At 45.5% G+C, this 489,861-nt stretch overlaps 4 protein-coding genes and 2 non-coding genes across 12 annotated transcripts; 4 read left to right on the plus strand and 2 right to left on the minus strand.

The window, feature by feature from the left end:
* Window positions 1–11,689: 11,689 nt before the first annotated feature.
* TNFRSF1B (TNF receptor superfamily member 1B) lies at window positions 11,690–46,475 on the plus strand. 2 transcript variants are annotated; one of them, XM_040263467.1, is made up of 10 exons: window positions 11,690–11,827; window positions 29,088–29,187; window positions 31,303–31,431; window positions 31,853–32,002; window positions 32,434–32,527; window positions 32,937–33,166; window positions 34,340–34,417; window positions 35,018–35,052; window positions 40,465–40,672; window positions 43,680–46,475. In XM_040263467.1, the coding sequence occupies exons 1-10, from the start codon at window positions 11,750–11,752 to the stop codon at window positions 43,958–43,960; spliced, it is 1,383 nt and encodes a 460-aa protein (XP_040119401.1). In that variant the 5' UTR covers window positions 11,690–11,749; the 3' UTR covers window positions 43,961–46,475. The 2 variants fall into 2 exon arrangements, with proteins under 2 accessions (XP_040119401.1, XP_040119402.1); XM_040263468.1 differs by having other exon boundaries at window positions 11,692–11,827; window positions 43,683–46,475.
* A 21,294-nt stretch (window positions 46,476–67,769) lies between these two features.
* VPS13D (vacuolar protein sorting 13 homolog D) lies at window positions 67,770–333,944 on the plus strand. Of its 5 annotated transcripts, none has more exons than XM_040263469.1 (70): window positions 67,770–67,857; window positions 72,397–72,569; window positions 81,355–81,432; window positions 83,785–83,975; window positions 84,069–84,149; window positions 86,935–87,051; window positions 90,039–90,143; window positions 91,284–91,454; window positions 91,846–91,946; window positions 93,049–93,217; window positions 95,638–95,739; window positions 95,872–96,073; window positions 97,082–97,282; window positions 98,464–98,594; window positions 99,424–99,499; window positions 99,939–100,109; window positions 101,290–101,420; window positions 104,529–104,661; window positions 106,180–108,393; window positions 109,497–109,648; window positions 110,874–111,905; window positions 114,259–114,349; window positions 116,464–116,590; window positions 118,088–118,268; window positions 123,547–123,729; window positions 129,626–129,848; window positions 134,600–134,810; window positions 137,383–137,554; window positions 137,737–137,849; window positions 139,515–139,727; window positions 145,437–145,702; window positions 146,866–146,999; window positions 149,482–149,637; window positions 150,832–151,042; window positions 151,550–151,624; window positions 154,873–155,079; window positions 157,210–157,299; window positions 159,889–160,029; window positions 162,228–162,350; window positions 164,721–164,795; window positions 168,160–168,262; window positions 169,321–169,473; window positions 171,602–171,737; window positions 173,061–173,108; window positions 175,259–175,409; window positions 175,497–175,707; window positions 179,088–179,335; window positions 181,046–181,237; window positions 181,543–181,669; window positions 183,401–183,543; window positions 189,086–189,216; window positions 192,006–192,181; window positions 197,257–197,380; window positions 198,177–198,412; window positions 201,729–201,837; window positions 208,858–209,021; window positions 210,223–210,331; window positions 212,451–212,630; window positions 214,765–214,881; window positions 216,018–216,167; window positions 219,040–219,189; window positions 220,149–220,245; window positions 222,427–222,575; window positions 235,515–235,649; window positions 236,785–236,952; window positions 274,148–274,280; window positions 277,260–277,455; window positions 318,712–318,843; window positions 329,031–329,271; window positions 330,859–333,944. In XM_040263469.1, the coding sequence occupies exons 2-70, from the start codon at window positions 72,473–72,475 to the stop codon at window positions 330,988–330,990; spliced, it is 13,188 nt and encodes a 4,395-aa protein (XP_040119403.1). In that variant the 5' UTR covers window positions 67,770–67,857; window positions 72,397–72,472; the 3' UTR covers window positions 330,991–333,944. The 5 variants fall into 5 exon arrangements, with proteins under 5 accessions (XP_040119403.1, XP_040119404.1, XP_040119406.1 ...); XM_040263470.1 differs by having other exon boundaries at window positions 97,103–97,282; XM_040263472.1 differs by lacking the exon at window positions 164,721–164,795 and having other exon boundaries at window positions 168,157–168,262.
* On the minus strand, window positions 136,528–136,600 carry TRNAG-CCC. The gene has a single exon. It is a non-coding gene; the product is annotated as a tRNA-Gly (tRNA).
* Window positions 329,417–329,556, plus strand: LOC120880691. Its single transcript, XR_005725097.1, has one exon. It is a non-coding gene; the product is annotated as a small nucleolar RNA ACA59 (small nucleolar RNA).
* Window positions 333,945–374,785: 40,841 nt separating the features above from the next.
* Window positions 374,786–425,229, minus strand: DHRS3 (dehydrogenase/reductase 3). Of its 2 annotated transcripts, none has more exons than XM_040263475.1 (6): window positions 423,978–425,229; window positions 386,100–386,243; window positions 385,320–385,439; window positions 384,726–384,964; window positions 378,914–379,039; window positions 374,786–375,302 (listed from the first exon to the last, which is right to left on the minus strand). In XM_040263475.1, exons 1-6 carry the CDS (start codon window positions 424,170–424,172, stop codon window positions 375,218–375,220), a joined length of 909 nt encoding a protein of 302 aa, XP_040119409.1. In that variant the 5' UTR covers window positions 424,173–425,229; the 3' UTR covers window positions 374,786–375,217. The 2 variants fall into 2 exon arrangements, with proteins under 2 accessions (XP_040119409.1, XP_040119410.1); XM_040263476.1 differs by lacking the exon at window positions 423,978–425,229 and adding an exon at window positions 408,787–408,803.
* Window positions 425,230–451,112: 25,883 nt separating this feature from the next.
* Window positions 451,113–480,228, plus strand: AADACL4 (arylacetamide deacetylase like 4). The gene is given in 8 exon segments (XM_040262838.1): window positions 451,113–451,125; window positions 459,682–459,704; window positions 459,706–459,822; window positions 469,095–469,286; window positions 469,288–469,312; window positions 474,126–474,189; window positions 479,468–479,998; window positions 480,000–480,228. Coding segments are annotated over 8 exon segments (1,194 nt in total).
* Window positions 480,229–489,861: the final 9,633 nt, after the last annotated feature.

Consider the following 489,861-nt stretch of genomic DNA (forward strand, 5'->3'; position numbering starts at 1 on the left):
CTAGGAATCACTTACCCAAAGGGGGAGGGGCTGGAGGAGGGGCTGGTGGAGGGGCTCGGGTTCCTGCCCAGGCTGGGGGTGGCCCCATTTGTAATGGGTGGAGAACTCAAGAGGAGGCAGGGAAACTGAGGCCAGAGTGCGTCTGGCAGACATTCTTTGTCTCTTGAGTCTTTTTTTTTTTTTGGCTGCGCTGGGTCTTCCTTTCCGTGCTCAGGCTCTTCCTTGCGCATGCGGGCTTTCTCTAGTTGTGGCTCGAGGGCTTAATCGCCCTGGGACATGTGGGATCTTAGTCCCCCAATCCGGGATCGAACCGGCGTCCCCTGCATTGGAAGGTGGATTCTTAACCACTGGACTACCAGGGAAGTCCTTTTCTTTCTTTCTTTATCACTGTGCTGGGTCTTCATTGCTGCACATGGGCTTTCTCTAGTTGCAGCGATTGGGGGCTATTCTTCGTTGTGCTCGGGCTTCTCACTGAGGTGGCTTCTCTCGTTGCGGAGCATGGACTCTAGGCACGTGGCTTCAGTAGTTGTGGTTCAGGGGCTTAGGCGCCTGCAGCATGTGGAATCTTCCCAGACCAGGGATTGAATCCACATTGCCTGTACTGGTAGGCGAATTCCTTACCACTGGATCACCAGGGAAGTCCTTGTCTTTGCTTCTTTAACTAGAAAGTGGGGATCTCTGCTTCTTGACTCCTCCAGGCCCTGAAGGAGAGATAGTGAGGTTTTGGAGAGTGGGGTGGGTGGGTGGGTGGCAGTTGGGAGAGTGGAGAGGGTGGATGGGAAGCAGGAATGAAGGTAGAGGGTAGTGGGGTGAAGGTTGGGGGTTGGGAAGGAGAGACTCATCCTTCAAAGGAAAGGAATATGGGTAGTGCCTTGATGAGGCTGAAAGGAGGTAGGAGAATTGAAAGCTTTTTGAAAACACAAAGGGCTGTAAAAAGAAACCTGCTGACAAGATGAAAAGAACTGGGCACGCGGAAGGGAGTCTCCTCTCGCTGCTGGTGGGAGTGTAAACGGTAAGGCCTCTTGGTCAGGACCTAGCAAAAACGAACATGTGTAAACCCCACTGCCTGGCAGTGCTATGGTACTTTTTGGGTTTACCACCCAGAGAAACCCTCGATCCAATGCTTCAGGAAACAGGCTCCAGGATGTGCCTTGGGCCAGAAGTGCCAACACCTGACAGTTCAAGGGCAGCAGGTAAACAGATGGGGGAGGGCAGGAGGGCAGGGGGGCAGGCGGGTGTGCGGGGCAGCACCAGGTCGGAACTCAACAACACGGAAAGTTCTCAGAAACATGCCCGAGGGGCGGTGGGGGGGGAAAACCAAGGGGCAGAAGAGCATGTGCCTGGTAGATTGGTATAAACACAGAAACACGCATTTAATAATCCTCCCCATCATCCAGTCACATGAAAAGGCAGAAAAAAGATTTGTGAGCAACATGGCAGACTCCGAGGCATCTGAGCTGTCCCCCAGTAGCTGCCTTTGCAGGGAAAGAGAAGGGACTAGACCAGGGGCTGGGGGTCAAGATGGACTTTGGTTTTAATTACCAAAGAATTTGAAGCAAAAAAATAATTCAACAAAAATGTACTGAGAGACTACGATTAGGAAAAAAAAAAAAATAAAACCAAAACAATTGAATCATTGCCAGTGCTGCTTGCTTAGTAGTGGTTGGAGAGCTAGGAGAGAACAAAAGTGACATGGTTCCTGCCATCACAGGAGAGACAGACAAACAAATAGAGAACTTATACCAGTCGCTATGAAGAAAAGTAACTTTAGGGGACTTCCCTGGTGGTCCAGTGGCTAGAAATCCACACTCCCAATGCTGGGGGCCCCAGGTTCTATTCCTAGTCAGTGAACTAGATCCCACATGCTACAGTTAAGAGTTTGTATGCCTCAACTAATGATCCCACATGCTACAACCAAAGATCCTGCATGGCGCGATGAAGAGGGATGATCCCTTGCGCCATAACTAAGACCAGGCACTGTCAAATAGATAAGTAAACATTAAAGAAAGAAAAACAAGCAGTTTTAGCTAGGAGGGTCAGAGAAGAATCTCTAATGAGGTGGTGTTTGAGCAGACTGGACCAGAGTGAGGGCATGGTCACGCAGGCATCTGGAGGAAAGGTGATCTGGGTGTTTCGCATGTTAAGGATCAACCAGGAAGACAGAGGGTCAAGTGTTAGGATAGAAGGTCAGTGAGGAAGGAGGGCAGACCTGGTTGTTAACATTGGTCAATCCTGGGTAGTGGGAGTATGGGTGATTTTTATAATACACTCCGAGATTTTTTTTTAATTAAAAAAATCAAAACAAAGACATTGTAAGGTTAAAAGACAGATAGATGTAAAATGCAGCAGCTTGGTTGGCAGAAGGATGAAAGGGAGACCTACCCATTGTGGAAGGCCCTGTGTGGGATCAAGGTGGTTATTCCTGCAGGACAGTTATGTCCCCTCTATACAGTTGAAGGCAGGGGGTTAGAATCCAGCCAACATCTCATGGAAGTCAGAGTACTTGAATCAGAGTCAGAATCAGGACCGGAGGGCTGCTAGGACCTAGTCCAGAGATGGCAGGTGACCCGCTGAGGCTGCCCCTCCCCACCCAGTGCACACCTGGCTACTTGGTCAAGCATCCTTTCATGCAGAGTCCACATGCAGGCTCCAAATCCTTTTCAGGAACTTCCCCGGTGGTCCAGTGGCTAAGACTCCACACTGCCAATGCTGAGGGCCTAGGTTTGATTCCTGGTCAGGGAACTAGGTCCCACACACTGCAACTAAAAGATCCTGCATGCCACAACCAAGACTTGGTGCAGCCAAGTTAATTAATTAATTTGAAAGAATCCTTTTCAACATGAAGCCCTAGGCAGCTATCACCAAGCTGAGTTGGCACTTAGGCTAAAAGCAGTCTGCCTCCCATGCCCTGATCTAATCCAGCCCACTCATGTTCGAAATGTTCTAGGCCCTCACACAGGGTGGGGGCTAGGATGGGAATTCCCCTGAGTCTGAGCTGGCCTCCACCTGCTGGGCTTAGAAACTCAGGGTCTTTAGAAGGTTTGGGGTCAATCTGGGGATCAATTACTGGGAAGAGGCCATCCAGAACAGGGAGGTTGTGGTGGAGCAGGGGGAGGAGGAGGCCTGCAGTCTCCCTTCTCCAAATTGCCTGGGGTCTTCTTTGAGGGTCATGGGGAGGGACAGCTGCCCTCCTCTTCTTCAGGAGGACATGGGGAGGGGAGCAGTGTCCCCAGCCTCCAGCTTGGTCTGGCCAGCTTCACCCCTTTCCCCGCCAAGATGCGGCCCTAAGGTAGGCGGGAAGGCAGGTGGGAGGCCTCGACAGAGAGAGGAGGCAGTTGCAGAGCTGTGGCTCACCCCAGTGCTACTTCCTTTTTGAGATTTTGGGACATGAGTCATCAAGGGGCTGGCCCTGAGCATCCAGGGCACTGAGACATGCAGGACAGTGGGATAAGAGAAAAGGTCGCCTGCTCAGTCTGTGGGCCAAACTGGGTGAGGCTGGCAGTGGGGTCCTGCTAAGACAAGATCCCAGTGGAACTCGCCCCAGACCAAGTCCCGCTGAAGGCCAGTTCTGAGAACTCCCCCGTAGTGTAAACCACCCCTCCAAGCCTACCCTCAGCAATGTCTTCTGAAACACCTGACCACCTATGCCTTCTAATAGCACCTCTTGCTGCTGGCTGAAGCTGCAGAGCTGTTCCTCCAAATATGAACACCCAGTACACAGTAGGTGCTTAATAAATATTGGTGGACAGGCTGGCTGTTCTCATGCATGATGCCTGCTGGGCTGAGCCTTCCTCTACACAGGCATCGGCTTGCTGGGGTGGTGTGTGCAAGATGGCTGGGGGTTTTCCGAGAGCTACTGGCTGCACTGGGAAGTGGGGGAAGCTCCAGGGAGCCCCAGGGTTCAGACACTGTACATGCTGCCCCTGATTTGGGGACCAGAGGGCCATGGTTCTGTGTCCTGGAAACCAGCCTGCCACCCTTTACCGAGGAGCAAGTGGGGTTTTTCTGCCTTGTGGCGCTAGGGGTCTCTGAGGTACATGGTCTGGTAGACCTGGTTGGGTGCACAGGGCCTAGGAGTGATTGGACTGGACAGGATTCTGGGGCATCGACCCTGACAATCATTCAACCATTCATTTGCTGACTCACTTCTTCACCCCTCTCTTGTCTCCTGCACACACTCATCCTGTTTACAGCCTTCACCCACTTCAACTGTACTGAGCCTCCACTCCAGGTATCACCTGGCCACTGGGGAAATAGAGGGGACTGTGACCAAGTTCCTCTGCCTTTTCTAAAACCAGCTTGAACATCAGGAAGCAAGCTGGTTTTAGAAAAGGCAGAGGAACCAGAGATCAAATTGCCAACATCCGCTGGATCATGGAAAAAGCAAGAGAATTCTAGAAAAACATCTATTTCTGCATTATTGACTATGCCAAAGCCTTTGACTGTGTGGATCACAATAAACTGTGGAAAATTCTGAAAGAGATGGGAATACCAGACCACTTGACTTGCCTCTTGAGAAATCTGTATGCAGGTCAGGAAGCAACAGTTAGAACTGGACATGGAACAACAGACTGGTTCCAAATAGGAAAAGGAGTACGTCAAGGGTGTATATTGTCACCCTGCTTATTTAACTTCTATGCAGAGTACATCATGAGAAACGCTGGACTGGAAGAAACACAAGCTGGAATCAAGATTGCCGGGAAAAATATCAATAACCTCAGATATGCAGATGACACCACCCTTATGGCAGAAAGTGAAGAGGAACTAAAAAGCTTCTTGATGAAATTGAAAGAGAAGAGTGAAAAAGTTGGCTTAAAGCTCAACGTTTGGAAAACGAAGATCATGGCATCTGGTCCCATTACTTCATGGGAAATAGATGGAGAAACAGTAGAAACAGTGTCAGACTTTATTTTTGGGGGCTCCAAAATCACTGCAGATGGTGACTGCAGCCATGAAATTAAAAGACGCTTACTCCTTGGAAGAAAAGTTATGACCAACCTAGATAGCATATTCAAAAGCAGAGACATTACTTTGCCGACTAAGGTCTGTCTAGTCAAGACTGTGGTTTTTCCAGTAGTCATGTATGGATGTGAGAGTTGGACTGTGAAGAAAGCTGAGCACCGAAAAATTGATGCTTTTGAACTGTGGTGTTGGAGAAGACTCTTGAGAGTCCCTTGGACTGCAAGGAAATCCAACCAGTCCATTCTGAAGGAGATCAGCCCTGGGATTTCTTTGGAAGGAGTGATGCTGAAGCTGAAACTACAGTACTTTGGCCACCTCATGTGAAGAGTTGACTCATTGGAAAAAACTCTGATGCTGGGAGGGACTGGGGGCAGGGGGAGAAGGGGACGACAGAGGATGAGATGGCTGGATGGCATCACGGACTCGATGGACATGAGTTGGAATGAACTCCGGGAGTTGGTGATGGACAGGGAGGCCTGGCGTGCTGCAATTCATTGGGTCGCAAAGAGTCGGACATGACTGAGCGACTGAACTGAACTGAACTGTAACCAAGTTGCTCCGCCCTTGAGGATCACACAGTCCAGCAGCGAGAGGCAAGTCAGCTGAGCAGAGCTCCTTGGCTACGTGTTTCAATCCCCTTGCTTGACATGGCAGGCGATTAGGGACCACAAGACTGATGGAGACGCTCATCTGCTTCCACTTTCAGTGCCCAGCTCCCCAGGGCTGCACACAGTAGGTGCTTCATAAAAATCACAACTTGAATTGGAGCCTATGGCTGGATGTGTCTGAGGTAGTAGAGCTGGAGTGAGCCAGGGTGCATGCGTATGAGCTGGGCTGCTTCAGGTATAGGGTGAAGGGCAACCGTGGGCTCCTAGGAGGAAGCCAGTCTTGGGTCCTCTCTGATCCATAGTGCTTGTTAAAGGGAGCAAGCACTGGGTGGAAGGCAGGAGGCCACCACTCATGTAGGAGACTGAGAGATACAGAAAGTACCCCTTACTGGCCATATAAGCTGGACCTCTCTGTTGCAAAACAACATGTGTAATTCATCTGGCCCAGAGAAGACTTCTAATAACTACTAGTATCACAATTACTAAGAAAGGAGAGGAGACATGTAAGCGACTAACCATACCCAAGTGAGTGTCATGCTAAAGGTCTGTGGAAGGACCAAACCCTGCTTAGGTTGGTGGGATGTGGTTAAGGGCAAGTCTCACCAAGAAGAGAAAGTTGTGCTTTGACTTGAAGGACAAATAGGTGATCATCCAGCAAACAGGAGGGAAAAACATCCCAGGCAGAGGGACCCAGGTGGACAAAGGCATGGAGGTGGGAACTCAGGATGCTTTAGGGAGTCCAGGGTGGTTAGAGTGTGGAGGTAGGGGTCATGGTGCAAGAGATCCACCCAGTAGGCAGGCTGGACCAGGATATGAAGGTCTCCAGCATCTCACCAAGGAGGCTGAGCTCAATTCTGCTGCGGGGAGCCATGGGTTAGGGCGCTGGTTCTCAGCTTCACCACTATCAACATTTGGGCCTGGAAAACTCTCTGGAAAACACCATTGCAGGGGGCTCTGCTGTGCACAGTAGGTATTTAGTAGCTCCTCTTTGGTCTCTAGCCACAAGATACAAGTAGTCCCTGCACCCTGCAATGGTGAGAAACCAAAATGTCTCCAGGCATTGCCAAATGTCCTCTGCAGGAGGGGGCAAAATCACTCCTTGGTTGAGAATGACTAGACTAGAGGGAATTATATGCTTTTGAGAGCTGACCCTGGCCACACCCTGGCTAACTGAAGAGAGGAACAGAGCCTGAAGGCCAGGGGACTGGTTTGGAGGCCATCAGAGCATCACAAGTGAAAAATGGCCAAAGTCAAAGCCAGGGCCAGGCTGTGGGGCAGGAGAAGAGGGGCCAAGTGATCCAGTTGGCAGGGTGTTCCAGGCGCCTCCCATGTTGTCATGGATGTACCAATGGCCTGTACAATATGCTGGGTTCTAAGACCAAAACCCCATCTGGAAAAGAGAGTCCTGGGCCACCGATACAGGTCATGCTAAGAGACTGAATGTCAAATGCAGAAATCGGCCATTGCCTACCCAGTGCTGAAACAAGATGTCAGGTTGGAGAAGCCAAGAGAAAAGATTGGGGAGGGGGTGAAAGGAGTCACCATTGTGATGAGCGCCCCCTGCTGCCTCGCAAGGGAGAGGCAAGGGTGCTTCCCCTTACCTCCGGGCAAGCAGGAGGGGTACCAGGCCCACTCTGAGAGCTTGACATTGCTGGCATTTAGGGACCACAAGAGTGATGGGAGACTGTTTTATTTATTTATTTTTGGCGGTGATGAGTCTTCATTGCTGGGAGGGTTTTTCTCTAGTTGTGGCGAGTGGGGACTATTCTCTAGTAGGATTGTGCAAGCTTATTGTGGTAGTTTCTCTTGTTGCAGAGCAGGGGCTGCAGGGCATGTGGGCTTCAGAAGTTGCAGCACATGGACTCAGTAGTTACAGCTCCCAGGCTCTGGTGCACAGGCTCAGTAGTTGTGGCGCATAAGCTTAGTTGCTCCGTGGTATGTGGGATCTTCCCGAACTAGAGATTGAACCCCATGTCTCCTGTGTCGGCAGGCAGATTCTTTATCATTGAGCCACCAGGGAAGCCCCTGATGGGAGACTCTTATTGTTTGTGTACTACTAAGCGCCCAGCACCCCAGGTCTGGCACACAGCAGATGCCTGATCAAGATGGTGATGTGAGTTGGAGCCTGTGGCTGGAAGGGCCTAAAGTGGCAGAGTTGGGATGAGACAGGGGGGGTGGGAGCCAGGTTGCTCCAGTGTAGGGCGAAGGGGCAACAACCATGGGCTCCAGGAAGAAAACTACCTTTGGGTTATCTCTGACCCATAGCACTTCCTGTGGGGAGCAGCCTTGGGCAGGAGAAGCCTGGAGACCACCACTCATGTAGGGGACAAGGGGAATATGGTAAGCTGTGGTCAGCAGGAGACTCAAGCATCTGGGGAGCTCAAGCATCTGGGGTGCTGGGGAGCTATGGCCAGAGCAATCAGTAAACAGGTCTCCTAGAAACCTGTAAGAGGGCCCCGAGAGAGAATGAGCCAGAAACTGCCTCCCAGAGGCCCCAGTGTGTTTGTGTGTGGGGTGGTGGTGGTGGTGGTGGTGGTGGTGGTGGTGGTGGTGACAACTCTAGCTGCCATGAAACACTGTGCTCTTTGCTTCCAAAACCTTTCTACACAACACATTTGGCAGGGTCAAGAGAGAAGTCGTTGGGTCCTCCCACTCCTAGGCAGGTTCCTGCCAGGGTTCAGTTGGACAAAGGGAGAAGCTCTACCCTGGATAAGAGACTGCAGCTCTGTCGAGTCCCCAGGGCAGGATTGGACTCTTATCTGGTGACTTGCCTGGAAGTGCCTGGAAAAGCTCCAAGACTTGCCCAGGATTTCATGCAGAAAGAACAGGTCCCCAGAACAAACCCAATAAGGAGTGAGACTTTCTCCTTAGACTCTCACCGGTTATCCGCCTCTGCTCAGCTCCAGGCTCTGCTATCAAGCCCCTACTCCCACCCCACCCCCATTGTAATGTTGTTGTTGTTCAGTTGCTAAGTTGTGTCCAACTCTTTGTGATCCCATGGACTGTAGGATGCCAGGCTTCCCTGTCCTTCAGAATCTCCTGAAGTTTGCCCAGATTCCTGTCCATTGAGTCAGTGATGCTATCTAACCATCTCATCCTCTGCTGCCCCCTTCTCCTTTTCCCTCAATCTTTCCCAGCATCAGAGTCTTTTCCAAAGAGTTGACTCTTCACATCAGGTGGCCAAAGTATTGGAGCAACAGTATTTCCAATGAGTATTCAGGATTAATTTCCTTGAGGTTTGACTGGTTCATTCTTACAGTCCAAGAGACTCTCAAGGGTCTTCTCCAGCACCACAATTTGAAAGCATTAATTCTTCAGCACTCAGTCTTCTTTAAGGTTCAACTGTCATGTCTGACATGACTACTAGAAAAACCACAGCTTTGACTATATGGACTTTTGTTGGCAAAATGATGTCTGTGCTTTTTAATATGCTGCCATGGCACCCCACTCCAGTACTCTTGCCTGGAAAATTCCATGGATGGAGGAGCCTGGTGGGCTGCAGTCCATGGGGTTGCTAAGAGTTGGACACGACTGAGCGACTTCACTTTCACGCATTGGAGAAGGAAATGGCAACCCACTCCAGTGTTCTTGCCTGGAGAATCCCAGGGACGAGGGAGCCTGGTGGGCTGCCGTCTATGGGGTTGCATAGAGTCGGACACGACTGAAGCGACTTAGCAGCAGCAGCAGCAGGTTTGTCATAGCTTTCTTTCCAAGGAGCAAGCATCTTTTAATTTCCATTGCAGTGGGATGATCTCAACAAACTACATCTCTCAGATTCCTTTCCTAAATGGCTCCTATTTTAGATTTGGCCAGTGGGAGTCACTGATGGGCGACTGGAGGGTGAGAGGACAGGGGAAGCCAGGACCCTCTGCTCATGCCCTGTCTCTAACAGTGACTCTGTCTCCTCCATGTTTCCAGATGACTCTAGATGCCCCAGCTCCTGGCTTTGGTAATGCCACTTCCGGCCCCAGAGATGGTGGTGGCTTCTTGTAGTTGCTAAACTTGGAATAGTAGCCCTTTCCCCTAATTCTTCTTTTAATTTCTCTAATATCTTTATAACCAATTCCTCTGTATTAAGTACCTTGTATAGCCCAGCCTTAAGTTTCTTGGTGGCTCAGGTGGCAAAGAACCCACCTGCAATGCAGGAGGCCTAGGTTCGATCCCTGGATCAGGAAGATCCCCTGGAGAAGAGAATGGCAACCTACTCCAGTATTCTTGCCTGGAGAATTCCATGGACAGAGGAGTATGGCGAGCTACAGTCCATGGGGTCACAAAGAGTCGGACACGAAGGAGCGACTAACACTTTCACTTTCATAGGATCACTAGATAGAGGGTTTGCTTTCCTGTTGGGTTGGCTGTCACCCACCTCTTGGAGTCCAGCTGGTGGAATTGAGTTGGAAGGTGGGACCCCTGGAGGATACCCATGGTTGGGGTGGTGGTGGTGGTGCTGCTCCCTGGCATGGGGAGCTGTTGGAGGGAATGAGTCAGCAGGACCACTGGGTTTGGGGTGTGCAGGGGACATCCATGGAGGTGTCACTCTGCTCCTGGTCTTGGCTCTCTCTCAGGGATAAGGAAGTCCTTCAAACTGCTCCCAGACAAGACTTGTAAGGGCCAGAAGAAATCTTCATGCCAATTTTAGAGGCTGACTCTCTCTACAGAGTTAATGTTGTGGGCTATGCTAGCCTCGCCCTCAGCATGGCCCATGTCTCAGAAATGTGTGGGAACCAGGTAATTTCCCAGTCTCCTGACCAGGAGGTGGGATTTTCCATCCCCCAAGGGTCACTTCCCAGTTTCTCACTCGGTGCTTAGAAGCATCATCCTTACCATCCTTGGGGTTGGTGGCCAGAGCAGGGGGTCCCCTGTCTTGGGGCAGTGAGGGAAGAGAATAAAGTCCTGCCCACCCTGCCCCCCACCGAAATACCCTGTGTACTAGGGGCAAGGACGTCTGGGGCTGGTGGAACGTTTTGGTCACTCAGGGCTGGTCCTGGTATTAGAAGCCCTGGCACTCAGAGTGGCAGCTAGAATGGGTGCTCAGATGTAAACTCCAGGGAAACCAGCCTTTGTGGCCCCTGGCCTTGGCCAGGCCCCTCTGGGCCCCCACATGTTCCTGGACAGTTTCCTGTCCCAGTCTCTGTTTACTTGTTTGCTACCAGGACTGGGGACTCAAGAAGGTCAGGGCAGGGCCAGGCTCACTCTGAGGAGGGTATGAAGAATGTTTAAGGATAAATGAGCAGATGAAGAATAGAAGTAACAGCTAATATGCACACAGAGCTTACTAAGTTACTTAGATACTTACATTATAAGTTTACCTGCATATATAATATTATATTGTTGTTTAGTCGCTCAGTCCTGAGGGACTGTATGCAACCCCCTGGACTGTAGCCTGCCAGGGTCCTTCTGTCCATGGGACAAAAACACTGCAAGAATACTGGAGGGGGTTGCCATTTCCTCTCTAGGGGATCTTCCCGACTCAGGGATTGAACCTGTGTCTCTTGCATCTCCTGCATTGCCAGGCAGATTCTTTACCGCTGAGCCACCAGGGAAGTCCAATATATACTATAGTACGTTTACTCCATAACTTTCAATCTTCAGACTCTCTTTGAGGTTAATGCAGAGATTCAGACTCAGGTGGGCCGGCTCTAAAGTCTAAATGAGCGAATAATCTAGGACCACCCCCCCCAGCTGAGTTTGTGTCAGTTTTGTGCGATATTTTCCCCAAATTGTGCCCCGCTCCTCCCCGAGAGTGGAGAGCCTGACGCGGGTGGGAGGGGTAGGTGGACGAGGGCAGGTCGGCAGGCAAAGCCTCGGGGCAAACACAAGCTTGGTAGGGAGCCTTTCCCCCGTGAGGGTTTCCCGCGCCACCTCTGGGAAGCTTGATTCTAACAGGAGGGGATGTTAGAAGGAGGTTGCAGGGTCTCGGCGGGCCGGGAGTGGCTGACGCTGGAGGTCCGGACCCAGAGCCGAGGCGGACAGACTCCGGTGAGAGTCCCGGCGGTGGTGCAGGGCGGCCGGCGCGGGGCGGGTGCAGGAGGAGGCAAGGAGGTGTGTCCGCGCCCGGTCCCGCCCCCCGGCCTGTCTCCGGCCTCGCACCGGCTTTCGCTTTCAGTCGCAGGCGCGGAGGCAGCGGAGCCGGAGTGGACGCTCAAGAGCGCGAGGGGTTGGCCAACCCGCCCGCACCTATGGCGCCCACCGCCTTCTGGGCCGCGCTGGTGGTCGGTCTGCAGTTCTGGGCCGCGGGCCGCGCCGTGCCCGCCCAGGTAGGTGACTCTCGCGGCCCCGCTGGGGGCGCCATCCCACCCACCCCCGGGTTGGCGCGCGTCCCCCGCCCCCGGGGCGCCTTGACATGGGAGCTGGACTCCGGCCCATGGAAACAGGATCAGACACGCGCGCCTTTGGAGACCTTAAGGGGACCTCGGGTTTGGCACACGTGCGCCCGAGGTCCGAGTTCTGGAACTCTGGACACCGCGGTCGGGGGTCGCACGCTGGTCCCTCAGTCAGCGCAGCCCAGGGCGTTGGTGGCCAGCCAGCGGGCTCTGGACAGATCCCACCCAGACTCTGGACCCCAGCTCCCGTTACCCCTGCCCTCCCCAGGGTGGCTTTGGGGTGAGGGTAGGTGGTGAACTGTACTGGGGCGCTGTCCCCACTGCAGATGCCCGGCACCTTCTTCAGAAGACTTCCTCCTCTTCTGGGCAATGCTTTTCTTCTTTCTTAGAAATACTGGGGCTGCGCCTCTAAAAGAATAGGGCAGGTGTGCAGTAAGTGCCTAATAAGGGCACATTCAGACTATGGGCTGTCTTCCGAGACCTTTGCCCAGACCCCACTTCAGAGTCTGCCCTGTCAGGACTCTGGGGGTGATGGGGAGGAAGATACGGTCCTAGAGTTCCCCTGGTCTGACCTCCCTGAGGATCTGGGGACAAGGCTGAGGGCAGACTTCTGGGCTGGTTGTCAAGACTGACATGATCTCTAAGGGGCTCCAGGAAAATAGAGAGAGCAGAGACCCCAGAGCTGTTATTCAGTACTGACTGCAGTCACTAGACAGCAAGGGAAAGTGTGCAGAGGACTGCTCCTCCTTTGCCCTTTGTGGCTGGTAAGACTGAATGGTCCCATTTTGCAGAGAAGGAAAACTGAGGCTCCGCAAACTTGTATTTCATAGAAGGGCATGGGAGGGTGCTCTGCCCTTAAAGAGGACATCTCTTCCTTTCCTTTCTTGGCAAATGAGGAGGTGTGCCTTCATTCCTTCTCATGATCTTATGGATGGGTGTGTACTGACCCGTCTGGACATCTTGACCAGGGAAGAAAGTAGGAGGTGGCATTGACTCATGTGAGGTGACTCACAGGCTAAGGCTAAAGATACCTTAGAGTCCAGTTCTCCAGGGCGGAGGATGGCGGCTGTCAGATCAGAACTGACTCATTCACATTTGGTGTGGGGGCGGGTCGCTGCCCCAGGGATCGTTGTGTAAACAGAAGAGTCCCAACTCTGAGACCTGAGTATAGATGCCCATGGCTGTGGTCCCCAGCCTGCCTGCAGGGTACCAAGACTAGGGGCATTGTCTGCCTCGGCAAACCTGGGTCATGGGAGCTCCTGGGGGGAAGAGGCATGAGGCTTCTCTTCTGGACAGTGGCCCCTCGTCCTGGAGTTGGAAGAGGGCTTTGCCTGAGTCTCTTGCTTCCCTCCCCTGTGACCTGCTCCCATATCAGCTTGTTCCCTCCTTCCCAGGATTGTCTCATCGCTGGGGCAACCATCCTCAAAGTAGAGCCCCTCTCTCCTTGCCTGAGAAGCAAAAGGCCCCCAGTGACCAAGGGAGAAACTGCTCTCCCCTCCACCCCACCTGCTGCCCCTGCTGCCTCGCTCTCAGGCCAGAGCGAGTGAGGCATCTGGGTGTTTCATGGACGTTGTGTATCTTCACACTCCATGCTGCCCCCTCTCCATGGTAACCCCTCCTCCATCCTTTAGGGTCTTTTACACATTTCCCCCTTATCCCTACCCCAAAGCCTTTCCTCAGTTTCCCAGTTGAATTTGATGAACTGCTTTTAGAACTCCCAGCCCTTCATCTCCCTTGCGGAGAGATGTCATTCTATTTTCTAATCTGGTGTTTTATCCACTTCAGTAGATGGAATGTTCCTTGAGGACAGGTTCTGTGCAATCTTCCTCCTTATTAGCACCACCACAACACCTTTTTTTTGAATACCCACTGCATGCCAGGTACTAGGCATTGAATTTAATTGCAGAGTCTTGCTGAAACCTTCCTTATAGCAGCTCCTAAAAGGTGGTCTTCCCATTTAGAGATGTGGAAACCGAGTCTCTGAGAGGTTACGACATTTCCCAGGATTGTAGAACTGGAGGGTAGTGGGTAAGGAGATTTGAATACAGGTCTGCCTGATTCCAAAGCCCTTCTCACTCTACTCTCCCCGTGCCTGTGTCTCCCTCCTGCCCCCAGCCGGGTCCCTGGCACTCAGTGATGTCCAGTTATATTGGGTGTAACAGAGCTGGTTGCAGAAAAAGCCCCAAGGAGACTTGGAACTGACTACAGGTGCAGGAGAATCACTTTGCCAGCTGGGTTTTTGCTTCCTTTAAAAGCTGTATATGCCAGCTGGTGTGAAATGCATCATTCATTCATCTAGTCATTCATTCATTCAACAAAGAAATGCCAGTAAAGCTGACAGGTTAAGTGGGTGATTGGTGCCGACCGATGGGGGTGGGCAGGACCCCAGCTGTCTAGCTTTCTGTTGTTGCTGGGAGGGGGCTGAGGGGACCTCTACCTGCTGGGTGACCTACCTTCCCCTGGAAGTCTTGAGGCTGAGGGACCTCTGTTTGCCTTATTATTATCATTATTTGCTTGGGGCCAGCTTGAATTAGGGGAGAGGTGGGGGGCCTCCAGTTTGGCCTAGAGATATTGGCCTTTGGTGGAGATGGGTGATCCAGGGCACCTACTGTCCTGGGATGTCCCTTTGCCTGCTTGCTGAACCTGCTTGCTGGCTGAGGATGTGGCCCTCACTGGTTTTGGGGTCTGGCCCAATGGCTCCTGGAGCACTCTTCTCTTCCAGGGCTGGGAGACATTTACGGTCTTGACCATCAGTGCTTCCTGGAGGAGTAACCAAGAAGGATGGAGGGGGAGAGTTTTACTGCCATCGTGGGGTGTTTGTGTGTGTGTTACCTTCAGCTCTAAACATCAACTTAGTTCTTAGCTTTATACAATGCTGGCTGCTTTTCTGTTGTTCAAACATGTGACACACACACACACCTGCCTCAGGCCCTTTGCACTTGCTTCCCCTTTACCTTGAATGCTTCCAATGCTCTCCTCTGGTCTCATTCCTGTACTTCCTTCTGCGCAAATGAATTCTTCTTAGGGGTGCCTTTTCTGGCCAACTTACATACAAACTTCCCCTCCAGATACTCTCACTCCCATAATCTGCTTTGTTTTTTTATATAATACTCCTGGCCTATTAAATTTCTTTCACTTGCATTGTGTCTTTCTACTCGAATGTTAAGTCAGGTGTTGGCAGGGACTTGTTCACTACTGTAGACTCAGCCTAGAAGAGTATTTCTCATTCTCAGTGCTCTTGACATTTGGGCTAGGTGGTTCTATGGGAGTTGTCCTCTGAGTTGTAGGATGTTTAGCAACGTCCTTGACCTCTACCCACTAGATGCCAGCAGTACTCGTCCTTCAGTTGTGACAGTTGGAAATATCCCCTGATAGGGTTTCCCTGGTGGTCCAGTGGTTAAGACTTGGTGCTTAAACTGCAGGAGGTGCAGGTCTGATCCCTGGTGGGGTGACTTTTGCATGCTGTGAGGCTCAGCCAAAAAAAGAAAAAAAAAAAAGTCTCCAGATACTACAAAATGTCCCCTGGGGGAAAAATTACCCCAGTTGAGAACCGCTGGCTTAGAACACTGCCTAACATGTAATTAGTGCTAAAAAATATTGAATTAATGTCCGAAAATATTCATCTGACCTTTGTAATGACCCTGCTTATTGGATAAGATAGCTGAGTTTGAAGAGCCAATGGTGGCAGGCGGGGCTGGGCTCCAGTTTGTCTCCTCTCTGGGGTGATTCTCTGGGCTCTTCCTCTGCTCTGCTAGGTCTGCTGAGGCTAGCAGTGCTCTCCCCAAAGTGCTCACCCGCCCACATCCCCCTCTCGGCTCGTGACAGGGCCACCCACTGGCAGTGACTCAGGAACCCAGGAAGCATGTGATTTGCCCGGAAGCAGGCAGGGAGGGAAGCCAGGGGTTTAGGACAGAGAGAGGGGTGCTACCAAGGGAAACAGGAATGAAGCAGAGATGCTGTGACTCTCGCTTAGGGACATCCCATCAGGCCCCACGAAAGCAATATTGATGACTTAGAAGAAGGGCCCCGGCCTCAGAGGTGGACAGACCTTGGCTCACCTGTTACTTTGCTATTTATAGACTGTGTGACCTTGACATATCTGTCCATCTATGGACGCCTGCCTTTGTGTTCCCATCTGTAAAATGGGAATGATCCCCCACCTCTCTGGCTGGTTGTCAGGATTAAAAAGTGCTTTCTAACTTGTGCAGCCCATTGGCAGTTGTTAGAGCATCTGTGGCTTTGCTGGACCTGGGAGTCCCCGTGGAGTCAGATTCCCAGGGCCCGGTGGTAGGGGTGGCAGATCTCCATGTGCCCAGAGCTCCTGCCCAGAAAGAACAGTTTCCCTCCTGTCTGCCTTCTAGCTGTGCTTCCTGCTCAAGACCCCCTTCCTGGGGCTCCTCACACCACCTGCCCAACTGCCTGGCCTCAGGAGCCCAGTGTGTGGCAAAAGCTATCAGAAAATCCTCCCCTCCCCCTACTCCTTTCAGTGAGTGACAGGTGCTGGATCTCATTTGAGGGTGAACAGGGGGACATGGGGAATAGAATAGGGGAGTCTCATAACCTTGCTGCGGAGAGGATGCAGAAGGCCTCGAGTTTCTCACCATTAGCAAGATGGGCATGGGATGACTCCAGATTGCCTTTAAAATCTCTTCCATCTCTGACCTCTGCAATCTGGAAGATTCTCTTTACTTGTAACCCTGAGAATGGGAAGCCCTGTGAAGGCTCTTCTACGGTCATGCTGTCCATGACTGCCATTCTCCAAGTAGTCTCTGAGATAGCAGGGGCCTGATAAAGGAGCACTGGCCTGGGGGCCAGAAGACCAGAGTTTCCATCTGTGCACTGAAGTACCGGCTCACTGTGTGACCTTGATCAGGTTACTTAACCTCTCTGGGCCTAAGCACCCCTATCTCTATAAAACCTAACAGCACTGATCCTAACATACTCTTGGAGTGCTGGAGAAGCATCAGCTTTGTTTGTGCTTGACACAGGCCACAGACTGGGGGCGAGGGGGTTTAAGAATTTTCCCAGGAAGGAGAGTCCTTCCCTCCCCACCATTAATATCTCTGCTTCTCAATCTCTCTTCTTGCTGACCTCAATCCCACTTGCTTTGGCTGGAATGATTTCCCTAACAGGCCGCAGTAGCATCAAGGCTGTTGGTCAGCTTGCAGCCAAGATGCACAACCCTCAGGCAGAGTAGGCTTCACGGGTTTCTCACCTCTCTACCCCTTACGACCTAGTTAGCCCCTCTTAATGTTCAGGCACTTCGGGGCTGAAAGTCTGTGCTGTGGGCATCACTGTGGACCTGCTGCCTGGGATCCCGCAGGTAAAGGGAAGCCTTGAGTGGGGAGAGGGCATTCCTTGCAGAAGCCTTTGTGCCTGCGATGCCTCTGCACAGCCAGCCCCCGGCTCTGAGTCCCCGGGCTTTGGGCATGAGTGCCCCTCTGCTGAGATGCTGACTGGGGGGTTGGGACTCTGGAACCCACAGTTTCCACTGTGTCGCGTCGTGAGGTCACAGGTGGTGGTGACATCACTGTGGTTTGGGGCTCTCGAGGTGCATGCACAGGAAGAGGAAGTGTCTGTTCACGGAGAGGGGTTTGCAGGAGTTGATTTCCAACTGCCCCAAGTTTGAGCAATGCTGGGGGAGGTGGTGGGGGGCAGGGCAGCTGTCCAGGAGGCCCCAGCTCTGTCTCTGCCCTGGTGTCCTGTTGATCATGTCAGATCGCCTTACCTCTCAGCTTCTGTGTCCTCTTTGCAGGGGAGGAGGGCTTGGAACAGGCTGCATCTTGGTCGTTGCCTGTGGAAGTTGAGGATCACGATACTACCTTGTGCTACTAGAACAAGACCTATTAGCTAGCCCATGAGGCTGCAGAGCCCACCTCCCTGGCCCCGGGCAGGCCAGCTACCCTCCTACTCTTAGGAGCAGACACTGAGTGGGCACGTGTGGGAACAGTTGGCAGCCCAGGGTGACTTCAAGGGACACGGGTGGATCCCTTTGGCCAGCAAACTGCTGGTCCATCCCTGGCTTTGGAACCGGGACCCTAGGTTGATTCAGTGCTCTGACCGAAGATGGGACAGAAATCCCCAGGGGCTTTTGTTTTCCTCTGCCGTCCAGACAGCAGCCCACCTGTCTGTTTCCATCTGAGCCTGGCCCTGTGGTGGGTATGGCTGATGTGGCCACAGGTTCAGGGAATTGAGTGGGCCGGAGGGTGAGAGTGGCTCGGGGAGTGAGTTGGGGCAGGGAGGCTGTGGACGGACATCTTCCAGGCATTCACAGAAAACCTTCTACAGTGCTGTTCAGGAGAGATGCCCGAGACTGCGGAAGTGAGCAGAGCGTGGAGCCAGGAGTGGGGGTCCTGGGCCCAGCCGTGGCATGGCCTCCAGTTTCAGAGGGCTTGGCCAGTTCCCTTCTCCTCTCTGACCCTCAGCGGAGACCAGCACACCTGGCTCACTCCCTCTCTAGAGTCCTTCAGTGCTGACTGTTAGATGGGGAAGAGGGGAGATGGTGGGGACGGTCGGTGACTTTGGGCAGGAGGTGGCCTGCTACTCTGGCTTCTGTGAGGCTCCAGCTCAAAGCCGAGGTCTGGACTTGACAGTGACTCTTGAGGAAAGGCCCCAGCACGTGGCTTCAGTTAGCGGGACCCCCGCTAGCATGCAGGACACCCCTCCCTGCCCTATCCTGCCGACCCAGAGTCCTGCTTCTGTCTGTCACGCATGCACAGAGGCTCCAGGTTCATTCAGGTTGTCCCTGGTGAGCCTGTCCCCTCCTGCTCTGCATTCACAAGCCCCCAGCCCTGCTGCTTCCTGCCCTGTCCTCCCAGCTCTCTCAAGCCCCCGTCTCCCACCTCATGTCCTGATCCCCTATCCTCTCTCCCCCTCCTCCATTACCCCAGGTCTTCACTCTCTTCCTGACCTGGCCCCTTGGTCCCCCCCATCTTTTCTTGCCACCTTCCTGACTCTGTCCCCCACATTCTTCTTCCTGCAGTGACCACATGGGATCTTTCTAAAAGCTGAGCCCTGGAGTGTGGGCAAGATTGGGCTGAGTGGATAGTTGGAGGATGGATAGCAGGGAACAGTGGCTAGACCATCATCAATTAAGCAACAGCCTAATTGTTAGACTCAGTGATGGTACTTGAGGCTATAAGCTGGTGGTGGTTTAGTCACTTAGTCATGTCCAACTCTTGTGACTCCCATGAACTATAACCCACCAGGCTCCTCTGTCCATGAGATTTCCCAAGCAAGAATACTGGAGTGGGTTGCCATTTCCTTCTTCAGGGGATCTTCCTGACCCAGGGATCAAACCTGCATCTCCTTTCTTGAAGGCAAATGGTTTATTGCCGAGCCACTAGGGAAGCCCGAGGCTATAGGCTATTCAGGATCAATTGTACAAAATTTAAAAATTAAGACATTGTATCAGCTATAATTTTTGGAGTATTTACTAAGCACTTTACGTGTGTTACCTCATTTAATTCTCACAGATGTCCCTTGAGGTATATATTGAGGTTTTCAAGCCTCATTTATTGGGAAAAAAAAAAAAAAGGCAAAACACCTTTGATGCTTCCCTCCAGTAAGAAAGGAGTCTGGATTCAAAGTCAGGCATCCTTATCCCAGCATCCATACTTTCAGCTACCACATTCACTTTGAATCAGGAGCTGAGGCAACCAGGAGCCACCAAGAGTTTTTGGGTAAGGGAGTGACCAGAGCAGAGGGTGTGTTAGGAAGATCACTCAGGCCTCAATGGGAAGGACAGGCTGTTACTATAGTTTAGGCAAGAACTCTGGGCTGATGGAGTGGCAGCAGAATAGGAAGGAAGAATCGAAGGCTTCAGGGAGGAGGTGGGCTTTGGGTTAGACTAAGACCTAGGGTGGGGGCAGAGGACTGGGGAGGAAGGAGGAGCTGGCCCTCCCCACCCCATCCTGCAACATGAGGCCTCTCTGGCCTTTACCGTGCCCCTGCAGCCTGACTGTGCACCATGTCAGCCCCCTGTGTTCCTGGAGCTCTTGTGGTCAGCCCCAGCTGAGCCTGGCTTCAGTCACCCTGGCCGCTGCTGGGGTGGCCCTAAGGCTGGCCAGGGCTGCCCTGAGCATCTCCGGTGTGAAGTATGATGAGCCCCACCACGGGCAGAGGGGCAGGACTTCTGGGGGCCTGCTTGCCTCTGCTGCCAGGACCTCAGGACCTTCTCCCTGGTTTGGTTTTCCTCTCTGTGGTGAGGTGGGGAGAAAAGGGACCCTCCCCGTCACTTCCCTTTGAGGACTGGGAGAGTACAGTGAGCCCTGAGCTAGGACTGATGGCCAGTGGGTGCTTCATTGGTGCCAGGCAAGGGTCTAGTGCGTCATTTGCCCCCAGTGACATCTGTCCTTGAGGCCACCAGGGGAGGGGTCACCAGTATCATCCCCATTTGATAGGAGAGTCAGTCGAGGCACAGAGGTTAAGCTCTGGGCTCAGGCTCTCAGCTCACTAGAGGCAGAGCCAAGAGTCCACCCGAGATGGCTCCCTCCAAGCTCCTGCTTAAACTACCACGTGGATGTCACAGTGGTTGCAGCAGCCGTGAGGGGCTCTGCCAGCCTGAGGACACCACCCTCTCTCTCTACATATATGCCCATTTCCTGCCCAGTTCTCATGCTGTAGCCCCAGCTCATTTCAGCTAATTGGAAATGAAAACTTTTGCTTCTGTTAAACAATTCAGCATCTATTAGGTCCACCTCTCCCCACCCCGCCGCTGTGGGCTGTGCACTGGGCTGGGCGTAGAGACATGAGTAATAAAAACCTAACGAGTAATGCTCAGTTTTTACTGCTGCTGGGCACGGTGCCGAGCACTCCACACGCCTTGGCCCAGTGAATCATAACAGTCCCATCAGGTGGGCTCTGCTTTTGTCCCCATTTCAGAGACGGTGAAACTGAGGCTGGTGAGTGACAGGGCTGGGACGGAAACCTGATGTCTTGCTCAGAGCTCACGCTAGAGGGTGCAGACACAGTGGGAAGATACAGGGAAACAAATAATTTAACCAAGAAGTGGTCTGGGCAGTAGAGAGATAAACCCAGGTTGTCGCTGGAGCCCTCAGGGGAATCTCTGACCTCCAGGGAAGGTTTCCTTGAGATGATAGTGCAGAGGACTCTTATTTTTTTCTGGAGTGTCAATTTTACTTTACAATTTTGAGGAAAAGCATTATTTTCACATTAAAACTAATGTATAGCTAACACTGCTGTAAATCAACTGTGCTCCAATAAAAATTTTAAAAAACCAAAAAACAAATGTATATATTATGGCATGACATAGAAAAGTTTCATGGCAAAACATAAGACTTAAAAAATTTCATGTTGTTAGAGCCAGCATATTTGAACTCCTTCCTTAGATTACTTTTCTTTCTTTTCCATCAAGATATCCTTTGGTGGAAAAGTCTGAGTAGTATTGATATAGTAGGCTTAGCAGTTAAAGAGACCCGATTTCTAGGCCTGACTAGTGGAGACGACTCTTGAAAGAAGCCCAAGAGTTGGCCTTGTGATGAGGGTCCCAAGAGTTGGCCCTGCGATGAGGGTGGGCAGGATCCTGGGGCAGAGGGAGCAGCAGGAGGGGGCATGGAAGACGGGGAGGGAGTCAGAGGGGACAGTGTGGGGTGAAGATGGGGTGGGAGATGTTGGCATGACCCAGGCAGTGACCCCCAGACACCAGGCTGAGAACACTGAGCTCAGGCCAGACTTGGTGTAGGAAGGTGACATCGGGTCTGTCTGGAAAGCCTGGGGACCAAGAAAGAGTAAGGAGGTTGTAGGTGGCAGAGAGATGCTGAAGGTGGGACCGAGAGAGATTGAGGAGGTGATATAGCCTGTCCTGGGGGGTGTGTGCTGGGGGGATGGAAAGGGTTGAGGGTGCTTTCTGCAACTAGACTGAGGGTTCCTTAGAGGCAGGGACCACACCCTGGTATCTTTCTACCCTGATGCTTAGCACAAAGCGTGGCCCCAAGAACCGGATACCAGCCTGGGCTTCCTGTCTGCCCCCAGCTCACTTCTAACGCGACATCACAGGCAGTGGGCCAGGAGTGGGATGTGTCACCCAGGGCCGCCGCCTGTGATGTGGTCGGTCCTCCTGACGCAGGTGCCCCGCATCTCCGTGACGGCAGACGAGCCTCCACTGCCTGGCTCCGGCGTCACCACCCTGTAGGCTGCACCCCGAAGTCTGTGGGGCTCCTGAGAATCCCCTAAGATCTGGGCCCAAATGGCTCTGCTGTGTCTCACTGTGCGTCGAGGTCCCCAGGGACCTGCCATGGAAATGATATGGTTTCTTTATTGGTTGAAACCAGTTTCCATCTGTGCGCAGATCCTTGGGTCCTTGGGCGGATGCTTCTGCCCTTCCCCAGGCTGTGCTGTCTGCCTTGGGATCCTGGAGACTCTTTTGCCTTGCTCACTGTGTATTCTCCAGGGAGTCACTCTCCCTCTCTGGGCCCCTTCTCTGTAAAATGAGGCAGCAAGAGAAGATGCCGGGGCTGAGACTATCTCAGGACACTGAGGGAGATGTGGCTGAGACTAGCTCCTGTCTGCTTCTTGTTGGCTACGTGGTCCCAGACACGGTATCGAATCTCTGGAAGCCTCTGTTTCTGCATCTCTACAGTGGGGTGATGCTGACCTCATTGTGTTGGTTCAGAGACTAAACAGTGCCTGGGAATGTCCCCAGCACCGTCTGCACACAGTAGGTGCTTCTCCTAGGTCTGAACAGCCTCTCTGTTCCTCCTGCTCTGTGAAAAAGAGAAGTTTTGAGGGACATGTGCTACTCTGCAAGCCTGAAGCTTCCTCCGTGGCTTCCTCCCCATCACGTCCTCTTCCTGGTCTCACTGTGCCCAGGGATGCTCCCGGGGCAGGCTGGGAGTCGGATCCCTTCCCAAGGGTACTGGCATCTAGGGTGTGGCCGGGGGGGGGGTCTCCAGAAAATCAAGAAACCCTGGAGACCCCCACAATGCTGCATCAGTATCCTCGCAGGAAGGGCCGAGGGTCTGTAGATTCTGTGCTTTCAGATGACACAGTCTTGGTGGCAGCCTCTTCTTCCTCCTCTCCAAGGCCTGTCCTTCTCTGCCTTCCCCTCTCACAGTCTATTTATAAATAGGAGAAGGGGCTGGGGGCCCCCACCTTGGGGTGCCTACAGAGTCTTGTTCGGGGAGCAGAGAGGCAGGAAGTCAGCTGATGCAGGGTTGCCCAGTTCCCCAAAAGAGCGCGCTGACTCAGGCTCCAGATTCAGAGGGACCTGCCTGGTGCCCTGGCCCTGATGTTGCTGGGTGGGCCACAGTGCAGTGCCCATCTTGCCCTGGTCTCCCTCCTCAGGCCCAGCTAGCTGCCATTTCTGGTCCTCCAGGGTTAGAGTAGGGAGCAGTGGGGAGGGGAGGAAACAGAGTGGAGAGAATTCATGCCTCACTCACCAGGTAAGTCTGGTCCTTCTCTAGCTTCGCTCTCCTGCACACCTCTGTGGCTCACTTCCTTTCAAGGACTCACAGCACATCCCTATCCCTTAGCCTGGACACTGTGTCCTCTGGCCACTTAATAGACCCCTGGCCCCTGGGCTTTGGCCACTTGCCCAAACTCTTTATTTTGGGGTCCCCTCACTGTTCCAGGTGAGGTCCTCTTGAGTCATGGCCCTTGGAGACCACCTACATCTAGCCTGCCATCTCCTCTCTCTGCCCCAAGGAGGCTCACTCCACTGTCCACAGCTGACCTGCCATGGTCTCCTGATCTTAGGTTTCTTGAGGAATGGGCCGGGGCCAGCCTGAGGGTGACCACAAAATTCCAAGGGTCACAGGTCTGCTTCCCCAGACTTCCCTTCTAGGAGGGAATGAAGCCCTCATGGGCTGCCCAGCACTTCACCAGAACTGGGTAGCCTGCTTCCAACAACTTGTCCTTGCCTTGCCTGATCTCAGCTGAGACCAAGGGAGAGAGTGCCCAGTTCCAATATGCCATCTGACACAAGTCCACACTGTGTGTAGACCCTTAGAGTTTCCCCTGGGTCTCCTGGTAGTCTGGGAGAAGATGATGGACCCCAGTTAAGACACCTCCGGCCTGTATGCCTACAATAACCCAGGGAAGAGTAGACAGGCAAGGTGTTATGTCACCATTTTACAGATGACAGTGTTGAGGCTCAGAGAGAGTAAGTGATGCCCCTAGGACCAGCTCCTGCACCCAGACCCTCTGAACTAAGGCCAGTGTTACTCCTGTGGCTCTAGGTGTCTGTGTACCTGGGAGGATGGACATCTCCAACTCACCTCCTTCCAGAGGCCACATGCTCAGGTTGTCCTCACCTGGGAGAGGGTTTGAGGGACAGAGCTGGGCTGGGAAGGCCGCCTCCCAGCCCTCAGTCTTGCCTGATATCCCAGCCCCTGCATCCCAGGTCGTTCAGTTTTTGCATCTCTCACATGGGTGGCCCACCCACCCACCCCATCCTCCTGAGGTCTTGGGAAGAGGCTGAGCTTTTCGACCCCCATCTTTAAGAAGGCAGAGCCAGGGCTTCCCTGGTGGCTCAGTGGTAAAGAATCCACCTGCCAGTGCAGGAGACATGGGCTCGATCCCTGGTCCAGGAAGATCCCACATGCCTCAGAGCAGCTAAGCTGTGTGTCACAACTAGTGAGCCTGTGCTCTAGAGTCCGGGAGCCGCAACTGCTGAGCCCACATGCCGCATCTGCTGAAGCCCGAGGGCCCTCGAACCCGTAATCTGCAACAAGAGAAGCCACTGCAATAAGAAGCCCACACACCACCTCTTGAGAGTAGTCCCTGCTTGCCACAACTAGAGGAAAAAGCCTGTGTAGCAACAAAGACCCTGCATAGCCAAAAATAAATAAAAAGTTTAAAAAATAAAAGCCAGAGCTGGAAAGAGCGTAGAACCTCAACTAGGCCACACAGCCGTTTTATAGATGAGGAAACTGAGGCACAGAGAAATCTGTTACCACCCAGAGTAGGGGAGCTGCCTGAGTGGGGGAGGGAATACCTTTGGGGTGGGCCCTGTGGCGAGGGGGGAGGGTTAAGATCCAGTCTTCCTGGGATGGGGAAGAAACACATGGCTGGAAGTGAAGAGACCTCTTTGAGGCTCAGTTTTCTCATCCGTGGCTTGGGAATAATAATAGTACTGACCTCACAGCACTGGGCTGAGGAGTCAGAGAGACAGTAATGCATGTGAACAGCTCTGCACGAGGCAAACTTTCAGGACCAGGTGCTGCTGTATCTGTCTCCTAGTGCCCTCTCCCCGCCCACCGTAGTCTCGCCACCTGACCTCTTGGCTGTGCATGGAACACGCGGAGCACATCCTTGCTGGAGCCCCTCATCTCGCCTTGCTTTTCCCTTCTTCTTAGCCCCTGCTACCACTTCCCATTTTCCACCATGCATATCTGTGTCTCCCCCAGTAGAGCCCAACTTCCTGGGGCAGGAACTTGCATGTGTTTGATGCTGAGTGCCCGCCACCTAGAACCACCTGCGTGCCGTGTGTTTGTTGAACGAGTGAACGTTTCCTCCTTGCCCCATGTCTTTCTCCACCACTAAATGGGAGGTTGTCTGAGATGATCTCTAAGGTTCCAGCTCAGCCCATCCTGAGCTGCCGTGCCTCCATCCTGCCCCCACTTCTGGGTCCTTTTCTCCTTATCATCAGCTCCCATGCACCCCTCCAGCACCTGGCACAACTGTGGATTAGCTGGGCCAACCCTCCCTGCTCACAGACTCTTACCTTTGAGCGTTTGGTGGCCTCGCTCCTTCTTGCTCCTGAGAGGTCAGAAGCCCGGTGACTCAGGCAGGTCTGAGCAGTGCCCAGTCTCAGATGCTGGAGGTCCCTGCCTGCTGCCGGAGACTGGCTCGTCTGAGGTTCCTGCGTGGTCACCTGGGAAACCAGCTCAGAGCTGAAGTCAGAGGATGTTGGCCTGAAGCTAAGGGAGGTCCCCTGCACTGGTGTGTGTGTGAGAGAGAGAGAAAGAGAGGGACTGAGAAAGAGAGAGAGAGCGCCCATGTGAGCCAGCGCCCACATGAGCCAGCGCCCACATGAGCCAGCGCCCCAGGCTTTGCTCAGCATGAAGGTGGATGAACAGGAGCTGGTGGCACAGTGGTGACTCAGGGCAGAGGGCAGATCCCAGGAGCTGGCCCCTTCAGCTGTCCTGAGGAGGGGACCAGAGATTTCTCCAGTGGGACCAGAGCAAGGGTCACATCGCATCTCCACCTCTCCCCTCCCAGACCTCAGACACATGACTGCATCTCCCTGAGCTGTGAAATGGGCACATACCTGCTAAGGGGTGGGAGTGGGATCTTAAAAAGTGCCTGCAGCCAGGCCTGACAGTTAGTGCCTAATGAGTATCCAGTTTTTTCACGTCCTTCTTGAAGGGCCAAAGCTGAGAACCTGGAGGAATGATGGAGGCACAGTGTGGGAGCGGGTTTGGGTGTGCTTGGGGTCCTGGGTCTGTGTCCAGGGAAGGGGAGCTTGGGCCCCCCAAGAGGAGGGAGGCAGGTTAGGGGCGGCAGGCATGTGGCCTTGGGTGCCTCACTCACCTCTGGAGCATCTGTGAAGTGTTGGGGAGGAGTCTCTCTGTGGGTGGAGCATGTACAGTTGCTCCTGGGACGCAGAGGAGATGGAGCTGCAGACCCCGATGTGAAGCTGCTCTGAGGCCTGAGGTGGATGGAGTGTGGGCCCTAAGGGCCCCTTGTGCACAGTCCTGTCACCAGCCAGGCCCTGGCATTTCCTTTGGGAAACCCCGGAAGGTGGGTTTGCTTCTTTCTGTCTCCATTTTCCCATCTGTGAAATGAGTAAAATCAGATGTGCCTTACACATTGGATGTTAGATTCATCCTTCTTGTCTTCCTTCTCGTTCTCCTTCCTCCTTCCCTCTATCATCATCTCTCCCTCTCTTATCTATCTATCCATCCATCATCCTGCCATCCATCATCCATTCATCATCTGTCTTCTCCAATCTCCCCCTAAACACACACACGCACGGTCACAGGTCACCCACTGTTAAATGGGTGGTTGATGCTCATCAGTGAGGTCCAAGTTTTGACTCGGCGACACAACATTTTGAAAGGTCAGTTTTGGGGAGGGTCTCAGTGTGTGTGGGTTGAGAAGAAAAAAAGAGAAAAAAAAAAGAAAGGTCAGTTTTGCTAAGCATGCTGAGTGAATTCAGTACTAGCCAATTCATTTCCTCATTTTAAAATGTCAATCAGGCTCGCCTATGGGTGGATGTTGTGTGGCTCTGAGCCTCCCCAGTCCCAGACAAAAGAACTGGAAGCTTACATAGCCCTAAGTTTCCCAGAGGCTGCTCACCATGTTCTGGGGTTCTCCAAGGACCCTCAGCTTTTACAGCTGCTTTGCTGACCTGAGGCCCAACTTACAGGGCTGTGCTTTGGCCTGGCCTCTGCTCTAGAGCAGGGCAATGGAGGGAGTGACCTTTTGTCCCGCTCTGCAAGGGGCTTTCTGTTCCTCATTGTTTAGTCATGACATGGCAGTATTTTTTTTTCTTTTAGTCCAAGAGGATAAACAGGCGTCAAGATGACTTAAAGGAGAGCTGACCTCCTCTGCCCGCTCAGGCTGGAGTCAGAGAGGCAAGAGGAAGTGCAGGGAAAATCTTTCATAGCAAGATTCAGACAGGAAAAGACCTGGGATGGGAGGCCTCAGGGAGGCCACCCCGGGCAGTGACCTGGGGGCCCCGGGGGTCCAGCTGCCTGCCTTTGTCCCGGAACCCTTGCCCTGTGGGTGGAGAGAGAGACCAGACTTGGCCACAGCAGGGCCTTTTCCCGTCAGATCCTCTGGGCCCTGACAGGAAATCCTCCCCCAGGGAGGGCAGGCCTCCCTGGGCTGCATCTTGGGGAGGAGTCCTTCCCCGCCAGAAGCTGCGGGGCCTGTGGCTCTCAGGGCCTGCAGGGGTGAGGGGTTCCCCTAGTCACACTGAAGGGGCTTGTAGGGAGGAAGCCCACTGTGTTCAGGGTCCTTGAGACCTAGGAGGCTGCTGTCTGGGGTGTTCAGTCTGAGCCCAAGGAACAGCAGGCTGCAGCAAGGGGTATGGCGGGGACAGACCAGCCCTCCCGTTCCATGCAGTGAATGCACAGGTGAATGTTGGAGTGAAGGGGGCTGCGGGCAGCACAGTTCTGTGGTTTTGGGGCTCCCGCAGCTTTTGATCACTGCTCTCCGCCCTGACCCACCCCCAGGTCATCTTGCTCTAGCCTGTGTGCTGGTCAGGTTTGCTCAGCAGCGGAGCATCAGAATCACTTGGGCAGGTTTTCTTTTTTTTTTTTCACAGTACACCTTTCTGGGTCCACCCCTGGGCTCCTGACCCTTTTTTGGGGAGGGAGTTATCATTATAATAGACTCTTCCAAGGTGCTTTGGAAACATGCAGTGCCACACAGTACCCCCAGCCACCTCCAGTAAGTGGGAGGAGCCCTGAGAAGGGGCTTTGCTTCAGGACCAAACAGGAAAGGGAGAAGCACCAGGACTCTGTGTGTGTGTGTGTGTGTGTGTGTGTGTGTGTGTGTGTGTGCATGGGTATACACACCTGTGTATGCACAGGCATCAGAGCAGGCTGGGAGGACAAGAAGGTACCTCATTTCAGCCCGATGAGATGATTGCTAGAAGGGGGCATATTCGGTGTTTAAAGAGAGCCCAGAGCAGGAGGAACCTGAATCAGCCTGGGGGAGTCAGGGAAGGCTTCCCGGAGGAGGCAGCACTCAGCTGGAAGGACGAAGGGGTGATTACCAGGTGCAGGAGGAAAGAGGGCAGAACCTAGGCATGGGTGCTTTGTGCTGAGCTCTGTGATCCCCTGGAGAAGGAAGTGGCAACCCACTCCAGTATTCTTGCCTGGAGAATCCCACAGACAGGGGAGCCTGGTGGGCTACAGTCCATGCGGTTGCTGAAGAGTGGGACACGGCTGGGCGACTGAGCACTGTGGTTCTCTGTGACCGAGGCTGCCACCTTCTGGGAGGCTTCCGGGCCTCACATCTGCCAAGTGTAGGGTTAGGAGCCGGCCCCACCCTCTGGCCAGGTGCCTTGGTGTCTCTGCCTGCAGATGTGAGTGTGCTACACTGAGGGGGGTGAAGAGGGGGTTAAAGAAGGGATCTCTTTTACCTCTGTCTGCCCCCCTCACCAAAGGGAGGAGTCCCCACATGGACAGAACTCCAGGAGGGAGAAAGCCAAACACTTGCCGGGCACAGATGGGGATGTGGGAGTCCATGCTGATGGCTGTCCTTCCCTTTCCCCTTCCAGGCTGTGTTTACCCCCTACATCCCGGAGCCTGGAAGCTTATGCCGGCAGCAAGAATTCTACAACCAAAAGATCCAGATGTGCTGCAGCAAATGTCCACCAGGTAAGGGGTGGCCTCTGGGGCCCTCGCCCTCAGCCTGGCTGGGTCCCTGGGTGCTGGTGCCCTGAAGAGAGTCAGTGTGTGCGGCGGTTAGGGGGTCAGGGTCATGGCCCTAGACTCTTGTGGAGCTCCCTCTGGTTCCATGAATTGACCCCCACAGTCGCTCTTGCTTCTGGGCCATCGCACATGTCATTCTCTCTGCCTTCCTGGGGTGCCCTCCCATTGATCCTTTAGACCTCTGATGGCCCCCTCCTCCAGGAAGCCGGTCCACACTGCCTGGCCAGATTGGGCTCTACCTTTGAGCTCCCACTGGCCCTTGGCAGCCCCCATGGCAGCAGCTCTTTTTACACTGTAATCATGGCCTGGATCTCCTCTATAGCCCCCACTGTGTGCAGCTTAGAACAGGGACTGTGTGGCTTGTTCTTTGCTGAATCCCCAGCACCTGGCGCAACACCTGGCACATAGAGGTGCTCAGTGCATATTTGATTGAATCAGTGACTGCGGCCCATTTCACAGGTGGTGGGCCTGAGGCCTAATCCCAGTTGGGAGAGTCAGGCAGCCCAACTCCCAGGGCTGTCCATCCACTCGTTTGTTTATATATGCATCCCTGTAATGTTTATAAAGCATCTGCTAAGTGTCAGGCACCAAATGCTGGGAACACGACAGAGAGCAGGGCAGGCAAAGTCCTCGCCCTCATGGATTTTGCATCCTAACAAGGGCATAAGACAGATAAACCAATAGAGGAGATAGATGTGTGGCCTGTGAAGGAAACAAGAGAGGGGAGGGCAGATGGAGGCAGAGTGGGACATGCTGGTCATGGAAGACCTTTCCGAGGAACTGACTCATGGGCAGAGATGTGCAGGAGGTGAGTCATGCAGGTATTCAGGGGGACAGCACTGCAAAGGCCCTGAGGTGTTAAGCTTGTTTGGTGCACTTAGCGAACAGGCAGGCCAGTGTGTGACCCCAAGTGAGTTAGCAGGGACCCTGGTAAGGAGTTTAGATTTTATTCTGCAGGATCTAGAAAGCCACTGGAGAGCTCTGAGCCACTAGCTTGAGACATGGGCAGGCACAAATGCACCTGCTACCATGGCCATTTTAAGAGATCCCAGGGAAGAGACTCTTCTTTCTTCTCTTAACTGGCAGGGTCTCTGTAAGAAGGCACTCGAATAGCACAGCAGTGAAGGTGCAGGATAGGAATGGGGCTCAGAAGAGAAACTTCTTCAAGGTTTGCCTGGGTGTTCTCAATCCCCAGGCACATCTTCTTTGAGGCCCCCAGGAGTCCCATGGCCTCATCCTTGATAGAATACCAGGGATGACTGCTGCTGCCTTTTTTTTTTTTTTAACCTTTCTCAGATGAAGAATTTCTGCCAATTATAAAGAAGAAAGGATAAGACTTCCCTGGTGGTCCAGTGGTTAAGACTTTGCCTTCTAGTGCAGGGGTTGTGAGTTCCATCCCTGGTCAGGAAGCTAAGATCCCACATGTCTTGTGGCCAAAAAGCAAAGCATGAAACAGAAGCAATATTGAACAAATTCAATAAAGACTTTAAAAATGGTCCACATTAAAAAAAAATTTTTTTTTTACTAAGAACTGGTAAGCCAGTTCTTACTCAAGTGTTATTGACTGATAATCGGCAGTTCCAATGGTAGAATTCTAGGCACCTGAAAAGAGCAGAAAAGGAAAGGTTAGTTACTTAGTCGTGTTCAACTCTTTACAACCCCATGGACTATAGCTCACCAGGCTCCTCTGTCTATGGAATTCTCCAGGCAAAAATACTGGAGTGAGTAGCCATTGCCTTCTCCAGGGAATCTTCCCAACCCAGGAATTGAACCTGGGTTTTCTGCATTGCAGGCAGACTCTTTACCATCTAAGCCACCAGGCAAGCCCTAAAAAAGAGCAGAGGGGAAGATATTTTAGGAGCACTTCAGGGTTCAGAGATGGAGTGATGGCTGGTACACGCTAGATGGGAGAGGATGCAGGAGTTGAAACTATCAGAGAGCCTCCCAACTAGGCCTCAGAACTCTGGGGCTCTGGAGGACAGAGGATGAGCCTGGGTCCTGCCAGAAGCCACCTCCTGCCCCATTGCCCTCCACTGAGACACCTGGCCTTCACTTTTTCAGGCTACCGTGTACAGTCTTTATGCAACACGACCTCAGACACCGTATGTACCTCCTGTGAGAGCAGCACATACACCCAGCTCTGGAACTTGGTCACCGCATGCTTTAGCTGTAACTCGCGCTGCAGCTCTGGTGAGTTGGCTCAGAGTGAGGGGTGGTCCCGGGCATCCTCTCCTGGCCCCCATGAACTCCAGCCCCTTTGCCCTTGAGCTGGCTGGGCTTATTCTAGACCTTTGTTTTCGTGCCTGAGGGCACATGTGCAGTACAGCACCTCACCGTTTATCATCCTCTTCAGTAGCCCCTTGGGGCAGGCAGGCCAAGAGCAGCAGTGGGGAAACAGTGCCTGTTGTTAGAGTTGAGGATGTTGTGCCTGGGAAAGTAGGTGTGCTTGTTCATACTGTGATGGAGACTCTGTGGCCAGCAGTCTTTAAGCCCCATCCTGAGGCCGGTGCAGAGGTCTGCTGTCTGTGGGTGGTGGGGCTGGGTGGGAAAACAGAGTGCGCGTGGCCAGTGAAGGGAGGCGTGACCCTCGGCCGTCTTCTCCTTTCTCTAGACCAGGTGGAAACTCAAGCCTGCACAACGAAACAGAATCGCATCTGCACCTGCAAGCCAGGCTGGTACTGCACCCTGGGGAGGCAGGAGGGCTGCCGGCTGTGCGTGGCGCTGCGCAAATGCGTCCCCGGCTTCGGCGTGTCCAAACCAGGTATGGGGCCAGGGCTAGAGGGCCTTGGGGTACCCCCTTGGGTTTCTTCTTCCTAGGAACATCATCAGGGCAGCCAGGTGCCGGTTACCCATCTGTCCACTTGTCCCGATTCATTCTTCCCTCAAGCCCTCCTGATCAGGCTCCTCCTGTGTGCTAGGCCCTGGGGATCCAGAAAAGATCAAATTCCCAAGCTACTGGAAAGTCAGGTGGTGCCTCAGGAAGACAAAGTCACTAGAATTAGTTAAGGACAGACCGCCCAGGGCTGTGTGTGTGTGTGTGTGTGTGTGTGTGTGTGTGGTATGAAGGGTTAGAGGTGCAGACAGAATCTCTTGCCTCCTCAAACCTCCCCAGGGCTCCATTTCCCTTAGGGCCAAGGCCCACCTTTTCCATGGCATATCTGAATTGGTGACACTTTCCAATTTTTTGTGAAGGAACTGCAACAACAAATGTGATATGTGCTCCCTGTGGCCCGGGGACGTTCTCGGACACAACATCATACACGGATACCTGCAAGCCCCACCGGAAGTGAGTGGCTGCATCCTCTGGTTCTGGAGGAGCAGGGAGGGGCTGTTCCCCGAGTGATCCTGAGGCTTCCAGCACAGATCAGCTGGCTCACAGTGCCTGGGATCTCCCCAGTTAATTCCTTGGGCAGAGGCATTGCCGAGCCTGCTCCAATGTTAGAACTGGTTTATCTGACAGTGGGCGGGTGGGTCCCCGAACAGCCTGATGAACAGAAGTTTTGTCCTGGAAGTCAGGGGTGGGAAGCATGGGGATAGGTCGGGTGGAGACAGGAAGGGACAGTCTTGAAAGAGGGCGTGGCATGCAAACTCCCTCCCCTATCCCAGTTGCTGCGCCCCTTGCATGTCAGCCTGGCTCCCACGGGTGAACCCAGCTACCCTGAGTCATTCAGTCTCAATCTTGCCTTCTCCCGCAGCTGTAGTTTCGTGGCCATTCCTGGTACCGCATCGACAGATGCAGTCTGCACCTCTGTGCTCCCCACCCGGAAGGTGGCCCGGGGCCCAGCCACCACAAGATCCCAGCACATGGAGCCGACTCTGAGGCCCAGCACAGCTCCAAGCACCTTCTTCCTCCTCCCAAAAGTCCCAAGTCCTCCAAGTTCCCCAGTGGAACAGCCCAACACAGGGAACATCTCTCTTCCCATTGGTAAGTCTCAAGAGGTCCCATTTATCCTTGCTCCCTCCCTTCTGTCTTAACATATGTGTGCTAAGTTGCTTCAGTCGTGTCTGACTCTTTGCAACCCCAAGGGCTATATAGCCTGCCAAGCTCCTCTGTGGGATTTCCCAGGCAAGAATACTGGAATGGGTTGCCATTTCCTCCTCCAGGGGATCTTCCCAACCCAGGGACTGAACCCACATCTCTTATGTCTCCTGCATTGGCAGCCGGGTTCTTTACCACTAGTGCCACCTGGGAAGCCCTCTTAAGAGGGCTTAAGCCCTCTTGCCGAGAGCTTGTATGGGCTGGACCCTGTGCTCCATCCTGGGATGCAGGTAGCATTGAGACTTGCTTTCTTCCAAGATTTAGTGATGCCACTAAGAATTCCTGAGTGGGGAGACATAGGGTCCCCGTTTTATCTCAAAGTGGAGATAGTCTTCTGGCTGCCATTTCTGATGAAATTCTAGGCTTTGACAGTGGGCTGAGCCAGGTCGCCGTGTTGTGGGTTTCCCTTCTGGACTATACCAGAGGGCTCAAACTCATGGTCCTCAGGCTGAGTGTGGCCCACAGGCATGTTTTCTTTGGTGCATGGATTTTGGTTTGTTTTGTGATCAAATTTCAGAGTCTCTGCCCTGGGCTTGTCCCTTGCCTGCGACAGCCCCAGTCATCTTTGGTCATTGACCTGGTACATTTGAGTTTCCTTAAAAAAAAAATTTAATTGATTGATTGATTTGGCTGCGGCTTCCCAGGTGGCGCTAGTGGTAAAGAACCCACTTGCCAATGCAAGAGACATAAGAGATGCTGGTTTGTTCCGTGGATCAGGAAGATTCCCTGGAGAAGCGCATAGCAATCCACTCCAGTGTTCTTGCCTGGAAAATCCCATGGAGAGAGGAGCCTGGCAGGCTATAGTCCATAGGGTTGCACAGAGTCGGACACCACTGAAGTGACTTACTTCACACGCATTGGGTCGTAGTGGCAGCCCTTAGGGCTCTCTAGCTGTGGCACGCTGCCTTAGTTGCTCCAAGCCATGTGAGATCTTAGTTCCCCAACTGGGGATCCAGTCCACATCCCCTGCTTTACAAAGTAGGTTCTTAACCACTGGACCCCCAGGGAAGTCCCAACTTTACTTTTTGCAGCTGTTTTGAACTTCTCTTTTCCTTCTAGGACTGATTGTGGGTATGACAGCATTGGGTCTGCTACTGATAGTCGTCGTGAACTGTGTCATCATGACCCAGAAAAAAAGTAAGATTCCATCCTTCCTTCCTTCCTTCATCCGTTTATTCCCTCATTTGTTCAGGAAGTTTTTCTGGGGGGTCTCCTCTAAGTCCAGCACTGGGCACAGCTTTATGGGTCAGACAGAGCTGGGTCTGGTACACCCTGTTCTTAGGAGCTTAGAGCCTGGGGCAGAGGGCATTTCCACTAACTCATCTAGTAAGAGGTGAGATGCTATCAGGGCTACCCAAGAGGTGGGAGTCCAAGATTCTTGTCTAGGAATTCTGGGGGATTCAGCCCTTATGGAGCAGGTGGCATCTGAACTGGGCAAGATTTTGATGGAGACATAAGTACAGGAAAGAAAGGGCATGCAGAGCAGTGGGGTGTGGTATGGACAAAGTAGGGCAGGCTGAAGAATGGTGGGTGTGGGGGAGGGGAGGGGAGCAATGTCAGGCCGGCTGGAGGGTTGGGTATGGGGGTTTCTGTGTACCTTGTCTGGTAGGTAATTGCTACCCCCAGGACTGAGCCTAATCTGAAACCTTCTGCTTGGGTCCCATGCTACCTCTTAGTTAAAAAAGATGTGATCTAAAGAAGTTGCTTACTGACTGGTCCCTTTTCTCCTCTCTGCAGAGAAGCCCTTCTGCCTGCAAGGAGATGCCAAGGTGGTGAGTGCCCCTCTGCCTGCCCCCTCTGCCTCCATGGTATCCTTCCTGCTGGACCAGGTTGTCCCATAGGAAGTGATGAATTCTCTAGGTTGGTCTGTCCAGCCTCAGGCAGGATGCAGAGCCCCAGGAGGCTGCAGAAAGACCGGCTTAAGGGTGACTTCAAAGGGCTGTATTTTCTGTCAGGGTGTTGGTGATTGCTGGAATGATTCAGTTGCATCCTTCTGTGAGGCCAGCAGGACCCCAGGCTCTGCCATCTTTAGTGTGTTGGCTTTTATTCTCTTGCCTTTGGCCTATGTCATAAGATGGTGATCACCACTGCGCATGTGACCTCCAGTCTGAGGCAGGAAAAAGAGGGGAAACAGCCAGATGCCATTTTACAGGAAATCAGACCCTTTCCTAGAAGCCCTGGGTACATTTCTTCTTTTGTCTTATTGGCCAAATGGTATCACGTGACCACCTCTAGCTGCAAGGGAGGCTGGAAAAGGTGGTGTTTTGCTTTTCTAGCCTTTATGGTGGAGGAGAACTAGGGAGAGGGCTTGGAAATGGGTGTGGGGTGAGCCAGTACACAGTATGTACTGCAACCCCATGCCAGGTAGGCAGGGCAGGTTTTGTGTTTTTTTTGCTTATTTGTTTGTTTTGGATGTGCTGGATTTTAGTTGTGGCCTGCAGTGTTCGTTGTGGCATGCAAGATCTTTTGCTGCAGCACGTGGGATCCAGTTCCCTGACTAGGGATTGAACCTGGGCTCCCTGCATTGGGAGCACAGAATATTAATTACTGGACTGCCAGGGAAGTCCCTAGGGCAGGTTTTTTACCCAAATTTACAGATGAGGAAACAAGACTCCGTAGTTCCCTCCATGTCCCCTGTCCTGCTGGGGCAGGGCTTCTCAAACCTGCCTGCTAATTCTTTGTTACAAGGGGCTATCCTATGTATTATAGCTTTTTCAGTGAAATCGTTGGCTTCTCCCTACTCGATGCCAGTAGCACTGCCTCCAAGGAGTGAGAACCAAAGCGTCTCCAGACATTGCAGAATGTTCCCTGGAGGACAGATACCCTCCACTGGGAACCACTGTGCTAGAGGACAGCTCAGCCCTGAGGTTTACACAGGGTTTTGGACCTGGTAGGGACCAGACTGCTTTCATCTCCTGATTGTCCCAACAAGAAAAGAAGCACAGAGAGGGAAACTGACTTGCCCAAGGTCATACAGCATTATATCTCTGGATGCCTGGCTAGTGCTTTTTGACATGCCCTACAGTGAAAGTGAAAGTCTCTCAGTCATGTCTGGCTCTTTGTGATCCCACAGACTATATAGTCCATGGAATTCTCCAGGCCAGAATACTGGAGTGGGTAGCCATTCACTCCCTTCTCCAGGGATCTTCCCAATCCAGGTCCCCCACATTTCAGGTGGATTCCAGCTGAGCCACAAGGGAAGCCAGACAGAAACACTGGTTTGGAGGTACAAACCATTTCTCATTCCTCCAGTGTGCCAATGCCATGCCCTCCTTTTTCTAGCTTCAATTCAGTGACTCTGCAAGCTGAGACCTGGTGGCCCATAGAATAAGTATGTCCTCTAAGCTCCATCCCAGCACCCAACTGCCAACTTCTCTTTCCTGGACTGAGTATTTCCCAATCTTTGATGCAATAAAGCTGCCTCAGGTGTGGCCCAGAGCCCCCACTTCCCCTTTCTGTTTGCTCAGTTTTGTGTTTACCAAGTGTGAACAACTCCACTGCTGTTTGTTGAGTGCTATTGCCAGTGGAGCCCAGGGGTGTACTGGTAATTGGCCCTCTGGGTCGGGGAGGACCCAAACCCTGATTTATAGAGTTTGCTCATTTCTGTGTTATAAACACTCCCACTGTGACTGATTTCAGGAAGCTACTTACTGAATGTAAAGTCGGGAAGAAACACACATAGGTCTGGGCTGGTTCCAGCACCCCACTGGCTGAGCCCCAGGCCAGGCCCTGCATCCTCACACACAGCCCTGTGAGGTACAGGATGTCATCACCCCACTTCACAGATGAAGAAACTGAGATTCAGGGAACTTCAGGTATCCACATGAGGTTAGACCACTAGCTGACTGGCAGAGCCCAGGTTTGAAACTCATTCTGAATCTGCAGGGCTTGTATTTACCCACCCTCCTGTTTGCCCAGAGCAGACATTCAGAATTGTTCCAGGCATCCCTATCCCCAGCAGGGACTGCCCTTAGAGGCTGATCTTCAGTCCCTTCAGTCCCCGGGCTTACACCTCTGCCCTGACCCCTGTGCTCAGCCTGCACTCCACTCCGTTTCTCCGCCTCCTGGCAGTGGTCCTGTTAACGGCTACCTAGTAACTCTCCTGGCCAGACCAATGGGGTTGAGAGCACGATGACTCAGCACTGCCCTGCCCCTCCTGGTAACACCAATGCGTGGTGAGACGGTAGCTTCCCTTTGTTCAGAAAAGACCAGCATAACCACATGTATGAGCTCAGTCACCCCCACAGACATGCTCATCCATAGGCTCTTGTTTCATAAAGAGGGTGATGTTTATGAGGTGCTAAGCATGGGCCAGGAACAGTACTGAGCATTGCTTAGCCTCACAGCTGTGCTGCGACCCAGGCAGTGTGGTTATTGCCCCGATTTTACAGCCCAGGAATCTCGGGCTCAGAGAAGTTAAGTAACTTTCCCAAGGTGACACAGCAAATGAGTGGCCTGAGACACAGACCCAGGAGTGCCTCTTTTCATCACCTCCAGCACACACGCTAGTTGCACCACTCACAGTCATGCACACGTGCTCCCCACACATGGACACACACATGTGAGCATGCTTCAGACATTTTCTCACCTATACTTACAGGCACGGGAGCTTCAGGGACACACTCTCACACATACAGACACAGGCCAGCCAGCAGCTCTGCCAGGGTCTCTGCTCCTGCCCATGGTAGGGCCAGGCTGGGACATGATGGGGAGGCTAACTGGGACCCTGTTTGTTGAATGACCCACCTCAGTACCCACCCCCCATCCCTCCCTGGGGTGCCAACCCGGGACTCAGAATGTATCCGCTCCACTCAGAGCCTGCCTGAACTTTTGCATCTCGTGGCTTTGTGGGGAGGGAGGCAGGCTGTGACCTTTGGGGGTTTCTGTTCTGCCTGGCCCTTACCACCAACAGAAAGGCAGGACGCAGGCTGAAAAGCGCCTTCTCTGGGTGATGTGAGGGATGACCTTTGGATGTTTCTTCTCTCGTTCCTGCTCCCCTGCCTGTCCACGCTCAGACTAGGGTCAGGGGTGGGGACCAATACCAAGGTCAGACCATCTGAGCAAAGAAAGGTTCAAGATGAACTTGAAACGCCCTCCCTTCCTCCACAGTCGAGGGCAGTGAGCCAGGGAGGCAGGACTCAGTCGGAAGCACGCAGCTGTGGTACACCAAGAGGGGCTGCCCCTGCCCCTGCCATGGACCCGCTGCGGGATACTAAGAAAGGACTCACCCATTCTGGGCCTCCGTGGCCTCATGGGGACTGCTTTCAAAGGATCCTCCCAGCCTGAGAGTCTGTGGGCCGGCCCTCGGATATGTAGGGCTCAGGGGGACTGGGGGCCTGGGGCCTGCAGAGATCGGCACCTGAGTCCTTCCTGTGTTCTCCACCTCTGTCTGACCCCACCTCCCCGACCCTGCCTGGCTGCATCCTTCCAGCACTCATTCACCTCAGTTCTCAATCTACCTTGGACCCTCTCATCCTGGACAGGGGGTGAGAATGTGGCCCCTCGGTCTTTTTCTTTCTAGAATCCAGTGATCGCCCAGAACCCTAAGGCAAGGGCTTGTGCACCTGGTCAGTTGTAGACAGGTGGCCAGTCACCTCGGAGTGACATTTCTAGCACAGGTGTCTGAAAATGGGGCACCTTGTCTTGAGCTTCCAGGGACAGAACCCCAAACACCCAAGAACGATGTTGTAGGTTTTAGCGCAGAGGCACCATGTCCTAACTGTGTGACCTTGGGCGAGTAATTCAACCTCTCTGGGCCTCGGCTTCTATATCTGCAAAGCGAGGATAACATTGGGCTGTATAGATAATGTCTGGAAGGGCTTTAGCACAGTGCTTGGCATTGGATGGATTCAAGTGTCAGCTAATATTTTATTATGGTTGTTGTTGTGACTTGTGTTTTAAGAGAAAAAGATGGAGAATCACAGAACAGCTTGGGAAATAGAATCTGCAAAGTGTCACTGAGATTGCAAGACTGAGAGCCCTAAATGAGAGGACTGTCTACACTGGATTGAGGGCCAGCAGACTTTTTCTGTAAAGGTCCAGACAGTCAATATTGTAGGCTTTTTGAATCCTCTGGCCTCTGTTATCGCTTCTCAGTTCTGACATTGCAGTGGGAAAGTAGCCACAGACATGACATTAACAAATGGGGATGGCTGTGTGCCAAGAAAACGATTATTTATGGACACCAGTGTTTGAACTTCATGTAACTTCATATCATGAAATATTGTTCCTTAAATATTTTTTAAACCATTTAAAAATGTAAAAACCATTCTTAGCTCACAGCCTGTACAGAAACAGCAGCGGACCAGACTTGGCCCATGGCAGTAGTTTGCTAAGCCCTTGTTTTTTTTACGACTATGCTGGTCTTCGTTGCTATGCATGGGCTTTCTCTAGTTTCGGAGAGTAAGGGATGCTCTCTGGCTGTGGTGCTCTGGCTTCTTGTTTTGGTAACTTCTCTTATTGTGGAGCATGGGCTCTAGGCACGTGGGCTTCGGTAGTTGTGGCTTGTTGCTCTGTGGCATGTGGAATATTCCTGGACCAGGGATCAAACCTGTGTTCCGTGCATTGGCAGGTGGATTCTCAACCACCGGACCACCAGGGAAGTACAGAGCCCTGATTTAACAAACCCTTGATGGGTGCTTAATATGGAACAGGCACTATTGTTAGTGCTTTACAAAACTTCAGTCATTTAATCTTCCCAATAACCCTGGGAGGTAGCTTTATTATTCTTTCATTTCTAGAGTAAAAAAAACAGAGGAACAGAGAGGTTAAGTAACTTGTTCAAGGTTGCAGAGCTAGTCAGTGATGGAGTCATGGTTTGCACACTTATGGTCTCGTTCCAGGGTCCGTGCCCTTGGCTGCTAGGCTGAGCCACATCACCCCATGACCTTAGGAGAGTCATTTTCCTTATCTGGGCCTCTGCTTCTTTATGCAAAATGAGGATGAAAACCTGCCTCACCTCTCAGATTGTTCAGTAAACAGGGCCATGTGGCCCCTGCCCTCCTAGGGCTCATACTCCAGAGGTTAATCATAGAAGCCACAGAGAATCACACGTCCTAAAAGTGCTGTGCATGGAGAGAAGGTGCAGAAGTGCCGTGTAAACTGTGAAGTGCTGATGGTGGTGAGAGGGATGAGGGGGTGAGGAGCCAGCTGATGGGTTCCCCAACTCCCTTCTCCCCATGCAGCCACACCTGCCCGCCAGCAAGGCCCAAGGTGCCCCAGGCCCTGAGCAACAGCACCTGCTGACCACGGCGCCAAGCTCCAGCAGCAGTTCCCTGGAGAGCTCGACCAGCAACACGGACAAGAGGGCCCCCACCAGGTCCCAGCTGCAGTCGCCAGGCATGGAGAAGGCCAGCACATCGGGGGAGGCTCGGACCAGCTGCAGTAGCTCAGGTAGGAGGCAGGAGCTCCCCCCCGCCCCTGCCCCCGGCTGCATCCCCTGCGGGCACACCACCCCCACACCTGCCACTCCTCCACCCCCTCTCCCCATCCCCATGCTTCTTCCTGGTTTCTGTCTGAGCCAATGAGTCCTGGGCTGCCCCTGCAGGACACTGGATGCCCTGCACCACCAGCCTGGGCTCCCCTCCAGCCTCCCTTCCACCACCCTCTCAGGTGCTACTGAACCACAGGCTTCTTTCTGTTTTTGGAGCCCACCAAGTACCTCCAACTCTTGCCCTGTGTGTTCTCCCACACACAGAAGAAGCACCCTTCCTTCTAAACCATTTCAGATCGTTCTTTGAGTCCCTGGTATCCAGGCAAGGAGTCTTTTTATAGAATACATATAATATGTAAAATGGCATATAACAATATTATATTTCAATGCTATGTTCTGTAAATATTGCATATCATATATTAAGAAAATATTGATCTATATTAATGTTATATAAAATATATTATATATAACATATAATATAATATTATGGCTTCCCAGGTGGCTCAGTGGTAAAGAACCCTCCTGCAAAGCAGGAGACACAGGTTCAATCCCTTGGTTGGGAAGATCCTCCTGGAGAAGGAAATGGCAACTCACTCCAAGTATTCTTGCCTGGGAGATCCCATAGACAGAGGAGCCTGGTGGGCTATAGTCCATGGGGTCACAAAGAGTTAGACATGACTTAGTGACTAAACAATAACAACAACAATAATATGATATTACATATAGATATTATATTTATATGAGGGTTAATCATTATATTAATATTCTAAATTAATGCTATATATAATATATAGCATATAGCATAAATTACTATATTAATATTATAATGTCTCAATTATATAATATTTGTTGTGTATTTGTTATATTGTATTTTATATAGGGTATTACTATATATGATATATAATATATTTATTAATACACAATATTAATATTGCATTTTAATATGTCATTATATTATGTGTGCTAAGCCACTTCAGCCATGTCTGACTCTTTGCCACTCCATGAACTGTAGCCTGCCAGGCTCCTCTGTCCATGGGATTTCCCAAGCAAGATTACTGGAGTGGGTTACCATTTCCTCCTCCAGGGGATCTTCCTGATCCAGGGATCAAACCTGAGTCTCCCTTGGCAGGCAGATTGTTTACCACTGAGTCACCTGGGAAGCCCCTATTATATGTTATGGTTATATTATTACTATACAGTACATTCTATTTCCTCATCTTATTAGATGAGGAAACTGAGGCCCAGAGATTAAACAACTTATTCAAGGGCACACCCAATAAACAGAAGAGCCAGAAGTCACCCCTGGGCTCTTGGGGGACAGGGTTGGGCTGAATGAGTAAATGATACCCCTGGTCTCCACCTTCTATGCCTGTTGTCTGATCCCTTTGGGACTGAGGCATCAGGACTGTGGAGCCTGTGTGGGGTCTGGAGAAGCCTGTGCCCTGCTTACAGTCTGCCTTTTGCCCTGGGCCTGGTGTGTGACTACTGTCATCCCTGGTGGGCACTGGCAGTGCCCACATTGGACAAGGCCCCTGGGTGGAGTCCTGCAGAAAGCTTGGGGCTTCCTTGGGCATGTTTTGTACTGAGAGGCCAAGCCCACTGGCCTGCATCTCCCCCTCTCACCTGGCAGTGCTGGCTGGCAGGTCAAGGAATGACCTTGAACTTGGGTCATTCCTAGATGCCTTCCCAGCAGTTCTGGTGCTGTGAGACTCTGAGCAGGTTCCTTAACCCACTGAGCCTCAGTTTCCTGGTCTAGAGGTGAGCATGGCATCTCCTGGGCAGGACTGCGACAGCCTTCCCTCCCTGCTACCTGACTTGGGGACATTTCCCATCATAGCCCGCCCTCGTCAGTGTGAGGTCTCACCAGTGCCCCCACCGCAGCCTGAGAACTCCCCAGTGAGGGACGGGTCAGTGCCTGCAACATAGCCGGTGGCCCTAAACGTTTGTCAATGAATAAATGAGATCCAAACATAAACTCCTGGTCTTTGCCCACCTCTTAGATTCATCTTCCTGCATTCTTAGCGACACCTCTTCCGTACCCAGTGTGCTGTGGCTTCCTCTTTGGAGACCTGGGTCTCTGTCTGCCCACCCCATCTACCCTCTGTCTCTCCTCCGTTCCCTGCCTGAGTCTCTGGCCTCTGCACCCCACTTCTCTCCCTCTCACCCAGCACCTCTCCCCACTGTGGGAGTGGGTAAACCTCAGGTCTCTGCCCCCTCCTGCTTCCCTGTCTGCCCCCGCGGTGTCTCATTCACGGTATGCAAAGGCCATGGTGACGCTGGGTGACATTTGGGTGCCATGAAGGCACGGTGTGGAAATTTCCTTCCACCCTGTGATTTCAGCTCCCCATCCCCACCCTTGCTTCTTTGGGGCTGCACTTTTTTCTTTTTTTTGGTTTTGTTTCGTTAATGCTTTTTATTTGATATTTTTATTGTTTTAAGTCTTTTTTTTGGCAGTGAATTAAAAAAATTTTTTTAATTTAAACTTTTTATTTTCTATTGGGGATATATCAGTATGGATACTTTTTCATTTCTATTGGGGTATCACAATGTCATGATAGTTTCAGGTGAACAGTGAAGGGACTCAGCCATACATATGCATGGGTCCATTCTCCCCCAAAGTCCCCTCCCATCCAGGCCGCCACAAGTTCAGAATCTCTGATTCTTTGTGGGGAGTGTGTTTTGTTCTTCAAACACCTTCGCTTGCCTTATGTGATTGGCGCCTTCTGTCTATGGGCTAAATCGGGCAGGATATTCTTATTTGACAAATGAAGAAACTGAGGCACATGAAGCTTCAAGTGGCTTGTCCACAAGTACACAGCAAAGCTGGGCTGGCACAGGGGCCTATGCTCCTGGCCCGGTGCTCTTTCCCATGTGTCTGAATCTGCCTCTTGGGCAGGAGACAGGCTGTGAAGACACTCCTCTCTCTAAGAATCCTCCACCAACTGCCTTCTCCTGTCTTGTGTTTAGCAGAGGCATCTTCTGGTGGCCACGGGACCCAGGTCAACGTCACCTGCATTGTCAATGTTTGCAGCAGCCCTGATCACAGCTCGCAGTGCCCCTCCCAGGCCGGCTCCACGAGGGACACAGATGCCAGCACCCCCAACTCCCCGAAAGAGGAGCAGGTCCCCTTCTCCAAGGAGGAACGCCCCTTTCAGTCCCAGCTGGGGGCTCCAGAGACTCTGCCGCAGGGCCTGGAGGAGAAGCCCCTGCCACTCGGTGTGCCTGATGCAGGAATGAAACCCAGTTAACCCAGCTGGCTGTGGGCTGTGTCACCGCTGAGCGGAGCCCAACCTCTGGTGCTTCTCTGCCCCTCCCCTCCCCCAGGACTCTGGCTCTTTCTGGGCCAAATTCCTTTGTGCACAGCCTCAGCCTTCCTCTCACCTGCAGGCAGAAGAATGGGGCAGAGAGAGTTATGATGGGTCCTGTCTTGGTGTGTGTCTAACTTGGAAGCCTGGCGGACACAAATGTGCTGGGCAGCCTGGAACAAGCCCTTGCCTCTCTGAGAGCTGCCCCCCAGCCGGTCCTGCAGTCTTGGCTTCTGGAGCCCTTGTTGTTTCGGGGTTTTATTAATATTGTTTTTAAATCCCTGGACTCTACTCCGCTCTGGCTTCTTGTCAGGGAGGAAGGTGCTGTGTGTATCAGTGGAGAGAGATAGTGGAGAAAGAACAGCCCTTTAGCCTGAATGGGAGACTGCAGGATGGTCCCAGTGAGGGTGGCCATGTGCCATTAAGTCAAATGGTTCTATGCGGGGAGAGGGTGGCGACCCCTATAAGGGTCCCCCAGGTTAGCTCAGGACCTTGGGCAGCACCACCTCCAAATCCACTCCTGCTATCTCCATCTCATACCATGGGCTAAAAACTGGATGCCCAGAGGGCCGGGGCAGGCAGCCTTTTGAATGAGTGCTGTGACCCGGCTAAGATGTCAAACCTCTAACCGGAAATCTTCCAGTTTAAACTTGTGGCAATAAAAAAAAAAAAAAAAAAGGCACCATGGTGCAGACAAACAAGCCACAGTGAAACAAAGCCAGACTCAGAGTTTGCATCCTCTGCCTTTGACCTTCACTCCCATTTACCCACAGTGCCAGCTTCCCCTCCCCCACTGTCTAGTGTGGGCTCCAAGGCCACACCTTTTCCTATCAGGGAATTTCAGGAACTGGAGATGATTGAGGCCCCGAAGCCATCTCCTCCTACCTCAGCCTGGACCTTCCTCTTTTGCCTCCCGAAGGGGTGTACCTATTTCTCTCGATGCCCTCTCCTGCTGTGCCTGAAGTCCCAGGTCCCAGTGGAGCCTCAGAGCCGCTTTGGTGCTGGGCCCGCTGAGATCCTGGGTGGACATGAGATGCTGAGAGCAGGTCCTGTGTCTGCATGTCTGTGTTGTATGTTGTGGTTCTGTGACCCGTGTTGTCAGGTCAAATGGCCTTCCCGGAACTGAAGTGCTGAAGCCAACACTTGGGCGGATGGATTCTTCCCCATTAAGGAGTCCCCCCACTCCCCAAAATATATGCCCAGGCCCTGCAGACAATGGACAAGTGAGGCCTTAGCCACATTCTGGAAGGAAGGGGGATGGGGGCCTCCTTGAGAAGACAGCTGGATCCCATATACTTGGATCCCTTGTTGAAAAATTCCACTGAACTTGAACTTGGCAGCTGAACTTTTAGAGGGTAGGAGAAGCCCAACCATTACCCTGCAGTGAAGAAAGGCTTCCCGCTCTGGGATCAAGATGTCCCCGTGCCTGGACTGGCCAGTCTCCAACCGCGTTGGACCTTTTGCAGCCGTGGAGCACTTCTGCCCTCTAGTGGACTATTCTGGGAGGACCTCAGGCTTCCTTGCTGTCACCTTGCTGTGGAGGACCTCACCTTGCTGTCAGAGCGGGGATGAATTAGGAGACTCTGGGTGTGGCCTCATTTTGTTACCAGAGTAGCCACTAGACCCTTGGTCAAAACCCATCGACCCCCTCCCTTGAACAGGAACTCACATATACCTTTAAGTCACAGGGTTGGGACATGAAGAAAGAAATTATAGGAAGAGAAAAATAGAACGAGCTGAAAGGATAGAACCAGCTGAAACCAAGATGGAGATGCATCTGACCTCCAGCAGGCCCCGAGTCTCAGTTGACACTGAGTGACGGCCGGGAGTTGGTGATGGACGGGGAGGCCTGGTGTGCTGCGATTCATGGGGTCGCAAAGAGTCAGACACAACTGAGCGACTGAACTGAACTGAACTTACTACATTAGCTACTAAATGACATACCTACTGGTTGCCGTGACCAGGAATCACTGACCAAAAAAGGACAGAAAAGAGGTGGCACCCCAAGAGGTGGCACCCCATTTCTAGGAAAACCCTGCCTCTTTCCCAGAAAACGAGAGCATTTGCCTCCCCATCATTCCTCACACTCTTCCCCCCATTGTTTTTAACAGCAAATCTGGCTCCCCATTAAGGCGAGAAGTTTGTTTATGAACAGTTAATAAGTTCCCACTTCTCCATTCTCTGACCAATGAATAAAGCTTGTGCTGCTCTAATCTCAGCTTCCATTTTGGGTTTGGTTGTGTATACCCAAACAGAAAAAGAACCTTCTCTGCCAAGGAAGGGGGCCTTGGCCAGTCTAGGGCCCAAGTGCTGGGGGGAGTCCATTTGACCTAACTGATAACAATTTTGCCAGCTTGTGGGCTTGTGTTGATCCTAAGGACAAGGAGAGTTTGCACTGTATGTATTCTGGACAGCATTCCTGCTTATGAATAAACCTTTTATTTGTTTTTTACTTTGACTGCTGGCTTTGTCTTCAGGTCTGAGCTGGGGTGTGTCCTTGGTCCTGGTGCCTGTCACCAAGGTAAGGGGGAGAATGGGTCTTGGCCATTGGAGTCTGATAAGTCCATTCTGTGCCAGACCCCAGAAGCACCCACATTACAGTTGCCCTTGCCGAGAGCCTGGCCACTTCCTGAGGCATGGAATGGACAATGCTTTTTGTCCAGAACCACCCAGCTGGCCTCCAAATAGGCCCTCAGCACACATCCCATCCATCGCCTTGGTCTCTCAGCCTGCCCTTGGGGTTGGGGTGGTCTCTGCAGATCTGCTCATGCATGAGCAGCCCCGTACTCACTCAGGGGAACAAGACTCTGGCCTCCAGGAGGCCCCAGTCACTGGGTACTCCAATTGTAAGCAGATAAGTTAAGGCTCCTTGGAGAAAGAGAAGGCATGGCTTTCTTGACAGAAGAGAAACCATTTTGTGAGCTTAAGTCTAGCCACAATGCTTGTGCTTGAACCGACCTCAGTAACTACTGATCTTAAGGGAATAGAAGAATGGAGAAGCAAAGGACTGTTGTAGGGCAAGAGAAGTGACAATAGCAAAGATGATGTACCAGTTCTAAAGACCCCCAGTTCTGTTTCACTGGTAAAGATCAGCCTGAAATGCTCAACCACCAGATCAAACAGAACCTGAGGGATGATGATGTTGACCTTTTCTGACCATTGTAACTTCAATCAACTTAGAGTCAACTTAAAAACTTAGACTCTGCCTACAGCTCAGGTCCCTTCATGACTATACATGTGACTTTAGCTTAAAACTTCCCCAAGTTTTCTATTCAGGGGGACATTACTTGTGGAAAGATCTCCGGTGTTCTCCTTACTTACTGCAAATAATCATAAATCCTTCCTGAGACTTTTCTGGTGGCCCAGTGATTAAGACTTCTAACTCCCAATGCAAGAGGCGCAGGTTCGATCCCCAGTTGAGGAACTCAGATACTGTATGTCACTCAGCACAGCCAAAAATGAATAAATAAAAATAAAAATGTAAATACATAAAAATAAAAGGGAGAAATTGAAGTAATAATAAATACTTCCTTCTCCTGATCTTTGACTTGGTTGTGTCTTTTGGTTCAATACTCACCAAGAGGCAAACTCAGTTTTTGGGTAACAAGCAGAGCACAGGGGCTGGAAGCAGAGGAGGGCCCTGGCCACAGCCAGGGGCTCAGGGGAAGGGCTCCTAAGACATAAGCAGGAGTTTTCCAGAATAGAGGATTCGGAGGTGGTTGCCAGCAAAAGGGTTTCCTTATGTCAGGGCCTGAAGGGGAGAGAGACTCTGGCCCATGAATTCATTCAGCCTCCTTCCCTGCTCTCTGACACTCCCTCACCAGACCCGTTTTTATCGGTGATTTCTTCGACTTCCTGCTGCTGCTGCTGCTAAGTTGCTTCAGTCGTGTCCGAATCTGTGTGACCCCATAGACGGTAGCCCACCAGGCAACCCCATCCCTGGGATTCTCCAGGCACGAGCACTAGAGTGGGTTGCCATTTCCTTCTCCAATGCATGAAAGTGAAAAGTGAAAGTGAAGTCACTCAGTCGTGTCCGACTCTTAGCGACCCCATGGACTGCAGCCCACCAGGCTCCTCCGTCCATGGAATTTTCCAGGCAAGAGTACTGGAGTGGGGTGCCATGCCTTCTCCGTTGGACTTCCTACTGATGCCAAAAACTCAGCCTCTGTGCACCAGTGCCAAATCAAATCTCAGAGTTTTGGTTGAAGTAGAAAACAATAGTTTTATTGCTTAGCCAGGCAAAGGGGAACACAGCCAGCTTGTGCCCTCAAAACTGTGTGTCCCTATGGTGTGGGAGGGATTTGGTGAGGAGTTTATAGCAAAGGTTCAAGTGTGGGGTTGCTGATAAGGTCCAGGGTATGTGAAGGGCCTACATTCCTTTAATCTGGCCTTTGGTGGTCTCCTGATAAACTTCTCTGATTCTCAAGGTTATCAGACTGTGACCTCTGAAATGAAGAATGCTTCATCAAGTGAAAAGTGAAAGTATTAGTTGCTCAGTTGTGTTCGACTCTTTGTAACTCCATAGACTGGAGCCTGCCAGGCTCCTCTGTCCATAGAGTTCTTCAGGCAAGAATACTGGAGTGGGTAGCCATTTCCTTCTCCAGGGAATATTCCCAATCCAGGAATAGAACCTGAGTCTCTGGGATTAAAGGCAGATTCTTTATCATTTGAGCCACCAGGGAAGCCCTCATCAAGTAGTTAACATCTTCCTTTTGGGGGAGTTTTAGTTCTGTAGAAGGGCTCAAAATATTGTTCTGTGTGTCCCTTGAGGTGGAACCAGGACTCTGCTCCAAGGCTGCACTAGTGTTTCTTGGCTACTCCTCCCTTGTCTCTGCATCCTCTCCCTTCCTTGATCAAAAACTGAACCTGCCCTTTGGAACTGAGGGAAGGTCGTGGAGGCTGAAGCATGTTCCCTATAAATAGGAAACAGGCGACACAGAAAGGTTTCTGTGCCCGGGAGCCGCATAGGTTTCTGCTCAGCTGGGATCTGTGGCCAGGTCCCACTCTGTCTCAGAAACTCATACCCCAGAACAGGGCTAGGCCAACTTTTCTTATAAAGCACCACATGGTAAATATTTCAGGCTTGGGGAGGGGGTGGGCTTATGGTTTCTATCACGATTGCTCAATTCTGCTGTTAAAGCATGGAAACAGTCACAGAAGTTACATCAAAGAATGGATGTGTGGAGTGTTCTCTGTTACTGAGTCCAAGCTCACTCTGCTCACTGCATATGCGCACACTCAGTTGTGTCTGACTCTTTGCAACCCCATGGACTGTAGCCCACCAGGCTCCTCTGTCTATGGGATTCTCCAGACAAAAATACTGGAGTGGGTTGCCATGCCTTCCTCCAAGGGATCTTCCTCATCCAGGGATCAAACCCATGTCTCTTGTGTCTCCTTCATTGGCAGGCAGGTTCTTTACCATTAGTGCCACTGGAAAGCTCCTGCTAACCAGGCAACAGACCCGTTAACTGAGAAAAGAGGTGTTGAGGCAAGGAGTAAGACTCCATTTGGAAAGCTTGCTGATTAGGAAGATGGCAGACTAATGTCCCAAAATAACCATCTTCTCAGGGTCTGGATGCCAGATCTTTTATAGAATAGAGATGACGGTGGGGAGGTGAGGAAGTAAAGAGTAAAGTAAAAAGGCTGTTAATCTTGCAATCTTGCAAGTATCTTCTGGAATGGCCAGCCCTAGGGAAAGAATGCAGAGAAGGCAGTGGCACCCCACTCCAGCACTCTTGCCTGGAAAATCCCATGGATGGAGGAGCCTGGTGGGCCGCAGTCCATGGGGTCGCTAAGAGTCAGACACGACTGAGTGACTTCACTTTCACTTTTCACTTTCATGCATTGCAGAAGGAAATGGCAACCCACTCCAGTGCTCTTGCCTGGAGAATCCCAGGGACGGGGGAGCCTGGTGGGCTGCCATCTATGGGGTTGCACAGAGTCGGACATGACTGAAGCGACTTAGCAGCAGCAGGGAAAGAATGTGTTATTCTCTTCCTTCCTATAGCCATCAACAGGTGGACAGGGTCCTGAACAAAGGCAGTTATTTTCGTATTCAGGCAGAGGGTCAGGTTTCCCTGAAGCAGGCCATTGTGTATAAACATTATCCTTATAGTGAACAAAAGCAACCAGAAGCAAAGGTTAAAGTGAAAGAAACAGATCCAACATGGAATCAGTTCTTCCCTATAACATTTCCACACCACCAAGCAGCTCCCCAGTTCTCAGTGGATCAATGAGGTGTTCTACAAATTGAGCTCAATTCTGACACTCTCTGCCTGGAGGTAGTTCAGACCCCACAAGGTTAAGAGCTCAGTCGCATTAGATGCCCCCACTTCAAATGCCAATCTCAAGTCCAGATAGTCACCTGTGCTTCTGTCTATCGGCTCTAAGTCACAGGTTTCTGCAATTTCCTCTTTGGGTTCAATCATTTGTTAGCATAGCTCACAAAGCTCAGGGACCATTTTTCCTATGTTTCCCAGCTTATTATAAAGGACACAGATGCACAACCAGATGAAGAGGTACACTGGGTGAAGTCCAAGGGGTCCTGACCCAGGAGCTTTTGTCACCTTGGAACTGGGGACCCATCGCCCTCCTGCCTGGGTACCAACTTGGAAGCTTATCAAGTCTCATTTTTCAAGAGCTTTTATGGAGCTTAATCTGTAGACCTCTCTTCATTTCCAGAGGTCAGTGGGTGGGGCTGAAAGTTCCAAGCCTCTGGTCACTTGGTCTTTCTGGTGAAAGCCCCAACCTGAGGCTGTCTAGGGACCCCACTGTGAGTCACCTCATTAGCATAAACTCAGGTGTGCTCAAAAGGAGATCCTTGGGACTGTTGGCTTAAACAATAGTCACAACCTAGAAGTTGAGAGTTTTGTTTTATTTGACAGAAATTGTTAGGACTTAAGCCCTGAGGGCAGCATCTCAAGTAACACTGAGCAAATTGCTCTGAGGAGATGAGGGGAGGAGCCAGATTATACAGAAGCTTTGCAATAAGGGGCAGGTAGTCTGAACATCAAACAATTATTGTTAACTAAAGAAAACCAGATATCCCAAGTTAAGGAATTTAGTGATTTTCTAGGTAAGGAAAGGTGAGAGTCTGGGCTCCCTGAAATCATTCCTTTCATATGCATCTCAGCTATCTGGGGTCAGTATTCGGCATTTTTCACGTCCTGAGTTCCTCAGTGCTCACTGCAGGGAGTGGCTGCCGCCTGGTGGCTGCCAGATCCCGCAAGTATTCTTCTCCTTCCTGGGGGCCCTTAGGGCTAAGGAATTCACACTTGGAGCACTGGAATTGCTGATGACTGTGACATCCTTGTTTACAGGTATAGCAGGAAGTATTCCAGTATTTCTCAGGACTTCCCTGGGGATTCAGTGGTTAAGATTCCCTGCATCCAATGCAGACGGCACAAGTTCAACACCTGGTAAGGGAAGATCCCACACGCTGTGCAGCCAAAAAAATAAATGAATAAATGCCTTTTTAAAAGGTGAGGGAGGCTCCTTATGAGTAAATAAAGATGCTTCTATCATTCAAGAAATTCCAAGGGTTTTAGGAGCTCTGTGCCAGGAATCAAAGACCAAATGTATTTCTTTTTATATCACAAGTGTGACTATATTCCAATAAAACCTTATACTATTTGACCTGTGGTTTGTGGTTTGCTAACCCTGCCCCAGACCTTGTCATTATGGATAGCCACAGCCACAATCCCAGTTTCAAGCATCCCACTCTCCCTTGCCTCCACCCCCACCCCCACCACTGTTCTCTGTCTTTTTCCCTCCTGGAACCTCCATTAATCCCACCACCCCTCATCCCCTCCTGTCTTATTCAGCATAAGCACTATGGTCAATTATTTAGTCCTTTGTATGCAACCTTGTTACCCAAAAACTGGGTTTGCCTCTTAGCTTTTGACACCCATCCAGCCAAAAGACACAATCAAGCCAAAGATAAGGCGAAGGAAGGATTTATGACAACTTGCAGTAAGGAGAACATCAAGGATCTGTCCCAGAGCAATGTCTCCTTGAATAGCAAAATTGGGGGAAGTTTAAGCTAAAGGTACATGCATATCAGGCAGTAGGCAGAGTCCAAGCTTTAACTGATTGAAGTCACAAGTGTCAGAAAAGGTCAACATCATCATCACTCAGGTCCTTGTTGATCTGGTGGTTGCACGCTTCTGGCTAATCTTTGCCACTGAAACAGAACTGGGGGGTCTTTAAAACTGATACATTATCTTTGCTATTGCCATTCTCTTGCTGACTGTTTGTTTCTGCATTTCTTTGTTCTTTTAAGATCATTAATTACTGAGACAAGGCAAGAAATACTGGAGTAGGGTGGCATTTCCTACTCCAAGGAATCTTCCTTCCTGGGTACAGAATTCTCAGTTTTGTAAGATGAAAAGAGTTGGGGAGATGGGTGGTGGTAGTAGTTGCCCAACCAGGTGATGCTTTTGAATTGTGGTGCTGGAGAAGACTCAAGAGTTCCTTGGACTTTGAGGAGATCAAACCAGTCAGTCCTAAAGGTAATTAACCCTGAATGTTCATTGGACTGATACCGAAGCTGAAACTCCAATACTTTGGCCACCTAATGCAAAGAGCCAACTCATTTGAAAAGACCCTGAAGCTGGAAAAGATTGAGGGAAGGAGGAGAGGGGGATGACAGAGGATGAGATGGTTGGATGGCATTACTGACTCATTGGACGTAAGTTTGGGCAGACTCTGGGAGATAGTGAAGAACAGGAAAGTTTGGCATGCTGTAGTCCATGGGGTCGCAGAGTTGGACATGACTGAGCAGCTGAACAAAATGACATTAGTGGCTTAAAACAACATAAATTCATTCTCATAAAGTCTAAAATCAAGGAGTTGCCAGGAAGGCTAGGCTCTAGGGCAGAATCTGTTTCTGGAGGCATGAGGGGAGAATTCATTTCTTTGCCTTCTCCTTCTAGAGGCACCTTCATTCCTTGGATTGTGGCTCCTTCCTCAATTTTCAAAGCCAGCAGTGTAAACCTTCTGTAGTCATATCTCCTGCCTCCCACACGTGATTACTTTGGGCCCACAGGGATAGTTCAGCATAATCTCCCCATCTCAAGATCCTGCCAGGTGATTCATAGATTTCAGGGATGCAGATGTCGAGGACTTTGTGGGAGCCATTATGGAGTCTCCCAACCACCATCCACACACTTTTTTAGATAGACTATTTCACACCGTCTTCTCAAACCTGTGACCTCACCCCATCATTACCATCAGTTGGTTACCTGGATGCCCATTTCAGTAAGGGGATAAAATAAAGACAAGAGAGCATCCTCAGGCTCTCCCACCACATCGAGCTGCCTACCTGCCCAGGGTCTCAGCCTTCTCCCCTGTGACTGTATAAACTCCCAGGCTGCCGGCTAAGGGCATCCTCCTCTCTGCTCTGGATCTCAACATCTCTCCCAACTCAGGGACATTACTCCAGCACCTCTCCCCTCTCCCTCCTTTAGCATCAGCTTCCTGGTCTCCTGGATCTTTTTTTGACTACATACAAACATACCAGTGATCCTCCCACTTAAAAAACAACTGACTCCCCTATACCCATTAGAAGGGCAAATTTTAAAAGAAAGAAAGAAAGGAAAGAACGAAGAAAGAAAAAAGAAAGGGAAGAAGAAAGAAAGAAGGGAAGGAGAAAGAAAGAAGAAAGGAAGGAAGGAGGGAAGCAAGTATAGGGGAGGATGTGGAGAAATTGGAACCCCTTTGCACTGCTCGTGGGAACTTAAAATGGTACGGTGCTAGGAAATACAGTATGGAAGTTTCTCAAAAAACCCCAACAACATAGAATTGCCATATGATCCAGTAGTTCCAATTCTGGTTATACATCCAAAAGAACTGAAAACAGACACACACATACTCATATGCCAGCGTTCATTGCAGCATTACTCACAATAGCCAAAAGGTGGCAGCAGAGCAAGTGTCCACAGGTGGATGAGATATGATGGAGTAGTATTCAGCATTAAAAAGAAAAGGAATTCTGACACATGCTCCAACATGGATGGACCTTGCAGAAATTATGCTAAGTGAAAGAAGTCTGTCACAAAAAGACAAATACCGTACGTAGGATTCCACTTATATGAGATACCTGTGTGTGTCTAAGTCGCTTCAGTCATGTCAGACTCTTTGTGACCCTATGGACTGTAGCCTGCCAGGCTCCTCTGTCTGTGGGGATTCTCCAGATGAGAATACTGAAGTGGGTTGCCCTTCCCTCCTCTAGGGGATCTTCCCCACCCAGGAATTGAACCCATGTTTCCTGCGGCTCCTGCTTTCCAGGCAGATTATTTACCGCTGAGCCACCAGGGTGGAGAAGGCAACGGCCCCCCACCCCAGTACTCTTGCCTGGAAAATCCCATGGACGGAGGAGCCCGGTAGGCTGCAGTCCATGGGGTCGCAAAGAGTCAGACACGACTGAGCAACTTCACTTTCACTTTTCACTTTCATGCATTGGAGAAGGAAATGGCAACCCACTCCAGTGTTCTTGCTTGGAGAATCCCAGGGACGGGGAAGCCTGGTGGGCTGCCATCTACAGGGTCACACAGAGTCGGACATGACTGAAGCAACTTAGCAGCAGCAGCAGAGCGACCAGGGAAGCCCATGAGGTACCTAGCATAGTCCAGTTCATAGGGACTGAAGTGTGATGATGGTTGCCAGGGGCTAGAGGGAGAGGGGTATGGGAAATTGATGTTTACTGGGTACGTGTGTGCGTGTGTGCTCAGTTGTGTCTGACTTTTTGCAGCCCCATGGACTGTAGCCCACCAGGCTCCTCTGTCCATTGAATTTTTCAGGCAAGAAATACTGGAGTGGGTGGCCATTTCCTACTCCAGGGTCTCTTCCTTCCTGGGTACAGAATTTTCAGTTTTGTAAGATGAAAAGAGTTAGGGAGGTGGATGGTGGTGATTGTTGCCCAACAAGGTGAATGGGCAGGCATACCTTGGAGACAGTGTAGATTTGTTTCCAGATCACCATGATAAATGAGTCACATGAATTTTTTGGTTTCCTAGAGTATATAAAAGTTGTATTTGCTCTATACTGTAGTTTATTAAGTGTACAATAGCATTATGCCTAAAAAAACAATGTACACACCTTAATTAAAAAATACTTTATTGCTGGGACTTCCCTTGTGGCCTAGTGGCTAAGACCCTGCACTCCCAATTTGCTCCCTCAAATACGGGATTCAATCTCTGGTCGGGAAACTAGATTCCACATGTTGCAACTAAAGATCCTGTGTGCCCAATGAAGATGGAAGATCCCATGTACTACAACTAAGATGCAGCACAGCCAAATAAACAAATATTTAAAAAAATACTCTATTGCTAAAAAATACTCTATTGACAAAAATTTGAGCCTTTAGGGAGTTCTAATGTTTTTGCTGGTGGAAGGTCTTGCCTTGAGGTTGATGGCTGCTGACTGATCTGGATGGTGGTTGCCTAAGGTTGAGTAGGCAATTTAAAAAAAGAAGATGATAATGGAGTTTGCTGCATTGATTGACTCTTCCTTTCACAGTCAGTTTCTCTCTAGCATACAAAACTGTTTGATAGCATTTTAGCCACAGTAGAAATTCTTTAAAAATTGGAGTCAATCTTATCAGACCCTACAGCTGCTCTATCAACTATGGTTATGTAAGATTCTAAGCCCTTTGCTGTCATTTCAGTAATCTTCATATCATCTTCACCAGGAGTAGATTCCATCTCAAAAGACCACTTATTTGGCTCATCCGTAAGAAGCAAGTCTTCATCCATTCAGGTTTCATCATGAGATTGCAGAAATTCACTCACATCTTCAGGCTCCGCTTCTAATTCTAGTTCTTCTGTTACTTCTACCACATCTGCAGTTATTCCTCCATAGAAGCCTCAGATCCCTTGAAGTCATCTATGAGCACTGGAATCAGCTTCTTCCAAATTCCTGTTAATGTTGATATCTTGACCTCTTCTTATGAATCATGAAGGGTCTTAACGGCCTCTAGAATGGTGAATCCTTTCAAGATGGTTTCTTAGCTTATTTTGCCCAGATCCATCAGTGGACTTATTATCTATGGCAGCTAGAGCCACACTTATTTCCTAAATAATAAGACTTGATTTTAAGCGTCTGCCTCCAATGCAGGAGACCCAGGTTTGAGCCCTGAGTCGGGAAGATCCCCTGGAGAAGGAAATGACAACCCACTCCAGTATTCTTGCCTGGAGAATCTCATGGACGGAGGAGCCTGGTAGGCTACACTCCACGGGGTCGCAAAGAGTCGGACACGACTGAGCGACTTCACTTTCACGTTTAAATTTAATTAATCAATTTAAATTAATTAATTTTATTTAATTAATTTAAATAATAAGTTGAAATTACTCCTTGATCAGCAGGCCACAGAATGGGTGTTCTGTTAGCAGTCACGAAGACATTAATCTTCACCAGGGCTCGTGGGTGACCAGCTGCATTGTCAATGAGCAGTAATATCTGAAAGGAATCTTTGTTTCTGAGCAAGAGACCTCAACATTGGGCTTAAAATATTCATAAACAATGTTTAAACAGATGTGCTCTCTCCAAGCTTTGTTGATATATTTATAGAACACAGGCAGAGTAGATTTGGCATAATTCTCATTGACTTTAGCCTAAAGTCATCAGTTATGTTAGCTCCTAACAAGACAATCAGCTTCTCCTTTGAAGCTTTGAAGCCAGGCACTGACTTTTCCTCTCTAGCTGTGAAAGTCCTACATGGCATCTTCTTTTAGTCCATCCATCCATCCATCCATCCTTCACATGTTCAGTCGTGTCTGACTCTTTTGCGATCCCATGGACTGCAGCCAACTAGGCTCCTCTTTCCACGGGATTTTCCAGGCAAGAATACTGGAATGGGCTGCATTTCCTCCTCCAGCTGTTTCCTCCTCCAGGGGATCTTCCCGACCCAGGGACTGAACCTGCGTCTCTTGTGTCTCCTGCATGGCAGGCACATTCTTTACCGACTGAGCCATCAGGGAAGCCCCCTCTTTCAATAGAAGGTTTTTGCACCTGTGCTGATAATCTGTTGTCTAGTGTAGCCATCTTCATTTATTATCTTAGTTATATCCTCTGGGTAATTTGCTGCTTCACCTTGAACTTTTATGGTATAGCAATGGCTTCTTTCCTTCAACTTCATGGACCAGGCTTTGCTGCCTTAAACGTTTTTTCTGCAGTTTCCTCACCTCTCTCAGCCTTCCTAGAACTGATGAGAGTTGGGGCCATGCTCTGGGTTAGGCTTTGGCTTAAGGGAATGTTGTGGCTGGTTTGATCTTCTGTCTAGACCACCAGAACTTTCTCCATTTCAGCAATAAAGCTGTTTCACTTTCTCCTCCTTCGTGTGTTCACTAGAGTAGCGCTTTTCATTTCCTGTAAGTATGTTCCTTTGCATTCACAACTTGGCTAACTGTTTGGCACAGGAGGCCTACCTGCCTGTCTCAGCATTTGACATGACTTCTTCACTAAGCTTCATCATTTCTAGGTTCTGTTTTATAACAGAAGTGTGGGGCTTCCCCGATGGCTCACCGACCTGCCAATGCGGGAGATGCTGGAGATGCCAGTTCAATCCCTGTGTCAGAAAGATCCCCTGGAGGAGGAAATGGCAACCTACTCCAATATTCTTGCCTGGAAAATCCCATGGACAGAGGAGCCTGGCGGGCTGTAGTCCATGGGGCTGCAAAAGAGTCAGACACGACTGAGGAACTAAACATGGAGCACCAAGAGACGTGTGACTCCTCCTTTCACTTGAACACTTAGAGGTCACTGTAAGGTTATTAACTGGCATGATTTCAATATTGTGTCTTAAGGAATAGGGAGGCCCAGGGAGAGGGAGAGAGACTGGGGGTATATATATCTGGTCAGTGGAGCAGTCAGAACACACACAACATTAAGTTTGCCATCTATACAGGCACGGCTTGTGATGCCCCCTAAGAACTACAACAGTAACATCAAAAATCACTAATCACATTTCACCATTACAAACATAATAATAATGAAAATATTTGAAATATTTAAAGAATTTTATTTTATATTTTTAGCTGTGCTCTGTGGCTTGTGGGATCTCAGTTCCCCAACCAGAGTTTGAACCCAGGCCTTTGACAGTGAAAGCATGGAGTCCTAACCACTGGACTGCCAGGGAATTCCCAAAGTATTTCAAGAATTATCCAAATGTGACACAGAGACATAAAGTAAGCAAATGCTGTTGGGAAAATGGTATGGATAGACTTGTTGGACACACAAGGTTGCCACAAATCTTCAATTTGTAAAAAATTCAGTATCTGTGAAGTGCAATAAAGTGAAGTGCAATAAAACAAGGTGTGCCTGTACTTAATGCCACTGAGCTGTTCACTTAGAAATGATTAAAATGGCAGATTTTATGTAATGTGCATTTCATTACAATTACAAACAGTAAAAACCTTCTTGAAAACAATTCTCTCTCCAGTTACTGTCAGATTTCCCAGTTACTTCTTCTTCTTTTTTTAAAAAACCCTTTTGTTTTGTACTGGAGTATAGCTGATTAACAATGCTGTGAGTTTCAGTTGGACAGCAAAGGACTCAGCCATACACGTACATATATCCATTCTCCCCCAAATTGTCCTCCCATCCAGGCTGCCACATAACATCGAGCAGAGTTCCCTGTGCTATACAATAGGTCCTTGTTGGTTATCCACTTTAAATATTTCAGAGTGTACATGTCCATCCCAAACTCCCTAACTATCCTTTCTCCCTATCCTTTCCGTTGGCAACCGTAAGCTCTCTAAGTCTGTGAGTCTCCTTCTGTTTTGTAAATTCATTTGTATTATTTCTTTTTAGATTCCACATATAAGAGATATCATATGATATTTCTCCTTCTCTGTCTGACTTACTTTACTCAGTATGACAATCTCTAGGTCCATCCACATTGCTACAAGTGGCATTATTTCATTCTTTTTAATGGCTGAGTAATATTCCATTATATACATGTACCACATCTTCTTTATCCGTTCCTCTGTCGATGGATATTTAGGTTGCTTCCATGTCTTCGCTATCATAAACAGTTCCCAGTTACTCTTAACAGCAAGACATTGTTTATTGACAATATCGAAAATGTCTATTGACATTCACTGTCTCCAGTTTATCTTCTCCCATTTTCTGTTGAGCTTATTCCATTGAAGCTGTGTCCATCTCATCACTAGAACTCTTAATGGCCAGGTCGTTGCTGACACTAACCCTGATGCTCAATTCACAGAGACTCTCAGGGCTCCTTTCACTTCCTCTGCGGGCAGTGTTTGATCCAAGTGAGCAGTTCCCTCCATGAAACATGCTCCTTGCCTGCTTCCAGGAGCACACACTCCCTGAGCTTTCCTGTTATCTCAGGGGCTCCTTCTGCCTCCTTCACTGCTCCCCCCTCATCTCAACTCTTTGTATTTCCTCCATCTCCCACTCCTTCCCCCTGCAAGCCCCACACATCTTCACGGCTTTAAGTACCACAAATGCATCCTGCCAGCTCCCAGAGTTTGAATGGATAGGTGTTTCCTGGCTCCTACTTCATGGCAGGCTGAACATGCTCTAGGTGCTGGGATACAGCAACTGCTAAAGCAAAAGGTTGGGAAGAGAGACAATAAGAAAACACACACACAACACTCCTACAAAGATTAGGGGTGTTAGAGTATTAGATGTTTCTTAAGAGCATCTAATCTACTTTCTCTTTGCACCAGTCAGCATTCCAGGATAGAGCTCTTATTCCTACTCATGTTTTTTTGAGTACTGCTCTTAAGTATAGTACACCCAGCTCATTAACTGTGGCTGGGCCATAATTAATGGGTAGTAGTGTTTTCTAAAACTGGATTCATGCACACATCCAAGCCACATTAAAATTTCAACTGAGAGAGGACTTCCTTGTGGTCTAGTGGTTGAGACTCAGTGTTTTCAGTGTGGGTGGTTTGGGTTCAACCCCTGGTTGGGGAACTAAGATCCCACGTGCTATGTGGTACGGCCAAAATAATATAAAATAAAATAGCCTATTCCCAAACTTTCTTTAAAAATTTCAACTTAAAATCTCTATAAAGTCTCTTTCCTTTCTATCTGAAAAAAAATGAAGCTGGTCACAGAGAATAGACAGATGGGGGGTTTCCACTCTCCTGCTAAGGTGGGCAACGGGCAAAGGGACTCATGAAAACTCATAGTCAGTACAGAGACAGGGCCAGACCTGTCTTTTGGAAAGATGTCTGCAGGTGTTGGGGGTGGGGGTGAGTGGAAAGTGGGGCTTTCAGGACTGGGATGCTAATCCTGTCCATGGCTTTCATGCCCTTTGGTTACTGGGAGGTGGGCTGATCCCTCCTAAAGCCCCCTGGTTCTGGCTATGTTGGGAAGATGACTAGGGAAAGGAAGATTGGAAGCAAAGACACCAAGGATATGCTTGTTGTGTAACAGGGAAGAACAAATCTGATTCCTTAATTGTATCTGTTTCTTTAACTTGGTATTTTATTGCTTTTGCTATAAGTTGAGAATGTTGCCTACTGAAATATACATGATAGCCCATCTCAGGGCTCTCATCTTTAATGGTATAACTCTTTTCCATTCATTTAGAGATTAAAAAGTTGCAGAAGATAAAATAACGTTTGTCTTGTTGGAGGTTTATAGGAACATTGTGACAAGACCTACATGGACAGCTGCAAGAACAAGGATTCCCAGGAGGTTTGCAACAACCAACCATACTCCCTCCCCTTTTAGTATAAAGGAGGCCTGAGCCTTAACTTGGGGAAGATGGTTCTGGGACACTAGTCCACCATCTTCTCCGTCTGCTGGCTTTCTGAATAAAGTTGCTATTCCTTGCCCCAACAACTCGTCTCTCAATTTATTGGCTTGTTGTGCAATGACCACTATGAGCTTAGTCTGGGTAACTGTTGTTCTCCACCCTCTCCTCCAGTCCTCTTTCCACCTAGCTTTGTATCCTCTTCAGACTGAATCGCCAGACCCCTGCCTTCCAGCTTCCAGCAGGGTTTGCCCTTGGGAAGGCAGTAGCAGGAGCAGAGTGGGAGGAGAGCCCTGGCCGGCTGTATTTCCTCCTCCACACAACTTTCCAGTGGCTTCTAACCGTATCCACTCTCTCAGCTTGCTTTACTTTGCCACTCCCTCTCTGTCCCCACAGCTCCTCCCCGTGTACTTAGCCCGCTCCCTGGATTTTCTTACTGCTGCCCTCTGCTCTGCCAACTTCCCTTCCCTTAGTTTGCCCATGCCCTGTTTGCTTCCAAGGGGCACCACAGCCCTGACAGCTCTCACTGTACTTTTCCCAGGCCTCTGCTGCCGAGGAGCCTCCTAAGTTCCCATCCCGGGTTCAGTTTCACTCTCTACACAATGGGGGTAATAACAGGTGATGTGGTGTGAAAGGCATAAAGGAAAACTCTTCCCACATGTTGCGTCTACTCTCAATACTCCTGATACAGTCACCAAATGTGGGTTTTTTCCCCCTCCTCCACACCAAAAAGTTCAGCGACACCAGCTGGGTGTGCTACAGTTTAACTCAATTCCGACATTGTCTACATGGAAGTTGTACTAGAGCTCACAGGGTAAGGGCTCCCTCCTACAAGACTGCCTTAATTTCACACACCAGTCACAGGTTCAGGTGTTACCTGTGCTTTAAAACAATTTTTTAAAAATTATTTACTTATTTTTATTTTTGGCTGCGCTGTCTTCGTTGCTGCGTGTGGGCTTTTCTCTAGTTGTGGTGCGTGGGGTTCTTGTTTCACTGGCTTCTCTCGTTGCAGAGCATGAATTCTAGGTACACAGGCTTCAGTAGCTGTGGCACACAGGCTTAGTTGCCCCAAGGCACGTGGAAATCTTCCTGGACCAAGGACTGAACTGGTGTCCCCTGCACTGACAGGCAAATTCTTAACCGCTGGACCACTAGGGAAGTTCCCCTGGAAGCTTTCTGAACCTCATCCTTTTGAGGTTTTATGGAGACTTCCTTAACAGGCATGCTTGACTGAATCATTGGTCGCTGGTGATTGATTCAACCTCTAGCCCCTCTTCCCAACCCAGAGGTAAGTGGTTGGAACTGAAAGTTCCAACCCTCTAATCACATGGTTCATTCCCCTGGAAACCAGCCCCCATTCTTGCGGTTCTTTCCAAAAGCCACCTACTGACAGAAATTTAGGTGTGACTGAAAGGGATTTGATATGAATAATAAGACACAGATTTTGCCTTTATGGCTCTGGAGCTTTTTCAGAAATGAGAACACAAGAACAGTTATTTGAACAAAAGATGCTCCATCGGAAATTTCAAAGATTTTCGGAGTTATAAGCTGAGGATGGAGGAATGACGATCAAATGTATATTTCTTATTATAAATCACAACATCACAGTGGGGAAATTTGAAGCAACTGAAGGCAGCCACCAGCCTGATGAGTTAACTGATCAAAATGGGCCATGTGAAGCCCCTCCTGCCTCTTTATTTTCTTTAACCCAGATGGAATAAGTGGTTTCACTAAAGTAGGGCCAGCGTGGATGGGAGGAAGAAACTTTTGGATTCCTCTCCATCTAGTTTGCATTCAGTCATCGTTGTTAGGGAGCACCTTGATGGACTAGCACAGAAGTCAAGAAGTCCAGAGTTGTAGGTGCTAGAAGTCCACCTTTCCAGGTGTGAATCTTGGTTCCGCCACTTCCTGTTTTTGTAACCTCAAGCAAATTAATAACCTTCTCTGTGCCTCACTCTCCTTACCTGTAAAATGGCGTTAAAATATCTGCGTCAGAATAAGGGATTACATGAACTACTATCTATAAAATACATGGGACTATGCCTGGCACATAGTAAGTGCTCAATAAATATTAGTTGTTATGTGTGTGTGTGTGTGCTGGGGATGCAACAGAATGCAAGGCAAGGAAGGTTTCTGCTGGAGCTGCCATGCTAGGTGGGGCTATGTGTAGAAATATGTGAGTGCTACGCCACTGGTGAGTTTAAGAAGAAAAATAAAACAACATGGGAAACAGACAGAAGTGGGGGTGCTGCTAGTTTGCAAGGCTAGCTCAGGAAGGCTTCTCTGAGGAGCTGGTATTTGAGCTGAGGCTTTGGTGAAGGGAGGGACAGCGGCTGCTCCAAGTTCACACAGCAGGTTATAGGTGAAGCTAGGGTGCAATCCCTGGAGAAGGCAATGGCAACCCACTCCAGTACTCCTGCCTGGAAAATCCCATGGAGGGAGGAGCCTGGTAGGCTGCAGTCCATGCTGTCATGAAGAGTCGGACACAACTGAGTGACTTCACTTTCACTTTTCACTCTCATGCATTGGAGAAGGAAATGGCAACCCACTCCAGTGTTCTTGCCTGGAGAATCCCAGGGATGGTGGAGTCTGGTGGGCTGCCATCTATGGGGTTGTACAGCGTCAGACACGACTGAAGCGACTTAGCAGCAGCAGCAGCAGCAGGGTGCAATCCCAGGACTCTTTTTGTTTTTTAATTACAATATTGTGATGGTTTTTGTTATACATCAATATAAATCAGCCATACATAGGTATACCTATGTCCCCTCCCTCTTGAACCCCCTCCTACCTCCCTCCCTGCCCTACCCCTCTAGGTTGTCACAGAGGCTTTGTGTTCCCTGCATCAAACAGCGAACTCCCACTGGCTATCTATATTACATATAGACTCTTAACCTTTAGGTTTGCCCCAAGCAGCCTCCTGGCTTTCCAGACGCTACTCTTCTTTCTGAATATGGAGCTCCAGGCGGGACAGAGAAGTCTCTGGAGAGAGAGGAAATTCTAAAGAGCTGGTTATCAGGAGCCCCCTACAGGAAACAAACTGTCCACCCAACTCAACTCCTCAGATGAGTATCAAGCCCAGCCGGCTTAGTGCCTCTTCTGCATGGCACAGATAATGGGTACCTTGCCTATCTCCCAAGGCAATTATGGAGATAAAATAACTGAAGCTCAGTTTCCCAACTCTCAGGCCAGGCCACACTCAGACCCTTGCCATCATTCAGGAAACAAACCCCAACATCTTCCCCTGGCTCCTGAAGCCACCCTCACTTAGGAGTGAGTCAGCCCACAAGCGCCTCATGTCTTGTCCCTGGGGCCCCAAAACTGTCCCACCCTCCTTGTCTGCACCCGATCTGGTCTAGATGATCTGGAGGCCAGGTGGAGAGGGGCTTTTATTGGGATGTACTGAGCAGGGCCTCTCAAATCTGCCTGCCCCAGAAAACCTGCCCCCTTGGACCAATATGCACCCCAGGGTCTAGCCTGGATGGTGATTAGAAGGGATCCCCCATCTCCTGCAGTCCTTCACCTGTCACGTATCTGAAACTTGCAGCTTTGGGGGCCACAGCATGGGTGAGGGACCACGGGAGGTCCTTCCCTGTGGCCAACACAACCCTTTCCCCTCTGCCAGCCCAACCTTTGACCGACCTCTCTGTTCCCTGGTTCCCCCATAACAAGCAGTGGGTGGGTGAGGGTGAGCTGCAGTCATCATGCAGAAGGTTTCAGGCTGGCAGCAGAGTCCTGCATTGTCCTGTGGTCTCTCTGTGTGATCGTAAGTTCCTTCCCCTTCCTAATCCTCAGTTTCCTCTTCTGTACAATGTGGGCTTTGGACTAGCTCTACATTTCCAAACTCATCACTTGGGGAGCTGGGTCCTCCTCCAGACCCCCTGAATTTGTATCCCTGGGGGCCAGTTCTTTCCACTAAGACCTCCAGCTAAAACTGTACACCCCTCGATTCCACCTTGCTTCCCTGCATTCTTTCTTTACTACCTATCACCATCCCACTCCCTGCATGCTTTATGCTGACTTTGCTTTTCGTCTGTGTCTCTTCACCCTGCTGGTATGTAATCTCCAGGAGGGCAGGGATATTTATCTACTTATTTGGTTGTGCCGGGTCTGTCACTGCGCTCGGGCTTTCTCTAGTAGTGGTGAGTGGGGGCTACTCTTCATCGCGGCCGAGGGCTTCTCAATGCGGTGGCTTTTCTTGTTGTGGGGTATGGGTTCTAGGGCTCCTGGGCTTCAGTAGTTGTGGCATGTGGGCTGAGTTGCCCAAGGTACGTGGAATCTTCCCTGACCAGGGATCGAACCTCACGTCCTCTGCATTGGCAGGCAGATCGTTAACTACTGGGCCACCGGGGAGTCCCCACACGTGCTTTGATTTTCTCTTGTGTAAACACCCAGGAATGGGATGGCTGTGTGATGGATGACTCTCAGTGACACTGGCTGAAGAACAGTGTCCTGGCACAAACTCCTCGGGTACAGCCAGGTGTCTCTGGGCTGGAATATCTGGATCCTGAGATAAGGCCTGAGGGGTGCCTTCCTTTATGCCTTCTGTGGAGTCTGGGGTTTTACACCCAAACCTCAGCCTCTGAGGACACCCAGGGTTGAGATTCTGATGGGTTGACCGCCCCCCCCCACAGGAACCCAGGCTTTCCTTAGGAGTGAGTCAGTCCACAAGCACCTTCATTAGCTTAGCGTCCTGAAGGTTGATAATTATTATGCTGAACAGATACCTGCAAACTTGCAGATGCCTGCGTCCTGCATCTTCTGACTTTTTATGAACCTGAGGTGTTCTTCCTGTCCTTCTGATGATAATCCAAGATGAGTTGTTCATTTGTTCATTCATTCACAGCCCCTTCATTGAATCCTTCCTGTGTTAGGCCAAATCTAGGTACTGAAGAAATGTTTGTGAAAAAGACACAATTTCTGCTGTCAGGGAACATTTAGGGTGAGGGGAGAAAAGATGTAGGTCAGTCAGTTCAGTGGCTCAACTCTTTGCGACCCCATGGACTGCAGCATACCAGGCTTCCCTGTCCATCACCAATTTCCAGAGCTTGCTCAAACTCATGTTCATGGAGTTGGTGATGCCATCCAACCATTTCATCCTCTGTCACCCCCTTGTCCTCCCACCTTCAATCTTTCCTAGTATCAGGATCTTCGGCTAGAGTATTGAAGATTCAGTTTCAGCATCAGTCCTTCCAATGATATTCAGGACTGATTTCCTTTAAGTATAAACAAGTAAATAAACTAATCTCATTTCAGGCAGCATTAAATTTTGTGAAGCTAATGTAACAGGATAATGAATGAGGGGAACTTAAGATAGGGCAGCAGGGAAATCCTCTGAGATGAAATGTTTGAAGCAGAGAGTGGGCTATATGATTATTCAGAGTTGCCCTGTACCATATACATCTCTTGAGCACTTGAAAAGCAGCATTTATATTGTGATGTGCCATAGTGTAAAATGCACACAAGATTTAAAATACAAATGTCTTTTTTTTGACAGTGTTTTTTTTTTAATATTTATTTATTTTGTTTTACCAGGTCTCAGTTGCAGCACGTGGGATTTTTAGTTGTGGCATGTGAACTTAGTGTGGCATGTGAGATCTAGTTCCCTGACAAGAAATTGAACCCAGGGCCCGTGCACTGGGAGAGCAGCCTTAGCCACTGGACCACCAGGGAAGTACCCCAAATATCTTAATAATACTTTTCCTGTTAGTTATAGGTTGATCAGTCCTGAATATTCATTGGAAGGACTGATGTTGAGGCTGAAACTCCAATACTTTGGCCACCTGATGCGAAGAACTGACTCATTTTGAAAAGATCCTGATACTGGGAAAGATTGAAGGTGGGAGGAGAAGGAAACGATAGAGGATGAGGTGGTTGGATGGTATCACCGGCTCAAAGGACATGAGTTTGAGTAAACTCTGGGAACTGGTAATGGACAAGGAGGCCTGGAGTGTTGCAGTCCATGGGGTCGCAAAGAGTCGGACATGACTAAGCAAATGAACTGAACCGAACAGGTTGAAATGATAACATTTAGAACATGTTGGATTAAATAAAATATATTATTTCACCTTTTAGTTTTCCCTTTAAAAAAATGTACCAACTAAGTAAATTTAGTATGCAGCTTAGCGCCGAAGAATTGATGCTTTCGAATTGTGGTGCTAGAGAAGACTCTTGAGAGTCCCTTGGACTGCAAGGAGATCAAACGAGTCAATCCTAAAGGAAATCAACCCTGAATACTCACTGGAAGGACTGATGCTGAAGCTAAAGCTCCAATACTTTGGAGCTGATGCGAAGAGCCAACTCATTAGCAAAGACCTGGATACCCGGAAAGATTGAAGGCCAAAGGAGAAGAGGGGTGGCAGAGGATGAGATGGTTGGATGGCATCACTGACTCAATGGACATGAGTTTGAGCAAGCTCTGGGAGATAGTGGAGGTCAGAGGTGCCTGGCATTCTGCAGTCCATGGGGCCGCAAAGAAGTGGACATGACTTCACGACTGAACAACAACAACAACTGCATCATACTCCCACTGGACAGCAATGGTTTCTGTAAAAGCATCCTAAGCAGAGAGATGTGAAAGCAAAGGTCCTAAGGTAGGAACTGGAGGATGCTGGAGCAGAGCGGCCCCAGGAAAGAGTAGCAAAAATCGGAGTGGAACAAATTCAGTAGGATCTTGGTTTCAGCTCTCTGAGGAATGGGTTTTAATTTAAGTGTAGTGGGGAAGCAGTTTTAAGCAGGCAAGTGGCAAAGTCTGAATTATGTTTTAACAGACCCCTGGACTGCTAAGTGCCGAACCGACTGCAGGCCAGTCTGTCCTAAATATTATCATCTCAACCTGTAGCCTTCCCCCGGACTCGGTTTACCCACATGCTATAACATGAGGCTGTTAGGGCCTTTCTCCCCATTCTGCTCCAGCCCCTGCAAACTCTGAAGTGGGCGGCCGGCGGCGCCTCCTCGATGACTCGGCGCTCGGCTGGCCAGGCGCCGGCGAGTCGCTCGCTCGATTGGTCGGGTCGGGGCAGGCCTGAGTGCGACCGGCCAGCGCCATTGAGGAGCCGCGGAGAGGAAGCGCCGCGCAGTGCCGGGCTGGGGCGGGCCGTCCGGACACCGACAGGTACGGGCCGAGGCGGGGCCGCGCCGGGCGGCGAGCTGGGCCGGGGGACTCAGGGCGGGCGTGGACCCGCGGTCGGCTGCTCGGGATCTGCTTCAGACCTAGAGGCCCGGGCCCGCCCGCGGGGAGCGCGGCGCGGGGAGCCCGGGGACCCCACCGTCGGGCCCTCCGAGCTGCTCGGTGAAGTCCTGGGGCGTCCGAACCCCCGACATCCCCGAGCGCCTCGCCCTCACCGAGACCCCCGCGTCCGAGCCTCTGCGAGCACCCTAGCCAGACGCTCGGCAGTCCTGAGCCTCTCGGGACTCCGGCGTCCGTGTCCTGTGGAGTGCGAGCCTCCACCCCCCCCGCCCCGACCCCGCCAGACCCCGCATCCTCTCCAGGGTCTGGGCAGCTTGGTTCCCGGGGATGAAGGGGGTGTCAACCCGCGTCTCCCCGCCGGAGCCTTGGTCTCCACACTAGAGCCCAGTGTATGAGCCTCGCTACCTGTTCCCAAGAAGGATCTCCAGTCAGGGTTCTAGAGGGTCTTAACCACCCCCTTCTCCAGCCTTTGGAGTCACGGTCTGGGCTGCGGACATCAGGCCTCAAACCTCTTTGCCCCTCGCCCTCCCGGGTCATGCCCTGGCTGAGCCCCTCCTTCTTGGTGCTTGGGGACTCCTGGGACCTGTTCCCTCCTGGCTCTATCTGGTAGGTGGGGTCTCCGTCTCCCAGAGCTGGGCGTAGGTTTTGAGCAGAGGGCAGGCGCACGGCCTGTGGGGAGCCTCGCCTCCTGGGCTGTTTCCTTCCTGCGGGGCCCCGGGCCTGGCTCCCGCCCCTCTCCAGCAGCTGATCTCCGAGCTCCTTGTGCCGGCAACCCTCCGCCCCGCCGCCTCCGCTCCTGTCGCCAGCCCTTCCTACTTAGGACTCCAGCCGCCCCTCGAGGGAGGGGCCTGGCTCAAGGTCATGGCCAGCTGTCTGCCCGCCGGTGGGCTGAGCACTGATCTCCAGTGTCACCTGCCCCACCAATTAGGGGAGGCCAGGTGGGGGTTAGTGCCAGGCAGCTGCGGAGAAGTCCTGATGGACAGGACTTTGGGATTCTGGCCAGCCTGGGGGCCCTTCCTGACACCGGCTTCCTTAAGGGAATCCTTGAAGTGGCCTCAAGCCTGGTTTAGATGCTTAGCAGAGTTAATGGATGCCGTCTGGCTTGGGCTTTAACCTATTGCCCAGGGCATTTTATAGTGCCTCTCACCCCGTCTTCTTTTAATCTGGTCTTTGCCTTCCTCCATCTTCAGGGGAAGTAGATCTTGTGTACAAACTGATAGTTGTTTCCCTTTATTCCTACTCAGAGAGCACTCGTAGTTGGCACTTCAGAGTTTGTTGGCATTTAGGGCGAGAATCAATGGCAGTTACTTCAAAAATAAAAGAGTACTCCGACTTTGGCTCTTTGTTTAAGTGTGTTTGGAGTTTGCATAGTAAGAATAGATTAGTCAGATTCATGTTTTGTTTTCAAAGATTTACTCGTTTAAAGTTATAAGTGTTTCCTTTATTCTAATTTTAAGAAACTTGTTCTTGTAATCTCTTCTTTTAAATAAATGTACCCAATAATTTTTAGCAGGTTCGTAATTTTACATAAAATGTGCTTTACAAAAGATCTTTGGGAAGAAATTAGTGTTCCCAGGTGGATCAGTAGTAAAGAATCTCCCTGCCAGTGAAGGAGACTAGAGAGACTCTGCTTTGATCCCTGTATCAGGAAGATCCCCTGAAGTAGGAAATGGCAGCCCACTCCAGTATTCTTGCCTGGGAAATCTCATGGACAGAGGGGCCTGGTGGGGCTGCCGTCCATGGGGTCACAAAAGAGTCAGACGTGACTTAGCAACTAAACAACAACAAAGCACTTATTTTCTTATATGTTTTTACTGTCACTGTTGACAAATAAGAGTTAATTTAATCTGGAAATGCAGAACATTGTTGACGAATAAAAAACAATTTTTCCTGCAGGTAAACTCTTAAAGAGCTTTGTGTTTGGGGGGTTTTGGTGGGTGGAGGCCTCTCAGTTGGCCTAAGAGTGTCTTCTGGCACTAAGATGAAGCACTGGAGGTGGGGCAAAGTGCTTGGAAAGGATCCAGAAAGGGCCAGTTCCAAGTGGGATACCTGCCCCAGCAAACCTGGAGCGTCAGGCTTGGTGGGTTGGTGTCCCACATGCTTGGCTCAGAGCAAGATGTGGAGCCCACATCTAACTAACTGGGATCTACTAGCTGAGAAATCTTGATACCGTTTAAACTTTTGTGTCTCAAGTTCCCTATGTTAATTTTATGGAATACTAAAAATAATTTATTTTTTGTAATGCTAACGGACACCAGTTATTATGGTGGACAGTAATAAATCAGTACTGGATGTGAATACTATTCCTGGAACCAGAAGATTTCTGGTGTTTGTAGTTACTGAGTAAAGTATTGTATCAGCATCAGCTGGTGTCCAAATACCAGTAATACAGTTCTAGGACATTTGAGAACAGTGATAAACCACTGCTGTCTCTCTTCCATTTATATCATTTTATAAATGATCCTGATAAACAAATTTGCAAAACTGATTTCAGGAAGGGTTTAAGAGAATCATTGCAGAATATGAAGTTCACTGATACAATCTCTTAGGCCATTTTTCTTTTATTTTGACTGTGTTGGGTCTTCATTGAACTTCTCAGGTAGCACTAGTGGTCAAGAACCCACCTGCCAATGCAGGAGAGATAAGAGACTTGGGTTCGATCCCTGGGTGAGGAAGATCCCCTGGAGGAGGAAATGACAATCCAGTCCGGTATTCTTGCCTGGAGAATCCTATGGACAGAGGAGCCTGGCAGGCTACAGTCCATGGGGTTGCAAAGAGTTGGACAGGACTGAAGCAACTTAACACTCGCGGGTCTTCATTGCTTTTCTTGGGCTTTCTCTAGTTGCGGGGAGTTGGGGGCTACGCTTCATTACAGTGTGAGGGCTCCTCCTTGCGGTGGCTTCAGTTGTTGAGGAGCACAGATTCTAGGGCTTGGCAGTTCAGTAGTTGTAAGCGCACGGGCTTAGTTGCCCTGAGGCATGTGGGATCTTCCTGGACCGAGGTTTGAATCTGTGTCTTCTGCATTGGCAGGCAGACTCCCATCCAGTGCGCCACCTGGGAAGTCCCTCTTGAGCCATTTTTGACAGGGTTTCTCATCCTTGGTACTGTTGGTATATTGGGCTGGATAATTCTTTGCTGTGAAGGGCTATCTTGTGCATTGTAGGGAGTTCAGCAACTTCCATGTCCTGTCTCCTCTCACAAGGTACCAGTGGCAAAATTCCAGCCGCACCCCCCTCGCCCCCTGCCCCAGCCCCCAGTCATAATATTCAAAAATATCTCTAGATGTTGCCAGGTCACATATGGATAGAACAGGACAGCCTAATGCCCAGGTCAGTCACCAAAAGCAATCAGTTTAATGATCAGTTACATCAAAAAGATGCACAACTTTGAGTTGTAGGTAATTTTTGGTTAATTTATAAGTGACCGTTCTTTGCAGCTGCATCAGTATGTAATGTGTTGGTTTGGCCCTCCATTTACTAGTGGTGGCATCTTAACAGTGTTTCCCATCCATCATTCTTTTTTTTTTTTTTATATTGAAGTTAGTCTCAGGTATGCAGCAAAGTGATTCAGTTCTAAATATATATATTTCAGGTTTATTTTCCATTATACGTTATTTACAATATTGAATATTGTTCCCTATGTTACACAGTAGACCATTGTTACTTAAATCTATTTTATGTATAGTAGTGTGTGTCTGCTAATCCCATACTCTGAATTTATCCCTCCCTTCTTCCCCCTTTAGTAACTGTAAGTTTATTTTCTATGTCTGAGAGTCTGTTTCTGTTGTATATATAGATTCATTTGCATTATTTTTTTAGATTTCACATATAAATGATATCATATAGTATTTGTCTTTGTTTGTCTGTCTTCACTTAGTTTGATATTCTCTAGGTCCATGCATGTTGCTGCAAATAGCAATATTTTCCTTCTTTTTAAAAAATACTTATTCATTTGGCTTCATCATGTTTCACGGCACGTGGCTTCTCCGTTAGGTTGTTGGGGATCTCTTGTTGAGATATGTAGACGTTCCAGTTGTGGTGTATGGGCTCAGTAGTTGTGGCCTGGGGACTCCAGAGCACGTGGGCTTCAGCAGTTGTAGCACGTGGGCTTAGTTGCTCCAAGGAATGTGGGGTTTTAGTTCCCCAACCAGGAATTGAACCTGTGTCCCCTGCATTGCTTAACCTCTAGACCACCAGAGAAGTCCCTTTCCTTCTTTTCCTTATGGCTGAGTAGTATTCCATTGTATATGTAAACCATACCTTTATCCAGTCATCTGTTGACGATACTTGCGTAGCTTTCATCTCTTGGCTATTGTAAATGGTGGTGCTGTGAACATTCACACCCCGTCTTTTTTTTAAATCTGTGGTTTGTATCCATCTACTTTCAGGACAGATAGAGTAGGAGATCATCTTGGAAAAATTGTTTGGTTTTTCTGCTCATTTTCTTGTTTTTCTTCTTCCATAGATTCTTCTGTGACCATGAGAGAGAGAAATAAAGAATAATCCATGAGTTTTAAACACCTTGTCTTGAGGATATAGTCATGTTGGAAGGTCTTGTAGCCTGGGTTCTTAATACCTACCTGGGGAAATATGTCAATAACCTGAACACAGACCAGCTCTCCGTCGCGCTTTTGAAAGGTGAGTATGTGTGTCTCTTTTTGGTGAACTGTGCTTTGCAGATTGGATATCTATTTTTTATATTCTTTTTATTGTATTGAGAATAGTAAACCTTAATGGCCAGATGGCTTTGTTCCAAATATGTGCAAAAGAAAATAATGTTCCCCCATAGGACACTGATTATTATTATTATAGGGTAACTTAAGTAGGTAGCTATATTGTCATAGAGTTTAGGGAAGTATTACATAAGAATAATAATAATTTTAAAAAGACCATACTGCTGGTGACTGTGCTTTGCCCCAGTTAAGGTTCTCAGTTTTATAGGGCTTTATGGAAGCAGCCAGGATGTAGTGACATTAGCTTCTGCTTCAAATCCTGCTGTAACTTGTTAGCTATATGAACAAGTCATTGCAATTCTGAGCCTCAATTTCTTACGATTAGAGGGCAGTGCACCTCTATGGGTTGCTGTAAGGATCAAGTGGAGTGGCCTTTGAAGCTCCTTACCTGCTGGTGTGTAATAGATACCCGCATATTACTGTAGGGTCTTCTAACAGAGTTTATGGGATCTTGTCTTGCTGACTAGTAAAATACCTAAAGCTTGAGACATTTTCACCTTGACAAGGCTATACTTCCTAAATGCAGCCCAGTGGTTTGATGAGGGGATTGTAAAAGTGTTTTCTTCTCCTTCCTTGCTTTAAGTTCTCTTTGCTCAACTCAAAACGGAACGCTTTAACACATCTAGGAAAAGAAAGAAGATCAAGTCAGTTTGCAAACATGTAGAATCATAGAAAGAGGAAAGGGGGCCTCAAACATAGTGGAAATCTCCTGGGCTTCCTTGGGAGTGTGAGTTTTGGCAAGTGTACTGGGGCAGGTTAGGGGGGCTGGCCATGAAGCAGATGTGTGGACAGCCTGAGCACAGGTGCAGTGATTTACTGTTCCCAGAAGCCTTATTCTGTGCGGTTTCCTGACCCACCCCAAGCCAGGGGAAGGATCACGGCAGCGATAGGTCACAGGGAGCTTGCAGGGTTGCACCCCCCTGCTCCCTTCCTTTCATTGGAAACAGCAGTGGCTTCTTTCCTATTCTTTTTCTTCCTCTGCACTTTCCTGGACGGGAGCTTCTTGATGGGAAGTGAAAGTGACCGGTTGCCCGGGAAAGGGCTGTGTTTAAAGTATAATAGTACTGTCTCTTTGTTCACGTGTTGAAGTTCTTGGACACAGTGTGAAGCTAACGGGATGAACAGGGCAGGTTACTGGGCCCAGAAGGAGCCTGCAAACCACAGCATTGCTGACAACAGAGCTGGCTTTCTCAAGAGGGATGTGGTAGGAAGGATGTTTGCTAAAGAAATTAACGAGTAGCAATTGGTATCTGATCAGTTACGGCGTCTCCACTGATAATAGACTTTGAACCTCAGCAATTTTATTTATTTATTTTTTAAAGTTATGATTCCTTATTTATTTTGGCTGCACCAGGTATTAGTTGCAGCATATGAGCTCTTAGTTGTGGCATGTGGGATCTAGTTCCCTGACTAGGAATTGAACCCGGGCCCCCTGCATTGGGAACGTGGAGTCTTAGCCCCTGGACCACCAGGCAAGTCCCTGAAAAGGATTCAGCCTGCATGTGGACTCTGCATGAAAGGATACTTGACCAAGTAGCCAGGTGTGCACTGGGTGGGGAGGGGGGCAGCCTCAGTGGATCACCTGGTCTCTGTGATCTCTGGACTAGGTCCTAGCACCCCTCCATCCTGATTCTGACTCTGATTCAAGGACTCTGACTTCCATGAGATGGGGATGGGATGGAACTGGGCTGGGCTGGACTCTAACCCCCTGCCTTCTAGTATACAGAGTGGATATACTTGTCCTACAGGAATGACCAACTTGATCCCACACAGGGTCTTCCACAATGGGTAGATCTCCCATTTATCCTTTTGCCAAGCAAGCTGCTACATTTTACATCTGTCTGTCTTTGTTTCAGGTTTTTTTTTTTTTATTAAAAAAAATCCAGAACATAAGACACACCCACTACCCAGAATTGACTGGTGTTAACAACCAGGTCCACCCTCCTTCCTCCCTGACCTTTGATCCTAACATTTGACCTTCTGTTCTCCTGGTTGGTCCTGAACATGCAAAACACCCAGATCACTTTTCCTCCAGATGCCTGCGTGACTGTGTCCTTACTCTGGTCCAGTCTGCTCAAACGTCACCACCTCAGAGATGCTTCTCTGACCCTCCTAGCTAAAGCTGCTTTTTTTAAAGAAATTTTTTAATTTGCTTATTTGGCTGTGCTGGGTCTTGGTTGTGTCATGCAGGATGTTCTATCCTCATTGCGCCAGGCAAAATCTTTAGTCGCGGTATGTGGGATCTAGTTCCCAGACCAAGGATTGAGTGCGGGCCCCCTGCATTGGAAACTCGGAGTCTCAGCCACAGATCACCAGGGAAGTCCCTGTAATCTCAGCAATTTCAGACAGAATATATCTTGTAAGGACAACTGTCGGTATCTCTGAAGCTTTCTACCCCTTTTCTGTGCCTATCTTTTCTTAAAGAGTATTCTCTATGGCTTTTAACAAGCCTACGGAGTTTGAGGAATGTGTCTCTGCAGAATAGAAACATGCTTTTTCTTTCGTAACTGATGTAGTTACTCTACGTTTATGGATCTGGAGCACGCCATGGTGTTTGGCCAAAAAAGTTTTAGAGCATCACAGTGTACTGAGAGAATGGCTTTGTAAAGGAGTTGAAAACTTTTTTGTTGATCTTGATGACATGATTAAGGAGGGTTTGGGGGCAGAGGATACGAGAGAAGAATGAGAATGTTATTTCAGTTTGTCTAGAGATATTTACTTGACCAGTAATGCTGAAGATCATGATCATCAGATCATGAACTCCTTATTGCCAAATTCAGACTTAAATTGAAGAAAGTGGGGAAAACCACTAGACCATTCAGGTATGACCTAAATCAAATCCCTTATAATTATATAGTAGAAGTGAGAAATAAATTTCAGGGACTAGACTGATAGAGTGCCTGATGAACTATGGATGGAGGTTCGTGACATTGTACAGGAGACAGGGATCAGGACCATCCCCAAGAAAAAGAAATGCAAAAAAGCAAAATGGCTTTCTGAGGAGGCCTTACAAACAGCATGAAAAGAAGAGAAGTGAAAAGCAAAGGAGAAAAGGAAAATACCCATTTGAATGCAGAGTTCCAAAGAATAGCAAGGAGAGATAAGAAAGCCTTCCTCAGCAATCAATGCAAAGAAATAGAGGAAAACAACAGAATGGGAAAGACTAGAGATCTCTTCAAGAAAATTAGAGATACCAAGGGAACATTTCATGCAAAGATGGGCTCAATAAAGGACAGAAATGGTATGGACCTAACAGAAGCAGAAGATATTAAGAAGAGGTGGCAAGAATACACTCAAGAACTGTACAAAAAAGATCTTCGCAACCCAGATAATCACAATGGTGTGATCACTCACCTAGAGCCAGACGTCCTGGAATGTGAAGTCCAGTGGGCCTTAGGAAACTTCACTACGAACAAAGCTAGTGGAGGTGATGGAATCCCAGTTGAGCTATTTCAAATCCTGAAAGATGATGCTGTGAAAGTGCTGCACTCAATATGCCAGCAAATTTGGAAAACTCAGCAGTGGCCACAGGACTGGAAAAGGTCAGTTTTCATTCCAGTCCCAAAGAAAGGCAATGCCAAAGAATGCTCAAACTATTGCTACTATTGCACTTGTCTCACATGCTAGTAAAGTAATGCTCAAAATTCTTCAGGCCAGGCTTTAGTAATACGTGAACCGTGAATTTCCAGATGTTCAAGCTGGATTTAGAAAAGACAGAGGAACCAGAGATCAAATTGCCAATATCCGCTGGATCATGGAAAAAGCAAGAGAGTTCCAGAAAAACATCTCTATTTCTGCTTTATTGACTATGTCAAAGTCTTTGTGTGGATCACAACAAACTGGAAAATTCTGAGAGATGGGAATACCAGACCACTTGACCTGCTTCTTTAGAAATCTGTATGCAGGTCAGGAAGCAACAGTTAGAACTGGACATGGAACAACAGACTGGTTCCAAATAGGAAAAGCAGTATGTTAAGGCTGTGTATTGTCACCCTGTTTATTTAACTTAAATGCAGAGTACATCGTGAGAAATGCTGGGCTGGATGAAGCACAGGCTGGAATCAAGGTTGCCAGGAGAAATGTCAGTAACCTCGGATATGCAGATGACACCACCGTTATGGCAGAAAGCAAAGAACTAAAGAGCCTCTTGATGAAAGTGAAAGAGGAGAGTAAAAAAGTTGGCTTAAAGCTCAACATTCAGAGAACTAAGGTCCCATCAGTTCATGAAAAATAGATGGGGAAACAGTGGCAGACTTTATATTTTGGAGCTCCAAAATCACTGCAGATGGTGATTGCAGCCATGAAATTAAAAGATGCTTATTCCTTGGAAGGAAAGTTATGACCAACCTAGACAGCATATTAAAAAGCAGAGACATTATTTTGCTGACAAAGGTCCATCTAGTCAAGGCTATGGTTTTTCCAGTGGTCATGTATGGATGGGAGACTTGGACTATAAAGAAAGCTGAGTGCTGAAGAATTGATGCTTTTGAACTGTAGTGTTGGAGAAGACTCTTGAGAGTCCCTTGGACTGCAAGGAGATCCAACCAGTCCATTCTAAAGGAGATCAGCCCTGGGATTTCTTTGGAAGGAATGATGTTGAAGCTGAAACTCTGGCCACCTGATGTGAAGAACTGACTCATTTGAAAAGATCCTGATGTCGGGAAAGATTGAAGGCAGGAGGAGAAGGGGACGACAGAGGATGAGATGGTTGGATGGCATCACCAACTCAATGGACATGAGTTTGAGTAAACTCCAGGAGTTGGTGATGGACAGGGAGGCCTGGCATGCTGCAGACCATGGGGTTGCAAAGAGTTAGACACGACTGAGTGACTGAACTGAACTGAGAGATATTTACAGATACTTTGGGAGATGCAAAGGAGACTGAAATAGTTGTCAAGTGTATGAATTTTGTAGTCAGATTGGATTTGAATCCCAGTTCCTTCACTTAGACCAATAACTTGGGCAAATTACTCAAATTCTTTTTTTCTTCTTCCACTTTTACTGAGATATAATTGATACAGAGTCCTGTATAAGGTTAAGGTGTACAGTATAATGATTTGAGTTACATACATCATGAAATGATCATCAGTAAGTTTAGTGAACATGCATCATCTCATTTAGATACAAAATTAAAGAAATAAACCTTTTTTCTTATGATAGCTCCTAGGATTCAATTTTGATATACAACATATACATTAACTCTACTTACTGTGTTGTACCTTACATCCCTTGCACTAAGTTACTCAAATTCTTAATGCTTCAGTCTCCCTTTCTGCAAATTGGAGAGAATATTCCCTGTCTCATGCAGTTCTAAGGACTGAACCCATTAATGTGGGTCAAAGAGCTAGAACTACTCTTGGCATTCAGTGGGCCCTCAGTCAGTGTTAGTTATCATCACCATTTGAGCATCAGCATTATGACTGGCTGGTGCATTGGACTTCAAGGATAGACTGTGCACACATGCTCAAAGCAATAAAAATGCAAAATAGCATAGGAGTAGTTGAAGGACAGAGACAGCACCTGTATAATATTTCATTTGTTCAGTCATTCAACAAACACTGAGCACCTGCTTTGGGTAGGACTCTATATTATGGAATGACACAAAAAGGGGAGACAATAGAAAATACTTGGAGCTCAGGCATAGGGTCTAACCCTAGTTCCACTACTTTAGGGTTGTTTGTGACTGTGAGCAAGTTACATAAAAGCCTCCTCTTCACCAGCAACTGCCCCCCCCATGCTCCGCCCCCCGCCACCTCCAGCCTTTTCTTTTGCTGTAACATGAGGCATGTGGAATTTTAGTTTCCTTACCAGGGATTGGACGTGGGCCCTCAGCAGTGAGAATGCGGAGTCCTAATCACTGGACCACCAGGGAATTCCCACCCCCTCTCCCTCTTGCCACCAGAGATTGGCCAGGCCTGGTATGAACTCTGGCACTACCACTGACCAGCTCTGTTATTTGTAAGCAACTGCTTATCCTCTAAGTCTCACTTTTCTTATTTTAAAAGTGAAGAAAGTAATACTTCATTATATTTTTGTGAGGATCAAATTAAGAAATGCATATAAAGTGCTTGGTACATAGTAGTATCTCAGGGTACTATCATCATCATCATTATGAATATCATTATCCCAGCTCCCTCCTTTGTAGTCCCTCTTCTAAGAGAACTGTTAACCTATCAGGGAGGCAGAAATGAGTGTACAGTAATAGAAGCGGTATGTATTATGTTGTTACACTAGAGATCCAACTGTAATGCAGTGGAAGGAGGATCATTCATCCTGTCTGGAGGACTCAGAGAGAGCTATTCTGGAGGTAGCTTTTGAGTGGGTCTTGCAGGGTTTTGGTAGATGGCCCGGACTGGGTGACCACCTTCCAGCAGAATGAGGCTTGTGAGTAGAGGCAGAAGGTGGACCCCTGCAGGGCATGTTCAGATGGTTTGAGGCCAGAAGGTAGCAGCTGCCAGTGCTGAGTCAAGGAGTTTGAACTGTGGGTTGTGGGCATACGTTTAGATTCCCCCTCCTTTTCTGTTTTATAAGCTCTGAACCTCAGATTGGCCCTTTAAATGAGGTTGACTTTCCTAGAGCCCAGGAAGGGAGGATTCAGTAGTCATTAGGTATTTACTCTAAATTCACCCTAGTTCTGGCTTCCCAGGTGGCCCAGCGGTAAAGAATCCGCCTGCCAATGCAGGAGACCTGGGTTCGATCCCTGAGTTGGGAAGATCCCCTTGAGTAGGAAATGGCAACTCACTCCAGTATTCTTGCCTGGGAGATTTCATGAACAGTCCTCTGTAGCCTGGTGGGCTATAGTCCCTGGGGTTGCAAAGAGTTGGACACAACTGAGTGCACACGCACTACACACTAGTGAGTAGATTTCTTATTAATCTAAGCTGAGGAATTTTGGCATGAGAGAGCCATCCATAAGTAAGTCTGTAGACTTTCTGCCTGGAAATCAACGAACATTGTCATCTCTAAGGCGTTCACCTCTGCTGGGTGCTTTGTGGCCTGGTTCCTTGGAGGGACCTTTCCCGGCAGGGCTGGTTGTGGGTAGGGAAGTAGGAAGCCTTCGATCTGTGTTTTGTCTGATTCCCTTGTTTTGGGCTCTTTAGGCTGCCTTTTTCTTCATTTTTGCCTCTGTGTCTTCTTTCGAGACCACCTCCTTTGCTCTCTTTGGTTCAGCTTCTTTAATTGTTAACGTTGCATGGATTGCCTGCAAGTCCAGTTCTCCATGTGGCACAGCAGCCATGGAAACCTGGGGCTGTCTGCCTTTGTGACAGATTTGGGTGTTGAAAAATAGGGCAAGTGAGTCAAATTGCAAATGTTGCTCTTTAAAAGAAGAAACTGTATGGTTTCCTCCCTTTAAGTCAGTTTCAACTGATAAGGGATGTGTTTCACATTTTTTTCCCCTAATGATTATTTTCTCCCCAAATGTGGATATAGAGTTGTTTCTGGGCTCTCTGAGACAATTAACTTCTCTTTTTGGTTCGTCTTAAGGTGTGTGGAATGCTATGTGGACAAGTGTTACTCCAAACATCTGAAAAATAAGTTGGGTCCTTTTGCTCAGAATCTACCTAGATGCTAGCTTTGAATACTTCTTTAGATGCCAGTAAGGCACATCTTAATCATTCAAAGGGGGAAGTAATCAGGTTTCTTGTATTAGTTTGTCTTTGGAGGAAAAGACTTGCTTTCCTTTCTTCTGAGTTCTCTTGCCAGCTAATGGTTGCTAGTTGTTGTCTGTACTTTCTGTTCTTGAAAATATATTTCAGACAGATTTATATGACTCAGAAATCAACTTTGTTGCTCAAACAAGTTTATAAAACGATGCCTGTGTCCCCAGCTTTTTGAGGGTGGGGACCCTGCCTGCCTTTGTTTATAATCCCAGGGGCCAGCACCGTGCCTTAGGCACAGGGGAGGGTCACTTCCGTAGCTTCGGGAGTGAGTGTCACCCCCATGACTGTCCCGTCAGTCTGCTTCGGAGACATCTAGTACTTTTGGGTTTAAGTGATGGTAAAAGCTGGGACTGAAAAGGACCTTGAGCAGTGGTCCAGTTCATGCCTTTGCTCATTACTCTGCAAGTGAGGGTGGGAAGGAGAACCTGTTTAGGCTGGCTTTCCAGAAGAGAGAATGTACTTGCTTCTGATGACCAACTTTACTGAACTCACAGGAGCTCTTAGACATGGTGTGGAATATATCATTTTAGGAGGGCGGGCGGTGGATGAGGAGAGCTTGTTAAAAAGGGCAAATTTCTGTTTCAATTTCAGAGATATCTGGGTGGGGAAACCAGGATCTGTGTTTCATCCCAGGTGATCCAAATGTTAATGGTCCTTGGGTGAATATTAGCCTAAACTTGGGGCATGTAAACTGGCCACCTGGCCAGATCCTCTGCTAGCTGAGAATGGCTTTTCCATTTTTAAAGACTTGTAGAGAAAAAAAAGAGAGAATGTACAATAGACCCTGTAAGGACTGAAATATTTACTCCCTGGCTCGTTAAGAGTCTGATCCCTGCCCTAAACCCTTCATCTGCTGGCAGGCTTACATGTCAGAGTGGGCAGGTCAGGACATCAGTACAGATAAAGCACAGTAGTAGGTACAGCCTGGGCCTCCATGGGAAACTCTCCCTTTACTCGTCACTGATTTACATACGGTAGGCACCTACTGCATCTGTTGGATGAACATGTTATGGTGTTTCTATTTTTTAGGTGCTGTTGAATTAGAAAACTTGCCTTTAAAGAAAGATGCCTTGAAAGAACTGGAATTACCATTCGAGGTCAAAGCTGGTATGTGAAACAAGGGCGAGGGAGGCAGTATTACATCGTTTGGGACGTGGAAACTGAGAACCCTTGCGTCTGGCTCTGTTGGACCAGGCAGAATAGGAGTTTTGATCAGTCTTTAAGTGTGGTCCCTAGGCTGCTAGTGTCAGGATGCTCTTGGGGTGGTTGTAGCCCCCAGACTTACTGAATTAGAGTTTCTGAAGAAGTGTCATTGAACCTGCATCATTTTTTATTTAGTTTTTAAACCTGCACCTTTACTAAGCTCCCCAGGTGATTTTTAAAGGTCTGGGAACTTCTGTCTTAGACCCAGGAGATTCTTATTTTTAGAGAATTCATTATACATTTTGGGCTTCCCCAGTGGCTTAGTGGTAAAGAGCCTGCCTGCAATAGAGGAGGCACAGGAGACTCGAGTTCGATCCCTGGGTTGGTAAGATCCCTGGAGGAGGGAATGGCTACCCACTCCAGCGGAGGATCCCATAGACAGAGGAGCCTGGTGGGGTGCAGTCCATGGGGTCACAAAGAGTCAGACATGCCTGAAGTGACTGAGCACAGCACACAGGTTTTACATATTACTGAGAGACAGTTGACTCTCTTGAATGAAAGGTGGGCTCGGGAACAGTATGCTTGGGTTTCTATTCCATGTCTGCCATTTTCTGGCTGTGTGACTTTGGGGCAGTTCCCTCACAACTCTGTGTGTGCTTCCTTGTCATTAAGATGGGACGATCATAGTTACGTCGTAGGGTGGTTGAGAGGAATACCTGAGTTAATGCATTAAAATTACTCAGTACAGTGCCCAGCACACTCAGTTAACGTTTGCAAGTATTATTGGAGTTTTGCAGTTACTAGATTTGGTAAAGAAACAAGAATTGTCACAGAATAAAAATATTCTCTATTAAGTGACCATGCATAAAATTAGTCCCTCTTTAGACACTGCTTGTCGTTGACCAGTAGCCTGTTGATGTCAGTCAGTCTTTCCCTTATTTTGAGGGTACATATATTACAATAAAGTGTATGTACAATGTAAATCAGTTGCTAGGTGAAATAAAATGGAAAATTTGCAAGAGATTTAGGCTTTCTTGACATTAACTCAAGTCATGGGTGAACTGCCAGAGTCAGAAGCCAAGGCAGTGACAAGTTAGAATCTGAAAGAAACTCTCAAGAATGATGACATGGTCGATACTGCCAAAGAGTTCTTAATTGAATATCAAAGGATTAAGAGAGGCTTTTAGGGAAAATTGATGTTTTCTAATGTTTTGGCAAAAATGACCCTTGTTATGCTTGCTCTGCCAAAATGGAATGTAGCAGAAGTCATATTTTGCTGTCATATAATTGTCCTCCCAACTAGTTAAGATTAGAATTGCAACTGTGCACTAATTATTGTTAGAATTCTTTGTTGTGAACATTGGTGTATGGTTTCAGGTTATAATATAAATTTTATTAAATGTAAGAGCTGACTTTGATTTTTCTAGATAAAGCCAAAATTATTTTTTCATTATTTGTTGTGACATATATCTTCATTTGTTACTGGATTATACAGCTGATCACTTGGTGTCAATGATACTCTTTTATCTTAAATATAACAGTTTGCTTGTGCTCAAATTCTAGATCTTAGGCAGGCACGATTACACTCTGCTAACGTTCTACTTTCCGAGGTAGACTGTTAGTTGGGCTGTGTGGATCTCTGAGAGATCCCTTAGGTCAGACAGTTCACATGCTCTCATGCTTTACTCCTTGGTGGTGACTTGCCTGTTATTAATTGAAGCTAAAGAAGCTTTGTGTTCTGGGAGGCTTGGCTAGAAATGGTAGAACTCGGGAAATATGTGTCACGGTTCTCCCAGGCCATTTAGCTTTCCTATCAGTCCAAGGTCTCATGAAGAGTCAGAATTCCTTCTCGATAGAATTCCATCGCAACATGACCAATGTTTCAGTCGCTGTGTTCGAAATTGGGTGTATTGTAAGTCTGTTAACTCCTAGTAAGTACCTATCAGCCAACTAATTAATAATGAAAAAGAAATGAGTTGTGTGCCCACAGGCTTGTGCAAGTGCCATGGGGAGAAAGAAACCCCAGGGAAATTTATGATGTAGTCCCATTGGGGAAGAGGTAATTTCCAGAGTAGAGATGTTGCATTTGATATGAAAAAGTTACACTGACCTTGTTCCAGCTTCTACTTTTTATGCCTTTGTTCTTACAGCTTTCAGCCTAGTAGCGTTTGTTTCACATGTGGGAAAACTGACTGCTTGTCTTCTTAAAAAGTAAATGGTAAAAATAATAATACTCCATAAAGGACACTAGAAGAATACAGAAAAATAGAATTTAAAACACGTGTCAGACATTTAACAAGACTTTCCTTTTCCCAGGCTTAATTGGGAAAGTGACCCTTCAGATTCCCTTCTACCGCCCCCATGTGGACCCTTGGGTGATCTCCATCTCCAGCCTTCATTTAATTGGAGCCCCTGAAAAAATACAGGATTTCAATGATGAAAAGGAGAAGCTATTGGAAAGGGAGCGCAAGAAAGCTCTCCTTCAGGCCCTGGAGGAAAAATGGAAGGCAAGGCAGAAATCCTCTTGGCCTGAGAGCGGTGGTGGTGAGACTCGAAATCAGCAAAGCCCTGGATTCTAACACCAGCTCTTTCCTTTGTAGAACGAACGCCAGCAGAAAGGGGAGTCTTACTGGTATTCAGTCACTGCCTCAGTAGTTACGAGGATTGTGGAGAACATTGAAGTAAGTCCTAATGGCTTTTTATAAAGTATGAACACGAAAGGGGACTGCTCTGGCTTAAATGTTTTCATGTCATGGTTGCTGGATTCTCGTGGGTGTAACTGATCACAGAGTGTCTGCAGAGAATGCTGACTGTGCAGGTGTGCCTTTTCCTAGGTGGTATTGGAGGGAGAACCTGAAAAGTGAGTCACACACAAGTTTTTCTTGCTTCAGTTAGTGTGAGTAGGCGTTTTAATATCACTGACATTTCACTTCATTTTCTTTTTGAATATGGGAACGCCACTTGCTGAAGGATATACCTCCTAAGAAGACAAATCCTATCTGGTTGCAGGGCAAATCACTTAATCTCTCTGGTCTCAGTTTCTTCCTGTGGACAAGAAGAGCTGTTGGATATGGTTTCCAGTTGATTATACAGTGTGTTGTGAACAACTCTCTGACCGCCGAGTCTGGGGCCGTGTGATGAGTTACAGTGCTTGGGCCGCTGGCCATATTTTCTGCTTTAATTACCATTTTGTTTTGTCCTCAAAACCGAGAATAGGGTTCACACTAATTTTCAGGAGCGTCATAAGAATCAGCCCATAGGTACCAACTCCAGGGTTTTCATGCAATGCCATGTGACAGGCCACATTTTTTTTTAAGGTGTCCCACTCCTCCCCAGAATACAGTCTGAGGTTGCTGAATTCATAACTTTGGTAACATTGGTAAAAAGATCAGTACATTTGAGGTGACTGCTTTGAATTCTTTTTCAGGCAGTTATTTATCTCATTGATTTTTTAGATATTGTCATTATTTTAACTTTATTTTTAATAGTAACTTTGAGATTTAGCTCACATACCATAAAGTTTACAATTTTAAAGTGTACAAACTAGTGTTTTTTGATATATTTGCAAAGTTGAGCATTGATCACCACTGTCTAATTCCAGAATATTTTCATTATTCCTCAAAGATGCTCTATACCCAACTAGCAACCACTTCAAATTCCCCTCTCCTCCAGCCCCCTGCAACCACTAATGTACTTTATGGATTTTTGCAATCTGGACATTTCATATCAGTGGAGGTGTACACTACGTGGCCTTTTGCATCTGGCTTTTTAGCATAATGCTCCCAAGGTTCATCCATGTTGTGGCATGTATCAGTACTTTTATTCCCTTTATGACTGAATAATATATTCCATTGTATGGATTGCCAAAGATGAACAAAGCTGGAGTGAAGTTAAAGTGGTGAAAACAGACTTTATTCAGTGACTCCTGACAGTAGGGGAAAGAGCAGAGCTCCATTCCAACTTGTACAGAGGTGACCAGGTGTTTTAAAGGGAGAATGAGGGTGTGTATGTGTGTGTTGGTGGGGGTGGGGTGGGCAGGGCTCAGGAGGAAAATTACAAAGGGTTGGTCAGTGTGGATGTGATTAGGTCAGCTGTATCTGCTAGCTGGACTTCTCTTCTTCCATAGAGATGGGCGACAGGAACCCCTTTCTTCCTGATGATTGCATTTCAAGGGAATGGCTTTTAGGTCCTTGAGTTGTAGGAGATACATCACATAGGGACAGCGAAAGGATTCACAGCTGTAAGCCCTTTTTGATAAATGCTCTAAGAAATCGGGGGGTGGTGTACGCTATTGTCAGATGTTGGCTGGAGCAGATAGCCCTGAGCTTTTCCACATAGGAACTCAGGAAGGGGATGGAATGTCTGTTCCAGGGACACAGCCTGAGGCTGCTAGGAGCCTTCATTAAAGTTTCAAGTCTTTTAGTGGAGGTGTTTGAATGGAACGTTCATACCTAGAGTTTTTGCAGTTCTCAGGGTGGGCCACATTTTATCATTTGGGTTGTCTCCACTGTTTGGCTCTTAGGAATATTGCTGTTGTAAACATTCACGTATCTGGTTTTGTGTGAACATGTTTTCATTTCTCTTGAGCACACACCTGAAGTGGAGCTGTTGCATCATATGGTAACTATATGTCAAATTTTTTGAGGAACAGTTTTATAGTTTCACTGGTAATGTGTGAACATTTCAGTTTTTCCACATCCTGACAAGCACTTGTTATTGTCTGTTTTTTAATAATAGCCATATTAGTGGGCACGAAGTGATACCTCAGTGTGATTTAGATTTGCATTTCCTTAATGGTTAATGTTGTTGAGTATCTTTTCAGGTGCTTATCGGCTTTTTGTTTATCTTTTGGAGAAGCGTCTATTCAAACTCCTTTTCCATTTATAAAAATGAATTCTTTACTATTGAGTTGTAAGAGTTCTTTATATATCCTGGATTCTCACCCCTATGAGATACCCATGACTTGCAAGTGTTTTCTCCCATTCTATGAGTGATCTTTTCACGGTTATTTTTTAATTCATTGAAGCAGAGTGCTTTTTTAGTAGCTCTGCTGTAGAGGCACAGGGAAGTAAATAAGGTCAGAGTGGAAATGCCCTGCTCGTATTCCTGTGTCTAGGTTTGAGGGCACAGGGGCCAGATGAAGATATCATAAGAGAGGGCGGGCCATTTGTCTAGATACAGTGGGTACTACTTTAGTTCAGTGTTTAAGGTGTTTTCTGAAATGATTCCATGGAAGTACCATTAACTCTCTTCTTGAGATGGCACTAATCAAAAGAAATGTCATTCATGTCCAGTTTGTGATTATAACTCTTAGGAACTTAGAGTATTGGGTGTATTTACCCAATATTGGGTGTGTTTGTGTAAAATACCTGCTGTGGTTTACTTAAGTGGCTCAAGCACAGTTTGACCCCTGCTTATAGTACTCTACCTGCTGCAGTTGTCTAATTGTTTTTTTCCCTCTTGCAGTTAAAAATTCAAGATGTCCATTTGCGCTTTGAAGATGGTGTTACCAACCCTTCCCATCCTTTTGCATTTGGCATCTGCATTAAGAATGTATCCATGCAAAATGCCATGAATGAGCCTGTGAGTATGAAATACACCTGCAAACCAGGAAGAAAGCACCAGGTCTGGGGCATTTGGGACTGTCCCTTGAGTCCTTTTGTGTTCTGTGAGATCACCATCTTTTTCTCCATGTTCTTTGGCAGGTGTGATGTCTTTTGTGTTAATTTCCTCTGACCTGTCATTATTTCATTCATCCATCAATGTTGGCACGTTTTACACGTGAAGAAACTGAGGTGCAGAATGGATCTCATTTTTTATTTTCTTCTGTCCTTACGTGCACTCTCGGGGTACACTTACTCTGTTTCAGGGTTTTTTCAGCCACCTGGGAATATGTGCCGACGGCATCCACATCTTGAAAGCCATTCTCCACTCCTCTTCCGGTCTTCAGATTCAGGGTCTATTCCTATGGGATGCCTTTGTGGTATTTTGTTTAGTCACTCAGTCATGTCCAACTCTTTTGCAACCCCATGGACTATAGCCCACCAGGCTCCTCTGTCCATGGGGTTCTTCAGGCAAGAATACTGGAGTGGTTTGCCATGCCCTGCTCCAGGGGATCTTCCCAACCCAGACATCGAATCTGTGTCTCCTGCATTGGCAGGAGGGTTCTTTACCGCTGGTCCATCATGGAAGCCTGTGGTATTTTAGGCTTGTTATCAAAATGATCCCATTATATTCCAGCTGCTCATTTTGCTTCCCTGAAACCAACTTTTTTCCTTTTTTTCTCTGACATGTTACTGCATGTTACAAACAGACACATGAAAACTGGCTTTTGAGCCCTTTCTTGTGCCAGGCACTATTCTTAGTGCTTTACTTGATTTTCCTCATTGAATTCTCGTTACTCTTCATTACCACTGTTATCCTGTACTACAGCCGAGGACACTGGGGAGCCCTTTACAGAACAAGTTTGCCTCTCTTGCTTCAGACCGCATGTTCTCACCCATGACACTCGGCTTTAGACGCCTGTGCTCATTTCTTCACTTCTTATTCTTCAGCTTCTGTATCCATTGGTCACAGCATCCTGCCAGTTTTCCCTGCAAGGTATCTCAAACATGGCTCTTCCACTCCCCCTCACTTCGACTGTCTGACTTAGGATCCTGTCAGCTTCTGCCTGAGTCAGTAAGCTCCTGACTTCCGACCCTGCCTCACTTCTGTCCCAGGCTCTTGATTCGCCCTGTGCCAGGGCTTCTCAGCCTTTCCCACGTCCTGGCATCCAGAGGAGAGTGATGGTGTTTGTACGGGACACAGGGGCAAGTGGAAGTGGCTGCTTGGGGCTGGAGGTGCCCTGCTCAGAGCAACCAGGTGCAGTGGATCCTCCAACAAGATGGGCTTGAATACTGCGGGTCCACTTGTCCACAGACTTCTTTTTAAAAACATAACCACAGTATCACATGATCCTCCAGCGCAGAACCATGAATAGGAGGGCTGAGCAGAAAGTTATATGAGGATTTTTGACTGCCAGGAGGGTTGACACCCATAACTCCCAAGTTGTTCAAGGGTTGCTGTATTCCTGAACTGTAGCTTGATTTTGCAGACTTGCTTGTTATCTTGACAAACTCTTGACTCCATTTGGGGTAGAGGGGAGCTCCACCTTGCACTGTTGCCAGGGTTCTCTTTCTAAAACACATAGCTGGTCCTTGCACATGTCTACAGCAAAGCCCTCAGTGGTTTTGTGTCCCTTCAGGTGTGACATCCAAACTCCTTGGTGTGACAGACTTCTTATTTTATCAGTTTCCTAGGGCTAGATAACAAATTAACTACAAACTAGATGGTTTCTTCAGTGCTGGAGGCCAGAGTCCAAGGTCAAGGTGCTGGCAGAGTTGGTTCCTCCTAGAGACTCTGAGGGAGAAACTGTCCCCTGCGTCTCTCCTTGCTTCCCATAGTTGCCTTGGCTATGGGTACATCACTCCAGTCTGCCTCTGTTTTCTTTTTTTTTTTCTCTGCCTCTGTTTTCACATGGCCTTCTCCCCGTGTGTGTCTGTTTCCTCTTCTTTTAAGGACACCAGTGATTAGATTAGGGCCCACCCCAATCCTCTATGACCTTTTTTTTTCCCACAAAGAATTCGACAGTTTTAATCATATAAAATAAAATACAATGAAAAAACATATTGTTCAGGGTCTATCCCAATATAGATGACCTTATTTTTTTTCACAAAAAGTTCAGTTTTAATCATATAAAATACAATAAAAGCCATATTGATCTTTTTTCTCTAATTGTTTTAGGTGTGAGGTTAGGTTGTTTATTGAGACTTTTCTTGTTTCTTGAGGTGAGATTGTATTGCTATAAACTTCCCTCTTAGAACTGCTTTTGCTTCATCTTGTAGGTTTTGGATTGTTGTGCTTGCATTTTCTCTAGGTATTTTTTGTTTTCCTCTCTGATCAGTATGACCTTATTTTAATCTGATTACATCTGCAATGACCCTATTTCCGGGTAAGTTCCCCCACTCACAGGTTCTGGGACAACACGAATTTTGTGGGGTGCAGGGGGAGCTTTCAGCCTAGTACACCTAGTAACACTGCAACCTACTTTTCTCAGTACTCAAGAACCTCTCCACTCCTTGTGTGTGTTGGTACACGTGCCCAGTGCTGCCCCACCCCTGAATGCAGCGCTTCAGTTATGCAGATGTGTTCTCTGTCCTTTGAGGCAGTGGAGCCTAGTGTGTCATTGGCCCCATTCCTTGCCATGTGTCCCAAACCTTCCCTTCCACCCTCTGTCTGAAACATACACAGCTTTGGATACTGATCTGCCCAGTGGTATTTTTTTAGTTGTTTGCTTGTAGCATCTTATATATTCTTCCTCTGCTTTCCTCTGCTTAATTACATTTGTTCACATCTTTGTGTTTCCATTCAGCTAGATTCTGAACTCTTTAAGAGCAGAACCATGTTTTCATTGTTTTGTAACCTCAGCACCTTGCAAAGTGTCCTATGTGTGATTCGTCACTAATGGCCTGTTGAATGAATGAATAGATTCATGAATAAAGAATCATGCTTTCTTCCCTGTCTTCCCTCAGGTACAGAAATTAATGCGGAAAAAGCAATTAGACGTGGCAGAGTTTAGCATCTATTGGGATGTCGATTGCACTTTATTGGGGGATTTGCCTCAGGTGGAGTTACAGGTATGATTCTGGCAGGGCTCTCTTATAACACAGCACAGCAATAAAGTGTGTAGGGTCATGGCCATGTAGGGTTTTGTTCTCTGGGTCTCTGCTCCTGTTCCCACCTGCTTTCCCTCCTTGGCATCCACTGTTGAGTATGTATGAGTATGTTTTCTTGAGGTACTTGCTATGTCTGTAACTCTAAAAAATATATAGGGATTTGTGTATGTTTTACATTCATAGTGTATTATAGATTTGTTTTCTTTTTTTCATTTAAAGCTCCGTTTTTGAGATTTATCAGTGTTGCTGCGTATACTTCTGTTGGATGGTGTTCAGCTGCGTGCACCTAACGTCCTAGTGTTCTCTGCTCTCTTGGCAGTGACTCTTAAGAAGAGATTTCTTACTATGCTTTATGTTGAAATTTCACCTTTGGTGGCATTCCTTTAAGAATACTTAGAATGTCATTGTAAATCATTGGATGTAAAATATTACCATTTGTGAAGGATATTTAGAAAAAAATCTCAGTTTAATCTTTTTGTGAAGAAATTGTAGGTGGTTTTAAGTGAAATGGAGAGAAAGTTCTCATATTTCCCTCAACCACGATTATCCTTGTATTCTGTTGTACAGAATGGTTTTTGTTTTGCCAGTTTGATTAAATAAATGCTGTGCATTCATACAGTAGAAGAGTATGCAGCTATGAAAAATAAAGGGCAGAGATCTTTATAATGAATACATAATAGTCTCTAAGACACAGTATTAAGTTTCAAAAACTAGGGTAAAAAAGCAAGTGTACCTTCTGTGTAAGACTGGTTTTAAAAATCAAAAAGTTACGCATTTGCCTGAATCTGTACAGAATGCTTCTGGTGGAATATGTAAGAAACTGGTGTCATTGGTTGCTGCAGAATAGGGTAACTGGGTGACTGAAAGAAGGAGTAGGAAGGAGAGATTTCACTTTTTTTGCCTTGAAAATTGTAAACTGTGTGAATGTATTACCTGTAAGAAATATAAATACAAATTTAAAAATGCTGAAGAGCTTTAGATTCCCAGTTTTCTCCTGCTTTTGGATTCTGATGTCATATGCTGTAGATTAGACAACCTTGCCCCGGGTGACTCAATCTGGGAAACATCTGCTGTAATGACAGCCATTCTTGTGACACTCAGGAGGCCATGGACAGGAGCATGGAGAGTCGTGACCATCACTACATCTTGGAGCCCGTGTGTGCATCTGCTCTTCTGAAGAGAAACTGCTCCAAAGAGCCTCTGCGCTCTCGGCACACTCCCCGAATTGAATGTGATATTCACCTGGAGACCATTCCCTTGAAACTCTCTCAGGTACCCTCCTGCTTCCTGTTACTGTCTGCTGCTAACTGGGGTGTTCATGAAGGGTCCCCTCGTGGGAAAGGAAATGCTCATGAGACCAAGCTATGGTGGATGCAGAACCCACTGTCTTTATATGTTTGGGTTGGGTGTGTCTCAGGTTAGTTTGATTTGATGTTTTTAAGTGCTGAACGAAGAGCATAAGAGAGACAGTGGATCTGTGTACTTAGCTGATAGTGTTCAGAGAGACATGCTGCATAGTGCTGGAGTTTGGTCTTGCAGTTGGCACTGGATTTCAGCTCACTGGGTTGACTAGTATGACTTGTCCCTGTGATGTGTAATGTCTTTACTGAGCAAAAGAAATAAACCAGTTCTAACCTTGTACTGCTTAATTTCTAATAAAAAGCTGCAGTACCGGCAAATCATGGAATTCCTCAAGGAGCTGGAGCGAAAGGAGAGGCAGGTGAAGTTCCGAAAATGGAAACCCAAAGTGGCCGTGTCTGAGAAGTAAGGATTGTCAATTAAGTGTTGTGTGTGGAATGCATTTTCTAGCATGTTCTTTTTTGTCTAGAGATCAGAAATGTGCCTCACTGTCTTTTTCACATGGTTGAAGATGAAAGTATAGTCGATTTTTCTGGTTTTTAAAATGCCATTTCTGTTATCATTGTTATCATGCTATTGTGTATCTCTGGTGTCACGGGTTTACTCTTAGGTCAAGCATAGTGGAATTTAGAAGGTCCTCTCAGTCTCAGGTAGGTTTCCTTGGTGGTTCAGTGGTAAAAAATCTGCCAGCCCAGTGCAGGAGACACAGGAGACTTGGGTTCGATCGCTGGTCTGGGAGAAGGAAATGGCAACCCTGTCTAGTATTTTTGCATGGAGAACTGGATGGACAGAGGAGCCTGGTGGGTTACAGTCCATGGGGGTGCAAAGAGTGGGATACAACTTAGCAGCTGAACAGCAGCAACAACTCAGTCTCATGTAGCAAGGAGACTAGCCTTGCTCTGGTGGGATCTGACTGTGTGGTAAATAATTTGTAGCACTCTTGAACCTACTCCCTTGTATCTTTTCTCCTAACCGGTTTGGTCAGCATTTATGTAATACACTTGATGACATCTAGAGCATAAATGTCCAAAGCATCACAAAGAGTCAGACATGGTTGAAGTGACTTACCAAGCACATAGGATAAATAAATGTTTTCATGTAGATGTGCTCAACTTGACCAGTCAATATATTAAACCTTTTTTAAAGATCTTGTGTATTTCCAGTCTTCCCTGAAGTCTTCCATTTAACAGTCAAATCCTTGCTGAGTATCTTACAATGGTATTTACTGTAAAGTCATCACTTGATTGTCTGTCAGTGGGAGAGGCTGATGTCATGGGTCATTCAGACCAATTGAGTAATGTACTATTATTGGTGTATCCATTGAGGATGTAGTGGATTAGCTTTCCCCACAGGTTAAAGTTAGCCTAATATTATTTGAATTTGAAGCATAAAGTGATGGCCAACAAGAGATGTCCAGAATGGGAGTAGTGTGCTGTGGATCACCCTGGGTTGATAGCATTTTCATTGCTTTTGCTGTAACTAACTAGATGGCTATGAAATGTTTCAGCTGCCGAGAGTGGTGGTATTTCGCTTTGAATGCCAACCTGCATGAGATCCGGGAGCAGAGGAAGCGCTGCACATGGGGCTTCTTGTTGGGCCGTGCCCGTGACGCTGTGTCTTATACCGACAAGTACTTCACCACGTTGAGAGGAGGCTTGCTGTCTGCAGATGACAAGGTAAGGGGTGTTGTCTCGCGTTTCTCGTCTCCACTCAGAGGGTAAGAATGTCTCTTCAAGACTGAAGAAAATGGAGTCTGTGAAGAAATAAAAGTCTTTGTTCGGGATCGTAGTTTTTTAGGATAAAGTTGGCCTTACTAGGGTGAGAGCTACTTAGAAGGCTGGGTTTTTGCCTTTGCAGGAAGCTTTCTCTACCTTCTGTTGCTAGAGGGGAGCTGGCCCATGGGCTGGGAGGAAGGAAAAGGGGCCGTGGTCCCGCCAGGTCTCCTGGCTCTCTGTGCAAGGCCCGGAGAGACTCTGCATCTAGTCACTTGTATCAAATACCTGATCCTAACTCTTTTCTTCACATTTTCCCTAATCCCGACTGACTCGATGGACTCTGGAGTTTTGGGGGTAGAGCCTAGGCCGAGGGTGTGCAGCGAGGGGAAGGCCAGCTCCAGTTTCAGTATCTGCAGGACCAGAGACCTGCAGGAAGCTCCATGCCTGGAGCTTCCTCTCATTCTAGTCTGTCTCCTCTGTCTCCCCAGGAGGGGCAGTGGGGAGTGTTTTCCTCCTTGATTTGTTTCGGTTTTGTGAGCATCAGTTTTTGTAATAGCAATTTAGACTAATTTAGGCGGGGGATTGTCTCAATTAACTCTCTTTAGTAAACACTTCTAAGCGTCCCTTTAGCACCTGTCTTTGGAGAAGGCAATGGCATCCCACTCAAGTACTCTTGCCTGGCAAATCCCATGGGTGGAGGAGCCTGGTAGGCTGCAGTCCATGGGGTCGCCAAGAGTCAGACACAACTGAGCGACTTCACTTTCAGTTTTCACTTTCATGCATTGGAGAAGGAAATGGCAACCCACTCCAGAGTTCTTGCCTGGAGAATCCCAGGGACGGGGGAGCCTGGTGGGCTGCCGTCTCTGGGGTCGCACAGAGTCGGACATGACTGAAGCGACTTAGCAGTAGCAGCAGCACCTTTCTTAGCTTGGGCTGCTGTAACAACATTCCACAGGGTGGGGTGCTTTAAACGGTGGATGTTTACTTCTCACAGTTCTGGAGGCTGAAATTCCATGATCGAGGTGCCAGTAGATTTGGTTCTTGGGGAAGACCATCTTCCTGGTTTATGGGCAGCTGCCTTCTCCCTGTGTGCTCATGTGGCTTTTCCTGGGCAGAGAGAGAGCTGTTTGTCTTTCCCTTCCTACAAGGGAACTAGTCCCATAATGATAGTCCTGTCCTCATCACCTCATCTAAACCTGTTCACCTCCCATGGGCTCCACTTTCAGATCCTGTCACATTGAGGGTTAAGGCCTCAACATGCACATATTGGGGGAACAGATTCATCCTGTGAGAGCACCCCATTGTGGTAACCAGTGGCAATGGTGCATCCTTGGGTGTTCTCACCTATCTTGCCAGCACCCTGAGGTATGACCCACTCTGCTAGTGCTTCTTTCATGAGTGTCAGGTATGGTTACTGACATAGAAGCCTTAATAAAAGGATGGAATAAACCAGACCTTTTGTTTCGGATAGTTTTCTTAAAGGCATAGGGAAAGACAGGGAGCAAGGGAAGAATCTGAATTACAACTGAGGTGAGCAAGTAAACATGTATAATCTCCTTTTCCTTAATGCAGGGTGTAAGGCTTCCCTGGTGGCTCAGATGGTAAAGAATCCACGTGCAGTGCAGAAGACCCAGGTTCCATCCCTGGGTCGGGACAATCCGCTGGAGCAGGGAATGACAACCCAGTCCAGTCAGTATTCTTGCCAGGAGAATCCCATAGACAGAGGGGCCTGGTGGGCTATAGTCCATAGGGACGCAGAGTCCGATACCGCTAAGTGACTAACAGCTTTCATTTTCAAGAAACAGCTTAGGAGAGCTGATCCGCTTTCCTCCACATCTTTGTGTGTCGCTGCCCGCTGTTGTTCTTTCCTAATTAGCATGAAACGAATGAAAACGACCACTTCCTTGCTAATGTCCCACATGAAACATAAAGAAGCTGGAGGCCTGCACACTTATTCTGTAAACTAGGTCCTCAGTTTCCTCCTCTGACTCGGGAAGATTAACAACCAGCCACCAACTTGAATCAGTTGAGGTAACGCATGTGAAAGCACTTTGTAAACTGCCTTTGCTGAGCAAAGATGGGCTAGTCCAGCAACACTTGTCCTTCACGTACCTGTTAACAACTCAATACCACTCTGTTCTCTCTGCACTTCCCGTTAGTCTCAGAGTACAGGTAGGATCTACCGGGGTTATACGGAAAAGCTGTTTGAACCAGAAGCTTAGCAGTTATGGAACTCACTGTCTATCTTCATAGTTTCTGGGCCTTGGAAGCATTGGAAACACTGGGGGCCAGGTGGGTTCCTTTAGTACTGGACGGGTTCATGATGGTGTCCACTTTCTCTGCAGCCCTGACACCTGTTTTTTCTGTCTTCACCTGAACAGGAGGAAATGTATCGGATTGAAGAGGAGCAGAGCTTTGAGGAACTAAAGATTTTGCGTGAACTGGTGCATGAACGGTTTCACAAGCAGGAAGAACTGGCAGAGGTAGGAGACCCTCCGAGAGAAGCTGTGTCACACACAGCGTGCTGAGTGCCTCTGGGGGCACAGAGAGCGAGGAGTGGCACCTCATGCCCTGTCTCTTTGGTCCTCATGTGTGCTCATTTCTGATTGACACAGAGCCTACGGGAGCCTCAGCTGGATACTCTGGGAGACTCTCCTGGAGACCCAGGCCCCGGAGGAGGCAGCGGGATGCTGCAGTACCTTCAGTCCTGGTTTCCCGGCTGGGGTGGCTGGTACGGGCAGCAGAGCCCTGAAGGGAAGCCAGTGGAGGGCCTGATGGCGGAGCCGCAGGAGCAGTGGACTCCGGAGGAGATCCTGGGTAAGGCGGGAGCTGGCTTTCATGTGCCCTTCTTGATTACAGTGAAGCGAGACACTTGGTTCATGGTTCACCTATTATTTGTGAAACTGGCCCATGGTATATTTCAAATTAAAAAAAAAAAGGTAGACATTTGTAACAGTTTGTCTCATGTTTATAGAGGCAGAGAGAGGTTTTTTAAAAAAGAATTTTCTTTCTTTATATTTGGCTGTGCTGAACCTTTGTTGCTGTGATGGGCTTTTCTCTAGTTTCGGCTTGTGGGCTGCAGTAGTTGTGGCACGTGGGCCCGGTAGTTCCGGTTCCTGGGCTCTAGAGCACAGGCTCAATAGTTGTGGCCCATGGGCTTAGTGGCTCTGCAGCATGTGGGATCTTCCCGGACCAGGGCTCAAACCTGTGTCTCTTGCATTGGCAGGCAGATTCTTTACTACTGGACCCCAGTGAAGCCTGAGAGTAGGTTTTAAGAGATATTTCTTTTACAACTCCATTACTGAATTTGAATATTTACATGGTTTCAAACAGATCTGAGTGGCAGTGATTGTAAGAGAATTAAGTCTGATCCAGTAAAAAAAGTTTGAAACCCTGAGGGCTTGAATACCAGTCCAGAGTCACCCTTTAGACCCAGGCTGTCTAGTATGGTAGCCGCAGTCACAAATGGCTATTTAAATTTATTCAGATAAAATAAAAAATACACTTCCTCAGGTGACTAGCCACATGAGCCACAGTGCTCAGAGCCTCCTGTGGTTAGTGGCCGCCATGTGGACAGTGCAGTGTATAGAGCATTGCGCCGTGTTGGGCAGTGCTGCCTTATGCTGTAGTTTATCATGAATTTGACATTGCCCCTCGTTTGACAGTAAGTTGATCAGAGCCCTTATAAGGCAGTTAGAGTCGTTTCATGGTGGTGAATAAAAGTCACCCATGACTTTGGAGTTCTTTCCTAAAAGGGAGATGTTATGTCATATCATTGAGACTGCCACCAGTGCTTTTTAATCTTTCCCATGTGTTTTCTTAAAGCCTCTTCTCCCTCATGTTCAGGCTCCGAGGAGTTTTTTGACCCTACTGCGGATGCCTCTTGTATGAACACGTACACAAAGCGAGACCACGTCTTTGCAAAACTGAACTTGCAGCTGCAGCGAGGGACTGTGACTCTGCTGCACCAGGAGCAAGGGGCTCCCCAGATGAACCAGAGTGCTTTCATGCAGCTTGAGTTTTCAGGTGCTGCCCCCAAGCTGCTTCCTGATGCTCTCTCTCCCCAGACAACAGTGTCCACTTGAGTCTCGGTATTTGCGGTAGTTCTGCTGTAGGAAGTTGCCATGAGTACTGAGTCATGGCCCCTGGGGGAAACGGAAGGTTAGGTTGTCTGTAAGCATTCGGTGGTCACATTCATCAGTGGATCAATACATAATGTTGCTCTCTGTGTGTGTGTTTAATGACACCTTATTTACTACATGTTGTTGATCTGTTAATGGATCTCATGGCCAGCGACACTGACACTATAACTGATGGCTGAGTGAAGGTTATCTACTATATGTATTTCCTCTGTAAGACACAGTGCTCCTGCACTGTGCTTGGGGGCCCTTTTACACAGTGAAATCACCAAAACAAAAAGCACAAAAATGCCGGAAGTTGGCACTAATTAGATCATGATAAGGGCACTGGTATGAGCTGAAACAAGAAGGCAGAGTGTTGCCTTGTTCAACTTTAGCTAGAAACACACACTTCAGGTGACTTGAATTTTTTGCTGCTCTGCACATGTCTGCAGAGCACTGTGAATGTATTATTTTGGGGGTTACAGTAAATTTTAGTAGGTGAATTTGCAAATATGGAATCTGCAAATAATGAAAAATTTTTGACTTCTTTTTGTGGATTTGAATTGAAAGTACGTAAATAAATGCCCAGATGTTAGTTATGTCTTCTCACAAATAGATTTATTGTAGTTCATAAAATAGGCACTTATCTGAGGTCTGTGAGTAGTTTAAAGGCAGGTGACCAAAAACAAAAGCCAGTTTTTGACTGGCTTTGACTTTGTAATCTTGAGAGCTGAGAAGTCATAAACTTAGTGTGAACTGGCAGATTGTTTGAACTAAATTTAGAAGTGCTCTGTTTAAAATTCATTGTGTTGGAAAGCTTCTGATATTCCTTACAAATTTATGTCAGTGGACGGGAAAGCCTGGCATGCTGCAGTCCAAGGGGTCGCAAAGAGTCAGACACGACTGAGCAACTGAACTGAACAAAAGTAGACATATAGATATGTAGATAGGGTTATTTTGTTCCAATTCGAAGGAGAAATAGTTCATTATATCTGATAGTTCACTATAAAATATTATATCTAATACTTTGAAAATACTTAAGGCTGTGATGGCATAGTATCAGCTCTTAACATTTATCTTCTGTAGGTGTAAAACTTCTAGCAGAATCTCTTCCTCGAAGAAACTCCTCCTTGCTCTTAGTCCGGTTGGGTGGACTCTTTCTACGAGACCTGGCTACAGAAGGAACCATGTTTCCTCTTCTGGTCTTCCCTAATCCAGTACGTATAGCTGTATGATTCATCCAGGGTGTTGGTGAATTGCCATCTGTTTTAGGCAAGTGATTAGTAGTATTAACTTGATTCGTTCTGACATTTGATCATTTTGAGAGAGACACGCTGATCAGAATATAACTCGAGTTAGATAAGTTTTTTGATTTTCTTACCATGTGTTGGTGGGATTTATGACAGTGGCTTCCCCCCACCTGGTGTTGTAGCCACCTTAGAATAGTTGCCTGGATTTGGAAGAAAATGCTATCCGCATGACTATTTCCTGTATTTCAGGGTCAGTGTTTGAATTTCCTCTATATCTTGACAGTGATTTTCATGCATTCTGATCCTTAATCACTGATAGGACTTGTCTCTCTAGAGTTACAGAAGAACCACTTCAAGTTTTCTCTATATGTGTACTTTTTAATATACAATATTCTTCTTAGACAAGAAGATCTTTGATCTTACTGAGTTGGCAAAGATATAATCAGAAGAGTTGAATCTTTAGCTCCTTATTATGCTTCCCGTAACTTTTCGGCTTGAGGGGTTGGTGATAGGGTGGGAGGGCAGAATAAAAGTGTGAAAAGCCGTGCACGTCCAGTCCTCGTTGAGCAGTAGTTCACGTAGTGCCGAGTGCAGGGCAGCACGCTGCCTGTACAGGCTGGGGAAGGCACAGACTGGAGGGCTCGGCCTCCAGGTCTGCATCCCCTGGTGTCACATGAGTTTCGATTCGGCTGTGCTAAGTGAGAGTGATGTCAAAGGGGAAGATGGGAGAGAATGTGTGCATGGTGAATTGGCCCCTCTCACCCTGACCCTTGTGTGTTTTGTGTGTGTTCATCAGCAAAAGGAAGTTGGCAGAGTCTCCCAGTCTTTTGGACTCCAAACAGCATCTGCAGACAGAAGCCATCATTATCCTGGTAAACTGTCACATGTACTTAAATTCATCCTTAAAAATGCAATAATTACAGATCAGTAGTCTTGATCAGAGGTCAGAGAGGGAGTGAGTCCTGTTTTGTGCCCAAGGGTTTGCTGTGTGGATACTTACCTGACTTAGAGACCCCCCTGTGCTCTCCCTTGACTGGTGAGTGACTGGGGCAACTCACAGGGCCTCCAGGTCTCGGGTTCCATGATGGGAGTGAATACAACAACCCAGCCTTGAGGAGTCCTGTTGATACATAGAGGCAGTCCTTATTAGGCTCTCTATTTTATAAAGTTTTTGAAAATGAGACTTAATTGGAAAATAATTGAGGAAATGTCTTTTTTTTCCTCAGAATTCTTTGCCAGTTATAAAGAATAAGGTGATTGTTTTGCTGTGTTCTATTTATTCTTTTTTCCCCTCTGGTTCTTTTCCTCTAGCTGCAGACCCAGATGACCCGGTTTTTGAGATGCTGTATGAGAGAAATCCAGTGCACAGCCATTTTGAGAGGCGGCTGAATGTCAGCACGAGGCCCTTGAACATCATATATAATCCCCAGGCTATTAAAAAAGTAGCAGACTTTTTCTACAAGGGAAAGGTTCATACCTCAGGTTAACTTTTCTGTTTGATTATGTTACTTTCTAATGACCTCTTTGTTGTCACTTTCGGGACAAGGGTTATTATTCTGGTGACCTGGTAGTGGCAGAAAAGGCCTGAGAGTAAGTGGAAGGTTGTCCTTAGATATTGAATCAAAGTGAATATCCTTGGAAAGTTGCTCTTCCAAGAGGAATCAATGACTTAATATTTTTTCTTTCTTTGTCTTCATTTAGCACGCATTTAAAATACTTTCCATCTATTACGACAGTGGTTTCCTTGGCTACCCAGGATATTTTTTTAGGCCAGAGAATTTAGGAGGAATGTTCAAGAATTTTCTCCTAGATGACAGGATCAGTGGTCTGTTTTACTTGTTTGGTGCAGCAATAAATACTGCAGAGGTCGTCATTGGACTCTTCTGTGTCATCACTGTTTTACATATGTCTGCCTTAGTCTCCCAAAGAGATTTGAGACAGTATGTGCAAAAAAAGCAATTCTGTTGATAGAGAAATTGATAAAACAGTAGTGCTTTCCTAAATCTATCTGTCACTCCCCTTTCATAAGAGTTGTTTTAGTTTTTGATCCAGTTTTTGAGTCTTTTCATGTACATGAATGTGCGTGCAGGCTTAGTTGCTCTTTGCTATCCCATGGACCGCAGCCCACCAGGCTCCTCTGTCCGTGGAACTTTCTAAGCAAGGATACTGGAGTGGGTTGCCATTTCTTCCTCTAGGGGATCTTCCCCTTCCTGGGATTGAACCCATGTCTCCTTCATTGGCAGGTGGGTCCTTTACTACTGAGCCCTCTGGGAAGCCCCTTTCATGTAGACGGTGACCATAAATGTCTTGGCTTCATTGCTCTGACACTGATAGAATATAGAAGGCAAATCCTCCTAGATTCCCTTTCAGTAATGATCATGCTTTTAAGGTTTTTGAAATATAATAGTTTAGAATCTTTCAGAAAATGATTCTAGAAATTCTAATAACTTAGATACCCATCTCTTATGTACTTAACCTTTCTCTGCATGGCTGTCCCTCACCGTCTTGGCCACATTCCTGTAACCCCAGCTCAGGCTGGAATAAGGAACTCTTGTTGTACAGACTGTTTTTTAGCTTTGGTGAATTCCTGGTAAGAGTAGATGTTGCAGTGGTTTCTTTCATCCAACCATAAGAAGACTCTTGGATATTTCCAATCTTGCAGGTTTTGGTTATCAATCTGAACTTGAGTTGAGAGTGGCTGAAGCTGCGCGAAGACAGTACAACAGACTGAAGATGCAGACCAAGGCGGAAATCCGACAGACTCTTGACCGATTGCTAGTGGGTGATTTCATTGTAAGTGGACATAACAAATGCTCCTTTTGGAGAGTGGGGAAGAGGAAGGCATTCTTTCTGGGAAGTTCTTTATCTACAGTGGAGAGTCATGCTTGTATCAGTTACACTGATAAGTAAATGGAATCTATGAAATACTTATTAGCTAGCAAAAAATGAAATCCCATGTCTTTTACAGTTAGGTTGTAATAAATAAAAACAAATGACTGAGACTAGATCATATATTATATCTTCCTTGTTTCTGTCTTAGAACATTCCCAAGACTTGTCTTTGTTCCATTTTCTAGACCTGACATTTTGTAAATATTTCAATTAAGAACATCCCCTTTTACTTACTATTATCAGAAGAAAAACAATTGGAATGATGCCCCAGTAGTTTTTTGTTTTAAGGATTTGTTTGTTTACTTTTTTGGCTGTGGTGGCTCTTTGTTGCTGCATGTGGGTTTTTTTCCAGTTGAGGCGAGCAGGGTCTGCTCTTTGTTGTGGTGCACGGGCTTCTCATTGCACTGGTTTCTCTTGTTGTGGAGCATGGGTTCTAGGTGTGTGGGCTCAGTAGCTGTGGCTCGCGGGCTTAGTTGCTCCGCTGCATGTGGGATCTTCCCGGACCAGGGATTGAAACAGTGTCCCTTGAATTGCAAGGAGGATTCTTAACCACTGGTTCACCAGGGAAGCCCGATATCCCAGTTTTGATTCCTGGGAGTGATAATCACTTTGTGATGCTGAGTGCCCAGCTGACATAAGGATGCTTGTGCACAGGGAGAGCCAAGAAACATTTCAACAGTCCAGCTAAACTGAGTTTCTGACCCTGTGGCCTGGGGATGTGCTGCTCAGAGGCAGCAGTAGGTGTACCACTCAGAGGGTGGCTTGTAGTTGGTGCAGAGGCAGCTGGGAGTGTAAGGGATGGCAGAAATGTTCGGGGGAAACACTTAGGGGTTTGTAGTATGGGATGCAGAATTTGTCCTGTGTTTTTGTTTTTGGATGTATTTCAACACAAATAACAATATTTAGTACTTCTGATTATCTTAGACCAAGAGGTTTCTCTTTCATGGCATTTATATAAATTAGCTTTTACTACTACATATAATTACCAAATGTTACTATTACAACATGTAATTGTATAAATTATATTATATTATATATTTATATAGTGTATATAAAATGTATAAATTATATATTTACAATAACTAGGACATGGAAGCAACCTAGATGTCCTTTGACAGAAAAATGGATAAAGAAGTTATGGTGCATACACACAATGGAATATTACTCAACTATGGAAAGAAATGCATTTGAGTCAGTTCTAATGAGGTGGATGAACCTAGAGCCTATTATACAGAATGAAGTAAGTCAGAAAGAGAAAGATAAATACTGTATATTAAGGCATACCTATGGAATCTGGTATGTAGATGACACCACTCTTATGGCAGAAAGTGAAGAGGAACTAAAAAGCCTGTTGATGAAAGTGAAAGAGGAGAGTGAAAAACTTGGCTTAAAGCTCAACATTCAGAAAATGAAGATCAGGGCATCTGGTCCCATCACTTCATGGGAAATAGATGGGGAAACAGTGCAAACAGTGTCAGACTTTATTTTTTGGGGGGCTCCAAAATCACTGCAGATGGTGATTGCAGCCATGAAATTAAAAGACACTTACTCCTTGGAAGGAAAGTTATGACCAACCTAGATAGCATATTGAAAAGCAGAGACATTACTTTGCCAACAAAGGTCCGTCTAGTCAAGGCTGTGGTTTTTCCAGTGGTCATGTATGGATGCGAAAGCTGAGTGCCGAAGAATTGATGCTTTTGAACTGTGGTGTTGGAGAAGACTCTTGAAAGTCCCTTGGACTGCAAGGAGATCCAACCAGTCCATTCTAAAGGAGATCAGCCCTGGGTGTTCTTTGGAAGGACTGATGCAGAAGCTGAAACTCCAGTACTTTGGCCACCTCATGCGAAGAGTTGACTCATTGGAAAAGACTCTGATGCTGAGAGGGATTGGGGGCAGAAGGAGAAGGGGACGACAGAGGATGAGATGGCCGGATGGTATCACTGACTCGATGGACGTGAGTCTGAGTGAACTCTGGGAGATGGTGATGGACAGGGAGGCCTGGCGTGCTGCAATTCATTGGGTCACAAAGAGTCGGACACGACTGAGCGACTGAACTGAACTCAACTGACGGAATCTGGAAACATGGTACTGACAGTTGTACGTTCAGGGCAGCAAAAGAGACACAGACATAAAGGACAGACTTTTGGACTCAGTGGGAGATGGTGAGGTAGGATGATTTGAGAGAATAATATTGAAACATACACATTACCATATGTAAAATAGATAACCAGTGCAAGTTTGTTGTATGACTCAGGGCACCCAAAGCTGTTGCTCTGTGACAACCTGGAGGGATGGGGTGAGGACGGCGGTGGGAGGGAGTTCAGGAAGGAGGGGACACATATATACCTATGGCTGATTCACATTGATATATGGCAAAAACCATCACAGTATTGTAATTGTCCTCCAATTAAAATAAATAAATTGAAAAAAATACATAAATTGTTAATTTTTTATTGTGTATAATCTTCTTTGATAGTATTTCTATAAATTAGCTAATTTATATAACAAATTCATGGGAAGAGCCATTAACAAATTAATGAATTGGTCTATTTTTTTATATTTCAAATGTCCAAGCTTATGTTTTTCTGTAAGATATTTTGGTCTGAAAGTTTGTGCTTAGCAATGTCCATGAATAAATAAAAATATTTGGATTTCTCATTTATTTGAATTCTATAATTTCTACAATACTTTTAAAGTATTAAGTCTTTAGAAATAAGACCTTTCTTAAATTGTTGATCATCAGAATCAAAGAGCAAGCAACCCCCAAACCAGTAATTTGCACATTTTTCTCTCCCACTTCAGCCATTTGCCTGTGGTAATATCTCATATCCTTAAGCATTTGGATCCACTTTTGTCTTAAATGTTTTTTTGCTTTAATACCATAGACATTAGGTCATCCTGTGAGCCTAGTGTGACCTTCAGGGAGGCTTGAGCTCCAGCTGATAAAGCTGCCCTCTCTTAGCTGTTGTAGTTCAAGGCTATTTAATTGTGCTTAATTCTATTTTTATAGGAGGAGAGTAAACGGTGGACTGTGCGACTGGACATTTCTGCCCCTCAAGTGATATTTCCTGATGACTTTAAGTTCAAGAATCCTGTGTTGGTTGTTGTGGATCTAGGAAGAATGCTGTTGACCAACACCCAAGGTACAGTGTGAATGTGGAGTAATAAAGGCATATCTTGGCAGATTGATCTCTCTCTCTCTCACTGAACCACGTAAAGCTTAAAAAGAAGTTTATTTAACATTTCTAGGCTCCAAAGTTAACTTGTTACTTTTTAATGTAATAGTTTTATTGAGATCCATTTGAAAATATACAATTCAGTTGTTTTTGGTATATTCATAAAATGGTACAGCTCTCACTGTTATCTAATTCCAGAACATTTTCATTGTCCCAAGAAGACATTCTAGACCCATATCTATATTACCACCTCTCCTGGCCCTTGCTAACCACTAATCTTTCTATCTCTGTTTATTTGCCTGTTCTGAACAGTTCATGTGAATAGAATCATGTAATATGAGACCTTTTATGTATGACTTCTTTCACTTAGCTCAGTGTTTTCAAGGTTTATCCATTTTGTGAAAGAAGGGAAAATGAAAGTGTTAGTTGCTTAGTTGTGTCCGACTCTTTGACCCCTTGGACTGTAGCCCTCCAGGCTCCTCTGTCTATGGAATTCTCCAGGCGAGAATACTGGAGAGGATAGCCATTCCGTTCTCCAAGGGATCTTCCCAACCCAGGGACTGAACCCTGGTCTCCTGCATCATCTGAGCCACCAGGGAAGCCCTGTAGCATGTTATCAATACTTCATTTCTGTTTGCGGCTAAATGATGTTCCCTTGTATTGATATACTACATTTTATAATATTTATCCACTCATCAGTTGGTGGACATTTGGTTGTTTCTACTCTTTGGCTGGTATGAGCTTGGCCCTAAGCAGGTGTGAAAGGGAATTACATCCGAAGAAAAGGATCACACAACTGCAGAGAGTACCTACTTGGATTTATAAAACACTAACGTGGTAGAGACACAGGTGACCAAACCCAGGGATGTGTTTTTGTAGTTGTTGCGACACTGCTCAGGCGCAGAAGAGAGGGGTTGAGTGAATTTGGGGCTGGAAACTTGACATATTAAGCAATTACTGCTCGCCAAGTGCGGATCTAACACTCGGGTATTGTGTTGAGGAAGGCAGAGGAAACCTCTGTTCTTTTGGAACCTCCTAGTTGGGGGAATAAAACGAACACATAGGTGAATACAAGAAAAGGTAAACAAATAAGGAGGGTTGGTGATGGCAGCTCCTGCAGTACAGCTCTGATGTTGGGGGGTGGGGGGTACAGTGTCCAGAGGGCATTGCTGGTTTCTGCACCCTGACATGTGTTCCTATGTTAGCAGGTCTCCATCTTTCCTCATGTTCCATGAACTTTTACTCTTTGTGTTTTGATTTCCAAATCAGTAGATAAGTTCATTCTGAATACATGGGAAATACAGAATACTATGCTTAGAGTTTCCATCCATTTGTTTTTTAAATCAGGGCTGTTGCTTCTTTCTGGTTGTTGTTCAGTCTCTTAAGTTGTGTCCGACTCTTCTCTACTTTTCTTAATTATTACATTAAATGGGGGAGGAAGGCAAGAGCCGACATGTACTTTAAATCTTCTGTTTTCATCTGCAGATGACTCCAAGAGGAAGAATGGGGATGGGTCAGCATTGGAAGAGAATCAGTTCAGTGATGATGAATATAAGACCCCTCTTGCCACACCTCCTAATACCCCACCTCCCGAGACTAGCAGCAGTAATGGGGAGAAAACACCTCCATTTTCCGGAGTCAAGTTCAGTGAAGAGCAGCTTCAAGCACATCTAATGAGCACGAAGATGTACGAGAGGTACTCGCTGTCCTTTCTCGACCTGCAGATCATGGTTGGACGTGTGAAGGACAACTGGAAGCATGTCCAGGATATTGATGTGGGACCGACCCACGTGGTGGAGAAATTCAACGTTCACCTCCAGTTAGAACGTCGATTGATTTATACGTCAGATCCCAAGTACCCTGGAGCCGTCCTCTCAGGCAACCTACCAGACCTGAAGATCCACATCAATGAAGATAAAATATCTGCTCTGAAGAATTGTTTTGCTCTCCTGACCACCCCAGAAACGAAGACTTTTGACTCTCAGATGAAGGAGAAGATTTTTCCCCAAGGGGGACAGCGGGGAAGTTTGCAAGACTCCGTGATGAACTTGACCCAGAGCATTGTGATGTTGGAGCAGCATACTCGGGAGGTCTTGGTGGAGTCACAGCTCCTCCTGGCGGAGTTTAAGGTGAATTGCATGCAGCTTGGTGTTGAGAGCAATGGCCGGTACATCTCTGTGCTCAAGGTGTTTGGCACCAATGCTCACTTTGTGAAGAGGCCTTATGACGCTGAGGTCTCCCTCACTGTTCATGGTTTGCTCCTGGTGGACACCATGCAGACATATGGCGCTGATTTTGACCTTTTGATGGCCTCCCACAAGAACTTGAGCTTTGATATCCCAACAGGAAGCCTCCGGGACAGCAGGGCCCAGTCTCCCGTCTCTGGGTCCAACGTGGCCCACCTCACGAGTGCTGCCACACAGAACAACCAGTCAGCCACTAGTATTTCTCTGGACAGAGTTCTCACCAAAGAACAAGAGTCCCTCATAAAACTGGAATATCAGTTTGTGAGTTCAGAGTGCCCGTCCATGAATTTGGACAGCACCCTTCAGGTGATTTCATTGCAGGTGAATAATTTGGATATCATCCTAAATCCAGAGACAATTGTGGAGCTGATTGGTTTTCTTCAGAAATCTTTTCCCAAGGAAAAAGATGAGTTGAGTCCTCAACCTTTAATGACTGATTTTGAAAGAAGCTTTAGGGAACAGGGAACTTACCAATCTACATATGAACAAAACACGGAGGTTGCGGTGGAAATCCACAGACTTAACCTGCTGCTCCTTCGGACGGTAGGAATGGCTAATGGAGAGAAGTATGGCAGAAAGATTGCAACAGCGAGTATAGGTGGCACCAAAGTTAATGTCTCCATGGGCAACACATTTGATATGAATGGTTCTCTCGGCTGTTTGCAGCTTATGGATTTGACACAGGAGAATGTTAAGAACCAATATGTTGTCAGCATTGGAAATTGCGTAGGCTATGAAAATATCATCAGTGATATTGGCTTCTATGAATCTGTATTTGTCAGAATGGAAGACGCAGCCCTCACTGATGCTCTGAGTTTCACCTTTGTTGAGAAATCTAAACAGGAATGTTTTCTCAACCTCAAGATGGCCTCCTTGCATTACAACCACTCCGCTAAATTCTTGAAGGAGCTGACGTTGTCCATGGATGAGCTGGAGGAAAATTTTCGAAGTATGCTGAAAAGCGCAGCCACCAAAGTCACCACGGTCCTAGCCACTAAGACAGCCGAGTACAGTGAGATGGTGTCGCTCTTTGAAACTCCCAGGAAGGCCCGGGACTCCTTTTTCTTAGAAGAAAATGAACCATATGGGTTTGGCCTAGGAGCATCTCATTCTGACACTGTAAAGCTCATCTTGAACATAAACATTGAATCACCAGTGGTTTCGATCCCTCGGAAGCCTGGCAGTCCCGAGTTGCTGGTAGGACACTTGGGACAGATTTTCATCCAGAATTTTGTGGCAGGAGATGATGAATCCAGAAGTGACCGTCTGCAAGTGGAAATCAAAGACATTAAATTTTATTCTTTGAACTGCACTCAGTTGACAGGCAGAGAGGGCCCTGGGCTGGAAATGAGCCGGGCATTCTGCCCTCTGTCTGGGTCTGCCAATGCCAATAGTCAGGAGGAAGCTCACTTCACCCGACATGATTTCTTTGAATCTTTGCATAGAGGTCAAGGTGAGACCTGGGTATCTTTTGTCTCATTTTGTTTAGATTCTAGACCCAGCCATGAAGGTAGTACCTGGCTTAAAATAACAACAAAAACCTTTCTTTTAGAATTACCCTAAGTGAATATTTAAGAAGTTAAAATAGAATTTTAATAGAATGCTTTCATATTATGTTTGAATGTTTGCACCTTTTCCCACTGAATACCATTTTTGGCAAAATAAGGATTTTTTAAGTGGCCCCCTTGGGTGAGTGTTCATTCACTGGGATTCAGTGGGTGGATTCTGTTAGAGTATTATGTAATTTAGTCAGTGCCTCTGACTTTTTCATTCTTAAGCTGTAGATCTTTCCTAGTTAGATATTGTAGTCTAAGACAGTTGGAGGGATTGACAGAAATAGAATGTGAAATTTAGTCTGTGGATGTTATGGTCTCTGTTGACTATCCTGCCATCTTCTGTAATGGTTTGGTGTAGGGTTCTAGGAATAAAGTGCTTGTATTTATGTATTCTCGATCTGATCTGCTAAAACCAAGCAGTTCAATCTATTAGTCTTGGCATCTATAGAAATCAGGTAAGCTATATTGATTGGTGAAGATATTAATGCCTTTGAGAACTCCTATATACACTGATTCATTTTTACATAGTTACCAAAAGTTTGCTTTCTCCGCTTGGGTTAAAAGTTGTTCACTTATAATTTTGTGTTGTCCTTGATTCTGAGTTAGGCCCAATAAGAGGGATCAGTCTAAAGCTGGGCATGGATGAGCAGTTTTGTTTGGAAAATGCCAGCTTGGGAAGTTAAGAGAAGCTTACTGAGGACCCTTGCCTGGGTTAATGTTCACTGCATCATATTTTGAAACCATCAAATGGAGCCTGTTATGAAAATAGCTATAGCATGCTCTTTATGTGTAAATTTATCTTATACCCTTGGTTGCTGTGAGTTTTGGTCTTGGAATAGTTGCCAAGGTCTGTACTCAATTGTAGACCCTCGGTGCCAGGCTAACCTGCCTTCCTGGTCTAAGAGCAACTCCTGGGCTTGTTTATATACCCTCACTTAATCAGCAAGGACGCAGTCAGTCTTAGTGTTTCTAGTTGGTCATTTCTTTTCTCTTACTCCAGCTTTTCACATCCTCAACAACACAACCATTCAGTTTAAACTGGAGAAGATCCCTATAGAGAGAGAATCTGAACTGACTTTCTCACTTAGTCCAGATGACCTGGGAGCTTCTAGCATCATGAAGATTGAAGGAAAATTTGTCAATCCGGTTCAAGTAAGCATGCTATTGATTTTTTTGTCAGGACAGTTGAAGTCATGTAATGATTTTATATTTGTTATATACATGTGTTATGTTTATGTCTTGTTATATTTTGTATATATAAAATGTTGGAAGGAAAATATAAATTCAAAGAGATATTGTTCATGCACATTATTGTCAATAACTTGTTCCAGTAAGTATGGTATCCTTTTATCATGTCCTTCTATCACTGAATCAGTCTTTGTTAGCTTCTTCATGTGGAGGGGTGAATTATAGAGTGGAAGAGGGCAAATCGTTAATTCTGTTGCCATTAAGAAATGAGGAAAATTATTGCTTAAAAAGTCAGGATCTCTCTTTCCCAGAGTATTACAATTCTTGTCACACTTTTGGCATATGTGGCCCACCTATAAAACAGTCTGATTATCTGAGCTGTTGACAGATCCTTTCAAGGGAGAATTAGTCTTGCCCTCATTGAAATGAAATGGTCCAGGAGGTGTGTGTGGTATGTGTGTATACATCTTTCATCCTTTTTCCTTCAAAAGTGTCATTTTCCCTGCTTTCACAGGCAAGAGAGCAAAAAGCATAGCATTAGAAAACAGCAAGGATAGGCAGGACAGTCTTAGGACAGTGCACAGGATCTAGAGCAGTGACTGGCCGTTAGTTTGGCAGCTGCTCTGCAGTAACCCAGGGGTGCTGTTAACAGAACGTGTGTAGCTTTTGACATCAGTGGTTTCTGGATATGGGTCTCGGGTTGAGAGAACTTTCCCTGGATTTTTTCCTTTTGGCTTTTAAGCTTTTTCTCTTAAACTTTTCCTTCAATTTCTGTAGTTGTTTTGTGGGGTTAGAAAGAATGATTGTGCAGATTCAGGCCTACCTTTACCAGCACTTATTGAACATTTATTGTGTGAAGGTTACTCCATGAGGTACTCGGGGACGGCCTTGTCAATGGATATAGGTCAGAGAGAGGCAGAGGTGTAAGGATGAAAAAGAAATAAAGAGGGGATCCTTGCTGTCAACGAATTTAAAATGTCTTGGAGAGTTGATATATAGCAGAAACCAACGCGATATTGTAAAGGAGTTATCCTCCAATTAAAAATAAATAAATTGAAATAAAATATATCCTATAAGTTACATTTTTAAAAAAACCACTTGGGTAAAGTCATACAAAATTTGTGGGCAGTGCATATGAATGCATTTGACAGTAGTAGTGGAATAACCGAATTTTTCCCTTCGAATGCAGGTGGTGTTAGCAAAGCATGTATATGAGCAGGTTTTGCAAACGTTGGACAATCTGGTGTATAGTGAAGATCTGAATAAGTTTCCAGCCAGTGCAGCATCCGCACCCTGCCCTAACTCTCCTCTGCCTCCCCTCAGTATCGGTGGAGAACCTTCCGCTGAAAGGAAGGAGAACGGATTGTTCAGCCACTCCAGCCTTTCTAACTCTTCTCAAAAGTCCTTGTCTATGAAGGGAGTCAAATCCTTTACCCAGATTCAAGCCAACTTTTGTATATCAGAGCTTCAAGTTCAGCTAAGTGGAGATCTGACTTTGGGGGCCCAGGGTCTTGTGAGCTTAAAATTTCAGGATTTTGAGGTGGAATTCAGTAAAGACCACCCCCAGACTTTATCCATTCAGATTGCCCTGCGCTCTCTGCTGATGGAGGACTTACTGGAGAAAAATCCAGATTCCAAATATAAGAACCTGATGGTGTCTCGGGGAGCCCCAAAGCCATCTAGTTTAGCACAAAAAGAGTATCTCTCTCAGTCCTGCCCTTCTGTGTCCAACGTGGAGTATCCAGACATGCCTCGGTCTCTCCCTTCTCACATGGAGGAAGCTCCCAATGTGTTTCAGCTGTATCAGAGACCCACCTCGGCCTCCCGGAAGAAGCAAAAGGAAGTCCAAGACAAGGACTATCCCTTGACCCCACCTCCTTCTCCAACGGTAGATGAGCCCCAGATACTTGCAGGAAAGAATAAATTTGATGATTCCTTGGTCCATATCAATGTATTCCTGGTGGATAAGAAACATCCAGAATTCTCTTCCAGTTACAATCGAGTTAACCGGAGCATTGATGTTGATTTTAACTGCTTGGATGTGCTGATCACGCTGCAGACCTGGGTCGTGATCCTAGATTTTTTTGGAATTGGCTCCACTGCAGACAACCATGCGATGAAGGTGCCGCCTGAGGATGTCCTACAAAACGTGAAGTCAGAATCAAGCGCGTTAGCAGAGTCTGAACTTCAGGATCCAGTTAACACCAAACTGGATCTCAAGGTATCAGTTCCCTTAGGCTCTTGTTAAGTTCTGAGTATGAATGTGGGCTTGTTTACTTAGATGCTGTCACTGTGCATTTATGCCAGAAAATCGAGACCTCACAGAGGAGGTATGTGGTCTTTTGGATGTCTTTTCCTAAAGGGTAGACGTTAATATCTCAGAAAAGGTTTTAGCATTAATCTCATCTGGAGGCAGGGGAAATAAATGGTTTCAGTAACTTCTTGTCTTTCCTTTGGGCTGTAAAATTCAGTGGAATTATTTAGTTTCTTTATGCCTGTTTCCTTATCTTCCACCGTCTGATTATGGTAACTAAATGAGGAAATTACATGAAGCACCTGGCAATATGTCTAGCACATAGTAACCATGTTACTATTTAACTAGCAACTAGTACAGAGTAGCTATTTTTAAATGTGCCTTTTATTTTCATCTCCCTCTCACTCAGAACATTGTTGGCTTTACTGAGAGCAAGAGTACAGGTGTCTTAAATGTCAGCCTGCGTGGATTTGAAAGCTGGCATTTTTGTTGTAACCATACAGCTGTTTGGCTGTGGACAAACCATTTAACCTCTTTCTCCCGCAAGTTTTTCATCAGTAAACAGAAGTTGTTTAATGGTCCCTGTGGCATAGGATTGTGGAAGTTCAATGAGATGACCTAGGTATGGCCCTCCTCACGTGTGTGGCAGAAATGATCATTCAGTGAATGGTACCTTCCCCACTTCTTCCTCTCATGCAGTTGTCTATAGAAGCTGGGTTAGTGTCTCCTAGAGTGTTCCACATTCTGGATTTGTCTGTTTCTTTATGGTACATTTGATTCCTCTCATCCTCTAATTTTAGAAATGGAAGTTAGCTCTAAAGACTTGATCAGATCCAGGTCCGACACTTCATAGGTGGTGCCGAGTGCTTCCTGTTGCGTTATACCAGGAGGTCTACAACACCCAGTTGTCCCACTTTCAGTGATGCTAAGATCCATGCTGAGAGTGGGCTCAGGTGGTGACAGCTGGATTCCTCCAAACAAAGCATATTTAGACTCATTATTTGCATTCTTTTGGTGATGAAGTGGCTAGAGTTTTTTTTTTTTTTCACTTCCCCCTTCATAATAACTGCTTCCCTTGAGATCCTTCTGTCATCCATGTCCAGAAGCCACTGCAAGGGGGCCCCCCGTGCCATTGGAGTGGCCCCCATGGTCACTGCTTCATCTGTAATAATTCCCTGCTTTTTTCTCCTCCTTCCTCTAAGAATGTTCTTTCTTCTTCCTTTTCTCCTGCTATTTTCTTTCTTTTTCCATTTTTTTTTCATTTATCAGACATATGCTGAACACTTACTTTGTTGTTGTTCAGTTGCTAAGTCATGACCAACTCTTTGTGACCTCCCATGGACTGCAACACATCAGGCTTCCCTGTCCTTCACTGTCTCCCAGAGTTTGGTCAAACTCAAGTTCATTGAGTTGGTGATGCCATCCAACCATGTCGTGGTAGGCATTAAAGATAAGGGGTGCATGTCACCAGCTCTGCCACTTGGGAGCAGAGAAGTGAACTGGGATGTAAGCTTCTCTCCGTCTCCTCTTTCCTCCTTTCTTCTCTTCAACCGATGCCTTACCCCGTGATGGCGCTCAGGGGTATCCGCCTCCCTAAATCGTAGATACAGAGTCCTTTTTGTAGCTAAAATGACAGAATTATGTTACTGGATTTATTTGTTTCCAAGAATGCTTTTCCTAAAACAGGTTTTCTTCTATTGGTGGTTGTCTCTGGGGAAGAAAATCTTTGATTGTGCTTCTAAGTGAAGTCCCAGTTGGTCACCAGGGGCTTCTATTAAATATTAGTCTGAAGACATTAAACATTAAGTGTATTTATCACTTCGCCTTGACAAATTCTTAGGGTGCACTTAATGAATCTGTATGAGTGATTACAGAATAGTGCAATATTAGAGATAAATGCTGAAAGGGGAAAAATTGTTTTATAATGTAAAACATTTCACTGACAAACAATAGATGAAGCCCAAAGAAAGCATCCCCCTAAAAAAACCAAAAAGCCAACCAACCAACATACCAAAAAAAAAAAAGAGAAGAAAGAAAGAAGAAAAAAAAAATTTAAAAGAGAACAGACGAGGTGACCACAGAGAAGACACCACAGAACCTGGGTTTTAGATTGCCCAGTCAAGTTCTTTTCCTATCGGCTCTCTCCTCTTACTGTGGTTTGACTGGCTAAGAAAAGTTGAAATGAATTTGGTATCAGTTGGACAAAAAGGTTTCTCTTCAGCTTTCCTGAGACTTGTAGCATCTTTCTCGATGCCATTTGTCTGAAAGGGACCTTTTCCTCCGAGTAACATTCGCCTTGCCTTTCCTCCTGTGTTCTTAGGTGCATTCGCTTTCTCTCGTGCTGAATAAGACCACCAGTGAGCTTGCCAAGGCGAATGTGTCCAAATTAGTGGCACACCTGGAAATGATTGGTAAGTGGAAAAAATCAGACTTGGGGAATCTGGGAAGAATTTGAACATCCTGCTCACAAATCTAATTGTCTTTACAGGTGCTAAGTAAGGTGTGGCTCAGTGGCTGGGTTGTGGTTACTGGTCTGGCCAGGACTGGTGGTGGTGGCTTCCAGATACTGGTTTATGGATCAGAATCATCTGTTAGAAATGCAGCTATCTGGCACAGCTCCCTTCCCATCCCAAGACTCTGATTCTGTGGGTTGGATGGGACCCTGTGATCTATCTGAGTTTTAAAAAAGCTCTCTGGATGAGTATATAATTTCTTTGTCTAAAGTTTGGACATGTTGGAGTGTGAAAGGGAGCATTATTAATAATTACAACTGGGAAAATGGCATATAACAGGGGCTGCCTCTGGGAAATCAGGGCATATGTTCACTCTGTTGCCATAATTAGGGGGAACCCCTACGAGGGGGTGGGCTTCCCTGGTAGCTCAGTTTGTAAAGAATTCGCCTGCAATACAGGAGACCCCGGTTTGATTGCTGGGTCAGGAAGATATGCTAGAGAAGGGATAGGCTACCCACTCCAGGATTCTTGGGCTTCCCTTGCGGCTCAGCTGGTAAAGTATGCACCTGCAATGCAGGAGACCGGGGTTCAACCCCTGGATTAGGAACATCCCCTGGAGAAGGGAACAGCTACCCACTCCAGTATTCTGGCCTGGAGAATTCCATGGGCTGTATAGTCCATGGGGTCCCCAAGAGTCAGACACGATTGAGCGACTTTCACTTTAGAGGGGGTGGTTTAAGCAGGGAGATACTGTAGCAAAGCTGGCATTCTTCCTAATGGGAGGCAATAGGCTGTAATCCTTAGGAGAACAGAAGTGAAGATCTACATTGAGCTCTAAAGTGGAGGAATTTACAAAGTGAGCATAAAATACTGCTCCTTCCTTAGGCAACTGGTGATAAAATAAGACTACAAAGCTCAAATGTTGACTCTGTAGTAAAATAAGAATGTCTTTTGGGGAAAGGATGAACTAAAATTGGTTTCATTCCTGGTATAAATTAATTTATAAAACGTTCCTAGAAGAGATGAGTCCTTAGAATTTGGAGAAGCTTGGGTAGGATAAGTTTCCCTGGTGGCTCAGAGGGTAAAGCGTCTGCCTGCAATGTAGGAGACCCAGGTTCGATCCCTGGGTTGGAAAGATCCCCTGGAGAAGGAAATGGCAACCCACTCTGGTACTCTTGCCTGGAAAATCCCATGGATGGAGAAGCCTGGTAGGCTACAGTCCATGGAGTCACAAAGAATCGGACACAAATTCACTTTTCTGAGTGACTTCACTTCTTTTGAGGGGGGGTATTTTTGTTAGAGGACATTTGGAACCAAAAATAAGTATGTGTCTTCATTGGGAGCAGAGCTAGCCTGCCAAAAACATACACCTCAGTCATTGTTTTGTTGTTAATTATGATGACAAAATTTGTTTTACCTAAGCAACAGTTCAGAATATTCCTTTTCAGTATCTACCCCATGTTAAGAATGATTCATATAGGTTCATAGCCCAGGGGTGCATGTTTTAACATTTCCTCTTTCTTCTGTCTACCTTCCAGGAGCTTCACTTGTGTAATATTGGAGTAGTTTCAAATCTGTGTCTTCAGTGTCTTACTTTATTAATGTCACCTTTTAATTAAATAGCACTAAAACTCATTTAATACTGCCTGATTAATACATCTCTGACATTTTTCCCTTTATTCCTTTATCTATAGTATAAAATAGACCTTATGCTATTTTGCTAATTCTAATTAGTGGTCTGATCTCAGAAGAGAGCATGTTTCTATCTGTATTTGTAAATATTTTATCCTTTAATTTATGTTTACCCTTAATTTCTTCCCTCTTGTAAGTGTTAAAGTGTGATGCTGTGGTATTATTTCAATCCCTTTGGACTTCTGCATTGAGGCTATTTGAAATAGTGCATAAAATACTGTTCTGGGTGTATTAGAATATGAATAGTCACTTTTGACATTTCGTTTTATTAAATGATGTAAAGCCTGAGGCATGTGTGTATCAATGTTTATTTCAGGCAGAGTTAGGGTGTGTGACAGAGAAAAGAGCATAAGAATGCATTCTGATTTTCCTCTTCCTAGAGGGAGACCTGGCCTTACAGGGGAGCATTGGGAGTCTGTCTCTGAGCGACCTTACCTCGCATGGAGAGTTCTACCGAGAACGCTTCACTACGAGTGGAGAAGAGGCCCTCATCTTCCAGACTTTCAAGTAAGAACATCAAGCTTTTCTATCGTGATTGTTTCCTGTTTCAGATTCTTGTCGGCTAAGCAGTAAGGAAAAGTTTAAAAAAAACATAGCCTCTTACGTAGAATCAATTTGATCTAGTTGTGAGGAATCTCGATTTATATTAAAATGGATCTGCATTGAAGTGGGCTACTCAGGCTTTAACAAATAAAGAGGGTATGGTTGAAATAACTGGTCATAATTATAGTCTGGTTTCACAGCAATGTGTTGTGTGACTTGAAGAAGTCACTTGATTTCCTTGTGTCCGTTTTTCTATTGAAATAGTGAGGAGACTATGTTAGATCAATTTCCATTTAGCTCTGAATGATCTGGGATGATTTCAGCCTGAGAAAGTTGTTGAAGATAATGGGTTTTAAGTTGCATTAGGCATTTCTCTCAGTATAAATACAATCTGTGTTCAGTTTTAGAACTTAGAGGCATTTTTAGGCCTATGTAGTTATTAAAGAATAGTTTTCTCAGAAAACAGAAATTTTAAAAGGTGGTTTTTCAGCCTTTTGGAGAGCTGTCAGAATATGGATATCCATCTCTGCCCCCAAGTATTCTGGTCTGTGTAGTGTTGTGTTCTTTTTTTTTTTTTAATTATCCAAAGTGATTTTAATGTTCAACCAGAGTTGAGAAAAATGGTCCCTAAAGATGTCCAAGAAGTTTTTCTTTCATTTCCAGAGGGAGTATATCATACTCCTCTGAGAAGTTAGATAGATTTATTTGTATGGTTACCTACCACAGAGGCATGGTTCTTTAACAAATGAGATAATTAATGTAAAACTCTTAACTCTCTGCCTGGCAAAATAATAGTTGCTCAGCTAATATGAATTCCTTTCCCCAGTGACTATGTCCTGTATGATAATTTTTATTGTGGCATTGTGTCCCATTAAAACCATTTGTAGAAGTTTTCTAATTTATCAGTGAATGTGGATACTAAAAGTCTTTGGCCTGCATTTCACTGAAGCAAAAAGACTTCTTTCAGCTTCCAGAGATAGATTGCCTCAGGAACATTGGTTCTGTTGCCTGATTTTCTTTACCAGTTGTTTCACAGTGTAGTTTTTATTACCCCGAGTTGTCATAGTCTTTGCTAGAAGAGTGAGCAGGAATATTCACTTTTCCTTAAAGGCAGGGACAGAGAGGCTCAGGTAAAAGGTCTGAACCATGGTGGCTTCTGAGTGAGGTCTGGAATCAGGAGTGACGCAGCCCCAGATCTGTCCCCGTGTTTATAGCCCTTGCCGTCACACCAGACTTTTACTTAACATCCTCGACATGTGGTGGAAGCTTAGAAAGGAGGTAGTTATTGGAATTTGCTTTCTAAAACCTGGTTGTGGATTTCCTTTTTTTTTTTTTCTGGGTTTCCATTTTAACAGTTAAAGCTGTTTCCTGGGGAAGCCCCTAAGTGAACCCGAGTTTTCTTCAGATACTCATTTGCATCCTGCCACTGTCTCTGAGTCACATTGTTGCCCTTACTCCTAGGTATGGCCGACCTGACCCTCTCCTCCGGCGGGAGCACGACATCCGAGTGAGCCTCCAGATGGCGTCTGTGCAGTACGTGCACACCCAGCGCTTCCAGGCGGAGGTGGTGGCCTTCATCCAGCACTTCACTCAGCTGCAGGATGTGTTAGGGCGCCAGCGAGCTGCCATTGAGGGGCAGACGGTAGGTAGTGCCTGGATCCAAGACACTTTTCCAGTTTGACTCATCAGCAGAACTTTTAAATCTCTAGGGATAAATCTGGAACGTGTCACTGAGAAAAGTGAAGATAATCAAGAAATCTTAAGCTTTGCTAATGTCCTCCATGTAGCTCATTAGCTACAGAAATCTTACTGTAATCGGAGAGCTTATATTCTTGTTTCTTGCATCGTGTTTTAATTTCATAATCAAGAAATCTTAAGCTTTGCTAATGTCCTCCATGTAGCTGATTAGCTATAGAAATCTTACTGTAATCGGAGAGCTTATATTCTTGTTTCTTGCATTGTGTTTTAATTTCCTTTTCAAGTTTAGCTTTGGCTTGCTCTTGGAGAAGGAAATGGCAACCCACTCCAGTATTCTTGCCTGGAGAATCCCATGGATGGAGGAGCTTGGTGGGCTACAGTCCATGGGTTGCAAAGAGTCGGACACGACTGAGTGACTTCACTTTCACTTGGCTTGCTCTAAAAAAGATAAACAAGTTACTTCAGTGGTGATGCTTCTCCTGGAAAGTGGTTCCAAAGACAGTATCTTGTTATAAAAAGAGGGTTTCTTTCAAATGTAGTTCTCAAACTTCTTAGCTCATGGCTCCCTTCTTGTCTTGGAAGTTTTTCCGAGACACATCTGAGGCCAAAAGAAACACCTAATGGTCTTTCCATTTCCAAAGTAATTAAGTCCAAACAACTTCATAATTACGTTTGTCCAACAATTTAGTAGCTGTTTGAAAATGTAAAAACATAAGTGAAAGATGATATTTTTATTTCATTCTTAAATCACCGTAATTGCTTCCTAGTAGGATGTATGTGCCTCTTGGGCACTGAACAGCTCCTGAGACTTGGAATCGGGTTGAACGTCACAGCCCTCATTTCCTTTTCCACATTTATTTTCTCATGGTACTTGTTTTCTATCTCAGTAAGTGCTTAAGACCCAGCTTTGCAAAGATGTGACATCACCAGAAGGAATGTAGCATGACCTCACATTGAGTGTAGACCACCTCAAGCTGGTGGTGTGTGCTGTGTCTAGGTGACATCACTGGAAGGAATGTAGCATGATCTAACATTGGGTGTAGACCACCTCGAGCTGGTGGCGTGTGCAGTGTCCAGCCGATGATGTGTTTACGTGAAGGATTTAAGATGCCCTGGCAGCGCACCTCTGAGTGTGAGGCAGCCTCCAATGTTGTCTTGGAACCACAGGAAGCAGTTACAGTGTGGTTCTTTGTAAAACGTGTTGGTTATTTATTTTTAAGTTTTATTAGGTAAAAGATTGTAATTTAAGTTCTTTGTAGTAGCAACGTTTAAAAATTTTGTTTTAATCTAAATAAAAAAATTTTTGAGTAAGTTGTATATTGTTTTAGTACAGAATCAAAGCCAAAAAGAGCATTTGGAGAAAAGTCTCTTTCTCAGCTACTTTTCCTCAGCCACCCAGTTTCTGTCCTTGGCAGCAGCCAGTATTACTGGTTTCCTGTGTACATTATAGAGAATTTATTTATTTTTTAAATATAAAAGTAGTACAATCAAATGACAGGGAATCTAGAAAAAAAAACTTAGTTTTCTAGCACCATAGGTATATTTTATTTTTTAATTTTTTTCCCCATACATGTTTCCATGGATATATGTAACCTTTTTTTCTCTCTTTAGAAACGACAGTTTAGTATTTGATACATATGAAAGAATATTTGTAACATGTATATAAACTTAAAAGTGTGGTAATAGAAGGAACATCCATGAAACCACCACGAAAATAAAAATTAAAACATTACTAAGATGTGTGGCATGTAGTCCTTCCCTATCTCATTCTGTTGATGTCTCAAGAAACCACTCTCCTGACTAATCTCTAGTCCCTTTAAGATTAAAAGAAAACTTCATATACCATATCTTTTGCTCAGCTCATTTGCACATTATAAAAAGGGTATGAAGTTTGTGTCCTTTTGCTAATGGTCTCCTAGCCCTAATCCCTGCTTCTTGGTAGCCACTGGCTAGCTTGTTGTTATAGCAGAATGCAGCCACATTCATTCATTTCCTTATTGTCTGGATGCCTTTACAGTTTTCTTAATTTGCTGTGATATTTTAGGGATTTTTGTATCTAAGCTCCTGAGCGTTACTAGTTTATAGTTTTCCTTTCTTGAAAAGAAAAATGCCTATTTTGGTTTTGGTAACTGGGCCATGCTGTCCTTGTAGGATGAATTGGGAAGTGTTCCCTCTTCTATTTTCAGAACAGTTTGTGTAGAATTAACATCAATATTTCTTCCTTTATATCTTCCTTAATATATTCTGGATAGAAGACCTTTGATATATTTATTGTGAATATTTTTTTCTAGTCTATGGCTACCCCCTCCCCCATTTTCTTAATACTAATTTTTTAAAAGCAGAAGTCTTTCATTTTAATGAAGTTCAATTTTTAAATTTTACGGTTAGTGCTATTGTTTTGTCAAGGAAATCTGCCTACCATCAGGTGGCAATAAATCTCTCCTATTTTCCTTTTTTAGAAGTGTTATAATTTTAGATCTCTTCCATTTTGAGTTAATTTTTGCATATTTTGTAAAGTGAGACTTGAGGTTTTTTTTCCCAAATACCTATCCAGACTGTTCTTTTCCCACTGAATTACCTTGACACTTATGTTGAGAATCCACTGATCATATATGTATGTGTATTTCTTTATTCTCTGTTCTATTTCCTTGATTTATATTTAGTTGTACACCCCGTGGTCTTTTCTAAAAAATACTATTTATTTATTTCTTGGCTGTGTCGAGTCTTTGTTGTGCTGTGTGCAGGCTTTCTCTAGCCGCAGCAAGTGGGGGCTCCTCTTGTGGAGCAGGGGCTCTAGGTGTTGGGGGCTTCAGTGGTTGTGGCTTACCAGCTTAGTTGCCCTCTGGTAGGTAGGATCTTCTTGGACCAGGGGATTGAACCTGTGTCCTCTGCATTGGCAGGTGGATTCTTAACCACTTGACCATCAGGGAATACCTTCCCCCCATGTCTTTTTTTTTTTTTTCTTTTTAAACTTATTTTTTAAAAATTTATTTAGCTGCCCCAGGTCTTAGTTGTAGCATGTGGGTTCTTCCATCTTCGTTGCAGGACATGAACTCTTCAGTTGTGGAATGTGGGATCTAGTCCCTGACCAGAGATCAAACCCATGCCCCCTGCGTTGAGAGTGCAGGGTCTTAGCCACTGGACCACAAGGAAGTCCCCCCTCTCCCTTGCCTTGAGAGCTGTTGCTTTATAGTATGTCTTGAAATCAGATATTCTAAGTCTTCCAACTTCTTTTTCAAAGATGTATTGGCTCTTCTAGGTCCTTTGTTTTTCCTCTATAAATTTTAGAATCAGCTTGTCTGTTTCTACAGTAAAGTCAGCTAGGATTTTGATTGGGATTGTCTTTAGTCCATATATCTGGAGAATTGACATCTTAATAATACTGAGTCTGTGGATCCTTGAGTATGGTATATCTTCCATTGAAGTAGGTGTTTAGTTTCTCTCAGCACTGTTTCGTAGTTTTAGGTATACTGTTCTTACACATTTTTTGTTAAACTTATCACTAGGTATTTCAGCATTTTGATGCTATTCTAAATTGTATCAATGAAAAAAATTCACTGTCTACTTGTTTATTGAAAGTTTGAGATATAATTGACTTTTGTTTACATAGATGTTGAGCTCATATCCTGTAATCTTGCTAAACTTACCTATTCTGAAGTGAAGTGAAAGTCGCTCGTCATGTCCGACTCTGCGACCCCATGCTATACAGTCCATGGAATTCTCCAGGCCAGAATACTGGAGTGGGTAGCAGTTTCCTTCTCCAGGGGATCTTCCCAATCCAGGGATTGAACCCAAGTCTCCTGCATTGCAGGTGTATTCTTTACCAGCTGAACCACAAGGGAAGCCCAAGAATACTGGAGTGGGTAGCCTATCCCTTTTCTAGCGTATCTTCCCAACCCAGGAATCGAACCGGGGTCTTCTGCATTGCAGGCGGATTCTTTACCAACTGAGCTATCAGGGAAGCCCTCAGTTACTTATTCTAGCTCCTTTAGATTCTTAAGGGTTTTCTACATAGATGATTATGTTGTCTGTGAATAAGAAAGTTTTCTTTTTTCCTTCCCAACCTATATACCCTTTGTTTGGACTAGGAGTTTAGCTACAGTGTTGAATAGAAATGGTGAGAGTGGGTATCCATGCTTTATTCCTTATCTTAGAGGGAAAGCATTGTCTTCTGCAGATGTTAACTAATATGATGTTAGCTGTAGATAGTTTGTGTTTGTTTTTAAGGAATCTGGCTACTTCATCTGAATTGTCAGTTTGTTGGCCTGAACTTGTTCATAGGTTTCCATGTCCCTTAATATCTTTTAAGTTCTGTAGCAATGTCCCTGATTCTTCTGGTAGTGGTGATTTTTGTTTTCTTCCTTTTTTCTTCATTCATATAGGTAGAGGTTTTATCACATTCATTTATCTCTTTAAATAATCAACTTATTGAGGGCTATGTCAGGCCTGTGCATATTCTTAATAAGCATGTGTGCACTTGTAAAGAATGTAAAGTGGTAGTTGGGTAGAGGGTTCTATAAATGTTCAATTAATTTTTTTCTCTTATCTGTTTTCTAAATAACTGGTTTCTGCTCTTTATTATTTTCTTCCTTCTCCTTACTTAGATTTATTTTGCTTTTCTAGCTTCTTAAGGTGGAAGCTTTATTGATTTTAGATCTTTTATATAAAGTAAGCATTTAATGCTAAACATTTTTCTTCAAGTACCTCTCCCCTCCCCTTTTTTCCTTCTTTCTTTTCTCTAGTTAATTTTTATTGAAGTGTAGTTGCTTTACTATGTTAATTTCTTCTGTACAGCAAAATGAATCAGCTATACATATACATATATCCCTACCTTTTTTGACTTATATCCCATTCAGGGTCATCGAAGTCTTTAAGTACCTTTTTAAGTGCTTTAAAATTCATTCCATGAATTTTTGATGTGCTGTGTTTTTTTAATCAGTAAAGTCAAGATATATATTTTTTAACTTCCCTAGTGATTTCTTCTGTGACCCATGGGTTATTTAGAAGTTTGTAGTTTAATTTCCAGATACTTGGGAGTTTTCCATTATCTTCTTGTTACTGTTTTCTAATTTAACTCCTTGGTTCATAGAATGTATGTACTCTGTGTGATTTTAGTTGTTTTAGATTTATAAATTCATGGAACTTTTGGGAACTTGAGGTTATTTGATTGTAAAATGAGGGAATGAACTGAATGTCTTACTCAATTTTCCTCCTTCTTTCAGGTGAGAGATCAAGCACAGCGCTATTCCCGGGTTCTCCTGGATATTGAGGCTGGTGCTCCTGTTCTTCTTATCCCAGAAAGTTCCAGATCAAATAATCTGATTGTAGCAAATTTGGGAAAGTTGAAAGTCAAGAACAAATTTCTCTTTGCTGGTTTTCCTGGGACCTTTACCTTACAAGATAAGGTGAGCAGTCATCACCCTTGCCTTCTCAGTTTACCTGGCGTTGGAATACCAATCGAAAAATTCAGATGCTACCATAAGATTATTCCTGTACTTTTGTAGTATACGTGGCTTGAAAAATATATTTTTTCAACATTTTATTAGCACTTCAATTAACCCTTAATAGAGGTAGTAATAAATTATAACTTTTAGTCACTGTGTGTAGTAGCTTATTTTAGCAAACAAATCAACAGAACCATCTTTATAATGTTCTCCTCCCAGGCTGAATTCATATTTATCAACTTTTTACACTGTGTAGCTTTTTTTCAAGAGACTTTGGCTCAAGGCTTGTCTGAAGCCATTTGAAAATATCTTATGGAGTATATCTCTTTACAGTATAAAACTGCATTAGCACTTATTTCTTATGTTTGGAGGTAATTGGGATGAAGACTGCTTTTTTCATTTTACATTTAGAAAAGCTAGAATTCATTGAGAATAAATGATGAAAATGGGAAACGTTTGTGAATCACAGACTTAGCAGGACCTTGGAGGTGGTCCCACCATTTTTGCAGTTGAGGAGACTGAGTAACATTGCTGGAATTAAGAGGAGATGCTCTTGGGTTCTAGGTGTGTGCTTTAATGAAACTCTGCTGGTTTCCATGGCAGCTGACAAAAATAGCAATGGAAATAGTCAGTGTTTGTTGAATGCCTAGTATACAGCAACCTGTGCTAAACTCTTTTTGTATTTGTTCATCTTGTCCACTTGTCCTTATTAGCAAGCTGAGAGGTATTATTTACACCATTTTTCCCTATAAAGAAATTGACGCTTAGATAAATTAGGTAATCTCTTTCAGATTAAATGTCTAGTGAAGAGTACAGTGTGGACCTCAGGCTTTGGTGGTGTTCATTCACTAAGTCGTGTCCAACTCTTTGCGACCCCATGGACTGCAGCATGTCAGGCTTCCCCATCCTTTACTGTCTCCTGGAGTTTGCTCAGACTCATGTCCATTGAGTTGGTGATGTTATCCAAATATCTCATCCTCTGTTGCCCCCTTTTCTTCCTGCTCTCAATCTTTCCCAGCATCAGGATCTTTTCCAATGATTTAGCTCTTCATATCAGGTGGCCAAAGTATTGGAACTTCAGCTTCAACATCTGTCCTTCCAATGAATATTCAGGGTTGATTTCCTTTGGGATTGACTGGTTTGATCTCCTTGCGGTCCAAGGGACTCTTAAAAGTCTTCTCCAGCACCACAGTTTGAAACCATCAATTCTTTGGCATTCAGCCTTGTTCATGGTCCGACTCTCACATCCATACATGACTACTGGAAAAACCATAGCTTTGACTGTACGGACCTCTGTAGGCAAAGTAATGTCTCTGCTTTTTAATATGCTGTCTAGGTTTGTCATAATTAGACTTTGGTATATCTGCCTTTAGTACTCCACGCTCTTAACTGTGGTATTATTTTACCTCCCAGCATTGGTGGCGGTAGTTTAGTCACTAAGTCAGGTCTGACTCTTTGTGACCCCCTGGACGGTAGCCTACCAGGCTCCTCTGTCCTTGGGCTTTCCCAGGCAAGAGTACTGGTGTGGGTTGCCGTTTCCTTCTCCAGGAGATTGTCGCGACCCAGGGATCAAACCCACATCTCTTGCATTGGCAGGTGGATTCTTTACCAGTGAGGCACCTGGGAAGTCCCTCCCAGCATTAGGATTTGGTTTATGTAGGGTAGGGGAGAACACACTGACAAAAGTTGTTCCTGTCTTAGTATCCCTTTCCCAGATAACTCTGCTGCTGCTGCTGCTGCTGCTAAGTCGCTTCAGTCATGTCCGACTCTGTGTGACCCCATAGACGGTAGCCTACCAGGCTCCCCTGTCTCTGGGATTCTCCAGGCAAGAACTCTGGAGTGGGTTGCCATTTCCTTCTCCAATGCATGAAAGTGAAAAGAGAAAGTGAAGTCGCTCAGTCGTGTCAGACTCTTAGCGACCCCATGGACTGCAGCCTACCAGGCTCCTCCGCCTATGGGATTTTCCAGGCAAGAGTACTGGAGTGGGGTGCCATTGCCTTCTCCGCCAGATAACTCTGGTTCTTTGAAATTTTCTAAAGGATGTGGCAATGAGTTCATTAAAATAACTTCAATGGAAGAACTCCAGAGTTTTTCACAGAAAAGATACAGATTTGAGCAGCTGCTGCTTGCCTCTTTAGGTGTAGGAAGCAAAGAGAATGGAAGAGAGTGATTAGGGAACTAGTCTTGCCAGGCCTTTGCCAAGGACCTCAAGTCGAGTTGAAAGTAACAGGAAGACTGCATTTATTGTTTATGTGTAGACTCAAATAGTGTTGCTCTTTTCAAATGATTGTCTCTATAGTTTTCTTCATTGTTTTACTTCTTACTTGTCCAGTTACTCACTACTACTAACCCATCACCCTGAACTGAAAATACTTGATTCATTGAGTGGGAATAACTGGAGTGAGGAGAGTGGAGATGAGACAGTGAGAACCATGGGAACCATGTTCAAGTGTTATGACCTTGGGCTCAGGGCCCAGAGTAGGGGTGTTTGGATGATGGGTTAGAGGGCAGGTTGTCCATATCTTATCTCACTGCAGCTGCTGAGACAAACCAGATTTAGCAGTCAGAGCACAGGGTGAAGCCAGCACAGAATAGTAGTGATAAGCAGCGCAGATGGAAGTGTGGCACAGGTTTACTCATCTGCATGCCCCACATTCAGACAGCTGATGGTTGAGGACTTGCTGGTTCACCTTGCTGTTGGAAGTCCCTCCTGTTGGAATAATAGGGCTTCTTTCCAGATGGGGCTTCCCTGGTGGCTTAGCTGGTAAAGTATCCACCTGCAGTGCTGGAGATCTGGGTTCAGTTCCTGGGTTGGGAAGATCCCCTGGAGAAGGGAATGGCTACCCACTCCAGTATTCTGATGTGGAGAATTCCATGGCCTGTATAGTCCATGGGGTCACAAAGAGTTGAACATGACTGAGCGACTTTCACTTTTTCCAGAGTGAGGAATAGGCCTCCACGTACGTATATTTTTTAAGACAGTAAAAAAACAACAAAATCACCATTGACTTTTCATAGTAGGCCTAGTAGAAAACTAGTAACCTTGGTGTTAATGAGGAAAATCTCTTCATATTTGAGTCGTAGGCATTTTGATGTTTACTGGCTCGAGCCTTAAAGAAAATAAAGAAAAATCCATTTATGAAAAGAAAGATTGATAACTGCATCTAAAATTTCTTTTTTTTTTTTTAAACTGTGCGATGCTTATAATTAATGCAACTGGATATTGAACAAATGTATCAGAGCTGGTGTTGGCATATGACTGTTGTCCCCACGGTTACCTCAGGGCATTTGCCTCTGTTATCCACCTCTGCTGCCTTTTCTTGCTGCCCTAGGGAGAGCTGAATTCTTCCTCAGAAACTGTCTTCTGCGACTTTAGTTAGTTCTTTGAAATATATTTGTTTGTGGGAAATTGTTGTTTTGAGGCCCAAGTTTTTAGGAAGAGATCCATTAGAGCCAGAATGGGTGATCAAGTTCAATGATTACCATTTTTTTCCTCTCTCCTCCTGAAAAGATAAAGGGCTTATTTTTCTGTGTCAGATATATCTGTATATGGGCTTATGAGCTGACTCTGAAGTTAGCTTCTAAAGAAGAATTGCCAAAGTATCTCAAGAAAGTTTTGCAGAAGGGTTTCTGTTTTGTTAAGTACACCAAATAACAAGTGCATAGTTTGTAGCATTTTAATGAAAAAATTTCCCTGTATTTTGTTTTCGAGGATTTGATTTTAAGTGGCAGCACATACAAGGACCCCGTTTCCTTCAAGGTACAATATGCTTTTTTTGCCTCCTGGTTATTCGGAAAAACCTTATGGGATTCAGCAGTCAACTCTCATTCATTTGCTTAAAAAAGAAAATCTTGAAAACCAATCCTTTAAAATATTTCATTACTTGGGAAAGCCTGCTTATCACCCCCCCACCCCCGCCCCCAACTTTGACGAATCACTTTCCACCTGTGTAGAGGAATCCTTCTTAAGGATCATTAAAAGTAATTCCTTCTTCCCTGCCTCCCTCCTTCCTTCCTTCCTTCCTTTCTCCTTTCCTTCCCTAGGTAATAACTTTCTTGATGACCTTATTTTATTTCCTTCAATTCTAAAAGACTGTCTTGTTACGTGCCAGTGGGTTGTTCTGTGAAATTCCATAAGATTTGCTTGGAGTGTGTTTCTTGTTAAAGTATTTAATCCAATTAATTCATCTGTGAAACTTACTCTCCACATGTACAGTCAAGCTCCATGATCTAGGCCTACGTGAAGTGAGTAATTACTTTTCTTCTCCAAAAAATCACTTTGCATTTACATTTGCTCCTTAGTGCATCTGCCCATGTGAGGTTTGTCTAGTATGCATTCCAGTGGTTAAAGAACAGGAAATAGTCCTAGAATTAAAGCTTGCAGAGGGGTCATTTGCCTTTGAGTTCAGCGACTCCCGTGTGTTTGGAATTGTTTTACATAAGTCCATGTCTTAATGAGGGCAGGTTTGAATTTTTTGCATATGCTTTTTCTTTCATTTTTTTCAAACATAGTTTGTGCTTAAACTTAATTTCTAAGTATTTCAAAAGCTTTGAGTTAATCCCCTCAAGCCACCGATTTATTTATACCAACTCAGAGAGGATGGAGAGATGAATATAATGAAAGAGCAACAAATACTCTCAGGCGTTTAAATAAACTAAGCAAGAGGGAAGGTTTTTAATGTTGAAATACTTAAATGATAGCATTTAGCTAGTCATTTGCCTTGCAAAAAGGAATTGCAAAAAAATAACTGGTTTCTTTCACCGTTACATGTAATTACTACTCAAGATAACTGTGAAGGTGAATAGTACTATCATCTCCCTTTCGAATGGTGAGAGGAATATACATATAAAGCAGTCCTTGGGAGTCTTCCTTTCCTTCCAGCTTGCTAGTGAGAATGGATAGATGAGAACAAACTGATGCTGCAGAAACTATAATAATATGTAACTCTGAGTCTTGAGGGAAGGAACCATGCAAAGTTTAAATGTCAGTTATTGAACCATTCTGGTGAAAAAGATTTGCCCTGTTAGCAATTAACTGAAGGTACTAGATATGTAGGAAAAGCATGTGATATTTTCATTAGAGTTACAGAATTAATTTTATTCTGTATTTGCCCTTAATTTTTATGCCCTTGAACAGAAACGTAAAAGGAATGGCTTGCCTGTGTTTTCCATTTACAGTTACTTAGATGAGAAATGTAAACCTGAGAGGGGAGACTTCTAGAATGTACAAACACATTAGAGGGGCTTCATTCCATATTGCTGTTAGATGCATTTTCTTAGGAAAAAAGAGTCCCTCCCCTCCAGCAAATCAACAGTATATTGTATAGCTGAGAGATTTGCCTTTGTTGTATTGACCTAGATTAAACCACCAGTAATTAGTATCTTGACATTTACTCTTAAGCCAAAAGATAACATGTTCCAGTTGCCAAGTCATTGCTGACTCTTTGCAACCCCATGGTCTGTAGCCTGCCAGGCTCCTCTGTCCATGGGATTTTCCAGGCAAGAAGATTGGAGTGGGTTGCCATTTCCTTCTCCAGGGTCTTCCCAACCCAGGGATTGAACCTGTGTCTCCTTCATTGGCAGGCAGATTCTTTACCTTTGAGCCACTAGGGAAGCGCAAAAGATAAAATATGTTCCTGAAAAATTGGCAGAGTTTTCAACGGGTACTGAATTATATGTAATGTCTCTGCAGAGAATTACATGTGGAAGAAAGAATCATGACCCTGTGGCCCTTTTGTTTATGAGATCTGGTGGCATACAGTCTTTGAAGAGTCCAGGACTGGGAAGGAACTTCTAGGATAGTAGATAGAGTTACCACCCCCATTCCTGCTGCTAGTTTTCTTTTCTTTCCTCCCAGGAGTCTGTGCCTTCATCTTCCCCAACTGGTACTCCCAAGCACAGTGTGAGGAAAATGACAAGCATGGACGACCTGAAGGGGACCCACTCCGAGGGGCTGATCATGACGCCTCCTGCTGGAATGAGTCCAGGCAGCTTGAAGAGCGAGTCTGTGCCGAGCACGTCGACCAAACAGCAAGGGCAGCCAGCCACACCCTCTGTCGGCCGAGCTTCCAGCAGTCCAGGTAAAGGAGGAGAGAGGAGCTGCATGAGGAAGGAGGGGAAATTCATGAGACCATTGCAGGATCCTAAGGGGTGTTGCATCCCATTCAAGTAGATGCTAACAAAGTGGTAGCGTGTCTTTAGTAATCATCTGATTCTGATACTGATTTAGAAGGCTTTAGAGTTTTAGGATGTAGATTAGGATTGGGTGACTTCTAAAGTAGGATTGTTGTTGTTCAGTTGCTCAGTCATGTCTGACTCTGTGCGACCCTGTGGACTGCAGGACGCCAGGTTTCGCTGTCCATCACCAACTCCCGGAGCTTGCTCAAACTCGTGCCCATTGAGTCAATGATGCCATCCAGCCGTCTTATCCTCTGTCATGCCCTTCTCCTCCTGCCTTCAGTCTTTCCCAGCATCAGGGTCTTTTCCAGTGAGTCGGCTCTTCACATCAGGTGGCCAAAGTATTGGAACTTCAGCTTCAGCATCAGTCTTTCCAGTGAGTATTCAGGGTTGATTTCCTTTCAGGTTGACTGGTTTGATCTCCTTGCATTCCAAGGGACTCTCAAGAGTCTTCTCCAGCACCACAGTTCGAAGGCATCAGTTCTTTGGTGCTCAGCCTTTTTTATTGGCCAGCTCTCACATCTGTACATGACTACTGGAAAAACCATAGCTTTGACTATATGGACCACTGTAGGCCAAGTAATGTCTCTGCTTTTCAATATGCTGCCTAGGTTGGTCATAGCTTTTCTTCCAAGGAGCAAGCGTCTTTTAATTTCATGGCTGCAGTCACCATCTGCAGTGCTTTTGGAGTCCAAGAAAATAAAACCTGTCACTGTTAACAGTGTTTCCCCATCTATTTGCCATGAAGTGGTGGGACCGGATGCTTTGTTTTTTGAATGTTGAGTTTTAAGGCCGCTTTTTCACTCTCCTCTCTTTCACCTTCATCAAGAAGCTCTTTAGTTTCTCTTCGCTTTCTGCCATAAGCATGGTGTCATCTGCATATCTGAGGTTATTGATATTTCTCCTGGCAATCTTGATTCCAGCTTGTGCTTTATCCAGTCTGGCATTTCGCATGATGTACTCTGCGTACAAGTTATAAGCAGGGTGTCAATATATAGCCTTGACATACCCCTTTTCCAATTTTGAACCAGTCTGTTGTTCCATGTCTGGTTCTAACTGTTGCTTCTTGACCTGCATACAGATTTCTCAGGAGGCCAGTAAGGTGGTCTGGTATTCCCATCTCTTTAAGAATTTTCCAGTTTGTTGTGAACTACTCAGTCAAAGGCTTTAGCATAATCAATGAAGCAGAAGTAGATGTAAGATTAAATCAGTAAAATATAGGGACTTCCCTGATGGGCCAGTGGTTAAGAATCTTCTTTGCAATGCAGGGGATGTGGCTTTGATCCTTGGACAGGGAACTAAGATCCCACATGCCTGGAATCAACTAAGCCCACATGCAAGTACTCAGCCCATAGGCTTTGGAGCCCAAGCACCACAATGAGACAGACCTGGAGCAGCAATTAAAGCTCTCACATGATGCAACAAAAGATTCTGTGTGATGCAATGAAGATCCTGCATGCTGCTAAGACTCGACACAGCCAAATAAATAAATTAAAAAAAAAAGAGTTTAAGAACAAACCAACTAGTAAAATGCAGTATAAATAAAGAGATTTAGGTAGTCTCTAAGGGCTTGTCAAGATAGTTGCCACCAGATGGTGGTAGTATACCTAGAGTAATTCTTGCATCCTTTGACATGTCCTTGCGAGTGACCTTTTAGACACTATCCCTTCAAGTGACTGGTTAATTCTGGAGAAATAAAAACCCTGAAAAATAGGTAACAGCAGAAATACCATAAGTAACAATTTTTGAAAGACATGAACCACTCAGTTATTGGTGTGCTTCTCTTGAATTTGACAGTTAGCCATTCCAGATGAGAGTCTTGGTTTTGACCTTTTGGTTTTTCCAGATAGTGTGGGTTGGATAAGTGAGGTGTTGCTCCAGGAAATTTGGGAAGCAGAATATGATTTACCACCAGATTCCATTGATGAAGTCAGTCCAGTGTGGTTGAACTTTGAGAGATGTGGGATGTTAACTGAGGGATATGTTGGATGGATATAAAGAATAGTTAATCCCTTGTGGTACCTTGTTGTCCCAGAGGGGACAGCAAAAGGGTTTATGGTTACATTGATGATTCAAGGAGATTATTGTAATCCTCATCAGAAGATTGGGTACTGAACATTTACTACATGCCAGACATCGTGGCACATTTTTTCATAAATGTTTGCAGTTTATCCTCATTGATACTCCTATAGGGTTTTATTTTTATCCCCGTGTTATAGATGAAGAGACCCAGAATTTTTGAACCAGTAACCAAGAGACCCAGAGAGATTGAGTAACTTGCCCATAGTCATGTCAATGTACGTGGTAAACAGTACTATGAATCTAGGCAGTCTATCTCCAGAGCTTGAAGTCTTAACCTGTATGATATCAACCAATCTATATACATAGTAGACACTCACAGCATGGGGTAGGGGGGTGGGGCAAGCTGGGTGCATACATAAGGCCAGTCAATACATGAATCTTCTGTTGTTGTTCTGATAATAGTGATGATTAGGAATTGAGGCCAAAGGTAGGTGGGCCAGCAGTAAAGAATCCACTGCAATGCAAGAGACGTGGGTTAGATCTCTGGGTCAGGAAGATCCCCTGGAGAAGGAAATGGCAACCAACTCCAATAATCTTGCCTGAGAAATCCCATGGACAGAGGAGCCTGGCAGGCTACAGTCTATGGGATTGTGAAAGAATCAGATATGACTTAGCGACTGAACAACAACAGTACATATATTTGGAAGCCTATTAGGAAGCGATTTGGGATTTTTCTTTAAATTAATTTCTAGTTGAGTATAGTTGCTTTACAATGTTGTATTAGTTTCCACTGTACATCAGAGTGAATCATCTCTATGTTTACATATATCCCCTCTCTTTTGGATTTCCCTCCCATTTAGGTCACCACAGAGCACTGAGTAGAGTTTCCTTAGCTATACTGTAGGCTCTTACTGGGGTGTTTTATAGAAAGATCTCTTTCCTGACCATATTTTGCCTCCCAAATTGCTGTTTGTTTCTGGAATTCTGTCTGTGATTAAGATGGGGTTAAGGCAGTGGTTTTCATATTGCTTCTATATCCCTAGGATTCCATGACAACCCTTGGGAATTATGAAGCCCTTTGTTCCTGTCCCTTATCCCCTTCTAAGAGATCAGCTCTACTTTTGTCTCTTTCACTTATTTATCCATACAGTAACGAGGCAAGAGCTAATTTAATTAGTGCCTGCCTAATCTAGGTGTTCAGTGTTTTGTTCTCCTATATAGTAACAAGCTATTAGACATAGTTCCTGCCACCTTGTGAATGATTTGAGGAAGCCAGTAAGCATCTAAATAAGGACAGATTAAGATAAATTAAAATTAGAGACATTACTTTGTTAACAAAGGTCCATCTAGTCAAGGCTGTGGTTTTTCCAGTGGTGATGTCTGGATGTGAGAGTTGGACTATAAAGAAAGCTGAGCGCCAAAGAATTGATGCTTTTGAACTGTGGTGTTGGAGAAGACTCTTGAGAGTCCCTTGGACTGCAAGGAGATCCAACCAGTCCATCCTAAAGGAGATCAGTCCTGGGTGTTCATTGGAAGGACTGATGTTGAAGCTGAAACTCCAATACTTTGGCCATGTGATGCGAAGAGCTGACTCATTTGAAAAGACCCTGATGCTGGGAAAGGTTGAGGGCAGGAGGAGAAGGGGATGACAGAGGATGAGATGGTTGGATGGCATCACCGACTCGATGGACATGGGTTTGGGTGGAGTTAGTGATGGACAGGGAGGCCTGCCTGGCGTGCTGCGGTTCATGGAGTTGCAGAGTCGGACATGACTGAGCAACTGAACTGAAGATAAATGTCATGGGAAAGACAGAATGGTAAGAGGGAAAGAACAGAGAAGGAGAGAGGAGGGTGTTGCTGTGGGCAAGACTTCAGACAGTGAAGAGCCTGGCACGTGGGGGAAAACAAAGACCAGTGAGCTGGCAGCTTCATGGGCAAGGTGGAGAATGGGTTAAAATGAGGTTGGAAAAGTAGGCAGTGGGCTTTTTATGCAGGGCTTTCAAGGGATTTAGGAGAGTTTCACAGAAAGAACTGTGGATTAAACTCAGTCATCAAAGCATATAAAGGAAGGGAATGTTTTGGTCTCAGTCATTTTTTTAAGGATTACTGAGGTATTTTGTGAGCAGAATGGTTTTGTGAGGCAGACTGGAATGGAATGGGTATATTGGAGGGGAGTTCATGGTGGTCTAGGCAAGAATGGTGGTGGTTTGGGTTAGATGGCGCTAGTGGAAATGGTTACGTGTGATATTTGTTTGGAAAAAGCACTTTGCTGTGGAAAATTTTGTAAACCTTTGGGTAACATCATCTCTACACAAGACCCCTGTGGGATATCCCTGGGAGGGATGCATGTTAAGTCCTTTTAGTCATAAGCCGTTTAGCCTCTGTTAGTGTCTTGGGATCTCAGTGAAACACTGGGAGGATGTGGTCTGGTTTGTGCCTATGTGCAGGGGGCAGGTAGGCAATGTCCAGCACATGGAGCGTTGAGGAGGGAGGTCTTGGTGCCAGAGTCGAGACTGATCTAAACATTTTCCAAAGACAGAATGAACATTTTGGGGCTGTTTAGTTTTTTTCTGGACCAGCCCCTTCTGAGTCCCATCTTCTTCATTGTCTCCCTTTCCTTGGTTCCATGTAGAAGACCATGTGTGTCTGCTGGATTGCATTGTTGTCGATCTCCAAGACATGGACATCTTTGCTGCAGAGAGACACCCACGAGAGTATTCCAGGGTCTCAGAAAACAGCAGCGGAGACCTGATCTTCCCCTCCTATTTCGTGCGACAGACAGGAGGAAGCCTCTTGACCGAGCCCTGTAGGCTGAAATTGCAGGTGGAAAGGAATTTGGACAAGTGAGTGGTTTATTTTCAAATAACTACCTATTGTAAGTAGAACTGTGATAGCTTGGAAATCAGTGCTGTTACGTCTGGAAGGGCATGGGAATTCACTTACATTTTCGTCTATGTAACAAATACATGTTGAGTCCCTACCATCTGCTAGACATGAGGGCTCCTATGATCAAAGAAAAAACTTCTGCCTATATGGAGCTCGCATTTCGTTGAGGGATATAGGAAGGTAAGTATATGATTCTAATTTCGTGTTTGATTCAATTTTAAACTGTATTGTAGGATGACAGTAGGTGCCTTAGAAACAAAGAGTAAGGGACCTAAATTTAGCATGGATTTCGATGGCAGAAGGGAGGTAGTGATGGCACGGAAGAAGTATTTGGAAGAAGTGACATTTGGATTCTGTGTTTCAAATGCAATAGATTCTGGACCTGCTATTGATATTTACCCTGGAGCTCCACTGAATCAGAGTAACTGTTTAGATGCTATTTTGCCCATTTTACTCCAATTAGCCAGCTGAAAATGCTCCATAAAGACCATTGAACTGACTGTAATTTCCTTCTTAATTGGCTTCAAAGCACAGGATGCTTAATTTCTGTAGTTTGGAGCATGGCCTCAGTTAGTTCTATATCTGACTGGGAGACTTACTGAAAAGGAATGCACTCAGACCCTATCTGAGACCGGCAGAAGCTGACTCTCAGGACCAAGCCTCAGGTGCATATTAACAAGGTCCTCTGGTAGTGCTTACGCTCTCCTGGCCCCAGCAGTGGACTGGGACTGCTGGTTACAGTGTGTGATGCCTGTTCAGTTTGGGGCATTAATTTTGGAGAAAGCAGCAACACTCAGATCTTAACTTCAGGGAGAGATGAGGCGTGGCTGTGAAGTAATGAAAGCAAATGATATTCATTTGCAGCATTTGAAAAACGGTGTCACTCCTTTTCCAGAGTGTGATTTTAATCCCTCTTGGGCCACTCCCTTTGCAGTTCATCGGTTTGGGCAAGTCATTTAGTGTCACTGTTTTGTTTCTCTCTGGATTAATGATACAGCATAGCCACTCTCACTGGGATTTTTGTGTTTCATTCTTACTTGTTATTCAAGTGCTCTCTGGCTGGTGTTCAGTTATGGTTGGCATGGGCTGTATTTGATTTTACTGGCTTAGACGTCTTAAGAGGAGCTTCATTATTTAGAAATCAAACATTTTGTTTTCTTTTCAAGTAATGCTTTCCAAAAAAAAAATGTGCTTTACTGCTCTGCTTATCTAAACTTCACCCACTTCCATCAGTGTTTATGTGCGGGTAATTATGACTTGTTAGCCCAGATAGAAGGGGATGACTAAACACAGGGTATCTGATCAGCTTCTCCTGCCCTGGACCTGGCAACCCAGGGGGTTCTTGGTAATCCTTTCCAGCTTTTCTTTGTTAATTGCATGACTGGTCTTTTTCTACCTGGTTGTATGAAGGTTTTTCTCCATAGACCAAGTAGTTTTTAGTATTTCTCTTCAACTGCAGATCCTGGCCCTCTGGTTTATATACTGGGAGTATAGCATCTATAGGATCCATGATATCTACTTCACCTTTAGGAAAGGAGAGAAAAAGCTCTTCAGTGTTGGGATGAAGTATATTCCCCCTTCCCGGGGCTTTTTTTTCTTTTTAAGATTATTTTTTTGGCTGCATTGAGGTCTTTGTGGTATGAGGGATCTTTAGTTGTGGCAGGCAGGATGTAGTTCCCTGAGCAGGGATTGAACCTGGGCCCCCTGCATTGGGAGCGCAGAGTCTTAGCCACTGGACCACCAGGGAAGACCTCCTTGACCTGGGCATTTTCAACATCATTCCTGCCTGCCCATCTCAGCTTGCAATGAGTGACCGAGTCAGGTTTTATCCTAGTGTCCCATCTTGGCTCATTATGAAACACTGGTTCCTTTCTTTTGTTACCACTAAATGGATAAAGAGCTTGTCATTTTTCCTTTTTTATTGAAATATAGTTGTCGTACAATAATGTGTTAGTCTCAGCTACATGGTAATCTGACATTTGCACACATTATGAAATGATCTCTGCTATGAGCCTCGTAACCATCTGTTTCCACACAAAGGTATTGCAGTTATCATTGGCCATATTGCTCATGCTGTATAGTATATCCCCATGGCTTGTTTATTTTATGGCTGGAGGTTTGTACCTCTTAATTCCCTTCACCTATTTTTGTACCACGCCCCACTCCTCTGTTCTCTGTACCTGTATCTTTCTCTTTTGTCTTTTTTTCTTTTTCATTGCTCTCCCAACTATAATGTGTAAGTTATTTCTGAGTCTTATGAAATTTTTCTTTATTTATTAGTTAGGTCAGATTTGGGGACTTTATAAGTGTATATTTGGGGAGAAAAATGGCCTTTTGTAGCTGAAAGATGACACTGAGTTGTACTAACTTGCTTCACTTGGACTCATGAAATTTTTGTCATTGAAGGTTAGAAATTAATTGGTTGATAAAGGAGGTGGGTACATGTTAGCACTTATATTTGGGTGTGAGCTGTGTCAGTGTTAAGTTCGTGATTTTTTTGTGGAAGTGACCTTTTATCTTTTTTCATAGAGAAATAAGTCATACGGTGCCAGACATATCTATCCATGGCAATCTCTCCTCAGTCCACTGTTCTCTGGATTTGTGCAAGTACAAGCTGATCCGGGGTTTACTGGAGAACAACCTTGGAGAGCCCATAGAGGAATTCATGCGGCCTTATGATTTGCAAGACCCAAGGATTCACGTGAGTGTGACGTTAGGTTCTTCTGTAACTCTCGTGGTCTCATGATCATCATCCTGTGTATCTGTTCCTCAGAGTCAGCTGGGGAAAGAAGATGGAGCCACAAGCAAATTAGATTTCATGACATTAACTCCCATTTTTAGATTGACATCAACTATGAATTGATTGACATTTTCCTTTTCCAGACTGTTCTGAGTGGAGAAGTATACACGTGCATGTGTTTCCTCATTGATATGGTAAATGTAAGTCTGGAGCTGAAAGATCCAAAAGGAAAAGAAGGTGCTGGGTCCCTAGCCAGGTATGGCTGTGATTATATGGTTTTACTATTAGTAATGGTAATAGAAATCCTGTACACCTTGTGCTATCGTGTAGAGCAGAGTGGCAGAGTGGTGGTTCACAGCTGATTTCAGTGGTCTGCCTGCAAGATGCTTTTTGGTTGGTCTGCACAATGCTTTTTAAATGTTTAAATTCATCTATCACTCAGGACAGCTGAGGTTATGCTGTGATAACAGGCACTCCAAAATACCAGTGAGTTAGAAGAGTAACAATGTTTTTCTCCTCGTGTTTCGTGTCCATTATGGGTCTTGGACTGCTCTGCTCACTGCAGTTACCCTGGCTGACAGAGCAGCTTCCTGTGCCAGTGAGAAGAGCCCTTGAGTGGTCTTGAATGGCAGTGGGATCCTGGTAAGCCCCGTGGGGCTAGAACATGGTCACACGTGAGTGCAGAGTCAGGAAGTAGTCTCCCTGTGTGTCTGTGTCGAGGGAGTCCAGAGCTATCTGGTGAACACTGGTGTTGATGGCCTCACTGGCCAGAATTAGTGAATTGTACATGAAAAAGTTTGGATTTCAGCTTCCTTTGAAGAATTGTAAGTTTTGGCAGCAGAGGGCCAGTGTTCTCAGTTAGAAGCATCTGGGAGCTGAGTGGAAGCTTGGGCGGCCTTTAGATAAGGCATGTGCTCACCCAGCAGTTCACTAACTGATGTCTTCTTGGTTACTGTAGACCAGGAATTTGTAATTACTGGTATAGAACCCTCAAGAATGCATTGTGTTTTCACACTTGACGACATTTTCATCTCTTGACAGTCAAGTAAAGTTGAGCAGATATATTACTTCTGTTCTCCAGATAGTTTTTGACAAGTGTAAGATCACGTGACTGGAAAAGTGGTTCCGTATTCGAAAATAGGACTTGAAGGCTAGTAATTTTTCTATGGGACACGCTCTGTCTTCTGTTTTGTTTTTCTCTTAAAAACTCATCCAGGTATCTAACTCAACTAATGAGAACACGATGTGATGGAGTTGGGGTCCCAGATTGATTATCTTGTGAACCTACAGTTTTTTCTGATGACTGGTTATGCCCTTACTTTCTTCCAATATGGGGTTATTCTGTCTGGATTGTCATGATGGTACTGAGTAGTTAAGAGCTGCCCATTGCAGCTCTACCTGTTATTTAAAAAATGGCAGTTGCAGATGCATTTTCTGTTGGTAGATGAGCTGCATTACTGCTCTCTATGAAAAGTGTTATTGTTGTGGTGGTTCCCAGGAACTTCTTGCATAAAAATTCAGCAGACTGTGGAGAGAGACTCTTCCAAGCGGACCAGGAGTTGACAGATGAAGGACTAAAGGGACCCTCACCCTTGGGGATTATTACAAATATATAGTCTTACTAAACTTAGGTGAGAAATGAGAATGCTAACGAACCAAGCATGCAACAAATACGTGGTATTATTATTCCCCATGAAGTTCCCATGGACAAGAGTATCTCCTTAGAAATGGAGAAGAAGGTACAAGGCAAAGTGACACTTCGATCCATTTTGTAGAGACTGTTAAAATCAGTGACAGATCTCAGAGTGAAGTTTTCTCCTTCATAGAACTTAGGCATATTTATGGTTTTGTTCTTTTATCTTAAACATATGTAATTTTGTAAAATGGAAGCGTTCAACGTCTTGACTGCTTTCTCCCATAGATTTGACTTCAAGAAGTGTAAACTGCTCTATGAGAGCTTTTCCAACCAAACCAAGTCTGTTAACTTGGTTTCCCATTCCATGATGGCTTTTGACACCCGCTCTGCTGGGCAGAAGACCAGTCCTGGTGTGACCAACGTGTTTACCTGCATCTTTCAGCCCTCTAAAAGCAGCAGCACCACCCAAGGCTCCATTCAGATAGAACTGCACTTCAGGTGGGAGATCCAGACCCTGACCTTGCCTTTCTTTATCATGACATATGCCCTTTAGTGGCCTGTGGGCCAACACCATGTAGGCTTTAGAGCATCAAAGGACTGAGCAATCTTTGAGAAAAAATAATGGCTTATTAGTGCAGTGTACTGTATATTAGTGTTCCTGCAACCATGCAGTTTCGCTGACTGGCCAAAAGATGTCTCTATTGCCTTAAGGAAAGTAGTTAGGATTAAACCAGATTCTTAAAATCAGTCTCCCTGTCAGATGTGTGTGCACGTGCATGCCCAGTCCCTAAGTTGTGTCCAGCTCTTTGCGACCCCGTGGACTGTACCCTGCCAGGCTCCCCTCTCCATGGGATTCTCTTGGCAAGAATACTGGAGTGGGTTGCCATTTTCTCCTCCAGGAGATCTTCCCCACCCAGGAATTGAACCTGTGTCTCCTGCATTGGTAGGTGGATTCTTTAGCACTGTGCCACCTCGGAAGCCCCCCCCCCCCCCCATCAGCTGTAGACTTTTAATATGTAAAGTGACTTGGGGAAGGAAGGAATTATACTCACGTAAGGGGGAAAAGTCTTTTGGTCTATAGAAATAATAGAAGGGAAGTGGTGTTGACTTACATTATCGAGTTATCTGTGCAGGTCTTAATGACTGACTTCTCCTTGTAAAACGAGCTTTAGACTCCTTGAACTAGATTTTGTTTTTCTTCTTGGTATTATGGGAGGCACTGTTGTGTGTGAAAAGAGCATCGGTTTTGGGATCACATAGATCTGGGCTCAAAACCTTCATCTACCACTTCCTAGTAATGTGTCCAAGGACAAGTTTTTTTTATCTCCTTCACCTGCATTTTCATCTACTATAAAATAGGAAAGAGTTACTGTACCTACCTCATAGGAAGGAGGTGATAATTAGGAGGCAGAGTACCAAAGAATTGATACCTTCAAACTGTGGTGTTGGAGAAGACTGTTGAAAGTCCCTTGGACAGCAAGGTGATCAAACCAGTCCATTTTAAGGGAAATCAACCCTGAATACTCGTTGGAAGGACTGAAGCTGAAGCTCCAGTATTTTGGTCATCTAATGTGAACAACTGACTGATTAGCACAGACCCTGATGCTGGGAAAGATTGAGGGCAGGAGGAGAAGTGGGTAACAGAGGATGAGATGGTTGGATGACATCACTGACTCAGTGGACATGAATTTGGGCAAACTCTGGGAGATAGTGGTGGACAGAGGAGCCTGGTATGTTACAGTCCATGGGGTCACAAAGAGTTGGACATGATTGGGCGAGTGAACAACAACAATAATTAAACATTACTTTGCCGACAAAAATCCGTGTAGTCAGAGCTATGGTTTTTCCAGTAGTCATGTATGGATGTGAGAGTTGGACCCTAAAGAAGGCTGGGCAACAAAGAATTGGTGCTTTTGAATTGTGATGCTGGAGAAGACTCTTGAGAGCCTCCTGGACATCAAGGAGATTAAACTAGTCAATCCTAAAGGGAATCAGCCCTAAATATTCATTGAAAGGACTGATGCTGAAACTGGAGCTCCAGTATACTTTGGCTATCTGATGCCAAGCGGCAACTCACTGGAAAAGATCCTGATGCTGGGAAAGATTGAAGGCAAAAGATGAAGGGGGAGGCAGAGGATAAGATGGTTAGATAGCATCATGACTCAGTGGACATGAATTTGAGCAAACTCTGGGAGACAGTGAAGGACAGAGGAGCCTGGAGTGCTTAGTCCATGGGGTTGAAAAGAGTTGGATATGACTTAGCAACTGAACAATACCAACATATAATTAAACAAGATATTCTGGCTACTGCTTGGCATAGATGGGAGCTGTTATGATTATTCCTGATGTAGCTTATGTTATTTTATGATACACTACTGTAAAATTTTTTGACTAAGTGGGCATAGACCTGAAAACTGAAAAGTTAGGTACGATCGATAGAAATTCAAAAGGCGACCTTTGGAACTGGTGTCAGTTTCATTCTATTAGTGCTTAATGTCATCAGATAAGTTGTAATTATATAAACCAGTAAGTAAAAAGGCTGGGAAAAGCTTCTTGGTTAGGCAAGAGAGGAAAAAAAAAACTTACCAAAATTGTACTTTTATTTGTATATGTGTGACATTTCAGTGTGCTGTTCAGTGAATTCCTCAGGGTTGAGTTTTCCTAGGGAGGGGTCGTGATCTCCATATATGTTTAGGAATTCTGCCTAATTAGATATTTAAACTTTTGCATGAGCTTTTAAAACACTGTATTAATTTTTTATTTTTGGCTGCACTGGGTCTGCCTTGCTGTGTATGGGCTTTCTCTAGCTGCCACTGGGGCTGGTAGTTGCTCTAGGGCTAGCTGCTGTTGACGGCAGTGAGCGGGCTTCTCACTGTGGTGGCTTCTCTTGTTGTGGAACACGGGCTGGAGGCGTATGGGCTTCTGTAGTTGCAGCACAGGGCTTCAGGAGTTGTGGCTCGCCAGCTCTAGGGCATGAGCTCAGTAGTTGTGGTGCACAAGCTTCGTTGTCACGTGTCATGTAGAACCTTTCTGGATCAGGGATCGAACTGTGTACCCTGCATTGGCAGGTGGATTCTTCTTCACTGTACTGTCAGGGAAGTCCTTGCATGAACTTTAAAACAGTTTAGTAATGGGAATGCTAGTTGCCTCTTACTGAGCGTTACCAAGGGCCAGGCACTTTACTGGCCTTTAACTTAATCCTCACAAGTTTGTCCAGTGGGCGATTTTTTCCCCATTTTACAGATAAAGGCATAGAAGCTTGGAGGGGGTTAAGTAACTCTTCTGAGGATACACAGCCAGTAAGTGAAGTAGTCAGAACTCAAGCTTGGGCCTCTGATTTTAAAGCCTGTGTCTTGTCTAACAATTGTCAAGCCCACCACATTTTAGTGACTGGACTGATTGCAGTCAGATGATAAGCTGGCTGTGATTTGCAGTGCCTTTGTTGGAAGATGATGTTTATTTGAACAGGAGGCTTGCATACACTTGGTCCATCTGCTGAAACAGTTTCTTTTTTTGGTTTACTTTGTTATTGAACTGGCTTCCTCAATGTCGACTAGTTGTCCCACCTATTATATTTTTAATATACAAGAAGCCTTAAAATATTAATAAATTTATATACTAAAGATGTGTGATTTCTCAGAGGCTAATAATAAAGTCATCCACCTTGGTTCTTGCTAACAGAAATACTGTTGTTAGTGAGAGGGTTAAAATGTTCTCTTGATTGGAACTTTTGAACGCTCTCTGTGTCTCAAGAAGAATTGCTCTTCTGTTGGGATTTTGTGTGTCAAATATAAATCACTTTACAGTGTTTAAAGGCTTGAAATATTTTCCAGAAAAGGGATCAGACATACTTTGACTTTCCAGTTAGTTCATAGCGCTGACGATCTGTGTTCAAAATGGGGTGGAAAAATTTTACTGAGGGCGACATTTTTTCTCTATTACAAAAGGGTAAAGTGTTTCTGTGAAAAATGCTGTGTCTGTATGAAGGAGACATGCACCACAGTGCCCTTTTTCTAGGGGCAGTGAGCCAGGTTTAGGAGAAACAAGAGGCTAGAGAAGCCAGCCTTAAAAAATCTCTGAAGCAGCTTTTCCTGAATAGAAGCCCCTTTTAGGGCCGTGAAGCAGGTATGTGTAGTAGTCAGAGCCCCAGAATTGATTTTGGGCTCACAGAACAAGGTTCAACCCTGAAAATTATAGGGGCATCCCTGCCCACTTTTCTTGTCTTGCCCATCTCTGCCCACTAATATACTGACAGTGCCTGGCCCTGACCACACCTTGGCTTGAAGCCAGGCCTGGAGTCCTTCTAGGGTTTTCACCTCAAATATAGAATTGAGGGTAATGATGGCAAAAAAACCAGTACCCCCTCCCCTCTCCTGCAGCTCTACTTCTAGGGTGCTTGGGGTGTCAGCCACAGTAAACATCATCTTATTTGTCCTCCCTCTTTGGCTAAAAGATCTGGCTTCTCAGGCTAGTTCCAGCTAGAGAAACCATCATGTACTAGTATGTAAATTTGATGTTTATAAAGAAGTGATCTTAACGTTGAAAAAAGAGTGCCTGCCTCACTGATCTTTTAGAAACAGCATGTAATGGAGGGAACTGACATTTATCAGACCTGTTACATGCCTGGTGCTTTCTCTCTTACTGTTTTATTATTGCTCGGTTTATAAATGAGAAAACAGAAAGATAAATATATGATATTTATATGTGGAATCTGAAAAAAATGGTACAAATGAACCTATTTGCAAAACAAAAATAGAGTCACAGATGTAGAAAACAATCATCTCATTACCAGGGTAAAGGGGAAGGAGTGGTAAATTGGGAGATTGAGATTGACAGGTACACACTGCTGTATATAAAATAGGTAACTAGTGAGGACTTAGTATATAGCACAGGGAACTCTACTCAATACCTTGTAATGACCTATATGGGAAAAGAATCTTAAAAGAGAGTGGATATATGTATATGTAGAACTGATTCACTTTGTTCTACAGCAGAAACTAACATAATGTAAATCAACTATTTTGTTATTGTTCTTTAGTTGCTAAGTCATGTCCCACTAAGTCAGGTCTGACTCTTTTGCCCCATGGACTGTAGCCCTCCATGCTTCTCTGTCTATGGTATTTTCCAGAGAAGCATACTAAAGCGGATTGCTGTTTACTTCTCCGGGAGATCTTCCTGACCCAAGGGTTGACCTGCTGATGACTCAATGGTAAAGAATCTGTCTACTGATGCAGGAGATACAGGTTCAATCCCTGGGACAGGAAGATCCCCTGGATAAGGAAATCAGCCATACTCCAATAAAAAAAACTTTTTTTGAAGTAAGGAAGGAGGCTCAGAGAAGCTAGACAACTTACCCAAGATAACACAGCTTTTAAATGACCCGATTTAAGTCCATCCTTTTTCTACCACACCAGGATTTCTCATACTCAGCACTGGTGACATTGTAGGTTAGATCATTCCGTGTTGTGAAGGCTATCCTGTACATTATGGGTTGTTTAGCCGCATCCCTGATTTCTACCCACAAGATGCCTACAGGAACCCCTTCCCTTGTGACGAAAATGTCTCCAGACATTGCCAGATGATTCCCAGGGGATGGAAACACCTGAGATGGGGATGTCTGAGAACTTCAGGATGACATACTTGCTACTGCTTTCTTATAATACATTCCTTCTTATTTAAAAATATGATTGACTTTTGAAAACATATTGGAGTTTATTGATATTCAAATCTTAGTTTAGAAGATGCCGGAGGGCTTCCCTAGTGGCTCAGTGGTAAAGAATCCACTTGCCAATGCAGGAGACATGAGTTCGATCCCTGATCTGGGAAGATCATACATGGTGTGGAGCAGTTAAGCCCGTGTAGCACAGCTATCGAGTCTGTGCTCTAGAGCCCAGAAGCAGCAACTACTGAGCCCACCTGTTGCAACTGTGGAAGCCTGTGTACCCTAGAGCCCATGCTCCACAGCATGAGAAACCCCCACAATGAGAAACCCAAGCACTGCAACTAGAGAGTAGCCCCTGCTTGCCGCGACTAGAGAAAAGCCCACACAACAGCAAACGCCCAGTACAGCCATAAATAAATAAATAAAATTTAAAAAAAGGAAAATGCTAGAGTATCACCTGCCCAAATTGAGTAATATATTTGCAGGTTAGTGAAATGTCATGTTCCTCTCTTCCTATTTTATTTTTATGATCTTCTTTCTTGTAGGTCTACAAAGGATTCCTCCTGTTTCACAGTCGTTCTCAACAATCTCCGTGTGTTTCTCATATTTGACTGGCTGCTATTGGTGCATGATTTTCTCCATACCCCCAGTGATATTAAGAAGTCAACTAAAGTTACTCCTTTTCGCCACCGTAACTCGAGTAGCGAATCTGCTATAATTCCCAAAACTGTGAAAAGTGGAGTAGTCACCAAGCGGTCTTCCCTTCCTGTGTCCACCGAAAGGCACCTGGAGGTCAAGGTCAACGTAACAGGTAAGTGTATGTAGATGTGAGTCACCTATTCTTGGTTTGGATTTTAGGCTAATTTTGTGTCTTACAGTATGACTTTTCTGTTGCCTCTGCATTTTGACAGGAACACTTATGTGTTTCTACGTTTTGCAGACTAACAACTGTTGACATTCTTGACCTCTGTTTTCAGATGGGAATTGCCTGGCCCACAGTGAAGGCTGTAAGATCTAGTCCCTCTCCTCTGACCTCCCCTAATGCATGTGCCTGGCCTGAGTATCCACCTAGGCAATGATCTTTTTTTCCCAGTGTTAAATCTGGCTTCAATTTTCTGTTTGATCTCCAGGGCCCCAACAAATGTGCCTTACTGAGTTTAGGCAAAAGTGGCATGTGAAAAATTTCAGTTTAGAAGATAAATAAATGAGGGGATTGGTGCTGGCTTTACAAAAAGAATATTTTCCTTTATAAACAGATTTACCATGTGTTTTTTTTTAACTAGCAGACTCTCGTAGCACATCTGTACATATATGTGTATTTATTGTTATGTTTGTGATATATCCTATCTCCTGCACAGTGATTTGAAAGAAGCTGGATAGCTCATGGCATTTAAAATAGATTTAGTTTCAAAAGTTCAGTTTTTAGTTTCAAAAGTTCAGTTTATACATGTTTTTTGATGAAAACAAAAAGTAAATTTGCCATGTCCATGTCCAGATGAATAGAAAACTGTCTGTGTCTATCAGTTTAAAAAGCAAAAAAAGTGGTCCACATTCTTTGTAAACAACCCAGAACATATACACAGATGACCCGGTGCTCTTTGTTGCCTGACCAACATCAGTATCTGAATCTGCTTCCTGGGAACTTAAAACAGATCGTCGCTTGGAGAAGGGGTGGTTTCCCGAGCTTCTTAGTGTCTGTTCTGCCTCCCAGGCGACCTAGCGTACAACTACATTGTAAAGAGAGAAAGTGCATCCCGGTCTTAGGCCTGTGCAGTGCTCTGTTGGCTCAGCTGCGCCTGGCCAGATCTGCAGGACCTGCTCAGGGTGTCGGCAGAATGTCGACAGACATCCTGGACATCCGATCTTTCTGGCTGACCTGTCGGCCCCCCACCCAGTAAATGTGCTGCCTGGCTTACGACACCTGCTGCTTTCACTTCCCAGCTTTGGCCTAGTTGACAATACTGTCCTTTCCAGGCACGGAGTTTGTGGTCGTTGAAGATGTATCCTGCTTCGATACCAATGCCATCATTCTCAAAGGCACCACTGTGCTCACCTACAAGCCCCGATTTGTCGATCGGCCCTTTTCAGGAAGTTTGTTTGGCATTGAGGTAAGAAGTCTTTGTGTTGATTGAAGCACTCAATATTTGGCTTAAGAGAAAAGCATCTGGAGAATAATTTTACCTCCTAAACTTTCCTTCAGGGTGATAATTAATGGGACCAAAGGACCCTTGCCCTCTTCTCTTCATTTTCTCCTCACATCTACCAGGTTATTCTAATGTGTGAATTCAGGCCCCCAGGGTCAGGCTGTGAATGTGTGGAGGGACTGTACCTCTTAGACCCAGCCTTCCTCAGAATCTTCAAGGAAGCTCTTCCAATCCCCCTTCCCCAACAGGCCCCTTGTCATGCCCTCCTGGTTCTGTGGGTCTAGGCCCTGGCTAATCTGTGAGGGTGAGGAAGGGGTCCTTGTTACTCCTGCAGCGCTTTCTGCACATTGAGTGCTTGTCCTCACGAAGACCTAGAGCTTTCTGGTTATCGAAACGTGATACTAAAGTGTTAGGGACTTTCCATGCTCTCCTTCCAGGAATATCTGATCTATTAAAGGGCACCTCTGGAGAGTCGGCCCTGACCTCAAGGGCTGAATCTCTAACTGTGATGCTCATGGCTCTGATTCAGTCTCATGAAGGAGATAATTTGCATTGGGATGGCTTTTGTAGCCAGAAGATTACATTCTACAATATTACGCAAAAACTGCTCTGTCTCTTCTTAAGCCAGGATGTGTGGAGACAGAAGGAGAAAGGAGACAGAAGGAGAAATGAGGCAGATGATTATCTCCTCTGGCAAATATTCTTAAGTCACTGATCTCCGTAGAATACTAGAATATTTGGTCAGAGTTACTCATCATTTGCTTCCCATTTATGGTTAAACTTTTTCATGCTCAGTTCTTTCCAGTGGTATTTCAAAAGCTGAGGGAGCAAAAATTGCTTCCACCCTCAGCAGCAGATAGTACTTTTTTTCTGGTCAGAAATAGCTGAATAAAACCTGTGGAGATTTTGCTTCCCTACCACTTGTATCTCTCATGTAAAGAAACCTCAGTGTGAGAGGAAGGATTTGCCTGCTAGCGTGATGTGACTTGGTCCTGAAATTGCAGTTCGTTTGCTTTCCAAGCCTCCACAGTACCAGCTTTGAACGGGAAAGTTTGGTGATTGATTAATGAACTGTCAGGTACAGTTGGGTTTTGTGTAGCAGACGCCCGGGAAGAAAAAAGGAAAATGGAACTTTCCTGCTCCAGAATCTTAGAAAAACTCCATGGCAAAATATTCGAGCTTCCTGGAAACTCCTTTCAGTCTTGTTCTTAAGGTGGCACAGTTGGATCTGAATTTTAAGACTACCCTAATACATCTTTGGGGGGAGGAATTTGTAAAGAAGGCAAAATGAGCTAATGTTGAATACAGCAGAGGACCTTGGTGTCATATGCTTTTCAATAGCTCTAGAAAATTCCAGGCTTCCCTGGTGGCTCAGATGGTAAAGAGTCTGTCTGCAGTACAGGAGACCTAGGTTTGATCCCTGGTCGGGAAGATCCCCTCGAGAAGGAAATGACAACCCACTCCAGTATTCTTGCCTGGAAAATCCCATGGATCAAGGAACCCGGTAGGCTACAGTCCATGGGGTCGCAAAGAGCTGGACATGACTGAGCGACTCACTTTCTTTTTCTTTCTTTAGAAAATGCCGGAAAAGAGGAAGGAGCAAGGGAGACTAAAGCAATGCTTTCTTCTTCCTCCTCTACTCTTGCTGAGCATGCAGCATAATATGGTCCTGGAATGGGCATCCTCCGTCCCTATTCTCTCCCCATAAATATGTTTTATTTTTATTAAAACATCTCAAACATACAGAAAGTAAACAGAATAGTATAATGAACCCCTATGTACCTTTCACATAGCTTCAGTGATTAATGTATTTATTTTCACTTAGGATGGTAACAACTATATTACATGAAATTAGGGAAGGGGTGGGAAAAACCACTTATCGCCACCTGTCTCACCTACATAATCTCTCGACATTTTGATGTATTTCTTCCCTTATAGTTTTGGCGTAATGTTATTTTGATTGGGCTGCTTTTTCACAACCAGTATTGTAACTGTTTTCCTGCCTTTCTAGGTAGTCTTTTAAACTGTTACTTTTAAATGGCTACAAAATACTCTGCTGAGTAGATGGGGAATATCTTGAAAACATTGATTCTCTTAATTTTATTTTTTAATTTAGCATTAAATGATGTTTCAGTGAATTTTTCTGTGTTTTGACTACTTCTTTGGACTAGTTCCCATCAAGAATAGGATTATTGGATCAAAGGGTGTGAAATTTTTAAGTCTCTTGTTATGTATTGCGAAACTGCCTTTCCCACGGGTGAAGCGCTGTGCTGCTGGCAGTGGGTGAGGCCACCAGCCTCACTCTTCACAGTGTTCATTTCAGTGGTTGTTACAGGTCTTTTATAGGAGAGGACTGATGCTTCTGAGATGGCCCCCTTTTCTCCTGGTGGTGGGACTCTTCCTAAACCAGACATTAATTCACGCCATATTGCATTTCATCTTCTAGGTGTTTTCGTGCCGACTGGGGAATGAGCACGACACAGCTCTTTCAATCGTCGATCCAGTACAAATTCATGTGGAGCTGGTGGGAAATTCTTCTTACCAGAATAGTTCAGGATTGATGGATGCATTCAATAGCGAAGATTTTCCTCCCATCTTAGAGGTAATGATGACAAGTCTGGATAACACACTGAGGCTCTCCCAAACACTTCCCTTTACTTGAACTACTTATTTACTCTGCCAGACTCAACAACAGTTCCATTACTTCAGCAAATACAAAATACATATGACATTGTCTCTGCCCTAGAAGATCTTTCAGTCTTGTGGAGGATGAAAGACCTTTTGATTGGTATGACCTTGAAGTTCTATGAAAGTTTACAGAAAGTGGAGTTCAACATAGTTAGGGATATTGACTGTGAGTGAAACAAAAGAAGAGTCTATCAGGAGGGTAGGATGTAAATAGACTCAGAAGGAGAGCAGTTCTGAATTAGGAAGCAGCAAAGTCAGGGGTAGAAGTGGCCCAGCAGAGCTGAGACTGAGGGAGGTCTCACTGTGAGAAGTCTGGGGACGTGAGGAGGAGGGAGAGGAGAAGCAGAGCAGGGGAAGCCAGGGCAGGACCAGTTAAGACTTGGATGTTTTATTTCTTTGGTAGAGAGGGAGTAATTAATTCATAATCTATTTGAACTATAGGAGATTTGAAAGAGAAAAGCCATTCTGATTTTTGGGCTTCAAAAAGAAAAAAAAAAAAGGTAAACGTAATAAATAAAGCACTATACCCAGACTTCAAGCAGACATCTCATTTTAAAGTGGTCTTATGTTGGTGTCTGTACAGCTTTTTCCACTGGTAGCTGAATTGCTAATGACTGAGGAACACCAGATTTTTAGGAATATTAATATAGAACTTGACTCATTTAAGGCTCTGTTTGAATAAAGGAGAGAGAAATTTTGTAGGGGGCTCAGTTGGCTTCAGAAATTTAAAAAAGTAAATAGAGCAAAGCAAAATGGATTAACAGAGTGTTACTAATTGGCTCTGGAGGAGGCAAGATCGCCTTCCTCTGATTCTCTGCTTTGATGATTATATATACTTGTAAGAAAATCATTCTACCGAATTATTAAGTGCTCTAGTAATTTGCCCCATGTAGTATTTTTTGTTTGGTACAGTTTTGTGACATTGGACCTCACATCTGAGACATCTTACCTTGTGGCTGTTAGTGCTTGATTTCAAGATCTCCCCAGTCTTTAAAATGAGGAAGTGTCTGTTGTATTTCTAGAACTAGAGTTAGAGTGGTACCTCTGAGAGGTGTGGACACAGAAGCCACTGCCGCTTTAAAAACTACCACCTTTTAAATCTTGTTAGATTCAGTTACAGGCCCTGGATATCAGACTCTCCTATAATGATGTTCAGCTGTTTCTTGCCATTGCAAAATCCATCCCAGAGCAAGCTAACGCTGCGGTGCCAGACGCGGCGGCCTTGGAGGCCAGCTCCGTTCACAGCTACCTTCCCGGTGCTTCTCGAGGGGGAGAGGAAGTCAGAGAAGGGACAAGACACACCTTAGACCCTGTCTTGGGTAGGTATTTAACCATAAAACCCGTTCAGCCTTCTCCCAAACTCCCCTTCTTCTTGTTTAAGATTTTCTTTTGCACAATTAGATTATTCAGGGTATAATTGTCTGTCATTAAGTATAATTGTTAAGTCATAAGTATGACTAATTCTTATTTTTAAAATAAAGAAAACACCCCAACCAACTATTCTAACCCACAGTATTTTTCCTTTTACCATTTCTTCTAGCGATACAGGTAATGCTAAGGTTTAGTTTTAAACTTTGTTTATAAACTTTTGTATATGGATAATAATACTGAGTTTCAGTTTTAAGCTTTTAAAACATAGCCAATATAGGGAAAAGACTTAAAAACTTCAGGGTATACTTGATAACTTCCAATTAGGAGCTTATTTTTGCCTATAGAAGTGAAATGACTGAGTCACCAGTTTCTGATTTCTTTTTTTGCTTCAGTTAGTCTGTGGGTTAATTTACATTAAATTACTTATAAAAATATATATACCATTTCCCCCATAGAATTACAGCTGGCTAGACTGCAGGAGCTGGGGTTTAGCATGGACGACTGCCGCAAAGCTCTCTTGGTGTGTCAAGGTAATTTGAATAAGGCTTTTCCCTTTATCTATTATCTTGATAAACAATAATGTTTGATAATGTTTATCTTTCCATTTCCTCCCCTATTCCCATGGATGCCTTAGTGAGCTGGAGTGTGTTTTGAAAGCCCTCTGTGGTTTTCTGTGGGCTGAATATAATCTTGGGCCAGTAATGATGGGATGCAGTATTTTATGGTGGATGTAAATGTGGGCTCTGGAGCCGACTGCTTGCCTTCAGATCCTTGCGCTGTCCCCTACTGGCTCCTTGTTTGTGACCTGGGCAAGTTTGACCTCTGTTCCAGTGCTTCCTTATCTGTACAAGGGAGGATTAGAGGACCTCCCTTGGTCCTTTGTTGCTGAGAAGCACTCTGTGCAAAACACACAGCATGTGCCCTGTAGACTGTTAGCACTGTTGCTGCTGGGAGTAGTCATGGTCGTGACACTGATCAGCTTGGCCATTGTTCGAGCTCCTCTGGGCCTAGTCATGTTTCTTGTCGAATCCTCATTCCCTTGGTGGTGGCATTCTTAACCTCACTTCAGATGGGGAAACCGGCTCAGATGGTTTGGTAAGGCTATGGTTTAGTAAGATGGTTTCATCTCAGGCTATGTCTTAGCGTGGGACTGGGATGGGTTTAAAGCCAGGTGTGTCCCTCTTCTTTCCACTGTTTCGCACCACCTGTCCACCTCCCTCTGTGCTCTCCTTGTCTTTAAATCAGAGATACAACAAAAGCTGTATTTTTTTCCTAGTCTTGATACTTGGATGTATATCCTCCCTTTTTATTTCTCTGTGTGGTGGCTCAGTGGTTAAAGCGTCTGTCTGCAATGCAGGAGACCTGGGTTCGATCCCTGGGTCAGAAAGATCCCCTGGAGGAGGAAATACTGGATCCACTCCAGTATTCTTGCCTGGAGAATCCCATGGATGGAGGACCCTGGTGGGCTACAGTCCATGGGGTTGCAAAGAGTCGGACATGAGTGAGCGAATTCAGCCAGTTCAGCCAGCCATGTACTATATACAGGCGTACCTTGGAGATTTTAGGGGGTTGGTTCCAGACCACCACAATAAAGAAAATACTGCAGTCAAGCGAGTCACACACAGTTTTTGATTTCTCAGTGCGAGTAAAAGTTGCTTTTACACTCTATTGTAGTCTGTTGGGTGTGCAGTACCATTATGTCTATAAGAACAATGTATGTATCTTTATTAAGTAATACTGTTGGGAAAATGGTGCTGATAGACTTGTCAACACAGGGTTGTCACAGATCTTCAATGTGTAAAAACTGCAGTATCAGCAAAGTGCAACAAAAGGAAGTATGCTCATGTATCCAACACACACACACACACGCGCGCGCGCGCGCGCATGTGGTATTTATACATGTTGGTAAATTGTATTGTAAATACTTTATAGAATTAGTTACAATTTTATTATATTAGCAGCAGCATCCCTTGTCATTAAAATTATTTGTAAACTATTCTTTTACATTGATCTGAGGACATTATAATTTAGTCTTCAGTTGTTTTTCATTCTTTCATTATTATACACAATTCTGTTATTAATATTTTTGTGTATGCACTTTTGTCTACATCTTTCAGTTTCTTTGGTAGTGAGACTTTTAAAAAAAATGTGTCTGTTTATTTGACTGCACCAGGTCTTCATTGTGGTACAAAGGGTCTTCGATGTTTGATGTGGCATTTGGGACTTTTTAGTTGTCACATGTGGGATCTTTAGTTGCAAACTCTTAGTTGTGGCATAAGGGGTCTTAGTTGCAGCATGCAGGATCTAGTTCCTTCACTAGGAATTGAACCTGGGCCCTCAGCATTGGGCACTTGGAGTCTTAGCCAATAAAGCACCAAGGAAGTCCCCCTTTGGTAGTGAGACTTGAAAGTGAAAGTCTCTCTGTTGTGTCCGACTATACAGTCCATGGAATTCTCCAGGCCAGAATACTGGAGTGAGTAGCTGTTCCCTTCTCCAGGGGATCTTCTCAACCCAGGGATCGAACCCAGGTTTCTCTCATTGGTGGTAGATTCTTTACCAGCTGAGCCCACCAGTGAGACTTAGTATTGTAAAAACTGGATCAGAGGATATAGATACTTTTTGAGGCTCTTTACTTGAATCAACAAATCTTTTTCTGAAAGGATTGTACCAGGTTAAACTTTGACCACTTGTGTGGTCTTATTACGTGATTGTTTGCATTACCTATCCTTTACCTCTGAAAACAATTGGAAGGTAGGCCTAATTATCTTGTGTGCCTTAATTTCTTTTTTTCCTAATCATCATTGCTTTTGTTTTAGTTAATTTCATATCCCGTAATGTTTACATTTCATTTTTTTTTTTTTACTCTTTAGCAATTCAAACACATTAAAAAATTTTCTAAGAGCCTTTTGGATTTTTGTTACTCGTTATTTCTTTAGTAACTGAGGTTTAGTTCCACCAATAATAAAGATGATAATACCAACTAATGTTTATAGAGCCTCTGTTATATGCCAGGCTCTGATCTGAGAACCTCCCAGTTGCTCACTTGTTTCCTCCTCATGTTAGTCCTGTAAGTGCCTGCTGTTGGGCAGAGAGAGACCAAGCAACTTGCCCAAGAGCCAGTATCTAGTCAGTGCAGGATCAGAAGCCAGGCCATCTTGCTCCAAAGCCTATGCCCTGAACCACCCACCACTGTTACATGCACTGGCCTCTGGTAATTTCTAAGCATAGGGTTGCATTGCTTTGCATTTCGGTTCTGTTCTTTTTTAGCTTTGGCAATCTGGTTGTGTTCAGGGGGCTGTTGTTTAACAGTTTTACAGTACACACATGGTTGAGAAGACCAAGTATGTACAACCTAAGACCTTTGAGAACAGTTACAAAGCAGCACATCAGAATATGCAGAACTACATAGTGAAGATTAAATGCTTGAGTACCGAGTGGCACCTGGAAGAATGGAGTCTCTCCATTCTTCTTTTCTCCTCCCCTTCAGTAGATGTCACTGTAGAGGAAGGATGGCTTCCTGCAAGCATTTTGAGCCAGGTCATGTGGTAAACTTGAGTAGAGGTGTGTAGTAAAGAGGGCCTTGTTCTGTTTGCTAAAAAAGCAGGATTCCTATTATTGTGCTTCGTTTTCCTTGTTCTGTGTGAGACTACAATCTGGCGTCAAGGTTCTCTTGGGCTGTCTAGTAGGTCCCTATCAAATGTATTTCTCTGTTTCCCCATGAGTTGCTTGAGTAGCAGTGGGAAGAGGTCCATCTGATCACCTTTCGATTTCTTCGCAGGTCAGCTAAAAAAAGCAGCCAGTTGGTTGTTCAAGAATGCTGAACCCCGGACATCCCTTTCCCTGGCCTCCAACAGCCAGCAGAGCCAGGGGGCGGCACCAGCCTGGTTGATCTCCGGCGTGGAGATGAAAGCCGAGAGTGTGTGTATCTGCTTTATCGATGACTGCATGGACTGTGATGTGCCTCTAGCCGAGCTCACCTTCTCCCGTGAGTGCTCGCCCAACCCTTAGGTTCATCTCCAAGATCGGCAGCAACTGCTGTCTTTTCTTCATGTTACTCATGCTCTTCCATTTCTAATAGCATGGGAGAGATTTAGATAATGGTTTTACATGTGTTTTCCATTATTTGTATTTAAAGACATGTATTTATTTGCTATATGTGGCCTTCAGACCCTGGGTTGGGAATAATAGAAATTGTCGTTGATGAAATTTCTGTTCTGTTAACATGTGTGCATGCTCAATCACTAAGTCGTGTCTGATTCCTTGTGACCCCATGGAGTGTAGCCCACTAGGCTCCTCTGTCCATGGAATTTTCCAGGCACGAATACTGGAGTGGATTGCCATTTCTTCCTCCAGGGTATCTTCCTGACCCAGGGGTCAAACACGTCTCTTATGACTCCTGCATTGACAGGTGGATTCTTCACCACTGTGCCACGTGGGATGTGCCACATGGGAAGCCATTGTTCTATAAATAGCCCTAGTTAAATAATTCCTGATCTCTCCACTTTATGTTTTCATGTATCTTAAGATTGTAGTTATTGTTGTTTAGTTGCTAAGTTGTGTCCAACTCTTTGCGACCCTCTGGCTGTAAGCCGCCAGGTTCCTTTGTCCATGTGATTTCCTGGTCAAGAATACTAGAGTGAATTGCCATTTTCTTCTCCAGGAAGAAACCCACCAGGGGTTGCCGTCTTCCCTGAGCCAGGGATCAAACCCATGTCTCCTGCATTGACAGGTGGATTTTGTACTTCTGAGCCACCTCTGGCTTCAGGGAAGCCCAAAGATTATAGGGAGTACTGTTATTAAAGGGATTTAAAAGATAAGCGTAGAAAATAGGGTTTACATGCTATATAGACAATTAAAAAACACAGAGGCTTCTTAAAATGCTCACCCCATTGTCTCCTCCATAGGGCCAGATAGGAGGAGAAACCTTGGTCATCTGAGAGCTGTCCCTCAGCAGAGTGGGGATGACTGTAAAAGGGCTTTATCCTCAATCACATCATTGTAAGCCATGTTAGATGCAGCTACTAAAGAGAGTAAAGGAAAATCTCACTTCTGAGTTTACTTTTAATTTTCCATCATTTTGATCTTGTAAGTCACTTTTCCCTTCAAGGAAAATTCAGTTCTGGGGATTTAGTTCAGCCTTTTACACACTGGGAGTTTTCCTTTTCTCTGTGTTTCTAGGCACCAAAAGGCCACTTGATTAAAATTAACAATGGGAATTTTGACTGTTTGCGTGAGTGTCTTTTCTGCAGAAAATAATACTTATTTTTCTATGGTAATCTTAACATTTTGAGCTAATATTTATGAGGGTATGACTGTTCTCATTACACTACCTTCTTTTCAGATATTCAGGAAAAAATGTGTTTTTTATGTTCCCTGGTTGCTGGGGCTGGGATTGGTGGGGAGGCAAAAGAGGCATTTACCTCATTCACAACATTTAAAGGGCAACCACGAAAATCAGTGATTAAGATAAATGATATTTTAATGCAATATTTTTAAAAATCAGAATTTATTAAATAAAAATCCCATGATGAGCAAAATATCAAATTTTTGTATGTTCTCTTATAAGATCATTAGTATTAATTATAACTAATAGCTCTTTGGGCTTCTCAGGTGGTGCTAGTCATAGAGAACCGCCTGCCAATGCAAGAGATTTAAGAGACGCAGGTTAATCCCTGGGTCAGGAAGATCCCCTGGAGGAGGAAATGATAACCCACTCCAGTTTTCTTGCCTGGAGAATCCCATGGACAGAGGAGCCTGGTGGCTGACAGTCCGTGGGGTTGCAAAGAGTTGGACACAACTGAAGCGACGGGGCACAATAGGTCCTTATTTTTATTAAGATAACATCAATTTATAACATACAACTTTCTTGTGTACAGCCTTATATTTCCACTTCTGTATACCCTACAGCTCACTACCAAAAATTTAGTTTCTCTCCATCACCATACAATCAATCACCCTTGCTCCCACCCCCATCCCTGCCCCTCTGGGAGCCCTAACTCTGTTCTCTGTATCTTTGTGTTTGTTTTTCTAACATCTCTTTAGTATGCTGTGTCAGCAACAGAAAGTTTTGGTTGTTTCCGCCCCACCACTGCAATAAGATTTGCTTTCATTGCAGGTCTGAATTTTCTGCAGCATGTAAGAACTAGCCCTGAAGGCTACGCCCACTTCACCCTTTCTGGAGATTATTATAACCGTGCTCTGTCAGGTCAGTATAATTATCATGGGATTTAAAACATACACTTTAGCATTTGCCTGGGCCTATCTCTACGTAAATCTTACATGAAGCAAAGGAGTAGGACAGGACAGGGAAAGATGAAAAATAAGGCACAAGCACAAAAGATACAGATTTTTTTCATATTTCTAAAAATATATTTAGTATATCACAACGGAATTATTTAAAGTTTTCATAGTTAATTCTTTTTGATCCTGGAGTTTGGCTCATTTCAGAACATGAAATTGCTCAGTAGTGAAGGATCACTCGTCTGGCCCTGAGAGCAGCTAACTTTCAAGTGAGATTTAAGCCCACACACATACTAAACTTAAGGCCTCCTTACTTCCTACTGGGCTTGTCTCATTAGAAGAGCACTGAGTCAGTGACAGCAAATAGCCTGCCTTGCATGCGTACGTACTGTTGCTTCAGTTGTGTCTGACTGTGTGAAGCTATGGACTGTAGCCTGCCAGGTGCCTCTGTCCTTAGGATTCTGGCTAGAATCCTAGAATAGCTAGAATCCTAGAATACTGGAGTGGATTGCCATGCCCTCCTCCAGGGGATCTTCCCTGCCCAGGAATTAAACCTGAATCTCTTATGTCACCTGCATTGGCAGGCAGGTTCTTTACCATTAGTGCCATCTGGGAAGCTGGTAAATGAGTATAACTAGCCTTATTTATTCCCTAAAGTAGAACGTGGTTGCTCAGGGCAGGCTGTTCTTCCAGAGACATAAACCTGGATAAAGTGCAAGTCATTTTCATATGTCTTTCCTTCCATTGGAAAGACCAGGGTAAGGATCTATACAGATGGACATTCAAGAACAATCCGGTAACAGGGCTGAACAGTTTGAGCTGTGACATTCTTTACCTTAAAGAGAGTTCTTTGTAGGTATGGACAGAGTAAACCAAGTAGTGTTGAAGAGCAGTTGCTCCCTTTGAAGTCAGTGGAAAATTAAGCTTCCAGTGTGTTTTGCTGCCTGCTAATTGTTCTAGAGTACGTGTCACATTCAATTTTATATGTTAGTTAACATTCTCCCTTCTCTGTTCTGGATTCACTTAAAGGCAACACTCTTTTTTTCCTAATTGTTCAAAATGTTTAACTTCAGAATAATGGTCCCAGTCCTGCTAGTTGAGAGAAAGTTTTACAGGGCATATGGTAGCTATTTTTTTGAGAATCATTTATTTTCCCAGAGCAAATATTGCTTACTTTTACAGTTGCAGGAACACATTCAGGTCACTAAGCACTAAATGGCGTGAGGAGATGAACGTACCAATGTTAAGCTACATGTTAGATTGGGTTTGTATTAGTAAATCACCTCATCTATGGCCGGTGGATTGTGTTTAGGGAAAAATTAACTGGCCTTGAAAAGTTGTCTTTAAAACCACAGGAAGATACCATTTTTCTCATCCAACAGATGGGCAAAAAGGAAGTGTGACAGACCTAAGTATGGTGAAGATATGAGCCATAGAAGTGTCATTTCCTATGGTCAGAATTGTAAATGGGGACAACCACTTTTGAAAACAATTTGACGTGACCTATAAGCATACTTGGCAACCCTTCAACATACTTCTTCTAGATCTGTGCCCTTGAGATTCTCCTATGTGTCCTAGGAAACAAGTGAAAAAAGACCGCTTCTAGTAGTGGTTTTCCAAATAGCAGCAAAGCTGGAATCAAATGCAGTGTCTCTTAGCAGTAGAATAGATAAACAGAGTGGTATGTTCATAAGTGGATTGGAACTCAGTGGTGAAAATAATGTACCACAGATATATGGCATCAATGTGAGTGGATCTCAAAGACATGTTATTGATCAAAAATAGAAACTTGCAAAAGAATACACACAGTTGGATTCTATTTATGTGAAGACCCCCTACATTAGCAGGACACACTAATGTATTTATCTTCAGAATGTATACATGGATGGTAAAACTACAAAGAAGAACACAGGAATTATTAAAAATTCAAGCTAATGGAATTGAGTGGGAGAGGTTTGGTGGGGAGTGTTATTCAGGAGCTTCAAATGCATGTCTAATGTTCTGTTTCATAAGCTGAGTAGAGGGTACATGAGCGTTTGCAGTGATTTTATTCTTTAAACCGTACATAAATGTTGTTTAAATATACCTTTTGTACATATGACACATTTTAAGATGAAAATTTCAAAAAAACTTAATGAATTGCTGAATATACCTATTTATTCAACCAATGGTTCTTGATGTAAGAGGGTAAATTTAGTAGTTACTTCAGCCACTGACACTATTTTTCCAACCTGAGTCTGAGACACTTTTTTCCATCTTGAGTGTATCAAAAACAGGGCTTGCCTGGTCTTTAATAGAAGAGGGCATGTCCCGCCTGCCTGCCTTCCTCCCACCTCTGGAAGACCATGGTTGGGGTGCATGTATGCTTCCCTTGAGACAGCACAGACATCTGTAGGATAACCTGAAGCTAGAGAGGGTGCCTTCCGTGTAAAATCAAGTTGGAAATAAAAAGCTGTTATCCATAGTATGTCCTTGCTGAGCATTTGTGAATGGTGTTCCCCTGTAAACTCTTGGTATCTGCTGAGCAGATGTCTTATTTCCTGTGTTCTGCTAGGCTGGGAGCCATTTATTGAGCCCTGGCCATGCTCTGTATCCTGGCAACAACAGGCTGCTAGTCGTCTCCATCCTTCTCGACTGAAGCTGGAAGCCAAGGCCAAACAGCGCTTGGATGTCAACATCACCTCTGTGCTAATTGGTGAGTGGAAAGTTGTCTTTCGGACACTGGTACCCTTCTGTGCATACGTCCCTTGTCTGGAAGGCTGTTAATTCTGGTTTAACAATTGCTTGGGCCTGTACCAGACATCACTTACTCCTCACAGCTGCTTTCCTGATAAACCCTAACTTGGCTTCATGGTGCTCCTTACCCCATTGCTCCAGCAATGCTGGTGCTCTTGGTGCTTAAGCAAGAGCTTAGACCATGTGGGAAATACCCATGTCCATGATGAAGTTTCTCCCCATGATGCTTGGTCACTGGGGTTTATTAAATGTCCTAGAAGTGAGTTCAGATTCATTTCTCTCATACTATTCACAGAATAATTCTTGAAATGTATGATTTTGATTATCTTTAGAGCAATGTCAGTTGTCTGTGCTGTTTCTCATCAATTACCATGTTCATATAACTCTAAAAATCACCGGGTTAATGGGTTGTCAAGCTAATGGCATAAGCTCTGAAAGTGTCTTTGACAATACTGAAATGTACACTCCTGGATTCAATGTAGTGAGTCAGACTCTTGTCCCTATACTTGTCCATATATCAGAAGAATAGTAACATTATCACACAGTGAGATAGTGCCTTTGTTCGCCATGAAACTTACACTCACTGTTTGAATTACTGATCTGTAGGCTGATTTTTGGTAACACTGTAGTGTCTGAGTGATAGTAACACATGCTACAGTTGTGCCTCAGTATCCAAAGGGATTGGTTCCAGCACCACACTCCCTACCCCTCACCTCCCCCGCCCCATCCACATCTGTGACTGCGCAAGTCCTTTGTGTAAAATGGCCTAGTGCAGTGAATATGGTTGGCCCTCCGTATCTGCCTGCAGAGCCCACAGATATGGAGGGCAGACTGTTCTGCACATCTGTGAACTTTGTCCAGGGTATGTGTTAGGTTGAGTCTTGTACAATATCCATTGTCTTATTCCATGTCAGAGTTAAGAGAATGTGTAGTGAAACGAGACCAGAAGTTTATTGATTCCTAAATTTTAAAAACAGTTTTACATTTGTAGGTTTCATTAATATCAGCAATGTAATGGTAAATAGATCTCATGATTCTTCTATATTATTTTGGCTTCTCTGTTATTTCTTATATAATCTGTTCATCTGGAAGTTTAGATAAAGTTTGGGACAGTGTTTTGAAAAGCCATGGTAAATAAGAGCTTACCTCAAACAAAAGAGTTCTATTGATATATTTCTTATGATTATCTAATTAAAAATATCCTCTAAAAAGCATTCTTGTCATTGGTAAAGCTGTTTTATTTTTTTAACCTTTAATTCCTTATTTCTAAAATTGTGCTGAAACCCAGAAACATTGCTGTGACCTCTTAGTGTTTAAAGAAATACAATTTCTGTAGCCAAATACTGGAGCTGAAAACCAGAAACTAATCATCCTTGTTTAAAAAGTGTGATATTTTAATTAGGAAAGAAGGTCTTTATCCAAGTGTGGTGTGTAGTAACTTTGTTAACCTGCTCTTCCTGTTATAATTATCCTGTTGAAAAAGTAAAGCCACTTCTGGAGAACTGTCAGCTGGATTTCAGCCTCCTGAGTTTGGTGGCCTCCTAGCTGGTCTTTCTGCCTCCAAACCCTGCCCCTTAGCATTACATGCCGTGCTCTTCACAAAGCAAGTTGTTCTCTTTCCTAGACTTCTTTGCTATGTCCCTTATACCCCAGCATGTTATACCAGAGTCACACCACAGTATTCTGTGTTCCCTAAGTGTGACGTGTGCTTTCATGTCTTAAAGTCTTTACATGTGCTCTTCTTTCTGCCTGGAGTATCCTGTCTAGTCCTATTGGTAACCCTCCCTGCTTTAAGACCCATAACAAAGGTCCTCACGTCTCTGGTGATTGCCATGCACTTGGCTGTGTTGTTCCTCCACTTGTCCCAACGCAGAATAAACCTTCCCCTGTTACATGCTCCCATAGCACTTTGTATTTTTCTTTTAGCTCCTTTCACATTATGGGATAGTCTTGTGGTGACGGTTGTTTTTGTAATGTTCATTTCTTCCAGTGGAGCATGAGGTTCTTTAGGGAACCAGTTTTCTCAGAGTCTAGCATAGGGCCCCCCATTTAGGCAGGCATTCGATAAAAGCTTGTTTGGCTGAATTGAACTGATCTGACTTGAACTCTCAATCTTTACCATTTGTGTTCTCAATATCTTTGGGGAATTTTTCCTAGACCAATACAGAAGTACCAAGGAATCGTGGATGGCAGATTACTGCAAACAGGATGAGGAAATAGGCCCCACCCCATCTGAAGACTGGATGGGCTCGTCAGTGGATCCGCCATGCTTTGGACAAAGTAAGGTTTTCCTCCGCACATGTCTAAATCACCTTTGACCTACACAGCCATGTTTCCGTGAGAAATTCAAATAGAACCATCATTTTCCATGGAAAAACACTACAGGAAATTCCGATTGCCTTCTACAACTGTTTTATTCTGTGGAAGGGACATTTTTTTTTTTCTGGCATGACATGCTGAACTTTTCCTCTCCCCTCTCATTCCACCATTGTGGGAGGAGAAGGACGTGCCATTCCTGAATTCCGGTCACGTGCCACATGAACTGGGGCACCTGGAAATGCACTGGGGCGGCCATTGGTCAGTTTGTGTTTTGCTCAGCAGAACAGTTTAATTGACTGGACTTTGGGCCTGGATTTTGAAGAACATCTTTTCAGGTGTCTAAATCTAAAGATTAGAGAGTTTGGATATATTCTTGAAGAGAGGGAGGGCAGGCTCCCACGTGGAAGCAATTGTTTCACAGGGGGGCCTGTACTATAAAGAAGAGAATTGAATGCCCAGCCTCTGAAAGATAGAGAAGTCAGTGTGTTCTCTGTTAACAATGTTTTCTTTCCTTATTTAACGCTTCACCATGGAGCTCTGATTTCCTCCGAGCTGGGGAGGTTGTGATGGCCAACGGCATGGTCCTTAGTTGTTCCACAAGCCATTGTCATCCAAATTCAACTCAGCCCTGGCTCTTTCAGTGTGGTTTCTTTGGGGAGTCTTGGCCGGACTTCACATAGCTCATGAATACTTAACTATTCCATCTGGTCTGCAAACGTGTCACGGGAAGATGGATTTTCTCAGTGTACGAAGTATTTGAACTGGTTCGTCTCTCCTCAGGGTGTATAAATGGATTTTCTATATGCCTTGTACTTCTTGAAGGAGGAACAAGGCCACGTCAGCTCTGTTTGCTCTGTGTGTTCCCAGGCTGTTGCTTCTGAGTCTCAAGGCCATTGCTTGGAAGCCAGGGCTTCTCAGATATCATCAGTTTCAATTCTAGCTCCTCCTCTGACCTTCCCCATTTGTGTGTTGAGAGAATGTAATGGAGTCTACCCAGAAGGCTCTAAATAATCTTTGTAATATGTAATGTGTCCTAAAGAGTGTGTTTCTAAAAACATTCATGCAGAGGGATCTTAAATCCAGACTCAGTGCAAACACTAAGAAGGCTGAATCTTGAGGATTTTGATGAAGGACTTTCTTTTGTCCCTCTCTCACCGCTCCCTTCCCCTTTTATTTTAACATCTCCTCTTTCTTTATAGTTAATAAGCTACCGTATGTATGGTAAATGCCTGTGCTAAATTAAAGCTAGATTTTTACTTACGGATTTTTGTGGTTACTTAGGCTTATAAAGTTTTAATGTATCTTTTTAATTAGGCATGAGTGAACATACCTAAATTTCCAAACTCTCTTCTTATTTAGACTTCTTGGATGATAGAATAGCAGGTGGGATTGTATGCTTCTACTAGGCCTGCTAAAGTAATTGTTGGGCATTTGTTTCCAAGGTCAGTCGGTTTGGATCTTGTTGAACCAATCACAAACCTTCAGCTCTTACTCTGGAATATTTACTAACGACCCCCCCAGATTTGTGCATTTTATTCAGGCCAGCTTCAAAATAAGCCGTTGAACTAGAGGTTCTTAATATGAAGTCCAGCCTAAGGGAGCCACTGATTTCTTACTGTTTCTTTGGCTGGGAAAGAAAATAACGGCCTCTTTTTTGACATTATCATTGGTTTGTTCAGTAAGGGCTGAGATTCCGTAGATAAACCTGGATGGCATGGCACCTTAATTCATTAGTTTTGTAATCAGGGACCTTTTATGGAAATGATAAAAAAAAAAATGTTCTAGAAATGTTCATGGTTAACATGTAATGTAAATAAGACCATGACATAACTCCTCAGCTGAGACTATAGCCTTGGAACACAGGCTGATTATTCCTCTTGAATTTTTGAGACCCATGGGGGGCTAGCATTCTACTGCTACTGCCGTTTCCAATTGAAGTGGAGCAGCTCCCACTAAAATCTGTACTGCTTGTTCTTGGTAACTTTTCTATGCCATGTGAGAACAAGCATGCTTTAAATTAAAAATCCTCAAAAGGCTGGTCATTCTGTTCCAAGTGAATGTGAGTACATTTTCTTTCCCCAACAGAAAAAAAAAAGGAGCATGCTCTGTTGACACAGGCTCCACAGTAAAAGCCAGGATTAAAGCTGTCTGGTTCACCTCATCAAGTACCTTGTGAGCGCCTAGTGATCGATCACCAAAGGAATGAGCCAATAAGTGCATGATGCTTGCTGTGTTTGTAATGTACACTGTTTGCGCTAATGTTTCGGAGACGAATCTTCTTTTTCGCTGTATTGATTCTCACCCTCTAACTTTGTCTCTCCTGTCTACCAGGCCTCCCCCTTGTCTACCTTAGAACTAGGAGTACAGCCAGTCTGACTAACCTAGAGCACCAGATCTATGCTAGAGGTACAGTACAGCCAAGCGAGGGCTTGCTTTATTTTCCTGTTTTAAGAACTGCCTTGTACATCTTATTTTCTGTGAACACGGGAGCCAAATGAGGGTATACCCAGTTATGAGTACTTTGTTTTAGTAACAGGAAAGATCATTTCCAACTAATGGACAAAGTGCCGTCTTGTATTAGAAGAAGTGACATGCTGATTCTTATTTTGTCTCTTGCATCTGCTTTTTAACCTTTAGTGGAAATGAAATCAACTCCACAGTGTATGATGCAGAAACATCCAGTGTCATTTAGAGGTGATGTCTGTCCTGAAAATCAGGAAAACCGTCCTCCATCGAGCCCTGCAGCAAGTCTTTGTTTATAGACTACTCTGTGAATGTTTATTCTCATGGTAATGCAAAGGGCGGTGTGGAGTAGGAGCTATGGTGATCAGGAATGGAGCTCAGAAAAAAATTTCCAGTAAATCATTGTTTAGACAAAAATCTTAATTGCCTTAGAAATGAATTGAGGTTCTTAGGAGGTAGCAAAAAGAATGTTCTTTGTTTCTATCTCTGATCCTTTAAGGGTTCTTGAGAATTTGACTGGTAAGTAAATATGAGAGGCAGACATCATAAACTTCAAGGAATTAGAATCCCAAAATGTTCAGTTCTTTTGTTTGAAGGAGTGCAGTTTAATGTGAATGATTTATATTTGTCCTTGGCTACCACCACCAGATCCTGGGTCATAGTGTATTTTGTAAAAATATACCTTTTGAGCTTCATCTACTAGGAGTTCAGAACAGGGATATTAGTAAATGAGGGCAGTACTATGATTTTTTCCTGAAAGGTTTTGTTAGGATTGATGTTCGTGAGGAGGGCTCCCAAAGCCCAGGCTTGATTCTTCATTGTTTCATGAATTTATACTTCTAAGTTTTTCTTTATCTGTTATTTCATCTTTTGGGCTAAGCAGAACATTATTCCTGTGTAGTCCATGGGGACAAAAGCTCAGAGAGACTAAGTAATTTGCCTCCATTCACATGAGAGGCCTGGGACTTTATTTCTCATGATTTACAAGCCAGGTCCTTTCTCATAGGCTGAGCTGCTTACAGAGCATTAGAACCCGCACTGTGTATAATGGTCACATTTCTCTGGGGATCGGGTCCACAGGACAGACATTTCCTCAGCTGGAGCTATTTAAACTAAACGTGGATGTGAGGAGCTTGGGGTTCTTTCAGCCTGTGAACCGATTAGGTCTGGTCACCAAAGGAGGTTTCTGAGGCCACCAGGGAATCCTGTTCTCTTTGGTGAGCTTGGGGCTTTTGTCCTCTGGCGCAATGCCCAAGCCAGGTACACAGCTGATCTGGACTCTAAGTGTGGAAGATGTCCGCTCCTTCCCCTGTGAGTTTAGACTTGTGAGCCTCTCCACGTATTTTTATCCTCAGTGAGGCAGACTGTTGGAAGTCTCTGCAGGTATGTGCAATCCACACAATCAGCTTGGGGACCTTAGCAGTGTGCCTACCTAGGCTATTTAACTTCACAGCCATATACTCGTGAATACCTTTATATGGGTTCCTAGCACTTTATTCCATGTTACAGTGTGATCAAAGCTATTTGCCACCTGTTCTTTTTAAATCTAATTTGCAAATGGAAACTTAGCGTCTGGCTCACAGTGGGATATGAAAGCACATCTGGCTTCTTTTCCTCCTGGGCCCTTTATCTCCTTCAGTAAAGCTGCTCTCTGGCTCAAGGAGAGGGAGGTTCCTTTCAAGGTGCCACAGTGAGTACTGTTTACCCTGCTGACAGCTCTTAAATTTTTTACTCCCCCTCTGCTCTTGTCAGCAGCCTCACAGCTACTCCTTAATTTTCAACTTGTTGAACACTGATTTTTTTTTTTTAATCAAGCCTTGGGAACCAAGTGAGGCCATTGGGATGAGAAATGAGCATATTCTAGGTGGAGATTATATTTAGATGCATTTGGGGTGTCTCTAAAAAGCTAACCACTAAGTTGTGGGAACACGCTGGAGCCTACTCACTTAACTTAGACTCCCCTGAGCCGTTCTTACCAAAACAGAACTTGTCTTAACCTGAAATGGCTTGTTGTGGCCTGTGTAGAGCACTAACTTCTGAAAACTTGAGAGGCTACAAAGGGAAAAGGAAACAATAGTTACTTTTCAGGAGATGTGACACTGACTTAACCCTGTTGCCCCTGTGCTGTATGCGAGAGGTGGGAGAGGCGGGCTTTGGTGGGGTTGGGCTTCTTGGTTTTGCTGGCAGGAAACACATGGTCCTAGAAGATGAATTGAATTTTGCTGTAGTCTCCTCAGCCGGCAACTGCAGGCACCTCCAGCTGTCATTTTCTCCACAGCTGCAGACCACTTGGATCCTGGTCTTCCGAGGGCTGTCTTTGTGCTTTAAAGCCAGACACAGAGTAAGACTGGGCCTTGCCGGTTTTTGTAGGCCGGGTGTGTGTTGCTGAGCACATCAGCCTGGAGGCTTCTGCTCCCACCTCGCTCTTTCTTCGTGCGGCCAGTAGAGGGAGCACAGACCCTGGTAGGAGCCAGGGCCTCTGCTCCCAGGAGTGCGCTGCAGGCCGCACGGGAGAGCCTTCCTCAGTCTGTTTCCAGTGTTCGTCGTCAGGTCCAGCTCCCCCTAGAATTGGCTCATATGGATCAGTGTTTCTCTCCAGTTTCCCCGATTAGAAGCTGCTTGTGAAGGAAACCATATTTTGTGTTCCTCTTGGCATTTCCATAGAACCTGCCTAATACAGATGGTGAGGATATCTGTGCAAGAAAAATGAGCTAAAAACTTCACTTAAATAGCTTTGGGATAGTTATCTTTTTGAACTTCCAGAGAGGAAAACCCACAACTGCATATGTAAGAGAACAGGAAAGGATGTTTTTATTTTTTTATAAATGTGCTTAGTATGACTCAAGGGTAACTGTTATACAAAAGAGAGCTTCCTGAAAGTATAAGTGTTTTGGACAAAATGATACAAGTACACGTGTTCTGTCTTGCTGCAGTTCAGGTTATCCATTTAGAATGGCTTTCTTGGAAGCAGTGGAGGTTCATGTCTGTCTGTCTTGATGCCAGCCATTTTAGGTCTAATGCCTTCTTCTGAGTTAAGGCCCATAAGAATCACGGGAGAATTGTGAGGTGAGACTTGTCAACCATCACAGTCAGTTGTTGGGGGACTGAGTCATCTCATAGTAGGTGGCAGAGTACATGGAGATGTCCTGCTTGGCCTGTCAGTACACCTGTGGTGCTTCGTTCTTTTTTCTCTCCACTATCTGCCTCTGCACAAGAGGCCATGGTGGGCACTGCCTCCAGGTGTGGGGAGGGTCTCTGCTGCACAGGTCAGGGCATGCGCTAACGGCCTTCTGTTTGCTCACAGCAGAGATGAAAGCCCCTAAGCGCCGGCAGCCATTTGTCCCTTTTGCTCTGAGGAATCATACAGGCTGCACTTTGTGGTTTGCCACCCTGACCACCACGCCCACCAGGTAAGGAACACCCGATCTGTCACCCGGTGCCGTCTCTATCACCGCAGGCTGTCTACCAACCCGGCAGAGCAAGGCGGGCCCTGCGTGAGGCTCTTAGGATCCATTGCATTTGAATCAATAATGTGCTGTCTTGCTGACACTTATGATGGAGGTTCTGGTTCTACGTAGAGTCTGTAGTCAGAGAAGTAGATCTTGAGTCTGAAATATCCAAACTGTGATCTTGATCCTGGCATCCATTGTTTTTAAAGTAAAAGTTGAGCAGTTTAAGGATGTGAAAGAAAAGTCACTCCATCCTTTCTCCTTGGTCTTCATTTCTACTTCCCCCTTTAAGAGACGCTGTATGCTATTATGAAATCAAATGTTTTGCCCATTTTTCTTCCAAAACTGCTTGAAAATACCTCTCATATCCCTCACCTCTACCCCAAATTATCTTCCAAACCTGCAGCACACTTGGGTCCAGGTGGAACTGGGTGGAGTTGGGAGAAGAAGTGAGTTCATCTAAACCAAGTGAGAAGGCTCTCTAACAACTTTCTGCCGATTTAGACCTTGGTTCAGCTCTCCAAATGCAGGTCTATCTTCCCAATTTAGTAGTGAAGTGTATGAAATGAGGACCAGAATCAGTTGATTTGAGAATGTATTTCTCCTGCCTCCACCAAGTATGAAACTTTTTTTTTTAAGTCACTTTTTAGTTAATAGTCACTTAAAAAAAAAAGTCACTTAAATATTGGGTTGGCCAAGAAATTCATTCAGGTTTTCTAATACTATAGTTAAAAGTCACAACTAGCTTACATAACCCCTTGGGTACCGGACTCTACTGCTAGCAGCAGGTGGTTCTGCAGTGATTGCTTTCCAGCTATTTGTAAAGTTCCAGATGTTGTGATTGGTCATGAAGTTAACTTGAGTTATTGACCTTTCAGGTCCTCTTTTGCAGCCAGGTTACATGGCCTTATTGCTGCAAATTCCGTCCTGAGAGGGTTTCTGCTTCCAGCCCTGAGTTCTGGGTGAGAGGGAGGTGGAGAGAAAGAGAGACCAGCTGATACTGTCTGCTTTGGTTCCAGGGCTGCACTGTCTCACAGCGGGAGTCCAGGGGTGGTTCCGGAAGGGAACGGGACACTTCTTGATGATGCTCACAATGTTAGCGAGTGGCGAGAAGTCCTGACGGGTGAAGAGATTCCCTTTGAATTTGAAGCGAGAGGAAAGCTAAGACACAGGTAAAACGTGGTTTTCTTTTTGCCTCAAAGAAAGGCGGGGGGAATATATATATATATATATATATATATATATATATATATTTATATAAATAATTGTCCCTAGTGTTTTGCCTCTTCACTTTCCTTTGTTAATGACTTTAATGTTTTATTTTTAAAAGGCATTTAGAAAACCAGTGTTTCCTTTTTTAAAAAATATAATGACTATTTGGGAATACATTTCTTTCCATCAGTTATCCCTTTATTTGACATGTGAGGTAACCGGTATGTTCCATATAACTACGTTGGTTGAAGCATAGACAGATCATAGCTCTCCAGTTGATTGCATCCTAGCTGGTTTTCATGATGGAGTGGTGACATGGTCTTATGAAAAACATTATCAAAGCACAGTGAGTTTTAAGCTACACATGTACCCTTTCAGCAAGCAGATGGTTTTAGGAAGCAAAGCCGATAAGATGCTCTCATTCTTTTTTTTCTTTATATTTATTTATTTGGCTGTGTCAAACCTTAGCTGTGGCACAAGGGATCCTCACTGTGTCATGTGAGATCTTGCGTTATGGTGCACGGACTCTCTAGTTGCGAGGCTCAGGCTCTTGAGTGTGTGGGCTCAGTCGTTGAGGCTTATGGGTTTAGTTGCTCCATAGCATAAGGGCTGTTAGTTCCAAGACCAGGGGTCAGACGCATGTCCCCTGCATTGGAAGGATTCTTAACCAGTGGACCCCCAGGGAAGCTGCATAAGATACTCTCATTCTAAGAATAACTAACTCACTTAGGGAGACCACTTGCTGATGCACTCAAAGCCACCAGCCGTAGGCTGGGAATAAATGCGAAAGAACATTGTGCCTGGTAACCGACAGGGTGTAAAATGTGTAATAAAATGTTCTTTTACTTGCCAACGTTTTTAAGTAGAAGGGCTGTCTGGTGGATACTGAATAGTTAAGATTTTAGCGTTTGCGCCTCAACATCTAAAACTTCAGAGATTGGCTTCAGCCTTCTGTGGTCACATGTGTTCTTGGTGCGTTGATTCTTTGTATGCAGACGTGCTGCTCAAACACTTCTTCCTTCCGTATAGTTCTGCGCCTGTGCACATTACTCCCTAATGGCAAGAGTTCTGAACTTGGGTGCCTCCAGTGATTTTTAGGGAAAAAACAGTTTATAAAAAAAAATCTCTGCGCTGGGCACATGTACCTGGAAACCATGTTAGAATTTCCAGGGAAGAGTGGTGAGCATTTTTCTGTTCCACAGAGTTCCTGGAGAAGCTAATTATAGAACCATTCGCTGTATTTCTTAATAAGCACTGCCTCTGTTGTAGGAGCGGTTTGGCTTTTTTGTCATTTCCGTTTCCATGTTTTGAAACTCATTTCAAGTCCCACCTTTCTGCTTGAATTCATCGAAATAAATGCCTTCTCTGGCGTTTCCCCCTTTGGCATCCTGTCCCCCACTCCCTGCCTCCCTCCCCTCTTCCCTTCCTGTCAGCCTCAAGTCCAATTCCTCATTTCAGGCTTCTGGCTTGAATTAGGCAGAATCTAAAATAGAATTAAATGTGCAATTTCCTCCCGTTCCTCCTGTTCTGCCCACTGCCTTCTACTGCAGTTTCAGCAGAGCACTTTAGCCCTAAAACCCTGCAGGCTCTGTGTCTCATTACCCTGTCTGTAAGCTTCTAGGACTGAAGCCCAGTGACTGAGTGTGGTTCTGAGAGAAGCTGGAGATTCCACAAAAGAACCAAGGAGAAAATGTCGTTTTAGGCATTTCCAAGAGTGTGGTTATGTGATTACATTGCTAGTGCAGCATTTTCACTACCCCACTGTCCCACTTTTAGCTGATGTTATCATTTCATGAAGGTTCAGGTGTAGGGGTGGGTGGCAGACAGACCTGAGCTAGTTCACCTGGTTTGTACAGAGGGAGGGCAGTTGCCACTGTTACTCAAGCTCTGTACATCTTGCAGTTTTGTTTTAAGCATGAGACACAGTTAAAAATATCCTCTTGATTTCCCTTGCATTAGGTAATCACCAAAAAGTTTGGCCAGCTGGGTTTTTATGTCATTATGCAGTAAATCCGATTTCAGGCTTTGCTTCTACTCCTCCCTTGATAGGATTGTGCTTAATGTCTTTTTCCGTGTTCTGCCTGACAGACACACCCATGACCTCCGGATCCATCAACTGCAAGTAAGAGTGAATGGCTGGGAGCAAGTGAGCCCAGTGTCTGTGGACAAAGTCGGGACCTTTTTCCGATACGCTGCACCAGATAAGAATTCCTCGTCCTCTACGGTGTGTGGCTGTGGCAAGGGTGTTCATTGGCAGGGTTGTTGTGCCTTGGCCACACACCCTCAAAGCCAGGCAGTCAGACAGGCCTGTAGTAGCCTTGCTCTAGTGAAATCTTTTTTTTTTTTTAACTTTTTATTTTATATTGGAGTATAGCCTGATTGACAATGTTGTAATAGTTTTAGGTGACAGCAGAATGACTCAGCCATACATGTCCATTCTCCCCCAAACTCCCCTCCTATCGAGGCTGTCATATACCACTGAGCAGAGTTCCCTGTGCTGTACAGTGGGGTCCTTGTTGGCTATCCATTGTAAATGAAATTTTCTCATTCTTCATTTTTCCTAGCGCTGGGAAGAATACCCAAGATTATTTTGGGTCAGTCATAGGTGCTGATAATCAACATATAGATAAGCCAGCCAGTGGTTAGTTTAGGTAGAAAAACAGGACCTAAAATTGGCATCAACACAAATTACCCTACCTGTGCAACTCCATTTTATCCTCACCTAGACTAACTGGCAGTTTACAAGCTTGCCAAACATACATTGGCTTTATTCCACATATCATTATGCTTCCTTTATATTCTACCTTCACTACACTTTTATGAGGCTACTCCTTGATCCTTCTAGCTTTGTGTCTCCAAATTCTCCTCTCTGGCATAAAGACGAACATCCGCTGTTGTTTATTTTCTGGTCATGCATCCTCTTACATACCCTGGCCCTGATTTTACCCAGCTATAGTTCTAGAGGTTGGAGGCCAGCCTGGAGAATGCAGCATTCCTGACCAGAATGTGCAGGTGGAGGCTGGCATCCCAGCTGATACGGCCGCCGTGGGTGCTCTTGCCAGACAGTCACACTTCGAGGGGTAATGGTGTTCCTTGTTGAGTAGCCAGTGGTGACTAGGAAAGCACAGATTTGCAGAGATGTGGGAGCTTTCCTCATGCTCGCTTGCTTTATGAAATATGTTCTTGGAAGACACTGATGTTTTCATAGTCCGTCTCATGCCCCAAGTTTCTTAGAAAAAGAAGCTTTCTTTCAAGATTACTTTTTTCTGCCCAAGTTCACATCCAGGAACAAAAAGACCAATTCCCCCGAGAGACACCTTTCTATCGTCTTGATGCATCCTGGAGAATTTTGTGTATATTGAATGATTGTAAAAGGAATATTGCTTTTCCCATATCTTCCAAGATGCTTTTTCTTCATAGTAGACCATACTTTACCTAAGAGTATTTATAAACATCGCCCTTGCAAACAACTTAAGTTGTCATTGAATTTAACGATGCTTGTGTCTTAGCTCTGTACTGATTCTTTGACTTTGGGGATCTTTCTTAGATCGGCAGCCCGAGCAGCAGGACAAATATTATCCATCCCCAAGTTTATGTGAGTATGATTTTTCTGTGTCTCTGTGTTCACTGAGTGCACACATAGCTCCTGATGACCACTGGACTGTGTGGTTGGAATTTATCTTTTTCATTTTCTGTTAATGATTTCCTTCCTTTTAAAAGAACTTGCAAGGAAATGTTTTCACCTAACTTGGTATGTGAGACTGAATATTATAGGGAAGGAGGGAAAAAAGGGCAAATGTTTTGGTCCAAGGTCTCTTTTTCTAAGTTAAATATAAATTAACCTTTGTACAGCTGTATATATTTTACAGGTTTCCCCCCCAAAGGTCAACATGAAAGTAACTCAGAATGAAAAATAGTAAGATTCCCTCTCCCATTTGATTTTTGAAACATCACCACAGGATGACATTAAAAGGCTGTTTTGTGGGTTTTGCTTATAATTTCTTCTCACTGAGGATAGTAAGTTTTAAAATGTGAAATTTCAGATAAGCATAGAGGCAACAAGATCGAGACTTAAGACAGTTGTTACTGGGCCCTCGTTCTCCGGGGCTTTGCTGGAGAGGTGGAGGCTTTCATGATGATTGTGTCCTTCTGATAACGCTCTAGGAGGCTGTACTCCACCTTAACATTTTTTTTTTCTTTTTTAATTTAAGAAATTTATTTGTTTTTAATTGGAGGATGATTGCTTTACAATATTGTGTTGGTTTCTGCCATATCTCAACGTGAATCAGCCATAGGTATATGTATGTCCCCTCCCTCTTGAACCTCCTTCCAACCCGCATCCCATCCCACCTCCCTCAGTCATCACAGACACCAGGTTGAACTCCCAGTGTTACATAGCTCCTTCCCATTAGCTGTGTATTTATACATGGTAATGTACCTGTTTCAGTGCTAATCTCTCCCTCTCCTGCCCTTACTGTGTCATAAGTCTGCTCTCTGTGTCTGAGTCTCTATTCCTGCCCTGCGAATAGGTTCATCATATTAGGTTCTAGATATAATATGTGTTAATATACAATATTTGTTTTTCTTTCTGACTTACCTTACTCTGTATAACAGAGTCTAGGTTGATCCACCTCACTAAAACTGACTCAAATGCAATCCTTTTTATGGCTGAGTAGTATTGCATTATATATGTACTCCAGCTTCTTTATCCATCCCTCTGTCAACTAACATCTAGGTTGCTTCCACGTCCTGGCTATTGTAAATAGTGCTGCAGTAAACATGAGGGTACGTTTATCTGTACTCTTCCTTTGCATTGGAACTACCTGGAAGTTTTGGTTTAAAACATGGATCTTTTCCTTTGGTTGTTTCTTAGGTTGGTTTTCACATACTGTTTGTTTTAATGAAAAAACTAGCAGTATGGAAAGCTTAGATGTCCGTGTCATTTGTTTCTCCAATTAAAAAAAAAAGCAGTATCAATATATTCTGAGTACTCAGAGTAATAGTTTTAAAAACCTTCTATTTTACCTAACGTGAAATTTTATATATATTAAAAAAAAACACCCTAAATTCTTGGCACATGGTAGCGGCACAAAGTGTGTGTTAAATGTGTGCATGGACACATGAACACAAATAGGAAACAGTGGCTGCACCTATAAGATCGGAAATAAATCAGTTTCCTCTAGTATCTTGGATGGCATCATTGACTCAATGGACACTGAGCAAATCCTGGGTTTTAGTGAAGGACAGGAGACCTGGCATGCTGCAGTCCGTGGGGTCTCAGAGTCGGACACGACTGAGTGAGTGAACAACTAGTACCTTGAGTTTTATGACCCTTGGTGTCCTGTTAAAAAAAAGAGTAATTATTGAGCAGAACTTAGACAGTTATCATTGTGAAGTTTTTTTTTTTAAGTTTCTTTGAAATCCAAATGTTGGCTTTTTATAGGCATGTCAACAAACAGTGTATGGGCATATTGAGTAAATTTCATCACATTTAGGAAAAAAAGTTATTCTTCCTAGGAAAGGCATGCCACTACAAACAGCTCTTCAGAATTGGCTGTTATAATAGTGGGTATTAAAGGATATTCACTCCTATTAAAGCAGAGTGGTTTTAGAGCTTAATGACTCATTTCACTGAAGATATATAGTCATAGTAAGATGCTTTATGTAGGCCTTCTGACCAGTATTATTATACTTGGCGTGATTTTCAAAAGCCACGCTTTTTTATTATTTCTCTCTTTTCCATAGTTCTCTTCACTCCCACCCGTCCGGGTCGTCTTTGCAGTGACAATGGAAGGCAGTGCTCGGAAGGTGATCACTGTCCGATCAGCCCTCATTGTGAAGAACAGACTTGAGACGCCGATGGAACTGAGACTGGACAGCCCGTCAGCTCCAGATAGTGAGTTCTGACACTGCCTCCTTGTACCCTGAGCTGGACTTTGGGGTGGGAGACATGCCTGAGTGCTGACATGTGTTTCTGTGGCAGAGCCCGTGGTCCTTCCTGCCATCATGCCAGGAGACTCTTTTGCTGTGCCTTTACACCTTACTTCTTGGCGACTGCAGGCCCGGCCCAAAGGCCTGGGTGTGTTTTTCTGTAAAGCTCCTATTCACTGGACCAATGTAGTGAAGACTGCTGAAGTTAGTAGCAGCAAACGAGAATGCCATTCCATGGACACGGAGAAAAGCCGGTTCTTCAGGTAAGCATGGCACAGTAGTGCCATGTAGATTTTGCCATTTTTTTTTCCCTTTATGCTTTCTCTGAGGACCCTTAGTGATTCATTTGTGCTTATTGAAAACCCTAAAGTTCTTACTCCTTGAGTGTTAGAGTTCATAAGAATTCAAGAGTTAACCCTGGGCAGGAGAATGGCTGTTACTTACCACCTAATATTCATGGGAGAAACAACCACAAACCCAATCAATATTCACACATATGCGATTAGAAAGTCGTCTGTCTGCATCAGCTTAAAGAGAAGACACGGAAAGGGACTTCCCTTGTGGTTCAGTGGTTAAGAGTCCACCTTGCAATGGAGGGGATGCAGGTTTGATCCCTGGTCCAGGAACTAAGATCCCACATGCCACAGAGCAACTAAGCCCAAGTGTCCCAACTAAGACCTGATGTAGATAATAGATATACAAGCATATGTGTATATATATGTGTGTGTATATATATATATATATTTATTTATTTTAAAAAGAGTACATATCTGGAGAGGGAAGAAAAAACAATGACAAGTTCTGATTCCTACACTGGGGAGCAAAATCCTAGAGGTGGGAAATTTTCAAATGACAGATTTCAAAGGAATGTGGGTAAAGGTACATCTAATACTGACTTTTCTTGGGGACTTTGACAAAATTGTCATGTAGACTCCTCATTTCCTTTTCTGAAGAGTACCAATAATATGATACTAGAGTCAATGTTAGAAAAAACACTGGATTGCTATTGTGAGATCTTTCTAAACTTAGACTTTAAACTTGTTTAAATGAGAGATGATCAGCTTTAGTTTCCTTTATAGTAAAGACAGGCATATACTTGTTTAAGCAGATGATAAAGGAGAACAAGGAGAATATAAAGAATGCCAGTATACCCTTTATCCAGATTTACCAGTTGTTAACAGACTACTCTTTTGGTGACTTATAAAATGAAAAAACAATAAAGATATAAATGGTTTTGAACAGTGCTGTTAGGCAGCTTGTCACAATTGGCATTTATGAAACATTTTAACCATCAATTCCAATTGCATTTTTATTTCAAGTATCTGCAGACATTCATCAGAAGAGACCATCTCCTGGGCCATAAAACAAAGATCAACAAATATTAAAGAATTGAAACGCCTCACAATGTATTTCATTATTATGACAGTTATTAAGTTAGACACCAATGACAATAAGGTGCTTACAAAACCCCAAATATTTGCAAATTAAGCAATACATTTCTAATAACCTGTGGGTTCAAAAGACATCACAAAGAAAACAATATTTTTAAATGAATACTAATGAAAACCAGACATATTAAAATATGGGGGATGCAGCAAAGGCAGTCCTAAAGGGAAATGTGTAGCTTTTAATGCTCACATTAGGAAGTCAGGAAGACATAAAATCACTGCTCTAAACTTCTTCCTTAACATAGAAGAGCAAACTAAACACAGAGAAATAGGAAAAGAAAAGAAGTATGAGAATCAACAAAGTAGAAAATAAACAAAAGGAAAAATCAACAGTGTCAAAATTGGCTTTTTGAAAAGATTCACAAGCTTGATAAACCTCTAATAAGACCAATCATGTTGCGAGGCAAGAAAACCCAAATTGCCCATATAAGGAGTAGAGAAAAAGGAGAACTGCTCTAGACCCTACAGATATTAAAAGATTTGTTATAAACAATTTTATGTAAATAAATTCCACACTGGAAGGATAAATTTCTTGAAAGATACAGATTGCCAAAACTAACACAAAAAAGAAATAGGAAATTCAAATAACCCAATATCTATTAAAGAAATTTAATTTATAATACAAAGGCTTCACACAAAGAACATTTAGGACCATAAAACTTCACTAGTGAATTCTACAGACATTTAGGGAAGAAATCAGACAAGCTCTTTGCAGACTCTTTCAGAAAGTAGGGGAGGAAGGAATAGTTTTAATTCATTTTAAGAGGCCAGCATTCCTGATAACAAAAATGATATAGTTATTATTAAAAAAAGAAAACTACAAACTAGTATTCCACCATGAAGAGACGCAAAAATTCTTAACAGAATACTCCCGAATAGAATCCAGGGAGTGAAGTTTATCCCAGTAATATAATAAGCTTAACATTCAAAATTGATAAATTTTTTTTTTTTTTTAAAGCATGTGTGTGTTAATTGCTTAGTCATGTCCAACTCTTTGTGACCCTGTGGACTATACAGCTCACCAGGCTCCTTTGTCCATTGGATTCTCTAGGCAAGAATACTGGAGTGGGTTGCTGTTCCCTTCTCTATGGGATCTTCCCCATCCAGGGATTGAACCCAGGTCTCTTGCATTACAGGTAGATTCTTTACCAGCTGAGCTGTCAGGGAAGCCCTTTAAAAAGTATGAGACTTTATTTTATCAAGACTTCAGAATTCCGGATCAACCTATGGAAATCAATTATATGCTTATATTTTAGCCGTGAACAAATGGAAAATGTGATTTTAAGAAATACTGTTTACAGTAGCACCAAAATTTTTTATTATTTAGGAATCAGTCTAGGGAATGATATACCAGTCTTTTACCCTAAGAATTACAAAGCTTTGCTGAGGGATAGTAAAGAATCTGCCTGCCTGTGCAGGAGATGGGCAAGATCCCTTGGAGAAGGAAATGGCAACCCACTCCAGTATTCTTGCCTGAAAAATCCCATGGCTGGAGGAGCCTGGTAGGCCCTAGTCCATGAGGTCGCAAAAGAGTCAGACATGATTTAGTGACTAAACAGCAACAAAATTAATGAAAACCTATAAACTAAGTGGAAAAACAATCAGGTTCATGAATTGGATTGTTAGGATTTCCATTCTCACTAAATTGATCAGGAGATACAACCCGGTTGGTTATCAATAAAATGAGTTTTTTAAAAAATGGCATATGAACCAAATATGGACACATACAACAACATGGCTGAATCTGGTTAAAACTTAATGCAAAAAAAAAAAAAACCCAGACACAAAGAGTAAATACATCCTGTATCATTCCATTTATGCCATTCAAGAATAGATACAGCTAACTTATAATGATGACTATCAGAAACTGGTTGCTTGAATGATGGGGGAGGATATTGATTGGAAAGGGATATGAGGGGACTTTCTGGGACGAGAGAAATGTTCTGTAATTGGTTTTGGGTGGTGCTTATCGAGGTGTGTATAATTGTCAGAATTCATCAAACTGAACATGTAAAATCCATACATTCTACTGTGATTTGATTATGCCTCAGTAAATGTGTTTGGATTGAAAATTGCAAATATCTTACCAAATTATTGAACCATTTAAATGTTATCCTGTCTCAGACTCATCTAAGGAGAAAAAATTCAAGCTCTTCATTCAAACTGATGATTTTTACACCATTTTGTCATCACAGGTTTTGTGTGGCCATAAAGAAGGAGAATTACCCAGATTACATGCCCTCCAACATATTTTCTGACAGTGCAAAACAGATTTTCAGACAGCCTGGGCATACCATATACCTCCTGCCGACAGTGGTCATCTGCAACTTGCTCCCTTGTGAACTTGATTTTTATGTTAAAGGAATGCCCATTAATGGGACACTGAAACCTGGCAAGGAGGTGGCTCTCCACACAGCTGATACCTCCCAGAACATTGAACTGGGTAAGGGTTTAGTCAAATAATGATTTGTAATTATTCTGTGAAAGTGTCAGTGGATATCTTATGACTATTTGGCATACATTTTGGAGAAATCGTAGCACATATAATACTGCAGTAAGTTGGCTCGGGGACTTCCTTGGTGGTCCAGTGGTTAAGACGTCACGTTCCAACGCAGGGGGTATGAGTTTGATCCCTGGTCGAACAGTTAAGATCCGACGTGCTTCTAGGCCAAAAATCCAAAACATAAAACAGGAAAATATTGTAACAAATTCAATAAAGACTTTAAACAATGATCCACATCAAAAGGAAAAAAATGCGCCAGCTCAGAGGATTTGTGCAGTTAAAAAAGCAAAACTTCTAACATAGAAAATCGTTGAAACAAAAAAACTGAACAAAACTAAAAGATCTCAAGGCAAGCACTCAACATAACCTTTTTTCTTGTGTTGCTCACTTGATGTGTGACTAAAGGAAGTCATTTTGTCTTTTCAGACCATGCTTTTTACCAGCTGTAGAATGAACAAAATCATATATCTCTCCCCTTTCAGGAAAGGGGAAAACATTTGCCAAGCACGCTCAGAACCCCAGGCAGTATGTCAAATACTTTGCCACACATGTTTTCGTGTAATCCTTACAGCAGTAGTTATGAGTCCCATTTTACTGATGAAGACATTGAGGTTTGGAGTAGTTAATACATCAAGTCATTTTCAGTTGTAGGGATGGATGAAGTGACGGTAGAGAGAGTCACTGTGATAATCTGTAGCTCTTGTAGCAAGAGGGTCCTTCCGGATTTGGGACAGAAAGAATGTTTCTTTAAGGCTGCTGTAGACATGTTGAATAATAAGGATGTAGATATTTACCTTTTTTACAGTTTTGTAAGTGATTTCATTCTGTCATCTCATTTGATCTTCACAACAATGGATGTCTTAGGCAGAGAGACAGCTGTGGCCCCCATTTTACTGATAAGGAACCTGAAACTCATTGAACTTCAGCAGTGTGTCCCACAGGGACAAGCTTACATTTTTGAATACGTAAATCCTTGAGCTTAATCTCGAAAAGAAGAAATACTGCAACCCTACTTGTCTGTTTAAAGAAAAAATAGGTCTTTGCTCCGATATTTAAATGTTTCTTCAACAAATATTTACTGAGCCTCTGTATAGAATGGAAATGCCCTCCCACCCTCCATCACTATGTGCTCTTTGAGCACTCCTTGTCTTCACTCCCATTGTTTTAGGGAGCATCACTTTTAATAAGAAGCTCTTGAAGTAGATACTGCTGTTACCCTTTGCGGCAGATGGACACAGTGAAGTTAAATAGCTTGTCCCATGTCACACAGCTGTGAGGACAGACTTGGAATTTGAAGCCAGGCAGTGAGGCTGCAGAAAACCTTAACTCTTATCCTATACTTGGCGTTTATTGGGTTTCAGACACCCAGCTGAGGGCCTGTATAGTCAACTCTTGAATAACCAGAGCTGTGACTGATAACTTTCATTCTTCTAATTATTACACGATTCAGACTCTCTAGTGTGACTTCTAGACCATATTTATTCTCACCCCAGCTAAAGGGAGATGGCCATTCTAATAAGGTTTCTGCCAGTTGAATGAATACTGTAGTTACTGACTTTTCCAAGAGGAATCAAATTTAGTTTGGCTATGGGCTATTTTGACAAACTATAAAGTGAAACTCAGAAAGATAGTGGTTTTATCTTTCTTTAGGAGTGTCCCTGGAGAATTTTCCACTCTGCAAAGAATTGCTCATTCCACCCGGAACCCAAAACTATATGGTAAGAATGAGGCTCTATGACACCAACCGGCGGCAGCTGAACCTCACCATCCGGATTGTGTGTCGAGCAGAAGGATCTTTGAAGATCTTCATTTCAGCTCCGTATTGGTTGATTAACAAAACTGGTATGTACAGAGGCTGCTCCAGTCAGCCTTTGGAGTCGGTCATGGGAATTCAGATTTATTTGCTCCACACGCTAAATGGAGCCAATGCAAACAGATTACCTCAACAGTGTAAGCTGCTGAACCTTTCTCACTCCGTAGAAGTGCTTTAATCATGGTCAAGACTGGCCTTTTGGACGACTGAGTCCATTGAATAAATTCAGTCATCACTTTTTTCCCCCTTGATGATATTTTTTCCTTTTATTATTTGCATCTGTCTTGGATACACTGGGTGGGATTGATATAAACATTTCCCCTCTTTCCTAAAGGGCTACCACTGATCTTCAGACAGGACAATGCAAAGACGGATGCTGCAGGCCAGTTCGAAGAACACGAGCTGGCCCGGAGCCTGAGCCCTCTCTTATTCTGCTATGCTGACAAAGAGCAGCCAAACCTGTGAGTACAGTTATTTATGGGAAGGGGAAATAAGCTCCCAGGGAAGGGGAAAATTAGCAAAGGCTATAGTATATCTGTGTAAGTAGAAATAGACTGTAGATAACCATCCTGACTTGGCAGGGGGACAGCACCATGACTTAATGGGATTTTTTTCGGATCTAATTTCTGTGTTATTTGATATGGAAAATAAACCATTTGGTTTTGGTGTATAATGAAAGCCAGTTTTACTTTCCATGTATTGAAGTGGTTCTATTCATAACTCTGCTGATGGTGAGAGACCCACATGCTCTCTTTTCTGCGTGGTTTCTCTCTCCTGGAAGCACTCAGCGCAAGCAGAGGAGCTGGCTTCAGAGGGAAGACAGGTTGGCCTGTTGGTAGAGAGCCTGCACCCCATTAATCCAATCTAGGCCATCTTGTATTAGATTCTGAAATCCATCTCTTTCTGTTGAAATAAAGTGTGCCATTTCAAGATCTCAAAGCACTCATTACCTGTTTAAACACAGGAAAAAGCAACAATTGTGAGGATTAGCAGACATGTCCTTCTTAATGTATGGTAGGGCATTAAGGAAATGACAACCCACTCCAGTATTCTTGCCTGGGAAATTCTGTGGAGGAGCCTGGTGGGCTGCAGTCCAGTGGGTCACAAAGAGTCAGACATGGCTGAGTGACTAAGCACAGGGCATTAATTCACTTTATTTATTTTTTCTTGAATTTGACATTCTGCTTTTTACAGTGGTCTTCTGATATTTAGCCTTAACCCAAAAATATGTAGGTGAATCTGACACTGCTAAAATGCCATACCCCATTATCTATGGAAGGATGCTGCAAACTTAGAGGAGGGCCACTCCAGTAGATATAGATGCATCTATCTACCTAGAGGTTGGGCTGGAGTCAGGAGAGGACTGACCAGGGTGCTGGCCAGTAGGAGACACAAAACAGCCGCTTGACATGGTCAGCAGGCCCAGGCTCACTGTTTCCCTGAATGGATCTTGACAGTTTTAGATCCAGCACTTGGAATTCAAAACACAGTTTGTTTTGTCCATCAAATTCACAGTTTCCAAAGCCTTTCCACGTAGATGATCTCATTTGATTCTCTCAACATTTGAGTGGATTAGGCAGCACAGTAAAGGAATGAGAAAACTGAGGAAGATGAGGAAACTGAGACCCAGGGAGAGTTATGTGCCCAAAGTTACATTGCTTGTTAGTGGTCAAGCTGGAACACACATCTGGGAATTATGTTTCCAGGATCCATGACAGGATGCTGGCCAGCTGCATGGTGCTTTGCCGTTATAATAGCACCAGGCCCTTGAATGAATGTACCATTAGCTGCATCTTCTGTACATACTTTTCTCGTATGTTCAGGGTATTTCGTGAACCCTTGAAACAACGGAGTCCGAAAAGTATCAGTTTGCTTTGAATCTTTGTTTTTCAGATATTGTAGCATTTTCCTCATGCCTTATGTTCCCAGAATTTATGTTTTCCCCTAAAATGTCTAGTTGTGGAGGTCAATACATGTCACACGTTGTTGAAGTGTGACTACCTCTCAGATTTAGTTTTGACCACTGATTAATTGCCTCTCTGTGTTTGGGAATAACATGAAAGTGAGGGAGAGTCAGTGTTAGAGTTCTAATTTTGGCCGACAGCCACAGCAAGGCTTCCTGATTAGAACAGGTAGAAAAGACTTTCTCATGGATGAATGTCTATATACGTCTTTGCTTTTCTGCCCCACAGCTGCACGATGAGAATCGGAAGGGGGATTCACCCTGAAGGCATGCCAGGCTGGTGTCAGGGCTTCTCCCTGGATGGTGGTAGTGGCGTCCGAGCTCTCAGAGTCATCCAGCAAGGAAACCGCCCAGGGCTGATCTATAACATTGGTGGGTTACATTTGGGGGAGGGGGAGAATTTAAACCATGGGCCGACAACTTCAGGCTTGGAGGGATAAGCTGGCCCTACATTTTGGTCTGTCTGCAAGTGCTGCTTTTCTCATTTGCCATTGGGTCAGGTATCCATTCTCTGAATGCTAGATTGATATAATCACAGACCTAGTCTAGGGATCCAAGGAGCTACCTAAACACTGCCCCTTTGAGGTCTGAGGCTGTTTAGTTTCAGACTCACTTGTGTCAGGAAAGTATCAGTTTGGCTTGAATCCTTATTTTCATGGCAGTAATAGGAACACTTAGAATGCTTTTCATCCTCCATTTCCCACGCGTTCATTGAAACTGCAAACCACAAGAGGGTAAGAAGCACTGTTTTCTTGAAACTGAAGCTGAGGGGTTAAGTGACTTGTCCAGATATAAAGGGAACGTCTGGGTTGGAATTAGGATTATGACTGAGGTGTGCACATTTGAGGCAAAAAATATAAAATGCACTTGGTGGTTATGGATAATTAGAAATCCCTAAGCTAGCTTAGAGGGCTTCCCAGGTGACTCAGTGCATCTGCAATGCAGGAGATACAGGTTTGATCCCTGGATTGGGAAGATCCCCTGGAGAAGGAAATGGCAACCCATTCCAGTATTCTTCCCTGGGAAATCTCATGGACAGAGGAGCTTGGCAGGCAATAGTTCATGCAGTCACAAAGAGCTGGTCACAACTGAGCACACACGACTAATCTAGATTGGTGCTTTAACACTTTACACACACAAGCTTGCTTAGATTCTAGAGGTGGGGAGCACCAAGGGAAGATGTGCCTATGCCTGTGTGCCTCCAAAGATGGCGCAAAAGATTAAGACAAACTTGATTTAATTATGTTCCAGATTTGAAGTGTTAGCAGTGCATCCTTCCTTTCCTATATAACTTCTGGGCTTTCAAAGCATTGTTTACTCTTGAATATTGGGAAACCATTGAGCTCTCTGTGGTAGTGGAAATGTTCTATCTTGTACTGTCCAATTTGGAGGCACTAGCCACACATGGCTGCTGAGCACTTGAGAGTACATTACTAAGAAATGTGGTGAGTGTGACAAAGAAACTGAATTTTTTTTTTTTTTTTTAATTTTGGTGCATACGAGTGGTCATGTATGACTAGTGGCTACTGTTTTGGACAGTGCTGATGTAGAGAGTCATGTTACAGAAGGAGAAATTGAGATGGTATTACTTAGCTGTTTGCCTTGACTCCCATGGAGTCAGTGCTTTGTTTAAGTGTTAGAGGGTTTATTAGTGAAAGACTCTGTTCCAAGTATAGTTTGCTTTTTTGTTTTTTAAAAACATGAATTTGCATGCATTCTTCCTTGACATGGAAGCTGTCTCCTTTAGAGTTGACATGAAGACTTTTAGTAGAAAAGATGAGCTTTTATCTGATCCTCCAGCTGAGGATCACAATTTCCATGTTTGTTCACTCCATCCCTTTAGGCAGAGTCCGCTTCATGCTGAGTTTGGCTTTCTGCTGGGGTGTCTGGTCCTTGATAGAGTTTCCAAAGCAAGCCCCTGCAGGTTGGCCGGAAGCCATAGTTGGGACAGATTGGAGGAAACATGGTGGTGCCTGTGCCTTTTCAAGCAGCTGGTGCTAAGGAAGCACACAGAGTGCTGGCTGCAAGGCACGGCGAGCTGTCCAGTGGAGCTATGCATTGAGTGCGCACACAAACTTAGATGCTGAATGCATTCATTAGAGCATGTCACTTATGTTTTTAGGGACAAGACTCTGTTTCACATTTCATTGTTACACTGAAGAAAGGAAGAGAGAGTTTGAGCTAAGATGAGATTTTATATAAGATCTTGGCATGTATTAAGAGAATTTGTAGAATCTCTTATATGACTATTTTTGAAGGATTGGATAGATAACTAGCTTCCTATCAGGAAAGTTGAAAGCACAGACACAAGTGGAAAAGTCAGGCAGGGCCTGACCAGGTAACCTTAACATGTACCTCCAAAAAGGATGATTTTGTATATTTTGATCTTATCAGCTATTCATTTGTTAAGGGTTTTCCAGGGCAATCTGAGATAAAAGGGAAACAAAAAAAATTTTTTAATTGAGTCTTGATGCTATAGACTCTTTCTGTGATACCAAATATACCTTTTATAGGTATATTAGTTGAGATCAGGCATCTGGTCCCATCACTTCATGGCAAATAGATGAGGAAACAATGGAAACAGTGGCTGGCTTTATTTTTGGGGGCTCCAAAATCACTGCAGATGGTGACTGCACCCATGAAATTAAAAGACACTTGCTCCTTGGAAGGAAAGTTGTGACCAACCTAGTTCAGTTTAGTTCAGTTCAGTCGCTCAGTCGTGTCCGACTCTTTGTGACCCCATGAATCGCAGCATGCCAGGCCTCCCTGTCCATCACCATCTCCTGGAGTTCACTCAAATGCACGTCCATCGAGTCGGTGATGCCATCCAGCCATCTCATCCTAGACAGCATATTAAAAAGCAGAGATATTACTTTACCAACAAAGGTCTGTCTAGTCAAGGCTATGGTTTTTCCAGTAGTCATGTATGGATGTGAGAGTTGGTCTGTAAATAAAGCTGAGTGCAGAAGAATTGATGCTTTTGAACTGTGGTGTTGGAGAAGACTCTTGTCCCTTGGACTGCAAGGAGATCCAACCAGTCCATCCTAAAGGAGATCAGTCCTGGGTATTCATTGAAAGGACTGATGCTGAAGCTGAAACTCCAATACTTTGGCCACTTGATGCAAAGAACTGACTCATTTGAAAAGACCCTGATGCTAGGAAAGATTGAAGGCAGGAGGAGGAGACGACAGAGGATAAGATGGTTGGATGGCATCACCGACTCAATGGATGTGAGTTTGGGTAAACTCCAGGAGTTGGTGATGGACAAAGAGGCCTGGCGTGCTGCTGTTCATGGGGTCGCAAAGAGTCAGACATGACTGAGCAACTGAACTGAACTGAACTATTACATGATAAAGTTGATTTCTGACAATTAATGCTTTTCTGTATGTCATAGAAAAGTGATGGGGGTATATCTCCCTACCCCAGTATTACTGAACGTTTCTTAGATACAGAGTTTTAGTGTTGAAAATATGTTACTCAGTCGTGTCTGACTCTTTGTGACCCCATGCACCATTGCCTGCCAAACTCCTCTGTCCATGGAATCCTCCAGGCAATAATACTGTAGTGGGTAGCCATTCCCTTCTCCAGAGGATCTTCCCGACTGTTCCAGTATTACTGAGCATTTCTTAGATACAGAGTTTTAAGGACTGATTTTGTTTCTGTGATTTGCTCAGTTTTTCAGCTATTTTTGAGATTTACAATAAAGACAAGTGAATTAGGGAGTTAACAGATCAAAATATTTATAATTGAAAGTATGTTGTGACATCTAGTTGTCATATCCTAAATTCACTTCTCTTTTTATGGTCTCTCAATACTTGTCTTTAAGTTCAGTTCAGTTCAGTTCAGTTGCTCAGTCGCGTCCGACTCTTTGCGACCCCTTCTGACTCTTTGCGACCCCATGAATCGCAGCACGCCAGGCCTCCCTGTCCATCACCAACTCCTGGACTTCACTCAGACTCACGTGCATCAAGTCAGTCATGCTATCCAGCCATCTCATCCTCTGTCGTCCCCTTCTCCTCCTGCCCCCAATCCCTCCCAGCATCAGAGTCTTTTCCAGTGAGTCAACTCTTCGCATGAGGTGGCCAAAGTACTGGAGTTTCAGCTTTAGCATCATTCCTTCCAAAGAAATCCCAGGGCTGATCTCCTTCAGAATGGACTGGTTGGATCTCCTTGCAGTCCAAGGGACTCTCAAGAGTCTTCTCCAACACCACAGTTCAAACCCATCAACTCTTCGGCGCTCAGCCTTCTTCACAGTCCAACTCTCGCATCCATACATGACTACTGGAAAAACCATAGCCTTGACTAGATGGACCTTTGTTGGCAAAGTAATGTCTCTGCTTTTGAATATGATATCTAGGTTGGTCATAACTTTTCTTCCAAGGAGTAAACGTCTTTTAATTTCATGGCTGCAGTCACCATCTGCAGTGATTTTGAAGACCCAAAAAATAAAGTCTGACACTGTTTCCACTGTTTCCCCATCTATTTCCCATGAAGTGATGGGACCGGATGCCATGATCTTCGTTGTCTGAATGTTGAGCTTTAAGCCAACTTTTTCGCTCTCCTCTTTCACTTTCATCAAGAGGCTTTTTAGTTCCTCTTCACTTTCTGCCATAAGCATGGTGTCATCTGCATATCTGAGGTTATTGATTTTTCTCCTGGCAATCTTGATTCCAGCTTGTGTTTCTTCCAGTCCAGCGTTTCTCATGATGTACTCTGCATATAAATTAAATAAGCAGGGTGGCAATATACAGCCATGATGTACTTCTTTTCCTATTTGGAACCAGTTTGTTGTTCCATGTCCAGTTCTAACTGTTGCTTCCTGACCTGCATACAGATTTCTCAAGAGTAGGGTCCTTTGTGTATGTCTCTGAGGCAGGCTCCCTGGGTTTAATTCAGCTACGCCACCTACTGGCTGTGTCACTTAAGAACAAATCACTTATCTTTTCCTGCCTTGGTTTCCTTATCTGCAAAAATGAAGGAATGAAAATATCTAACTCATAAGGTTGTTAAAAGAATTAAATGTTGAGCCTTTGGAAGAGGGTATAATGTGTACTAAGAGTTCAATAAATATTATTATTTTTTGTTATTTTTTACCATAAATATTATCATTGTATAACCAGAGTTCAACCCAAGGCCTTGAATATAGTTACTTTATTCATTGTCTAAATGAATGAATGAACTCATCCATTGAATTTTGGATTTTTAAAAGTTATTATCAGAGTTTTTAAGATAATAATGGTGTTGTTTCATTTTTCTTTCTTTGGAACTTGGTGCTTTGAGATTTCCTTTTGATTGACTATGACTTTCTTTCCTTAGTATGTTTTTTATTTGTCTTTTTTTCCCCACACTACCTATTAGGTGCCGAAAACATTTATTTTATGAAGGAATAAATTCAGTAGTATTTAGCATTATATTTGAGCTGGATTCTTGTGCTGACAGAAAATACTAAGAGTCAATTGAGTTTAGGGCAGTTGCGGAATGCAGTTAAGTAATACACACATTCTCCTCTATGTTGTAAAAGGGGCATGTTCTTTAGGAGGAAATTTTGTGTCCCATATGTAAGGAGAAATGTGTCACATAAACCATCTTAGTAGTCAGCTTCATAAACGGAAACCAAGCTAAACACCTGTTTGTTTTAGTTGCTGTTACAATTGTACACACTTTATGAAGAAGCTGGGAATTATGGGGATATTGATGTTGCCAAGGAGACTTTTTAAGGTCTAAATGGGAATAAAGAATAATACTTTGAAGGTTGTTGCTGTTTTCGTTCTATTCTTAGGAAACCTCACAGCCTCTCTGGGTGCTACAATCATTATCTCAGAGAAACTAAGTAACTGTGAAAGCTATTTAATTCTTTTAGACCATTCTTTTTTCCTTCTGATTAATTCATGGAACTGGTTCTTGTTATTCATAGGTATTGATGTCAAGAAAGGCCGAGGCCGATATATTGACACCTGTATGGTCATCTTTGCCCCTCGTTACCTGTTAGATAATAAGTCATCCCACAAGCTTGCATTTGCACAGAGAGAATTTGCCAGGGGACAGGTAAGCAGCTTGCTTTTGAAGAATGATGAGTGCCTATTTAATAGCACAGTGAATTTTAATGTCATTTAAATTTGAATGTCACATTTCATTTTAATGACTTATCTCCCCATCAACACTAAGTTTTTTGATGTGAGTAAACAACAGAATGATCTCTATTTGCTTCCAAGGCAAACCGTTCAATATCATGGTAATCCAAGTCTATGCCCCAACCAGTAATGCTGAAGAAGCTGAAGTTGAACGGTTCTATGAAGACCTACAAGACCTTTTAGAACTAACACCCAAAAAAGATATCCTTTTCATTATAGGAGACTGGAATGCAAAAGTAGGAAGTCAAGAAACACCTGGAGTAACAGGCAAATTTGGCCTTGGAGTACAGAATGAAGCAGGGCAAAGGCTCATAGAGTTTTGCCAAGAGAACGAATTGATCATAGCAACACCCTCTTCCAACAACACAAGAGAAGACTTTACACATGCAGACTGATTATATTCTTTGCAGCCAAAATGCAAAAGCTCTATGCAGTCAGCAAAAACAAGACCAGGAGCTGACTGTGGCTCAGATCATGAACTCCTGATTGCCAATTTCAGACTTAAATTGAAGAAAGTAGGGAAAACCACTAGACCATTCATGTATGACCTAAATCAAATCCCTTATGATTATACAGTAGAAGTGGGAAATAGATTTAAAGGACTAGATCTGATAGAGTGCCTGATGAACTATGGATGGAGGTTCCTGACATTGTACAGGAGGCAGTGATCAAGACCATCCCCAAGAAAAAGAAATGCAAAAAATCAAAATGGCTGTCTGAGGAGGCCTTCCAAATGGCTGTCTGAAGAGAAGAGAAATGAAAAACAAAGGAGAAAAGGAAAGATATAAGCATCTGAATGCAGAGTTCCAAAGAATAGCAAGGAGAGATAAGAAAGCCTTCCTCAATGTAAAAGCCTTCCTCAATACACTTTCTTTGCAAAAGTGCAAAGAAATAGAGGAAAACAATAGAATAGGAAAGACTAGTGATCTCTTGAAGAAAATTAGATACACCAAGAGAACATTTCATACAAAGGTGGGCTCAATAAAGGCCAGAAATGGTATGGACCTAACAGAAGCAGAAGATATTAAGAAAAGGTGGCAAGAATACACAGAAGAATGATACAAAAAAGATCTTCACAACCCAGATGATCACGATGGTGTGATCACTCACCTGGAGCCAGACATCCTGGAATGTGAAGTCAGGTGGGCCTTAGAAAGCATCACTATGAACAAAGCTAGTGGAGATGATGGACTTCCAGTTGAGCTCTTTCAAATTTTGGAAAACTCAGCAGTGGCCACGGGACTGAAAAAAGTCGGTTTTCATTCTAGTCTCAAAGAAAGGCAATGCCAAAGAATGTTCAAACTACCACATAGCTTCACTCATCTCACACGCTAGTAAAGTAATACTCAAAATTCTCTAAGCCAGGCTTTAACAATACGTGAACTGTGAACTTTTGGATGTTCAAGCTGGATTTAGAAAAGGCAGAGGAACCAGAGATCAAATTGCCAACATCCGCTGGATCATGAAAAAAGCAAGAGAGTTCCAGAAAAACATCTATTTCTGCTTTATTGACTATGCCAAAGCCTTTGACTATGTGAACCCCGCAATAAACTGTGGAAATTTTTTCAAGAGTTGGGAATACCAGACTACCTGACCTGCCTCTTGAGAAATGCAGGTCAGGAAGCAACAGTTAGAACTGGACATGGAACAACAGACTGGTTCCAAATAGGAAAAGGAGTACGTCATGGCTGTATCTTGTCACCCTGCTTATTTAACTTCTATGCAGAGTACATCATGAGAAACGCTGGGCTGGAAGAAGCACAAGCTGGATTCAAGATTGCCGGGAGAAATATCAATAACCTCAGATATGCAGATGACACCACCTTTATGGCAGAAAGTGAAGAACTAAAGAGCCTCTTGATGGAAGTGAAAGAGGAGAGTGAACAAGTTGGCTTGAAGCTCAGCATTCAGAAAACTAAGATCATGGCATCTGGTCCCATCCCTTCATGGCAAATAGATGGGGAAACAGTGGAAACAGTGTCAGACTTTATATTTTGGGTCTCCAAAATCGCTGCAGATGGTGACTGCAGCCATGAAATTAAAAGACGCTTACTCCTTGGAAGGAAAGTTATGACCAACCTAGATATCATATTCAAAAGCAGAGACATTACTTTGCCATCAAAGGTCTGTCTAGTCAAAGCTGTGGTTTTTCCAATAGTCATATATGGATGTGAGAGTTGGATTGCAAATAAAGCTGAGCACCGAAGAATTGATGGATTTGAACTGTGGTGTTGGAGAAGACTTTTCAAAGTCCCTTGGAGTGCAAGGAGATCCAACCAGTCCATCCTAAAGGAGATCAGTGTTCTTTGGAAGGACTGATATTGAAGTTGAAACTCCAATACTTTGGCCACCTGATGCAAAGAACTGACTCATTTGAAAAGACCCTGATGCTGGGAAAGATTGAAGGCTGGAGGAGAAGGGGATAACAGAGGATGAGATGGTTGGATGGCATCACCGACTCAATGGACATGAGTTTGAGTGAACTCGGGAATTGGTGGTGGACAGGGAGGCCTGGTGTGCTGCAATCCATGGGGTTGCAAAGAGTCAGACATGACTGAGCAACTGAACTGAACTGAACCATTTTGTGCCTTTGGTGCCCTGAACAGCTCCTGGTGATGGGCAAGGCTCAGGGTAGACAGATTTTCAGTAAACATTTACGTCTTGACTTGACTTTTGACTAAAGCCAGTGATACCATGTTTTAGGGAACAGCCAATCCTGAAGGTTACATTTCCACGCTTCCTGGTTCCAGTGTGGTGTTCCATTGGCCTCGGAATGACTACGATCAGCTGTTATGTGTCCGGCTGATGGATGTTCCCAATTGTATTTGGTCTGGAGGCTTCGAAGTCAACAAGAATAATTCCTTCCATATCAACATGAGGTGAGTGCAGAGACTATATTTAGTCAAAAAGTAGTCTTGTTTGAGGTACGGCAATATAAATAGTAAGCTGTAAATACCATATAAATATCAAATATTTATAAAGTCGTAAATAGCAAGTAGTTACTTTTGGTAAGACTACTCTTGATGAAATGGGCACATATGTTTCTGACTCAAAGGTCTTAAAACTGCAAAGACTAGGCAGATAGGAATGAACCTTTTGATCGAATGAGCTAAAAGGGGGTGTTGACAGTTTTGACCATTGTGCAGTTGCTGTCATCTGAGGTCACATGTCCAAGGAGTAGCACTGAGCTCATGGTCGTGCGCAACTCTTGTCAGCATTCAGATGGCAGCTTTGATGATGTTTTTGTCTATTCTTGCACACTATACAAGCTCTTCTCTCATTAGATGCCATTACAGTAAATCCCCTAGTCTTCTTTGCCCAACCCAGTGACCCTTAGATACTTATTAAGAAAAATCAACAAAAGCCAGGGTCAGTTAGTACAAGAGGACTCTTTTTTCTTTCATCCAATGCTTTTTTTTAAAATGTATTAAACTTTAAAAAGATTGTGGTAAAATGCACATACCATATGAGAAAGATAGCATAACATAAAGACCCAGACACTATTTCCTGTGCCTCAGGCACATAAAGTAAAATTTACCATCTTAGCCATTTTTAGCTTTACTGGTGTTAGGTACATTCATGTTGTGCAGTCTCCTAAACTCTTTTCATCTTGCAAAACAGAAACTCTGTATCCATTAAACAACATTCCTCATTTTCCCTTTCTTAACCCCTGGCAACCTCTGTTCTCCTTTCTCTATGAATTTGACTACTCTAGGTACCTCAGATAAGTGAAATCATACAATATTTGTCTTTTTGTGACTGGCTTGTTTCACTTAGCATAATGTCCTCAATGTCATCCACATTGTAACACGTGTCAGAACTCCTTTTTGTGTGTGTGGCAACATGTAGTTTATTACATTTCTCTCTAATGCAGTGAAATTCTGTTTCATTCTTTCTTCTTTTTAATTTATTCAAGTATAGCTGATTTACAATGTGGTGTCAATTTCTGCTATACTGCACAGTGATTCAGTTATATAAACAAGATATATATGTTCTTTTTCATATTCCTTTCCATTATGGTTTATCATAGGATACTGAATATGGTTCATTGTGCTATACAGTGGGACCATTTTACATTCACCATTTATATTTCACCATTTTACATTCTTGCAAGGAGCACACAAGGGTCCAGTTTCTCCACATCTTTACTAATGCTTGTTATTTTTTCTTTTTTGATAGTAGCCATCCTCGTGGGTGTGAGGTGGTATCTCATGGTTTTGATTCTCATTTCCTTAATGATTAACAATGCTGAGCTTCTTTTCATGTGCTTTTAGGCCATTTGTACATCTTTTTTGACATGTCTGTTCAAGTCCTTTGCCTGCTTTTGAGTTGGATTTTTGTTGTTGAGTTGTAGGAATCCTTTATATATTCTGGATACTAACCCCTTATGAGATATATACATGCATGCATTCTAAGTGTCCGACTCTCTGCAACCCTAGAGTCTGATATAAGAGATATATAATTTACATATATTCTCTCCCATTCATATGTTGCATTTTCACTCTGTTGATTGTATTCTTTGATGTATAGTTTTTAATTTTGATATAGTCCAGCTTGCCTATTTTAACTTTAGTTTTCTGTGCTTTTTGTGTTGAATGCAAGATCATTGCCGAGTCCAGTGTCTTAAAGCTTTTCCCCTATGTTTTCTTCTGAGAGTTTTATAGTTTTAGCTTTTCTATATAGGTCTTTGATCCATTTGTATTCATATAAGGTTAAGAGTCCAATAGAGACAACAGTTTGCCAACAAAGGTCCATATAATCAAAGCTATGATTTTTCCAGTAGTCATGTATAGATGTGAGAGTTAGCCTGTAAAGAAGGTTGAATGCTGAAGAACTGATGCTTTCAAACTGTGGTGCTAGAGGAGGCTCTTGAGAGCCCCTTGGACTGCAGGGAGATCAAACCAGTCAGTCCTAAAGGAAATCAACCGTGAGTACTCATTGGAAGGACAGATGCTGAAGCTGAAGTTCCAATACTTTGGCCACCAGATGCGAAGAGCTGATTCAGAAAAGATCCTGATTCTGGGGAAAATTGAGGGCAAGAAAAGAAGGGAGTGACAAAGGATCAGATAGTTGGATGGCATCACTGACTCAATTGACATGAGTTTGAGCAAACTCAGAGAGATAGTGAAGGGCAGAGAAGCCTGGCGGGCTACAGTTCATGGGGTCACAAAAGAGTCAGACACAACTTAGCGACTGAACAACAAGAGTCCAGCTCTGTTCTTTTGTTTGTGGATATCCAGTTTTCCCAATATTATTTGTTGAAAAAACTTTCTTTTCCCTATGGAATGGTCTCTACACCCTTGTCAAGAATTATTTGACCCTATATGTGAGGGTTTATTTCTGGGCTTTCTATTCTGTTCCTTCATATTCTGTCTTTTTGCCAGTGTCAGACTGTTTTGATTATAGTAGCTTTGTAATAGGTTTTGAAATTAGGATGTGTGAGACCTCCATCTTTGTTCTTTTTCAAGATTATTTTGGCTACATGGAGTCCCTAGAGATTCCATCTTATTTTATTTTATTTTATTTTATTTTACAATTCTGTATTGGTTTTGCCATACATTGACATGAATCCACCACGGGTGTACATGTGTTCCCAAACATGAACCCCCCTCCCACTCCCCTCCCCACAACATCTCTCTGGGTCATCCCTGTGTACCAGCCCCAAGTGTGCCGTATCCTGCATCAGACATAGACTGGCAATTCGATTCTTACATGATATTATACATGTTCCATCTTAATTTTAGGATAAATTTTTCTATTTCTGGAGGAAAAAAACAGTTGGAATTTTGATGAGCATTGATTAAATCTCTAGATCCACTTTGCGTAGCATTGATATCTTGACAATATTAAGTCTTCTAAATCCATGAAGGTGGGATGTCTTTCTGTCTTAATGTTTTGCATCAAATGCTTTTGAAGCCAAAGAGCCTGAAATCAGTGGTAATTCAACACATTTAGAAGCAAAATTTAATTATTTATACCTTATGGTGAGTTCTCTTTGGAGAACACTACTGTAAGAAAATAGAAAAATGTCTAATTTATTAATAGATGATTCAAAATAATATTTATATTTGACTTTTAAAAAAATGCATTATCTGAGGTTTTTCTTTGATTTTGTTTTTGTTGATGATGTGCCTTTCTTACTTATCTTTTGCCCTGATCCTTGTTAGAGTTAATTGCATCTGGTATAGTGGTTTTCAAGCTGTGTTCCTAGAATTCATAGGGGTCTAAGGAGGTGGCTTTATAGGCCAAGTGAGTGAAGTGGACAGGGCCCCAGTGCCCTCATCCTGACTTCAACCAGAACTCCTGTCTCATAGTGGCATATGTTCCCCACAAGGTTGGGGTGGGGACAGGCAAGGTGAGGAATTTGCAGCTGAAACCACCACTGATTTATACGCTGCTTTGGTGGAGGCAGCCCAGGTCTGTTGTGTGGTATGAAGCCAATTCAGAATTAAACAGAAAAGTTACTCATGATTACTTAAAAGAAGAAAAGAAAGGTGTGGAGTGTGGGGGTGGATGATACCTTTGTTAATCCTTTTGAAATAGTTTCAGTGTGTGGCCCTAAACTACTGAGCAGGGACCTGGGCCAGATGTTTCCTTTACTTTCCTCACGTTTTCATTTTGAAACAATTTACACGCACAGAGAACTTGTGGGAGTAGTACAAAGACACCCCTTCTTTACCTGCATTTCCTGCTTTTCAGCATTTGCTCTGCTCTTGTTCTCTCTCCACATGTACTCATATGCATAGGTTTTTTCCTGAACCATTTGAAAGTAAAATGAAGTCATCATAATACTTCAGACATAAAAAATTTGTCACCTATCGCTACACACTGAAGAAATTTAATATTATGTTTTTAAATGTATAAAATGTCCTTTAAAGTGTTTTTCACAGTAACCCTGCTCCCCAGATCTGGGGTCCAGTGAAGGATCATGCATTTTATTTGGCTGGTGTTTCTCATCTGCTTTAATCTAGAATGGTCATTGTCTCAGTTTTCCTTTTTTGTGTTTATTAACATTGACGTTTTTGGAGTCCAAGCCAGTTTCATATAGAATGTTTTCTTTTCTGGACTTTTCTGATGGTTTTCTACATTTAAGTTTGGGCCTGACATTTTTGGTAAGAACATTACTTCTGTGGTGGTGTATGTTTCCCATTGCATCATGTCAAGAGGCTTATGATGTCTGTTGGTTCCATTATTGATGTTGTTAAATTCGATCATCATTTGGTTTAGGTGCTGTTTCTTTGTAAACAACACTAGCTCATGGTAGGGATAATTTGAACTTTTTATATGTTCACTTTTCACAAAACCTTTCAGTCACAAAACACAAAAAAGGAAAGGTTTGGTGGTTCTCACCTGAATCAGTTATTACATTAGTTTTTATTACATTAGTTATGTAATTAGTTATTACATTAGTTATTGCAAAATGGTAATTTCTGGTTCTTATATGTCTTCTACGTTTATTAGCTGATATTCTTCCATAAAGAAGTGGTTTGTCTATATTGAAATACACACACACACACACACACACACACACACACAACACAGAGAGATTGCATCTGGTACCTCCGTTCCACAGGATTCTTCCTCATCTTCCCTTATCCTACAGTGTGAACCCTGTTCATCAATAACATCAACATATTAGTTTGAACCATATGAAATTCCTCTTTTCTAGGTCAAAAGTAGTCTAGTATCAACAATTTTATGTAGTTCTTTGTTGCACTGACACTATGACCCAAAACAAACCCAAAGTAAAATTTGTGGATATCATATAGTTATGGCATGCTGTTCAATGTTGCTTGAATGATTTCTTTTTTACTGTGTGATTGTACTGTCAGTTTCTACTTTTTAAATATGGTCAAAGAACACACAGTGGTAATTGTGAGAAGTATGAGAAGAAAGTGAGTTGGGAACTTGTTCCCTACATTTTATGCAGCCTCATGATTTTCTTTTGCTGCAGAGATACTCTGGGAAAATGCTTCTTCCTGCGTGTAGAAATTACTCTCCGAGGAGCTACCTACAGGATCTCCTTCAGTGATACAGATCAGTTACCCCCTCCTTTCCGAATTGACAACTTTTCTAAGGTACCAAGGGGAGCTGAGAGCCAGTTTGGCTCTTTCATATGTGGGAAAGTGGAGTATATACTGCACTTAAGATAATGATAAAAAACATTGTAAACTTGGGTTTAAAAGAAGCTGCACAGGGGTCTCAGAAATCCTTACCATTGGGAGGTGGTTTCTGCTGGTCATTTTGATTGCTGGGTAGCCTTGTCCAGAAGTGACTTCTCAGCTCCCAAAAGTTACTTTGACCAGATGGTTTGGTTAGCATGGGGCCCTATGCAGACATTCCATATAAAGAGAAATCAGAATCAGATTGACAAATGCCCAGTAGAATGGGCAGTTCTATTGTTGCTTAGTAACAGTGAGCTCCTTTCTGAATCTTCCAAGTGCAGCCATGATGGAGGTTGTTATATTCTATTTTAAATTATGCCTTATATCTTATAATTTGTAACTTTCCATAGCTGAATTCCAAGATTTTTGTTCCTTTCTTTGTTCATAGTGTATCCTGGGCATGGTGGGGTGAGACTAGATGCCACTGAAAGAACAGAGTTGCTTTCTCTAGGTATTTGGTATGGCAAACCTTCTCAAAACCTTTTACCCAACAGACAACAGGCCCATGTCCTCTAACTGGTGGGCTTTTTGCAATTTTGAAGATGATTAGAAAGGCATTTGAAGAGGCCAGCTGTTGAGCCTTACTTGTGGTTTTGTACCCTGTATAGCATTCATTTGGGAAAGATCTGGAACCTAAGAGGCACTGAATCACTTTTCCAGCATCACCCCTCTGAATGAAGGTTCTCCTTATTCTCTGCCGTTCCTGTAGGTCCCAGTTGTCTTCACTCAGCATGGCGTCGCTGAACCCAGGCTCCGCACTGAAGTGAAGCCCATGACTTCCTTGGATTATGCCTGGGATGAACCCACCCTGCCACCTTTTATCACTCTGACTGTTAAAGGAGCAGGTTCCTCTGAGATCAGCTGCAACATGAATGATTTCCAGGATAACCAGCAGCTTTATTATGAAAATTTCATTTACATTGCTGCTACATACACGTTCTCTGGGTAAGTCTGGGTTAAATTACTATTCTTGTAAAGCAGAAAGCTCTAATTATTAACTGGTTTTAAATTTTAATCAGTTCTCAGAAGGCTGAGGGATGAAGGAAGATTCCTTCCATTCTTTACCAAATCCTAGGCTCAGATTTTATCTTGATAGGTCTTTTGTCTAAGCCCTTGTCTTCTGGCTAGAGTAAAATTTATCCAAAGAGGCAAGACTCCTCTTTTTAAAGAGCTTCCCAATAATCCATTCTAGTATTTAACAACTCTTTTGGGGCATTGTTATTGTAATAGCTTCAATTTCTCTTGCTTTATGGTGATATTTCTTATGCATTTTTTAAACTTCTTGCTGCTATTTTTTATTTGTTTTACCTCTTTCCTTATTTGAAACTGACTAATCTTCATCCATAATTACTCGAATCACTGTTCTGACCCTCCTCTCCCATTGAGAACACTGATTAAGCAGACACTTCAGGGTCTTCTTAATAGTCACCTAAAGACAAGCAGAGGAGTTTAACTTGACAGTAATTATAGTTACCTCAGAATTATAATCTTATGATCTTCATTGTTTGTCTGGTTAGTTAGTTGTATTTAGAAAAAAAAAAAAGCAAGGAGTAGTCAACTTGTTAGATTGGTACATTGATAGGTACATAGAGATTCAGAATATTAGGCTTTTAAGAGTAGTCATTCCACCAACACATAAATACAGTTGTTTCTGTGCTGATCACAGGGCCAATTTTAAAGCTGATTCATGAAGAAACTGGGAAAATAGCCGAATCTTTAGCATTCCAAATATAAGTCACCTGGTGAACAGTACATTTAAAGTCGTATTATTTCCAAAATGTCCTGAATAGTTTTGCTTATGAAATATTTTTAAAGGTGCCTGAGGCCCCCAAGAAAATGTCTGAGTCTGTGCAACATCTCTCTCATCTGCTTAGACCCCAGATTTCACTAATAATGATATGAATGTGCATGTTTGCTTGGATAAGGTTTTAGTGCCTGAAAAACCAGTCCTTAATCTGGTTGCTATGCATGTTTTTCTCTATACTTTCTTATGTTCCAGTAGTTACTAAGGTCTTTAACTGAAGAATCCTAGTGGAGACTTAGGAGTGTCACAGGTTGAGCAGATATGAATAGATAAAAAGAGAAGTTTCTGGGAATCTAGACTTAGGAGTGTCACAGGTTGAGCAGATATGAATAGATAAAAAGAGAAGTTTCTGGGAATCTAGTGTGCTAAGAGGCTGAACTGTATTTTGGAGTGTAGTGGATCCTATTTCTTTGCATCTTTGATGAGAACTAATGATGAGGAAAGAGACTAGGATTTTTTTTTGAATTGAGGTGAAGTTCATAAACTGTAAAATTAACCATTTGTTAAAGTGATGAGTTTGGTGGCATTTAATGTATTCATGATGTACAGCTACCACCTCTAGTTCCAAGACAGTTCCGTCACTCCAAACCCTAAGTAATTACTGCCCAGTAAACCTTTTCTTTTCTCACCAGGGACTTCCCTGGTGGCTCAGATGGTAAAGCGTCTGTCTACAATGCAGGAGACCTGGGTTCGATCCCTGGGTCAGGAAGATTCCCTGGAGAAGGAAATGGCAACCCACTCCAGTACCCTTGCCTAGAAAATCCCATGGACGGAGGAGCCTGGTGTCCATGGGGTCTCAAAGAGTCGGACATGACTGAGCGACTTCACTTTCACTTTCAAACCTTTTCTTCCAGTCCCTGGAAATCACAGATCTGTGTTCTTGTCTCTAAGGATTTACCCATTCCAGATATTTCACATAAATTATCATAAAATGTCTGACCTTCTGTGACTGGCTTATTTCACTTGGCGTGGTGTTTTTAAGGTTCACCCACATTGTAGCATGTGTCACTTTTTCATTCCTGTTATGGCTGAGTAATGTTCCATTGTACGGCTATACCACATTCTCTGTGTCCATTCTTCCTTTGATGGGCATTTGTGTTGTCCCTACTTTTTGGCTATTATGAACAGTGCTGCAATCAACATGCCTGTACATGTATTTAAGTACTTGTTTTAATTCTTTTGTGTGTATACCTTGGGGTGGAATTGCTGGGTTCTATGGTAATTCTTTGATGACCTTTTTGAGGAACTGCTGTACTGTTTTCCACAGCAGCTGAATCATTTTATATTCTGCCAGCAATGTGTAAGGGTTTCGTTTCTTCTACATTTTCTGCAATGCTTGTTGTTTTCCACTTTTTTTTATTGTAACAATTCTACTAAGTAAGTAGTGGTATCTCAGTGTGGTTTTCACTTGCATTTCTATTCTAGCTAATGATATTGAAGATCTTACCATGTGCTTATTGGTCAGTTGTATATCTTTTTTTTTTTTTTTCCCATGCTACATAGCTTGCAAATCTTAGTTCCCCAACTAGGGATTGAACCCTGGCCACTTGGGCCATGGCAGTGAAAGATCTGTGTCCTAACTGCTGGACTACCAGGGAATTCCTCATTTGTATATCTTTGGGGAAATGTCTGTTCAAATCCATGGCCCATTTTTACATTTGATTTTTTTTTTTGCCTTTTTATTGCTGAATTTTACAGCTCCTTATGTAATATGGGTGCAGATCCCATATCAGATACATGATTTGCAACTATCTTCTATTCTATGGGTTGTGTTTTTACTTTCTTGGTAATGTCTTTTGGAAGAATAAAAGTTTTTAATTTTGTTTAAGTCAATTTTTTTTTAATTTACTTGTGCTTTTGATATCATGAAAGCTAATTTTTAACTCTGAATTTTTCAGTCCCTTTTTAATGATAGAGATTAATGGAAATAGGAGAATAATCTAAATAAAATCTCATCAAAATACCCTAAAGTATAGTTAAGGCTGCAGCAATTCCGTAAAACTTAGGATTCTTACGCCCAGAGAAACACAACAGGGTAGAATTGGAGAGGTGATTATGAACCCTTTGTTTTCTTTTCATCCTAAAGGAACTTCTGATTTCTTGCTAAGATGTGAGGATGCAGTAACGCTGATCATCTTCCTGGCAAACAGTAGAGCCAATTCTTGGACCTTTGGAATGTCTGGATTGGTTTTTTCCCTCTAAAAATATATAGTCATCCTTTTATGTCAGAATTTCACTTTTATGTATATCTTCTGACAAATGAATCTTTGAACTATGCAGGAGAACAACACGACCTTGATCTTTCTGCAGCTTGAGTCAGACTTTTTCTTCCATGATTAAAAAAAAAGTTTTCTATATAGTGGAGGTTTAGGCATCTGCTTATGAATACTTGAATACATGTGTGTGGGGTGGGGAGGGTGTGTGTGTATGTGACTGTTACTGTTTTTTCAATTCTAGTTTACAGGAGGGGACAGGACGGCCTGTGACTTCCAACAAAGCCATTACTTGTGCAGAGCTCGTTTTGGATGTCTCACCGAAGACACAGAGAGTCATTTTAAAGAAGAAGGTAAGAGAGCCTAGAACCTTGAGTTTAGAATAAAAGATTTAGAATAAAAGTTAGAATAAGAGTCAGGCCGCCTGGCCCATCCCCTTCTTTTGCAGACGAGCAGGTGGAGACCGAGGCCTGGACTCAGGGTGGAACTTGGGTATCCTGACAGCTCCAGTTGGGGTTCTCCCGTCCATCCTGTGATGCCTACTCTACGAATCCTAAGTCCCTCTCATCTTTGATACCCTTCTTGGAGAACGCAGTTCTTGAAAGTCGTTTTCCTTACTTTTTTTCTGTTGTAACACTCCCCTAATCTACTTTTCCCTGAACTCAATGGAAAAATGATCACAATGACAGTTTTTTCCCTATTTATGGCAACATTCTTTTCCAGTTTAGGAAAATGTTTATGCTAGTAGATCTAGATATTGAAAGAAAGAGTAAATTCTGACCAGAAATACTGTGGCTGACAGAAGGACTAGAAAGAAATAGTTGAGGCTTCAAAATGAACGTTGTTTGAGAATAGAGGGGCAGAAAATCACTGTAAGAGGAAGGAGATCACTAACTAATTTGTTGAAACACACTCACCGGAGGAGTGTGTTCTAGAAAATTTTGCATAATGTAAGTTATATGATCCAGAAATAACCCTGACAGAGGAAGCGTGTTCACTGTGTAAGTGGCCCTCATTCTGACGGAGAGTGCGCCTTTATCACCTGAAGTGCCGTCAGTTGTGGCAGGAGGGAGTGCAGGTGGTTGCTGACTCAGTTGGCTCGGAGGTTGTATAGCTCTTCTCACATCTTTAATGGCGGGGAGAGGGGGGAGAGATTCAAGTTATTTCACGTTTTGCACATCAAATGAAACTTTAATACGTGGATTTTTAATTTAGTTTTATATTTTTTAACAACTTCAGTGATACATAATTCATACACCATACAAATCACCCACTTAAAATATATAGTTCAGTGTGTTTTAATATATCCACAGTATGTACAACTATAACCACACTCAATTTTAGAACATTTTCATCACTCGGGAAAGAACTCTATATCCTTTAGCTATCACATGCACATTCCCTTTATTTCCCAGCCCTAGGCAATCATTAATCCACTTTCTCTCACTGTAGACCCCCCTCTTCTGGACTTCCATGTGAGTGGTCTTTAATGAGGAACTTCTTTCACTTATCCTGATGTTTCTAAGGTTCATTCATCTATCAGTCTAACAGTACTTCTCAGATTCCTTACCTATCTAAGCCACTAGGGAAGCCCAGTACTTCTACATGTATTTCTATACCACACCATTTGAATGTCACATAATTCAAATTTGCTTAAAATGTTATCACACTCTTTTATATAAGACTGTGTTAGATACATTTTAGAAATAAGACTTGGGAATGGTGATGAGTAAACAGAGCATGTGCCAGAGGATGTTTAGTCTGCTGTCCAGTTGTGCTCATTTCACATGCTAGTAAGGTAATACTCAAAATCTTTCAAGCTAGGCTTCAGGACTATGTGAATCAAGAACTTCCAGATGTACAAGCTGGGTTTAGAAAAGTCAGAGGAACCAGAGATCAAATTGCCAACATTCACTGGATCATAGAGAAAGCAAGGTAATTCCAGAAAAACATCTACTTCTGCTTCATTGACTACATGAAAGTCTTTGACTGTATGTGCTGTGTGCTTAGTCGCTCAGTCGTGTTCCACTCTTCACAACCCCATGGACTGTAGCCCACCAGGTTCTTCTGTCCATGGGGATTCTCCAGGCAAGAATACTGAAATGGGTTGCCATGCCCTCCTCCAGGGGATCTTCCCAACCCAGGGATTGAACCCAGGTCTCCTCATTGCAGGCTGATTCTTTACCGTCTGAACCACCAGGGATCACAACAAGCTGCGGAAAAGTCTTAGAAAATGGGAATACCAGACCACCTTACCTGTGTCTTGAGAAACCTGTATGTGAGTTAAGAAGCAACAGTTAGAACCTTATATGGAAAAACAGACTGGTTCCAAATTGGGAATGGAGTAAGACAAGGCTGTGTACTGTCACTCTGTTTATCTATGTACTCATGCAGAGTACATCATGTGAAATGCCAGGCTGGATGAATCACAAACTGGAATCAAGATTGCCAGGAGAAATATCAACAACTTTAGATATGCAAATGCTACTACTCTAATGGTAGAAAGTGAAGAGGAACTAAAGAGACTCCTGATGAGGGTGAAAGAGGAGAGTGGAAAAGCTGGCTTAAAACTCAGCATTCAAAAAATTAAGATACTGTGTCCAGTCCCATCACTTCATGGCAAATAGAAGGGGAAAAAGTGGAAGCAGTGGAGATTTTCTTTTTGTGGGCTCCAAAATCACTGTAGACAGTGACTGCAACCATCAAATTAAAAGATGCTTGCTCCTTGAACTGGAGAAGGAAATGGCAATCCACTCCAGAACTATTGCCTGGAAAATCCCATGGACAGAGGAGCCTGGTAGGCTACACCCCATGGGGTCACAAAGAGCTGGACCCAACTGAGCGACTTCACTGCTTCTTGAAAGGAAAGCTATGACAAACCTAGACAGAGCCTTAAAAAGCACAGACATCACTTTGGTGACAAAGGTTCATATAGTCAAAACTATGGTTTTTCCAGTAGTCATGTATGGATATGAGTGTCGGGCCATAAAGGAGGCTGAGTGTTGAAGAATTGATGCTTTCAAATTTTGGTGCTAGAGAAGACTCTTGAGAGTCCCTCGAACTTTAAGGAGATCAAACCAGTCAATCCTAAAGGAAATCAACCCTGAATATTCACTGGAAGGACTGATGCTGAAGCTGAAGCTCCAATACTTTGGCCACTGGATGCGAAGAACTGATTCATTTGAAAAGACCCAGATGCTGGGAAAGATTGAAGACAAAGGAGAAAAGGGTGACAGAGGATGAAATGGTTAGATAGCATCACTGACTCAATGGACATAAATTTAAGCAAACTCTGGGAGATAGTGAAGGACAGGGAAGCCTGGCGTGTTGCAGTCCATGGCATCACAAAGAGTCAGACACGACTTGGTGACTGAACAACAACAACAAAAAGAGACCGTGAGATGTAGTAATTGAAAGTAAATAATTTTCTTCTATTGAAAATTTTGAAAAAGGAAATTTTGAAAGGTAGTAGTTTAAAAATAAAAGTCTGACAGAAATCAAGGAATTGGGGGGAAAAATGGGGAAGAGTCCTTGGAGGTGATTCAGATGACCTTCAAAGAAGTGTTGACATTGATGAGGATGATAGAGTGAATGAAAGTCAACTCAGGAGAAAGATGATTTATCAAGTGGGATATGATCACAGATATGATCAGAAAACACGAATCATGAATATACTGGTGATTTCCAAGGCCTATGTGACTGTTAAGTAAACAAAACCAAAATTTTTAAATTAAATAGCAGAAGCATTTTAAATCAAAATTGTAATTTATACACTTTCACTTTTGTTATATTACTTGATGAAGATGAAAACTGGTAAATGAGAGGGCAGGTGATAAGTGAGTTACATTGACATCTAAGACTAGACAGTTCTTTGAATAGGTGCTAGGAAATGTATCTGTGCATTTAAATTAGAAACCAGGAGTAGGAGGTCAACGTCTTAGATTTTTGTTTTTTTACTTTTTATTTTAAAAGTATCTCAGATTTGCAGGAATCTTGGCAGAAATTCTGTAGAAGTGGAGTTCTGTTGCTGGTGATTTTAATGTTAGCACTTGCTCAAGGTGATGTCTTGGAGAAGGCAATGGCACCCCACTCCAGTACTCTTGCCTGGAAAATCCATGGATGGAGGAGCCTGGTAGGCTGCAGTCTATGGGGTCGCTAGGAGTCGGACATGACTGAGCGACTTCACTTTCACTTTTCTCTTTCATGCATTGGAGAAGGAAATGGCAACCCACTCCAGTACTCTTGCCTGGAGAATCCCAGGGACGGCGGAGCCTGGTGGGCTGCTGTCTGTGGAGTCGCACAGAGTCGGACACGACTGAAGCAACTAAGCAGCAGCAGCAATAGCAGCAAGGTGGTGTCTGCCAGGCTTCTCAACTGTGAACGAAGTTTTTCTTTTTCCTTGTATTTAGTAAATATAAATACCTTCGAGAGGTACTTTGAGACTCTGTAAATATACTGTTCCTCATCAGGTTTCCTATGTATGTATGCTTGCATACATGTGTATTAGCTTGATCTTCCAAACAGGACACTATAAATGATGGGAATTGATTTCTCACAGTTCTGGAGGCTGGGAGGTCTGAGATCACGGTGCTGGGCAGTTCGGTTCCTGTAGAGGGCTCTCTTCCTGGTTTGTAGACTGCTGCCTTCTCACTGTATCCTCAAATGGCAGAGAAGTGCCGGGCAGGGGCGAGAGGGGAAAGCAAGCCCTTTGGTGTGTAAGGGCACTGATCTTGACAGGAGACCCCCACCCTCATGACCTCATCTAAATTTGATTATTACCCAGAGGCCCCATTTTCATTACAGCTGAGGGTTAGGTCTTCAGCATAAGGGATTTGCAAGGAGTTTGCAGGGCACAGTTTGGTCTCCAGCTTTATGTGTGTCTCCGTGGCTTCCTGTCTTATTCAGTTTGTTTTCTGTTAGTGTCAGGATTTATTTTTGCCCTCAGTTCTCCTGTTTGGCCACTGGGAGTGCCTTTAACCTTCTGTGTCCTTTGACACAGTGCCCCCCTTGTTCCTTGAGCACTCTCATGCTTTGTGACACAGCAAGTTATTTTGGGCTCATATTATACTTTCCCTGCAGCATTCCTGGAATTTGCTACTTCTTTAAGGAACCCTGATTCCTTTTATCAGAGAATGGAATTTAGAAACTTAAGATACATCCACTGGTGCCCTTGTTGCTGTTGTGTCACTGATCCCAGGCCCTCTCAAGGGACAGACCTAGGGGTTGTATGTATACATGATATGTATATATATGCACACACAGGCACATAAGCATCTTGGTATATACATAACATATGTGCATATGCACCACAATACACCATCACGCGTCCCCCAGCCTTCTCCTTTCCTCTAAAACCTAAAAGGTTTTAGGACTCAATTGTGTGGGAAGGGGTCAGGGGAAGGGAACTGGAAGGAGAATGATGCACCTCAGATTTTTAAATGAAGTTTTGGGTAGTTTCCAGCGATGATGAGCCTGTTCATATGGGCAGGCAATAGCAGAATCCATATATGAAAACTTGACTCCACCTGGGCATTTGGGCTTTGATTCCCAATCTGGAACAGCTCCAGGAAAACTGAGATGCTCCATGCGGTTTTGGTGCTCGGGATCGATGTGTTTCCTTACTGTAAACAGAGAAGTAAGCATGTGGGGACTGCGGGTGGAGACATGCAGCTGAGTTCTGTCTGTGTTCACGGTTGCAGGAGGCAGTAGCACACAGTAGAAAGAATGCCATATCTTCTAGATTTGAGTTCTGGCCTTGCCACGTAAAGATGATATCTGCCTTCTCACATTCCTTCCTGAGCCTCATTTTCCCATTGATCTCCTGGGTTTAAGATACTATACATAGTGTGCTGTGTAAAGAGATGTAATCATGATAACATTGCCAACATTTATTGAGACATTACCCTGTGCCAGGCATGTACACTTATCACAAGAACCCTCAGAGGTAGCTTAATATCCCTGTTTGAAAAATCAGGAAAGACCAGCTCTGAGAAATTTAGTAACTGAGCCACGGTCAGTTAGCTAGTAATGAGGCAGCTGGGTTTCAAATCCTGGCGTTCAACTCCAGCATTCATATTTCTCAGCTTTTACTTTGGAGAATGTAATGGAAAAGCTGTTTTTCCAGTGTGAGGCAGCATGTGGATGCATATGTGGAACCCAGAATATGATCCTGACAGGTCTAGCTGGAGTATTCATTCCCATAGAAAGAGTCTTCTCAATGGTTTGGTATTACTGAAATGAAATTATATGGATTGTTAGAAAGGTAGTGTGGTAGAGTGGTTAAGTGTGTCATCCCTCCACTCACGCGGTGGGAATTCAGACCTTCAATCCACCACTTACTAGTTATGTGACCAAGCTGGAGTTTCTTTATCTCACTGAGACTTAGCTTCTTCATTTGTAAGTCAGGGTAATAATAGTATATACTTCCCTGGATTATTTTGAGGTTTAGATGAACTACTGTGTGTAAATCACAGTGATCAATCAATGGCTGACACACAGTAAATATTCAGTAGATGTTATTACTATTATTATTGCTTCTCATGGATTGGCCTGGAAGTCCAAGTGCTGTTTATAAAATATTGCTATTAAATATATTTAGAATTGTTAGCAACAATTTAGTATAATTTCTGAATATAATCAGCTTAATACTGAACACAGTTGACTTGAGAATTGGAAAATGTCAGTGTAGTAGGTATCACTTAGTAGCTCAGTCTTGTCTGACTCTTTGCCACCCCATGTACTGTAACCCACCAGGCTCCTCTGTCCATGGGGAATCTCCAGGCAAGAATACTGAAGTGGGTTGCCATGCCCTCCTCCGGGGAATCTTCCTAACCCAGGGGTTGAACCCAGGTCTCACACACTGCAGGTGGATTCTTTACCATCTGATCTACCAGAGAAGCCCTCAATGTAGTATGCATCCCTGATAAACATGGGATGAGGGAGAGCCCTGGTAAATTCTTGTTGTCTGCCAGTCACGAGTATCACAAAAGACCAAGTACTGAGAATACTGTATATACTTTATATAAGTGGATCTCTCTTCCACGTAAGGACATGGAGGGTTACTATCAGGAAGAGCAGTTAACAGCTACTGGAGGGAAATTAGATTGAACCTCGACTCACTAGTTTGCTCAGAAAGTAAAATTTTAAAGTTTACATTATTAGGGCTTTTTTTTGTTTGTTTTGTTTCAAAGAGTTTAGCAGATTTCATCCAAACTGTAACTAGGGGTTGACAATAATGAAAGTTTGAATTAAGCATCTGTTAGTATCTAATGTGGAAAATGTCCTTTTTAGTACAGTTCCTCCTTGAGAACTCATCCAGCCCTTGTATGGAGCTGTGTCTGCACATGATGGCTCTTTCTGTCTCTGCCCGACAGGAACCAGGGAAGCGCTCTCAGCTGTGGAGGATGACTGGAACAGGCATGCTGGCCCACGAGGGCTCTTCCGTGCCTCACAACCCCAGTGAGCCCTCGGCCACCCGCTCCGCCGAGGGCTCTGCCATCTTGGATATAGCTGGTCTCGCTGCAGTCACTGACAACAGGTAACTTCCTAGGCAGCTTCTGATTCAAGTTCACCGCTTTCAAATTCAGACTCAGAGGAAATGTATACCCAAAAGCTATAGTTTAGAAGTGAAATAAGAATTTGCTTTTTCTTCCACAATAGAATTTTATTTCCAAATATAAGTATTGGGTTTTTCGTTTTTAAAAGTTATTATGGAAATGCCCATGGAGACGTTAAAAAAAAAATCAAACAAGAAGGATATGTTATGAAAAGTGAATTTGTTTTCAGCCAAACGTCTATCTGCCATTGCTCCCTAGAAGTGAACGTGCTCAGTCACTTCAGTCATGTCCGACTCTGCAGTCCCATTGACTGTAGCCCGCCAGGTTCCTCTGTCCATGGAGTTTTCCCAGCAAGAATATTGGAGTGGGTTGCCATGCCCTCCTCCAGGGGATATTCCTCACCCAGGGATTGAACCCACATCTCTTGCATTGCAGGTGAATTCTTTACTGCTGAGCCACCAGGGAGGCCCCAGATGCCCTTGGCAAGCACCAATTTGTAGTTGACAGGGTCTCCTGATGGTCATAAATTCAGCCATACTTTGGGAGGCGTTTCATGACCAGAGCTCCCTAGAAGGGAAAAGTTTGGTTTTTAATCTAAGAATTTTGTTAAATCTTTTGAAAGTAGAAATAAATTATTAAGAAAATAATCAAATGTGTTTTTATGACTTAACTCCTTGAATTCAAATCAGCTCTTCAACTTTGAATAAGTTATTAGCCTATACCTCAGTTTGCCCATGTAGTTAGTGTCTGTTTTCAGGTAATACCTTGTTTACTTCCAAAATCACTTTATAGGACTTACAAGTTAAAACTCAATATAAAATAAAAGCATTTGGAAATAAAACAGAAAAGATTTTTGAAAATATTTTTAAAACCCTTTGCATACTGCATGAGACTGCATGACAACTTGTCATTGTGAGAAAGCAAGAAAACCCATATTGCATTTATTAAATTATGAATCCCTAAGTATTTGTATTTGTTGACCTCACTGCTTTCCATTTTATTTTATTCTTCTTTCCTCATCGAGAGATAACCTAATTGCCATAGGAGTCAAGCAAACTGTCTGTTAGATTTCCAGGGCAGAAGATATTAGAAGCTAGAAGAGTAAAACCATTATCCTGATATTCTCTTCAGACCTGAAGTGTTTATGACTCACAGGACTCGTTGCTTTTTCCTTTCTTCCAGATACGAGCCACTAATGCTTAGGAAGCCTGACCGTAGGCGGAGCACAACCCAGACTTGGAGTTTCCGAGAAGGGAAGCTGACCTGTGGGCTACATGGGCTGGTGGTCCAGGTCAGTAGGTTTTGGCATCCTCAGTTGGAACAAGCAGTGGTTGAGCCTTTTTTTCCAAAACAGAGTCTCATTTAGGATATACATGAGATGTTGTTGAATGGGGAGAAAAAAACTATAGAGCAAATATGTATTATTTCATTTTAGTCAGGAAAACCATGAAGCTTAGTGTATCTGTGTGTATTTACCCAGGAAATGTTCTTGAAGGTGACATATAAGAAATGTTTTGGGAATGGTTGCCTCTGAGTGGTTTCCCCACCCCCACCCCCCACCCCACCCCCCCACCCCCCCCCGCCTTGGCTTATCTGGATTTTTTTTTTCCTTTGATGAGATAAATTACCTATGAAGTTTTAAAAAGAGAGAGAGAAAAATGTCACCTAAAAGCTCACCATAAGTTAGATGGGTTTGTTTTATACCTGTGAAGTTAAAACTGCCTTTTAGAAAGTGTTCTATGAGATGGTGAATAATTTTCAAGTGCTCTGCAGGCTCTAGATTCTCTAAGAATTGTGCATTCTTAGTAGTGCCCAAATAAACATTTAATTGTAACAAATGTCAAAATTAAGATTACTGGTCAAATCTCCCCTGCCTTCAACTCAGCCAGTTCACCGCATGCAAAACTCCTGGGTACTTTATAAGCAAATATATGTTTGGAAAATTACCAGGAATTTGGATTTTCTCTCCTTCTGGCTTCAGGCCAAGAATGGTACCATGGCTCTGAGATGGGTAACTGGGAAGATATATGAGAGGTTTGGGCATAGAACTTCTGCCTCAGTTTTACCCAAAAGGCAAACGCTAGAACATCAGGCCCAGGCTAGGTCTTAGTGTGTTTGACCTGGGGGAAACCTGGCTGTCCTTCCATAATGGGAGCTGTTCTCCAGGGCAGCAAGCAAAACTGTAAGGAGCCTCTGACTGCTGTTTGGTGAGATTTATTTTCTTTATCTCTATTGCCCTGAGCTTTTTTCATCAAAGACAAGCTCCTTATATGAAACACACATCTGGAATGGATTTGTGATTTTCAATTAGCAGTACAATTCAGACTTCTAGAGGCAAAAGAGGGCTTGTTATAATTGTTGGGTTCTGTGTCTGACCCCGACTTTACTTCTGGTTTGTTTCTAAAGCCCTTGTAATTCCAGTTCTTTTAGAGGATCCCCTCGCCCTGCAAATCCCTTTCTGGTGTTTGTTGTTTCTTGAATCTATTTCATCATTTTTCTGGTTGTGAGTGACCCTGTAACAACAGTATTCAACAAAGCAAAATGTGTTTTGGTTAGGGAAATAAGCTTGTTTCAATCTTATTATTCTGAATAAAGTAATTGAAGGCATTAAAACATTTTCTGACACTACCCTTATAAGGTTGTATGCACGTTCTTCTAAACCTGAAACAGTCATAAAATGTTTCTCAATGTTGAAATCTGTCCTATAAACCCAGCCTAGATTTTCCTTCTCATTACTCACTGTTTAAAAACTAACAAGGGGGAATCTAGACACTTTTGCTATCATTTTCTCTAGCCCTGTGTGCACTCTCCCAAAGGCATCCTATAGACTTTCCGTTTTTACTTGTGGCATGTAGCAAGAAGGTGTTTTTCTCCAAAGGCCCAAATATCAGTGACATTCATAATTCCCTGTTTTATTTTAGAAGAGGCATCATCTTTGATATTTGATGGTCCAGCCATATGCATGTTGGGGAGGTTTTCAATTCAGAATTTGCTTTTTATTGGAAAGCTGAGTGATGATGATAATTTTTAAATTTTCAAAATGTTTCAGATTTTTAAGCCAGCCCTAGGGAGAACACTCAAAGAAACAGAACTTTTGGTACTTTTTTATTTTTTATGCTCATCTTAATGACTAGAAGTTATCACTAAACTAATATACTGCTGTATTTGTGGAATTATCTTACCCAGAATTTCCTAAATTCATGCAGTATAAGTTTCCATCTTGACCTAGTAAGTCTACTGTTTTTTTTTTTATCAACTCTAAGGCTGAAAAAACAGTACAAGTTTTGCTGTATGTTGACCTTCACCCTTCAGAAGTGAGTTTAAATTTGGTGACTTGTTTCAAATGACATGTTAAATTGTCAAAGTTAGTGCCTTTGCCTTTTCTCAGATATCTTTCCTCTGTCCTTTAGGCCAAAGGAGGGCTTTCTGGTTTGTTTGATGGAGCTGAAGTTGTTCTTGGTCCGGACACTTCCATGGAGCTTCTGGGGCCAGTTCCACCTGAGCAACAATTTATTAACCAAAAAATGAGGCCTGGTTCTGGAATGCTGTCCATTAGAGTTGTTCCAGATGGACCAACTAGAGCACTCCAGGTGATACTTTATTGTAAGAACTGACATGAAACTCAGTGTTCTCCCTGTGAGTCATTCAATGAATATTTATTGAAATATCTATGCTGAACATGAGGATATCGTGTCTTTATTTATAAAATGGGGATAAGACCTGCCTTACAAAGTTGTTATAAGAATTAAAGTATAAGTAAGATACAAGATGGTATTTTAAAAAGTATAAGAATTAATTTATTGTAACTTATAAGGAAATGTGGGAGACCTCAGTTTCATCCCTGGGTTGGGAAGATCCCCTAGAGGAGGGCATGGCAACCCAGTCCAGTATTCTTGCCTGGAGAATCCCCATGGACTGAGGAGTCCATTGGGTTGCAAAGAGTCAGACATGACTGAGTGACTAAGCACAGCACAAGGAAAAATAATCTGAAAAAAAAAGATAAATATATATGTATAACTGAATTTCATGCTATACACATGAAACTAACACAACATTGTAAATCAGCTATTTATGTCATTTAAAAAAAAAGGATGAGTAAAAACAAAGTATGAGAATTAAAGAAGATATATCAAGAATAGTGCATATTATTATCCATCATTATATATGTTTGCTATATATTTAAATAATTGATATATTAATAACAGTAACAAGAAGATCTATGAGGTCTGTAATCAGACAGTTTAAAATGTTATGGTTTGAAAGTAGGAGTGGAAGGTGTTATGAGTAGTATCTAGAAAGGATTTGTACGCCCAGATTTGGAGAGGGGCTTTCTAAGCTAAGTGATACTTAAGGTGAGATCTAAAGGTTAACTGGAAGGAGTTAGCCAAATCAAGAAGGAAAGACAAGGGACTCCCTAGCTGTCCAGTGGTTAAGACTGGGCACTTCCAATGCAAGGCGAGGGTCTGATCCCTTTCAAGGGAACTAAGATCCCATATGCCTTGTGGTGTGGCCAAAAAAAGAAGAAGGAAAGGCAGGGGCGCTGTGCCCTAAGAATGAGAGTGTTAGCTCAGCACTTATTTACGGAGCACCTGTTAGAGCCAGGCACAGTTTTACGTACTGAACCTAGACTAGTGAACAAACTCAAAGTTCCCTGCTGTGTTGGAGCTTACACTGTAGTGGAGAAGATAAACCATAAACAATAAACAAAGTAAGTACATTATATATATTTGGGAGGTTGATAAGTGAAGGCCTGGAGATAGAAAAGAATGATCTGACTGGGCCATAGAATGTGCTAAGAAAGAGGCAGGAGACAGTAGAAGGGGCCAGAACATTAAAAAAGCCTGACACATGCTTTGTGTTTTTTCTATGGCAACAAAGAGTCAAGAGGGTGCCATGATCAGAAATTTATTTTGACTTGCTCACTTTGGCTGCAGTGTGGAGAGTTGGAATGGAATGAGATTGGAAACGGAGAAAAAGCCAGTTAGGAAAGACCTGGATGAGAGGTGGTGATTCAAACCAGAATACACAGCAAGAGATAGACATGAGGAGACTGAAAATGAAAGCTTATTAAGGAGTAGAGTTGGTCAGATTGACTGTGGGGATGAGAGAGAGGAAGTAGTCAAGAGTGGCCTTCAAAATTTCAATTTGGGCATTTAAGAGGATGATAATCTACATCACAAAGAGATGTATATAGAGTAGACTTCTGAGGGAAAACGAGGAGTTAAGTTTTGAACTTATTAAGTATATGATATCTACATGAAAATGTCCAGAAGTCAGTACAAGTATGGGTCTGTAGCTCAGGGAGAGGTCTGTGCTGGAAACAGGGATTTACCAGGGCTTGATGAATTCGAGTTAAGGAAAAAGAAAAGATGTTGATGATACATAACAGTGAACTCTCTGAGACAGTATACCCTAATCCACAACACTTCTTTAAAAAGCACCAAACGAATGCTGTGATCCTGAGCTTTGCATATTTTGACCTGAGCTATAATTCTGGATCACCTACAGATGCCTATCCCACACTGTATGAAACTCTCAAGGTCCACCAAAACCAAGTTTGTTTCATTATTACATAAATCTTACCTTAGCAGTGCTTTGGAAGCCATTAACTTCATAGGATTATTGAGTGCATTGTGACTTTTGACTCATACAATTGGTGTGGAGTGTGTTTTGCAGTGGAAGTGTGAGCCCTCTTAATAAGTACAGTGTTTTATTTGACCTCAGATAACAGATTTCTCCCAACGGAAAAGTGACCGTTCATCATATGAAGTGGATGAACTTCCTGTTACTGAACGAGAGCTGCAGAAATTAAAGAATCCAGACACAGAGCAGGAATTGGAAGTACGTTTGAACTCTTGCAAGGTCACATCTTCATTATAAATTTGTTTGGAATTTTGCTGTTTGATTTTCTCAGTTGAGACCTTCTTTTTTTGTGTTTTTTTTTTTCTTTCTGTCCTCTATGACTTCTAAGTATCCTTGTTACTTCATAGTACTTAATGTTATCACAACATGACTGTGTGAATATGTTAGTTAAATAACAGCTCAGGTCAAATCAGAATGTAACAAACATTGCTGCTGCTGCTGCTGCTGCTAAGTCACTTCAGTCGTTTCCGACTCTGTGTGACCCCATAGATGGCAGCCTAGTAGGCTCCTCCTTCCCTGGGATTCTCCAGGCAAGAATACTGGAGTGGGTTGCCATTTCCTTCTCCAATGAGTGAAAGTGAAAAGGGAAAGTGAAGTCGCTCAGTCGTGCCCGACTCTCAGCGACCCCATCGACTGCAGCCCGCCAGGCTCCTCCATCCATGGGGTTTTCCAGGCAAGAGTACTGGAGTGGGGTGCCATTGCCTTCCTTCTCCGAACAAACATTGCTAGAGTAAGGTGAAAAAATAAAGAATTTAAACAGGACCGAAGACTGAGAATAAGCAAACTAGATCTTATCTTTTTTGGGCTCCAGCTGACTCTGACATCTTCCTTCCCCTGTCCCTGTTTGGGCATTGGAAAGAAAGTGACAAGTTTGGAAAGGAACATGAGATGAGTATGATAAAGCACACTTATTCCTCATTTATTCAGTAACCTTCTGAAAAAACATAAATGCCTATATGTACAGCACTAGATTGGATGTTATGGATGTTCAATGAATGACTTAAGGAGAGCTTGCCTCCCAAATTGGGAGAAAGATTCTCAAACAATTATTTTCCTGTAATAAAATGCAAAATGTCATCAGTGCTCCAGCAGAGATTTTATCATATGACTGCTGAGTTCTGGTTGGGGTGAGGAGTATGCCTGGAGAGGAAGGCTTCTAGTGAGATGATGAAATTTGAGCCATCTAGGTGAGAATTACAACTCTCCTTTAAGTGGTATTCATTGGCTCAGAGGCAGAATAGAGGGACTTAAAGCCATGTGTTCTCTTGTACTCTCCTGGCTACCTTAAGCTCTGATTTAAATTGCCAGTGTGTCATATTTTGGTTTTCTTTCAGGTGCTTGTGAAGTTAGAAGGTGGAATTGGGTTGTCTTTAATTAATAAAGTCCCAGAAGAACTGGTCTTTGCAAGTCTTACGGGAATCAACGTGCACTACACACAGCTGGCCACCAGTCACATGCTTGAACTCAGCATACAGGATGTACAGGTGAGTGGGGGAGGCTCCGAACTTGTTTTTTTTTTTTTTTTTTTCCTTCCTGCTGAACAGCTGACCAGATCAGCCTTTAATGTTCTAGGAACTTCAGTGCTCTGATGCAAATTTCTTGTGGCTGTCAAAAAATGGTCCTATGAAAAGAATCATTTTTACCTATATCTGTCTTTACTGATTTTTCCAGACAGCAGAATTCTGAATATAGTAGCTAGTCTATCAGTAACTTGGAGAACTTAGTCACGGTGGCACAGAGGAAGGTGACTGCTGGTTCCCCATCTTGCAAACAGAAAACAATGAAAATCGATCTAACCATCATTTAGAGGAACTGAAGTTCACCACAGGGAGAAAAGAAAAAAGCTAGGGAAGTGAATTTGTGCTTCTGACCAAGATGGAGTACAGGGATCTGATTTACTGTTCTACCTGAAACACCCCCCAAATCCAGATGAAATAAAGAGACAACAGATTCAAGACGCTAGACATCAGGCGACAAAGGACAGTGACCTCCAAAAGGTGGGGAACAAAAGATGTGAGCCCTGCAGTCATTCCAGCTTTGTTGTTCTTGTTTGGTTGCTAAGTCGTGTCTGACTCTTTGCAACCCTGTGGACTGTAGTCCCCCTGGCTCCTCTGTCCTTAGGATTTCCAGGTAAGAATATTGGGGTAGGTTACCATTTCCTTCTCCATCACTCCAGCTTGCTGCCTTGAAAAAGTTTTCAGGCCCTGCACCAGGTGGACAGGCTGAGACAGAGCCCGTAGAGTAGATGAGCTGAACAGAACTGAGAGTCCTAGGACCAAGGCAGCCAGAGTTCATAGGACAGCAGACCTGGGAGGGGCATGCTGCACGGAAGGAAATCTCCGGAGATCAGCAGAGGACAGAACAGATCAGAGGTGTACATGAGGAGACTACCTTCTGAAAAGCTCACAGGAACAGTGCCTGCAGCTCAACCCCAGCTGCAATGGGAAAACTGATAATTATGGGACACTGGGAAGAGCCTTCCAGAAAGTCTTGGGCCTCCATGGTGCATGTTGAGGCCTGAGCTGAGCACTGCTCCAGACCTACCTAACAAATCAGTCGTATAAAAGGAGGCTCTGAAAGGATCAAGCTGTTTCCAAGTAAATTAACCGTATCCCTGAACAAAGCTCCAGATTCAGTGGAATACAGAAACATCCAACACCCAGCAGAATGAAAACCGCAGTGTCTGACGTCCTGTCAGAAATCATCAGGTGTGCCAAGGGGCAAGGAAAGACAATACATAATGAGAACAGTGATCATTCCAAACCAACCCAGAGTTAACACAGACATTAGAATATTCAAAGAAGGACATTAAAACTTACTATAACTGTATTCTATTCCACATGTTCAAAAAGTTAAGTGGAGACCTGGAAGATAGTCAAATCTCAAATCAAACTTCTAGAAATTAAAATGAAATGGAAAAAACACTGGATTTGATCAGAAGCAGATGACACAGTGAAGAAAAAAAACGATGAGTGAACTTATAACAAGAGAAACTATTGAAATAGAAATACCCAGAAAAAAATAATCCAAGGAATCAAAACCTAGAAACCCACAAAAAGACCAGCATCAGTGACCTATGATAAAATTTCAATCAACCTAATATCAATACTGTGTAGATAATTGGAATCCCCAGAAGAGAGAGAGAGGAGAGGACAGAAAAAAATATTTGAAGAAATTTTGACCATAAGATTTTCAAACTTAGTGAAAACTATAAACTCATAGAAGCAGCTCAAACACAAAGCCACGTTCACACCACCCCCCTTGCCACACACACACATAATGGAAGCTATACCGAAGTACATTATAATCAGTTACTCAAAACCAGTGATAAAACATCCAGACTAAAAAAGCATGTTCCTTCCAAGGAACAAAGGTGAGAATGACAGTCAGTTTCTCATTGTGAACAATACAAGTGAGAAGATAGTCAGCAATGTTTTTAAAGTTGCTCAAACTCATGTCCATTGAGTTTTGATGCTGTCTAACCATCTCATCCTCTATCGCCCCTTCTCCTCTTGCCCTCAGTCTTTCCCAGCATCAGGGTCTTTTCCAGTGAGTCAGCTCTTCGCATCAGATGGCTAATGTATTGGCGTTTCAGCTTCAGCATCAGTCCTTCCAGTGAATATTCAGGATTGATTTCTTTTAGGATTGACCTGTTTGAGTTCTTCTTATTAAGGGAATTTGGAACGAGAGAGGCATCAGTAACCTGTTGGCTGAGAGTGTACGCTTTGGGGACAGAGAATTGGAGTCCAGTTCTCGTTCTGTCAGTGACTAGGTGTACAGCCTCCAACAGGGGTGTCTCTTCTCGGTGTCTTCATCCGTGACGTGAGGACAGAGATGGTCCCCAGGAGGTTGTGGTGAGGATGCAGCTTTAATAACTCGGACAGCCTGGCAGTCATGGGTCTTGCTGAGATGATCCTTGTGCGGGGACTAGCTCAGTGCTTGGCACATGATGTTGTTGACTTGCTCAGTCATGTCTGACTCTTTTTCGACCCCATAGACTGTAGCCCACTAGGCTCCTCTGTCCCAGGGATTTCCCAGGCAGGAATAGTGGAATGGGTTGCCATTTTCTTCTCCAGGGGATCTTCCCGACTTGGGGATCAAACCTGTGTCTCTTGCCTTGGCCAGCAGATTCTTTACCACTGAGCCACCAGGAAAGCACCCTTGACACACAGTACTCACCAAATAAAGTATAGCTCCTGTTACTGTTACTATTACCATTATTGTTGCTGGGTTTAGTAGAGATATGTTTTTCCAAAGGTACTTTCTGAGTGACCTACATATTTTAAAACCCAGTTAAAGGTAAAAATGAAAACTGAGAAACTTGTCTGTTTTTGTCACTGCCTTTTCATGTCCCAGGTGGACAACCAGCTCATTGGCACCACTCAGCCCTTCATGCTCTACGTGACCCCTCTGAGCACCGAGAATGAGGTCATTGAGACAGGCCCAGCCGTGCAGGTGAATGCAGTGAAGTTCCCCAGTAAGAGCTCGCTGACCAACATCTACAAGGTAGGCTGGTGGACTCACTTTGTCCTCTCACAGCCCAGGCTCTGAGCCGCAGTGCAGGCTGCAAATGGAGATAGTCCAAGGGGGTTAAGGCACAAGGAACTCAACACGTTGTGTAGCTGGATTGATGGAAGCTTCTCTTTAAACTTTATATTCTCGGTTGTGTTATTGATGATTCTGAGGTGATAGGACTGAATCCATCAGAGTGTATGTTTTTCACTATGAAGTCTCTGCAGGAAAGTATAGCATCTTCTAGACTGATCATGACCGGGCATGGTCTAGATATATTATTAATATTAAAATTCATAAATTAACACACAGCATTGTAAAACAGCTATACTTCAACAAAATAAATTAAAAAAAAAAAAAATCTCAGGCTACAGGACAAGGGGTAGGAGGGGTCTGACTTGGGACAGACCCCTTGAGCTGCCACGGTATTTACTAAAAGCAGATCATACTAAAAGTGGATCATTCAAAAAATGATACGCTTTCTTTCCTGGAGAAGTCTTCATGTACAGCTAGTGTTGCAGTGCTAGCTTGTCTGGAAAAATGGGAGTAAGACGTTGCTCCTCATATTTCTGGTCGTTTGTTACCAGGGCCAGTGGGGGCCATGTCTGCATGTGGCCCTGACATTCACAAGTCCAGTGCTACTCCCTGAACTAGATGCCATCCACGTGAACTCAGTAGCATGGTGCACCTGAAAACGTTATCCTGACTAACTGACAGGTAAATTGTCAGTTAAACATGGTGGATCGTGAGTTCACCATGGTGAATCGTCTGTTAAACGTCTTCTGGAATTTTGGGTTCATTATAACAATGGAGAGAGATGAGGCAGAAGAAAATTGGCAATATGATTATGAAATCACATTAAGAGACCATGCTATACCACTGGGGCCTTCTTAGGTTGCAGATGAAAGTTCCTCTGACGTTCACACTATAAATCAGAATTTCTTTCTCTCTAGCACCTGATGGTCACGGCTCAGAGATTCACGGTACAAATTGAGGAGAAACTGCTCCTCAAGCTGCTGAGTTTCTTTGGCTATGATCAAGCCGAATCAGGTAATGTCCAGTGTTCCAGGTTTGTATCTGGGAATTGGCCCCAGGGTGGCGTTTTTTAGTCTGCTTGTGAAAATAGGTAGCCTCTAGATGCCTGGCAAGCTCCCTTCCCAATTCACGGTCTGAGTGGGGAAGCTAAGGTTTGGGGTCCAGTTCTCTTTCTCAGTGTTGCCCGTTGACAGGCAGTGAGGTATACCTGCATATGGAGGGCCTTCCAGAACCCAAGCATACCCAGGGCAAGCCTTTGGGAAGCAGTCTTTTGTTCCTCTTTGTTTCTTGTTTTTTTTTTTTTTTTTTTTTGACACATCTGCTTTAGGATGGCAGAAATGATATTATTCATTTAGCAGAGCACTTTGTTTCCTAACCTCTGTTTATTAAACAGACTCAGGGCCAAGAATCAGAAATCCCTTCAGCAGTTCCTTTGGTTTAGCTGAGGAAGAAAATTGGCCAGCCTCAACCCCTTAACTTTATATTTTTCACATCTATACCCTTATGCCTTAACTTAATTACAGAGGTTTCCAGTTATTTTACTATTTTTGGAGAGGGGAGTAAGGTAAGCTATTGAAAAACCTAAATTTTCCAGTGATGCTCCAGAAATTATTTAGCTGTCGTCTCTTTGTTTAGATCCTCATCATGGCCTTCCAAGACTGTTTATACAGCTTAGAAAGAAGTCAGTAATGCTTAATCTTTTGAAGACTAAATATTAAGCCTAAAGAAGTGATAAGATTGAGACTTTTAATGTTTATATGCCCATGTTGGCTAGGGGGAAGAAAATTCCTGGGGATCTGTGAAATAGGAACATACATGCACACAGCGCAAGAAGAATGTTTTTGCTCTTTTTATCCCAGACTTAGAATTTAAGCTTTAAGCGTATTTGGGGTCAAGAGCGAAATCCTGTCTGTCTAATGCTGCGTTCTCCACTTTGGGTGGAAACGCCAGTGTGTGTTTGTATTCAGAAAGCCACTTGAGCCTGCTGCCAGGTATCTGCTCTCTTTGGGTAACTTCCTGGGAAGTTTTACTTTAAATTTGATTGGACATGCTCTTCTTGTAAGCTGCTCTAAATAAATTTCTCCCCATGCATTGTTTAGTGGATTTAGACTTTTATAAAATCCTTGCCTGCCTTTCACTGAGGAATCTTCTCCACTTTCTATAACTATTCCTATTCCCTGAATACAGATAAGCCTGTCTTTGTTGTGCTACCTTTTTTTTTTTTTTTTGTTAAACCTATTCCTCTCTTTCTATAAATAGAACCATAAAAGCTTCCAGTGTAAATTTGTTTGATATGTAGCTATGTATAGTCCCTTTGGTTTTATTTCTAAGGTACATAAATCCAAGTGCAAATGAGCTGCCCACACAGATGTGGGGACCAGCATCAAGCTGAAGAGCACACTGCTGTGTGTTAGCTCACGTTTGTCCCTTTTACTTCATGAGATAACAAGTGACTAATCTGCTTCCATGTGCTATTTAAGTGATGTCCAATGGGAATTCTCTGGCAGTCCAGTAGTTAGGACTCTACACTCTTGCTACCAAGGGCCCAGGTTTGATCCCTGTTTGAGGCAGTAAGATCCCATAGGCTTCACAGTGTGACAAAAAATAAATAAATAGATAAATAAATAAATAATGTCAACTGTTTGGGAGAGAGAGCATCCCTTGTCCTGATGTCGGTTCTTTATAGCCTGCAGCCTGTTTCTTTTTAAGACATTATGTTTTGCTCAGATTCATCATTTAATTGGTCATGTTCATTATGAGGAATGAAACTACGATCCAAGTACTTATTTTGATATCATTTTCTGAAATAAATTTATAAATCTGGGTCATTTATAGTAATAATAATGATGATAAGGACAGGGTTTCTAGAAAGTGTGTTGCCCCATGACCTTTGACTTTCCCACCTGGATTGTTTTTTCCAGAGATTATATCTGCCAGGTGGTGCAGAGTCGCAAATCAGTAGTTTAAGCTATTGTACTTTTTTGATAAACAATGTGAACCAGATCTGCTTTTATATAGAAGTGATATCAGGACGCTGTATGTATTACTGAACCCTGAAAAGCTAAATTTAAAGAAATAAATGTTTTCATCTTCCTATGAATTTCTTTTCAATGTGCCTGAAGTATTTGAATCATGAGACTTTTTAAGGAGACTTATTTAAAAAAAAAAACAAAAACAATTCTACCTTTGTGCCAGAGGTGGAAAAATATGATGAAAACCTTCACGAAAAGACAGCTGAGCAAGGCGGGACGCCAATCCGATACTACTTTGAGAATCTCAAAATCAGTATTCCCCAGATCAAGCTGAGCGTGTTCACCGCCAACAAGCTTCCGCTGGACCTCAAGGTGAGCTGCTCACCGGGGAAATTGTGAAAACCACTTTTCCTGGGAAAAGAATGGATGTGCTTACTACCTGCCTTTTCCTGTCCAGCCTCACCATTTGTAGCAGATATTTTTACAGGTTTCCCTTTTTGAGACAGTTTATCAACTCATACGTGTATGTATAGTTGACCCTTGAGCAGCACGGGGGTTAGGAGCACCCATCCTCCTTGAACTTGAGAATCTGCATAGAAGTTATCATTGGCCTTCTGCATGTGCGGTTCTGCAGCCAAGTGCATACCACTGAAAAAAACCCACGTGTAAGTGGATGACGCAGGTCAAACCCATGTTGTTCAAAGGTCAGCTGTATCTTTCTTTCTTTTTTTTTAATGTTGAAGTATAACTTTACTGAAGATTAAAGAGTAACAAAAGAATAAACACAGAATTACATAAAAACCCATCTGCCCTCTGCTTAGCCCTTGGCTTATCTCAGTGAGGCAAAAGCCCATTTTCTGGACCACCCCTAGACTCGAGAGAAAAGCTGCAGCCCAGACAGTATCTTCTTTTCGTGCCCAAGACAGACAGTATCTTCTTTTCATGCCCAAGACGCACCTGTCCTCCTTCTCTCCTCCTCTCTAAGTATTCGTCCCTTCTTGAATGGTTGACAGCAGAAATGTCTACCACCTTCAGGGACGACATGGTCACATACCCCCTGAGATGTGGGGCCGCCACCCCACTGTACCACCATGTGACCCTCCTACAGAGCATCTGGATGTGCACTGGACAGATGCAGTCGGAATACTGTCTTTATTTTCTGCAGTAAAATCTATTAAAAATTAAGGGGTGTTCCTCAAATTCTGATACAGTATTTGACTCAAGAGTCCATATACATTTTCCCCCTATACTGAGCCGCCCGTTAGTGTATAAGAAAGCAGAAATTTTAGAGATCCATGTGTCCTTAATGATCCCCTGCTTGTAAACAAGAATTTCCGAGTTCACAGGGCTTTGTCATTGAAGATAATATAGATAGGTAATGTAGAAATAGATAGGGAATGGTAGGAGTAGGAGAACTGGGTGAATGTTGAAAAGCGTTTCCTTGGGTGGAGTCTCCATCTGCCTCCCTGCAGCTGGCATCCATTACTTCTGGTTCTTTGCTCTATTGCTCTTAAAGATATGATGGTGTCTACCTCCTCACTAACCACCAGTCTAAGACTCCCGCTGCCGCCTGCTGCCTCGTTGAAGATGCTGCAAGGTGGTCTCTCTCTCTGAGTGGAAGGAGATAGTGACATGAACTAATAAGTAGTAAAACTGGAGTCATAAATATACATACCTCTGGGTCTGCCCACGTCACAAGCAAGTGAAGCAGCCCAAGGGGGACGTGGTCCTCGGCGTGTACACAGCCCTCAGTGTGTGCACAGCCCTAAGCGTGTGCACACTCCATCTGAAATGGACAGTGCAGCTCAGCTCCAGCCCGTTGTCATGGGGTAACGTGAACCCAGAGCTGCCAGATCTTCGGAATTCTTAAAGTGAAGCCGGAAATCTGGACTTTTATGTGGAATCTCCTGGTCTTTAAGTGTTGGCAACCCATTTGAATTTTTTTGTTTTTGTTTTTCAACATTGTGGGCCTAACAACACATGTGCGGACCTCATGTGCCCCACAATTTGCCTGCTCACAACTTCCAAAATAGACTTATAGGTAATAGGACAGTAGCCTGGTCCACATCAGGTCCTATTTGGATCAGGACAGGGCGTGATAGTTTCATTAAGGCAGCAAGTGGGGTGAGTGGTTGGGAATGCTGGTCGGGAACCAGGAGCTCCTGCAACCATCCTGAGAACAGCGCCTTCTCGATGGACTGTCCTGTTGGCTTAATTTGCTTTAACTTCATGTTCCCCAGGAGACTGAAGATACTTATAATCAGCATGGGAGTGGGGGAAAAACCGTGGGAAAACCACTATCTTGCTCATATTCACAAGTATCCACTTGACTTATGTGACCCTTCGGAATGGGTTTGTTTGATAAAGTATATATTCCCCCAGAACACTTGGCACTCACCCAGCAAACCAATGTCAAGCATTTCCTGAGAGTTAAGGACTTCTTGTTTTTTAAATCATCTTACTAAGAAACACAGACACCTAACTGTTCCCTTTCAGATGCCTCCTAGTAGAAGACGTCCCCCCAGACTGACAAATGCCGTGTGATTTTCTCCAGTTGAAGTGACTCCAGACCCCCAGTTCCAGGGTATTGACGCTTGCCAGTTTGCTTTGCATGCAATAAACTAGGAATCATCGAGGTCTAATGTTTCATTTGGCACTATACTGAAGGCCAAAGTTATGAGGTGTGGGCAGGGGGCACCCTGAATGTGGTACGTTAATGTTTCACACCAGGTGGTGGGAATTGGGACATCAATATTAAATCCTCAGCTTGTGGAAGTCACCATTTCATTGTGTCTTGAGTTCTCCTCATGGAGTCTGGGACCCATAAAATAATGTCATTTATTCAAAGAGTTTTCTAACAGAGTAATATCCCTTGATGAGCAGTTCTTGGGAAGTGCAATCCTCTCTTTGAGATGAATAGATAACGGCTAAAAGAATAGAGTACCGTCCCAGAGCAGGAATCATGAGAGTCTGACTAAAAGGTAACTGCGTCTTTGGTATTGAAGGAATAATTATCTTGATTCTCTTGACTCCAGACCAGAAATGAGGCTGTCAGAAGTCTCAGAGGGAAGTCTCTCCAGGTTTACAGTGAGGGTACATTATTGCCAGATAGAGTGTCTGTTCAGAGGACTCAGAGCAGTCTCACAGGTGCTATCTCAATTGGATTCCTTGCTCTGCGATGGAAGAAGGGGGAGATAATAGCTCCATCTCACAAATGCAGAAAGGAGAGCAGGGCATTCCCCACCCCCGCCCACCCCACCCCCATTCTCCATTATTCTTCCAAGTTTGCATGTTAGAGGGCAGCAGAGTGATATGGAAAATGCCAGGTAGTTTATGTGTTCTTTTGCCTTTTTTTTTAAAAAGATCAAAAGAGTCCAGGAACCTTTAAAAGGTTTCACAAGGTGGCCTACAGCAGTCCTTTTCCCATTTAAAGCATTGGGGTATTACAAAAGAAGGGCTTTAATTGAGCAATCTAGTTTGGAAGAAAACCCACATTTTAATGGTCAGAGAGCAAGAGGGTGGGGGTAAGGGGGAATTTCAAACAAAGACACTATTTAAAAAGCCTAAAACTGTCTTCTCAAAGGCTTGAAATAATTTGTTGGGAAACTTCAGACCCTTTACTTTTTTCCTCCCCTCCCTAAATAAAAACCAGATTTGTTAAAAGGAAAAAAGATCCAGTATTGTTAATTGTATTTCAGAAAGTGCCAGAGAGGGAAATATCCCTGTAGTTTTAAACACTGTCCCAAGAGGAAAATGGGCAAATACCCTGCTTCACATAAACAGTCTCTGTGTACCATAAATAAACCTTTAAAGAATGAATTCCAGACAGTTTTGTTTAGTGCAGGATAAACTGAGAAAGGAAAGGACGTGGCCCAGGGACTTGCTTGTCATCTGAGACCTTATGGCATATGGACAGGTATTTCTTCTTTAACTCTAAAGTTTCTGCAAGACTTCAGCAGGTTTTTTTGTTTTTGTTTTTTTTTTTGGTCTGGCGGAGGTAGGAATGGACAGTTTCCTATTTTTATGAGGAACTTTTGAGCACAGATTGCCTTCTCCAGTGTCCATTTTATAACAGGAAACTGTCTGCTACTTGAGTAAATAAGCATCAACTTTGTACACTACTGTATTTGATTAGTCATTTAGTTACTGCAAGAAAAAGCCCTGATGGGCTCTTGCCCTCCTGTCTCCTGTGCTTTGACTCGCCAGAGTGACCTGAAGGTGGCAGCGTAACTCATACCAGTGTGCCGTAAGCAGCTTTTTCCACTGTGGGGGGCCCCACAGCAGTACCAGATAAAGATTACATTTTACTGAAAGGCCAGAATATTTCCTTGGTTCAGACAAAGTGCATTAGCCACTCAGAAAGGGGATAGTGTCTCTAGGGTTTTGACAACTTAGTAGAGGTATTAAAGTCTTTTTGTATCAATATCATCTGTGGTTCTTCAGTGTTTGGCTGCAGTGAGGAAGTTGGGGTACAAAGCTTTTTGCCATCTCCTTTGTTTTGATCCCATTTCCTGTTCTCTGAGAAGAAAGTAAGGCTCAGAGTTGTATTATCAAAACAGACTGCTGAACTGTTGTTGGTACCTGGCTTTCCCAGCATATTTATTGTTTGGTTCCGAGCAAAATGGTGAAGCCTGCTGGGCCTCAGTTTCTTCATCAGTGAAACGGGGAAAATAGGGCCTGCTCACTTCATCATCACTCACCATGTGTGTGCATGAATGAGGAGCAGAAAGTTTTTCAGCAGGAATAAAATAATCCTCTATTCTGGTCTTCATGCTTTCCACCAGATAGTCACAGTTGTGAAAATGAGCATGCTCTTATCTACGATTGGCTACGGGAGTTTAGGCCACCCACTTAATGTTTCTTTGGGGTTTTTTTGTTGTTGTTGTTGTTTAAAGAAATGAGAGTGTTAGGCTGAATTAAAACTTGAGGATTCTCTTAATCTCTGAAATGTTTTGTTCTGAAATTTTTTAGTAGGCTACTAGTGACTCCCCAAGGCACCAAGTGCAGTGATACTCTTTCCTGTCCTATCTTTGTAAGGCCCTTTGCCATGTTCGATACTGTTGACTGCCCTGTTCTTGACCATGTCCTTTCTGGTTCTCCTCTGACTCTTCTGTCTGTTTCATCTCTTCTCCTAACCCTATGTTTATCGAAAAGGGTCATTTTTTACCTAGTGGACTAAACTCTCTGGTCATATCTCTTGTCCATTTAAAAAATAATTTTATTAGTCTTTTATCGCTAGTAATTTTAGAAGCTCTTTATAGAAGTTTTGTTTTTGATGTAAGTTGCAAATATTCTTTCTCCGGTTTTTCACTTGTCTTTTTTCTTTGCTTTTGGTGTGCCTATTGTTTTTTAATCAAACAAAAGCTTTTTACTTTATGTTGTTGAATTTGTCAGTCTTTTTTCTTTTTGAGTCTGAATTTCAACTCACTCTCTGGTTTTAAAAAATTGCATCTCGTTTTTCTTCAATTATATCATTTTAGTTCAACATGCTCCTATTCCAAAAGAATTTAAGACAGACTCTGAAGATACAGGCTGAAGGATTAAAAAATAAGAGAAAGTGAAGTAGAAAGTCCATGAAATTGCATATGAGATTTTAATATAAAGCCATTTTAATTCAATGGGGAATATATAGGTGTTCTAAAATGGTATTAGACTATCCAGATAGCGATATGGAAAAATATGAAGTTAAATTTGTTATCACACTCTACATAAGAATAAATTCCAAACGGATCAGAGATTTACTGACATTATTAGCATAAATGAAAAAGTGTTTTTATATTAAAAAAGGAGAGCACTTGGCATGCTCTCTAAAATCCTTAAATGTCAATCATGTTAAATAAAAATATAACTGGAAAACAGACTATATCCAGAAATTGTTAATAGGCTTATAGCAGACCCAAATCAGTTGAGAACTACAAGAAAGCTAGACTGAAAAAAGCCCGAAAGTCTGTTGAAGGTATTGGAAAGTTACCAAGTCAGTACTTGGGTCCACAGCTTATGAGAGGAGAGAAATTCAATCAGGTGAGCCAAACATTAACTCTGGTTTTATTTTTGAGACAATTCTAATTGAGAAAGGTAGAGAAGTCAAGCAGAAAGCAGCTCTCAAAAGTCAGAGAATTGGAGTAAAGCTTTAGACAGTCTCATGGGGCTAGTCAAGCAAAAGCGAGACTCTGTTGCTACCAAGAGAGTGGGTAATTGAGGGCCTTGTATCTTTTTTTTTTAATTGACGTATAGTTGATTTACAATGCTATGTTAGTTTCACGTGTAAAGCAAAGTCATTCAGTTATACATATATGTATTCTTTTTCATCTTCTTTTCCGTTATAGGTTATTATGGGATATTGAATAGAATTCCTTGTGCTATGTAGTAGAAACTTCTTTATTTGTTTCATATGTAGTAGTTTGTTTGCATCTGCTAATCCCAAACTCCTAATTTATCCTCCCCCAAGCACTTTCCCCTTTGGGAACCACAAGTTTGTTTTCTATGCCTTTGAGTCTGTTTCTGTTTCGGAAGTAAGTTCATTTGTATCATGTTTTAGATTCTGTGTGTAAGTGATATCATATGATATTTGTCTTTCTCTAATTTACTTCACTTAGTATGATAAGCTCTAGGTCCATCTATGTTGCTGCAAATGGCATTTCATTCATCTTCTATTTTTGTATTGTTGCTGTTCAGTCACTCAGCTATGTCTGACTCTTTGCGACCCCATGTGCTGCAGCACGCCAGGGTTCCCTGACCATCACCAACTTCTGGAGCTTGCTCAAACTCATGTCCATTGAGTCAGTGATGCCATCCAGCCATCTTGTCCTCTGTCGTCTTTTTTTTATAGCTGAGTAGTATTCCATTGTGTATATATATCTTTATCAATTCATCTGTCAGTGGATATTTAGGTTGACTATTGTAAATAGTGCTGCTGTGAACATCGGTGTGCATGTATCCTTTTCAATGAGTTTTCTCTGGATATATGCCCACGAGTATGATAGCTGGATCATTTGGATCAAAAAACTAAAACTCTATCTTTAGTTTTTTAAAGAACCTCCATGTACTCTTCTCCATAGTGGCTGCACACATTTGCATTCCCACCAACAGTGCAAGAGGGTTCCCTTTTCTCTACACCCTCCCTAGCATTTATTATTTATCGACTTTTTAATGATTGCCATTATGACTGGTGTGAGGTGGTATCTCATTATAGTTTGGATTTGCGTTTCTCTAATAATTAGTGATGTTGAGCATCTTTTCATGTGCCTGTTGCCCATCTGTATGTCTTCTCTGGATAAATGTCTGTTTAGGTCTTCTGCCCATTTTCTGATTGGGTTGCTTTTTTGTTATTGAGTTGTATGAGCTGTTTGAATATTTTGGAAATTAAGCCCTGTTGGTCTCATTGTTTGCACGTATTTTCTCCCAGCCCATAGGTTGTCTTTTCATTTTATTGATGGTTTATTTTGCTGTGCTAAAGCCTGCAAGTTTGATTAGGTCCCATTTATTTATTTTTGCTTTTATTTCTATTGCCTTGGGAGACTGACCTAAGAAAACATCGCTACGATTTATGTCAGAGAATGTTTTGCCTATGTTCTCTTCTAGGAGTTTTATGGTGACATGTCTTATATTTAAGTCTCTAAGCCACTTTGAGTTTATTTTTGTGGATGGTGTGAGGGAGTGTTCTAACTTCATTGATTTACATGCGGCTGTCCAGCTTTCCCAACACCACTTGCTGAGGAGACTGTCTTTTTTTCCATTGTATATTCTTGCCTTCTTTGTTGAAGATTAATTGACCATAGGTGTGGAGGGGCTCATATCTTACACAGAAGGGACAGGCAGAACAAGGACCCCGATAGTCTTGAGCTGTTTATTTCTTGAAGCAGATGCCAATTTCTAAGTAGTCTAGGAGAAGCTAAGCAAAAAACAGCAGTCAAGAGGCTAACTAAATAGATCTTTTAGCAGTTTTATGGTGCTGGGGAGATTAAAAGTGGAGGGATGGAATTGGTTTTCAGTTGAGACTGCTGAAGGACTATACCAAACCTTATAAAGATGGAAACAGACCAAGATTATCTTTATTGTTGTTGCTCAGTTGCTCGGTCGTGTCTTTGCGACCCCATGGACTGCAGCATGCCAGGTTTCCCTGTCCTTCACCATCTTTACAAAGACTGAAAGCCAGCCTTGAAAACACTGGTTGGATTAACCCCCTTTAACTGCCTTGTTCAGTTGCTAAGTCGTGCCCTGCTCTTTGCAACCTCATGGACTGCAGCACACCAGGCTTCCCTGTTCTTCACTATCTCCTGGAGTTTGCTCAAACTCATGTCCATTGAGTCAGTGGTGCTACTTAACCATCTCATCCTTTAACTGCCTGCCAAAGCTAAAGACTCATTTAAAATCTACACGTTTTTATACAAAAAGCATTCAGTCACAAGTTTCCAGGCCTACCAAGAGGGAAAACAGACACTAGAAACAGATAAATCAGATATTGACATGATCGGACACATGACTTAAATATTAATAATTATAAATGTGTTCAAGATGCATTGGACAAAATATCATCAAATTAAATATAGCACTGTATAAGAAGAAAAATACAGGTGACCCTTGAATAACATGGGTTTGATCTATGTGGGCCAATAACATACTGATTTTTCCCAATAAATGTAGCACTACACGATCATGGTTGGTCAAGTCTGTGATTGTAAAACTGTGGATGTGGAAAGCTGACTATAAAGCTGTATGAGGCTTTTTAACTGTGTAGGGGATTGGCAGTCTTAACCCCCACATAGTTCAAGGACTAATTGTATGAATATATTATAACCAAATCATATTTATTCCAGGAGTGTAAGTTAATCCATCTGCCAGTGCAGATGCAAGAGATGCGAGTTGGATCCCTGGGTCAGGAAGATTCTTTAGAGGAGAAAATGGCAATCTACTCCAGTATTCTTGCCAAGAGAATCCCATGGACAGAGGAGCCTGGTGGGCTATAGTCCATGGGGTCACAAAGAGTTGGGCATGATTGAGCAACTGAGCACATGTGCTCACAAGTTTACATTTCCAAATAAATCATGTCATTCACTACAGCAGCAAAATGAAAGAATTAAAAAATGGGCTTATCTCAATAGTTGCACCAAAATCTTTTGACAAAATTCAACATCCATTTATGAGAAGTCAGCAAGCAAAAAGTAGACAGGAACTGCCTTGATCTGACAGTGTGTCTCCATGAGAAATCTACCCCAGATATACTATATACTCAGTGGTGGTCTATTGAAAGCATGAAGGGATGGCTATTATCCCCACTTCTGCTCACTGTTTTGCTGGACATTCTAGCCAGGAAGATAAATAAATAATAGGTACAAACAGTGGACAGGAAGATGAAAACTTTAATTATTTGTAGAGAACATAATTACCTAGAAAATCTAAAAGAATGTACAATTAAGTTATGAGAATGGATAAGTAAATTTAACAAGGTCCCTAAAGAAATTGTATAAAAGTCAATTGTATTTCTAGTCAGCAGCAATTAAAGAGAAAAGGAAAATTTGAAGGATGCTTTTACAACACCATTTAAGAAAACCTCAAATACAATATCATCTATTAACTGTGTAATGAATCACGCCAAAACTGAGTAGTTTGAAACAACGATTTTATTTGTTCTCAAGTCTGTGAGTCAACAATTTGGACTGGACTTAGCTAGGTGCTGTGTTTGCTGGGCTCACCTGTAGTTATCGATGTAACTGCAGTCACCTGCCAGTCAACTGAGACCAAACAGTGTAAGATGACCTTATGACCATGTCAGGCACTTGTTGTTGGCTGTCGACAGAACCCCCTTCCACGTGGTCTCTGGTTTTCAAGGAAGCTAGTCTTGGCCTCCTCACATTGTGGAAACATCAAAATGGATGAAGGAGATGCTCCAAGATTTCTTGAGGCCAAAGCTCAGACATTGCTCAGTGTTACTTAGGTGGCATTTTATTGTTTAAAGTCAATGCAGATTCAGGTGAAGGGGAAATAGACGTCACTAATGGTAGAAGATGCAAAGAATTTGTGGCCATTTTTACTGTACCACTTGATGCCTAGGAATAAATCCAACAGTGTGTACAAGACCTCTGCACAGAAAGCAATGAAATATTACTGAGAAAAAAATTTTAAATGAACAGATAAAGGGATGCACCTTGTTAATACACTGGAAGATTGAATATTGTAAAGTTGTCATTTCTCAAACTGATGTATAGATTCAATACAATCATGAAAATTCTAGCAATTTTTTTTTGTGTGTGTGGTGGATTGACAGGCTGATTCTGAAATTTACCTGGAAAGTGTAAAATGTAGCCAAAAATTCTGAAGAAAAAAGAACAGAGTTGAAGAGCTTACTATTAGACTTCAAAATTATTATAAAATTACAGTAATTAAGATAGTGTGGTATTGGCAGAAGACAGGGCAAAATGAGAATCCAGAAACAGACACATGAGTCCAGTCACTTGACTTATGACAAAATTGCACTGTACTACAATAAGGGCAAGAATGACCCTTCAATAAATATTATTAAGATGATAAGATACCTCCCTGAAAAGAATACTTCTTGATCTCTGCTTTCAATATATATATATATTGTCATGTTCAAGTAGGTTGTAGATTTGATGTGAAGAGTAAAACAATAAAAATTCTACAAGTAAATATATGCAAATATCTCTATGACCTTAGTGTAGATAATTTCTTAACTACAACATAGAACGTTCCTATCATAAAGGGAAAGATTGTTAAGTTGGATTTTATTAAAACTAACCAAGGTCCATGTAGTCAAGGCTATGGTTTTTCCAGTGGTCATGTATGGATGTGAGAGTTGGACTGTGAAGAATGCTGAGTGCTGAAGAATTGATGCTTTTGAACTGTGGTGTTGGAGAAGACTCTTGAGAGTCCCTTGGACTGCAAGGAGGTCCAACCAGTCCATCCTGAAGGAGATCAGTCCTGGGTGTTCATTGGAAGGACTGAGCTGAAGCTGAAACTCCAATACTTTGGCCACCTGATGGGAAGAGTTGACTCATTAGAAAAGACCCTGATGCTGGGAGGGATTGGGGGCAGAAGGAGAAGGGGACGACAGAGGATGAGATGGCTGGATGGTATCACCGACTCGATGGACGTGAGTCTGAGTGAACTCCGGGAGTTGGTGATGGACAGGGAGGCCTGGCGTGCTGCGATTCATGGGGTCGCAAAGAGTTGGACACAACTGAGCAACTGAACTGAAGAATATTTGCTGTCAAAAAGCACCAAAGAGTGGTAAGACAAGTCATGGAATGGGAGAGGATATTTGCAATGCATTCATGAAACAGACTTGTATACAGAATGTATAAGAAAAACACCTACAAAACTATAAGGAAAAAACAGACAATCCACTGTGCAAATGAGAAAAAGCCTTGAGTAGGCACTTAACAAAAAAGTATATCTACAAGGCTGATGTGTATATTATCAGGTGCTTAATCTCATCCTTGAACAAGAAAATGGAAGTTAAAACCACACAGAGTTAGCATTACACACCCATCAGAACATTTGTTTTTTAAAAAGCTTTCTATACCAAGTGTTGGCGAGGATGTCGCCTAACAGGAAATTTCATAGGCTGCTTCAGGGGAGCCAAACCAGTTCAGCTGCTTTGGAAAACTGTTTGGCAGCATAGGCTAAGGTTGAACATGTATATTCTTTATGACCTAGCAGTTCCACTCCCAGGTAGATATTAAAAAAAAAAAAAGATGTGTACAAATGTGCCCCAAAAGACACATCCAAAAATGTTCATAACAGCACTATTCATAAAAAAAAGTTGGAAACAGCACAACTGTTCATCAACAGCAGTGGTTAAATAAATTGTGTTTTATTCATATGTTGGAATACTGCATAGCACTGACAGTTATATTTAAACTGCAGCTGTGTGCAACAACCTAGTGACTCTCACAGACTTAATGTTGATGTCAGAAACCACATGCAACCAAGTCCATACTGATGATTGCATTTAGGTAAAATTCAAAGCAGGAAAAACTCATCCGTAATGATAGAAGTCAAGACACAGTTGACCTTAGGAAACGAAGGAGTCGTGACAAAGAGTTCACAAGGGGGTGGGTGCTTCCAAGATGGGGATAATAACCACCTTTCTGGTCCAGGTGGCGGTTACTCGGTTGTGTTTTCCGTTCAGTCGCTCAGTCGTGTCTGACACTTTGTGACCCCATGGACTGCGGCACACCAGGCTTCCCTGTCCATCACGAACTCCCAGAGCCTACTCAGACTCATGTCCATTGAGTCAGTGATGCCATCTAACTATCTTGTCCTCTGTTCCTCTTCTCCTCCTGCCTTCAATCTTTACCAGCATTGGGGTCTTTTTAATGAGTCAGCGCTGTGCATCAGGTGGCCAAGTATTGGAGCTTCAGCTTCAGCATCAGTCCTTCTAATGAATGTTCAGGATTGATTTCCTTTAGGATTGACTGGTTTGATCTCCTTGCAGTCCACGGGACTCTGAAGAGTCTTCTCCAGCACCACAGCTCAAAAGCATCAATTCTTTGTTCAGCCTTCTTTATGGTCCAGCTCTCACATCTATACATGACTACTGGGAAAACCATAGATTCGACTATACTGACCTTTGTCGGCAAAGTAACATCTCTGCTTTTTAATACGCTGTTTGGAACTGTCATAGCTTTTCTTTCAAGGAGCAAGCGTCTTTTACTTTCATGGCTGCAGTCATCATCTGCAGTGATTTTGGAGTCGAAGAAAATAAAGTCTGTCACTGTGGTTGTGTCTACTTGGAGAAAAATTATTGAACCATTCATTTGATGAGTACACCTTTTCATATGAGTGGTATATATCAGTCAAAAAGTAAAACATGGGACTTCCCTGGTGGTCCAGTGGTTGAGAATCTGCCTTCCAGTACAGGGGCACAGGGGTCGATCCTTGGTCGGGAAGCTGGGATCCCAGATGCCTCATGGCCAAAACACCACAACATAAAATCAATATTGTAATAAATTCAATGAAGACTTTAAAAATGGTCTACATTAAAAAATCTGGACAACAAAGTAAAACATGACAAACATATAGATCCAAAACAGATCATAAAGAATTATGCTGTGAAGCTAAAGTATTTATTTTTATGTGATAATATGTTACTTTGGATGATACTTGTGTGTGTGTGTGTATGTGTATCTTCCTAATGTTTACCTGGAAAATCCTTATTTATGAATACCATAACCTTGACTCCCATTGGAAAGTTGACATGACTCGTAGCTTTCATGGAATCCAGAGTTACAGTACCGTGGAAGGCCATCGTATGGCTGAAATGTGTTGTTGCCTTTCTTCCCTAACTAGGCCCTGAAAAGCACCCTGGGATTTCCATTGATTCGATTTGAAGATGCCGTGATCAATCTGGATCCATTCACTCGAGTGCATCCCTATGAGACCAAGGACTTCATCATCAATGATATCCTCAAACATTTCCAGGAGGTGAGCTTTGGAGTGGTACTCGGTGGCTGGAGCACGAGCAGAATGCTTCTTTTAGTAGTTTGGGAATTCTGGTTACTGAGACATTACTGGCAACAGCCCAGCTGAACATTTCAGCCCTGACCATTGTGTTATGGGGTCAGGTCACAGCCCATGAAGTCCATGCACATCATGAAAATACTCAGACAGTGCCTCTGACTTACAAGCTGTTAGTCTTGTTTCTTAGAACTAGTCTCAGGACCTTCCACTAGATCAGTCACAACTCTTACCAAGAGTTTAATTGATGCTTTCATGATAACACAAGACTGTGAACTGTTTACCGGGCATGGTCTTACTTTGAACAACCACACCAGTATTCTTGGAACATAGGAAATTCTGCCCTAGAGTTGAACGTTTTTAAAATCAAGTTGGGCATTTTCCATTTTGTATTTATTATCCTGACTGCAAAGAACAAAATGCAAAGCCAACACATACATACTCTTTGATGACTAGATAGGTCAAGATCATATCAAACTTACTAGCTATCAGAGGTGAAGTATGTCCTGTTCTTGTTGCCGTCTCTCCCTCTCCCTCCTTCCTTCTTTCCTTCCTTGACCTCGCTCACTGGTGATGTTTCTACTGCACTGTGAGGAGGATGGGATAGTGGATGTCATTGGACAGTGGAGTCAGCTGTGGAGGTCCAGGAGGTTGGGAGGTGCGGGGTAGGTCTGAGCTTGCCTGTTCTATGTATACCGCCTGCTCCACAGACTCCAAGGGGCTCCACATCCCTCCCTCACTTTCCTTTTAAAATTCTCTCTGCTGCTTGTTGATTCCATATTTATAGAATGATGGAAAGGAGAATGTGATGTGTGTACTAATAAATATTTGTAGAGTCTTTCCTGTTTCATAGCTTTTTTCTTCTAAATGGCTTTGAAGAGTACATATGAGAGTATTGAGGATAACCTCTGGGATATGTGGATTGGTACAGATTTAGGGTGGAGCTTAGGAAGGGCAGGAGCTCACAGTTGATGAGAAATAAAGGGCAGTTGGTGGTGGAAATGGAGGACAAGACTGATTTATAACCTTTTTGCTTGGGACCCTCAACCTGCAGATATAAAAAGAGGCTGGTCTTTTCTTCTCTCCCTGCTCCATTTGACAGGAACTCCTCAGTCAGGCAGCCCGGATCTTGGGGTCGGTGGACTTCCTTGGCAACCCCATGGGGCTTTTGAATGACGTTTCTGAAGGGGTGACTGGACTGATAAAGTATGGAAACGTTGGGGGCCTTATCAGAAATGTTACCCATGGAGTATCAAATTCTGCTGCCAAGGTAAGGAAATGGAGGTGTAGTTCCACTGGAATCAGCCTCAAGAGTCCTCTCCATTACTGTAGTTCTTTTATAATGAATAGGTTGTGAAAGTTGCATGCATGGTCTGGGCGTCACTGCCCCCATGCCCTGTCTTCCCCTCACCTCCTATAACCAGGCCCCGGCCCACCAAGCGCACCTCTGCACTGCCTCTGCTTCCTCCTCTCCGTCCCCACTGCCTCTGTCCATGTGCTGGTTGTCTGTTTCCGGGGCCACTGTCGTAGCCTCCTGGCCCCGGACTTCACCACAGCTTTCACAGTGCTGCCAGCATGAACTCGGTTCTTATTTTATTTTATTTATGTAAGGACTTTTTGATGTGCACCATTTTTAAAGCCTTTATGGAATTTGTTGCAATATTGCTTTTGTTTTGGATTTTTGACCTCGAGGCATGTGGGATCCTAGCTTCCCAATGAGGATCAAACCCTTGCCCCCTGTGTTGCAAGGTGAAGCCTTAAACACTGGACCATCAGGGACGTCACTGAACTCTCTTTTTAAAACACAGTTTGATTGTGCTATTCTTCTACCTAAAATCTACCAGTTATTCTGCACAGCTCACCCGATAAAATCCAAACTGAGGTACAGCCTTCCAGAGTGAAGCAAGCCTCTAAGTCACCTGCAGGATGGCAACAATGTGATTCTCCTGTGTCTTGTGCTCCAGTTGGCTTTTCTGTGCATTGGCCTCCTGTTTGGTGGCCATTTCGTTATTCCACAGTTTAATTTTTGGCGGAAGCTGCCTTTCATGTGAAGCTGGAAAAGGTGAAGGTAGTTGAAGGTGGTGGGGAGGGGGGTTGCCATTTCATAACATACAAAACGCATCTAAAGACTCTGCTTTCCTCCCCTTCCTGTCAGCTCACTGTAGAGTCCTTTTAGAGACTGTCCTTTTCATGAATGAACAAGCGTTGGGAAAGCACCCGTACTCCCCACTTGTTTACTGTAGTGCATTGCCATGGCAAAGTCACAGGCCCATTTGTGTCATGACCATGAGGATGGTGGCTTCAGTGTAGAGAGCCTTTCAGGTGCCACGTGGGAATTCGTGATGACAAGCAGGGAAGGACATGGAATTAAGGAGATGGAATTGAACAGCCAACATTTCTGTATTGTGAAATACTCTTGGTAACAGTGTACGCAAGTTGGGAATTTATTCCTGTTTCCACACTCTTTCCTAGAGATGATGGTCCTTTAATCAGATCAGTTTCTTCAATACCAGCAGATCTCTTTTCATTGCGCCTCACAGATTGTTTACAGTTGTTTACAAATTGAAGGCTTGTGGCAGGCCTGCATGTCCAGCAAGTCTGTCAACACCATTTTGCCAACACCATCTGCTCCCTTTGTGTCTCTGTCACATTTGGTAATTCTTGAACTATTTCAGTCTTCTTCATTATGATTATATTTGTTATGGTGATAAGTGATCTTTGATGTTAATTTTGCAAACAGATTATGATTCACTGAAGACTTGGATGGTAGTTAGCATTTTTTAGCAATAAGGTATTTTAAAAATTAAGATAGGTGCCTTATATTTTTAGACACAATGCTGTTGTGCACTTGATCAACTGCACTGTAGTATAAACATGACTTTATGTTCATTGGGAAATCAAAAAATCTGCGCAACTCACTTTATTGCAATATTTGCTTTATTGTGGTGGTCCAGATTGAAACCCACAGTCTCTCTGAGGTATGCCTGTACTGGACTTAGAGTTAAACCAGAACAAAATGTACTGTTTGACTTGTGGGTCAAAACAGGCAGTACTCTTACTTTTAGAGAAAGGGTGGAATGTAGAGAAGCAAGAGACTTTCTAAATCATGGTTTAGAAACACACTCAGGGTCAAAGTCTGAATGAGTCTGCACATTTCTGCCTTGAATCATTGCCTCTGCTGCCCTTGGACCTTCACCCCTGACAGCAGCATAAAAGTGGGACAGGTTCCTCAGGGTTCTCTTAGCTACTGAACTGGTTATAAACATATGCACTTAACATATTTACTTCTGTGCACCTGTAGCTTATGTAACTTTATGCATCAGCTATACTTCAAAAAAAATTTAAATGTAAATGCTTGGTTTAAGGATCTTACTTAATTTTTAAAAACTAATTAAAATAGGACAGTGTCTTTGTTTTTATACTTCATTTTTTATTTTTATTCCTCTGGGCTTTGTTTTCACTTGAAAAATACAAGACACATCATTTATTTAGAGGTCTTCCTTAACCTGGAATATGCCCTGACCTTTTAGCTCACTGTGAAAATAAAGTGAGGTATGACATTACAAAAATTTTGAAAAACACAGTCTGAGCAAGAGAAAGGGGTTTTCATTTTGACTCTTTGGTTTGCATCAGTGTAAAATCTTTAGACTTTGGTCACCGGGAAACCATTGTGCTGTGCTAAGTTGCTTTAGTCATGTCTGACTCTGTGTGACCATAGCCCATGAGGCTCCTCTGTCGTGGGATTCTCCAGGAAATATTACTGGAGTGGGTTGCCATGCCCTCCTCCACAGGATCTTCCCAACCCAGGGACTGAACCCGTTGTCTCTTAATGTCTCTTGCATTGGTAGGTGGGTTCTTTACTACTAGCACCACCTGGGAAACCATTGCCCTTGAAATGAAAACCAGTGTCTTATGGTCTACAGGGGGTGGGTCTCAGGCTTGGGGAGTGGGAGAGCCACACTCCGTTGGGCCAGTTTGGCCGCTAGGACTCTCTGGCTACCTTGTGGTTGAGAATGAAGATGTGAGGAATTTGCCCAAACTCTCCACAGGTGAGACCATGGGTGCATTTCTCCAGAGTTTCTCTGCAACATCCCCCTGGAAAGGGCCAGCCCTTTCTTTAATTCTCTCTCATTCAGGGGCATCTCATTCATCTCCTGGTTCTTCTGTTTCCTCTGGCAAAACTATTTTTGAAGCTTGAGGGTCAGCGTGAGAATATAACTTGAGCAGAAGGGAAGGCAGAATATTTCTTGCCTCCATTCTCACCCCTAAGTCCATCCAAAGGCCTGGGTGGCAGTGTGCCTGTGTTTGTTGGATATCATGCTTTATCTTGTTGTTGGATTTGCATAAGGGTACTTGAGTGGGAGCCCTGCCTCCCATAGGGTTGGTGGTGTTCTTCATGTTTTTTCTTGCCTTTAGTGAGCTAGTCAGAATGGGTGTCACAGACTGCTACTCAGAGGAATAGCTGTGTAATTTATTTTGATACCCCAAACCCTGGATGTGCTATAGCAATTAGTCCACATTATCTATCATGAGAAAGCAAAGAAACTTAAAATTACCACTTCCTTTTGGAAATGGTAGCGTCAAAGACCAGGTCTCTCTGCTGAATGCCCATTCAGGTCATCTGTGATTCTGCATGTATGCAATTTGGCTGCAGATCTCTGTTTTCTTGTAGTTTTGTGGGTTGCAATCAGACCTTTCATGTTGCTTTGGGGGAATGTTTTGTTTGCTTTTCTGTGTATACAAGAAGAGTTTAAGGAAGTGCAAATGACCACAGTAATCAACTGTTGGCCTGTGGGAAGTATTCCTTTAAAGAGCGCCTGAATTCCAGTGATTAAAGAATGGGGTCAGACAAGGCACAACTGCACCTCACCAAGCCCCCTCCCGCCAGCCCCTCTTGGCTGCAGCGTCCAAAGGGCTTGGTTTAGTAGGCTTTGGATGGAGTGGAATAGCCCCATAAACCTCTTAAAAATTAATTATAAATAGTGTGTTTGTGTGTGTGTGTGTGTGTGTATTTTCCTGGAACAAAGATCTGAAGTTTTTATTGGATTGTCAGAGAGCTTCATGACTCTTGAGATCATAAGTCACTATTGCAGACATGGAGTTGAGCGCTGAAGGCACCTAGTAGTCAGAAAACCTGGGTTCTGCCCATTCCTGCCTTTAAATAACCTTTCTCTCTGTCTCAAGAGATTTTAGTTTTTTTGTTTTTGTTTTGTTTAACCTGTAAGAAGGTGTTGGTACTTTCCCTTGTCCCCACTGACCTGAGGAGCAAAGGAGATGAAGAGGTAACAACCCTCTCCATCAAGTTAAAAGGAAAAACATTCTATCATAAGAAGGTAATAGATCTGCAGGTCTTAGTTGTCTGTGGGTAGATATGAATTCTTCACAGGACATTTTAAATTTCCAGTCTATGATGTCCACTTCTGGAATTTCTCATTATATTTTAAACTGTTGTTTACCTTATTTACTGTTAGTATCAAGGAGCTACAACCAGGAGGTAATCTCTACCTTTTATTCCCTTTATTTCTCTTAGCCTCTTCTTCTGGTCTCCCAACTCCCAGAAATCACCTATGGATTCCATATCAAAGGTGATATGATTTAGGGTTAGCCACCAAGCTGTGAGCATCTGTCCATGATCCCTTTGCCTGGATCTTGGCTAAAGAACTCACACCCTTTGAGTAGAACCTCAGAGATCTGATCCTGTTCCTAAGGCCATGACAAGATGGTTGCTCCTGGTATCCTTTCTAGGAATATAATCTATTTAAGAAAAGCACAGCATTTCAGATTCTAAAACCTTGTCAGAGGAGCAGGTTTCTCTCTGCAACATGAATGAAAAAAGCATACTTTTCCCGTGTTGGGTGTCATTTGAATATAAGACACTCTAACCTCTCTGAAAGCCAGAGAATTCATGGCAGGGGGATAGCCATTAACAAATTTCCTCTCTTAGGCTCTTATTCCCTTCTCTCTGTAATTATTTTGTGATTATTTTCATTACTTATAGGAAAATTGCATAGTTATTCTTAAAAAAATTTTTTTAAGTTCTTTGTAAACTAAGAAAGTCTCAGATGTTAACAGTAGAACAAATGATTCCATTCTCTTTTCTGCCCCTGTAGAAACTCAGTGTTTTCTCCTGCACAGCTGTCATCTGGTCTTCCTAAGGGAAGAAAGCCAATAGCATAATTTCTTCCAGCAAAGGAGTGGAGTACTTTTGATCATCATCATCTGCTCTGTCCTACTTTCCATCCCTTTCTCTGTGTCCTCATCAGGCAATATAAGATGCTTTTCATCTTGGGTACTTTTCTGATCCCAGTAATGTTTTGACTCTACACTCATGAATGCAAATATTTTAATAATTCTCTCTGTAAAAAAATTAATTTATACGTTTTTAATTGGAGGATAATTTCTTTACAATTTTGTGTTGGTTTCTGTCATACATCAACATGAATCAGCCATAGGCATACATATGTCCCCTCCCTCTTGAACCTCCCTCCCACCTCCCACCCCATCCCACCCCGCTAGGTTGTCACAGAGCACTGCGCTGAGCTCCCTGTGTCATGCATCAAATTCCCACTGACTATCTGTTTTCACATAGGGTGATCCATATGTTTCAATGCAACTTCTGTTTGTCCCACCCTCTCCTTCCCCGACAGTCGGTTCTCTATGCCTGCATCTCTATTGCTACCCTGCAGATAGGTTCATCAGTACATCTTTCTAGATTCCATATATATGCGTTAATATAGAATATTTGTTTTTCTTTCTCTGACTTCTTACTCAGTCGCTAGTCATGTCCGACTCTTTGTGACCCCATGGACCGCAGTACACCAGGCTTCCCTGTCCTTCACTGTCTCTCAGAGTTTGCTCAATTCATGTACATTGTGTCAGTGATGCTATATAACCATCTCATCCTCTACTGCCCCCTTCTCTTCTGGCCCTCAATCTTTCCCAGCATCAGGGTCTTTTCCAACGAGTCAGCTTTTTGCATCAGTTGGCCAGAGTATTGGAACTTCAGCATCAGTCCTTCCAATGAATATTCAGGGTTGATTTACCTTAGGATGGACTGCTTTGGTCTGTTTTCTGTCCAAGAGACTCTCGAGAGTCTTCTCTGGCACCACAATTCAAAAGCATCCATTTTTCAGCACTCAGCCTTCTTTATGGTCCAACTGTCACATTTGTCCATGACTACTAGAAAAACCATAACTTTGACTACATGGACCTGTGTCAGCAAAGTCATGTCTCTGCTTTTTGAGTCACTGTGTAGGTCTGTCATAGCTTTCCTTGTTCAAGGAGCAAGAGTCTTTTAATTTCATGGCTGCAGTCACTGTTCACTGTGATTTTGGAGCCTAAGAAGAGAAAATCTGTCACTGCTTCTACTTTTTCCCCTTCTATTTGCCACGAAGTGATGAGACTGGGTGCCACAGTCTTAGTTTTTTGAATGTTGGGTTTTAAACCAGCTTTTCCACTCTCCTCTTTCACTCTCATCAATAGTTCTTCCTCAGTTAGTTCTTCTTCACTTTCGGCCATTAGAATGGTGTCATCTGCATATCTGAGGTTGTTGATATTTCTCCTGGCAATTTTGATTCCAGCTTGTGATTCATCCAGCCCTACATTTCACATGATGTACTCTGCATGTACTTTCTGACTTACTTCACTCCATAATAGGCTCTAGGTTCATCTACCTCATTAGAACTCACTCAAATGCATTCCTGTATATGGCTGAGTAATATTCCATTGTATATATGTAACACAACTTCTTTATCCATTCATCTGTCAATGGACATCTAAGTTGCTTGCATCTCCTTGCTTTGGTAAATAGTGCTGCAGTGAACAATGGGGTACCTGTGTCTTTTTCAGTTATAGTTTTTGCCTGTTTTTGACAAAGAGTTTTTTTATCAGTCAGTTGGTATTCATGGAATTTAAATTTTTGTTCCGTATTCACTAAAGGTTAGTTTTACTGATAACTTTTACAGTTGTGTGATGGGTTTATTTCTCTCTTTGACTTTGGAGCATTTAATTTTTACCAAGCTCAGACTTCCCAGCTCAAATTCTACAGATCTAAATTTTTGTCAAGGAGATATGAATTTTATGTTAGTTTTAGTTAATAACATCTTATTCTATATAGCTTTAGCTATTGTTTTATTGTTTTAAATCAGTTTTGTTTGTTGTGAATTGGATAAAGACCTAATAGTTTTATATGTTTCTTGGTACAGGCAGCATTAGTAGGAAAAAGAGGCAGGAACAGGATTGAAACTCCCTGTCTCTTTATGGAGAACATACTCACTTATAAACATTAATTGAACGTCTTCTCTTTGTCAGGCCTTCTTCTAGGCTCCTTACATACATTGTCTTGTATATGTTAAGCTCTATTCTTCAAATCAGAAAACTGAGACTTAAAGAGATTTTTTCAAGGTCGTGCAACTAGAAATGACAGGAATGATATGAAACCAAGTCCAGCTAATTCTAAAGACCTTGTTTTTTCCCCTGTATGTTGTTTCTTCTTTGTGTGTATGAGGCTTTCTTCCGGTACTAGAGAGAACATGAAAAATGAATTACTGTTAGTTTTCCACCAGAAGCTTATTATTTGACATCACTTGGTTAGCTTGTAAGATGACCGCTGTCACATCACCTCTGTCACAAAGCAGGCTCTCAGGAAATGGTGCTGGTTGTGGCCGTTCTTGGGGCTACCCTGATGGCTCAGTGGTAAAGAATCCGCCTGCCAGTGCAAGAGATGCAAGTTTGATCCCTGGGTTGGGAATATCCCCTGGAGGAGGAAATGGCAGCTGATTCTAGTATTCTTGCCTGGGAAACAGCAGTGATCCAGTGGAAACCGGCTCATGTCCCTGCACCAAGAGATTCTCAGCTAGCCCCTGCCACTAGCCAGCCTTCTATCATACATACTGTGACCTAATTGAGGGCAGAGAGGTCCATCTGCCTTTTGTTTAAGATAAACAGCATTTGTTTGTATTTGTTTTGTAGGCAGTCTATTTATAAGGCTCAACTGAGACTAAGCCACTGTTTATTCAAGGCAAAAGTTTTATCTTTGCACAAAAGAATGTACTGGAGTGCCTGCCTGCGTGGATTCTGAAGGGGAAAAGACAATTTATGACTTGTATCTGTTTTTGTCATTATGTATGACTGCTCCATTTTATAGTTGAGCTGATTATCCCCATAATAGCTTTTCCATGTACCTATAAGCAAGGAAGAGGTGAATGCCTTCTTATAAGCATTGGGGCTTTTGTGTGTTTAAGTTGGCATAAAACTTTAGGTTAAATGAAATTCACTTCAGACAGTGATCTATCCCTTTGAGAATGTAGAGTTTTCTATTTTCAAAACGACTTTGATCCGAAATAAGTCACCCAAGGGATTTCTTTTCCAGCCAAGAGGAGGTGCCTTGAAGTTGTTGTATGTAGAGAAATGACTCAAATTCTTGGCAACAGAGCTTTTGTTTTATTTTCCTGTGATAACCTTGAATACTAAAATGATTCCCTTAGTCTGAGCTCTTTTTGGTTAGAGGCAAATAATTTTAGATGCTGAATGACCCAGCAGTGACCTATCCTAACTTGGTCAAACCTCAAATATTTGTGGGAACTGGAAGTGTGTTGGGCGGGGATGGGCAGGTCTGGTGGAGGCATGAGGATCCCATGAGTGGCCAGAATTCCCAGGCCATCCCCACCTGCCCCATTGAGCACCCTTGCTCCTGAAGGAGCCTGGTGAGTGGGGCTTAGCCTTCCTCTCGGTCCACCCTCATCAAGCAGCTCAGCCAGAAGTAGGAGGGAGTGACACCACCACTGATGCTCTGTTTTTGAAACAGGAAGATTGGAAGAGTTTAAAACTTGTCTTCATTTCTTGGTCGTAGTTCAGTTAAGAGTCAGGTCGTTAGTTATCTTCTTAGACCAAACATCTCATGTTTCAGAGGAATTCACTCTGTCTTCCAACACTGTAGTCTATGGTGGTGGAAAAGTCTGCTCAGTTGCTAAATTGAAAAGAGAGGAAATATTTGTGGCCCCCAAAGAGTAGTGGTTTTCTACCCTCGTGTAAACATGGTGAGTAAAAGAATAATATGTTCAGGCTTTTCTTAGGTTGACCGGTTACCCCCAGAGAGGTGGTAATTCATCTCTTTTCTGTATTTCAATCAGTATTTGGCCCCTCTTGAAAAATTGTGACAAACTGAAGATGAGACAAACTATAACCCTTTTTTTTTTTTTTATAAACACATGACCATAGAACAAATCAAATTCTAATTCTTGGCAGTAAAAATCTGAACACTCACTCCGTTTGGAAGTTCCCTTCGGTTTTCTTTCCCTCCTTCTCCCTTGTAATTGTTATGTCTCTCTCCATTTTTGAAGAAAAGCTAAATCAAAGTGTTTTCTTAAGGAGAAAGAGAGGATACTTTGGAATGCCATCCTTAAGAGTCAGAAAAGGATGTGGATAATGGAGCCATCATTTATTGGGTGGCCCCAGTATGTCAGGTAAGGAGGGGCTAGGAGCTTTGCAGATGGTATCTCATTTAATTTTCACATGTACCCTCTAAGAAGGCAGGGTTATCTCTGCTTTACAGATAAGAAAAAGTAAGGTAAAGTCAGTTACCTTAATTAAAGTTTAATAATTAAGGAGCCATCAGTTTTAGGAAAAAGTGATTTGGGAGTCCATACATTTTTTCTCCACATGATGCAGCTTCTCAGATATAACCCTCAACCAAACCCGACCATCATAGAAGCTAAAACACCAGCAGTCGAAATAGCATTTTAAAGTAAAGCTCAAACAGTTCTCCATTCATTCTCAACTTTTCCCCTCTGTGTTGGACTTTGAGATTTTTTCAACTGTGATTTCCAGGCTTTCTGAATTAATCTTTATTATTGAGGAATCCCTATTCTCGAGTAAAAGGATTGAAATGGGACAAAAAGATTGAAAGGGTTTTCCGTAACCAAACAGAAAATGACTTAAAAGCATTTGCGGAAGCTGACTTTTACTGTCTGGCATACTCGATGTGCTTCATGTAAGATTTATTCAGATTTAAATAATTCAGTTTACACACATAGGCCTTTCCTCTGATTTGCTAGGGGAGCAGACTTTCAGGTCACCTCAGCGTGTGCTCCAATAGCCAGTTTCCTTTAAATGTATATGTGAAATTGTACTTTTGTTAAGCCATTTACTATACTTTACTACTGTAAGTATTTGTAAACAAGTAGGATGTCACTTTAAGATATTTTCAGCATAGAGGTCATGAAAATAGGGAGATTTGTGCTTTCCCACTATCAATTGAGGTCTTCCCTAGCAGCTCAGTGGTAAAGAATCTGCCTGTCAATGCAGGAGACACAGGTTTGATCCCTGGGTTGGGAAGATTCCTTGGAGGAGGAAAGAGCAATCCACTCCAGTTTTCTTGGCTGAGCAAAGCCCATGAACCAGAGGAGCCTGGCGGGCTATACAGTCCATGGGTCACAAAAGAGTCGGATACGACTTAGCGACTAAACAACTATCAACTGAAGGCAGAAAATAAACTCACTGTCTCCAACAGTCCTTTTCTTTCTTTGCTCACTTCCCTTTACTCCAAAGTACAGCTTTTCACGTTTTGTAGAGGTGTTTATGTCTCTGAATTCTGCTGGCACACTGGTTTTCAGATGCTTAGTGATAAACCATTGCTGCAGTTTAGAAGCCAATGGAGAATACTTGGGGTGGTATGTTGTCCTGAGAGTTTTACGGTTGGCTAGTTCTACTGACCTGATCTGAGCTTTGCTTCTTGGAGGAAAGGAGAAGTAAGGTTGCTTACTGGAATAATAATAATACCACATTGTATTTGTCATGATTTTTAATTGTTGATGAAGGATGTATAGATATCTTATCCCATCTCTGGGCTTCCCTGGTGGCTCAGATGGTAAATAATCGCCTGCAATGCTGGAGACCTAGGTTTGATCCTTGGGTTGGGAAGATCCCCTGGAGGAGGGCATGGCAACCCACTCCAGTATTCTTGCCTGGAGAATGCCATGGACAGAGGAGCCTGGCAGGCTGTAGTCTGCAAAGAGTCGGATACAACTGAGCAACTAAGCACAGCACAGCACAGCCCATCTCTGAGCCTGAAAGCAAGCAGGTGATGTTTCCTTACCACTTCCACCACAGCCTCCACCATCACCACCACCATGAAGAAACTGAGACTCAGCAAAAGAAAATGGCTTTCCCAAGATGGCCAGAAAGAAAGTGGTAGAGCTCTGGGCTTCTTCCCTGATCTCTGACTTCTAGAACATTGCTGGGCAGTTATTTCTGGAATCTTACCAGACACCGTAGTAACCAATATCTCCTTTTGAGACTTGGGTGTTCAGTCATCAGTGTTGTTGAGCGTTGGTAGACTGCCTCCCCTGCAGAAGGGGTTTCAGATGAGGGGAGGGAAATGTATCTTTCCCTAAAGAGGCTTGTTGACTCATTCATTAACCATGTGCCATGTGTGTGAAATATGTGGGAGCTCACAAACAGAAAGTGTGATGAGAGCAATTCTTTAAAGCACAGTGTTTTGTGGAGCGGAGACAGTAGAGAGAAAATTTTCAGCTTCTGTCAGGAACAGAAATTACTTACATCATGAAGTAATTTCTGCATTGTTGGAGGTGAGTGGAGATAAGAGAGACCATGAAGAATACATGATGGCACTTCCAGAAGGGGAGAGAGTCTGGCTGTGCCTTGGCTTTGCTCAGAACCAGATGACGATGTGTGCAGGCCCGACTCTTCAGGGAGGCTCAGCATGCCCTCCAGTGGCAGCTCGGAGGCCCAGGTGGTCAGTAAAGAGTAGCAGAGACACGCTGCATGCAGGTCACGGGCAGATGGCAGGGACGGCCTCTCGTTCCTTTTTTGTTAAATGCCGGCAGGGATGCCCTTCTATTCAGTTTGTAAGAACAAGAACATTTCCTAGTTGGGCATGTGAGGAAGATGGAGATAAGGTCTGAAACTCAGAGCCAGCTGGGGATGTCAAGCAATGTGAAGAGAAAGCTGGTCCCTCGGGTCATTTTCTGTCCTCCCACTCCTACGTGTGCACGCCTCATCTCTGCGCTGTTGCTGTTCCTGGCTCTTCTGTGTGGAATGCCCTTCTCCCCAGCCTCTGGCCAAATGGCTCTGAGGGTGAAAGGCCCAGTCCAGATGCCCTGTTAGGGCCTCTCTGCCCTGAATTCCCAGGGCACTTTGTGCTTCCATGAAGGCAATGGCTGTATTTTTTCTTGGAAAAACTAACCGTTTGTGCACGTCTCAAACATCCATTTAACATTTATCATTGTCAATTAGGTGCTCGGTCCTGTGGCAAATACTTAGGAAAGTAAGATTAAAATTTTTTTTTTAATGGATATGAAGCAGGTAAGGCAGATAAGAAGTCAGTAAGCATAATACAGAGGGAATAGGTTTTGCAACTGGGATCCAGGTAAAACATTGGCAGTTTTGTGAGATAAGTGCTCTGGAGGTGAAGGGAAAAGAACACTTTATTCTGAACCTCAAGGATGAGATTGGCTTGAGATGAAGTGTTTGACGCAGTTGCATGTTTATTCATTTGCCTCCCACAACAGACGTAAAGCTCCCAGAAGGCAAAGGTCTTACTGTCGTCAACTGTTGCCAGTATCCCTGAGACTAGCCTTAAATATTTATCATAAGAGGGTTGAGGTGATCCCGGTGGTAACCATGTGGGCTCTCCTTTATCTGGCATGGCATTTTCACATGGTATACTTTCAACAAATGAACTTCTCCGGTGGCTCAGCAGTAAAGAATCCACCTGCCAGTGCAGGAGATGCAGGTTCTATCCCTGGTCCAGGAAGATCCCTTGGAAAAGGAAATGGCAACCCACTCCAGTATTCTTGCCCGGCAGATCCCATGGACAGGGGAGCCTGAAGGGCTACAGTTCATGGACTCACAAAAGAGTCGAACACATCTTAGTGACTAAACAACAACACTTTCAACAAATAGTTATGAAAATAAGTGAAACACCTGCTGGATTTTTAAATACCTAACTATTTTATGCTTTTCATGTGGAGTAAACAGAAACTTTGGAAACGTTTGTATATGACTTTCCTCTCAAACATGCCTGTAAGCTAACTGAGATGCATGGTGATGCTCTATGTATAGAAATATAGGTAGAAAAAGGCTGCTGACTTTCAGGATCCTGTTTCTTCTCCTCCATTCCCCATCACTCAGGCCTGGGATACAACCTGGATGGAAGGAGGCCAGGCTTGTGTTATTGGATCAGGCCCAGTCTCCACAAGGTAGCAGGAAGCCTTGGAAAACTTACTGGGGAAGAGGGGAAACCCCAGTTCCTCTTAATCTAATGAATTAAAATATTTATGGAAATATCTGTTTGCTTTATTAGAGGAAAATGTTTAAACATTTCCTGCGAGATCTTGAATTTATATAACAACACATTGGTTTTGGAAACGATGGTTTTCAGTATTTTCACTGAAATGAAAATTCAGCAGAGCATGCTTCCCAAAACAGCCCACTGTTTCAACTTTGGTGCCTTTGTCATGTTTCAGAGCAGGATATTTTGGCCAGTTGGGGTATTTTCTCTTTATCGGTAACTTGGAAATTGGCATGGATGATGTCAAAGTTAGTTATAAAAAGGCTCCTGACTTTCAGGATCCTGTTACTAATAGCTCCTGGTAGTTTTATAGAAATGTAACCTTTGTAGCATACTCCTGTTATTGTTTGATCTTCACAAACATAGTGTAAAAAAAACAACTATTATTATTGCCACGTGAGTCACAGCAAGGGTAGTTAACTCCTAGGGCTCAGCAGGGAGCTTGTGGAAGAGGACACGACTCCGAGCGCCTCTGTGGCCCCAGGCTCTTTCCCATAGACCACTTTGCTGCTCTAGAAAGCACCCTTTCCCTCTCATGAATGAAAGTGCTTTCATGTCAGTGAGAAAAACTTAACCTTGCAACATCCCTAGGGGGCCAACGGGGCAGGTGATGGGAAATTCAGCCACACAGGTTGAATGATTTTGCTAGAATCATACAATCAGCTTTGGCACCAGTAGCTGATGCTCAGGCCTCACAGCGCCAAGCTCACTGCTTTTCCCAGCAGAATAAGTCTCCTGAGCAGAGGGCCAGAGGAGCTTTCTGACATGAGGAAAGTGAAAGTGAAGTCGTGTCCGACTCTGCAAGCCGGGGACTGTAGCCCACGAAGCTCTTCTGTCCATGGGATTCTCCAGGCAAGAATACTGGAGTGGGTTGCCATTTCCTTCTCCAGACATGGGGAAAGTCTGTGGGAAAGTCTTACTTCCAAGAGAGGGCCTCACTGTGCTGGCTGGGTTGTGTGAATGTTTGGTTCTAAAATCTCAGATGGACATGCAAATCTCTAGTCACAGAATCACTGAGAAACAAAGCAAAAGGGGCAAAGCCAGGTAGGTTTTTTTCAGCCTGATTCTGGAAATGCTTCCTACCTCTTTGGAATTTGTGTCCATTATTGTTAGCAAGGAGCCTGGTGTGCTGCAATCCAAGGAGTTGCAAAAAGTCAGACATGACTTAGCGACGGAACAACAACAATTGTTAGCAAGGAGAGTTTTGTAGGATTGCTATAGTGTGGCTGTTTAGAAATCAATTGGCAAGAGAAATAGAGGTGCCTCAGTGGATATTATATATAGTGAGAGAAAAATTCTTAGGACTGAACACAATGAATTTGCCATTTGTTTCTCTTTAAAAGTTAAAACACAACAATGAAAATGTCTAACCTCAGTTTTTTGGTTTTTTTAATTGAATTCTTTGAGAAGCCTTGTTTGAGTAACATTTCATGTGGTAACAACTCTAGCCACTCCTTTTCCATCGAAGCCCAGCTGCTATTCTTCCTAAGAGAGATCTCAAATCGAAAAATCCTCACACTCTTTGCAGATCAACGCGGCAAAGCTGGCTTTTCCTGGGTTTGGACCCTCCACACACCCTCTGATACTCTTGTAGAAAGCCTCAGGACACAGATCTGGGAAGGGATGTGACAGTCAGCTTCTTGCCCTCTCAGATTACAGCGGGAGTGATCTGGAGTAGTCTGTGAGGCCCTCTCAGCTAACTAGCTTCTGGGCCAGCTCTAACACTCTGGCCACCAGGCTACAAGTCTGGCCTTGTCTCCGAGACAGGGTATGCAGCTGTGGGTATCTGCTTCTTGTCCTGCTGAGAACGAGGGAGAGAGAAGTAGTAGTGGGGTGTCCTTTTCTCAGCATCCTTTATGTTGATTTCATCTCTGTATGTCTTTCTCCATACTGGACTGAGCTCTTTGAGGACAGGGGACTAAGTCATAGTCACCTTGGTATTTTTAAACCCAAGCACTGTGCCTGGTATGAAGAAAGTCCCTGAGGGCTTGTTGAGCTGAAGGATCTGTTTTGTGTAAAGGTCACCTCACCTGAATAGGGGGGAAGGGTGGCCCCTTTGAACACATCACTTTACTAGTCCTTCACGTGTCTCATCCAGCAAGTAAACCCCTGCAAAACTGTATCTCATCTGAAGATGAAACAAGACCTGCCCCTCCAAAAGAAAACCCAAATAGGGGAATCCCTCTGTAACTAGATTGAGAGAGCAACCTTTGAGATGAGATAGAGATAAAACTTTGATAGACACATTGTCTTTGGTTAATGCCAAAATTAACATAACTTTGTTGGTTAAAATGAATTTTTTAAAGTTTCCCGTATGTTTATCTGCATGTTAGTAATTATGATTGTTGTCATTGGGTTTCCTCTAAAGTTGTATGTAAGAGAAAAAATAAAAGAAAAACGGGGAACCCTCCAGTACTGGGTCTTAACCTAGGGAAGGCCGCCTGTCAAGTGAGCCCTACAGATGCCTGGTTCCCTGGCCACTGGCCATCAGGCCCAGAAGAACTTGATGTCAGGACGCTCTAGTTTGAACTTGTGCCTCTTCTTATTCCTCCTCCAGAAAGGCTCTAACTGTGGAGCCTCTGGCAGCTGTTGGTGCAGTGGCTTGCATGCTGGCCTTGGTGGGTGACCAAGTTTGCCTGGCCGGCCCCCCTGCCCTCTCCTGTGTGCCTGAGTGGGGTGCGGGCCAGGGGACAGGCCTGCCTGGTGCAGGCTGGCTCCGTCCTTTCTAGAATAGGTGCCTGGAACCTTCGCTCTGTGCTCTTTTACTTTAATCTGGGACACTTTAACAAGACAGCCGACCAAATGGTGCCTGAGTTCTGACCCCTTGGCCAGGCTGGATGAAACCACTCTCTTTCTATCTCCAGATGTTCACTCAGGTCCAAGCCCTCAGTCACACAGTGCAGCCCCTCCATTCGCCCATTGGAGCTGGAGCGAGATCGCAAAGAGTTAACACTTGTGCTTTTTCGGAAAGTTATCTGTGAAGAGTATTAGTTGTTTAATAAAGCGTGCCTGCCCTCCGGATGAACCCGCCAGTGACTCTGCAGCTGGGGTCATTCCAAGTTCACGCGGTGGACTTTTGACTGCCTTCTGTGTCTGTGAAAACAGTCGGCAGCTCCTGCGGGGATCATTCATTCAGGCCTGTAACACAAAACTATTGCCAATGGGCACCTGCTGGGGCGGCTTCCCAGGAGGCCTGGGAGGGAAGATACCAGACTCTTCAGGCTTCTGCGGAGATAAGAGCTGTGGGGGCTCCCAGGGAGCCTGCTAATCGGGCTGCGCTCAGACCCCACTGCCCGGCCCGCAGGCTGGTGTCAGGATGTATTAGGGAGCCCTGGTCCGATAGGATGTGAGCTAATTAAAGGCCTTCTACAAAGAGGAGGGGAGAGGGAGAGTGTGTGAAGAGGAGGAGGAGGAAAGGAGGAGGCTTGGAGCACATTCCCCAGATTTCTAGCACATTCTTTATTCCCTTCTTTTGTCCCTCAGAACAGAAGAAAACAAAACTGGAGAGTCTGAACATTTGGTTACTTCTAATCATAAATTGTCATTCATTCTACCTGATCTTGTTTTGGTTTTAGTTGTTGTTTCTATGGAATGACATGTGCCATCAAAGATATTTTGCCATATTTTCCCTGGAGACATTCTGCCCTTGAAATATTCTACGTGGTTAGCTTGAATTTTGCCCCTTGCCCTGAGCTGATTCCTCTGGGCAGTAAGTACCTATTGTGACATGTCCTAGGTTTTTTCCACTTTTCCTTGTCAAATCCACTTGCCAACTGTAGGGGGTACTGTTGGGAGAGTTATATAAATTAATACACAGTAAATGCTCTGATTGAATTTTAGTTGGTGAGATGGTGGTGATGTGGTGTTATGGTTTGCATTGTCAGAGCAAACATCATCTCAAAAAATACTAGCATAATTGTTGTCAATAATTATGTATTTTAGAGTCATATTATGTATGGACTCAATTATGTATTAGAGTACATAATTATCTAGTCATAATTATGTACTAGGATAGTAATTCATTTTATACTCACACTCGCCTCAGGAAAAAAAATCACCTCAAAATGTTTGATTTACTTGCACTTTTATTTATTTAGCCTATATATCCCTCCTCCCTCCAGCAAACAGTAAACTAATTTTATTCAAGTATGGTTGATTTACAGTGTTGTGTTAGTTTTCGTCTCAGGTATACAACAAGGTGATTCAGTTACATATATTCTTTTTCATATTCTTTTCCATTATAAACTAACTTATTTATCCACCGGAGGGTACCTTCAAGTCTGTGTTATTTTCTTAATCGGCCTGGTGATGATACATTTCTTGAAAGCACTTTTGTTCACATACAAACCCAAGCCTTTATTCTGTCACTTCTGATACATTTCACATAAGCTTGACTGTGTGCAAAGAAACATTTAGATTAAGTTTGTACTACATGGTAACAATCCGAGGAAATTCCAATCAAAAGCCAGCAACCTGTTTCCTTCGTTCTGGGCCCTTGCCTTATCTGCTTTGTCTGTGTTCCGATAAGCAGTAACCACAATGTTAATTTTGTATTTCCTTGCCTTTTGTCTCATGTAATCTGTTCTCAAAGCTGACCAGGGGCTTGTTCACCGTCATGTGATTAGTGAAATAGTTAGTGGGATAATGAGCTTGATTGTGTGGACTATGTTAGTGTATTATGTATAAGTGCTTTTTTGTTTGCTTTTAAATGATGAATAGATTTATTTAAACAATAGTACATACCATCATCATCTCCAAACTTAAATTCTGTAGTCGCTAAATCGTGTCCAACTTTTTTTGCAACCCCCATGGACTGCAGCCCACCAGGCTTCTCTGTCCATGGGATTTCCCAGGCAAGAATACTGGAGTGGGTTGCCGTTTCCTTCTCCAGGGGATTTGCCTGACCCAGGGATGGAACCCATGTCTCCTGCATTGGCAGGCGCATTCTTTACCACTGAGCCACCAGGGAAGCCCTTTAGAAGTGCTACTAGCTCATATTAACTGACTGCTTCACTAAGTAGCAGGTACTATTGTAAGTCTTCACACGAATGGACTCCTTTAATCCTCACAATGACCCTGTGAAATGCTGGTCCCCATTGAAACAAGAGGACACTGAGGCTCAGAGAAATTAAGTAACTTGCCCAAGGCTATGCAGAGAGCTGGGCTGGGACCCAGGTTCTCTGACTCAGAGCCTACACTCCTGGCCCTGCCCAGTCCAAAAGTCACACCTGTCTGGTGGACTTCATTCACGGACACGTCTGCAGTGTCAGATCTGTAGGAATTAACCATGTAAGGCTGCATTCTCAAGGAGGTGCCGAGAACCTGAGTCACCGCTTAAAGTCTGTAGTACCCTTTGTCATACGGTTAGCTCTTGGTAGGTGCTACACTGTCCAAGCCAAAGTGTGTGACTGAGAACAAGGAAATGCTCTAACCCTGTCCGAGATACTTAGTGAAGGCATTTCAACTTCAGTCTAGCTCCACACCCAGAGCTGACTAAATGGATTTATGTTCAAAAAGCATAACCTCCTATTAACGAATCTGTTATTTATTGTGTCTACACAGTAGGTTCACAGTGTCTTTGAACAGCTTAAAAACGCATGTGTGTGAGGCACAGAGGAAACAAACGTGTCCCCCCTGCCCCACCACCACCCCAGGTCACAGTCCAGCACAGGAGACTAGAGGAGGAATTGTGTGCCTGCAAGCGTTCAGGTGCCAGGACAGAAGTCTGGGCGGGGGTGGTGGGGCACCAACAGGGCAGGGAAGCTGGCCTGTGCTGAATCTTGAAGTCAAGGAGATATTGGCCATGTGGACAGGAGGTGGCAGGCACAGGAGCAGCCAGTCAGGAGGGACCCAGGAACGCCAAGCAGCTGCACCAGTCCCAGGGCGGCGGGCCCCTGGGACCTGAGAGTGTGTGCTTCATCAGCCTCTATTCCGGGAAGGCTGCCCTGCCATTTTACTTCTTCTCTTTTCCCTCCTCTCCTCTTGCTGATTATAGATGAATTTAAAGGGGAAGAGACCTAACTGAATTTTTCATTCTTTAAGCCTCGTATTGTTGTCATGATATGACTGTAATTTGCATGCACAAAACATTAGCTATTAACTTTTTGCAAGTATTTTTATATGCGTAAATAGAATCTTTATGCCTTTGGCAGGGGGGCAAGAACAAAATCAACATCCTCACCCCTTCCAGAAAAAAACAAAAAATGTTACTTATTTTTTATATAATTCGAGCTAAAACCAAATCATGGCCCATTCACAGCAGGTAGATTGCAAATCCAGCCAAAGCTGTTCTTTCTGGCCCAACTGACTCCGTCCAGGGCTAAGTCATGGACTGCCTCTGGCCTTTCCAGTTACCCTAATATCTCCACCTAGATGTAGCAGAAAATCAGCCTCCCCAAAGCCCAAACAACTCAGGGTCCTTGTTAAAGGACCTCACTTAAAACAACTGGGCTAGAAAGGCAGGGAGGCAGTGGGCTCGTTTTTAAGCTGTGTTTTGGGAAATTAACTTCTCTGACCCCATTTGATCAGTCCATTAAACTGCTTCACCTTTTTTTTTTTATGAAAAAGCTAAACAGGCATGATCTTAATTTGTGATGTGAGAGCACATTATACACAGGAGTGTGTACCCTCAACCTTCTGCTGCCTCCATCCACTCCAGTCAGTAGGCCTCGCTCTGGAAATCCCTCCTCTTTTGCTTCCAGTCAGGGCAAATGACAGTGTCCACATTTTGACTTGGAATGTTTTGGTTTTCATGTGGGATTCAAAGGGGACTTTTATCCTGAGGTAGGAACGGCTGCTGTTTCTGCCCCACTCTTCAGACTAAGGCTGATGCGTGCGTGCGTCCGTGTGCACGCACTTGTGTCCCACTCTTTGTGACCCATGCACTGTAGCCTGCCAGACTCCTCTGTAATGGACTCTCCAGGCAAGGACAGAGGGGTGGGCTGCCGTTCCCTTCTCCAGGGGACCTTCCTGGCTGGGGATTGAGCCCGAGCCCCCTGCACCTCCTGCACCTCTTGCCCTGGCAGGCGGGTTCTCTACCAGCTGGGCCGCAGGTGGATAGGTCTCCCCGTGACTTCTTGGAACTCTGGGCCTTAGGGTTCTCCCTGCTGCTGCAGAATTGTGGTACTGGATGGCATCTGCCAAGCTCTCGGGGTGGGAGACTGATTGGGTCTTTGACTCTCGAGGTTGAACTCAGGTTAAGCTGCCTGGCATAAATGATCAAGGAAAAATTCCTTGAGTAAGCCTGACAAAATGTCCATCAAGAATGGACTCTCCTGTCTTTCCTGGTTCACCTTGGTGCCTGTTCTGTGGTTGTTTTACTGCCCTCATCACTCAGAGCTCGAGCACTTGTGAGTTGCCACTTGTACCCTTGGACTGGGTGGACTGGATCACTTTCCATGGAGTTGCAGAAATTTACACATAACAAAATGCTGCTCTTTGTTGCTCTTTTCCATGAAATCTTTGTGTAGTGGGGACACTTGGTGCTGCATCCAGCACTCACTGCCCACGTGAGAGTCCACATCTCACCCCCTCCTCTCTGACAGACAGATGACTAGAGCATGAGACACATTCCGCCTTTTGATGGAAGTTAACCAGTCGACCTTGAATATTCATTGGAAGGACTGATGCTGAAGCTCCAATACTTTGGTCACCTGATGCCAAACTCATTGGAAAAGATCCTGAGGCTGGGAAAGATTGAAGGCAAAAGGACAAGGGGATGGCAGAGGATGAAGTGGTTAGATATCATCACTGCCTCAATGGGCATGAGTTTGAGCAAACTCTGGGAGATAATGAAAGATAAGAAACCTGTCATGCTGCAGTCCATGGGGTCACCAAGAGTTGGACATGACTTAGTGACTGAGCAACAACACTTGGGGTGTTAGCACTGCAGAGCCAACTGCTGAGTATATTCTCATTTGACTCTTCTTTCTACAAACATTTCCTAGCTTTCACATGGCCTACTAACCCCATCTTGGGTGCCTGGGCTCTGAACCAGCACCGAAAGTTTTAAATGTAAAGAACTAATATTTGGTCATTTTGCATGAGCCCAGCGCAGGGCTTGGTGCTTCATGGCGTTTTGACCTTTCTTCTCCATCCTCCTCTCCTTCAGTGGCTCACGTACCTTGGGGTCGTCCTTGACTCAGAGCATCCTATCAGCTATACTGCCCCTTTTGCCTGCTGCTTCCCTGCTGTTGATCTCAGCACACAGCACTGCCCCATCTACTGAGGTAGCTGCCGCGTCCTCCCTTCCTCCCGCCTTCTCACCATGGCTCTCAGTACTTCAGTACAGCAGACGGAACACAGATTGGGTCCTTCCTCCACTCAGCCCCTCCAGTGGCTTCCCATTTCACTCTGCAGAGAAGATGAAAGGCTGTGCCATGATTTATAAGGGACACGTGGTCGGCCTCCCCTGTACTTTTCTAACCTCGCATTTCACCCGCTCATCACTTCCCACCCCACTCAACTGCATCGTGCTGACCTGCCTGCTGTTGCTCAGCTGTCCCCCAGAACTCCTGCCTCAAGGTCTCTGCACCAGCAGTTCTCAGCCTGGAATGTTCTATAATCCCGTGGTCTTCACCTACATTTTCTTTATCCAAATGCCACTTTGTCAGTGAAGCTCTTCCTGGCGCCCCTTCTCCATCTAAAATTGCATCCCCCTCTGTCAACACTCCCTGTCCTTCCCTGCTTAATTTTCCACTTACCATTGATTAGCGCTTTCATTTTGTATAGTTATAATGTTTATTGTCTATGCAACTAGATTATAAATCCCAAGAGGGCCACAAATTTTATCTGTTTTCTTCACTGCCACATCCCCAACCCTTAGAACAGTGCCTGGCACATAGTTGATGCAAAATAAGTTTTTTGTAGATAAGAGGGAAGAAATGAAAGGAGGAAGTGAACAAAGGGACCCTAGAAGTTAAATGTTATCTCAGCTTACAGATAGGGTACTGAGAAGCCAATAAATGAAGCCAAAATTGACCCAGACGTGTGACTCTAGAACGTCTCTGGTTCCCTTTACATGTCTCAGCCTCACCTGTGACTGCTGTAAGCGTAGACTCTGAATTGCTTGCACAGGTGCAGCTATATGAGGCACTATAGGGCACTCTTTAAAGTGCCTTAAAGAGAATGGTTGGCCAGGATACCCTAGTCTTATCATACCCTGGCATTCAATATAGAGAACAGATTAAAAACTTATCAGCAAAGTTTGAAACCAGGTGCCCCTCAACATAAGAAAAGTGATTAGCACGTAGAGCTTAAAGAGTTGAAAAAGAACACATTTTTGAAAACAGACTTTCAAGTCACACCAATGAGCAGTCTTTCTGGTCGTTTATTCCCAGAGCTCCTGTGGGTTCATTCCGGGTTCACTGGGGAAGCAGCACTTGTCTGTCCCCGAGTGACTCTGTTGTGTGTGTGTCCATGCCCAGTGCCTGGCCCTGTCCTGCACCTCAGGGACACAGGCAGACCAGACGTTCATGGGATTGAATGTGTCTTCAGCAAACATCTCTCCCCTCTCTCCTTTGAGCTTAAAGGGCTCCTTTCAGTGAATTCCTCAAATTAGTTTTTTTCTTTTAAGGGAACAGTCTCCCAATTTTATTTTATCATCTTGTTCCATGACTTCAGGTGTTAACATCTTAAGTCTACTTGGAGCTCTTCTTTTGCTAACATAGGAAGTTGAGGCACTTATCTGAAGATTAAGACACATCCAAGGCAATGAAGCCCTGTTTTCCTGTCTCTCTGACCCTATGGTAGATTTGACAGCAGTCCTTGGGGGTTATGGTTAGAGATTCAAGATTCTCTAAGAGCCCTACTTCCTGTCCATCAGCAAGGCCACAGGCACCCTCTGAAAAAACATGGTAGGGGTTCCATCCGTCTCAGGGAGTTGTTTCTGTCCTGTTTCCCACCTTGTGTCTTGGACTCCAGACAGTGTTTCTTTTCTTCCTTAGATGATGCCTCGTGGGTTTTACACCTGCAGTCCAGGAACACGCCTGGGCTCCCACTTACCTAGGAGAAACACTGAGGAAACTCAGTAACTGTGACAAGACATGCTCCCTTATGTTTCCAGCTATGGCCAGACTTACGGGTATTGAGGGGCACCGTTATGTGTTTTGACCCCTGTTTGGTATTATTTTCTGTAGATACATGCCTTTACAACCTTCATTTAATAGAAAAAGAGGCAGTAGCTCCATATCTTTAAGAGAGATGGCCACAAAGGGAAGCAAATGGGTGAATAATAACTTGGAGGGAAAGCTAAAGGAAGGCATTTATAAGATGGAGCAGATTCAATCGTATTTGTCATTCTGAGAAGAGGCCAGAAAAGACTGAAGATAGGAAAGAGAATTGGCCGAGCACTGTCCAGGATAGGGTCTTCTAGAAGCACAGAGCAAGAGCCTAGGTTTAGGAAACAGTCAACCCGCTTACCCAGTTTAAGGTGGCAGGATGGTGGGGGCGGGGGGAGGAAGAGATTTTTTTTTTTTTCTGTCTTAGTGAAGTAGAACGTTTCTGTGAAGTGGGACTGGAGTGAGGCCTAATGAGTTGAAAAGGAACAGAAAGCATGTCTTTATTTTGCTCCAGCAATGTTCCAGGGCACTGTCTGAGTGGTATGACACAAAGATGACCAAACCTTCTTGGCTTCCTGTCATTGGAGCACCACTCCAAGCCTTTCAGCATTGGTGCTGCAGCCCGTGTAGCCTTGTGAGAAAAACAGATACAGCATGTTTACCTGACAGTTCAGATACTCATAAAACAAAGCTACAAAGGAATACAGGAGTGGTAACACTGAAGGTTTGTATGCAAGGAGAGGCCACACAAAGGCATCCATGGCGGCTGACCTGGAGTTGAAAACTCAGTCTTGGAGCCATTCCTGCAGAGCAGCGGAACGATTAGAGAAGTAATTGATGGGGATATGTCCCCGTGGTTAACTTTCTGCCACCTTCCCACTAGATATTTCCATGTTGAGTAACAGAGGCCTTACTTCCTAAATGCAAACCAGTGCCTTCCATCTGTTATTTTCTGCTCAAGTGAATAGCAGCTATTTGCAACACATTATTGATTATTGAGGAATTTATTGAAGTTTAAGACTTGATTATCTTTTGAATTTAGTTTTAATTTCGTAAGCTGTGTCCTTAAACATTTTGAGAGTCAGACGTCTAAACCAGCACCCTCTGACTGAAATATGTGAGCCTCACTTGTAATTAAACTGTTCTCGTAGTCACATTAAAAAAGTAAAACAAACAGATGAAGCTATTTTTAATATTTTTACTCAGCCCATTATATCCAAAATATTATCATTTCAGTTTGTAATATGCTTGGTTGTTCAGTCATGTTCTACTTTTGGCGACCCCATGGACTGTAGCCCACCAGGCTCCTCTGTCTGTGGGATTTTCCAGGCAAGAATACTAGAGTGGCTTGCCATTTCCTTTTCCAGGGGATCTTTATTTCACCTATCTCTTTGGAAGATATTTTCACTGAATTTAGGATTGAGGATTGTCAAGTTTCTTTCAGCCTCTGAATAGTATCATTCCATGATGCTCCATCATTTCTGTTGAAACAGCTGCCAGTATTACTGCTGCTCTTGTGAAGGTGATATATCTTTTATCCTGTGACTCTTTCTCTTTGTGATGATGTGCCTAGATCTGGTTTTCCTGCCTGGGATTTGTAGAACAGACTGAATTTGTGGAGATCTGGGGAAATTCCTGCATCACTTCGGGTAGCGCTTCTGCTCCTTTCTCACTCTGTCCTTCTGTGACTTCAGTTAAATGGAAGTTGGACTTTTACAAGCATATCCCACATGCATCTGTGCTCGCATTTTTCTTCGTGCTTTGATCTGGCTATTTTCCGCTGACTTATTTTCTAGCTCACTAATCTCTTTTGGTCCTCTGTCTACTCTCCTGGTTTCATTCATCTATTAACATCATAATTTGAGTTCTCTGGTAAAATTCTCCATTGTTCTATGAATTTTTTGAAGATTACTATCATTCTATTTTAAACTTAAACTATTAAACTATTTTAAAGTTATTAGTGTGTCTAATAACTCTCATACCCAGATTACTACTGAGTGATCTTGTCTGGGATTTTTTTCTTAGTTTTCAGTCATTTTGTTTGACTTCCATATCTGGTAATTTTTATTGAATGCTGGGTGTCATGTCAGAAAAGTTTTAGAGGCTCTGTCTGATGTTATTTTTCTCCAAAGAGGGTTTATATTTCGTCTTCCTTCTACTTTCAAGTGCCCAGTGCTTTGATTTTCCCGCTTGTGTACCTCCCTGTGGAACTTATGTTCTGAGCTTTTCATTTGCAGTGAGGGATATGTAACAGAAGAATTTTCCAGTGGGACTTATATTTCAGCACAGATCAGAGCCTGATGCCCCAGAGTAGAAGCGTGGGGGAGGACGGACAGTGGAAGGGAATGTGTGTTGAGGGGTAGAGACCCTATCAGCCGTAACTCCTGAAATAACAGAGACCCTTAAGGAAGCTTAGTCCTCAAGAGTAAGTTGAGGACTTACTTACCCAAGAAAATGGGTGAAACTTCCTTTACAAACAAGGGTTAATTAGCTCTCTTCCATGTTGAAAGTATAGTGGACCATAGCCTCTATTTTTCTATCTTTCTCGTAATTGAAGGTTTTCTTCTAAAAGCAACAGAAGACATCAGAGTAGGCCCATTAGTCACCTTTGAAAGGGCAGCTTTTGGGTTAAGTGGATTGTGTTTTCTTCCTCATTCCAGGATTTGTTTTTTAGACCTGAAATTTGTTAACCTGGGAATGTCTCATTCAGCAGGCTTTAAACACGCCAGATCTGCAGGAAGTAGATGGGTGTGAATGCTGAGTGTCCTCTCCCGGGTTGTCTTTTGTGTGTGGGGATAGTAAAGTTAGGAATGCCTCCTAAAAGGCCACTGAGGAATCCAAGGGACATCCCAGGCAAATACCAGAGGTTTCTGAGGAACCAGACTGCAGTTTTTAAATTTTAGTCCTTCTGAAGGGTGGGAATCTTTGCTTCTTTTGTAAAAGGAACCTTATTGTGGACTTTCATTCGAGCCTGGGATCAAGCCAGGTCTCAGGAGAAGTCAGCTAGGACTTAAGTACCTTGGAGCTGAGCTGCTTGCATCCACCTCCTCCCCTCCCCAGAGGCTCACTTCCCTATGTTCTCCTAGATGCTGACGCCTGGTTCATCATCCGTGGTCTTCTCTCGCATCCATCACACTTGCTGTTGAAGGACCTCCCTGACGAGTGAAGAGTCAGCCTCTGTATCTCTGGCTCCATCCCTCCACTACCCCCATACAGTGTAGTTAATTGGAAGAATAAGTCCACTGTGAATGCTGGGTTAGGTCGGGGGACATGGGCCTGGAGAGGAGCCAAGCAAAGATGGAGAGGCATGAAGCCTGAGCTGGATGGAGCCTTCTTACCCTAGAGCATGGCTGGGCTTTGCTGCTTCTCTCCCCATGGCCCCTTTTGTCTTTGCACCCCCATCATCCACCTCCACGTGACAGTTACTGATAAACAAAACAGTCCTTGCCTGAGCGATAACCTCTCTGCGGTTAGATCTGCTTGACCAGACTGGCTCTGATGGAGCAAATCTCTTAGCTTTAGCACTCTACCTTCAGTATATCCTTCTGTGAGCAGATGGGTGGAAGAGCAGGCCTCTCCAGAAGTCAGGAACTCTTGCGGTCAGTGGTCCCAGCCCCCATCCCAGCTTGGCTTCCGTTTTTCCTTAAAGCTGTAAATGGTGCACAAGCATTGTGACCTTGGTGTAATGTGATCCACACAGTGGACATCCACTGAACCTCCTCTTTATCTGGGGCTTGTTTCAGATGTCTGAGTGAGAGCATTGGGGAAATGAGGGGCTGGGCAAAGTGTGGGTGATAGAAAAGGATAGGGTATCAGAGTTGGGGTTGGATCACAAAAGGGGAGTGAAGCCTGAACTTCTTGCACATCCAGGGATTTACATGTCATTTTTGGGAAACTTTTACACTTCCTTCCTTTGTCACCAGCACTGCTTGGAAAAGAAAAGATACCTATCTGGTGTGTATAAGATTTTCCCTAGCGTTCAGAGAGAAATTTCCCATAGAGACAATAACAGAAATCAAAGTTGGGTTTTCTCCATAGATCATCAAGTTTCAGATATATGTGGATACCTGGCGGCTTCTCAGGCTATTGTTGAAGGTGATCATGTTCTTTCCAGTTTCTTTCTTTTTTTATTTCCAGTTTTATTGAGATATAATTGACAAGCAGCACTATGTAAATTTAAGGTATACAACATAATGATTTCACTTAAATATTACATGCATCATGAAATGATTACCAGGTAAATTTAGTGCACATCTCTTATCTCATATAGATTCAAAATGAAATAAAAAATATTTTTTCCTTGTGATGAAAACTCTTGAGATTTACTTTCTCAGCAACTTTCGTATTTCTTGGCTGCAGTCACTGTCTGCAGTGATTTTGGAACCCAAGAAGAGAAAATCCGTCACTGCTTCCACTTTTTCCCTTCTATTTGCCATGAAGTGATGGGACCGGATGCCTCGATCAGGTTTTTTTGAATGTTGAGTTTTAAGCCAAACTTTTTACTGTACTCTTTCACCCTCATCAAGAGGCTCTTTAGTTCCTCTTCACTTTCTGCCATTAGAATGGTATTATCTGCATATCTGAGGTTGTTGGTATTACTCCCAGCAGTCTTGATTCCAGCCTGTGATTCATCCAGCCTGGCATTTCGCATGACGTACTCTGCATATAAGTTAAATAAAAGGGTGACAATATACAGCTTTGTTTTACTCTTTTCCCAGTTTTGAACCAGTCAGTTGTCTGGTATTCCCATCTCTTTTAAGAGTTTTCTACAGTTTGTTGTGTTACATACAAAGGCTTTCACATAGTCAGTGAAGCAGAAGTAGATGTTTTTCTAGAATTCTTTTGCTTTCTCTATGATCCAACAAATGTCAGCAATTTGATCTCTGGTTCATATATATATATCCTCCAACAAATGTTGGCAGTTTGATCTCTGTTTCATATGTATATCTTCCAGCAGTATTAAATATATTAATCCTGTTGTACTTTACATCTCTGTTACTTATGTATCTTATAATTGAAGCTTTGTATTTTTTGACCACCTTTGTCCAGTTCCTTCTCTCCCTCCCCTCTGCTTCTGGTAAACACACATCTAATCTCTTTTCCCACAAATTTGCTTGTTTGTTTTTTTGTTGTTGACGTATAATTGACTCACAGTTCCTGGTATACAACATAGGGACTTGATATTTCTGTATATTTCAAAATGATCACATTCAAGTCTAGTTATCATCTGTCACTATTCAAAGATATTACATTATCACCAACTGTATCCCCCAAGCTGTACATTTTATTCCTGTGACTCATTTATTTTGTAACCGGAAGCTTGTACCTCTGAATTACCATATCCTATTTCACTCATTCCCCCATCCAGGGTCTTTCCAGTTTCCTCTGTAAAACTGGATAATAACAGAGTCTGCTTCATGGGGTTATTGTGAGGATTAAACCAATAAATGATTTCATAGATGTCAAACCTTTAGAACAGTGCCTGATATGCAGTTAACATTGCTGGCCAGTGTTTACATTTCTAAAAGTTACACTATGCTCTTTAGCAGTTGGAAGCTCTCCTTTACCTATTCTGCTCATTCTCATTTAAAACTTAATTTATTTGAAGAAACCAGTAGGAGACTAATTGCTTTCTTAAAAAAAAAAAAAAATCTCAAGATGTTTCAAACCCTTGAAACACACCTGACTTTTTCAGTGAGAAGCTTAGCTTTTACTGGTGCCTAGCATCTGGTATCGGAGAAGGCAATGGCAACCCACTCCAGTACTCTTGCCTGGAGAATCCTATGGACGGAGGAGCCTGGTAGGCTACAGTCCATGGGGTCACTAAGAGTCAGACGCGACTGAGTGACTTCACTTTCACTTTTCACTTTCATGCATTGGAAAAGGAAATGGCCACCCATTCCAGTGTTCTTGCCTGGAGAATACCAGGGACAGAGGAGCCTGGTGGGCTGCCATCTATGGGGTCCCGCAGAGTCGGACACGACTGAAACGACTTAACAGCAGCAGCATCTGGTATTGTCCTCAATGATGTCACCCAACTCCTTTCTTCCCAAGCTTTTGGCTTTAAAGAGAATATATCTATTCATTTGAAATACAAAGTACTTTACAAGAATGAAGTCCTTGTGACTGAGAATGAGATAAGCTCGAGCTTCTTTTCTATTATGAAATGTTCTGTTTCTAACTTTGTGCATTTTGAGGTTTTAGTCTATTTATAATTGACTTCTTGATGCTTTCCATTGTTCCATAACGGGTATAAGGTGACTTCTATATCACACGATGAGACATGCAGGTTTCAGCTGGGGAGGAAGGGGGAGTGGAGTGTGCATTAGAAGAAAGAATTGGATTTGCAGTAATAATCCTTGCCATTTACACATTGCTTTGTGTTTCTTCCCACTACCGCACCCCACCCCACCCACCATGTACTTTTAAAACTAAGGTATCTTTGGATTAACCCAGCAACCTCGTGGGTAGTGTCCTCCCTGTTTTATTGATGAAGACACTGATCCATAAAGAGAGTGTGTGTATTGCTCATACTCACCCAACTGACACTAGTGACAGAGTTGGGGTCCTTGCTACCCAAAACCTGTGTGCTTTCCTAGTGTTGAAATAATTGATCTGCCAAGCCAGGTATTATGGCATGCCCACCTTGGAGAGATTTTTTTTCCCCTACGTCACAGTCTCTCTCTTGGTTCAGTACTGAGGTGTGGGCCATTTATGCAGATTGAAAAACCTTGTCGGCATGGTAGATGGAGGCCTCATGGCCCATTCCAAGGTGTATTCCCCTTGACTAGTACTAACTGTAGGGAAACCCAGCCCTGGCTTCCCTCCATGTGTACTTCAAGCGGTTTTCAGCAGTAGATGAGCTGATGCCTGGCTCCTCAGCATAGTCTTCCACCCCTTCTCAGAGGAAGCCTGTGATAAGGCCTGGCTGATGGAGGGCTAAAGCTGTGATGCCATCCCACCCACAGCTGGGTTTAGAGATTCATCCTGCCGACATGATTGATGTAGGAAAAACCAGAGAAAGTTGGACTTGACAGACATAATATTTGTCTGTTATTGAAAATCAGTTTTCCTGATGCTACCTGTGGTATTCTTATTTCTCTGCTTTAGCCTTGTAATAAACTCTCTTGATCCTTTTTAAAGAAAAAGCAAAATCCTATTATATGAGAGTGCTCCAATCCACTCCAACCATCTAGATTAATCTGAAACAGCCTCTGAGTTCACAACTGGGTCAGAGTTGCGGAAGAGCAGGAAAAGACTTGCCAGTTCAGCAGGCGTGTGTCTTGGGCCAGTTAAGAACCAGGACAGTCTTGAGGTCTGACTTTGTTGCTTATGTTTAGGCCTTGTGTGCTGAGATAATTCTGGGTGGCTTTGGATAACTCTGTTTCTTAACTGAAAAGGAGTATCTGTTGCCTGATAAGTGTTTACCCGTGAAATAGCAACATGGTGTATGTCTTAGGGTAGGAGGGCTTTTAGATCTCCAGAGCTTGGGCCCGTCCCCACCTCCACCCGCCCTGCCCCCAAAACCCAAGGTCATTGACTTAAGCATGTTAACTGGAGTAGAATGCCAGCCCCAACTTTAAAATGTCTTTCTTATTCAGGGTCTCTTTTCTAGATTCTTTCCCCTTTCTCTTTTTGCCTCAAGGGCTATACATAATCATAACCCAATAGAACTGAAAGTAGACAAAGCTGCCCCACTTTTAGTAGATAGAGATCTGGGGTCCAGAAAAACCTCTTTCTTGCTAAACCTCAGCTTTGCTGATGCCTTTTTTTTTTTTTTTTAATGCCAGTCCCCAGTCCCAGCCCACCCTCTCCACTGTTTGGCCAAGTGAGGGCTGGCTCTTACCCTGTGTCAGTGACAGACACCCACTGCTTGTTGGATCACGTTCTCCTTTACTTTTGCCCTGTTCACAAGTCTCACAAAAGGGTTTTTCAATGTCAAGGAAAAACTCACGCCAAGAGTCATTTTTAACTGTGGATATTTTAACAGTATGAGTGAAGTATGTGAAGACCTTAGTTTTGAAGTGACTTGGAATCTTACATGACTTGAGGGAGGTTTTCCTGCTAGCATTCTGGCAGAGTTAAAAATGACTCTGAAGTTTAAGCCTCCAGGTCGCTTGTAAGAAACTTGTAAAAAGTGATGACCTCCTGTGTGCCAGACTCCATGCCAAACACTTTGCATTATCTCCTTAACCCTTCAAAGTTGCCCTTTAGACTAGCTTTTTGCAGAACCAAGCTGAGGTTCCAGAAAGCTTTGCACCAACATGTATGTTTAGTAAGTGGCAGAGTAAGAAGTTGACTTGTTTGCCCCTGCCTTGTGACCATGTCATGGCAGCCTTCCTCCAGGCATGATATACTGGGCTCTAGATTTCCATGTTCCAGCCTAACTTGTGGCAGGCGAGGCTGATCAGAGTTGCAGCGGTAATGGTGGCTGAGACCTGTGGCTGTACAACCTGATGCTGAAAGAAGGCCAAACCCTCACTCAGACACAAACTCTTGTCACTTCTCTCCCCTTTCCTATTATACAGGGTTGCATTGGCCCTGATGACAAGAAAGGTGTTGTTACCAGCAATTACTCAGTGGAGCAAGGATACTAAAGAGGAAATTTCCATTAGGTAAATAACTGAAAGAAAAACCCTGGAGCAGGGAGAGAAATTCAAGCCCTGGCTCCTGTTACACTGGCCAAATATCCCTGGCATCCCCTGCTTGCTGAGCTTCCTGAAAGGGACAGGAACGCTGATAGGACAAAACAGAGGGACACAGTGTGAATTTGTTCTCTTGCATCATTCCAGCATCTACTTGAATTTCAGTTTTATAAAATCAACTATTCTGAGCCCGGCCCCAAACCCAGGCTAATTTGTAGTGGCTCCATTGCTGGAGACAGTGGGGTTATTTTTGGAAGGTGGGATATGGATGTGCAGTGTGTGTGCGTCAGCTCCTCTATAGAACTGGCATCTTGAAGTGCTTCTGAGATTTTTACCCGCCCTGGTGAAAATATGGCTTTGTAGAAATGAGTGATTTGGGGCTGTGGTCAGAATTCACAGGTGTGGCTTTGTGCTGGAGCATCCTTCAGTGAAAGATGGGAGGAATCACTGTTGTCTTTGCAAGGATCATAGCAGCTTTTCTCAAGGACATCCTATTCGTTCGGAATCTTTCATTTTAGCTAGGACAGTATCCTGGTAGCTCAACTGGTAAAGAATCCACCTGCAACATGGGAGACCTGGGTTCAATCCCTGGGTTGGGAAGATCCCCTGGAGGAGGGTATGGCAACCCACTCAAGTATTCTTGCCTAGAGAATTCCCATGGACAGAGGAGCCTGGCAAGGCTACAGTCCATGGAGTCGCAAAGAGTCAGTTATGACTGAATGACTAAGCACAGCACAACAGAGCAACAGGACAGTGTTCGCTTGCAGCCTTAAGTTTTTTGTGGACTTGAAATTGCTACCAAATGAGCTACACTGGCCTCTTGTTTAGTCACATCTGTCTTATCTGACTCCTTTGCAACCCCATGGACTGTAGCCTTCCAGGCTCCTCTGTCCATGAGATTTTCTAGGTTGGACAGAATACTGGAGTGGTTACCATTTCCTTCTCCTGGGGATCTTCCCAACCTAGGGACTGAACCCACTTCTCCTGCATTGCAGGCAGATTCTTTACCTCTGAGTCCTTGCAAATGGCCCTTCTGCTGTTGTGGTGTAGTTTATACTGAGTGGAGTTAAAGTGCGTGCACAGTCTCATTTAATCCTTACAACAGCCCTGTAGAATCTGATTATACCCATTTTGCATAGGAAGAAATTGAAGTTCAGATAACTCAGTACTGTTTTTATTGAGTGTTCCATGTATTAGGCTCTGTGCTAAGTGCTTTACATGTTTTATCTAATCCTTCCGGCATCCTCGTAGATGGCTATTCTCATTCCCATTTGAAGATGAGGAGACAGAGAGGCTCACAGAGGTGAAGCTACTCATCCATGGTCTCCCAGCTATTAAATGTCACAGAATTCAAACTCAGGTGTGAATGTCCTGTTTTTATGCCATATACTTGCCTCCTTGAAGTTTTCCTTTGTCTGAGTGTCTGCCACCAAGACTTCATTTCCGTTTGAAGCATCATCAATGAAAAAGTTTCGGTGTAAATTCGATTTTCAATGAGTCTGGCTTTTCTTTTTAAAATGTGGAGGCAGAGCTGGGGCAGGCAGTGAAGGATTTCCTACACCAGTCACTGCTACGTTATGTTGTAGCTCTCATGGGCATCTCTGCTCTGTTTGAATGGTCATTTTCAAAGTCAAGGACATGGGTGAAACAGTACTTCCCAGCCTCAGAAAAGACAGTTCCAGAGGGCACCCATAAAGAGTGCTTACTGCAGTTACCTCCCTCTCCAGCCCATGTATACTCACCCTGTCTTTTAGGGAGAAATGAGATATAGGGTGTGATTTACTTTCCCACTGAGGTGGGGAATGAGAGATGGAATTAAGAGTGACTCAGTGCTCCCACAGTGGGAGAAGGCCGCAAGCTTTGTGATGCTGTGGATTCGACTCTCAGAAGACCAGTGGACTGGCTCAAAGCCCAGCCTTTGACCCTTCATCTGGCTGGCTTCAGTTTAGTTCCTATAAATGTTTCTCCCTGCAAAGTCTTATTAACCTCTCATCAGTATGGGTTTGGTCAGATCATGGATTCCTACAATGGCACAAGTTTTCTGAGTTCTCAACATCATATTTCTAGGGGTGAAGATTCTGGTAGTCGTTTTCTGTTAATAAAATATCTTTGTATCCTTTCCATCCATTCACAAGTGACAAAGGACAAGCCCAGCTGGCCTGCACAGTGATTTTTTAATAGAGAGATGGACATTCAGATGGAAGCCCTGGAGTGTGCAGAGTGGGTATAGGCACCTTTCCATGGCAGCAGTAAGGCCCCTGAGAAGCACAGGGAAGAATCCAGCATTTAGAGGGAGGAGAGGATCTCTTAGGTCATCTTGTCCCACCCTCCTGGGGTCAACATGGTGTTTTTGTACAGAGAACACCCCAGGCCAGTTAGTGCTGGGGTTGCCAAGGCTGCTGCAACAGAATCAGTTGGCAGTTAAGCTTTGACATAGGCTCCCTCATAAATCTTCGCTATTATACTTGTTTTATTGGAGGATGGGAGACAGTTAAGGGAAAGAGGTTGGGCCATTTGCCTAGATTATTACCCCACATTCTCTTGGTGGGGGGGTAGTGTTATGGGGTTTTTAACTTCTTAGTCAGCTGCCAGAAATATGTAGACCGGACCTTAACTTACTATCTCTTCCAAGAAGATCTGTCTTTTTAGGAAAGTCAGAGTTGAACCACTGTTTTCCCTCTTCTGTGACATCAGGAAGAGACATTTTTGTCCAGACCCTGAGTAAAGACCACTGGCAACCTCCGTAATTCCAGAAGATAGCAAGAACGCTCTCCAAAACAAGGGTCACATTTCTCTCTCCTCTCTCAGTTCCCAAGTGCATACAGTTTGTGTTCCAGGTTCTTGTTGCTGGCCGTGTCACGTATGGAATTGTTTTCTTCCTAATGAGACTGTCACTTTTGAGAGTAGGTCCAAGGCCACTATTCGCTTGCCTCCTTAGCAGGACCTAAATCTGTGCTGGGCCCAGAGTAAGTGCTTAATAAAGACATCCTAACTTGGATCGTAGATCACAGACTGTCAGAGCTGGAAAGGATTTTGGAAACCACCAAGTCCAAGACTCTAATTTTATAGATGGTACCACTCCAAAAATTCACTTTGGAGGCTGGTGTTTATCTGCTGGGAAGAGAGTTTTGTTTTTTTCCTTTCAATGTTACATTCTCGCACAAGTGACCATCATTCTAAATGTTTGAAAGGCTTTCTTTAGACAGTGTGGGATATTCCTTCTTGGACTAGTAGCTGACTAATAATAACCTGATAACAGTAAGAGTGCTGACCAGATTTCATACCCTGAGCAACTGTCACTGATCCTGTCAGCCACAGGACAGCATCAGGACTATCTCCCTCCTACAGATACTGGGAGGGAGGTACAGCAGTCAGGCCCCTGGCTCAGGGTCACGTGGCTACCAGAATGGTCGAGACTAGAATCTGGTTTGGCCAGACTCCCAAGTTCATGCCTCACAGTGGTTCTAAGTGGGGTCGCTGGAGAAAATCCCCACTTAATATGAAATCCCACAGTGTCTCTGTCCTAAAGGAAAGTGTAAAATTACTTTTCATTAACTTCAGCTCTCTAATTAGACAGGGAGTGACAGGGAAGGTAAGGCAGAAATCAGTCATGACAGAGGTTGCATCTCCAGAAAGGTCCATGAGGTCATAAAAGTTTTCAGTCAAGAGTGCAAGGAGTTCATCCATACTGTTTCTCCATTCCATACATGAACCTATTTGCAGAGGATGACTGGAGACATAGATGTAGAGAATGGGCTTGTGGGACACAGTGCGGAAGGGAGAGAGTGGGACAAATGGAGAAAGTAGTATCAACATGTATGCACTGTCGTGTGTGAAATGGATAGTTGGTGAGAGGTTGCTCTGTAACATGGGGAGCCCAGCCTGGTGCTCTCGTGATGACCTAGATGGGTAGGACGTGGGGAGAGGAGGGAGGCTCACAAGGGAGGGGACATATGTATAATTATGGCTGATTCACATTGCGGTACTGCAGAAACCAACACAGCATTGTAAAAATTAAAAAACAAAAGAGTGCAAGGAGAAAGAGCAGTCAGGTTTTGCTCTAGGAACCACTGCTTTACGTGGAATTGCTGCTTCTTCCTCTGGTCTCTCTTCTGTGCCCAGAGCTCACCTTCCCTCGCTTCTTAGCGTCAGAAGCCTCAGTATTGATGGCTTCCAGGGCAGATCTGTGTGCCCGACCTCGACAAACCAGAATGCAATGGCCTTGTGGTGGCCAGGAGGCCAGTGTACTGGGTCTTCACAGCAGGCTGTTTGCCTCGAGCCTTTCCTCTGAGCTTTATATCTAAATAACATTCCTGTGAGTTTTCTAAAAGGTTAGTCCTGGGTCATTGGCACTTAAACCACTTGTTTTGCTAGATCCTTCCCGTGAAGCTTCATTATATATTTGGTATCCTTCCTTTTTTATGCCTGAATGATGAGGATAAGTACCCTGTGGTTTATTAACTGTCACTTTAAACCTTTTTGGATTGTCTTGTGACAAAACAGAGTTTTATGTCCTTTTTATCCAGCTTTGATGGGTGAGATAGTTTTCTGGGTAAAGTATGCCAGGATAAAGAAAATCTCACTCTGATTCGTGGGGAAGGATTTTGCATTTGAAGTCATGAGTTCAAGTCTACCACTTCATAAGAAAGGCGATCTACCCCGTTCACCTAGACTTTGTTTTCCTCTTGACAGATGGGACTGGGCATTCGGTTAACTGTGGAATAAGTGGAAGAAAAGGCATTACTTTGGGGCAGTTGATCTCTCTTAAAATGTGGATGTCAAATCTTCAGGCAACAATTTGCCACATTTCTATTTTGAATCCCATTGGTCCTTAGAGCAAACAGCCTCTGTCCTTATCAGTGGTGTTGTCGTTGTGTCGTCGATAAGTCACATCCAACTCTCCTGTGACCCCATGGAGTGTAGCCTGCCAGGCTCCTCTGTCCATGGGATTTCCCAGGCAAGAATACTGGAGTGGGGTGCCATTTCCTTCTCCAGGGGATCTTCCCAACCCAGGGATCCAGCCTGTCTCCTGCACTGCAGGCAGACGCTTCACTGCTGGGCCACCAGGGAGGCCACCCAGTTCACCTCTCCTCCCCCAGGCCATTTTGTTACACCTTTAATTTTTCTGTAAGTTTGCAATAGGATTGTGAAAAGTAAATATGATTAGGGAGGTTTAGTAGTTGTTTAAAAACCTTGTGCCCACCAGTGTAAATGTCCCACAATTCATTATATATCCAGTGCTTGAAAAATATTCTTCTGGGACACACACTACATGTAATTCAGCAATTAATCTCTCTCTCTCTCTCTCATTCAGTATTTACTGAATCCCAGCTAGAACAAGGGAAGGTATTTATTTAAAATAATAAAAACAGTAAAAAAAAAAAAAAGAAAGAAAAAGAGAGAGTGCTGAGGCTTTAAAACTTGTTTCCTTCTGTTTTGTATTCATTCCAGTTCGCGGGGACATTATCAGATGGCTTAGGGAAGACAATGGATAATCGCCACCAGTCGGAGCGGGAGTACATCAGATACCATGCGGCCACGAGTGGCGAACACCTTGTAGCTGGCATCCACGGCCTGGCTCATGGTGAGTCATGTGATATCAGGCTGTAAACAGGGGGCTCTTCTGCCTCAGCTCCCTGGAGGTGCCTTTTGCTCATCCAATTGCAAGAGGAAATGATGGCTTGGTATCTGAGTGTGCCTGAATGCTTCCAGGCTCTCTGGTTCTGTCCTCGTTGGGTCAAAGTGTTACAGCCTATGAGAACTCTTCATTCATTTTCAAAATGTACACATTGCAGTTCCTTCCTGTTCTCTGGCTTCTGTCCCCAAAGTGTCCTAGGATGTAAGTATCCAAACCCCTTTTTAGAACACAGGACTACTGCTTCAAGACTTGCCTTCTGCTCACTGATTATTCCTTCCAGAGGTAGCGAAATGTGAATTGGCTGCCAGGCTTGTGGCTCAAATGTTTTTGAGTCATAAATGCACATTCATAGGGATTGTAGATCTATGTGCCCAAGAGATGTGGAACACAGCACAAACGTCTCTAAACTTGCTTATGGTTCTGATTTTTAATGTTTCAGTCTGACTCATCTATTGCGTCAATACCTTCTCTGCATGATGTTGAAGGCCCCTAGGAAAGTAGACCCAGCCAGCTCTTCCTACCACTGTCCACAGCCACACTGTATTTCAGAAACCCGGAGTTATATCCTGCTCTCCAGACATGCCCTGAGTCCTTGCTCACTCATGTTTCTTCTGCCCTCCCCTCTCCCCCTCACTTCCTTGCCCATCAAAATCCTTCTCCACCTGCAAGTCCCCTCTAAGATGAGGTCTGCCCAGCTCCACTGTCGCCAGTTAGAATCAATGACGATTAGAGCAGACCTGGCAGTCTGGATTGTGTGTGTAGCCAGCTGTATATGTCTTGCTTCCCTGATAGGCTTTGAGGGCAAGGAAAGGATAAAGACCCTCTCGTGGTCACCTTTATACCTGCAGTGCCTCACACGGCACCTGGTGTATAGCTCGTGCTTGGTGATGTTTGTCAGTTGAACTGCTTGTACCAGAGTCTTAGGAATAGTCTGAAGCTTTCAGTAACAATTGGAGCAAAAACAAGGAATATACCTAGTAAAAAATCGTATTTTTCTTCGTTTTTGTTTATCAAGTTTCCTAATGATAAGGTTTGGATCAAAATGCCTCTGCCCAGCTGGAAAGCAAGCAGCCCCCAAGGAGACATCAAGCTAGCAGTGAACTTTGGCTGAAATTGATCTGTTTATGGACTTTAAAAGTTGATTGTTGGGCAGTCTTTTGGGGTTAAAGATTTAATCATTGTTTCTAGTAACTGAAATGACAGTGCACCAGACAATTTTAAGACTTAATTTTTTTAATGAATATAAAGTGCTTTCCTCTGTGTACTTGTCTTTATCTATCCAGCATCCTTGAGATGCAGAGAGAAAACATGCCCGTCCTCACTGTTTAGATGGGTGTTTCAGTGTGCTGAGAAAATGAGTGAGTGGTTCACAGTAGAAAATCCCTCCAAGCCAGGAATCCTTCAGATAATATGTGCAACACCTCCAGAAGCCATTCGGGCCCGTCTGAGACCAAGAACCAGTGGCCTCATCCAAGGGGGAACCATTAAGCTCTGGGAGGTATGAAAGCAGTAGAATGAGATCCTTCCTTCGAATGAAAAAAATGAAACAAAAAACAACCCTTAAATGATAACAAGAAACAGAATCGATGCCGTCTCCTTGGTTTTTAAACCAAGTTTTTAAACTGGGAGTCAGGCTCTGGTCCCCCTGTCAGCCCCACTCAACCCAGGTTCAGTCATGTTCTGACTCTGCCATGAGCTTTGTTCCAAACTTTGGGAAAGGCCTGTTGCCTCACTGGAGCAAGTGGACCCAGAATCCAGAAGAAATGCTGAGAATTGTTAGTTTATTCTCACCCAAGGAACTTCCTTTACCAATTTGTCTCACTAGAGCTGAAGAGTCTATAGAGAGCATCCTCATACCCCTCCATCAAAGGGTAAACATCTGTGAGTGTCCCTGGCACAAATCCTGGAGATGAATCTTCCTAGCAGTGCCTGCGTCCTCTCCAGCCTCTGCCAACTTCTGGCCACTTGGGAGGCTCTTTAAGGTCACTGCCGTCACCTTTCAAAATGTTCGGAATGTCTTTTTAACCTCGGTCAGTCTTTTGAACCGATGATATCTAGGGTCCCAGCTGGCGCTGGCAGCCTTGGGGGTGCCCTTCATCCAGGCTTCACCCTCGACTCCGATTGCCTGCACCTGTTTCAGCAATGTGTGCAGGAAGGAGTTTTCACCCCATTTCAGGCATTCAGTGGTGCTGGCTGCTGCTGCTGCTAAGTCACTTGAGTCGTGTCCGACTCTGTGCAACCCCATAGACAGCAGCCCACCAGGCTCTCCTGTCCCTGGGATTCTCCAGGCAAGAATACCGGAGAGGGTTGCCATTTCCTTCTCCAGTGCATGAAAATGAAAAGTGAAAGTGAAGTCGCTCGGTCGTGTCTGACTCCTAGCGACCCCATGGACTGCAGCCCACCAGGCTCCTCTGTCCATGGGATTTTCCAGGCAAGAGTACTGGAGTGGGGTGCCATTGCCTTCTCCGGTGGTGCTGGCTAGTCACATAGTATTCTTTGAAAACTGAGGATTTATATTTGGTTCTTGCTCCACCTTACATTTTAGAGGATCCCAACTTTCCCCAAGGGCCCAATTTGCTGGTCCGTTGATTTAATCCTCTGTCTGCACCCTTTCCTGATTGCCCATAAGCTATTCAAGCTCTGGAATTAAAAAGTAGTCACCGGTAACCTCTTCTCTTTCCTTTGATTTTTCAAAACTGAAACATGCTGTCCTTCTCACTGACGTGTGATGCATGTTCTCTGACTCTCAACTCTGAGGGCACACCTGCTGCCTCCCCATCTTGATGGGCCTCCCTGTTGCCTGTCAGGAGGTTGGCATGGTGCCCATGTCTGCCTCTCCAGGTGCATGAAATTGAGGGGTTTGCCTTTAAATGCTTTTGCTTTTGTCCTTGGCCAGGTTACCACAGCCCTTGTCTCTTTTGCTAGGTATCATTGGTGGACTGACCAGTGTTATAACCTCAACCGTGGAAGGTGTGAAAACAGAAGGGGGTGTCAGCGGTTTCATATCTGGCCTTGGGAAAGGGCTTGTTGGCACTGTCACCAAGCCTGTGGCAGGCGCCCTGGATTTTGCATCAGAAACAGCCCAGGCGGTGAGAGACACAGCCACCCTTAGTGGCCCCAGGTCAGTGGTCGTGGGGGGGAGTGGCTTTTGCAATTTCCAGCCCCGATCTGCTGCCTCTCCTGAGCCATACTGATATGTTTGATCTTACACTTTCCACCTTAATGAAATGATTTTTAAAAAACTGAATATACATAACTAAAATTTTTGACTTGCCTAATACAAATACATGAAAATGAAGTGTAAACATCTGGCATAGTTTTCTATATATCTATATCTATCTATTTATACCTGCATATACTGGATGTGTATGTGTGTGTGTGTGATTTTTTTTTTTATTAGACTAATCAGAAACACAGTGGGATCCTTACACACATCCCCTATTCACCAAACTGAGTAGACCCCTCCAAACACCCATTAAGAAAACTCTTAGGCCACAGGCTGTGTCTTGCTCCAAGGCCCTGTGGCGTGGTTGGAGAATCCAACGGTTGCAGTTCACCACATGGAGTCTGTCCCTTCTTAGTTCTCCCTCCATTTGAAAGTGGCAGCCAGTCCCCCAACCTTACAGAGAAACTCCCCAAGGAACCTGGCAGTTCTTTTGTGGGATGCCGTCTTGCCTTGATACCAGCTGAGACAGGAAATCAGTGACAGCCCACACAGCTCCATATCCCATAGACTCCAACTACTTTAACTTCTCTATTCGTGTTAGTGGCCGATTTTAGCCTCCCTTGTCCAGAGTGACTAATTGGGGATCTTATCAACAAAGGGTGTAATGAATGTTACAGTTCCCAGCCAAGCTGGACTCCACTTAAGCCCAGAAGATTTCGCTGCTGCCTGGTTAATAGATATCCCCTGAGTGAGTTAGTAGGCCCTTAGAACGCCCAGGGCCTGGGCCACGTCCACACCCTGTTGCTCCCTCAAATAGGATTTGAAGTGAAATCGTCCCCAATTAAAATGAATCCATTTTCTGTCACCAGGAAGCCTTACTGATGACACATTACTGCACTAGGGGAAATGCTTCAGATTGTAGATGGGGACCACGTCATGTGTTCAGCCAGAATGTCTTCCATCTGGAAGCAGCTGCTTCTTAAAAAAAGGATCTGTGGAGTTTAGTCCTTTAGTGAGGTTACATTCTATTCTCAGACACAAAGCTGAAACAATCCTTGAGTATATCTCAAAGCATGTAGGAAGCTGGGGAAGGGGGCAGGAGGGAGGCTTCAGAAGGATTTCCAGTTAGTTTCTCCATGTCTGCCTGAAGCCCAAAAAGTCTCTGTCCAGTACTTTGTTAGGACAGTAAGACCCAATGAAGCCCAAGTAAAGTGGAAGGCCCTGAATAATTCCGGAAGACCCATTCTTATCCTTAAAATCCTAGAGTGGTCAAGGGGACAGAGTGATTTGTTTCTGAAAGAGTCCGAGGTATATGTGTTAAATTTAGAAACATTATTTTGTGTTGCAAACTCTCATGATGTTGACCAGAAAGAAATCACTTGCATTTTATACAGTGTCAGTTTGGAAAGCTTGATGAAGTTTCACATTCTTTTTAGGAGCTCAAGAAAGACACAAAATGCTTGCTGCAGAAAGGTGGTGTTGTCATTTTTACCAGTTGTCTAGCTTTATTGCAGAAGGTTCTATTTAGTGAAGCGACTTAGCAGCAGCAGCAGTAGCAGCAGCAGCATGTATCTCTCACTCATTCATTTTTTGATGAGTAAATTTTGATTGAAAATTGCCTGAAAACTGAAGGGTGGAAATATAGCAGAATGCAAGGCTGAGCCTAGTCTCAGAGGACTTACAGTTAAGCAGGGTAGCAAACATAAAACAAATAATCATACGAGTAATTATTTGCTAAAATTGTGATAAATGACACAGGAAATTTACAGAGTGCCGTGGGACTGTATAATTAGAGGAGGCAAGGAGTCAAAAGAGGTTTGCTTATGTGTGGTCAGTGGGGTGAAGAAAGGCATATCTAGGGTGTGGAGAGAAGGGAACCCTTTTACACTGCTGGTGGGAATGCAAACCTAGTACAGCCACTATGGAGAACAGAGTGGAGATTCCTTAAAAAATTGCAAATAGAACTGCCTTATGACCCAGCAATCCCACTGCTGGGCATACACACCGAGGAAACCAGAATTGAAAGAGACACGTGTACCCCAGTGTTCATCACAGCACTGTTTATAATAGCCAGGACATGGAAGCAACCTAGATATTCATCAGCAGACAAATGGATAAGAAAGCTGTGGTACATATACACAATGGAGTATTACTCAGCCATTAAAAAGAATACATTTGAATCAGTTCCAATGAGGTGGATGAAACTGGAGCCTATTATACAGAGTGAAGTAAGCCAGAAAGAAAAACACCAATACAGTATACTAATGCATGTATATGGAATTTAGAAAGATGGTAATGATAACCCTGTATGCAAGACAGCAAAAGAGACACAGATGTATAGAACGGACTTTTGGACTCTGTGGGAGAGGGCGAGGGTAGGATGATTTAGGAGAATGGCATTGAAACATGTATACTATCATGTAAGAAACGAATCACCAGTCTATGTTCGATACAGGATACAGGATGCTTGGGGCTGGTGCACGGGGATGATCCAGAGAGATGATATGGGGTGGGAGGTGGGAGGGGGTTCAGGATTGGGAACTCATGTACACCCCTGGTAGATTCATGTCAATGTATGGCAAAACCAATACAGTATTGTAAAGCAAAATAAAGTAAAAATAAAAATTAAGAAAATAAATAAATAAAATAAGAAAAAAAAAGAAAGACATATCTAGGGAAGTGATACTTGAGATGAAGCCTGACATAAAAGTGTGACCTGGCCAGGTAAAGAGAAAGAATAGTCACCTCCCAGGTAATAGGGGACAGGGAACCTGTGCACTTTGCCTCAAAGCAGATAGCAGTTGGCCAGTCTAATTGAATTGCCCAGAACAGCTATCTTCTAGTCACTCACTCCTCCTAGAAGCCAAAGCTCTAGTGATAAGTGAGGAGCAGCCAGGTAGCCATGGGCCCTTGGGCATGGAAGTTCAGAGGGAACGTTGAGCTGCTGCCTTTCTTCTCTGTTCCTGGAGGAGCCAGTAGTGGGAGAATCATGGCCACAGTACCATGCTCTAGACCCATGCTAACTTAGGGCCTCAGAGAAACTTGGCCCTCCAACCTTCATTGCACTGAAAGTCATTACAGATTCTTCTGGAACTCTGGAACCCATTTCCCTTGGTCCATTTGTCTAGATCGAACCATATGGCTATTAATGAGGAGCCATGTGTTAGAGAGAAAAGATCCCTTAACCTGGAAAACAATAGCACTGGGTCCCAACCCCCTTCCTTACCAGTTTTGGGCCCTTGGTCAAGCCTCTGAGCCCCCTTGACGCCTCAGTTTTTTCCTCTCTGAAGTGGGGATAAATATACTTATTTATTCTCTCTCAGAGGTTTGAAACCCAACCAGAGTTATTTTAATGTGGATGTTATAAAGAACTATAAAATGCTGAGTGATACTATTTTTGAAGTCACATTAAAGGAGCAGAGAGGTTTTTGCAGGTGGAGAAACATTTGAGTGCCTCAAGGGTTTGTTCTGATGACACTGTGATCTCTTAGGAACGTACTAGTTCTCCCAAGGGATAAATCACCCTGATTTCTTGGAAGTGAGTTGTAACCATCTCCAACCATCCCAGTTGATTGAACAGGATCCAGGGGTGTTACTCAGGGTTTTTCCCCACTGTTTAGACAACAGGGACTAACAAATGATTTGAAGGGATTAGAAGTGAGATTCTGACCGAGAGCTGACCTGAGCCCAGGGACCGAGCCAGCAGTAGAACCCAGGAGTCCAGGCGCTCTGCCTCTGAGTCTGCTCTTGGAATGAGACTTTCTGCTTCCTTTGTAATATTTCATCCAAGGGAAGGCTTAGATCTTAGCATCTATGTTTTAACCGACCCAAATTTCAAGCAGATGATAGCAAAGTAAGCCATAAAACTGTGAAAGAATATTCCTTCCAGTAATCCATCTGAAAAGTGGCCTTACAGGAAATATTGGCTCCTTTCTGTGTTTATTTGAACATGATTTTATTTATAGGGAACCCCCTCCCCCCCACTTGAGTTCCTTGAGATTAAAATACTTCCAAGTTCCTCTCCCTGTTGGCATGTGCAGGCGTTCCAAGAAGGCAGCCACCTACCTTTTCCCTGAAATTTCCATGCAGTCTCACAGTTCTCGGGAAGGCAGGTGGGGGTAGGGGAGAGGGGAGGGTGGAGGACGGCAGAGCCTCTGGCCTCAGCATGAATGCTGTGGGCCAGTATCCCCTGCTGCATTTGTTAACTGCACAAGTATGTGTGGTTTGGAACTAAAGAAGAAAGCCTCTTCCAGGGCCACGTTCTGCTGGCTCAGGTTGCATCTTCTTGTCTCCGTGTGTTGAGCCACATTTGTCCATTCCCAAGTAAAGTTTATGAAAATGGCACTGAGGCAGCCACACTTGCAATGCCACTGAAGCCATGTGGACAAGTCCGCCACCCTTCAGGTGGTGGTGGTTTAGTCGCTAAGTCGTGTGTAGCCCACCAGGCTCCTCTGTCTGTGGGGTTCTCCAGGCAAGAATACTGGAGTGGGTTGCCGTTTCCTTCTCCAGGGGATCTTCCCAACCCCAGAATTGAACCTGGTGTCCTGCATTGCAGACAGATTCTTTACCGACTGAGCTACGAAGGAACACTTCATGGGACCAGGCCAAAGCTGAGGCACGTCCAGTTCTCTGCGTGTGGGGTGGAGTTTGCTGGTAGCATTTAAAAGGTACTTTCAGTAGAAAACCTCAGAGACCCAGCAGCAGCAAAAAAAAAAAAAACACAGAAAAGAAAGGAGGGTCTGACCTTGAGCTATTTATTTACTTGTTTATTTCTCTGAATACTGTATGTTGTACACATGGGGTCATAGGACATTTCGAGAAAGCAGCAGCTGGAGGTGTGTTAAACTGAGCCCCTGAAGTTTCCTCCAAACTGTTTCTTCACCTTTTCTGTCAAGACCCAGAACCAGGGGGTAGAGGTGGGAGTTGGCAGAACTTAAAATATTCAAACTAATTTAGCAAAGCTCAGGAGTGTTGGCGCTTATCTCATTATTTGTCAGATAAGGAAGAAGGGGGGAATCCGAAGGATAATGATAGATCTGCATTTAAGGATCTCGCCATCAGGACCCTGATAACGTTCTGGAATCCTGGGATCCTCATACTGTGCACATAGATGCAAATTCCAGTTGCTCAGAGAGTTTTTTGAGTAACCTTTCAGTTGATTTCACAGGAAAGATTCATGGTGGACTTATTTGACTTCTTCAAGTGAAAACACTCCCAAGATACCACCTAAAATTCGTTAAAGATACTTTACGTGAATGGCCTCTTAGATGTGAAATGGAAATGGATTTTTTTTTTCCCCCAGGAAAAGCCCTTTCTGTTAGCATTTGCATCCTAACCCACAACTCTCCAGGATAAATGGGTTAAGACCCTCATGAGTCATCAGAGCCTGGATGCAGTCAGGGCAGGCAGATGAGAAGAAAGTCAGCAAAGGGGATTTAGGAAGTGCTTCTCCTGCTCTTCCAGTCCAGTCTGGCAACACTGCTCGTAATCGCTGTGCTCTGAATGCAGCCGTCTGCCCTTTGTGGCAGAATTGGCTTGCATTAAGCCTTTAGGAAACTTCCAAAGGTAAAAATCTAATAAAAATGTAAACGTTCATTAGTATACACCATGTGTGCATCCATGCATGCCCAGTCACTCAGTCGTGTCTGACTCATTTGCGACCCCGTGGACTGTAGCCTGCCAGGCTCCTCTGTCCATGGGATTTTCCAAGCAAGAATACTGGAGCAGGTTGCCATTTTTTCCTCCAGGGGATCTTTCCGACCCAGGGATTGAACCCGCATCTCTTACCCATTGGCAGGCAAATTCTTTACTGCTGAGCCACTGGGGAAGCCCAGGATATACCAGTGCTCTCAGTTTTTTCCACCATGTTCCCTCTAAGGCAGAGGATGGTGGACCAATGCCCCCTGAATCTGGAGGCAGAGCAAGTCCAACACTTCTTGAAAAGTTTCTGTTTTATCTTAAAACTGTAAATGGAGTTTACAGTTTATCCCATGTTTGTTTTAAATAAGGTAATATTTTTACATTGCTACCCAGTAAAGTCAACTGTTCAGAAAGATATACCATGTCATCCTGTGGCTACTGCCTCTTGCTCATTTAAGAAGTACAAGATACTCCTTCCGGATGAACTCTGCAGACCCATAAAGCCATGGTTATTGGCCCAGGTGAAAAGCAAGCACCTAGGACAGGTTTGACCCAAGGATCTTTGGGCATATCTGTCTATTGGCTTGGTAACCATCTGCTGGGGGCAGCCAGGGCATTTGTTGACATGTCAGTTTTATCATGGGAAGGAATTCAATTTCAGTGAAACTGAAAAATTACTGTTGCATCTGGCTGAAAGGAAGGGACTGTTCATATCTCTCCAGTTTCCAAAAGTGGCCCTGTGGCTCTAGGGGCACCCCTCTGTCTGTCTTCTGCTCACCCCTGACTATGAGGTGAGAACTCTGTGTCCTCACTTCGTGATCTTGCCACACCAGGCCTTTCCCGAGAATGCTTGAATATCGATTGATCCTTCTCTCAATCCTCCTGAGCACACCCAGCAGAAGAAACAACATTCAGAACTATGCTAATGACATGTGATGTCTCACTCGGGTCTGAAATTAAGCTGATGAAATTACAGAATAAGATATTTTTAAGAAACATCTTAACATGCCTTATAAGTTAAAATTTCTCTCCCAGGAACACAAGCAGAGAACTCTTATTTTCTAAGTCAGACTTCTTCCCTCCTGCTGAACTCTAAATACTGTACTCCCCTTTCACTCAAAGGCTCCAGACAATCCATTCTCATTGTAACATAGCTTATGGAAAGCTCAAATCTGTTGATGGAAAAAAAAGAAGTGTGTTCCTGCACACACATATTTGAGAAAAGCCTTTCCATTTATGAAATCCCATGACTCATTTTTATGCGAGATTATCTGTTAGGGGAAAAACCACTTTTTTGGTCATGGTACATTATTATCGTTTCTAGAAAGGAGAGTGTCTATTTTTTGCCATTTTTGGCTTGCAGAGATGACTGACTTCATGGAAACGGCACTATCCTGCTTCCAAAAGTAAAAATAAATTGAATTCAGGCACGTACGTCTTTGATATATAGTCTTGGTGTCTCAACCAGCAGGTCTTTGCTCAAAAAAAATAGAATGGAAAGTATGATTGCTTTCTAATTCTGGTTTCTTCCATTTAAAACTTAAATAGTCTGAGGCATGTGCATGCACACACACATAGACACGCACACACACGCACACACAAGTCCATATATATGTAGTCCCTTCCTTGTTCAGAGACTTGATTTTTAAAACTCTGGAATGACCCCCAGTCTTACATACATAAGATATGCATTTGAGGTTTTTGCTTTTAACTTCAAAAGAAGCAGAAGTGTATTTCTTCCTGAGAAAAATTTGTATTCCCTGTATTAGAAAAGAATTAAATGTCATTTAACTGTTGGTGGAATTCCTCTGCCAAGGCATGAGGTTTATTTATTTTTAGATTTTGATGGCCATCTTCTGTCTTTCATGGTTTTCCCTTCCAGAATCATCCCTCTTTGTCCAAGATGAAATTGGAGTCTCCCTGAAAAAAAAGGATCCAGGTTTGAGTTCATAGGCCCTGCTCCCAGAGAGCTTTGGTCAGTAGGATAATTCTGAAATAAATAGAGGCCATATGGGCTAGCAGAGAACTGAAGAGTGTAGTACTGTTTTAGAAGTAAAGGCCTGCAGCCATTGGTGGAAGAAAAGGCAGCCTTGGGTTTTATTAACTCCAAGTTCCCTTACTCTGAGACCTTTTTCGAGTACTCTTTGTCAGACTGCCTCTCAAAGACAGACTTGTGCTGAGTTTCTCACTAATTTGTCAAATGGCAGGGTGGGGAAGGAGGGAGAATGAGATTGAATTAGTGTAACATTTTAATCACAAAGAAAATTTTATTATATTTATTATATATGGGTGGGGCTTCCCCAGTGGCTCAGCAGTCAGCAATGCAGAATATGCAGGAGAAGCAGGCTGAATCCCTGAGTCAGGAAGATTCCCTGGAGGAGGAAATGGCAACCCACTCTGGTATTCTTCCCCGGAAAATCCTATGGACAGGGAAGCTTGGTGGGCTACAGTCTCTGAGGTCACAGAGTCAGACACTACTGAGGACTGAACACACATACACATATGTATTATATATAACTCAAATCAGGTTAACAGTGTTGCTAACCTATATCCTTAGTGGATTTACTTTAATATGTAGAGAACACGGATTTCTAATTAGCACATAATTTATACATATGGGTTCTTTTAAGACAGAGGTTCTCAAAATATAGTCTAAGGACCCCTGGGGGACCCCCCCCATACTTTCCAGGGGATCTGTAAGGTCAAACCTATTTTTGTATATTTATATATTCATATATAGATATACGGAGGGAAAAACAACTATTTTTATAATAACATTCTCTAATGAATGAACAGAGGAGTTTTCCAGAAGCTACACAATATGCGATATGGCAGCAGGTTAGCTGTGGAAGCAGATAAGAGAATGGCAGCTGTTTTCGATTAAACAAGAGTTATAGAGATTTGCAGAAATACGAAACAGTGCCACTCTTTGCACCTTCTGTGACTTCATGAATATGTCACTGGCCAGCAAATACCTGTACTTGGTTAATTTCTTTGACAAGCTATTTTGTTTGAAAATATGGTGATGATCCATCACCTGCTGATAAATAGTGCATATCGGTAACGATGGATTAATGTGGATTAAACTGTAGGAGCCACTGTAACGTGATGCTTCACTTTGGCTTCCTGCCAACAATTGTCAGTCCTCCTCGTTTGCTCCTGACTTTTACTGGGTTTCTTGAAGTAACAATTGGGAAGATTTTACCACATATCAGAAGGACCTCTTGCAATAATTTACCTAATTTAGTCCTTCACCTTAACCTGCCATCCCAATAAATTCTAACTTCAGCAGCATGGTAAGTGCTCAGCAGAGGACTTCAAAGTGCAGGGTCCACCTTGTCAAAAGGCCACTCGGTTGTACGAGCAGGGCCCTGAGCTCATTCAGGAAATCGAGAGGGTATCTCTCTGTCAGAGTTTACTTGGCAAAACCTCAGTCTTCTGCCCTGGCAAAGTTGATGGAGCAGGATAAACCCACAATATTTGGATAAGTTCCTTTGAACTCCTTGCAGAGAGCAGTTTTTATGAGGCCGTTGTTCTCCGTTAACACCAGAGACAGCTCCTAGTAGATTTTCCCCAAACATACTTCAAACATAGATCATGGCAGGGGTGACCCAGGCTGTATCATAAAATCCCAGAGGCTGCTGAAAACTTCAAAGGGAAGTCAGCACAGAGCTTCACCTCTTGTTACGAGGAGGATGGATCAAGCTGGTGGGTTGGGGCTAGCTGAATGTAGTGTAACCTCACTAAGTACCTCCAGGATGGACAGAGGACAGGGCTCGTCGGTCCTCTAGACTTGACTGAGCTACTGCGGCAGCACAGTTAGGGTAGTTAGACTGGCACCCGGCCACCTCCCAGGGCATCAGCCTGTCAAATTAGCATGTGTGGGTACCTTCATGTCTTCTAGTGAAAAGAGGCGAGCCTCAAAGAGTTTCTGTGTTCTTGTTTGAACTGTTGAGGGGCCTTGTTAATTTAGTTAATGAACTTGTGATATTTTAACCTGATTGCTTTGAGAGCTCTCTGGTTCATGTGTAGGCGAACTGACAGTAAAAATTCATCAGGTGGTGAAGTACTGACCTCCTGCTATATTCCAGGCATATAATAGGTATTAAGTACTGAGAATATTTAATACTGGAGGACAGACTGCCTTGAAGAATCTTCCAGATTCCTGAGAATCATCAAAGTGTCTGTGGGTTAATGTTCTTGAATTAGTCTTACATGTCCATTAAAGCAAGTTTCCTATAGCTTTCTTGAAGTACCTCTTTATTAGTGACTTGACTTGCTATTTGTTCTTGGAAACAAACTGCATTTGTGTGTCAGTAGTCTATATGTGGTGGTGTGTATTGGTGTATATTTGATAGTTACAGGCATTTTTTCCCCCCACATTATTAGGTCACCACAACCCTTTCAAAATGAATTGTTATCATTTTACTAATTGTTTATAATTGTATAATTATCTCTTAATTTTCCAATTGTTCTTTCCACCTTAGGCATATTTACTAGATATTCTTAAGTGTCTACAATTAATAAGAACAGTGTTTTTAAAAAATATAATTTTGACCTTAATGATCTCTTTATGACAATTTTTTAAAATCTTTTCAAATTAAAGTTTGTTTTATCAGAGTAAATAGCATACCCACACTTTCAGAAATCAAAGATTTCTTCCTGTGGGAAATAAACCATCAGTCAGCTGCCCCATTTTTCCCCAACCCCTGATTCCTGTTCCTTTAGAGGCAGCCACCTCCAATACTTTGTATTTTCATTTTAGAGGTACTTAACCTCCATGTTTCTAAAGGAATACAAATGAGAATAGTGGTATTTCTTGATATCATTTGACTTCTTATAGCTGTCTATACATGTCCCCCGCACCACCCCATCCCATTTTTCAGTATACTGTACTTATATCATTTTCTGGTAAATCGGTAATTCCACGTTTACATTGTTGTTGTTCAATTGCTAAGTCGTGTCCAACTCTTTGCAACCCCATGGACTGCAGCCTGCCAGGCTCCTCTGTCTTCCACTATCTCCTGGAGCTTGCTCAAATTCATGTCCACTGAGTCAGTGATGCTACCTATATGTAAAGAATATTCCCAGTGAAGCCATGTAGGTTACTATGATTATGTTTAGTTTGGTTTAACTTTGTGGGTTTTTTTCTCCCTGGAGCCAATAATCACTTTTATTATTTTTGCTTAGTTTTATATAGACATATTCCCAGTTTATCCTCAAATTTTTATCTACTTTTGCCTTTTTCAGTCTGAGGTTAGTAACTCCTTTTTAAGAGATTTTTCCTATCTGCTTATTACTAATACATCCATATACTCTCCTGTTGTTGTTCAGTCACTAAGTCATGTCTGACTCTTTGCAACCCCATGGACTGCAGCACGCCAGGCCTCCCTGTCCCCCACCATCTCCTGGATGCCTGAGTTCATGTCCATGGCATCAGCGGTGCCATCCAGCCATCTCATCCTCTGTCATCCCCTTCTCCTTCTGTCTTCAATCTTTTCCAGCTTCAGGGTCTTTTTCCAATGAGTTGGCTGTTTGCATCAGGTGGCCAAAGTATTGGAGCTTCAGCTTCAGCATTAGTCCTTGCAGTGAGTATTCAGGGTTGATTTCCTTTAAAATTCCTCCTGTCCATGTTTTAAAATGTACTTAGTAATTGATCAGTTACATTTTTTCTCTGGAAAGCTTTCCCCTAGCTGCCTCCTGTTCCTGTCCTCCATAGAGTGAAGGCCTTCATTCTCTCCTGGGTTTCTTTCTCCTGTTTGCTTGTTTTGTCCTTTTTCTTTCATGAATAGACAGTTCCCAGATGTTTGGTGATTCTTGATGAGGTGTTCTCCTATCTTGAGAGGAGGTGCTAGTCTTTAGATTGGGGGCTCTCTGTGTGGGGCCCGGGGCCTCACCATGAAGCATCAGGTGGGGACCTGCTGGTGCCCATCTTCTGCTGAGGAGGAGTGAGCTAGCTGCGGGTGGGAGAGCCCTGTGGTCTTACTGCTTCTTATCCAGACTTCTACCCAACTTTCCTGTTTTCACCATCTCACAGACAGGCCTCCCTGTTCCTCCCTGATGCCCCAAGCACTCAGAGCTCCTTGGTGTACCTCCGTCTTTCTGAAATTCGGTGGTTAATACACTAATTAGCTCACTGCTTTGTGGCTGCTACTCCCTCGGGCTTACATCTCAGCACCACTTGTCCATCTGCTCTTCAGCTTCTAAAATGTTGTTGACACCTTCTCTTTATCCTTTTGGATCCTTGCCACTTGTATCCCTTTGCTTTCACTTTAAAGGGGTCTCTGGACTCAATCTGTCATAGTTAATCAGAAGTCCTATAATTTAGGTTTTTATCACTGGTTCATTCATCTTTTCTTGATGTTTTTTCTCCTCCACATCCAGCTAGTAGCTCTGAATTAATATCGTTTTACTGAAATCCATATACATTGTTTCTGCTAAAACAGTCTTTTTAAGTTTGGTGGTATCGATAAATAAAAACACTGCTAACATTTTTGAACCTTTCCTGTGGATGTTTACTACGTCCTATGTATTTTACATGTATTATCTCATTTAATCATCATGACAGCTTTTGAACACCATCTGCTTAGGGCGGTCAGCAGCCCTTCTTTCCCAGAAAGATTTAGAATGCATCTGGAGAGAGACCGTTGCTAGTCCCAGCCCCAGCTTTGTGTCTGGAACTGGCCTTGAATCTCTCATTCCGTGTGTTGTAAAGAAACAGGTTGTGGAGGGCCCTTGTCAGATCCCGGGAACATGAGAGCAACAGCACACCCCACGGGTGTAGTGACACGGCCCTGTCACCACCCCTCACTGAACCGTGAAAGCTCTTCAGAGGGGCTGGCAGCTGGTGAGCGACTGTACTCAGATCCTGGGTGCTGATGGGTGTTTTGTAGTTTCCAAGGGAAGTTGCTGAAAGTTTTCTTATCTTGACACTCCAAGGGCAAGAGGTCTCTCTTCAAAGAGAAGCGCCTGTTTCAGAAAGAGACGTGGAAAGAACATAAAATCTCAGATCTTCCCCAGTCCTGGAGAAGACGTGGGAAGGGGTGCTGTGGTGGCCGGTGTGAGATGAAACTGAGCATCTGCAGGGATCAAAAAGGGGCTCCCAGAGCCCGCCTGGTTCCCACGTCTGTACCACAAGGTCAGAGGGCAGCCCTGAACGTGAGTCATCTCACTGCTGCTGCTTAGCTGTGGCCCAGAGCAGGTTTCTCCCCCCCAGTATCTCTGGGGTGAGATTCCTCTGACTCACGGAATAGGACTGATAATGCCTGCCTCGGCGGGTGGTTATGTGCCTTAGATGACATAAGGTTTATAAAGCACTTAGCTGCCTTGGGACGTGTATAATTAGGGCTCCAGAAATGGCATCTGAGTCAGTATATACCTCTCTGAATATGGGATGCTTGGCATAAGTGAAGCGGGGGTTATATCTTCACCTCTTACTTGTTCCCTGTCCCTGAAAACTTGCCGACCACTTGCTATGGTGGTGAGACCAGAAAGTCATACACTGTGCTGGGTTTTTGTCTCTCCCCTTCTCTTTCTTCACACAAAATAGTGAAATCCAGGCCCACAAACCTGTGCTTGTCACACAGTTGGAATTCTGGGTGGATGAACTCACCTGGGCTCCCAGCCCTTGTGTACCAGAAACCCCACTGGAAAAGGTGTGCAGAGGCCACGAACTTGCTCTGAACCCGCCTGTGGAAGAGCAGGTGATCCCAAACTATTGTTAGTGTCTGCTGTAAATGATATGCCTCTGGGTTCGAGCAGAGTTCAGCCAAAAGCCCCACATGACATGGAAATCTGTCCTGGAGCCAGGTTTGTCGGGTAGAAGTTATGTAGCGAATGTCTCCAAACTTTGGCATCTGTTGTCTGCCAAGGGTAAGACAGCCGAGGATGATGGAGGGCTTACAGAAACGCGGACAGGGCATGCGACCCTGTGACAGCTGACACACTGTTTCAGGCCACTGTTGCTCATCCAGTTCTCCTGATAAACAGCTTTAAAAGCATTACGTGGTTTGGAAAGCATTCTTCAAAAACAGTTATATTTTCCAGACGCATGCCAGTCCACTGTTTAGTATTGTTGAAGGGTTTTGAGTTGTAGAATCAGATCTCCCTTCAGTGGGGTTCTTGGAACTGTGACGGACTTATCTGTCTGACTCCGACTCCTGCCAGGGCAGTCTCACAACAGTGTTATCATGTTGGTCAAGTTCCCCCAGGTCTCTTTAAAAAAAAAATAAAAGTGCTCTTGGGTTCAGGACTAGAGTTTAAAAGGAAAGACTCTTTCATCTCTAGCTAGACATGATGGGCTTTTAAAAAAAATATTGCTTTCATCATGGACCCCTTGGTTCATGGTTTCTGCATAATGAAAGTAGGAGATAACTTTGGATATTATAAAGCTTTGAGCCTTTGAGAAACTAGCTTTCTCTAGAGTATAAAGGTTCATTTCATAATTCATTTCAAAACTCATCTTCCCAGTGGCCCAATTTCCAGAAATTTAGCTCCTTTAGGAAATTCTGGCAGGGGAAGTGGCTCACAGGGGAATGGACAGTGCCAGGATTAGGCAGTGCATACGGATCTTGAGCTGACATTGGCCATGCTGTTGTTCACTCAGTCGTGTCCGACTCTTTGCGACCCCATGGACTGTAGACCACCAGGCTCCTCTGTCCGTGGGATTCTCCAGGCAAGAATACTGGAGTGGGCTGCCATTCCCTTCTCCAGAGGATCTTCCCAACCCAGGGATTGAACCCGGGTCTCCTGCATTGCAGGCAGATTCTTTACCATCTGAGCCACCAGGGAAGTCAAAGTCTAATATACCACAGGGTGGTTGTTTTTTATTTTTAAGTTCAGTGAAAAGATTCATAAGATCTTATTCTTATTCCAAAAATGCAATAGTAGAGCTGACAGAATGGCCTTGAACATGATTCTGATTTATTGTGTTGAAGTGACAGCAACTCACATTCTTTTGCTGCGTCAGTGTAGGATCAGTTCTTCCTTAATTCACGTCTCTGTGATCAAAATAACGGATCTGGATGTTCCCTTTGGGCGCTGGAGGCAGCATGCCCTCTTGAAAGAGAACAGGACTGCGAAGCGTGAGACCAGAACGCCGATTGCAGTCCTGACGCTGCTTTGCTTGGTGGCCGTGTGCTGCTTTTCATCCCCTCCTCAGGTCGGTCCTCCCACTTCCGAGGGAGTGAGCATCAGCCCTGCCCTGGTCACATATGCACAGCTGAGGGGTAATGCCCTGGAAGAATGGCACAGAGGGGGCCTCCCTTAGGGCCAGAAGCTGGGCACTGGAACGAAGAAAGCCCAGAAAGGACATTTGAGAGGCTGATAATGTTTTCTAAAAATAAAAAGGCAGTAGGTGAATGTGAGGCCGCGTGTACCTAAACCATCCCTGAGCAGCCCTGGGCCAGTGCGAGCCCAGCAGGCTTAGCACTGCTCAAGTCGGTTACGACTCATCTCCTGTGATGTGAAACCTGTGGCCGAGCCTGCTCTGTCACCACTTCAGCCCGCTTCTGATTCCACCTCTGGGGACACGCAAGTGCCCCCGAGTGATGGGCCAGGTCATGTGTGGGGGGTGGTGGTGAGGGCAGCCTGCGGAGAACGCCTCGTGAATAGACCACTTCCTACCTGTTTAGTCATCATTGAGAATTCACAGTTTCTTTTAGCTGGTGGCCAAGAAATCAATGTTTAAAAAAAATACAAAACCAAAACCCCTCAACAGAAGCCATTTTGCCCCAAGAATGGATATATATGGTGTGGGAAAGCAAATCTCAAAACATATTTCCCTTTTAGTTCCTAAACTAGTATCAGCCTAGTCCTCCTTAACCCTGTCCACAGCACTAGAATAAACAATCCAGAAAATATGAAGGAGAGAAATGTATAGAGCCGGCTATTGGCCGATGGCAGCTTCAGGCATGTGTGTTGGCTGTTCCTGCTGCATCCGTTTTGTAAGCAGCTTGTGTGCCTGCATTTTTCCCAGTCTGGCCTTGTTGTTTACTTACGATTTGTCTGTCCCTGAAATCTGGTCATCAGAGTGACCCTGAGATGGAGAAAGTCCAGCAGGAAGTAGGGGCATCCAGGTCACTGTTGACAAGTTCTCAAAGTCTGTCCTGGTTCATAATTGGGTCTCATTCTCAGGGATAGATCTGGTTTTCCAAATTTTAATATATCAAAGAATACAGAAGCATCTGGGCTCATGATGGGCCAAAACGAAGCCTTCGGGAGCCCTTCTGTCATGCACTGATACCTGATGGAAGCTGGATCTTTTATGAGTATTTGTGTAACCTGTGATAATGTGTGTGCAAGTGCTCTGTAGGTTGTCTTGGGAGATGTGAGGTATTATTATGACGAAAGACTTAATTGAACCCTGCTCTTGTATATGAATAAGTAGAGACAGATTAAATGGATTACACATTTTTCTCAAGGATTTCCTAAACAGCCTACCTAGCTTTTTCTTGCCTTTTCTTTTCCTGACTTCAGTGGTTCTCTATAACCTTTATTTTTAATGAACCAGAACAAACAGTACTCAGTAGAAGAATTACCACTGAGAAGAGGGATTCTCAATAGCAGGAGACAGTTTTCTGTGACCCATTCATTCCATGGCACTTCATGTCTACTCAGAAAAAAGGTGCTGGAGGCTTTGGAATGACAAAGTCATTAGCTCATCTCTAAACATCAGCATAGTGAATAAGGAAGCATTGTGAGAAAAGTGCCAAGACTGCAGTTTCCATTCAGAAACACATGGTTACCTTGAATCAAGAAGCACAACTTTCGCCTTCAGATTGAATCAGGGTCTGATGGGAAATAGGCCACTAGCTTTAAGAGACTCTGTTGAAGACATCTGCCTCTACCCAGAACTGGAAAGTGCTTTAGTGCCTGTCTTGCTGGTGTGGGATTTTTGGGGTTTATTTTTAAACAAACTTGGGCCCTAGACTAGTGTTGTCTAACGTTGGCTGAAAGGATAAAACTGGGCTGAAAGCACTGATAAAGTCCCCTCAAAGGCTTTCATGTCTTCAAGTGGGTTTGGGTTTGGGGTTCCTTCTCTCTGTGCCTCTTACTCCTCCTCTCTCTCTATTATGCTTGGACCTTGGTTAGAAGAGTTCTATTGATCAGCTCAGTTGCCTCCTTTTACAGGTGGAACGACTGAGACAGGGAGACATACACGATAAACCGTGGACTCATCTGGCTCATCCCTGGGAGAGCCTGGTTCAGCCTGGGGATGACTTACCTTCCAGTCATTAGATGGTGTCCTCTAGAGATGTTAGGGGAGTGCACTCCTTGTGGATTATGCTCTAAAACTTGTTGGGCTCACAACTTTCGTACTAGTCAGATATTGAAGGTCACAGATAAGAGCAAATGGGTAGACTCCACAGGTCTAACACAGGGGACCTTCTCCTGCTTGATTCCAGGAGACCCCATCCCAGGTGGGTACAGCTGCCCCCCACGCACATGCCTGCACACACATTCTGACAGTGAGTCCTTATCCTGCCGTGGTAGCCAGGGCCTGAAACATACATTTACTTTTTCCTGTTTCAGCCTTAAAAATCAGACCAGCTACTTCGAGTGTTTATGTTCCCGCCCCCCATGGGACCTGGCAGGCCCGGAAGATGCCCTGGAACCAGGGCTCCTTTTGATGTCTGGGCTGTGTGAGGGGCCCGCGCTCTCCTCAGTACCCGGGGTGCAGGGCTTCCTGGGAGGGGCGCCACAGGAGGGCTTGGCTGCTGCTTCAGAGAAGGGTTATCAGAGATCAGACCGCAGATTTTGCTTTTGTGAGAACAAAGTGCGACCGTCCATTCAGGAGCAGCGCGGGGCCTGTATGGAGGGGCCCAGGGCCCGCTGGGATGGGGTTTTACACTTGGGCTGTCCTTTTGCCCTTCCACTGAACTCTTTTCATTTCAGTCATGAGCAAACAGTCAGTGCCTGAACTAACAACCCTGCAGTCCTCTGGAGCACGGCTGGCTTACAGTACCGAACAAAGGGAGGGAGGGCCGCGTGGGCCGGCCCAGGCCGAGGAATGCGGCTTCAGGGTTCTGCTCCATAAATTTAACCAGCACGACGAAAAGGAGATAATATGAGCCTTCGTGATGATCTGAAGGGGGAGGTTCTGTGTCCCATTGATTGCGGTCTGGCCCAGGGCCAGGCCCAAGCCTGACCGACAGTTGAACCGTATCGTTAAGGCGTGTAATACAGCTTGTACTACCGCCAATGAGTACATATCCACAGGGCAAAAGTTTATAAAGAGCTGAGGCTGTCCTGTTTAACCCTCTCACACGGCATGTAATAGACCCAGCTGCCATTCAGAACTTGCCCATCTGAGGTCAAGCAGGAAAGCCAGCACGTTTCTTTTCTCCAAGCAGGGCTTTTCAGGACTGGGGAGAGGGAAGAGGCACTGTCTAGAGAGGTTCCCGGCGCCCGATGCTTCTCTCCGGAGAAATGGAGCTGCCTGCTTCCTCGCTTCCTCCCCTCCTCCCAGGCCAGAAACGGGACACCTTAGTGCTTTATTCAAAGTAGCTCTCTGTTTGCAGGATAATGTTGCCAAAGGAAGCGGGGCTGACACAACAGGAAACCTACCCCTCTCCGAGGAGGAGGCTGCGCGGTGGCAGAGGCGGTTGGATGCCACCGGTGTGGGGTGGAACACTCCCATGGAGTGGCTGAGACTTGGGATGGTTCTGTTTCCTTTCCCTGCCTCCCAGCCTCCTTGAAGCCTACCGACAGCCTCACTTTCTGGCTCTTTACTCCCGAGCCTGATCGCTAAACCAGAGCAGGTGGGAGGCTGTCCCATGAAAAGCTTGTTAACCCAGCCTGCTGCCTGTCAGCTGCACTCCACCCTCAACCGGGAGAGCAGGACCTGGAAAAGCCTGGTCCTTGCAGTAATGCTGGCCTGAGTCGATGGACAGGCCAACAAAGCACTGGTCTAGCCATCAGCCAGTCACATCCTTTGGCCATACAGGGAGCCTGCCTGTCCTTTGTCCATACCATCCAGGAAGACATGCATTTCTGTCCTTCCAGAGAATTACTGGTGTGCAACGGACAGGGCATCGTCAGTGGATACAAGTAGGTAAATTGAAGGTGGCTCAGCGGCAAAGAACCTACCTGCCAATGCAGGAGATGCGGATTCAGTCCCTGGGTTGGGAAGATCCCATGGAAAGGAAATGGCAACCCACTCCAATATTTTTGCCTGGGAAATCCTATGGACAGTGCACAGGGTCGCAGAGTTGGACACGACTGGGTGACTAAACAACAAAAACAGCACAGTGAAGTTGAGGCACAGAGCATTTACACAGCTTGTTTAAGATTTCAGAGGTAATGAGAAGGAGAACTAGACTTTGAAAGGCTGAACGCAGAACACACATTTCTAACTTCTGTGCTACTTCTGGATCATTCTTGGTCTCTCTCATCAAAAAGCCCCATGATTTAAACCTGAGTCCTCTTACCCAGTCTCAGATCCACTTCCTGTTGATTCCTGAATGTGGAGGGTAGGAACTGGATACTGCCTATAACCCAGAATATCTGGGGAAAGACACTGCTGTAGTTAGTGGGGAGGTGTTCTTTACACTAGGCTTCCCAGGGCTACCCAAGTGGTGCAGTGGTAAAGAATATGCCTTGCCAGTGCAGGAGCCTCAGGAGATGCTGGTTCAATCCCTGGCTCAGGAAGATCCCCTGGAGAAGGAAAAGGCAACAGTATTTTGCCAGGATAATTCCATGGACAGAGGAGCCCGATGGGCTACAGTCCATGGGGTCTCAAAGAGTTGGACTTGACTGAGCCACTGAGCGTGCTGCACACGTGCTCTTTACCCTGGACCTCACAGCCTGAAGTGTGCTTGTCACAGTCTCTCACCCCTACTAGCTTAACCCAGAGGTGGCAGATGGCCTGCCTGGAGAACCAAGCAGCCAAGTGTTGTGTCCAGGAGCTGTGCTGCCCTTGGTCCTCTCTTCTGCATGTCAGGCCCTCCCCAAATGATGAACCACTGTATCCTTCCAAGTTCAGCATTCTCTACTTTTACAACATAGCACTCACACGTGTGAGTTCGAACTTGTCTTTGCTCTGCCATCCAGCCAAGGCCATCTTCACCAGCTGGTGGCCTGGGAACTCTTGACTGGGACACAGTACAGGAAGCCATGGAAGGAGATGAGACTATCTAAGTATGTGCACAGAGTGCTGTGACCTTCTTTTGGTGGCCAAGGATAACCTCTGTTTATTTTGGTGTTTAGGGTCCTGAAAAAAGGTTTCTAGAAGTAGAAAAGACTATAGGGCTGGCCACCTCTGCGATGGCCAGACAGCCATCCTTTCTAGTTAGGCTTCTGTAGTCAGGGTGCTTTAAAAGCCTAGAAACAGGCTCTGGTAGTCCCTGGATGGAGCTAACTCCATGGTTTGGATTCTGTGAAATGATTGCTAAACCCAGGGTTTAGCAGACCTTGGTACTGGGCTGGATGTTTTTTAATGGGCACATGTTTGGAGGTTCTTTTTGTCATGTACTTGAGCTGTTGTGGCATCCAGGAGCTATGCTGTGGCTGGTCTTTGGGGATATGAAGAGAGAAATCCTAGGGGGTAGGGAGTGGTTCAATTGTAGGAAGAAATTCTGCTGTTCTTTTGAATTATTTTGCTCCATTTACAGTGATTAAAGATGCCATGAGGTGGCCAGATGATCCACGAAGTGAAATTTTAGAGATTGTTATCTGCAGAGATCTTAAGACAGCACTAGAAAATTCCAGTGCTTTATGTAGCATGCAGAAGGAAGCCTGGTCTGAACAGCTTGCATCCGAGCAATCCTTCGAAAGGGCAGCAGCACAGAGCAGCGACTCAAGAGTCACCTCTTGGCTTGTGTGTGACTCACCTTCTTTTGGCAGCATTAGGGGTGTCCCAGGCCTACCGGCTTCTCTTCACCCCAAGGAACGTGTTCTTCGGAAAGCCACATGCCTGCCCTCTCTAACTGTCTCTGCCCCCGGGTCCAGAGGGAGAAACAGTCCCTCGGACAGGAGCGGCTAGAAGAGGGGTTGTGTTTTTGTGTTAGCGTAGCAGGAAGCGGTGCTGTAGCCTCTGCTTCTCTGGACAAGCCCCCTGATGCACCTGCTCCTCTCAGAGGCCCAGCGAGGCCCAGGCAGGAGGGCCAGCGCCCACTGCTGACTGGTCTGGGCTGCTGGCAGGCTTGTGTCCCAAAGCCCAAAGAGGCCAACTGCAAATACCTGTGATGGAGCATAAGCAGTGGCTGGCCCCAGACTGGGGTAGGAGGGCTGTTTATTCTGCTACCCACTCTGTCTGAAAGGGTCTAGCATCTTTTCCCTCTGCCTCCTTGGCCCTCAGCAAGTTCCAGCACATTTTCAATCCACTCTTTTTCCACTCCTGTAGAGGAAAGCCCCAGGCCAGTGACTCACGTGAACTCAGTCTCATTGGCTGTTGTTTCCTAGGAGAGCAAATGCTCTGAAGGTGCGGTGCAGCTGTGACCCAGGGCATGGGTCTGAGTTTTTTGAAGGCTCAGAAACACACCTGAGACGACCCCACGCCCTTTTCTTTCTTTCATATTTTTGATTTCTCACCACTGGGACAGTTAAGTCTGCTTTCAAAGGGGGAATAGGGAGAGGAGAGGAGAGCATTTCAAAGGAAAGCTGATTTGGTCTCTGAACCAGCTTGTCTTCTAGGTTGTACTTCACCCTGATGAGAATCAGAAAGGACAGTCTGTAAGCCCCTGAAATGCAATTTACAGTGAAACACGAACTTCACTCTAGTGGCTCTGCAGCTGGAGAGCCTCAAAACTAGGTCCAGATGTTCTCTCTCCCCGGGTTAGCAGGAAGAAGGTTTGGGGCAAGCTGTGGGGGCAGAGTGCTTTTGCTTTTACCCATTCTCGGAGTGCCTGCTTTGCAATTGGTGTCCTGCCTTCTGGGGCTCTTTAGGGCAAGTGCTTTGAGCACCTGGGTCTGTTTTGGTCCCGCCTAACCCACATCCCCGCCCCCTGGCGCCCCCACCTCCTTACTTAGAGCTAGCCATTTACCACAAGCAAGAGTGACCTCTCTCCTGCTGCTCAGGTTCAGAAAGCAAGACAGTGCTGGAAAAGTGAGTGAGATGTGCTAGAAAGGAAGTCCCCTGCAGAGGACCCTCAGGTCAACAAAGCAACATCCACGGCCCCTACTACCATCCAGTATAGCTCAGGGCCAGGCCTCCTGGTCCAGGAAGAAGTGATAGTAATGGCCAGTTCATGGTCTTTCCTCTGAAGAAATCTTCACTTGGGAAAAAAGCCATTCCAGACAAAGACAGGCCAGTCTCACTCCTTAACTAGCCTGTACCCAACTCATGCTTGTCTGCAATATGTGATCACTGCAGTTGGTACTCATGCTTTACTTCTTGAGTGTACTTTAGACATTTTGGTGTTTGTGCCTGACTGCTCCCTGAATCATCTTTTTAAAAAGTAGTTCTATCATTTGAGTTTAAAGATATGTACAAACCTGAGCTATTCTCATATCCAAACAGTATATGAGCCCTTATAGTCTATGAACATTTCCAAGATAATTCACCTTGTGTGAATTATCTCTGTAATTGTTATAGCAGGCCAATGAGATAGGTACTATTATTTCTGTTTTTAAAAAGAAACGTAAAATAACTCAGTCCTACTTGGCTGTTAATAATCACCAAAAGGCTCATAGTGGTAACCCTGCCAGATACCTTAGTATGTATGTATGTACATGTACACACACTCACATACAAACACATATGTATATGTGACGTTAGATGAATCATAGAAGCACAACTGTTGATGGCCTAATAAGTAAATTGTTTTTAACATTATGTAATATTAGTAAGTCATTTTTAACATTTTCATAATACTAATTGCACATATACAACACTATATTGGGTTGGTCCAAAAATTCATTCATATTTTTCTGTCAGATGTCATGGAAAAACCCAAACTTTTTAGCCAACCCAGTACTCAGCTAGTCCTTTCTGATGGATGTTTCTAATTTTTTTGCCATCATAAGCATCTTTTACATGTATCTTTTCACATGTGTATAATTCTCTCTTTAGGGTAAATTTCTAAAAATAGAATTGCTGGCTTAGGGTAAATGCATTTTCTCCTTTGGAACGCATTACCAGATTGCCTTCTAGGGAACTGAAACACCTGTATTCCCACCCCATGTGCTTGAGAAGACCCTTCTCTCTGACCCTCCACAAGCTTTGGCTGTTCATTCATTCATTCATTCAGAATTCTGTTGAGAAGTTTATAATGTAGATGCTGTATTACAAGCAAGGCACCGTTACTGTTTGAGTCTCTGCTGATCTGAGAGGGAATGTTTTCAGTGATACTGCTTGTATTTCTTCCATCACTAGGGGTATTGCATCATCTTTTCATATTTCATTTGGCCACTTAGAGTTCTTCCTTTGTGAATTACACTTGCATATTCTTCACCCCAGTCCTTTTTAAACCCATGAGGTCAGAATTTGTCTTCCTTTTGAATATGTTTGTTTTTGTTTATTTGCATCCTGTCTTGATCCTACCCTTCCAGTAGTTGTCATTTTACCAGTTTATCAATCACATTGGTCTATATCTTCTAAATATTAATAAAATTTAGATTAATCACTTGGCAAATTCTACTAATGAAGTTAAAAGTGTGCATCATGACTATAGAGAACTGACACTGCTTACTGTTCTTTAGTTGCTTTCCCATTAAGAATGAGGCTTCAGCCAAGCTACTGTATAGGGCAGGGAACTCAGCTCAGTGCTCCGTGATAGCCTAGAGGGGTGGGATTGGGGGGAGGTGGGAGGGAGGATCAAGAGGGAGGAGTTACATGTATTCTTATAGCTGATTCACGTTGATGTACAGCAGAAACTTAACAGTTATACTCCAATTAAAAAATAAATAAAAAAGAATGAGGCTTCAGTCCGATGTTTTTAGATTTTACGTGGGGTGGTCTGCTAACTGACTTTTGTCTTATTTATTTCCTCCTTCTTCTTAGTATTGGTTTACCACCAGTTCTTGCTGTAAAACTTGGCAGGTTAGTACTAATGCTCTACATTGCTGTATTAATAAAAACCTTGCTCTGCCTTTGGTCAGGGCCCTACTTGAAGACGGGCCTTGCCAGGAGCCATGTCCTCTGTAGTGTGTAGAGCCAGGCCTCCTTAGCTCTCCCATCACTAATAACGCAGTCTAGGTACAAACACCTTATCTTCCCAACTGGACTGTAAGCTTCTTGAGATCACGTTATTGTGTTCTTTGGTGTCCCTCCAGGCTTTTCAGATTGCTTAACACAGTGATGAACTCAGAGTATGTATTAAAGAGATTTTCACCAACAGTCATGCTGATAAGAAGTTTACCATGTCTGAGACTAATATAAAGACCCAAGATCAAGTTGGATTTTGCCACTTACCAGCTGAATGGCCTTGGACAAACTTCATAATCTCTCTCAGGCATGGTTTCCTCCTCTGTGAAATGGACTGCTAATAAAACACATCCTTAGAAGAGTCTTGTGAAGCTTAGAGTCAACACTAAATAAATGCAGCCATCGAGACAAACTGTGGACCCCGGGGGTCCAGCACTGTTAGTCTTAGTGTCTTCTCACCTAAGATTGAAGGGGAAATGTGGACGTGAGAGAGCAGGTGGAGGTGGCAACCCGCTGTTTTTCCAGAGAGCACCCTTAGAGGTTTGCGTGCTCCTCTGCTTTAAGACCCCATGTTGAGTCTGAATGTGGTTTTTCCCCCCCAACACAGAGCCTTGCAATCATTTGGGGACTCACATGATGCCACAAGTTTAAAATGTGCCAGTTCCTTCTTATGCTCTGCCAGTTTTCTTAGTGGTAGCACGAGTGCCTGCACGCATGCCTACAGATGTGCGCGTATACATATGCGTGCATGTGTGTAAAATGCTTGGAAGAAGTAAAGATGGGATCACATTTTGCCTGGCAGAGCAACTAACATCTCTAGTAGCCTCTAAGCTTTTTCCCAAATGGGCTTTAATTGGTTTCCTTCTGTTCTATTTTTATTTTGTAGTCATCTTAATGTATAGGGAGCCAGCTCCTTCAAATGAGACATTTTATCATTAAAACGTGTCATTTCATTTAACCGCCATGCACCCGGCTTCACCAGCACCAACGGACGACTGGCAAGGAGGGGTTCTGAGTGGTGGTGGTTCTCCTGTGACCTCACCACAGCTGTGACCCACCAGTCTGCGCTGCACATGGACCCAGACCGGAGCAGGCTGGCGGCCAAGTGTCGACTGCACTGTGGGCTTGGCCCCTCCTCACCTGCCCCCAGTGGCCCTCGGCCCCTCTGTGGCCTGTGGCATGAAGGCCCTCCTGGCCCACGTCGGCCTCGTGTGCTGATTAGACAGGAATCAGCAGATCTGTTGAGTGCGTGTTTAATGTGACACAGATGTGAAACAGGCTGCAGATCTTTCTGCTTTACAAATTTTCAGCTTTTTGCATTTCATCAGTGTTGCTTATTATTTACAGAATGTAACTTGAGACAGCAGAACAGATTGTAATTTTTAAAAAAGGTTTCGGGAGTGGGGGTGATGGGGCCGCAGGGGATCTGGGAGGAAAAAAAAAAAAAAAATCCAGTAGTGTGGAATGTTGTTTGCTGTCCAGACCAAACAAACCAGTTTGCCAAGGGTTGATGGACTATGGCAATCCGTCCCATTCATGTTAACACCGGCGGCACTTAATTATAAGGCAGCTTGACCTTCTTATCACCAAATAAAGAAGAATCTTTTGTTACCAGGTTGAACGTCATGGGAACAGGCAGAAACATACCCCTTGTCAAGGGCACCGAAGGCAATCACTTCGCTGCCACCTTGGGTTCTGTTTCCTTCCTGTTCGGACAGAAAGGACACTTTTGAACCTAATCCCCATTTGGACACATAGATATTCTCCTTGCCTCATTCTTGCTCTGGCTTTATACTCAGGTGTTGTGGCAAGAGCCAGAACAAAGAGCAGTGTCTTCCTCAGCCTGAGAAATCCATGAGTGTCTTGAGGGCGTTGGAACGCTAGGCCAGAGCCAGTTCCACCCAAGTTGAAAAGGAAGGTGCTGTCTCTTGTTCACAGAGGGTGGGTCCTCCGAGAGGTAGCCTTGACTTCTGAAAACGCTCAGGTTAAATTTGAAGACAAACCATAAAAAAACACCCACTGGTCAGAAGGAAGATGAGAGAGACTAGGTGATATGTTTCTAGGTCAACTGAACCTAAGACTTGGGACTGAAATAATGAAAGCCACACAGTAAAAACTGCTTTGGAGAAGATCTCCATGGAATTTGAGCTGGTGCACAGAGTTGATCGCCTTGGTCAGAAGGTCCTGAGCTGCTTCAGTGCTGAGTGTCAACCCTGGACTGGACCATCTGTAGGGAGCCAGGTCCCTGGCCCGTTTCCAGAGTTCCAGGCCCCACTGCTCTTTTCCTTCCTGGAAAAGTATGGATGGTAGCTGGTCCCCCAGTACCAGCAGGCAGCTAGCTGTCCAGTTGTCACTTCCCCCCACCCTGGGAGAACACGACCTGGTCAGTAACTTTGTAGTGTCTGTCCATGGGGAGATGATCAGCATTCCTGTCCCAGGACTTCCTGGGTTGTTACCAACTCCCAGCCCTTCCCCTGGCTGGGTGAAGAGGAGTCCCCCAGTGGGCTGCCCCTTCTCAACCCCCCAACCCCCTTCAGAAGTGGCAGCTCTGGCTCCCCTGCTCCCGCTCTTGCCTGGGCTCATGCTTCCAGTCTAGTCATTTAGCGTCTGTGTGTGTGTTGAGCTGGGGTACAGCGAAGGGGCTGGGGTACGACTCACGGGAGAGACAGAAAGCTCTGGTCACACGGGGCTTCCATTTCGGTCTCACCACACTCTCCAGACCATGACTTGTTTCGAGCAGGAGGCTCCTCCCCAGAAAGGTTGGTGCCTGGAGAAGAGGGTATGTGCTGGCAGGCTCTGAGACCCTTTCAGGGTCTCAAGTCCAACCTCAAGGCCTGAAAACTGGAGGGATAAACACCCTGTTTATCCCTGTGAGTGAGGAAGCAGTACGTAAGCTTTCTCATGAATTGCTGATCTTCAGTGTCCTCATCCTTTTTTTGAAGCATCTTTTCCTGGTCCCTCTTTCTCCTTTTCTACTTCACCTCGACCAGTACTCTCTGTTCAATAGTAAAAGTTTGTATGAAACTTCAAGTCTGAATAAACAATTTGAAAGCAAACAAATCAGGGACTTCCTTGGTGGTCCAGTGGTTAAGAATCCACCCTGCAATGCAGGGGATGCAGGGTTGATTCCCGGGTCGGGGAACCAAGATCCCACATGTTGCAGAGCAACTAAGCCCGTGCACTGCAACTACTGAGTCTCCATGTCACAGCTAGAGAGTCCTTGCATCTCCACAAAAGGTCCCAATGACTCAGTGAAGATCCCATGTGCCACAACTAAGACCCAATGCAGCCAAGTAAATAAGCAAACAAGTCACAAAGCAGGTCCTCAGAGTCTGCAGCACCCAGACCTGCTTGGTTTTGATCACAGGAGAGGGAGGCCCTTCATGCAACAGAGGGTGGAGGCCTGGGCTTAGGGGTGGGAGTGGAGGCTAAGGACACAGCCTCCGTCACCACCCCCTTCAGACACGGCTGTTCACTTTTCAGAGGTTGGATGCATTCAGGCAATCTTACAGACTTCATTTAGGAAGTGTTCTGTTTCTGAAAACCTCAGTTATGACTTTTATTAATGGCAATATTCTAAAACTCTGTTCATTCCAATTCTAAGAATTTGACATTTGGTATAATTTACTGAGCTGCTAGATTGATTAGCTCTAGCTGCTTTTACAAAGTTCTTTAAACAAATAAGGTGCAGAGAGAGTAAGTCAGGTGGGTAAACACTTAAGCACTAGTTCCTGTGGAAAACATGTACGCATCCAAACATTTGCTGTTCCCCTTATGAATCATTCTTGCATATTCAGTAAGCCATGTTTTCCATAGTATGGTGTCAGGCTAAAATTTCAAATCTGAGTTTTAAAAGTGATGTGTTTCGGTATTTCAAATTGACTTTAGTTCAGTCGCTCAGTCATGTCCAACTCTTTGCCACCCCATGGACTGCAGCACGCCAGGCTTCCCTGTCTATCACCAACTCCCAGAGCTTACTCAAACTCATGTCCATCGAGTCAGTGATGCCATCCAACCATCTCATCCTCTGTCATCCCTTCTCCTTCTGCCTTCAATCTTTCCCACCATCAGGGTCTTTCTAGTGAGTCAGTTCTTCACATCAGGTGGCCACAGTATTGGAGTTTCAGCTTCAGCATCAGTCCTTCCAATGAATATTCAGGACTGATTTCCTTTAGGATGGATTGGATGGATCTCCTTGCTGTCCAAAAGACTCTCAAGAGTCTTCTCCAACACCACAGTTTAAAAGTATCAATTCTTCAGCACTCAGCCTTCATAATGATCCAACTTTCACATCCATACATGACTACTGGAAAAATTGTAGCTTTTACTAGACAGACCTTTGTTTGCAAAGTAGTGTCTTTGCTTTTTAACATGCTATCTAGGTTGATCATGGCTTTTATTCCAAGGAGGAAGTGTCTTTTAATTTCATGGCTACAGTCACCGTCTGCAGTGATTTTGGAGCCCCCCCCCAAAATAAAGCTTGTCACTGTTTCCATTGTTTCCCCATCTATTTGTCATGAAGTGATGGGACCGGATGCCTTGATCTTAGTTTTCTGAATGTTAAGTTTTAATCCAGCTTTTCCCTCTCCTCTTTCACTTTCATCAAGAGGCTTGATGCCATAAGGATGGTGTCATCTGCATATCTGAGGTTATTGATATTTCTCCCGTCAATCTGATTTCAGCTTGTATTTCATCCAGCCCAACATTTCACATGATGTACTCTGCATATAAGTTAAATAAGCAGGGTGACAGTATATAGCCTTGACATACTCCTTTCCTGATTTGGAACCAGTCTGTTGTTCCATGTCCAGTTCTAACTGTTGCTTCTTGACCAGCATACAGATTTCTCAGGAAGCAGGTCAGGTGGTCTGGTATTCTTATCTCTTGAAGAATTTTCCACAGTTTGTGGTGATCCATACAGTCAAGGCTTTGGCATAGTCAATAAAGCAGAAGTGGATGTTTTTCTGGAACTCTCTTGCTTTTTCGATGACCCAATGGATGTTGGCAATTTGATCTCTGGTTCCTCTGCCTTTTCTAAATCCAGCTAGAACATCTGGAAGTTCACGGTTCACATATTGTTGAAGCCTGGCTTGGAGAATTTTGAGCATTATTACTTTGCTAGCGTGTGAGATGAGAGCAATTGTGCGATAGTTTGGACATTCTTTGGTATTGCCTTTCTTTGGGATTGGAATGAAAATTTACCTTTTCCAGTCCTGTGGCCATTGTTAAGTTTTCCAAATTTGCTGGCATATTGAGTGCAGCACTTTCACAGCATCATCTTTTAGGATTTGAAATAGCTCAACTGAAATTCCATCACCTCCACTAGCTTTGTTCGTAGTGATGTTTTCTAAGGCCCACTTGACTTCACATTCTAGGATGTTTGGCTCTAGATGAGTGATCACACCATCGTGGTTATCTGGGTCGTGAAGATCTTTTTTGTATAGTTCTTCTGTGTATTCTTGCCCCCTCTTCTTAATATCTTCTGCTTCTGTTAGGTCCATACCATTTCTGTCCTTTATTGAGCCCATCTTTGCATGAAATGTTCCCTTGGTATCTCTAATTTTCTTGAAGAGATCTTAGTCTTTCCTATTCTATTGTTTTCCTCTATTTTTTTGCATTGATCGCTGAGGAAGGCTTTCTTATCTCTCCTTGCTATTCTTTGGAACTCTGCATTCAAATGGGTATTACTTTCCTTTTCTCCTTTGCCTTTAGCTTCTCTTCTTTTTTCAGCTATTTGTAAGGCCTCCTCAGACAACCATTTTGGCTTTTTGCATTTTTTTCTTGAGGATGGTCTTGATCACTGCCTCCTGTACAATGTCATGAACCTCCATCCATAGTTCTTTAGGCACACTATCAGATCTAATCCCTTGAATCTATTTGTCACTTCCACTGGATAATCATAAGGAATTTGATTTAGGTCATACCTGAATGGTCTGGTGGTTTTTCCTACTTTCTTCAATTTAAGTCTGAATTTGGCAAAAAGGAGTTCATGATCTGAGCCACAGTCAGCTCCCCATCTTGTTTTTGCTGACTGTATAGAGCTTCTCCATTGTTGGCTGCAAAGCAAATAATCTGATTTCGGTATTGACCATCTGGTGATGTCCATGTGTAGAGTCTTCTCTTGTGTTGTTGGAGGAGAGTGTTTGCTATGACCAGTAATTACCCGGTAATTCTTAATAAGGGTATGGGAGACAGACAACTTTTGTGAGTACCTACTATGTGCCAGGGGCTTCTCTGTTGGCTCAGTGGTAAAGAATCCAGCTGCCAATGCAGGAGATGTGGGTTTGATCCCTGGGTCAGGCAGATCCTCTGGAGAAAGAAATGGCAACCCACTCTAGTATTCTTGCCTGGGAAATCTCATGGACAAAGGAGCCTGGTTGGCTGCAGTTCATGGGTTGCAAAAAAGTTAGACATGACTTAGCAACTAAGAAACAATAGCTATGTACCAGACACTGTGCTATATACTTTTCACATATTAACTCAACAGTTGTAACCAAGTAAGTATTATATTCCCATTTATTGACAAGGAAACAAGGGCTGAGAGCAATCTGATAACTTCTTGAGGATCACTCTGCTAATAAGTGACTGGATAGGGATTCAGGTCTGTTTGTCTTTTTCCAAAGCTTCATGTTCTTCCCTGTACCACCGTGCTCCTAAATTTTATCCCTCTCTTAAAAGGGATCCAGCTTTTGGGAGAAGTTTGGTCATGTAAAGATTAAAAGAAAGTAATTATGTAATTATTTGCTAGAAATCAATCTGAAAGTAATATGCTTTGTTTAATCAACTTCTTATCATTAACATTTGTACTTAATAGCTACAAAATAAGTTTACCAGGAAGTGTATTTTAGGCCCATGTCAAGCACCTTGGGATTGGCCTTAGAGGTGATAGGTTAGTAGTAAAACTGACCATAGTTTGAGAGATTCCTGTAAGCCTTACACTGAATCAGAATGCTGTGCTTAAACATAAATGAAGCTTGCATTTATAAACACCTTGTTTTTGTAGTGAGGATGTTGAAAGTTGCAAACCGCTTTGTAAGTTGTCAACTGCTTTTTGAAAATCAACCCCAGAATGCATGCATGCAAAAGTTAGTCATTTCAGGAAATCCAAGGCTATCAGGCTGTAATCTCAGTATCATATTGCCCACTTGATTGAAATTCTTTGTGAACTGAGTTTGCCTTACTCCTCCCCCCAGCTTCATGAACAGGTATTTAGTGGACTAGGAATAAAAGCTCTGAATTAGTCTCATTCGTAGATTTTAAGTCCCAGTCGTCATCTCTGTTGGCATCAGTCCTACCAGCTGTCACAGTTGCAATGTCATGGAGTCCCCCAAACATGTGTTAGGTTATAGGAAGCCTTGACCCCTATAAACAAGTCAGGTGTGAATCCCACAATGGGAGAAAGCCCAGCCCAGGAAACGTCATCCCCACTGCAGGATGTCAAGTCACAAAAAACTTAACAGTGATGGTCATGTAATTTCTAACAATTCCATGAATCAGCATCTTTCCTGCATTTTTGGTTATAACAATACAATATGGAATTTTATGTATTGTTACACACATGACTTCAGAACTCTAGGGAGAGGTAAGTAGAATGTTGACAAGAAAGCAAGAGGGAAAGGGAAATATTTCCATTTGAAGCAGTTTCCCCAGTAAGAAAACTAAGAGAGAAAGACTAGATGTTGACTCCTGGCCCATCCTGGTTTTAGCCACTGAGGCTAAGCTAAGCTAGGGCCCCTCTCGTGCATGCATGGCACCCTCTGCAGATACTCTATCATCATCATCATCAGTAGCATTTTATTGAGCACTTATTCTGTACCAGGCTTTTTTATAAGCACTGTACACATATTGAGTGACTTATTCCTCACAACAGCCCCATTAGTATCCAATTTTACAGATGAGGAATCCAAAGCTCCAAGAGGTTACACAGCCTGCAGTAGGTCACACAGTCTGTAAACGCTGGAACTGGGACTTGAACCCTGCTACCATGTTACACTCTGTCTGTCCTCAGGCTCCCAGCTGCATTATAATTGCTTGTTTCTGTTTCTCTTCCATTAGACTCCAGGAAGCTCCCTGAGAACTCCATTCGTCTCTGTCTTCCTAAAGGCCCAGCATGGCCTATGCTCAGGAAAAGTTCTTTAAATGGGATGATGGTGAGGGGCAGAGGCAGGTACAAGTCATTCTCAAGGCTCTCAGTTTGGCTTCTCAGTAATTTCATTTAGGAACCAACCTCTACTGAAAGAGGGTTTCTTTCTGCCCAATTGTTTTTTTTTTTTAATGTGTTCAAAATCCAAACTGTCATTGGGTATTTGGTATAATTTCCTCAGTTCAAGATTTAACGCAGCCAGAGCCCAGTTATCATTAAACTTATGGGTGGAATACTATCTCTGAGTACATTCTAGAAAGTAGAATTCTGTCTGTCATGCAACTATGGGGAAGAGTTTCTCCTGTAAACTAGCCAAACTTCAGAGGTCTCCGCCCTATAGTAGAGTCTTCTTTGATTACAGTTTGTACTGAAGGGAGTAAAATGAGTTAGTGGAGAAGTCCTTTTCCACTTAGTCTTTGGAAGTGGATACAGTCATGAGAAGAAGGCTACAGGTCAGAGGTCAGATGTCACCCCTGGCATAGCAGGCTTGGTGATCAGTCTAGACACTGTGCTGCAGCGGATATCAGAAGTTTTAACCAATTCATACTCTCCAGTGTGGAGAATACTGTTGAGACAGACTGTTGAATTCCTTTTAGAGAACTGATAGATGTTTAACCCATTCAGTCAAGAATTCTAGTACTTTGTAGCTGTCATTCATTTGTTCAGTCGCTACAAACTCTTTGCAACCCCGTGAACTGCAGCACACCACGCTTACCTGTCCTTCACTATCTCCCAGAGTTTGTTCAAACTCATGTCCGTTGAGTCAGTAATGCTGTCTAACCATCTCATCCTCTGCCACCCACTTCTCCTCTTGCCCTCAATCTTTTCCAGCATCAGGGTCCTTCCAATGAATATTTAGGGTTGATTTCCTTTAGGACTGATTGATCTCCTTGCTGTCAAAGGGACTCCCAAGAGTCCTCTCCAGCACCACAATTCAAAAGCATTAGTTTGTTGGCACTGAGTCTTTTTTATGGCCCGACTCTCTCATCCATGCATGACTATTGGAAAAACCATAGCTTTGACTATACGAACCTTTGTTGACAAAGTGATGTCTCAGCTTTTCAAATCACTGTCTAGGTTTGTCATAGCTTTTCTTCCAAGATGCAGGAGTCTTTTTATGTTGTAGCAGCACTCACCATCCACAGTGATTTTGGAGCCCAAGAAAATAAAATGTGTTACTGCTTCCACTTTTTCCCCATCTATTTGCCATGAAGTGATGGGACCAGATGCTGAATACTGGAGTGAGTACCCGCCCATTCCCTTCAGGGGATCTTCCTGACTCAGGGATTGAACCTGGGTCTCCTGCATTGCAGGCAGATTCTTTACCATCTGAGCCACCAGGGAAGCCCTGTCATTCATTAACAGTTAGTATTTAAAGAGAGAGTCTGGGTTGACCATCTCAGCCTAATTGTTTGTGCTCAGTCTAGCACAAGTATATACAGGTAAAATATTTAATTACAACAAAAGTTTCAGACACACACATAAAGTAAATGCAAGCACAATCCATTATCTTGCTGAGGTCTGTTCACAGTCCCTAAGGAAGATGGCAGTCATCAGTTGACTAAACATTCTCTTATGCTAGGAAGTCACATGTTTGACACACACACTTTCTCCTCATTTACTGATTGTTTTTTGAACCTCACGTGGTTGATAGACATGGGCCGTGACAGATTCTCCAGCCAACTAATATCTTAAGCTGTACAGGGGTGTGTGTATGTGTGTACAACATCTGTCTTCAACTAATAGAACTATGACATGGTTACTCATCATAGAAGCGAAGAACAAATAATAGCTGGCCAACCGTTGACCCTCCGGCTGAAAGGCAGGATCAGCCCAGTGGATGGAATTGGTTAGATCGCCCCATGTCACCTTGTTTGGATTTACTGCTGCTTCAAGAAAATGACGGGGATTGTTTTCATTACTCTGATCTTTGGCTTTGGCTCCAGTGAACGTCAGAGAGCGGTGGCCAGATGCAGAGCTGCTCTGCATTGATCTCCCCCACTAGGTGGATATCTGCAGTGTATCAGCCACTGTATCAGCAGCCCCTTCTCCCCCAAGGTGGGGGGTGGAGGGGAGAGTCGTCCATGCTGTACAGCAGGCGCCCTGACATTTCCATGGAGTTCAAAGCCCAAGTTCGTTTGGTGCTGACATTTTGGATTAACTGGTTGACTGGAACGCCTGCTTCTTTCTATACACTGTGAAATTTCTAAACCGCAGCAGTCGAGGGCTTAAAATGGCCGACAGACCCCCAGCTGGCAGCAATTAAGTGCACCTCGGCCCTTGGGCTAAACAAAGGTTTGTGGAGGCAGAGCTGCTGCCTTTGCACTAAGCCAGCTCCCGCTGTAAGCTCTCTTCTGTGTGAAGTGTTTGTCAGTGAGAGACGCCATCCCCTTATGAGAGATGAGTGGGTGGAGTTGTGCCACCTCTTGTTGAATGACTCGTTAACCCCAGGATGGTAGTACCAGGACCCTGCCTAAGAGGCACCATGTCTTGTCAGCGAAGGTAATGGTGAGCGGGGAAGCCAGAGGACAGTCCCAGGACGTCCCAGCCCTGACGGGCAGGAGCAGCCGGAGGCTGATATTTCTGCTCTGGCGCCTGTGGGCGGCCTCCACGTCTGCGCCTCTTTTCTTAATGGAATCCCTTATGCTGTAGGTTGAAAGGGGAAGATGGGCATGAGAAGACAAGATGCTATTTGAAACCCACTCAAGCAGCAAAAAATGTTAGAAGCTAGACCAATGCTATCTAATACACTATTTAAATTTGAGCACATTTAAAGGAAAAAATTTAAATTCTGCTCCTCAGTCACACTGGCCACATTTCAAGTGTCAGTAGCCACACGTGGCCAGTGGCTGTGTGCTGGATAGTGCTATCCTGGACAGTACCAGGTGCTGGAAAGGATACAGATTACTAGGCTCTCTGAAACACATTGCTGGTGGGAGTGTAAATTGCTTCAGCCTCTCCGAAAACAGTTTGAATTATCTTGTTAGCTGAACATTCATGCCCTGTGGTCTAGCAAACAGCTCCTAGGTATGTACCCAAAGAAACTCTTGCCGAGGTTCACCAGGAGACAGGTATAGGAATGTACACAGCAGCATTGTTTGTAGGAGCAAAACCTGGAAATACTCCATGCGCCATCAACAGGAAGCTGGATGAATGATGGTGTATTCATACAGTGGAATAATTATAAGCCAGTACAAGAACTGGATTATAGCTGCACACAGAAGAATGATTGAATCTTAACAATAGGACTTCAAGGAGGAAGAAGTAAGTCTGCAAACATAAAAAGGTAGTGCCATCCTTTTTCAGAAGCCCCAAACAATGAAAACCAGAAAATGTAACAAGACTATACCAGAGCATACTTTGAAATGTGATAAGACTCCATGCAGAAGGAAAGTAAAGGAATGGTAAGTGCAAGATAGACAGTAGTGGCTATCTCAGATAGAAGAGGAAAAGGAAAGAGGAATGGGGAGGGGGTGGGGAGGGAGAGGACCACACAGATAGATTCAAGTTATGGTCAGACAATGGGGTTTTCGCACAAGGGATAGTGGTTTCACAGATGTTTATTATGTCATTTAAAATAAATAAAAAGCCAGTGATGATAGTGGGCCCTAAACTGAGGATAATGATGCGTCTAGTCCAAAGTCCAGTTTCAAACAAAAAGAACGGAGTCCTTTCCTTCCAGATGCTAAATAGGTTCATGGGAACATACAGGCAAGTGACAGGAACGGTGACTTAACTGGTTTTTTTGAACACCACTGAAGAACTGTGGACGGAGGTTCATGACATTATACAGGAGGCAGTGATCAAAACCATCCCCAAGAAAGAAATGCAAAAAGGCAAAATGATTGTCTAAGGAAGCCTTACAAATAGCTGAGAAAAGATGAGAAGCAAAAGGCAAAGGAGAAAAGGAAAGATATATCCATCTGAATGCAGAGTTCCAAAGAATAGCAAGGAGAGATAAGAAAGCCTTCCTAAGTGACCAATGCAAAGAAATAGAAGAAAACAATAGAATGGGAAAGACTAGAGTTCTCAAGAAAATTAGAGATACCAAGGAAACATTTCATGCAAAGATGGACATTTCATGCAAAGATGGACACAATAAAAGAAACGGTATGGACCTAGTAGAAGCAGAAGATATAAAGAAGAGGTGGCAAGAATACACAGAAGAACTATACAAAAAAGATCTTCATGGCCCAGATAATGACAATGGTGTGATCACCAGATCCAGACATCTTGGAGTGCGAAGTCAAGTGGGCCTTAGGAAACATCACTATGAACAAAGCTAGTGGAGGTGATGAAATTCCAGTTGAGCTATTTCAAATCCTAAAAGATGATGCTGTGAAAGTGCTGCACTCAATATGCCAGCAAATTTGGAAAACTCAACAATGGCCACAGGACTTGAAAAGGTCAGTTTTCATTCCAATGCCAAAGAATGTTCAAACAATCGCACAGTTGCACTCATCTCACATGCTAGCAAAGTAATGCTCAAAATTCTCCAAGCTAGGCTTCAACAGTATGTAAACTTCCAGATGTTCAAGCTGAATTTAGAAAAGGCAGAGGAACCAGAGATCAAATTGACAACATCCGCTGGATCATCAAAAAAGCAAGAGAGTTCCAGAAAAACATCCACTTCTGCTTCATTGACTATGCTAAATCCTTTGTGTGGATCACAACTGTGGAAAATTCTTCAACAGATGGGAATACCAGACCACCTTACCTTCCTCCTGAGGTCTGTATGCAGGCCAAGAAGCAACAGTTAGAACCAGACATGGAACAACATACTGGTTCCAAATTGGTCAAGGCTGTATATTTTCACCCTGCTTATTTAACTTATATGCAGAGTACAGCATGTGAAATGCCGGGCTAGATGAAGCACAAGCTGAAATCAAGATTTCCAGGAGAAATATCAATAACCCCAGATATGCAGATGACTCCACACTTAGGGCAGAAAGTGAAGAGGAACTAAAGAGACTCTTGATGAAAGTGAAAGAGGAGAGGGAAGAAGTTGGCTTAAACTCAACATTCAAAAAACAAAGATCATGGCATCTGGTCCCATCACTTCATGGCAAATCAATGGGGAAACAATGGAAACAGAGAGACTTTGTTTTCTTGGGCTCCAAAATCATTGCAGATGGTGACTGCAGCCATGAAATTAAAAGATGCTTGCTCCTTGGGAGAAAAACTATGACCAACCTAGACAGCATATTAAAAAGCAGAGACATTACTTTGCTGACAAAGGTCTGTCTAGTCAAAGCTACAGTTTTTCCAGTAGTCATGTATGGATGTGAGAGTTGGACTATAAAGAAAGCTGAGCGCTGAAGAATTGATGCTTTTGAACTGTGGTATTGGAGAAGACTCTTGAGAGTCCTTTGGACAGCAAGGAGATCAAGCCAGTCCATTCTAAAGGAAATCAGTCCTGAATTTTCACTGGAAGGACTAATGCTGAAACTGAAACTCCAGTACTTTGGCTACCTCATGCAAAGAAGTAACTCATTTGAAAAGACCCTGATGCTGGGAAAGATTGAAGGTGGGAGGAGAAGGGGACAACAGGATGAGATGGTTGGGTAGCATCACTGACTAGATGGACATGAGTTTGAGCAGGCTCTAGGAGTTGGTGATGGACAGGAAAGCCTGGCATGCTGCAGTCCATGGAGTCACAAAGAGTCAGACATGACTGAGCGACTGAACTGAGCTGAACTGTATTCCTGAATCCCAGAGTGAACAGATTTAGGATTGTGCCATGTACAGTCATCCTGATCTCAAAGGGTTATGCTCGAATTTTTAGTGTCATGGTCAATATATGAAGAAAGCAGTTCCCATAACACATGAGGGCCTGCACTGAAGAATGTCTCTTTAAACTTTCTGTTGGCTGAAGTTTGTTCACATGCAAATGGTTTTAACTCCTCCACTCCCCAGCCTCCCAACTTGGACCTCAGGAGGTTAACACTTTAAGTTTCGGAGAAGTAGGAATCCTTTCTCGCCTACCAGCAATAATAAGGAAGTAGGGGACTGTGGAAAGAATTCCTTTAATCCACCTGTTTCTAGTAAGAATATATATCTAGATCGCCTCTTATGAAAGGGACCTTCAGGAGACCACAAGGGTGACTCCGTGTCCTCCCTCCTGTGTCTGTGTGGACAGTGAGCCTTGAATGCCACAGCAAGCAGCTCCAGGCAGCAGGATCTGAACACTCCCTCCAACCTTCCCTTGGTGTTTGGTTGATCACAGAGTGAGGACCTGCTGGGGAGACAGATAAGAAAATTTAACAAACAGGCAACGCATACCCATGAGGGAGCAACTGTGGCGTTCGGGTGTTTAGAGTTCAAAAGTTAGAAGTTAACGCACTGGGCGTAGAGGGAAGAATGGATCACAGAACTCTGGGGACGGTGTGGAGGGAAGCTACTGAATCAAGACCATCCATAGGCACCAGAGAGCTATTTGGTGACGATAGAGGGCCGCTTACTTACATTCACAGCTGTTCTGTGGTCGTTATTCATGGGATGTCGGTCTCAGGAGCGCAGATCCAGAAACGGGCCACCTTTCCTTGCTTGCTCTGGCTTCTCGGATCTCACCCAAGGAGGGCAGGACTCTCACTGAGTTTTCTCCTCCTTGGTAGCATGTTTTCCCCTGCTTTGGGTACTCATGAAAAGAATGTTTCTTCTAAGGAAAACATGTGTCAACAGAGATGTTACTGTCATGTCTCTGCCTTCCTGTGCCTTCTTTGTTTTGACTAGTTGGCCAGACACACCCTTGACCTTTCCCTCAGGAAGTTGGGATTTGAGCTGGTTCATATTCTGCTTTAATTTTGTTGGCTTTCAAAGCTCAGCATTCATGGTCTGTAATCTCTTCAGCAAAGTTTGCATATCATCTCTTGTTTTTAGCTCAGTAGTCAAAGTGGCCTTTCTACCTCTTCCCACCCCCACCTCCAAATGCCTTCATTTATCTGTTCAGCTAATACTACTGCTTCTCTACCATGAACCCAGGAGTAAAACAAAATCCCTCCTCTCACGGAGCTTACATTCCAGGTGGAGAGCCAAGCAATAAACAAATATTTTTATTTAAGTGGGATGTGAAGCAAATGTATTTTGAGCTCATGGCCAACTTAACCTGACTTGTTTTTGAAACAGCTTGCTTTGAGGAGAAGGACAGGAGTGGAAACAGAAAGAATAAGTTAGAAAACTACTGGAGCAATCCATTCCAAATCCAGAGATCATTTATCAGTTACAAGAGCGATAGAGAAAGAGAGAGATTTGCGGCATGTGTGAAAGTTGAGCCTTCGATCCTCCCAGTAGATCCAGGAGGACATAGGGAGAGGAGTCAGGATGCAGCCTTACATTGAAAGACGTAGATGAGCAGGCCTGGCAGGCCTCCTGAGGGCCTTTGGGCTTCGGCCATGGCACCCAGGCCTCTTCCAGGAGCTTCAGGGGTGATAGGATAGTAAGCCTGACTTGAGGAAAAGATATGTTTTTAGCCTGTCCTAGACAGTGTTTGAAATGACGGTAGATATTTCACTGGACCAGGAGATAAGAACAGAACTCAGCTACCTGGAAAAGCACTCCACACTCCTTCCCCTGGTTTCTCTCCCACACAGTGTCCTGCCAGCATCCTTACAACAACAGTTGTCCGGTGTCTCTGTCAGGGGTTAATGGCAGCCCTCTCTGCTGCCCTCCATGTTTTCAGTCAGTTGCATGCTCAGTCACTCAGTTCGTGTGTGACTCTTTGTGACTCCATGGACTGCAGCCTGCCAGGCTCCTCTGTCCATGGGATTCTCCAGGCAAGAATACTGGAGTGGGTTGCTGTTTCCTCCTCCAGGGGATCTTCCCGACCCAGGGATCGAACCCCTGTCTCCTGTTTCTCCTTCAGGCAGATTCTTTACCATGAAGTCACCTGGGAAGCCCCCTTCAGTCAGTTGTTGGGATCTAAATAACCAGCGGTGGGCCTCAGTCTTAAAGAAGGAATTGAGACTGTGCACAGCAGGAGTATGTGAATATATCGTGTAAATAAAATTGGGTGGTTTTTTGTTTTTTGTTTTTTACCCATTCCCTTGGTGCAGATGATCAGAACTTCTTTTTAGTCTCACTCAGAGAACACAATTAGTAGTATTCTTGGGACATCCTTTTTACTGAACTTTTTATAAAATTAATCACTGGATTTCTGGTTTCCAAGCCCAAATCAAGCATTACCCAGGTATGGAGCTTGAGCCCATGTGGCCTGGTAGGTGGCGTGTTGATGTGGGCCTGGGAAGGCTTTGAGTTGTCCCATCTTTACATCTCACCCATGGTGTGGCCTGTGGCAAATTTCTGTTTCTGTCCCTGTTTTTTCACCCTGATTTGCCCACCAGGCACTTTTCCTGCCCCTGCAAGTAAGTCTCTTTTAGTTCATGATTCAGGAGTGGCAAGCCTCAGCCTCTCATTTAGATGTGTCTAGAGAGGGGTGTTTTGCTTCACTGGAATCCAGGAACAAATAATGAAAAGTACACCAAGTACAAGGCCGAGGACAGACCAGGCACACTCTTATCAGTCATCTGAAATATGCACAGCCTTTCCAAGACAAATATGGACTCCTGTTTCTAGGAAAACACCAGAAAGTACTTATCAATTACCCTGTATATGGTTTGTGGAAAAAGACAACACCAGCCTACCCTGAAAGCCATAGCAAAGCAGATTCCTCTGAGCAACCAGCAGCTGAAGACCATGAGTTGGAGCCCAGCCTGTGGCCTGGGACTGGTCCACGGAGCCTCTCTCCTCCCTCCTGTGATGCCCGTGTCCCTCCCCCAATAGCAGGCAACTGAGCTCCTCCTAGAAGATGGGGTGACTGATGTGTTCTCACTCACGGCCAAACCCCTCACTCTTCTTCCTGACCTTTTCCAAGTCCAGAGGTGTCTCTCCAGAAGAGATCCCTAGAAAAATAGAGGGTGACCCGGGGGAATTTCAGTAATACTAACAGTGACGAGAGTCACCATTGGTGGATAGCCCACATTCTGTCCGGCCCAGGCTTGATGGACATAGTTTTGTTTGATCCTCGCAGCCATACTGCAAGGTAGGTACTGTCATCCCATTTTACAGAGAGAACTAGAACTGGGGGTTGAAGAAGTGAACTGACTTGCCCATGATCACATGTCTAGGAAATGGCAACTGTGAAGTTCTTGTTCAAAACTGGAGATTTTAACCACTTTCTTCCAACTGCATTCACAGGGGATACTGAATGTGGATTTAATGCTGGTCAGCAGATTTAGAGCATGTCCCTGTATGAAGTGGCGTTTTTATCTTAGACGAGGAAGGAAGGGAAGTCATTTTAGCATTAGCATGTAACCTCTTCGCTTTTCTGTCCACCTTCCCACCTTAGGACTCAAGCACAGAGGGTGCGGAAGCCACGCTGCTGCACAGGGCCCCAGGGCCTGCTTCCCCGCTACTCGGAGAGCCAGGCAGAGGGCCAGGAGCAGCTCTTCAAACTAACAGACAACATACAAGATGAATTGTGAGTTGCATCTGTGGGAAACCAGCCCTTTTGGTTCACCAGGTCATCTTCTCTGTCTCTGCATCTGAGAAGTTTCTGTCCATTTCTGAGTATCATCATGACTCTGAAGCCTGGAAACTGGTCAGAGATTCCTTGGCCCAGATGGGTTTTTGTTTTGTTTTGTTTTCCTGCCACACCAGACAGCCTGTAGGATCCTAGTTCCCCAACCAGAGATTGAACCCATGCCCCCTGCATTGAAAGCAAGGAGTCCTAGTCACTGGACTGCCAGGAATGTCCCAAGCCCAGATGTTTTATATACATTTAAATGTAACAGTGGTTCTCAAACTGAATTCCACAGCAGGACCTTAATGTTGGCATTCTCCTTCTAATTAGTTCAAAGAGAGAAGATAAAATGTTCTCAATCCAAAGATTTTGTTTTTGCCCTGTAAAATTTTCCTAAACTTTGGTGTCCTGTTGTTGGCGGAAGAATGCTAGTTAAAACAAAACAGATTAACAAATAACAAACAACTAGTAGCTGAAAATTTTGGAAATGCAACATTCTTAAGGTTGTGTTGCTACTCTTGAATGTGGAACCTTATATACTTAAGATCTTGTTATAATTTCAGTTAGTGAAGTTTTTTCTAATTGATACGTTTGTTGTTGTTGTGGAGTTGCTAACTCATATCCAACTCTTTGTGACCCCATGGACTGCAGCACACCAGGCTCCTCTGTCCTCCACTATCTCCTGCTCAAACTCATGTCCATTTAGTCAGTGAGCATGCTGTCTAACCATCTCATCCTCTGTTGTCCCCTTCTCTTACCCTCAATCTTTCCCAGTATCAGGGTCTTTTCCAATGAGTCGGCTCTTCATGTTAGGTTGCCAAAGTATTGGAGTTTCAGCTTCGCCAGCCTCAGCCCTTCCAATGAATGTTTAGGGTTGATTTCCTTTAGGATTGACTGGTTTGATCTCCTTATAATCCAAGGGACTCTCAAGAGTCTTCTCCAGTTGATATGATAGAATTCAGTATATCACTGTTTTGCAGTATTATTCCTTTAATATAAAATGCTCTGTAACCTAAATAGATGTTAGAATCACCAGTCCAAAGAAAGCAGTTAGTTCTGCCCTAATAAATAGCAAAATGCTAGTTTAATTTCTTTGAATGCTATTTATCTCAGGATAAACAAGGTAAGGAGGGTTTAGAGGACCATGAGGGGTTTGGGGTTTTTTTTTTTGTTGTTGTTGATGAAAGGGTATCTGAAGTAGAGGTTAGCTCTTCAAAGAGCCTTCAGTGTCATTGTTACCAATGTGTTAAGCTGACCTCACCTCATAGTTTTGTAGCAGTATTTGAATGGGAATATCGAAAGTCAAATCCAGAATTCATGTGTTGCTTACTGCATAGAAAGGCATCTTCCTGGATGTGGTTTTTTGTAACTCAAACTCCTTTTGTTACTGGAAGGTCTCTCAGTGATGGAGATGTATGACATTATGGTAGTCAGCTCAGGCTGCCAAAAACCAAATACCACAGACCAAGTGACTTAAACAACAGAAAGTTGTTTGTCACAGTATTGAGGCTGGGAAGTCCAAGATCAAGGTGCTGACTGATTTGGTTCCTGGTGAAGGCTGTCTTTCCAGCTTGCGGATGGCCACCTTCTGGCTGTGTCCTCATATGGCAGAGAGAGGCTGAGCCAAATCTCTGATGTCTCCTATAAAGACACTAATCATAGAGAATCAGGGCCCCACCCTTATGACCTCATTAAAAGAAAAAGAAGAACCTTTATTTTTTAAATTATTTATTTTAATTGGAGGATAATTACTTTACAATATCGTGATGGTCTATGCCATACATCAACATGCATCAGCCACAAGTATACATGTGTCGCCCTGTCCTGAAAGCCCCTCCCACCTCCCTCCCCACCCGATCCCTCTGGGTTGTCCCGGAGCACCAGCTTTGGGTGCCCTGCTTCATGCATTGAACTCACATGGGTCATCTGTTTTACATATGGTAGTGTACATGTTTCAATGCTATTCTCTCAAATCATCCCACCCTTGCCTTCTCCCACTGAGTCCAAAAGTCTTTTCATCTGTGTCTCCTTGCTGCCCTGCATGTAGAATCGTCATTACCATCTTTCTAAATTCCATGCATATGCATTAATATACAGTATTTGTCTTTCTCTTTTTTACTTACTTCACTGTATAATAAGCTCCATTTTTCTCCGCCTCATTAGAACTGACTCAAATGTGTTCCTTTTTATAACTGAATAATATTCCATTGTGTGTATGTGCCATAACTTCCTTATCCATTCATCTGCTGATGAACATCTAGGTTGCTTCCATGTCCTGGCTATTGTAAACAGTGCTACTATGAACGATGGGGTACATGTGTCTCTTTCAGTTTTGGTTTCCTTGGGGTGTATGCCCAGCAGTGGGATTGCTGGGCCTTATGACCTCATTTAACCTTCATTCCTCCCATGCTCCATACAGTCACACTGGGGTGAGGTCGTCAACATGGGAACTTGGTGGGGACATAATTCTGTCCATAGCATATGTCTCTCTCTACTCTTTTAGTCTAGCCTCAGCTCTGGCCATCGTGCCAATAGCCAAAATCCCCTGCGTTTCACTCCAGAAAGGACTTTATATTCCTGCCCTCCTTGGGTGAGTATCTGGTGCCGTCACTGCCCTTTATACACTTTACTGATGGAACTTTTGACCTTTGGATTGGAGGCTCAGAGAATCATTCCTCGAGTGAGACATGGTGCAGAGTCTACTAGCATGGTGGCCCCATGAGGGCCTTAGTTTCTGTCTGATCCATTCACTGAAGAATCCTCAGTATGTGCAACAGTAGATGGCACTTATTAGGCACTCAACAGATATTTCCTGAATGAATGAGAGTTGGATGGTTATTGTACATTGTGCTTTTAATTTTCTCTCCCGCTCACCCTTCCTCAGGCTTCCCTGATAGCTCAGTTGGTAAAGAATCCGCCTACAATGCAGGAGACCCTGGTTCAATTCCTGGGCCAGGAAGATCCACTGGAGAAGGGATAAGCTACCCATTCCAGTGTTTTTGGGCTTCCCTTATGGCTCAGTTAGCAAAGAATCCACCTGGAATGTGGGAGACCTGGGTTTGATCCCTGGATTGGGAAGATCCTCTGGAGAAGGGAAAGTCTACCCACTCCAGTATTCTGGTCTAGAAAATTCCATGGACTGTATAATCCACGGGGTTGCAAAGAGTCAGACACGACTGAGCAACTTTCACTTTCGCTCACCCTTCTTCAAGTCAAACCATATCTGGTCCTCATGAAATTCATTTTCAATACAATGATATATGCCAGAAACATAAGGAGAAACTGTGTAGCATGGCTAACGTAGGATTGCTCCCAGTGAAACACAAGCACTGAGCACAGAGCCATGGAAAACTGGAAGCCGGAATCAAAATAAAGTCAGTAAAACAGATTTCATGAAACTCTTAGAATTCATAAGAGCTCAGAGAAGACGTTGGCATGAATGACTTCTGACTCTTAAGATGAAAACCATGTGTTGCTACCCCAGTTTGTGTTAAATCTTGCCCATGCACGCTGGAGGAGCCACGTGGCCATAGTCTTCCACAGTGTACAAGGTTTCCTTGGGAAACCTGGCACATATTTCTCTGAAGTGTCCTCAGTGGTCAGGCTGGGTCTTCATGTTGGAGGCATCACTTTGCAAGAAAGGGGTTTTCAAGAAAAGCACAGGAGCGTCATAATATACCTCTGACTTTTATCCTAGAATCCTAATTAAAAACATGCTTAAAGACCTAATTATTTGCATATTTTCCTCCAGAGTTAACCCCTTAAAAGGATCTTTAATACCTTGCTCTACTGTTCTAACTAAATGTTTCCACATTTTTTTCCAGTTAGACTCACTGTTTCACTTCTGGAAAATATTGTGTAATTACTTCCCGATGCCGTGAAAACCCCACAGAGTCCACAGTGCTGTGGTTACTTCAACTTTGTTCTCCCAGATCAAGTTGCATTTAATTTTTTATTTTATTCAGTTAATTAGTATTAAAAGGATAGTTGCTGACATATGATTTAAGGTCTGGTACACTGTAAAGGCTTGAGTTTCTAATGAAAGCAGTATTAACTCTGATATGTTGCAAAATTGCCATCACTTTCCATTTTTCTTAACTTTGGTTCTGAAATCGGATTCTGGGTTAAAATGATGGTAAAGGCAAATTTGTTCTATCAGATTACATTAATTTTTGTCTGTAACTGGTGTCTGGTATGTAGCCAGACACCTCATTTTCATTAAAAGAAAAAGAAAAAAGTACCTATTTTATTTCCAATACACCGTCACAGACCAGATTACATACTAGCAATGTAATCACTAGGTTAGTTCTTTACCTTTTCCAAAAACTGAGTAGCTGTCCTCACATACTGTTTTCTTGGGTTTATTTGACAACTTGATTGTATTTTTTTTAATGTAGTTTTAGGAAATAATATTTGTGAGGGTTTTTTAAAAGATATTATTCATTGCTTTAAAGAAAGAAGATTTTAAGTCCTCTATCTCGGTTTTAATATTTTGATAGATGTACTTAAATATATTTGATTACCTTTGTAATCCTAAGCATTTTATTTTATGCATTTAAAATCAACATTGTCCTTAGAAAGGAATTGTGGGCCTCCCCACAGGCCAACAAGGGGAAAGGAGGGACCATGATCCAAAAATGTTAAGAACGCCTGTTCTGATTAGGAGCCTTTCTAGATGTTTGAAATTTTTAATTATTCAAAATTATTAATTATTTGAGTGTCAGTAGGTTGCACAGAGGTAAAGAATCCACTTGGCAATGCAGGAGACATAGGTTCCATCCCTGGGTCGGGAAGATCCCCTGGAGAAGGAAATGGCAACCAACACCAATTATTCTTGCCTGGAAAAACCCATGCATGGACAGAGGAGCCTGGCGGGCTGCAGTCCATAGGGTCACAAAGAGCTGGACATGATGGAGCACAACACAACACATGTGTTCCATAAACGTTAAGAGCTCCTGTTCTAATTAGAAATGAGCTTTTCTAGGTGTTTGACATTGTTAATTATTCAAAATTATTCTTTTTTAGTACTGTGACTGTGCTAACAAAAAGAGTCCTTATCCTTTAGAGAAATACAGAGAAGAGGAGAAAGAATGAATTAGCAGCAACAACTAAGCATCCTTAAGGGGCAGCTAGACCTGGAAAGTGTCTCCACTGACAGGGTTCCTGTATGTGACCTTGAAGGTGGTGCTTGTCTTTGGGGGAAACTTGAAGGTCACGCACAGGAGGCCCCTTGAATCTAGGCAGCATCTTGGAGGCTCTCCTTGTGTCGCTGGGCCACTTGATCTCAGCCGAGTCAGGCTGCTTCCTTGCCCCTTTGGGTTGTGCACTCAATTCTATCGGTTTGTCTGCTCCTCCTCTTTTTTTTTTAATTCAAGGAAGTATAAAAAGGAAAACAAAAATAGCCTATAAACCCACTGGCCAGGTTAGTCCTCTCTCTTTTTGATGAAATAAACTCATGTACACAGTTATTAGCAAATTCAAAGAGTACAGAAAAAATCAAGAATAAAATTCTCCTTTCTTGCCCCCTTTGTATGCATACTGTGATATTTGATATATATACTCTTCTTAAGAAATTGCATATAGAAATAGAAGTTAGAACATTTTTATCTGAGCACAGGTTATATTGTTTATTCTAATAAACAGTATAATTTAATTTAACAGCATATAATTATAAATAAAAACCATAAAGTAACATGCAATCTCAAAACAAAAATAAAAAGATCAGACATTTTGAGGAGTGGGATAGAATTCATTGCTTGCATTTTCTAAACCAGGAAATAATCTGTCAATAATCATTGACACTCCTGGAATAAGACAGCTCCCAACTATTCTGATTGTGAAATGACTGTAAAGTGTGGAATATACAGATATATAAATATTAATAGAGTTGATAAAACAAAAACAAACAAAACCCCAAGAGAGTGGGGAAAAAAAGAAGGAAAATCAGTTGAAAAAGGTAATTGAATCAACTGGCAAATTTCTCTCCCCCTAAGGAGCAAATCAGTGGCCATGAACCTCTTTCCCTGTGGCCTCTTAGAGGGACACATTTCTCCAACCTGCCGAAGTGAGGACTTGTAGACTCGCAAGGAGACCTTCTCCACAGGACCGGGGTAACTTGGTGTCTGTTGTCAATGGAAGAAAGAAGTAACAGCAGCCACCCCGGTTGGGCATGTAGATTGGTTCTAGTCATCATGGTGGCCCCTCGGACGAGGTATGGTGATCCTCACTCTACACATGACGGCAGGCAGCTCTGAGCCAAGCCTTGTGGCTGGCAACAGGCACAGCCAGCTGTCACCGAGGATCGGCCGGTCCCAATGGCACACTGGCCACCTTACTTGGAAATGACATCACTACCTGCCACATAGTGAGAGGGCTGAAGCTGTTGTTGACAGTGACTTTGGTGTTTGTGGTTTGGGATCCTGTTCATTGTAGCGAAGCTGCTTCTGCAGTGTTGAACCTTGCCGGGCTTGCCCACTATTAGAACCCATCATCTTGGAGAGTAGTGTAAGCCACGTGTCACAGCCTTCCTTTCTCTGAGAAGAAACTTTCTGAAGTTGGTCCCCAGGTCAAAACATCCTCTTTCTCCCCTTAAAGGAGAGTTATAAGTGAAACTTTCAACCAAAGTCTCAAGATCCTGATTTTTTTGTTTTTTAATAGAATCGTTCCTAGTGTCCACCAGAGATGTCTTCTCTGGTTCTCCTTATTTGAAGGTTATGATACCCAGAGGCTGTGTGTCTCTGGCCATGGTTTTTCACCCTCCCTCCTTCTGAGTTAATAACAGGTCAGAGGGTAGAAGGACACACTCAGGGTCCACCTGAGGCCACATGGCTTTCCTTCCCATGTCATCCCGCAATGGTTTGTAATAGTCACCCATTCGTGGGCCAAGAGCAGCCTACGTGAAGCGAGGGGGGTGCGAGTGTGTCTAGACTTGGCTTGTGTGAGGCCTTTGCCTCTCAAGTGACACAAAGGAAAGGAGCTCAGGCCTTCTGCAGGGGACAGCCAGGCAGGGAGGGGGATGCCATGCTGTGACAACGAAGTGACAGAGGCGGCGAATGAGATGAGAAATGCTGGGAACACTCATGGGTTCAGCTTCTCTTATCCCGTTGAGTTTTGCTTCCTCTCTCTCCGTGACAGATTTGGGGTTGGTCTCCCTTACAGGAGGGGACCCATAATCTGAAGCTCAGTTTTAATTATTCTCTGTTGTGGTTTCTAGATTTTGTGTATGTGTTTTTAATGTATGCTATTATGATGAAACCCAAAGCATCAGTTGTTGGTTGTGAAAGTTCCAGGGAAGCGTTGAGAGGAAAATGGAGGGAGAGACAACTGTTGGCTAAGTCAGTGTCCAGGTTCTTGCTCAGACCGAGGGCTGTGACCCTGGCACTCCAGCTGAGTCCCCACTGTCTCCCTCTCCCCTCCTCTCAGTTATACCCTTGGCTCCAGTCTGCTTTTGCTTTGAAAAGACTAGAACATGTCGTGTAAATGTCCAGAACTTACTGTCTCTATTAGCTTCGGGGTATGAATGGGCTCCTGGGCTCACAGAAGAGAGATATGTGCGGATTTACAAACCGTTCCCCTCCCCTCACATTTCTATAATGGACATGAATTCTTTTAATGTTGAATTTTGGCCATGAATTTACTGACTTTGTGATGGAAGCTGGCGGGTAGCATCATCTCTCTCAGATGAAGAAACTGAGCCACAAAGACAGCAGCTGGCCCTGCCGGAGCTGCCCCACCCAGTGGGGCTCCCTGCCCACGCAGCATGTGTCCCCTCCACCGTGTGGGATGGCTCTGAGTCAAGCATCCCAGCTCAGAGCCACCCTTCCTCCTCCCTTCCACCCGGAAGTCGTGCTGGCCAGACAAAGGACTTGTACCATCTGTGGCCTCTCAGAAGGGAGTCTGTTTTAAAGAGGCCCACTATGGAAAGGGCTCTAATAATGTCAACCACCCAGGTGAGGGGTATCAGAGCAGCTGCCCCGATGGAAAGACCTCGGCCCTCTTAGAGGCTGTGCGTAAATGTCAGCATCAGCAGGTACCAAACGGGAGAGGGGAGGAGCAGACGGTGGGACAGAAGTTCTGCCTCCTGTGCTGGACCAGAGGAAAGAACAGTCCTCAACTGGATTTTTAATGCCCATCCTGCCCTCGCCCTAATCATGGTGACTGGCTCTGGGGAGCTCCCCTTAGAACCTGTTACAGCCTCAGTCGCCACGTGCCCAGCCCACCCGTGCTCAGAAGCCCTGGGCCATTTTCGGTTTTTAAGCCAGTTTACCGGCAAGTTCCAGCCGGCCCCCAATCCTTCCTTTCTGTGTCAGGAAGCTTTTATCATCTCTCTCTGTCTGTCTCTTTCTCTCGCCTTGTCTTCCACTGGACCAGCTCTCTGAGATTTCACTCGGCCTCTTTAAGTAGTGCTGTTGCCCCCTGGACACCATCCGAGCCTGGGATGTGGGAAATTCTCTGCTGAGTGGCCTGAACACCAAAAGCTGCTGGGTATTTCTCCTTTCGGCATTGAGACTTTACAAGTCTACATTCTTGGCGTTGCCAACCAGTCAGAATAGAACAATAAACCCCAATTTTTTTGTCATGTGAGGCTACAATTAAAATGGCAGCTGGAACCAGGCAGAATTTTACTGAGTGCTAAGGGGGTGGCCGACTCGGTGGTGGGTGCTCAAGGAGACATGGGCGGAGGGGGTGGACTTTAAGAGTACATCAGCTTAGCCAGAGAGCTGAATACTTATTCAGGGCACACAATGAGAACAAACCAGTGCTTAGCAGTGCTCTTGAAGGTAAGCAAGGAAGCATTCAAAAGTGGGCGTGGGGTTGAGTGTTTCTGGGGAAGGTTCAGAGAGAAGCTGGAGCTCGTGAATCCTCAGGCTTGAGGAGGAGGTAGAAGGGCTGAGGGATTAGGTGTGTTCAGAGTTGGGGGCTCTCTGAGCCCAGAGGTGAGTGGGGGCCTGGAGCCACCTTAGGATGGAGAGAGAACCAGCCTGTCCAGCTATGGGCAGACCTGCTCTGTCCCATCAGAGTTTGGCGACCGCTGACCCCAGAACAAAGCCATCCTGGGGCCCAGTCCCCGAGCTGTTCCAGGGGAGCTGTGGCTCCGAGCAACTGCAATGTGGCGATTCCTCTCAGGACATCGGGTCCCAGGGGGCCAGGGCCTGACAGCCAGCCTGTCGTCAGCTCTTAGTATTCCTGCCGTCTTTCCCTGTTCCCCGAAGTGGCCGCTCCATTGTGGAAGGCTGTCACAAGAAGCGGAGGAGGCAGCCAGGCCTGGGAGGGCTGTCACAGCCGGTTCCAAGGGTCACTGCTCTTCATTGTAGCCCAGCTGAGAGCTTTGACGCGCATAAATTCCCACTTTAAATCCGCGGCTCCAGGGAAGAAGAGATTTCTTTTATTTTCTTCCTGAGTGGCCTCAAAGCCTCCAGAATTGATGACTGAGAATTATGAAAATCACGATTATAGCTTTCCCTGAGAAAGCACACTTCCTAACAGCTCATGAAGTTCTGAGAACGTGGTGGTGGTCTCACCAGTCAGCCCCCTGTCCCTCAAGGTGTTAGGCTGAGACCAGGCGACCTCCTATTAAAACCATGACAAAAAAGAAGCAGACATAGATGTGCAGATAGAGGGTCACGGCATCCCCTCATGCGTCCAGATTGCTGACCCATTTAATCCCGCTCCCCACTTCCACTTCCGTCACCCCGCGCCTCCCCCGCCCTGCCTTCACAGCGAAGCTTCTCAGCTGCTATTTCGTCAACAGGCCTTTCAAAGCATTGTATTTCCTTCCTCTCTTTTGCCCAGCAAAACACTGTTACAGTTTCTTCTAAGCCTCGTCCTGTGAAAAGGCCATAGAACTGTTTTCTCTCAGTGATACGGTTGATCCTATTTATCGAGCCCCCCTGTGTAAGGGCGCTGTGCTGTGCGTGCTGGCCTCGCAGCAGCCCTGAGAGGCCAATGCCACTTTTATCCCTAACTGACGGACAAGGAGGTGGGGGCTCAGAGTGGATGAGCCACTCGCCCACAGGGCAGTGTGCAAGGGAGCTTGGCTGTAAGGTCTGTCCCCAGAGACCAGAGCCCACATGGAGCCTCAGCCCTGCCTCGAGGAGCAGCCCTGAAGTCCTGTGTGCCCTCCTCACTTCCCCCTCCCTCCGCAGCTTCATCGCAGTGGAGAACATTGACAGCTACTGCGTGCTCATCTCCTCCAAGGCCGTCTACTTCCTGAGAAGCGGGGACTATGTCGACCGAGAGGCCATTTTCCTGGAGGTCAAATATGACGATCTCTACCACTGCCTCGTCTCCAAAGACCACGGGAAAGTGTATGTGCAGGTCACCAAGAAGGCTGTGAACACGAGCAGCGGCGTGTCCATCCCAGGCCCTTCTCACCAGAAGCCCATGGTGAGTGCACACCTGACCCATCTCCCAGGTCCGCCATTGCCCTGCTGATCCTTCTCAGTGGAAAGGCGTTTGCAGCACATGAGGCTTAGGCCTGGCTGCTGTGAATCCCCAAGGGTCCTGCTTCTTAGTCCTGCAGACAGAAGGTGCTCAGTGTGGTGGATAGGGTGGTGCTGCCCTCCCAGCTTCGCTGCTGCTGACCCTAGGCAGGTTGCTCAACACTTGAGCCCTGGTTTCCCCTCAGAGGCAGGTAGGATTCCTGCCTCTGAGCAGCTGTGAGCACCAGCTGATATGATGCCTGTGGCTGTTTTATTCCTAAAATGGGCCTCTTCAGTGTATTGGCTCTAAGATGTTAGAGCACATGCTGGCTTCTTCCTAACTTCCCCTCTAGAATAATTGGAAGCTAACTTTTTTCCTGCACCAAGAAGCAATATGTAGCATAGGCCCCTACCCAGGGTAAACGCTCAATAAATACTTATAGACAAAATTTACACTTTGCCTCCAAAGGCTACAAGATACTGTTATGGCAGGACTTTATTAAATAATGCCATTCCTATTAATAACCAACATTCAGTAAGGGCTTACTATGTGCCTGGCTGGATTCTGAATACTTAAAGATTATTTAATGTTGTACTGTTATTTCCCCCACTTGACTGGTAAGGAGGCTTGGTGAGGACAGGTGGCTTGCTCAGGGTTATCTGGCCAACACCTGAAGGACCTGGGGTTCAAAGCCACGTGCCTGCAAGGCACCAGAGCTGTTGGCCTGGACCAGGTCACTGCTTCTGCTCAGAGCTTGGCAGAAGCCCATGTGAGGGGACCCCGTCTCCAGCCATGTTCTCACTTGGAATCTTTTCAGGAACCCCAGGTGTTAGCTCTGCTCATCTTTCACCTGGAATGCTAGGATTTTCAAGCCTGCATTCAAGAATGACATACCATTCAAAATGGCCCTGCTTATCTCAGTCTTTCTGTGATCAGAAACTGCAACCAGCCTGATTGCACCTCTCTCTCTTGACCTTCTCCCTGCCCAGGAATGCGCTTGGGTTTGGTTTGGCTTGTGTGGGCTCCCCTGGGGTCATTGGCTTAGGTTAGGGCCAGTAGATTGACTGAGTTAACACCCAAAAGCCTGAGTATTTCCACAAGTTCCTTTTGGAGGTGGGGAGCCTTGCCCAGCTGCCCTTTCACCCTTTCAAGGCAAGCAAGCTTGCTTCATAAGAAAGGCCTCAAGGCGTTTGTGTGCTTCGAACATCAGCAGACTTTAGATTTGAGTCCCAAGTCTTTGTTCTCACTTGCTCTCACCTCAGCTGATCCTCACACCTCAGAGCACGGTGGTTTCTCAGTTACAGGGAGTCCCGAAGGTCAGGGGACTGTGGGTCGACTGCACAGTCACCCCGGGGTCCACCCCAAACCTCAAGTTGGCATGAACTAGGAGTAGGGCCCTGGGGATCTGTTTCTTAGAAGTACACCCATGCTGTTGAGATCCACAGTCAGGCTGGGAGCTGTTGCCTGGGTGGATTTCAGTGGCTTGCGTCCTGTGCGTCTGTTTGGTTCCCCACTGTGGGGGCGAGTTACTCATTCTGTCCTCTTCCTCAGGTCCATGTGAAATCAGAGGTCCTCGCTATCAAGTTATCACAAGAAATAAACTATGCAAAGAGCCTTTACTATGAACAGCAGCTGATGTTAAGACTCAGTGAAAACCAAGAGCAGTTGGAGCTGGACTCCTGAGAAACCCCAGCTGCCAGAGGGACATTCCCAAAGACAGACCCCACACCAGTCAGGAGGAGAGAGGCCCATGGGCTTGGCTTCAGTTTGAGGAAACCAGAATAAGGTTTGGGGGACGATATCAAGAGGGGAAGTAAATACTGATGAGGGGGGTGCAGATGGAACTGTATTCATTTGTGGGGCAAGGAATTGCTTTTGATTATGGGGAGGTAATTTGTAAAAGACATCGGTTGAATAACGTTTGAAAAAAAAAAAGCGTACTAAGATCAATCTAATTTTTAGATTGCCCTGTATTTTGTTAACATGTATATATTGATATATATACAGCTGTGTGTTTGTAAATATGTAGAAGCATTTCTGAACAGGGACTATGATGTGTGTAAAGGATTGTTAGCTGTAAATTAATATAAAATTATATTGGATCTTCTATTGCACTAATTCTACATGTCTAATTCAGGGTACTATCCATGTAGAGGGATTCTTGCAAGTTGCAGAATGTTATGTCTTAGTCTGGGAAATGAGGGTATTCACAGTTGGGTGGGCTGAGGTGAGGTGACGGGTACGTCAAGAGTGACAACTTTGATACCTGCGCGCGTCCAGGCAGCAGCAGCAAACCAAAGTGTCCAGACCTAGAGCTGGCCCTCAGCAAGGCCTAGGGGAGTGACTCAGATGCATCTTTTATTGATTTCTCCCCCAGTATAAAGATGGTTCTTAGAGTGTCACAGATTATTTTTTATCTGCCTAAATCTCTGGCTCTCTCCTGACTGGTCTTGCCAAAGTTTGAGGTGTGTTCTGTTGGCACACTTGCACACACACCAGCGTTGCAAGTTTTTCTTGGGTTATTATCATAGAGGCCAGTCTGAAACATTGGTAGACTCTGGTAACTTAGAAGGGGAAAAAGCCCCACAGAACTGGGTGACAAATCAAAAGTCCAGAAATTTAGCAAAACCCAGTAAGAATGTCTTCCGTCCTGAGCAGCAGTCAGAGGGGCAGGACCTCGGACTCTCTTTTTCCTAATCAAGCCGCAGGCAGACTCTCAGCTCTGCAGTCCTGGGGACCTGGTGACAGTTACACTGAGATGAGAAGGGAGAAGGAGCGAGTCAGAAAGGGGAATGAAATCTTGAGTATTAAAAAGCTGTTTTTGTAAGTTTGAGGCCAAGATTTGGCCAAAATAACTCTTGCCCTTGGTTTTAAATTCCAAACAGTGGCAAGGCCTTGAAGTGAGTGCCCTTTTCTTCCTGGGTCTTGTTTGCAGGGTATTCTCTTTTCTGTATGGAATAACCAAGTTGGGGAAGGGTAGGCTTCACTCTGGAATGAATGACTAGACTTGTGATTTTTAAAATTTTTATTTTAATAAATCTACTCAGTCTCTAAGACCATGTCTAACATAGCTGAGATCTAAAAGGACCCAGGGCATCAGTGAATGTGTGAAAGGTTTTGGGGTTTATAACTCATGACCCAGATCCTTCCAAGACACAAATGAAGCTAATCTGTCTTTCTTCCCCCGCCTTGGGGTGTGTGTGTGTGTGTGTGTGTGTGTGTGTGTTCAAAGAAACAGGAAGGGAGATTTCATCCAGTGCTTAGTGCTTTGGCAAAGCAGTGTCTTCAAGGCTCGTCTTGAGCACCAGGATTTATATATGGTCTTCACTGAACTGAACTCTATCTTCGTGGACAGCAGGGTTGAAACCTGGCTCTTGAAGGAGGTGCGTTTTTGGTTGTTCGGTTGGTTGGTTTTGCCAGGCAGCCATTGTGGCACTGGGTGCTGCCTCCTGCAGGTTTCTCGTCCTCTTCAACAGCCTCCTGCACTCCACAGGTGTGGCTTGTGGTTTTTGTCACCAGTCACCCACTGCCTGAGATCATGATCTCCTAAGGGTGAGACTCTCAGAGGATTGATTGTTTGCATCAGTGAGCCTTCTGTCACTTTCTGGAATGAAGTCACTTGGAAGTTCTATTAGATTGAGGAGCTTGGTGTTAGGATTATAAAGGAAATTTGCCTTGGGCCCCAGTGGCACCCAGCATCCTCTGCCCATGGGAAGTTGGTTGAGGGCTGCGCTGTGGAATGGTGCTTCCCAGAGACTCCAAGAGGGTGCTCAGATGCCCTCCTCCCAGCCGCTATCTAATCTCATCAACCCTTGAAACAGTGGCTCAGCTTCTAATTGCACAACCTCCTCTGACATTGTGCCTTAGAAGAGGCAGATGTTAAAATGGGATCCAAAGACCAAATGGGATGAGGTTGGGGTTGGTGGGTGCCAACTTAGCTTCTCAAACTCCCTCTGCCCTCTCAGCCCTTATGCCAGGCTTGGGGTAAGGTTTCAGGGGCTCTGGAGAGTTTCCTGGTTTGCCCGGAAAACATCCAAAGCTTTAGAGGAAGCAGGCCCTGGCTATGGCTGCTAAAGGCCCCATTTCCTTTAAAATCAGTGTTTAGCCAGCGATGGCAGAGACTTTGTTACAATAATTTTCTACTGATTCTCTTGCTGCCTCAAGTACCCAATTCCACTCCCAGGAAGAAAAATAAATTGAATCAGGAGAAACCAGACCAGCAGAAAGCAAAGTCCCCTTGATGCCCTAACCCAGCACATCCAGCTACATCGCTGCCCGATCAGAGCTGTTTTTGTTCACCCACCAGAAAGGCTGACCAGTCAGTGCTTCCTGCACCCGGGCCCGCTCACTGCCAACCCAGAAACGGAAACGCGGCCTCTCATCAGTCTGAGCGCCTCGCCCGTCCGGTGGTGAGGATGCAGCTCAGAGTTTGGACGACTCCTGGGCCACTTTGTTTATAAGCCTCATCTGTGCCTCAAAATAGCATAGCAGCTGCTTATAAAATCCCAAAAATAAAGTTCTGGGTCACCGCTGTGTGAGCACCCTCATAGCCACCAATCTGTTGCGACTCTAGAATCTGTTCAGTTCAAGTCGCTCTTTCTCTTCCTGTGGAATAAAATGCTCTGTTGACTTCCAAACATGCTGTTTCCTTCTAGTTTCTTGCTGTCTCGTAGATTCTAGAACCGTTGCCGATGACAAATGCCAAACGTCTGATGGTGTTCACAAGCACACGCAGCCTCTCCCTCACTCCAGGGAGGTGCGTTCCCAAGCCAGCCCTGCACCTTGGGCCTTTGCCTAACTTCCTGTCTGCCGGGCCCAGGCTTCATGCTGACCACACTCTCCCCACCTCTGTGAGGTAACCGGTCCAGGCCCTGGCAGGATGAAAAGTGTCATGTCCTAGAAGGAGACTGCAGGAGGAGCAGGTTTGGTCATGTTCACAGTGCCTACTTGGGCTTCCCTGATAGATCAGTTGGTAAAGAATCCACCTGCAATGCGGGAGACCCCAGTTTAATTCCTGAGTTGGGAAGATCCCCTGGAGAAGGGAAAGGCTACCCACTCCAGTGTTCTGGCCTGGAGAATTCCATGAGCTGCGTAGTCCATGGGATCACAAAAAGTCAGACACGACTGAGCAACTTTCACTTCAGTGCCTACTTGGTATTACTGGACAGGTCAGGAAGGCAGCTGAGCAGGCACTGGAGTGTGGAGTTCCAGAGACGAGTGCAGGCCAAAAGCACAAGCCTGGGAGTCGTCGTGCAAGTGACAAGTGGAGCCTGGATGGAATCCTCAAAGGAGTGGGTGGAGGGTGGGAGGGGCAAAGAAAAGAGATCCTGATCTGAGTCCCGGGATCCCTGAAGTTTAAGAGTTTAGGCAGATGGAGAGGAGCAGCACCTTCCAGAGATGGATGTACAGCTGGGAGGGTGTGGGTCCTAGAAGCAGTTGTACATACCAAAAGAAGAAGAGGCTTCCCAGGTGGCTCAGTGTAAAGAAACTGCCTGCCAATGCAGGAGACGTGGGTTCAATTCCTGGCCTGGGAAGGTCCCCTGGAGAAGAAAGTGGCAACCCACTCCAGTATTCTTGCCTGGAGAATCCCATGGGCAGAGGAGCCTGGTGAGCTACAGTGCAGGGGGTCACAAAGAGTCAGACACAACTGAGCGACTGAAACAACAGCAAAAGGAAGAAGGGACCCTGCTGCAGAATATTCCTCTTGAAACTGTTAAACGTCAGATTTTAAATGTTTGCAAACATAGAAATACAAAACAAAAACATAATCTCATATCCATGTTATAGCATATGAGGTTAACCTCATGGATGTGTGTTCTCATGTGATTAGATACAGACATGGAACACAGACAGATACAGTCATATATTGTTCCCAACATTTGTTTTCATGAAGTTGAAATCGTATACTTTTCTGCACCTTCTCAGTGTTACCTTCAGGTTGGTATATTGCTGTTCTCTTAAATGCAGCACAATTGTTGGTGTAACTGTTGTGTGCAAACTCAGAGATTCCCATATTGGAGGGCAATCACTGCATTCTCAGGCTACCCAGCTCACTAAGAACAGCCTCTGAGAGACACCCTCCTACTTAGGTGCTTATGCACTAGTTTTATTTTTGGACAGTAGATTCCCAGCAGCCAGTGGTCTCCGTGGATACACACAAGATCACTTTCCAAACCTGTTGCTGGGGATATGGAGGGCTGTGGCCCATCTAAGTGCCCTTTCCTGGCACTCCCACCAGAAATGTTAACCAGTCTGAAAGGGGTCTCAGTCGCATCTCATTCTTTCTTTAGTGAATTACCAGCAGTGAACCTGACCATCTTTTCATTTTTTGTAGGAATTTAAGTTAGGAATGGCTGTGGAATTATAGCAAAAGTCCCTTCACAGTATCTATTATTATGACCATATTGTTTCTTCTCCTTTAATTTTTTAAAAATGGCATACATTACTAGATTTCCTGGTATTACACCACCCTTAGTCTCTTGGAATGAGCCCTATTTTGTCATAATGTTATTGTTATTCTTTTGATACATTCCATGATTCTTTTTGCTAGTATTTTGAGTCTTTGCATCTTTATAGTGAGAGGAGAGTCTGTAAGTTTCTCTTTTCATAACATCTTCATCAGATGTTAAAATTAAAATTGTGCTGCCTTCCTAAAAGGAGGACTCCCCTGGTGGCTCAGACGGTAAAGCGTCTGTCTACAGTGTGGGAGACCTGGGTTCTATCCCTGGGTTGGGTGGAGAAGGAAATGGCAATCCACTCCAGTACTCTTGCCTAGAAAATCCCATGGATGGAGTAGCCTGCGCCAGGCTACTCCATCCATGAGGTCTCAAAGAGTCAGACATGACTGAGCGACTTCACTTTCATTCCTTTCCTTTCCTAAAAGGAGAACTCTCCACCATTTTCTGTGGCTTACAATACTTAAGTTATGATAGAATATACAGTTCTAGTTTTCCAAAAGTTAGATGCAAGTCGGCTGCAAACCCTTGCGCTGTGCTGTGCTCAGTCATGCCCAACTGTTTGTGACCCCATAGACTGGAGCCCGCCAGGGTCCTCTGTCCATGGAATTTTCCAGGCAAGAATAGTGGAGTGGGTTGCCATTTCCTTCTCCAGGGGATCTCCCCAACCCAGGGATCAAACCCATGTCTCTTGGGGCTCCTGTATTGGCAGGCGGATTCTTTACCACTGTGCCACCTGGAAAGCCCCAGGCCACAAAACCATCAGGCTCTAGAAGCTTTTTCAGTGGTTCCTTTAATCTTCATTCCCCACCCCACCAACGTGTGTGCCCTCTGCTAACTGGAGTATTCAAGTTTTCTATTGCTTCATACTTCAGTTTTGGTAGCTTATTTAAAAATCATCCAATTCTCTTACATTTTTTACATTTGTTGCCATACGTTTATATGTATTCACCAAAGATTATTTTAATACCTCTTGTGTCTGCTCATTTCTCCTTTCTCATTCCTAATCTTGCATATTTTTACTTTTTTTTTTTCACAACTAAGTTTTTGAGGAAGTTGCTGTTCTTTTCAAAGGAGGAATTTGGGACTGGTTTCTCTTTGCTACTTTGTTTTTATTATTCTATTGATTGTACCTTTAATCTTTTGTTCCTGCCACCTGGCTTGTTTTGATTTATCTTTACTGTTCTTTTCTTGCTTTCTAAGATACGTTTTTTGTTTCATTTTGTTTTTTTTCTCACCTATCTTGAATAATGATGACATTTCAGGGTTATAAATTTTTTTCAAAATGCAGCTTTGTTTATCGCATAAATTTTGATATTAAGTGTTCTTAAGTTGCTTTCTGTGTAGTTTTTAATTTACTTTTGATTTCTTCTCTCATCTAAGACCTACCTAAGAATGTGTTTTTAATTTTTAAATATTAAAAAAGTATCCTCCTTAAATTAGCTATTTTAAATTTTACTGGTTTATAATCAGCAAATATAACCTAAAGTTTTCTACATTTAAAAAAATCTGTTGTGGTTTCTTTTTGTCCAATTACTTGATCAGTTTTTAAAAATGTTCCATGAGCATATGAAACAAAAATATCCCTTTGAGGCTTGTAAAGAAAGATCAGTAAGTAGGCAGGTAGGATAGAAGGATGGATGGATGGACAGACTATGGGAAGGACAGATAGGTACATACACACTTACCAATAGAAGTTTACAGACTATATTAATCAAAACCTGTAAGACTTTACTTATTTTTCTGTAAGAGAGCTCTGACCTGTGTCTTGCGAGTGGCCCAAGAAGCAAGTTCTGTATAGTCCTTAGGAACGGCAGTGAGAACTTAAAGTAAACAAAGCAAGCAGAAAGGAGAAAGAAGGAAACACGGCATCCTCATTTAAGCTGCCTCCAAGTAATCCTGCTGGAACTTCAGAAGGATTTGATGCTGGAACGATGGTCCTGTGCCTGCCTATCTCATGCTCTCAGACAGGCCAGGCCCTGTGTCCACACTGGTGCAACAGTCCCTGCTGTGTCCCAGGGGGTAATGAAACTTCACACCTCAGGCTTACTCTGGTCTGACTCCAAAGCACAAAAAAAGTCTTGGGTACATTTTATCTTGGAGGAAGTGTGCAGGTCTAGGGCTGCAAGGCCCTTGGAAACCCCAGAAGGGGGTGGTATGGGGAGGAGAGTGCTGACTTAACTCCCAGGGCAGTTTTAGGGGGAAAAGCGCTGCCTTTGGAGCATGTTTTCCTGGGACACCTTACCTCAGGGGTACACAGAGACTTCTAGGAAGTTCAGCCAAGGCTGCAGAAAGGCACCTCTCCATTCTGCTTGATGGTTTGTATACAGAGACTGCCCTTCGCCAGGTGTGTTCCCAGACAACACAGGTAACTGGTGCCAAAGTCACTAAGCCTCTGTCCCTCCAGCAACAAGGAGGCGCTGCCAGCCTTCCTGGGGCCAGAGATACACAGCGAGTGGGGCTACAGTCCATGGGGTCATTGAAAATCAGATACGGCTGAAGTGACTGAGCACTTCATGTAAGATTAGCATTTCCAGAAATCCTCTCTGGCTGCAAAATGGAGAATGAGTAGCATGACTGAAGAGAGGAAGGAAGGCCACTGCAGCGTCCAGGTAAGAAATGATGGCGGCTTGGACCAGGAGCAGGCAGTGGAGATGGAGAGAGGTGCAGAGACCTGGAACATGTTTTCAAGGAAGAGTAGATGAGACAGAGGGGTTGATTTAATGTAGAGGATAAGAGGGAAAGAGGTATCAAGGGTCATTCCCTGGTTTCCAGCTTTAACCAGGTGGGCAGTGATATGATTATCAAGGTGGGAGAATACTGGAGAAAGAGCTGGGATGTTTATGACTGCTGTCCATTTACTGACAGTTACATATCTATTGGCTTAGTGGTAAAGAATCCGCCTGCCAGTGCAAGAGATGCAGGAGATGTGGGTTCGATCCCTGGGTCGGGAAGATCCCCTGGAGGAGGAAATGGCAACCCACTCCAGTATTCTAGAAGAATCCCATGGACAGAAGAGCCTGGCAGGCCACAGTCCATGGGGTCGTGAAGAGTTGGACACGACTGAGCACACACACATATCTGTTGAAGGTCAATTGAATAAATGAGTGTCTTAGGTTGTGGGTATATTTAGTTTGTCAGTGGCGTGTTGAGCACAGATGGAAAGTAGGCAGTTTAGAACTTGAGAGAGGGTGACTCTCCAGTAAAGCGTGTTTGGTGTGATGGGAGTCCATTTGATTCCAGTGAGCATAGAACAGGAGAGAAGAGGTGCTGGACCAGGCCCTCAGGGCACCAACATTTAATGGGTGTGTGTGTGTAGGAAGGTGACCCAGTAAGGGAGTGACTGGACACATGGGAAGAAAAGTGCAAGAGAATGTTTCCAGAAAGAAAACATGGTCAATTGGTTGGATGATGCTGAAAAGCCCAGTGAGATGTGTGCTGGATTCGACAAGGTGGAGGACACTGCGGTAAGAAAAGTTTTGTTGGGAGCAGAAGCTAAGATGAGAGGGTGAGGTGTGAATGGTGGGTTCAGTAGAAACAGTGAGTGTCCTTTCTTGGACCAAGCAGCTGTTGAATGGTTGGCCCATGACCGTGACACACTAAGGTGGGAGTGGCTGCCTGGCCATTTAATACCACAATTAAAAAACAATCAGGTAATTAAGACTAAAGGCCAGTTGGTTTTTTTCTCACCATGCAGTTGGCAGTTCTAAACAAGATCTGTGATAAAATCCTTCTTCTCTTAGACATCTTCAGTGGGTCTAAGTTCTGTTGAGTTTTGATGATACTGATGATACGTACAAAAGCTTCAAATTAGCACGTTTATCTTACTTATATTCCACGTGGGAATTAATTGAGAGCTCCCAGGTGTGCAGTGGGCCCCCAACACACACAGACTCAGCTTCACATCTTCATTTAGAGATGAAGTCTACTGTTTTTGAATCATTCAAGCCTACTGGGGCACAGTTCACATCTCTCACCCCTGTGTTTCTCTATATCCCTGTATTTAAATAATATATTTGAAGTAAATGATAATGGACAGTGGTTGTAAAGGTAAAGCTAAAAGCTTGAATGGCTCCAATTCTGTCATTCTGTGTAACCACTTACAGTTTTCATTGGTGTTTAAAATTTTAAGCAGTGAAACAGTACAGACTATGAAGTGTAACACTTTTGTTTGGAAAGAGAAAATTTTAGTTCACTAATGAAACATAAAATCAAGCATTATTGATTGTGGTTTATTAGTTGTTCAAAGTTTACTTTTGGCAGATGTACTGATTTTATTAAAATTCACTTACTAGTTACTGGACAATTATTTAAATAAACATTTTTATATAGACCTATAACCAAAATAACCAAAGTTAAAATCATTAAATATATAAATATTATATACACACAAAAAGATTAAGTGGTTGTGCTCTATTTTGTCCTATGATACTTCTTTAATGTGACTGGCATAATTACTTTAAAAATTCAATAAAATATTTTCACTGTCTGCATTTCTTGACTTCATTCATGATTATTACTGAAGATGATTTTGTCATATCGAGGAGGGGAGAGTTTAAAAGATGATCCTCTGGACTTCCCTGTGGTTACAGGAGATAAGAATCTTCCTGCCAATACAGGGGACATCAGTTTAATCCCTTCCCCAGGAAGATTCCACATGCCTTGAAGCAGCTAAGCCCATGTCCCACAGCTACTGAGGCTGCACCCTAGAGTCTGTGAGCTGCACCTACTGAAGCTGTGTGCCCAAAGCCTGTGCTCCACAGGAGAAGTCACGGGAAAGAGAAGCCCAGGCACCACAACCAGATTGGTCCCCGCTCTCTGAAACTGGAGAAAGCCCATGCACAGCAACGAAGACCCAGCGCAACCAAAGATAAATACATGAATGAATTTAAACTTAAAAAGATCCTCTGGGTTTCAGGTACACCAGGTACACCACTGGCCAAGGTAAGGATCCTTGGGGATGTCCAGGTCTGCCATCTCTGCAAATAGGATAGGAGTTGGGTCTGACAACCAGGGAAACCAGATTGAGCCAAGGTCCTTAACGATGCTAACAAAAGGAGCATCTTATTACTGAGGGAGTGAAACAAGGAGCATATCTTCAGTGCAGCCTGGGTTGTGGGAGGGAAAGGAAAATGAGAGAGGCAAGATCTAGAATGAAATAATCCTGCACTTGAACTTGTTTAGAATGAACTGCTTTCCGTCCTTTGCCATACCATGGTCCACCCCACCCTGTCCACAGGGGCAACTATTTTCATCTCTTCCAATTTCTTCTTGTTCTTACCTCTGTTTTTTTCAAACACCATATTTCTACCACCTATTCTTGATTTCTTTCCATCAGAGATGTTATCTACTTTTTTCCTACTGTAGAAGATTAGAATCTGGCTCTTTTCACCCCCTTACCCCCTGCCCCAAATACTTTACTGTGAAGAAGGGGACATCATTACAGATCCTATAGACATTTAAAGGATAACAAGGAGATACTATGAATAACTTTGTCCTTTTAAGTCTGACAACTCATAAAATGGACACATTTCTTGAAAGGCACAAATTATCAAAACTGACAGAAGAAGTAGAAAATCTAAATAGCCTTGTATCTGTTAAAGAAACTAATTTTGTCATTAAAAATCTTCCCAGGAAGAAAACTCCAGACCCAGTTAGCTTTACTTGTGAATCCCGTCAACCATTTAAGGAGAAATTAATTTCAATCCTATATAAATCCTTTCAGGAAAGAGAGGAAAAAGCACTTTCCAAATCATTTTATAAGGTTAGCATTACTCTGATACCAAAAATAAAGTTTTATAAGAAAACTAAAGACCAATATTCTTCATGGACACAGATGTGAAATTAATTTAAGTTTTTAGCAAATTAATTCAATAAGTCATGAAACCCAATTGAAAATAAGCAAGCATCTCAACAAACATTTCACAAAAGAAATAAACAAAAGGCCAAAAAGCACACAAAAATCTGCAATATTGCACTCTCAAGGAAATGCAAATTAAAACCACAATGAAATGCCACTGCACACCTGTGAAATAATGTTAAGAATTATGATGATAGCAAGTATCAGAAAGGATGATAGCAAGGATTGGCACATGGAATTCTCAATACGTTTGCCAGTGGGGATGTAAAATAGTGAAACTAGTTTGGAAAATACCTTGGCAGTTTCCAAGAGTTAAAACTTCCAAAGAGTTGAAACATACACTCACTACAAGACTCTTCAGTTCTACTCATAGGTATCTACTCAAGAGAAATGGAAATAGATTCTCACAAAGATTTGTGCACAAATGTTTAATATAGCCAAATCCTGGAAACATGTCTGTCAATAGATGAATGGAAAAACAAACGAGTATAACATAAGGATGGACTTCTGGTCAGCAAGGGACATGAACAAACTACAGACATGCAAAACGACAGGGATGAATCTTGACATCCAATCCAAGCTTTAAAAAGATAACTGTCAGTGGTGTGGATGGTGGATGGAATGTAAGTAACTGGAAGAAGTCCTCCCTTAGGGAAATATTCAAATAGTCCAGACTAGAGGAGATAAGGAGTTCAACTGAGGAAATGGAGAGAAGACAAGAGACACACAAAAAAATCTACCCAGTATGTTGATGGGCATATATGCCTGGCGGGGGGAAGGACCACTTTAGCCTAACCAGAATCAACTCTTCTGGATTGTATATGATCCAATTAAATTGCCAGTCAGTGAAATCCTATCCCTAGATACAGGGATTGGTTCTAGAATGGATATGTGATCCAGTCAAAGGGAATCCAGGCAACTGGACAGAAGTTACCAAGAAGAGATAGTTTCTTTCCACTGGATTTGAGCCTGGAAGCTGTGAGCCTGAAGCTGCAGGGAACAGGGTATGGGGAGGGGCTGCCCCAGAGTGAAGCAAAATGGTTCGAGGCCAGATCTTGAGGACATCCCTTGAGGCCCTGGGTTTTGCTTACATCTGTTCAAAGGTCCATTTACTTGTGTAAGTCACTTGGAACAGGAAAGGTCTTGACTACGCTACTAGAAGATGGAAAACTGGGAGAGAATGGGCAGGTGACAAGTTTCATTTTGGACACATTGAACCTGGGACCCTGTGGAACCTCCAGTGAGCAGTGTTGGAAAGATATCTGAGAGTCATTCCTTTGGAGATGATGATTGAAAAATACCTCGGAGAAGATGACAGTGCTCAGAGAAGGGTGTAAAGTGAGGAGAGACATGGGCTAAGGTCAGTTCCCAAGGGAGACCTAATGGAGGGACTGGGAGAGAAACCAGAGAAGGTCAATAGAGGGGTGATGATGGCAGAGTGAATGTTCCGGAGGCAGAGACTGGGCTGTGGTGTCCAGCTCTGTTCAGAGATCAGGCTGGGCAGGACTGAAAAGAAGCCAGTGCATTTGGAAACTAGGCCACAAGCAACTTGCCCCCTGTGGTTCTAGTAGTGACAGGTGTTGAAACAGGATCCAAAAGTGAAGCAATGAGTGTAGATCTTGTGTTAAAATTTGTAGGAGAGAAAGAGGGAGGGTGTTTGTTTCCTTTCAGGTGCTTTAAAAACTGTGGGGAAGGACTTCCCTGGTGGTCCAGTGGTTGAGAATCCACCTTGCAATGCAGGGGACTCGAGTTCGATCCCTGGCCAGGGAACTAAGATCCCACGTGCCTTGGAGCAATTAAACCCACATGCTGCAACTCAAGAGTTGTGTGCAGAAATGAAAAAATCATGAATGACGCAACAAAGACCTTGTGTGCTGCAACTAAGACCCAACTTGGCCAAATAAATACAATTAAAAAAACAAGACAGCAGGGAGGTGGCATACTTGTGGGTTGGAGAGGAAGATCTAGGGGAAGGGGAAGTCTAAAGGGGAAGGGAGCCTGACTAGGGGTGAGTGGAAAGGGAAGAAACAGGATCTTAGAGGCCTGGACAGGAGGCCTGATAGCCAAGAGCTAGCCTCTTGCTTGAATTCTGTCCAGTTGTACTTTGTCACTTTAACCAAGATGTTTGATGTTCTCTAGTTTTGTGTTTTGAAGTTTTAGCTCCCAGTAGGCTATGAGGGCTCAGCGCCCCCTGAAGGGTGGAGAGCCATCTGGGAAGCAGAACCTCAGAGGTTACCAGGGAATCCCGTGGTGTCATGGAAGTCAGACCTGTCATGGTGGTGGGATGAAGCGTGGGACTAGGGAAGGGCCCAGGATAGATGTCTTCGGAAGGCTCTTGGCTCTTTGTGACTGTCCTCTGAGGGTTTGCAGCCAAGGGCCTGGCGTCAGTGTAGGTCAGTGAGGCTCGCCCTCAGGGATAAGAGCTTCCTGTGGGACAAGAGCAAGAACCTACCCTAACCCACCAGCTCCCCACTGTCTGTCTCCCACTGCCTCAACCTAACAGTGACCTTGAAAACACAGTGGCTGCTGCTCACTTGTGCCTCCCAAACTGCATGCACGTTCCCTTTCGGCAACTTAGCCTTGGAATCATATAGGAGAGAGATCCTGAGACCCGTAGCTCTTAGCATTACCAAGCAGACCAGCGCCATTCCATAGAAGTAGACAAGTCATACACATAACTTAAACTCTTCTATGAGTCACATGTTACAAAAAAGAAAAAGAAATTGAAAACTAATTGTATTGTATTAGTGCTATTGTTGTTATTCAGTCGCTAAGTGGTGTCCAACTCTTGGCAAACCCATGAACCCAGCACGCCAGGCTTCTCTGTCCTTGACCATCTCCCAGTTTGCTCAAACTCCTGTCCACTGAGTTGGTGATCCATCCAACCCTCTCATACTCTGTTACCCACTTCTCCTCCTACCCTCAATCTTTCTGAGCAAAATATTATCATTTACTGTGTAATCAGCAGACCAATTATTAACGAGATATTTTGCAGTCTTATTCTGCACTGCATATTCAATGGATAGAAAATCCAAAATTTTGATAACTGAAAGTCACCAACCATTTTGCAGTGCTTGATTATATTGGGTCTTTCTTGGGCTTTTATTTAGCTAATGAGTGAATACATTTGACGCTTTGGGGTTTTAATTGGGATTTTACATAGCTTGCATCTTAATTCTTCAGTTCTTCACTGTTTCTATTCACCCATAGCATTATTCTCCAATACTTTAGCCACCTGTTCCAATAGCAATCTGTTCCAATACTTTGACCACTTGATGTGAGAAGCCAACTCATTGGAAAAGACCCTGATGCTGGAAAAGATTGAGGGCAGGAGAAGAAGGGGACGACAAAGGATGAGATGTTTGGATGGCATCACTGACTCAATGGACATGAGTTTGAGTAAGCTCTGGGAGTTGGTGGTGGACAGGGAAGCCTGGCGTGGGGCAGTCCATGGGGTCCCCAAAAGTCAGACACGACTGCACAATTGAACTGAACCGATAACATTGTTTTAGTAAATGTTATAATACCAATCTACCCCCCAAAATGTCTGGTGTGTGTTGTACACCCAGCAGCCCAGTTCAGATGAGGCACTGTTCAGTGGTCATGTATATCTTGGTGGCTGCCACACAGGGCAGAAATAGAAGGTAGGACAATCCACTGTTGGTTGTTACACAGAAACACAAAGAAACGGGAAGTGTCCCAGTTCGGGGCCCTTGGGGACTGCAGGCCTGAGACTTGATGTGAAGAGTGGGTTCCTGGAGCCCATGCCTGGCCCAGCTGAGGAGCAGCCTTCATCCTTCTTGGCAAATATATCACCTGTTCCCTGTCTAGCATGAGAGAGTCCACAGGGGCCCAAGACTGTGATTCCACCCGACTCCCCACCTGGACATCACCTTTTGGAATGGGTCAGGACACTCTCAAGCCCCCCATGATGGAGGCTGTGAGGGACTGTGGCAGGGTGGCCAGAGGTGGTACCAAAGGCCACACTTGCCCTTCCCTGCACTGGATGAAGCTGAACCAGCCGGAGCAGGGGTGGGTGCCAGAGTTTGGACACAGTCCCTTTTGAAGGCTTCTCTGCCCCAGGCCCTCCTGAGTCCCCGTGACCATAAAGGCCACCGTGAAGGTTCATGTCTCTGAGTTAAGGCCTTCCTTGGCATTTGGGGGGATTTTGGTGGACAAAAAGCAGATTGTTGTTGCTCAGTCACAGTCGTGTCCAACTCTGTGACCCCATGGACTGCAGCATGCCAGGCTCCTCTGTCCTCCACTATCTCCCAGAGTTTTCTCAAATTCACATCAATTGAATTGGTGATGCCATCCAACCATCTTATCCTCTGTTGCCCCCTTCTTCTCCTGCCCTCAATCTTTCCCAGCATCAGGGTCTTTTCCAATAAGTCAGTTCTTCTCATCAGGTGGCCAACATATTGGAGCAGATTGCTATCAGATATTCAACCTTGGCTTGTGGCAGTCCTGAGTCTGTTTCACTTGGGGGCTCTTTGGGAATACACATCTGGAAGAGAGAACAGTGAGGAACAATCAAGAAGGGAAGCAGGGCTGCTGTGGGAGAACCAAGGCCATTATGTCCTCTTTGCCAGGGAAGCAGATGACATAGAGGGGGAGGATAAGGAGGTCACGTAGGCAGTCTATCCCCAGCCCACAGCTTCCCCAGGCCAGTCCAGGCAGGAGTGACCAGTTTTCTCATAGCTGGTTGTCCAGGGTGGAGTGGCCTGGCCCCTCTGAAGACTCCCTGTCAGCCTTAGGGAAGGTTAGTTCAAGTCCATTTAACCACAAAACTTTGGGAGCACCTCATGGTGCAGTCCACTGGGGCTCACAAGAGCCTAGAGGGCCTGTGTTTCTCCCTTGTTTGGACTTGAGGAGCCTGACTCTGTTTCTAAACACCAGTATCCGATTAGGCAACTCTGCAAACAAAACCAAGGCCCCTTGCCAGCTGCCCAGGGTGTGTAAAATGCCAAGCACAGAGCCCAGAGGTGAGCATGTGGACACACCGTGAGTGGAACAGAACAGGGGAGGAGCACCCCAGTCGAAGGCCTGGGGCCAGGTCTGACCTGAAGCCTCCCCTGGGCCCATCTGTCCTGAGGAACCTGAATACATGACTTTCTGGCCACAAACTTTTTCCAGTTTATGTCAGAGGATGACTCCTGGGAAAGCAGGGACCCTGTCAGCTCTCAGCTCACATTTTGGCCCTTGGCTTTATTCCTTTAATCTAGTTCTCACCTCAAGACAGGCCTCACAAATGACTAAAGAGAATGGCTGTGAATATTAGTGTTCTAAAGTCAATAATTTTTAATATGTCCACAGACTGAAAATGGAAATGATGAAGCATTGGTTGTAAACTGTCTTTGCCGGTGGGGGACAATGTTTCCATCTTGAGAACAAAATAGGCCCTTTGCACACATGACAGGCAGAAAGTGAAAGTCACTCAGTTGTGTCTGACTCTGTGACTCCATGTACTGGAGTCCATGGAATTCTCCAGGCCAGAATACTGGAGTGGGTAGCCATTCCCACTGGTGGCTTCCCTGGAGGTTCAGCTGGTAAAGAATCCGCCTGCAATGTGGGAGATCTGGGTTCAATCCCTGGGTTGGGAAGATCCCCTGGAGAAGGGAAGAGCTACCCACTCTAGTATTCCGGCCTGGAGAATTTCATGGACTGTATAGTCTGTGGGGTCGGGAAGAGTTGGACACAACTGAGTGACTTTCACTTCCACATAGCCTAGTTTATGGTCAAATTGTTGGGTTTCCATGGTTTGGGTATTTTCTTGATGGGACTCCTGAAACAATTTGTCTAGATGATAAAATGTTGTTCAGTCGCTAAGCTGTATCCAACTCTTGGTGACCCCATGGACTGCACCACACCAGGCTTCCCTGTCCTTCACTATCTCCCAGACTTTGCTCAAATTCATGTCAACTGAGTCAGTGATGCCATCCATCCATCTGATCCTCTGTCACCCCCTTCTCCTGCCCTCAATCTTTCCCGGCATCAGGGTCTTTTCCAATGAAATCAGCTCTTTCCATCAGGTAGCCAAAGTATTGGAGCTTCAGCATCAGTCCTTCCAATGAATATTCAGGACTGATTTCCTTTAGGATTGACTGGTTGGATCTCCTTGCTGTCCAAGGGACCCTCAAGAGTCTTCTCTAGCACCACAGTTCGAAAGCATCAATTCTTCAGTGCTCAGCCTTCTTTATGCTCCTAGTCTCACATACATGACTACTGGAAAAACCATAGCTTTGACAAGATGGACCTTAGTCAGCAAAATGATGTCTCTGCTTTTTAATATGCTGCCTAGGTTTGTCATAGCTTTTCTTTCAAGCAGCAAGTGTCTTTCAATTTCATGGCTGCAGTCACCATCTGCAGTGATTTTGGAGCCCAAGAAAATAAAATTTGCCACTGTTTCCACTTTTCCCCCTTCTGTTTGCCATGAAGTGATGGGACCAGATGCCATGATCTTCGCTTTAAGAGTGTTGAGCTTTAAGCCAAGCTTTTAAACTCTCCTCCTTCACCCTTATCAAGAGGTTCTTTAGTTCCTCTTCCATTACTACCATTAGAGTGGTATCATCTGCATATCTAAAGCTGTTGATAATTCTAGCAATCTTGATTCCAGCTTGTAATTCATGCAGCCTGGCATTTCACCTGATGTACTTTGCTTACACTTGTACTTGGCAGAAAGTGAAGAGGAACTAAAGAGCCTCTTAATGAGGGTGAAGAAGGAGAGTGAAAAAGCTGGCTTAAAACTCAATATTAAAAAAACTAAGCTCATGGCATCTAGTCTCATCACTTCATGGCAAATAGAAAGGGGAAAGGTGGAAGCAGTAACAGATTTCCTCTTCTTCAGCTCTAAAATCACTGTGGATGGTGACTACAGCCTTGAAATTAGAAGACAATTGCTTCTTGACAGGAAAGCTATGACAAACCTAGATGGTGTGTTAAAAAGCAAAGACATCATTTTGCTGACAAAAGTTCTAATAGTCAAGGCTATTGTCTTTCCAGTAGTTATGTACAGGTGTGAGAGCTGGACAGTAAAGAAGGCAGAGTGCTGAAGAACTGATGCTTTCAAACTGTGGTGCTCGAAAAGACTCTTGAGAGTCCCTTGGAAAGCAAGGAGATCAAAGCAGTTGATCCTAAAGGAAATCAGTCCTGAATATTCATGGGAAGGACTGATGCTGAAGCTGAAGCCCAGTACTTTGGCCACCTGATGCAAAGAACTGACTCATTGAAAAGACCTTAATGCTGGGAAAGATTGAGGGTAGAAAGAGAAGGGTGGGTGACAGAGGATGAGATGATTGGATGGCATCACCAAGTCACTGGACGTGAGTTTGAGCAAACTCTGGGAGATAGTGAAGGACAGGGAAGCCTGGTATACTGCAGTGGGGTTGCAAGGAGTGGACACAACTTAGCAACTGAACAACAACACTCTTCTTTGGTCAATGGTTGTTTAGCAGTTAGCTGGGATATTGGTGTTTTCGTGAGAGGAGGTAAGCTGAAGTCCTTCTACTCCACTGCAGAAACATTCTAGAAATCAAGCATGCTAATCTCCTAAACCCATTAAAAAATACCTGGGAGAAGAAACATGGAGTTCCCACAACCTAGTTTTCCTTTATCCTTCTATCTTATGGTGCTCCAGCCAGTTTGCCATTTACCTTCCTCGAGGATCCCTGCTTCTTATCTCACTTCCTTTGGTTTTCCACTTTGTGGAGAAGCGTTCGCGTCTTTGGGTCTTTTCTCAAAGGACCAACATCTGCTAGATCAAGGCTCCTCAAAGTTTCAGCTGCATAGTCTTCTTTGCTCTTTTATAACATCCTGAACATCATTCCGCATCAACACATAGAGAGCTTTCTAATTTCCTTAGAGAGCCTAGAGTTCCATGGTACAGGCATACTGTAATTTATTTACCCATCCCTCACTGATGATCATTTAGGTTGCATTCCAGGTGGCACTAGTGGTAAAGAACCTGCCTGCCAATGCAGGAGGCATGAGATGTGAGCTTGACCCCTGGGTCCAGAAGATCCCCTGGAGAATGAGATGGCAACCCACTCCAGTATTCTTGCCTGGGTAAACTCCATGGACAGAGGAACCTGGTGGGCTATAGTCCATGGACTGAGCGCAAATGCATTCTGTGTAAACAAACTCCACAAAAACTCTAGTCTTCTTGCTATTACCAACAAAGCTGCAATGAATCACCTTGTACAGTCCTCATTTTTTGACATGTAAGTTAAAGTTCAAAAGAGGAATTACTGGACTTTTGCACAATTTTAATGTTGGTAAATATTGCCAAATTACTTCCTTTTAAAAAAAATTTAAGTGTATCTGACATAACAATACTATATTAGTTTCATTTGTACAACATAGCAGTTCGACATTTGTAAATAGGCACACCTCAGAGATAGTGTAGGTTCAATTCCAGGCCATTAAAATCAAGTGAATATTACAATAAAGTGAGTCACATGTTTTCTTGGTTTCCCAGTGCATATAAAAGTATGTTTATATTCTACTGTAGTCTATACAGTGTACAAAAGTGTTACATCTAAAAATGATAATGTACATACCTTAATTAAAAAGTATGTTGTGTTAGTCGTTCAGTCATGTCCAACTCTTTGCAACTCCATGGACTGTAGCCCACCAGGCTCCTCTGCCCACGGAATTCTCCAGGCAAGAATACTGGAGTGGGTTGCCATTTCCTTTTCCAGGAGATCTTCCTGCCCCAGGGATCAAACCTACATCTCCTGCATTGCAAGGCAGATTCTTTACTGTCAGAGCCACCAGAGAAACCCTTAATTAAAAAGTACTTTACTTTTAAAAAATGCTAGCAATCATCTGAGTTTTCAGTGAATCATAATCTTTTTGCAATAGTAAGATCACTGATCACACATCTCCATAACAAATATAACAATAATGGGAAATGTTTAAATATGGTGAGAATTATCAAAATGTGACACACAGACATGGAGTGAGGAAATGCTGTTGGAAAATGGCAGCAATAGACTTGCTCAATACAGGGTTACCACAAACTTTCAGTTTATAAGAAGCACAGTATCTGTGAAGGGCAGTACAGTGAAGTCTGCTTTCTGTTGAGTTGTCACTGAGTTCACAGAACCTTTTAATTCTCATGTCCAACATTTTATTAAGTGAGTCCAAAGAATTCTTCATTTCAGATACTATATTTTTCAGTTCAAGAATTTCCATTTAAAACATTTTATTTCTCGGCTGAATTTCCTCATTTGGGCAAATGTTGTGTTCACCTTTTCCTTTAAATCCTTTAGTACGTTTATGTATTTTCATCTTTGCCTGCCAATTCCAACACCTGGAGTTTACTGCTGTTGACTGTTTTTTTCTCTTGACAATAGATCACATTTCCTACCTCTGTCTTTGTCTAGTAATTTTTTAAAAATATGTTGGACATTTTGAATGTTACATTGTGGAGATTCTGGATTATAACATCATCCTCTGAAGAGTGTTTTTGTTTTTGTTTTTTAATTCTGGTAGGCAGCTAAGTAACTGGAGGATTACCTTGATCTTACAGATAATTGATTTTAGACTTTGTTTCAGCTTTCTCTATTGTCCTAGGGTGAAGCCTTTACTTCTAGGCTGTAGCCTTTCTGGATTTTCAGCTATATTCCTAGAGTATTCACTAAGATCTCTCCTCTATGGGTGGCTCAGAACTCCAATATCACTCCTGCACTGAAACCTTTGGTAGGAAAAGTAATTTATTGTCCAACTATAGGCCAATAGAAAGAGAGCCAGGAAAGTCTCTAACTTCCTGCCTGTCTCCCTTTGGCCGCATCTAGTCGGAAGTCAGCATGTTGAGAATCCTTTGGAATAGTCCATGGAGGCTGAGGTTAGCCTCCCAGTGGCAGAGAGAAGGGTGGGGAAAGGGACAATGGATTTAGAGGGCAAATGGGGAATATCCACCAAACCCCACCTCCATCCCCAATGTGCCACACCATGGCCTGTACGCGTGACAGCCAGAATGATCTGTTCAAACCAGAGGGCACAGCAGAGCCACAAGCTGGATGGAGCCTGGGTCTGTGAAACACTAAATGGAGCACAGCTGCCTGCCAACCACGAAGCCTCATCTTGGTTACAAACCTCTATCATATTTGCGTTAAAAACTATTTAGGAATCTGTTTGTTACAACAGTTTAGCCCACATAACTGATACTTCTGTAAAACAAGAGTCACAATGTCATCTCCATAGAGTTGTTGGGAAAATTCAGTAAGATATAACTGCTTAGAGCTACGCTTGGCATATTATTAAGCAATGGTAACAGTTATGTAATATTTGAAATGAATACAAAATCATGCCATTAATCATTTTTTTAAAAAAGACATGTCTTATTATAGGATTTGGGAGATTTTTCTAGGTGAACTGTGGAGGGAGTGAACAGTGGGAGGGGAGAATTACAGCCTCTCCTCACCAAGCTCTTGGTCCCCTTGGCCTCCAGGCAAAGAACACAGGAGAAAAGAAAATTTGTCTCACCCCTCTGCTGAGCAAAACACCCCCAGTGTGGATCACACTGAGGTAGCCAGTCTGGCCCCAAGAGACCATACTTCCCATTATCCACTCCCCTGAGTGTCCCCTCCCACACTGAATCTGGCCTGGCCCATGGCTCACCTTAGGATATGGTTTACCTGCTCCAGGTCAATGCCTTTAGAAGGATCAGACTCTCTACTTTGGGGAGCCCTAAGTCATGGTAAGTAGAGTGGCTACTCTGTGGAAGAAACCACATGTAAGGGTCACGTGGTCATGGAGAGACCCTGAAACTCTGTAGGGATGGAGGGTGAGTCACTGAATCACCCCAGTGAACCAGGTGAGTCCAGCCCCAGATGTCTCTACAAAGGTACCAGACTTGTGCATGAACTGGGCAGAAGCTCTCCAGCCCAGTGGCGCCCTGGATGGTGGCCACTCCTGCTGACATCACACAGAGCAGAAGATTCACCTCGCTGAGCCCAGTCAACCTCTGATTCAAGCAATAATAACACGGGGGTCGTTTTAAGCCACTAAGCTCTGGGGAGCTTGCGACACAGCAGTAGGTAACCAGATAGCCACCCAAGCCACAGGAGTAGTTTTTGCTGCCTTGAATCTCCAGCTCCCCCAGCTGCTCTCATTGCAGGGGAAACCAAGGGTGATGTTGCAACCAGAGGCTCAGGCAGGGGTGGAATTCTCCAGGCACTCTTGGGTTGGGGGTGGAGGGAGTCTGGATCCTGCCCCCTCACCCAGCTGGGGAGGCTGAGCTCCGCTGCTTGTCGCCATTCCTCTTCTTGATTGGCACTTTAATGAGGGCAGAAGGGGCTGACCCCCTGCCAGGGGGCCAGTTCATGCCCCGTTTATCTCACAGCTCCTGGCAGACTAGAACAACACTGCAGGCGAGCGGCCGGCCAGGAGCCCCCGCCCTCAGTGATGGATTGAGTGACCGCGGCGAGTTGGCAGCTGAAGTGTGTGGTGGCTGCACCGTCCTGTCAGCGAGCAACAATGGAGCCCGGCCTGGCCCATCCGCTCTTCCCGGGGGCCGGGAAGAGTGACAGCAGCTCCCCGGGGCCCAGTTCCCTCCTCTCGCCCTCCCCCAACGCCAATGCCAAGTTTCAAAGGACAGGCCTGGGGACAGAGCCCAGTAGACTGGAGCAACCGTCCTGGGGTCCAGGGGGTGGTGCACGGGGTTGCGGTGGGGAATTCTGGGCTTGCAGGATTGTGCGAAGTGGGTGCACAAAACTTCATCCCTTCTTGCTCCTAACTTCAGTGTCCCAGACTGGCTTGGGTTCTCAGCAAACGCCCCTCCTGGCTGTTTCAAAGATGGATTCTGGACTGCCGCAACCTATGGAGGATTCTGGCTGTGCCTTTTGCCCAGCTGTGCAGCCTTGAGGGAGTTTGACAAACTTTCTGAACCTTAAAGCCCTCATCTGTAAGAGGCTAATACTATTTCTGCCTCCATCACCACCAGGTTCTTGTGAGAATGACATGAGACTTGCTGGCGGAGCCTCCCTCCCTCCCAGAAGGCAGGGTCCTATGAGCAAAGCCTCAGTTTACCTGATTGTCTTCAACCATCTCCATGGCACCCAGGCCAGTGCAGATGACAGACTGAGCGCAGCCACCGGTGGCAAACCCCCCTCCCGCCCCCAGCTGCTGTCAGGATCCATCACCAGAGGCCACACCATCAGCACCCTGAAGGGCAAGGGTAAACCCATTTACAAGTGGGGAAAACTCAGGCTCAGTGAGGTAAATCTGCCCAGGATGCTATGGAGCATGGAGACAGATCAGGGAATCTGACCCAGAATTGTCTGGCTCCAAAGTCTATGGAGACATCCCCAAGGCCCCAAGTGCCGGGGTGAAATTTCCCGGCAAGGATGGGTGGAGAGCCAGTGACAGCCCCCGGGCGTTTGCAGAGCGTTCACAGAACACACAGCAGATGGTTGTGTGCCCAGGGGGATGGTCATGCTCTTCATTCTGGGACCACAGAGTGAACTTGAGCTCTGAGCCCTTCTCTGCACCTCGAGGGGAGCAGGGGCCACCTAGGGAAATACAGTCCCTCCAGCTGGGGAAGTCACAGTGATCTGGCCTGAGCCCTAGGGTCTCTGAGTCAGGGATCCTTCCACTAAGCCCGTGGTAGGACAGGACAGTCACAGGAGCCCCTGCTGCCTGGTTCCTAGAGCTGGGGAGGGGACAGGACAGAGCTGGACAGACGGTTCTTCAGATCCTAGTGAGCCCTGGAAGGGGAGGAAGGGGCCTTCCCGGTCCTCCCTGGAGGAAACTTCACCTCCCCGTGAACTCTGGACGGCGGGAGGCCAAGCCCCAGCCGAGGTCAGAGAAAGTAGCAGGGTGACAGTGAGGCCATATGGCCCTCCCTGCTCTCTGCCTCCTGTCCTCCCAAAATAGGTTCTGCCCCTCAACTCTCCTGACCTCTCCCACCCATCAGACAAGAGATGAGCTGCTTGGGTGGGGTAGGGGCAGATGGGGCCCTGAAGGTGGCCAAACCAAGGCAGGAGTCCTCTAAACGCTGACCCAGCAGACTGGGAGGGACCCTGTCTTTCAGCCCAACTCTAGACCCGGCTGAGTTGGGGCTGGAAACTGCTGTTTCCTTTATCATCGGCCATCTCTTGGTGTGGTTATTTGGTTAAGAATAATGAGGGTCACCACTACTCACTCAGCTGGGTGTCCCCAGTCTCTGGCAGACAGCCTGACACACAGTAGATCCTCAATAAATACTCTTTAACTAGATGCTGTTTGGCCAGTATACATCTCCCAATAGACTGTGGGCTCTACTGGGGCAGGGATGTGTCTGTTTCACTCACCATTATACCCCCGTACCCAGAGTCTTACACACAGAAGGCTGGAAAGTCAATAAATAAATGAATTTCCTGCAAAAGGAAAAAGAAAGCAAAAATAGCAGCCACCACAAAATCAAGAAAACTGACTTAGATTGAGGCAAGAGCCCTGAGAATGAGGAACTTCTGAGCCCTTTCATTTCAAAGGAATTATGACACATGCTTCAGTGAGCCCAGTCCCCAGGGAACCAAGACATCAGGAAAGCTGACTGAGCCCAAGACAAAATCAGCTAGACCACTCTGACCCGTAAACCGGCAGACTGGCATGTCTGCCGGCTTTGTTCCCAGACAGTGCTGGAGGGAAGGAGGCCCTAATGCCACCCAGGACAGCTCCGGGAAGGAACAGACATCAAAACCCACCAACTTTACAATAGTCTAAATTTTGTGAACAAAGTAAAATGTCAGGAAACGTGAGGTTAAGGTAGAATGGCTGCAATAGATACAGAGTTCATAAACAAGAAAAGAAGGGGCTTCCCTGGTGCTCCAGTAGTTAAGAATCCACTTTTCAACACAGGGGATGCTGATTTGTGCGCCTGCATGCTCAAATGTGTCCAGTTCTTGTGACTGTGGACTGTAGACTCCTCTGTCCATGGAATTATCCAGACAAGAATACTGGAGTGGATTGCCATTTCCTCCTCCAAGGATCTTCCTGACCCAAGGATCGAAACTGCGTCTCCTGTGTCTCCGGTACTGGCAGGCAGATCCTTTACCACTGAGCCACACGCTGTAGGGCAACTAGGCATATGCCGCAACTACTGAGCCTGCGAGCTCTGGAGCCCTCAGGACACAACTAGAGAGTAGCCTGTGCGCTGAAACAATAAAAAGATCCGGCATGCTGCGAGAAAGATTCCACGTACTGCGACTAAGACCTGAAGCATCCAAATAAATAAATGTTTTTTAAAAAGAAGAGGAGAAACACTGAAAGTCCAATACATGTGAGCAAAGAGCATAGAACGAACATTCACATACAAAGAAATCGGAGTCAAGCGGCTGGTGTTCGTTAGCCTGTGCTAAGCGCTGCCTTAAGAAGTTCACACTGTAATAGAAGTACAGCAAGAAAATCCAACCAACACATGTGAAGTCTGGGGACAATGACATGTTCCTAATTTTTCTTCTATATCATCTATGAAATGCCATAATCCTTTTGTTTGTCCCAAGAAGACTCAAGCATTTCTGTCTTAATTAAATCTCTTAAACCAAGTAGGTTCTGCAAGATGTAATTCTTGCATGCAGGTGTGAAAGTCTGGAAACAATTTACATATTCACAACCCTGACAGCTGTGTCTGGGATAAAATTAATTTATTTCTGGGTTGTCTGGGTTGCGCAGGTAATGTAATTACAGGCACATCTTGTTTGTTATGCTTTGCTTTATTGCACTTAGCAGATACTGAAGTTTTTAACAAACTGGAGGTTTTTAACAAACTGAAGGTTTTTGGCATTGCTGGGTTGTCAGGTGATGGTTGGCGTTTTTAGTAATAAAATTTTTTTTTTGTAAATTTTTTATTTTGCTTTTCATTGGCATACAGTTGATTAACAACGTTGTGTTCTTTCTGCTGTAAAGTAAGTCGGCTATACACATACAATAATACATTATTTTTCCGTATGGGTCATTACAAATTATAAAACGTTTATAAATAAAGGTGTGTACATTTTTAAAAGACATAATGCTATTGCACATGGGATAGACTATAGTATGAAAGCGAAAGACATTCAGTCGTGTCCGACTCTTTACAACCCCACGGAGTAATACAGTCCATGGAATTCTTCAGGCCAGAATAATGGAGTGGGTAGCTGTTTCCTTCTCCAGGAGACCTTCCCAACCCAGGGATCCAACCCAGGTCTCTTGCATGCAGGCGGATTCTTTACCAGCTGAGCCACAAGGGATGTAAGCCTAATTTTTATATGCACTGGGAAACCAAAATTTTGTGTGACTCACTTTATTGCAATATTCACTTCATTTCAGTGGTCTGGAACCAAGCCTGCATTATCCTCGACGTGTACCTATACTGTTGGATAGTCGAGTTACCCTTAAAAGACTCATTTAGAGCAGTTCTGAGAAATACTGCTGCTGCTACTGCTAAGTCACTTCAGTCGTGTCCGACTCTGTGCGACCCCATAGACGGCAGCCCACCAGGCTCCCCCGTCCCTGGGATTCTCCAGGCAAGAACACTGGAGTGGGTTGCCATTTCCTTCTCCATCTGAGAAATACTGGAAATATGAAAACATTGTAAGCACTCAGGTCAAAGCTCCCAAGTCATGCTCTGATTTGGGTACTTTGAAAGTACTGCCTGTACCCGAGGCACATAAGTATGCAAATAAAAATCAAATGATCAGGTAAATTAGAAAAAAAAAATCACAATGACACTATGAGCAGTGGTATCATACCATTTCTATCTGACAGTCTGGGGCTCTGAGATTTGTCAAGCTCCCTGGCCCTGAACCACCGTGTTGGAAAGGCTTATCACTGCTCATCATCCAGGAAGACTTGATTAAGGCAGCACCAGGAGGCCATATATACTAAGTTGGTAGAAAAAAAAAAGTGTTTTTAAAGCCACACCCAGCCTTGGCAAGCATTAAGAAAAGTTCATATCCTTACCCTGCTGCTGAAGGCACTGCAAATTGGTGTCACCCTTTTGAAAAGCAACGCGATAACACCCAGGAAAAAAAAGCCACAAGACTATTATGTTCTCAAGATATGTAACTTCTACTGGAATTCATCCCAAAGGAAAGGTTTAAAAGATGCAAAAGCCGCAGCTGCTAAAATATTCGCAATTGCGTTGTCAATGGAGAAAAATTGGACACAACTTATATGTCTATTAGAAAAAGAACTTACCAACAGTATAGGAGAACCACATGAAGGAATGGTATAAAGTCATTAAAATGATTTTTTTGAAAATAATTTTGTTTATTTGGCTATGTTGGTACTTGGTCGCTTTTCCCTCTCTAATGGTGACGAGCAGGGGCGACTCTCCAGTTGCTGTGCGTGGGCTTCTCACTGTGACGGCTTCTTTTGTCGTGGAGCACAGGCTCTAGAGCGTTTGGGCTCCAGTGGCTGTGGCACGTGAGCTCTGTAGTTGTGGCTCCTGGGCTCTAGAGCACAGGCTCAGTAGTTGCGGCACGTTGGCTGAGTTGCTCTGCCGCATGTGGGATCTTCCTGGAGCAGAGACTGAACCCATGTCGCCTGCATTGATAGACGGATTCTTTACCACGGAGCCACCCGGGAAGCCCTAAAATGACCTTTGAAGTGAGAATATTAAAGATTATGTTGAAATTTTAAAAATCTATTGAACTGCTAAGTAAAAATTGTAAACCATAAACATAATTTAAAAAACTGTGATGACAGACACATTTATTTGTGCTGGCTTCTGAGGACCATCTGAGGCAAGAAAACATTACTTGTTAGGCAGTTGGTAAATGCCCTACATATGTATATATTTTTTCATCTTTTTCTTTCTTGTCACGACACCAGCTTTTTAATAATACTAAATAAATATTTTAAAACAATAGTCCCATGGACAGACCATCTGCTCTGGGAAGCCCCTGGCCCAGGAACTGTGGGAAAGGCAAGAAGCAGAGAGGTCACCAGGCCCTAGGGAAATCCCACTGTTGGGCAGGCCTGGCCCGAAGGGGAACCTGTTTCTGGGGGTGTGGCAGGGGGCACAGTGCTGATGGCCACAAGAGCCCATTTTAAAATAGTTAGCTGTCTTTGAAGGATCACGTGAGCATCTGCTGTCATTCATCCGTTCATTCATTCACTGACCCACTCATTCAAAGTAGCTGAATGGGGCACGTCCCCTGGGACAAATCCAGTTGTCAGGGAGCCATCAAGGGAAGGCAGCCCTGATGCAGAGAGATGTCTACTGAGACCTAAATGCCGTTTAACATTATTGTAATTTTTTAAAATAATGATGAGGGAAAAGGAGAGGGTGGGATGAATTGAGAGAGTGGCATTAACATATATGCACTGCTGTGTGTCAAATAGATGGCTAGTCGGCAACTGCCTTGTAGCACAGGGAGCTCAGCTCAGTGTTCTGTGAAGATCTAGAGGGTGGGAAGAGGATGGGGGAGCATGGAATGAAGGCTCAAGAGGGAAGTACTTACGGCTGATTCATGTTGTTGTATCGAAGAAACCAACACAACATTGTAAAGCAATTATACTCCAATTAAGTAATAAATTGCCATTTCTCAAGTGGTGCAGTGGTAAAGAACCCTTCTGCCAATGCAGGAGACACAAGAGACAAGGGTTCGATCCCCGAGTCGGGAAGATCCCCAGGAGGAGGAAATGGCAACCTGCTCTCGTATTCTTGCCTGGAAAATTCTGTGGACAGAAGCACCTGGCAGGCTACAGTCCATCAGGTCGCAAAGAGTCAGACATGACTGAGCACACGCACACACCCACACACACGCATAAATAATACATTTAAAAAAGAAAACAAAAATAATGAGTATTTTGTACTTTGTAGTTAGGAAGCATAGCCAATTTCATGTTAGGAGACACAAGTAGGGTGATGGTTGATGGAATCCCAGGAGGATTCCCTGAAATGGGGGATCTCTTCCTAAGAAAGACACAATTCCATCCTTTTTTCCCTGGGCTCAGTTATCTGGCTCAGGTCCTGAGGCCCTGGTCTAGAATTATGGGGGTGATGCCCATGGGGTCCATCCCCAATAGTTCCCTGTCCACCGCCTGCTAGGCTCCCAGTCCATCCCAGAAGGACCAGGCGGGAGGGAATGACTCTAACTAACTGTGAGCAGAGCCCCTCTCTTAGGACAACAACATAAGGGGACCATCTTCTTAATGTGATTGGAAACTGAATATATTTGTTTGATAGGAAGGGTGGTTTGGGGTCCAACAGAAGAGCAGGCAGCTTCTCAGGGCCCACAGCCGTGAAGAGATGCCCATTTTCCCTTCCTACAGATGTCTCGGGCCCTTCAGCCCTGGACGTTGGTGGAAACGAAGCTCCCACGCAGCAGGGACCAAAGTACTCGGTCTCCACTTCCTCCCTGAGCACTCATGCTAAGTCGTTTCAGTCTTGTCCAGCTCTCTGTGACCCCATGGACTATAGCCCTCCAGGTGCCTCTGTCCATGGGGTTCTCCAGGCAAGAGTCCTGGAGTGGGTTGCAATGCCCTCCTCCAGGGGATCTTCCTGACCCAGAGATCGAACCCGCATCTCTTAGTCTCCTGCATTGGCAGGCGGGTTCTTTACTACTGGAACCACCCTCGCAGCGTGGGCAGCATTCAAACGTCTGCAGCGGTGAGAAGGGGGCCAAGTTCTCAAGCTTTTCTGCAGAGCTGCAAGTTCACATCTTCTCCTCCGCCTTCTCGGTAGGAGGGAGGCTTCCTTTCTAGGCAGCTGCATTCTTAGACTCTTCCTCAGTCTTTGGGAAGGTTGGTACTGAGTTCCCATTTTACAGAGACCTAAACTGAAGCTTTGAGGACTGAAGTCAGGTATCCACATCACTCAGATGGCAAGTGACAGAGCCTGGGCTCTATCAAGATCACCCATCTCCCACTCGGCCCCTTTGCAGTGGGTAGGACCACACGGTTACCATGTCAGGGAAGCAGCTATAGAGAGGATAATCCACCAGGAGGATCAAGGGCAAGTTTAAGGTCTTGACCTCCATCTGAGTTCTGACACTGCCCCTTGGCCCTCTGCTTCAGGTTCCCAGCTCTCCGCCTCACCCGACACCCCTCCCTTTCTTAGGTTGTCCCCTCCTTATCATTCCAACCTCACCTCTTCCTGAAGACCATCACTGAGCAGCCCAGTCATTGTCAGATATCTGCCCTGTGGTTGGTCTGTGTACCTGTCCGTCTGTCCATCCACCTCCAGACATATCTCAGTCTCTCTTACCTGCTGTCCCCTCCCACAGTAGCTCCCCAACCACCCCCGCCCGGCTCACTCTCTCTGTATCCCTGGCACCAGGGCCAGTGCCCAGCCCTCCGCAAGCATTCAGTCCTGATGAATGGAGGGAGCACCAGGCTACCTCCTCTGCCTTGTGCCCACTGAACCACCTGCCTTTCGCCTCCTGGCCCTGGGCACCCATGCCATCGGGCCATGCATTTCCTCTGGGCACCATCCATGTGTCCAGGCTGGGCAGCCACCAGTGAACCAGAAAGTGGAAGATGCTGGGTAGCTGGGCCTCGGGACCCCTCAGCTCTTCTGCAAACTCCCTTCCTGTGACTTCCCTGGGGTCTGCCTGACCATCGCACCCTCCTCATCACACTCTCTGTAGCCTGATGGCCCACGGCCATTGCTGTCCTCAGGCCTGTCTCCGAGAAGGCTCCAGTGACTGGCTGTCGCTTGAGGGGACCCCTCAGACCCGCTCTACCAGAGGGAGTGCCTCTTCCATTGCTCGAACTCCCTCCTTTGAGGAGTGGTTCAGGCTAGAGAAAAAGCATCGAGAAGGTAGGTGGGCAGAAGGTTCCTAACCCTCCAGAGCCACCCCCAGTGAGGACACCGGGCAAGGGGAGGAGGAGGTGGGTGGTCTGTCCAGCCTGCCCAAGTCTGAACTTCAGGCTGACAGAGCCCTGCTTCCTGAAAGGATGTCGGCAGCTCCTCGCAGGGCCTGCGGCCCGGACCCTGTCCTGGGTGGGCTCCACCCTCAGCCTCTCACCTGGGGTGGCAGTGGTGGTGGCTGGGGAAGAGGCAGGTGACACCCCCCCCCCCATGAGGTGACAGCCTCAGGGCGCGAGCCGCCGCCACGAGAGTGGGCGAGGAGCAGGTTCGCTGGGTGAAAAGTTCACCGTGAGGGGAGCTGTCTATTTCCCTCGCTTAATTTATCCACTATTTGGCTAACCTTGCTCTGAACCCAGGCCCCGAGACCCCGCTCCTCTCTCCCCCGCCTCCCCACTGGGCTTCCGAGCCCTGCCACCAGACCTCCTGCCCCGCGCCCAGAGGCGGGGGCCACGCTGGCCTTGAAGAGGCCTCGGGCCCTTGGGCTGCCCCAGGGGGGAGAGGCTGGTAGCCTGGCCAGACGGTTATTTATGACCTGAAACTTCCCATCGTTAGTAACCAAAATAAAGTCTGGTTGCTGGCTAGGTCCAGGCCCCCAAATGCCAGACAAGGGCCGAAGAGCGCTCAGAAGGCGCCCCACCCCGCCCGCCTCCACCAAACACACAACTGCTCTGGAGACGGTGACCTTTCCTTGGGGGGCCATCTGTCATTCTGCCTCGGGCAGGAGCAGGATGCAGGGACCAGCCGGTCGCAGAGGGGAGGCCAGCCTCCTTGCTTGGCCCTGGGTGGCCCCTGGTCCCGACCTTCTGTCTGTCCTGGCCATGCTGGCCCTGTAAATGCTTCCCCATCCTAGCCTCCTTCTTCTGTGGTGTGGGGACGTGCGGGCAGGAAATAAGAGGGAGATAGATGAGGGGAGGGAAAGTTAGGGAGGGGGAGGGGGAGGCAGGATGGCCATCACAGCAGCAACAGCCACCCCCCGGCGCTGGCAAGAGTGACCCCCTGAAGTCCACGTGGCAGCCCCACTCACAGCTGAGAAGACGGGCCGGGAGTGGCCAAGGCACCCTCCTCGGGCTCCAAGTCATTCATAACAGGACGAGGATTCCAACCTGGGTCGCTCTGACCCCAAAGCCAGGCTCTCAGCCACTGTCTTCTCTCCGGTTCTCACTTTTCATACTCTCATTAAGATCCCTTTTTTAGCAACTATAAAAGCAACACATGTTCCAGCAGCCAGTGGAAGCACAAAGATGCATCAAGAGTGAGTTATCCCACCTCGCACTCCTCCATCCCCACACTTCAGGGGTCCATCCTCCACTTTCTCCACCGCATGCCCAGATGCACAGAGACAACTCACCGGGCACTCATGTGTACTCACACGTGCGCTGTGAGCAGACAGGGAGTCCCTCATCCGTGCAAGGACGGTGACATCCCACATCCACATCCCTCTGCAGCTGGTGTACTAACAGTGCGTGGAGGCGGCTCCCAGCCTGTCTGTCCTGCCTCCCACCCCAGTGTTGCGTCAAATCACTCTCTTCTCTACATCTGCCCCCTCCTGCCCTGGGTCACCTCTGTTTCTCAGCCTGATTACTGAACTGCTCCCTGCTTCCGCCTGTGTCCTCCATAATCAGATTTCTCTGGGTCCAGAATGATCTTTCTAAAATGCAAGTCTGGGGCTTCCCTGGTGATCCAGTGGTTAAGAATCTGCCTATCAATGCAGGGGACACGGGTTTGATCACTGGCCCGGGAAGATTCCACGTGCTGTGGGGCAACTAAGCCCAGGCACCAAAATGATGAGCCTGGGTCCTGAGCCCATGCAACAAGAGAAACCACTGCAATGGAAAGCCCACTCACGGCAACTAGAGAGAAGCCCCTGCTTGCCAAAACCAGAGAAAGCCCATGCACAACCATGGAGACACAGCGCAACCATAAACAAATAAATAAAATTCAAGTCTGCTTATGACACTGCCCTGGTCAAATGCTTTCTCCCTCAGGAGAAGATCCTAAACCCTTACCAGGGCCCGTCACACCCCTATGATTTGGCCTCCTTGACTTTCCAGACCCCTATGGCCCCTCACCAGAGCATCCCTCACTCCAGCCTCTGTTCATTGCCCTAAGCTCTTCACCTGAGTCTTTCCTCTCTGCTCCTCCTGTCAGGGTCTGTCCGGGGCCTCAGCTCACGCGTCAGCTCTCTGGACCACCATTCTACCCTGTCTAACAGGTCATGACTCGAGCCAGGCTCCCTCTCCCTGTTGGGCTGAAAGCTCAGTGAGGACAAGCTATGCCTGTTAAGTTCACTGCCACCCGCCAGGGCCTGACCCAGGCCAGCCTTTCAGAGCTCTTTGTTGGAAGTTGAGTGACACTGGATGAACAGGGGAAAACCACACATCCACTCTAACATTTCCTGAATCCCCTCATTTTAGGACCACTCCACCCTGGCTCCCAGAGTGCACTACTGGCCCCAAATGGCTTCTTACTGCCACTGGACCGGGGCTCCTCTGAAAGCCTTTGTAAGCAGCCTCAGCCTCCCTCTCCCCAGTGGGGAGAGATGATGCTAGGGTGAGGCTGGGTGGGATGGTGTGGACCCTGGAGATCTCACCTCTGAACCTCAGGACGGCCCCATGAAAGACTTCCAGACAGGACTAGTCACTTGCCAAGCACTGAGTCAGCCAACTGCTCACCAGGTGGCCCACTGACTGCCAGTCAGAGGGGCCAGCATTCGAGAGTGGGGCTGCCAACTGCCCGTCACCACTTAGGCCAACTGTCAGTCAAGAGAGGCGAAAGTCCTGCTCTGGTATCTCAGGACTGCCTGGCTGGGTACAGCCAGCTGCCACTCCAAAAAGTCCAGGGGTAAGCTGTGGAGTCCATCAACGGTCATCCTAGTGACAGTTGTTTTTGCTACCCAGTGTCCTTTCTCTCTTCTTCTGGCCAGGGCACTCCATTGGACCTCTGGGGAACCACCCCTCTCCAATTCTCAGCCCATGTGTTTCAGTGGGTTAGATTCCCTCCCTGGCTGTAAAGATGGATCACATGACTCAGGACTGACCAATCAGAGCACTACATTCCTCTGACCACTGTGACTGGTTCATGTGACTCAAATCAATCCAATGGGAACCAACCAGAGCTAACTCTTTGGACACAATCTCTCCTTTTTTCTTCTGCTATTTTTTTTAAATAAACGATTTATTAATTTTTGGTTATTTATTTAACTATCTATTTTTTGGTGCACTGGGTCTTCATTGCTTTGCCTGGGCTTTCTCTAGTTGTAGCAAGTGGGGACTCTGTCGTGGTGCACAGGGTTCTCCTTGTTATGGTTCCTCTTGTTGTAGAGCACAGGATTCAGCTATGAGGGCTTCAGTAAAACTGGGGCACACAGGTTCAGTAGTTGTGGCTCACAGGCTAAGTTGCTCCATGGCATGTGGAATATTCCCAGATCAGGGATCGAACCCATGTGCCCTGTGTTGTGAGGTGGATTCTTATCCAGCATGCCCCCAGGGAAGTCCTTCTTCCTGCCTTTGAATCTGGGAGGGTGTGAGGATGGAACTGAGGAGCCAGCTTGCCATCATTAGAATAAGACATCTGAGAATCAAGCCAACAAAGAGGATATGGAATTGGAAGACAGAGAAATTGAGCCCCAAACCAAGTACTGGAAGCACTGCTTGCACCTCTGGATCCAGCCATACCTGAAACCAACTATCATTGAGCTTTTTACTTATTTGAACCAATTTCACCTTTCGCCTAAGCAAAAATCATTGTGAGTGGGACTCAGGGAGTCTGCCAGTATCCAGTGCTGGTCAGGGCACCAGCTCTTGTCTGAAGCTCAGGGTGGTTCTAGGGGAACTCCTGACTGAAAGCCACAGACAAGCAAGCTCCAAGTTTGCTCTCCCTGCTCCTGGCTCCTGAGGCTTGCGCACGCAATGATGGCTCCACCAATCAGATATTCCCCCAGACTCCCTGAGTGGCTACCGGTCCCACTCACAATGATTTTTGCTTAGGCAGAAGATGAAACTGGTTCAAATAAGTAAAAAGCCCAATGATAGTTGGTTTCAGGTATGGCTGGATCCAGAGGTACAAGCAGTGCTTTCAGTATTTGGTTTGGGGCTCAATTTCTCTGTCTTCCAATTCCATATTGACCGAAGCAAGTGATGTGGAGTAGTGGGATGGAGTAATTTTCTTCAGTGGTAGCAGCAGCAGAGACTGTCCAGGGCCAGCAGGGTGGCCCAGGGTCCAGACCTTCCTGTGGCAGGATCTGGGGGCTGGGAGCCATCTGTATCCCATGGACTCTGCCCAGTTTTCAAGTCCTGTTTTTGGTAGCCCAGGCTACTCTGGGGCTTCCCAGGCAGCACTAGTGGTAAAGAGCTTGCCTGCCAATGCAGGAGACCTAAGAGATGCAGGTTCGAGCCCCTGGAGAAGGGAATAGCTACCCCCTCCAGTACTCTTGCCTGGGAAATCCTATGGACAGAGGAGCCTGGCAGGCTATAGTCCATAGAGTCACACAGAGTTGGACACGACTGAAGTGAGTTAACATTCAGGAGCACTCAACTTGCACACAGGCTGTTCTGCGCTCCCAACATCCACTCTAGAAAGTCTGCAGGTGGAGTCTGTGTCTGCTGCTGAAGCCAGCAGTCCCCTGTGCCCTCAGGGAGGGGCTGGGGTAAACAGACAGGAACAGCTTTGGGCACGTTAGACTCCTGCCTGGGTCGCCACTGTGCATGCCCTGAGCTGGCACTTCGTGAAATGTTTGGTGTTCCTTGGAGCACCTGGCAGAGTGCTGGGAACATTTTAGGAATTCAGAAGTCGGTGATGGGGCGCAGTCTGTCCATGAGCACCAGCTTTGTACCTCGGGGGCCCACAGAGGGTGTGTCTGAGGATGGGCTGGGGCACTGAAATAGTAGACACTCCCTCCCTCCCAGGCCATGGTCAAGAGGGCAGGGCTGACCCCAGCAAGCTCTGGAAGGAGCCTGCGTGTGTGCTAAGTTGCTTCAGTTGTGTCCACCAGGCTCCTCTGTCCACAGGATTCTTCAGGCAAGAACACCAGAGTGGGCTGCCATTCCCTCCTCCAAGGGGTCTTCCCAACCCAGAATCAAACCCATATCTCTGGCGTCTCCTGCATTGCAGGCAGGTTCTTTACCACTAGTGCCACCTGGGAAGCCCTCTGAAAGGAGACTCACCTTAAATGTGTCTGATCACAGAAGAGCCTCAGATGCCCACCTAGGCTGGTCTGACTTGGCCTACCTGGTATGGGAGCGGGGCTCACAGCTGGGCCGGAGGTGCTGGATTCTGACAGCAATGTGGATGTGGATCAGCCAGGGAGAAGCCTGGCTGTCTGGCCAGATAGCGATGTTAATGAATAATGGCAAGTATTGTACTCCACTCGCTCTACACATAGCCATCCCTTGGTATCCACAGGGGAAATGATTCCAGGACCCCTGGATACCAAATTCTTGGATGCTCAAGTCCCTTATATAAAATGGTGTAGTATTTGCATGTAACCTTGGCACATCGTCCAGGCTTCCCTGGTGGCTCAGTCAGTAAAGAATCTGCCTACAGTGCAAGAGACCGGATTGGATTCCTGAGTCGGGAAGATCCTCTGAAGGAAGAAATGGCTACCCACCCAATATTCTTGCTTGGAGAATCCCATGGACAGAGCAGCTTGGCAGGCTATAGTTCATGGGGTCGTAAGAAGTCAGACAATACTATTAATAGATTCATATTATTAATAGATTATTTATAATACCTGATACAATGTCAATGCTGTGTAAATAGCTGTAATACTATTTATAGATTAATACTATTTATGGGACCAATAGCCCTACTCTCTAGTGAGCTGTTTGTGACAGAGGAAAACACATAATAATCAATGCAACTAATACTATTAATAGATTACTTATAATACCTGATACAATGTCAATGCTATGTAAATAGCTGTAAATATAATGTAAATACTATGTAAATATTTGCTTGGCCAGCAAATTCAAGTTTTGCTTTTTGAAATTTCCTGGAATTTTTTTAAAAAGTACTTTTGATCCACAGTTGGTTGACTCAACACATTTGGAACCCATGATTATGAAGGGCATACTGTTCTAGGCTTTTTATTCAAGAAGCTGTAAAACCCAGGGGTTAAGCACAGGGCTTTGCAATTAGACTCTGGGGTTCAGATCCCAGGTCTGCCGGTCACTAGCCGGGTAGCGAGCCTCAAGTGATAACTGCATCGCTCCCTGCCTCTGTTTCCTATGTATTGGGATATTTAAAAATGCCTGGAGAATCCCATGAACAGAGGAACCTGGAAGGCTATAGTCCATAGGGTCACACCGAGTCAGACACGACTGAAGCAACTTAGCACGCACACCATTATTAAATACATATGAAGCACTGAGGGTCTGTCATGTACAAATCACAATTAATTTATTACTTTTATTATAAAATATGTAGGATCTAAATGGATTAATTTATACCATGCTTGGTATTTATTAATTTACTTGGCATTTCATTATAATTACCTGAAATTTAGTAATACCGAGCACACACGCATTGATTATTATGTGTTTTCCTCCTTTGATTGTCACAAACAGCTCACTGGAGAGCAGGGCTATTGGTCCCATCCTACAGACAAGGAAACTGAGGCTTAAGGAGGTTAAGTTACCTGCTCAAGATCCAAGGATTGGAATCTCAGCCCCAGGGACTGAGATCCTAAGTCTAGACTCTCCCCTTCTGTGCAGGTTTCATGGCTCAGGCTCCTCCAGCCCTGAAGCTGGCCCTCAGCCAGTGGGGACCAAGTGTGGCTGAGAAGATGTGGGTCAGGCGAGAACCCACAGCAAGAAGTCTGTGCTACGTGGCATTTGGGAGACACTCTGCCTCGTGCCATTCTGCACAGGCCAGAACCTGGACATGAACATCGCCCCGAGCAGCCTGGGGCCTTGGCTCTGCTCGTGGTTCCCGGTGTGACCTCCCCAAGCAGGATCCTGTTACATGGAAGCAGCAGCAAGGAACAAACACAGCTTGTGCTTCCTTCTGAGTGCTTATTTCCTTTGTCTTGTGAACACTGAAAAATGAAAAGAATGATAAGGATTTGGCCGGGGGTGGGGTGGAGTGGGGGTGGCAAGTAGGCTGGCCCAGAAAATTCTGCAGCCTTGGCTCAATCTACCAAGAGAGCGGTGTGAGGGAGTTTTCAAACTAAGTCCAAAGAAAAAGAAAGTCAAGTGGTGGCCTAGCTGGCCCGAGGAGTCTGAGGTCTCCTGGGTCACTGGGTCCCGCTCGGGGGCCCAGGACCCACCCCTGGGGGCAGAGGCTTCAGGCCCCGATCCTACTGCTGGTATCTCTGTGGTCAGACAACCAAACTCTGGGTGTCTCCTCAACAGCCAGTATTTCTGGCTCCCACTGTTCCAGATTGTGATGGAAAAGAAATGGAGAAAACGTGGGCAGACCAGGGTTTCTCTGCTGAGGGTGAATTATCTCCCTGTGGACATTTGCAGAAATGTTTCTAGTTGTGACAACTAGGAAGGGAAAAGTGCTCCTGGACTCTAGTGAGTAGAGACCAAGTGTGCTGCCAAATGGCCAGTGGTGCCCAGGAGAGCCCCCGACAGAGAGCCATCCCGACCAAGAAGCCAGGAGATCTTCAGTTGCTCAGTTGTGTCCGACTCTTTGCAACTCCATGCACTGCAGCAAGCCAGGCTTCCCTGCCCTTCACCATCTCCTGGAGTTTGCTCAAATTCATGTCCATTGAGTCGGTGATGCCATCCAACCAGCTCACCCTGTGCTGTCCTCTTCTCCATTTGCCCTCAGTCTTTCCCAGCATCAGGGTCTTTTCCAATGAGTAGGCTCTTCACATCAGGTGGCCAAAGTATTGGAGCTTCAGCAACAGTCCTTCCATATGAATATTCGCGGTTGATTTCATTCAGGATTGACTTGAAGATTGATGTGGAGGGTGCCATAGGGAGAAATCCCGGGGTGGCGTCTGAACATGTAATCATAAATGTTGGTTTTATTACTCAGGGGACCCACGTGGATGTATCCTGAAAGGTGGCTGGGAGGACAGGGTGTGTTGGTTGCCTCTTACAAAGGTTCTGTCCCCTCTTCACTCAGACAGCAAATATTTACCAAGTGTCATCTGCATCTTGCACTCTCCTAGGTCCTGAGAGGTGGACCTGCCCTTGGGCTCCTGGGGTGGATGGTCGAGAGGGCCAGACAGACCAAGAGAGCAAGCAAATAATACTGACCCTGATATCCTTGGAAACAACTGTGGTAGACACACACAGTCTACACACAGATTTTTTTTTTTAGCCTCACAAAGGCACAAAGTCCTGCCACAAGTTACAACTTGGAGGATGAACCCTGGACACATTATGCAAAGTAGAAGCCAGACACAAAAGACCACATCCTGTGTGTGTGCTCCCAAAGTTGTTTGTGGTGACAGTTGCACAACCCTGTGACTACATTAAACACCATTGAATTGTATGCTTTCAATGGTGAGTTGTGTGGTGTGGGAATTTAACCTCAGTAAAGCCATTCTATATGAAAGTAATAATCATAACGGCAAAATGGTGAGATGGGTGATGAGGGAAGCAAGAGAAGGCTGAGATGGAGCAGCCTAGACCACGGTGGGCATGTGGGGCGTCTCCCGGAGGTGATGTCAGCGGAGGTGATGTCTGAGGCTGGCAGGCAGGGATGGGAGGTGTGTGTAGCCGCCCAGGGGTTTCTGGAGGCCAGCCTGTATGTCCAGGCTAGAGAGAGCCTTCCGCCTGATCATGCAGATTGGATTTTGTACACTTGGCTCTGTGACACCTGGCCTCAGGGCCCTGCAGAAACCCTCGGTCACAGCAGCTTTAGTCCAGAGAACTCCGTGACCCCCCAGGTCACAACTGTGGAGGAGCGGCCGGCTCTCCTGCCAAAGTCTGGGAGAGTGGCTCTTTGAGGGCTCTGCCCCCGAGCCTGTCCGCCCGAGGGGACCTGAGCACCCAGAGCAGCTTCCCAGCAGAGCCTGTGGGATTTCTGTGTCTATTTTCTTCCAGAACCATGGAGAGACTTGGGCACAAAGGGCCAGCCCAGAGCCAGCAATGCTGGGAGGTGCCAGATAAGTGTCTCCCCCAATCCCCTGCTACACCCCGTGTGCAGGGGGATGACAGCTCCTGTGTGAAGAACCTCCCCACCAACCCCGGTCGGGCCCCTTTGCTCTGCCCTCCTCAGGGCCGTGAGTCTGAGCAAACTCTGGGAGATGGTAAAGGACAGGGAAGCCTGGCGGGGTGCAGTCTGTGGGGCCCAAAGAGTTGGACACAACTGAGTGAGTGAACAAAAGCCACCCCAGAGCCTCCCTAGCCTCTGCACCCACTGCCTTGTTGGGGTCTTCTGAGCCACACTTTTCCTTCTGAGCCAGGCCAGGCCAGGCCAAGGTGGTGGCTCCCAGAGTCTTGGTGGGGGGTGTCCGGATCCTGGCTGGGAGCTGCCAGAGCTGAGCTGCCAGCATCGCATCGTCCACTGGAGTTTCCCAGCCCAGGAGGTAGGAGTGGGGGAACGTCTGGGCCCTCCTGCAGGTGGGAAAGGTGACATTGCACACAGGAGATCTCAGAGCCAGTGGGGCCCCAGGGTCTGGATTTCTCTCCCCAAATACCAGCGCCTACCACCTCTCGGGGAGCCTCCTGGCCTCATGGCGGGCTGTGAGAAGCTGGGACCCAGGGGTCTGCCGCGTTGCTAGAAGCTAAGGGCCTCACCTCCCATGAGGGAGGTGTGGGGGGGTACAGCTGGACCCCTCACGGCTGAAGGACAGGGCCTCCCAGGGCCCAGGTCTTGTCCACAGCAGGAGGCCCTCGGTTTATGAAGAGAAATGTGTTAAGGAATGTTAATAAGTGGAATTGTAGTATAACAGCCCCACTCAAAGGGAGTGAGAGCAAAGTGACCAGGGTACCCACAAGCTGCTCCCAGCCTTCCTTCTGTGCCAAGGGACATTGTCATCTCCTGGCTTTGACAGAGATGAGGGGTGTCTGTGTACAGATTCTTCTCACATAGACTTCTGGACTCTTGTTAATTAGCCCCTACCTTCCATTTTGGAAGGCCTTTCTGGAAAGTGAGAAGAAATCCAGAGGTGCGGTAGTGGGGGGTGAGGGAACCCACACCTGCCCCCAACAGGAGCTCTGAAATGCCCTTCATTCTCCTCGGTCCCAGCCCCACCCCACCCCGCCTCCTGCAACTGTTCTCATCTCTCTGGGCTGCCCGGCACTTCAGCTGCAGAATTTGTATGCTTGTGGCCCGGTTCTTATTTGTCCCCTATCAGACTGAGGTGTCCCCAGAGGCATGGGTTGTCTGCCCCCTCAGAGGGTCTCTCAGTGGGGGTTAGACTGAGCCCGGCAGTCAGGCCAGGAGCGTTCTGTCACCTAGTCCCTCCCGACCATCAGTTGGGCCCCAGAAGAAGAAAGCCCACTTTCTCCAAGCCTTCTGGCCCCAGGAGCAGGATGGTGGGCACAGGACTCAATTCCTGACCCCTTGCCAGACCAGAGAGCCCGGTCCCCCGGAACCATGCCAGGACGGGCTCGCGTCTGGCGCCTCCCCGTACCCACCTCCAATCTGGTTCTCTTGGGAGAAGGGGAGGAGCCTGGGGCAGGGCAACTGGGTCGTTTCCCAGGGCCCAAGTCTTCTTTGTGGGGTTGGCAGACCCTGTCCTGCCCCTCAGGAGATTCCAGGAGCCAGAGTTCAGTGCTTGTCACTCTCCTTCACTTGGCTAAGCCAAGGGACAGAATTAGCTCTTTGCTTCAACTCTCAAGGCTCTCCAAGTGGCCACTGGGGGAGCGAGGAGGACACCGCCTCCCGGGAACCTGCCCAAGGCTTTTTCCCTGGTTCCTCTGGGAAAAGATCCAGAAAAAGAAAGTATCCCAGCTGAGAGGGAGGGGTAGGGTGGGACTGGGCCTGGCTGCCAGGAGCCCTTGGGGTTCTGGAAAGATGTAAAGTCTTGGTGAAGCCAAGACAGCAATTCTGTTCTCAGTGGGCCTTGGGGAGGGCTGGTTGGGCCTCCTCACCCCCAGATCCACTCAGACCCCTGGGGTCCTCCCTGCATTCCTGGCCTGCAGGCCAAGTGCAATTTCACGGAAACCTCAGGAGTTGAATCCTCTCCGAAACGCTGAGTCCAGAGATGAGCCTGCCACTCAAATTTGCTCAGAAAAGTTGGGGCTCAACAGATTGAACTCTCACTCTTTCCTCGCCTCTCCTTGCCCACTGAGCTGTGGCAGCCCCAGCCTATCTCCTGGGGCTGCCAGTGACCAGCACCTGGTCTGTGGCACCAGGACTGTGAGAGGCAGGCCACACCCAGCACACCCACCCACATTGTATTCACATGCCAAAGGGGGGCTACAGCACAGGCATGGGCCTTCCAGGCCTGACCTCTGCAGGCCAGACCCCTTCATCAGCTTCCCCCCAAAACACACTTTGGTGACACAGATCCTCAAGGACCAAAATGAAAGTGGTGTCCCCCCCAACTTGCTATGGTAAGCCAGGGAGTCAGGTAGACCTGGGTTCAAATTCTGGCTCCAGTGTTCACAAGCCCTACAAACTCGGGCATGCTATTTCCCTGCTCTGAGCCTATTTTCTCACCACTGAAGTGGTCTTTCTAATACTACCCTCCTGAAAGGTCAGTGCTTCTTTGGGGTTCTGCTTAAAACCTGGTGTGTAACACCTAGAGAGCCCCAGTCCCAGGGCTCTCCACCCTCTGCCTGAGTGTGTGTGTGTGCTAAATCACTCTAGTCGTGTCCAACTCTTTGAGACTCCATGGACTGTAGCCCGCCAGGTTCCTCTGTCCCTGGGGATTCTCCAGGCAAGAATACTGGAATGGGTTGACATGCCCTCCTCCAGGGGACCTTCCCAACCCAGGAATCGAACCCATGCCTTTTAGGGGTTGTGTCTTTTGCATTGGCAGCTGGGTTCCTTACCACTAGTGCCAGCTGGGAAGCCCATCCTTTGCCTACATTTCCATTTTTTTCCTTAAATTCCTATGGACCGCTCCTTCCACAGTGTGGCAGATTGCAGTATAGTTTAAAATCACTGACCATTCCTCCAGGGGGATTGTATGCCCAGCAGCATCCTCACTGTGCTTGACCATAAATGTGAGCAGAAGCGATGTGCCTTGTTTCCAGGCAGAAAATTTCAGAGCCAGTGCATGGGTTCCCAGGTGTGTCTACTTCTGCCCCAAGATGACATCATCCTGGAAGGAGGCTTCTGTCTTAGCTGGGGCCCCAGAGTGAAGAGGACACAGAGCAGAGCTGCATCCACCCTCTATGGACAGAGGCAATGTAACACAAGCTCTGTTGTTGGAAACCATGGACATCTGGGGCTCATATTTTGTCTGATACATATTGCAGCTCTTGAAAGTCTTTAAAGGGGTTCCTGAGAGCTGATTTTTGTCTTGACCACTGTTGGATACAGTGGATAAATAACACTTAAGATGTTAAGCTTTGCAGCTTGGCCGCTATTCGGTTGGTGCTCAATAGACAGTGGATGTGATCGTGACTTGGCATCTTTGCACACAGACCAGACTGATGACTGTTGAGCTGCAAGACTGTTCTTCCTCTCGTGTGAGTTGTGTGAAGGTGCATGCTTTGTGCGATGCTCCAGCCAGCTTCTCCACTGAATTTTTGCCTGTGATTTTCTCTGTCATCGCCTGGAACCACTGCCTGCTCCTGCCCCCCACCTGCAAGAGCTGTGTCGATGGAGGTGCCTTAGATGAGATTCCATTGTCCGCCAGTCCCCTGGCAGTAACAGAGAACACACACAGGAGGAAACTTGGGGCATCTCTCCTCCTGTCTCCTTGGCTGTCATTTTCCCCATTGCCTGAATCCACATCAAACCCCTCTGCCATCCCAGACTTCTCATTCTCCTTTGCTATTTCGCTTCTATCCCCTGCAATCAGATTGTAGACCTGGGGGCCCACAGCACCCCCTTAGCACTGGCCTTGTTGTGCTGGTGATCTTCAGAGTTTTGGCTTCTCAGCAACACTCCCCTCAACACATGCTAGGGAGACAGTAGGGGCTTGAGAAAACCTGGTTCTTCTCTCCTGAGTTGGTGGCCTGGGGGCTGGTGGGGCCATGGCAGGGCAGAGGGCATGCCTCTGTAGACTAGTTCCTGTTGGTCTTCCATAGATGCAGGTGGGAAGGCAAAGTGCCCCCCAACCCATGACTGTTGGGAGGGCCCTGAAAGAGCTGGCAAGAAACCAGTTACTCCCTACCCCCACAGGCCTGGATTTCAGTTTCTCTCCTGATCTCTGCCTTCTTCTTTTCTACTCTACCCGGGGCAGCTGGGGACCCTGAGCAGACCAATTCTCTCTGAAAGGATGGGGTGTTATGGTTGGGATTGGTCCCCTCCCCACTGCCCACCAAGGACCAGAGGTCAAAGGTTTCAAGAAAAACACTCACAAAAGCTTTCTCTCTTTATTTTATATATTCCTGCCGTTCAACCAGTTTGCACAAGCTGAGGATAAGTGAATTTTGGAGGTGAAGGAGGAGCATGTGGCCACAGACCATTCCAGAAATGGTCTATGCGCATTGCCAAGGCTGGTTAGACTTGAGAAGCGATTTAACAATAAACTCTACAGAATCAGAAATGTACAAAAGTGTCAAGGCAGCTGCTGGCTGATTTCTTGCCTCCCCATGGGGGTCAGAGTTATGCCCATCAGTCCTGTGCAAAGGTCCTGGGGCTGGCTAGGGGTCAGCCGGATTCTTCCCCAGGATAGAAGCAGTCCTGCTCACCCAGCAGAAGGGTGCTGAGGGACAGGCACGTAGGCGTGTACCCAGGTGCCCATGTCCCTTCAGGTTCCGTGGCTTTTGAGCCTGTTTCTCCATCCTGTCTTTATGTCCGCCCTTTGAAAGTGTTCATGCAGGTGTAGGTTCCTGAGAATTTGTGGATCTCCTCGAGGGCGGCCTGTGGGAGTATGCTGAGGGAGGGAGAAAGGAAACAAGAAGACGGTCAATGGGGGACCAGCGGACTGGTAGCCAAACAAGATATGTAGTTGAGTAGTGGTTCCCATAAGCTCTCTGCATCTCTTCTCTCCAACACACACCAGCTCCCCTCACAAGCCAACCCACCCACCCCTCCATGGAGGAAGGGCTTTCAAGTAAGTAGATAAATGAAACGGAAGTGAAAGTGAAAGTGTTAGTCGCTCAGTCGGGTCCAAATCTTTTCGACCCCATGGACAGTGGCCCAGCAGGCTCCTCTGTCCATGGGGATTCTTTAGGCAAGAATACTGGAGTAGGTTGCCATGCCCTCCTCCAGAGGATCTTCTGATCCAGGGATTGAATCCAGGTCTCTTGCATTGCAGGGAGATGCTTTACCGTCTGAGTCACCAGGGAAGTCCAGTATAAATAGTTTTTTACAAGGTAAAGTGTAGGTATAAACAAACTTTCAAAGCTACATTTTGAGCATTTTAGGGTCCATAATTATCTCAGAAATCTATGAACTCCAAATGCCACTTATTCAACAAATATTTACTGTGTGGGGCTGAAGAGTTAGTTACCAGGTATCACCTTCTTGTTCCCCCCACTCCATGTGTTAACTTATTTCTTAAGCAGCCACACTCTTCTCCTGATACATTTGCTACCAAAGTCTGTCCTATCTACCATTTCAAGATTCTCAGCCAAGTTTGCTTCACTCCAGAGCGGTGCCTTCCTTTAGCTGGGACCTCAGGTTTTACTTCTCACCCTTTATTTCCCTCCAGATAATAAAACACCTGCATATATTGGGTTGGCCAAAAAAGTCCATTCGGGCCCCGTACGAAAAACTCAAACGAAATTTTTGGCCAACCAGATACCTTCAGGCCTTGACCTTCAGCGTGACACAATTTCCTGCTTTGTGGGAAATTTCCCAGACTCACCTTAGGCCTTTCCCCGGGGCTCCCTATAGCCCTATGCTTCCCCAACGAGGCCTGGAGTTGTGCTTGCTATTTCCTCGTTGGGCCCTGGGTATCTCTATGGTAGATGTTTCATCTCTGATCCTGGCATCTGGCCAGAGGACCCAGCTTAGAGATGCCCTCAGTTCATCTGTGATTAGTTTGAAGGGCTCCAGCCCATCCTAGGTGCAAGATAGGAAAGGCTCATTCCAGCTGGAGTAATCGGGAAGGCTTCCTGGGGGTGGTGGCAATAGAGTGGAACTTGTGAGGATTTCTCTTGGGGGAGGTGAGAGGGGCGTGCAAGTGCAGGGAATGGGGAAGGGCTGGCCTCTGCTTTTTGTGGGAAACTAGTGGGGGACAGAACAGGAAATGTAGGCTGGGGGCTTACTGTGGACGGTGCCGAGGTGTTCTAGACAAATTAGCTTTTTTCTAGAATGTCCCCAAAACCTTCTAAGAAGCTCCCTGAGGTGGACAATCAGCTTGGCTTTGGTGCGGATCCAAGTCCCTGGACTCCTAAGGCTCATGGAGCAGCCAAGGAGCAACTCAGAGGAATAGTCAGCATGGACTGAGGGAGGCTGAGGTGGGGCTTGCCTGCCCAGCACCCCCCACCCCTCACTCACTCTGTGTCCTGGAAGGGCTCTGAATTTGGAGAAGGGATGGACTGATGTATCCCCCTGGTCCTGAGGTTATAGCAGCTACTCAGGTGCCCACTGTATCCACAGTAGCCAGAGGGGAACCTGGTTTCCTGGGGTTGGACATCTGATAAAGGCACTTGGGTATTTCACTTCCCAAAAATGCCTTTCAGGAAATGATATAAATGAACTTACAAAACAGATACAGACTTCCAGAACAAAGGGATATTTAGGAAATTTGGGATGGACATACACACACTGCTATACTTAAAATGGATAACCAACAAGGTCTTACTGTACAGCACAGGGAACTCTGCTTAGTGTTATGAGGCAGCCTGGATGGGAGGGGAGTTTGGATGCGTGTATGTGTACGGCTGAGTCCCTTTGCTGTCCACCTGAAACTACCACAGCATTGTTCATAGGCTACGTGTGCGTGCGTGCTAAGTTGATTCTGTTGTGTCTGACTCTTTGCAACACTATGGTCTATAGAACACCACGCTCTTCTGTCCACGGGATTCTTCAGGCAAGAATACTAGAGTGGGTTGCCAAGCCCTCCTCCAGGAGAATCTTCCTGACCCAGGAATTGAACCTGCATCTCTTACATCTCCTGCACTGGCAGGTGGTTCTTTACCACTAGGGCCACCTGGGAAGCCTGTTCATTGGCTATACTCCAATATAAAATAAAAAGTTAAAAAGAAAAAGAAAGAAAAGGCCTTTCAGGTCAGAGGGGTTCAGTCAGCTGGGGGCTGGGGACCCAGAGGAGCCAGGAGTCCGGGGCCACTCGGGGCTCCAGGGTGGAAGCTCTCTCTGCAGCAGGAGAGGCTCATGAAAGCTGTGCTGAATGGGGCATGTGGAATGGCCTGTTTCATGTGGGACTGGGACAGGAAGAGTTTTCTGCCCAGAGTCTGGAAAGTTCTAGAACGTGATGCTGGGCAAATTCTGGGGGAGCAAGTTCTCTGTAAAGCCCACCTCCCAAGGTGGTCTCCCTGGTAAATCCCACCTAGTGAGCACTGTGATGTTTCTATGACTCTCAAGCCTTAGGCAAGGAGATTCCTGTCTTCCCTGTTAGGGTAAACTCCCTGAAGGCTGGGGCCAAGATTTAGTCTCTAGACTGGCACTTCTCAAAGTGTTGCCCAGGAACCCTTGGGCGTTCAGAGATCTCTGTAAGTGCAAACTACTTTTATTATAGAACTGTGGTCGGATTCGACTTTTTTAATGCTCATTCTCTCATAAGTGTACAATGGAGTTTTCTGGAGGCTACATGACATGTGACATCACAAAAGCTGAAAATCAGAAGCAGATACAAGTATCCATTTGTCTTCAATTAAGTCAGATAATAAAAAGCTTTGCAAAAATGTAAAACAATGCCATTCTTTTTACTCTATTCTTTTTTTTTTGAAAATATGCTTACTTTTCACAAAAATATTGTTTATGTTAACACCAAATGGATTTTTTATTGCTATATATAAATGAATACATGTATAAATCCCATACTTTTCCCCCTCAGTTTTAATTCCTAAAACAATAGATACAACTCACATAAATAAAAATACTTTAGGTTCTTCAACAATTTTTAAAATTGTAAAGGATTTTTGAGAGCAACAAGGTTGACTACCCTAATCTGTAGTAAGGATGTGTGTGTTCAGTTATTCAGTCGAGTCCAACTCTTTGCGGCCCCATGGACTGCAGCCCGCCATGGAATTCTCCAGGCAAGAATACTGGAGTGGGTTGCCATGCCCTCCTCCAGGAGATCTTCCTGACCAAGGAATCAAACCTATATCTCTTACGTCCCCTGCATTAGACGGGCGGGTTCTTTACCACTAGTGCCACCTGGGAAACCTATATTAAGGATAATAACTCCATGACCCATATACCACGACTCTCACTTTCACACCCACAGCAGATATGACTAATCGATCATGTGGGTTCTTTCTCTAGTCTGAGGCCTCTTCCCCACCAAGGTCCCCTGGGAGGAGGGGACACAGCCCACAGGAGCCTGATTCTGAGCTTCCGCCCCCAGCCCTGTACCTTTTCAAGATAATGAGGGCGTGCATCGTCCACGGCAACAGGAGGAGGGCCTGGTTAAGCTGCACGGCTTCCACTGTCCTCCGGGCCACTGTCTCCGGCTTCAGTGGGGGGAAGAGGTTGGGGAACCTGCATGCAGGAAGAGACAGTGTGAGTTTCTCCTGAAAAGCAAGTGCTACTGCTAAACCCCCTCCCTACCCCCCGTCTCCATTTCTGTCTCTAACATGTCTGTCCATGGGATTCTCCAGGCAAGAATACTGGAGTGGGTTGCCATGCCCTCTTCCAGGGGATCTTCCCAACCCAGGGAGCAAACCCAGGTCTCCCGCACTGCAGGCAGATTCTTTGCTGTCTGAGCCACCGGGAAAGCCCAAGAATACTGAAGTGGGTAACCTACCCCTTCTTTAGGGGATCATTCCCGACCCAGGAATCGAACCGGGGTCTCCTGCATTGCAGGGAGATTCTTTACCAGCCTGAGCTACCAGGGAAGCCCCTTCTCTAACATGTCAGGGTCACCCCTTTGGCTTCTCCTGTGTGGGGAGACTTGAGACCTGTTTGAAATACTCTCCTTGCTTTCCTGCTGCCCCAGACGCATCAGGAGTTCCCAATCCCCTCTCTCCTCCCAGCTGGTCTCCTCCTGCCCACCCGTACCCTGGGACTGGTTCTCAGAGCACGGCAGAGAGCTCCCTCAAACCTCACCCACACCCTGTCACTGCTCTGTTTGAGCCCTCCCAGGGCCCCCAAAGCTGTCTTCAGCCCTACTTCTCTGGGCCCACCTCTCCTCCTCTGCCCAGCGATCCTGGCCAATCTTCTCTCTTAAGATCCTTCCCATCCCAGCCATCCCGTCAGCAAGGCTCCCTCCTTTCGTCCACTCAGAGTGGCCTCTGATCTTGTCCCCCTGATAATTGCCTTGACTGAATGTACCCCATCGAGAAAGGCCTGTCTCTCCTCCTCCACCCTTGAATTCCCCAAGGGCAGAGGTCTGGTGGGTCTTGCTCCTTGCTATCTGCCCTGAGTGCAGCGTCGGGACATCGTAGATGCTTAATAAATGCTTGCTGAGTGGGTGGACATTGAATGACATGACATTCCCCGGGTGTGTCCTGTGCATCCTGTGCAGAGACAGGAGCTCTACCCCACTTGCTGGTTCACTCCCTCAGCCCTTGATTTATGGATACACTCACTAATCCATTCAAACAGCTACAGACCAGTCTCATGGGGTTGATAAATAAATGAATGGCTGAATAAGCAAGCATCAGGGGCTTCTTATGATTGTTCAGAAACATCAGACCTGAGACCCCTAACAGTAGTGATGCTCCCTAAGTGCCAGACCTGTGCTGAGCAATCAACAGGTATTGACAACTGACAGAGAAGAAAGCTGGGGCTCTGTGGAGCTGGTTGGGACCTGGAGATTCAAACCAAGCCCCCAGAAGCCCCAGGCAAGTGCCCTGCTTGCTGCTTGTCCCATCTCTCCTGGGCCTATAGGTGCAGGGCTGCTGGTGCTGCTGGCTTTGATCTCAGTCCCACAAAGCGTGCTGCTCCAGCACCAGGAGGACTGAGAGTGATAAGCCAATTTCTATCCATGTGGCCTTGGGCAAGTACCTTCGCTTCTCAGTCTCAGTTCCCCCATCTGGGAAATGGGCTTAAGAGCTCTCACAAGCTTGCAGAGGGCCACATGCAACAGCATTTGTAAAGTGTCTGGTGGCTCAAACATAGAAAAAAAATAAGTAAATAGCAATTTACAAACAACAGCACTCACCTATATGGTCACTTTTTTTTTTTTTAATATTTATTTTTTGGGCTGTGCCGGGTTGTAGGTGAGACCATGTGGGATCTTCCATCTTTAGTTTCAGCATGCGTGATCTAGTTCCCTGACCAGGGATTGAGCCTGGGTCTCCTGCATTGGGAGTACAGAGTCTTAGCCACTGCACCACCAGGGAAGTCCCTGTTATGGCTGCTCTTGCCAGAAAATCCATCAATTTTGTCCTAAGCAACTGTCTCCAACCCTCCACCCTGAGAAGTTGTTAAACATGGTTGGAGAGGAAGCCAATGCTTTTTTTTTTTTTTAATTTCCTTTCAAGAAACAGGGCTTTCCTTGTGACTCAGACAGTAAAGAATCTGCCTGCAATGCAGAAAACCCAGGTTCGATTCCTGGGTTGGGGAGATTCCCTAGAGAAGAGAATGGCTACCCACTCCAGTATCCTTGCCTGGAAAATTCTATGAACAAAGAAGCCTGGCAGTTTACAGTGCAAGGAGTTGCAAAGAGTCAGACATGACTGAGCAACTAACCGGCACAAACTAGGTACAAATTAGACTTTTACTGCTCTTCTCCTAAGCCCTCTGGAGAAGGCAATGGCACCCCACTCCAGTACTCTTGCCTGGAAAATCCCATGGATGGAGGAGCCTGGTAGGCTACAGTCCATGGGGTTGCAAAGAGTCGGACACGACTGAGCGACTACACTTTCACTTTTCACTCTCATGCATTGGAAAAAGAAATGGCAACCCACTCCAGTATTCTTGCCTGGAGAATCCCAGGGACAGAGAAGCCTGGTGGGCTGCCATCTATGGGGTCGCACAGGGTCGGACACGACTGAAGCGACTTAGCAGCAGCAGCAGCAGCAGCCTAAGCCGTCAGGGCTCACCTGCAGTCCACAGGTAATGAAGCTTCACCTAGTGCTTCCTACTTGCCAGCCAACTAGTTGATTCACACATGGGAGCTCATCTAGCCTTCGAAGTCAGGGTATCACCATCAATCCTTTCTCATGGACTAGGAAACCAAGGCACAGGAAAACTAAGTAACTTGCCTGAGGTCACACAAAGCTGGGGTTACATGCTAAATCGCTTCAGTCATGTCCGACTCTTTGCCCACCAGGCTCCCCTGTCCATGAGATTTCCCAGCAAGAATATTGGAGTGGGTTGCCATGCCCTCTTCCAGGGGATCTTCCTGACCCAGGGATCGAACCCGCATCCCTTACGTCTCCTGCATTGGCAGGCAGGTTCTTTACCACTAGCACTACCTGTCTCTGCAGTTTGGGCCCACACTCTGAACCACTGTGGAAAAATGACTTGAGAGAAGCCTTGGATTTCCTTCTTAAAGTGATGGAGAGGAAACCTTGCCAGAAGGCAAACCAGGCACAGGAATGCGAGGTCTGTGAAAGTCCTGCTCACTTCTGTGCTCAAGGCACCCAGTTAGAACCATGGATCACTGTGGCTGCATTTCCATCCAGTATGCATTTATTGTTTGTTTCCCTGGCAGCTCAGCTGGTAAAGAATCCACATGCAGTGCAGAAGACCTGAGTTTGATCTGTGGGTTGGGAAGATCCCCTGGAGAAGGGAACTGCTACCCACTCCAGTATTCTGGCCTGGAGAATTCCATGGACTGTATAATCCACGGGGTCTCAAACAGTTGGACAGGACTGAATGACTTTCACTTTCACATATTTATTGAGCACTTCCTGTATGCTCAGATGAGAAGACACTAAACCAAGACACTGTAGGGGTAAAAAACAATATGGAACATTCATAGTCATTATTTCAGCATCCTCTAAATTCAGAATCTATGATAATTTGCGTGTAAGTGAGGTGGAAATTAGGCTTCCCTGGTAGCTCAGTTGGTAAAGAATCTCCCTGCAATGCCGGAGACCCCTGTTTGATTCCTGGGTCAGGAATGATCCCCTGGAGAAGGGATGGTTTACCCACTCCAGTATTCTTGGGCTTCCCTGTTGGCTCAGACGGTAAAGAATCTGCCTGCAATGCAGGAGACCTGGGTTTGCTCCCTGGGTTGGGAAGATCCCCTGGAGGAGGGCATGGCAACCTAGGTATTCTTGCCTGGAGAATCCCCAGGGACAGAGGATCCTGGCAGGCAAAGAGTCGGACACAACTGAGCAACTAAGCACAGCACAGCACATAACAACTAAAGTCTGCTAGAAAGATTAATAGCAGATGCACTTATGAAGATGTTTATTGTTAGAAAAAATAATAATACTGAGCATCTCATATGCCCCAGGCTTTGCACTAGATACATTACATGTGTTATTTCTAATTCTCCCAATGATCCAACAAGGTAAATATGATTGCCACTGTTTGAGAGATGAGCAAAGTAAACCTCAGACTGGTAACAAAACTGGTTCAAGCTTTCACCACCATATAGGAGCTGAGGCGAAATTCAAAATCAGGTTTTTCTTTTTAAATTTTATTGAAGTATAGTTGATTTACAATGTTGTGTTAATTTCTTATATACAGCTAAGTGACTCATTTAGTCGTGTCTGACTCTTTGCAACCCCACGGACTGTAGCCTGCCAGGCTCTTCTGTGCACAGAATCCTCCGAATAGTGGAGTGGGTTGCCATTCCCTTCTCCAAGGGCTCTTCCCCACTCAGGGATCAAACCTGGGTCTCTTGTACTGCAAGCAGATTCTTTACTGTCTGAGCCACCAGGGAAGCCCTAAGTGACTCAGTTACACACACACACACACACACACACACACACACATATTCTTTTCCATTATGTTTTTTATGGGATATTGAACATAGTTCCCCGTGCTATACAGTACATTATTTATCCATTCTATATATAACAGCTTGCCTCTGCTAATCCCAAACTCCTACTTCTTCCCTCCCCTCCCCTCCTCCCCCTTGGCAATCAGAAGTCTGTTCTGTATGTCTCTGAGTCCACAAAGCCAGGTGTTTTGATCCTTGCTTAGCAAAACCACCCCTAGTGATAATCACTAAGGTGTTCTGAGTGATCCCCACACCCCATGAATGTACTGTGCTACATACATGCCTTCCACGATCTCATGCAATTCTCACAACGACCCCTCCCTGCTATCCTCATCTTTGGAAGAGGATGATGCATGTAATTTAGAAGGCAAAATTATCATTATATGCTACTTAGCAAAAAAACAAGGAAGACAGTTTTTGGATGACTCCCCATTTTCATTTACCTATAACCTTGTGTCCCTTCATAAGCCCACATCAGTGTAGCACCATTTACTGGGCGCTTACAATGTAGCACATAGGGTATTGTGTGCTAGACCCCATTTTATTCTTATCACAGACTCCTACTCCCATCATCCCATTCTACAGATTAACAGAGGGTGGTGTAGGAACTAACCAGACCCAAGGTCACACACATCCTGGGGGTCTGGCTCCAAAGTACAAGCTCTAAACCAGTGGTACCCATTTCCTGTTGATTTAATTGGTCTGGAGGAGGGGTGGTTGGGCTTCGGTATTTCTTTAAACTAAGCTATAACTTATATACAATAAAAGGCATAAATCTTAAGCGTCCAGCATGATCAGTTTTCACCTGTGTAACCCCTACTCAATTCAAGAAGAGAGAACATTGTTACAAGCCTAGAAGCTTCCCTGGTGCTCCCTGCCAGCTGTGTCCTCACTCCTCTAGGAGGGCACTGTTCTGACTTCCATCACCTCCGCCCAGCTTTGCCTTCTCTAGAACTTCAGAAAAATTGAACCATGCAAAATGCACTCTTGTGTCTCTTGTTTCTTTCATTCAACATAATGCTTTGGAGATTCATCCATATTGTTTGTGTAATTAATACTTTACACCCTTTTTATAGTTGGGTGAGTATTCCATTGCATGCGTTTGGCATGGGTACTCTGTGAAGCCCCTGACCTGAGAAGCAGGACCCTAAACCACTATAGAACCCCACTGCCTTGCAGATGGAGACTCAGATATGAGACCAAAAAGCCAGGGAAAAAGCACTTCTGGGTTATTTTAAAATTTTGTCTCTCTGGGTATAATGAGTCCCCTCATCCAATCGACTAGAGGGACTTGGCTCGGAGACAGGGTCCCCTGCCACTGACCTGACCCTCATGCCCTGGAACATCTCAGTGCTGGTGTGGAAGGGCAGCACGGTGGTGGCGCTGACGCCCGGACAGTCCAGCAGCCCCAGGGTCAGGCTCTCCATGAAGGCGAAGGCTGAGGCTTTGGACGTGCAGTAGTCGATGGCGCCGGGGATGGCAGAGAGGGCCAACACGGAGTTCAGACACACGATGTGGCCGTTCTGTAGCTCCAGCATCCGCGGCAAGAAGGCCTTGGTGGTCTGAGGGTGGATGGGGAGGTTAGTGTGCGGCAGACACAGCTTCCAACAGCCCCTCAACTTCCTCTCTTGGGGAGAACAGACTACCCTTGACACAGGCACCCCTCCAGTCACTGAGTTTTCCTACGATGGGGAGGTGATGAGGTGGAGGCCGAGGGCACTGACTCCCACATTTCAGAAAGTCCAGATGACTCCATTGAGTCATGACATGATGAGTCCAGATGACATTCTTCTTGTCCAGCCACCCTCTAGACCCAAGCCCAAGCCCTGGTAAGCCTCTCCCCACTCCAGGCTCCCTGGAAGGGAAGAAGATGTCATTGACACGCCCAACACCGGCTCTGGCTCAGGACAACTGTACCCAGAACTGGCCCAGGGTGTTGATGTGCTGGGACTTGAGAAGGGCATCATCATCGCTGTCCATCAGGCTCTTCCCATGGACCACGGCGGCGTTGTTCACCAGGATGGTGATGTCACCCACCTGTGGGCAAGAAGGGGCCACGGGGCCATTAGGGCAGCCAGCCCCAGTGGCCTGTACCTGGAAAGGAGGGACCTGGCCCTGGGCAGCCACATCGCCTCTCTGAGCATCAGTCTTGATTTGTAAGATGGGGCTAATAACCATACCAGGGTTGCTCTGGGGATCAGAAATAATTTATGGCACATAATATACCTGTCACAGAGCACACCTATAATAAATGAGGTTATTGTGACATAAACATAGTTAACATTTGCCGTGTGCCAGATATCTAATGGGGTGGTTTCTGCTCTCTCAGACCTCACTGATACACTCAGTCTAACTAGATGTCTGGAGTCGGGGGGATTTTCCCAGATGACCAAGAGACATTTGCACCCCACCCCCCACCACCCTACTACCCCTAGGACAGACACTCACGGGCTTAAACTTCCAAAGGGGACAACAGGTGATTTAGTCAGTCTATGTCCCTAGTCTCTGCTCTCTGCAACACACACACACACACACACACACACACACAACTTGGACCAGCTTCACAGGAGAGTCCTCTGAGATGCCCTGCAAACAGCCATTCCACCATAAGCAAAGCTGTCTCCCAAGCCCTGTGAGACTGTCCCCTTTGGCTAGGATTCCGACAGAGCTGAGGCCAGCGCCTCCCAGGCCGCTCACCTTCTCCCGCACAGCTTTGGCTGTCTGGTACACCTCTTCCCGGTTGCCCACATCACAGATGAAGTAGTGGCACTCGGTGCCCATCTGCCGAATCTCTTCTGTCGTCTCCTTCAGGCATTTCTCAGTCCGGCCCCACAGAACGATCTGGAAGGAGGACAGTGATGCTGAACAGGTGATTGCTAAGGAAGCCATCAGAAATTCAGTACGTAAAGCAATTTGCCCCATGACTGCCACGATTCCATTTGAAAAGAGTGTGCAAAGTCACAATATGACTTTTTAAAGGGAGGTCGCCTACTCTAGAGGGAACCAAGAGTTTCTGAGCCCACTGCTGCCCCCCTGATGGATGTATGGTCCACAAGTCTTCCCTTTTTAAAATGTATCATGCTTTTGGCTGTGCTGGGTCTTCACTGCTGCGTGCAGGCTTTGTCTAGCTGTGGGAGCTCGGGCCACTCCTCACCGCAGTGTGGGGCTCCTCCCTGCAGTGGCTTCCCTTGTTCCAGAGCATGGGCTCCAGCAGTTGTGGCTCCCGGGCTCCCAGGCACAGCCTCAATAGTTGTGGCCCTCGGGCTTAGATGGGGCTTCCATGGTGGCTCAGACGGTAAAGAATCTGTCTGCAGTATGGGAGACTGGAGTTTGATCCCTGGGTCAGGAAGATCCCCTGGAGAAGAGAATGGAACGGCAAATCCACTCCAGTGTTCTCACCTGCAAAATCCCACAGAGGAGCCTGGCGGGCTGTAGTCCATAGGGTCACAATGAGTTAGACACGACTGAGCAGCTAACACTTCCACTTTTCACAGGCTTAGTTGCTCTACAGCATGTGGGATCTTCCCAGACCAGGGATGGAACCCGTGTCCCTTGCATTGGCAGGCAGATTCTTAACCACTAGACCACCAGGGAAGTCCTTCATAAGGGACTTTCTTTCTTATGTATTCCTTCCAGGATGACATCTCCTGCCGGCCCCATTCAAGTGATCCTATCCAGTTAAATGTAGCAGCAGAGTTCTTCCTGTACAATGTTCCAGAATGCTTTCAGCTAGGAGCAAGCTGGTCTTCTCACCTGAGGTCTAGAGCCTGGTGGGTGAACGGACTGCAAGGTTCTGGCTGTAAGGTGCCAGGAAACTAAGCAAGGCCTTCCCTCTACCCAGCTGTGGCCCCAGGTGGAAGGAGGGTGGGGAAGAGAGCCAGCCAAGAAAGAAACACGACCTCACCCCACAGGTAATAAACGTGGGACTCATTATGCCAGGAGATGACCCTGGCAGGACCAAGACATGAATTCTTAAAGGGAGTTGGACAAATTTATGAATGGCTGGCCATAAAAGGCTCAGAAGAAAGGGTGGGCTGTTTCTCAACCCTGACCTACAGGAGAATGACATTCCTTTCCATGACACGTCGTTGAGTCGAGAGAGGCCCCTGTTGGTAAAACAGGGCTCAGTGACAGGGAACTAAGAATCCTAAGACCCAGTGTAATCAGCACAAAGGCAGAAAGGCTGGGGGCTGGAGAGAATCAGAGAAAGGAAGAGATAAAAGGCTCCTTGGGGATTAATCTAATGGGTTTCTATTTTTGTTTCTTCTCTTTAAAATTATCAATGAAATTCCTCCTTTAAAAATAGAACCCAACACGGAAACCTCATGTGTGAAACCAGTAAAAGGAATAAATTACACATCCAACTCCATGTTTTCTTACTTGAAAAGCCACACATGAGAGCAAAAAGGCTGAGCTGGAAAGGTGAACATTTTCAAGTGGGTGATGGACGTAACTTGAGTCACACCAGACCAGAATCTATTTGCTCTGCAACTTGGTACGGAGGAAAGTCACACAGACAAGTAGTCGTTGGTGATAACAGTTTATCAACTGTTTACCTTGAAATATCAGAACATTCACAATACCACACAGGGTGCAAAATGGCTGCAACTGGTGGGATACAGAGATGTGTTGATGGGTCCCATGGATTCGAGTTTTTTATTAGAGTTTTTAATATATATATATATTTATTTATTTGGCTGTGCTGGGTCTTAGTTGTGGCACTTGAGAACTTTAGTTGCAGCATGTGGGGTCTAGTTCCCTACTCAGGGATTGAACACAGGCCTCATGCATTGGAAGCACGGAGTCTTAGCCACTGGACCACCAGGGAAGTCCCCTTTATTAGAGTTTTTAAAACTTTCGAAATATTTCTTGAAGGAGAATAAGGGTGTTCTTTCTATTCCTGCAACATCTCTGGGAAAGCCCAGTTTGAAAACCACACCTTGTCCAACCGCTTTATTTATTTTAATTGAAGTCTTGAAATACGGGAAGGGCTTTACGAGGGAGAATTCCATCAGCCACCCTCCACGATGACAAAAGTCCTCCAAGAGCAAACAGACCGCAATTAGACAGGCTCCAAAGGACATTTTCTTGTCTGTTGAACTAAAAACAGACTTAAAATATGTTCCTCCAGGAAAGGCTGGAGAGATTTCCTTCATGAAGAAGAAAGAGATCAACTGTTCAGTGTGTTCAATCATCTTCCATCATGTCAGACCTCACCACCGTCTTGTAGTCACTGTCATCCTAGTTTCCTCCCATCCTCCCTTGTCACCCCATCCATCTGTCCATCCATCCTTCCTCACATTCATCCACCCACTCACCCATCCATCCACCCACCCACCCACCCACCCATCCTTTCTTCTTTCTACTCACCCCGTGCCACCCCACTCCATCCATCCATCTAATTTCTGAGCATGTCAGACTGAGGCGGAAGAAACCCTTGGCCTCCTTTCTTCTGCTCTGGTCCCTGCCTAACGCCCTCCCACATCCAGCTTGTCTGGGGAACAGGACCTGGGGGCTTGCACAGTTCCCTAGTGTCTAGCTGAGGACAAGAGTGGTGCTTCTGGGACTCTGAGAACTTCTGGACTAGTTGGCAGGGCAAGGAAACTCAAAGCAGGGATGTGTATGAGTTAGAAGGTGCAGGGGTCCAGACACCTGGGAGTACAAGGAAACCAGCAGAGAGAGAGAGAGCCAGGGAGGCAGCACTGTCTGCATGGCTGGAAGGGCAACCTGGAGAGGAAAACAGGGACTTGACTGAAGGAGGTGAAGCAAAGGCTGTGCCCCACTGTCTTCCATGCGTGGGGGGACACACCCAGGTGGGATGCTGAGGTTTGGCCATTTCTTTTCAGGGGTCTGCTGAGGATGCCCCTGGTGGGTTGGGAGACTGGCCTCCTCATGTTCAGAGCCCCCATCTCTGACAGAGAGCTGGGAGGGGTTTACTTTCTGTCCTCCTCAACCCCATCCCTCTGAGCCAGGAGCTCCCTGAGGGCCTAGATTCTGCCTTGGTCATTTCATATCTCAGTGTCCGGCAACGCAAGTGCTATTTGTTGAGCGAATGAATGAAAGTTCAGGGCCGCAGGTAGGAAGGGTTGCAAGGTGGTTAAGCAGCCTCTCTGAGGCTGAGATGAGCCCAGCTCCCTTGATTGAGCTGTTTAGGGTTCCAGAAGATTCTACCCACCAGCTACTTAGACCAAGAGTCAGCGAGACCTGGGGTTCCACTCAGAACCACCCTGGACGGAGCTGTGAGCTGAGGCCCAGGCCAGTGTGTGGCCCCTTGCTGCGTGTCTCTGTGCAGGTCTGACTGAATGTGTCTCTCTCTGCATGGGTTGTGTGTGCAGCCTCTGCACTGCTAGGTGCTTCCTTGGGCCCACGGTAGATGCTCAGAGTTCCTGGAAAGCCAGTGACTTTTAAAAATATATATTGTTTTTTGTTTATGAACAAATTAAAAGAAGTCCAGAAGGCAGTGGGGGCACCTGAGCTGCTGACTTGCTTACAAAGGAAGCCTGTGGACAGGAATGGGTGCAACCAGACTTCAAGCTTAGAGACCCTTCTCTCCCACCCACCTTAGGGCCCTCTTGGCCTAAAATCACTGGTCCCAACCTTCTTTGACAGCAATTCTGCCCAGGGCAAGTTGCTGTGGTGGGGATAGTGTGGGGCAAGAAATCCCATCCCCACAGGTAAGGCCGGGGCTGCAGAAGGCCCAGGGCAGAAAGAGAGGAAAGGGGACAGGGACCCTCCAAGCTGAATGATTGGTCAAGATTTGATGGGCTGACCATCAGGCCATCAGGCTGGGCATGTTGCCATCTTAGGACCCAGGCTCATCTCCATGGTGATGGGGAGGCCAGGGCTGGTCACCCTGATGGACATTTCAAGTAACTGAGCCACTGGGAGTGGGAAGGACAGGGGTTCTTCCTGGGCAGGTGCTGCCCAGTGGGCGCATGGCAGCTGCTCCCTCCTCCTCCTCCAGTCCCTGCTGGGACCCCTGTGGGACCCCAGAGTCACAGACCGGGAACCTGGCAGGCACAGTTCAGTGGCTGGCCCAGGTGGTTCCTTACCAGAGTCACCAGGGGTGACCCCAGGCACCTAACAGGACAGGAGTCCCACCAGGTGCCTGAATGAGACCAAGGCCTGGGCAGGAGGTCTGAGGGGAGTGTGGGGTAAGCCGCCTGGGGGTGGGGCAGATTTATGAGCCCTGGGAACCCAACACGGCCTCCTCTTAATTAACTTCCAGGACAGAGAGCAACTGGGGAGGGTCAGCAGCCCAGGATTTACTCCTAAGCCGGGTTTACAAAATAAGAGCTCAGAGAGGCTCGACACCTTCTGGCCTCCCCTCCCCTCGGGGCAAAAGGCTAGCTTCTGTCCTGGAGACGAGGCGGGAAGCGGGGTGAAGACCCTTGGCCTTCTAGGCCTCAGGGTCCTGCCCTCCTCTCCCTCAGCACTGCCCTTACAGTGAGGCTGAAACCCCCCAGCAGCCCCCAAAGCTGACGGCTACCATGATCCATTTTTTATGGCCGAGAATACTGGCTCAAAGGTGCTAAGGTAGCTTGTCCAAAGTCATACCCAGCGAGTGGTGGGGGCAGGATTTGAACCCAGAGCCTTTGTCCTCTGCAGATGCACCCCTGAAACCCAAGGCATGGGGTGGGGGGAGGTTTCTGAGCTTTGAAAGTTCTGCTCCCAAATCCCATGTGTCCTCATACCGGTGTTTCTTCCCACCCAGCCCTCAGCTTCGTCTCCCTCGACGTCCACACCCCATGAGTCTGCTCACCAGGACTGCACGGAGGGCCTGCTGAGGGCTGGGCGCTGTGCCCTCAAGGGGGTTAACAGAGCAAATCAGACACGGTCCCTGTCTCAAGGAGACAGCTAGGAAATGAGAAAGCAGTTGGACACAAAGTGCCATGAGTGGGAAAAAGAATAAGGTGAGAACTTGATGCTAAGATATTGGCTTTTTTTTTTTTTTTTTTTTTTACCATTCTCAAGTAAACTTTCTAACAAGTGGAAAGCAGATGCCCATGAGAATCTAGATGTTTTAATAAAAAGATTCAGGACTTCCCTGGTGGGGCAGTGGTTAAGAATCCACCTGCTAGTAGAGGGGACGATGGGTTCAAACCCTGGTCTGGGAAGACTCCACATGCCATAGGGCAAGAAAGTCTGTGTGTCACAACTACTGACCCGCATGTCCTAGAGCTGGTGTTCTGCAACAAGAGAAGCCACTACAACGAGAAGCCAGAGGATTGCAACTAGAGTGTAGCCCCCGCTCACCTCAACTAGAGAAAGCCCAGGCAGCAACAAAGACCGACCCAGTACAAAAAAAACCAAGAGATCCATGTCAGTTTCTAATGTATTCATGAATTATAATAAAGATGACTATATATTTACATTTTAAAAAATAAAAGAGGGAACGTCATTTAAATTGGGGCATTTCTGAGGTTGCTGTATTATGCCCGTTGTATATCTAAGGCAACTGCAACTCAGAGAGGCTAAGTAAGTGATCTGAGGTCACACAGGAATCAACAGGACAGAGCTGGGATTTGAGCTGAGGTTTTTCACCACCATTCCCTGTCCCAGTAGGAGAAAAGCTATTTCTTCTCTTCATGTGGTCTCATGGGGATTAAGCATGCAGAAACTGGCAGCCACCGAGCCATTCTCTATTTCCCATGGAGAAGCGCTGAGAAAGTCACAGCACTGCCCCTTGATACACTGTCTTCTGCAGCCAATAGAATGAAGAGAGTTCACACCATGGAGAAATGGTCAGGATTAAAGGCTGCAGAATTACCACCCACATAGGATAATCTCATCTCTAAAAACATAACAAGTTGATGGACATCACCAGGCTACCTAGGAACAGGGGTGGTCTTGGGTAGGACCTTAGGTTTACTTCTTTGTGCTTGTCTATCTAATGCTTCTAAAAGACAAATATCATCATTTATGATCTCCAAAAAAGGAGGACAGAAAAACAGCTTTCCCATACATCATTTCCGAAACAGGCCATTTCACACAAGTGACTCAGCACAGCTTGTCCAACCTCTTCTGGGCTCCCATCCAGTGTGAGGTGACTATTTGCATGTCTCTTCCCAGTGCTGAGTGAATACACGAGGCTGCAGTGAACACCTTACACTCACTCATTCTGCACTGTGTGCTGTCTCTCCATTTCACATCTGCGTAGAATCTCTTGGAGGGCAGGAACTAAATCTCACCTATCCTGGGTTCCCTGAGACCCTACCTAGTGTGCAGCACAGACTGTTTTAAATGCCAAGGCTGCTTGTGAAATCCTATTCATCCTGCAGAACCTGCCTGAATGGCCCCTCAAATCTGAAGTTCCCTGGCTCTCTTTCCATCATCCCGACAACAATAACAACACCACTATACACTGGCTAACAGCTATTGAGCATTTTTCATGAACCAGATACTGTGCTGAGTACATCCAAATGTTTCCTCCTTTCATTCCCATAATCCCACTTGGAGGTAAGATTTCTCTCCCCCTTCTACAGGTGAAGTGAAGACAGGTAAAATTACTTGCCCAAGGTTATACTACTTATAAACAGTGGCACAGGTGACTCAGAACTCATGTTCCTGATGTTTTCAAACTGTGGTGCTGGAGAAGACTCTTGAGAATCGCTTGGAAAGTAAGGAGATCAAACCAGTCAATCCTAAAGGAAATCAACCCTGAATATTCATTGGAAGGCCTGATGCTAAAGCTCCAATACTTGGGCCACCTGATTTGAAGAGCCAGCTCATTGGCAAAGACTCTGATGTTGGGAAAGATTGAGGACAGGAGGAGAAGGGGGCAACAGAGGATGGGATAGTTAGGCAGAATCACTGACTCAATGGACATGAATTTGAAAAAAATCCAGGAGATAGTGAAGGACAGGGAAGCCTGGCATGCTGCAGTCCATGGGGCTGCAAAAAGTCAGACAAACCTTAGCAACTGAACAACAGCAAAGCGCACAGCTGAGAGTGCGCTGGGCCTATTTGTGAACACCCTGCCTCCCCTGGGAGCTTGAGAAATCCTCTGGGGAGTCCTTAACCCGCATCCAGCATGGGCCAGGTACAGAGTAAAAACCAAGCTCTGTCACGTGACACTCGCCCCAGGAGGGCTCGAGAAAAATCTGCTGACCAGAGAACAGTGAGCGCCTCTCCTCCACCCTGGGCTCACAGGAATGCCTGGCCTTGGCGCTCATAGCTGGAGTTCAGCTGGGGCGCATGGCCCCACCAGAGACATGAGCTGGGTGGTCTCCGTGTGGCCCCCAGGAGGAGCATCTGTTTATAATTGGCAGCCCCGGAAAGATCCAAGTCCCTGGGCAGGTCTTTGGCAGACCTGCTTGTGTCCCATGGGCCCCGGGTTTTGGAGCAAAGCAGTGCTGAGCTGGCTTCTCAGAAGGAAAGAAAAGACCCATTGGAGACCCCAAAGCGTGGCAGGGTGGGTAGGGGTGGGACGGTCACAATGTGAAGAGTACACAGCTCTCCTCCAAACTCAGCACTTCCAGCAGGAAGATGTGAACAAAAATCCAACCTGTGGCCAAATGAGAAGAAGCGAGCAGCAAAACCAAGTGTGTGATGCAGAGCAGGGTGCCAGCAAGGAGAGGCTGAGTGGCCATGCCTGTGGGCTGGCAGGTAGTATTTGAAACACTGACACACACTCCCAGTAGGTATGTATATAGAGCAAGTTACATTCTGAGTTTTCTGCTGTTTCACATCCCTCTCTATTTCCAAAAATAGACTTCTCTGATTTTTTTTAATTTTAAAATTTTATCTCATTTATTTATTTTTTGGCCACATGGCATGCAAGATCTTAGTTCCCAACCAGGGATCGAACTTGTGCCCCCTGCCATGGAAGTGCAAAGTCCTAACCACTGGACCACCAAGGAAGTCCTGAGACCTCTTTCTTGGGTAGAGGAGCCTAGAACATGGGCTCAGGAGCAAGATAGCCTGGGTTCAATTGTCTGATTTACCACCTACGCAAACCTGGAAAACCCACTTAACTTCTCTATAAATTAAAGTTGTAAAGCATCCACTTGGAAAGGTGGTTGGGAAGATGATGGAAGGACTTAATAAATGCTGGCTATTATTTTTATCATTGTTATTGCTCAGTCACCAAATCGTGTCCAACTCTTTTTGATGCCATGGACTGCAGCAGGCCAGGCTCCCCTGTCCTCCACAGTTGTCTGGAGTTTGCTCAGATTCCTATCCAATGAGTCAGTGATGCTATCTAACCATCTCATCCTCTGTTCCCCTTTCTCCTTTCTTCTTCTTCTTATTACTACTATTATTATTAACCCAGGAGCAGAAATAGATCCTCCTTGCTCCCAGAAGTATCCTTTATCCTCCACAAAGTTCCTCCCTGGTGGCTCAGATGGTAAAGAATCTGCCTGCAGTGGAGGAGACCAGGGTTCAATCCCTGGGTGGAGAACATCCCCTGGAGAATGGAATGGCACCTTATTCCAGTATTCTTGCCTGGAAAATTCCATGGGTGGAGGAGCCTGGAAACTACAGTCCATGGGGCTGCAAAGAGTTGTACATAACTGAGTACATGAGCAATGCATCCTCCAGGAAACTGGAGTCATGGGGTGATGGATACCTTTGTTATTGCTGTTCGGTTGCTCATTCGTGTCTGACTCTTTGCGACCCCATGGACTACAGCACCCCAGGCTTTCCTGTCCTTCGCCATCTCCCAGAGTTTGCTCAAACTCATGTCTATTGAGTCAGTGATGCCATCCAACCATCTCATCCTCTGTCATTCCCTTTTCCTCCTGCTCTCAATCTTTCCCAGCATCAGGGTCTTTTCCAATGAGTCAGGTCTTCAGGTAGCCAAAGTATCGGAGCTTCAGCTTCAGCATCAGTTCTTCCAATGAATATTTAGGACTAATTTCCTTAGGATTGATTGGTTTGGTCTCTTTGCTATCCAAGGGACTCTCAAGGGTCTTCTCCAATACCGCAGTTCAAAAACATCAATTCTTCGTCTTTTTTTATTGTCCAGCTCTCACATCTATACAAGACTACTGGAAAAACCGTAGCTTTGACTATATGGACCTCTGTGGGCAAAGTAATGTCTCTGTTTTTTAATATGCTGTCTATGTTCATCATTGCTTTTTTTTCCAAAGAGCAAGCGTCTTTTAATTTCATGGCTGCAGTCACTGTCCACTGCGATTTTGGAGCCCAAGAAAATAGTCTGTCAATGTTTCCACTGTTTCCCTGCCTATTTGCCATGAAGTGATGGGACCAGATGCCATGATCCTAGTTTTTGAGTGTTGAGTTTTAAGCCAGCTTTTTCATTCTCCTCTATCACCTTCACCAATAGGCTTGTTAATTCCTCTTCACTTCTGCCATAAGGGTGGTGTCATCTGCGTATCTGAGATTGTTGATATTTCTCCCTTCAAACTTGATTCCAGCTTGTGCTTCATCCAGCCCAGCATCTTGCATGATGTACTCTGCATATAAGTTAAATAAGTAGGGTGACAATATACAGCGTTGATGTACTCCTTTCCCAATGTGCAACTAGTCCATTGTCTCATGTAAGGTTCTAAATGTTGCTTCTTGACCTGCATACAGGTTTTGCAGGAGGCAGGTAAGGTGGTCTGGTATTCCCATCTCTTTAAGAATTTTCCACAGTTTGTTGTGATCCACACAGTCAAAGTATAATCATTGAAGCAGAAATAGATGTTTTTCTGGAATTTTCTTGCTTTTTCTATGATCCAAGGGATGTTGGTAATTTTATCTTTGGTTCCTCTGCCTTTTCTAAATCAAGCTTGAACATCTGGAATTTCTTGGTTCACATACTATTGAGGCCTAGCTTAAAGGATTTTGAGCATTACTTTGTTAGCTTGTGAAATGAGTGCCATTGTGTGGTAGCTGGAACATACTTTGGTATTGCCCTTCTTTGAAACTGGAATGAAAACTGACCTTTTCAGTCCTATGGCCACCTTTTTTACTCCTGAGTTTTCCAAATTTGCTGGCATATTGAGTACAGCACTTGAACAGCATCATCTCTTAGGATTTGAAATAGCTCAACTGGAATTCCATCACCTCCACTAGCTTTGTTCGTAGTGATGCTTCCTAAGGCCCATTTGACTTCACTTTGCAGGATGTCTGGCTCTAGATGAGTGATCACACCATTGTGGTTATCTGGGTCATGAAGATCTTTCTTTTATAGTTCTTCTGTGTATTCTTGCCACCTCTTCTTAATATCTTCTGCTTCTGTTAGGTCCATATAGTTTCTGTCCTTTATTGTGCCCATCTTTGCGTGAAAAATTCCCTTGGTATCTCTAACTTTCTTAAAGAGATCTCTAGTCTCTCCCATTCTATTGTTTTCCTCTATTTCTTTGCATTGATCTCTGAGGAAGCTTTTCTTATCTCTCTTTGCTATTCTCTGGAACTCTCCATTCAGATGGGTATATCTTTCCTTTTCTCCTTTGCCTTTAGCCTCTCTTCTTTTCTCAGCTATTTGTAAGGCCTCCTCAGACAACCATTTTGCCTTTAGCCTTTCTTTTTCTTGGGGATGGTCTTGATCACTGCCTCCTGTACAATGTTACGAACCTTCGTCCATAGTTCTTCAGGCGCTCTATCAGATCTAATCCCTTGAATCTATTTGTCACTTCCACTGTACAATCATAAGGGATTTGATTTAGGTCATACCTGAATGGCCTAGTGCTTTTCCCTATGTTCTTCAACTTAAGTCTGAATTTTGCAATAATAATAATGGTGGATGCCTATAAGACTCCATCTGGGGCTTCTTTGCCTCTTTGCCTCACCTGTGGACACAGCCTTGACCAGGGCTGAATCCCCAGATCTTAGAAAGTGCCCGTTCCCATCCTTCTGTCAGACTTAGAGGACCCTCCTGAGTCCACACCCCAAGGCCTAGGAAGGAGGAAACCAGCATCAAAAGCATCCAGCTGCAAAGCAGGCCGTGGGTCACCTGTTAGGAGGATTTCTTGAGAGGAAGGGTTTTCAAGCAGAGCTCTAGGGACCCTGGGGGTTCTAGTGAGGAGCTTCAGGGGTTGCTGATGGGTGGGGAGCTTGACAGAGTTCCAACCTGCCCCCTCATCATCCACCCTGCAGAGCAGTGGCACTTTCATTAGGCTTCCATAATAGCCATTTCCACAAAGATTCTGTTCCTAAAAAGAATAGAGTTTGAATGTTACCACTCTGGATTATAGCCATTTGCTCCCAGGATGGACTTTTTTTTTTTTTTAACTAGAAATGCACCCAGGTTGGAAGCCTCTAGCTCTCTCTTACTGGGACTGCCAGCCTGTCACTCCTGCTTCCCCAACAAGCCAGCAGCTTTTCTTCTTCCAAAAGGCAACCCTTCAAAATTGACAACAGAGATTGGGTAGCGCTTCCAGATGTCTCCTTCCTGGATTTCAAATTAATTAAATAATCTATTTTTGGTCACACCCTGAGGCATGCGCAACTTCCCTGACCAGGGATCGAACCAGTGCCTCCTATATTGGAAGACAGGAGTCTTAACCACTGGACTGCCAGGAAAGTCTCAGTTCCTGGACTTTCTTTCTGCCATTCCTCCTGGGAGCCCTGTTTCCAGACTCTACAAGCCCTGACTGCACCCTGCTCTTTAAGAGCGCTCGGGTTCATTACCTGTGTCCCACTGTTGATCTATGACCTTGGCAGGTCACCACTGGGCCTCTCTCTTAGGGACTTAGGCCAGAGCCTGCCTTCCCTTCCCGCTCCGGCAACGCTGAGCTCCCAGAGCAGGCCTCCCACGGAGTTGCGCGTGGTCGGATTGCACAGGCTTGTCCCCTGCCCAGGCCTGCAGAGAATGTTCTGGCTACTGCTGGCTCAGCTGTTGGAGAGGATTGTTTTGAAGCTCCTCAAATTAGATCGCCCAGCGGTGTCCTCCTCCCACAAGTCGCTGACCACAGCCTAGAGCCGGGCAGAGACTTCCTCCCGGCTGCGGTCCAGCCTGGAATGGGTCCCTTGGGAGGCACAGGGATGACCACGAGGGCTTGCACCAAGTTCAACACCTGCCTCGGTCTCTCACCTCACCCTCTGACAGCTCTGGGCGGGGAGGGGGGTGGGGGAGGGTGGTATTGTACCCATTTCATCCAGGAGAAAACCGAGGCACAGGGTTACAAGACCGGCTGTGCGATATAACCAAAGTTATTCAGCTGGTAGGAAGCTGAGCTAGAACTCCAACCTACACGCCCCATCCTGAGCCCTCCACCTCTGTCCTTCACCTGCAGGCACGAAGGGACCCCCTAAAAGGATGGGTCCAGTCACTGCACAGGTGTCACCAAGCACATCCAAGGGGTGAGGACTGGACGATGGGCAAAGAAGGAAAGATGCTGCCTTGTCCTGGGGTACAGTGCCTGGACTTGCTGAATGATGACAGTGATGATCCCCTCCCTGCTGTAAGGACACCGGGGGTCTTTAGAGGCTGAGATGGGAGAAGGGGACAGGAGCTGCTCCCCTGAGCATGGTGCCCAGGGCTGGTGGTTGGCAGCATCCTTGCTTCTGTCGCCTCCTCCACTGCCGCCACTCTGGGCTGAGCCCCATCATCCGTCACCTGGCTCACAGCCATGGCCCACAGAGGTCTCCCAGCTCTGACCTTTGCCCCAGTGCTCCCAACCCTGCCTCAGTCTATCTCAACACAGCAGCCAGAGAGATCCTTCCAGAACTGTCAGACCCTGTCACTCTGCTTATAACTCCCAGTGGCTCCCCCTCTCACCCAGAGTGAAATCTACAGTATTCACTATAGAACACTAGTTCACTAGTTTCACTGTAGTAAAATCTAGAGTGACCACAAGTCTCTCCTGCTCTGATGTGCCCCCACCTCTCTGTCCTCAGCTCTTCCCCTCAGAGCTGACTGGTCTCTACCACGTTGGTCTCTTTCCCTGCATGACCACCCAACTCACTTCTACTCCAGGACCTTTGCACCAGCTGTTCTCTGTGCTCTTCGCCTAAGTAGCCCTCTTCTCACGCCCTCTCTTCTTACAGATTCTGCTCAAGCATCTCTTTACATGAGGAACCTTCATGTAAAGTCCTCCTGACCCCCAAAGACTCACTCCCCAACACTACCTCTGCTTTTTAAAAATAGTTTTTTATTAATAGTCTTTATTTTTTAGAGCCTTGAGATTTCCTGCACACTCCTGCCTGCACATATGGACAGCCTCCTCCACCATCAACATTACTCACCAGAGGACACCTGCATTACAGGTGATGAACGCACACTGACACATTATTATCACCCAAAGTCCATAGATTATGTTAAGGTTCACGCTTGCTGTTTATTTTCTGAATTTTGGCAAATATATAATGATATGTATCCACCACTGTAGTATCAGAGACTGTAGCTTTGCTGCCCTAAAAATCCTCCAGGATTTCCTATCTTTCCCCCCAACCTCTGGCACCACTGATCTTTTTACTGTTTCTATAGTTTGGCCTTTTCCAGAATGGGATATAGTTGGAATCATCTAGGATGTAGCCCTTTCAGACTGGCCTCTTTCACTTAGTAATATGCACTTGTGGTTCCTCCATGTCTTTTCACAGCTTGATGGTTTATTTCTTTTTGATGGTTCATTTCTTTTCAGCACTGAATAATATGCCACTGTCTGAAGGCCCCACAGTTTATTTACTCATTCACCTACTGAAGGACTTCTTGGTTGCAAGGTTTGGCAATTAGGAATAAAGCTGCTATAAATATCCCTTGTGTATGTCCCCACTTTTTTAACTTGCCAGATCTCTTCTTTCTCAGTCCCTGAGACATATGATGTATGCCTCCACGTTGAATGCCTCATGTCCCTGAGGACAGAGGGCGCCCTTGTCAAAACCTAACACGGCCACCTGCCAAGAGCTACAGCTCAGAAACCAGGTGTGACAACTCAGTTAAGTCCCATCTCATCCCTGAGTGTAATTCTTGTGAACCTTTCTGGTTCTGAGACCACTGGGAAAATCTTCCAGGGAAACCATCTCCAAGACTGACTCTATGGGAAAGCTGAATAACATCTCACTTCCAGCCAGAAACCCAAGGGCTGTGCCTCCCCACTGTCTGCCCTCAGCCCACACATGGCAAAACTCAGAGAGGTGGGGAAACTCAGGCCAGAGTTACTGGTGGAAGCCCCATGACCATTGTCCCAGTTCCTCCACTTGGACTTCCTGATGGTGAATGCCAGGTGACCTTGGGGGTGCTGCCAAGAAGGGGAGAAGAGGGGCAGCATTTGCAGACCACTCTCCAACCCAGTGTATGTCTTCAGTATTACCGTCCTGAGAAATGGGGCCATATTTTCAGTGCTCAGGCAAGGGCAAGCCTGCCCTTGCAGGCTGTGCCGCCAGAAGTTTCAAGGCAACACTTGAGCCTGAACTCTGAAGCTCTTTCACTACTCCCCGTCTTGCCTCATTCACTCATTTGTGCTTTCACTCACTCATTCGAGGCATAGTTATTGGATTCCAGGCACTGTTGGAGGCTCCGGAGTACAGTAGGAAAGAAATTCACCCCACTCTCCTGGTGTTTGCTTTCAGGTGTGTATGGGGAACAAGGGGACCAAGAGACAATCAATGATGGACCATACAATATATAAAGGTGGCCAAAAGTAAAGGAAAGGAACAGGAAGCTTTGTAGGGGGGCTGGATAGAGTGATCATGCAGCAGGAAGAGTATTTAGCCAGCGATGGGGACAGGGTGGGGCTTCCCAGGTGGCTCAGTGGTAAAGAACCTGCCTGCCAATGCAGGAGACATAAGAGACATGGGTTTAATTCCTGGGTACGGAAGATACATGGCAACCCACTCCCGTATTGCCCGGATTATCCCATGGACAGAGGAGTCTGGCAGGCTACAGCCCATAGGGTCTCAAAAGAGTCGGACACAACTGAAAGTAACTTAGCATGCATGCAGGTAATGGGGACAGGGAGAGCCTGTCTGATAAGCTAACATCTGGGCAGAGACTTAAGGGAAGTGAATGAGAAGGTCACGCAGATATCGGGGGAAGGAGCATTCCAGGCAGAGGGAAAAGCCAGTGCAAAGGCCCTGGGGTAGGAATAAGCTTGGTGTGTTCAAGGGACAGCAAGGAGGCCAAGTGGAAGAGCTGAGTGGGAGACATGAGGCTGGGGCTTCCTAGTGAGGTGGTAAGTCCTTCAGAGGGTTGTGCACAGAAAATGGACAGCTCCACCTGGACTCTGGAACAAGTTTCCAGTGCAGCACTGGGGGTTTGGAATGGGATCGAGAACCAGGGCAGTGACCACAGCCAGGAGATGGATGGAGGTGAACGGGGCGGGGCTGGGGGCGGGGCGGGGGGGGCTGCTGCTTAGGTGAAGGTGATGGAGGAGGAGGATTCAGCAAGACTGCAGGTTTGGGCTGCCAGGAGAAGAGGGGTGCCCAGAAGACCCTAAAGGGTTTGACTTGAAAAAATGGAAGGGCAGGGTTGCCATGAATTGAGACCCCAGGCCTCCCTCTCCTGGGAAGGCCGGCTTTGGCAAGTCCCAGGTTCGGAGGAGGAAGAGAAAGATCCCCAGGTTCCTTCCGCTTCCAAAACACTCAGCTTAAGCAGGGGGAGGAGGGGGCGGTGACGGAGGAAACAGTTCCAGGTGGCCAGGCTCCTCAGGAAGAGGGTGCCTGGGGCGGGCCACACAGTCCAGCAACCCACCTAGCGTGCCCGGGGAAACACGCTAGTTTCCAATAACAAAGTGGTGGGCCGCCCCAGCCCGCTCCGCGCGCAGGGAGGCGGTCCGTGCTCACAGGATGGAGTGAGGGGGTGGCAGGAGGAGCCGCCGGGGGGAAACCTCAACAAATCTGGCAGGAAGCTCCAGGAAGTCCTTCTGAAAGTGGGCCCCGAGCCGGGCGGAGGGTGGGGCTGGGCTGGAGTCCCCCTAGGTGGGGATCGGGCTGGGCTCCCAGCAGGCGGACGGGGAAGGGGTGGAAAGGGGAAGGGAAGGGGCTGGGAGGTAGTTGGGGAGGGTGTGGGGCGGGGCTGCGCCGCGGAGGTGCTGGGGTGAGGAGGGGCTTCGCAGGTGGGGGCTCGGGAGGGTTAGAAGGGGCGTCGCGTTAGGATGGGGTTGGGGATACAGAAGGGGAAGGGGCAGGGGACAGTGGGGAAGAGAGTGGGGTTGGGGTCGCGGAGTGGATGGGGAGGGGGCGGGCGGGAGTCGGGACGTGGACCGGACGGGGCCAGGGCAGAGGGGGAGGGGCCAGGTTGGGGTCGCACGCGGTGGGGGCGGGGTAGGGAGAAGGTCCCCTCCCGCTCCAGGGACCGCCCGCGCTTCCTCCCTCCGGCGGAGCGGTAAACAAACGCCGTGATGTCACCCGCGCCGCTGACCTGCGGCTGAACCCGGAGCTGTAAATGAGATGCAAGGTGCCAGCAGCCTCCGGGCCGCGCGGCCTGCGAGCCACACACGCTCCTCCGCGCCGGCCCGAGGTTCCCCCAGCTGCACACACGGACAGGATGCTGCAAACGCCACCAGACATTGCAACACGCAGCCAGTCTGCTGGCCGCGGCGTGAACCTTACCGCCGCCTCCTCCGCCGCCCCCCGGCAGGCACCGGCCCAGCTGGAGCGCGGCCTCCCTCCTCCGGGGCACGCCTGGGGGCTGGCGGCTTCCACTCTTGTGGGGTCAGCTCTCCGCTAGGCACCCCATCGTCTGCCTCCCCAGGGGGCTTCCAGACCCGAGAGCTGGGCCTCGGGGGTCAACTTTGGGCTTTCTGCCCAACAGGTCGGGAAGTGCTTGCCTTTGCAAGTTCTCTGGGAAGCTCATTCCTTTTCTGCGAGGCCGGGGGCGCTGGAGGCCCCTTTTCCAGATGGAAGCCCATGCCCAAGTGTCCCCTGGCTGCCCACCAGCTTCTCCCTCACTCCACAGGGCGGGGGGGGCCACCCTTTCTTCCAGAGAGCTCCCCCAGAGCGGCCCTGGACTGCCTACTCTTGGCAGCCCCCTGTCTCTGAACTGCCCTTGGGAATGGAAATCCGCCTGGCTGGGGCCAGGAAGGCCAGTACTCTGTTCTGGAGTTGATTTGCTGTGTGACTTTGGAATGAGTCACTTGGCATCTCTGGGCTTCACCAAATCCCACTGGGGAAGTGGGGAGGTTTGAGACGGCCTCCCTCTGCTAGTGTGCGGAAGGTCAAAAGTGCAAGAAACCCTCACCAGGCTGCCAGGGCTGGTGAGAAGCCTCAGGTGCAGGGGCCTGGCCTGTTGAGAAGGTAGAGCTGCTCAGAGGGGCCAGCCCTCCCTGCTCCCAAACCCAGGCTTCCGCCTTCATTGTGAGAAGCTGGGGCTGTGGGACATACTGGTAAACAGTTTCCAGGGCCCAAGGAGCCTGCACACTGGCTCCCGTACATGGACCCCACTAACTCAAGTCCTTTAAGAAGCTGGGAGAACCTAAAATGAGCATAGATCTTTCAAAAGCACCCCAAGAACCCAGCTCCTAATGCCAGAGCCCATTCTAGCTTCTCTTTTTCTGAAGTTAATATTTGGGCTTCCCTGGTGGCTCAGCTGGCAAAGAATCCACCTGCAATGTGGGAGACCTGGGTTCAATCCCTGTGTTGGGAAGATCCTCTGGAGAAGGGAATGGCTACTCACTCCAGTATTCTGGTCTGGAGAATTCCATGGACTTGATAGCTAAATCCCTCTCGCTCGCATCACCCTGTTTTGTCTTTCCAGCATTCTGTCACTCTCTGAATGTTTAACAGTTATTTGCTTGCTTGCTTCGTCTATCCCCCTCCCCTGGTGCACACTCTACAGTGTAGGCTCACCAGGCACTCCCCCACCCCTGGCTTGGTCATCAGGTGCCTGGTGAATATGTGAGTGAATGAATGAAATCCTCTTGCCTCACGTGTGATATGGGCACTGACATCCCTGGAGGGGACCTTGGGAGGAATAACATTGACAGCCCAGGAGGTATGGCTATCATGAGGACCAATCACACCACTTGTTGGGCCTGAGTGAAAAAGGAAAGTGTGTGGCTGTCAGGTGAAAAAATTATTGAGAATTTCAAGATGGTGACAGCAGGGCGCTGACAAGTGCAGGGCCCTTGTGAGCCAGGGGTCATGTGTGACAGCTAGGGTCACACCCCAGAAGCCAACAGGGTGATCATACATAGAGAGCACTCAGAAGCAATGCCCAAGGTGGGGAGTGGGGAGGTGGGGGGACCGAATGCCAAGTCTTGGGCTTTCCACACCTTCCCTGGGCTGTAGGAAACACAATCCAATAGAGTTTCTCCTTGTTGCAGAATGGATGACACCTCCCACACAGACAGCTGACAACAGCTAGCTAATTGAGGGTTGTCTGTGCTCCCAATGGACCAAAAGCAGGCAATACGGAGGCATGTAGGATTTAGGGGCAATGGTAAGCATGTAACAGTCATTGCCTTGGTTAGCATTTAGTCAGGAGCTTCTCTAAAGTGCTACAGTGAGGCCCACAATCCAAAAAGCTCTAAAATCCTTTATCCCCACTTAATTAGACCCATACATTTAGGCAAGTCCACAAGGAGCCATGGACCTGAGCTGCTGGCCCACTTTAGAGATAAGGCACCAAGGTCCTGGCAATATCAAGGGCATGGCCAGGAAATGGCTGATCTGGGACCCTGGCATCACTTCTGGGAGCTGCTGGCGAAGGTGAGAATACAGCTGTTGTTTGGGGTAGAGAATGATGGCCTTTTTATGGGGGCAACTCTTTCAGCATCCCCTTTCTGACCCCAACCTGAAGCCTAGAGGCCCTTGAGCTGGTGTGTCCCAGGGAAGCCTCCAGCTAATTAAGCATTATTTATGGACTGGCCTCCTGAAGACAAGCTTTAAATTACTTGCAGGCTGTGCCAAGGTAACTGTCTATCCTACTGGCTATTAATTAGGAATCAGTTTAATCTCTGCTGGACGAAGGTCAAACACTATGGAGTTGACCCGGCTGGCTGGCGTCGCACTATCAGGCTGAGGATCTGGGCCTGGAGGGCTGGGGGACTCAGGGGAAGTGGCAGGACATTGCAACGGGAAATGACCTGGTCAGCACATCCTGCAAAGGCCAGGATGCTGAGAGCAAAGCCACGTGGGCCTCGGCCCAGGAAGCCAGGCAAGGTGGGGTTTCCCTTTAGCACCAGCCCTGCAGAAAAGTGGATTTCAGTGGTCCTCAGAGAGTGCCCCAGCCCTCCAACAGCAGAGAATTCTGCTGGGAATTCGGGCTTCCCTCACCTGCCTGGTCATGCAACCTGTAGAAAACCTCCTGTAGCTCCCTAATGCTCTCCTGGGGCTTCCTAGGTGGCTCCTTGGTAAAGAATCCACCTGCAAGGCAGGAGATGTGGATTTGACCCATGGGTCGGAAAGATCCCCTGGAGAAGGAAACGGCAACCCATTCCAATATTCTGGCCTGGAAAATCCCATGGACAGAGTAGCCTGGCGGGCTACAGTCCACGGGGTTGCAAAAGAGTCAGACACGACTTAGCAACTAAACAACAACAGTACTCTTCTAATCAAGTCCCGATTCCAGCCCATGGCCACCAGGCTCTATGAGCTCTGCCAGGCCAGACTCTCTAATCTCCCACTTTCCAGACATGCTCATCCCCTCAGCCTGGAATGTTCACCTTCCATGGCCTCCAGCTCAGTCTTGATGCCTCACCTTAGACCCTGATCCTAGCCACTGCCAGCATTCCTTCCCCAGAAGCCAGATCGCCTGGATATAGATCTCATGACTGTGTGTGCTGGTAAGCAAGTATTTAACCTCTGTGAGCCTTTGTTTTCTCATTTTTAAAATAGGGACACAGGACTTCCCTGGTGGTCCGGTGACTAAGACTCCACGCTCCCGATGCAGGGGGCCTGGGTTCCACCTCTGGTCAGGGAACTAGATCCCACATGCCGCAAGTAAGAGTTTTTACGCCACAACTGAAGACCTCGAGTGCTGCAACGAAGACCTAGCACAGCCAAATAAATAAATATTTTTTTTAATTAAAAAAAATAAAATAGGGACATAATTCCTCCCTCATTGAGTTGTTCTGAGGAGCAAATCAGATTGTTCCTGTAAACAACTTAATGTGTTGTTGTTTAGTTGCTAAGTTATGTTCAACTCTTTGCCACTCCATGGACTGTAGCCCCGCCAGGCTCCTCTGTCCATGGGATTTCCCAGGCAAGAATATTGGAGTGAGTTGTAGTTTCTTTCTGCAGGGGATCTTCCCAATCTAGTGATTGAACCTGTGTCTCTTGCATCGGCCAGTGGGTTCTTTACCGTCTGAGCCACCAGGGAAGCTCCACTTAGTGTGTAGGAAGAGTTTTATTAACAATGGCAAAGACTGATTGGAAACCCCTCCCTTTGCTCAGAGCTGCATCCCACTCCATCAAAGTGTCTGTCATGCCTCAGTGTCACTGAGAGCCACGGGTCCGTTCTCCCAGCTAGCCAGAAGAGGGACCTGTGCTTTTCCCCTGCGATGCCCACCCGGTCCCTGTGACCTAGGAGAGCCCCTTGCACACCCTTCCCCGCTGTCAAATCTACCCCCATAAGAAGCCTTCCAGGATGACCCACAGTTTTCTTTTCTGTGGAGCAGCTGCCAACCCAGCGTGGGGTCAGTTCAGATCCCATGTTGCCATTTTGTTCTCCAAGGACAAATCCCACAAATGACACTCTACTTCCCTAGCCACACTGCCAGCCTCTCTGTGTGCCTGGTGAGGGTGGATGGCACCTGGGAAAGAAGTTTGCATTCAGCAGGTATTCAGGGCATATCCAGCCAGTGTTTTCTGAGCCCCTGGCTGGCAACAGTCCCCTGGGAGGTTGGGACTAGCACTGTCATACAATAGATGAGAAAACCGGGGCTCAGAGAGTGTGGGCAGCCGAATAATGGCTTCCTCCAGGATGTCCAAGGCTTCCCAGGTGGCTCAGTGGTTAAGAATCTGTCTGCCGATGCACGCGACACAGGAGATGCAAGTTCAATCCCTGGGTCCGGAAGATGCCCTTGGAGAAGAAAATGGCAACCCATGCCAGTATTCTTCCCTGGGAAATTCCATGGACAGAGAAGCCTGGTGGGCTAGTCCATAGGGTTGCAAAATAGTTGGACATGACTGAGCAACTGAGCACACCAGGATTTGTTTTTTAGTCACTCAATTGTGTCTGAAACTCTTTGGGATCCCATAAACTGTAGCCTGTCAGGCTCTTCTGTCCATGGAATTCTCCAAACAAGAATACTAGAATGGGTTGCTATTTTCTTCTCCAGGGGATCTTTCCGACCCAGGGGTCGAACCCACATTTCCTGCGTTGGCAGGTGGATTCTTTTACCGTTGAGCCACCAGGGAAGCCCTGAGCATACCAGGATGCCCATATCCTAAACCCCAGCACCTGAGACTATGTTAACTTACACAGGAAAGGGAGATTTAAGGTTGCAGATGGAATTAAATATGCTAATCAACTGGCTTTAAAATAGAAAAACTGTCCTGGATTATCCAGGTGAGCTTGGTGTAATAACAAGGGGCCTGAGAAGTGGCAGAAGGACAGAAGAGAGAGGGAGATGTGACCACGGAAGCCGGGTTAGGGTGATGCAATCTTGACAGCTTTGAAGGTGGAGGAAGGGGCTATGAGCCAAGGAATGTGGGCAGCTTCTAGAAGCTGGAAGATGCCAGGACATGGATTCTTCACTCCAGCCTCCAGAAGGCACATAGCCCTGACACCTTGATTTTAGCCCATGAGACCACTGTTGGACTCCTGACCTCCAAAACCGCCAGAGAATGAATGTGATTTTTAAGCCACTGAGTGTATGGTGTGTTTAGCACAGCTGCGGGAAGCTCAGGCAGAGAGGTGGAGAGCCGAAGAGCTGGGTCTGAAACCGGAGTTTGTCTCCAAAGTCTGTGGGCTTCCAGTGGCATGGCAGCCCCTTCCTCGTGCTAACCTGTCAGCTTCACTTAAAACAAACCCTCTATTGGACTTCCCTGGTGCCTGGGAAATCCCATGGGCAGAGAAGCCTGGTGGGCTAGTCCACTGGGTGGTAAAAGAGTTGGACACAACTGGTTGCTCAGTGGTCGAGAATCTGCCTTGCAGTGCAGGGGACACGGGTTCAATCCCTGTTCTAGGAAGATTCCACATGCAGCTGCAACTAAGACCCAATACAGCTAAATAAATAAATATTTTAAAAAACAACAGCAACAGCAACCCTCTGTCATAAAGATATGCCCCAGAGGCTTTTGTAAAGGGTGCACAAGAGGGGTTGCAAGGAACAGTCAAACAGGAGCCATAGCCTCATCTTCATGACCAGGACTTTTCATACAGTATCTCATTGAAATCTCCTTTTATAGATGAAGAAACTGAGGCTCAGAGAGGTCTAATAACTTGCCTAGGGCCACTCAGCAAGTGAGTGAAAGAGCATGCATATGAATTTTGGTTTGTTGACTCCTGAGCTCAAAAGCTGAATCACAACTGTATACCAGCTCCTTAAAAAAGAAATAAAGCTAAACTTAGGTGCACACACATGTGCTCATGCACACACACACATACCTGCCAACCTGAAGGCTCAAGAGGCGGCCCCCAAACCAGCACAGCCAGTCAGGAGAAGGAGGAGGGCACAAGCTGTTCCCAGCCCACACTGCCCCGTGCCCCTGGCAGGAGGACCCCCACTGCCTCGCTGTGGGTTCACCAGAGAAGTGGCCTGGGGAAGTGAGGCAAGGCTGCCTCCTCTGCCAAGTGAGACATGAGGACATGGCATGCGGGAGTCAAGGGTGGCCTGACTCCACGTGGGTGTGTCTGGCAGGACTGCCTGCCTGCAGGAAGGTCACACTGCCCTTTGTGGTCATGCTGGCTCCAGCCCCAGCTCCCCATGATGACCTGGGATGGGGCCTGCGAGAGCTCAGGGCATGCTGGACTGGCCAGCTGAGCTTGACTCTGTCCCCTGGCCCCTGGGAGAGATCTAAAGGCACCCAGAGACTCCTTCCAACCTTGGAAGGACTCTGCATCAGAGAGCCGGCTTCTCACACCCAGGGCAGCATGAATAGTAACACTGACCTAGCAAAGGGGCCTCCTTTACTCTCCTGTCCAAGTGGCTTTACAACTTCCAGAAAAGGATACCAAGAAAGTTTGTTGACAACCTGCTGGACCACTGTAAGTGGCTGCTCAGAAGGCTTCTTTGAGGTACAAACTCCCTGAGAGCAGACAGGTTTCAGCTCAAGCCAGAAAAGTCTGTCCTGTCTTTTTTGTTGGTGAGTGTCAGTAAATGACCTGATAAGGTCTGCAGGACTGGTGGCTCAGTGGTCAAGAATCTGCCTGCAGTTCAGGGACACAGGTGACTCGGGTTCAGTCCCTGGGTCCGGAAGATCCCCTGGAGGAGGAAATGGCAACCCACTCCAGTATTCTTGCTGGAGAATTCCATGGACAGAGGAGCCAGGTGGGCGACAGTCCATGGGATCACACAGAGTTGGACATGACTGAACGACTTAGCATGTGTGTCAGTAAATGACCTGATAAGGTCTGCAGGACTAGACCTGGGAGGACTGGCTAAGAGACGCCTGGAGCTCCTGGACGTTTGTGCCTGAGATGAAAAATTGAATTGGTTCCTCCTTAAGAAGGAATACTAGACATCCACTCCTGATCCCCTTGTTCCTGGTAACAGCAGCCCCATGTCCCCCACAGAAGTCCATCTCTGCACTTACACGCTGTGGCTTGGCTGTTCCTCTAGCTCAGAGTCAGGCCCGAGACCCACAGCTGGCCAACCAGCGATTACACCATTGCCAGTGTTTGCTTCAGCCCAATCCAGCCACAATCAGAGAGACTCAACTCCTGGAGCCTGGAAAAGTTGGGAGGAAGATACTGATCTGCCTGCTCCACTGGGAGCTGAGGGGGTTTAAGGCAGCAAGGGGCAGATGTGAGCAGTCCCAGGGTGGGGAGGGCCTGCCTAAGGCGAGACTGAGTCTGGACAACACTGTTTGATCTCCGGGAGCCAGGCTTGTGCTCATATCCTTTAGACACATTTAAACTCCGAGCAGCTAAAAGCACACATTGCATGGACTCTGCTCAGGGCTCTCAATGCGATCTGTTCTGTAGAATGATTAACTGAGAGGCCACAAAACTCACTGGTTCAAGAGCAGACGCCCAGAGTTCAAATCCCACTTGGTCTGTCACAAGCTGTGTGATCCTGCTATGGACCCTCAGAATCTGGACCAGTGAAAAAGATGACAGGGCTTCCCTGTTGGTATAGTGGTTAAGAATCCACCTGCCAACGCAGGGGACATGGGTTTGATCCCTGGTCTGGGAAGAGTCCACATGCCTTGGCGCAACTAAGTCTGGTGCACCACAACCACTGAGCTCTAGAGCCTAGGAGCTGTATCTACTGAAGCCGCGTGCGCTGAAGTCCACGCTCTGTAACAAGAGAAGTCCCTGCTCACTGCAACTAGGGAAAGCCCGTTTGCAGTAACGAAGACCCAGTGTGGCCATAAATAAATAAAAACAAGGGGGGATACCAATAGAAAAAAGAAGACAGCACTGCCCACACTAGAGCTCACTGTGAGCAATAAATGACTTTATTACGTGTCAGGTGCTGACACACAGTAGGTCTCAGTAGACATGGATTCCCACTAGCTATGATGGATCAGTCATGCCTTCACTCAAGCAACAAAGGTTTATTAAGTGCCTACTGAGTCCCAGATACTGCCGGGTGCTCAGGACACTTAGGGAGTAAGAGGACACGTCCCCTGCCTCCCAAGGATCTCACAGCTTTTTGGAGAAGATACATGGCAACAAGCAGCCACAAGCATGGGGAGTTGCCATGGCAACCCATGACTTTGGCCTCACCGCAGCCCAACCCTGACCAATTGAGCTACTTGGACGCAGAGGTGAAGATGACTAATGGGGAAGCTGGGTGGCTGTCTGCGGAGTGGGCAGCCAGGACCAGAGCAGAGGGCCGGCCTTTGACCAGCCTCTGTGCCTGGACTGGAGAGGGGCCTGCATTGGACCAGCCCTTGAACATGAGGAAAGGGGCCTCTAGTATGAGGGACAATGCCAGGCCCTGAGCCCTCCCTGGGGAAGAGTGATTCATTCTTACTGACTTCTAGAAAGGGTCAAGAGCTAAAATTCCCAAGGGCTTCTGTGACAGGAGCAAATTTCTCCCTTTCCTGCAGACTCCCAGAACCAGGGTGAGTCTGGCCAGCGGGCTCTTTGCCTCTGTGACCAGCAGAGCACTTGGGCCAACAAGCCAGGGCTGGGGGTGTCCACTTTCTCTCCGCCCCCACGCCAACCAGAAGGAGCCATCATTTCTTGCAAAACCTCTGGTGCTGAGCTAGGAGGTTTACATATATTATTTCACGGAATCTTCATACTTTCGTTTTTCAGATGGGGGAAGCCCAGAGAGATGGTTATTGCCCAAGGTCACACAGCAGGTTGCTGGGAGGCTTCTGAGGATTTAAAGGATTAGGAACTGGCTCCCAGCAGCCCTGGCTAGCATCATGAATGGCAAGAGTGCTCTGGCCAGTGGGCTGGTCTCCACCACTTGAAAGACCTCAGCAGCCGTGACACTCCACGGGCCAGTCCTTGGCTTTGGGGCTGGAGTGGCCAAGTCGCATTCCCCCAGGCTGGGAGCTGCATGTGGGCTGGGTTCCCTTCGGAGGCTGGCTCAGTCCTGGTGGAGTAATTAGGGCTTCTAGCTCCTGGGTTGCTTAGTGGTGGCGTGGGGGACCTGGTTGAGGGCTGAGCAGGGCCTGGGGTTCCATGTGCCTCGGCGAGAAGAGGGAGCCCTCCCTTGAGGGGCAAAGGCACAAGCTAGAAAGAGCATGCTTCTTCACTTTGGAGTAAAGAACCAAAAGTTGAGGACCCAGTGAGATGACACATGGCAGATTCCCATTATACTGGAGTGGGTAGCTGTTCCCTACTCCAGGGGATCTTCTTAACCCAGGGATTGAACCCAGGTCTCCCACATTGCAGGTGGATTCCTTACCATCTGAGCCACCAGGGAAGCCCAAGAATACTAGAGTGGGTAGCCTATCCCTTCTCTAGCCAATCTTCCCGACTCAGGAATTGAACTGGGGTCTCCTGCATAGCAGGCAGATTCTTTACCAGCTGAGCTGCCAGTGAAGCTCCAAGTAAGGAGCAGCTAAGAGAAAAGACCCTGATGCTTGGAAAAATTGAAGGCAAAAGGAGATGGGAGAGGCAGAGGATGAGATGATTAGATAGCATCACCGACTCAATGGACATGAATCTGAGCAAACCTCGGGAAATAGTGAAGGACAGCGGAGCCTGGCATGCTGTAGTCCATGGGGGCGCAAAGAGTCAGGCAGGACTTAATGACTGAACAAGAGAAGTGTGTCCTAAGTAACTTCCTGGAATAGTTCCTTTCAAGCCTTATGTTTCCCTTCTAAGTAATGGCATCCTTTCAAGATACACACAAAAATCTCACACAGAATTCTAAGCTACAAGACCTAAGTGAAGCTGAGTGAGTTAAATGGAGATGAGGACCCCTGGGAACCCCATCTGCTCCACGTCCCATGGAGCCCCACCTTCTTGGAACCCCTTGGGTGCTTTCGAACCCAGTTTGAAAACTCGGTCCTAAAACCTCAGCTAGTGTTGGGGCCTGCCTTGAAGCTACTGGGGTTCAGACGGCCCAGAGCTCTGTAGAAGACGGAAATGCAGACAGGTATCTGTAAGCACTTCCCAGGAGTATGTTTCAATGTGGACAAAATAATCATATGGTTCATTGCTCAAAGCGCTTTCTTAGCCCCTTCCTTGAAAAGCTACTGAAAAGGGGTTTCAAGATCGATTTCCCCAAAACAGGATGTGGCCAACAGAGTCAGGAAAGCTTGAGCCCAGTGACCTTTGCCAGGCTGACTCTTGTTGGCATTAAGTATTACCAGGCCACAAATCTGTATTGTCCACTCTGGCTTGATCTTGGCTTTGGGTCGCAGTACTCCAGTCTCTTGCCTCTGACATAGGCTCCAGTTCTGGCCCTGAATCAGAGCCTCAAGTTGTTGGATGGGTTTTGATTGGATCCAGTCCAGAGCTTCTTAACCTGGTGTCTGGGACAGGCATCAGGGGGACCCAATGATCTCTTAAAAGTATAAAAATCTGTCTCTTTGTGCATTCTTCTTCAGACTGGGTTTATGTTACTTTCTCCAGCTCCTCAAAGGGCTCCACAACCAGCAAAAAATTAAGACTTACTGCAAACCCTTTAGTTTCCACCTCCTTCGAGAAGTCTTCTGAGATTTCCTTAATTTACAGTGATTTTTCCCTTGTCTGATTATCAAAGCTCAAGGTCACTTGGGAGGATCCAGCTGAGTGACCTCGAGTTTAGATGGAAGGAGCTGGCACTCACTCATTCCTCAAAGTTGGCTTCCAGCTAGAGGTGCCACCCTGGTTGTAAATGAATGAAATACAACTATGCTGTTTTCCTGCTTATCAGTTACTTGTTCAAAGCAAACCCTGATAACCAAAGACTACCTTAATCCTTTGGCAAGTAACCCTCTTATTGTATGCAAATACTGCTGCTCAGTGCTTAAAAAAAATGTTTTGGTGAGGTCAAACTTAAGTACATCCTGTTGACTCCTGGACTGCTCATCAATTCTCTTTCCAGAACCCTCTGTGTACTAGGTAGTTCCCATTATTAAACAGCTTGTCTCTTGACCTCTCCATAACCCTGACTGGGGTGGGCTGGGCCAGGCTGATAATATTTGATCCAGAGGGAAAGGGCCTAGTGTTGAAGCTAAAATCCTGGGTTTGAAATCTGCCTTAGGCCAACCATCCAGGGCAACTCACTTCACTTGCATCTTAGAAATGGTCTGCTGATGGCCACTGTGGAAAACAGGATGGAGGTTTCCCAAAAAACAGAAAATAGAACTACCCTATCAGCCAGCAATTCCCCTCTTGGGTATACATCTGGGAAAAAAAATATCAAGGACACTAATTTAAAAAAGAACATGCACCCCAATGTTCATAGGAGTGTTATTTACAATTGCCATGATACAGAAGCAACCTGAGTGTCCATGAACAGATGAGTGGATGAAGATGTGGTGTATATCTATATCCATATCCATATGTATACACACACCCACACCCACACACATGCTGGAATATTAGTCATAAAAAAGAATGAAATGTTCCCACTTGGAGGGCATTATGCAAAGTCAAACAAGTCAGAGAAAGACACATACTATATGATATCACCTATATGTGGGATCTAAAAAATACAACAAACCAGTGAATATAACAACAAAAAGCAGACTCACAGATATAGAGAACAAATGAGTGGTTACCATTGGGCAGGAGTGGCAATATAGAGATGGGGGAGGGGAGGTACAAGCTATTGGGTATAAGACAAGCTCAAGAATGTACTGTACAACACGGGGAATATTGCCAACCTTTTGCAATAATGGTCAATGGAAATTAACCTTAAAAAAGGACATAAAAATTAAAAAATTATTTTTTAATTGGAAAAAAGAAAAGAAAAAAAGCAATGGGTTGCTGATTACATCTGCCTCTGGGCCTAGACAGGACAATGAATGTGAAAAAGACCTTTGGAGTCAGTCCTGTAGGCTACCACAGTCACACAGGGTATGGACCAAGGTCTCAAGCTGTCTGGGGAGCCCAAGGAAGCCCTCAGCATCCAGTTCGGGTCTAAGTTATGACTGATGGTCAGAATGAAGGATGTGAACACAGGCCTGGCCTGCACCTTCCTTCCTCCTCCTCTTCTCTCTCCAGCATCCTGAAAAACCCCACCAAAGGAATGACCCCACTGCTGAAGGACCCTGCTGAGGTCAGGCTGAGAAGGGCTGTCTTCTTTTAATTTTTGAGCATTGGTTGATTGATGCTGGTGGCCTCTCTTCCTCCTGGCCCCTGACTCTGTCTGGGTCACTGACATCACTCTAGTAACAATGGTTCACAGAAATCAATGGGGTGGAAGGGACCCAGGTGATCGTCCAGAACCCAACCTTTCCTGACCCAAGAATCCACAGTTCCCTCACTGCAGCTTGTTGACCCCGGAAAAGCTCCAGAGGGCGGGAAGGTGCTCCTGGGCCCCAGCCTTGTGCGGACCTCCATCCACCTGGAAGGTGGCCGATACTGTCTCCAGCGTCTGAAGCAGTCAACCAAACGCTTCTGGATTGGCCATCCCACCTAAGTCATGGCTTCTGGTTCTTGTCATCCGGAGCCTGCTCCCTGGGTGCCCCCTAGTTGCTCAAGGACCTTCTCAAAATGTTGACTGATACTGCCCACAATGCTCCTGGGCTCCCTTGACACAGTAGAACTGAAAAGTGTCTCCTTTGCTCAGGGCACCAATACAGTTGCTTTCATTTTCTTTGCAGAGGGAGTTAAATTTCTGTTGCCATTAAAGTCATCTTACTGGAGCTGACTCCCCTTTCCAGAGCATCAGGGACTTTATTGGAGAGGATCATCACACACCAGGACAGAAGTGCCACCAAAGAGAACCTTGTTAACGTGGCTCCCTGAGGTAGCCCTAAGCCCAGCTGCCTAAATTGAGGAATGAATTTGACATAGTCCCAGCTTCCCCAGGGCCGTGTCACCATTTTTCACCCTAGGCATCCGCCAGCACAGATCACAGCTCGCTGAGCGGGGGGTCTCCCCAGAAGACTCTGAGGCCTGGATCCGGGATGACTCGCACCCATCCCTCCAGGGGTACACCAGCTTACCCAGATCTTACTCCAGCCCACACACTTCCATTGGACTGAAGATATCAACAGCAGTGTCTTCTCAAACCCAAGCACCAAGCTGAGAGCAGACTCAAGCTTTAGAACGCCCTCAGAAGGGAGCCAGGCAAGTCTGATCTCATGTACTTAGAGGAGCCCAAGAAGCACCCCAACCCCTCTCCTGCCCTTGGCCTGCCACCCTCCCTGCCATGCCCCCCACTCCCTAAGTGATCTGGCGAAGACTTAGGTTAGATCCTGTCACTTCAGAAAACTAAGATGATGGCATCTTGTCCCATCACTTCATGGGAAATAGATGGGGAAACAGTGGAAACAGTGTCAGACTTTATTTTGGGGGGCTCCAAAATCACTGCAGATGGTGACTGCAGTTATGAAATTAAAAGACGCTTACTCCTTGGAAGAAAAGTTATGACCAACCTAGACAGCATATTAAAAAGCAGAGACATTACTTTGCCAACAAAGGTCCGTCTAGTCAAGGCTATGGTTTTTCCTGTGGTCATGTATGGATGTGAGAGTTGGACTGTGAAGAAAGCTGAGCGCTGAAGAATTGATGCTTTTGAACTGTGGTGTTGGAGAAGACTCTTGAGAGTCCCTTGGACTGCAAGGAGATCCAACCAGTCCATTCTGAAGGAGATCAGCCCTGGGATTTCTTTGGAAGGAGTGATGCTAAAGCTGAAACTCCAGTACTCTGGCCACCTCATGCGAAGAGTTGACTCACTGGAAAAGACTCTGATGCTGGGAGGGATTGGGGGCAGGAGGAGAAGGGGACGACAGAGGATGAGATGGCTGGATGGCATCACCGACTCGATGGATGTGAGTTTGAGTGAACTCCAGGGGTTGGTGATGGACAGGGAGGCCTGGCGTGCTGCAATTCATGGGGTCGCAGAGTCAGACACGACTGAGCGACTGAACTGAACTGAACTGTCACTTTTACTTCCCTTCGCAGAACCTGCCAACAGCTCCCAGCTTCACTTGGAGCCAAAGCCAGAGCTGGTTCTAGAGACTGCTGGCCCTACCTGCCCTGCCCTGCTCCCCGTCTCCTGCCCTGCTCCCCCAGCCCGCCCCTTCCTGTTCTGCTCCCTGACCCCCCATTACTCGCCCATCCCCTGCCCCCCACACTGCAGCCCTCGTTACTCACTCTGCTCCAGCCACAGTGGCCCCCTCCCAGCTCCCCAAATACCCCAGGTACCTTTCTTTGAGCCCCTCTCTCTTCCCTCTACCCGGAACGCTGCTCCCTCCATTCCCGTCAGGTCGCCTGTCACTGGACCTCATCTGTTTCCTCCTTACTGTGATGTAACGGGCTGTTTTCTGCATCCTGTTTTTATCTGTCTCCCTCACCAAACTGCCGACTCTACATGGGTGGGGACTGGTGTCTGCTTTGCTCACTGCTGCCGTATCTCTATGCCTAGAACAGTGCCAGTGCACCACAGACATGTGTAATGAATGAATGAGTTCCCATCAACCATTCATTTGCTAAACTATTCTGGTATTTGGCACTTTAAAAAAAATTTTTGTAAATTGTAATTATAATTTTTTTTAAATTATTTTTTGGCTGTGCTGTGTAGCACAGGGGATCTTAGTTCCTAGACCAGGAATTGAACTCGTGCACCCTGCAGTGGAAGCACGGAGTCTTAATCACCAGACCACCAGGGAAGTCCCCTAACAGTCTCTTTTGGAGAATCCAGAACTTTAATAAGACTTCATGCCTTTTAAGGGACCTCACTCATCTCACGGCAGACGAGTGTGCATTTGGGAACACTAGCAGTACTCTTGCCTGGAAAATCCCATGGACGGAGGAGCCTGGTAGGCTGCAGTCCATGGGGTCGTGAAGAGTCAAGACACAACTGAGTGACTTCACTTTCACTTTTCACTTTCATGCATTGGAGAAAGAAATGGCAACCCACTCCAGTGTTCTTGCCTGGAGAATCCCAGGGAGGGCGGAGCCTGGTGGGCTGCCGTCTATGGGGTCGCACAGAGTGGGACACGACTGAAGCGACTTAGCTGCAGCAGCAGCAGCAGCAGCATCTAAACAGATTTGCTTGTCTCCTTTTCATTCAGCTTCAACTCTTTCCTAACCTTCTTGGTTCATCTGAATAATATGTTTCAAATGTCTCCCTTTCAAGCATCATATATACTTGGTGTATTTTTTAGATTGTGTCTTCTAAAGGGAGCAAGGAGAACATCTTACAACATTCTAGGTAAGGTCATGCTTCGGCCTGAGGATACAGGAGAACAGGTTGGGTCTGGAACCATTCGAGCCCAGGTGCCCATAACTATGTGGGCTTTTGAGAGTGGCAGGTTGGGATGAAGACTGTAGGGACAAGTTGTAGTGAGGACAACAACTGGATCTCTTTCCTTGGGGGAAAAGGATGGCTAATGGCTCTCTTCTCATCAAAATGGCCAAGATAATTTTCTCAAAGTGGTAAGAATTGCTTCTCAGCAAATCACAAGATAAAGATGGGACAGAGAAAGTAACTATTTTGATAAAGAGACTGGAAGGGCTCTGGGTTGGGGATAAACCAATGGCCGAGGCTCTGAAAAGCAAGTTCAGAATAGCTTGGAGTCTGCCCAAGAATGAGCAGATGCCCATGCCCAGGCAGATGGATGATGGATGTCCTGACGCAGGGTCAGTATTTCCAGGTTAGGGAGCATTCTCTGATTTTAGGATATACCCTGCAAGTTCCACTTGACATGTTAATTGGGAAACTCGGGCCCTTCGTTCCCTTGGAAGCCACAAGTTGAAAACACTAACATCTCCTGCAAGAGCTGAAATAAATCACACAGCTGGCTACCTGGTGGCTGTTAAAGGGGTTTAGAAATGGACGTGAGGCCATCTACAGACCGAGGGCACATTTTCCAACTCTGAGCTGCTGCTTTTTCATTCCGTGGGATCTGATGCACAGCACAAAAGGCTCAGATCTGCAGTGATGAGGACAAATGTCTTTTGCAGAGAACTTGGCACGAGGGTGCTTTCCTGGGATGGCTGAGCCATGTGTGTGTTAGTCTCTCAGTCGTGTCCGACTCTTTGTGGCCCCGTGGACTGTAGCCCGCCAGGCTCCTCTGTCCATGGGCTTTTCCAGGCAAGGATACCGGAGTGGGTTGCCATTTCCTTCTCCAGGGGATCTTCCCAACCCAGGATGGAACCCGGGTCTCCTGGATTGCAGGTGGATGCTTTACCATCTGAGCTACTAGGGAAGCTACTAACAGGAGCCCTAACAGAATTTTAGAGCATGCAGGGTCTTAGGGATCATTGCGTCCCCTTTCATTTTTACAGGAGTGCTTCTTAGCTGCAGCCTGGAGAAGGGAGTGACTTTTCCAGGGTTGTAGCAAAGTCAGGTCTAGAACCCAGGTGAGCCTGGTCACAAGAGGCGTGGTCCCAGATGTGGGCACCTTTGTTCCCCAGGGGAAGTGGGTGGGGCAGTAAAAGGGAGGTGTTTGTCTATTCAGGTGACAGTCCAAATTGTAAAGTCCATTGTTTGAAACCCAAGGACCAGATGCTGCACGCTGAAAGAATTTCCTAGATGCCACAAGTAGGACAGGTAGCCTACTTTCCTGCTCTCAGACTGCATCAGATGAGAACCTGGTACTTTTCCTAGAAATTCCTAGCAAAGGCTGCATTCTGGGTGAGAAGCGGGGAAAGAAGCCACTGCTGTTTCCCATGTCACCCCAGCTGTGTGACTTTCATAACACATCAATTGTTTAATGCAGCTACTTTGGCCTGATGACTCTGGGTTCCAAGATTACCTGTCTGGACCCTTCTCTCCTCTTTCTTCTTTTTCCTCTTCTCATCAGTACTGACCCAACTCAGAGTGTGAGACACAAATTATTCCTTCCCCTGATCCCTAATCCATGCAACATTATTTTTCTTTCATTCCCTTCTGCCTCCCACCCCCAGCTCTAGCCAGGTGCACAGTCTTTCATCAGTGGTTTCTTGCACGTGGGTTACCCTTCCCCCACCTCTGCTGGTTGAAACTCTTGATGTGCTCTAAGCCTCGCTCAAATGCCACCTTCTTCAGGAAACCTTCCATGCACTCGTTATAGATGAATAGCTCTGGGCTTCTTCTGTGCTGTGCTGAGTCGTGTCTGACTCTTGCGACCCCATGGACTGCAGCCACCAGGCTCCTCTGTCCATGGGATTTCCTAGGCAAGAATACTGCCATTTCCTCCTCCAGGGCATATTCCCAACTCAGGGATTGAACCTGCGTCTCCTGCATTGACAGGCAGATTCTTTACCCTGAGCCACCTGGGAAGCCTTCTGTGTAGTGTACCCCACCCCCCAACTTCATGTCTACCCAGGACCTCAGAATGTGATCTTATTTGGAAATAAAGTCTTCAGAGATGTAATTAGTTAAGGATCCCAAGACAAGGTCATACTGGATTCACGTGGGCCCAAATCCAATGACTGGTGTTCTTATGAGAAGAGAGGACACAGACACAGAGAGATAGCAAAGACAGTCACGTGAAGGAGGCAGAGATGGGAGTGATGCTGCCACAAGCCAAGGGATGCCAACCAGGACCCACCAGGAGTGCGGAGGGAGGGGGAGGGAGGAGGAAGAATTCTCCCTGGAGTCTTTGAATGGGGGGGCCCCACCAACCCCCAGATTTCAGATTTCTACCCTCCAGATTGTGAGAGAATACACTTCTATTGCTGCAAGGTGGCAACTTGGTGGTCATTTGTTACGGCAGTTACAGGAAACATACACGATAGCTTGTGCCTTGACAGTAAGCACCTGGCCATGTCTCTGAGCCTTCTTTGCTCTACCGACTCCTCTCCAGGCCCAGCGCTGCACTGAACACTTGACAGACACCTCGGGCAGCTTTGTTGGACTAAGTTCTCTCTGAGGTGGTCATCAAGGGGTAATTGGGCCTGGGCCTGCCCCAGTGCCAGGATGGGGAGGATTTGCTGAATGGATGTGATTCACCAGACTAGGTGAAGGGTCTATTCCTAGTGAGCTGCTTTAAGAGAAAGGCTACAGACCCATGGACCATAAATTAACAACAAAGCAGGTGCAACTCTGAACCAGTCCTCATACTGGCTCTGCGAAACGGGTCCCGGAGTCCTGGCTCTCTCTTCCGTGAAGGACTGGGTCCCTGCTGAAGGGTTCTGCCATCACGGCCCAGGGCTCTAATCCAGCCACTTGCCTCCTACTGGGCCAGAGGCTGGAATAATCCCTGCAGATACTTCCAAACACACAGTTCACTTCTGTCCTCCAGGGGACTGTTGCTAAAACCAGGTCAAAGCCAAAAACCGGAGGCTAGGTCTACCACTAGCCTTCCCAGAGCCTTGGAGGTGTAGGGGTGAGCCCAAGCTCTATGAATGCTTTCATGGAAGGAGTTCCAGAAGGACACAGCAAATATAAAGGGGTTGTAATGGGCAATTACCCAGCAAGAGTCTTTGCCTTGGAGACCCGGGCCATAACTGGCCCTGCCTGGGTGAACCTCGTACAAAGTGGTTAAGCAGGTGAAGAACTTTCCAACTTTCGTGCCTTTGGGTCTCTTTAAGAAAAACCCTTATTTGGGTCATCTCTGCAGCCTAAGGGGCACCCACCGCCCCAAAATATTACCAAAATATTAGACTCAAGGCTGTTTTTTGGAAATTGGGTTGTTGCTCCCCCCAAAGTTAGCAGACCTTTCTCGGACATGCAAGCAATCTGCAGACTCTGATTCTTCTCCCTTCTTTCTCTTTAGGGGGGCCTTTCCCCTTGGATCCTGCCTCTACTTCCACTCAGGGGAGGAGGGTCACGTGGGCCATGGAGGAGGCCTGCCTAACATTGCTGCAGGCTGTGGGTAGGCGCCATGCTCCCCAGCTCTCTCCAGCTGCTCCATGACCACCCTGAGCCCACCATCCACTTAACTTTCTCAGCCATCTCCCTCAAAGTCCCCATTCCATAATACTCAGCCTTGTGTCCCCAAGCCTACCAGCCCCCCAAACACTCCCAGCTCTGGGAGTGGTCCCAAGGCCCTTTCACTGGGCCCCAGATGGATTCAGGCAAGAAACCTTGATTCTAAATTCCCAGCCATGACAGAGAGCCTAAGGCTCATTAAAACGCAGCTCCAGTAATTGGTCTGATAATTACAAGTTATAGGGAGGGCTCTTGGTCATTCTGGCTGGTCTGAGGACTGAACCCGCGGTGAATGGCACTGGAAGGTTCATAGGGCCCCTGGTTCCTTTTTCTGGTGACCAGATACCAATTAAGACATATCACTCAATGGTCCTGGCTTTATTCTTCAGAAGATACCCATTTCAAATTCAGTGGGGCATGGTTCCCAGTGTATGGTGCCGCTGTGCCCCTCTCCCACCCCAATGCCATACACTTCTTTCAATTTAGGCTTGTTTATAGTCAGTCAAGTTTTTCCAGATTGACTAAAAGAGTTCTTCATATGCCTACTGCAGCCAGTTACAAGAGCAGTGAGAGACCCAGGACTTGGGCCAGCTGGAAGAGCCAGAAGAAAAGTTTCTGTGGGATGCAGACAGCTAGGGAATGACAATCACACACGATTGTCCGAAACCCTCCAGCTCCCCCTCCCCGCAAGGGCACCCTCATCTGCCACTCCTCCATAACAGAGGTGGGGGGGTGGGGCATCACTCCTAAGGAAATGAAACTGCTGAGAACAACTTCTGCTTCTCCTTTTTCGGTGTGTCCAAGGGTTAAAAAACACTTCTGAGCCCCTCTTCCAACTGCAAGGTCAAGCAGCTGTCTAAGACGCCCAAGGAGAAGCAGGAGCTGGGGGACAGCCGGCCCCAGCTAGCTTACCCAGCCTCGACAGCCTCCAACCCACAGCCACCATCGCCCTCTAAACGCCGCCCAGGGAAGGAAGAGTTAATCGGCAATCGGCTTTGGCGGATAGTTCAGGCTCCAAAGTTCAGTCCCAGTCAGAGCCACCCCGGAGGAATTGTAAATCTCAGGGCAGTATTTAACAAAACAAAAGCAACCTGGAATTACAAGCAGGTTTGGTTTTCTACAGTACATATTTACTTAATCCCCTAGGTATGTGGCTCCATGTCAGATCAGCTGGCTTTGCCGGCCCTTTCACCCCCCTCGCTCACAGCAGTTTAAATTTCAAACTAATTCCCTGTTTTTGCTCTTCCTCTTCACAGGGCTGGCTGGAGACAGCCCAGCCTGCTGGCCTCAAATCTCTCTCTATTGCTCTAGTCACTGGGTGAGTCAGCCTGGCTTGGGTTGGCGTTGGGTGACAGCTGGCTCAGCCTCCCCACTCTTAGGCACCAGGTCTGGGAAAACTGGAGGAAGAGGTGCTGGAACTACCAAAAAGTTAAAGGCAGGGCTTGAGAGTTGGAAGGGGGGAGGGGTGGTTCACCACAGGGCCACCTCTCTCTCCTCTTAGTGGGGAGGGATCCCCTCCCGGGCTGTATTTGGGTGGTGGTGGGGGGGGTGGTATGCGGAGGCAGCACTGAAGCGAGAACAAGGACTCTTGATCAGCTGCTGGTTAGCCTGTCCCCTCTCTCTAGATTTCAGAACACCTGGCTTCCGAGTGCCTATCAGGCTAGGCTAGACATCCACCACCGCTTCCCGCTTTTCAAACCACACCGAGTACCCCCTCTTTCCCAGCTTCCAGAGCCGCAGCCGTCCAGGTTGGGGCTGGGAAGCGAGTTGCCAAGGAAAATACGAAGCGCCAGCTAGCAGGCGGCTCCCCGCTCTACCCAGGAGCGCACACACCCTGCCTTACCAGGGTGGCGGCAAAGAGGGAAAACGAGGGGAGGAAAAAACGCAACACCTTCCTTTGGGAGGGAAGTGTGGGAAATGGGTGGGTCTGCTAAGTTTCGAGGTGGGGGTGAACAGCCAGCCACAGATCCCAAAGGAGAGGGGCAGCTCCGGACCTGCCAAAAAAGACAGACAGTCGGCTGCCCGGGAAATGTACAAGGTGAAACTAACTAGCTCAGCACTCGCGGGTGGCGCAGAGAAGTAGGGTGGCCGGCGACTTTCAGACCCTGGGAGCCGGTTCCGGCAGCGGCAGCAGGTGGGCGCACCCCCTGTCCCCTGGGCCCCCCTCGCCTCCTGCCCCCACCACTCTGGATTCGCGGGGCCCCGGTACCTTTCTGGCGCCGCGCTCCGCGAACTCGCGAGCTAGCTGGCGCCCGATGCCTCTCCCGCCGCCGGTGATGAGGACGTTCTCCCGGGACAGGTCCCGCAGCTTGGCGGGCAGCAGCAGTCCGACCGCAGCCTTCACCACCAGATAGATCATCTGCAGAGGGAATACCACCAGCGCGCCCAGCCGTTTCCACACCATCCTCCGCGCCGCGGAGCCGGGCGGCGGGGGCCAAACTCCCCGGACCGAACAAAACAGGACTTAAAAAAGAAAACACCCCCAAACAATAATAAATAAACCGAATAAGGGGGCAGAGAGGCGTCCCACCTGGCCACTCTTGAAATCACCTCTTCCCAAATGCAAAGCAAGCACCCGGTGAGAAAAAGAAGGGGGAGGGAAAAAAAAAAAAAAGATAAATCCTCCGGAGGAGAAAAAGCGTCTCCGAAGGTTGGGACAGTAAGAGGGGTGGAGGGGAAGCCAGAGGTGGAAAGTTCTAACAAGAACTTTCTTGCCCCGGCAGCCAGCCGTTTCGGCTGGGGAATTCTCAGGTAATGTTTACAGGCTGACAGAGGAGTTTAGGCAGGGGAAGAAAAAAAAAAAAAAGCACCAACCACACGCGCGCACCCTGCTACAGTCCCGCGGTTTCAAAGTGCAAGATAAAAAAAAAAAACGTTTCCAAATTGTAGCGCCCCCCCACACCCCTTTTCCAGGAAAAAAAAAAAAAAGAAGAAAGTAGGGGGGGAAAGTGCTTGGAGCTCCCAATTTCAGCCCGCGAAAGTCTCCAGACTCATTGCTATTCTTGGGCTCAGGAAATTGCTTAAACGCGATCTGATTGCCAGCAACGTGCAGGAGAAGTGGGGGGTCCGGGTGTCAGTTTCTTTACGTGCATGGCTCGCCCTCGCGCGCGCCCGCTCTCTCCGGCTCCCTCCCTCCCTCTCTTCCAGCGGAGGCTGGGAGTTGCCGCTCGATCCGGCTCCCTCTCTCTCCCTTGTTAGCATTTATTGCCTTCTTTTTGTCCTTTCCAACTTGGAGAGGGCCCGGGTGCGGAGCGCGAGTGGATCGGACGACTGAGTCTACGCCGCCTTATCCGTTCGCTCCTGGGACAGCCGCGGCTCAGAACGAGAGGGCGGCCCTTTTTCCCCCCCATTTTTTTTTTTATAATACCCCATTAAGTCTGATTGACAGTTAAAGTTGTTCTGAGGCTTCGCTATGGTTCCTCTGAGTGGCTGCCGCGGGCTCCCCTCCCCCTGCGCAGTGGCGGGGTGCGCGCCCGGGCGCGCACACGGGCTCGCAGAGACTCCGCTCTCCCTAGGCCGGCTCCCCTAGCTGCAAGCAGGGGCTTGCCGGCTGTGTCCCTGAGGGCTCGCCACAGTAACTCGCACACGCTGGAACCGACTCCAGCGAACCGGCTCCCTCCTCGAGGCATGCCTTCTGGCCTGGGGCTCGGTCTGCCTGAGCAGGGAAGCCTGCAGGCCAGGTGACCGCCGGTGTGTGCCTGCCGGGCAGACCCAGGGGAACTTACGCTCGCCTTGATCCATCAGGTCGCCCAGGGTTTATTTCAGGTCATTTGATCGTCCCCTGCCTCCAGGTAGGACCAGGAAGCCACTTCTGACCCTTACTCAGAAGCCTCCTGTCTTCACTTAGGGAGCACTTTCTAAGTCTGACCCGAGTCCACCGTGTTGTAAGGGCCGGGGGAGCGGGGGGAGGGACGGGGAACCGCTGGGGAGCAAGGTTTTGCTTTGAGGGGTGGGGGTGGGCAGGGTAAGGGAACCTCTGCCCCCGAGGTGTCAATAAAATCCCCATAAGATTAGCTGGGAGCGTATTTATTGTTCATCTGGGCTAGAATTACCTTGACTGACAGCAATTTCCTTAACAAACGCCTGTAAACAAAACTTGCTAAACCTGACGCCCCCCTCCCCCCCACACACAAGCCCCTGCCCCTACCCCTCCCCATGCTGTGCAGGCGGACTTCTCTCTTTGGGTCTCCCTGGGCTGCCCTCCGCGGGGTGGGGTGGGCCCACCATGTAACCTCTTGCTTTCTCCCAACCAGAATGTCTCCCCTGCCGGAGGGTGGGACCCAGCTATTTAGAGTTGTCTGTTGCAGAAAGTCTGGGAGGTGAGTCACGAAAAAGCAGCGCCAGTGAAAATCACTGATCGGACTTGCCTCCTGCTGCCCCTGATGGTCCCAGTCCTGGAGGAAGAGAGGATGAGCCAGGGAGCTTGCCCTGTAATCTGGGCCAGCGCTTCTCCAGCGAGAGGCTTGTTCAGGCGAGGAGTGCAGGGCCTCACCCCCAGACCTTCTGATTGAACAGGGCTGGGTGTGCTGGAATCAGTACCGTTTAATGATCTGCTGAGGATCCGGGGAGAATGTCACTTTGAGAAAAGCTGGTTTGGGGAAGGGGTGGCTAGGGGTTTAACTCCTCCCTGGGCTGCAAAGACCCTGTAGCTCTGGAGAAAACTTCTGCCCTCGTGGATCTTCCTTCTAGGTGAATCTGGGAAGTCATGTCACCCGCTGGAACAGCAAAAAGGGGTAGGAAGAGTGTGGCTGGATGACAGACTATCCTAGACTGAGGGCTTCGATTCTGAAACTGAATCCTCCCACTGACCTTGCAAGGGGGGGTATCATTATCCCGGTCTGCCAGGTAGTGCAGGAGGGAGGGCTCCAGATCCAGACATGATTCCTTTTCCTACCCCATCCCACCCCACCCTATTCTGGCAGGAGGAGAGGACCAGGCTCCCTCCTGCCTCCATCCAACCCTCCAAAAATAGGACCCCAAGGCAGGCCATTGCCTTCCTAGACTCCCAGGCCACGGCTAAAGGCAGGACTTGGTCAACATGACGGCCTCCTCCCACCTAGGAGGTCTGTAAAAATGGGAAAGAAATCCCAGCCCTTGAGAGGCTCTCCCCACCCAGCGGTGGCGGGTGTTTGCAGGGCCTGCCAAGACAACTGGGAAAGTCTGGCGCTGAAACCCCTGCGCGCAGCCTGTTTTCTCATCTGTTATCCTCGACGCCGCCTAGTGGTGTGGATGCGATACTGCGCCTCCAGGCTGCCCAAGTCTCCAGCCTCCAGTGTTCCTGCTACCCTACCAGCCATCCTTTTCCTTCCAGGCTTTTCTCCCCACCTAAGATGAACACTTCAAGCCTAAAAAGGCTTGCAAGTATCATAGCTCCACTTCCCCACACACTCGCTGCTGTGTGGAGTAGGTTATTGAAACACAGGGATGTGAAGCAACTCTTAAACCCAGCAGTGTGTTCACCGAAATCCACTGATGATCACCAGCCAGCCAACCCTGTTCAGATACCAGATCAGCTGGGAGACCTCTAGGTCCCACTTACATTTGCCTTGGGTGTAAGTTTGAGTGGGAAGGGGGTTGAGAACCCAAATTAACCTTCAGTGTATCAGGACTGTTACACGTACTTTGACTTCATCTCCGAAACAGTCTCCAGGGGTGGGCATCACGATGCCACTGTATTAATAACACTGGACTCAGCAATGTAAGTGACTCATTCAACTCAAGGCCACACAGGGGGCTTCCCTTAACCTCTCCCAAACATCAGGTTTAGAGTGAAATCACAGTATAAAGGAACATGTCGTGTGTGTGTGCTAAGTCGCTTCAGTTGTGTTCAACTCTTTCTTTGTGAGCCTATGGACTATAGCCTGCCAGACTCCTGTCCGTGGGATTCTCCAGGCAGGAATACTGGAGTGGGTTGCCATGGCTTCCTCCAGGGCATCTTCCTGACCCAGGGATGGATCCAATGTCTCTTTTGTCCCCTGCATCGGCAGGTCGGCAGGTCGATTCTTTACCACTAGCGCCACCTGGGAAGCCCATAAAGGAACATGTCAGGTAGCCCTGACATGATGAACTGTGGTTAGGAATAGGACACCTTTTTTCTGCTTGTTCCACCTTCAGGATATGAGTTTTACCAGCCTTGCATCCTGTGGACTCAGGCCTCTTCCATCATCAGCTTCCCAGAGAGGTTCTGTCTGTCACCTCCTCTATGTCCCCCAACTTCCCAGGGAGGATGGAGGCAAGGGGGGTACTGAGCTGGGGGATGCACAGTCCAGTAGGCTGGTCCAGAGGGTCCCCATGACCTGGCTTCAGTAGGAACTAAATGGGACACGACCCCTCCCCCTCCTCTCTCACCTCCTCCTAACCGTGTTTTTGGCTCTTGGTACCCCCTCCTCCCTTACTTGGGAGCAGGGGGTGGGGAATTTAACTCCACGGTGAAGTTTGAAATTTCACATCCCAGCCTGGGAGAGGGCCGCACAGTTTTCTCTCCACTCCTGGAAACGTGAAAGGAGCCTTTGTAGGCTTGATGGAGGAGGGAGGTAAGCTGCAGCCCAAAGAACTAACTTTTTCCATGACTCAGCTCTCCCGGTGTGGGGCGGGCACAGGAGGTGCAAGGACCCAGCAGGGCAGGCTGGAGCCGCCTTCCAACCCAGAGCCAGCAGCTCACGGGTAGAGGTGGGCCCCCCAGAGAGCCAGCCCTGTTACCTGCAAGGGAACTTGCTGGCCCTGGATGGGCCACCACACTGTACCTGCCCCGTGCTCCCAGGCCTCTGTCCCATTTTTTGCCCCAGAGAGGGGGAAAAAAACTATGCTTTTTTTAAAAAAAAACACACATAGTTGATTTACAATGTTTCAGGGATACAGCTAAGTATTCAGTATATATATATATATATATATTCCTTTTCAGGTGGTGCTAGTCGTAGAGAATCTGCCTGCCAATGCAGGAGATGCAAGAAACACAGGTTTGATATCTGGGTCTGGAAGATCCCCTAGAAGAGGGAATAGCAACCCACTCCAGTATTGCCAGAGAATCACGTGGACAGAGAAGCCTGGTGGAGTGAAGTCTGTAGGGTCGCAAAGAGTTGGACACGACTGAAGCGACCCAGCACACATGCATATTCTTTCTCAGGTTCTTTTCCTTTATAGGTTATTATAAGATGTTAAATATAGTTTCCTGTGCTATACAGTAGGCCCTTGTTGTTTATCTGTTTTATATATAGTAGTGTGTGTCTGTTAAGCCTCAGTTCTGAATTTACCCCCACCCCCATTGCATCCACAGTGCCAAGCACATGAATGCTCTTGTGTAGTCCTTTAACCAGAAACTTCCCCATCACCATCCCAGCTGAGAGCTGGAAAAACAAACAGGTTTCAAACCTTGCCTTCTACTTATCTGGGGCTTACAGGGTTAAGAAAGTCACTTAAGATCACGTAGCCCAGAGCTGGAGGTGGGATTTGAACCCTGGTCAAGTGCCCAGCTCTGTTGGCTTTATCTGTGAATGTCTTCCAGAATGTATAAGATCTGGGGAGCTTGTCAACATGCAGATTCCTGGGTTCCCAGCCTAGATGGCCCAGGCCAACATTCTAGGGTGGGAGCCCTGGAACGTGTGTGTTGGCCAGTGTTTGGGAACTGCCCAGTGCTGCCTCTCAGCTGTTGTTCAGTCACTAAGACTCTTTGCAGCGCCCATAGGCTGCACCATGCCAGACCTCTGTCCTCCAGTAATTTGCACAAGTTCGTGTCCATTAAATCGGTGATGCTAACTGTCTCACCCTCTGCCCCCTCTTCTCCTTTTGCCTTCAGTCATTCCCAGCCTCAGGGTGGCCCCTGGTTATTAACAGCCCCTTCACGAAGCCCTCCTCACCTCTCCCACCACCTCGCAAGCTCTTCCCTCCTTTGTCCTTAGGATGTATCATGGCACTGAACCCTCACCCGTGGCCTGTTCTGGGCTGGTGGCTCCACAGACACCTAACAGGGAAGCCACTAGAAGCTGGAGGAGCAGGGGGTACCTGCAGTTGGTTAGCCAGTCAGCCACTGGTTGGGGAGCCTCTCCCTTTTGGCCACCACCTGTAGGGGCCACGGGGTTAGGGGTAAGGCCGAATGTATCAGAGAGGGGCAGTAGGGCGATGATGCTGGCTTTGGGGTCTGGCGGTCTGGTTCAGATCCCAGCTCTGCACTCCCCACTTCCTGTCTCCAGCTACTTCATTTATAAGGGAGGACAGCAGCGAGGCTGGGATTAGCTCTCATAAAATCCCATACCAAGAGTCCAGTAAATGCCAGCTCTTGCTTCTATGGGGGTGCTGCCTGCTTGCTGACGAGCCAGTTCAGCCACAAACAAGATGCAGGGCTTACGTTAGCGGTGTTCCTGGATGGCCCCAGAGTAGGGCTTCTGGACTGGCCTCTGCTGGTTATTTCCTCACTTCACCTGGTTACCTCCCACCCCCACCCCCGCCAGCACACTAGCTCCAGGACCTTTACTCTTTGGCCGAGTAAACCCCTATGCATCTTGTACGGTTTCCTTTAGCTCATGCAGTATTTTTTCCCAGGAGGCTCCATCCGACTGCCCCATTCAGTTCCCAGTGCCCCCTTCCCCCAGCCAAGGCTGGCCCAGGGGTTCTGCTCTTGGCCCCTTTATTTTCCTGCCTCCCAGCACGGTGACACTGCACTGTAGTTGCTGGTTTTCTCATAGCACACTGGGGGCTTCTCAAGGGTAGGGGCAGGGCCTGGCTTGGTGGGCGTGCGCCCTGTGCAGTGGAGCATAGCTGAGGCTCTGCTGCCCCACCTTCAAATCAGTCATTTCGTCTTGACCCTGTGTTTCATAATAAAACACAAGGTGACCTGCTGCCCACCAGTCAGGAAGTAGAGTTGCTGGGACACAGCCTCGGGAGCAAAAGCGGTGAAAGATTTCAGATGTGTGCCTTCATTCATGCATTTATTCATTCATCCACTAGATATTTATTGAGCAGTGCCTGTGTGCCAGGCTCTGCTTCATGGGGCTGGCATTCCCCCACTGCTAGGTGAAGAGTGCCATGAGGAATATAGGCAAGGTGGGGCACAGAGTGATGAGGGCAGGTGAGAGACAGAGGAGAGAATGGGTGTGGAACAGACAGATGCAGGAGTTCGCCAGCTGTTCACGGAGTGGCTGGGAAAGCCACTCTGAAGCAGCGTAGGGGCAGAGACCCTATAGGAGTGAGGAGTGAAACCCAGAGAAATCTGAGTGAAGAGAATTTCTGTGACAGGAGGATGCCCGCTGGGCAGGAGCAGCCCTGGGAGAGGGGCAGGCAGGGTAGCTCACCCGAGGTCTCCATGCTCACTGAGTTTCTAGACCCGCAGCCTGGTGTTGCCTGGGTGCTCGTGGGAAGTGCAGATTTCCAGGCCCCAGCCCAGACCTCCCGAAGAGACTCTGCATTTTACTTACGGTGACCCCACGTCCTTCTTGTGTATGTCTGAGGAGCGCTGAGTCAGGGGCCCCTAGCATAAGGATGACTGCAGTTTCCATTTTCAGTGTGATGGGACAGAGAGAGACGTGATGGGCCCTGTGTTTTAGAGGCAGCATCTGGAACAGCCTGCGGGGAACCACGAGCGGGTGCAGGGTGACTGGTGAGCAGGTTGTGGGATGCTCAGGTGTGAGGCGGCTCCAGGTGCCAGGTAACGGCCGGGCCGACAGTGACACCTGGGAGCTCTGCCGCCACGGGCGCTCAGTGCGGGGACCTTCCTGGAAGTCCCTGCTCTGCGAGGGACACGCCTCTGAGCAAGGCTTCACAAACTGTAACTTGGTGCACGGATGCGTGGACACACAGACACACATATACAGAGACACACATACACAGAGATACACACAGGCATTCAGACATAAAGATAAACACGCACACACACACAGACACACAGACACACTAATACACAAACACACAGACACAAAGGAACACAGACACACACAGAGACATGCAGACACCCATGCACAGAGACACACACAGACACGTACAAACACACACACAGACACAAAGATAAACAAGAGACATATTCACATAGACACACACAGACGCACTCACATACACACACTCAAATGGAGACACACACAGACACATACCAATACACACACAGACGCAATCTTACACAGACACAAAGATAAACATGCACACAGATATATCCAAGTAGACACCTACAGACACACCCAGAGGCACACACTCCCATGGAGACACACACAGTCACACACACACACGGCTCTCTTTGACGACTGGAGACTCTGCCCCAGGCAGAACAGCTGGCAGTGCTGGCTGAGGAGCTGGACTGAAGACCCTCTGGTCGAGCGGAAAACAGTGTCCATGACGTTTAAGATGGGCTGCCTCGGGGGACACCTCTTGGGGACAGACTCTCAGGAGGCCAGGAACTGGGTGAGGTGGGCTGCTGTCTGCCTGGCTAGAGGAGGCCCAGAGTGGGAAGCAGGCTTTTGGCAGTCGAGACTCTCTGTGGGGAGGGGACACACAGTCTGCAGAGGCTGGGGACCACATAAAATACCTCCTCTTTCCAATGCAGAACGTGTGCCAAGAGGGCCCCTTTTCTCCTTGGCGAGGCCTGGCTAATAGGACAGGATATATTAAAAAAAAAAAAAAGCAGATAGAATGGCCCGTTTCAGTCCAGGAAAACCACCCTACACAGGTGAGCGTTGTCTGTGGACGCACGTCTCCTGGCCGGTCCAGGGCCGCTGTCCGCACACACCTGCAGGCTGTCCTTTGCATCACTGTCCCGAATCCCAGGCTGTGGTCCAGGGAGGTGGGCTCTCGGGCTCCGTGTGAGTGGATGCTGGGGCAGGCCATGTTTATTCTGGCTGCCAGGGTTGGGTGGAAATGCAGGCGAGAGCCAAGGCTGGGAATGTGGCAGGAACACTGCTGGGGTGGGGTGGATGGGGTGTAACCCAAGAGAGCTCGGGTGGAGGCCCAGGGTGAGGGTAAGGGTGGGAGTGGGGAGGTGTGGGGGGGTGCCCAGTCATCACCTGCGTCCTTCTGCTTTCTGGTTGGTCAAATAATTCTAGACCAGGGTGCGGGTGTTGTTGTCAGGATGGTTCTGGACTTGGCAAGGCTGTGTTCCAATCCAGGCTGTGCCACTTATTAGCTGTGCAAGTTAGCGCAGATTATTTCCCTTTCTGAGCCTCGGTGTTGTCATCCTTGAAATGGGAATTTTGCCACCCACTGGATGATGTCTTTGTTTTTTAAATTTTTTATTTTGTATTGGGGTATAGCCAATTAACAGACAATGTTGTGACAGTTTCAGGTGAACAGGGAAGGGATTCAGGAATATATATGCTTACACATGTACCCATTCTCCCCCAAAGTCCCCTTCCATCCAGGCTGCCACATAGCACTGAGGAGAGTTCCCGAAATACAACAGTGTGTACAAGTCCATTCCAAACTCCCTATCCCTTCCTCCAGCATTTTTCCTCCCCAGCAACCGTAAGTTCGTTCTCTAAGTCTGTGAGTGAGATCACGTCTTTAAGTGGGCCGATGTCTGGAAGGAAGAGGGCGCCCATTAGGTGTTCTTCTTCCTCCTGGTTTCATGTCCCCAGAGAACACGCTATCTAGGGTGAGTGGGGTTATCCATGTTAACCCTGTCTGGGGCAGGAGGTGGGGGAGGTAAAAAAGGTGAGGGTAACTGAGTGGCCTATGCGTAAAAATTCTTCCCTGGAACCAGAGCAAGGGCCTTAGGAATGCTAACTCCTTACCCTGGGCCAGAAGTTGTTGAACCTTTTTTGTAAAGAGCTTTGCTTATCATAAAACATCTGTTGTAATATCAAATCTGCTGTGGCAGCAATAGATGATATGTAGATATAAACAATATGTAAATAGATGACATGTAAATAGATAGTATGTAAATAGCTTTTACTATACATACTATTATATGTATCATGTATATTATATGTATAATATGTATTATACATATAATGTATAGTGTGTATAATAATGCAATAGTAAATATGTTATATGTATTATAGCTCCTTTCAGTAAATAGACAGCATATAAGGAGCTATAATATACCCTTTCTAGTGAACATGGCTGTGTTCCAATAAAACTGTATTTTTAAAAAAATGTTTATTTATTTTTGGTTGCGCTGGGTCTTCAGTTGCGGCAAGCAGGGGCTACCCTTTGTTGCAGTGCTTGGGCTGCTCATTGCGGCGGCTTCTCTTGTTGTGGAGCACAGGCTCTAGGCATGCAGACTTCAGTAGTTGCAACACTCGGGCTTGGTAGTTGCAGCTCATGGGCTTAGCTGACTCGTGGCATGTGGAATCTTCCCGAACCAGGGATTGAATCCGTATCCCCTGCAGATTCTTAACCACTGGACCACCAGGGAAGTCCAAAACTTTATTTATGGACACTGAAATTTGAATTTCACATACCTTCATAAAGTATTCTTGTTTTGATTAATTTCCAGCCATTTAATAATGTAAGACTATTCTTAGACTTGCAGGCAGCACACAAAAAGGTAGTGGCCAGACCCTGTCTGTAGACTGTAGTTGACTACTTCCACCACCATCAGGCAAACACCAATCTCTCAGGACTCCAGAAATAAATGAGGTGTGAGCCTCAGCAGAATCTGTGTTTTTGGCCTCTGTCTGGAAGTGTATTCACAGGGACTGACCCAAGTTACCATCCACTGTAAAGAAGTAGAGGGCCATTGGAGAAACCAAGTTCACTGATTTTTTTTCATTAGGAGGAAAGCAAAGTTCAAGGTTTATAAGAAGTAATTAAAATTTCTTTAAATAAGTGAAAGCAAAGTCAATTCAGAAAATAATAGTAAACACAAAGTATAAAATAATTCAATGTATTAGATCAAATATTACTGAAAAATTGTTTTTAAATTAAAAATTTTTTTTCCTTCCAGATTGAGTGGGTGTCATGTATTCTTGGTTATCAAAATACTCATAGCTTTGGGACTTTGAAGTGGTAAATGTTCATGATGTGTGAAACAGCATGGTACATACCTGTATGACCTTCATTACATACAAATGGGTGCTTAGTTGTGAAAATACACAAATGAGACCTAGAAGGACACATCAAATGGTAAACTGCTTGTGATTATAAATGACTTTGTTTTTCTGCGTCTTGTGTTTTTTGGTTTCCTATTATGCACATGTTAACTTTTAAGAAATAAATGTTATTTTTAAAACTTAAAAAAAAAGCCGACTAAGACATGAGAGTCTAGTGATAGATGGAAATCATCACAACTCACGGATGTTTACTGAGTGCCTGTCACACCCTGGTGCTATTTCTGGCTCATTCAGTCCCATCAAGTAGGGCACGGAGACCCCAAGTGTTAAGTCACCTGAGACCACAGGATGATAAACATCCCAGCAGAAGGCAAACCCTGCAGGGTCTAAGTCAGGATCCTGGTGACTACCCTTCATTCTGTCTCAGCAACGAAACTCCTTTGAGGTTTATTACGTCTCTGCCACTTATCCTGAGGACACCCAAATGTGACAAAGAAAGCTCAGATCCTGTTTTCAGGTGGGGAGAGAGAGGAGAGGGCCCCCGGCTTTGCACATGTGTCCAGACTTGCAGGACCTCTGGTTCCTTTGCTGCGTCTGGTCTGCTGTCTCCCAGGAGGCAGATTTGCACAGAGAGCATGCTGACAGCCCTAGCTCTGCAGCTGAAAATCCCTGCTTGGGCAATTATTTCAGTGACCTATTGCATGCTGCACTGATTAGTTTATAAAAACAAGTAGAAAACAAACAAATGGAAGTATATCTATTTACTACCAGAAGACTGAGTGTGCATGTGCGTGTGCTAAGTCACTTCAGTCGTGTCTGACTGTTTGCGACCCTATGGACTATAGCCCGCCAGGCTGCTCTGTCCATGGGATTCTGTGGAGTGGGTTGCCATGCCCTCCCCTGGGGGATCTTCCCAACCCAGGGATCGAATCCGCATTTCTTACGTCCCTTGCATTGGCAGGCAGGTTCTTCACCACTACTGCCACCTGGGAAGCTCAGTCTGAAGATTTAGTTCCGTTTAGTCACTCAGTCGAGTCTGACTCTTTGTGACACCCGTCCATCACCAACTTGCAGAGCTTACTCAAACTTGTGTCCATGGAATCAGCGATGCCATCCAACCATCTCATCCTCTATCATCCCCTTCTCCCACCTTCAATCTTTCCCAGCATCAGGGTCTTTTCCAATGAGTCAGTTCTTCACATCAGGTGGCCAAAGTATTGGAGTTTCAGCTTCAGCATCAGTCCTTCCAACGAATATTCAGGACTGATTTCTTTTAGGATGGACTGGTTGGATCTCGTTGTAGTCCAAGGGACTCTCAAGAGTCTTCTCCAATATCACAGTTCAAAATCATCAATTCTTTGGCACTCAGCTTTCTTTATAGTCTAACTCTCACATCCATACATGACTACTGAAAAGCCCTAACTTTGACTAGATGGACATCTGTTGGCAAAGTAATGTCTCTGCTTTCTAATATGCTGTCTATGTTGGTCATAACTTTTCTTCCAAGGAGCAAGCGTCTTTTAATTTCATGGCTGCAGTCACCATCTGCAGTGATTTTGGAGCCCAAGAAAATAAAGTCTCTCACTGTTTCCATTGTTCTCAGTCTATTTTCCATGAAGTAAAGGGACTGGATGCCCTTTACTGGATCTTAGTTTTCTGAATGCTGAGTTATAAGCCAAACTCTTCACTCTCCTTTCACTTTCATCAAGAGGCTCTTTAGTTCATCTTCACTTTCTGCCATAAGGGTTGTGTTATCTGCATATCTGAGGTTATTGATATTTCTCCCGGAATCTTGATTCCAGCTTGTGCTTCATCCAGCCCAGCATTTTGCGTGATGTACTCTGAATATAAGTTAAATAAGCAGAGTGACAATATACAGCCTTGATGTACTTCTTTCCCTGTTTGGAACCAGTCTGTTCTTCCATGTCCAGTACTAACTGTTGCTTCCTGACCTGCAATTAGATTTCTCAGGAGGCAGGTCAGGTGGTCTGGTATTCTCATCTCTTGAAGAATTTTCCACAGTTTGTTGTGATCCACACAGTCAGAGGCTTTGGTGTAGTCAGTAAAGCAGATGTTTATCTAGAACTCTCTTGCTTTTTCAATGATCCAGCGGATGTTGGCAATTTGATCTCTGGTTCCTCTGCCTTTTCTAAATCCAGCTTGAACATCTGGAAGTTCATGGCTCATGTACTGTCAAAGCCTGGCTTGGAGGATTTTGAGCATTACTTTGCTAGCATGTTAGATGAGTGCAATTGTGTAGTAGTTTGAGCATTCTTTGGCATTACCTTTTTTTGGGATTGGAATGAAAACTGACCTTTTCAGTCTTGTGGCCGCTGCTCTGTTTTCCAAATTTGCTGGCATATTGAGTGCACTGCTTTCACAGCATCATCTTTTAAGATTTGAAATAGCTCAACTCGAATTTCATCACCTCAACTAACTTTCTTTGTAGTGATGCTTCCTAAGTCCCACTTGACTTCACATTCCAGGATGTCTGGCTCTAGGTGAGTGATCATATCATTGGGTCATGAAGGTCTTTTTTTGTATAGTTCTTCTGTGTATTCTTGCCACTTTTACTTAACATTTTCTGCTTCTGTTAGGTCCATACCATTTCTATCCTTTATTGTGCCCATCTTTGCATGAAAAGTTCCCTTGGTATATTTAATTTTCTTGAAGAGATCTCTAGTCTTCCCATTCTATTGTTTTCCTCTATTTCTTTGCGTTGATCAATGATCATTTTCTTATCTCTCTTTGCTATTATTTGGAACTCTGTACTTAAATAGGTATGTCTTTCCTTTCCTCCTTTGCCTTTCACTTCTCTTCTTTTCTCAGCTATTTGTAAGGCCTCCTCAGACAACCATTTTGGCTTTTTGCATTTCTTTTTCTTGGGGATGGTCTTGATCCCTGCCTTCTGTACAATGTCAGGAACCTCTGTCCATAGTTCTTCAGGTACTCTGTCTATCAGATCTAATCCCTTGAATCTATTTGTCACTTCCACTGTATAATCATAAGGGATTTGATTTAGGTCATACCTGAATGGTCTAGAGGTTTTCCCTACTTTCTTCAATTTAAGTCTGAATTTGGCAATCAAGAGTTCATGATCTGAGCCACAGTCAACTCCCCACCTTGTTTTTGTTGACTGTATAGAGCTTCTCCATCTTTGACTGCAAAGAATATAATTAATCTGATTTCGGTATTGACCATCTGGTGATGTCCATGTGTAGAGTCTTCTCTTGTGTTGCTGGAAGCAGGTGTTTGCTATGACCAGTGCGGTCTCTTGGCAAAACTCTTTTAGCCTTTGCCCTGCTTCATTCTGTATTCCAAGGCCAAATTTACCTGTTACTCCAGGTGTTTCTTGACTTCCTACTTTTGCATTCTAGTCCCCTATGATGAAAAGGACAACTTTTTTGGGTGTTTGTTTTTTTCCTAGAAGGTCTTATGGGTCTTCATAGAACCATTCAACTTCAGCTTCTTCAGCATTACTGGTTGAGGCATAGACTTGGATTACTGTGATATTGAATGGTTTGCTTTGAAAATGAAGAGAGATCGTTCTGTTGTTTTTGAGATTACACCAAAGTAACTCATTTCAGACTCTTTTGTTAACTATGAGGGCTACTCCATTTCTTCTAAGGGATTCCTGCCCACAGTAGTAGATACAATGGTCATCTGAGTTAAATTCACTCCTTCCAGTCCATTTTAGTTCACTGATCCCTAAAATGTCAATGTTCACTCTTGCCATCTCCTGTTTGACCACTTCCAATTTACCTTGATTCATGGACCTACCATTCCAGATTCCTATGCAATACTGTCTTTATAGCATTGGACTTTACTTCCATCACCTGTCACATCCACAACTGGGCATTGTTTTTTCTTTGACTTCATCTCTTCATTCTTTCTGGAGTTATTTCTCCACTGTTCTCCAATAGCATATTGGGCACCTATTGACCTGGGGAGTTCATCTTTCAGAGTCCTATATTTTTGCCTTTTCATACTGTTCATGGGGTTCTCAAGGCAAGAATAGTGAAGTGATTTGGCATTCCCTTCTCCAGTGGGCCACATTTTGTCAGAACTCTCCATCATGACCCATTCATCTTGGGAGGCCCTACATGGCATGGCTCATGGTTTCATTGCGTTAGACAAGGCTGCAGTCCATGTCATCAGTTGGATTATCTTTCTGTGATTGTGGTTTTCATTCTGTCTGCCCTCTGATGGATAAGGATAACAGGCTTATGGAAGCTTCCTGATGGGAGAGACTAACTGAGGGTCCTGTTCTGATGGGCAGGGCTATGCTCAGTAAATCTTTAATCCAATTTTCTGTTGACAGGTGGGGCTGTGTTCCCTCCCTGTTTTTTGACCTGAGGCCAAACTATGGTGGAGGTAATGAAGATAATGGTGACCTCCTTCCCCCGGCCCTGCACCAGGCCATGGCTGACCTCTGCCTCCCCTGCAGACTCCTGGACACTCAAGGGCAGGTCTGGGTCAGTTGCTTGTGGGGTCACTGGTCCTTTCTCCTGGGTCCTGCTGTGCACAAGGTTTTGTTTGTGCCCTCTGGGAGTCTGTTTCCCCAGTCCTGTGCGAGTTCTACTGTCACTATGGTGGGGCTAACGGCCACCTCCTCCAAGAGGGCTTCTGCCACACCCAGGTCTGCTGCACCCCGAGCCCCTGCCCCCGAGGCAGGCCACTGCTGGCCCGTGCCTCCGCAGAAGACACTCAAACACTCAAGAGCAGGTCTAGCTCAGTCTCTTGGAGTCTCCTGGTGTGCACAAGGTTTTGTTTGAGCCCTCTGACCATCTCTGGTGGGTATTTCTTAACAAGATTCCGTCCTTCCTACTGTCTTGCTGAGGGACTTCCCCGGTGGCACTAATGGTAAAGAACCTGGCTGCCAACGCAGGAGAACTAAGAGACACTGGTTCGATCCCTGGGTTGGGAAGATTCCCTGGAGGAGGAAGTGACAACCCACTCCAGTATTCTTGCCTGGAAAACCCCATGGACAGAGAAGCCTGATCAGCTACAGTCCATGGAGTCACAAAGAGTCAGACATGACGAAAGTGACTTAGCACAGCACCGTCTTGCTGGGGCTTCTCCTTTGCTCTTGGACATGGGGTACCTTTTTTTTGGTGGGATCCAACATTCTCCTGTCAATGGTTGTTCAGCAGCAAGTTGTAAGTTTGGACTTGTTGCAGGAGAAGATGAGTGCACACCCTTCTACTCTGCCGTCTTAAATGTCCTTTCCTCTGGAGCCAATCTCCATTCATGGAGCTGCAGGGAGTGCTTTGCACGAGAAGTGCCCCTGCCGCTGAAGGCCAGGAGGCCGTGCAGGGGCCTACACGGGGCGACAGTAACCCTGACCCCTGACTCGGCCATGGGGCTTCTCCTCAGCCACCGCACTCCAAAAGCTCTGGTCAGGTGGAGCGCCTGAAGAGGGCCAGCCTCCTGGTGTGTTAGCCTTGGACCTGTGGATTATGTCCCTCAAATGTAGGAAACTTATAATACGTATTATCATTTTAACTTTTGCTGAACACTTAGGAGGCACTGGGTCTCCTGCCTCATGCAGATTCCTTGGTGTAGCTGTCACAGCCACCTGCTGGGGTAGGTGTCGTCATTGCATCCCCATTTAACAGATGAGAACACGGAGGCCCAGAGGAGTAATTTGTCCATATCATGTGGTTTTAAGTGTTGCTGGGACATAAACTAAATAATCTAATCTTCTGGATGTTGAGAATCTGTAGCTTCAGTCAGATGCTTGCTCAGCATATGCTGAATGGTCAGTTAGAAGGAAAAGATAAAAAATAAAGCTCACAAAACAGGATTTCCCTGGTGGTCCAGTGGTTAAGACTGTATTTCCAAGGCAGGAGTCAAGGGTGTGATCACTGGTTGGGAAACTACAGTCCCGCATACCTTGGGTATTGTCAAAAAATTTTTTTAAATCCTCCAAAACATGTGCACAATATTGACTCTCTGTGTGTGTGTGTGTGCATGCACACATGTGCACACTAAGTTTCTTCAGTCGTGTCCAACTCTTTGTGACCCCATGGACTGTAGCCCACCAGGCTCCTCTGTCCGTGGGATTCTCCAGGCAAGAATGCTGGAGTGGGTTGCCTGCCCAAGCCCTCCTCCAGGGGATCTTCCCAACCCAGGGATTGAACTCACATCTCTTATGTCTCCTGCACTGGCAGGCTGGTTCTCTACCACTAGTGCCAGCTGGGAAGCCCAATATTGACAATATACCACATCATGAAAAATTTGGCCTAGGGACTTCCCTGGTGGTCCAGCAGTTAAGAATCTGCCTGCCAATGCAGGGGACATGGGATGGATCCCTGGTCGGGAAAGATCCCACATGCTGCAAAACAACCAAGCCCATGTCCCACAACTACTGAGCCTGAGCGCTGCAACAAGAGAAGCCACTGCATGGGAAGCCTGTGCACCACAACTATAGAGTAGCTCCTGCTCAACACAACAAGAGACAGCTCGCACAGCAGTGAGGACCCAGGGCAGCCATAATAAATAAATAATAAAATTATTTAAAAAATTAGCCTAAAGAGCAGGGTGTGATTGGGAAGTTTATACTTTTTTGAGGTTTTTTTTTTTTTTTTTGGCTTGATGGGAACAGAAGTCTGTTTTCCCACAGTTATATTTGAAAAAAAAAAAAAAGTGTTAGGATACAAATTTGTGTTGCCAGGATGATTCCACTTTTGGAAAGAAAAACTCTGAAGTCCATGTTCATATTTATTTAGTTACCATTCAGTCGGGATTTACTGTGTGTCAGGCAGAATATTAAATGCTTTGTATTCATTTAATTTAATCTCATTTAATCAAAACAGTTCCCTTGAGGTAAGATCTATATTCCCCATGTACATCTGCGAAATTGAACATCAAGCAGCTTGGCCAAGGTCAGGGGACCTGTGAGTGGCAGGTATGGAATTCAAATTTAGCTCAGTTTTACTTCAAAGCCATTCTCTCTACTTATTTCTCTTTCTACTCTGGACGTTTGTCTTTCTCTCTCTAGACACACACACACACACACAGACACACACGCATGCGAACACACATATAGGTATACATACACAGAAAGAAGGCAGAAAGGGAACACAGACGAGTCACAGTGACGATCTCTGGCTCATAGCAGCACATGTCATTTTATCTTCTTTTACGTCTTTCTACATATTCTCAATGTTCTAGAATGAGTTTATATTAAGAAAACTCTAGCCAGAGGTCTTTTTTTGTACAAAACTTGTGTTTTCGAGTCAGCAGGATATTTGAGTTCTGGTGTCAGGCTTCAGAGCCTCTGGCTGTGGGCCTCTTTTTAAAAATCTGTTAAAAAATAAGACAGAGGAGCCAGTACCTTTGCTTCTTGGAGCTCTCTAATCCGTCCTATAATACCGGGCTTTGTAGGAAAGTTCTGCACATAAATCCCATAAAATCCCATAATGTGGAGCTGACACTGAGCCTACCCAGAACAAAATCTGCTAATGATCACAGCTTGCCAGGAGCCTGCAGAAGGATAAGACCTGTCACAACCCCCATGCCTGCCTCCCACCTAAGCCCTTTCTAATAAGGACTCTTTTCATGAGTTTATAAAAAACACTTTGTTTGGATCACGTTGGGCTTCTATTTCATCTTACTTCAATGGTGAATGGCTGGGGGCTGGAAGGGGCTGAGGCTGGTCCTGGAGTTTTGGGACCCAGAGAAAACCACAGGTTTGTAAATCCAGCTATGGTGACCTACCTCCTGGCTCCAGCCTTCCGCCTCCCTGAGAGGCTGGACCTTCGCTGCAAATGCTCTGGGTGATGAGGATGACAAGAGTGGGCTGGAGTGGAGTAAACATTGGCTGCCCCCTGGTAGCGGTACTGGGGAGAGGGTTCTTCCCTACAAAACCCAACACAACTTTGGGCTAGATAGATAAGCACTCTGTGCCTCCACTTCCTCAGATTGAAAGGGAGGGTTGTATAAATCACTTTTCTGGGCTGTTGTAAAACCACTGAGGCTGCCTGACACTTGATTGGTGACCTTCTTTCCCTCTCTTGTCCCCCCACCCCTCCTGGACCATAAAGAAGGCTGAGCGCTGAAGAATGGATGCTTTTGAACTGTAGAATTGGAGAAGACTCTTGAGAGTCCCTTGGACTGCAAGAAGTTCAAACCAGTCAATCCTAAAGGAACTCCACTCTGAATATTCATTGGAAGGACTTATGCTGAAGCTGAAGCTCCAATGCTTGGGCCACCTGATGCGAAGAGATGACTCATTTGAAAAGCCCCTGATGCTGGGAAAGATTGAAGGCAGGAGGAGAAGGAGATGACAGAGGGTGAGATGGCTGGATGGCGTCACTGACTCAATGGACATGAGGTTGAGGGAACGCCGGGAGATAGTGAAGGACAGGAAAGCCTGGCATGCTGCAATCCACTGGTTTGCAAAGTGTTGGACATGATTTAGTGACTGAACAACAACAACAGCAATGGCTGCTTTACAATGTTGTGTTTGTTAGTTTCTGCTGTACAGCGAAGTGAGTCAGCTCTGTGTTTACGTTTATCCCCTCTTTTTTTGGATTTTCTTCCCATTTAGGTCACTAAAGAGCACTGAGTAGAGTTCCCTGTGCTATACAGTAGGTTCTCATTAGTTATCTGTTTTATACATAGTATAAAATAGTGTACACATGTCAATCTCAATCTCCCAGTTCACTGCCCCTCCCCCTTGGTATCCTTAACATTTGTTCTCTACATCTGTGTCTCTATTTCCGCTTTGCAAATAAGATCATCTTTACCATTTTTCTACATTCCACATATTAAAAGCTTTTAAACTGTAGGTCTGAAAAGACTTACAGGAAAGTTGCAAAAATGGAACAAAGAATCCCTGTGTAGTCTTTACTATGTGTTAACATTCGAAAAGAGTTGGACACGACTGAGCGACTGAACTGAACTGAACATTTTATATTTGCATTATCTGTAAGTCCATCCGTCCGTCCATCCATCCATCTATCTATCCATTCTCTATACTTGTTTCAGGAGAATACACTGTGAACCTGATTGCCTAAGAGTCTCAAATATTTTAGCATATACATCTTAAAAACAAGAAGTGGCTATTACATAACTAGAGTCCTTTTAAATCAAAATCAGGAAGTGGACGTGGATACACTACGATTATGTAATCTACAGGCTTTATTCAGATTTTGCCAGTTGTGACACTAACATCCTTTATAACAAAAGAAAAACAATCTTTCTGGTCTGGGATCCAGTCCAGGGGCACACATGGTATTTCCTTGCCATGCCTCTTTGGGCTCCTTCAGTTTCTGGTCTTCTGCTTCTCTTTGTCTGTCACGACCTTGACATTTTTGAAAAGTACAGGTTCTTCTGGACTGACTTGTGTCTTCCCTAAATGCATACATTGGAGCCCTAATAACCAGGAACTCAGGATGTGAACTGTGTTTGGAGGCAGAGCCTTTCATGAGGTGATTATGTTGCAATGAGGCTGTGAGGTGGGCTCTGATCCAGTCTGGCTGGTGTCTAGAAGAGGAAATCTGGACAGAAAGAGGGACTGCAGGGATGTATGTGCATGGGGGAAAGACCATGCAAGGACCCAGGGAGTAGGTGGTCATCTGCAAGCCAGGGAGGGAGGTTTTGGGAGAAACCACACCTTGATCTAGGACTTCTAGACCCAGAATTTTGAGAAGATGCATTTCTGTTGTTTATGCTGGCCAGTCTGTGGTGTTCTATTACGGCGGCCGGAGCAAAGTAACACACAGGTCAGTTATTTTGTAAACATCACTCCACTTGGTCATGCCTCATTCTTAAGTCATTTCTTCTTGTCGTCAGGGATATCCCTAGATATCATTCATTTTCACTCATTTTGACTCATTCTGCCATATTCAGGCAAATAAGGTAGAAACTGGGCTTCCCTGCTGGCTCAGCGGTAAGGAACCTGCCTGCAAAGCAGGAGCTGCAGGCTCAATCCTCGATCAGGAAGATCCCCTGGAGGAGGGCATGGCAACGCACTCCAGTATTCTTGCCTGGAGAATCCCATGGGCAGAGGAGCCTGGTGGGCTACAGTCCAAGGAGTTGCAAAGAGTCAGACCCTGAAGCGACTCAGCAGGCACACACATGCAAAGTAGAAACTATGCCTGTATGTGCCATCTTCTTAAGGAGGTACTTTTTTTTTGTAGAAAGTGCTGAAATATATGTTTCATATTTTTTGTATTAATAACTTTTCTTTCCTTTGTACATGAAGAAGTCCTACTTATTGGAGCTAAATTACCCAATGCAAGCACCAGCATTCACATAGAAGTAGCAGGCAAATAGTACAAGAATGAATGGCCTCGTCTGATGGTACCAGCCTGATACCTTCTACTCATTCCAGTGACATATATACTTCATATAGCAATATGGGGACTTTATATTTTAGCTATAAGCAAAGCCTTAAAAATACTGCTATTTCATTAAATTTGGAGTGCCTTCAATAAATTATTTATATCTGGAAAAAGAAGCTCTTCCTATATGCCAGGCTGTGCTGAGGGCTTTACTTTCACAGTCCTCAGAACAACCCATTGAGGTGTGGGTTGTATTGTACCCACTTTACAGATAAGGAAAATTGAGCGTGGAAGAGTTACAGCTACATAGCTAAGAGGTGGAGGAGCCAAGCAATTTGACCCCAGAGGCTGTGGGTCAGAAAAGATGAGTCCAGGAAATGTAAAACTAATTCAACTACATGAAGCACAACCAAGAAGGTGAATTCACAACCACCAGAGTCCTGTAGGTCAAGGGCAGAAGCCATGGAGTCTGCCTCTGTAGGGAACTCATATTTAGGTGTGTGTATCTCAAGGCTCAGTTGACCCAACATCACTTCCAATGAAGCTCTTATGGCAGTTTCTCCCCTCCCACCCACCAACTGACCCTTCTTCTCTTTTGAACCTATAGGAACAATAATAGCTGTTATTAATTAGGTATATATATGCTGTTTTTTTTCCCTAGTAGAACTCATTTGTCAAAGAGAAAACCACAGGCCTCAAGTTTCATCACTTGTGTTAAAGCCTGTGATGCTAAACCTAGACTCAAAATCTGTCTTAGCTGCAGTTCTGATCTTCCCCAGAGATGTAACCTTAATCGATCAGCTTGAAATCTTCTGGGCAGGACCAATGAGGTAACCTGTCATGTGGGCCCTCTCTACTCCCCACCCCCTGCCAAGATCAGACAATCTGTGTGATACAGACCCTGCTTCCCCAAAAGAAGATGTCTTGACCCCAAATATAGCTTTTTTCCTTTTTAAAAATACATTTTGAAAGCATTCATTTATTTGTTTTTGGCTATACTGGGTCTCCGTTGCTACGCGGGCTTTTCTCTAGTTGCAGAGAGCTGGGGCTCCTCTCTAGTTTTGGTGTGCGGGCTTCTCATCACGGTGGCTTCTCTTGTTGTGCAGCACAGGCTCTGGGGCACGTGGTCCAGGGATTGAACCCATGTCTCCTTCCTTGGCAGGCAGATTCTTTACCACTGAGCATCCAGGGAAGCCCCTTTTCTTCCCTTTTGCTAGTGACTTCCTTGCTCCAGCCTTCTCTCTATAAAAGCTTTGTTCCACTCCTCAGGACCCCCTTGTAGTTTTTATTTTATATTTTAAAACACCTAGTCTTTTTCTTTTGGCTGCACAGTGTGGCATGTGGGATCTCAGTTCCCTGACCAGAGATCGAACCCGTGCCCCCTGCATTGGAAGCGTGCAGTCTTAACCACCGGACCACCAGCGAAGTCCCCCTTCTAGTTTTTAGATGCCTGAATCATGAATTGCTGAATTAAGTCAATTAGCTCTTCAAATTTACCAGTTAAATTTTGTTTTCATAATAATTTAATGCTCGCAACAACCCAATGACAGAGGTGGGCACAAACCCAATTTACAGATATAGAAATGGATGACAGGTGAAATAACTTGTCTAAATCTTCTGTCAAATTGAGAGCTCTTTGAGGGTCTGGGTTGGGCTGGCTTTGTGGGCCTGTGACCTGTGCAAGTCACACGAGGTCCCACACTTGGTTGAATGCTTGACTATTACCATCTTTAAATCCTTAATAGTTTTTGAACAAGGAAAATAAATTTTACATTTTGCACTTAGCCCTCTAAATGTTGCAGCCAGTCCTGGACACCTGAACATCTGGCTCTGGACAACTTGCACAACTTCTCCTCTGTGCCCATTGAAGACAGCTATCAGATTACCAGAGACAATTTACTGCATGTGTTCATCTACACGTTGGTCTCCATCCCCAGCCTGGGGACCACGAGGGGCCTGGGTGGTGTCTTAAGCACCCAGCACAGAACCTAGCACAGTGGATAAGTGAAGGAAATGTTTGTTGTGCAAACTGACTAATGGTCTAACAGATTATAGATTCAGCTCTAGAAAAGGAATATGCAGAAACTTCAGTTGCATAGAGCCAAGAGACCAGAAAGGGGAGAGCTCACGCCCTGTAATGATAGCAGAACGCAATAGGAAGAAGAAAGACTCTTCTTTCCTGGGGCCAAATCAGCTGATGAAAAGCCATGGACTCTTCATTTAAAATGCATATATGTTAAGTCAGAGGCCTCTGACTCTTTGTGACCCCCTGGACTGTCCATGGGGATTCTCCAGGCAAGAATACTGGAGTGGGTTGCCATGCCCTCCTCCAGAGGATCTTCCCAACCCAGGGATCGAACCGGTCTCTTACATCTCCTGAGTTGGCAGGCAGGTTCTTTACCACCAGCGCCACCTGGAAAGCCCCCCTCCCAGCTTCCTTTTCCCTTCTATGCAAGCATCTCCTTCCCTTGCTGTGGGGGGACTTGCATGTCGCCCACCAAGCTTGCAGACCTTGACTTGCAGTTCTCTGCTCATCCCAAATAAACCATCTTTGCTGAAGGAATAGCTGATAGTCTGTTTTGGGTCAACATGACTGAGATGAGAGGGCCAGGTGCCCAAGATGGAGGTTTTCCCCAGGGCTGTCCTGGCAGCTGAGCAGCAGCTCATCACGTTCTGCCTCCTTCCTGCCCCCAGATTCAGACTTTCAAATTAGCCCCTTGTCTGTGACTGTGGCAGGCTGGGGAGGAGGGGGAGGAGAACGAGCTGGAAAGAAAGGCTTCTCCCCTAAGGAAACAAAGACCTCTGTTGTGGACAGGGGAAGGTGTGGGGCAGGGAAGTGCCTGCTGCTTTGCATAAAAATTCAGTTCACCTAAACCACAGTCACTCTCCAAAGGCTGCCTGGATTCAGAAAGCCTGGTCATTCCCCAAGGACTCACACAGATGGTCCTTTCAGAAGGTGCAGAAGCCACCTGGAGAGTTCCTGGAGAGCAGCCAGTCCCTCCTCACTTCTACCCACCCCTCAGGTGAAGGAAGGAAGGTGAAGTCGCTCAGTCGTGTCCGACTCTTTGCGACCCCGTGGACTGTAGCCTACCAGGCTCCTCCGTCCATGGGATTCTCCGTCCATGGGATTCTCCAGGCAAGAATACTGGAGTGGGTTGCCATTTCCTTCTCCAGGGGATCTTCCTGACCCAGGGATCAAACCTAGGTCTCCCGCATTGGAGGCAGATGCTTTAACCTCTGAGCCACCAGGGATACCCACCCCTCAAGCCCCAGATAAATGCCACCTCTTCCCAGAGTCCTCCTTCCTCACCCCCCCCAACACCCCACCACCCCAGATTGTCCCCAGGCAGAGTAGTTCATCCCAAACTGTGTGTTCACACGTTGGGTTTCTAATGAATTTTAAATTATGATTTGGGGTTCCCTTTATAGGAACTGATCCCCAAGACTGTGAGAACATAAGGATTATTAATCAACATACTTTATCTGTATCCTCCATCTTTGAAATTTCAGTCCCTCATTCCCTCAGGATTTCGCTTAATGTCACCTCCTCAATGAAGCCTTCCTGGAAGCCCCTTGACCCTGTGACATCACTTCGCTCTCATTTTACACCCCCTTTCACCCTCTATCTCCCTCTCTTCCTCGTTTTCCTCATTAACAATCCTCATCTGACTTACTGTATTTGAATTATTGCTTGTTTAGCATCTGTGTCCCTCCTTTGGGTGTCAGCTCCCTGACCACAGGAATTTATCTGCTCATCACTGTTGTGTCCCAGGGCCAGAACAGGGCCCATCCCCTAGTAAGTGTTCAATAAATATATATGGGATGGGCTGATTCCCATTTTACTGGTAAGAAAACTAAGGCTTGGGAAAGTCAAGTCACCAGGCCATGTGGCTGGTGAGAAGCAGTCAGTCTTTCATTAGAAACCCGCAGGGCTTGAAAAGGTTTAAAATTGCATTTCCATATGACCCAGCAATTCCACTTCTGGGCATATACCCAAGATAAATGAAAACATACGTGCTAAATCGCTTCAGTCCTGTCTGACTCTTTGGGACCCCGTGGACCATAGCCCACCAGACTCCTCTGCCCTTGGGATTCTCCAGGCAAGAATACTGGAGTGGGTTGCTATGCCCTCCTCCAGGGGATCTTCCTGACCCAGGGATTGAACCCACATTGCTTATGTCTCCTGCATCGGCAGGCGGGTTCTTTACCACCAGTGCCACCTACGTCCACACAAAAACTTTATATGAACGTATGTAGCAGCACTGTTCACAATAGCCAAAAACTAGTGTCTGTCAACTGATAAATGGACAAAACAAATGTGGTGTGTCCATATAATACAATAGTATGCACTATAAAAAAAAATAAAGTACTGATACATAATGCTACAACATAGATGAATCTTAAAAACATTATGCCAGAGTGAAAGAATCCAGATACTCTTCAAAAGCGACAGTTGGATTTTTTGGTCTCTTTGTATCTTTTTGTCCAGAATTTGCTCCAGCCACACATGTTGGAAGTTATTTTCAGTCCTATACAGTTTCTTTGTATTTTGTTGCTCAAGGAGAGGTGTGTCCAAGTGCAAGCACTGCAGCAAAGGGTCCCAGGGTCCCAGGGTCCCAACCTGTCTCATTCCCTGCTGAGAGACTCTCCATCCTTATTCTTAGGGCATAAGGCGCTGAAGGTCTCTTCTGAGACTTCTTCCTGCTGGTCAGGAGCCACAGACTTAGCCTACCCTAGATGTGTAGAAGTCCCTTGCTGCCTCTTCCAAGGACCTATAGTGACCAGGGTCACTTTCTGCTGGGATGCTCTGAATTCCTTGAGCCACCATGAGCCTTACTTCAAACTGTTGGAACTGGCCTGATCCCTGGACATACCCCTACTCTCACCTGATATAAAGAACAAACTTGCCCCCTGACCACAGGAAGTGAGCAAGCAAGGGCACCTTTTGTTTACTCTCATCACCACCTCCTCTAGTAAAGGCTTGTCTGGAAAAAAAAAAAAGTCAGACGCTAAAGATCACATATTACATGATTTCATTTGTAAGAAATGTCCCAAGCAGGCAAAACTACACTGGTAGAAAGTAGACTAGTGGTTGCTGGAGATGGGGAGGAGGTTGAGTGGAGTGACTGCTAGCGGCACAGGATTTTTGGCGGCGGCGGGTGATGAAAATATTCTTTAAGTTGATTGTGTTGATGGTCGCACAACTCTGTGAATATGCTAAACACCACTGAATCATATACTCTAGGTCATGTATGGACGTGAGAGTTAGACCATGAAGAAAGCTGAGCACTGAGGGATTGATGCTCTCGAACTGTGGTGCTGGAGAATACTCTTGAGAGTCCCTTGGACTGCAAGGAGATCAAACCAGACAATCCTAAAGGAAATCAACTCTGAATATTTGTTGGAAGGACTGATGCCTTCAGCATGTACTTTGGCCATCTGATGTGATAAGCCAACTCACTGAAAAAGACCCCGATGCTGGGAAAGATTGTGGGCAGGAGGAGAACAGGGAGATAGAGGATGAGATGGTTGGATGGCATCACTGACTCAGTGGACATAATTCTGAGCAAACTCTGGGAGATAGTGAAGGACAGAGGAGCCTGACGTCCTGCAGTCTACGGGGTCACAAAGAGTTGGACATGACTTAGCAACTGAACAGCAACAACAACAAAATGAATTGTATGGCGTGTGAATTATATCTCAATAAATGAAAGTTGCTCAGTCGTGTCCGAGTCTTTGCGACCCCAAGAACTATACATTCCATTGAATTTTCCAGGCCAGACTATTGGAGTGGGTAGCCTTTCCCTTCTCCAGGGGATCTTCCCAATCCAGGGACTGAACCCAGGTCTCCTGAATTGCAGACAGATTCTTTACTAGCTCAGCCACCAGGGAAGCCCAAGAATACTGGAGTGGGTAGCCCTTCTCTAGCAGATCTTTCCAATCCAGGAATTGAATTGGGGTCTCCTGCATTGCAGGCGGATTCTTTACCAACTGAGTTATCAGGGAAGCCCATATCTCAATAAAGCTGTTATTTAAAAAAGAAAAACCCCATGGGGGCTCTATGCCGGGTGTTGGAGGGATAAGATGTCCAGTGAAGGTAGGCATGGATCCTGCCCTCTCTCTTCATTAGCAGTGGGGAGGCAGAAAGAAGTCATTGGTCACAGAAACAAATTCTCATTTGTGGAGATGTCCCAAAGGAGGAGGAGATGCAGGGTGCAGAGAGCAGGGCAGGTAAGTGGGAGTTTGCCCAGGGCAAAGTAAGAGCTCCTATACCTTGGCCACCTGATGCGAAGAGCCGACTCATTGGAAAAGCCCTTGATGCTGGGAAAGACTGAGGGCATGAAGAGAAGCAGGGAACAGAGGATGAGATGGCTGGATGGCATCACTGACTCAGTGGACATGAGTTTGAGCAAACTCTGGGAGATAGTGAAGGACAGGGAAGCTGGGTGTGCTACAGCCCAAGGGGTCACAGAGTCAGACAACTGAGCAACTGAACAACAAAAAGTAGGTGAGGTTGGGGAAAGTTTACTGGAGGAGAGAAGACCACCTCGGCTCCCTGTCCCCAACACTTGGAAGGCCTAGGCCATACGGTCGCCAGGCATACTGTGTACTGGAAGCTCCACCTGGGGCAGGCAGGAGGCCCTCCACAGGAGCTGGCACTTGTGAGGATGTTTTACTGTATTGTATCGCTTAGTCACTAAGTCCTGTCTGACTCTTTGCGACACTATGGACTGTAGCCCTCCAGGCTTCTCTGTCCGTGGGATTTTCCAGGAATAATTCTGGAATGAGTTGCCATTTCCTTCTCCAGGGGGTCTTCCTGACCCAGGGATGGAACCTGTGTCTCCTGTGTTGGCAGGCAGATTCTCTACCACAGAGCCACCTGAGGATGCCTTCTGCTTTTTAAAACCCTGGGTGGTAGCCAGACTGGTTCAAATTCTGCTGTAGTGAGTTGAAATGTAGCTCCCTCAAAAGATATGCTGGACTTCCATGGCGGTCCAGTAGATAAGGCTCTACCTGCCAATGCAGGGCACACGGGTTTGATCTCTGGTCCAGGAAGATTCCACATACCATGGAGCAACTAAGCCCGTATGTCACAACCCCTCAATCCACGAGCCTATTGAGCCTGTGTGCTGCAAACACTGCAGCTCAAGTGCCTAGAGCCTGTGCTCCGCAACAAGAGAAGCCATCACAACAAGAAGGCCTCGGCCTGCAACTAGACAGCAGCCTCCGCTTTCCACAACTAGAGAAAGCCTGTTCACAGCTACAAAGACCCAGAGCAACCAAAAATAAAGAAAGAAAGAAAGAAAGAAAAGAAAAAGAACCCAGCACAACCAAAAGTAAAGAAAGAAAAGCTATGTTCACATCCTAATGGAGGTTAAACTAAGAATCTAGATCACTCTAGATTACCCGAAAGGACTCTAAATCCAAAGACATGTCATTATAAGAGAAGAGAGACACCAGAGAAGAGGATAAAGGCCCATGAGGGCAGAAGCAGAGACTGGTGTGAGATGGCCACAAGCCCAGGTCCACATGAAGCTTCCAAAAGCTGCAAGACGTGGGGGGCAAGTCTCCTCTACAGCCGTCAGAGTGGGAGTGCCCTGGTCCACACCTTGACCTTGGCACTTCTGGCCTCTGGGATGGTGAGAATCAATTTCTGTCGTTTTGAGTCATGTTGGTGGGAATTTGTTAGAGCAGCTCCAGGAAATAACTCCACCTGCCTTCTGCATTTCCCAGCTGCCTTACCTGGAACACATTTCCTGATGCTCTGAGGCTTGGGCTCCTCAGTTTTGCAATGGGGACATTGAAAGTGCCTATGCGACAGGGTGTGTAGGAACTTGGTGAGATGATCTAGGTAAAGCTCTCAGAGAAAGGCTTGGCACTCTCCCTTAGTACCTCTCACTTGGCGTGAACCACACTTCTGTCTCCCTGCAGGGTCACAAAAGAACTTGAGAAGCCCCCATGCCAGCCTCCATGTATGCTCTGTCATACCTGGCAGAGGACCTGGATTCATTAGGGACTATCAAGGTTGCGATGTAGGAAATGCTGCTAATGACACTTTGTGATGTCATTTTTAACCCTGTTAAAAGGGATAGCAGGATCTCACAAAGGTCAGACCACAGATACTAGGTTCAGACTCCCTGAGTTTAGATTCCTGCTCTGTGACCTTGGGCAAATTTATTAAACTCTCTGTGCCTCAGTTTCCTGACCCATAAAATGGGTAGGATATTCATCATGCTACTACCCTTCAGTATTTGTAAATGCATAGACTGGTGCTAGAAGATGTTGAATGGTGGTTAACTAAAGGACAGACTCAATTAGGAGGACATTCCTTTGAATCTGAAAACTAACCAAGTTTCCACTTAAGGCAAAACTGCCTCTTTGCTGCTTGCCCTGACCCTGCCTCCAAGTGGAGGCTCACCCTCAGGAGAGCTCTCAGGCAGCATGGTACTCAGGATTTTCCCAGGCAACACTTCTGAAGGCTGGGAGGGTAGATGCTGCCCTTGGCCCTGTGTGCCTGGGTTTCTCTCTGGAAGACGTATCCAGCTTCGCACTGTGAGCCTTCTCAGGCCACGACAGAAATGCTGCTGCTGCTGCTAAGTCACTTCAGTCGTGTCCGACTCCGTGCAACCAAAATGCCGCATCAACCCAAATAACACATAACAGGGCCGTTTTCTCAAGGGCCCTGCCCTCTGAATTCTTGGAATTCTTGGGCTAATGGGAGTATCTCCCAAGGGCTGTGGGTCAGCTGGGCTGATTCACGCAGCAGGGGGCTCGGGCTGCAGTCTGATGGGATGTGGACTTTCCCACTGTCCTGTGAGGCTAGGCGCATCCTGGTGGGGCTCAGGCCCCACCTCACCTTCCCTGCTAGCTAGCATCCCAAAATTTTGCCTTTGCAGAGGGTGGAGGGGCTGGCGCTACCACAATGCACACCCCAGAAAATGTAGCACCACTCCCCAGGTACCCGGCCTGAGATGGGAGGGACCCTGAGCCCTTCAGGTTGGGCACCTAATGCCTCTCACATGATCTGGGTAGGTTTCAGTCTCCCTGAACTCATTTTCTCACTGGTAAAATGGGGTTCCTAGCATTCACCTAACAGCATGGGGTAGAATTCGGGGCCACTGCCTTGCTGTGCTTGGTATCCCCAAGAGATGGAGTGTCATCCGAGCCCAGTCTGGATGCTGTGTCCTCACGGCTCATGGGAACCTCGGGTGGCTGAGTAGAGGAGCCACTGGTTTGCCACCCAGAGTGCCCTCTATTGTTTTTCCTCCCTGCAGTCCTGTTTCAGAAACTTGGTTCAAAACTCTGCTGTGACCAGTGATGCTCCACATGCTTCCAGATTTCAAATTCCAGAAAGGCATCCATCCATCAGTTCAGGTGTGCTGAGCAAACCTCTGAGCACACACTAGCCTTGGGAGGGGGGCCCTGGAGGGTGAGCCTTCTTCTGCCTGTCTGTCCATTGGTCCATTTGTCTGCCATTCTGTCTATCCATGATGGATTAGATGGGCTAAGTCCTCCTGCTTCCTGGCTCTGTAAACACAGGCAAGTTAGGTAATCTTGTGCTCATCTATATGGGGATGATCCCAGTATCTATCTCTTAGGTGGTAGCTGGCATTAATAAAATTTACACAGGTAAGGGACTTAACAGGCTTCTCTGGTGGCTCAGATGGTAAAGAATCCTCCTGCAATGTGGAAGACCTGGCTTTGATCCCTGGGTTGGGAAGATCCCCAGGAGAAGGGAATGGCAACCCACTCCAGTATGCTTGCCTGGAGAATCCCATGGGCAGAGGAGCTTGACAGGGTACAGTCCATGGGGTTGCAAAGAGTCAGACATGACTGAGCAACTAAGCACAGCACAGCAAGGGACTTAACAGCTGTGCCAGCTCATGGTAGGCACTAAACGAGTGTTGGAGCATATTTATTACTGTTTTTGGTATCGCTGTTCTTATTAGGACATTATTGGAACTTGCACGAAATTAACACCCAGCCTCACATGCTTGGCAGAAACTCCTTCACCTTTGGCAGTGATCTTGGGAAGATGTTGAAGTCTTGCACCAGAGTCTGTTTCATGTCTGTGCACTTGTCTCAGTTGGCTTTTTGTAGGGCACCGGTTTGGCAGGTCTCAGTAAGTGGCAACTATTTCACAGCTGCATTGTTGCCTTGAGCACCTAGAGTTTCAGCCACAAGCAGTTCCACGGAATGTGCCCAACAGCATGTGCTTTTTAATCTCCTCTGCCTTTGGAATTTCAGGATGACTTTGAATACTCACAACATTGTCCTCACAGCCTGGGATCTGAAGCCCCATTTCTGCCAATATAAATCCATAGTCTCATTGAAGTCACCTGGGGGTTAAGGGCTTGGGAAAAGAATGGTCTGGGAGTTAAAACCCCAAAGCTCTGAGCTCTTCTTGTCCTGTTTGTGCCCCAGAGATCCTCCATCAGGAAGAAGGAATGATACTGGTTAAGACTGTGGACTCAAGATTAAACTGCTTAAATCAAACCCCTGCTCCAGTGCTTGTTAGTCTAGGGCTTCCCCTTTATGAGTGTCAGTTTCCTGGTCTGTGAAATGGGGATAATGATACTACATTACTTGTGGGCTTCAGTTAAAGAGTGAATGTGATAATATTCCTAAAGCACTTGGTGTCTGGCACATAGTAGGGGTGCAGCAAATATGATTATTCTCCAGTAAGTTTGACCCTTCCCCTTTCCCCTCTGGGTATATGACCTGGTCGAGGTTTTACACTCTGTCTGCTTGTCCCTCTGGGTCTAGTTTCTTGCCTTTTCTACTTCCTGACTTCTCTTCTCTGGGGAGGGAGTCTGCCAGATGAGAATCAATACCTGTGCCAGTGTTGCCAAGAGTGGACTCTAGTACCATGCCCCTCTCGGGCCTTTCACCACCCACAACTGCTAAACCCCTCTGCTTGCATGTTGGAGGTTATTCGTTCATCTAGTTAACTACATCCAAACTCAAGTGGTTGGTACAGGAGCTCAGAAAAGTAGGAGTGTAAGTACAATGTTTCCCATTGCCTTTGCCTTACTTGATACAATAAGGCACCCTTATTCCCACTTTACAGATGAGGAAATTAGGCACAGAGGGATTCAGCAGCTTGCTCAAATTCTCAAATAGGGTCAGAGGAGGAGCCTGACACAAACCCTGTACTCTATCCCCAGACCTCACCTTCTTAATAAACACTAGGTTATGCCGAGTGGCCTCTGCTCTCTGACATCAGGACTGTGGGCCATTATGAGGATTTGCTGGGAGAACCATGTCCAGTTGCGCTTCAATTCTGGTCACATTAATACATGCTCAGTAGAACTTAACCCCATAATGACAATAATACTGCTTTTGTCTCTTTCCTGACCCCCCAACTTGCAATAATGTAGGAGCATCAGTCACAGGACCTGTATATTTTAGATGTTTACTCTTCCTCTCCAACCCACTGCAGTTGCTAGTAAAACCCAAGAGAAATGGGCAGGTGTTGGAAGCCTGATTGTAATGCAGACTTGCAGATTCCCATTAAGTATAAGAAAATCATTAAATTCTTTTCTTTTTTAAAAAAGTTTATTTACTTATTTATTTTTGGCTGTGCTGGGCCTTTGTTGCTGTGTGGACTTTCTCTAGTTGCAGCAAGTGGGGGCTACTCTCTAGTTGCGAAGCACATGCTCTAGGGTGAGAGGGCTTCAGTAATTGCAGCATGTGGGCGCAGTAGTTGGCAGCTCCTGGGCTCTAGAGCACAGGCTCAATAGTTGTGGCACATGGGCTTAGCTGCAATACAGCATGTGGAATTTTCCTGGACCAGAGATTGAACCCGTGTCTCCTGCACTGACAGGTAGAATCTTTACCACTGAGCCACCAGGGAAGCCCCGTAAAATTCCTTCTTGATTATAAGAATTATAATCCTGTGTTTATTGTAGTACAGTCAGAAAAACAAAAACAAAAACATGCCATCAGATGGAGTCAGTTTAGGTCCCAGGGTTTCAGGGTGGGACTGAGAGGTCAGGTCCACCTGGTGATTCAGGTCAGAGTGAGGGTTGGAGGCTGGGCATGGGGTGGGTGCATCTAGGGGAATGGAAGGGGCAACAGACTGTGGGAGGCCACAGATGGGGTGGGAGCGGCAGGACCCTCCTTCTCATCTGCTGTACTCCATGAAGTTTCTGAACTCAAAAGATGCTGATAGTGACTGGGTTTCACGTGGCAGAAATCGCTGGAGGCTGAGGCAGAGCTAAGTCTGGACGATACGATCCAACACAGGCAGGAGGACTAGAAAGAAGCAGAAGGAAAAGTCAAGGTTTTAGGAAGTAGGGGTTTTACCCTGAATTGGGTGCTGGCTCTCAAGAAGCTGGGCGATTCTTAATAAACTTTATTAAGAAGCAGAGAGGCTAGACAGAAGCTGAAGCTATACTTGCCTAAGAATCAGCCGTTACTCATGTGAGCCATTATCGGTCATTACTGTGCCTTGGACACTCCTCTAGGCCCAGCTCTTGAGGAGTGCCTGGCTTCCCCAGAGCTCAGATCCTGCTACATGTGGCTTTATCAGCTCCAACTCCTGCTGTTCAGACGGCTTCTCCTGCAGTAGCTTTCCCTTTCAGACCCCTTGGGTGGTTTCACTGGAGAGTGCCTTCTGCCAGACATTTGCTTGTGAACAAATGTCTTCCCCTGGCACCCAGGAGGATAGATTTCCAGCAAGATTTTTGGGTGAGGGTTGGGGTAGATGCCAGCCAGTCCTGCTGGTATAGCAGCAGAGGAACTATTAGCCAATTCATCAAGGCCCTCTTGTTAGCAATTTCTGGACCTCAAGCCAAAGCAGTGAGAGGTGGGTTTTTCATTGGGTGTGTTATCTCAGCCCTGGGGTAAGAGTTGTTCCTTATATCTGCAATTGTTTTGAGCTTTCTTTACTTCTTGCCCGTCAATCTTGTCTGACTCCTATATCCTGTTACGGTTAATGCGCATGCATGCTAATTTGGTTCAATTGTGTCTGACTCTTTGCGACCCGCTGGACTGCAGGCTCCTGGGCTCCTCTGTACATGGGATCCTTCAGGCAAGTATACTGAAGTGGGTTGCCATTTCCTTCTCCAGGGGAATCTTCCCAACCCAGGGACTGAACCTGCCAGGCAGTCTGCAGGATACTGCAGTGTGAGTACCTGGAACTAGGAAGCAGAGTCCTTCTCTCCTGAGATGTCTCACAGTACTCTTTCTTGACAATGCTTTGCTGCCAATGGACAAAGGAAAGATGTTGAAAGGTTCCAGCCTATTTTCAAAGAGCAGGCAGAAATTGTGAGTTTGGAGCTAAGAGGCAATGCACTGACAACTGGCAAAAACTCAAATGTCATTTAGCAGCAGAAAAGATAAAAACTTGTGGTATGTTCATGCAATGGAATGCTATACCAGAATGAGAATGAATGAACTGATACATACAACAGAAAGATTACATACAACGCAGTGTTCAAAGAAAGAAGCTGCATATAAAGGAACACTCATGATTCCATGTATACAAAATTCAGAAACCAGACAAATGAGTCTTGGCTGTTAAAGAAGGATCGTAGTTACCTCTATTGGGTGTAGTAACTGGGAGAGGGGGCATGGTGATGGGGAGAAGAGGCTCTTTATCCCTGTTTGGGTGCTGGTTACCCGGGTGTGTTAGTCTTGTGAGAATTCCTCAAGCTGATCCTTATGAATGAAGCACATTTTTGTATGCATATATTTATTTATTACAGCTCAGCAAAGTTGACTTGACAAATGAGAGGATGTTTACACACCCATGTTCACTGCAGCACTATTTGCAATTCCTCAGTTACGTTCTCTAATTACCCCTTCTTACAGGAGAAGAAGGGGTTCCCTGGTAGCTCAGATGGTAAAAGATCTGCCTGTAATGTAGGAGACCAGGGCTCAATATCTGGGTCAGGAAGTTCCTCTGGAGGAGTGCATGGCAAGCCACTCCAGTATTCTTGCTGGGAGAATCCCCATGGACAGAGGAGCCTGGAGGGCTACAGTCTATAGGGTCACACAGAATCAGACACGACTGATGCGACTTAGCATGCGTGCATGCACAGGAAAGGAAACGGACATGCAGGGAATGGACCTAAGGGACCTAAGACTACAGAGCCAATAAGTGGAAAAGTCAGGATTCAACCCAGGAGGGCAGACCTCTGAATGGGTCCTTTTAACTTTGGGCTGTGCTTCTTCTCCTAAGGTAAACTGGAACATCAAAGTGGGGTCAGGACAACCAACTGGTGTACAATGCATTTTGCCCACCCTGACCAGATGCCCATGAGGAAGACTGGCCACGTGTCCTGTTTTACAGTGGAAAGATCAGGCCACAGACTCCTATGCAGCCTGTAGGCGACCCCTCCCTTGGGGCCCAGGTGCAGGTGCTGTTTGAGCCTGATCTTTACTGAGAATTTGGGAAGCCCCTCTCCTGAGACTCCCCCTGCCCCGACAGGCGGAGTTGGTTTTCTTGGTCCCTGTATTCCCTGAGGAGGTGGGTCACTCTGGCTCCCCCTGGTCGTGCCATGAGTGGCTCAAGTCACAGGTCAAAGTTAATCCAAGAGTGAGAGGAAGGGCAGAGCCCATATCACTGGCTCAGGTCCTGCTGAGCACCAGACCCAAGCTCCTCGCAACCTTGGGAACACTTTTGTCCTGTGGCCCGTGCTTCCAGCTGCACTAGGCACCTTTTTCCTGGGGGGTCTTTGTCTGGGCTGTCTCTGAGCACTTCCTCACCGCGAATGTCCCCTCTGCTCTATGACATCCTGCCAAGTTCCGATATCTGCACTGCATATTCATCTACGCGGTCACTTTGGTGAGTTGGCACTCAACCCCCTCACGGGTTGGAGTGAGCTTTCTTTCTCTCTCTGTTCCTCTCTCTAGGTCCCTTGGAGGGACAGGAGGGCCTGTCCTTCTTTCATTTGCCTTCCCTCTCTGTCTTCAGACTCTCCCAAGAAAGACAGACTTTGCTACACAGTGGGCTCTCCATGTCTGCAAGTCCTGCATCCGTGGAGTGGGGGTCGACTATAAGAGATTGAGCATCTGAAGATGTTGGTATCGTGGGGGTCCTGGAACCAAGCCTTCACGGACACTGAAGGACAGATGGGTGACAGTCCTCTCTTTTGTGTCTGCTGTTCTCTCCCTCTTCCCTTCCCATCCGTCCTCTCACCCACCCTCCCTCTTTTTCCTTCCTTCAACAGCATTTACTGAATGCCAATCAGCGGGCTCGTTTCTGAGGCTTCCCAAACTATCCCAGCCCCAGCCCCTCCCCTGAAATGGCTCTGAGCCTGACAGAATGAGCCTGCTTCAGCTACAGTGTCTTCACTTCACAGCACACAGGTGTCCCCCACCCCCAGCAAAGATTGCAAGCATCTGGAAGGCAGGGCCCACCTTATCTATCCCAGGGCCTGGCGCCTAGCACATGCATACTTACTGTTTGCTGATCAATCACCAGGGAATTCACCCAGCATTTCATAGTGGCCACCCCACTGGGCCCACTCTGAGCAGGGGTTTGAGATCTGGGAGGAAATGGCGCATGCCTGGAGCAGCAGATTTGGGGATAGTTTGGCTTCTAGTGAGAGGCAGGCAACTTGATTTAATGACAATGTCCCAACCATGAGTGGAGATCAACCAGCTCACACTGGTGACCTGTGGGGAGAACAACTGTTGAAGGAAGTGAGGAGGCCATGCTCAGCTTGGAGAGCTACTCCCTGGCTGTGTGATTTTGGGCAATTTACTTCACCTCTCTGTGCCTTAGTTTCATTATTTCTGAAGGGGGAATAATTGTGTTTCTTCCATCAGGTTGGTAAGAAGATTAAGATACCAGGTGACAAGGGTTTGGTGATATCTGGAAAATAATGGGCTTCCCAGGTGGCCCAATGGTAAAGAATCTGCCTGCCAAGCCAGGAGACGTGGGTTTGATCCCTGGGTTGGGAAGATCCTCTGGAGTAGGAAATGGCAACCCACTCTGGTATTCTTGCCTGGGAAATTCCCTGGACAGAGGATCCTAGTGGGCTATAGTCCATGGGGTTGTAAGAAGTCAGACGTGACTGAGCCCTGAGCACATTCGGTAAATAAGTAAAACGTGTTTCTTGGGCTGTTGGGCTGTTTCACCAAGGATACAGATGACTTTCAGATAAATGAACAAGTCTAGTTTATAATTAGGTGAACGCTACTGCCCCAAGGAGACAGGCTGAGGAGATGGTATGCACATCTCTCTTATTAATCTTGGTCATGCACTTTGCTGGAGGTCAAGTTGTCTCAAGCCAACAGCTGCAATCTACATGGAATTCCAGGCTTTGAGGCCCTTGGACTGAAAATGATGTCCAAGTGGCCCAGAAAACCTGCGATTTTTCCAACCTTTGGTGATTCTCCTCAGGTGTAGCCCACAAGCCAAGCATCTCCTAATGACATCTTCTCCTGGGAGGCTCTGAGATGGGTCTGAGCTTGGCTGTGGAGGGTGAATTTAGCTTGCGAAGTTCCATGCTGGTCCCCCTGGCCCTGAGCCCTCCTAGAACAGACTGGTCACCACAGGTGACAGTGATAAGCGTGGTGATATCCAAGTGGTTCATTTGGTTCCAGAAGACAGACAGATACAGAAGGCAAACGAATTTTAAGGAGAAGGAAGCAAAAACCTAAAAGACTCTACAGCCCAGAAATCAGGTGCCTAGTTTTGTATTCAGACAACTTTGGGTCTGAGCACTGAATCTCCACTTGCTAGTTTTGTGGACTAATGTCTTTGATACTCTATTTTCTCCTCTAAAGTGGTGAGGATAGCTGGAGATGCTTTTTATAAGGGTGAGGCGGAGAGTGAGTGAGAAATGCATTTAAGGTGCAGGGTATAGTGCCGGATGCTTAGAAAGGACTCCATAAAAATAGATTATTATTAGTATATATATAAAATCTTTGAAGGCAAAGACATAGCATTTGCTAAAATCATTATCGATTTGAAGGCTGTAATGAATGACTTCATAATATGAATGGAGAAGGAAATGGCAACCCACTCCAGTATTCTTGCCTGGAAAATCCATGGATGAATTTTCCATGGTTGGAGGAGCCAGGTGGGCTACAGTCCACGGGGTTGCAAAGAGTCGGACATGACTTAGCAACTAAACCGCCACCATGAATAACTTCGGGCTTTCCTGGTGGCTCAGACAGTAAAGAATCTGCCTGCAATGCAGGAGACCTGGATTTGATCCTTGGGTCGGGAAGATCCCTGGAGAAGAGAATGGCAAACCACTCCAATATTCTTGCCTGGAGAATTCCATGGTCAGAGGAGACCAGTGGGCTACAGTCTGTGGAGTTGCAAAGAGTCGGACACAACTGAGCGACTAACACACACACACACACACACACACACACACACACACATGAATGACTTCGATCTTCCTATAAGATATGAGGATTAATATGGAAAATGCTATAGAGTTCATTTTAAAAGTTAAGCTCTGCTAGAATATTTTGTAAAAGAGTCTTAATTTTCATCTGAAGTTCTAGACCTCAGGCTTTCCTAAACTACTGATGGCCCCATTTGTAATACTACTAACACATTCTATTTATTTACTTATTTATTTTTGGCTGCATTGGGTTTTTGCTGCTGTGTGTGGGCTTTCTCTAGTTTCAGGGAGTGGGAACTACTCTTCAGTTTGCGATGCTTGGGCTTCTCATTGTGGTGTCTTTTCTTGCTGCAGAGCACGGGCTCTGCAGGGCTCTCGGGCTTCATAGTTGCAGTGTGCAGGCTTAGTTGCCCTGAGGCATGTGGAATCTTCCCGGACCAGGGCTTGATTCTGTGTCTCCTGGATTGGCAGGTGGATTTCTATCCATCACACTACCAGGGAAGTCCTGATACATTCTTATAAATAATATTCAGTTCAGTTCAGTCACTCAGTCGTATCCAACTCTTTGCGACCCCATGAATCGCAGCACGCCAGGCCTCCCTGTTCATCACCATCTCCCGGAGTTCACTCAGACTCATGTCCATCGAGTCCGTGATGCCATCCAGCCATCTCATCCTCTGTCGTCCCTTTCTCCTCCTGCCCCCAATCCCTCCCAGCATCAGAGTCTTTTCCAGTGAGTCAACTCTTCTAATGAGGTGGCCAAAGTACTGGAGTTACAGCTTCAGCATCATTCCTTCCAAAGAAATCCCAGGAACCGATCTCCTTCAGAATGGACTGGTTGGATCTCCTTGCAGTCCAAGGGACTCTCAAGAGTCTTCTCCAACACCACAGTTCAAAAACATCAATTCTTCGGCGCTCAGCCTTCTTCACAGTCCAACTCTCACATCCATACATGACCACAGGAAAAACCATAGCCTTGACTAGACGGACCTTAGTCAGCAAAGTAATGTCTCTGCTTTTGAATATGCTATCTAGGTTGGTCATAACTTTTTTTCCAAGGAGTAAGTGTCTTTTAATTTCATGGCTGCAGTCACCATCTGCAGTGATTTGGGAGCCCCCCAAAATAAAGTCTGACCCTGTTTCCACTGTTTCTCCATCTATTTCCCATGAAGTGATGGGACCGGATGCCATGATCTTCGTTTTCTGAATGTTGAGCTTTAAGCCAACTTTTTCACTCTCCTCTTTCACTTTCATCAAGAGGCTTTTTAGCTCCTCTTCACTTTCTGCCGTAAGGGTGGTGTCATCTGCATATCTGAGGTGATTGATATTTCCCCCAGCAATCTTGATTCCAGCTTGTGTTTCTTCCAGCCCAACGTTTCTCATGATGTATTCTGCATAGAAGTTAAATAAGCAGGGTGACAATATACAGCCTTGATGTACTCCTTTTCCTATTTGGAACCAGTCTGTTGTTCCATGTCCAGTTCTAACTGTTGCTTCCTGACCTGCATACAGATTTCTCAAGAGGCAGGTCAGGTGGTCTGGTATTCCCATCTCTTTCAGAATTTTCCACAGTTTATTGTGATCCACACAGTCAAAGGCTTTGGCATAGTCAACAAAGCAGAAATAGATGTTTTTCTGGAACTCTCTTGCTTTTTCCATGATCCACCGGATGTTGGCAATTTGATCTCTGGTTCCTCTGCCTTTTCTAAAACCAGCTTGAACATCAGGGAGTTTGCGGTTCACGTATTGCTGAAGCCTGGCTTGGAGAATTTTGAGCATTACTTTACTAGCATGAGATGAGTGCAATTGTGCGGTAGTTTGAGCATTCTTTGGCATTGCCTTTCTTTGGAATTGGAATGAAAACTGACCTTTTCCAGTCCTGTGGCCACTGCTGAGTTTTCCAAATTTGCTGGCATATTGAGTGCAGCACTTTCACAGCATCATCTTTCAGGATTTGAAAGAGCTCAACTGGAATTCCATCACCTCCAGTAGCTTTGTTCGTAGTGATGCTTTCTAAGGCCCACTTGACTTCACATTTCAAGATGTCTGGCTCTAGATTAGTGATCACATCATCATGATTATCTGGGTCATGAAGATCTATTTTGTACAGTTCTTTTGTGTATTCTTGCCACCTCTTCTTCATATCTTCTGCTTCTGTTAGGCCCCGACCATTTCTGTGCTTTATCGAGCCCATCTTTGCATGAAATGTTCCCTTGGTATCTCTAATTTTCTCGAAGAGATCTCTAGTCTTTCCAATTCTGTTTTTTTCCTCTATTTCTTTGCATTGATTGCTGAAGAAGGCTTTCTTATCTCTTCTTGCTATTCTTTGGAACTCTCCATTCAGATGCTTATATCTTTGCTTTTCTCCTTTGCTTTTTGCCTCTCTTCTTTTCACAGCTATTTGTAACGCCTCCCCAGACAGCCATTTTGCTTTTTTGCATTTCTTTTCCATGGGGATGGTCTTGATCCCTGTCTCCTGTACAATGTCACGAACCTCATTCCATAGTTCATCAGGCACCCTATCTATCAGATCTAGGCCCTTAAATCTATTTCTCACTTCCACTGTACAATCATAAGGGATTTGATTTCGGTCATACTTGAATGGTCTAGCGGTTTTCCCTACTTGCTTCAATTTAAGTCTGAATTTGCTAATAAGGAGTTCATGATCTGAGCCACAGTCAGCTCCTGGTCTTGTTTTTGTTGACTGTATACAGCTTCTCCATCTTTGGCTGCAAAGAATATAATCAATCTGATTTCGGTGTTGACCATATGGTGATGTCCATGTGTAGAGTCTTCTCTTGTGTTGTTGGAAGAGGGTGTTTGCTATGACCAGTGCATTTTCTTGGCAAAACTCTATTAGTCTTTGCCCTGCTTCATTCCGCATTTCAAGGCCAAATTTGCCTGTTACTCCAGGTGTTTCTTGACTTCCTACTTTTGCATTCCAGTCCCCTGTAATGAAAAGGACATCTTTTTTGGGTGTTGGTACTAAAAGGTCTTGTAGGTCTTCATAAAACCATTCAACTTCAGCTTCTTCAGCATTACTGGTTGGGGCATAGACTTGGATAACTGTGATATTGAATGGTTTACCTTGGAGACGAACAGAGATCATTCTGTCGTTTTTGAGATTGCATCCAAGTACTGCATTTCAGACTCTTTTGTTGACCATGATGGCTACTCCATTTCTTCTGAGGAATTCCTGCCCACAGTAGTAGATATAATGGTCACCTGAGTTAAATTCACCCATTCCAGTCCATTTTAGTTCGCTGATTCCTAGAATGTCGACATTCATCCTTGCCATCTCTTGTTTGACCACTTCCAATTTGCCTTGACTCATGGACCTGACATTCCAGGTTCCTATGCAATACTGCTCTTTACAGCATCGGACCTTGCTTCTATCACCAGTCACATGCACAACTGGGTATTGTTTCTGCTTTGGCTCCATCCCTTCATTCTTTCTGGAGTTACTTTTCCACTGATCTCCAGTAGCATATTGGGCACCTAATGACCTGGGGAGTTCCTCTTTTGGTATCCTATCATTTTGCCTTTTCATACTGTTCATGGGGTTCTCAAGGCAAGAATACTGAAGTGGCTTGCCATTCCCTTCTCCAGTGGACCACGTTCTGTCATTAGATGGGCCAAAAAATTTGTTTGTGTTTTTCCAGACAATAACAGGAATCATATACTATAATCATAGTATTTATATATACATATAATAACATTTATGCAAACAATATAATTATAATATAGATATATAATACTTATATACTTATGTTTATATTATATATACTATATACTTACATAAATATAAAGCCTATTGTAAATATTATATATAATATTATAAACAATAATAGACAGCATATTATAAATAATATACTCTTAAATAATAAACAATATACATTATATTATAAATATATACTATAATATTATAATAATATTATAAATAATATAGACAGTATAATATTATAAGTAATATTTATTTTATTAAATAAATATATTTATTTTATTAAATTTATATATTATAAATAATATACCATTAAATAATAAATAATATACTATAATATTATAATAATATTATAAATAATATAGACAGTATAATATTATAAATAATAGTAGACAGTAATCAATCTTCTTAAATTGTTTCTGTCCTAAATGACTAGCTCTGGCAAACGTGAACTCATTGCTGGAAAAAACAAACCAAACCAGGCTTTCCTGGCGGTCCAGTGGGTTAAGTATCCACCTTGCAATGCAGGGGACCTGGTTTTGTCCCTGGTCCGGGAAGATCCCACATGCCACAGAGCATCTAAGCCCGTGTGCCACAACTGCTGAGCCCATGCCTCACCACAGGAGAAGCCACCACAATGAGAAGCCTGCACCGCAACTAGAGAGCAGCCACTGCTCTCTGCAGCTAGAGAAAGTCCATGCACAACAGTGAAGACCCAGCACAGCCAAATAAATATTAAAAAAAAAAAACAAAAACAATTCTAACTTCCTGGCCGTATCTAGTGACCTTTCAGAATGTGGTGCTAAGAGATGTTTATCACCACTTTGCATTGTTCAAAATCCCTGAACCATTTACACTTCAAGATGCTGGAATGGGTTCCTCAGATGTGGGCCAAATGGTGGGAAAGGAGGTCATCCTCACGGCCCTGGTAACCTTGCTCTCCTCCAACTCAAGCAGAAAAGTAGTGGTTTTGTTGGGAGTTCCCTTTTGAGAAACCTTAGCCTTGGCAGTGGGGCAGCTGGCATAGGGGTGGGGTTGTCTCCATGGAGGGAATGCCCTGAGGCATCCCACAGACCTTGGGCAAGGTCACACCAATGGATGTGACCTCACACTTGCCAGAACCCACCAGCGATACACTCTCCATGGATGGTCACATCTGATTCCCAAGCTTCATCCTCGGGGACTGTAGACCTGATTCTTCTATTTTACAAATGAGGAACACTGAAGCTCAGAGAAGGGAACACTTGAAGTCTTTCAGTGAGATAGTGGTAGGTAGAGCTAAGTCTTGGAGAAGGCAATGGCACCCCACTCCAGTACTCCTGCCTGGAAAATCCCATGGATGGAGGAGCCTGGTGGGCTGCGGTCCATGGGGTCACTAAGAGTTGGACACGACTGAGCTACTTCACTTTCACTTTTCACTTTACTGCATCAGAGAAGGAAATGGCAACCCACTCCAGTGTTCTTGCCTGGAGAATCCCAGGGACAGGGGAACCTGGTGGGCTGCTGTCTATGGGGTCGCACAGAGTCGGACACGACTAAGCGACTTAGTAGCAGCAGCAGGAGCAGCAGAGCTAAGTCTTGAATTTGAATCTGCTTGATTCCAGAATCCAAGCTGTTTCTAGGTTAGTGGTTGAGAACATAAATTCTATATCTTATTCATTGATGGGCAAGGCACTTGACCTTGGTATGCCTCACTTGCCCCATCTGCAAAATGGAACTGATAATCGTGCTTGACTTAGAAGGGTTGCTGAACAGTTTGAGCCAGTTAATAACCTAAAGCCCTTGGACCAGGATTGGCATGTTGCAGGTGACAGGTAAGTGTCAGCTGTTCTTACTGCGTTCAGTATTATCACCTCGTGCTGTTTGCTTTCTGACACAGACACATAGTCCATGTGAGGTCCATAGACAAGATGATCTGATGTGGTTGAGATGCATTTATTATATGTGATACATTACCATGTAACTACATCTCATGAAATATTTCACTATTTGTTTGCTTATAACCAGAGTGACCATATTAGTTTAAAAACAATAGACTTCTTTTCACATTTGGCAGATAGGTGGCCTTGTACCACTGCTCCCTCCTCCTGAGCCCATGGACTTTCCTGATAGGTCAGTTGGTAAAGAATCCACCTGCAATGCAGGGGACCCCAGTTCGATTCCTGGGTTGAGAAGATCTGCTGGAGAAGGAGTAGGCTACCCACTTCAGTATTCTTGGGCTTCCCTTGTGGCTCAGCTGGTAAAGAATCTGTTTGCAATGTGGGAGACCTGTGTTTGATCCCTGGGTTGGGAAGATCCCCTGGAGAAGGGAAAGGCTACCCACTCCAGTATTCTGGCCTGAAGAATCCAATGGAGTGTATAGTCCATGGGGTTGCAAAGAGTCAGACACAACTGAATGACTTTCATTTTCTTTCCTGAACCCATGGCAGACATCCCTAATTGGTCTCATTACTTTTTTCTGTTGAACACAAATGTGGCTTAAGCATCTGTCCTAATCCACGGAGGCAATGATGGTGTTAACCCAGGTGTTAACCTGTCTCTGCCATCTCAAGCTGGGGGCCAAAGAGAGCCTGGTTGCCAGTCATCTTGCCTTGGACATTTGCTTTGATGAGCTCAATGCCCAACCACTCAGCCCAAACGTGGGCTAGCTCTTTGGCAAATTCTTACCACTGTTCAACCAAGAGCTTTTGGGAGGAAATTCTGCAAACTCGCCCCTTTATCTGGACACACTCTCCAGAGCCTGTCGCTTCCTGATGAGCCCTGGGGCCATGCTTTGAGGCACACGAGAAACTGCAAGAACATCCTAGCAGTTACAAGGAGCAGAAGTCATCTGCTGCTGCTAAGTCGCTTCAGTCGTGTCCGACTCTGTGTGACCCCATAGATGGCAGCCCACCAGGCTCCCCCATCCCTGGGATTCTCCAGGCAAGAACACTGGAGTGGGTTGCCATTTCCTTCTCCAAGGAGTCATCTACCATTCAGATAGACCCTAACTTCTCTAATCTCTCCCTCTCTTTCTCTTACCTCTAACAGGGGAGTATATTTGAGAAGGTAGGGGTTTGCTCCCTGCCCAGATTTCTCCAGTTTTTGCAGAATAGCGTGAGAATCAAGGAGGATCCTGCGCTCGTGGTAACCAACCTGCGTTTTGGGACCATACCAGTCAGGCTGTTCCAGCCCAAGACACCCTCCCCGAGTCCCCAGTGAGGCATCATCTTCTTCCATGGAGGGAGCCACCTTAATGGGGAGCCTGGGTAAGATCCTCCACGGTGGCTTCATAAAGGAAGAGCCTCATACACACACACAGCTTTGCCCCCTACCTCTCCCATGGGAACCTTGTTGGAGTTTCTCCAAGAAATCAGAAATGGATTGCCACTTCCTTCTCCAGAAAGAAATCAGCAGTTGGAGATTTTTACTGGGAGTCCAGACTATGGGCTTTGGGCTCAAGTCAGCAGATGGTGTGGAATTGTTCTTTTTTATACTGTGATAGTCTAGGTCAAGGAGAGGGTGGTGAAGTGGCTGGGGCGGTGAGGGGGGTGGGGGTGGCATTTATGGCCCTGCAGTATTGACTCTGCTCCCCTCACCCTGCTCACCACTCATAGCCATCGCTGATCCTGTGTGTTCTTCCCCCGCAATCTTTCTCAAATGCACGCATTTCTTGCAGGCTCTGCAGCATCATTGTGGTCTTTCTCTTGCCGCATCCCTTTACTCCCACATCTCAACAACTGCTCTCCCGCGTCACTCCTGGCCCTTCACGGTCTCATCCTCACCCAGTAGCCAGAAGGAGCTCATAAAAGTATAAGTTGGAACTTGTCTGTCTTGCACGGAAGCCCTTCTTGTGGCTTTCCAGGTGTTTTGTTTTGTTTTTAATAATTTTATTTATTTTTGGCTGTGCTGAGTCTTCCTTGCTGCTCGGGCTTTTCCCTAGTTTTGGTGAGTGGGGGCTACTCTCTATGTACTGCATCGGCTTCTTACTGCAGTGGCTTCTTGTTCTGGCTCCCTGGCTCTAGAGCACAGGCTCAATGCCTATGGCACACAGAATTAGCCGCTCAACGACGTGCAGGATCTTCCCGGACCAGGGATCGAACCCATATCTCCTGCATTGGCAGGTGGATTCTTTACCACTAAGCCACCAGGGAAGCCTTAGGGTCTTTTTTCAAAAAATAAATTTATTTATCATTTTTGTCTGCATTAGGTCTCCACTGCTGTGTGTGGGCTTTCTCTAGATGCAGCAGGCGCCGGCCACTGTGCCGCAGTGTGCGGGCTTCTTCCTGAGGCGGCTTCTCTTGCTGCAGAGCACAGACTCTAGGGCACCTGGGCTTCAGTAGCTGTGGCGCATGGGGCTAGCTGCCACGTGGCATGTGGGATGTTGGTTCCCAGATCCGGGAACGAAGCCACATCCCTGCATTGGAAGGCAGATTCTTAACCATTGGACCACCAGGCAAGACCCCTCCAGGGCCTTTAGATGAAACCTGAACTTCCCCGAGGAGCTGGTGCTGGCCCTTCAGGCCTCTCCTGCCTGCTCACCTGGGCCGCCCGCCGGCCCACAGTGATCACTCTGCGGCAGCCACACTGCCTGTGCGGCAGACACTCCAGGCTCCTTCTCTCTGAATCTCCCTCACTTGCTGTTTCCCGGCCTCCAGAGTTGTCTCCCCGCACCTCCTCACTTTGCAGAACTGGCGACCCCTCTTCATTCTTCCAGTTTGATCTCAAAGGTCCCTCCCCAGAGTGGTCTCCTGGACATCTTCTCTAAAGAGCTCTCCCTGCCCACTCTAGAGCCCTGCCCTAGGCCTGGGGTCCATCCATCCTTGGCATCATCCTTTGACATTTTCTTCATGGCAGTTGGCACAACCTGAATGTATCTCCTTCCTCCAGGTGTTTCCTTATTTACTGTCTGCATCCCCCAACTAAGAACGGAAAGTCTGAGAGTGCAAGAAAGACTTCTGTTTTGCTTGTTGCAGGACCCCAGGGCTAGACCCACGGTTTTATTTCTTGAAAGAAATAAGATCTCTTCAAGAAAATTGGATATAGCAAAGGGACATTTCACACAAGGATGGGCATAATAAAGGACAGAAAGGATAAGGACCTAACAGAAGCAGAAGAGATTAAGAAGTGGTAATACACAGAAGTATATAGAAAAGGTCTTAATGACCTGGATAACCATGGTGGTATGGTCACTCACCTGGAGCCAGACATCCCGGAGGATGAAGTCAAGTGGGCCTTACAAAGTATTACTACAAACAAAGCCAGTGGAAGTGATGGGGAATTCTAGCTGAGTTATTTGAAATTCTAAAAGATGCTGCTGCTAAAATGTTACACACAAATTTGGATAATTCAGCAGTGGCCACAGGACTGGAAAATGTCAGTTTTCATTCCAATCCCAAAGAAGGGCAATGCCAAAAAATGTTCAAGCTACTGGAGTATTGTGCTCATTTCACATTGTTGCAAGATAATGCTCAAAATCCTTCAAGCTAGGCTTCGATAGTATGTGAACCAAGAACTTCCAGATGTACAAGCTGTGTTTAAAAAAGGCAGAGTAACTAGAGATCAAACTGCCAGCATCCGTTGGATCATAGAAAAAGCAAGAGAATTCCAGAAAAACATCTACTTCTGCGTCATTGACTATGCTAAAGCCTTTGACTGTGTGGATCACAACAAACTGTGGACAATTCTTAAAGAGATGGGAATACCAGACCATCTTACCTGTCTTTTGAGAAACTTATATGTGGGTCAAGAAGAAACAGTTAGAATTGGACATGGAACAATGGACTGGTTCAAAATTGGGAAAGGAGTATGTCAAGGCTATATATTGTCACCCTGCTTATTTTACTTATACGCAGAGCATATCTTGGAAAATGTCAGGCTGGATGAATCACAAGCTGGAATCAACATTGATGGTAGAAATATCAACAGTCTCAGATATGCAGATGATACCACTCTAATGGCAGAAAGTGAAGAGGAACTAAAAGATTTCTTGATGGTAGTGAAAGAAAAGAGTGAAAAAGCTGGCTTAAAACTCAGTGTTCAAAAAACTAAGATCATGGCATCTAGTCCCATCATTTCATGGCATCTAATCCCATCATTTCATGGCAAATGAAAGGGGAAAAATTGGAAGCAGTGACAGGTTTTATTTTCCTGGGCTCCAAAATCACTGCAGATGGTGACTGCAGCTATGAAATTAAAAGATGTTTGCTCCTTGGAAGGAAAGTTATGACAAACCTAGACAGTGTATTAAAAAGTAGCGACATCACTTTTCTGACAAGGGTCCATACAGTCAAAGCTATGGCTTTTCCAGTTATCATGTACTGGATGTGAGAGGTAGAACATAAAGAAGTCTGAGTTCTGAAGAATTGGTGCTTTCAAATTCTCCAGGTGCTGGAGAAGAGTCTTGAGAATCCTTTGGCCTGCAAGCTGATCAAATCAGTTAATCCTAGAGATCACCCTTGAATATTCACTGGAAAGACTGATGCTGAAGCTGAAGCTCCAATACTTTGACCACCTGATGCGAAGAGCTGACTCACTGGAAAAGACCCTGATGCTGGGAGATTGAAGGCAAAAGAAGGGGGTGGCAGAGGATGAGATGGTTATATAGCATCACCAACTCAATGGACATGAATTTGAGCAAACTCTGGGAGATAGTGGAGGACAGTGCACCGGTGTGTCGCACTAGTGTGCAACAGTCCTTGGGAGCCCCAAAATGTCAAACACAACTTAGGGACTGGACAACAGTGAGCACATGAATACATAGATGGATGGATGGGTGAATAACTGGGTAAAGGGATATAAACCAACCAACAAATGGGAGGATGGAGAGATGGCTGCACAGGAGAAAATCTGCCCAGGTGAAGAGATTAGCTGTCCCATTACATGTTCCCTGAGATTAGGCTGTACTGCCACCTTGTGGTAGAATATAATATCTGCACTTGGTCCCTGGATGCTCTCCCTGAGTATCTACTTTGTGAGACTGCACTGGTGGCTCAGTGGTAGAGAATCTGCCTGCAATGCAGGAGACCCTGGAGATGAGGCTTCAGACCCTGGGTCAGGAAGATCCCCTGAAGGAAATGGCAACCTGGCAACCAACGCCAGTGTTCTTGCCAGGAGAATTCCCTGGACAGAGAAGCCTGGCAGGCTGGAGTCAGTGGTGAGCACACATGCACACATCTCCTTTGTACTGGCCCCCTTGATTAAGATCACTCTCCCCTTTCAGAGGCCTCTGGGAGCACTCCATTTTTCGTCTGTGACTGTTCCTCTTCCTCTGCAGAGGAATGACGTTACTTCCAAAAGTAACAGCAGGACTTGCTCAGCAAATATTTTTTAAGGACCTACTATGTGTTAGACCCTCTTTGAGGCCCAGGGGACATTGTGGAGAACAGGAAAGGTCCTTACGGAGCTTACCCAAACAATGGGGCCAAGCAGCGAAAGAAAAACAAGTGTATGCGTGCTCAGTCGCTTCAGCTGTGTCCGACTCTGTGACCCCATGGGCTGTAGCCCGGCAGGCTCCTCTTCCATGGGATTCTCCAGGCAAGAATACTGGAGTGGGTTGCTATGCCCTCCTCCAGGGATCTTCCCGACCCAGGGATCGAACCCTCATCTCCTGCATTGACAGGTGGATTCTTTACCACTGAGCCACCTGGGAAGCCCATACATATATATATTTACATATATAGATATATAATTATTATTCACATTTCAGGGCAGACATGCCCAACTTCCCTCATCTTGGCTTTGTTGGTTTCAGAGCACCAAGCCTTCTAACTCCAAGGTTTCCCCTGCCGTCAAATAAAACATTGTGGCTGGTGAGCCCCAAGGCATATCTGCTCCCCGACATTCAGCAGACTTGGGTGGATTCAGGTGTCTGATTTTAAGCTTTTTCTATTGTCCAGGCAGAGTTGGCCAGAGTCACTTCAAGGGAAGCAAGAACAGGAAGAGAGGGGAGCTGTCACACCTAGTGCCAGCATTGCTGGTAGCTCTTCCTGTGAGCTGGGGGGCAATGCTGGGCCCTGTGGGCACCAATCCTTGTACAGGCTACTCACAGGCAGCTGCTGCTGTGTTGGTTTTGCCTTGCAGACATATACCACAGCCTGTGTTGTTCTCTAGCCCAGGAGACTGACTCTGTGCTGCTGGCAGTTGGGTGAGTTGCTGGAGAAAGTTAGTGGGTGTTACCTGGTGGCAGAAGGTAGGGGTGAGGCCCCAGATGATTTGCAGAACAGAGGTCCTAACCCTGGAGAGACATTCTTGCATATGTGTCCATGGAGACAGGCAAGATAGCATTCAAAACAGCCTAAACCAGAAACAACTCAAATGCCCATCAACAGGAAGGACATGAAGTCAGTGTTACATTACACAGCCATTAAGGCATTATGGGATATGGCATAGCTGTTCAAATGAAGGCACACTCATAATGTGGATGAATCTTGGCAGTATAAAATTTAGTGAGATAATTTTCAAAAAATTACATAAAGCGAGATACTCTGTCTACAGAATGAAAAACAATTAAAATCAGAGCAACACTTTTAAGGAATATGCATAGGCACAATGAAATTACATAAAAAGGAAAGAGAATGATGGCTATGTGATTCAAGGTAACCATTCCCTCAAATGGGGGAGGCAGTGAGATGGGATGGTGCTGGGGGTATTATGGGGTTGGCTGAAGATTCTGAAGGTTCTAGTTAATATCCTGGCTGTTCTTTGGGGCAATGATATTTTTCACATTGTTAAAATGAATAACTAATGAACTTATGAACTAACTAGCTAGCTAATTAACTCCCGACCATGAAGGGACTAATGTTGGGAGCATCTCAAGGAAGCCATAACTCTGAGCACCTGAAGTTCCTTGAAAATAGGAGAGGGCTTTTGAGTGAATGGAAGGGGCTGTGGGGACCACTCACCAGAATTCTGGTTCTGAATCCAACAGATCACAAGTCACAGGGAAACAGTTTAGAGAACACAAGTGAGAGAAGCTAAAAACGTTCCCTTTAGATTTAACCTCTAAAACAAGCCCCCTCAAACAAAGCAACTTCCTCAGTATCTCCGGTTTTCTTTATGAGATGGAGGAAGATAGCATCTTTCCAGTCCTCATCATTGTACCTCCCAGCCAGCTGAGCCTCATGTCTGACATTCCACCGTTAGAGCGTCCATCAGACTCTACATCTCTGAGGGCTTAGTGATAATAAAAACATCCCTTGAATACATAAAGGTGTTAATAAGCACCTCTGCTAATACCTTGTTGAGTATTGCTGAGGATATTGTTATTCTTGGGCTTCCCAAGTGGCACTAATGCTAAAGAATCTGCCTGCCAATGCAGTTCAGTTCAGTTGAGTCACTCAGTTGTGTTGGACCCTTTGTGACCCCATGGACTGCAACACACCAGGCCTCCCTGTCCATCACCAACTCCCTGAGCTTACTCAAACTCATGTCCATCAAGTTGGTGATGCCATCCAACCATCTCATCCTCTGTCATCCCCTTCTCCTCCCACCTTCAGTCTTTCCCAGCATCAGGGTCTTTTCAAATGAATCAGTTCTTCACATCAGGTGGGCAAAGTATTGGAGTTTCAGCTTCAGCATCAGTCCTTCCAATGAATATTCAGGACTGATTTTCTTTAGGATGGACTGGTTGGATCTTCTTGCTGTCCAAGGGACTCTCAAGAGTCTTCTCCAACACCACAATTCAAAAGCATCAATTTTTCGGCACTCAGCTTTCTTTATCATCCAACTCTCACATCCACACGTCTACTTGAAAAACCATAGCTTCAACTAGACAGATCTTTGTTGGCAAAGTAATGTCTTTGCTTTTTAATATGCTGTCTAGGTTGGTCATAACTTTTCTTCCAAGGAGCAAGCGTCTTTTAATTTCATGGCTGCAGTCACCATCTGCAGTGATTTTGGAGCCCAAGAAAATAAAATCTGTCACTATTTCCATTGTTTCCCCATCTATTTGCCATGAAGTGATGGGACCAGATGCCATGATCTTAGTTTTCTGAATGTTGAGTTTTAAGCCAATTTTTTCACTCTCCTCTTTCAGTTTCATCAAGAGGCTCTTTAGTTCTTCTTCGCTTTCTGCCATGAGTGGTGTCATCTGCATATCTGAAGTTATTGATATAATCTCTGGATTAGGAAGATCCCCTGGAGGAGGAAATGGGCAACCCACTCCAGTATTCTTGCCTGGGAAATCCCATGGACAGAGGAGCCTGGTGGGCTACAGTCCATGGGTTGCAGAATCAGATGTGACTGAGCACACTGTTGTGCTGTTTACTGTACTGTTATTCTAGACAGCTGAAAAGACTTGGCATATAGGTTTTGATAAGCTAGGCTGGGGGAGGAAGAAAAGCAGGTAAGTTTCTTCAGGTTGCCAGGTGGATGGTGCCTGGGGGGAAATGCCCTGAGAACCCTAAGGGAGAAATGATTATGGTCTGGGTGCTCCCTGATTTTCTGTCAAGACATAATGGAGTTTCTTAAGTAAGACCCTGGAGAATATGTGTTTGAAAGATTTGTCTTTCAACCATCTGGCTCTGCAGAGCCTTCATCCCTGAAGGTGCGCAGGCAAGAGAGAGTCCAAGGAGGTGTAGGCATTTCTGTTTCATACCAGCAGGTCTGGGATTCTGCAACAGAAAGCATATGCTATTTCATGACGTCAGGTTTGTATGCTTGCCATTTGATGAGTCACATTCACTTCTGGGGCTTCCCTGGTGGCTCAGCGGTAAAGAATCTGCCTGCAATGCAGGAGACCTGGGTTCGATCCGTAGGTCGAGAAGATCCCCTGGAGGAGAGCGTGGCAATCCACCTCAGTACTCTTGCCTAGAGAATCCCATGGACAGAGGAGCCTGGCGGGCTGCAGTCCATGGGATCACATAGAGTCAGACACGACTGAAATGACTAAGCAGCAGCAGCATTCACTTCTAGACATGGCACAGTGGAAGCTGAAGCTTGTGCTTGCTGCTTACAGGTGCTGGGGCCATCTCACCGTGAGGACTCCACAGAGGCGCATGTGCCTTGCCTGCGTTTAAGTGGGACCCCATACTGATAACATTGAATTATTGATCACTATATTGCTTACTGTGGAAATGTGGCAGAGTTATAAGCAATCAACCCACCCTACTATTTATTTTTTTAAAAAATATATTTATCTATTTGGCTGCACCAGGTCCTAGTTGTGGCATGCGGGATCTATTTCCCTGACCAGGGATGGAACCTAGGCCCCTGAACTGGGAGTATGGAGTCTTAACCACTTGACCACGAGGGAAGTCCCCGAATTGTATTCTTAAAAATGATGCTTTAGGAAACCTTTTACAGGAAATAAAATTCAAGGTCAAATAGAAGGCAGTGGTTTTCAAACTGGGTTCCGTAGAGCACTAGGGCTTCCCTCAGTGTCTCAGAGGTGGATCCGGAGGTCAAAGATGAAAAAGAAGTGGGGGATTCAGGTGTCTTATCTTTGGGCAAAACCAGAACAACTGCATTTACCTATTTTATTTGGTGAAGCTCCAGGTATCATTTTAATAAAAAAAAATTTTTTTTTTTGTTCTAAATAAGTTTGAAAGCCACTAGTCTAAGGTGTCATTTTTCCTTATGGAATTCTCAATTTAATCTTACAAGTAGAATGAGGTTTCTTTCTTTTTTTTTTTTTTGATGCTTTTAAGTGATAGGTTGCAAGAACTGAAAAGATAACTAGCAACAGCCTCAAATAAAAATTTTAGATAACAACCATATTTTAAATACGTTATCTAATCCTAGTTTAGCTAAACTGTTAACTGGGGGTTTAGCCAAGCTGTTTCTATTTTTTAAACGTATTCCTTTCTGTTATTCCAGTCTTGATTCATGCATTAGTTAGCTTGTGTTAGACCCGGGTTCGATCCCTGGGCAAGGAAGATCCCCTGGAGAAGGAAATGGCAACCCACTCCAGCACTCTTGCCTGGAAAATTCCATGTATGAGGAGCCTTGTAGGCTACAGTCTATGGGGTCGAAAAGAGTTGGACATGACTGAGCAACTTCACTTTCACTTTATTAGTTTTAGAAGTTCACCTGCTCTCCCAGCTTTATTGAACTATAATGATATGTGCCTTGTGTCAATTTAAGGTGTTCAACCTGTTGGTTTGATATACTTACATACTGCAATATGATTGCTACCATTATATAACATAATTAGCATTTCTTTTTCTGGTGAGGACCTTTAAGATCTACTCTCTTAGCAACTTTCAAGTATATAGAATATTATTGTTAACTATAGTCACTAACCTGTACTGTAGGTCCCCAGGACTTGTTAATCTTATAACTGGAAGTTTGTATCGTTTGACCAGCATCTCCTCATTTCCCTCAACACCCCGGAGCCCCTCGTAGCCACCACTCAACTCTCTGTCTCTCTGAGTTTTGGCTTCTTTAGATTCTATGTGTAAGGATAGCATACAGTTTGTCTTTCTCTGTCTGACTTATTTCACTCAGTGTAACATCCTGGTTTCATCCAAGTTGTTGCAAATGGCAGGATTTCCTTCTTTCTTATGGCTAAACAATGTTTTAATTTATATGGTTCATATTAAAGCTCCTCTTTGCCCTTGAATTCCTGTGAGGAGACACGCTTTGAGGGCTTAGACAAACCCCCAGGATGCTGATTGCCAACCTCTGGCACCTGGGTCTGCCACAGCTCCAGTTGCGTCTGTTTTCTGACTGCCTACCTTCTCTACACCTTCACCATCCGAACACTTCCCAAACCCCTTCTTTCCATCCTACAGCCCCACAAAAGAAGGCAACTCTGAGTCACTGGTGGGAACAAACCTTGGTCCATTAGATTTTTCTTTTTAAAAAAATTCTACCTGAAAGAAACTTGCCCTTGACTTTCATTTTGGTTTCTCCTACCCTTTTCTTTCATGAGTGGCAGCAGCTTCATTGGCCTTTCTTGACACTGCTGGTTGTTTTGCTTCTGATGTGAACAGCTTTCTAAGTTGCATGTTTTTTTCTTGTTGTTCAAATCTCTTATTTTTCAATTTTTTTCAAATGGAGGAAAATTGCTTTACAGTACTGTGTTGGTTTCTGCCATACAACAACCTGAATCAGTCATAATTATACATGTCTCCTCCCTCTTGAGCCTCCCTTCCCCCACCCCCTACCCCCATCTCAGCCCTCTAGGTCATCATAGAGTGCCAGGCTGGGCTCCCTGTGCTGTATAGCAGAAGCTGCACATTCTTGTATGAGCATCTCTATCTATGGAAAGTAGACAGCATAGTTTTGGAATCAAGGATCCCTGCCCACAAGTTAAGGAAAGGTTCTTCACATCCTCATATGCAAAAAGTGGGGGTAAGCACCCTCAGAGGGCCATTCTGAAGGTTTAATTAGAAACACCATTGCAAGAGGGAGTGGAAAGCAACGTGGCTTCCCAGCGACCCCTGTTCACACAGGGGTGCTTCTGTCCCCTGCTTACTCAGGTACCGCAAGCTTCTTGATCACCATTACTATACCATTTCCTATGATTGCCTGAATGCCTCCATTCACTTCCTGAAGACCCTGGGAACATATGGGGTGGATTCCTCCCGGGTTGTGCTCTGCGGAGTCAGCATTGGGGCAGGAATAGCAGCCTTGATCTCCCAGACCTTGGTGGGCAGGTTGGATCTTCTGCAAATCTGGGCCCAGGTCCTGATTTATCCCTTCGTCCAACTTATCAATTTTCAACTGCCATCCTTTCACTAGAACTCATGCATTCCATTCCTCACCCAGAAGTTCATAATAACTTGCATGTTTAAATACCTGCTTATTGACTTCTCCTGGTGAGATGCCATCGTGAGTGGGGCTTTTATTCCCCCCAAAGTCTGGAAGAAGAACTGGAAGTGGCTCAGCACTGACAACCTACCCAACAGGTTCAAGAAGACAGGCTGCCAACCTGTGTTTCCTGCCCCCTTTAATGAGGCTGCCTATCTAGAAAACAAACACTTGTTGGATGTGGAAAATTCACCCCTTGTAAGCCCAGCTTCCGGAGGCCTTCCTGGTGAGCTGTGAGAATGATATCCTCCGTGATGATGCCTTGCTCTATAAGAAGCGCTTGGAGGATCGGGGGGTCCCCGTGACATGGTACCATGTGGAGGATGGCTTTCATGGATCACTGATGTTTTTTGATAAGAAGTCATTCTCTTTCCCATGCTCCCTGAAAATTATGAATGCTGTAGTCAGTTATATAAAGAGCATGCTGTAAGGTTGGGGCTCTGAGTAGGGCATAGCCAGTATGGACTCTGCTACAAGCTGAGTTCTTTGATGAATTGTATAATAATTGATTAAGGAGATCCTCAGTCAGTGCTTACGCTGCAAAGGAAGGATGAGAAGGAAGCTAAGAACAGTCACGCTTAGTATTTCAGAAAATCCCAGCTGCTTCCTTTCAGTGCCAACAATGTTCAATTCTGGATCTAGCAACATTCTCTAATCTTCTCATTCAGGTGAAATACTCAATGGAGAAAAAAAAAATGCCTTTAAAGTTTCTCAACACTCTAACACTCAAGATCTCTGCTGAATGAATGTTGACAACTGTCCATGAAGGGTCTATATCCGTAAAGCTGAAATACTGCTTGGGGCTAACATCTCCTTTGGAGGAGGGGGCAACTAATTGTTCCCGGGACCAAAGGTTCATCAGCCAAATTCCAACAGTTTGTTTACAGATTGATCCAGTTGGCCTGAGAGATGCTTTTGCAACAAAACTCTGCACTCAGTGTAACCACATTTGGTCTGGACTAATCCCAGGGATGGAGGAGCCTGGTGGGCTGCCGTCTATGGGGTCGCACAGAGTCGGACACAACTGAAGCGACTTAGCAGCAGCAGCAGCAAAAGGACATTTTAGAAGAGCTCATGAGAAAGGGAGAGGTGAGAAGAGGCAAGAGGAAGGCAGTGAGGAAAAGGGGGGCTTCTCCCGGGCTTAAGTCTTTGATCTGAATTCCAAAATTAGGTCACTAACTATCAAAAGGCAGGGTCTTAGAGCCAAGGCTGTCTTGGGAATCTCTGAATGCCATCTGAGATATGGAAACTGCATTTCCTAAAGCAGCAAGATGTCAGCCTTCTTTCTTTAGTGAACTTATATCTTGGTCTCACTTTTACAAAGAATCTTGCCTTCACTTAGCCCACACCATTTTCTCTGCTTGCCGGGAAGAGGAAGAGAATAGGAAGAGAATATTTGTACTGCGTGTTGGAGCAGTCCATATTAGCTTGAGTCCATGTTTCTTAGCCATATCTGTAATAGCACTGGGCCTCCCTGCTGTCTGGTCCCATCCAAGTGCTAAAGTTGGAGAATCCTCTTCTCTGCAGCCATAGCATCTCTTGGTGTCAAGGACCTCACCTATGACTGATGGAGGTAGGAGTCTTATTGGTGTACCTTGGATCCTTGCAAAAGGTGCAGATATCTACATAAGCAGTTTTGGACTGGGCTCCTGGGAGCACGGACAGTTATCATGATCTATGTGCTATGTATAAGTAGCTTTGATGGAAAAGTGTGTTAATTACCTACTGCTGTGTAACAACACTACCATGAACTTAGTGGCTTAAACAACACAGATTTATTATCTTCCAGTTTCTGTGGGTCAGGACACTGAGAATGAACACTTAGCTGCAATTGAGGTGTTGGGGCTGTCATTTCATCTGAGACTCGGGTGGTGAGGAATCTGTTTAAGTTTAGTCAGCTTGTTAGCAGAATTCAGTTCCTTGAAGCTAAAGACAGAGAGCTTCGGTTTCCTGCTAGCTGTTGGCTAGAGGCCACTATTGGCTTCTAGAAGCCACTCACAGTTTCTTTTGCACGTGAGTTTTCGCCAAATGGCTGCTTTCTACGTATTTTTTTAAAAAATTTATTTATATATTATATTTTTTGGCTCTGATGGGTCTTCGTTGCTGCATGCAGGCTTCTTCTAGTTGTGGCAAGCAGGGGCTCCTCTTCACTGTTGTGTGCAGGCTTCTCATTGTGGTGGCTTCTCTTGTTGCAGAGCACAGGCTCCAGGTGCTCCAGCAGCAGTAGTTGCTGCTCTCGGGCTTTAGAGCACAGGCTCAGTATTTGTGGCACACGGGCTTAGTTGCTCCAAGCATCTGGGATTTTCCCAGAGCAGGGAAGGTACTCGTGTCCCTTGCATTGCAAAGCAGATTCTTAACCACTGGACCACCAGGGAAGGTCTGCTTTCTTCCTTAAAGTGAGCAAAGGAGAAAGACTTAAGCAATCCTATGCTATGCTATGCTGAGTCACTTAAGTTGTGTCTGACTCCTAGCGACCCTGTGGACTGCAGCCTACCAGGCTCCTCCACCCATGGGCTTTTACAGGCAAGAGTACTGGAGTGGGGTGCCTTTGCCTTCTCTGACTTAAGCAAGATAGCCATTAAATTCTAAAGTAATGTAATCACAAATGCTATCACATATATGCTGTGACCTTTTCCTTATTCCGTTGCATGCATGTGCTCAGTCAGTCACGTCTGACTCTTTGTGGCCCCATGGACTATAGCCTGCCAGACTCCTCTGTCCATGGAATCTTTCAGGCAAGAATATTGGAGCAGGTTGACATTTCCTACTCCAGATGATCTTCCTGACCCAGAGATCGAAACCTGAGTCTCCTAAGTCTCCTGCACTGGCAGGTAAATCTGCAGTGCTTGGGAACCGCGCCCCCCCCCCACCCCTTATTCTGTTGCTCAATCATGTCTTACTGTTTGACCCCATGGACTGTAGCCTGCCAGGCTCCTCTGTCCATGGGGATTTTCCAGGCAAGAATCCTGAAGCGGGTTGCCATGCCCTCCTCCAGGGGATCTTCTCAACCTAGGGATTTAACCCAGGTCTCCCACCTTGCAGGCGGATTCTTTGCTGTCTGAGCCGGTAGGGAAGCTCAAGAATACTCTAGTGGGTAGCCTATCTCTTCTCCAGGGGAACTTCCTAACCCAGGAATTGAACAGAGTCTCCTGCATTACAGGCAGATTCTTTACCAGCTACCAGAGAAGCCCCCTTATTCTGTTAGTTAGAAGCAAATGATAGGTCTTGTCTGTACAAGGAGATCACAGAAGCATGTGAACACCAGGGGCTTGGGGTCCCCTGTAGAGTCTGTCTACCACAAAAGGTATAATATCCAGAAGGGGATAGGAAGAACAGTCAACACAACGTCTCTGCCTAAGAAATACAAGATGCTCTGCAGCCATTGATTTGAATTTCTGGTCTAGTGATGACAGTTCTGGACTGTATCTTGAGACTCTTCCCCATAAGTTTCCCTGGGAGAGGTCCTCATTTCTCCCTGGTCCTAATTCCCACCACATAACTATCATTTGGTTCCCTAGAGGGCAGTAATTTGGACCCATCTTTAGTCTATTCCTAGTCAATTTTTAGGAGAAGGTGATGGCACCCCACTTCAGTGCTCTTGCCTGGAAAATCCCATGGACGGAGGAGCCTGGTGGGCTGCAGTCCATGGGGTTGCTAAAAGTCGGACACGACTGAGCGACTTCACTTTCACTTTTCACTTTCATGCATTGGAGAAGGCAATGGCAACCCACTCCAGTGTTCTTGCTGGAGAATCCCAGGGACGGGGGAGCCTGGTGGGCTGCTGTCTATGGGGTTGCACAGAGTCGGACACGACTGAAATGACTTAGCAGCAGTGTATTTTTATGCTGAACTCTATGCTCTTGTATTAATCAGGGTCCAATCAGGAGAAGGAAATCATACCACTAGTCTTTTTTTTTTTTTTTGCAAGTATTTATTAACTTCAAGAACAATAAAATCTTCTGAAGACATTTTGTGCCTTTAAGGATCTACCGAAAAATTACACCCAGGAGCACTTACAGGATATTGTGGGCATACAAAGGATCCAGAGAGCTAAACACATAACAACAGAACATTTGATAAGTAAAAAGTAAAAATTGTTGATTTTGTCAGGCCAGTTTATTTCTCTTCCTTGGTCCTTGTCTCATTGCAACAAAAATCTAGAGCAGTGGGTTGAAAGGTTTAAAATAACAGACAAGTTACAGCTCAGTTCAGCTCAAGCAGACAGATCTTTTATTAGACAGACACTCCGGCGACATGGGAGCAGGCTGACTCCAAACTGGTCCTACTCCTCCCTCTTGGCTTCCCCCTTTCTATAAGTTTCTTCCTCTTAGTTATGCCCTGGGCATAATAGGGTTTGTACCCACTACCAGTCAATGAAAGGGAATGCAAATGGACATACGCTCAAGGCCAATTGACAACTGCAAATTATTTAACAGCAGCTGCTGCTGCTAGGTCGCTTCAGTCGTGTCCGACTCTCTCCGACCCCATAGACGGCAGCCCACCAGGCTCCTCTGTCCCCAGGATTTTCCAGGCAAGAATAGTGGAGTGGGTTGCCATTTCCTTCTCCAGTGCATGCATGCATGCTAAGTCGCTTCAGTTGTGTCCGACTCTATGCAACCCTATGGACAGCAGGCTGTGTTGTATATGTCTTCCCATAATTCAGTCTGTTATAGTCAGAGGTGGAATATTTATGAGGGCTTCCGTGATACCTCAGTTGTTAAAGAATCTGCCTGCAATGCAGGAGACCTCGGTTCAATTCCTGTGTCAGAAAGACCTGCTGGAGAAGGGATAGGCTACCCACTTCAGTACTCTTGGGTTTCCCTTATGGCTTAGCTGGTAAAGAATCTGCCTGCAGTCGGGGAGGCCTGGATTCAATCCCTAGGTTGGAAAGATTCCCTGGAGAAGGGAAAGGTTATTTGATGCCATTTCCTTCTAGTCTAACCAGATCATTAAAAAGAAAGTTTTTTTGTTGTTGGAATATAATTGATTTACAATGTAGTGTTATTTTCCATGTGTGTGTGTTTGTGTGTGTGTGTGCTCAGTCGTGTTTGACTCTTCGTGACCCCATGGACTGTAGCCGACCAGGCTCCTCTGTCCATGAAATTATCCAGCAAGAATACTGGAGTGGGTTGCCATTTTCTTCTCCAAGGGATCTTCCTGACCCAGGGATCAAATCCACATCTCTTTTGTCTCCTGCATTGGCAGGCAGATTCTTTACCAAATGCATTTCTGCTGTACAGCAAAGTGGATCAGTTACTCATATAAATACAGCCACTCTTTTGCAGATTCTTTTCCCATATAGATCGTTAAGGAATATTGGGTAGAGTTCCTGTGCTGTATCAGTTCAATCGCTCAGTTGTGTCCGACTCTTTGCGACCCCATGAATTGCAGCGTGCCAGGCCTCCCTGTCCATCACCAACTCCCGGAGTTCACTCAGACTCACGTCCATCAAGTCAGTGATGCCATCCAGCCATCTTATCCTCTGTCGTCCCCTTCTCCTCCTGCCCCCAATCCCTCCCAGCATCAGAGTCTTTTCCAATGAGTCAACTCTTCGCATGAGGTGGCCGAAGTACTGGAGTTTCAGCTTTAGCATCATTCCTTCCAAAGAAATCCCAGGGCTGATCTCTTTCAGAATGGACTGGTTGGATCTCCTTGCAGTCCAAGGGACTCTCAAGAGTCTTCTCCAACACCACAGTTCAAAAGCATCAATTCTTCGCTGCTCAGCTTTCTTCACAGTCCAACTTTCACATCCATACATGACCACTGGAAAAACCATAGCCTTGACTAGACGGACCTTTGTTGGCAAAGTAATGTCTCTGCTTTTGAATATGATATCTAGGTTGGTCATAACTTTCCTTTCAAAGAGTAAGTGTATTTTAATTTCATGGCTGCAATCACCATCTGCAGTGATTTTGGAGCCCCCCAAAATAAAGTCTGACCCTGTTTCCACTGTTTCCCCATCTATTTCCCATGAAGTGATGGGACCAGATGCCATAATCTTAGTTTTCTGAATGTTGAGCTTGAAGCCAACTTGTTCACTCTCCACTTTCACTTTCATCAAGAGGCTGTATAGTAGGACCTATTAATTATCTGTTTTATATGTAGAGTGTATATATGTCAATCCCAGGCTCCCAATTTATCCCTCTCTCTTTTTTCCCCCTGGTAACCATAAGGTTGTTTTCTACATCTGTGACTCTATTTCTATTTTGTAGATAAATTTATTTGTAGCATTTAAAAAAAAAGATTCCACATATAAGTGATATCATATGATATTTGTCCCTCTCTGTCTGACTTCTTCACTCAGTATGACAATCTCTAGGTCAATCCATGTTGTGGCAAATGGTATTATTTCATTCTTTTTTTTAATGGCTCAATAATATTCCTTTGTATACATGTACCACACCTTCTTAATCTATTCTTCTGTTGATGGGTATTTAAGTTGCTTCCATGTCCTGGCTATTATAAATAGTACCGCAATGAACATTGGGGAGCATGTAATTTTTGAATTATATTTTTTCTTGGGATATCAAAAAAGAAAGAATATCTAAAACTTGTGGGACAACTATAAAAGGCATAACATATATGTAACAGGAATACCAGAAGGATAAGAAAGAAAGGAAGAAACACAATGTTTGAAACAAAAATTTTCCCCAAATAATGTCAGACACCAAACCTCAGATCCAGAAAGATTAGAGACCACCAAGCAGGATAAATGCCTCAAACATACATCTAGACAGATCACAGTCGAACTTCAGAAAATGAAATTTAAAGGAAAAATCTTTGAAGAAGGTAGAGGGCAAAAATGCCTTACCTCTAGAAGAGCAAAGATAAGAAGTACATCTTATTTCTCTTAAGAAATCATGTAAACAAGGGGAGAATGCATTAAAAAATTTAAAGAATTAAGAGGAAAAAAACACATCCACCTAGAATTCCATACTCTGAAATTATGTTTCAAAGGTGAAGGAGAAATAAAGACTTTCTCAGACCAAAAAACAAAACAAAACAAAAACAACAAAAAATGGCATTTGTTGCCAGTAGACCTGCCTTGTAAGAAATGTTAAGAGAAGTTTTTTGTTTGTTTTTGTTTTTTATTTTTGACAGAAAAAAAATTATACCTGTAACAAACTCAGATCTACATATAGAAAGGAAGAGACTTGCAGAATGAATAAGTGAGGGTAAAATGCCTGTTTTTCTTATTCATAGTTGATCTAACTGATAACAGTTTGTTCAAAATTTAAAAAGTGATAATATATTTAATTACATATGCTTATATGTAAGTGAAATGAATGACAGCAATGACGCAAGGGACAATAGAGCATAATTAGAAAAATTTGTAAGGCACTTGCCCATGGAACATTCACCAAGGTGGTCCACATCTGGGCCATAAAACACACCTTAACAAGTTTAAAAGAATAGAAATCATACACTGACTGCCCTCATGCCACAGTGGAATTAAACTATAAGTCAGCGACAGAAAGACAGCGGGGAAGTCCCCAAATATTTTGAGATTAAAGACACATTTCTAAAGAATATCTGAGAACAGTGGGACAATGGCAATGAATATAATATATGTGTGATGGGAATACCAGAAGAAAAAAGAGAGGGAAGGAAGCAAAATTTGAAGCTATAATGACTAAAAAATTTTCAGAATTTTAAAGTACTTTGAAATAAATGAAAATAGCAATACAATTTATCAGATATGTGTGATGCAGTGAAAACGGTGCTTAGAGGGGAATTTATACAATTGAATATGCATATCAGAAAAGAAGACCTAAAATCAGTAATCTAAGATTCTGCCTTAGGATACTAGAAAAGGAAGAGGGAATTAAAGCTGAGGTAAGAAGAAAAGAAATAATAAAAATTAGAGCAAAATAAATGAAATTGAAAGTAGGCAATCAACAGAGAAAACAAAAACCAGTTCTTTGAAAAGATCAATAAAATAAATAAGCCCCCAGTCACACTAAGAAAAAAAGAGGTGGGACACAAGTTCCTAACATCAGAAAAGAAAGGTGATATTACTACAGATTCCACTGATACTAAAAGGATAATAAAGGAATGTGATGAACAACTCTGGACTTCCCTTGTGGCTCGGTGGTAAAGAATCTGCCTGCAATGCAGGAGATGCGGAAGATGCTGGTTGGATCCATGGGTCAGGAAGATCCCTTAAAGCTTGAAATGGCAACCCACTCCAATACTGTTGTCTAGGAAATCCCATGGACAGAGGAGCCTGGTGAGACATTGTCCCTGGGGTTGCAGAGTCGGACACGACTTAGCAACTAAACAACAACAACAACTAAACAACTATATGCTGACAAATTTGATAACCTGATGAAATGAATTGAATTCCTTTAAAGACATAAGCTGCCAAAACTCACACAAAGAAATAGAGAAATAGGCTATCTGAATAGGCTAATATCAATTAAAGAAATTGAATTAAATTAATAACCTTTCAAATAGAAAGCACCAAGCTGAGATGGCTTTACTGGTGAATTTTGTACAACATTTAAGTAACAAGTTATAGAGTTCACTACAATCTCTTCCAGAAGACAGAAGCACAAGAATTGTTTCCTGTTATTCTGTGAAGCCAACATTACACAAGAAATACTTCCTAAGTTATTCTGTGAAGCCAGCATTACCCTAATACCAAAACCAGATAAAAGACATTACAAAAATCCCCCTAACTCCTCCCAAACAACTACCATCTCTTATGAACTCAGATGAAAAAATCCTCTACAAAATATTATAAAATTGAATCCAAAAATGTGTAAAGAGAATTATACACCAGAATTGAGAAGGATTTTTTCCTAGATAGAGGCTAGTTCAACATCCAAAAGTCAATTATTATAATCCATCACATTAGCAGGATAAATAAGAGAAATCACATGATCATATCAATAGGTGCATAAAAAGCATTTGACAAAATCTAACACTCATTCATGAAAAAAGACTCAGCAGACTATGAGTGGAGGGTAACATCTTGTAGATCTTGATGAAGAACTTTGAATATCACACTTCATGGTGAGAAACTTGAAGCTTTCTTCGTAAGATCTGAAAAAGCCAAGAATATCTCACCATGGCTACTTGACATTGTACGGGAAGTCCTAAAGCAAATGCATTACGATGATAAAACGGAGATAAAGGGACATAAATTGGAAAAGAAGAGACAGAACTGTCTTTGTGCACAGATGCCATGATCCTCTATTGGAGAAGGAAATGGCGACCCACTCCAGTATTCTTGCTTGGAGAATCCCAGGGATGGGGGAGCCTGGTGGGCTGCCGTCTATGGGGTCACACAGAGTCGGACACGACTGAAGTGACTTACAGTAGCAGCCATGATCCTCTATGTGGAAAATCTGAAAAAACTAACTGAAAAAACCTGGAACTAATAAGCAATTACAGCAGAATTTCAGGATAAACATTAATATATAAAAGTCAATTGCTTTCCTATACATCACCATGAACAAAGAGGAATTTGAAATAAAAAGCATACTACACTTTAAATTACCCTCCCCAGATGAGATACTTAAATATGAAAATAACAAAATATGGACGAAATCTATCTGAGGAAAACTTCAAAACTCTGATGAAAGATGTCAAAGAGCTAAATAAATGGAGAGAGATATTCCATGTTCATGAATAGAAAGACTCAATATTTTCAAGATACCAGTTATTTCCAACTTGATCTATAGGTTCAAGGACAACTCCAAAAAAAGTATGAGCAAGTTACTCTGTGGATGTCAACAAATTGATTCTGAATTTTATATGAAGAGGCAAAAGTCACAGAATAGCCAACTCAGTGGGCTTCCCCAGTGGTTCAGCGGTAAAGAATCTGCCTGCAATGTAGGGGCTGCAGGAGACGCAAGTTCGATCCCTGGGCTGGGAAGGTCCCCTGGAGGAGGTCATGGCAACCCACTCCAGTATTCTTGTCAGGATAATCCCATGGACAGAGGAACCTCCTACGCTGCAGTCCATGGGGTCACAAAAGAGTTGGACACGACTGAGAGCGTGCGCGCGAGCACACACACACACACACACACACACACACACACACACACACACACAC

This window comes from Oryx dammah, unplaced genomic scaffold, assembly GCF_014754425.2.
Source record: "Oryx dammah isolate SB20612 unplaced genomic scaffold, SCBI_Odam_1.1 HiC_scaffold_21, whole genome shotgun sequence".
NCBI lineage: Eukaryota > Metazoa > Chordata > Mammalia > Artiodactyla > Bovidae > Oryx > Oryx dammah.

What these genes read in the sequence shown, in the direction of transcription:
- TNFRSF1B (XM_040263467.1), top strand. Translation starts at nt 11,750, where the DNA reads ATGGCGCCCACCGCCTTCTGGGCCGCGCTGGTGGTCGGTCTGCAGTTC. An exon ending in CTTCGGCGTGTCCAAACCAG is followed by an intron (nt 32,003 to 32,433) that starts GTATGGGGCCAG and finishes TTTTTTGTGAAG; the next exon opens with GAACTGCAACAACAAATGTG. An exon ending in TGCAAGGAGATGCCAAGGTG is followed by an intron (nt 35,053 to 40,464) that starts GTGAGTGCCCCT and finishes CTCCCCATGCAG; the next exon opens with CCACACCTGCCCGCCAGCAA.
- VPS13D (XM_040263469.1), top strand. Translation starts at nt 72,473, where the DNA reads ATGTTGGAAGGTCTTGTAGCCTGGGTTCTTAATACCTACCTGGGGAAA. An exon ending in GTGGAAAGGAATTTGGACAA is followed by an intron (nt 134,811 to 137,382) that starts GTGAGTGGTTTA and finishes CTTTTTTCATAG; the next exon opens with AGAAATAAGTCATACGGTGC. An exon ending in TACATGGGCTGGTGGTCCAG is followed by an intron (nt 210,332 to 212,450) that starts GTCAGTAGGTTT and finishes TCTGTCCTTTAG; the next exon opens with GCCAAAGGAGGGCTTTCTGG.
- DHRS3 (XM_040263475.1), bottom strand. Translation starts at nt 424,172, where the DNA reads ATGGTGTGGAAACGGCTGGGCGCGCTGGTGGTATTCCCTCTGCAGATG. An exon ending in CGGAGCGCGGCGCCAGAAAG is followed by an intron (nt 386,244 to 423,977) that starts GTACCGGGGCCC and finishes TCCTCCTTCCAG; the next exon opens with ATCGTTCTGTGGGGCCGGAC. An exon ending in CCAAAGCTGTGCGGGAGAAG is followed by an intron (nt 385,440 to 386,099) that starts GTGAGCGGCCTG and finishes TCTTGCCCACAG; the next exon opens with GTGGGTGACATCACCATCCT.